This window comes from Lepisma saccharinum, chromosome 6, assembly GCF_977018435.1.
Source record: "Lepisma saccharinum chromosome 6, izLepSacc3.1, whole genome shotgun sequence".
NCBI classification, from domain to species: domain Eukaryota; kingdom Metazoa; phylum Arthropoda; class Insecta; order Zygentoma; family Lepismatidae; genus Lepisma; species Lepisma saccharinum.
In genome coordinates, this window is record NC_139234.1 from 1 (window position 1) to 471346 (window position 471346).

At 39.3% G+C, this 471346-nt stretch overlaps 6 protein-coding genes and 1 non-coding gene across 12 annotated transcripts; 2 read left to right on the top strand and 5 right to left on the bottom strand.

Moving 5' to 3' along the window:
• Positions 1-117947: 117947 nt before the first annotated feature.
• Positions 117948-193039, bottom strand: LOC145989177 (ras-related and estrogen-regulated growth inhibitor-like protein). Its single transcript, XM_083124471.1, has 5 exons — positions 192521-193039; positions 163279-163335; positions 130181-130257; positions 129435-129616; positions 117948-119841 (listed from the first exon to the last, which is right to left on the bottom strand). Exons 1-5 carry the CDS (start codon positions 192579-192581, stop codon positions 119583-119585), a joined length of 636 nt encoding a protein of 211 aa, XP_082980597.1. The 5' UTR covers positions 192582-193039; the 3' UTR covers positions 117948-119582.
• An 11517-nt stretch (positions 193040-204556) lies between these two features.
• Positions 204557-204628, bottom strand: TRNAT-GGU (transfer RNA threonine (anticodon GGU)). The gene has a single exon. It is a non-coding gene; the product is annotated as a tRNA-Thr (tRNA).
• Positions 204629-209052: 4424 nt separating this feature from the next.
• On the bottom strand, positions 209053-240500 carry Orct (Organic cation transporter). 3 transcript variants are annotated; one of them, XM_083123338.1, is made up of 12 exons: positions 240464-240500; positions 234083-234232; positions 230702-230930; positions 229411-229514; positions 226486-226640; positions 220844-221012; positions 219350-219577; positions 218373-218587; positions 215943-216124; positions 214799-214935; positions 211899-211979; positions 209053-209316 (listed from the first exon to the last, which is right to left on the bottom strand). In XM_083123338.1, exons 2-12 carry the CDS (start codon positions 234223-234225, stop codon positions 209295-209297), a joined length of 1665 nt encoding a protein of 554 aa, XP_082979464.1. In that variant the 5' UTR covers positions 234226-234232; positions 240464-240500; the 3' UTR covers positions 209053-209294. The 3 variants fall into 3 exon arrangements, with proteins under 3 accessions (XP_082979464.1, XP_082979462.1, XP_082979463.1); XM_083123336.1 differs by having other exon boundaries at positions 240370-240482; XM_083123337.1 differs by lacking the exon at positions 240464-240500 and adding an exon at positions 240255-240349.
• Positions 240501-241721: 1221 nt separating this feature from the next.
• Positions 241722-248203, top strand: LOC145988487 (leucine-rich repeat-containing protein 57). Its single transcript, XM_083123339.1, has one exon. The coding sequence runs from the start codon at positions 242032-242034 to the stop codon at positions 242746-242748; it is 717 nt and encodes a 238-aa protein (XP_082979465.1). The 5' UTR covers positions 241722-242031; the 3' UTR covers positions 242749-248203.
• An 18052-nt stretch (positions 248204-266255) lies between these two features.
• Positions 266256-292814, top strand: LOC145988488 (aldehyde dehydrogenase, mitochondrial). The gene is made up of 12 exons (XM_083123341.1): positions 266256-266478; positions 267735-267839; positions 269471-269572; positions 272285-272450; positions 274502-274692; positions 277299-277412; positions 278951-279053; positions 279516-279700; positions 287103-287267; positions 288494-288651; positions 289277-289351; positions 292543-292814. The coding sequence occupies exons 1-12, from the start codon at positions 266443-266445 to the stop codon at positions 292613-292615; spliced, it is 1473 nt and encodes a 490-aa protein (XP_082979467.1). The 5' UTR covers positions 266256-266442; the 3' UTR covers positions 292616-292814.
• Positions 292815-293749: 935 nt separating this feature from the next.
• On the bottom strand, positions 293750-307577 carry LOC145989178 (NADH dehydrogenase [ubiquinone] 1 beta subcomplex subunit 2, mitochondrial-like). Its single transcript, XM_083124472.1, has 3 exons — positions 307376-307577; positions 296484-296607; positions 293750-293925 (listed from the first exon to the last, which is right to left on the bottom strand). Exons 1-3 carry the CDS (start codon positions 307471-307473, stop codon positions 293845-293847), a joined length of 303 nt encoding a protein of 100 aa, XP_082980598.1. The 5' UTR covers positions 307474-307577; the 3' UTR covers positions 293750-293844.
• A 21598-nt stretch (positions 307578-329175) lies between these two features.
• LOC145988489 (uncharacterized) lies at positions 329176-409984 on the bottom strand. Of its 4 annotated transcripts, none has more exons than XM_083123342.1 (19): positions 409766-409984; positions 404883-405053; positions 396838-396980; positions 394133-394304; positions 391790-392224; positions 390524-390581; positions 388354-388456; positions 379071-379320; positions 375294-375408; positions 371487-372310; positions 365999-366193; positions 361311-363881; positions 356236-359337; positions 350595-350735; positions 350112-350205; positions 338903-339005; positions 337107-337259; positions 334155-334279; positions 329176-329914 (listed from the first exon to the last, which is right to left on the bottom strand). In XM_083123342.1, exons 1-18 carry the CDS (start codon positions 409806-409808, stop codon positions 334181-334183), a joined length of 8772 nt encoding a protein of 2923 aa, XP_082979468.1. In that variant the 5' UTR covers positions 409809-409984; the 3' UTR covers positions 329176-329914; positions 334155-334180. The 4 variants fall into 4 exon arrangements, with proteins under 4 accessions (XP_082979468.1, XP_082979469.1, XP_082979470.1 ...); XM_083123343.1 differs by having other exon boundaries at positions 350595-350722; positions 356235-359337; XM_083123344.1 differs by lacking the exon at positions 350595-350735.
• Positions 409985-471346: the final 61362 nt, after the last annotated feature.

Consider the following 471346-nt stretch of genomic DNA (forward strand, 5'->3'; position numbering starts at 1 on the left):
ACCTTATGTAATCTATGCGTAGATTACCTGTAGACAACGCATGTAGACGTAAACTTATAGTCTACGGCACATCACTGCTTATCGGACTACATTTGATCAACCTTATGTACTGACGTCATGCTGGCGTCACGGGAGAAAGCTCTTTAATTTTAGGCTTAATGCCTACTTTGTTAGGTTAGGTAGGCTAGATACGTATGCACAAGGTAGAAAAACTGTTGTGCGACAAGAAAGACCTGTGCTTTACTGTAGAAAGCAGTGGCGGAAAAGGGGGTTATTATTACCACAACTTTTGTCCCTGCAGTAGAGATGTGTAGGATCCCAAAAAATCGGAACCGGGATCGGGGGAAAAAATCCCGTCCCGATCCCGACTTCAGCAAATGACTTCCCGACTTTTGGGGATCCCAAGGAGTCGGGAAATACCGAATGGTCATTTTAAAAGGTCGTCAATTCTCGACGTTCTCTGCATTGTAAATTTCTGGAACTTATCGGAAATTGATAGTTTTTGTACCAGAAGTGCAAAAACAACAATTAAGATGGAAATTACGTGTAGAATTCGAGATTTCAGGAGTTTTGGGAAATTTCGAACATATCCCGTCCTGAAAATTTTCCGACTTGTCAGAAAATTGAGTATTTTCAGCGTCCCTAATGTCGGGATTTAAAGAATTTCCTGTCCCGACCCAAAAAATTCTCTCCCGCACACCCCTACCCTCCAGTACGGTAAACCTTATCTCCAAAGGGAAATAAACTCTCCTTGCTGCCACTGTACTCATAAAAATGAATAATGTTTCTTTAACGACCTTAACTATAATTTACTGGGAAAAGGTTGACTTTCTTTTGTTTAAAACATGTTTTTTAAACTCGTGTTTAAAACTATGTTTAAAACAAAAAACATGTTTTATACATAAAAAACAGTTTGTTTTGTTCTTTTTTAAAAAAACACAAACTTTGCCAACCCTTGCTCGAAAACACTTGGTACCAAATAGACAGGTCGTAAAACTAGTCGGTAGCATAAGCACACTTTGCTAAAAAAACAGGTAGCCAAAGACAAGTGTAAAAAAAACTTTGTAGCAAAAGGATAGGTCGCTAAGAGAAGGGGTCGCCAAAGGACAAGTTCCAATAAAACAGTGTAGCGGCAGGTCACCAAAAAACTGGGTCACCGAAAGGCAGGACATTAAGAGAACGGCTCGCCATAGGAAAGGCCCGTAAAAGAAGAGGTAGCCGTAGGACAGACCGTTAAAAGACTCGGTCGCAGAAGGACAAGCCTCACAAACACTTTGTACAGTGGGATCCATGAGTATTACCGTGCAAATTGTCCATGACTATTTTCATTAATTTTTCTCTTACATCCTATGTGTTCTTAAGCGATGGATTTTTATGTATGCTGGTGAAGAAGTTGTCAACAGCTTGTTTTGAGTTTTCTTTTAATTCTTGAAGCTGTTATTGGGTCAAATAAAGTGCACGAACATGGTGATGGACAATTTGCAAGGTAATACTCATGGATCCCACTGTACCATATGGACAGTTTGTAAAAAAGTGGGTAGCATATGGACAGATCTTTAAAAGAACGGGTGGCCAGAGTATAAGTCTCAAAAACACTTTGTACCATATGGACAGGTCGTAAAAATAGTCTGTAGCATAAACACACTTTGCTAAAATAACAGGTAGCCAAAGGACAAATCTCAAAAACAAAGAATAGCATATGGACAGGTTGAAAAAAGACTTTGTAGCATAAGGATAGGTCGCTAAGAGTACGGGTCCACAAACAAATTTCAGCAAAACAGTGTGGCGGCAGGTCGCAAAAAAACTGTCACCAAAAGACAGGCTGTTAAAAGAAGAACTCGCCGTAGGAAAGGGATTTAAAAGACTGGGTCGCAGAAGGACAACTCACAAACACTTTGTACCATATGGACAATCTTAAAAATAGTCTGAAGCATAAGGATACGTTGCTAAAACAACGGGTTGCCAAAGGACAAGTCTCAAAAGCCCTTTCTACCATATGGACATCGTAAAAATAATCTGTACCATAAAGAGACGTTGATAAAGGTCGGGTTAATAAACAACAAGTCTTAAAAACACTTTGTACCATATGGACAGATCGCTAGAAGAACAGGTGGCCAAAGTACAAGTCTTAAAAACACGTTTTACCATATAGACAGGACAAGATGTCACATTAAAAGATAATCCTCAAATAAGGCGACCCCAGTGTTGTCGCTGGAATTTGGAAATGTGATTCACATCTCTTAAAGATCATTGGTTGGTGAAAGGGTGGGTACTCCCTATCTTAGCAAACAGTAAGCCTGCAACGATATGAGATGAGTTTGGGAATGTCCTTGACCCAACTAGTGCTTATGACCAGATGAAGTAGGCTATTTTTTAATGCTGACACAAAGAATGGGGAAAATTGAAGCATACAACTTGAGACAAACAACTACATGAAAATTGCTCCCAAATTGCCAATATATGCAAATTATATCCACGATAAGCAAAAATATGCCCTAACATCCCAAATATGCATTTATAGCCACTATAAAACTTTAACAGAGGAACCCACATCAAGCAAAATGGATAAATCCGTTGAGAGCATATGAAATCTCCTTAAGGAAAAAAAAACTTGCAAATATGCAAAAATCCGCCCCCTAATCATCACAATAAGTGTAAATGACAATTAGGGCAAATGTCATCTGTTAAGTGACCAGGAAATGAACCTCAACCTTTCAACTGACGTCAGTCTCTCCCAGCATCCTAAATGATCAAGCAAGCAACCTTACCCAAAACTTACAACTATAACACATTATACTCTATAATCAATAAATGCCGTGACCACCATACCTAAAATTTGGCATTTCTAGTCCCAAGCCACCAAAAGCCTTCCTCAAAACTCCCGAAAAGCTGTAGATGTCATTTGAAACTTCCATCCACTGAGGACATCTGCACATGGTTATCAAGATCTTTGAATGGAATAGAAAGTTCAACATTTCACCTGAAATGAAAATAAGAGTTGCTTAATATTCTTACAATAATGTGTATTTATCTTTCAAAATATATATAAATATCATCCAGTCAAATTCCATTTCTCAAAAAGTAAAATTGCAGCATAGTTATATCTATTAATTTTACATAGCTTCTCTACCTACTGTGTTGATCACAATAATGACGAAATGGATGATGGAATAAACATTGACTAGATTTCAAACTTGCCATTCTACCATGGACATCAGCAGTTAATATTTTATACTGTATAAGCTGAGAAATATAATAATAATACTAATAATAAAAATAAAAAGGTTATCATTGTATAAAACTAAGAGAAAAAGGTCCGATACTAAAGCTATACTAAAGATGCAGTTGGTTTACATATTCCATCATGTACTAATTTCTGACACAAACTGCTGAAGCCTTAACTGCAATTAAAACAGAAGCTCTGAACATAAAGCATTTCAAAATTTTATCAAAATTAATGTCACAAACCCTGTCAGATTATCCTTTTTGATATGCAATACCTTGCCATAAAACCGTGCTGTTCCATCTTCGCAACACCCGACGAGCTCCAGTGAAGAATTCTTTGCATCGTCATTAACCATACCTATCTCCTAGAAAAATAATTGCACTTGTTGACAAGATTCAGAATAAACAATTTAATGTGCATATAATCAAGTTCTCTAAAAAAACTGAAGTTGGATAAAATTATTAATTATTAAAAAACCGGTCGCCAAAGGACAAATCACAAAAACACTTTGTACCATATGGACAGGTCGCAAAAACACTGGGTCGCTGGAGGACATGCTGCTAAAAGAACGGGTCGGCAAAGGACAAGTCTCAGAAAGACTGTCTAGAATATGGTAAGGCCACAAATAGACCAGGTAAAAAACGGGTCACCAAAAGACAAGTCATAAAAACACTTTGTAAGATATGGACTAATCGCTAGAAGAACAGGTATCCCAAGTACAAGACTCAAAAACACTTTGTACCATATACACAGGTCATAAAAATAGTTTGTAGCATAAGGACATGTTGCTAAAAAAAATAGTCGCCAAAGAACAAGACTCAAAAACAATGAGTAGCATATGGACAGGTTGAAAAAAGACTGGGAAGCATATGGGGAGATCGCTAAAAAAAGGGTCGCAAAAGAACAAGTGTCGAAAACACTTTGTACCACATGGACAGGTCGTAAAACTAGTCGGTAGCATAAGCACACATTGCTAAAAGAACGGGTCGCCAAAAGACATGTCTCAAAAATACGTTGTGCCATATGGACATGTCGCTATAAGAATGGGTGGCCAAAGTGCAAGTCTCAAAAGCACCTTGTACTATACAGACAGGTCGTAAAAACAGTCTGTAGCATAAGCACACATTGCTAAAAGAACGGGTCGCCAAAGGACAAGTCTTAAACACAATGATTAGCATTTGGACATGTAGAAAAGAGTCTGGGTAGCATATGGAGAGATCGCCAAAAGAACAGGTCGCCAAAGTACAAGTCTAAAAAATACTTTGGGCCATATGGACAGTTCGTAAAAAGACTGAGTAGCATTCGAACAGGTCGCTAAAGGAATGGGTGGCCAAAGTACAAGTCTCAAAAATACTTTGTACCAAATGGACAGGTCATAAATATAGTTTGTAGCATAAGGACACGTTGCTAAAAAAAATGGTCGCCAAAGAACAAGTCTCAAAAACCATGAATAGCATATGCACAGGTTGAAAAACACTGGGTAGCATATGGAGAGATCGCTAAAAAAAATTGGTCGCCAAAGGACAAGTCTCGAAAACACTTTGTACCACATGGACAGTTCGTAAAACTATTCGGTATCATAAGTACACATTGCTAAAAGAACGGGTCGCCAAAGGACAAGTCTCAAAAATACATTGTGCCATATGGACAGGTCGCTATAAGAATGGATGGCCAAAGTACAAGTCTCAAAAGCACTTTGTACTATATGTACAGGTCATAAAAAGAGTATGTGGCATAAGGTCACTTTGCTAAAAGAATGTGTTAATAAAAGAAAAGTCTCAGAAACACTTTGTACCATGTTGACAGATAGGTAAAAGAATGGGTCGCTAAAGGACAAGTCTGAGAAGGACTGTCTAGAATATGGTAAGGCCACAAATAGACCAGGCAGCATTAGGACAGTTGCTAAAAAAATGTGTCACCAAAGGACAAGTCTCACAAACACATTGTACCATATGGACGATCGTAAAAATAGTCAGAAGCATATGGACACTTTGGTAAAACAACGGGTTGCCAAAGGGCAAGTCTCAAAAACACTTTGTACCTTATGGACCGCTCGTAAAAAGACTGGGTAGCATAGGGACAGAACGCTAAAAGAACGACTAGCCAAAGGACAAATCTCAAAAACACTTTCTACCATCTGGACAATCGTCAAAATAGTCTCTAGCATAAGTACAGATTGCTAAAAGAACGTGTTACCGAAGGACAAGTCTCAAAAATACTTTATACCACATAGACAGGTCGTAAAACTAGTCGCTAGCATAAGCACACTTTGCTAAAAGAACAGGTAGCCAAAGAAAAGTCTCAAAAGCACTATGTAGCATAAGGATAGGTCGCTAATGGAACGGGACGCCAAAGGAGAAATTTCAAGAAAACAGTGTAGCGGCAGGTCACGTAAAAACTGGGTCACCGAAAGACAGGCCGTTAAAAGAATAGATAGCTGTAGAACATAGCTTTAAAAGACTGGGTCGCAAAAAGGCAAGTCTCACAAACAATGAATAGCATTTGCACATTTAGAAAGGAGACTATGTAGCATATGGAGAGATCGCTGAAAGAACGGGTGGCCAAAGAACAAATCTTATAATTACTATGTAGCATATGGAAAGGTGATAAAAGACCGGGCAGCATAAGGACAAGTCGCTAAAAGAACGGGTCGCCAAAGTACAAGTCTCAAGGAGACTGTGTAGCATGAGAGCAGGTCACTAAAAGAGAAAGTCACCAAAGGACAGGTCTCAAAAACAATGAATAGCATATGGACAGGTTGTAAAAAGACTGGGTAGCAGATGGAGAGATTGCTAAAAGAACGGGTCGCCAAAGGACAAATCTCAAAAATAGTATGTAGCATATAGAAAGGTGAAAAGAAAGGTGCCAAATATACCGAAACTTCATACTCCATTGTGCTTTTAAACTCTTATTTTAAATTGTAGGTCACATGGTCTACGCATTTTTGTGACAGTTTGATATGTTGGAACAGATTTTTGAGGAAGTAAAAGTAAAGTGTTCCCCTGCACTTTTTCATGAAGGTGTATAGTAGGGGTGTGGAGTTAAGGCCCGACACTATCTTGATCACGGCTGAAAATGGGGGTGACGTGATCAGCACCACGCTCGTGGCTACCTTTATCCCTCAAAGTTTCCTCAAGGTACTTTCTTTTATCACCTTTCCATATGCTACATAGTAATTATAAGATTATGCTTCATATGATGATGGGTGGGTGCCGGAGGAGTTTGAATAGGTGGGAAACATCCAGGATCTCCCCCACAGGGGATCGACCCCGGGTCTCTCGCATAGTAATCATACGCCCTAACGACTGTGCTCCAGTATTATTCGCTCAACAAATGCCGATGGTGCGCACTTAGCTTGGTAATTCAAAACATATCTCGTGCGACAAATACGAAGATGTGGCTCCCGTGTGACAGTAGATACGCACTCGATCTCCTGTTAGATCCCCGCCACTTTGCTCTGTGATGCAAATGGTTTTGATAGAAGTTGAAAAAATCGTGGGAAATACATGATTTAATGTGGCTGTCGGAATTATTCCATGTACGTATAACTCTAAAGTTTACTCTTGAGTAAAATGTTGGAAAACTTGCATGTTCTACGTACACAAACATGGCCTAGAAAAGACAAGAATGTTGGATTTGGCGTTTGCGAAAAATCAATGTCCTTACCAATCGGAAATTACTTTCTGGCCACGCCTCGTATAAATCAGTAGATGGAAAGTGAAAATTTAGCAGGGCTGGCAGAGAAAAGTCAATTCTTGAAGAAAGTGATTTGCTTTTATGATTGAATGATTCGAGTAAATATATTAAAATATTATTAGTATTTTATTTCATAATATTGGACATTACTCTTACTCAGTGAGAGAGTAATGACCATCTCTCACGAGTTTAAACAGACAGGACAGAAAGTGGCGTTAATTTCATTGCAATACCCCAATGCAGGTTTATGTTCAACTTTTCGTGATAGTATTCAATATATATCCCGTTTTGTTGGATTCTTCTTGATATCTAAGAATAGTGCAATGTCATTGTAAACGTATGTTAACTTGTGCGAAACCAGTAATACGTCAGGATGATGAAAGAAAACCTTCGTAAACACTGCTACATTCAATAAGGTGAAGTGAGCCACAAGAGTAATAAAATTCCAGCAGCATATTTGCAGTCTAAAGCTCTTCTTGTTTATGCATGAGATTTTTGTTGGATGTTGCAGTCCATGCAATTTCTGTCGCATTTTGTAGTGAGATACTTTGTCGGGTGGCGATATTCGACAAAAATCGAATGTATCAATGGAACCTATTTGTTTCCATGTTCCTTCAGTTTGCCCAACAAAATGCCTTACTACGACGTCCGACAACTATCGGACGGCGCCACCCGCTCTTATCCCCTCCATATGTTGACAAGTCCCCTTACTACTCCCATATGGACAAGAAAAAATGATAATTCAATGCATTTTCCACGTAATATTTAGAGGCTTAACCTTTACTCCCCCGATGATACCATATGGTATCATCAGAGTAAGGTTGTACTGGCCCGTGCTGATTACGAAATGAATGTGCTTTATGGATCTTCATACTCTTATCTTTGGGTGGTAACTCTGACACAGGTCCGGAGCAAGCCTGGGAAATTCATATTGATGACCAACCTCCCCCCCTCTCCGCAACATATCCATGCCACATTTCCGAACAGAGTTTCACATTTTGGCTCATTATTCAACTTGTATGGCACCCAGGAACATGAAACATTTTTCAATCTCTTTGGAAATGTCCACTCTTTGGAGGGAATACTAAGGATTGTGCCTTCTCCCCAAAATAGCGGGAGAAGAGGGGGGAAACTCCAGATATTTGTTTTCTTTCATTGAAATTCGGGCGTTGGGATCCCCAAACCTCCCTTCCTCGGTTCGGCGTTCTGAATTGTAGACGGTTGCATGCTCTGATGTTCTAGCTGCAAAACAAAACTTATCCGAAGTAGATTGCTCCCATAGTGCCCGAATTATAAAACATTTCCTCCAAAAATGCAAATTACCTATTTTTCGTAAAAAACAGACTTTTACATTTTGGCTTATTATTCAACTTGTATGGCACCAAAGAACATGAAACATGTTTCAATCTCTTGAGAAATGTCCATTCTTTAAAAAAGAATACTAAAATCGCGACTTCTCCCCAAAATGACGGGAGAAGAGGGGGCAAACTCTAGATTGTTATGTAATTCCATTGAAATTCGGGGGCAGTGGCCCTCCTCCCAAACCCCCTTCCTCGTTCCGGTGTTCTGAATTGTACACGGTTGCATGCGCTGATGTTTTAGCTGCAAAACAAAAGTTATCCGGAGTAGATTGCTTCTATAGTGCCAGAGTTATAAAAAATTTCCTCCAAAGAGTGTTCGATTTTAAAATTCCCGCCGAGAAGCCCGGGCGAGAGAAATTTCTCTCTCTCTCTCTCTCTCTCTCTCTCTCTCTCTCTCTCTCTCTCTCTCTCTCTCTCTCTCTCTCTCTCTCATTCTCCTCCTGCCATCAATGGTTTCTGGCGCCGTGGTCGTGTTGCACATAAAAGAGGCCTAAAAGTTACGAACTACATTTTCTGTTCCCGTGCAGAGTTCCATAACAATATCTTTAAATAAATAAATAAAAAGTCAATGAAGACGAAATTCCCTGACATTTCACTGACTTTTAGACACCTCAAATTCCCTGACTTTTCCCGGTTGTCAAGGTTTTCCAGATCTGTGACAACCCTGACAGACCGTTAAAACAACGGTCGCCATAGGACAAACCATTAAAACAATAGCCGCCTTATGACAGACCGTTAAAACAATAGTCGCCGTAGGACAGACCGTTAAAACAAAGAGTCGCCGTACAACGATCCGCTACAAGAATGTGCCAGCAAAAGAAAAGTCTCAAAAAGACTGTGTATCATAAAGGCAGGTCACTAAAGAACGGGTCACCTAAGACCAAGTCTCAAAAAATATGGGAGTCACAATCACAGGTCGCTAAAAGAACGGATCACCAAAGAACAAGTGTCACAAATATTGTTTAGCATAAGGACAGGTCGCTTAAAGAATGGGTGGCCAGTAGTGTAAGTTAGTTGTTTCAAAGTAGTACTTAGTAGGTATGGTCTTTTTTTACCAATTGAATATCACTTTTTGACATACTTTGACAATTTTTTGTCGATGTTTTAGCGTTTAGCGATGTTTTAGTACAAATTTTCACTATACTCATTTTTCCCCCACTCGTACTTGGTAGGTATATCATGATGTTACGTGATACAACTTAACCTATCCTTTTTTTACGATTATTTAATTTTTTTACGATCCTAAGTGATATAACTTAACCTATCATTTTTTTTTATTTATGCACTGTTTGAACGTTATTATTTGAGGATCATATTTTGTAGGTATTTTTTTTATCAATCGAATATAAGTTTTTGACATATTTTGACAATTTTTTGTCGATGTTATAGCGTTTAGCGATGTTTTAGTACAAATTTTCACTGCACTAATTTTTTCCATTTATACTTGGTAGGTATATCACGATCTTACGTGATACAACTTAACCTATCTTTTTTTTACGATCCTAAGTGATATAACTTAACCTATTGTGGAACTCGCAAACACCCACTCTACAAAAATTCTACTATATGATCTTTCACTGGCTAAGCTAACCTACAAATAGGAATTGGCAGCACTGACTTATAAACCCACTGGGTCTTCTTGGCATGTTTTTTCATGATGTGTTGCCAGGCTATTGGACATCTTGGCGTATACAATGTATATATTTTGAGAGGGGGGTTATAGCTTTTTATGCTGTACGAATACTAAAAACTTGACAGTGACAACCAACAGAGTAGGTAAACCTACATCCAGGAACTGGCAACACTAGTTTCTGACAGTGAATTTGAAATAAAATATTAAACAAAATACATGAGTAAGCACTGTGATTACAAATAGTACCAGTGTTATGCCCCCCCCCCCCCAACTCCAACTGGGCAACTGGGGGAAATAATTGTACAACAATTTGTACCTAATTGTACAACAACTTGTACCTAACATATATAAAAGAGAGAGCCTTCCCGTAACTTACTTCATGCACAATTTATATGATTTTACAACTGTGAAAAGAAAACATATGTGTTCTGTATGCACATATTTATTCTTATTTTTCGAAGTTGAATGAAAGCATATGTTTTTACGCTCTCGTAATACTGACCTTGCCCCAGTGATTTTAAATTGCTTCCATCCGGTTTTTTTTCTGTGTTATTTCCGCATGCACGCAACATTCGCTTTCAATAGACAGAAGGAGTTTTAGTATAGCAGGCTCCGAGTTTTACAATTTATTAAATTAAACAATAATTTATGTAAGAATATACTTGTACTTACCGAACACAAAATAATAAAAAGCACATGTGAATCTTTGCGTGCGTTCATGTTATATGACGGCTGAGTAAAAAATAATGTTGACTCCCCGAAAGATAAAAGTTCCTGGTTCGACATCAGATGCATGCAAATTTTATGTTTTGCTCTCCAAAATCTTGATTTTTATGTTTATGCTATTTGTCATACAGCAGAGGAGAAGAGGGGAGAGGGGAGGGGAGGGGGTACTATTAGCGCCATCTATTAGCAAACAATAGAAATAAAAAGTAGGGTCAAACTTTTTCAACACCCAAAAATTTTAAACGTTCTCGCGTAGTAATACGATCTAGCTGAAGATGTTTGAAAGAGTACTCTTAGTCGACGAAGCTAATTGCTAGGGCCCATATATTGCTAAAATGTTCTTTAATTTACATATTTCTCATACCGCCATATGTTGTTCTAGTTGACTTCTTCCAAAAAAATGCTAATTAGCGAGAGTTAATTAAGCAAGGCAAGTAAAAGAAGCAAATAGGACAATATGTGGCGGCGTGGAAATATGTAAAAATTCGATAAAATTCGAATTAAAATTGGGGGATATTTTACATTTTTTTCCTATAATATACAAAACATTTACCGTACATAATCTTTTCCATTTACAACAGTATAAAATAAGAGGAATGTGTGACAATATCCATATTAATTAGGAAGGTATGTTGTATGCTAGGTTAGCTAACTGTGTCTTCTACAACTTTACTGTATAGAGGAAAAATGGAAAAAGAGAGCTCTACAAAAACTAACGCTCTTAACAATATTGAACGCCCCGTGAAAATTATATATAAATAAGGCATAAGCGTATTATCTGCTTTCATGTCAGATTTTCCCGACCTGTGAGCTGTAGTGTTTAGGCGACAAGCGACGCGCTCTAATATGATACCGTTGACAATATTGAACGCCCCGTGAAAATTATATATAAATAAGGCATAAGCGTATTATCTGCTTTCATGTCAGATTTTCCCGACCTGTGAGCTGTAGTGTTTAGGCGACAAGCGACGCGCTCTAATATGATACCGTTGACAATATTGTACGCCCCGTGAAAATTATATATAAATAAGGCATAAGCGTATTATCTGCTTTCATGTCAGATTTTCCCGACCTGTGAGCTGTAGTGTTTAGGCGACAAGCGACGCGCTCTAATATGATACCGTTGACAATATTGAACGCCCGAGAAAATTATATATAAATAAGGCATAAGCGTATTATCTGCTTTCATGTCAGATTTTCCCGACCTGTGAGCTGTAGTGTTTAGGCGACAAGCGACGTGCTCTAATATGATACCGTTGACAATATTGTACGCCCCGTGAAAATTCTATATAAATAAGGCATAAGCGTATTATCTGCTTTCATGTCAGATTTTCCCGACCTGTGAGCTGTAGTGTTTAGGCGACAAGCGACGTGCTCAAATATAATACCGTTGACAATATTGTACGCCCCGAGAAAATTCTATATAAATAAGGCATAAGCGTATTATCTGCTTTCATGTCAGATTTTCCCGACCTGTGAGCTGTAGTGTTTAGGCGACAAGCGACGCGCTCTAATATGATACCGTTGACAATATTGAACGCCCCGTGAAAATTATATATAAATAAGGCATAAGCGTATTATCTGCTTTCATGCCAGATTTTCCCGACCTGTGAGCTGTAGTGTTTAGGCGACAAGCGACGTGCTCAAATATAATACCGTTGACAATATTGTACGCCCCGTGAAAATTATATATAAATAAGGCATAAGCGTATTATCTGCTTTCATGTCAGATTTTCCCGACCTGTGAGCTGTAGTGTTTAGGCGACAAGCGACGTGCTCAAATATAATACCGTTGACAATATTGTACGCCCCGTGAAAATTATATATAAAATAACATACCTGAAAATTATATTCACAGTAGATTTATTTTTTGAGTTTTGTAATTACCCCAAGAAATTCTATATAAAATAACATACCTGAAAATTGTATTTACAGTAGATTGAATTCTTGAGTTTTTGTATTCGCACACAAGAAATTCTATATAAATAACATACCTGAAATTCTATTTACAGTAGATTGAATTTTTGAGTTTTGTAATCACTCCAAGAAATTCTATATAAAATAACATACCTGAAAATTGTGTCGCTATATACTAGACTTTTTGATTTCTGTGATTTTGGAGAAAGCAAAGGCATCCACCACCAGTTTCAATCGTAAAAATGACAAAACTGAATGTGTTACTTGTGGGAAGCTAATCTCAAGGAACAATTTATCAGTACACAGGGCAAGATGTAGCGAAACAGGTTCGAGAATTAATCGTTCGTTACCTTCTAAGCCCTGTGCTCGATGCGGAAAAATGATCAGCATTATTTTTTTAAGTAAACATCTCAAAATTTGCAAACCATCGACCGAACAAGGAACATCGAAAAGGAAAATCGATAATTCAGAAACGGAAGCTTCCACTTCCAAACAAGTTAAATTATCTGATGAACGCAAACCAATTAGATCTGCATTCAACGACCAACTCCAGGATTTCTTTTTTACTTCGGAACCAGGCCGGGATATTCTTAGTTTCTTGCGTGAAACAAAAACATCCGTGATAAATATTCTAAAAAATAAATTGGAAAATAATTCCATAAAAGTATACGTTGATCTATTTTCCGAATACGAAAAAGTCGATGGTACAACAAGTATTTTTTATCATCGAACAAAAAACCAGGCTCTTCATTTGGCGGACGTCGATAATTTGGACGAATTTTATTCTGATCTTTCCAACAAGCTGGTTAAGAAACACGACGATTTCGAGGCTAAAGGGTCGGGATGGTCTCTGTGTGGAAGTCCTCACACGTTAAGCGTTTACGTGAACCGATTCTCGCCTCTTCACGCATCCAGCTACGTTCCTCTTCCACCGAACATTCAACACAAGAGGGCTGTGTTAAATATACAGAACAGCGATAAAAAGTGTTTCCTTTGGTGTATATTGGCCGCACTGCATCCTGTTCATTGGTCAAATAATCCAGAACAGGTTTCTCATTACAAACAATACGAGACCGACTTTCAAAGTGTAATGTCTGGCATCGAATACCCGGTGACATTGTCGGATATAACAAAGTTCGAAAATTGTACAGGAAAACGCATCGCTATTAATGTATATTCCTTCACGTCAGATAAATATCTCGTGCATCCCGTCAGGATAAGCGATATCGACGATGACGATGCCTGTGTAATAAATCTCCTTCTAATTTCCAACGAGGATGTTCATCACTATACGCTAATTCGTTCACTATCACGTTTGGTCAGAAGTCAATCAACCAAGCATGCAAACAACATCGAAGTTTGCCCGAGATGCCTAACCACGTTCGACGATCAAAAACAACTCGATTATCGAAAATACACCGGACGTCAAATTGCTCTGGAGAAACTTGCCGAACATAAAATTTATTGCGGCGACAACAGACCGGCTAGAATGTTGATGCCCGAAACAAACGAAGTCGAAGAATTCAAAATGCACAAGGCATTGTTGGAACATCCCGCAATCATCGTCGCAGATTTTGAGTCTTTCCTGAAACCACTCTCCTACTGCGAACCGGATCCTGAAATTTCCTCCACAACGCCGTACCAGCTTCATCAACCTAATAGTTTCGGCTATGTTGTTGTGCGACGTGATAAAATAAATGAAGCATATATATACCGCGGGCCAAATGTAATCGAACACTTCCTGGAAAAAATGGTGGAGGAGGTTGAGGTAATTGGTAGCGTACTGCTTACATCAAAACCGATGGCACCTTTAACTGAAAATGAACTTCAAAATTACAATTCCACTGAGGTGTGTCCGGTATGTGATCAAAGTTTCACTGATGAGAACAAAAAAATATTCCACCACGATCATTTCAGCGGAAACTACATAGGTGGAATTTGCAACACGTGCAATCTTAAAATCCAGAAACCTAAATTCATCCCCATATTCTTTCACAACGGAAGCGGATATGATTTTCACCACCTGGTGAGACATCTTGGCTACGATCCGAAACGTATAGGTGTCTTGGCCGAGAATGAAGAACGCTACATTAGTCTCAGCAAGCAAGTGTCGATTCCGGGAACGAAAAATACAATCGAGATGCGCTTTCTGGATTCGTATAGATTTCTCTCTGCAAGTCTGGATGCTTTAGCGAACAAACTCACCGACGATCAATTTAAAATAACTACAGCTAGTTTTCCCAACGTAGACATAGAACTCGTTAGACGTAAAGGAGTTTATCCTTACGAATATGTTAGTGATGGTTCTAAATTTAACGACGACGCTCTTCCACTTCCAAGAGAATTTTACAGCAGACTCAGAGAGAAAGGAATCGCGGAAGAAGAATACCAACACGCGCAACTCATGTGGGAGAAATTAGAATGTAGGACACTCGGAGACTACCACGACGCATACTTAAAACTGGACGTGACGATACTCGCGGATGTTTTTCAAGCGTTCAGGAAAACGGCAACGAATATTTATAAATTAGATCCAGCGTATTTCTACAGTCTACCGGGATTAGCGTGGTCGGCAATGTTATTCCAGACAAAGGTCAAGCTGGACCTGATATCGGACGTTGACATGTTACTTTTCATCGAAAGAGGGATACGAGGTGGAATGGTGCAATGCGTACAGAGACATGCAAAAGCTAATAACGTACACATGAAAGAAGATTACGATTCAAATCGAGCATCGAATTACATCTTCTACGCTGACGTTAATAATCTCTACGGACATGCCATGGTTCAGAAACTTCCTTACGGGGGATTCGAATGGTTAGATCCCACTTCGATAGACATTATTCATTTCGACGATAGCGAGTGTGGTTTCTTCGCAGAGGTAGATCTCCAATTCTCCGACCACCTGCACGACACGTTTTCGGATTTGCCTCCGACTCCCGAAATCAAATGTCCACCCGACTCGGTTCAAGACAAGCTTTTGTTAACATTGGACCCTAAACAGAGATACGTCGTCCACTACAAGAATCTCCGGTTTTTGATTGGGAAGGGTGTTCAGATAGTAAATGTTAGACGAATACTAAAGTTTAAACATTCCACGTGGTTAAGACCTTACATAGAAACTAACACACAACATAGAACAGCTGCCACTTCCGATTTAGACAAGGACTTCTTTAAATTAATGAACAAGACGGTGTACGGAAAGACCATGGAGAATGTTAGAAAGCACGTAGACGTGAAATTAATTTCCGATAAGAATAAATGTCGGAAGTGGATAGCCGATCCTAGATTTAAGTCGAGAAAAATTTACAACGAGAATTTAGCACTTTTCAATCTACATATAAAATTGATGAAATTCAGAAAACCAATTTACGTTGGCGCAACGGTTCTTGACTTGTCGAAACTTTACATGTTCGAATTTCATTACGACGTGATGAAACCCTTCTACAATGATAAAATATCACTTTTGTACACGGACACCGACAGCTTCATTTACAGCATACAAACACCTAACCTATACGAAGACATAAAAAATCCTTCCATGCTTGAGTATTTCGATACTTCTGCGTACCCTCAACCTAACAGATTTGGAATTCCATCCCTCAACAAAAAAGTCCTAGGTAAACTGAAAGATGAATGTAACGGTGACATTATTGTCGAGTTCGCGGGTTTGCGTTCGAAGATGTATGCCATAAAAACAGAGAGTAGCGTCACGAAGAAAGCAAAAGGTGTGGGCAAGAATACGGTGGAGAACAAACTCACCTTCCACGATTACATCGATTGCCTTTACTCACAATCGACGATACTAAGCATAGAACAAAGAATCCAGAGCGTCAACCATATCATCAGCACAAACAAAGTTAGAAAAATTGCCCTGGATCCCAACGACGATAAGAGGTGCGTCCTCGAGTGTGGTATTCACACATTGCCTTGGGGACATCGTCGTTTAGAAATAAATAAGAATTGCGCACAGTGCAAATAATTAGCACTCACCACCACACACAACAATTTTCACTAACTCAAAAAAAAAACATTTTGTTACTCAGTAAAAAAAACACTTTGACTCTCATTACAAAATAAAACTTTGACCGTATCCTTAAATAACCAGCATGCCTATGAATTTGTTCGGTTTCAAAAAACAGATCATTATGGAAACCATACCAGATCATGAAGTCTTACCTTCCGTGTTACCTAAACTCAACGGTCTGTTGATCATTCACCTCAACAGCATTTGGACGAAACTGAATGACGATGTGGGCAAGATGTTTTATGTTTTTAATAACAATTTACATTTCTACGAAATTCCAATCGACGGGAAACTTCAAATCACCGTGAATCCGGAAAACGCAGGCGAAATCAAAATTTCTACCGGCAAGAACATTTTTCGAATCAAGCACGACAAGATGCTTTCTAACATTACGTACGATGTGTCTGCAGGAGATTATTTTTACATAGAACTCCTCGGAGATTACGACAAACTTATTCCTCTTTTTGTAGAATTACGAATCGTCTATCCTATTATAAATAACCGTTAACCAAAAATGCCTAACGACATTTTCGGCAACACCAAGCGTGTAGACCACGCAGAAGAGATTCTCATGTTGGACATTCGAGTTAAGAAGTTGAGGACCGATTTGATTGCTTTGCAGGAGACCTTAAACAAAAGTTTAGAGTCGGAAATCGCTACGCTCCAAACGCAATGTCTCGACCCCATTCTGAAAATCGATTCCGAACTGAAAACGCTCATAAAAAATTATGTCGACGTACCTTCTTACGACAACGTTCAAAATATACAGTTGAGCGTGGATTCGCTTCAAAATGATTTGGCCAAATTACAGCAATTTCAATCGAAAAATGAAGATTTGGAAAAATTGAAACTCGAAATCGAAGAACGAACTTCTGCAATAGAAAAGAATTTCTCTGAACTTCAAACCGTCGTGAACGATATAGATGCAGAACGCTTGCATGTCGTCGTTTCCAAATTACAAGAAGAATTCACCAGCACGTTGGAAGAAATTAAATCCAAGTTGCAGACTTTGGAAGATACAATGACGAACCTACCATCGTCGGACGAACTGCAGGTCATCGGTAAAAGCGTCGCGAACATAAAAATTCAATTGGAGGCCTATCGAGATTTCGAACACATTCAAACCACCATCGCTACGCTTCAGGCGTCCTTGGAATTGATCAACGAAGAAATTAAAAATATTCACGCTGAAGCGAGAGCGTTGACGAGCATTCAAGACACGTTGAGCGCGGTTCAGCAGAAGATCGAATATTTAGAAAATTTGAACGTCGAAACGAATCTCGCTCATTTTCATCACGTACTCGACAACATACAGGGTGACTTGGAATCGTTACGGACGAGCGTGCCTTCGAGCGAAGATTTGGAAAAATTGAAAACGGCGGTGACGGCACTATCCGATTCGAGCGACATCAAAAGTTCATTGAGCGATCTCGAAAGTAGGGTGGCCAATCTCCCCACCTCCAAAGAATTGCACGCTTTGAAAAGAAACATATCTCGAATGCTGAAACGACTAGAAACGGAAACGGCGAACGTGGAACAGATTCGAGACGAAATTAGTTCGCTGGTGTCGACGCTGCCCACTTCGCAGAGCGTCGCCGACCTTCACACGCAGTTTACAGAGATGCGAAGGATCGTGAACGATCTTACCGAGAAGAGCTCGAAATTGAATCAAGTCGAGAACCTTCAGAACATTGTCGTCAACATCAGAGATCAAGTTGGAGTGCTGGAATCCACGCAGGAATCGACGCTGGCTTCTTTCGGTGCCAAGTTGCAAGAACTCAACGAAAACTACAAGCAGTTGAACGTGGAAGTGAAAATCAAACCGTCGTTTTCTGCCGTAACGGATACCATAGTCGATCATTTGCTGCCCATCGAAAATAAACTCGGACAAGTTCACAGTAATCTGCTCGGCGTCGACACTAAATTCGCTAAACTGCATTCTCTGCAAGCCATCGAAATCAACAGCGTACCCAATCAACAAAGAATCTCCACGTTTGGAGATTGCAGCGTTCGCGGAAACAACAAAAGGTCGGAGGTTTCATATTCAGCATCCCGGCCATCCTGGCAGCATTGGGGGCCGTTGGAAGTTTGGCCGGCGGAAGTGCCGCCATCGCGAAAACCGTCATCGACTCGAAGAAGAACAAGGCGGAATTGGAAGAACAGAAACGTCACAACCTGGCCATGGAGAAGAAGGGGAAGGGCGTGATGAAGAAGTTTAAAAAAAAGAAACAGAAGCACTCACCAACCGAGATATTGAATCTCTGATCGAACCGTTACAAATCAAACACTTCAGAGGAGTTTTCATGTCCGACTCGTTACCTTCAAGCGTCAAAAGAAGAGAATGCGGAGTAGTCAACTTGGACGGTCAAGAAAATCCAGGCACGCATTGGATATGTTACCACAAAAATGATGATAAAGCATTCGTTTTCGATTCTTTCGGAGGTGTTCCACCTACAAATTTAATTCATTATCTGAAAACGAACAAAACCTCCATATACTACAACGACGAACGCATTCAAGATTTCGGAGACGTGAACTGCGGTCATCTCTGCCTCTCCGTGCTCGCGTTTCTCTCTAAAATAAATAACCCTACGATCGAGGATTTCCAGAAAGCATTGTGGAACCTCAAACAGCATCACTAGAATGGGCGTGTTCCATCTCACGAGCGAATCTTCAATCTTGAAACTCACGCTGCACGACGACATCGTCTATCCTAAATCCGTGGCTCTGCGTGCATTCTACAGCATGTACCTCATACCTAACGTCACCCAGCACAACAACAAAATTAGCGTCGGAAGCGAACACATCGTTGTCACGCCAGGACAATACAATCTTTCCACTTTGCAAGCTCAGTTACCCAAAGGCACATACCTTTCTCAAAATTCGGTCACGCACAGAGTGGAAATCCTATCCGCGACGGAGACCGTGGACCTGGGCACCATAGGAGAACTTTTAGGTTTCGAGAACGACACCAAACTCGAAGCCGGCATCAAGCACGTAGCAACCAACATTCCTAAATTCTTGGCCATAGAGACTCTGAACGTTCACTGCAACGTAGCCGAAGGTATGATCACGAAATCCTCGGACGGATTACTGGGAAGTCACAAGCAGACGGGAATCATAGCCACTTTCAAACCAAGTTCTGAGTTCATGGAACCGATCATCTACACGCCCTCTTCGCCGATCTATTTTCCAGTATGTCGCAACCGCATAGACGACATAGAGTTGGTGGTGACGAACGAGAAAGGAGACGTGGTGGATTTCGCAGGTGCCACTACGACGGCCATCGTGGAGATCAACGTATAATAAATAACCATACATGTAAAATGGAGCAAATCGAAAGTTACGAATTGCAATCTTTCCCTCCCAACCGTCGCACGTTCGCTAATCTAAACGAAGCAAACAGGGAGATCGAATACGACGTGGACGTAGGCGATGGGTTTATTCATCCTCACAGAGCGGACCTCTACCTTCAATTCGACGTGGTGAAGAAAGAAAGCGGAGACGCGTTTCCCGCAGCAGCAAACTTGATACTCGTGGACAACTTCGTGCCCCACCTGTTCTCGCAGGTGGAGGTGAGGAAACACAACACTGTCATCGACAGAATAGATTATCCAGGCATCACGTCGACGGCAGTGGGAACGTTGAAATTATCCAAAACGGACGCAGCGTACTACCAGGCCGGGGGATTCGAAGCCGGAACCAAAATATCGACGAAAAGTCACACGGTGCTCTTTCCCATGCGTCTGCTGCCTGGTTTCTTCTCGGATTACAAGGAGATCATGTGGAAGGGAGGACTGAGGATTACGTTTCGAAGAGCAGCCAACGACAACGACGCACTGATGCGATACGCTACTTTGGGTCCGGACGGCACCACGCCGATAGCCAACACTTTACCCGAAGCAGCGAAATGCGTCATCCGAAGCATGGAATTGAGAATGCCGGTGGTGGAATACGAAACAAACTACGCCCTCAAGTACAAAGCGGAGATCTTGAAAAGTCCGCAGGTGTCAATTCACTTTCACGGTTACCAGTGCGTGCAGAAGATGGCGTCGGGAAGTCACATGGAATTCGACGTAACGACGCAGTTCAACAACATACAGTTCGACATGCCAGATTTCGTCGTGGTGCTTTTTCAGACCGGGAGGGACAAGAATCAGGAAAAAGATTCCAGCAAGTTCGACGACTGCAAGATCAAGAACGTTTATCTGAAGAACGGTAGGAACGAAGTGTTCCCGCGCGAGAATTACAACCTCGACGTGACCAAAAACGATTACCTCAAACTTTACGAAGCTTACACGGCTTACAAACGCGTGACCGAGGGAAGCGTGGACATGTATTACACGCCCAGCGAATTCAAAGCACGGAGACCCATGACCGTCATCAACACATCTAAGAGAAGGCAGGTGGTGATCAACGATCGCACCAACATCAAGATCGTCTGCGAGTTCCACGACGCGCTGCCTGCCGATACTCTATGCAGCGTCATCCTGATTGCAGAGAAGTCCTTCGTCCACGACGTGAAGAACGAGAGGGTGACGGAACAGTTTTAAAATTCATAAAAAATTGCCACATACTAAAAATCAACATCCAACACATTTTAGGTTATATAAAATTTGTGAAAACCTTATAATACTGAAATATTAAAACAAACGGAGTCCCCCTTGTAGGTTAGTTCGGTGCGTAAATAAAAAAAATGATAGGTTAAGTTATATCACTTAGGATCGTAAGAAAATTAAAAAAATCGTAAAAAAAAAATAGGTTAAGTTATATCACGTAACATCGTGATATACCTACCAAGTACGAGTAGGGGAAAAATGAGTGCAGTGAAAATTTGTACTAAAACATCGCTAAACGCTATAACATCGACAAAAAATTGTCAAAGTATGTCAAAAACTTATATTCGATTGATAAAAAAAAAATACCTACAAAATATGATCCTCAAATAATAACGTTCAAACAGTGCATAAATAAAAAAAATGATAGGTTAAGTTATATCACTTAGGATCGTAAAAAAATTAAATAATCGTAAAAAAAAGGATAGGTTAAGTTGTATCACGTAACATCATGATATACCTACCAAGTACGAGTGGGGGAAAAATGAGTATAGTGAAAATTTGTACTAAAACATCGCTAAACGCTAAAACATCGACAAAAAATTGTCAAAGTATGTCAAAAAGTGATATTCAATTGGTAAAAAAAGACCATACCTACTAAGTACTACTTTGAAACAACTAACTTACACTACTGTGGCCAAAGGACAAGACTCAAAAACACTTTCTACCATATGGACAATCCTAAGCATACTCTGTAGCATCAAGACACCTTGCTAAACGTCCAGGTTTCTTAACAACAAGTCAAAAAATCATTTTATACCATATCGACAGATCGGTAAAAGAACGGGACGCCAAAGAACAAGTCTCAAAGGTTGTGTAGAATTTGGAAGAGCCACAAAGAGACTGGGTTGCAAAAGGACAAGTCTCAAAAATACCTTGAACCATATGGACTTTTCGTAAAGAGACTCAATGGCATGAGGACAGGTCGCTAAAAGAACGGGTGGCCAGAGTACAAGTTTCAAAAACACCTTGTACCATAAGGACAGGTCGTAAAAATAGACTGTAGCATTGGGACATGTCGCCAAAGGACAAATCTCAAAAACAATGAATAGCATATGGACAGGTTGAAAAAAGACTGGGGATCATATTTAGAGATCGCTAAATAAAACGGGTCGCCAAAGAACAAATATCAAAAATACTGTGTAGCATATGGAAAGGCCGAAAAAGACCGGGCAGCATAAGGATAGGTCGCTATAGAACGGGTCGCCAGAGAACAAGTTTCAAGCAAAACAGTGTAGCAGTAGGTCGCAAAACAACTGTGTCACCGAAAGACAGGCCGCAGTACAGACCGTTAACACAAGGGTCGCCATAGGACAGACCGTTAAAACAACGGTCGCCGTAGGACAGACCGTTAAAAGAATGAGTCGGCGTAGGACGAGCTGCTACAAGGATGTGTCACCAAAGGACAAGTCTCAAAAATATATGGACAGGTCGTAAAAATAGTCTGTAGCATAAGGTCACGTTGCTGAAAGAATGGGTTAATAACGGAAAAGTCTCAGAAACACTTTGTACCATATGGACAGATCGGTAAAACAAGGAGGTCGCCAAAGGACAAGTTTCAGAAAGATTTTATAGAATATGGTGAGGCCACAAATAGACCAGGTAGCATTAGGACAGTTGCTAAAAAATGGGTCACAAAAGGGCAAGTCTCAAAAATACTTTGTTCAATATAAACAGATCGCTAAAAGAACGGGTCACCAAAGGACAAGTCTCAAAAACACTTTGTACGATATGGACAGATTGCTAAAAGAATAGGTTGCCTAATTACAAGTCTCAAAAACCCTTTGTACCATATGGACAGGTCATAAAAATAGCTTGTTGCTAAAAAAAAATTGGTCGCCAGACAACAAGTCTCAAAAACATTTTGTACCACACGGACAGGTCGTAAAATTAGTCGGTAGCATAAGCACACTTTACTAAAAGAACAGGTAGCCAAAGACAAGTCTCAAAAACACTTTTAGGTCGTTAAGAGAACGAGTCATCAAAATACAAATTTCAAGAAAACAGTGTACCGGCATGTCGCCAAAAAGACTAGGTAACTGAAAGACAGACCTTTATAAGAATAGATCGCTGTAGGAAAGGCTTTAAAAGACTGGGTGGCAGAAGGACAAGTCTCACAAACACTTTGTACCAGATGGACAATCGTAAAAATAGTCTGAAGCATAAGGACACGTTGCTAAAACAACAGGTTGCCAAACGACAAGTCTCAAAAATACTTTGTACCATATGGACAGATCGGTAAAAGAACGGGTCGCCAAAGAACAAGTTTCATAAAGACTGTGAAGAATACGCAAGACCCCCAAATAGACCAGGTACCATAAGGACAGTTGACAAAACAAATGGTCACCAAAGGACAAATCTCAAAAACACTTTGTAGGATGTGGACAAATCGCTAAAAGAACAGGTGTCCAAAGTACAAGTCTCAAAAACACTTTGTACCATATGGGCAGTTCGTAAAAATAGCTGGTAGCATAAGGATATGTTGATAACGAAAGGACAAGTCTCAAAAACCATGAATAGCATATGAACAGGTTGAAAAAACACTGGGTAGCATATGCAGAGATCGCTATAAAAATGGATCGCCAAAGGACAAGTCTCGAAAATACTTTGTGCCACATAGACAGGTCGTAAAACTAGTCGGTAGAATAAGCACACTTTGCTAAAAGAAAAGGTAGCCAAAGACAAGTAAAAATAATTTTTACCATATGGACAGTTCGCAAAAAGACTGGATAGCATAATGAGAGACCGCTCAAAGAACGGGTGGCCAGAGTAAAAGTCTCAAAAACACTTTGTACCTTAAGGACATGACGTAAAAATAGTCTGTAGCATTAGGATATGTCGCCAAAATACAAATCTCAAAAACAATGAATAGCATATGGACAGGTTGAAAAAAGACTGGGTAGCAGATGGAGAGATTGCTAAAAGAACGGGTCGCCAAAGGAGAAATATCAAAAATACTGTGTAGTATGTGGAAAGGCCGCTAAGAGAATGGGTCGACAGAGGACAAGTTTCAAGAAAACAGTGTAGCAGCAGGTCGCAAAAAATCTGGGTCATTGAAAGTCAGGCCGTAGAACAAACCGTTAAAACAACGGTCGCCATAGGACAGACCGTTAAAACAATTGTCGCCGTAGAAAAGACCATTAAAAGAAAGAGTCGCAATAGGCCGAGCCGAGAATATGTCAGCAAAAGACAAGTCTCAACAAGACTGTGTAGCATAAGGGCAAGTCGCTAAAGAAATAAGTCTCATAAAATATGGGTGTCACAATGGCAGGTCAGAAATATTGTTTAGCATAAGGACAGGTCACTTAATGAACCAGTGGCCAAAGGACAAGTCTCAGAAACACTTTCTACCATATGGACAATCGTAAACATAGTATGTAGCAAAAAGACACCTTGCTAAAAGACCAGGTTTCCAAAGAACAAGTCTTAAAATCACTTTGTACCATATGGACAGGTTGTAAAACTAGTGGGTAGCATAAGCACACATTGATAGAAGAATGGGTCGCCAAAAGACAAGTCTTAAACACAATAAATAGCATTTGCTCATGTAGAAAAGAGACTGGGTAGCATATGGAGAGATCGCCAAAAGAACAGGTCGCCAAAGGACAAGTCTCAAAATACCTTTGTGCTATATGGACAGTTCGTAAAAAGACTGGGTAGCATGTGGCTAAAGGAATGGGTGGCCAAAGTACAAGACTCAAAAACACTTTGTACTATATGGACAGGTCGTATAAATTGTTTGTAATATAAGGTCATGTTGCTAAAGGAATGGGTTAATGAAGGAAAAGTCTCAGAAACACTTTGTAACATATGGACAGATCGGTAAAAGAATGGGTCGCCAAAGGACAAGTTTCAGAAACACTGTCTAGGATATGGTAAGGCTACAAATAGAGCAAGTAGCATTAGGACAGTTGCTAAAAAAATGGGTCGCCAAAGGACAAGTCTCAAAAACATGTTGTACAATATAAACAGATCGCTAAAAGGACAGGTGGCCAAAGTACAAGTCTCAAAAACAATTTGTACCATATGGACAGGTCATAAAAATAGCTTCTATCATAAGGACATGTTGCTAAAAAAATTGGTCGCTAAAGAACAAGTCTCAAAAACAATGAGTAGCATATGGAAAGGTTGAAAAAGACTGGGTAGCATATGAAGAGATCGCTAAAAAAAATGGACGCCAAAGGACAATTCTCGAAAACAGGTTGTACCACACGGACAGGTCGTAAAACTAGTCGGTAGCATAAGTACACCTTGTAAAAGACCGGGTTTCCAAAGAATAAGTCACCAAAACACTTTGTACTATAAGGACAGGTTGTAAAAAGACAGGTACACCAAAGGACAAGTCTCAAAAATACTTTGTACGAATTTAGCAGATCGCTAAAAGAACGGGTTGCCAAAGTACAAGTCTCGAAAACACATTGTACCATATGGACAGGTCTCAAAAACACTGGTTCGCCGGAGGACAGGCTGCTATAAGAACGGGTCGCCAAAAGACGAGTCTCAAAAATACTTTGTACGATATGAACAGATCGCTAAAAGAACAGGTAGCCAAAGTACAAGTCTCAAAAAGACTTTGTACCATATGGGCAGGTCGTAAAAATAGCTTGTAGCATAAGAACATGTTGCAAAAAAAACTGGTCACCAAAGGACAAGTCTCAAAAACAATAAGTAGCATATGGACAGGTTGAAAAAAGACTGGGTAGCATATGGAGAGATCGCTAAAAAAATGGGTCGCCAACGGATAAGTCTCGAAAACACATTAACACATTGTACAGTCATGTTCAAAAAATCTGTCGCATGGATTTTTTCTAAGTCCAACGTCTTACGAAATTATGTTGGTAGCTCTGAAACAAGGAAGTGTTGTGAAATATACGATCCTCCAATCAGAGTGAAGTTCGATTCGGAAGAGCAGGAGGCGTGACTCACGGTCTTGTCCGCAGGAAGTTCAACCAATGCAGCATTTCCAAATATGAGATAACGTCCCCATTGGTTAAATATTGTTTCAATAATGCGAATCGGCAGAAAGAATGCGCAAAAGTTTACTTTGTCGTTTTAATTGCCTTTAATCGTTTCAAATTAGTATGAAATTGTCCCAATTATAGCTTAATATAATGTATTCATGTATGTGTTTGACAATCATATATCACTCATTAGAACAATTTTCACATTGCTTTCACTACGTGAGATGACATTTCATTTACATTTACGATAAAATAGTGGTTTGGGTGTAATAACAGTTTTCATTATTTAATTTAGAGATGCATTTTTATTTGTTGAGTTAATGATTAGGTTAATTCGTTATTTCTCGCGAAAAGAGGGAACCACAGCTGAAAGAAAATACACAACTTGTATTATTGAGGTCAAGAGTTCGTTTTAACATCACTTTTTGCACGCATAGGCTAATCACGACTCTGAAACATTATGCGACCTGACTGGAACTCGGAAAAGGACACACTGATTACAAGACGTCGATACATTACCACTTGGTCTGGCGAACGCCAATAATAATGAGGGGTTGTGGGAGTGGGAGAGGGGTGACGGAAAGTAGAAAATAAATAGTATTTTTGGGGGTATTTAATGTTATATTTATACACACACAAACCTAAGAAAATATTTATTTTGATACATGTGTGTGGGGGTGGGGAAGGGGGAAAAGAGAGGGACAGAAAGATATTGGGAGAGATGGGACGAAGAGGTGATTGTGGAAAATGTTTTATTTGACGTTCAGTAATAAAAACAATCAAATCAATGATGATTATCTTATAAATACCATATTTAATGTAAATTTGTTTTAAAAATGGGGGCGTGGAGCCGTTTGTTTTACGTTCAGTGCAGGATAACAAGTAGAGACACATAGTGGTTCGTATCTCACTTTAAACTGTAGGTCCAGGCCCCATTAGCCTATCTGTGTATAACGTGGATTTAGAATTCAGTAGAAAATAACGTCGATCTAGTATTTTGGATTTTAGATACGTTAAGACCACTAAAATTTCCAATTCTTGTAATAAGAAACCTGTCCTCATATTACCACTTTGAAAGAGAGAGAGTTAATTGTATAATCTTTCGTTGTTAGTTTCAAAGAAGACTAATTCAAATAGTAACAATGGGAACGAATAAAGTTTACGAAAAGTTTTTGCCACCGTGGAGATTTGAACCTACGACCATTAGAGTGACAACCCAGTGCGATAACCACTACCCCACGAGTTCGTTCCTTCTTACGGCATGATTATGATTAAGACCAATTCGTTCAATATGCATTAGAAATATAATTCCCACCCGCCTCTTTATAAACAACACACCCAAACGTTCCTTTGTAGCAAATGAAATAAAGGTGGTATGAATGTCACAAAACATTTAAGCAAAATCTACTATATTTACGACGCAATCGTTTTACATGGAGAGGCTACAGCTTCGAGAATTGAGGTTGTGGTTTGACTGTAATTGTAGGATACCCCTTAGGTATCGATAAGCCAAAGCTCTAGTGTGTACTAGATTGGTTCATTTGTTTTGACGTGCTCAAGAATTTGTAAAGAGGTATGTGAATATAAAAATGTGTTAATGCTTATTTTTTAAACAGTGAACTCATAATTTAATATCTCTTTGTCCATCTCATTATCTCACTTAGGAACTAATTAGTATTGCAGGAGTCATACTGAAAAGAAATCTTACGTGACAATGACGAGAAATTAGATTTACGGAAGAAATAGTTTTCATATTTTAAAACCTCGAAGGGCCATGGGCTATCTCCCGACTGTCAGTCTCCCTTCCACAATCCTACCTAGAGTTATCTTCAACTGGCAACGATTTGACGTTAGTCAGCACGTCGAATCCTCAGCCGTTATATAAGATATCTGAAACCAGGTTACACCAGTCACTCGTAGCTCCTCAATTTCCTCACGATGGAGGGTTGCCACCGGTCCTATACAGATAACAGGCCGAGAACCCAGGACGACTCGAATCTATGCCGTCCCGCTGCAGTCGGAGTCCAAAGCACAGTCTTAGACCGCACCGTTACGGAGGAGGAGAATTTTCATATTTTGTTTCTTATAAATGTCGACAATACATTAAATATATTACGCACCAAAAATTAGTGTAAAAAAATAGCCGGTTCTATAAGAGATTCGAACCTTCGATCTTCACTCAACTAGGCCGCTATTTTTAACAATTTCCCATTTTCTCACTCAATAACCTTCGTTGAACGTTTGTCTTAAGAGTCGTTAGCAATCTTGTAAACCTTATTAACCTATCTGCTGTCTATCACAAATGTATTTTACAATCTGGAGTAGATTTTGATGTCTGCAATTTAGACCTTGACTTTCGTGGTAAGTAATTCTCTACCGTCTACTATAATAAATAAATCAAAGTCTACATATCTCATATTTTGTAAATGCGAAATGTCATTGTTATATGTTACAAACTATTTCTTATTCCACCGTTAGTTCCAGATTTAGCCACAGCATTCTGGAAACCAGCGTGAAACGTGTTTCCCACACTTCCAAGGTCAGGTGAACCCTTATCAGTTGTACTGAATGCCTGTGAACATGTTACTTCATACGTCATGGTACTGTGGTGGAGTTCTTCCCCTTCCCCTTTTACCTTCAACGGTAGTAATCCCCGACTGGGCACGACGAATCAATCACAGAAAAGCAGACTGTCGACTAAATCGCATGCCATGTATTGTTTCGAGCTCCTAGGTTTTGGAAAGTGAAATAAAAAAAAGTATGTAACATTAATTCATAATGGTTGATTTCTTTGGGTATTATTTCATGACTCTTTTCTACTTACTCCAATGAAACTTTTGTCTACTGTTTTCAGTAGATCAATAGGTGTTTTGAAACATCTACTGTGTTCAGATTTTTAAAAAGATATAAATTTTAAAAAAATAATAAGGGGGTATGAAATTAATATTTACTGCCAAAATATTAAACTTAACATATTATACACTATACTGAATAAATTAATTTCACTTGCAGTTTCTCTACTGTACTGGTTTCAGTAGAGCAATAGGTGTTTTGAAACATCTATGTTAAGATTTTTTAAATTTGAATTACAATTTGTGTGCATCAAAACTTAGGGTATTTTACACCCGTCACGCTATACGGGGCCCAGCCCCTTATCATGACAAAAATAAAAGCGTGTCTGAAAACTAAAATATCCTTACCTGGGTTAAAAGTTGAGCCTGTAAAGCGACAGACAGTCAGCACAAACAAAGACAACACACACGCAGGCCTACAAAGATTATACTAACAGTAGGTCCAGTCACCAGAGCCTCGTTAGTCTGCAAAATGCAGTTCAGGGTGTACTACATGGAAGTGAGGTTGGTTTAAATTAAATAGATATAAAAACAAATTGTTAGTGAGGAGGAATAAAAAGTTATATTTACAGCTAACATGCTGAGCTAAACACACTACAAGGGTGTAAGGGATGACCTTCCACGAAGTATGTACAGTGGTGGAAAAAAGTTCTTCCCCATAAGACTTTAATGGCAGTAAATAATGCCGGAAAGGTAGGCAACACACATTGCACCTTTAGGTGATCGGGTGATTCTGTCTGTCTCAAGGAGCAACTCGTCTTTCATGCAATAGCCAACAGACACAGGAAATGTAGGAAAGTCACGTGACTCGTCAGGTGGAATGTTGTTCGTCATAAAATCGCCTTTTCTCAAGCCAGGTCGCAGAACCGACAAGAGTTATAGTCTATGTCCGAAAATGATTCTCCTAAAACCGTTGAACGAAACGCTAAAATAATTCTTGCCTTAATTACAAAGGCTACTATACTATATGTGCCGCGGTAGCTCGGTCGTTAGGGAGTTTGATTACCATGCAAGAGATCTGAGCTCAATCCCCGACTAGAGAATTGGAATTTTGTCCACCTGTTCAAGTGGCTCCGGCGCCCACCCAGCGTCGTATAGAGTGGGTACCTGTAGGAACTTAGGGGAGGGGGGGTAAAGGCGGCCAGGGGCGTGGTGCTGATCACATTATCCCCACCTTCGGCCGTAACAAGAAAGTGTGGGACCCTAACTCCGCACCACCTACACGCCTTCATGGCTTGGTGCAAAGCACAAGGTAGCACTTTGCTTTTTCATTTACTATACGTCCCGATTTTGTCGGAACAGAACTTTCTAATTTCTACGTGGACTTTCTTCCAAGTTCCGTAGGGATGTGAATAGGCTCCAGTTTTTCTTGACACAATTCATCCATGTTATATATCGTTATAAAAACCACGGCCGATATACTGTGTGTGTGGGGGGGGGGGGGCTATAATTCAAACATGTGAGGTGATACTTTTCTCACTACTCCATTCTCGGATTATTCGTATCAGAAATAAATCTTAATTCCACACACTGAAAATGTAGCACTTCCTACATCTTAGCATGCAAATATCTAGCAGCAAAGTAATGTGTAGGCACATAGAGGTTCGGATACCACTTTAAACTGTAAGTGCATTCCCGATTAGTCTTACTGTGCATAAAGTGGACTTAAGACACCAAATCAACCAACCAACACAATCCCGTTATTGTCCAGATTATCGAAACCAGAAGCTTCGTCGCGAATAACATAAGCAGGAAGACAATGTGAAATTACCGAACAGAAACAGAACCTAAAACCTACAACGGCTAGATTGGATTAAATCGACGATACAGCACGCGTTCTGAAATGAACAAGAATACGAAAGTTGAAGGACCTCGATACACACACACACACACACACACACACACTTTTCCTCCCCTCAATGGTAAGATATCTTTCTTGCAGAGAAGCTTTACGTAGGCCTTCAAGGCCACGACGAGAAAGCAAAACACACGTCTAGTTTGATATGAAAGCTGTGTTCCTCCTTATTTCGTACGTCATTGATAACACGAACACGGGCCTCGTCTGCTAACCCTAGTTTCGTAGAGCAGACGCCTGTTTGCCACCCTTTGGTTCAGTGACCTTCGCTCATAGTTAGCAAGAGTGATTGACTCACCAGATACCTGTTGCCTGTGAGCTTATACAAGAATAGATATTTCGTTAGCGTCTGTAAGTATTGTTTCATCTGCAGTTATATCAGTTAACTTTCGAATTGTTTCCTAATGGTTACGTTATTTATAAATTAGTTCTCGAGAGTGAGCTTTCTATCTATTTGCACGGGGGGGGGGGGGGTATACAGCCTGCATGTATTATTTTTTCCTGAAACAAGAAGAAATTCCAAGACAAAAAAAGAGTCGTAGAAGAGTAGTTAACAAAAAAGAAAGAAGAAAACGAAAATATAAATTTTTAAATAAATTATTGTATAGATCGAGTGAATAATATTTTCTCACGGGGCCTCCTCGATGGCGTAATGATAACGTCGTCACCTTATAATCAAGGGATCCCGGGTTCGATGCACGATGGATGCACGTAGTAGTTCGTATGCCATTTTAAACTGAAGGTTCAGTCCAGATTAGTTTATGTGTGCAGAAAAACTAAAGAAGAAATTGTCACAGTGTAAGAAAATTTCATGTTCAACCACATACAAAAGGGAATAATTTATTCCATGTTGGAGTTCACATTTATAGCATCTAACCAACACAATTATGGATCGCAACGTATTTTCTCAGATCCATTTTAATTATACGTTCATGATAAAATAACAGAAGTTGAGAAAGCCAAGCGAAATACGGATGCCTTCTCCAGAATTTCAAATCTCATTACGTAAGGTTCTAGGTTGAAGTCCCAGGCAGGCATGACTTTCTTGTTCTTGCCCTTTTATCTGCTTTATTTCATCATAAATCGTCGTTATGGTTTACCTACAGGGGAAGAATAATGACAATTGCCAATACAAAGCCAATAACGAACAGAACAACAACTCAATTAGGGAGATGTCAAGAAACAAACAAGACTTGACAGTGTCTCCGTCTCTCGGTTTCTCGAATTGTAAATTGCTCTCCCGTTCTCGGTCTCGGCTAGTTAAATATAGAAATCGAAAAAGTATGTGAAGATACCTATATTTCATATATCCCGGTTTTGTAGGAGATTTCGTGAGAGATGAAATAAGTACTCTTCGATCATGTTTATTTTTATTAGTTTTGTTACGTAATTACTTTTCTTCCTAGTCGCGGACGAGTGACCATTACATGAAATTAATGACGAAATACTCAAACACCTGTGACAAGGACGGTACTCAAATCCGGGAACTTTGTTGACGAGATCGAATGTCGACCTCTTAATGAGCTTGCCCACCGAGTCTGCTTAACGTTGCTTGTGTCAGGTAATTCGAAATAACTGTCAATATCCCACATTCATTATCATTTGTTTCATAATATATCTTATTGATGTGATTAACCTGAAGTCGAAGAATTAGTTGAAAGGCAATAATGCAAGATTGAATGTCTCTGATGTTACTTCGTGCCGAATAATATGACGTGATATTATGATATGAATGTATTAATAATATAATATGCCTAGTCATTCCATTGATTGATCCCAATTGCGCACACAAAATATGGTATAATGTCCACTCCTAACCAACCTCCGTGGCGGAGTGGTTAGCACAGCGCGCTACGACAGCATGGGTCCCTGGTTCGAATCTCGGCTTGGCCATGGGTGTTCTTTGTGAGTGTCCGTTAATCAATGTCATCATATTATCACTCATTACTCATCTTCATCGTCGCTATTTGCCAAAAGTGAAAGAATAGCGACACTAAATAACAAAAATCCAATAAAATGGAACATCTTCACCGATTTAATTCTATACCGTACCAAATTCCCAGTTTATTACTGCTTCTTGCTTGCTTCATTTTACAGCATCTCAATTGTTTTCCGATTCGAAAAAAATTGGAATGTTGGGCAGTTGATTGTGCATTGTTTCGTTGTTTTGGTTGTTTAATTAACGTCGCATTAATTATTTTTAGATCAATCGTGACAGAGGGAATCGAGAGCACAAAGGAAGGGGAAAAGACAAGTTAGAGACCACGGCTCTCTCTAAAGGTAGCATTCCGTGAATACGACTGAAGTGACTACAGAATATTATGGATAAAATTTGTTTTGCTTTTTCCTTTTATTTCTGTTTCAGTTATTTTACTTCGTTTATCTTCTACCACTCGTATTAATCGTGTTGCTGAGGAAGAATTATAAACTCGTGAAATGGACGATGAGACAAAAAATATATATGCCTCTCCCACGGTTCGAAACTGTGACCACAAAATATTGTCTTATTTTTAAAATTTACGCTAAATATGGTTTCACTCGTCTCTTTCTCAAGGCGTTCCATTGCCTCTCCGATGGCGTAGTGGTAACGTCTTCGACATGTAATCAAAGGCTTCCGAATTCAATACCAGATAGAGGAACATTTGGTTCGGATCCCACTTTAATCTGTAGGTCCAGTGCATAAAATGGACTTAAATAATTAGCGTGGGGGATGTGGCCTGTGATGAGAACCATCATTTCAGTGAACCTTCTTGACAATGACTAGTATCACTCGAAAAATATTTCCTTACGAGTAGATCTTGTTAAGAAACCAGTTGCTGAAATGTTGTTCTTGAGGCCACGTAGCACCCAGCTGTTGTTTGTTGTTACTGGGGCATGAGTCATGTGACTCATGCTATCAATGCTCAATCCTTCCCGAGAACTCAGATCCACCAGACAAACTTAAGCGAATAATTTGTTATTTGGGTTGCATAAACAACAGGCTTTAAGACGTTACGAAATTCTAGGTCCCGTGGCCCAGGTAATTCTTTCTCCGACTGTACACCCAATTGTTGCTTCCACGTAGTACACCCTGGACTTCAGTTTGCAAACGAACGAGGTTCTGGCGACTGGCCCCATGGCCAGTGTAATTTTCTGTGTTGTCCTGTGTTTGGTCCTTGTGGGTGCTGACTGCCTCTTTACAGCTTCAGCTTTTAACCGAATTCAGAATATTTTAATATGTTAGTTACAACACGACGTTACACTTATGTTATTTTAGTTCTGGTAAGGGGCTGGACGCCGTATAAAGTGACAGGTGCAAAATAGCCTAAGTGCTGACGCACCCAAAATTTTGAATTCAAATTCAAACACACTACATGCAATATTACATGTAGTATTGAAGAGAATATTTCACTTGTAGTTCCTCAACTGTAATTACACATTAGGCTTACTGAAAGTGTTCAGTAGGAAATCATTGATTTTGAGTAGATTTCCGAGAGACACAGTAGAGTACTACAATTGATAACAGTAGATTCTGTCTACTGTAAACAGTAGAAATTACGTAGGTTTATAACGACGATGAGAATGAAACAGAGGTAAAAACAATGATAATGACCTGGAGCAAACAGGAACGTAGAATGTCTGGCTGCGAGACGCAAGAGTTGATCAAGCAATTGTAGCGTGAAATTTATCTTAGAGCTCATAATTGATATTTCTACATGAGCTCAACATACAAGTTACATACAATGAGAGAATTGAATTGAGTTTACATCTCACGTGATATGAGTTGAAACTATTGTTGCACATTGAACTGTGAAGTGAATCAATATTCAATTCGATTAACTAGTGAATGGTGATATGCTGAGATTTTGTAACGAGATGTGCCAAATGGCTGACAGTATAATAGCTTATGGACACATTGATTTAATATATTTGAACGATCTTATAACGTGCGATTTTGCATGAAATTTTATTACTTGAATCTACATCACTTCATTGCAAAGGCTACAAGGCATTTTATGGGTTGTAAAATTCTGTGTTCGATTCACCGTTCGGTTAACTCTGCCATTTTTATTTCTAATTAAACCGAAAAATTATTTATTGCATTTTACTTATTACGAAAATTCGTATATTATTTGCTTTGCGAAATGTAGAGAATATATTGTTTTTCATGCTTTTTACAAGAATACAACTATGCATGGTGAACAAAAAATAATGTAAAATAAATACTATTCACAAAAAGATGTCAATAGTATTTATTTGTTTTGTTTCTTGATAATTTTCCCTAAAATAAAAATGTATAACTTTCGCTGTACATGACATTTCGTCGAATATGACACATGGATCATTTTTATGCAAATCCTAGTAAAATGATGAGAAATTCAAAAACATATTCTGAAAAATTATTTTCAAAAATAACATGAAAAATCATTAGAAAGGAGTGTTCTTTTTTAAAAAAATATATAACATTGTTATTTCTTTAAATTATTAATTAAATACAATACTTAGTTGCTATATATAATAATAATAGGGGTAATCGAACAGAAGTCAAACCTATAATCTTCGGCGTGTAATACTGATAACCTATCACCGAATCACTTTACCATCATAAAACAATTGAAGTTTTTTCCTCGGAAATTACTGGCTAGTGCACGCTGGAATATCAACCCTACCACTACAAGAAACCACGTCACAACCTCAATTTTCGAAGCTGTAGCCTCTCCATGTAAAACGATTGCGTCGTAAATATAGTAGATTTTGCTTAAATGTTTTGTGACATTCATACCACCTTTATTTCATTTGCTACAAAGGAACGTTTGGGTGTGTTGTTTATAAAGAGGCGGGTGGGAATTATATTTCTAATGCATATTGAACGAATTGGTCTTAATCATAATCATGCCGTAAGAAGGAACGAACTCGTGGGGTAGTGGTTATCGCACTGGGTTGTCACTCTAATGGTCGTAGGTTCAAATCTCCACGGTGGCAAAAACTTTTCGTAAACTTTATTCGTTCCCATTGTTACTATTTGAATTAGTCTTCTTTGAAACTAACAACGAAAGATTATACAATTAACTCTCTCTCTTTCAAAGTGGTAATATGAGGACAGGTTTCTTATTACAAGAATTGGAAATTTTAGTGGTCTTAACGTATCTAAAATCCAAAATACTAGATCGACGTTATTTTCTACTGAATTCTAAATCCACGTTATACACAGATAGGCTAATGGGGCCTGGACCTACAGTTTAAAGTGAGATACGAACCACTATGTGTCTCTACTTGTTATCCTGCACTGAACGTAAAACAAACGGCTCCACGCCCCCATTTTTAAAACAAATTTACATTAAATATGGTATTTATAAGATAATCATCATTGATTTGATTGTTTTTATTACTGAACGTCAAATAAAACATTTTCCACAATCACCTCTTCGTCCCATCTCTCCCAATATCTTTCTGTCCCTCTCTTTTCCCCCTTCCCCACCCCCACACACATGTATCAAAATAAATATTTTCTTAGGTTTGTGTGTGTATAAATATAACATTAAATACCCCCAAAAATACTATTTATTTTCTACTTTCCGTCACCCCTCTCCCACTCCCACAACCCCTCATTATTATTGGCGTTCGCCAGACCAAGTGGTAATGTATCGACGTCTTGTAATCAGTGTGTCCTTTTCCGAGTTCCAGTCAGGTCGCATAATGTTTCAGAGTCGTGATTAGCCTATGCGTGCAAAAAGTGATGTTAAAACGAACTCTTGACCTCAATAATACAAGTTGTGTATTTTCTTTCAGCTGTGGTTCCCTCTTTTCGCGAGAAATAACGAATTAACCTAATCATTAACTCAACAAATAAAAATGCATCTCTAAATTAAATAATGAAAACTGTTATTACACCCAAACCACTATTTTATCGTAAATGTAAATGAAATGTCATCTCACGTAGTGAAAGCAATGTGAAAATTGTTCTAATGAGTGATATATGATTGTCAAACACATACATGAATACATTATATTAAGCTATAATTGGGACAATTTCATACTAATTTGAAACGATTAAAGGCAATTAAAACGACAAAGTAAACTTTTGCGCATTCTTTCTGCCGATTCGCATTATTGAAACAATATTTAACCAATGGGGACGTTATCTCATATTTGGAAATGCTGCATTGGTTGAACTTCCTGCGGACAAGACCGTGAGTCACGCCTCCTGCTCTTCCGAATCGAACTTCACTCTGATTGGAGGATCGTATATTTCACAACACTTCCTTGTTTCAGAGCTACCAACATAATTTCGTAAGACGTTGGACTTAGAAAAAATCCATGCGACAGATTTTTTGAACATGACTGTACCACATGGACAGGTCGTAAAACTAGTCGGTAGCATAAGCACACATAGCTAAAAGAACAGGTCGCCAAAGGACAAGTGTCAAAAATACTTTGTGCCATATGGACAGTTCGTAAAAAGACTGGGTATCATGTGGACAGGTCGCTAAAAGAATGGGTGGCCAAAGTACAAGTCTCAAAAACACATTTGTACTATATGGACAGGTCGTAAAAATAGTCTGTAGCATAAGGTCATCTTGCAAAAAGAACGGGTTTATAAAGAACAAGTCTCAAAAACTCTTTGTACCATATGGACAGGTCGCAAAAACATTGGGTCGCTGGAGGACAGGCTGCTAAAAGAACGGGTCACCAAAGGACAAGTCTCAAAAATACTGTGTAGCAAGTGAAAAGGCCATAAAAAGACTGCGTAGCAGGGCGGTGGAGTTTGGCGAAGGTCGCCATGGAAAGCGCTTAAATTTAACTTTTTTTTTGCATTTTGTTGAATATAACGTTTTAGGACAAAAATGTGCCGGAAAATACGCAGTAGATGTGAACTTACTTTATGAAACTTCGAGTACATGACACATTTATGCAATTTCAGTTCGATAAATGTGCATTAATTCCATTATTTTTTTCCATTTCCCATAAGGAAATACGTAAATAACCACAGAATGGTTATACGATTTGTGGGTAGCACCAACGAAATTGGCCATTATGATGCATATTAACGTAATGCTCAATCCTTTTATGACTAAGCTATGGAGGGCTTTTCTTTCAAAAGTCACTTGCACAGCCCAAAATGATTGTTTAAAAATGTCATGTATTATCGACAGCGAAAGATATAGCCGCTTCAGCCAAATTTCATTCATCATAGTTTGCCACTTGGCCATTAGATGTGTCTGTTTGAAAATTGCCTCAGGCTGAAGGGGAGGGCTAGTTCGCGTGGGTGTTTGAATCATCTACACAGCTGGGTTCCGTCCCCTCGTCAGAAGGTCCCGTAGCTGTCACAGCTTGATTTATTGCCTCTTTACCAGGCAAGAAACCAAGAAAGCAGGAAGGCCATGAGTTTGTGTATGTTTGAGTGTAGAGAAGCAGAGCATATTTACAGTGAATTGGAACCAGTGACACAGTAACTTTATCTCGACCCCTACCGCGAAGGACATATTCAGGGGGGTCCAGGAGTCCCAACCTCCTCCCGAAAGACTTACCAAGTACATAAATTAAATAATGAAAATAATGAGATCATAAAATAACTTCAATTAAGTAATGAGAATAAGGTTGTTGTATAATCGCAATTTGTTTATTTCCGCAAAAATATTGGATAGCAATACGACTTTGAATGACAGTACCAAAGAAGATTTATGCAAGAATTATTACTACTTATAATAACATGCAAAATATTACCAGGAATTTTACTTTCGTCAACTGGATCTAACATCATTTTTTCATACTCAATAAATATTATATTCTTTATCTATTTGACATTAATTTCCTTGCCAGGCCAGTTTCTATTTATTTACAAATTTTGCCGACCTTAACTACACGTAAGCTAGATAATGAATATCACTGTTGTTATACCGCCTTCGTACCTATTCATGTAAGAAAAATATATTAATTAATTTAATATAATTATACTTATTTTAATTTAACATTATTAATATTATTATTTTGAGACATTACGTTAGGACGCCCCTCAGTAGTTATGGTACCGCGTTGGGATCGATAAATCAATTGATTGGAAATGATCGATCAGAGATCAATTGATGATGTAGTTGTGTGGGCAAGCAAGGGGTATTGTTGTGAGCGATGACGTCATAAAATGGGCGGGGCGTAATTTTGTGAGGAGCGTTTTGATTGGTTGTTGGGGAGGAGGAAAAGTATTCGGGTTTTTCCCGGTTGGTCGGAGTTTCCGGCGTCTGAAAACAGATGGCGTTGATGAAGCTTTTAAGTGGTGCGTTGAATGTTAAGTGCTTTTTCTTGGAAAATGGGGTTTGTTGAGTGTTGTTTCGAGGAAATTTTGTGAGAATTAATGGATGTGGTTTGGGTAATGGGTTTGGAATGGTAATTGCTTTTGCATTCCTGAAATTCTGAGAATTTGGGTACGTGTTTTTGGTGTTTGAAGACAGATGGCGTTGATGATTCTGAAATTCTGGGAATTTGGGTACGTGTTTTTGTTGTTTGAAGAGAGATGGCGTTGATGAGCCATTCCGGGGAAGGTGGTGTTTTTCTCGGGCGGCCGTTGATGAGTTTGAAATTCCAGGAATTGGGTGTGGTCTGAAAAAACATGTCCTAACATGTTTTAGGTTTAACCTTCCAGGGTGACTGTTTTAAGTATGTTTAACGGAAATCGTGACGTAGAAAAAAGAAGGTATAAATAGAAGGGATACAGGATAATAGTATCATGTGAGGATGGATGTGTGCGGTACAAGACTGTCTGATAATGGTGTGAATTTCTACGAGGTTAGCTACGAGGAGTTCTGGGAACTTGTTCGATCTTGCGGCGACCTGGACAACGATCCAACGGCCCTGCATCGGGTGCTGAGTTATTTCCCGTTTATGTATGTAGCGATACCTGAATCTCCCTGGTGTGAATGTTACCTGTTCAACGGATTAGAAAAAGGAGTCCACCATCACTGCGAGACGTTGAAGGAGATAGAAGAGAGGAAAAGAAGAGCGGACGAGAGAACAGGATTTCCAGGTCACGGGTGTATGTGCGAACTACGTCGCAGGAAGGAAGAGGGCAAGATCGGTGAAGCTTTGAAGCAGAGAGTGAAAGAGTGGCTTTCATTGCTGGCAGACAGAAATTCCTTGTGGTGTTCTGGCTGTGATCGTCCTTCGTTACGTAAATTAGAAGGACATCCCTGTTTCCCTGTGGTTCCTGCAGAAGGTTTCGGCGTCCGCAGACGTCTGTTCCCCGACGATCTTCAGGCTGCTCCTTTATCACCGATACCTGGGACGCCGTCACCTACAGTATCCGATTACTTTACCTTTTATGACGTATGAGAGTGTTTACTCACCACGTCTGCTGGACTCACGCCGAGCCGTATGTTATCAATTACGTATCAGTGAATTCGAGATACAGAACATACAGAAAGTGGCCTATAGGACTCCGGAAGAATTAGTGACTGCAGGATTTTACTAATCAGGCTTTAGCGACAGAGTATTATGTTTTCATTGTTCGTACGGACTTTGCGATTGGACATCCAAAGATTGTCCGATTCTAGGACATTACATGTTGGTACCCCAGTGTCCTTATACAGAGTGTTGCGGCGTTACATCGTAACTCCAAGAGCTGCAAGTATTCCGACAGTATAGAGACTCCTGAGAAAACGTCCGATAAACCTAGTGCGGATTCTGTGTGCAAAATATGTTTTCAGAATCCTAGCAGTGTTGTAATTCTCCCGTGTCGAAATTTTGTTTCCTGCGGATCCTGTGCTTCCCAATTGGACAAGTGCGCCGTATGCCGGGGTAGCATTGAAGATACGTTGACAGTTTTCACCTGATGCCCAAAATGGGTGTCTGTTTTTTGGACGTTCAAGGTCTTCGAGGAGCAGGAGGAGAATTTTTGTGGAAAGAAGTCGGAATTTTAAAATTTCCTTTTGACAATGCATTTGACTGTTTAGTGAAATCTCCATATGGTTTACGCTTTTTGAGTGAAAAGTATCGCCGAGTGAATTACTGGCTCCGTACCAACAAACACGGTCTCAACTGGGGAGATGGATGGCTACCGTATGAGAAATTAGGAGATTTGTTATATGTTGTGCTTGTGAATCAAATAGTGTACGTCAAAGGTACGGAGAAAGTGAAATGGTTTGAAAAATTACTTGGAGAAAAAGGTATGGGTAAAATATCCGTACGTAACATCGAAGAACTTGAATGTCCAAAATTGAATAGTGTGAAAAACACTTCAGGAAGATGCAAAGAACATAGCAAATGTAGATCGTAGATGTTCTAATACGGGTGGCTGAACGTTTTAACATCGACTGAGCAATTTTTGTTGCAGGTTTTGTTCTTATACCGGAACCTACCAGAGAGTCGATTTTCCGTTGTGCTTTACTTTGAAGATTTTGACCCGCTTCACGTACACGTTGACGAACGATAGTTCTCGGAGTTTGCTGGCTTGTTGCAATGTCGGTGATAATGTTAGCGCCTGTTTTCAAAGCTTCTTTTCCGATCCCTTTTGCTCCACTCCAGAGTAGAGGCTTCACCATTCTAAAGAGTCCCGCAAAGAGAGACCCCAATCCTCTCCCTTTTTGAATTCTAGTTGAACGATAGATGGGTCCAATTCCCCCACGGATCTGATTACTGTAATATTCGGTCTGCGAATTCATGGTGATTCATCAGCTTTTCGACATAGACTGAGCAAAATGATTCCTTACTGTTTTTTAAAAGGACTTTGTTTTCCTACGAAAATGTAAAACAGCTATTGTAGGTACGGAGCCGTTTCTCAAAGGCAGGAAATATCCTTGTCTATCATACATCGCAATTTCTATTGTTTCGAAAGAACCTTTATCCAGAGAAACGTAATGAATCGGATTAAATGTATGATGGGCTACGGGTACTGTGCAAGATGATTCTGTTTCCGAATACTGTTTTCGGGCAAGACGTAAAAGACGTAGCATTTCTCCTCCGACCAATTGCAGTTTCACGAGATCGGAATAAATGAATATGTATGGGTTTTTATCCACGACGTTAATGGACACTGCGTGCGTAGAATATAGATTTCAATACGTCATATCGAAATTTAGCGTAGTCATCAGTTTCGTCTATGGGTGTGACAGTATTTGTTGGAATACCTTCCGATTCAGGATCGGGAACCCCTATCACGGACAGATGTTTGTTCACAGCCTCTTTAAAGAAAAATCTGAGATGAGTAGGAACAACGGCATTAGCAGGGTTTGTTTTCAGGAACTGAATGAACTCCTCTATTGTACATGTTGCTGCAGGAAAATAAAATGGCTGCTCGTTAATATAGAGTGTATTATCCGTAGAAACAGAAGATCCCGACGCGTCCCATTGCGCTTCCAACAGAAAATGCCAGAATTGCTTAAGAACGTTTCTCCGTATTTCCAAGTCGTTGGGGAGGGATTCTTCGATGGTAGAGATCAGGTCCTCAGCATTTGCATACGTCCGAACAGGAAAGGTTACCGTTCCGTAATCTGTTTCCAAAACATTGTCGTATAGAGTTGAATAATGCAGTTCTGCTAATCCGACTTCCCACAATTCTGGAGACAGATCGATCCGTTTTGCAAGTTTTACGTTGAAATGGGTCAGCGTGTTGTTCGGAAAATAATTCTCCGAAGCAGATGACGGAAGGTAAACATACAAATTATCGTCCATTCTCGCCGAACACAAAGAATTCACTGGATCGTGGTGACGATATATTTTGATATAAATATGTTTTGGAAATTATTTTTGTGATAACTGTTTTACGGAAGATGCCTTGATCCACGAATCGAAACTAGGTGGATATCCGAGCCAGCGAACCAGGTATTCCAAATTTTTACCTTTTTCCCGGCTGTTCAAAATCTTATCAATTTTATACTCTTCGTCAGGATCCGAATAAACTTTTTGTAGTTCATGTTTGTAAAATGTGCCTTTTACAGGTTCTTCATTTAAATCGTCTAATATGTATACAGGTACAGGTGATCGCTGAACAAGGGAGTGGATTTTGAAAAGTTCTCGTGACCACGATTGTTCGTATCCCTTCACAAAATATCCTTTGACGACAGAGATTCGTACGAAATCACCAACATTCAGATCTGAAGACGGTTGTGAAATATGTTTGTCAGGTTTGTTGAGACGTTTCCACACGATGTAAACGTTAGACTCGTTCACATCTCGAGGTGCCATTCCTATGGAACTGTGGATAGTTGTATTGTAACCTTCGAGAAGTTGCGGTAAAATGTCTACTTAACGTCTTGTTTGTTTCGATGTGAAATATTTCCACATTCGTTCTTTCAGTGTTCTGTTGAAACGTTCCACTACACTTGCTTTCACAGGATAATTTGAAGCGATCGAAAAATTTACATTTTCATTTTTTAAAAACTTGTGGAATGCAGAATTTGTGAACTCCGTTCCTTGGTTGGTCTGTAGTGTGACAGGTTTTCGTCTGCTTTGTACGAAAATAATGTTGAAAGCTTCGGTTACCGAATTGCTTGTTTTATTTCTTAGTGGTAATGCGAAGGCATATTTTGAGAATACATCGATCACTGTCAGAAGATATCTGTATCCATCGTTATGTTTTTGTATCGATGTCATGTCGTTGAGATCAGCTTCCCAAAGCATGTCTATGTTCCACACATTGTAATGATTTCGGGGAAACCTTTTCCTTGCAGGTTTGTGGAGAGTGTACGTTTCCTGGTGCATCAACCATTTTTTCACCGTATTCCGGGATTTTTCATTTTTCATTTTTTAAAAACTTGTGGAATGCAGAATTTGTGAACTCCGTTCCTTGGTTGGTCTGTAGTGTGACAGGTTTTCGTCTGCTTTGTACGAAAATAATGTTGAAAGCTTCGGTTACCGAATTGCTTGTTTTATTTCTTAGTGGTAATGCGAAGGCATATTTTGAGAATACATCGATCACTGTCAGAAGATATCTGTATCCATCGTTATGTTTTTGTATCGATGTCATGTCGTTGAGATCAGCTTCCCAAAGCATGTCTATGTTCCACACATTGTAATGATTTCGGGGAAACCTTTTCCTTGCAGGTTTGTGGAGAGTGTACGTTTCCTGGTGCATCAACCATTTTTTCACCGTATTCCGGGATATATTTTTATCCCGTACCGCGTTCCATAAACGATCTACAGATGAGAATGAAGCACGGTGTCGGGGATCGTAATATATTTTGGTGAGGATTTTATCGTGTTTTAACTTAGGGACTCCCATGACTGATCTCTCTGTCTACGGCTTTTTCTCAGAGGAACCAGCTTGTATGCGTCAGGTGTTCTCAGAAACGGTGTAGTTTTTCTGGAAACACGGACAGCCGCTTTCTTCTTCTTTTTCTGTTTCTGTCGATGAGACGGTCCAGGGCTTTCCGTTGACGACGCTGAGAAGTTCAACGTCTTCGGATCAGGAAGTGTTTTTTTCCTGACGTTCGTCTATCAAATGTTGAGCCGTAGATTGGTACTCGTCGATGACATTTTGTAACTGATGACGTGTATTACGGGGTAACGTCTCTGCTAGGTTCGGAGGAAAATACGTCGATCCTGGCGAAATAGTAGAAGAACCGTCGTTATCTTGAACAATAGGAATTTGTAATGGTTCATTGGATTTTCGACTCAGCCATAAATACTCGTCCAGTTCCTTTCTGTAAAGACGCCATTTCTGATCGTCTGATATATTTTTCATTTTCAGAATATCATTCATTTTTTTTATCCAGAACGGATAATTTCTGAGTTACAGACGAGTCGGAACCACGAATACGTGCTAGCTGTTCCGGTAAAAGGACGATCATCTTTTTTGTAGGAAGATGTCATTTCTCAATGAGGAATGAGAGTACCGAGAAGACCCGATAACAAAGAACCTAGAAGTAAGGGTAGAAATCCACCTTTTTGCACAAGAAGTTTTCTTCGTTTTTCGATGTTCACTTTCGGTTTCACGAGATTGCGTAAGACCGACTTGTAAGGTGTCAGACGACGTTTTGTGGACGGTTTAATTTTCACGTTTCCTTTTAAAAAGTTCAGGCAGCATTCGCTGATGAAACGAATTGTCTTTTTCGGAGCACTTTTCAATAATGATTTACGGATTTTGGTCGGTGAATTTTTCAACACGTGCAAGAAAGGTGAATGTTTCTTGAAAGAAGACGAATGTCTATTCCTGTTAGAACGTGATTTGGTACGTGTCTTCCTCGTTCTCCTCATCTCGATGTTTTAAACATTCCTGAGGAAGATATGCAGTTGAGTAATTCTTGTTAAAAATGTCTGTCTGATAACGTAAAGGACCCGGTGTTTACTGTGAAAGATCAATATACAAATAACTGAAAGGTTGAGTGGTAGCATCTATATATACTTTTTCGAGTTCCTTCATGCGGTGAGGATGAAGTTGTCGTGCAAACACAGTGAATTGGTTCATATCTCGCGGATTTTTAAAAATAACAAAATGCTTTACGTTCAGCGAAATGTCTCTGCAATTTTTCCCTTGATGAAAAAGATTCTGTGTTATGAACACCACCGAAATGTTTTTGTGATGACTGCCTTTGTGAAAAGGTCGGCGACTTTTTCTCCTTCAGCAACCATCATAAGATCATCCAGGATTATGAGAGTAGGGGTTTTTCCGTTCCACGACTGCCAATCGACGATCCCTTTATGATATTGTACATCTCGAAGATTTTGCGGAATACTGTTTTCCTGATCGTAACACCATACGATTTTCTTGACGGGTCCTTCAACAAGATGAACGATGGACTCGACCATATTTGTCACAAAAGTAGATTTTCCACTTCCTGATGCTCCGCAGACCATCATGGTGAAAGGATGGGAAAGTTTAGGAAACATGTTTTATACTGGAGATTTGAAGAAAAATGAAGATCTGGCACATTGTAAACACATTTTATACACTGACTGTTCGAAGAAGGGTTCAAACTCTGGACCGCTACAGACATATTTTAGTCAGCACAGTATCCGAAGGGATACGATAAATGTTCATCGTCGAAACGTCGTTTCAACAGTACAGGCTGAAACAGCTTTTTTTCATACGTACTGATTACTTGGAACTGTTTTGTTCTTCTGATCCTGAAAATATTTTCGACCATAACTTCAGGTTGCTCATTGTTTATCATGTCGCACATGGTATCAAAATTGACCAATTCTGATGTGGAGGTATTCAATGTGATTCCTTTCACCTTACAGATATACTGCGGTTCGGAGAACGGTTTTGTTATTTTCATGCTGTAACTTTTCGGTCCCGTTAAAACAAACTGTTAACAAACTACATCAGGTCCGAAATCTGACAATTCATCGGTGAGTTCTCCTAGTGCATCACCTGTCTGGGGATGATATTCCATTTCAGGACTATCTACGTAAATTACAGAATCTGTATCACAATAACATATCCTGTCATCCAATTTTTCGAGAAGTTCATACAGTTTCAGACGAGCATGGCATGTTGTGAAGGCTCCGATAGGAACATTTACTTTCCTGTTCAGACTGACAGCCTCTTCAACATATTTCCAGTTCACTAAAACGGTGTCCTGATTGATGAATACGACTCCTCCAATCATTATATTTGGATCAGTCATTTTATCCAGAAAATCTTTCGATTCCTTGATAATGGTTGTCTGGGAAAGGTTGTCCCGTTGACAGAACTTGCCCCATAAAGAATTAAGGCAGAGTTTAGCCAGAGTAGTTTACCAGGATTGACTTCGATACTGTTTTCTTCCAATAGAATACCCTCCTTATCGAAATATTTCTGTATGTACTTCTTCTTATCCTCGTCGTTCTGACACCATGAAGGCCAGCCGCTCGCTTCCTGTTTTATTTTCAAGAAGGTGTTGACATAACCAGCAAAAAGTCCTCCAGTTTTTGTGACAGGGTTGTACATTGATGTTTCATACTCCCACACTTCCGACACTGACAGTACTCTGTAGCCTAAACTGCAAGCTTTACGCACCTCGGCGATGACCCAAGTCCCCGAAAGTGTGCGTTGTTCATCGGAATGGCTGCATGTAACTTCACATTTTAATCTGATAGCACATTCGTTACACAACACAAACATTAGTTTACCATGCATTTTTGTAGGTAAAACAGGATGTAAAAGGGCTTTTGGTGGCAGAATAGTACATTTTATGAGCCCTTCCATGTTCAAAACCTCATTTACCGAAGGTATAGAGGTTCCTAGAAATATGGTAGGATGTCCCACAGGATAGGCACAGTATTTGTAAAATCATAGTACTGTAATTTCTCATTGTCCTTGATTTTGTAATACGTCCTGACTGTTTCAACTCTTCCCCTATATAAGGCATCTCGTGGATTTAAAGGAATGCAGCAAACGATAGGATGTGTCGATAGATATCTATCGAGTTCCGGATCTGCTTGCAATATTTTTTTGAAATCGTATTCCCACATTGTGACAACATGGTATCCTTCAGAACGTAGAGCCTCAAGTTTACGACACGTTGTATTGTATCTGAAGGCTGCAGTGTTCAACAAGTCACTATGTTTATCACTGTTACTATCCTGATCGGTTTCATCTTCTTCGTCACCTTTCGGATACATACCCCTGTTAATTGATATGCAGCGTTGACAACCATGCCAGTAGCAGCCAAGCGCCTCGTATACCGTCTGCGTCTCCTCGTCATAGCCGTCCACTCTGTAACGCCCTCCTATGACATATTTTCCACGAGTACGTCCGCCGTGAAGAAGTATTACATCATTTTGTTCTTCCACGTAGGTTAACCATTTCAATGCGAACTTGGACATCTGATCTGCATGATGGTAACCTCCTTTAGGTATTATTCCTATAGTGTTAGCCGGCATAAATTTCTGCCTGTAAATTAGTGAACAGGCACATGCTATTGTGAGGCAATCCCTGAAAATGTCGATCTTGCATATGTCTAGGAAATTCTGTCTCAGCTTCAAACATCCTTGTCTCAACAAGGTAACATCCTTGATGCAGTATTGGAGAAGTTGGTTTTTGTTGTTGAAAGGTATATTTTTGCTGCATTCAATGTCATACCAAGACATAAAACGGTGTTGATCTTCAACTGTTTTCATATATTCATAGCCGTATGCAGAAGGAGGAGGCATCGCTCCTACGTAATTTCTGTTTTTGAAGGCGTTCCACAGATGCGGATAATAGGCTTTCTGCACCGACAAACCGAAAAGTTTTGAAAATCCTGCAAGATTTGTCTGAACGTAGTTGAGACTGTCGACAAAATGAAGATTCTGGTGTGTCATACTAATGATTTTTGTACCGTCTAAGATCACACGAGGTTTCATTTCTCTTTCCAACATTCTCCGTAGCAGAAATGTGCAATCGTAGCCTCGTGCATTGTGTGCACAGATGGTTATGTTGGAAAACTTGTGCTGCAGTTCGAGATAGGACAGAAATGTGTCTACAGGATCATCCCAGAATATAAACTTTCTGGTTCCACAAACAGAACAGGGAACTGTTAAATCCTCCTTCTTGTAACACGAGTGACAGGCTGTCTGTACTACAATAAGATTTGGAACATGAAGAAACGTTTTTTCTTTCTCAGAGTACGGAATGTCTGTATAACATTCAAAATCGTAAAATATATATAGAAATTTCGAATTCACTTTAGTTTTCGGTACAGCCATGTGACAGAAATGATTTATAGGTTTCACGCAGTTACATACAGTACAGTACTTCATATTACATTTATGCACTTTTTCATATGTATTGTTTGTTAAAATAATTCTGAAACATCTGGGACACTGTTGGATTTCACTACAGACTGTACCGTTTCGGAATGGTGTAGAAACGTGATTCTTGAAGCCGTTTTCATTTTTGAAAATTCTGTGACATGTCTGGCATATTCTGCGAACACCCTGTTCAGGCACACACGGCGGAGTTGAACGACACATAGAACACAATTGTTTACACAGATGATTATGCGGTCTATGAAATATGAGTTCGTTACACCCGCGACATTCTTGTTTTGCCGCAAATGCTCCAACACGGTTCACTATCACATCATAATGCTGGCGAGTGTTATCATAGAGAAGATATGTATATTTGGAAGCATTTTCAACCTGTCCTTCAAACAAAACATCTTTCACATCACGAAGATTGTTGTATACAACAATTTTATATTCTGCAAGAACTTGCTGAAATTTTCTCAGTTCAGGAATTCCACTTCCTGAAACGCATTGTCTGTGAGATCTACATCTGCTTTGCGCATAAGTTCGAAAATAGGATTGAGAAGATTTCTGTTTTTTCGATACTGTGAATAGGACGGATCATTATCAGCATGGGATTTTCCTATGATCAAAGCTTCAGCTAAACAGAGTGGTTTCTTTCTATTCGGCACACCGACGACACTTCTTTTTTGCGTGCTTAGCATGTAATTAGGTAAACAATATGTTTTTTTACCTCCGCCACCTCCGACAGGTATGTCGACATGGTCGGCGCGCAAAATTAAACGGTCTGTAGCCGTGAATGTTTTCGCGCTCTGCAATATTTTATACATAATGTTCCACACCATATCACTGTGTAACTGGTCACATCTGTGCCGCCCGACATAAATATCTTTCTCGGTGGGGTCAGATATGTTAGACAGAGTTAAACCTATCTTGTCTTCATCTTTGGTGTTTTTCTTAACATAGGTGAGAAGATTTTCAACACCTTCACGGATCCATGTGTGAGGATCGACATTTTCTGGAGGGTGCGAGAAACTTAATTCCACACGTCGTCCTTTGGATCGGAATTTAGGATATTCACGTTCTTGAATGTTGTGTAATGTTATATTCCCTAACTGTTCACGAGACACTGAAGCACGTTTTCTTTTCTTACCTTTTCTATCTGCTACAGAAACACTCTGGGATGACGGTTCTACTGGGGGCAAGGGATCCGGTCTCCATGACGGTCCTGGCACAGGTTCCAAGCCTAATCCAGGTGCGACGTTCCTTGAAGGTCCTGGTGATGTAACACGGTCAAATGCGGTTGTCTGCTTCTCCTCGGTAGCTGGGGATACAGGATCGGGTGTTGATGAAGGGTCTGGTGATTCTTCGGAAATACCTGTCCATCCTTCTCCATAAAGATCGGGTACGGATGTTGTCACTGTCCGTAGTAAGCGGTCATACTCCTCGAGCAAGGAGATTCTTTCTCCTCCGATGATTTTTTGCGCAATTTGCACCAACACTTCCCGTAACTGTCTAGGTGTTGTGTAATATCCATCACGATATAGCAATAACAGATCGTCAGCGGATAACTGTACGTCCATGATCGTACGATGTCTGTGTCACGAAGACTGTCATGTGGAGAGAACACCGTACTTTATATACGCAAGCATACCACACCAGTTATTTCCGTTCCTAACGGTTTTGCTGTCTGATCTGCAAACTCTCCGGAAATCTGTAACAGTCCTCTGCTAACCGTCTTCGCCCTTTTTGGCTGATATAAATGCTCATGTAAAATTCTCGGAAAAGCTAACTGTCTTCACCAGATGTTGTCCTTTCTGATACCAAACCCAAGTAAAATTCTCGGAAATAGCTAACTGTCCTCACCAGATGTTTTCCTCCCTGCTATGAAACCATCTAAAATTCTCGGAACTACTTAACACTCTTTTCCAATAAATCCCCGAACCATCCCGAACTGTTCTACTTTATTCCGAGTCCAACACACTATCAATCATCCTCCAAGCAAAGGTGGCGACCCCATTGTCACACCAGCATCAAAACCTGAGATGGAAGGCAATTGCAGATTCGGAATCTGTACGTCAACACCTTTCCATAGAGTATATGGACGGAGGTCTACGGTCAAAATAACAAAAACCAAGATGGCGGCCCCCATTGTCATGACGAGCTGAGATGACAATTAATTGTATAATATTACGTAGTAACCGTCGGCGATGCTTACTGCCACCTATCTGTTGTAGGTAAATTGAAAAACTCGAAAAACATGTCCGGAAAGTTTCGAAGGGCCGTCCAGCCGGCCCTAATTAGACTAGAGTGAAGGCAATTGTAGATTCGGAATCTGTACGTCAACACCTTTCCATAGAGTATATGGACGGAGGTCTACGGTCAAAGTAACAAAAACCAAGATGGCGGCCAAGATGGCGGCCCCCATTGTCATGACGAGCTGAGATGACAATTAAATGTATAATATTACGTAGTAACCGTCGGTGATGTTTACTGGCACCTATCTGTTGTAGGTAAATTGAAAAACTCAAAAAACATGTCCGGAAACTTTCGAAGGGCCGTCCAGCCGTTCCTAATTGGACTAGAGTGAAAGCAATTGTAGATTCGGAATCTGTACGTCAACACCTTTAAATAGAGTATATGGACGGAGGTATACGGTCAAAATAACAAAAACCAAGATGGCGGCAAAGATGGCGGCCCCCATTGTCATGACGAGCTGAGATGACAATTAATTGTATAATATTACGTTGTAACCGTCGGCGATGTTTACTGACACCTATCTGTTGTAGGTAAATTGAAAAACTCGAAAAACATGTCCGGAAACTTTCGAAGGGTCGTCCAGCCGGCCCTAATTGAACTAGAGTGAAGGCAATTGTAGATTCGGAATCTGTACGTCAAGAGTATATGGAAGTGGTCTACGATCTGAAATACAGAAACCCGACATTGCAGTCAACATGGCTGCCCTATTGTCCGGCCCTGTGTGATGTCACATAAAATTGATTTGCCATATCTGTGCATTTTCAAAGGGCGACTCCGACCCTGAAGAAATAATAGAAATAATAGAAATAACTTTGCATTTTCAAAGGGGTTCGACTCCCCCTGTGTGCCCTAAAAACAAAAACACAAAAAAACTGATTGCTTTAATTTTGTATTTTGCAACGAGTCCACTCAAACCCTGTAAAAACGGATCTGCCATATGTGTAGGTCGACTCTGATTCTTTTTATTTAAGAAACAAACGCAATTACAATAACGCTACATTTTCAACATCATCTATTTCACGATGTTCTTTCTCAGACGTTCTGTGAGGACCTAACAAGGAAGTTGGTTTTGCAATTATATCTCCATACTTTTATTATCTGTCTGGATGAAACAAGGAAGTACTATGTACATAACGTTATCAGAGTCGACCGGATGCAACAAGGAACTACTGTAAAACTCATCTCAGAACTGCAGGCCTCAGTCCCGCAATTTCCTCCTTGTAAATCTGTCATGATGTAATAAAGAACTCCACTCACCGCAATTTAATCTCTTCTACAGATTTCCGTGTAACACGCTTGCTAATGACTTAAGCGTGTAAGGAAGTCTGCAGAACTTCTGAAACAGATGTTCTTCTACTCATTCTGTTCGTGTTTGGTCAAGCAGAACGTGCGATGGCTGATGCAAATTTGGTAAGTACCTATTTCATATTCATATTAAAAATAACATATTTTCTGTATACAGCATATGTTTTTATTACAAGAAACTATTATACATATTTTATTATACCCATTAAATGCAATACCTCTCAATGTAGACGTTATATGTACTCTCGGATTCGATTTCCGATGGAGACCTATGGTTCTGTGCATAAAGTAAATTTTAAATCAAATAGATTGTTTAATTAAATCTGTGATTGAAGTCCATTTTATGCACAGTAACACAAATTGTAACTGGACCTACAGCTTAAAGTGGAATCCGAACCAGCGTGCCATGTGCCTCCATAGGGTATCGATCCGGCAGCCTTGATTACAAGCCGACGACGTTACCACTGTGTACATATCGGTGTACATATTTTATTGCTACCATTCGATATTATACATTCCTTATTTTAAAATTCTTAATGTGTACCTTCTCTTCTACCGCTTCGACTATGGGGATGTGGGAACAAGGACCCACAACTGAACGAAAACGTGTTAGTTTATTAGTAATATTAGTAATGTTTATTCGTTCAGTTTTCTTTTTTTAATAAGATCCATCATTTTATCTTCCATTTCCTTCTCAGCTCCCCCCATTTTATCCTCTTGTGTTTTCTCTTTTCTCACACCCTTGAACACTTCCAGTAATTCAAAACATACCCGAAGTGATAAATGAGAAGGTATATATTGTGCTTTTTTCACATTTTCTATAAAATCCCAAATACGAGTGCATTTTCTTTCTTCTCGATTATATATGCAAACATTTTAACCAACGTATCTATTTTGACCTCCATGTCGCGGCATACTTCCTCCAAATTTTTCATCAGCTTTTCCGATAGTCCATTTTCTTCACAGAAATTTACATAGCAAGCAATCTTTTTTTCAACTTGACGAGCATGAATCTTGCTCCACAGATTTCTTCGTTCTTCGGAACATGTTTCATCCTTCAGGTCTCCGTGAAGCAGTTTAAAATTGAATGGTAAACATGCCATCTGAAAATAGAGGACAAAATGTGTTATTTTGTCGATACACACACATACATTCTATGTTTATATAATTATATATTTTTCACAGCAAAACGGGATGGCTATATTTGCAGCCTTCATTGAATACCAGGCTAGCACAGATGCTGAGACGGACAGGCTCGACTTTCTGCAAATATCTACTAGATTCCAGGAGGAACTCAGACATGCGGAGCAGGACCAGCGAGCATTTTTTGCCGAGTTTTGGGAGCAAATGGCTACTTTTCTCGAAAGAGCTGCTGCTCAGGTGCAGCAGACATTGACTCTAAACAACCAGGCTAGGCAAACGTTCGCCACACAAGTTCAAGAACAGCAACAAAGGTAATTATCGACATTATTTTTTTTACTTATATAATACATGATTTAAATATATTATCTACCACCTCTACTAATTCAGAAGATTTTTGTTTTCAGAATTATATGTAAATATAATGTACTAAAATTTTAATTGTTACTTTTTTCTTTTTTTTTCAGAATACGCAACAGAGAAATCGAAAGAGTCAATAGACTTCGGAACTTGTTACCACCCGACGTTCTTCGAGATGGGGTTAGACGGTCTGCTCGTTCTCCGTCTCCGGAGGAGGATGAGCGAGAGGTAAGGGCTGAGGAGGAGGAGGAGGAGGAGGAGGCTGAGGAGTGAGGAGCTATCGAACCGTCATGTATAGACCGATGCTAATAAAACATATATAAAATCACAGGTAATATATTATCTCTCACCTTTTAAGTTGCTTCGTTTTCAGCTTCCGACGTGTCAGTCTCCTCTATTATTTCGGGGAACTCACGATGGGGGCCTGTGCCTCTCGAAAACTGCTCTTCAACTTTATGGACACTGGAATTAAAAGCATATTTTGATCTTAGATCGTTACGCCGTAACGGGTTCTAACAATAGTCGGCTAACTCTTCTAAATCTAATGCAGTACCTTTTACTCCTAATGTATCGCTTACCGACTCCTGTAGGGGTACACTACTGTTAAACCACTGAAATATTTCACCCAGTGATAACATAGACTCCCGATATTGTTTTCTAAATATCTCCATCAGGGTTGCCACATCACTATAATCCACTATCATGTATTTTTTGTGACACCCTACTCGGTACAGCACGGGAATCTCCTCATTCAGTAAATGTTCCAAATTTTCGTACCGTGTCAATTCGACAGCGGCACGCCCACAATTTAAACTCTCATCCGTCATCATGATATATTTTGTAACCAGACAACGTGGAGGAACATGCAGATCGGATATATCTACATGCTCCGAATTTAGTTCCGATTCTGTCTCCATACAGATGCAATCTTTTGAGGAAATTCCCGATACTACAGTAAAAGGTCCTGCATTATATCCGTGAGATGCTATCTCACCGGCTACACGATTGCTCCACACATGGTACGACAAATGTCCGTATACAGGTGCTCTCTCGAAAAGGTAATGTGTCTCACATAATCCTGTTCTACGACTCTTGATGTACTGCATGCTGATCGGAAAACCATTACTTTCAAGTTCCATAAAATTCTCATTCACTAGATCTCTATTGTAAAATGTTGTTAAAAGAGATTCCCTGTACCTTACCGGACTATCAAAAATCAACACTTTGGGACTATTACTCTCAAATATTTTCGATTTAACACCATGCAGTCTTTTCGAATCGGAGACTGTTACAGGGTATGCAAAACACATTGCCTTCCTCGGAGAACGCTCTATGTAACCGTACAAAGGATTATACTGCATATTTTTATCAGCATCATGTTTTCTTTTCCTCAACGTTTCACCCCTGCCACCACTACTTTTCTTTCCACAGCGTCTCAACTTCTCATATTTGTGTTGTGCAGCATTCTTTGCTTCCCACGATCTACGAAATTGCTGTTCCGTATAATACTTAGGAACGCTCACGTACGGGCTGTCATCCTTAAACATTTCAGGCTGTACCGACGACCGTGGTGTCCGTGGAGGAGACGGCAGTAGACGACTACTTCGTGATGTCGTCGTCGCTGGCAACAAATCTGAAGCAGCAGGTTTCATCCCCATTACACTGCCGACAAATTGCAATATCCAGCCCCCTATACCCATTTTACACTTCTACTCACCTCAAGATAACCCACTATATATACCAGGTAGGATTGATCCGTTGCAACTGATCACTTTTCTCACTATTGTATCTGCAACCTGACAGGCGATTGTCCTGGCTGAGCTGTGGACAGTTATCCGGCGGACAGTTGTACCTCTTATGATGCATATCTGGTTCGTTCCTTTTTATATACCTTCCTCCCGACGATCAACACAGTCATATTCGATACGTAATCTCTCGCGCAGAGCATCCAACGCCCACGTGCCTCACCTATCTTCTTCCTGTCCTGGTACACTGTACACACTCAACTCTTCCGAGACTCGTATTTTTTTACTCTGTATAATTTATCTACATCCGTCTTCTCCGGCAATTTTTTCTCCTTATGCTCTTTCTCCATCACGTGCTATCCCACATGCTTTGCAGGGAACCCTCCTTCCAGCACAGCATTCAACCATTCCGCACATCACTCTCAACCGTCCACACACACACATATCGCTCACCAATTTCTGGAACCACTTAACGATAATCTTTCTCGCAACACCAATCCAATTAACACCAGACATCAAACATTACTCATTCCCAGAAACCCTACTCTCATCCCACACAATTTCTAGAACTCGAACACTCAACACTTCAACGTCATCTGCTCGAACATTCACCAGACCCTGAAATAATCTCCCGACAAAATTCCTTGAAAAGCAGACCTTAAAACACTTGACTCAAACACGCAAAAGCAATTACCATTCCAGACCCATTACACAAACCACATCCATTAATTCTCACAACATTTCATCGAACCAACACTCAACAAACCACATTTTCCAAGAACAGGCACTTAACCTTCACCGCACGCCTTAAAAGCCTCATCAACGCCATCTGTTTTCAGACGCCGGAAATTCCGAGAAAACCAACCGTCAAAGGAAAATCGTTTGATACTTTTCCTCCTTCCCAACCCAAATTCTCAGAATTTCAGAATCATCAACGCCATCTGTTTTCAGACGGCGGCCGACCGGGAAAAATCCGAATACTTTTCCTCCTCCCCAACAACCAATCAAAATGCTCCTCACAAAATTACGCCCCGCCCATTTTATGACGTCATCGCTCACAACAATACCCCTTGCTTGCCCACACAACTACATCATCAATTGATCTTTGATCGATCTTTTCCAATCAATTGATTTATCGACCCCAACGCGGTACCATAACTACTCCCTCCCAAATGAATCTAGATACGTGCCTCGTGTTCGATTTGAATGAAATGTAGAAAAGGCGGGGAGGCTGGTAGCGCTTCCTCTTTTTACATTTCGATAGTTTTACCTCACATGTAGTACTTTGTGAGTCAACGGTGCAGATAGAAAATATGTGTACACACACACACACACACACACACACACATGCATGTATAGATAATAATTATTGATGATTCGCAAAGGAACTTCGTTAATGTAAAGTTTAGTATAAAAACATAATTTTGGCTGACTTGCTAACTTGAGATTTAAAGACAAATTATTAATTCTAATTCTTCATTAACAATAACAAAAGTGATATAAAATGTAGAAGGAAAAGATTCTTGGCTTGGTTGAGAATTACATTAGAGATGTACAGGTTAGGAAAGGGGAGGGAGAATTCCCTGTCTTCTTCCTCTTAAGCTCGAACCCTGCGTCCTACATTCTATATGTCCGTTCAAAATGTCTTCTTAGTTTCGAATATATTTTGCCTCCCCTATAGCGTAATGGTAAAGATGACCCTCGTAATGTCAAAAGGTCCCGAGTTTGGTACCTGGTGGATGCCCAATAGTTCAATCCCACTATAAATGTATGTCCAGTACCGATTAGCCTATCTATACATAAACTAGACTTACAGAAACTCAAACTCAAGATACTCAAACGACCGGCATAGGGTTGACGGCGCTTGGTGCAGTGAGAGAGCCCCCTTTGGCAAATCAGAATTAGGAAACAAAAATTCATCTTCAGGTGTCCTCTGAAGATGCTGTTCTGCATCGTGACTGTACGGTCTAAGACATCATGATTTGGGCTCCAAACGTGACAGAAAAGCAACGCGAATAAAAAAAATATTAAAAATATCAGAAATACAGTTGAGGAGAGGATTGATGACTTAGTTAACGAACAATTGAAAGCGAAAATTGTTCCTGTTGTTGCCTTTTCGCTCACAATACGTGAAATTACGGACGTCTATGAGCTAACTCTGTTAGCTCCCTTCATTCCTGGATGCGATTCTCATCTCAATATGACAGTAAAACTACTTGAATGATTCCTCCCGTGTAGTGTTGCTCACGGGACGGGACAAGTCTTTTGAAATTCGAGACGGGACGAGACGGAATGCCTTTCTCGTCTCGTTTTCGAGACGAGACACGAGACGGGACGGGACGGCTTTTGAAGTCTCGTCTCGTCTCGAATGTCTCGTAAAAATAAAAGCAAAATATTTAATCAGTTGCAAATAATTGTTTGCTTGGAATAAAGTATTTCAATTAGAAACGTTGATAAGCGTGTATTAAGTCAAAAGAAGACTACTCTAGAGAGAGTAATGAATGAATACCTAAACTTATTTTCAATGCTATTTCGACACACATCGTTACTCCCCATTTTTGTTTTTCAATTTATTCCAGGTTATTAATTTTATGTTACGATAGTACTCCAGATACTAATACAATTTTGAATAACATCAAGTAAAAGAGCAGGTAGAGAAGGTGGAAGGAGGGGCCAAAAGATCGTGGAATGTCTGCGTCCGAGGTTTATCTTGTGAAAATAGTCTCAGCTCTATAGGTTGGAAAGATAAACGGACCGAGGGATATGGTTTATTATTATTATTGAATTTTTACATCAAAGGATGTACAGAAGTGATTGTTATTAGGAAGTAGGAAAAACATTGTAGGAAACATGGCAGTACAAATTGATAAGGAGTTGTATGGAAAGTTATTAAGGAGTCCAAGATATTAGCAGAACTAAGAGAAGGAGATAATTAGGGATAAATAATCTTGCATTATCCCACTCCGAGCAGCTGAGAGCTAAAGTGGAGGAGAAAATACGGGAAATATGGAAAGACCTAATTTGGTGATTTTAGTGTTTATAGGGAACCATGAAAAGATTTTACCACATGATTATTTGCACGGGTTGCGAAATTATTAGAATGTTATGGAAATTTCGGAAATGTTTTTGTTGAGTTCCTTGAGTTGCTGTTTTAAGTCCACTTTATGCACAGTGAGGCTAATCGGGACTGGACCTATAGTTTAAAGTGGAATCCGAACAACTTGTACCTCCACCGGGTATCGAACCCGGGACCCCTTGATTACAAGGCAATGAAGCTACCACTGCGCCATGGGGGAGGACCTGTCTTTGTTGAGAAAATTATTGTTGTTTACCTCAGGCATTCTACAGGTGGTTGGATTAAATTTTTTTACGTCCGTTTGAAGATTATTTAGGCTACAATGCTTCTTTTATTTATTTATTTCTTACTTAAGGAAAATACTATTTATTCCTTGGATTGTAATAACGAAATACTGAGGCTGATATAGAATAGATTTGAAATGAAGCAAGCGCACTAAGTTCTGTATAATCGTCGTAGAAGGAAACTTTGTTCTATGAGGGGACTCCCCGATGGTACAGTGGTAGCGTCGTCGCCTTGTAATCAAGGGGTCCCGGGTTCGATACCCAATACCCGATATCAGATAGTGATTTGAATCCCACTTTAAACTGTGGGTCCAGTCCCGATTAGCCTTTCTGTAAATCAGATGAAGGAATGTTGTAGCTGTTCTTTTTATTTTGTAAATTTAGCCTTCAAGTTTATTAGCAAAATAGATGTAGTATCTACTGTATACATTTTCACTCGTTACTAAACACATTTCACAAAGTAGTTTTATCGAACTTCAGAGGGAAGCTGACAGCAATGTCAGTTTGGCGAGGTAGACCTGCAGTAGCGGGTAAGTGCCATAAATCCAGGCCTAAAGTAGGAATGAAGGTTGATGCAAGGGGGGGGGGGCAATAAAAAGTCACATTTCCCTGGCGCCGTCACTGGTTGGAAGTAAATTTATTAGGACGAGGAAAGTAACATTAGCTGTTGACAGTGTTACACCAAAGGACGTGATATGTGCTACTGTTTGTATAAATGATAGGAAAATTAAGCAACAATTTATAATTGTTGAGACTTGAGAGTTGTTTCCATCATTTGATCATAGGAAGAGGTTTTCTGAGACAGAGTGGGATTATTTAACACATACACGAGAAAAGGTGGTTGTTTAAATATAGAGACTTATTTTGCACAGTAGTAGGAAAATGGGGAAGCTGAATCATCCGGAAGAATTGGGGTACCCTATAGATGCTTTCACCGCGAAGGTACCTGATATTTTTTAAACGAGTCGTAGCCTTTTACGCTGTATATTTTAAGGGTACCTTCACCGGAAAGCACCTATAGGGTAGTAGCGAACCGTAGCCTTTTACGCTGTATATTTTAAGGTACCTTCACCGGGAAAGCACCTATAGAGCAGTACCTTCACGGTTAACAAAGTACCTTCACGGGAAAGCACCTATAGAGCAGTACCTTCACGGTTAACCCAGTACCTTCACGGGAGAGCACCTATAGAGCAGTACCTTCACGGTTAACCCAGTACCTTCACGGGAAAGCACCTATAGAGCAGTACCTTCACGGTTAACCCAGTACCTTCACGGGAAAGCACCTATAGAGCAGTACCTTCACGGTTATTTTCCAAACAGCCCAAAATAATAACCCCCTTTCACGGTTTTTTTCAAACCTAACGCAGGTAACTGTCAGCGTTGCCAACTCTGCGTAGCCGTTTACGCTGTATATTACAAGAGTTCACGGTGTACGTTAACCTTACTGTCAGCGTTGCCAACTCTGCCATAAAAATTTCACCACAATATTTTACGAGTTAAACTAACCTAGTGAGTTGACAACATGTTGTTTACGCTGTATATTTTAAGGTCGTTCACGGTGTACGTTAACCTCACTGTCAGCGTTGCCAACTCTGCCATGAATATTTCACCACAATATTTTACGAGTTAAACTAACCTAGTGAGTTGGCAACATTTATTCTATCATGCACGAACTAACCTAACCTCTCCCAATGGTGAATGGCTCTGATTGGTCAGGTCACCTCAGACAGCGTGCCCCCTCCCGAACATTTCATGGCGTCTTTTGTGATCAATTTTGTGCGCGTGAGCCTCGAAGTCTTTTGTGAGCCCGTGCATTTCATATTTTATGCTGTACAACACAAAAGTAAAAATAAAATTTCAATATTGTTTCTAGCGATGATAAGTGACACTTTTGGTTCTTTAACCGACAAAAAAAAACGCTTTTACTAACTTTTTTGCTTGGTGTTACTGTTGTTTGAGCCGCAAGCTAAATTTAACTAACAAATCAAAACGAGCGCTCTTCAGGGGATGAAGTATGCTTTCGAAAACAAAGAAACAATACAAATTCCAGCATTTCCTCTACCGATGATCATCTTTTCACCGTTCGGGCGGCTCTGTTCTGGTTAATTACGCAAGGGAAAAAAGGGCGTTTGCTTCGAAAGAAAATCTTTACCGGTAAAAATATCTGTATAGGAGTCGTCGCTAATGCTATTTACATTACATACGATGTATGTAGGTCAACTCCTAGACGGATCGATATTGTTTCCTACCACGCCATACATCGCCTCGACTTTTCGCAGTGCTTAGCGAGAAGATGACCGAGTGAATATATTAACAGCATTCCTGCCGTGAATTGTTAGTGACATTTTTGCTGTATTAACTCTAGTGACTAAGATCTATATGTGCTTGTGGTGCACGGTGTGTTCAATTGCATGGAAACTTTTGCAAGAAGGAGAAAGAACAGCTTTACTTCAACAGAGGTAAGTACAGCAATTATGTTTTTACGTGCTTTATTAACCCGAGTTAACTTGGAATTTACTTTTACATTGCATATTATTAGCTCGAATTATCTCGTGATCACACAATATCAGTGTATTTTTGTGCTAATCAGGAAAGTATCGTATAATCTTTAATAAGTTTACATAACAAAATTTTACTTGCTTCTACTGGACGTCGTGTGAGAGCGTGCGGTTCTCTACATACAGTTTATCACCGACTTGAATGTCTATGATTTGCGAAGCATCCTCTGCATATGCAGTCTCTCCACTTTCGGGATGTATAAAATCAACCAGCTCTACATTACGGACTTTAGGTGCGTCCCCTATATTCGTCACAGTCATAGTCGGATAGTGAAGGGCTTGCAGTAGCGACCAGTAAGTTACCTTGACAAACTGAAGTTTTACCCTGAGGTAAAATTGATGGTATGTTTTGACAGTGGTGAGCATGTAGAGTTTGCTTCGTGGATTGAAAGGGGACGGAAATTCTCGATTTGGGATGCTGAATATCTCTAGGACGACTGTCGATTTTAAGTTGTCGAGGCTAACGTTCAGACTGCCGACGTTGGCTCGCAGTTCCTCCTGCACGTCGTCCAGTTTGTTCTGTACGGGCTCAAGGTGTTCGCTGAAGAGGTTGACGATGCTGTCGTAAGAAGGTTTGATCTTGATTTCCACGCGAAGTTGCTTGAAGTGTTCGTTCAGTTCGCGAAGCTTGTCGGCAAATTAAGCCAAAGCAGACTCTTGACCGGTCTCCACGTCGTCGATTCGAAATTTCACGTTTGCGATGATCTGCTGCAAGCTTTCGACGAGCCTTAGTTTGGAGTTTTGTGTCGCGAGGTCGTGAACCTGATTTCTGATTTCTGCGAACAGAGTGTGCAGCTCGTTGACGTTCTGGTTGGTGGGCATCGTGGCGATGATGTCTCGAATTTGCACGATTTCAATCTGAATGTTTTTCACGTCCTCGGATTTGAGCAAACGACTCACTGTCCTCTTCACGGCTTTCAGTTCCTGCGATGTTGGTAAGTTGGCGACTGTATTCTGCAGCGCGGTCAAAGCTTTTCTCACGGTGTCCAGCTCACTGGCATCGGCTACCGTACCCAGCGCATCCCGGAGTCGCGTCATGTCGTGGGGTGTAGGGGTTGATTGCTGCAGTGTTTCCAACTTGCTCTGTATGTCGTCGATCAGGTGATGGAAGTGTGAAAGTTCGGTTTCAGTGTTAAGGCTTTCCAGCTTGGCAATTTGCTGGTGGTCAGGGTTTCCGTTATGTCTGGCAATTTCGATTCCAAAGATTCCTGCACGGTCGATAGATCAGTTCTCATGGTCGACAAAGTGTCCTCGATGTGGCTTACGGTGCCTTGGATTTTACCGAAATCCTCGTACGTCTCGAGTTGCAGTTTGATGTTGGCCACAGACTTTCCTATAATTTTCAGTTCCTCGGACGAAGGAAAGTTGGCAATGGCTTCCTCGACGGTTTGAAGTTTCTCCCTGATGTTTTTCACCGAGTTTTCAAGTTCTGCAAAGGATATCAGAGACAGGATCTCATCCCGAAAACTACCGAGTTCGTTTCGTAGATCGGCCACTGCTCGATTGATCAGAAGTATGTCTTCGGGTGCCGGGTTGCTTTCAAGTTGGATCATAATGTTAGAAATAACATTTTGAAGTTCGCTCAAGCTAGCTTGGATGTTTGTTTCCTGTTCCTCAAACTTAGTTTTTAGTTGAATAATGTCTCTGAATTTTTGTAGGTTAGATAATTCCTCTCGCAGGTTGTTCACTGTTTCCTGAATGCCGCTCAAACTTTCCAAGGATGCTAAATCAGAATACTTGACGAACAGTGATTTGAATTCCGCTTCGATCTTCAGGATCGGATCCACTAATGTTTTCTGCAGACTTGCGATCTCATCTTGTAGGCTCGAGGACAGAGTGTTCTGGAGAGTCAGCAAGTCGCTGCGAAGTTTCTTCACTCGTTGGTCGAGTTTTAGAATTTCAGTGTTGTCGGGTGGCTCGGTATCCGTGTCGCCTCTGGAGTGACCGAAGATATTGTTCGGCATCTTGATGCGTCTTACTGTTTACTTACAGATTTGAATCAAATCAATGGCCCCAATGTGTATATAATAGTCTATTGCTTATCCCTGAAAAGTTGGCTTTCTCTGTTGCAGAAAAATGTCGCAGCCACAAGACACATCCACTGCGTCGTCAGTTCCGAAGACGAAATAACCCCAAGTTGTAATATCCCGCAAACCAAGTCCAAACTGAGTCGGCATAAACAAAGATGTATTCAACAGCCTGGTTCGTCGAAAGAACCCGCCAGCATCACCAAACCTTCCCCAACATCCAGGAAAGTGATAAGAACAGAAAATTTGACCGTCAATCAGAAGAGTGGGGTAAAGCGAAAGCAGTCTTCAAACGATGACCAGTTGAGCCATGGAAAGAGAACGAAGATCATAGAATCGGCTGAAGCACGCGACCCAGAATGCATTAAGCCGAAGAGAACGGCCTTCAGGAATATGTTGGCAAATTACAGCCTCAGCAGTGAGAATAGGGGTTTGCCCTGTAGTGCCGAAATTTTCCTGGAGGAGAAGAAAGCAGACAGACTCTCGACAAGGGCCCCTTCAAATTCGACATGGTTTTGGATTCATTGTTCCAGAAGCATTCGTCGGAACAAACTCACGTGTTCTCCAGTAGAACAAAGCAACAACTTCTGCTGGAAAGTGATAGGGAGGTGATAAGCGAACTTTACAACAAGCTAGTGAATGAGATCGTCCGGAAGCAGGAAGAGTTTCAAGGCAAAGGATCGGGTTGGAGTGTTTGCAACACTACACTCATCATCAACATCAACATAAGCAAATACAAGCCTCTTTCGGGATCGACTTACGTGAAGCTCCCGCAGATGATCGAAAACAAGAAAGCCGTTCTTAACCTTTTGGATCCCAAGCGTCTCGATCGAGATATCCAAAAGTAAGCCACACGGTCCCAAGCGTCTTGATCGAGACGCTGTGTGAAGGTCGTAGTGTTTACGTTATAACTTTGCTATTTTTGGCTAGAATTTCGATTTTTCTTTTTTATATTGTTCCTAACACATGTATTTAACAGAAATGTTTCTTGCACCTTTTTTCTTTCTTCATGAAAATGGACGTGAAAAGGCGGGAAAAGGGACTTCTCTTTTGCACCTCTTTTCAAGGGAAAAGATAAATTTCAAACATTTCAACAATTTTTTAACATAATTTTTGGGGGTTTTCTCCCTTCCCCCTCCATATATACGCCACATTTGCATAAATTTTGCATTTTGTGATTTTGACATTTTTTCGGGGGGCGGGGGAAACACCATTTTTTTAAGAAAAGTATTTTTGAGGGGATTTCCCCCCTTTCCCCCTCCATATGTACGCCGAATGTGCATACATTATATATCGTCTGAATCTGTGATTCATTCTGCGTACTACGGTATATCTTTCATATCTCTAGGGCATTGTAGTTCCTGAGCTATAGTCATTTGAAGGTACCGCTTCATTTTGAAACTTGAATCATTGGGGTGCCCACCATTCCATTTGGGGTTACAACTCAAGTTACATTTGTCATACGACAATGATGAAAATATTTTCCTGTTTCTTACATGCCAGCAATAATTTCTATATGCATTTTAAACTTTTTTCGGGGGGGCGAGGGGCGAAACCCCATTTTTTATAAAAAAGTATTATCAGGGGATTTCTCCTCTTTCCCCCTCCATATATACGCCGAATGTGCATATATTATATATCGTCCAAATCTGTGATTCATTCTGCGTACAATGGTATATAGTTCATATCTCCAGGGCAAATAGTCTGAGCAAAAGTCATTTCAAGGTACCGCTGCATTTTGAAGCTTGAATCAGTGGCGTGCCGACCATTCCTTTTGGGATGTACAACTCAAGTTACATTGGTCATATGATAATAATGTAAATATTTCTGTGTTCCTTACATGTCAGCGATCATTTCCATGTGCATATCGACACTGTCATGTACTTTTTTCGGGGGGTGGGAGGGGGCGAAACCCCATTTTAAAAAAAAGTATTTTCAGGGAATTTCCCCCCTTTCCTCCTTTATATATACGCCGAATTTGCATAAATTTCATATAGTCGGAATCTCTCGTTCATTCCGCGTACAACGGTATGTCACTCATCTCTCTAGGACAATTAGTCTCCGATCTACACTCATTTAATTGAAACTCTGCATTTTGCTCAAAATCGGCTCGGGACCGTGAAGCTTACTTGTGAAATTGGCCTTGGGACTCAAAAGGTTAACATTGAAAAAACGACAACTAGTGTTTCAAATGGTGTCTCCTGGCCCATTTGCATCATAAAACAAAAAACTCTGTGCGCGTTGGAAGTTACAGCCAGTACGAGAATGAATTGGATGAATATTTCGAAGACGTTACATTTCCTGTGCAGCTGCCAAAAATCGAAAAATTCGAAAAAGCCTATCAACAAAAAAACGAGATTCCAATCGGTGTAAATGTGTACGGATATACAATCAGCTACAGAAAAGTAGATATTTTTCCGCTTCGGATCAGCAAAATTGTAGGTGATGAGGTGAATGTAGTGCTCATGTTGTTGATAAAAAATGTGAAACAGCATCATTATTGCCTCATCCGTGATCTTTCGAAGCTAGTCAGAAGCGGGTTAACGAAACATAAACAACAAATCGAAATCTGTTACCGATGTATGGCATTTTTCAGCAATCTAGGTTCAAGAACCGCCAAGGAGAGGCTGCAGGAGCACCTCAGAGAATGCCTGCAGCATCAAACATCCAGGTGCGTGTTCCCTGGTGGTTCTCATTTCTTCAGAAAGTACAAGTCCCAGCTCGAGGTCCCCGTTGTCATCGTTGCGGACTTCGAGGCATTCTTGAAGCCCATGGCGATCTGCGACCCCGATCCGGCGAAATCATCAACTACTGCCTACCACGAGCACATACCTTGCAGTTTCGCATACTACGTGCACTGGATGGCAGGAGCGGACGAAGATAGCAAGGAACCGATTCTTTACCGGGGACCCGAGGCTGGAAAACGCTTCCTGGAATTCCTAGTCAAGGAAGTGGAGGAATGGGGTGATGTTTTGTTCAGGACTAAACACATGAATGATCTTACCGAAGACGAAGAATTGAGGTTTGTTTGTGCAACACATTGTCCAAATTGCGGGTCCAAATTTGATGATTGTGTGATAAAAGTGGCACACCACAATCACGTAATGGGCCAGTACATCCGTCCGTTATGTCATATATGCAATTTGAAGCTTCAAACTGCCACGTTTGTGCCGGTATTTTTCCACGGGCTCAGCAATTATGATCTTCACCATTTCTTCAAAGAGCTGGGCTATGACAAAAAATCCATCCGTGTGATTGCCGAGACCGATGAGAAATACATTACTATCAGCAAGTGGGTGAATATTCCACCGGGCTATCATGGTAAGATGAGCAAAATGAACCCCTGCGACGATAAGTGCACGTTGTGCGCTGCTGGCATGAAGCCAAAATACAGAAGAATTGAACTTAGATTCATCGATTCTTACCGCTTTCTCCAGGCTAGCCTTGAAAAATGCGTCGCCATGTTGGACGTGCCGGAAGTTATAAACTGATGAACAACGCCATCTACGGAAAAACAATGGAGAATGTAAGGAAATACAAGGACGTCAATATAGTTTCGGACGAAAAAAAATGCATGAAGTGGGTTGCCAACCCGCGCTTCAAGAGCAGGAAAATTTTCACCGAGAACCTGACGTTGCTTCATCTTGACAAATCCTGCACTACGTTCAACAAACCGACGTACGTGGGGGCTGCAATTCTCGAACTGTCGAAACTGAAAATGTACGAGTTCCACTACAACATCATGAAGCCACGATACAAAAATCAAATCCAGATCGCTTACATGGATACTGACAGTTTCGTTTATGTGATGAAGGAAGATCCGTACAGGGGCATGGTAACAGAATTGAAGGAACATTTCGACACTTCTGGCTATCCACAGCCAAACCCCTACAACATTTTGCCAAGAAACAAGAAAGTTCCCGGATTGATGAAGGACGAAATGAACGGTGAGATCATCAGAGAGTTCGTGGGACTCAGGGCTAAATCGTATTGTATCAGAACGACCGTCGCCACCATCAAGAAGTCCAAAGGAGTTGGGAAAAGCACTGTTCAGGGGAAGTTAAACGTCGAGGATTACATCGAATGCCTGAAGAAGAAACTTCCCATCCTGCGGGAAGAGAGGAGGTTCCAGAGCATAGACCATGATGTGAAGACCGTGAAACTGAACAAAGTGGCGTTGGATGCAGAGGACGACAAGAGAAAAGTTTTGAACTGCGGTATTCAAACCGTTCCATGGGGCTATTCACCAATCGGAGAGAAGTTCAAATCATGCAATAACTGTAATTAGAAATCTAATCCTGTATATAACGAATCCACTTCGCACATACACACATGCTTCTGTAAATACTTTTTCATTCACTTCATTTCCGACATTCATCTATTTTTTTGCTGAAATAAACGGCAGTCTCTTCCCTATCGTATCACCAAAACCTTTTCTATGCATGTATTGGTCTTTCCTACACTATCCCAATGTTGGTCTTGGGGTTGGCACAGAGAGAAAAGAAGGCAGCAGCTGAATCAGAATGCAGTTCATGGATAGCAGTAAGTCAATAGTAAATAAATAGACATAATAAAATAGGAGTTCTTCGCAATGCGTCCGAAAGGAGTGGCTTATCAAATCCCTTACTCGGAACTCAAAAAGGTTTCGGGCATTGATTATATACTCACGAAGAAGCAACGCGAGAAGAAAAACAAATGTTTAAAGAAGGGGCACGGGATGAAGCTCCTTCTCAGCAGGCCACAGCTAAGCAAGTTGCAAAAGTCTAGGTCAAGAAAGCAGGGAGGTTTCATTTTCAGCATTCCCGCGATCCTCGCTGCTCTCGGAGCCGTGGGAAGTCTCGCAGGTGGCAGTGCCGCGATCGCGAAAACCGTGATCGATGCCAAGAAGAACACAAAAGAGCTCGAAGAGCAAAAAAGACACAACCTCGCCGTGGAAAACAAGATGAACGCTACTGGTTCCGGATTGAAGAGAAGAAGAACGAAGAAGCAAACCACCGCAGCAGCGTTGAAGAAATTCAACCTTAAAAAAAGTGCCCCTTTCAAACGAAGATATTGAGTCTCTAGCCGAATTGTTCAACGTTATAAACTTCAGAGGTGTGTTCATGTCCGATACATTGCCTGCTAACGGACCCCGAAGTGGCGGCGAAAGCGATGTGGTCAACTTGGATAATTCTCTCAACCCGGGAACCCACTGGGTATGTTATTGGATTGCTGAGGACGGAAGCGCTTTCGTTTTTTATTCTTTCGGTGGCGTTCCGCTTCTCGCGCTTGTGAACTATCTGAAATCGACGTCCGAAATATTTTACAACGATGAAAGGATGCAGGGCTTCGACGAAGTGGTCTGTGGTCATCTCTGCGTTGTAATGCTGGTCATTCTTTCGCAACTAACCGGCAGCGGCGACTCGACATCGTTGGAAATGTTTCAGAGAGCAACGGATTTGATAAAACAATAGCGATAAAAGAAAAATGCTAGTCCTGCATTTGTCCAGCGAGACTTCAATCCTCAAACTGAAACTCCATTACGATGTAATCAGGAGCACTCTGCAACAAGAGTCGTTGGGACTCGTGGCTTTCTACAGCATGTACTTGATTCGCAACGTCACCGAATACAACAACACCCTCCACGTGGGAAGCAAGAAGATCACCGTTTCGCCTGGACAATATAACCTGACTACGCTGCAAGCCCAATTGCCTTCGAACGTCATCCTGTCCGAGAGTTCGGTCACTCATCGCGTGGAGATTACGTCCGCCACAGAAGAAATAAACCTCGGATCCATCGGGGAGCTCTTGGGTTTCCCTAACAACAGCAGGTTGGCGCCGGGAATCAAGCACGTCGGGTCCTCTATTCCCAAATTCCTGTCCATAGAAACTTTGAACGTACATTGCAACCTGGCTCAGGGCATGGTTGTATCGACGGACGAAAATCGGGACCAAACACACAAGGAAACCGGTATAATTGCGACGTTCAAGCCTAATTCGGAATTCCTGGAGCCGATTCTTTACGAACCAGTCAAACCGATCTTTTTTCCCATCCAGCACTACAAGTTCAGTGAAGTAGAACTGACTATAACGAACGAGAAAGGCGAATTGGTGGATTTCGCCGGAGCCATGAGCACGGCCGTACTGGCTATCTTGTAATAAAATAGACGGTTAATCGAAAGCATACGATGGATCACGTAGAAAGTTACGAACTGCAGTCCTTCCCTCCCAATAGAAGGACGTTTGGCAACCTCAACGAACCGAACAAGGACATCGAATTTGATGTGGACGTTGGTGACGGGTTTGTGCATCCTCTTCGCGCTGACCTCTACATCAGATTCGAAATTGTCACCAGGAACGAAAATGCAGCTTACTCCGCAGGAGCCAACATCAGGCTGATAGACAATTTCGTCCCTCACCTCTTCTCCCAGGTGGATGTGAGAAAGCATGGCACAGTCATCGACAGGATGGATAACGCCGGACTAACTTCGACCATCGTGGCGACCATGACGCTCTCGAAGCCAGAGAGTTCGTACTACAAAGCGGCGGGTTTCGAAACCGACAACAAATTACCCGGTAAACTCAGCACCGTGCTATTCTCTCTGCGACTCCTCTATGGATTCTTCTCCGACTACAAGGAAATCATGTGGAAGGGCGGTCTGAGGGTCACTTTCAAGAGAGCGTACCAATTCTTGCAGAGGACAGTGTCCGGGCGATACTTCGAGTTCGACGTGACGACACAGTTCAACAGCATCCAGTACGACATGCCCGACTTCGTGGTGGTTGTGTTTCAAACCGGTCACGACGGCAGTCAGAATGCGGTTTCGAGTGTGTTCGACTACTGCAAAGTTAGAAACATTTACCTTAAGAACGGACGTAACGAGATTTTCCCCAGAGAGAACTACAACCTCGCGGAAGATGATTACCTGAAGCTGTACGAAGCTTACACAGCGTTCAAGAGAGTCACCATGGAAGGATCTACCGACATGTACTACACGCCAGCGGAGTTTATCCAGAAACGTCCGATGTACGTGATTAACACATCGAAACGCAAGCAGGTGGTGATCAGCGATCGCACGAGCATCAAGGTTGTCGTGGATTTCCAAGAGGTGATCCCAGACAATACAGTATGCAGCGTGATCCTGATTGCAGGGAAAAAGTTTGTTTACGATGTAAAGAACGAGAGAATCATTGAACAGTTTTGATATTTTTTATTGAAATGAAATAAATACAAATTTGTTACAAACCCCAACCGAGTTTTCTTTTCGTGTGCATTGCCATTGTCGTTCCTAAAGCGGCCAGTCTTTCACCTATGCCGGCGTCTCTACTGACTACCCTCCGGAAAGCCTGGTGTTCCAATTGCATGTCGGCATCGTGCCTTGCTGCGAGATCCCTGTTGCCCCGGTACACAATATCATGGTCTTGGCAGGCAGCGTCCAAGGGATTAACCCCCGGATCACCGCGATCCAGTCGCGCGTCCAATTTAGTGCCGGGACCGCAGTATTGGTAGCCGGGAATATGCATCTCGAAAGGCAATTTGTTGATGATGTCCCTTCCCTTCCGCCAGCTTCCAGAATCGCGGGGGCAAGATGTTGATGATGTTGATCAGATACCCGATGTCTTTCGGTTCGTTGACGATGAAGCGGCTTAGTTTGGAAACGATCATGTCCACGATGCCAACCTTCTCGTTGTGAAAGTTTCGGTTTCCGGCCCTTTCTTCTCCGGCGATGACCAGCAGCCGGTCCACGAGTTTACGAACGTCGTCCAGCCACACGAATTCCCCGGGCAAATTGGAGTAGCGCTTGATACCGCAGCCGGTAGGCAGGCGAGTGGCGCCAGGTTGCTGCTTGATTTCGTTCCAAAACGGTTTGATGATGTTCCTGTACTTCTCGCTGCTACTCGACTTGACCCTGTTCTGAGATGGGTCGTTGTTCTGATACAAAGCATCGGTCATCTTGAGAATTTTCTTGTAATTGTCGTAATCCTCTTCGGAATACACGTTGGTGTCGGGGCGTTTTCTAGTGATCAGTTCCCATAGTCCCGGCGTGCCTGTGTACTTCTTGAAGAAACCTCTGCGTCCCGCTCGGCTCTCGTTGTAGATGATGAAATCGTCCTTGTCGAACGTGACGTGCCAACTGCCTATCTTCCACACGACGCTCCCAGAAGGGTCGGGTGATGGATACAAACCGAAAACTTCGTCTCTGTCATCGCCTTTGGTACTCAGATATTTGGCTGCGGACGGTCCTAATCGTATTCGCTCGACGGAAGACGAACTGCTGCTGCTGCTGCTGGGCGACGGAAACCTAGTGGGAAGCGACGGCAGTTGAAAGTGTTGGAGAGTTGTGGCGGGTGAAGGAGGAGTGGGAGGATAGTCCGTAATGTTGCGAACTGCCACTGGCACCAACTCTGTGATCAAGTCCTTGTTATGTTCGGCAACATCTTTGATTTCTTTGCCCAGGTCACCGATCGCATCGATGAGCGGTTGCTCCTGTCGCTTCTTCTGCTCATAATATCCACGATTCTCTTCCTTCCACCCTTTGAATCGTTTAGCAAGGCACTCAGTCAACTTGATGTTTTCTTCGACTTTCCTTTTGGACATTGCAAAATGAAGTTTTGGGCCTATCTGTTTTCTTACAATTTCGTTATTTTATTTCGACGGAAGAAACAAGACAGAGCTGTCAATGAAATGATATTGTTGTTCGTTGTTCATCTCGTACCATTCATCTGAAAATTTTCTAACACACTGTTTATGATATCCATCAAGCATGTCTTCCATTTCGTCTGTTATTGCGTGAAGATCTTCGGTATTCACGATCTTTTTCCCCGTGATTTTAAATATGTGGTCCTTCATGATCATCTTGCACGGCACGGCGAACGCTGGTGAACTATCTGCGATATCAATTATTCTGTGGATGGTATCTTCTTCTTTACCCGACACAATCTTGAAGATCTGATAGAGCAGCTCCACAGGAAGATTGATTACATTAGCAGATCGTGATGTATTCATTTTTTCTTTCTGTTCGCCTCGTACTATTATATTACATTTTCTATCACGATAAACTCGTTGATCTTGTTACGATACTTCCCCTGGTTCAGTTTGCGAGTCAAGTCTATCGTGGCGAAGCCGTAGTCGTCAGCATTCGAGCAATGCGTGCAGAGGTTGCGAAACGACTCGTACGTCATATCCCCTCCGACGAACTCATCGTACACGTGCTTGAGGTTGGTGGCATTCTGCCAAAACAAGCAAATGAAGTTTGCGTTGTCCCTGATCAGCTGCTTGGGGATCTTCGAGAAGGTCTGAGCCAAGTAAAAGCAGTCCATGCCCTTGTGGCGGCCTCGAGTGAAGTAGTTGCGAATCTCTTCCTGATTCTCGAGGATGACGTCGTCGAAGACAACCACCGAATTCTCACGACTATCGTCCAAAGGTACCATCTGTGAGGCAAAGGTGGCTATTTCCAGATCGTCGTAGATTGCAATCAGCTGCCGGTATTTCGATTGTTCGAGGCTCTTGGAAAAGACGTACAGGTGTCTGCTATCGCAATCGAGCCAGTGGGGAGCCAGGATGAAATTGTCTACCATCAATGTGGTTTTGCCACAACCCGAGGGCCCCACGATGAGGCATCTGATACTTTCGGGGAGCAATTCGCCATTTTTCTTTCTTCCTTTACCTTCGCCAACGTCCGGGAGCCTCTTGGTCACCTCCCAGCCCATACGATATCGACAGCATCAACCCAAGAATTCTGTGAAGAGGGAAGACCGAGCCACTTGACGTAAAGTTTGCCCTTGCTGCGTCGGAGCACTTTCTCCACAAGGTAAGCGTCCGGGAACCTAGTGGCGGACAGTTCCTGCTCGTAGAATCGACCCTCGATGTCCTCACCATCCGCGGTGCTTTTCAGCTTGTAGGTGGGGATGTAGGGAGGTGATGAACGCAGGAGAACATCGGTCACGGTGAAAATTTCTGTAGACCAGTTTCAAGTGAAACCTTTGTCGAACACTCCAGGGCGCTTGAAGTTGCTCACTCTCACCTTGTCTCCTATTTTATACTTTGGTTTCTTGATTTTTTTCGCCACTGTTTTGTTTGCAGTACACTTCGGAGAGCAGCCACCTTTCGTTTCGCTTGGTCACTTCCAAGGGTTTCATCCCGATCGTCCTGTGAATTCGGTTGTTGTATTCCTCCACCAGTTCGGGCACCAGATCCACCCACTTGTAGTTCCCGCGGAGGGTGAACTGTTTCCACATGAGCCCCTTGAGGGTCCTGTGGAATCGCTCCACAATGCTTGTTTTCAGCTCGCTGTAGGTTGAATAGTGAAAAATACCGTTCTCCTTGAGCATCCTCCTGAAGGCAGAGTTGTAGAATTCCCTGCCTCGATCGGTCTGCAGGAAACAAGGGGATCTCTGTTTGAGAACAGAAGCGAAAGCTTTGCCGACCTCGACCCCGGTCTTGTTTTTAACGGGTATCGCCCAAGCGTACTTGCTGAAAGTGTCGATCACGGTGAGGAGGTATCTGAACCCCTTGTTGATCTTGTGAAGCCCCTTGAGATTCCCCGTGCTCATCTCCACGAGGTCGGCCTGCCAGAGGTCGTCTATCCCTTTGGTGACCACGGGCAGTCGAGGATAATTCCTGCGGGCAGGTTTGTGCAGTTCGTTCACGATAGCTGCTCTCATGACAATGGAGGTTGTTTGATACTTATAGACAACAAAGGCTCCGATGCAAAAGTATGGATCTTCATTGCTTTCTTGCATTTTTTTTTCTTTGCTTACTTGCTTGCTTACGATAGACGACTGACACTGGTGACGGGATAGGAGAGCACCAACTCCAAAAAAAGCGGTATCGGATGCTCCATATTCGTCTCGATAGATTCGGCGTACAGACGATCTCCGACGGAAACGTTGTCGTACGAGACTCCGACTTTCATGTTGTCGTGCTTGATCCTGAATAAACTCTCCCCGTGATGCAGACTTATCGCGACACCGCTCGGGGGATGCAAGTTCACAATCCGGAGACTTCCGCCACCTAGCGAGAGTTCGTAGAAGATGCTATTGTTGTGGAAGATGAAGAAGATCTTGCCAGTGTTCTCTTCGAACTGCTTCACAATACCGTTCAAGTGGACAATTGTAGCTGCCAACAGGTCGGTTCGGAAAGCAAGCAAGGCATCGTCAAGCATGTCTCGAGCTTTGACGACCTCTTCGCTGGATATCTTGACGTACTTGGGAAGAGTGGCGCCAGGTTTCCTCCTGTTGTAGCCGAACACGTTGGTTGGCATGTTATAGCGCATTTCTTTCTTTCCCACTGCTCAGACTATTTTATTAATTTTTCCTCTTCTTGCTTCGAGAAAAGGTCTCGCAGATATTTTTACTGGTAAAGATTTTCTTTCGAAGCCAACGCCCTTTTCTCCCATGCGTAATTAACCAGAACAGAGCCGCCCGAACGGTGAAAAGATGATCATCGGTAGAGGAAATGCTGGAATTTGTATTGTTTCTTTGTTTTCGAAAGCATACTTCATCCCCTGAAGAGCGCTCGTTTTGATTTGTTAGTTAAATTTAGCTTGCGGCTCAAACAACAGTAACACCAAGCAAAAAAGTTAGTAAAAGCGTTTTTTTTTGTCGGTTAAAGAACCAAAAGTGTCACTTATCATCGCTAGAAACAATATTGAAATTTTATTTTCACTTTTGTGTTGTACAGCATAAAAATATGAAATGCACGGGCTCACAAAAGACTTCGAGGCTCACGCGCACAAAATTGATCACAAAAGACGCCATGAAATGTTCGGGAGGGGGCACGCTGTCTGAGGTGACCTGACCAATCAGAGCCATTCACCATTGGGAGAGGTTAGGTTAGTTCGTGCATGATAGAATAAATGTTGCCAACTCACTAGGTTAGTTTAACTCGTAAAATATTGTGGTGAAATGTTCATGGCAGAGTTGGCAACGCTGACAGTGAGATTAACGTACACCGTGAACGACCTTAAAATATACAGCGTAAACAACATGTTGGCAACGCTGACAGTAAGGTTAACGTACACCGTGAACTCTTGTAATATACAGCGTAAACGGCTACGCAGAGTTGGCAACGCTGACAGTTACCTGCGTTAGGTTTGGAAAAAACCGTGAAAGGGGGTTATTATTTTGGGCTGTTTGGAAAATAACCGTGAAGGTACTGCTCTATAGGTGCTTTCCCGTGAAGGTATTGGGTTAACCGTGAAGGTACTGCTCTATAGGTGCTTTCCCGTGAAGGTACTGGGTTAACCGTGAAGGTACTGTCATATAGGTGCTCTCCCGTGAAGGTACTGGGTTAACCGTGAAGGTACTGCTCTATAGGTGCTCTCCCGTGAAGGTACTGGGTTAACCGTGAAGGTACTGCTCTATAGGAGCTTTCCCGTGAAGGTACTTTGTTAACCGTGAAGGTACTGCTCTATAGGTGCTTTCGGTGAAGGTACTGGGTTAACCGTGAAGGTACTGTCATATAGGTGCTTTCCCGTGAAGGTACTGGGTTAACCGTGAAGGTACTGCTCTATAGGTGCTCTCCCGTGAAGGTACTTTGTTAACCGTGAAGGTACTGTCATATAGGTGCTTTCCCGTGAAGGTACTTTGTTAACCGTGAAGGTACTGCTCTATAGGTGCTTTCCCGTGAAGGTACTGGGTTAACCGTGAAGGTACTGTCATATAGGTGCTTTCCCGTGAAGGTGCTGGGTTAACCGTGAAGGTACTGCTCTATAGGTGCTCTCCCGTAAAGGTACTGGGTTAACCGTGAAGGTACTGCTCTATAGGAGCTTTCCCGTGAAGGTACTTGTTAACCGTGAAGGTACTGCTCTATAGGTGCTTTCCGGTGAAGGTACTGGGTTAACCGTGAAGGTACTGTCGTATAGGTGCTCTCCCGTGAAGGTACTGGGTTAACCGTGAAGGTACTGCTCTATAGGTGCTTTCCCGTGAAGGTACTGGGTTACCCGTGAAGGTACTGTCATATAGGTGCTCTCCCGTGAAGGTACTGGGTTAACCGTGAAGGTACTGCTCTATAGGAGCTTTCCCGTGAAGGTACTTTGTTAACCGTGAAGGTACTGCTCTATAGGTGCTTTCCGGTGAAGGTACTGGGTTAACCGTGAAGGTACTGTCATATAGGTGCTTTTCCGTGAAGGTACTGGGTTAACCGTGAAGGTACTGCTCTATAGGTGCTCTTCTGTGAAGGTACTTTGTTAACCGTGAAGGTACTGTCATATAGGTGCTTTCCCGTGAAGGTACTTTGTTAACCGTGAAGGTACTGCTCTATAGGTGCTTTCCCGTGAAGGTACTGGGTTAACCGTGAAGGTACTGTCATATAGGTGCTTTCCCGTGAAGGTACTGGGTTAACCGTGAAGGTACTGCTCTATAGGTGCTCTCCCGTGAAGGTACTTTGTTAACCGTGAAGGTACTGTCATATAGGTGCTTTCCCGTGAAGGTACTTTGTTAACCGTGAAGGTACTGCTCTATAGGTGCTTTCCCGTGAAGGTACCTTAAAATATACAGCGTAAATGCTACGGTTCGCTACTACCCTATAGGTGCTTTCCGGTGAAGGTACGCTTAAAATATACAGCGCAAAAGCTACGACTCGTTTAAAAAATATCAGGTACCTTCGCGGTGAAAGCACCTATAGGGTACCCCAATTCTTCCGGATGATTCAGCTTCCCCATTTTACTACTACTTTGCACATTTTTTAAAAGTTCAGATAAAACGAGAATTTAGCCTTACTGTTATGAAAAGAAATAACGCAGTACAGGGAAAGAATAACTCTTCACATTTCTCGCACCTGGTGGGATGCAACACACATGCACAAGAGTATTGCAGGAAGTCTATGAACGAGGATGAAGAGGGATATGTGAAATTTGACTTACCTGTGGGTGAATTAGTGGATTCTAATATTCTTAAGGTTGATGTTTTTTTTTATATACAGTCCACTTGATTCACAAATAGGTTAAATCGCGAATCGACCTACAGTTTAAAGTGCGATCCGATCCACTTTGTGCCTCCATTGAGTATCGACGCGAGGACCCTTCATTACAAGACCTCGACGTTATTGCTACGCCATCGGGGAGGCACCCAATTTACACAAATATGTTGATTCCAATAACACGTTATATGCATAATCTGATAATGACGCATTTTTGGTGCATCTAAACATATTTTTTTCAACTATAGTGTCTAAAAGAATCATTGAAGTTGGGATTTTTGTAACTTCAGGAAGCACGCCTCTGTAAATGTGTGATATAAAATAAATGCAGGTTTGCCTTCCATACGTGGTGGTTTTGTCACGTTTCTTCGCTTCGTAAAACATACACTTTTGCAGGAACGGCTTCTTGCATCCTCCTGGGGCCTTGCTCTAGCTAAACAAAAATATATTTGTTTAGCATAATCGAGGGTTACTTATTCCTGCCGAACTTACTAGAAAACAGGGATTCTATTGGGATCATACGGCTTGCAATGACAGTATCAATGAAGATTTATGTACACTACTACTTATAATAATGAGCATAAAATATTAATCAGGAACTTTATTTTTCGTCAACTGGATGTAACATCCTTCTTTGTTATTCAGCAAATATTTAATTCATCACCTTTTTTTACATTAATTTTCTTACCAGGACAGCTGTTTTTATGCAAATTTTGGCGATCTTATTAACTACACGTAAGCTACATATTAGCTAATATTCGTGCTGTTATATTACTATTCTTCTATCATCTTTGTAACATTTCATGTAATAATAATAATAATAATAATAGAATTGATTAATTTACATATTCAAGTGAATAGACCTATGAAATATATTAATGTATTAATTTAAACATTTGCTTAATTGTTGTCGTTAATGTTATTATTATCATTTTTTCTGGAACACTTGGCTCGGACACCCTCCCCTGACATATATTTCTAGATGCGTGCCTGCCGAAGGATAAATTAGATCAAGCGGTGGTGGTACCGGACTTAGAGGCTAAAGGGAAAACAAAGAAGTATGTGCGTCATAAGCTGAGCATAAGAAACAACACACTCACAAAGAAACACTTTTTGAAACTTATGTGAAAGAAGATGTTTAACAATATTAAGAACAATAAATGCTTTCTATTTGTAATATACTAAGTATTGAAATTTTAAATAGTCTTTTTTGTTCGTACTACACATTTAAAAACTTTTTTGTAGCTCCCCAGCGCCAAACTTAGAATTTAAAGAAAAATGTACATTTTCATAGTGCACGGAAGTTCGACATTCAGAAAGAAAGAAGGTCTAGTGGAAAACATTTCAAGACTTCCGAAAAGGTATAGCAGTAATGAAAAAGAGCACTCTTGTACGGAAGCCAGAAAAACCACAAGGTAGATTTCATAAGATACCTAGCAATCATAACCAAGAAACTGCATTTTTAACATTAATGTCCTCATGATTAACGAACCTTATTTATTCTCACCACGCAATGGGTAAAATATTTGGAGCTTTATCCCACTTTCCGGAAAAATATTTCGTGTTTCTGCTACTTTTGACTTTTGTTGGCATGATATCAAGGATCACTTGTACGAGACGAGACGGGACAAAACGAGACGGGACGAGACGAGACGAGACAGCACCCTTCGAGACGGAACACGAGACGGGACACGAGACGGGACAAACTAATAATTTCGAGACGAGACACGAGACGAGACAGCATTTTCACGAGACGGGACGGGACAGACCAAAGTCTCGTCTCGTCTCGTCTCGTGGGCAACACTACTCCCGTGACACAAGGGCTGATATTTTGAAGGAAGTGGAGGCCAATTTGCAAAGTTACAGTCTTCCATTATATTAAAACTTTTTAATAAAGTTATAATTTGCCCTTCCCAACTTCTCAGGAATGGCAGGAATATTTGTCCACAGTAAAAATGCTACGTGATGAATTTGGAAACAGGTTTCAAGACTTCAAAGGGTGCGAAGGGCAATATTCTTGTTCTGCTCTACTCCCTTTTCTTTTGATGATGCGTGTGCAAGTCCTGCCTTCGAATGGAACTTACTGAATTGTTAATTTGTGAATTTTGTTAATTATGAATGTGTACATATTAATCTTCGTCATACGATTTCTGCATTTTGCACAACCACCACAAATGTTTTGTTCCATTACTTAAATTTTTAATATTTTAAGAGCTCTATACATATAATTTTACCGAATTTCATTTGAATTTAGTAAATCCAAATAATAAATAATAGGGCGTTAAAGTTGAAAATAATGAGACACGAAATTTAGTAGGTTCAAATAATGGGCCTGTGAGCAATTGTAATTACATATAACGTGGAGGTAGGAATTAGTTATTTAAAGTAATAGTGAGGTAGGGGCTTACCAATTGAAAGTAATAGGTGGGATAGACAATTCAAAGTAATGGAGAGGTGGGAAAAACAATTGAAAGTAATGGGGATTATCAATTGAAAGTAATGGAGAGGTGGAATTATCAATTGAAAGTAATGGGAGGTGGAGATTATCCATTGAAAGTAACGGTGAGGTGGGGATTATCAATTGAAAGTAATGGTGGGGTGGGGATTATCAATTGAAAGTAATGGTGGGGTGGGGATTATCAATTGAAAGTAATGGAGAGGTGGGAAAAACAATTGAAAGTAATGGCGATTATCAATTGAAAGTAATGGAGAGGTGGAATATCAATTGAAAGTAATGGGGAGTGGGGATTATCAATTGAAAGTAATGGAGAGGTGGAGATTATCCATTGAAAGTAATGGGGAGGTGGAGATTATCAATTGAAAGAAATGGGGGTGGGGATTATCAATTGAAAGTAATTAGGAGGTGGAGATTATCAATTGAAAGTAATGGGGAGTGGGGATTATCAATTGTAAGTGATGGAGAGGTGGAATTAACAATTGAAAGTAATGGGAGGTGGAGATTATCCATTGACAGTAATGGGGAGGTGGAATTATCAATTGAAAGTAATGGGAGGTGCAGATTATCCATTGAAAGTAATGGGGAGGTGGAGATTATCAATTGAAAGTAATGCGGGTGAGGATTATCAATTGAAAGTAATGGTGGGGTGGGGATTATCAATTGAAAGTAATGGTGACGTGGGGATTATCAATTGAATGTATTGGTGGGGTGGGGATTATAAATTGAAAGTAATGGAGAGGTGGGAAAAACAATTGAAAGTAATGGAGAGGTGGAATATCAATTGAAAGTAATGGGAAGTGGGGATTATCAATTGAAAGTAATGGAGAGGTGGAGATTATCCATTGAAAGTAATGGGGAGGTGGAGATTATCAATTGAAAGAAATGGGGGTGGAGATTATCAATTGAAAGTAATGAGGAGGTGGAGATTATCAATTGAAATTAATGGGGAGTGGGGATTATCAATTGTAAGTGATGGGAGGTGCAGATTATCCATTGAAAGTAATGGGGAGGTGGAGATTATCAATTGAAAGTAATGGGGTGAGGATTATCAATTGAAAGTAATGGTGGGGTGGGGATTATCAATTGAAAGTAATGGTGGGGTGGGGATTATCAATTGAATGTATTGATGGGGTGGGGATTATCAATTGAAAGTAATGGAGAGGTGGGAAAAACAATTGAAAGTAATGGAGAGGTGGAATATCAATTGAAAGTAATGGGGAGTGGGGATTATCAATTGAAAGTAATGGAGAGGTGGAGATTATCCATTGAAAATAATGGGAAGGTGGAGATTATCCATTGAAAGTAATGGAGAGGTGGAGATTATCAATTGAAAGTAATGGAGAGGTGGAATTATCAATTGAAAATAATGGAGAGGTGGAATATCAATTGAACGTAATGGGGAGGTGGAGATTATCAATTGAAAGTAATGGGGAGGTGGAAATTATCCATTAAAAGTAATGGAGAGGTGGAATTATCAATTGAAAGTAATGGGGAGGTGGAGATTATAAATTGAAAGTAATGGGGAGGTGGAGATTATCCATTGAAAGTAATGGAGAGGTGGAATTATCAATTGAAAGTAATGGGAGGTGGAATTATCAATTGAAAGTAATGGAGAGGTGGAATTATCAATTGAAAGTAATGGAGATGTGGAGATTATTTATTGAAAATAATGGGAAGGTGGAGATTATCAATTGAAAGTAATGGGGGTGGGGATTATCAATTGAAAGTAATGGTGGGTGGGGATTATCAATTGAAAGTAATGGGGAGGAGGAATTATCAATTGAAAGTAATGGGGAGGTGGAGATTATCAAATGAAAGTAATGGGGAGGTGGAATTATCAATTGAAAGTAATGGGAGGTAAGGATTATCAATTGAAAGTAATGGGGAAGTGGAATTATCAATTGAAAGTAATGGAGAGGTGGAGATTATCTATTGAAATTAATGGGGAGGTGGAGATTATCAATTGAAAGAAATGACTAACTAACTCTCCAGCCTTCTTAAGCCCGAAGGTTCATGGCTGCAGCAACACAGGCCTTCCATCTGTCCCTATCTTGAGCAAGATCTATATATTCTTTTCCATCCCTACCGATTTCCCTTAGGTCTATCTCAACGTTGTCCCTCCATCTTCGTCTTGGCCTTCCTACTGGTCTCTTACCATCAGGTTTCTCAACAAGAATCCTGTAAACTCCTCTTTCCTCTCCCACTCGTGCCACATGGCCTGCCCACCTAAGTCTTCTTGATTTAATTATTCTAATAATATCTGGACATGAATACAAATTATGTAGTTCTAAATTATGTAACCTTCTCCACTCACCTGTCTCCTCATCCCTTTTAGGTCCAAAGATTATCCTAAGGATCTTATTTTCAAATACTCTCAATTGATGTTCCTCTTTCAATGTAAGGAACCAAGTTTCACACCCATATAATACTACAGGCAAAATTACGGTTCTGTGTATTTTAACTTTTAGTTTCTTAGATATTAAACGAGAAGACAAAAGTTTATGAAGAGAGAAGTAACATGCATTTCCTGAATTAAGCCTACTTTTTATTTCCTCTTTAATATAATTTTGATTTGTTAATATTACTCCTAAGTATTAGAATTTGGAAACTGTTTCAAACGAGTTGTTATCAATAATTAGATTTTGATTATTATCTAACACTTGGTTTCGGCCTGTAAGCATATATTTAGTTTTATCTTTGTTAACTTCCAAACCTATCTCTTTAGCAGTTTTGAAAAATATTTTAGCGTTATTCTCAATTGTATTCACATCATCCCCCAGTAAGTCTACATCATCTGCATATGCTAACAACTGAGTCACACCATTTAATTTTAGTCCTTCTTTAGTTTCTTTTACCTTCCTAACAGCATATTCTAAGGCAAAATTAAAGAGCAGTGGAGATAATACATCTCCTTGTTTTAACCCATCATGAATTGTAAATTTGTCAGACATATTAATACCCACACGAATTTTACTTTCTGTTTCACTGGTGCATATTTTTATCATACTAACAAGCTTCTTAGGTATTCCAAACTCTACTAATATATTATATAATTTATCTCTTTTGACCGAATCATAAGCTTTTTTGAAGTCAATGAATAGCTGATGGACATTTTTATTATATTCCCACTTTTTTTCAAGTGTCTGTCTGATGTGAAAAATTTGATGTGTAGTTGATCTGTTACGTTTAAATCCACATTGATAATCACCTATAATTTCATTAGCATATGGAGTTAGTCTTGTTAAAAGAATGTTAGATAATATTTTATATGTTGTTGAGAGTAGAGAAATTCCACTGTAATTATTGCAGTTCATTTTAGCACCTTTTTTAAACACAGGAACATTTTATGGATTCTTTCCACTGTTGAGGGATTTCTTCTTTATTCCATATTAAACAAATTAATTTATGAATTTGACATATTAATGAATTTCCACCATATTTAATTAACTCAGCTGGTATTAAATCAATGCCAGGTGCTTTGTTATTCTTTAGCCTTTTAATAGCATCTTTAACTTCAGTCAAGTTAGGTTCTGGAACTAAAGGTTCTGCTGTGTGTACTTCATTCACTTCTGATTTATCTCCTACATGGACATTTAAAAGGTCATTAAAGTTGTTCTTCCATCTATTTAGAATATCGCTTGGGTCAGCAAGAAAATCACCGTCTTTATCTTTTATCAAGTTTACTTTAGGATGCCACCCCTTTCTAAACTCATTTACAACTTTATATAAATCTCTGATATTTTTATTTTTGCTGTTTGTTTCAATTTCGTTAATTTTGCTTTTCAAATAATCTCTTTTTTTACTTCTAAACGTGCGGTTAACTTCTCGCTTTATTCTATTATAATTGCTTAGATTTGTATCATCAGAGTTATTTATCCACCTAAGTCTAGCCTGATTTCTTATTTCTATTAGATTATGACATTCATTATCAAAGCATGGCTTACTTTTTCTCCGTTTATGGTATCCTATACTTTCTTTAGCTGCTGATTCTATTGCATTACGTATGTGCTCCCAATTCTTATTTACGTCTGTTTCAATTATATTTTCATCATCATTTAAATCCTACAAAATATCAAATCTATTTGACAGTTTAATTTGGTAATCTTTCTTAATTCTTTCATCAGTAAACTTTCCTGTATCAAATTTTAGAACTTTTAGATTTTGTTGCTTATGATTTATCACTGCGAGACTTTCTCTTAATTTAGCAATTACTAAATAATGGTCACCGGCACAGTCAGCACCTCTATGTGTACGATCGTCAATTATACTAGTATGCCTTCTCTTATCAATGAGAATATGATCTATCTGATTATGAATTTTACCATCTGGAGAAGACCAGGTATATTTATGGATATCTTTATGTTTAAAAGTGGTACTTTTCACAATTAAATTCTTTGAGGTTGCAAAAGTAATCAATCTTATACCATTTTCATTACTTAATTCATGAAGACTTTCTTTATTTTTTATTTATTTATCAAAGACCTGTTCTAACTCTGTATAAAAATCATCTTTAGTATTATCATCTTTATCTTCCGTTGGTGCATGTATGTTTATTAAAATAATTTTACACCACCTACCCTGTAAGACTGCATATGATATCCTATCATTAATAAATTCTACTGTTTTAAGAGCAGAGATAATTCTATTATTTATGAAAAAGCCTGTTCCAAAATTATGATTTTCAGTACCACCATAGAAAAAAGTATAATTTTTAGTTTTACAATTCCCTTCTCCTTGCCACCTAACTCCCTGGACAGCTACTACATCTAATTTATACTTAACTATTTCATTAAGTGCACACTGAAATGCCCCAGGCCGGTAAAGGCTCAGAACATTCCAGGTGCCTAATTTAATATCCTTATTCCTAACGTAGATCTTATCCTTAGTCCAGGGACCACACAAAGTAGTCCCCACCCGGAGATCCGAAAGTAATGGGGGTGGGGATTATCAATTGAAAGTAATGGTGGGGTGGGGATTATCAATTGAAAGAAATGGTGGGGTGGGGTTATCAATTGAAAGTAATGGTGGGGTGGGGATTATCAATTGAAAGTAATGGGGAGTTGGGGATTATAAATTGAAAGTAATGGAGAGGTGGGAAAAACAATTGAAAGTAATGGGGATTATCAATTGAAAGTAATGGAGAGGTGGAATATCAATTGAAAGTAAGTAATTGGGAGGTGGAATATCAATTGAAAGTAATGGGGAGGTGGAATTATCAATTGAAAGTAATGGAGAGGTGGAATATCAATTGAAAGTAATGGGGAGGTGGAATTATCAATTGAAAGTGATGGGGAGGTGGAATTATCAATTGAAAGTAATGGGGCGGTGGAATTAACAATTGAAAGTAATGGGGAGGTGGAATTATCAATTGAAAGTAATGGGGGTGAGGATTATCAATTGAAATAATGGTGGGGTGGGGATTATCAATTGAAAGTAATGGTGGGGTGGGGATTATCAATTGAAAGTAATGGTGGTGTGGGGATTATCAATTGAAAGTAATGGAGAGGTGGGAAAAACAATTGAAGGTAATGAGGATTATCAATTGAAAGTAATGGAGAGGTGGAATATCAATTGAAAGTAATGGGGAGTGGGGATTATCAATTGAAAGTAATGGAGAGGTGGAGGTTATCCATTGAAAGTAATGGAGAGGTGGAGATTCTCAATTGAAAGTAATGGAGAGGTGGAATATCAATTCAAAGTAATGGGGAGGTGGAATTATCAATTGAAAGTAATGGGAAGGTGGAGATTATCAATTGAAAGTAATGGGGAGGTGGAGATTATCAATTGAAAGTAATGGGGAGGTGGAATTATCAATTGAAAATAATGGGGAGGTGGAGATTATCAGTTGAAAGTAATGGGGAGGTGGAATTATCAATTGAAAGTAATGGGGAGGTGGAATTATCAATTGAAAGTAATGGGAGGTAAGGATTATCAATTGAAAATAATGGAGAGGTGAAGATTATCTATTGAAAGTAATGGGGAGGTGGAGATTATCAATTGAAAGTAATGGAGAGGTGGAGATTATCTTTTGAAAGTAATGGAGAGGTGAAGATTATCCATTGAAAATAATGGGGAGGTGGAGATAATCAATTGAAAGAAATGGGGGTGGAAATTATCAATTGAAAGTAATGGTGGGGTGGGGATTATCAATTCAAAGTAATGGGGAGGTGGAATTAGCAATTGAAAGTAATGGGGAAGTGGAATTATCAATTGAAAGTAATGGGAGGTAAGGATTATCAATTGAAAGTAATTGGGAGGTGGAATTATCAATTGAAAGTAATGGAGAGGTGGAGATTATCTATTGAAAGTAATGGGGAGGTGGAGATTATCAATTGAAAGTAAAGGGGGTGGGGATTATCAATTGAAAGTAATGGTGGGGTGGGGATTTTCAATTGAAAGTAATGGTGGGTTGGGGATTATCAATTGAAAGTAATGGTGTGGTGGGGATTATCAATTGAAATAATGGTGGGGTGGGGATTATCAATTGAAAGTAATGGTGGGGTGGGGATTATCAATTAATAGTAATGGGGAGCTGGGGATTATCAATTGAAAATAATGGGAAGGTATGGATTATCAATTGAAAGTAATAAGGAGTTGGGGATTATCAATTGAAAGTCATAGGGAGTTGGGGATTATCAATTGAAAATAATGGGGAGGTGGAATTATCAATTGAAAGTAATGGAGAGGTGGAGATTATCTATTGAAAGTAATGGGGAGGTGTAGTTTATCAATTGAAAGTAATGGGGAGGTGGAGATTATCCATTGAAAGTAATGGAGAAGTGGCATTATCAATTGAAAGTAATGTTACTTGGAATTATTAATTGAAAGTAATGGAGAGGTGGAATTATCAATTGAAAGTAATGGAGAGGTGGAGATTATCCATTGAAAATAATGGGGAGGTGGAGATTATCAATTGAAAGTAATGGGGGTGGGTATTATCAATTGAAAGTAATGGTGGGGTGGGGATTATCAATTGAAAGTAATGGGGAGGTGGAATTATCAAATGAAAGTAATGGGGAGGTGGAGATTATCAATTGAAAGTAATGGGGAGGTGGAATTATCAATTCAAAGTAATGGGGAGGTGGAATTATCAATTGAAAGTCATGGGAGGTAGGGATTACCAATTGAAAGTAATGGGGAGGTGGAATTATCAATTGAAAGTAATGGGGAGGTGGGGAGTATGAGTTGCCAGGGCACGAGTGTTCTTTGTGAGTATCCCTTCATCAGTTCCATGTATTCACCATTTTATGTTGTGATTAGCCAAAAGTGACAGAAAAGCGACAAAAATAATGAACCAATCAATCAACGTATCTACACTCTCGGTCGTGTTACATTTCAATTGTTCGGTTTCCAGTAAACATTCCATCTTGACGTCATCAGTAAGACTGCCATTGTGATCGTAATACTTGCGTATTCAACATGAAGCATCCAGAGAGAATTTAAATAAAATGTAATTATTTCGGAGCAAGATGAACAGATATGAGACGTGACTTATCCTGAGGGGTGCAAAAGCCAAAGCTTAAAACAAAACATAGTCCATAATTACCATAGCATCAGTTCTTACAAGATATATACATACAGGTGGGTCACTTTTCTGTGACATTATCAGTAATAGGTCTTAATATTAAATAACACAAAAATCACAAAGCAAATTAAACATTTGTGCAACGAGAAAGGAAATTAACAAGAATAAATTTTAGTCCGAGGGGAAACACGTGTCATAATGATACAAAATGATAACATGTAGAAAGTTTCAAATAAGTATGAGCTGTTTTTAAGATGGGTAATACATAAAGTGTAAGTTCAATGTTTACCTATTCGTTTCCTTACATCATTGCTACTACTGTAGTTGTACATTTTGTTGCATTGTTCAGTCTTTCGCGTCTTCTGATTATCCCTAGGTCATTCCACATTTCCGAGACTTTTTTCTTTAAATTCGAAATAGTCTCGCTCCCGTCCATCTCGAATTATTATCAGCACTGTTTGTAGTAGTTAAAATAATACCTGTTACTAATTTTTGTGCTTATTACAGTTAGATACAAATTTTGTATCATCCAGTTACGCTTACGGTGCTATGGACGATAATATGAAAAGGCAAAGTGGAGATTCTTTTACAAGGAAATAGCGTATCAGCTGTGTAGCATATGGTTGCACAGTTCGATCGGGAACAAATTTATTGAGTCAAGTATCACTTTGTAGGTTTCCGAAAGACGTAGAGAGACGAGCAGATACAAGCAGAACGAAAAAAGGATTGGTACGACTTGCATTTTGTTGCAAGCATGTTGATCGCTTATCTGCGTATTGTGTTGTGCTGAAAAGAACGCCTCTTAGTAAGGTTTCAAACCGAAGCAACACGCTACAGCAGTGGTTCACACCAAAGTGACAAGCGACACAGGTCCATTTAGTCTATAAATAAGCATTTACCGTGCATGGGAAATCAAGTCTCAGGCGGCACAATACACAACATTGGGAATCTGAGCGACACGAGCGGCTTGTCGCGTCCCTTCGATTCGATACATTTCGTTGATCACCGAGGATATACTTTCAAGTGGCACGGAGATTACAGACCGAAGCGACAAGCAACGGCCCATTATTCTAAAGGAAACAATCCACCTTGCATACGAGTACAACAGACCGAGGCGACTCAATGCATAGTACTGAGAAAAGAGACCAGTCCAAGCGACACGTGCATTTTCTCGAGGTGAATTTGTTCGAAAGGAAGCTTTCAGACTGAAGCGATACGTGTCTCTTGGAAACCAACATTAAAAATATAAACAACATCTTCCCAATTAAAGTAACACGACAAATTGCAGGTGTCGCTTCTAGCTTTCATGTCGCTCGTGCTGGCCGTTTTATCAATACTGTGCATTGTGTTGCCCCGGTCCGTCGCCGTAGGATGAGCTGCTACAAGAATGTGTCAGTAAAAGACAAGTCTCAAAAAGACTGTGTAGCATAAGGGCTGGAAACTAAAGAACGAGTCACCAAAGGACAAGTCCCAAAAACACATTCTACCATATGGACAATCGTATAAATAGTATGTAGCATAAATACACATTGCTAAATGACAGGGTTTCTAAACGACAAGTCTCAAAAACACATTGTACCATATGGACAGATCATTAAAAGAATGGGTCACCAAGGAACAAGTCTCATAAATTGTGTGTAGAATGCGGAAATGCCACAAATAGAGCAGGTAGCAGAAGGACAGTTGCTAAAAGAATGAGTCAACAAAGAACAAGTCTCAAAAACACTTTGTATGATATGGACAAATCGCTAAACCAAGAGGCGGCCAAAGTACATGTCCCAAAAACACTTTCTACCATATGGACAATGGTAAAAATAGTCTGTAGCATAAAGACACATTGCTAAAATACCGGGTTACTAAAGGACAAGTCTCAAAAACACTATGCACCATATCGACAGGTCATAAAAATAGTCTTGTAGCATAAGGACATGTTGCTAAAATAAAGGGTCGCCAAAGGACAAATCTCAAAAACAAAAGAATAGCATATGGACAGGTTGAAAAAAGACTAGGTAGCATATGGAGACATCGCTAAAAGACCAGGACGCCAAAGGACAAGTCTCGAAAACACTTTGTATCATATGGACAGGCCAAGAAAACAGTCAATAGAATAAGGACACGTTGCTAAAATAACCAAAAGGACAAGTTTCAAAAACACTTTGGACAATATGGACAGGTCGCAAAAAAAACTGGGTCACCAAAAGACAATTCTCAAAAATACTGTGTAGCATATGGAAAGGCTGCAAAAACAGTGGGTTGCCGAACTACAGGCTGCCAAAAGAATGGGTCACCAAAGGAGAAGTCTCAGAAAGATTGTATAGCATATGGACACATCGCTAAACGAACGGGTCGTTAATGGACATGTCTCAAAAACAAATTGTACAGTCATTGCCCTTTATACCACATTCCCTTTTTGTTTTAAGGAATGAATTCATGTTCATACATAACTGATGTTGCCCTCTGCCTATTGATGTTTTTCATGATCATCACATTTTGGAAAACTGACTAAATCAAATGGAAAGTGATGGACAATTTGCCTATTATTTCTTTCGTCGTTGGGTATACCATATGGGCAGGTCGTAAAAATAGCTTGTAACATAAGGACATGTTGCTAAAAAAAACTGGTCGCCAAAGGACAAGTGTCAAAAACAATGAGTGAAAAGTCCGGAGAATCTTGGGACTGTTCTGAACGGCTCGTGAGAGACGCCTTGTGGAACATTCTGGAGATCGACACGTCTGACTACGACATAGCGAGGGCGCACAGACTGGGATCGGGACACAACAGACCCATCATTGTAAAGTTTTCAAATTACAAATTAAAAGAAACCGTTCTTGCTCGTGCGCGCTTCTTTCGAGGAACTGGTATCCGCGTCACCGACGACTACTCGAGACGTGTTCGCGATATCCGCAGCGAGTTATGGAAATACATGGAAGAAGCCAGAGAAAACAATCTCAATGCAACAATGAGGTACGACAAACTTTACATCGAGGGTAAAATATATACGTTGAGCGATCTGGATGCTAACGGACTGCCGCCTGTGACCACGGAAGAGGTGCACCAAAACACGGAAGTGAATCCAAATGCTTCACCTACTCTGGAGTGTAGCGAAGTGCCTTTTTCTTCGAGTGGAGTGAAGGAATCTCTACGCAAAGAGAATGGGGATGTAAAGAGAGAAGAAAGTTCGTATACCCACAATGGAAACTTTTCAGCAGCCGGCTTACAAGACAGCCAATCCGGAATGAGAAATTTAAACGAGACTGGCCAATCAGGAACAAGCAGAGATTATGCTGCCGCCACACGCAAGTCCCCCGAACTACTGCGGTTACCATAGCAACGCCGGGAGCAACGCGCTTTGCGTAGACACTATTACATTTTTACGTCGCAACACACGTCTATATTTCGAAAAATTCCTTGGCGGAATATGGACTCTCTAAATTAAGCTGCCTGACTGCTGAAAATTATTACCAACGTAGTAAACTTTCGAAGGGAAAAACATTTACAATTTAAACAAATGTATTTAGGAATTCAGGTTTCTGCTAGTTTTTTTTTTTTCTTTACAGAGTATTGTAATTTTCTAAGTAGAAATTTAAACAAATTAGATTTTTCCTGAAAATTACACGTAAAAAAAAGGGACGGGAACTTACTTATTTCAGCATACACCATCTAAAGGCGATTCTTACAATCATTCACGAACTTTCTGTATATGTATCTTCATGTGCGAGCAATATTTTACGAAAAACATATGCACATCATAGAGGTTTCAAAAAACAAAAACACCATATTACATCAGTAATAACGCAGCCACAGCTTTGATTTTTCCAGGAGAGAGGGGGCGGGCAAAAAAACAGTAAATCCCACGAAACCAGTCCTTCATTTTGAAGGACTGTAATCTTATAAAAATTATCATATATTGCTGTTACTTAAATGAAAGAACATGTGTGAAATATAAATTTAAGTTGATAATCATTTTGCAAGGGGGGGGGGGTCCCATCTTCCTGATGACCATGCACACATTTCACCTCAAGATGATTTGCTCATTACTAATCACCTTGTACAGTTAAAGCAAGAATGTATTCGAAACTAAACATTAAAAAAATTGAAACCCTTACCTGACACATTACTTTCTGAAAATGTGTAAATAATTCCATAAATGAATAATTTCATCTCTCTCTCCAATAAAGTGTGACAATTACAGGGTATGAAATCCTGCGGGGAATTTCCCCCCACCAACAATATTGGCCTCAAAAATCCCCCCACCAAAAATTTCCAGGCAGGGAGGGGTTTTTGTTATAGCAAACAAAAGATAAGCAATTACTTTTAATTTCAAATATACTTTACAAAGAATAATATCGAAAACACACACAAATTAGTGTAGTTGTGAGTATTGAATGCATTCTCTCTCAAGAGATCATTAACAAATCTACTACTATTTTTACTTTTAATAACATTACAAATATGTATCACATATGTTTGTGGGGGAGGGGGTTTGTAGATGAAGAACTTTCTCCCCCCACCAGTTTTCAATGATTTCGCACCCTGGGCAGTTACATTAGTGATCTGAAGGATAATCTCGGCTTCTCTTATGATGTTGACTTGTAATCAGGAGAAGTCGTGGTTAGAGGCTTAATGCAGTGGTTGATTCAATTTTAAATTCAAAATTAGCCTATCTGAGCATAAAGTTGGCTTAAACCTCAAACTTTGGCACAGAATCATCTGGTCTTACTTAGGACCAGTACTTTTTTTCTGGGAAGATAGGTTCCAGTACTCTCCAAAAAATTTGTTCTTGTGTTCATCATAAGAACTACCCAGAATAGTAAGGCATGTTCACATGTGATCCTGCATTCATACGGTTACACACAAACACAAACTTCGATCGCCCAAGGAACCGTCGACGTCGAAGGCCCCGGCCGGCGCTGAACTCCCCGTCTCCTTCTCCCGACCCCCTCAAGAACCAGGGTACAGAAATAGAAAATCCTACAGCGAGGTGACCAACCACCCCAAAACAAAATCATCCATGCGGAACGGAAGTTCCAAGCCCGCGACGGAGACAACGAGCAGCACATCGAAGCCTCCCCCTCCCAGAAATGTAAACGGTCACCAACACCCGAGGCGTTCCCAAAGGACCCCGACCGCCAGGAACCAGGAAAGCAGGTAGGATCTGTGGAATCCGGAGAAGGAAGAGGTCGTGCAGCTACGTAGTGAGGTAAGATTAGAAAGTGACGTCATCTCTACACATTCCCAAGCAAGTAATGCTCGTAACTATTTGACGTTCTATTATCAAAATGTTCGCAGTTTGAGAAACAAGAGTAGGCCTTTTTATGATAACGTACTAAGCCGCAATCTAGACGTAGTGTATGTTAATGAAACGTGGCTAACGTCGTCTCACCTGAGTTCCGAATACTTTGATTCCCGGTACACTGTGTACAGATGTGATCGAAGCCGTGACCTTAGTGGCAAAGTGAGTGGAGGTGGTGCACTTGTGGCTGTAAAAAACGACCATTAGTCCTTTTTGGTGGGAGAACCGATGCAACAGCCTGACTCCATCTTAGTTAAAGTATTGCTTAACAAGAAATTTCCTCTCTATATTGGTTTTGTGTACTTCCCCCCCAAATCAACTAAGGCATTATATGACACATTTTACGACTTTCTTGAAACCCATACTAAGCCAGGTGATAAAATACTATTCTGTGGTGACTTTAATTTACCTGAAATTACAAGTGTAAACGCTGATTTATTAAGTCTTACGCCAGTGTGTCAAGATCTACAACTTTTTATGTCTTACCATGCTCTCAGAAACGTAAACAATATTCAAAATGTAAACAATAGGTTACTTGACCTTATATTAACGAATGTTAGTAATATAGATGTAAGCAGAGAGTTGCACCCTCTCCTACCGGAAGACACACATCACCCCTCAATAATAACCGAGATCCAATGCCTTTCCGTAAAATCAAATAAAAAGTCAAACCAAAACATTTCCACATACAACTTTAAGAAAGCAGACTACTCAAAACTCTTCAGTTTAGTTTCAGAAACGGATTGGACGCCAGTAAATAGCGCCGTTAACGTAAATGAAGCTGCCGATATTTTCTACAGATTAATTTATGGCATATTTGATCAATGCATTCCCCTTAAAAAAAATACAGAACTCAGCATATCCTTGCTGGTTTACGCCTGCTATAGTGAAAAGAATTAAAGTTAAAGCTTACCATAGGTTAAAATGGAAGAAAAGTATTACAAACAAAGAATATCATCTAGAAAAATTTCTTCAGCTTCGCGCACAGGTTAAGAAAGACATAACTGTAGCTTACACTAATTACATAAAACAGTCTGAAGACCAGATAAGTGTGGACCCTTCTCGATTCTGGTCCTATATCAAAAGAAAAAAGTCCCATCAAAACTGCGAAACTATTAAAGTCGGCGCAGACATATTGACAGACGAAAATGACATCGCGGATGCCTTTGCAACTTACTTTCATTCTGTGTACGCAGCCGAAAGAGCTAAATATGACGTAAATAATCTGAAAATAAAAATTGCTAACGAACAACTTGATATTTTCACTTTGCGCAACATCCGCGTAAGCGAAGTAGAAGCTGCCATGAAGAATTTGAAATCCAAATCAACGACCGGCCCTGACAACATACCACCATATATAGTTAAAGGATGTTGCGATATTTTAAAATATCCCTTGCTGCAAATTTTTAACCTTTCCCTGGATACCAATACTTTTCCTTGAAGATGGAAAACGTCGTCCGTCTGTCCTATCCCCAAGTCTCACCAAAGATCAAGCTTAGAAAATTATAGACCGATAGCAATCCTTTCTAGTCTTGCTAAAATATTTGAACAAATTATTTACAAGAGGATGTTAGCACACGTCGATCCAGTTATCTCTCCTGATCAGCATGGATTTACTCCAAAGAGGTCTACCGTAACAAACTTAGCTAACTTTACCCATTACGCATGCAATGTACTAGATAACACAGGACAAGTCGATGCAATATACACCGATTTTACTAAGGCATTTGACAAAATTGATCATGATATATTACTACAGAAAATTGCTTCATTCAATATTTCACTTAATACTTTAAATTTCTTTGCTTCATATTTAGCCGATCGAACGCAAACTGTAATATACAGGAAAATCAAAAGTCGTCCCTTCACGCCACATTCTGGTGTTCCCCAAGGGTCCAATCTTGGACCGCTTTTGTTTTTATTACTTATCAACGACTTACCCAATTGCATACAAAATTCTCAAAAGTTGCTTTTCGCCGACGATCTTAAGCTTTTCCACGAAATAACTACCTCTGAAGACTGTTTAAAACTGCAGGAAGATGTAGACAGAGTGATCTCTTGGTGTGAAAGTAACAAGTTGGATCTTAACCCAACAAAATGCAACGTAGTCACTTACACAAAACGCAAAGCATCTTGTGTGTTTCCATACCGTATTAAAAATGTACAAATCACGCGCCAAAATGAAATTAAAGATCTCGGAGTGACCTTCGACACCAAGCTCAAATTTAATAAGCATATTGAAACTGTCACTAACGACGCTTTCAGAAACTTAGGTTTTATAATCCGATCAAGCCACGACTTCACGAAAATAGAACCAGTGAAAATACTTTACTATTCCCTCGTACGGTCAAAACTAGAATATGCGTCAGTAATCTGGAATCCCACTAAAATAAATTTAATTCATAGACTAGAACGTATTCAGTCCAAGTTTCTTAGATATCTCAAATTCAAAGCCTGTGGAGAATATCAGAGACCAACTTCAACAAACTAGCACTCCGACGACAAGTAAATGACCTGCTCTTTCTGTATAAAGTAATTAACGGTATAATAGACGATTCCAACTTATTATCAGCCGTATCATTTAATGTTCCCATTTCCAAAATACGTCCCAAGCACAAAATCTTCCATTGCCAGAGAGCGAAAACATCAATTCTTTCTGCCTCTCCGGTGTGGTGAGCGTGCAACTCTTTCAACACAATTTCATGTGTAAATAACACAATTGAAATTTTTGTAATGAGTTTATGCAATTTAAAAAATAGTATTACTGGAACGCTGAATTTATTGTAGTAATATTATGTAATTAGAGCACCATAATTGGGCTCGGCCTGTTGAGCTCTATCAATAAATAAATAAATAAATAAATAGCATATGGAAAGGCTGCAAAAAGACCGGGCAGCATAAACATAAATTAAAAAATGGGTTGCGAAAGGACAAATGCCACAAAAAGAACGGGCAGCATAAGGATTCGTCGCTAAGAAAACGGGTCGCCAGAGGACAAGTTTCAAGAAAACAGTGCAACGGCAGGTCTCAAAAAAACTGGGTAACCGAAAGACAGGCGGACCGGCCGTAGGACAGACCTTTAAAAGAACGGTCACCGTAGAACAGACCGTTAAAACAATGGTCGCTGTAGGAAAGACTGCTTAAACAAAGGTCGCCGTAAGGCAGACCGTTAAAAAAACGAGTCGCCGTAAGGCAGACCGTTAAAAAAACGAGTCGCCGTAGGGCAGACCGTTAAAAGAACGAGTCGAGACGCTACAAGAATGTGTCAGCAAGAAACAAGTCTCAAAACGACTGTGTAGCATAAAGGCAGGTCGCTAAACGAATGGGTCGCCGAACACCAAGTCTCAAAAAATATGGGAGTCACAATAACAGGTCGCTAAAACAACCATAGGACAAGTGTCAGAAATATTGTTTAGCATAAGTACAGGTCGCTTCACGAACGGGTGGCCAAAGGACGAGTCTAAAAAACACTTTCTACCATATGGACAATTCTAAACATAGTCTGTAGCATAACAACACCTTGCTACAAGACCAGGTTTCCAAAGAACAAGTCTTAAAAACACTTTGTCCCATATGGACAGGTTGTAAAAAGACTGGGTAGCATAGGGACAGATCGCTAAAAGTACGACTGGCCAAAGGACAAGTCCCAAAAACACGTTCTACCATATTATGGACAATCATGTAAATAGTCTGTAGCATAAAGACACATTGCTAAAAGACCGGGTTACTAAAGGACAAGTCTCAAAAACACTATGTACATATGGACAGGTCATAAAAATATTCTGTAGCATATGTTGCTAAAATAAAGGGTCGCCAAAGGACAAGTCTCAAAAACAATGAATAGCATTTGGACTTGTAGAAAAGAGACTGGGTAGCATATGGAAAGACAAGGACAAGTCCCAAAAACACTTTGTATCATATGGCCAGGTTGTAAAAATCGTCGGAAGCATAAAGACACATTGCTAAAATAACGGGTTGCCAAAGGACAAGTCTCAAAAACAAAGAATAGCATATGGACAGTTTGTAAAAACACTGGGTAGCAGATGGAGAGAGCGTTAAAAGAACGGGTCGCCAAAGGACAAATCTCGAAAATACTGTGTAGCATATGGAAAGGTGAAAAAAGTCTGGGCAGCATAAAGACAGGTCGCTAAAAGAACGGGTTGCCAAAGTACGAGTCTCAAAAAGGCTGTGTAGCATACGAACAGGTCACTAAAGGAACGGGTCGTTAAAGGACAAGTCTCAAAAACAATTTGTACAGTCAACGCAAAGAAAATGGAAGGCAAATTGTCCATTACAATTTTCATTCCGCTTTATACCACACCCTTTCTTCTTTTAAGGAATGAATTTATGTTCATATATAGCAGATGTTGCCCTCTGCGTAATGTTTTCCATGATCATCACATTCTCGAAAACGGACTGAATGAAAATAGTGATGGACAATTTGCCTATTATTTATTTCGCCATCAGGTATACCATATATGGACAGGTCGTAAAAATAGCTTGTAACATAAGGACATGTTGCTAAAACAACTGGTCGCTAAAGGACAAGTCTCAAAAACAATGAGTAGCTTATGGGCAGGTTGAAAAAAGACTGGGTTGCATATGGAGAGATCGCTAAAAGAACGGGTCGCCAAAGGACAAGTCTCAAAAAGACTGTGCAGCATAAGAACAGGTCACTAAAAGAATGGGTCATTAAAGGACAAGTCTCAAAAACAAATTGTACAGTCAACAGCAAAGAAAATGAAAGGCAAATTGTCCATTACAATTTTCATTGCGCTTTATACCACACCCTTTCTTGTTTTAAGGAATGAATTTATGTTCATACCTACTTCCCGAACGGAAGATTTCAGTAATGAACAATGTGTAGTCAGCAGATAAGTCGAAACAAGATGCCTAATCATGTTTTTCATGATCATCACATTCTGGAAAACGGACTGAATGAAAATAGTGATGAAAAATTTGCCTATTGTTTCTTTCGCCATTGGGTATACCATATGGAGAGGTCGTAAAGATCAGGGTTTCTGAGCGGATCGGATCAACGCTCCGGCTGTTGCCCACGCTCCGGAGCGAGGAGCGAGATTCTAAGAAATGGTTCGCTCTGCTCCGGAGCGGAGTGATGTCTTAGCCCGTTCCGCTCTGGAGCGGAGCAGCGGGAATCGGAAAATGTTTCGCTCCACTCCGGAGTGAGGAGCGAAATTTTACAAAATGGTTCACTCCGCTCTGCAGCAGAGCGCTACCCTGACACGCTCCGCTCCGGAGCAGAGTGATACCTTGTGACGCTCTGCTCCGGAGCGAGGAGCGATATTCAAAGAACTTGACCACTCCGCTCCGGAGGGAGTCCGGACCGCTCCGAGGTTGGATAATACGAGTGTATACAGAAAACTAAAGATCAAAGGTTCCGAGTACATTAGTAATTTTGTTTCTGGAATTTGTAGGGCATTTGTAAATCACCCGTTATTGTTGTTATAAAAGTGATTATTACTAAAGCTAACGCCACGGAAACAGTCAAGACAAGGTTACATCACTCACCTACAGTGTTGCCAATAAGCAAGGAATAATCCTTACACAATAAACCAGGGAAGGCACAATGAACCGCATAAGTACAACGCGCAATGTGTCAACTGTGAAGCGTAGAAGAAGTGTGGCAAACCTGGAGGGCCAGGAGTGTGGAAGAGGCAAGGGGAAGCTTCGATCTTCACTGGACTGTTTTCGTGAAGAGAGCGATATTATTATTATTATTATTATTATTATTACGTTTTCATAATCACTTTTACTACTTCTGGGGACAATATATTTCAATAGCAGGTGTGCCACCTGTGGTTTTATAAGTTGAGAGAATGGAACCACTCTCTCATTTCCTGCCACCAGGGATCGCGACAAACTCATTTCGGTTCAACTTCTGGTTCGGGCTAAGCACTTCGGCATATCAGCCAGACGTTACAGTCCACACCGCGGGAGAAGTGAGTTATTCCGGAATATTGGTTCGAGTAACACTGGCGAAACTACTGCAGAGAATCCATTCGACCTTCGCAGAGGAAAGCCGAAGCAACTTGTACGGAGGAAGATAAAAGGCTGACAGGTGTTCATGCAAAACACTCGCTGGTGCACGATTGCCATATCTAACTTTCTTTTACGCTGGTTATGTATGATACTTGTGGCCGCGGTGGCTCAGTCGGTAACGCGTCTGACTACCATGCTCAAGGTCCCGGGTTCGATCCCCGGCCGGTTCAAATCCGGGAACTTTTCTAACGGTGAAAGCGGCCCCGGCGCCCACCCAGCGTCGAATAACATGGGTACCTGGGGGAAACCCTGGGGGGTAAAGGCGGTCAGGGGCGTGATGCTGATCACATCACCCCCACTCACGACCGGATCAAGAAAGTGTGGGGCGTTACCCTCACACCCCCTATACGCCTTCATGGCGTGGTGCTATGCACAGGGGAACACTTTACCTTTATGTATGATACTTTGAATGTAGTGAACGGTAAAAGTTTAAAGTAATTGGAAATTCAGGTTGCTAATTTTAACTTTTCCATTTTTGAATGTATGAAGTTGAAAATCGGAATCATGCTTATTAATGTTACCGTAAACACAGCCAATCAGGAAACGTTTTAATTTGAAATACAGAGTTTTCATATTTGACTTTTTTACCCCGACACTAGATAGTTGAAAACCGGCTTAACCAAAAATGTAAGTTGCCACATTTGGTTTAATTTTATGAAGGTATAAAGTCGAAAATCGGAATGCTGTTTGTATACAGCGGAACAGGGGAATTTAAATAGTATGAAATACAGGGTTGTCATATCGATTCTTTTTCCCAATTTTAGATGCAGGAAGTTGAAATAGGTATTTAATGGTTACTACGTATACTACTGCAAAAATTACAAAATGTCTGGTTGCCATATCTAACATTTCAAGTTTGTAAGCAGTAATCTGGAAATAGGCATGGTGGTTATAAGAAAATTGCAAAAATTTCCGAGTCTAGAAAGCCAGAAAACGTATACGTATAAAATTAATATTTTTTGTATTAAGTACGTTGTACACAGCAAACCGAAAGGAAGTTTTCAGTAATGAACAATGTGTAGTCAGCAGATAAGTCGAAACAAGATGCATAAACCTTAATAACCGTGATAAACACAAAATGTAATATTATCTACTTTGATAGGGGCATATCCTGAATTTTAAGTTTCATATTGGAAAACAGGGCTGCGAGCAATACGTGCCTTCCTCATTGATGGCATTTGATTTGATTTTTGTTACTTAGCTTTGAATTTTTGGCTAATCGCGACGATGATAATGAGAGAATTGATAAATGTGTACTGAAAAAAGAAAGTTGCGCGCTGTACCCCGATAACGTAGTGGTAACAACGTCGCCTTGTAATGAAGGGGCACTGGGATCGATACCCGGTGGAGGGACATAGTGGCTCGAATCCCACTTTAGGTAGGATTTAAACTGTAGGTCTATTCTCGATAGCATATTGTTGAGTCTTAAATCCACCAAAAGTCCATAACAAAAGGCATTGTTTCAACGTATGTTGAATGTATAATTGCAATGTATATTGCGATAAATTAATCCTTAAACAAATATACATTTGTAATTCTGTTTAACAATAAGAGACTTCACTTTCCTTTACATCTATTCACAAGAGCATAAAAATACAACTTTGAAATTAATTTCCAAATGAACAACCTCTTATTCATATCTTTTACGTATGTGTGTGTTTGTGTGTGTGTGTGTGTGTGTGTGTGTGTGTGTGTGTGTGTGTGTTTTCTGAAATCTGGCAAAGTCCTAATAATGTATTCACTTCATAAGTGTCTAGTAAATAACAGAAAGCATCATTGGGTATTCAATATCAGACGAATAACGAATTCCATGGGAATATTTCTGCGAGTTCGTGGATGTGAGTTCAGCTCTCAACGACAAATGGTATTGGTTTGACCCACGTTTATGTCATTGGTGTTTCCTTTGTGTTTGTTTCTCTATCACAGTATATTTCTTTTCCATAGTTTCGGTGTCCTATATTTTTACCGGCTTATCTAGAATTTGTTTAAAATTACGGATCATGAGAAATATACAATTAAAGGCAAGGCAAAGGTAATAGTCCGGAAAAGACAAATTGAAACTTATACTTAGTTGAAAGGACAATTGGTCATTGTTGATTACAATTATAGAAATAACTTGATCGAAATACTTGGTTTTCTTTTACATACATTTTTGTAATTCTTCTTGTGCACCTTTCCATTCCTACTTGAACAGGTAGACTATAAATAAAAACTCTGCATGGTTTCCTTCAATTCATTATTACAGTATAGATCTTCCATGATTCTCGTGGCTTATGATGCATAGAATTAACAATTACGGGATTTTTCTTTGTTGTTCTTGAATATTGATTTAACAAATCTAGTCACTTTATAATTCCATTAACCGAGACTGGTTGGAATGATTTCTCCATTCGCATGGACGTCCGGAAGTGAGGGTGCCACGCCACCCGGAAATGAAAGTCAATCAAGAAGTACATATTTCAGGCATATAATTTAATTTCAGTCACAGTAACATATGTTAATTATTGCAAGACCGTTGCAGGAACATGATAACTTCAAACTGCAGCATTTTTTTTAAAGGGAAATTCTGCCTCATTCTACACCCTCCCTTGGAAAAATACCTTACTTGTCCCTTCCTGGAAAAAATCCTGAAGACGTCCATGTATCAGCGGCGTTAAAAATTTCATTAAATGTCCATACACCACCGTTGACAAGCACACATACTGTAATACAGTTTAAAGGCTTCTTTTTATGACAGTGAAGAGAAGAACAACATGCGCAAGTAATACTTTTAAAAGAGAACAATCTAGCCAGATTTGGTGTAGCATAATTGTAATACCACTGGCAACACTGGATCTGTCTGGCAAAGGCGATGCCTCTACCATGTACGGATAAGTCGAACGCAACGTACAGCGAAGCGAACGAAGTTCTCAGCCCCGAAAATACATACAAACACCCTCCTCCCCTCTTGAAACGGGCACAAGACCAATGCGCTAGCCGATTGCACTGAGTCACCTGCAAGGAACACGGAATACGGCACAAAACGAAGCTGTCTGTTGTATGGGGAAGGTGGGTCGGACAAATCCGCAAAGCAGAAAAACTGATTGCTTGAAATTACCCATTTAACACAAAACATGCAAACTCTTATATCTAAGAGTCACAATACAAAATAGTACATTTCAATACAGAAATACTATTTACGTAATTCATATTTCAACTGACATCAAATGAACAATTTACGTACTCTATCTCTCTCTCTCTATCTCTCTCTCTCTCTCTCTCTCTCTCTCTCTCTCTCTCTCTCTCTCTCTCTCTCTCTCTTGGCTAATCGCGAAGATGGGGATGATCGATGTTATGATTAAATTGATGAACAATACAAACACACAAAGATTGTACACTCGCCTCACTTAGTACTCTGGCAGTTTAATTCTTTATACAGCATATTGGCAGAAGATACAATTCAACATACAAGTGTATAAAACAAACTTCTAACTAACTTCGTTGACCCTGTACAAGCCCATGCCGGGATTAGAACCACCCCACGGATCCCTGACGTCATAGGGTGGTGTGCTGTAGAGCGACCACAAACGAAAAGCTTCGGCCAAAAGTCCCCGTGCACATCCCCCTTCACCTGTTTGACTAGGGTCATAAGGAAGCATGATCCACTCTGTCCCTCCCCTACAAGCGGGGGCGATCATACAGACAAGCAACTAGAGTTCGTGGAAACAGGACTGCAGGCTCTTTTCCTTGTGGTTCTACTATAACCCATTATTCATAGTTGCATTACAGCATTCGTGTCAAAACAAACCCCTAACCGGTTGATTGATTGATTGATTGATTTAGATTATTTTACTTCGCGTTTTGTGCCTCGTGGCTAATTTGCGAAGATGAGGATGAGTGATGAAAGGATGAAATTGATGAATGGACATTCACAAACAACCAAGCCCGACCAGGATTCGAACCCGGGACCCTTGGCGTCGCAGCGCGATGTGCTAACCGCTCGGCCACAGGGTCGGGCAAACCCCTAACCGGATCGGAGCGTGCTTTTAAAACCACCACGCTCCGGAGCGGAGTGCTGTTGTCTCACGCTCTGCTCCGGATCGGAGTGTGCGTCTAAAAAATCTGAACCACTCCGCTCTGGAGCGGAGTACTGCTGTATCACGTTCCGCTCCGGATCGGAGCGTGTGTCTCAGAAAGCCGAACCACTCCGCTCCGGAGCGGAGCATGTCTCTCAAGAAGTCGAACCGCTCCGGTCGAAGCGAGGAGCGTAGTAGAACTGACGCTTCAAAGTCGCTACGGAGCGCTCCTTTAGTACGCACCGTACTCCTCTCCGAAACCCTGGTAAAAATAGCTTGTAACATAAGGATATGTTGCTAAAAAAAAAAAACTGGTCGCCAAAAGACAAGTCTCAAAAACAATGAGTAGCATATGGACAGGTTGAAAAAAGACTGGGTAGCATATGGAGAGATCGCTAAAAGAACGGGTCGCCAAAGGACAAATCTCAAAAATACTGTGTAGCATACGGAAAGGCCGCCAAAAGACTGGGCAGCATGAGGATAGGTCGCTAAGAGAACTTATCGCCAGAGGACAAGTTTCCAGAAAAGAGTGTAGCGGCAAGTTGCAAAAAAACTGAGTCAACGAAAGACAGGCTATAGGACAGACCGTTCAAGTAACGGTCGCCGCAGGTCACACCGTTCAAGCAACGGTCGCCGCAGGACACTCCGTTCAAGCAACGGTCGCCGCAGGACACACCGTTCAAGCAACGGTCGCCGCAGGACACACCGTTCAAGCAACGGTCGCCGCAGGACACACCGTTCAAGCAACGGTCGCCTTAGGACACACCGTTCAAGCAACGGTCGCCTTAGAACACACCGTTCAAGCAACTGTCGCCTTAGGACACACCGTTCAAGCAACGGTCGATTTAGGAGGACACACCGTTCAAGCAACGGTCGCCTTAGGACACACCGTTCACGCAACGGTCGCCTTAGGACACACCATTCAAGCAACGGTCACCCTAGGACAGACCGTTCAAACAACGGTCGCCCTAGGACAGACCGTTCAAACAACGGTCGCCCTAGGACAGACCGTTCAAACAATGACTTGCCGAAGGACGAGCCACTACAAGAATGTGTCAGCAAAAGTCTGAACAAGTCTCAAAAAGACTGTGTAGCATAAGGGCAGGTAGACAAAAACGGGTCGCCAAAGACCAAGTCCCAAAAAATATCTGAGTTACAATCACAGGTCGCTAAAAGAACGGATCACCAAAGGACAAGTGGCAGAAATGTTGTTTAACATAAAGACAGGTTACCAAAGGAACGGATCACCAAAGCACATGTGTCAGAAATATTGTTTAGCATAAGGACAGGTAGCTTAAAGAACGGGTGGACAAAGGACAAGTCTCAAAAACACTTTCAACCATATGGACAATCGTAAGCATAGTCTGTAGCATAAAGACACCTTGCTAAAAGTTCAGGTTTCCGAGCAACAAGTCTAAAAAACACTCTGTACCTTATGGACAGGTTGTAAAAAGACTGGGTAGAATAGGGACAGATTGCTAAAAGAACAACTGGCCAAAGGACAAGTCTCAAAAATAATTTTCACCATATGGAAAATTGTAAAAATAGTCTGTAGCATAAAGACATATTCCTAAAAGACGGGGTTTCTAAAGGACACGTCTCAAAAACACATTGTACCATATGGAAAGATCGATAAAAGAACGGGTTGTCAAAGAACAAATGTTAAAAACACTTTGTACCATATGGGCAGGTCGTAAAAATAGTTTGTAGCATAAGAACATGTTGCAAAAAAGATTGGTCGCTAAGGGACATGTCTCAAAAACACTTTGTACTATATGGACATGTCGTAAAAATATTGTGGCATAAGGACACGTTTGCTAAAAGAACGCGATGCTAAAGGATAAATCTCAAAAACACTGTGTAGATTATGGAAAGGCTGCAAAAAGACTGCATCGCAGAAGAACAGGTTGGTATAAGAACGGTAGCCGAAGGACAAGTCTCACAAACAGTTTGTACTAATTGGACAGGTCGTAAAAAGACTGGGAAGCATGTGGACAGGTCGCTAAAAGAACGGATGGCCAAAGGACAACTCTCAAAAACAATGAATCGCATTTGGACATGTTGAAAAGAGAATGGGTAGCATATGGAGAGATCGCTAAAAGAAGGGGGCGCCAAAATACAAGTCTCAAAAATACTTTGTGCCATATGGACAGTTCGTGAAAAGACTTGGTAGCATGTGGACAGGTCGCTTAAAAAACGGGTGACCAAAGTACAAGTCTCAAAAACACTTTGTATCATATGGACTGGTCGGAAAAATAGTCTAGCATATGCATATGTTGCTAAAAGAATGGGTCGCCAAAGGACAAGTCTCGAAACACTTTGTACCACATAGACAGTTGTAAAACTAGTCTGTAGCATAAGCACCCTTTGCTAAAACAACGGGTTGCCAAAGGACAAGTCTCAAAAATACTTTGAACCATATGGACAATTTGTAAAAAGACTGGATAGCATGTGGACAGGTTGCTAAAAGAACAAGTCTCAAAAACACTTTGTACCATATGGACACGTTGTAAAAAGACTGTGTAGCTTAGCGACAGATCGCTAAAAGGAAGACTGGCCAAAGGACAACTCTCACAAACACTTTCTACCATATGGCCAATCGTAAAAATAGTCTGTAGAATAAAGAAACATTGCTAAAAAACCGGGTTACTAAAGTACAAATCTCAAAAACACATTGTACCATATGGGCAGATCGGTAAAAGAACGGGTCGCCAAAGAACAAGTCTTATAAAGACTGTGTAGCATATAGAAAGGTGGCAGAAAGGCTGGGTCACAGAAGGACAAGTCTCACAAACACTTTGTACCATATAAACAATCGTAAAAATAGTCGGAAGCATGTGGACACATTGCTAAAACAAAGGGTTGAAAAAGGACAAGTGTCAAAAATACTTTGTACCATATGGACAATTCATTAAAAAAAACTGCATGTGGACAGATTGCTACAAAAATGGGTGACCAGAGTACAAGACTCAAAAACACATTGTACCATATGGACAGGTTGTAAAAATAGTCTGTAGCATAAGGACATGTAGCTAAAAGAACGGGTTGCCAAAGGACAAGTCTCAAAAAAATGAATAGCATATCGACAGGTTGAAAAAAGACTGAGTAGCGTAGAGATCGCTAAAAAATGGGTCAAAGACAAGTCTCAAAAATACCTTGTACACTGGAAATCTAAGGAAACGCCCCCCTTACGATTATGCAACCCAGAATTTTATATCATCAAGTTTCGCCAGGCAGAGCAGCTCCCGAGAAGCGTAGTGTTTCCAACTCTTGAATCTAGCCACAGATTCACGCGACCGGGTGGAGATCTTGCTTTCCTCTTGATTTGATTTCAACGGACAACAAGTTTATTTTGAGAATGTCTCTGGTAATAATAACAAGTGTTATTAACATTTATGCTTGAGTTTTTTATTATTCATTTACCACTTCCGAACGAATGTGTGAAGAAAGGAGGTATCACGGATTTCGTTATCGCTCGGATCCTTCAAACCTCCCATGAGAGAGTCCTGCAGACGAAAAGATATCATTATGACTAATTCTGTTATCTATTTCAGAAAAAAAGCCCCTTCCGATAGCCTTAAGTCGCCTTGTAATCAAGCGGTCCTAGATACAATTCCCACTGGTGGCCCACTACTCTAGATCATAAGTTCCGTTTCCATTAATGTATCTGTGCATAAATTGAAATAAAAAAAATTCTTAAAAATTTACGTGTGCTCAGAACAGCCCTTGAAAATAAAATGACGTGTAAGTTGTGATTGGTTTTTACATCACTCGCGCTAATGCGGCCGTGAACTCCATTCCTGCAGTTATTATTTTCGAGATTTTTTTCTCGTTGGTCCTGCCACCATAGGTAAGTCCAAAGAGAGGATTCTGACCCCCATAACCACCCTCCCCGTTCAGTTTGCTTGTGCTTTTCCCACTGTATCCTATTTGCACCCATTACACATTTTTTTCATTTTTCAATAACGCTTTCGGCATTTTTTCTTCAGAGTTATTCTTTATGTTTTTAAATGTTTGGCGACATCTGTTTTGGAAAAAGTTCCACAAAGTTTGTTTTAAGTGTAAATGCATCTGGAAATACAGTGTAGAGTGGGATTCGAACAACAAATATGAGCTTCCGTCGCAAATCGAACCTGCGCTCCTTTGATTATGTTTTCTTTCCACGTTTATTAAAATTTGCTTCCTTCAGCCTACTTCCGATTGTCTTATATTTCAATTCGTATTCGTTCTTTTCCCGATTTTTTTTTTCATTTGCATTGTTCGAGCCGTGATAACTTTCTCTCTTAATCTGGTTATTCGAATATTTTTATACTTTTTTTTCCTTTTCTCGATTTTTCCTTCGCACTCATTACAGATTTCGGCATCGCGCTTTTCCATATTTTCAGTAATTTAATTCTCTTGTTTATAATTCCTTTGACTATTTCTAATTTGCCCTTTTCCGAATCAAGAAAATATGTTCGGAAATGTTTTCCCGTGTAAATATTGTATGGTGGTGTAAAATTGATGCCAGCTTTTTCTTGCGATAAGGGTTTTGAAAGTGCAAGGGTCTCATTTATTAACCATGGTGGGAAGGGGGGCGGAGGGGTGCCAGAAACTTTCCAGACGGAATATGCTTGAAACGAAAAGTAGGTGCAGCATTTAACCGTACTCTTCCATCAGCAGGTGGGGTGCTGAGAAGGCTACCTGCGAGCGAGGTCGAGGGGGTGCAAGCTACACTGACACAGCGAGTCGCTGTAAATGATTTCATTGTCTGTGCTGGATGAAACCGGTTCTTGGTGCTCCTATACTTTTCTGATGCATTTCTGCCAGCCTTCTTAGCGAAGCGAGGTCATATGTTCCAGATTCGAACTCTGGTCAGGCATGAATGTATCACTGAGTTTGTCCCGTCACAATTTTATAAACTGATAATTCATCCGTATTATCGCGATTAACTCAAAAGGCAGAGGAGTGATGCAAAATAACCGAAATAGAAATTGATGCATTTGTGCCTCGTGCTAGTGTAACGACGAAGTTAACTCTTTATAGATGATGAAATAGGTAGCCCTTGCGCTCACACTTATACCTTGGCAAGAAAAATCCAATTTATCGCTGATCTCTTATTACATTTGGAATACAGCCAAGAGCAATGTAAAGCAATGCAATTACATTGTGAATGTTTCACATCCTGTAGTCTTTCTTTTTCTCGTAGCGGGGGCGGGGGTTCATTCATTACAAATATCTAGGAGAGGGTTTAGCAGCAATCCGTGATATACTTAAATATCATAACATGCTGCGTAGTCAGAGTTCTTGGGTCCTAGCCTCTGATAATCATGAGTTTTTCTTTTTCGTTGTTTCTTCAATCTTCATCAATTTCCCTGAAGCATCATTCATCCTCTGTTGCCATTGGCTATATGTAGAAGTTGACATAAAATGAGTAAAATTCGAAAAGAAAACACAAGGATCTACTTTTCTCATAGCTCGCTGAACATACACATTTCCGTATTTTATGCTTTCAGCGCTATCATTATTCTTGGCAGGCAATGAAATTGAAGCAACTCTCACAACTAACGTAAACTACATGTCACTCAGGCATGACAATTCTCGCGGGCAAAGTGGATTTTTTTTTTGTATTGGCACATGGTAGCACAATAACAATCTTCTGACCTCCTAGATTTAAATCCGTACTTTTTATTCCAGTTGAGTGATTGACTCACAATTTCGCCATTGAAGGTTTGGGTTGTATTTGGGTTATACGTATTGTGTTTCTCGTGCGCTAGGAAAAAGCAATCCCAAAGGTTCGCACTGAATAGAAACCTGTGTGCTTTACCTCTCTCTCTTCCAACTCCGTTCCTATCTCTCACCCCCACGTCCCCAATATTTTGGTAAACTGTTGTTAGAAACATATTTTCCGAAGAATATCCACATTGAAAATAATATTCCCCAATTGTTTTGATAGGTCATTTATATTGCTCCGAACGAATTATCGCCGTAAGAGGACTAGAGCCTCCCCGATGGCGCAGTGGTAGAGTCGTCACCTTTTAATCAAGGGGTCCCGGGTTCGATACCCGGTGGAGACACATAGTGGTTCGGAATCCACTATAAACTATAGAGCTGAGAACAATGGAAGCTCTACTGGCTCACGTGTTTGATGTTTGGGAGAGTTTAAGGAGAAGACCAAACATCTGCTCGTGTAATCCTTGCCTCGTCGACTAGATGCAGTGCTTGAATCCAACAGCGGATGGACACAGTATTGAAACTCCGCACGGTTTAACCGATGTTCTTTGCTACATTCCAGAACAAAACTAATTACACACTATATCAACAATATCAACAGGAAGTCTAAAATTGGCATGGACATTTTTTGGGGAAGATTTAGTATTAAATTTGAGGTGGAGGGGAGGGGAATGAAGTTTTGATAGTGTTATGTCTTAGATTGTGAATGGATTTCTGACGATTAAGAAATTGACAAAGATCCGGCGGGACTCGAACCCGGAACATTCGGTGTCTGGATCGTTAGTCCACCACTAACCGCACTTGGCCGCAGAGCCGGTTCTCTTTGGTGGTCAAGCGCGTTAAGTGGTCCACTTCCGATACTACGAAATTTCCGGGTTCGAGCCACGGCTTCAGTATTGGTACCATGGTATCAATTTAATCTAATCGTCACTCATCCTCATTAGCCGAAAGTGGCAGAAGAGCGACTTAAAATAACAAGAGATACAAAAACAACTTTAACACTCTAGTAATTTTTAACCAATAGATGCGTATTAGCTTTGATTGTTGACTCTTTAATGATAAGCTTATGATTATTATTGTTAATATGAATTGCCGTCCATCAACAGAAGGTCGGACCAAACGATCATTTAATTCATGTCGTTTTTTTTATGTTTGTTGTCCCTTCGGATCAGCTTCGAAACCTAAGGACATTATTAGAGGTTTGTCTGAGGTTAGTGACAATGGTTCTTTAGATTCCCGTCGCTCTTTCAGCCGGCGCGGGAACCCCTTTTATGGCAGTGAACCTCTGTTGCCGCGTTTATCTACGAATTAACTCGTGGTCAACCAATCAATTAGGCCTACCGCTTGGGCAAGAAACGATAACTTCACAAAGCCCTATTCCCCGAAGCAGCCAGCAGGGAAACAGAATTTTGTCAGAATAGCGCTTCTGCTCTGTGAATGAACACCGGTTCTAACAGCGTTTCTACTTAATTGGATATTATCCATGTTTTTGTTTTTGATTGACCATATATTCTATCTATATATTTCGAGACATTTCAAGAGATCACCTCTTCTCTCATCTTCAGGCGAACAATTTTTGCTATGTCTGTCCGTGATTTTGCTCCAAACCCGGTCCGCTAAGCAACCAGTCTTAGATGCCCATTCGAAATCGACAGCTATAGAGCAAAATATGTTTGAAGTGAAGAGTCTTATTGAATGAAACATAGCTCGACTCACCCTCACATTTGAATTTTTTTTAGATAACTTGCGTGCACTTCGTATAGAAGGCACCACGAGACTGAAAATTCACACTATTTGGCATGGCAAATAGACCTTATTCCAGCTTCGCTGAAAGTTAGATGTATATACCTAGTAATAATTGTCAGTCATTAAGTTCAACGCCCTCTGCGCGTGTGTTGTGATGGGTTACCGTGTTCCAATTTTGTTTTAATTCCATTTCATGCTCAGAAAGGGTACCCGAAGTGGGACCTACAGTTGAAAGTGGGATCCGGACCACTAGGCAGGTGTGTCTCCACCAGGAATCGAACCTGGGACTCCGCGATTATAGGGGGTTAACGCGTTCATGGCTTTACAGTTTCGTGAATTCAAGGAAGCCAAGGTGAGAAAAATGTGAAGAAATATCTTCTACACGGAACTAACTTTCTAGCACATTCATTTTTCTATCTTCATTTTATCATCATTACGTTGAATTTTGCACCAGTAATTTCTCACTACGTTCTAGGTCACGTCACTTTGAGTCGTAAAGTATTGTGTCTGTAATTCAGTTTTAGTATAGTTTGTAGCCTCTCACCCAAGAATTTTTAAGGTGGGAGAAGGGAGGTGGGGCTCAACTTCTGGAAAAAATAGTGCGAGTTCAATTGAGAATACCAAAATGGAGCGGAATGATTATATTGCTACAATATTTTCAGGAAAGTAAAGCGTAAAATTGAATTCTGCCTCTCAGTGAGTCCATGATATTGTTTGTGTGTGAAAGTAATATATTAAACATGACTATCAACATAACCGAACACATATAATGAGATGATTTATTAGTGTTACCAGGCTAAAGGTGTGGAGTGCTGCCTGTTGCCTCTTTCATTACGGAATTCCACATGTAAAAATTGATGAGTTCTTATTGCGAGTAACCATTACAGGCTTAAAGTAAATTCTGGCGTTTATATTTCAATTCACTTCCTCAACAAATCCTTTCTCGATTGACTAGATTTTAAGCGGAGCGTCATTCAGTTGTCTGTCAGTGTTCTTTTTTGCAGAAGCAACAGCAGCTCGCTCGCACCCACTCGACGAGACGCGTTGTTTGTGCAGTGCAGAACAGTGACAGTGTTGCCTCTCTATTCGATCTTTGTATTCTCTTATGCCTGCCACTACACACACATTTCAGACAATTTTTTTCCATACAACAAATGGAAAAGCAATCAAGCAACTGATAAATAGCACTTTTCTAGATTTTGTATTAACACTTTCCACGGTCAAGATATGTTAACTTGGTTCTGTTTCGTATTCCCACAATTTGTCTTCGTGCAGTAGGAGTTTATATTGCAAGCTAAAAAAAAAAAACCTAGGCAGGTATTTTAATTTTCATCCGTTTCATGATTGTATGAAAGAATATGGTGGAAAAATGCACTACTTGAGACAATATCACTAATAATAATTGGCCGCCGTTGTGCCCGAGCGTGGTAAGCCGTCGGCTTTTGATCTCGCTGCCGAAATTCCCGGGTTCGAGTCCCAGCGTGGGTATGATTGTTCCTTCATGAATTTTATCATACACTAATCCTCATCGTTGCGATTAGCCAAAAGTAAAGTAAAAAAAGAAAGATAATAATAATAGTAATAATAATAATATGAATCTAGCTCCCCATGGTTTCTTTATGACTGTCCTTTTATCAATTTCATCGAGTCATCATTCATCCTCATTGTCGCGATTAGCCAATAAATGGTAGAGAAGCTGCGAAAAATAAGATGTAAAATAATAACAGAGTTTTCTCCGCAGAAGGAAAAATAAATGCTCCAGAAAACATGCAATAAAGGAAAAGAGTGTCCTGTAATGTGAGTCTGTAAACCAAATGTAACTCACGAATTGAGTCTGTAAACCAAATGTAACTCACGAATGAAGAAGTTTACGTGAAGGTTTCGTCTTCTACGAAGCATTACAGGCTTGGATGGCGCAGTGGTATCGTCGTCGCCTTGTAATCAAGGGGTCCCGGTGGAGGTACAAAGGGGTTCGGATTCCACTTTAAACTGTAGGCCCAGTCCCGATTAGTCATACTGTGCATTGTGGACTTAAAACACCAAATCAACAACCAACCAACCAATACAGGGTTGGAAACACTACAGTTATAGGTTTGGAAACACTGCTCCTCTCGGGAACTACTCTACCAGGCGAGACCAGATGATATAAAATTCCGGGTTGCATAACCGTAAGGGAGGGCGTTTCTTTCGAATTCCTGTGTACGAACCATGCGAAACACAAAATATCAGATTTTAATGTCTCTCCGATATACCGAACTTTTACCTTTTGTTTTTTTTCTTTAATTTTGCTCGATCATAATCTGGTATAACAAAAACTATCGAGAACACAACTTTATGCTAGAAGAAATAGGTGTTTGAATTTAGAGCAACAGAAATATGTCAAACAAGTTCGACATCTTAGTGCAATAATCATACAAGCTGGATAATTACCTTAACATAGTTTTCACGTTCAGTGCTCCATGGTGTTCTGCTGACCGCTTTGACAAAGGAATCCATTTTCGTTCTATCTAACTGAATCGAAGGACTACATAATACATGACGACATGACAGTGACAGCACAAATTCAAACCAAAATGACAGTATTTTTATTGCTTTTTATGTTGTATGAGAATGGGGGTGTATAGAGTAATATCTGCTGGGTAATCATCTAATTCTAATTATGCGTTACTAGGGGGCCTTCGAGCAGTTGCTCAAACTATTTCCTATGAGGTTAGATTGGTTCTAATTTTATTATCTTTTATTTTTTTAATTGGTGGTTATAATTTACTTTTATTTAGTATTTTTCAGGATTATTTATGATTTATTTTTATTGCTTTACCATTAGCCTTGGCTTGATTGAGCTCTTGCTTAGCTGAAACTAACCGAACTCCTTTTGATTTTGCTGAGGGGGAGTCTGAACTTGTTTCTGGATTTAATGTTGAGTATAGTGCTGGGGGGTTTGCTTTAATTTTTATATCTGAATATGCTAGCATTTTATTTATAAGTGTTTTATTTAGAATTTTATTGTTGGGGGCTACCACTTTTCTTATTTTTTTATTTAAAGGTTATTTTTTTAGGATTTATTTATATTTGGGTTCGGGGGACACTACCGCGATTTCGTTATGATAAACTTATATATTTAGCTTGAAGGAGTTTTCTTCCGGTTTCTTTAAATTTTTTTTTTTTTGTTGGTTTTAGGGGGTTGATTGTATCAATTTATATTTAGTTGCATAATAATTAGAATGTGAAGACTTCTAGAATATTTACATTCTATTTTATGTTTTCAAGACATATACTTAAATTTCAGTCAAGAAGTCATTTTTTTAAGATTTTATCTCATAGTAGTAGTGTTGCGGGGGATATAATGAAATATATAAAATATATAATTGTTAATACTTGTCCAGTAATAATATATGGAGTTTCTACTGGTCGGGCTCCAATTCAAGTTAATAAAATAAAGGTTGCAAATATTAATCAAAATAATATTTGGTTTAAGGGGTAAAATTGTAGCCCACGAAAATTTCTTTTATGATGTATTGGCATAATAAATAAGATTATAATAGATAATACTAGTGCTACTACTCCACCAAGCTTATTTGGAATTGATCGCAGAATGGCAAATGCAAATAGGAAATATCATTCTGGTTGAATGTGTACGGGGGTTACTAGTGGATTTGCTGGGGTAAAGTTTTCTGGATCTCCTAGGGTTGTTGGGAACATTAGTGAGAGTTGTATTAATCTTAAAATTATAAATATAAATCCTAATATATCTTTTATGGAGAAGTATGGGTGGAACGGGATTTTATCCATGTTTCTATTAATAGATAGTGGATTGTTAGACCCGGTTTGGTGTAAAAAGAGTAGGTGTACTATGGATATTGCTATCAAAATAAATGGTAATAAAAAATGAAAGGCAAAGAATCGGGTTAATGTAGCACTATCTACTGCGAATCCCCCCCCCCCAAATTCATTGAACTAATATAGTTCCTAGATATGGAATTGCCGAGAGTAAGTTAGTAATTACTGTAGCACCTCAGAATGATATTTGACCTCATGGTAGTACATATCCAACAAATGCTGTTGCTATTGTTGTTAATATAATAATAACTCCAATAGATCATGTGTGAAGATACAAATAGGACCCATAATATATTCCTCGTCCAACATGTATATATATACAAATAAAGAATATGGAGGCCCCATTGGCATGAATAGTTCGTAGTATTCATCCATAATTTACATCTCGGCAGATGTGTATTACTCTAGAAAAGGCTAAATCTGTTCTTGAAATATAATATATTGCTAAAAAAAGACCTGTTAAGATTTGAATTGAAAGGCATATTCCTATAAGTGAACCAAAATTTCATCAGTAGGAAATATTTAGTGGAGCTGGCAAGTCTACTAATGCATTGTTTGCTAGTTTAAGTAATGGGTGGTAAATTCGTGCTGGTTTTGTCATTTGTAATTATTTAATTATTTTTAGAGGTCCATGTGAAAGTCTAGTAATTTTTACAACTGCAATTAATGTAATGAATAGATATACTACTGTTATAGTAGTTATTATCATAGTGGATTCATTATATAGTTTTATTCCTGGTAGGGGGGGGGTACTTCTTCAGGTTGTATATGTATCTATATTTTGTAATGTTGAGGGGGTTAATAGTGGGTCTATTATTAATATAAATAAACATAATAGTATTAGGGTTACTCCCATAATTGTTATTTTTGTTCTTATTTTAAATATTTCATTTGGTGTAAGTCTTGTTGTATAAATAAATAGAACGAGTATTCCTCCCAAAAATACTAGAAATAGTACATAGGAAAGTCATGTGGAGTTTAGGAATGTTGATATTGTTAGGCATGCGGTAACAGTTTGTATAATTAGTATAATGCCCATAGATAGTGGATGTTTTATGAATAATATTATTAGTGCTAATAATAATATAATAGTAATTAATATTAATTGTATTTTAATATCAAGGAGTAGTTTAATAAAAATATTGGCTTTGGGAGCTTCTGACGATATAATCATATCTTCCTTGATGTTTTTAGAATTATTAATTCATTTATGATTTACAAGACCATTGTTTTTATTAAACTATAAAAACTTATGTTAAGAGTATTATTTATATTAATTATTTTATTTATTAGATTTTTATGTTTTATTTTTCAGCGTAGGCATTTATTAGTAACTCTATTAAGACTTGAATTTATTGTATTATCCTTATACTTATATATAACTTATTATTTTATTAATAATCAGGAAGAATCTTATTTTTGTTTATTATTTATTTCATTTTGTGTATGTGAGGGGGCCCTTGGTTTATCTATTATAGTATCAGTTACACGGACTCATGGTAATGATTATTTTAATTCTTTTGTATTATTGAAATGTTAAAGTATATTTTTTATTTTATATTTTTAATCCTTTTAAGATTTAATAGTTCTTTATGAATGGTGGTTCAAATTTCTATTATTTTTGGTTGTTTTTTGTTTTTATTTATAGTGTGGATTGGTATAGGGGCATGGGGGGCTGGTTATTTTATTGGTCTGGATGTAATATCTTATTCTTTAATTTTACTTAGCATTTGAATTGTTTTTTTAATAATAGTGGCTAGAAATAGTATTATATCTAATTTTTACCCTTGTGGATTTATATTTTTATTAATTATTTTATTATTATTGTTGATATTAACTTTTATAAGAATATTTTTTTTTATTGTATTTGTTTTTTGAGGGATCATTAGTACCAACCTTATTTTTAATTTTAGGGTGGGGGTATCAACCAGAGCGGGTACAGGCGGGGGTATATTTGCTTTTTTATACATTAATTGCTTCTTTACCCCTTTTGGTTGGTATTTTTATATTAAATCATAAGGTGGGGAGTCTATATATACACATATTTAGATACATTAATATTAATATAAATTATTTTATTTGATATGTTAGAATGGTGTTTGCTTTTTTAGTGAAAATACCTATATTTTTGGTTCACTTGTGATTGCCTAGGGCTCATGTGGAGGCTCCAGTTAGTGGATCTATAATTTTGGCTGGAATTTTATTAAGGCTTGGTGGATATGGAATTTTGCGAATTATTTCTTGTATTGAGAGATTGGCTGTTAAATATAATATTTTTTGATTTGGTATTACAATTGTTGGTATTTGAATAATTAGTCTTGTTTGTATACGTCAAATTGATTTAAAGGCCTTGGTTGCATATTCATCTGTAGCACATATAGGACTTGTTTTAATAGGAATTATAACTATAGGGGCGTGGGGTATAAATGGTAGCCTTACTTTAATATTAGCACATGGTCTCTGTTCTTCTGGAATATTTTGTTTAGTAAATATTACTTATGAGCGATTAGGTAGTCGTAGTATATTAATTAATAGGGGGATAATTAATTATATTCCTAGACTATCTTTATGATGATTTATATTAAGAATTGCTAATATGGCCGCTCCACCCTCTATTAATTTGTTGGGTGAGATTAGTTTATTAAATAGAATTATCGGGTGATCCTATTTTAGTTTTGTAGGTGTTGCATTACTTTCTTTTTTAAGTGCTGGTTATACCTTATATTTATATTCCTATACTCAGCACGGAATATATTATTCTGGTGTATTTTCTTGTTGAAGAAGTAATATTCGTGAATATTTATTATTATTTTGTCATTACAGCCAAGCCAACAGCTGTATGATCACGTGGTGCACGGCGCCAGGTGTGTGCGATGCGAAGGAGATATAATTCTACTCACTGATTGGTTGACCGATGCTGCAGAAGTTACGTCACTATCAAACACTATCAAACTCTTCTTCTTGTGATGGTTCTTTGACTTATAATGGGGGGGGGGCGAATAGCTCCCGCAGTTCCCGACTCTGGGAAACGATTTCTCCAAGCCCCAACACTCGGGAAATTCCAAATGGCTATTTTTAAAGAGGTTAATTCTCGACGTTTTATGCATTGCAAGTGTCTGAAATTTCTCCGGAATTGTTAGTTTTTATTCTGGAAATACAAAAACAAGGATTAGCTGAGAATAGCGTGTAGAATTCAAGATTTCCACAGTATCGGGAAATTTTGAACATATCTCGTGCCGAAAATATCCAGACATGTACTCTGTATGATCACTTTATGGTTGGAACAGGAAGGGTTTTGATTGATTTGTTGTTTTAAGTCCACTTTATACACAGAAAGGTTAATCGGGACTGGACGTACAATTTAAAGTGGGATCCGATCCACTATGTGTCTCCACCGGGAATCGAACCCGGGATCCCTTGATTACAAGGCGACGACGCTACCACTGCGCCATCGGGGAATTCAAATTTTAAAAGAAGGAAAAGAGTCATTGGCGTAAGGTGAGCTGAAGTTCTGTACTCCGACAGGTAAAAAACAGCCCAGGAAAAAGCGAATACAAATTTCGTTGAAAATCCTCAGATCATTCCGCTCCCTCCAGATTGCAACACTGCGAACCAACGTCGCTGAGGAGAATGGAGTGGGAAAATGTGGTGTGAGCTGCTCAACAGCTATTTGCAGCGTCTTGTTTTTAAAGTTGCCAAGTTATAGCAGCCAATTTCGTTCAACCAACACAATTTCAATTCTAAGGGTGTAAGGAAGGGGTGACCCTACATCCAAATGTCAACCTCCCTTCCACCAGTACACCCTGGATTGCATTTTGAAGACTAGCGAGGCTCTGGAGTCTAGATCCATGGCCAGTATAATCCTCTCTGTCTATGGGATTGTGTTGGGTGCTGTCCATGTGTGTTCGTGATTATCCCTTCGTCTATTTCATCCTATCACCATTAATCCTCATCTCACAATTAGCCAAAAGTGGCAGAAACGCGAAATAAAATAAATCAAATCAATCAATAAGTCAATCATCTTTCAATTCTAAGACTTGACAAGGAAAATACCGCGTCGAATAAAAAGTAGTTAATAAAGGTTGGGAAAAATACAATTAATGTTTACCTTTTTATTAAAAAATTATACATCTTATTACTACACTGAATGTCTGATAAATGTATTTAATCATTTCACAATTGACAAATAAGGCATTGATGAGGAAGAAGCTGAAAATTTAAGAGTAGGTCTGCTACTCATTTTCAACATGATCGTGCACACTCCTTTTCTGAAAGCTTTAATTGTAAAAAAATATTTACCGTATGTATTCAAATTAGCCTCTTAGTATTACATTTTATTACTCTACCTCCAACATGGAAGTTTCATCACAAAATTACAAATGATTTTTCATTGTTTCACTTCTTGAGGAATCACGTTCATGTCCACAGACACAGATTATTGTCTTACAGTCTAATAGGTAGGAAAGTCGAACGTGAATGCGTATTCGCCAAGTCTGAGATCAAAAGTGTCACTTTATGCAAACACTGCAGCGTACATTTCAGGAGTTAAACCACAGACATCTAATTACAGACTGGAAACTATGTCCTTTTGTTTGAAGCCACTCATCTTCGCTGGCGCATAGCCAGGGAGATAGAAATATGGCGGAGCTGCGCATTACAGCTTGTTATTGTTTTCATATTTATGAAGAAATTATTTGTTCTCACTTGTGGAGTGAAATGTGTTGTGTAGAGTTATATATTGCTTCGTAAACTTGATAATTACAATCTTCTGTGGTGCAATGACTCACAATCTTCAAAATAGTTGTCACAAGTGGAAATATGAAGGTGTACTCGCAGCCATGATAGTATCCCCCCGCTTCGAAATTTTTGGCTTCAAGGACCCATGATATAAGGCTCATGTTTCCAGACTGGTACCTGGAGGTCTGTGAGTTAAACCTACGAGCGTCCTTTCGTAACCAACGTTCTTCTCGTCTTGATAGATATTTAAAGGGTGTTTCACTCGCTCTCGGCTCCTGATATTCGCTTATAAAAATCAAACTATTGGTCATAATGTAATGAAATTTGCTACGAACATACCTTGGTGTGTGAGAAGCATGATGACGTCATTGGAGATGGCGCCAGAGTCTCTCTATACCTTGCGTGGGCATGAGCATGCGTCTGGGCGGTTCTGCCGTTAAATGTCAATCATGCCGACGTGCGCTTTCAGTCTGAGTTCTTCGCCCTGCTGTTGTGACGCACTTGATAGTTGTTTGTGTTTGTTCGGGTTCGGTTGAAAGTTCGTTCTTACAAGAGTGGTTCGTGATTACAGTACAGTAACAAAGCAGTAGAGTATGAGTCGGAACTCGGTGGAACAGCGTGTGTTTATCGTTCGCACGTACTGGAAAACGGAGTCCATGAAGGCGTGCCAGCGACGACAATTTATTGCACAGTTTGGGGCCTGCAAAGTCTTCCATTCAATATTTGGTGAGAGACTGGAAATAACGTGTGCAGTCATGCATCTCGCTCTGACGTCACCATGCTTCTCACACACCAAGGTATATCCGTAGTAAATTTCATTACATTTATAAGCGAAAATCAGGGGCCAAGAGCCATTGAAACCCTTTGTATTTCACAACCAACGGAACAAGAACAGGCCGGTTGGGTTTCTTTCTGCTTGACTTTCGCGTCATTTTTGGCTGCAGAAGCCTCCAAACGAAGCAACGGCTCCAAGATTAACTTCCGACCGGAACGAACTTGACCAGCAGCGGCGTCATATGCTGAGCGAAGGCCTCTTCTTTCTCTCGGATTTGCTGTTCTTCCCGAATATCGTTCCCAGGACCTTGGAGACGCTGTTGACGCCCAGCTTTCGGCGGATGGGCAGAGCGCGCAGAAGCTGCACGGACCGTGCCTCTCTCAGCAGACTCTGGAAGGCCAGGGACACCCCTGCATAGTTCTCGGCGGCGCTCACCTCGTAGAACTGGCAGCCGAACTGCAGCGACAGCTCCTGGCCAGCGTCCACGCAAATCTCCCTGCAACAGTAAAGACATTCAGTCCGAGTTCATCTTACGCAAGTCAAAACAATCAAGCCAAAAGTTGATATTTAATATATAACATTATAAAAATATACATTGCCTGTTCGAATGTAATATATAAGATATCTGAACCGAATTTGGTCTATTGATTGATGGGTTGAAGTGGAAATTTTGGGTGAGTCAGCACTTGAGACTATTTTGCACCCGTCACATTATACGGGGTCCAGCTCCTTACCACAACTAAAATGTATCTAAATAACTTTACTGTAATGTCGGATTTGGGGGCCTCTCCGATGGCGCAGTGGTAACGTCGTCGCCTTGTAATCAAGGGGTCCCGGGTTCGATACCCGGTGAAGGCACATTGCACAGTGGTTCGGATCCCACTGTAAACTGTAGGTCCGGTGCCGATTACCCTATATGTGCATAAAGTGAGCAAATCAATCAATCAATGTAATGTCGGACAACTAAAAAATTCTTACTTCGGTAAAAGCTGAGGCTGTAAAGGGACACTCAGCACATACAAGGTCGAAACACAGGACAACACACACACACACACACAGCCCTACAAGGATTGTACTGGCCGTAGGTCCAGACGCCAGAGCCTCGTTAGTCTGCGAAATGCAGTCCAGGGTGTAGTACGTGGAAGTCAGATTGACAATTTGGTGTACTACTTGGAAGGATCACCCCCTTACACCCCCAATACGGCCTATAGTACCCAATATGGCCTATTTGCCGTTTCCCATTAATTACATGGTTAATTCAGCAGATGATGTTAGTATTTCATTTAGACTGTCCGACTGCGCCTCTAGTACAAGACAAAATAGCGAAATAGCTAGACCCCGTGAATCTGTTCTACATGATCTAACATTGTATGCATAACTTATTTCTTACTACATCTTCCAAGTGATAGGTGCTTATATCTCTAGCCAAACCCACGATTGGTGAAGAAAGTCTTCATTAATTAAGTAATGATAATGGTATAAGATTGTTTACTTTTGCAACCTCAAAGAATTTAATTGTGAAAAGTACCACTTTTAAACATAAAGATATCCATAAATATACCTGGTCTTCTCCAGATGGTAAAACTCATAATCAGATAGATCATATTCTCATTGATAAGAGAAGGCATACTAGTATAACTGACGTTCGTACCATAGAGGTGCTGACTGTGCCGGTGACCATTATTTAGTAATTGCTAAATTAAGAGAAAGTCTCGCAGTGATAAATCATAAGCAACAAAATTTAAAAGTTCTAAAATTTAATACAGGAAAATTTGCTGATGAAAAATTAAGAAAGATTACCAAATTAAACTGTCAAATAGATTTGATGTTTTGCAGGATTTAAATGATGATGAAAATATAAATGAAACAGATGTAAATAAGAATTGGGAGCACATACGTAATGTAATAGCATCAGCAGCTAAAGAAAGTATAGGATACCATAAACGGAGAAAAAGTAAGCCATGCTTTGATAATGAATGTCATAATCTAATAGAAATAAGGAATCAGGCTAGACATAGGTGGTTAAATAAATTTGATTATACAAATCTAAGCAATTATAATACAATAAAGCGAGATATTAACCGCACGTTTAGAAGTAAAAAAAGAGATTACTTGAAAAGCAAAATTAACGAAATTGAAACAAACAGCAAAAACAGAAATATCAGAGATTTATATAAAGGTGCAAATGAATTTAGAAAGGGGTGGCAACCTAAAGTAAACTTGATAAAAGATAGAGACGGTGATTTTCTAGCTGACCCAAGCGATATTCTAAATAGATGGAAGAACTGCTTTAATGACCTTTTAAATGTTCATGTAGGAGATAAATCAGAAGTAAATGAAGTGCACACAGCAGAACCTAACTTGACTGAAGTTAAAGATGCTATTAAAAGGCTAAAGAATAACAAAGCACCTGGCATTGATTTAATACCAGCTGAGTTAATTAAATATGGTGGAAATTCGTTAATATGTCAAATTCATAAATTAATTTGTTTAATATGGAATAAAAAAGAAATACGTCAACAGTGGAAAGAATCAATAATTGTTCCTGTGTTTAAAAAAGGTGATAAAATGAACTGCAATAATTACCGTGGAATTTCTCTACTCTCAACAACATATAAAATATTATCTAACATTATTTTAACAAGACTAACCCCATATGCTAATGAAATTATAGGTGATTATCAATGTGGATTTAAACGTAACAGATCAACTACACATCAAATTTTTCACATCAGACAGACACTTGAAAAAAAGTGGGAATATAATCAAAATGTCCATCAGCTATTCATTGATTTCAAAAAAGCATATGATTCAGTCAAAAGAGATAAATTATATAATATATTAGTCGAGTATGGAATACCTAAGAAGCTTGTTAGTATGATAAAAGTATGCACCAGTGAAACAGAAAGTAAAATTCGTGTGTGTATTAATGTGTCTGACAAATTTACAATTCATGATGGGTTAAAACAAGGAGATGCATTATCTCCATTGCTCTTTAATTTTGCCTTAGAATATGCTGTTAGGAAGGTAAAAGAAACTAAAGAAGGACTAAAATTAAATGGTATGACTCAGTTGTTAGCATATGCAGATGATGTAGACTTATTAGGGGATGATATAAATACAATTAAGAATAATGCTAAAATATTTTTCAAAACTGCTAAACAGAGAGGTTTGAAAGTTAACAGAGAAAACTAAATATATGCTTACAGGCCGAAACCAAGTGTTAGGTAATAATCAAAATCTAATTATTGATAACAACTCGTTTGAACCAGTTTCCAATTTCAAATACTTAGGAGTAATATTAACAAATCAAAATTATATTAAAGAGGAAATAAAAAGTAGGCTTAATTCAGGAAATGCATGTTACTTCTCTCTTCATAAACTTTTGTCTTCTCGTTTAGTATCTAAGAAACTAAAAGTTAAAATATACAAAACAGTAATTTTGCCTGTAGTATTATATGGGTGTCAAACTTGGTCCCTTACATTGAAAGAGGAACACAAATTGAGAGTATTTGAAAATAAGATCCTTAGGAAAATATTTGGACCTAAAAGGGATGAGGAGACAGGTGAGTGGAGAAGGTTACATAATTTAGAACTACATAATTTGTAGTCCAGATATTATTAGAATAATTAAATCAAGAAGACTTAGGTGGGCAGGCCATGTGGCACGAATGGGAGAGGAAAGAGGAGTTCACAGGATTCTTGTTGGGAAACCTGATGGTAAGAGACCTAAAGGAAGGCCAAGACGAAGATCGAGGGACAACGTTGAGATGGGCCTAAAGGAAATCGGTAGAGGTGGAAAAGAGTATATAGATCTTGCTCAAGATAGGGACACATGGAAGGCCTGTGTTGCCGCAGCCATGAACCTTCGGGTTTAAGAAGGCTAAAGAGTTAGTTAATTTGTAATTTACAAAAATGTACTAGGGTCATTCGGTAATTAACTTCCGTTTGGGTATAAAAGAAACACCAGGACGTTGTGAGAATTTTTATTGTATACAACTGAAAGAGACAACTCTAACCTATTTTTCTACATAAGCACCGTTTCTGTTGAGACACTTATCATATCGGCGAACAAGGTTTACAATACCCATTTCAAGGACACCTGAAGCCTGTGCATTCAGCCATGCAGTAACACTGTCTTTGAGCTCCTGGTCATTGTTGAAGTATTGTGCCCCTAGCCACTTCTTCATTTGTGGAAAGAGGTGATAATCGCTAGGGGCCAAATCTGGGCTGTAAGGATGGTGATCAAACAATTCCCACTGAAAATGTTGGAGAAGGTCCTTGGTTCGAGCATTGCTAGAGAACAATCATTACTCCTTACAGCCCAGATTGATTTTACGGTGCCTCATGTCAACAATTCCAAATACTTCTAGTGAACATTAACCTATGCCTGTGTACAAATTAAAGATGTTAGGGGCACAGCGCTTCAACAATGACCAGGAGCTCAAGGGCAGTGTTACTGCATGGCTGAATGCACAGGCGGCAGATGAGTTTGACATGGGTATTTTAAACCTTGTTCGCCGATATGATAAGTGTCTCAACAGAAACGGTGCTTATGTAGAAAAATAGGTTAGAGTTGTCTCTTTCAGTTGTATACAATAAAAATTCTCACAATGTCCTGGTGTTTCTTTTATACCGAAACAGAAGTTACTTTCCGAATGATCCTCGTATTTAGTTCAGACTTTAGTCTAAAGTCCTGCTTACGAACACTATGTAAGATAGAATCAATATGCACTACATAGGAAGATATCCTTAAAGGCATGCGCAAATATGAAATTTGTTACTCTTATGTTAACGTAGAGTGTGTGGGGCTCACTAAGGATAATATAGGATCTTACATTTGCCCAGACTGTGATGTGTAATCTCATCCATGGCCTTCTGGTGACAAGTTATGACACTTCCTTGTTTATTGCTTTGTAAACGATGTTATATCTTTGAGTAATCTCATCTCGTGCGTCATTATGTAAATACTCGTAAAATGCAAGTGTGTCAATGTACGTGGGTTGGAAATTTAATAGTGGTAACTATTAATTTACAAATGATACGAAAGGGATACTATACTGTGCAAATTAATTGGGACAAGCTACTTTTTTCACAGAATTTGAATGTGATTGCCAGTTGTTGTCTGAACCCGGCTTCAACCGGTGTTATCTGCATTGAGGTGGTGCCATTGAATGTGGTTTGACTGGTTTTAAACTGGAAATAGCCACTTCAGCTTCAGTTGTGAGTGTGTGCGTGTGACAGATGAATGTGAGTTTTTGTGCTCTGTGCGATACGTGTTGCTTTCCGCTATGTAAAAATGGATATTACTCCAAGGTAGCGTGCAAAAATTATTGCTCTTAAAGAGCACACCTCACCTCTATGACAGTGAGAGATATCGCGGGTGCAGTTGGTGTCGGCAAATCAGGTGTATCAAGAATTCTTACGACATTCAAAGCATCTGGATCATAGTCTCCAAAAAGGAGGTAAATGTGGAATAAAAAGGAAAACAACTCCAAGAACCGATAAAATTCTAATCAGAAATAGTCAAATTAATCCAACAAAAACAAGCAAAGACCTTCAAAGAGATTTATTGGCTAGTGGTTATGGTGTTAGTGATTCAACTGTGCGCCGTATGCTTCTGGAAGCTGGCCGGCCAGCAAGAAAACCAACGAAAAAACAATTTTTGAGTGCTGCCATGAAGAAAAAACGTTTAAACTGGGCCAAAATATAAATCATTGACTGCTGCTGAATGGAAGGAGGTGATTTTCAGTGATGATACTCATTTATTTGTGCAGGGTTACAAAGCAAACGTCGTTAGACGAAGCAAGTGTGAACTCTTAAGACCTGAGCATGTTCAACAAACAGTAAAACGTTTTTTTTCTCAGTAAATGGCACTGGAAGCTTAGTTCCTATTGAAGGTATGATGAATTCATCCAAGTACATAGAAATATTACAACGGCAGATTGTTCCATTCATGCAAACCTTTGACGGGACATTTCAACATGACTTGGCCGCATGTCACAATTCAAAATTGGTAAGGAAATTCATGATGGAAAATAAAATTAATGTACTTGATTGGCTTGGAAATTCACCAGACATAAATCCAATCGAGAACTTGTGGAATATTTTGAAGAGACGTTTAGGTAAAATGGACTGTACAACCAAATTAAGCATGACAACGAAAGCTATAGCAGTGTGTTTCCACGATGATGAAGTCAAAAATGTGTGCAGTACATTAGTGAAGTCAATGCCTAAACGACTTCAAGAGGTAATTTCTGCTAAAGGAGGACATACTTCATACTGATACAGGTATTTATCAGTGTATATCAAGGCATAACATGATATAAAGCATGTGTGATTTTTTGCTTTGTCCCAATTAATTTTCACAGTATAGTACCTTTGTGAAACTTTTACAGTCCTTTGATGTAGTCATCAGCATTGTGTGCAAACGTTGCCAGCGATGTGGAAGTCGTAGTATTTCTGTAGCAGTTCCTGTTCTGTTGATGGTTCGAATGGAGCGGTCTATTGCCTGAAGAATCTCTGCAATAGTTCGAAAACGAATGTCCTTCATCTTAGGGATCAAATCAAAAGTCACAGGGGCTGGTAGAGCACCTGCCAGCCCCATGGAGCTAACAAATCAGCCACAGGTTGCGATACATGCGCCCGAGCATTGTCGTGCAAAATGATGGGATGATTCTCAGCAGAAAGTGTCCCCTCTTCTTTCGCAACTCAGGTCGCAGGTTATGTTCCAAAAATGAACAGTAATACTACGCATTGACGATCCCTCCTGGAGGTACGGCTGGAATCACCAGCACTTTTACATTAGTGGTGTTCTGACTGAGTATACAACTTTAGACCGCCAACTCCAACGATACTCTATTCCTCTCGTCACTGCGCATGCGCCTAGTGTTGGAAGGAAGAGTTCATTTACTGGGAGATAGTTTAGGTATCAAACTAACACGTAGTATAAGTGAGAAGCACCGGTTCAGTTTCATGGCGTATATACAGCAGTGTTGCCACTAGCTACAAAAGTAACATTGTGGTACTTTGTTTACAATTTATGTTGCATTTTTTGGTGTGGAAGAACAAAATATATTACTAGACCATATTGGGTATATATGTAGACCTACCAATTTGGCGTATACCTTACTTTCTAAGAAAACCTTTCCTGCACCCATGTTATTATTTGGAACTGTCCAGTAAATGTCCAGAACTCTCCTCTCTTTTAAATCTTCCCATTAGTTTTATTTTTCTGACCTTGTACGCCATTAGAAACAATCACAAACTTTAGGTAGGCCATATTGGATCCAGGTAGCTTATGTTATTAAGAAGCAATAGACATGAAGTACATTTGAAAACAGACAAAAAGATTTAAAATGTTTTACAAGTTGCACGAAGAGAGTTTTGAAATCCAATCAGAAATGAATCTATTTAATTGGAAAGTGCACAAGAGTGTTTATAAATTATGCTGTTCCACGTTGTATACACTTTTAGAAGAAGAAAAAACATTTGTTTAATGCTAAAATAACATCACATTACTTCCACATCCTTTCATATACATGAAAGGCAGAATTTTCGATTGAAAATTTCTCTCGATTTGAAGATTGACACTGATGCTTCAAAGTCTGAAAAATTAGATCTGTTCAGAATTCTGCCAGGAGGCTTGGGGAGGTTGTTTGTAATTCAGTATCCATTGTCTTCAAGGTTCTGGAAGCCAATTTTCCAAAGCAACTATCTAGTGAATGCAATCTGTGAACTAAGATTTTCCACAATTTCCATGGTATGAGTTAGAGCTTCTCGTGTTAAAATCTCCAGAATACTAAGACTTCAAAAAAGGGCCTTGAGAATTATGTTCAAATTAGGTTACATGACTTCTTGTAAGGACATTTTTAAGGAGCAACAAATGATGGCTGTTTTTTCAATCCATATGTAAAGTTATCTTATTTGCTTTAAATACTGGTCAGCCCGACCCTGTGGCCGAGTGGTTAGCACATCGCGCTGCGACGCCAAGGGTCCCGGGTTCGAATCCCGGTCGGGCTTGGTTGTTTGTGAATGTCCATTCATCAGTTTCATCAATTCATCACTCATCCCCATCTTCGCAAATTAGCCAAGAGGCAGAAAACGCGAAGTAAAATAAACTAAATCAATCAATCAATCAATTAAATACTGGTCAGGTAAAAAAAAATGACTACCACCTAAAACAAAACAGACTACTTAGTTACAAAAAACACACCACTGAATGCTGGAATATGGTTTTATAATAACCTCCCGAACAATATTACAATACTCACGCCCCAAAATAAACAGACATTAGCTATAAAAAACTATTTTCTAAACAAAGCATTATATAGTCTAACTGAATTTATGGAAAATACAGAAGGACTAGACATTAGCTAATAATACTCTAGTTATTTAATTATTCCATCCTTATTCATTATTACTTTCTTTAAATTTTAATCTATAATCATTTTGTAATGTTTGTAACATGTATGTCCTCATGTCTCGAAATTCTGTATAGTAATATCTCTTTTACGTATGTAAAATTTTATGTAATCTTTTTAGAACTAGTCATATTCTTAACAATCATATATTGTAAACTATTTGTAGACAATACTCTTTAATACTCCACTTGTAACCCTTGAGATTTTCCATGCCTATATATATCACAGGTTATTGGAAATAAACATTACTTTTATCCGCGTATAAGAGGAAATTTTACCTCAATAGAAAGTTCAAATTATTTGCTTAGAAAACTGCATGAAGATCACAATCGGATTCATCTTTACAGTTGTTGTGCTTGGGATATACACTAAGTTAAATATAAATGTAATAATAATAAAAATAATATGGGACAAATTGTGTGGAAGCAAATACATTATCTAATGAAAATTATTAATATATAATTTATAAGTGATATTAAGCTGTATATAACTGCGGGGGCGTGTTCAAATTCCCTCTCCTTACGATTGGATTGGATTGATTTAGTGTTTTAAGTCCACTTTATGCACAGTAAGGCTAATCGGGACTGGACCTACAGTTTAAAGTGGGATCCGAACCACTTGTGCCTCCACCGAGTATCGAACCCGGAACCCCTTGATTACAAGGCTACGACGCTACCACTGCGCCATCGGAGAGGCCCCCTCTCCTTACGACTACATCAGTCTAGCTACATCCATGATAGCTGGACATGCTATCTTCATATATTTCGGGGATGTCCGAACCAAGTGTCTCATATTAATAATAATAATAATAATAAAGTTTAAATTAAAATAATTATAATTGCATTAAATAAATTAAAAATAATTATAATTAATAATAGTATAAAAAAGTAAAGTTTTCCCCTATGCTTTGCACCACGCTATGAAGGCGTATAAAGGGTGTGGAGTTAGAGCCCCACACTTCCTTGATCACGACCGAAGATGGGAGTGATGCGATCAGCACCACGCCCCTGGCCGCCATTACTTCCGAGAGTTTCCTCCATGTACCCATTTTATACGATGCTGGGTGGACACTGGAGCCGCTTTAACAGGTGGAAAAAATTCCAGTTCTCCCCCGCTGGGGATCGAACCCGGGTTTCTCGCATGGTAGTTAGACGCCCTAACATTTTTTTTTACCGCGGCTAGCTAATTAATAATAGTATTAACTAAAATATTCAAATTAATTATATTTTATTACATGAATAGGTAAAACTACGTTATAAGGATAGTGATATCACAGCACGTATTCATTATCTAACTGGGGCCTCCCCGATGGGCCCGTCGTTGCCTTGTAATCAAGGGGTCCCGGGTTCGATACCCGGTGGAAGCACAAGTGGTTCGGATCCCACTTTAAACTATAGGTCCAGTCCCGATTAGCCTTTCTGTGCATAAAGTGGACTTAAACCAACAAATCAATCAATCATTATCTAACTTACGTATAGCTAAGGTCATAATTTCATTTTAGTTATTTTATTGTTTGATTATTGAATTTTTGTTATTTCATTACTTTCATTATTTAATTTTAGTTATTTTATTATTTCATTATTTAATTTGAGTTATTTTATAATTTCATTATTGAATTTTAGTACTTATTAAGTCTTTCTGGGGGGTCAGGGCCCCCTGGACGTACCGTGAGTGCTCGAGGTCCCTCTTGTTGCCCAGGAGCAGCGCCGTGAAGTAGTTGTGGAGCTTCAGCTTGGACAATTTGTCGAGGATCTCGTGGGCGTCGTTGAAGCTGTCCCTGTCGCATACGCTGTACACCACGACGAACGCCTCGCCCCACCGGATGTGATCGTACAGGCAACCGATGGCCTAAAACAGAGAAAAGCCATTTAATGGTGTTATTACACATGGAGACAGAGGTTTTTTTTTAGTTACAAGAATATAAACTTCTTAATGCGTGTTCATGCATCTATTTTAAAATTAAGGTACCTGAATTCAATATGGTGTATTTGCTGTTTACAAGTATTAACGTGGTTAATTCAACAGATGACGTTAGAATGTCATTCAGACAGTTTGAATGACGTGATTGAACTTGTTGCCTGTACCTATAGTTCTGTAACTTGAGGACAAACAAACGAAATAGCTGAACCTCGTGAATGCGTTCCACGTGATCTCATATTGCATAGGTAAGTTATCACTTACTAGATCTTCCAAGTGATAGACGTTTCTATCTTTAGTCCATAATATGACAGCTCATAATTTGTACATTACAACAATGTACTTAGTTTAGGCTTTAATCTATAGTAGCACATTCTTGTAAATTTATAAATGAAAGCTCAACTCTTAAGTTTAAATTGAACCACATTGGTATGGTTAATAGAATCAACATGCATAAAAGCAAAGTTAATATAGTTATAAAGAAATGTCACCCACGGCGCATTTGCAAGTATCCAAGATCTCAACTTCCGTCGTGACGTTATCAAATGTGACGTTGTGTCGGTAGAGGAAATCTGCAAAGAAAGAGACAACAATTAACTTAGAAATATTATTTGGAACTGAAGCATTACGTCCATTGAGAATGCAAAAGTTCTATCTACAAATTGTAAACAAATAGAGATATTTTGGCTGTGGTCTATTATCTTGTGTAGTAGTAATGCTGTCGAATGTGTTTCTGTTTGTCTTGTGTAGTATCGGTGGTGTGTATGTATGTGTCTTGTGTTGTAATTGTGCTGTCTAGTATGTTTGTCTTGCCTTGCGTAGTAGTTGTGTTGTCTAATTTGTTTGTGTTTGTCTTGTGTAGTAGTTGTGGTGTGTAGTTTGTTTGTGTTTATATTGTGTAGTAGTTATGGGGTGTTTGTGTTTATATTGTGTTATAGTTGTGATGTGTTTGTGTGTGTCTTGTGTAGTAGTTGTGCTATCTAATGTGTTTGTGTTCATCTTGTGCAGTAATTGTGCTGTCTAATGTGTTTGTGTTTATCTTGTGTAGTAGTTCCTCCATTCATATTGGGGGTTAGGCGTAGAGCTGACAACTCTGCACTGTAAAAAGCCATGTCAAGAATCGGCAATATAAGGCCATGGATGTTCCCAAGGTAAAATATTCCGGAGGTAAAATAGTCCCCCGTTCGGATCTCCGGGTGGGGACTACTTTGGGAGGTCCCTGGACTAAGGATAAGATCTACATTAGGAATAAGGATATTAAATTAGGCACCTGGAATGTTCTGAGCCTTTACCGGCCTGGGGCATTTCAGTGTACAGTTAATGAGATAGTTAAGTATAAATTAGATGTAGTAGCTGTCCAGGAAGTTAGGTGGCCAGGAGAAGGGAATTGTAAAACTAAAAATTATACTTTTTTCTATGGTGGTACTGAAAATCATAATTTTGGAACAGGCTTTTTTATAAATAATAGAATTATCTCGGCTCTTAAAACAGTAGAATTTATTAATGATAGGATATCATATGCAGTTTTACAGGGTAGGTGGTGTAAAATTATTTTAATAAACATACATGCACCAACGGAAGATAAAGATGATAATACTAAAGATGATTTTTGTACACAGTTAGAACAGGTCTTTGATAAATTTTCTCAGTATGATATGAAAATTCTGTTAGGTGACTGTAATGCACAGCTTGGCAAAGAAGAGACATTTAAACCTACGATTGGTAAAGAAAGTCTTCATGAATTAAGTAATGATAATGGTATAAGATTGATTACTTTTGCAACCTCAAAGAATTTAATTGTGAAAAGTACCACTTTTAAACATAAAGATATCCATAAATATACCTGGTCTTCTCCAGATGGTAAAATTCATAATCAGATAGCTCATATTCTCATTGATAAGAGAAGGCATACTAGTATAATTGACGTTCGTACACATAGAGGTGCTGACTGTGCCAGTGACCATTATTTAGTAATTGCTAAATTAAGAGAAAGACTCTCAGTGATAAATCATAAGCAACAAAATCTAAAAGTTCTAAAATTTGATACAGGAAAGTTTACTGATGAAAGAATTAAGAAAGATTACCAAATTAAACTGTCATATAGATTTGATATTTTGTAGGATTTAAATGATGATGAAAATATAAATGAAACAGACGTAAATAAGAATTGGGAGCACATACGTAATGCAATAGAATCAGCAGCTAAAGAAAGTATAGGATACCATAAACGGAGAAAAAGTAAGCCATGGTTTGATAATGAATGTCATAATCTAATAGAAATAAGAAATGAGGCTAGACTTAGGTGGTTAAATAACTCTGATGATACAAATCTAAACAATTATAATAGAATAAAGCGAGAAGTTAACCGAACGTTTAGAAGTAAAAAAAGAGATTACTTGAAAAGCGAAATTAACGAAATTGAAACAAACAGCAAAAATAAAAATATCAGAGATTTATATAAAGGTGTAAATGAGTTTAGAAAGGGGTGGCAACCTAAAGTAAACTTGATAAAAGATAAAGACGGTGATTTTCTTGCTGACCCAAGCGATATTCTAAATAGATGGAAGAACTACTTTAATGACCTTTTAAATGTCCATGTAGGAGATAAATCAGTAGTGAATGAAGTACACACAGCAGAACCTTTAGTTCCAGAACCTAACTTGACTGAAGTTAAAGATGCTATTAGAAGGCTAAAGAATAACAAAGCACCTGGCATTGATTTAATACCAGCTGAGTTAATTAAATATGGTGGAAATTCATTAATATGTCAAATTCATAAATTAATTTGTTTAATATGGAATAAAGAAGAAATCCCTCAACAGTGGAAAGAATCCATAATTGTCCCTGTGTTTAAAAAAGGTGATAAAATGAACTGCAATAATTACCGTGGAATTTCTCTACTCTCAACAACATATAAAATATTATCTAACATTCTTTTAACAAGACTAACCCCATATGCTAATGAAATTATAGGTGATTATCAATGTGGATTTAAACGTAACAGATCAACTACAGATCAAATTTTTCACATCAGACAGACACTTGAAAAAAAGTGGGAATATAATCAAAATGTCCATCAACTATTCATTGATTTCAAAAAAGCATATGATTCGGTCAAAAGAGATAAATTATATAATATATTAGTAGAGTTTGGAATACCTAAGAAGCTTGTTAGTATGATAAAAATATGCACCAGTGAAACAGAAAGTAAAATTCGTGTGGGTATTAATATGTCTGACAAATTTACAATTCATGATGGGTTAAAACAAGGAGATGCATTATCTCCATTGCTCTTTAATTTTGCCTTAGAATATGCTGTTAGGAAGGTAAAAGAAACTAAAGAAGGACTAAAATTAAATGGTGTGACTCAGTTGTTAGTATATGCAGATGATGTAGACTTACTGGGGGATGATGTGAATACAATTAAGAATAATGCTAAAATATTTTTCAAAACTGCTAAAGAGATAGGTTTGGAAGTTAACAAAGAGAAAACTAAATATATGCTTACAGGCCGAAACCAAGTGTTAGGTAATAATCAAAATCTAATTATTGATAACAACTAGTTTGAACCAGTTTCCAAATTCAAATACTTAGGAGTAATATTAACAAATGAAAATTATATTAAAGAGGAAATAAAAAGTAGGCTTAATTCAGGAAATGAATGTTACTTCTCTCTTCATAAACTTTTGTCTTCTCGTTTAATATCTAAGAAACTAAAAGTTAAAATATACAAAACAGTAATTTTGCCTGTAGTATTATATGGATGTGAAACTTGGTCCCTTACATTGAAAGAGGAACATAAATTGAGAGTATTTGAGAATAAAATCCTTAGGAAAATCTTTGGACCTAAAAGGGATGAGGAGACAGGTGAGTGGAGAAGGTTACATAATTTAGAACTACATAATTTGTATTCATGTCCAGATATTATTAGAATAATTAAATCAAGAAGACTTAGGTGGGCAGGCCATGTGGCACGAATGGGAGAGGAAAGAGGAGTATACAGGATTCTTGTTGGGAAACCTGATGGTAAGAGACCTGTAGGAAGGCCAAGACGAAGATGGAGGGACAACGTTGAGATGGACCTAAGGGAAATCGGTAGGGATGGAAAAGAGTATATAGATCTTGCTGAAGATAGGGAAAGATGGAAGGCCTGTGTTGCTGCAGCCATGAACCCTCGGGTTTAAGAAGGCTAGAGAGTTAGTTAGTTAGTTAGTTAGTGGTCTATTTAGGACGCAATTGTTTCATCTCTTCTATCGTCTGATGCCTGCATGCAACCAATATTGATATATTGGGAGTCTTTTTGGTCCATATGCAGAATTGAAAGCAGCCACGAGAATGCAAACTCCAACAACCAATGAAACCTACGACAATTTCCTCAACCAACCACAAGCGCCATCCGAGTAATTGCTTGCATTCTAACCTGTCACTTGTGGGAGCTGCTTAGCAATAATTGTGGCCTTCGGTTCTTTCTTTTTTCTTAACAGACACAAATTTTGAAAAATAGTGGAATCAAAGTAGTTGATTGGTTTCCCAAAATGCGAATTATTTATTTTACTTTGCACTCTCAAATCAAAGCCAATATTCTATCTTATACAATTCCAATTATTAATTACAGCATAAGTACCGAACGAAACAACGTCTTTTTAGAGAGGTTTCAATATATCAGCCTTTGCATTGCAATGATACAAACTTTCAGTGAAATGGTGACAAAGATCCAAGAAATATATAATGTCAAACTTTAAAGGGCTCCCCTGAAAAAATTAAAAATTGGACATAGAACATTTACATTCTCAGTGGACGATCAGTATTCAGATGAAAGAATAGACTGATGTTCAAGGAAGCTGTTGACCAATTCTGCATGACCATCAGAACAATTTCATTCCTTGCAAACAAGAAGAATGAAAGGAAAAAAAATAATGTGCGAGCATTCATGTTTACTACAGAACTACTGGACCGTGAATGGCCAGTCGAATCACCCACTCCCGCGCGACACCTCCCCTCCGTGCGTTCATTGGACGAGGCACACACCCGTAACGTGCGCCCAGGACGCGTTCGCGTTCTCTTACTCCAGACATTCCGGAAAAGGAGTGTGATCGAAAATTTGCCTGATAATATTTATGCATCCCCCTGTACAGAAATGGCATTGATGCGGACTTGAAGGCATGTCTCCCTTCTCTTGTATTCTCGGTTGTCATTCCTTCCTTTCCGTTGCTTTTCCCGTGTATTTCTAGATTGTACTTTCAGCGTAATTCTTCTCGTACTTGTTATTTTCTTTTGTTATTCCCTCATCGACCACGGCATCAATTTGGTAGCTAAAAATCTTGATTTCACATCCCACTATAAACTGTAGGGCCTGTCCCGATATCTACTGTGTTCTGCTTTTCAAATAGATAATTAAGAAATTTAATATAAATTAAGAAAATTAATTAATTTCTGGTGAGAAAATATCTCGTCCTTCGAAAATGTAAATTATATCTTCAAGTATCGAATGACCTTCAGTTTCGGATAATGAAAGTTCCTCAGATACCCTAAATTCAAAAGTCTTAGAGAATATTATTGGTATGACGCAGTGCTCGAAGCATCCCCCAGCTGTCACTGTAAGCTACAGGACCATCACCGCATTTTCGTGAGCATTGTTTGCAATCTGAAAGCTCCGAGCTTGAGTTGTTCTTTCTTTCGCGACTACAGGTGCCCTGGACAGGGCTGCGAATGGAGTGAGGAACAGACTTTGAACCAAGAGCGTGTTAATTTCGTACTGTGTGAAAGAATGTGGTTTTTGGTTACTTGCCGTGCTACTTCTTTGTGTAATTTCAGTGTATGTGTGTGTTGTGTGTAAGTGAGGCGATTGAAATGCCAGCCGCAAAGTTCACGTTAGAACAAAGATTGTTTATGTATGACACTTACGTGAAAACAGACTCGTGTCGAGACGCGTGTAGGCAATTTGCACAGAAATTCCCTGGCGTTTCACCTCCAGGTAGAGAGACGGTTAGACGTCTCGTCCTTGCATTACGAAAAACTGGATCGTTAAATTTTAGAACCTCTAACCAAAAACGACGAATTCTAACCGAAGAAAAACTCGACGAAATTGGGGCAGCGTTAGAACGCTCTCCAAACAAACCTCTACGCCGTGTTTCACAGGAGGTGGGTGTGTCAAAAACATACGAGCACTAAGCCACTAAAATTAATGTTAAAACCGTACAGAGCAGTCCCAAGGGAGGGGGGGTTGATGGGGGTTATAACACCTCCCTTTCGCCCAGTATTTAAAAAGAAGGTCAAAGGTAGGAAAATATGACAAGATGAGGGCCGACTACCAAGAAAAAGTATACATAACCCATCCCATTCGGAAATCCTGGGCACGCCACTGGTACAGAGTTTCTATAGTGCAAGAATTACGGCCCCCTGACAACGTAAGTCGAGAAGAATTAAGGAAGAAGAACTTTTGCGTGTATATCAAAATTTCATCAAACGATGCCACCAGGAATGTGTGAGTGTAGGTGGACATCACTTTGAACAACTCTTATAACTATGTTTTTAACCTATTTTTTACCTTTACAGGTATGTGAGAAATAATAAGTTATGTCAGTGTTTCATTAAAGAATGCAACACCTGATGAAGTTTTAGTGCCTAAGAAAACCTATTTTTCTTGTTAGAACCTATTTTATGTTTATGTGCCTAAATCAAGCCTCTTTTTAGGTTTTTATATATTTTTAAAGGTTTTACAGGATTTTTATGTCATATAAAAAAATTCAATGACGAACGTGTTTGAAACGTACCCTTTGTCGATTTTCCCTCCCTCCAAGTCCATGGTGATTTTTCAAAGCTCTAAACAAAGAAAAATGTCTGATGCCAAGTAGTCTGATCTGTGTGGTCTTGCTCACTTTCGCGTCACTTCGGTGCTTTGTGGCATTCACGCCTTGCAAACTAGCATTTCAGCACTGAAGTTTGCACCACTGACTATGTTTTTGTTGAAAGATTATTTTCAGCATATTAGATGATCCTCACAGACCGGAGTTTGCCTGTGGATAACATGAAAAAAGATTGCTGCCTAACTATACGGCGAAGAGTGGATTTTAATAGCAAACTTCCAATGGTAAGTTCTGCTTTCGCCGTAGGGTTAGGCAACACACATAACGTTATGCAAGATAGTGCGTATTTCAGGATATAAGTAGGTGTCCCACTCTCATTGCCTGTGACTATACCTAATCAGCATTTTTCAGGAATTTTGAACTATTTTAAGTTTTTTTGAACCTACTTCAGGACTTTTCGAGCCTAACTGAAGATTTTAGGACCTATTTTAGGATTTTTAGAATCTAAAAGCACACTTTTTAGAACCTAAAAATCCTAGGTCTCCTTATAACATAGGTTGGTGCTCGTTTTGCAATATTAATATAAATATGTGCATGCTAAAGATATGTCCATAAAAATAAGCGGGACGTTACTGGTCGCCCACCACACTTCTCCCGATCTCTCGGCCTCGCAAGGAATTGGATGCACTGTATTATGTAATTCGGGGACTATAATGGGGCTCGGTATGTTGGGATCTATAAATAAATAAATGTTTCTCCACGTGCAGCACTCACGGCAGTAACGACCGAGGAATATTTTCTCGTTCATTCAAGATAATTTCGTGAAACTTGATTGCAACTTTTCCCCTTGTTAACCGAACGGACGGTCGAAGAGAGAGTTATTTTTTATTGGAATATCGAGTGCTCGAAAACAAACTCCACGAACGCATATTTAAACAGCGTTCTCGTGGAGATGCCATACGGAACACTCCAGTGCACTCGGGTTGTTTAAACAGTCGTGGAAGAAGGCGATTGGCATAACATCGGACACGAATGAATGAAAGACTCTTTCCTGCGTTCGAGGAGAAAGTTGGTGACAGAAATGGTTGGAAAGTTGAAACGAAACGCACAGATTCATTAACAGGTGTTGCAGCCGATGTCACTTTCTACGGACGACACGTCAAAGTAACGAGAGCGACCTCTGGTTTCGGAATCTCCCCCTGCTTTGCATTCGGGATGCCCCAGATCCTCCTGCTCTCTGGCATCCGGATTTTTCTACCCTGATGCGATTTCGTGTCCGGTTATCCTTACATCGAAACGGTAATTCGGTAAACCTTCGAAACACTTTTCCTTAGCATTTTTCTTAACATTTATGCCATGACCAAAATGCTACTGTGAAAAGTGAAAAATCTTATGGCATTTCTCAAGGACAGAACCGACTATTTCCGTAGCATAACCAATCAGAATCGACCTCTAAGTCTCGAGTGCAGATGTAATTCGCGATTAAAATTATCATCTGAGCGCTAGTGTCGCTTCCAATATGGCAGCTTTATGTAGGATAAATCTTTGTTTGCATTCAGTAGTAGTAGCTGCGTAAGATCAGCGTGTTGTCATGGCTGGTATGGAAGAAACGTTTAAATTACCCTCTATTTTTAAATATTGCGAATGCAATGGGAATTCCAGGAACTATAACGAAGGTGAAGCTGTGCTGAAAATTATGATAGGCAAAAATAACACGGAAAACGCAGACGAAACTAATGTATACGCACTGGTTCTTCAAAGCAGTGCTGTTTGGTGACCTCCCCGATGGTGCAGTGGTAGCGTCGTCGCCTTGTAATCAAGTTGTCCCAGGTTCTATACCCGGTGGATGCACATGGTGGTTCGGATCCCACTTTAAACTGTAGGAACAGTCCCGATTAGCCTTACTGTGCATAAAAGTGAACTTAAAACACCAACTGAACCAACCAACCAGTGCTGTTTGGACTGCACCTCAGGTTCTAACTGGAGCTCTCGCAAATGATTTGAAAATAAAGTAATTCACCTGTATTTGCAAACCCTGAGCAGGAGAAAAATGTAAACATATCGTTGCAGTTCTTTCCCAAAAGAGGCAGGCTGGTTTAATGATAATAGAATTCAATTCACAATTTCACCGAGGCTCTCTTCACTGAGAAAGGGCTTACTGAATGAAACAATAACGTTAGCATGTCGATTTTCTTTTTCTGGTTACCTTTATGATTACAAACATTAATTAATTTTCAAACTATTTTCATCTTCGCACTTAATCGACTTGCTACTTGCACCTGTTCCAAATTTCATACATAATACATTGTTTTCGAAAAAAAAAGTTTTATTCATAAAGAACAATTTAAAACTTTACTTTCATGGTAATAGAATCATCTTTCGGAAAATAAAGTGAACAGACTCGTGCATTCTTTCTAATATCCTTGCCGCATTTCAATGTTATCCCCGATGCCAATTTTCGGTCAAACAATTCTGTTTTCCCTGATTTATTTACAAATTTAATTTTGTTGATTCCACGGGGTGGAAACACATACAAACTTTTCACTTGTCCTGACCCACAAAACTATTTAGAGCAAAAACTGAACAGTAGACGTTACTCTTTCGAACATTTCCAATGCTTTGAACCGACTTCACATCCTACATAGAGTAGTTCCGGAAAACTCCACCAGATGGCATATCGGATAATTTTAATCACGAATGGCATGATGTTGCTAGAGCCATTTTTCGTTGTCTTCTTCTTCTAAGGGCCGGGTTTTCAATGTCTGGTCAACTTTTGGGTCAGCCAACCACCAGTTGGAGTTCACCTCCAGTCTTAACCAACGCCGGGATTTTCAATGCGAAAATAAGCAGAGCTTCCGCGAGAAATTCGATCTGACTGCCATCTAGATGTCTCAATTCAAATCAAATATCGCCTGGTGTGGGAAGGTAGAACTACAATATCGCACATGCGGATGTTGAAATTCATTGTTTACATTGCAGTGTATTCAACCGCAAAGTGTGTTATGGCTCAGCAAATGTTTTCTACTGCACAACGTGTATTTATTTATGATTTATATGTTTTAACTCAATCGACACGTGAAGTTCATAGCAATTTGAATCAAGATTCCCGGGCGTAGAAGTTCCTTGCAAATAAATTACTCTTTAAACTAGTTACGGAAACTTGAGCGCTTGATTCACGAACAGTTTACAGTGCCGATATACGGCCGCGAGCGCCTTGCTTGCCGATAGCGCAAACACTGACGCGGTGGTCTGCACTTCAATGGATCACTCTGTATAAACAAAGTATCCAAGAGCGAAACAGATCCACGTGGATGAAAGAAGCCACCGACAAAAACTTCGTAACGTTTACATCACGAAGAATTGCCGCATAACCCTCGGACAACGTTATGAAACAAACCCATTATAAGGTACGTAATGCAGAAGCCAAACTCCGGAGTGTCTGTGGCTGAACGAGCCTTCAAGTGCTAATAATCGCTGCCACACCCAACCAAGTCACGTGGTCGCTACGTGAGAGGATATATATTTAAAAAATGCAGAGGAAAATGGCAACAGAAAGTGAATCGGTATCGCAAAATCGTTGATCGTTCCATTCGCTTCGCTTTCCCCCTCGCCTTTTGTGCTTCCCGTCAGCTCAGCAACTTTCTTGTCGCTTGCCCCGTGTGAAAGTGAGAAGGCAAGGTGCTCGATGTGGAGCAAATTTCTTCCTGCACCGAACAGGGGTAAATTACCTCATAACAGGGCTTTCCGATTGGGAGGGGTCCTCAAATTGTTGGAGAGATTGGTAATTTCACTTCACGACCACAAGATCGAAAAGTATTTCAAAATTGAAAGGGTTATTCACAAAGACCTCGTGGTGGGAAAGCTTCGCGGCTTCTTTTATAACTGTGGTCACTCGGGAAAATCTCCAAATCTCATACCACGGATTTTTTTTGGGGGGAGGGGGGTTGTGGAAGACTTTACACCCCTTCTGCTATGGTAGAAATTAAATAACGAACTCTCTAGCGTTCTTAAACCCGAAGGTTTATGGCTGCAGCATCACAAGCATGACATAGTCCGTCGCACGAGTCGGTCGGGACCAGTAGCGTAACTAACACGCTCTGCCCCCCCCCCCCCCAAACTTCAATTGTGCGCCCCTACATTTTTTAAAGCTTTCTTCTATAAAATATTAATTCACGCCTACATTTATATTAGATATAGCGATAGAAACATGAAAATACGTACATTCATGTAATTTGAATCAATGTAAAAACTGGTACGAGAGGTTAAGACAACAGACAAACTGTAAAAAATTATATATTATAATTATGTATGAAAATACATTGTTACTAAAAAAAACTTACGATATCCTTAAATGCCCATTACCATTCCTCAGCGTTTTTTGATGAAAGCAAATTCTTGTCGTATTTTGGTCAAGTCCAGTTTCGAGCCAGATCACATTCGATGCTCAACAGTCCACTCAATCTCACTCTTGTCATTGTGCTTCTCAACTCAAGTAATTTTTGATCAATTTTAGCTTCGAAAACAACCTCTCAGCTGAGGAAGACATCACAGGTAGAGTCAAATACTGAAATGCAGCATATAAGAAGTGCTTACCTCAGGAATGCTACTAGCCAGAATTTTGTTTTCTGTCAAAAGGAAATCTGCAACTTCGCTGTCGCTGATGTTCGGCATGTTTCCTCTTTTGATTTCAGTTGATTTCGAAAACAAACAATGTCTGTAGAGTGCAAGAGACATGTTCTTCCAGAAATTAGTAGCGGATTCCACTAAGACTCTGTCGGTGTGTTCCGTTTGATTTGTCTCATCCTCTGAAATCTATTCTTCCCTTCATTTACTAAAATATCTAAAGCAAGATAGAAAATCTTGTAGAGTCATAATATGTATGGTTGAAAATATATTCTAACGCCGAGAGGAAAGCTTTTCTGAACTGTCGGTCTTTCTTAATTTATTATTCTTACTGCGCCCCCGAAACTCGTGCGCGCAGCGTACCGCGGGGATTGCGGGTGTGTTATTTACGCCCCTGGTCGGGACATAGGCTTGATTAGACTATCCTTTGGTACTGTAATAAAATTTGTGAAACGTAGTCTTTCGTTTGATACTACCTCTTTTCATACAACTAACTACCAATTTCTATATTGCAATAAACGTTCAGAGATGTGGACATCATTTTGAATATCCCTGTATGTATTCGTGTTAAACTATTAGGTGATGCCAATGAAGGAATAATGTCATGGTATGATCAGAAGAAAGACTGCAGCGATTAAAGGGCAGAAGAAAAAACATCTGCAATCAAACTTATGACCGATATAGATGACACTTTACAAAATCTGCTCTTAGTAAACCGTTAAATCGCCATTGCGAACTCCCAACTTTAATGTTATTGTAAAAGTGGTTTTATTATAGTCAAGAGCATGGACAGACTATACGCACAAGGGAAGATTTAGGAATGATGGAATACAACCACATTCTGCAGTCTGAAAGAATGAGCAAATTTCTCATCCAAAACGAAAAAAAATATGTTTATACACACAAAAACACACAGACCTAACCACGTGAGGTACTGCATTGCGAAAACAAATTAATGCAGTGGCTTAGTCGCTAGGGTGTCTGACTGCCACGCGGGAGACCCTGGTTTGATTCCCGAGGTGGTGGATCTAAGGTTGGAATTTTTGGAATTGTATGTCTCCGCATAAAGCGGCTCTGGGGATAACTCAGCTTCAAATTAATGGGTACCTGGGCAACTCGGGGGGGGGGGGGGGGCTAAAGTCGGCCGGAGCGTGGTGGTGATCCCATAACCTCCAAAATGGCAGAGATCGAGAATGTGTGGGGCCTTACCCCCGCATCGCTTAAATGTGCCTTCATGGCACGGTGCATGGGGAACTTTACTTTGTGTGAGAAGGTCTCGGTGTTGCAACCTCGATCTTCGTGTTTTTGTTTTAACGTTGCTTTTCTGTCACTTATGGCTAATCGCGACAATGAGCATGAGTGACGATCAGAGGAAAAAGATCAAAGAACGCCTGTCTTTGTCTCGTCTCGCGTCTCAACACACATCATAAGAAGCAGCGCGTGTTTTGGTCCAAACGAGTGAGGCAAGCCACTTGTCTTGAGAAGGTTTTTCTGTTTGACGCCTCTTTTCGAGGCTCCGAAAGAACCCATTTTATCCTGAATGTGGGTGACCGTGATGAACAGATTCACGGAAGATACTAATGAATTAAATTTATAAATACTACGAGTATAAACAAAACACATGATTCGATTGGTATGTTTGAATAGGTCGCAGACAGGCACGTATCTAGAAATATGTGGGGCGCCGTGCCTAGCTTACAGGGGCGCCGCGAAATGTTCCAAAATTTTCACTGAAATGATGTGATGTACTTTTTACACATACAATTTGATATATGTGTTTATTTTTTTTTTAACTTAAGACAAGCAACCTAACCACACTAACTGAACGTTGCAAGTGTTAGATAGGCCTTCATTCTGACTTGGGCGCGGCGGGAAAATCTTGAAATATTAAAGGCGCCGTGAAACGAAAGAGTTTGGGAACCCCTGGTTTATTGTACGAGGGACATTCCGAAAGTAAGCTTCGTCATTTTTTTTCACAGGGAAGCTGTATTACAAAGTGAGGAAACACATTGCCATAACAAAAGACAATCTTTCCTGAATTGACGACGGGAGGAGCGAAAGCAGAGGAGCGATGGCGCATGCGCAGAGTGCCGAAGAATAGAGAGAAGCAGGAGACCGATGTGCCCGAGCTCATTCGCTCTGGGACGCGAAGGGTATCATTTGGTTTGATTAGCTCACTACAAGGACCGTCAATGCGGCACGATATTGCCACACACTAAGCAAACTGAAGTCCGCCATTCGACCCAAGAGACCAAGGCTCTTGAGTCAAGGGGTTTTGTTCTTGGACGACAATGCAAGACCCCACACAGCAAAGGTCACTGCAGAACACATTCGTCGTCTGGGATGAGAGAGATTGAATCACTCGGCCTACAGCCCTGATCTTGCCCCATCAGACTTCCACCTTCTTCCTACGTTGAAGTCAGCACTATCGGGACGTCACTTCGGAAGCAACAGGCTGTGAAACACTTCCTTAAATCGCTGGGCGCCAATTTTTACCCGGAGAGTTTCTTGAAATTGATTTCACGGTACGACAAATATATCACTGTTGGTGGCGACTATGTGGAAAAATAGCCAAAAGATTGTATTTTGTTATGACATTGTATTCTTATGTTCGTAATAAAGCTTCTATGTGAAAAAAAACGACGAAACTTACTTTCGGAACGTCCCTCGTATGTTAGAAGCAGCAAATTCAAAGTGTACAACATATACTCTAGTTATGTAAATGTGTGTACGTACTATGTAGATATATTTAATAAGGCTACTGAAATATGAAGGTAACAGAAAAAAGTCTCCATCCAAATATTGCTTATGTCTAGGTATGAATTCCATGTCCACGTATTTCAAATTTAGAAATGATAGTTTTTGTTTTCTTGTTTTTTACGCCAGAGAGAAAGATAAATGAAAGCTGTCGAACAAGAAAAATGCTGCCAACCACTGTATTTTCATTGATTTGAAACACTTTTGGAAAAAAAGCCTGTGGAATAAAGTTGTTTTTTCCTTCTTTTTTTTCCAAAACAGCCATCTTTTCAAATTCGAACACTGGGTTCAAGTACCTTCGGTTGATAATGTGGCACGATGTTGATAACTTCACTCAACGCACTTTCTATCGCATAAGAAAAAGCCGTCCACGAAACAGCACGACCCCGTCCCTCAGAAGAGGAAGAGTTGCCCCTCTACGAGGACCGACAGATTGCAGTTACATGGAAATAATTGACGCCACGTGATATAAATTATTTTGCAAGAAACACGGAAGCGACGAATAGTTTCTTACTTGTTAAGAAAGTTGGCTCTTCAGGTTGCACTTTCGCAGCTGCCAAAGCGTTTTCCCCGTCCGCTGTGATGGATGGAGGAATTCTCGTTCCAGGAGAAAAAGTTTCCCTCTCGTCGCTGGAGTTTCCAGTCGGCTGGAAAGCAGGCCTCTCGCCTCGCACGACACGTTGCCAAAAGGTTGCTTCCAAGTTGCGAACGGACCTGTGACGTCACGCTGGAAGATTGAGTCCAAACAAGGCGGTCACGTGGTTATAGCCTATTCAAAATCATTGAATTTTCCATTGGAAGGGTAGCTTTAAGTATTGCGACAGCAGTTATGAAACAAAATTGTGATGCGTGTCATGCATCAGTGTAAATAGATTTCAGTGAATACGTCTATATAGAACACATGCCTTACAGATGAGAATGTAAAGAATAAATGGAGTAGGTAATCCAGTAAAGCTCCTAAAGACGAAAGCATTTCCTTTAACATTTTTCCTAGCATAAATGTTATGTAAATGCTTTCAAAAATCTTATAACAGATAGTACTTAGCACGAAAGCATTTTATGGAACATTTCGGTTAGTTGATTCAATTACAATGTACAATACATACAGCACGAAAGGCACGTTTAATTTTACACCGTCAATGCTGTGTGCACGGTGTTTACAATTGATAAAGCTAAAATATTCTTCCATACGTGTATAGTAAACGTTGTAAAGTATGTATTTAATCAGCGCCGTTCTTCTCTACCTAAAACCATTTAATACGAAGCGATATTCCTCTCGGTTGGATAGTTATCGTATTTTAAAAGTGTGAAGTGATACGTTGTTTACATCTCACGCGACCGCCATTACATTTGCACTCGTGATCATGAGGTCGCTTCTGATTGGTTATGCTACGAAAAATGTACGGAAATTGGACCGATCCTATCTTTGAGAAATGCCACGAAATATGCCATGGCATCTGAAATGCCATAACATTTCTCACTTTACACGGTAGCTTTTTGGTCATGGCATGAATTTTTAGAAAAATGCTGAACTTGAGATCGGCTAATCTTCGGGCCGGCTTCGGCTGTGCTCGGAACTGGAATATCTAGATCTCTATATAAAAATGTATGTATGTGTGTGTATATACAGTATGTGTGTATGTATGTGTGTTATATATGTTTGTTCCGGCATAACTCTTGAACGCCTGGAGCGATTTCAACCAAACTAGGAACACGTATCACTTGCAATCTCGAAATAAATACTGTGGGGGTAAGATACCCCTGGCACCCTTAGAGGTGGGGGTGGGAGGGGGTGACATGTAAAAATAATCGAAAACGACCGATATTAGTGTTTATCACCTATCGGGATGAGGGTTGACAGGGGGGGACAATTAACGTGTCAAAAATGACCAAGATTAGGGTCGAATCCATAGTTTTTGGAGTCGCTAAGCTAATTGGTGACATTCACGATGACCAAACTTGGTACACATGAGACTTCCAATGTGGAAAGAAAGACTGTTGGGGTAAAACTCCCCTGTCACCCCTAGGGGTGGGGGTGGGAAGGGGTGACATGTAAAAATAATAAAGAAAGAACGATATTAGTGTGGAATCCATAGTTTTCGGGGTCGCTAAGATGAATAGTGACACTCCCAATGCTGTTCATTTTATTTATTCTTGCTCTTGGAGGTGGAACTAAAAATGTTGTTGATAAATTGTTGTTAAATTTATATTATAGCGAATTTGTAAAATATATTACTTTATAATTTGTTTATCGTACTTATACTTTTAAATACCTGTAAATAAAATTAATTACATTTTAACGCTGTAGTCAGAATTCATTAAACACCCGGGCAACGCCGGGTAATCAGCTAGTTTTTTTTATAAAAATGTCTGATTTTCTTACTTCAGTTATTCTTTACCTTATGCTCTGTAAGGTACATGTAATATATCCACGTATTCTCCGAAATCTCATCTTTACATGGATGTGCGATACGAATCACAATTTTGTTTCATAACTGCTGCCACAATACTTAAAGCTACCCGTTTAGATGGAAATTCAACGGTTTTAAATAGGAGAAAAACAGGCGACCGCTTTGTTTGAACTCAAATCGTGCTCTGTCGTTTGCCCTGACGTCACCACTAATATGGTCCATTGCCCGAAACTATTCTTGTGTTCTTTGTGCGTATTTAAGTCCACTTGATGATCAGATAGGCTGGAGTGTCACAAAAGGAAATTTCTCCCTTCGGTGACTAGCACACAAATGTATGAACTTGACCAGATATTTTGGTAACGATGTCACAAGTATCAATAACATATTATTACTATTATTATCATGATGATCATCAATACTATTACTATTAGAGGAAAACTGGCACAACAGGTTTTCTTCCTTCTGAGGGGTTTTTCTCTAGTCGGTACAGAACTGTTGGTTTTCTGTTAATGTTCCTGCAAGGTTCAAGCTCTTGTCAATGGATACCTGGGGATAGAGCCGACCGAAGCGTGTTGCTGATTACATCACCTCTGCTGTGGCCGAGACTAAAAATGCTCCTTCCTTTATATTCACCTTCATTTTTCCATATTTTATTACAAATTTTGTTAATTTCAATCCAAATATATCTTCTGAGAGTTTGGGTTGAGATTTTAAAGTCCACTTTATGCCGGATGAACCAACAGTTTAAAGTGAGGTCCGACCCACCTGGTATCGAACCCGGGGTCCTTTGATTCCAAGGCGATGTCCGTACCTTTACCTTTACGCGATCGTGGCAACATTAATGTTCCGAATGTCGAAAACTATCTCATGGGATTGCTTTTTTTATTATTAAATTTTCTGGGTGTATATTTAATCATGTAAAAATCACAGAGGAAATGAATGCATCAGATTTCATCGCTGTACAAGTTCATTCTACTGCTCACATCAGTAGCTATTAGCTTGTGTGGGGGGGGGGGGGGGTTGTATCTGTGTCTAACTGAAGTGTTCTTACTCGTGTAGCGCACGTTGTTGGCCCAACGTTGGGAGATTGTCGGCACCGTTGTGAAATGGTTGGTTGGGAGACGATTGGAAAAATTCTTCCATTATTGTTAGCCCACACATGAGAAATGGTTGGTTGGCATGGCTGACATGGCCTAATTGGCACAAAAATCGACGACAATTTGCCAACATTGGGCCAACAGTTTTGTGCTACATGAGTATTGAAATTGAAAAAAAAATTGTCGCCGAAAGTCCCCTTGAGGGGCACTGGTGCATGTACGCAAGTTATAATCACCGGTGAGTGTTGATAGCGAACACACAATATAAATACATAAATTGCGCACTAAAAAAAGGTAAAGGTAAAGTGTTCCCCTGTGCATAGCACCACGCCATGAAAGCGTATAGGAGGTGTGGGGGTAACGCCCACTATATTTTTTTAAAGTACTACGTAGAACAATGACATAAAATAAACTAATGCAAAGGCATACAAAAGCAACGTTAGCTTTACGTTCTTATTCCACAGTGCACGGAATAAAATGCCAATTTGTAACGGGAGGCGGTCTTCGTCCTGCTCGCAGTCCGTTGGTTCGTTGTCCTCTAGTGGCGCTTCTGCGTGGCCTTCGCATTCCGAATCGGCCCCGGTTCTTTGTGTTCTCCGGGCCTTTTGTTACGCAGCCGACTCCCTGCCACGATCCTCTTGCAGAAAGAACGCGTGTTCTTCGGGTCATCACGTTTACCTGTGGAATAACCGCAAAAGGGATTAACCGCGAAAGATAACACAGGATTAAACGCGATGGAATAAGTGAGAAAGGAACCGCGAAAATTTCTCTTTCGCGGCCCAGAAAGACATACCAACTAAAAAGCATAAATAATCAAAATATACTTGTTTTGCTTATTAATTCCCTGTTAACTGGAAGGCAAGGGCTATATTGGGATCATACGGCTTTGAAGAACAGTAGCAAAGATTTATGCGCACTGCCACTTATAATATGCATACGATATTAATCAGGAACTTTAATTTTCGTCAGCTGGATCTAACATCCTTCATTGCTATTCAATAAATATTAAATTCTTTATCTATTTGATATTAATTTCTACACGTAAGCTAGATAATAAATGCGTGCTGTTGTATCTGTATTCTTAACCGTCAGTTTTAATTAATTTACATATTTTTTTTTAGTATTCTTTTAATCAAATATAATTATTTTAATTTAAACATTTATACACCTCCCCCAATATATTTCTAGACACGTGCCTCGTCACAAAATAGTGTATTTAAAGATTTGAGTAATCTGTGGAAGCTGCACATTATACCCTGCAAAATTTTTCGAAGCAAGTCAAGACGATGCTGCATACGTCACTGGAAGCCATAGAGATCGTTTTTCTCATGTTCATCCGGGCGAGGAGAAGTGATTATGGACCGAGATTAGGAGAGCGAAAGGGGTGAGAAATCCTGTTCCCCTAAAATTGCTGTCAAGGTCCCGTCACCTGACTTCAGAGGATTAACACTAGAACATTTTGACCCCTCATTTAATAATTCCAAATTATTTTGAAATGGTATTGTTTGTTCGAGTTGGTGTTTTAAGTCCACTTTGTGCACAGTAAGTCTAATCGGAACTGGACCTACAGTTTAAAGTGGGATCCGAACCCATATGTGCCTCCACCGGAACCCCTTGATTACAAGGCTACCACTGCGCCATCGGGGAGGCCTATTTTGAAATGGGAACTTTATTATATTTTCTGTGCTTTATGTATTATAATCAAACTGCTTAGATGGTTTATGATACATTTTGATTAAAAGTATAATCAACAACAACCAGTGGCGGCGATTGGGTTCCAAAACAAGGGGGAGGGGGCAAGGACAGTTTACTTTCCCTTGGTAGATAAACTTTAGCATAGTGCGGGGGCAAAAGTGGCAAAAAGTGGGGGCTCCCTCGCCGCCCCTGCCAACAACTGAACATTCCAGATACGTAACATTTCATCAGAGAAACTGCTACTTGATGCGACAATTTCCCGGTCCAAGAACACTACCTAGATGAAGATGAGGACGTAAACTGTGACAGGGGGGAACACGCGCAAGACAGAATGGTACACGAACAGCAACCTGGCGCTGATATTCCACCACGTATAAATGAAACTTCACAGGGGTTGACTAATTGACCCCTCCCGTTGTTCTAGAGGTAAACGTGAAATTTCACAGAAAGAATTTGTATTTTGTAGATGTAAATATGCCATCTTAAAAGGACGATATGAAAAGTTACAAAATTTTGAGGGGAAAATAAGAAAAACGGTGTAATTATTAAAAAAACACTGAAGGTAATTTGGTTCTAGTGTTACATGTTCTTGTTTCCATTCGTAACGATCTGTAGAATCTCTTAAACGAACTCTACAATCCCAGACGTTTAGCCATCACCTTTCCAATCACTAAATTGCTAGAACTATCTAAGGAATGTCTTGTGTTGTGAGGTGTTTCTGTTGAAAGAAAGTAGACAGCAGAATGCATAGAGACGGAATGAAATTCATAGGTAAGAGGAAGAGAGAAACGGCAAGAAAAGAAAATGCGAGAAAAAGAAAAACAGGGAGTATAAACGAAAGAGATACAGAAAGTGGACGAAAGAAAGACAGAGTAAAAATAGAGAAAAATACAAAGACGGAATGAAATTCGCAGGTAGAGAGAGAAGAAATACGAGAGAAAGAGAGAGATACGGCAACAAAAGGAAGAAGTTGGAGAAAAAGAAAAACAGAGAGAGAGAATAAACGAGAGACACACAGAATGAGTGGATGAAAGAAAGAGAGTGTAAAGAATAGAGGAAACGTACGAAGGTAGGGCGAAAGAGAGAGAATAAAGGGGAAAAGAGGCAGACAGGGAAAGACTCCACACTTTAGTCCGTCGCAACGCCAAAATGGAGCAGTTTGTGTGTGATCAATTTCCAGTTCAGATTATCCTAACTATGAACATGGACGTCCGAAAGGGTGGGGGGGCAAAGGGGACCTCGCCCCAACCTCGAAAATGAATGCCCAATAAAAATTATATATTTCACACATAATTTGATTTCAGTATTAATTATTGTAAGTGTGTTGAAAGAACATGATAATTTCAGACTGAAGCAGTGTTTCTTGAGGGGGCGTCACATATTGAAGTTATCAAAATTCAAAATATATTTTCATTATTACGTATTATTTTGTCTTTTGTATTAGTAGTTAAACACTTTGTGCATTCATTTAATTTTGTGTATCTGTTACAAGTATATGCGTATTACTTTACATGTAGCTTACTGCTTCACATGCAGTTTAATGTATGCACAGTGGCGGCGATTACGGGGGCGAGGGGGGCAGTTGCCTCTCCACTTTTTGCCACTTTTGCCCCAGCACTATGCTAAACATTATCTACCAAGGGAAAGTAAACCACACTTCCCCCACCCCCCCCAGTTTTGGCACCTTGTCTCCATAGTTTTTTAATCCAATCGCCGCCACTGTGTATGTAACATTACATTGACAAGGATTAGGTGGCAGAGAAGCCTATACGCTGAACCCCGACCGCTTAATAAACAATTTTATTATTATTATTATTGCTATGGGGAAAATGTGCCTCCTTCGTCTGCTGCCCCTCCCTGGAAAAAATCCTGCGGACGTACACGACTATGAAATGGACGTGAACTCTGGAACAAAAAATTGACTCAAAACAAATTTACGCAGGAAACATGTTTAAGCGAAGGGTCTCCTTTTTTGGACAACACTAGAGCAACCTTGCGTTCTGACGTGACAGGGGTATGCTTTTATTGTTAGGCTAAATGCCTAAGTTGTTAGGTTGGGCTAGCTAGGATCAGTTCTCTTAGCATAAATTATAAATTTTGAGTGTATTTATGCTAAGGAAACCAAGCCTAACAACGTACGCCTTCCTCGTCTGACGTCAGAACGAAAGGTTGCTATAATGTTGTGCGATAAGGGAGACCCTTAGGCGAAAGCAATGGCAACTAGGACTGTCAACAAGAAACAGGCCCGTCGAGTGAGGACCCTGTTTGTTCTTGCAGCCCAAGTGAAAAGACTGCGCCGGTTCAGGTGGAAGATCCCGTTAATGTATTTTTTCAACTTCAGTCTTCATTTTCGCTGGATTTTAGAGACGATTTGGAAGTGAATGGCAACAACCGAACACTTTACATGAAATCTTTCTCCCGTCTGTACAATAACAAATAATGAAAATATATTGTTATCAATAGGGAAAGAATTTTAACGTCCAAATTCATGGTCGGGAAAGGAGAAGAAAGGTTCTGAAAATGTTTTCAAAAAGGTTGCTGATAAAATGCCTTTATTCAATGCTCTCTTTTTCTGCGCCTTCTGTAGCTATATAATGCGCGCGGACCGCAGAGAGGACTGTGGTTCTACAGAATAGGTTTTGTTGAAGTTTGTGTTTTCTTTCGCGGGTTTTGCTACATAGAGTCAAACTCACTTATTTCTCTGTCGATTTTTTTTAACAAAACACTTTTTTTTTTAAGAAAAGGAAGCAAAAGGTGCCGAAGCATCAAAGAGGGGGTAATAAAGGGATAAATGTGCAAATCTCACGGAAAGGTGCAAAAAGGTGCAACAAAGTGTGTTCATTTCATTTGATTTCATGTCTTAAAATGCATATCTCAAACCATCGGTATGAAACAGCTATATTTTTGGAAAGGTGCTGCACCTTAAAAGCCCTTCCCTAGTTATCAAGTCCCGGGTTCGATACCCGGTGGAGGCACATATGGTGGTTCGGATTCTACTTTAAATTGTAGGTCCAGCCCCGATTAGCCTTACTGTGCATAAAGTGGACTTAAAATACCAAATCAAACCAACCAAAACCTAGTTATCAAATCACCCAAAAATTCTTAACTTTTCGGTTAAGCCAAGTAAAGGTAAAAATCAAAGGACAATACATGATTTTTTTTAGGATAGGAATTGCATGTTTTTCAGCACCTCTAAAGGCGAGGAGGGACAATTTCTCCTAGGTCTTTCTCGCTGGGGCAGCTGTCGATCACTGTTGTCAACTTCGCTCTTTTGGAGCTAGATCTGGTTCCTTAGTGCACTTGTTTGACTGTGAACTGTGGCACCCGCCCTCTGCCCCACCATGATGCCGCCACTGGCTCCGGCCCATAAAGACCAACCTTTGCCATGAGTGTACATTTTGCACGTGACTTGATATTCATATATAGGCTGCGTCATCCACCCCCTCTTTCCTCCCCAGCTATTTTTATATATAGCGCTGTGGCTAAGGTGAAGATGACAATATTATTATCCGGAAATCCTTTATTTTCGATTTCATATGAGCATCAGTGGATAATTGAGATGGGTGATGCCGCCAAATCTAGGCGGTGAAAACTAAGAATAAATTGCCATCACTTAAAGCTAACGTAATAGCAGTTCCCCCACCCACCCCTCTGACACCTAAAATTACCCTAGGAGGCACATTGTGCAGCCTTCGTTAATCTAGCTCCTTGAAAGTTATATTTATCTCTATTAATGGTGAAATTTAGCTCTCTTATGCACATCAGGTTTGGCAACACTGCCAGGATGGCCGTATGAGGCAAGGACAAATGCATTAGGCTTATGGGACCAATATTTTATTCGTTCTCTCGGGAATATCAAACATCCAATGACGTAGAAAAGTACATGGACGGAGAAAGGACACGTTGAACTATGTCATAATAATAGTAGGAAAACTCCCATTTGATTAGCCGTAACTTGAAGTCAGGGGCGGCACCAGAGGGGCGCGAGGGGCTGTTTGCGCACCCCTTAAGTTTCTTTCGCATCCCCTTCAGCACCCCCTACGTTCAACTGAAAACACTAACCCTCAGAGTGTCATATTATGTCATGTCGTCATATCGAGCGTCAAATGTTAGGTACTGCAGTAAGACCGTTATTATTGTATGCATCAGGCATGCACTGAAAGAGGTGCTGATATATGTACATACTTTCCTATACTGGCGGCAGCCTCTATAAAGATCAGCGGCCGTTTTTTCTTTCGTCAACATTGTTGTTATGAATGTTTTCTTTCTTTGTTTTTTCAAGTGGTCTCTTTGTGGTTTTCGATAATTGCCTACAGATTAATGTGAGTTATGTTTTTCTTTCTATTTCTTTTGCATTGTTGATAAACGGTTTATTTTCCGCCTATTTGTTCTTCCTCGCACTGAAGCAAATATTTCAGCTGCTTTCAAGGTATTACCAAGTCACTGACCAAGTCGTGCTCGAAAAATTATTTTAACGCGAGTTGTAACGTGAAGGGTAGTTCTCTTGTTATTACGTTCTGTGTATTTGCTCCACGTAACATGTCTAGTAAACGTTCCATTTCAGGCTTTTTCAAAACCCGTTAGAAAGATGCCCAAAGTTCACGAAGAAATTTTACAGGTCGTTGTTAGGGATAGTGCGGCAGAAGGGATTTTAACGAAGGCGAAGTTGCTGTGCACTTCGCGTTTTGTCCTGAAGTGGCAGACGGAATGTACTATTTGGTACCTCCATTGGTTACATTGAAAAGGTTCAAAAAATGTGTTTTTAAAGTTTAACAAGACTGCAACGTGTATCTGAATGTTTACACTGTACGACCACTTTCTTGGGAGTACAAGACTTAATACATATCATCATGTAAGTCCAGGGGGAAGGCAAAGGGGGCACGTTGGGAGTGTTGCCTAACTCTCCGGCGGTGGTAGAAGTTGCCATTGAATATTTGCTATTAAGATCCACTTATCGCCGTAGGGTTAGGCAACCCACATAACGCCTTGTAGGGAAGTGAGTATTTCAGGATATAGGTTTCCCGATTTTATTGCCGGTGACTGTACTTGAAGGTCAATGCGTAATGGTGAATAAGCAATTCGCACTACCCTGTGCGTATTGCACGCAGATACTTAAATTTAATGACATAGCTAGTATGGTGCAAAGGTTTCATCTTAACAGGGCATTACTAAACTACCGCAGATTACTATCAACGTCACACGATTGATTGAATTAAGTCATTTTTTCTGTCACTTTTGCCTAATCGCGACTATGAGGATGAGGTTGATGAAGGAACACCCACAAAGAACATCCATACCAGGGTTGTTAAAGGTTCAGGAAACAATCAATTCCAATGGCTTCCTCAACAAGACTGGGACGTTTTTCCTCGCTCAATTCTAATTCGGTCCAAGGTGCGTATTGTTTCGTTTCAATATGGACCTTGGACCGTCTTTAAACCGATCCGGAAAAAAGGTTCATGGACCGAATTGAAATACTTTACAGATCAAAAGGTTCTTTACGGCCCAGAAGCCATTTGCACTTGCTGATTAATTCTCACCTGGACCAGAATTGAATTTATTTAAACAATTGAACAACCCTGCCCCATACCCAGGCCGGGATTAGAAACCTGTTAGTGTGTGAGATACACTGAGGAACGAGTTTTATTGTACCAAAAGAATACCCCCTTCTCCTACTAAAAATTGCACAATGAAAATATACTTATTTAGCATCTGTTGTGTAATCGATGGTTATAAATTTCCACTGAACTTATTGGAAGGAAAGGTTTATATTGGGATCATACGTCTTTGAATGACAGTGTTTATATTTATGTTTAAATAATCAGGAACTTTACTTTTCAACTGGATCTAACATTTTTTTATTGAATAAATATTCAATTCTCTATCTATTTGACATAACTTTCCTATTCATATAAATAATAATACGATGTTAATTAATTTACATATTAATATTATTTTAATTAAATTTAATATTAATATTATTATTATTATTATTCCTATTATTATTATTATTGGATAGAGTTGGTGTTTGAAGTCCACTTTATGCACAGAAAGGCTAATGGGGACTGGACCTACAGATTAAAGTGGGATCCGAACCACTATGCGCCTCCACCGGGTATCGAACGACCCTTTGATTACAAGGCTACCACTGCGCCATCGGCGAGGCATTATTATTATTATTATTATTATTATTGTGAGACACTCAGTTCGGACCCTTTCAAAATATATTTGTATGTGCCTGAGAGACAAGATCCTAATCTGCTCTTAACTACAGAAGCATTTACATAATATTTCCGCAACAATGCTAGGAATGTCGGTTTCGCGGCCAGCGTAATGGAGCAAGTAGGCAACGAGGCGGTCAGAAATATCCCTAATTTCCCAGAAAAGCAAATTGACGTGGTTTGAGGCACCTGTTTCTGTGAAACGTTCCCTTAAATATTCCTGTTTCGGACGATTAACAAAAACAAAAGAGCAATCGGGCGTCTCCCGTCTAATAGCCCCGTTTTATCACGCGATAAAGTGGAAATCACAGGCTGTCAAGGGCCGCAAGTAGTTAATGGCCAAGCAGGAGGCAGATAAGGGCTCGCGACCCGCCCTTGGCTTTATTTAACACCACTCGTGCGAGACGAGGAATAAAAAACACGTGGAAACGCAAAGTCTTCACGAAACACGAGAGCTTTCCCAGCAGAAGAAAAAGAAGCACCGTTGAAAGCTTTGTGATTTCAAGTCATTCGGTTTTAATCATGTTCATTAAGGTGCGACACCTTTATCGTCGCATTCATTTACTCCACCGTCGGACATCAATCACAGTGTTGCCACATCAAGAGGATTTTGAAATTGAAAATTCAAGACATCAGGTTCAATAGTACACATATTTCGTTCGATTTGGATATTCACAATTTTCTTGGCGTGTCACTTCTAGGGATGGACGATATCGGAAATTTTATATCGGGATTTATCGTCACGAAAATATCGTCACAGACGATACGATGCGATATTATTTCCGTATCATGATATCGGCGATATATCGTCTCCACAATATATATCTCCAAAATATCGTGACGATATATCGCCGAAACGATATATATATATATGTATATATCACCAAAATATCGTGACGATATATCGTTTAGTTGACATTGCCTGGTCGATATTTTTTCAATATATCGATATATCGTGCACTTTTTATTTCCACACCTTGGAGTTTATATATTTCAATTTTGTTTCTACATCTTCTGTTAACGCTTTTTTATTGTTATTACTACGATTTTATTATTTGAAGGGAAAAATTAGTCGATAAAGGGAAATTTTGTCCCTTGCGGAGAGAAATTGTGCCATCAGATTGTGGCAACACTGAATTAGGAGACGCTGGAGACGAGCAAAGGACATGTCAACCAGTGAACTGCAAAGCAAAGAATTCGATAACTGTAAAACCAGAACAATGTCTGAGGAAGGAGCGTCGCGTTCTTGCTTATTTTAAGTGTTTTTCTACCTCTCGATCAGGATGGATGATGACCTGATGAAACAGATGAGAGAAAGAAAATCTTATCTCCACTTCAGAGCCTGTTATGTTCGCTACGACCAGCGGCACCAACAGAGAATTTTGGTCGCGTGGGTTCAGAAGTGAACGAAATACAGTATTAGCTGCTAACCCTCTGTCTAAGAAACCTATATTACTATCTTTCATTCTTCTCCTCCTTCTGCCTTTGGGGCTTTAGGTTCGTCCGTATGCAACCTGCGTAGTCTGTGGTGTAGGATTTGTTTGTCTTTACCTACAGTTATCTGGACTAAAAGATTATTATTATCTCGTCTTTAGAGATTTATTCAAGCTTCCGACGATATACATAAACTTTTTAAACAGACAATTCACTTCATATAACTTGTAGGCCGAAACCTATTACAGTAGTTATACCGCAGTTTAAAACCCTGGTCTTTTGGTGAGGCAGAAAGAGCACCTTTTCAGCGTTGGGTTTAGAAATATCCGCCTTGGAATACAAGTACCGCAAAGCTGCCCCTAAGAGCGCGTCCCCTGAATCACCAGCCTTTCATCAACAGGAGAGTGTCCCACAAGTTTACAGAGCTTTCTCCTTTTATACAGAAAATTTGTTTACATTTTCCCAAGACGACACTATAGTTGCTTATACATTCTTATAGTTACAGAACTTTTACAATGCTTTACAATTTTCTTGTACCAAAATTTTTACATTATATTTTAGTAAGAAATCAATTGGAAAAACCTTTGCATATATGATATTAATAATATAGTATTTTTAAAGAAATAGAAATAATTTGAAGAAGACGAAGTTGACCACAGATTAACAATATACAGATGACTCAGTTAGGGTTTGAAAAACGCGTAGTCGACTAGGGTGACATCCTGTGTTTTCTTTTTCTCTCTCTTTTTCTGTTCCTTTCCACAGATTTTCTTTCACTGTTTGATTCTTCATCTGCTCTTCTTTCTCATTCTCTCTTTGTTCCTCTGCACGTGTGATTCTAACTCTCACTGGGGCGGGCAGATGACCATTGCCCCCCACCCCCTCTGCTGGCGACCCCCCGACGATGTTGTGTCGAATACTAGATCAGACATGGACATTTAATTGTGGTTGTCCTTTTACCCTCTTTTACCTATGTCATCAATTCACAATTCATCACAAAAATGGAGACTTACCGTCGCGATCCCTGGTAAGTCACATTCGTGCTTTGCTGGTGCCCAGCAGAACACTTCATTTCATGCTAACCTTTATCAGTTTGAGGACGATCCTAATCTTAATCATTTTAATCGTTTTTTTCCTCTCGCTTTGGTGGTAGTGTTAATTATAATATTAATAATCAAACAGTGTGATAAATGTCACATAAAGACACCTATATTGGGTAAATCAATTAGAGATATGTTCTTGGTCTGGTAATATGGTTGCATGTTAACTATTAATAATCATGTAATAAGTAGCTTAATTATCTGTTGTATCTATGGTACGTTAACACCAACATTTATAGAAATATGTGAATACACGTATGTATAAATAAAAACAACAGAATATATAGTATATTTCAAAATATTTTTTCAGAACAAACTGTAATCCTAGTCTGTACTGGTAACCAGAATAGGCGAGATGCTCCAATCTCGTAACTTGGTTATGTAATACGTTGGCTACCAATATTCATGTCATATGTAATATGTATTTTAATCATGTAATTCAATTACCTATTGTATATGCTGTACTTTAATACAGGTTGTAGCAATATGTGTATACACGTATAAGTATATAAAGATGTTAGAAGATACACGAAGAAACTGTAAACATTTCCTGTCCTGGAAACTAGAACAGGAAAGGAATTCTAACAGCAAATGTATATCCCGAAATGTAACAATGAAGGGCGACAAAAATGGGGAACCATTATTCCACAAACAGACGCCCTGGTTTAAAGTTTTTTAGGTACCAGGATGAAATGCAATGTTTATGATATTGTAATATTGAATGTTGCAATAAATATAGGCTATTATATATAATTCATCCTCATAGTGGCGACTTACTTAAGAGGTAGAGAAGAAAAAGGAAGAGAAATACAAAAAATGAATTACATGCACTAGTATGAGTACTGGTGATGCCTTGGTCAGTGCTAGTGGCGGAAAGAGTGGATGATACCGAGGAAGATAAACCGAGATGAACATTTTTTTTTTTAATAGACAAAAATATATTCAATACATCCTCAGTTTTACTTTCACTTTCGAAAGTCGCTTCTGTTGGATCCCTAGTCACGTGGGCATCAAAGGGAACGAAGCAGCCGATGTACACGGCGACGTTCTCGTCCACTTTCTGCCAGCGCGGGACCTTCAGAATGTTTTTCGTTGTTCCATTCTTACCATCACTGGTGCTAGGCGTTGCTCGTCCCGTCCCTCCCACCGAGAAGAAATCATCTTAACGCGACTTCGAATCGGACACAGCCGTCTCACGCATCGTCATTTGCTGCAAGGACTCGACCCTCCGCTGTGTCGTACTGGCAACGTTGCTACCCACAAATCGCATAACCATTCTGTGCTTATTTACGTATTTCCTTATGGGAAATTGAAAAAAAAATAATGCAATTTGTGCACATTTATCAAACTAAAATTGCATAAATGTGTCATGTACTCAAAGTTTCATAAAGGAAGTTCACATCTACTTCGTATTTTCCGGCAATTTTTTGTCCTAAATCGTTATATTCAACAAAATGCAGAAAAGCCCATGTTAAATTTAAGCGCTTTCCACGGCGACTTTCGCCAAACTGCACCGCCCTCTTAAGTGTTGGGCTCCTCTGGAATGTACCTATTTTAATTAACCTTCCCAACGATTTGTTATTTATGTTGGGAGACGATGACAATATTTTAGCCAATGTCTTTAGATTTTTGATAAGAGCAGACCTTTTACACTGTTTCTGAGGTATAGTTGCAAATTTTTAATATGTTGTATTTGTCCCAACCTGCATTTTTAACCTTTCTCAAGGTCTGTTACACTTCTTTCATAATCTTGAGGTAAGGGTTTCAGATAGGGGGATCTTCTCCGCATACACTGAAGGGTGCAAAAAGGCCATGCCCAAAAATTTGAAATCAATCAATCAACCATTCTTACTTGGAACTCATATATTTTGTATTCGTTACAGTAACAATTTGATTACGAGTTTGAAGATGAGGTGTTTCCAAATACATTCCCAGGAACAACGTATTTACCCAGAACCTCACCGAAGCAAAAGTTCACGACCAGAGCGGACGATTGTTCGGTGGGCGTCGCCTCCCGAGATAAGAAGAGGAATTCTGTGAAGTTGAGCGACAGGCGTACAGAAGGTGAAGAATTACATCAGAAGCTGGCTGTGACACGTGTTTCCATCGCTCCTTTCTCTCTCGGCTGTCGACTTCCTTGCCTCGATAGGTGGCCCGCCATGTCAACTCGTGGCGGGTTCCAATCGACATTGCCCTTTGTTGTTCCAGAAGAGCGAGGGACCTCTGCCCCTCAGATGAATATCACGAGATGGAAAACTGTGCCAAATCGTCGCAGGAGCAGTTTTCCCTCGCGCACCTTTTTGGTGCCACCATTTCGTCGGGAAAAAAAATACTTTTTTGTGGGTCACAAATACCGTTCAAATTAATTACGTCACACAGTCGCGTGCCTATGGGCCAGAGGGCTTATCCTGGTAAATATACCGCCACTGCGTGGTCTGTCGTCTGCAAGATGATTGATTGATTGAATTGGATTGAATTGGATTGAAAATTGTGGGTGCGTCAGCAGTTAGTATATTTTGTACCCGTCACATTGTATGTATTGTACGAAGCCAACCCCTTACCATGACTAAAACATTCTTAACTGTATTAAAAGCTGAGGCTGTAAACGGGCACTCAGCACACATAAGGACAAAACACAGGATAACACATACACGGCCCTACGAAGATAATACTGGCCGTAGGTCCAGACGCCACAGCCTCGTTAGCCTCTGCCAAATGCAGTCCAGGGTGTTCTACGTGGAGAGAAGAGAAGATATTCTCGCTCAGTAATAAGTGAAAGGACAATTCGGCAGTGCCGGATCTTCAAACTTTGGCCCCCCACGCAAAATATTACCAAAGGCCTATTTATCTCCCTACAGGGTGACCAGAAAGTCACTGAACTGAGACTATGAACGTACATAACTTCTGTACAAAAGCGATAGAGACTGGGTACTTTGTCTATGTGAATATATTTTTAAACATTAAACAATAAAAATAGTCACTACTTGAACGTTCAGTGTGGGGAAAAGTTACTAAGGTGTAAAGAATTGTCTGCGCGAAGTCAGACAAAACATGAATAAAAGACAGCTATGAAGTCCCTTTCAATAATTTTCTGTGTGTATTTATCGAACTGATAAATGAACGATAAAGTTTCACGCATTATATACATTGCAGATGATTTATTCATAAAAACGCATGATATTTCGAAATTATGGGTTGTACTGTCAACATTGGTCGTGTTAGAGGGTAGTACCAGGTGTGCCCGACATCTGGTTATGTTATTCAATCCAGATGAAAAAAAATTGTTGAAATTAATCGTACAAAAAGACAAGCTTGTCTAACCTATCTAAATTGTGTACGATAAATTTGAACTCTTTTTCTCTCATTCACACATGCGAACCCTCTATTACATGCATGGCAAGGGCCCCCTAAAGGCTTCATCATCGCCTCCCCCCCCCCCCCCGGGACTGCGGGGTTTTGCGGTTTATAGATCTGGCACTGCACTGCAACTCGGTCTTATGTAATTCTACCGAATTCTCGCATTCAATTCTCAAAATAGCAACAACAAATAGACAAGGAGCTTCTTAGAGGTGTACGCGTAGGAAATATAAACAAACGCAGTTGAAATAGTGAAAAAAATATCCGATATTTTTCTATTTCGATTCAATTGCGTTCGTACACTGAGAAAGCTTTGAACTCGTATAATTGCAGATATATTTTTGACAATAAAGAATTTAAATACTTCAAAAGAAAAATTTTGCTCTACTTTATTTTCTTATTTTAAAATTCTATACATCCGAAAGTATGACCATAATTGCAAGGAATGTCCCTACATTTTAATCGCAGTTATTCTTTTTTCACTCTTTTTTTTTTTTTTTTTGAAAAGAGAGCGCCTCACGTTTTGTGGAGCAATGAACGGAGAATGAACAAAAATACATAATTATAATTTATATAATTTTATAAATAATTATAAAAATAATTATTTTTATCTTTTATTGGAACAAGGTGTCGCCTGTCCCAGATTTCGACGCCAGTGGTAAACTCAAGGAGAATTGTTACCGTGTTGTAGCATTGCAAAGTTTGGTGTTTGCTTATTAAACGCACGGCCATGAAAATAGGCGTCTGAGCAGAATTGCGCTGGTGCCACATGTGGGGAAAACAAAGCGAGAGCGGGACAAAAGTCGCTTGTTCCCGCGGACTGCGTGGCAGCGTTGCCTACTTCGAGCGTCAGACACTTTTGTCCCCGTCCTTTCGAACAAATGCAGTCAATTTGTATCACATGAATTACAAAGACCAACTCTACAACGAGATCTTTCATCCTCTTAACCTTCGAGCGGGCGCGCCTGCGCAAAATTTACGCCAAAAGTAATTTTCTTTAATTTTCTTGTGTTTCCTTTGAATTCGTCGACCTATGCTTTTTATGTATTCCTCAAAGAGGTATTTTGTGTTGCATATTAGCAGTCATTGTTACTAATCCATATGTTATACTCTGTCAATTGTTGTTTATTTCAGATCAGAACACCGTGTCGTAAAGTTTGCGCTGCGCGCCTGCTCCTGTTCTGTAATTATTTAGTCAGGTCATTTTTGAAAATGAGTTGACAAAACGTAGACGTTAGCGAAATTCAGCGTATCCTTCAAGTTTCTCGAATAGAATAGATTGATTCATTTTGATTTTGATTTTGTTTTTGAGTCCGCTTTATGCACAGAAAGGCTAATCGCGACTTGACTTGCTTTGGTAGCTAGGTTCGTTCCCAGGATGTTTTGAGGGGACGGACATATCCGAAAATGTGAAAGTAAGTTCTTATTATTTGGTTTATTTTACTTAGTTTATACGAGATATAGTGTGTGTGTGTGTGTGTGTGTTTGTTTGTGTGGGTGTGTGTTGGTGTGTGTGTGTGTGAGGTGAGGGAAGTGGGAGGCGGGAGTGTGTACACAGGATATTGCCATAGACTGCCCATAATTTTTCATATGACTTAGAGAATTTTTACTCGCCTCGGTCCCTCTTGAACTTGGAATGTAAAGTGTTTGTACATAGACTTGTAACATTTAGGTTTTCAGCAGGAATATCTGTCGTAAAAAGTACGACACGCGCCTGCTGATGAAAAGCGTGGTGCGCTATAAATATGTAATAAGTTACGTACTGTTTTTTCTTCTTTTTTCAGCATTCTAACTTGTATTTCAATATGTTTCATTTATATTAACCTCAGATATGATATCAATGAATGTAGACCCAAAAACATTTACTTTTATATTATAAAAATCCTTGCTCATAATGAATGATACTAAATGACGTAAAAAATGCGTCACGCGCCCGCTGGTGACACGATTATGAACGCGCCCGCTGGAAGGTTAAACCTCCAAACGCACGGGGTTGTGCTCGGACGTGGCAACGGTGCAAACTTCTGCCACCCGCCTAATTTCGTGGCCATGCGTATAGTTAAATCGTCACAACAATGGAATTACCAGTACTCACCGCTGTTGGAGCTGTATTCGCCGATGTAGCGCTTCGTCAGGTACCGCACGGTCACAGCTAGAATGGAAAGAAAAAGACAGGTGTTGAAAGCTGAAAATGCTTTTCATGCATTTAGCCTGTGCCAGCATACTCAAGTGTTTTTCAATTGTTAGCAGACATCTTAAAGTGCATCATAATTCCATACAAACGATTCAATATGAATATTCATCTTCGCTTAATTGCGACGGCGAGAATGAATGATGAACTTACAAAGTGGGTGATGGAACCGTGAACATCTGGCCCTGTAGCTATAAGCATGTATGTCGTGAATTTTTTAAACACTTTTCATAAAATCCAACGGTCCGTATTATTTTTAGCTGCATGTTGAACGGATTTATATGTAGTAAAAATGTGCTAAATTTGTAAATACATATTTAGTTATTTTCACCAAAATATGGAGTTAAATGTGAACTTAAAATTGTAATAGTTTCCCATTTTAATAATATAAGACACTACACGATCTATATTGACATTAATTCTAAAACAAAGCAAATTACGTGTTCATTTTCTGTTTCCAAAACAATTAAGAACAAAGTTTTGTTGTAAGTGTTCGAAGGTGAGCTTCCTTTAGTTCTCTCTTAAAATGGATTTATTTGACTAAAAATGCGTTTAGTATCGCAAGTAATGGGAGTGTATTTCAATTTATCAGTTATTCGCAAAAAAATTCACTCAACTCTCTCGGTCACACGAGGACGTGCGCGAATATGGAGTATATGTTGAGAAATGTTCTGAAATATGGAAATATTATGTAAGAATAATGTAAAATATGAGCTGAAATCTAATACTTGTACAAATATGGAAAACAAAAACCGAATTTTTCTAGTCTACATGCCATGATGTGCTAAGATAATACAAAATATAACTGATTTCAGCTTCATACATAAATATGTATTTACATATAAATCCGTTCTCTCTGGTTCACTCAGACATTTTAAGAACAGAATCCATCTGCCCAATTAACAAGTTTTAAAAATAGGCAGCACATTGTCTTCTTTCCAGGAAGCCATGGCCGACGGAGCTCTGCGTGACTTGCTTCGGATATTTCCTCAACTACATCGTGCATCAGATACCATCGAGAATAGCCAACACAATCTCCCCACGCCATCAGCCAACTGCTTGCATTTCTATCTTCCAAGAGTCTCTCAGAAAATTAGAAATAAAAAGCACACTTAATTCAGGGAATAAATTTCTCTTCATAAACTGTTATCTTCTCGTATAGTATCTAAGAAACCCAAATTTACAAAAAAATAATTTTGCCTGTGGATGTGAAACTTGGTCTCTTACTTTAAAGATCAGTATTGCTGCTACAACCATTTCTCGTCTTCTTCTTCTTCTTCTTCTTCTAAGGGAACCAAACTCAACAAACCTAACCTAACCACCACAGATTATTGCTACCCCATAAACCACCCAGCCATGGCAATGCTTACAACAATTGTAGCAGCAATCAAAAGAGTATTTGAAAATAAAATCCTTGGAAAAATATTTGGGCCTAAAAGGGATGAGGAGACAGGTGAGTGGAGAAGGTTACATAATTTAGAACTATATAATGTGTATTCATGTCCAGATATTATTAGAATAATAAAATCAAGAAGACTTAGGTGGACAGGCCATGTGGCATGAATGGGAGAGGAAAGAAGAGTTTACAGGATTCTTGTTGGGAAACCTGATGTTAAAGAGACCAGTAGGAAGACGAAGATGGAGGGATAATGTTGAGATGGACCTCAAGGAAATTGGTAGGGATGGAAAAGAGTATATAGATCTTGCTCAGGATAGAGACAGATGGAAGGCCTGTGTTGCTGCAGCCATGAACCTTCGAGTTTAAGAAGGCTAGAGAGTTAGTTAGTTAGCTTCTCATAAAATTACTGGATCTACCGGAAAAGATTGTTTATCGTTCGGGTGATAATATTTGAATCTACACTGTAAAAAAAAATACGCTTTCTGCACACTTTTGCAACACTTCCTAGAAACTACTTTTGATCACTTCTTGAACACATTAAATGTGCACAAGAAGTGTACAGGAAGTGCTTCAATAGTGTACACGAAGTGCTAAAAAGTGTACAGGAAGTGTACAAAAAGTGCAGCAAAAGAAGTGTACAGGAAGTGTGCAAGAAGTACTTCCAATATAAAGGTATCCCAAAAGTGTGTAAGAAGTGTGCTGCAGAAACTACTTTTGATCACTTCTGGTACACTTTACACATTTGGAACACTTGTGAAAATACTTGAGCGACACTTCTTGCACACATGAGATATATCGCAATTCAGTACTCATACTTAGTTTCCAGAATAAAAATACAGTTAACTCACATTTAACTTGACAATTGAAAGAGGAAAAAGCAACAACTTTCAACTGTGAACCTTAAATTTTGTGAGATGCGTGTTTGTTTTTCTGCGACACACGTACCTTCTACTTATATAGTCCAGAATCAAAAAGGTTGCTCATGGGAGATTCACTTTTATTCACTGCAGTACATTTTCTTCTTTAATTTGTATCTTAGATGTTCACATATTTTTCGAAGAGTATTAAAGCACAATTTTTCACTATGATTACAATCGAACGTATCATTATTTGTTGTACAAAAACTTATGTTTCTTGTACACATTTTGACAGAACCATCTAGCGGCCGGTGTAGGAACAACCAGCCCCCCGAAGTTAACGATCTGTTTTGGTGTGCTTTAAAGATGAATAGTTCGATTTAAGAAAATCTATGAATTTCCTCGGAACATTCAACTTTATCCTTCTTCAATTTTAATGAGATTTATCCAATTATCAAATTGGTACATTAAACAAAAAAGTATTGATAGTTTCATGATGCAATGCGATTTCCATGTGTTCCAGGAAAAAAATAGTTATATTTTGTTATTGTTTAATGTTGCTTGCTTTCAAGTGTGTTACTGCTTTATATAATGAAATTGATTTATGTTCATAACATATTCATTTGTCAAAAAAGTATAAAATAACAATCGATATGACCAACAACACAAAATGAAATCATGTGCTACAAAAGTGTACAAGAAGTGTACACTTACTTTAAACAAAAGTGTACAGAAAGCGTTGAAGAAGTGCACACAACTTTGAATGTGTCCCCAAAGTGTGCAACAAGTGTACAAAATTTCGTCATTTCGGGTCGCACACATCTAGAACACTTTAAGTACACTTTTGCAACACCTTCAGTACACATCTTGTGCATATTATATGCAAGAAAGTGTACCAAAAGTGTACAAGAAGTGTATTTTTTTTTACAGTGTACTTTTCTTTGCGAGCTGTCGATACAAAATACTATTCGCTGTCTCGTGAGTTAGGCTTCTTTTTGGAATTTGCTTCTTCAGCCGTTCTCACATCATCTTCCGCATTCTTTCAACGCACAGCGCAGCGGTAGCATTAACTTAATTTAGTTATGTGGGTTTCACGTGACGTCAGGATTCGCACAGCACAATACTAATCTAAATCATGGCTTCTCCAAGTCACAAGGCAACAGTTTGTGACGTAGGTGAAACACACCTATAGCATTTAAATTGTGTTAACAAAATCGAGCGTGCACCTACAAATTTCGTGTAAAAGTCTACGTAAAAAGGACTGCTTTTTATTTCACATATCTATTCGAAACATAAAAAGAAAATGTTTTTGATTGAAAACGTGTTATATTTTCTAAATTTTAGATATTGGCCCGCACAGCAAAATTGGACCAAATTTCGTGCAATTCAAACAAACATGCTACTGTTACTAAATAAAACAACAATCGAATGACAATAATCGCAGTCCATGTATTGTTTTGACATTAAAAACATCATCCTATTCCACTTGTGGATGCATGGCACCCTTTTGGGTATGACCGACAGACTTTCACGCACTCAACTTGACAAGCCATTATTGCAGGAACGTCAGGAACAAAACGTCGTATAATACCCCAGTGGGTTACAATTGGAAATGATTAGGCATTCTCATGAAATCAGCCCCACTTCTCGGTCTACAGTAACATTCGTATTTCGGCACGTTTAGTCTATTGCAGTGTGGCTCCTCACACGCTCCACCCTTTTTCAATATTAATTGCCTTTTGGAATTAAATAATATGGGCATTAGCGTACTAAAATTTCATTTTTTAAGAGTTTGGCAAAATATTCGACACCAACTCGAACCTCTCTTCTCTCTTTCTATCCCTTTTCTCTTTTTCTTTTTCTTCTCCTCTATTTCCTATTCCTTTCTCATACTCTCTCTTTCCCCTTTGTCGTTTTTCTCCTTTTCTTTTCTCTCAATTTTCACTTTCTCCCTTATTCTTCTCTATATCTCCCTTTCCTATCTCTCACTCTTTCTTTCCCTTTTGTGATTGTTTTTCCTTCTCTTCTCTTCTTTCCTTTCTCTCTTATTCTTCTCCTCGTCTCCCCTTCCTCTCTCTCACTTTTTCTTCCCTCTTTTTCTTTGTCAGTTCCTGTCTTTGTTTTCGTTTTTCTATTTATTTTATCATCTGCTCCTTTCCTACTTCCTCTGGTTTTCCTCTCATTCTTTACTCCACTTTTCCTCCCGCTTCTCGTCCGTTCTTTCATTCTTCTTCTATTTGCTACATCTCTTTCTCTATCTTTCATCTGTTGTTTTTCTCCTTCTTCCTCCATCTGCACCTCCTTCCTTAATCACCTGTCTTTACATAACCAACTTCGTCTGTTTCAACATTAATAGATCTACACCAATAACAATATATGCACAATACAAGTAACACAAGAATGCAAGACAAATATAATTATGGAATCTAATTGGTTTATATTAATAGAAAGCAATAACTAAACAAAAACCTTAAAACTATTCCAATTACTTTGTAATTTATTGAAATCTTTAAACAGTTAGTAAAGGAATTAAGTTTGTGCTTCATAAATATTTATATAAAGTAACAAATTAATTCCTAAATGTAATTAACAATAATGCATTTTTAAATGTTTTTTTAAGGAAAAAGTACTAAAATGATTTTTCTTAGTACTTTGCTTTTTATATTTAATAGCATATTATGAATATACATATCATATAATAATTGTACAGTGGGATCCATGAGCATTACCATGACAATTTTCATTAATTTTTCTCTTCCATCCTGTGTGTTTTTAAGTGATGGATTTTTATGTATGCTGGTGCAGAAGTTGTCAACAGCTTGTTTTGAGTTTTCTTTTAATTCTTGAAGCTCGTATTGGGTCAAATAAAGTGCACGAACATGGTGATGGACAATTTGCACGGTAATACTCATGGATCACACTGTACATAGGCCTACACACACACAATTATGTAGTATGTATTAATATGGCAGGAGCATGGTTAGAATACTAACTTCCCTTCCCAGATCAGTTTCCAGAGAGGTGTCGAAAGTGTCAGACCGGCTTTTCGGCGCAGCTGAATAAGCCACTAAAAAAATGTAACAGGAGAAGCGAGTCTCCACCCCATCGAAAGGGAAAGGAAGAGTGATATCCAGTGTTGCCATACCTTCGGAGCAAAATTTCCTTTTCGTTCAATTTTTTCCTTCATGTAAATAAATCATATAATAATAATAATAATATAGTAATAAGTTGCAGTAGTAATAATAGCAGTAATGCTTTCGTTAGGCAATGTTCTTATGTATGAAAAGTGTTTAAAAAATTCACCACATACATGATTAAAGCTACAGGGCCAGATGTTCACGGTTCCATCACCCACTTTGTAAGTTCATCATTCATTCTCGCCTTCGCAATTAAGCGAAGATGAATATTCATATTGAACCGTTTGCATGGAATTATGATGCACTTTAAGATGTCTGCTAACAAATGAAAAACACTTGAGTATGTTGGCACAGGCCAAATGCATGAAAAGCAATAACAAAAGTGCGTTACGTGTGTGACGCTTTTAAAATGTAGCAAATTTTGACTTGATTTGTCTGTGAAACATCTAAGCTGCAGATGCTAGTAACTTGTATTGGTGAAATATGCAAATTATCTGCATTCACAAACATTTAAACCTTAATGCAATTAAAAATATCATAAAGTTCATTTTGTTATTTACATGGAGTAGAACTACTTCTATATATAAGTATAAATACACACATTCGCTTTTACTGAAACAGTAGAAATAGGAAGGAACGGAAAAAAAATAGTGGATACGAAATTTCCCTCATTGTGGCAACACTGGTGATATCCATCACCCTTGTCGTCGCTTCGATTTCTTCCAAAGAAAACACAGGCATTCGTGTTTCCACTTTCACTGCCAGCGACCACCTACCTCTGCAACCTTCACCCACTTGAAGCAGCCCTCAATCAAGGGATGACTCGTCACCTCCTGTCTAGCAACAACAGCCCGCTTTCCCTTTCTACGCCCAAGGCTCTCCCTCGCCCTCATCAACCACCTCCTCGTTAGACACGACAGAAACAAAAGGGTAAGAACGAGAGGGAAAGTCAGCAGAAGATTGGATCGGTGGCCAGCAGGAAACAATGGGAGTTCGTTTCATCTCCACAAACTTGCTATGGGTCTTCCACAGATATCTCTTTGTAGTCATAAAAAGTTCCCCTTTCGTCAAAATACTGCTGCTTAGGCTATCTTCTTCTTTCTTGCCTAAGATCCCGTTGTTTTACATTTCCTAGACAGGCACGTAGCCAGGGGAAGGGCTCATTGGGCTGAACAGTCCCCCCCAGGAAATAAAAAAAAAGAATAGTGGTAATTAATTGTACGTACTTCCTTAGCAGGATTAAGCATCTTGTATAATAAGTTGTAATGTACTGAGAAAAGCATCTTCAGAGCTTCTACACCCACATTCTCGTCTTTAGATGGCGGCTGCTGATAAGAGATGAGGCCTCCCCCTCCCTCGAAATAAAGTTCTGGCTACGGCCCTGTTCCTAGGCCTTGTAAAATGGCTTGTGAACTTAATTTTTTCAATTTCTTGAGCGATAAAGTGTTTTAGTTGTTTGATTTTTGTTTGTGTTTCGTCCATTACCTTTTTCTTTTAAAATGCTGTTCCGCGGAGGTGGGAAGAGACGCCCCCGGAGAGTGTAACGACACTTCCCTCAATGTTACAGAGTTCATGCAATCCACGTCCAAGCCAGGAATCTTGTTTTTTTGGCCAAAACATGTATACCGGGTGGCTACAATTAAAGTTACCATTCAGAAATAAATTAAAAAAACAAACACAAAAATAATCAGAGATGCGATTTGAAGCAAGGTCAAAAATATTGATTGATTGATTTGGTTTATTTTACATCGCTTTTCATCCACTTTTGGCTAATTCGCAAAAATGAGGATTTGTGATGATATGATGAAATTGATGAAGGCACACTCACGCAAAGAACGTCCAGGCCGGGATTCAAACCCGGGACTCCTGGCGCTGAACTCACCACCCGGCAGGTCAAAAAGCAATTTGCATTATGGAGGTATCAAGAGAATTGCAAGAGCCTCCTCGTCAGAAGAGGCTGTCCCTTCTGTCTCTGGAGCAAGCGAACGAAAACAAGTGCCTGCGCAAGTAGCGACGCGAGACGGCTACACCGATGAACACGTGAGAGGAATTGCGTGGAGGGGAGGAAAGCTGTTCCAGCCTTCAAGCAGCGCGTACTGCTTCGCTCTGCCCACTCGATCCCATCCCCCACCCCCTCTCTGCCTTGCTCCAGAGATAGCCGAGACAGAATATAGAGATGGGATGCCACTTGCGAGCATCCGTGTCTCTGTCAATTTGTTCTGCACGTGAACAATGTTTGGTGCTGAAGAGTGGCCGTCGACGCTTCCCTGGAAGGAGACAAAAAGCCACCGCGCTGGAGAGGAGAGCCCTTCACTCCCACTTCGCTTCGGTCTTCCGGATTCTCTTCACCGATGGAACGTCGTCGACCACGATTGCATCAGGGCAGATTTCTAGCATTAGCGGTGGAAGGGAACGGAAAAATGTAAATTGGGGCGTTCAAAAGTAGGTTGCGTTAGAATAATAAAATAATATAAAAATTGAGGAGCGTCGTCAATGGTTACTCTGCACCAGATTTCAACTTTCGACAAAAAAAATCTAGTGAATTATACCAAAAAAAAGGGTATGTTTTTATTCCCCTCAAAGAAAATGGAATTGAAAGTATGTAGACTCCGTAACAAATACAACTGAAAAAATCATTAAAGTGTTCCCTGCCGAAAAAAGTTTGTATGGCATAGTGCTGATATTTTACACGTATTAGAAACTTGTGTAGGTGGGTTTCATGTGACGTCAGAATGCGCACAGCCGCCATGTTTGCGGCTAATTTTATTTGCCGTTTGCAAGAAAATATCCACCATGTAGCGTCGTTGCATCTGCACCAAATGCACGTTTGTTTTAAATAACTAATGTCTGTGTCAGTATTTCCCGGCCGACCGTATTTCTACAAAAACTGAAAAACTGCAGTTTGTGACGTAGGTGAAACACACCCAGTGGCGTGCCCAAGGGGGGGGGTTGGTGGGGGTTATAACCCCCCTTTGGCCCAGCATACCTAAAAAATGAACATCAAAGGTAGGAAAAGATCGCAAAATGAGAGCTGACTCCCAGAAAAAGTGTCTATAACCCCTCCCTTTCGAAAATCCTGGGTACGCCACTGAATACACCTACGGATAGGTTTGAAGTTTTGAACTTGGGAGTAGATCTTCGGTCAAGTTTTCGGTGTTACTATTTCGATAGCTCTTGTGAGAGTTTCTTACAATGGAAATACACGGTTTCCAAATTACGTAAATGTTATAACATTTAATGACCTACGTTAAAACTAATATTCTAAGGTACTTAGAACCAAAAGGCAATCGTTTAGTTACTCACTGGTAACGCATACAAATTTGCATAGTGCCCCCCCAAAAAAACTACATCCAGAACAAGGACGTATTTATGGGGGTTCATGGGGCCCGGACCCTCCCGAAAGACTTATCCAGTACTAAAATTAAATAATGTAAATATACTTGTTTAGCGTTTATTGAATAATAGATGGTTATAATTTTCTAAGAATTATATTGGAATCAGACGACTTTGAAGGACAGTTCCAAAGATGTATGTTTACACGCTACTACGCATGATAATATGCATAAAGTATTAATGAGGAACCTTACTTTTCATTGATATTAATTTTTTACCATGACACTTGCTCTTAAACAAATTATGCCGATCTATAGATAAGCTAGATAATGAATACGTGCTGTTATATCTCTATTCTTATACGGTCCTTTTTCCAATGCATGTGAAAATAACAATATAATAATAATTAACTTCTAATTTAATTAGTATTAATATAATTATATAATTGTTTTAAACATTATTATTATTCCTGAGACCCCCCACAGAAATATATTTCTAAATACGTGCCTGATACGAAAATGAAATCAGAAATGTCACCCCCAGAAAGCAAAAAAAAAGTTAATACGCACAGTGGGTAAGTGGGTATTCAAACATTACCATTCGGACTCGCCTTTTAAATGTTGGCCAACATTGACGGCAGCCTTGCAGTTTCTGTAAATGTGCATCCACTTAGAAGGTGGAGGAACAACAAAGGAGCGAAGGAGCGAGTGACTGTCAAAACAATCGAGGGCTCTCACCTGTTGCGTCAAAGTAGTGCGGGAGCCTCTTGGAAACTAGGAAATGGGGCTGAGAGCCTGGCGGATATACTTGCTTTCGTGCCGACCCCCTCCCCTTTTCTTCAAAATTAGGTTCGTCCAACAAGGAACGCAAGTTTCCTGTTTGGGTGTGAAAAAGTAGCGAGCGCTCGGATGTGTTGTTGCGTAACCAAATGCCGTTACATCTCGTGCATAATTCACATCAGTCACGTTGCGGGAGGGATTAACTCCCGGAGAAAAAGTCTCTGTGGACACAGCTTTTCACTGTAACCTAAAATAATTCCATGGCCCACTGTTGCCGACTCCGAGGAATAAAATTAAGCTTCAATGCATCGTGCCTAATTATACAGGGTTAACCTAAAGAAATAGACAGTTTAAAAGCTTTATAAAAGGAAATTTCTTTGTTACATCAGAAAGCATTTAGTACTGTTGTGTAGAGAAATTCTTCAAGTTTACGACCTCCGCTTTTGTTTGGCGTCGGCATCACGTGAGCACCCTTGACGTAAATCGAGCAGTACGAACGGTAGCTAGGTGGTGAAGGCTTGCTGCGTGCTTGAATTTGCGAAAACAAATTCTGTTACCGTCGCACAGCATCGCTTTAGAACACGGTACGATCCTCCCCTTCCTGCAAGTGTGGACGCATCGCAACGGCTGCTGCGACCGTTGGCATGCACATGCTGAGACGTGTTTGGGGAGAACTGGACGATCGCATTGATATCTGTCGTGTTACAAAAGGGTCACGCATAGAACACTTGGAACTTACCAACGTAAACTTCAGGACTTACTCTTCAAACCACGTAAGTATCTCAGCCCTATTATTAAAATTCCTTTCTGTAAAACTTTGAAACTGGCTATTTCTTTTAGGCTAACCCTGTATAATGAATGCAAGTTTATGTGGAAGATTGGAAGGACGTATAGAGTACGCATCACGTAAAGAGAAAAGAGAAACACTGTGTGATTGGTGATGCAAGGGAATGAAGCACAATACAAGTTGAAGGAGGATTGTTTAAACGAGGACACATAATACATGAAAGAAACGAAGAAATGACAGGTAAGTGTTGTCCAGAAAGATTAAAAAAAAACAACATGTATGTACAAAGCATGAGATCAGGAACAAGAACAACGAAGCAAATAAAGAACAAACAAGTATAAGATGATCATGATGAAGTTGTTTTGAGTCCACTTTATGCTCAGATAGGCTAATCGGGATTAGACCTACAGTTTAAAGCAGTGTTGTTAAGACACCAGGAACCCATAAATTCGAACCTTTTTTTAAATTTGAATTGGAATTCTTTCGGTGCGTCAGCACTTAAAGGCTATTGCACCCGTCATCTTATACGGGGTCCAGCCTCTTACCTTACCTAAATTAAATGTAATGTCGGTTACTAAAATATTAAAACATTCTGACTTCGGTTAAAAGCTGAGGTTGCAAAAAGGGGCACTCAAGCACGCATATGGACAAAACACAGACGCCAGAGCCTCGTTAGTCTGCAAAATGCAGTCCAGGGTGTACTGCGTGGAAGGATCGCCCCTTCCACCCCTCTCGCACAATTTAAATTTGGTCCAAGTTGCGTATTGTTTCATTTCAATGCGGAACTTGGATCGTATTTAAACTGATCCGGAAAAAAGGTTCCTGGATCGAATTGAAATACTTTATAGATAAAAAGGTTGTTTATGGTCCTCAACCATTTACGCTTGCTGATTTTCTCTCCTGGACCGAAATTCGTATATTCAAAAACACTGTCTTAAAGTGTGATCCGAACCACTATGCTCCTCCACCGGGTATGAAACCCGGCATCCCTTGTTTACTATAAGGCGACGACTACACGCCCTGAGGGAGGCCTATCAAGTAGAAGGGAAACGAACAAGGTGCAGGATTGCAGGAAAGGGAACAGAGGTGCATTTGTTGATTCTGAACAGCTTAGGTTTTGTTCGTGCGTAGTAAAGTTTCGTGGGTTCTGCGTTAGAAAAAATTGAGCGATATATGATTGGAATGAACAATTGTTCTTTCGTTTGCAGATTCGATTTAGCAACAGTTCCTTCCCTGCCAAAGTATAATTTTCGTGAGAAATGCATGTAGAGCGACGAGAATGATTTGAGACCCTTGGACTGTGTTCTAGGCGATGAGGATGAGTGATGACGATGAAATTCATTAAATCGTGTCCTGGGTTGAATTCGAATCCGGGGCCCCTGGCGCTGTGCTAACCATTCCTTCACGGCGGTAGGCCCTTCCCTTCGTTGGATAATGTTTGGATCACGTAATGACTATTGTCTGGAAATGTGGCCCACTCAAATCTTTTACGCGCATCCAGTGGCACACAAAGTAGGAGTTTCGCCCGGTGCAACGGTTGCTCGTTGTTTTCAGCTACAGATCTTCGTGCAGGCCGACTAGAAACAACGACTGCCCGAGGCGAAATTCCTCGGAATTAAAATTCACCCGAAAGTGCAGCAAACAGAAAAGGTTCAGCCTCGTTTCGCGATCGCATTCCGTGAAGTCACGCAGGCCTTCGTTCGGCAGAAAGGCTCCTTCGCTGCGGGAGCCGAGAACTCGACCTGGCTACACTGAGGAGCAGGATCGTAAATGTCGGCTTTTTCCCGTTGAAGGGCTTTCGCGTGCGAATATTTGTCAACAGGTAACGAGGCCAGAGGCTGCATTCTTGATCCAGTTTCACGGCCGACGCTGCTTCTTCAGAGAAGCTGCCTCTCTCTCTAATTCAATTTCTTTCCTTACGCAAAATACTCGAAATACACGTTTCCGATCCTCTCGCACCAGCAGTCAGGGAGGATGGGATTGCAGTCGAATTCAGACACTTCGCTTGCTCACAATCCAGGGTTGAAGGGGCCTTGCTTATCGCACAACACTTGAGCAACCTTGCGTTCAGACGTCAGACGAGGAATACCTAAGTTCTTAGGTTAGGGCTGTTAGGTTTGGTAGTACCATTAGTATAAATATACTCAAAATTTATTATTTATGCTAAGGGAACTAAACATAGCTAGCCTAACCTAACAACTTAGGCATTTAGCCTAACAATAAAAGCATTCCGGGTGACGTCAGAACGCAAGGTTGCTCTACTGTTGTGCGATAAGGGAGACCCATAATAGAGAACCAGTGCGCCTGGCGGTCATGTTAGGGTCACCACTGTGCTAATTAAGCTTTTGCTGGGGAGGGGGGTATGCAAATTATATATGTTACTCGTCCAGTCAGTAGACTAAACTATTGCCTGGTTATAACCTAGGTCATTAAATCTTATGATAACATTAAACGTAATTTAGAAGCACTTAGTACAGTGGGATCAATGAGTATTACCGTGCAAATTGTCCATCACCACGTTCGTGCACTTTTTTTGACCCAATAGGAGCTTCAAGAATTAAAAGAAAACTCAAAACAAGCTGTTGACAACTTCTGCACCAGCATACATAAAAATCCATCGCTTAAAAACGCAGGATGTAAGAGAATTTTTTTAAAAAATACTAGTGGATTCCACTGTACATACATTTACATTCTGAGAAAACCCCCAACTCATGCACAAAAAGAGCTATCGAACTAGTAACACCGAAGACTTGGCCAAATTTCTGTTTCCCAATCATGAACACTTTAATACATGTAAAATATCAGCTCAACGGCATGAAAACTTAAGTGGAAAACAGCCTGCTGTTGTCTCGGCTCAGTGAGTTGTTCAGTTGCACAATGACGTCATTTTTTAATCCACAAGGCTGCATACTTTTCGGCAGGGAGATCTTTGATGACCGGACAAATTAATGGACACGAATGATTTTTCAATTGTGCTCGTTACATAGTTAGGCATTTTTCCTTGTGCAGAATAAAAACATCCCTGGCAGGTGGAGACACATATATTTTTACGCGCAAGATTCCAGTACAGCTGCCATTCGAACAACCAATAGAGTTTCTTAGGAGCCACGTGTATGTTTACGTGGACTTTGTGCGTACAACGGACAGAAAATAGTCATCACTGTCTTCAAAGTTACACATTGCCAAAGCAGGTTAAAAGAACAGCCTCAGTATACGTATCTCAATGTGCTCCATCACTGTACGGTCCCGGGTTCGAATCCCGGTCGGGCTTGGTTGTTTGTGAATGTCCATTCATCAATTTCATCATTTCATCACTCATCCCCATCTTCGCAAATTAGCCAAGAGGCACAAAACGCGAAGTAAAATAAACTAAATCAAATCAAATCAAATCAAATCCATCACTGTACAAAAACCGCATAGACGTTATTATATTTCTCCCTAGAATATAATCTCATTCACGTGTCTTATAACCTTATATGTGTGTTCCCTTCTCGGTCGTCTCGGTTTATAACCAGCCATCTCGTTCTCGTCTTGAGTCTCGGAATATAATTTAAACAACACATACAGTGTCTCGCTGCACAGCATATGGAGTCAAACGACGTTTCTCTGTTTGATGTCTCATTAACGAAATGAACAAACAAAATCAACACTGATATCCTGAATGTGTAGTATTTATGTACATTTGAAGTTGCTAACAAGAGATTAACTTTCCAATTGTATTAAATAAACATGTGACCTATCTACAGATATCCGCTTGGTATGTTTGAATAATGCAATTGTGGTTGGGGATTTTTTCAAATATCATACAATCTATTTTACTTATTTTACTAAAGTTTCGAACGTGACGAAGGTCCTCTGTCTGCGAGAGGCACCTCTAAGTTTGTCTCCCCTGCCTTCCCTCGTTTCCGGAGAGCAGTTTTTCCTGCTATACTATAGATTTGCGCTCAAACCACATTTTAAAACATTACGAAAGAAAGGGCAGTCACAAGCACCCCTCGACGGCATAATTGAGATTCAAATTAAGGGAACTAACTAACTAACTAAATCTCAAGCCTTCTGAAACCCTAAGGTTCATGGCTGCAGCAACACAGGCCTTCCATCTGTCCCTATCCTGAGCAAGATCTATATACTCTTTTCCATCCCTACCGATTTCCTTTAGGTCCATCTCAACGTTATCCCTCCATCTTCGTCTTGGCCTTCCTACAGGTCTCTTACCATCAGGTTTCCCAACAAGAATCCTGTAAACTCTTCTTTCCTCTCCCATTCGTGCCACATGGCCTGCTCACCTGTCTTCTTGATTTAATTATTCTAATAATATCTGGACATGAATACAAATTATGTAGTTCTAAATTATGTAACCTTCTCCACTCACCTGTCTCCTCTCCACTCACCTGTCTCCTCATCCCTTTTAGGTCCAAATAATTTCCTAAGGATCTTATTTTCAAATACTCTCAATTTATGTTCCTCTTTCAATGTAAGGGACCAAGTTTCACATCCATATAATAATACAGGTAAAATTACTGTTTTGTATATTTTAACTTTTAGTTTCTTAGATATTAAACGAGAAGACAAAAGTTTATGAAGAGAGAAGTAACATGCATTTCCTGAATTAAGCCTACTTTTTATTTCCTCTTTAATATAATTTTCATTTGTTAATATTACTCCTAAGTATTTGAATTTGGAAACTGGTTCAAAGGAGTTGTTATCAATAATTAGATTTTGATTATTACCTAACACTTGGTTTCGGCCTGTAAGCATATATTTAGTTTTCTCCTCGCTAACTTCCAAACCTCTCTCTTTAGCTGCTTTGAAAAATATTTTAGCATTATTCTTAATTGTATTTATATCATCCCCATATAAGTCTACATCATCTGCATATGCTAACAACTGAGTCACACCATTTAATTTCAGTCCTTCGTTAGTTTCTTTTACCTTCCTAACAGCATACTCTAAGGCAAAATTAAATAGCAATGGAGATAATGCATCTCCTTGTTTTAACCCATCATGAATTGTAAATTTGTCAGACATATTAATACCCACACGAATTTTACTTTCTGTTTCACTGGTGCATACTTTTATTAAAGTAAAGGAACTGGCAAAGAAATTATGCGATATCCAAGGACATATTTGGGGGGTGGATGGGTTCCGGACCCCCCCCCCCCCGAAAGACTTACGAAGAGCTATTATGAAAATGTACTTATTTAACATTTGTTGTGTAATCAATGGTTATTTAATTCTTCTAAACTTATTGGAAAGCAAGGATTATATTGGGATTATAAAGCTTTGATGCATAAAATATTAATCAGAAGCTTTACTTTTCATCTACTGGATATAACTCCTATTTTATTATTCAATAAATATTCAATTCTTATCTATTCGACATTAATTTCCTTTCCAGGACAGTTGGTGGCGATCTTATAAGTACACGTAAGCTAGATAATGAATACGTGCTGTTATATCTCAATATTTATACCGTCTTTTTACCTATTCATGTAATAATAAATATACATTATTAATTAATTGAATTATATAATTTAATTTTTTAATTTCATTCTTTTCCCCACTTGGATCGGACCCATCGAAATATATTTCTCAGATAAGTGCCTGGTGATATCGAATGTAAGTTTCTGCACCGAACCAAGGCTGAACTTTCCACAGGCAACGGAAGAGCTGGGTCATCTCCAGCACGAGAAGCAAAGAAAGTATTTGCGCAGGATCCAGGACACGCCGCCATAATGAACCATGGATTTTTTGATCAGGTAGAAATCCTGAATCTCCCTTCGCGTAAAAAAAAAAGCTTTCCAAACAGACAACTTAATTAACGGAGCCTCCTCCGAAGAAAGTAGCTCAGAAATGTAGGAGTGCTTGTGCTGTGTCTACACGCTCTGTGGATTCTGCTTTCCCTGCTTTCGTGTAATTTGCTCTGGGTGAAATTCTCAATCAACCAAGGCTGCCTTAACTATGAGTCGCTTTGAAATTCTGGATAGTTTACGCCACGCACCCTGGGGGCAGCCGGACGTGATGCCGATCACCGGTCGAGATCAAGAATACGTGGAGCTCTACCTCCACATTACACCATACGTCTTCGTGGCATGTGTGCACGCGCACAGGGGTACCTTACCTTAACTTTTTACTTGGACCGGCATTGCGTTGGGAAGGGAAGACGTCCGCTTCCTCTTTTACAATAATATCAAGCCATGTGCGGAATTGTCTGGTAAATCCTCAATCAACCACAGCAGCCATCACTGTGGCCATTTCACTGCATAATGTGAAAAGGGAAAACATTTTTCAGCTTATAAACTGTTACCTTTTTTGTCACGGGAAAAGTGACACGAGATGACGAACAACAAATATGGTACTAAATTTACCACGTAACAACTTTGTTCGAATTTGCCTTATGACCAAATGATAGAGAAAGGAAACGCCATGAAAGAAAGAGTTTTACTTACAAGACTTCCTATTTGTAATTTAGAATAAGGCAGAGACAGGAGCCAATTGTTTCTTAAGTGGCCGAAACCGGTCGAACGCCTATTCGGATGGTTTATGGAGTAATAAATTCAATTACGCTGCTGATTGAACAAGAGGCAAACGTCTCGTAATCGATTCAAATAATTCATTTCACATCAGGCCCGTACCCAGGAGATGGGCCGTGGGGGCCATGCCCCTCCTCAAGCTACGAAATACTGATCCTACAAAATTCTACGAAATAACATTGACGATTTCTAAGATTTTGTAAGAATTTAGATTTCGTCATTGCATAAATGAGTAGGTTTGTTGTGGAATCTGCAGTTTTAAGTAATTTTAGTTTTATAACCATGTTTTCTTTTGGTTAACTCACATTTAGACATGATTTATTTTAATAAATATTACGTTATTTTAAATTTATAAATATGTTATTTTCTAACATAGAATTATCACACCTGTTCAAATTTGCTGGTATAAGAAAATTAAAGGAAATTTGGAAACATTGTTAATTTGCGGAACACAGTATTATGTAAACAATAAGACTTTGTCTGTAAGCGACTGCGTTGCTGATTGTCGAGTCGTGGGGGGAGGGGATATATAGGTGAGTTGATCATTTCTCTTTTCTTTGGATTATAATATTGCAACTCTACAATTGTACATTTAGTTATAGTTGCTACACCACCATGACCATAGCGTTCAGTCATCGTCGCGATTGGCCAAAACAAGGCAGAAAAGTAATATAATTTAGTTGATTCAATACAACAGCATTTTCGGATCTTCTCTTTCTTCCAAATTTTCGGATCTGGCCGCTCCCTCAAAAAATCCTGGGTACGTGCCTGTTTCAAATATCCGACCAAAGTAACGATTCGTTCACAGTAATGAATCGTCCTCGGACAAGACACAGCATTACTTCACCGCAAACTGAGAAACATAACTTAATTAAGCTTTCTTAATTTCTTAATTAAGCAAATATCTAAAGTTGTTTCTAAAGGATTTCTACAGGTTGCGCACACACACACAAATCGAAACAGACCCAACGGCGAGGTTGGGAAGGTATAGAGAAAAATACAAATTTGCACAAGCTTCATCATCAAGGAAATGCAACGTTTCCTGCTACACAAATTTAAAACATGAGCTGTTTACTGAGTTGAGTGCCAACGTCACTTTCGCTTCCTGGTTATTTACGCAACATCCCCCTTCCGGGACAACACTTCTTGTGTTGTTCATTCCACGAACAACACAAGATCTGGGCCAATATGTTTAATAAGAAACAGAAAACATAATAGAAACTGCGCAAGTTAATTAATAAGGAGTTTCAATCCTATTGTTTTATCTGTACTTGCCAATACCAGTGGTGATAACGGACGATTTTTCTTAATTCCAATTTTAGGGGGAATAATTTTCATAAACTTCAGAACAACAATTATTGACAAACGTATCCTTGACTTTTGAGGCCACTTTAAGCACAGATAGGCTCCCTGAGACTGGACCTACAGTTTAAAGTGTGATCTGAACCACTGTGAGCCTTCACCGGGCATCGAACCCGAGGCCCCTTGATTACAAGGAGACGGCGTAACCACCGATACCCACACATGCTTTCCCTACTTGTGAAGTGCCCGCAAAGGCTGTAGATTCCACGAACCAAGATTCTAGTAATTGTAGGTGTGCGCACGGGGTGAAGGGGGCGGGCAATTGCCCCTGTAATACTTTCAATTAGAAATTTAGTGTGGGTGAACTTAGGGCCGTTATTAAACAATATTACACTCTGTCAACAAAAGAGATAAAACATTTTTAAGCCGATTAAAGTTTCAAGCAACGAAGAAGGGTATTATGTGTTATGTAATTGCATTATCCCACTTTGTTCCACAGCAAAGTCCTTCTTAACAGCTTACATACTTGAATCAACTGAGCGAACATTAATATTGTAGGACAAGGGTATTTTCGTAAGACCTCAGGTATGTTTCATGTGCAAAATATTTGTACATATATGTGCATTCAATTCTCAATTGCGTGTGTGTAGTTCAAGAAAGGTCGTGAATTTTGTTCCGATCTGGCTGTCCCTTGCTTGAGTAAATATGAGTTCGATATTTGCATCAGAAGTATACGCCTAAAACTGCACTAAATGTACGCCACTCTTGAAGAATGACATTTTCAGGGGCTGCGGACTTACCCTAGATACGCATCTGTTTTGTACGCATCAGTGCAGTTTGCAAAAATACTCAGATGGAATGTAGTTCTTTTTTCCCCCGAACGAACTTTCATCGAGACTTTTGGGTGCTCGGTAGTGGGCGAATTAAGGGGGGGGGGGCGTGGCAGAGTGGTACGAAGCGGGGGTCCCGGGTTCGAATCCTGGCCTGCGCATGGCTGTTTGTGAGTGTCCATTCATCATACATCACTCATCCCCATCTTCGCAAATTAGCCAAAAAGTGGCATAAGAAGCGAAGTTAAATAAAGCAAATCAAAAAAATTAACAGGGAGGGGGTTGTGGGGATCCTCCCCACAAGAAAATTTATCCTGGCAAAGGAAAATTATTTTTATCCTTGCCAGGGATGGGTTTATCCCCGGCAACAAAATGGAATTGAAAGCACGCCAGTTCTTAACTATGCACGTACCTCGCTGAGCCAAGACAACGGCAGCCTGTTTTCCAATTAAGCTTTTATAGTGCTTATATTTTACATGTTTTAAAGTGCTCACAAGAAACGAGGTAAGTTAGATGGACGTTCAGTTTGAACTTGGCAAGAGAAATTTGGTCGTTTTCAGTTTGAGAACTCTTTTCGTGTGTGAGTTAGGGTATTCTTAGAATGTAAATGTAGTGTTACGTGTAAATGTTATAAGATTTAATGACGCAGGTTATAACTACTTTTCTAAGATGCTTTGAACCGCAAGGTAACAGTTTAGTTTACTGACTGGCAACCAGGCACGTATCCAGGAGGACGGCTTTACAAATATCTACGTAATTTAAATAGTGGATAGTGGTATTTAATTTTACCTCCTTGGCAGGATTAAACACATACTGCATAATAAATTGTAATATACTGAGAAATTCATCTTCAGAGCTTCGAACCCCCAAATGTATCGCCTTTAGATGGAGACTGATAAGGGATGACCCCCCCCCCCACACCCTCCGAAATGAAATTCAGGCTACGGGACTGCTGGTAACATGTAGAAATTTGCATACCCAAAAAACCTCCCTCCCAAAATGAAATCACAAATACGCCACTTGAGTGCCCCCCCCACCCAAAGCAAAGAGCTTGATTTGAAGCTTCAACGTCGACCCAAACTCTGGACGTGTTCCGCCAACGGAAGCGAGGAATGTGATTGAGTCGGGGCGGAAGGCTACAACGACCTTGATAAGGCAGAGCTTATGGAAGAAGAACCGTTAGGCGAGCTGATTCCGCCAGAGGAAATGAAACCCTGGGCACGGCATTAATTGTTTCCTCTGCTCGGAATGCAACTGTGCTTTCAAGCCACGCGCTTCACTTTCAGAAACAAACAGCAGAGGTGAAAGACCTACGCAAGCATCGCTTCCTCTTCCCTCGTGGGCCAGGTCAAGATGGACGTTGACTCAAAGCTTCTTCCGTCCACTCCCACCGGAGACTTTGCTTCAACAATCAACAGCAATTACTTCTTGCCTCGTACCCATAAGCAGACGGGGCAGAGAATCGCCGGCAATCAATGTTCACGAGTACACCCCTTTATTCACAACCACCCGCCATGAGAAAAACAACTTTGAAAGCTCAATATGTAATTCTTATGAATTGATGAATTGAATTGTTTTAATTGATTTGGTTATTTTGCTTCGCTTTTCTGCCACTTTTGGCTAATCGCAAAGATGAGGATGAATGATGATATGACAAAATTGATGCGCAGAAAGGCTAATCGGGACTGGACCTACAGTTTAAAGTGGGATCCGAACCACTTGTGCCTCCACTGGGTATCGAACCCGGGACCCCTTGATTACAAGGCAACGACGCTACCACTGCGCCATCAGGGAGGCACTGACTAGAGATTGGCTCCAAAAAAATATAGTAATCAATGCGTACCGAACCAGCTTTTTAATTAACTCGGGTATGCATATTCATACATGAGATTCGCAGGATTCATTCACAATTTTTTTTAAAAAATCAAACATTTAATTTAATACAGTTGTAATAATAAGAATTTCAATTTTCGGCTAATCCTAAATATTAATGAACTGAACACGAATGCACTGCACGTCATCTCGTTCCATTTTTCTTTGTCGAGAAACCACAGATTAAAACTAACAAAAGCAGCCAACACTCGGAAACCACAGACAAAAAACTCCCCTTTACAAACTCGCAGATTATCTTCGTCAACCTTTGCTCTGATTGGCTGTTCCACAGAATCCAGTCGAGGAAAAGCAGTTGCAATCAGAATAGTGTTGCCCACGAAACGAGACTTTGGCCTGTCTCGTCTCGAAAATATTCGTTTGTCTTATGACACATGGTCAATCTCGTCTCGTCTCGAATTTTTAAAAGCCTGTCCCGTCTTGTCCCGTGGGCAACACTAAATCAGAACATGTCCTATTCCTTCAAACCACTCAAGCAGCCAGCCATCACATCCGGGCAGGCAGCCAGTTCAGCAGCAACTAACTGGATATCCAGTTCCGTGTGATTCGGCCCATTCTCACCCACCCCTGCAAAGACACCCCATCCCATCCCATCTCAACTCACGTGTATTCATTGTATCGTAATCTTTCCGTTCGTTACAATTCTTTAATAATGTTGGGCGATATATCGTCACGATATTTGGCGATATATATTGTGTCGGCGATATATCGCCGATACCACGATACGGAAAATATCGTATCGTATGTGATGATATTTTCTTGACGATTTATCGCGAAATCAAATTTCTTTCCTCCCTGTTTCCCTGTTCTTGCATTCAGAAAATAAGCTCATCGCCTACCCACGTCTGGTTCCTGCAACCACAGGCGGCGCCAGGATCTGCAGGGAACCGAGTGGAAGGGGGTGCAACTCGCTACGTGTGCGATATTTATATCGTCGAAAAATCGCGACAGAAACAAACCTAACTTGTCTCACGTAGTGCCACGAGGTAAGTTTTGTGTCACTCTTGGCTAATCGCGACGATATTGAAGTAGGAACACTCCAGGGCTTGATTCGAACCCGGAACCTTCTTTATCGAGTTTCGCCACAAACGGTTCCAGGGTCGAGTCACGTTGAGAGCACACATATTGCTTTGGGAGTGACCGTCCATCAATTGCATCTGATCATCTTTCATCGTCTCGCGATTAGCCCCAAGATGAACGAAAGCGACACAAAATAAGCGAAGTATAAAATACTAACGCGCACGTCTGTTCGTGAATGAGAAACAACTTGTATTTTACACATATACCTACAAGAAATTAGCAAAGGCGTATTCTTCAGCACATATTATGCTCGCGTGCAGTTAAGACAGTTCATACTTTTTCCGCGCAGTTTCCAAGAAGCAGCTTACTAAGAGAAATAGGTCGAGAGAGCTGCTTACAAGCGAGAATTCCCACTCCACTCACGTCCATGATCAGAGTCTTCAATTAGCCAATCTGCCTCGCATATCAATAGCGTAATGAGCAGAAACAGCCACATTAACGGAAGATTAAGACAAGATAATTAAATTTAAAAAAAGAAAACATCTTCAGCCTTTTCCTCGTCGTAGCAGGAGCTTGGTCAATATTTACATGAAATTGCGAAAAGCGTCCTGACACACGAGGACAGAGATCTCGGGGAACTGGGTCAGGCAAAGAAAACACAATGCAGCGGCTCGGTTTGGTTTCCGACCGGAGGATGCAGTCGACGTCACCTTCGAACGGCGACCAGCGACGCTCCCGACAATGGAACGGGGAACTGTCGGCTCAAAATTTCGAAGAGAAGGGAAAACGAAAAATCTACAAATGAAGAATTTTGGCCCCTGGAAAGAGTAGCCTTCGGGACAGATCCTCAGGCTTTGCCTCTTTGACTTGCACGGAAAATAAATCCCGTTTTCTTGCACCTCGTCCTTCCCCACGATGTAGACATTCTGAAAGTTTGCTGTTCCAAATCGTGGATTCGCGATTAACCAAAAGCGACGAAATAGGGTCATTCGTATTTATTTGCAACTAATATCTTCCGTATTATTTCATTTTAATACAGGACGCCATTTCACTAGTCGTTAATCAGAGACAAGGAACGAAAGTAAAGCGTTCCATTTCGAACCATGCTTAAAACAACAATTACGTTCTTTCTTTTTATTTGCGTTTATTCTCTCCCTTTTCCCCTGTTTCTTTGCTTCCTCTCCTTTTCTCACTCTTTCTTTCTGTTTTAATATTGCTGTTAAGATCAACTTATCGCCGTAGAGATAACTTTCTTTCGGTTCTTATTAGTGTTCGGCGATATTGAAAAAATATCGTGCAGGCGATATCAACTAGACGATATATTGTCACGATACTTTGGCGATTATATCGTCACATTTTGGCAATATATATCGTATCGGCAATACATCGTCACGATATTTGGCGATATATATAGTATCCGCGATATGTTGTCAGATATTTTTGGATATATATACCGTGTCCGCGATATATAGTCACATTTAGGCGATATATCGTCACGATATTTTAGCGATAGGTATACATATCGTGTCCGCGATGTATCGTCACGATATTTGGAGACGTGGAGACGATATATCGCCGATATCACGATACGGAAAAAATATCGTACCGTAACGTTTATGACGATATTTTCTTGACGTTATATCGCGATATCAAATTTCCGATATCGTCCATCCCTAGACTTACCTCCATTGTGAATAGACAAGAGGTAGCACAGTTGCCAGATCCTGGGAGGATAGGTTGATTCTGCCTGGAAAAACAAGGGCTGTGTGCATTTATTTTTTTAATGCGGTATGCGAAAGAATCAGGTTGGTCAGGAGTTCCAAGAGACATAGGTTTGGAGAAGTGTCAGCGACATCTTTTACAACAGAAGGAGGTTTATGGTGCGGCATACAAAATGATACTTTTCTTAGTCAGTATGCATTGCATGTTGCGATGGGAACACTTTCAGGAACCGGCTCCATCCTCGTGTTCCACGCTGCCCCGTGTCAAACGGTGTTGTACAGAGGTTGGGTACGTAGATAGGAACAAAGGTGGACTGAGTGGGAAAGGGGGTGGATGAATTTAGGTTGAAAATAAAGAAAACGTGAAAAAACATGCTTTAGTCACTATTATCAAATACTGATCAACTTTAAGGCTTATTTGAAAATATGCACAAAAAAATGAAAAATATTCGTGACTTGCTTCATTTCCGCTTACTTTGATCACAACAAGTACATGTACAGCGTCTCTCAAAAGTCTTAGGACAACGACTTTTTATAATAGGCAACCGAACTTACATAAGGCGTTGGTGGGTTGCCTGTACAGTTAGGCTCATTTTCAGGGTTGCCACATGCACAAAAGAATTACGCGAATAGAATATACGCATAAAAATATTAAAAATACCAGTAGTATATCGCAAATGAGAAATGACACAATACTTTCTGAAATATAGAAAATCGATTTTCTGATGAGTCTACACAAAGGGAAATAAGAGGAGAGGAAGCGAAAGGAGAAGAGGAAAAGTACAGGAGGGAAGAAAAGAGAGGATAGAAGAGGAAAGGAGTAGTGAGAAGAAAGGAAAGAGATGCGAGGAGAGATTAGGAAAATGGAGCAAAGAGGAGAAGAGATTAGCAAAGCGAGATGAGATTAGAGGAGAGGAGGAAACGAGAAGAGGTGAGTGGAGACCAGATTGAAAGAGAGAAAAGGAGAAGAACGAAGAGGAGAAAATGCAATGGAATAGGAAATCGAAGACAGGAGAGGAGATGGGAGTAGAGAAGAATGGAATGGAGACAAAAGACGAGAACAACAGGCGATATGAGAAGCAGAGGAGAAGGAGGGGAGAGAAAGAGACGACACGAGAAGAAGAGAAGAGAGTGGAGATGAGACGGGTATAGTGGAACCACAAGGAAAGAAACCTGCGCAGACCCCATTGCGCTGGCGGGTGGGGGGAAAAGACAGGAGGAAGGAGCCTTCAGAGCGGCCAACGTCAGTGTTGCCAGACCTATTGATTTCTCGGTAGGATTCCATAATAAACTATTGCTATGGAACCTCCAACGGCCAGCTTAAAAACACGTTTCCTGCTCATCTTACTTGAACATGGAGGGGAGATGTGGAGTGGAACTTCACTCAGCCGTGAAAAGTGCTCTTTGAACTGTGAAATTATGTCAAACGCTACTCACGGGCCTCCCCGATGGCGCAGTGGTATCGTCGTCGTCTTGTAATCAAGGGGTCCCGGGTTATCGAACGCTGGGCAGGCACAGAGGTGTACGACGTCATATTTTCTAACGATTTCTCTCTCCCTTCGTTTATTTTGTCTCCCGTCTTTCTGCTTACTCTCTTCACTACCTCCCTTTTTTCTCAAACTTCCTTTGCATTCCGTTTGCATGCCTGTTATTTTCTTATTCTCCTCTCTCCATTCTTTATTTGTCTCACACGTTCTTTCTTCCTCTCCTTTCTTACATGTTTCCTTTATTTGCCTCTTTCTAACTTCCCCTTTTTCCATCATCGCTTCCCCACTCTCTCTTTTCCGAGCTGCGCGTGTGTACGTGGTTCTCAAACTGTGGTACATGAACGACTTGAAGGGGAGGCGATCAGCTCGAAAGAGAAATGTCGAGAATATCCACACGACAACATTTTTGCTGCAGGTGTCTAGAGCAGACTTCATAGCTTTAACACTCAACAGGAAAATAAGGTTGATTTTGTCCCTGACACACTTATATTTTTTCATATGGTCTGAAATTAAATAATCGTTCAAAATCTATAATAGGCTAAATTTGGAGCCGAATCTCCGCTTGAAAGTTTCAAGAGTACAACCAGACATCAAGAAACTGTCAGGCTGCAGGCACATCTTTCTCACTAGAAACACTGAGGATTTACAATAAAAAATCCAAAGTTGTGCTTCACAGTTTGTTTACAAACTTATTTTTGTTCTTTACTTTTTTTTTCAACAACTCTGGAAAAAATATATGAAAATTTAAAGATTTTTACATACTTCTTAGCATGCGTTTCACATTTTTATTCTTGAATAACTAATCAAAGATTGTAAACGTAGGATTCTAATGTTTATTTGTTTATCATCTTTTCACACACAGCCCGAAAGCAATTTTGCTCTGTTGTAGATACACGCCTCCAACATATCAAAAACGCTCCACCAATCAGGCAAAGAAAAAAATTGCCTAAAACTCACCTTTCGGAGAAAACTTGGTACATTAGACGTTTAGTTACGACTAAAGTGTACGAGAAATAAGTTCGAGAACCGCTGTGCTACAGTATAAGTGATTTTGAACATTTCTAGGCTATTATTAATTTACGCTTGACTCCCACTGGCGTGGATTCTTTTGGATGTTTCAAACATTTACTTCCATCGCATTCATTTTTTCCCCAGAATAATCGAGGGGACATAATGGAATGGAAGAGATAATCTCACCTTCCTCCAAAATGTCAATTTGTATTTGTTATTTAAAGTAATTTTGGTGAAATTTTACAAGTCATATAATTGTTGATTTGATTTATTAATTTTTATTTCGCTTTTCTGCCACTTGTTGGCTAATCGCGAAGATGAGGATGAATGATGATAAGATGAAACCTGATGAAGAGACGCTCATAAAGAATGCCCAGACCGCTTCGGAGGTCGCCAAGTAAAATGAAACATTTAAATGTTCCTGGGTGTCGAGCTAACGAATTTAACTTTGTAAAAATTACTATACATGGAAAGCAAAAAACTTCACAAGTAGTACACAAGATTAAATATCTTGTATAACGACTTGTAATACTACACTGAGAAATTCATTTACAGGACTTCTACTCCCCACGTTTTCGCCTTTGGGTGGCGGCTGCTTATGAGGGATCAGCCCCCCCCCCTTCCCGAAATAAAATTCTGGCTTAGGAGCCTGCCCCGCTGGAAATTTTTGAAATTCCTCGAAAGTAAATTCTAATTACGGACCTTCGCTGACAGTGTAATTGAAAGATGTGTCTGGCACGGCCACTGCTTGAAAACATCTTGCAGTTGGCCAGAGTGAAAAAACCGTGAAGAATGAGAGCAGATTGGTCTCCGGTGACCGGCCGAAGGAGGCCTACTTTGCGTGGGACGATCCTTTATTCCCCCGCCTAGCGGTTCTCCAAGGTCACTCTCCCGTCTGCGGGTCAGTGTATCGCAGGAAGCCGCGAGTTCAGCAAAAACCAAACACGGAGGTTGCTTCGGCACGATCCCTGAAAGTCGAGGTTGCGCAAAACTTCTAAAAGGAATGTTTCTCGTTTTCTGCCTCTTAAACACTTGAAAGCTTCACTCCGAGGTTAGACCTTATTAATTTTCATGTCAGTTAAATCTCAAGTTGCTTTGTAATTAAATACGTCATCACGGCACAATTGGAGAAAGTCGTAAGTATGTGAGAATTCCCAGAACAAATTGAGAGAATGTAAGAAATGAAAATTATAATTTGTAATTTTATACGAAGACTACTTAACGTGGGCAAAATTGCAAACATGACGAGACCGAAAGCTGGCCTTATGCACGGTGTTTCTTATTTCAAATAATCATAATTTATCCTCACTTTACGATTAGTTTAAAGTTACAGAAAAACGATGTAACAAATTTAAAATAAATGACTGAAAGGCGTAAAGAAAGGAACCCCGCAAATCCTTTGCATTGTTCTAAGGCTTCAGTGGAGTGCCTAAGGTGAGGTTGGTGGGGGTCATTTTAGCCCAGTATTCCTTTAAAAAAATAAGAACATCGAGGGCAGGAAAAGATGGTGAAATTCTGGCTACTTAAAAAAGTATACGTAACCCCCCCCCCCCCCCCCGCCTTTAGAAAATCTTGGGCACGCAACTATAAGGCTGTGTTGTGTACGTTAATATATGTAAGTTCCGAATATCAACAGCTGAAGGATAGAATACATGACACGGTAAATAAACTGTGTCCCCTAGAAATACATATCGCAGGAAGTATACTGTTTAGGAAAGTGATAATTCAGGTGTACAAAGATAATCGCATGCCATAAACACAGCATACATACGAGTTGCATAATTAACTAACAACAGTCATAAAAGTTTTAAAATGAAATTAGAAAGATCTAGGATGACAAATATATTTAATGGCGGGGAAAAGAGCCTTGTTGTTTTGAAGGGTCAGTGAACCCCATGAGCAATGTCTCGCGCAAATAGTCACGAGAGAAATCCATTTGCACAGGGCCATGTTGTAATCGTAGCAAGTGATGCGGAATGTTTGTATTTGTTCAAATGTTAGTTTCTTAACATTAGTTTAAATTCACCAATGAAGGTGAATTCTGAGTTTGCGATTTTGTTTGACTAAAGCCACCTACTGATTTGTTCCCAAACATTATGTTTGCTTAATGACACGCGTCATCCAATCACGTACGTCATCAAGGGCGTCCGCAGAGAGGTGCCAGGGGGGAACTTGCCCCCTTGAGATATCTGGAATGGTGAAATTGTAACATGAAAATATTGACGGGGGAAGGCCGTGAAAGACAGCAGATTAAATGCATATGCAAATTATCCTAGTCTAGGGATGCTTCATGAGAATTTTCGTACCCGGTGGAGGTACATAGTGGTTCGGATCCCACTTTAAACTGTAAGTCAAGTCCTGATTAGCCTTATTGTGCATAAAGTGGACTTAAAACATCAACTCAATCAATCAATCAGTCCACGTATCCCACACTTTGAGCATTGCTGCCCCCTGAGTAAAATCCTGTGGGCGGCTTTGTACCTCACTCATCAAGCGTTTAATAGACCGAAACGACACATCACGGCTCCCCATTTGTGTTTTACGATACATTATGACGTTTTCACTCGTTTTGTATAGCCGTCCGTTCTGTGATCAACTGGGTCTCATTGTCCTGCCATCGGTAGTTACTTCAAAATACCTTCCTCTGGGTATTTCATTTTACATCGCTTTTCTGCCTCTTTAGCTTAATCGCAACCGTGAGAATAAATGGTTCGAACCCTGAACCTACAACCGTGAGTTGATAAAGTCAATGTGAGATGGGAATATAAAATCCAGAAAACTGGGTTGCAAAGACTTTCCCTCGATATACAAGTTTTAGCATAGTGCGGGGGCCCCTCGTCCACGCCCCCCCCCCCCCCAATCGCTGCCAGTGATGGTCAAGATGCAGTAATAGTAATAATATCGATCAGGTGGAACCTATCGAAACGTAGGGATTCCAGTAAGTCGGAGAAATCGATGCTTCAATTTTTGGAAGAGCTGTTGGCGGACAAGTGGCAAAATGTCTTAACCGTTATTACCACTTGATGAAAGTGAGATAAAACTAGGTGTAAACAAACTTACCTGATTTGCCCACTCGACTGCTCCCGAGCACGACCACCCGAATCCTGTTGAGGTTGGTCATTCTGTCGCCACGCACGTGCTGCACTTGGGTTTGAGACCCGTTAGACCTTCCTGCACTCGCCTCCAAAGTAAACAGCTTCGACTTGTGCACAAATCGCCGAAGGTGCTCGTGCCGAAGACCTTGGCCTGCCGGCAGGTGGCGGGCGGGTCACTGCGATCAGCTGGCAGACGAGGAAGCTGCGATATCTGCTGGTCGTAATCTGTGCGGAATGCTGCCTCGCAAAAAGCGATGTCAGTGGCCTCGCTGGCTCCGATTCGGAAGAGTCGTCGAATCTCGGTGCAAACTGGTTTCTTCTTGGGAGAACCCTTCGCAACAAGAACAGCTGCTCGCAACGATCGCCACCCTCAAAGGACTCCCCACTTGTCGGGAGGGATGAAGCACCCTCGGGGAATCGTGGATTTCTCCTTCTCGTGCACAGGTGCTGTGAGAGTCGCAAGAACGCCGCCACTTGGCTCCAACCTTTGTCGACGACTGCAGCGATCTCTCTCCAGCTGATCGGCGTTTACGTTACTCCAGGGGTGTCCAAACAGGTAACGCAGGTATTCGAGATCTGCCTGTGCATCGCCGATGCACTGGCACACATTTCCAAAGAGCCAACGGTGCAAAAGCTCCAGCAATCTCACCAGCATCGTGCCTTTGTTGTTCCGTTGTAGAATGTGATGAAAACGTTATTTAAAAGACTTCAAGCACTCTTTGTTCCTATGTAAATAATATCTCAAACAGTTACAACCGTTACGTCACCATGAAAAGGTATTCACGGGCGGCTCCAGTCCAGGGGTTTGAGCCTAGGTCCACCAAGAAGAGGAATGGCCAATCCCACAGAACTTTAAAAAAAAATCAACAATGAAAATGCCGTATATAATGGCCGCCGTCGTTCAAGATAATGCTAAAAAATAACAATTCATACTGTTTAATTGGTGCAAAAAATACTGGTTAATTCGCTAATGGACGACCCATTCTGCCCACCCCCAACAAATGAAATAGATAAGCACTTACACTTCTAAAAAACGTGACACCATATTTTAGATTAGGACTAACACGTAAACTGCAGAAGCTTTCCCTCCGCCCCTTCTGGATACAGTATGCCAATATTAAATATTCAAATTATACAAGTTTCTATAAAACTGGAGATACACTTCTACCAGGGGTGCCCATCCCCCCCAAGGTCTATGACGCACTCCCCTCCTAAAGGTAGAACATTCCCCCGCCCCCTTCATGCCGAAATATATACTTCAATTATTTTGGTCAGACAAAATTTGCAGAAAGATATAATGCAGACATATTTAAACAATATATGGTTACTTTAGGTATTTTTACAATGTGGACATTCACATGTATATTTGACATTGATTGAAATAACACTTTACGTAAGTGACGATAACTTCTGACATTGCAAAGTTCTTGCAGCATACTTATTGTTAATTTCGTCATTTTGCGCCACTTTTAAAATATCGGACTCAAGATGAATAATGTTTCCGCAGTAAGTCCCCCCCTCCAAACCGATTCTAAAGGCATAAGAGGTGGTGTCTTATCTCAAGTGCATCGTCGCGATCACCTACAGGGAGGTAGGAAAACTGTACATAATGACCATAACTAAAAATCAATAACAAATCAATCAAACGAAACCATCCCCTACCCATTTTTGTGTGTGAAGATATGTAGAATTGGTAGCTTAACTATAAAATTTTATCCCCCAAAAAAATTCCCATGACGCAGGCGCGTCGTGAATGCTCCCTGTGGGCACCCCTGGCTTCCACCATGTTACCCGCACGGCTGACAGATGATGGGGGAGGGAGGGAGGAAGAGAAAAATAGAAGCGAGGGATAATGAATAAGTGAGGGCAAAGACAGGAGAAAATCATTTCAAAAAATTGGAACGAGAGAAGAAGTAGCATAAAGGGACAAATGCCATAATAGCAGTATGAAAGCAAGGGAAGGGGGAGATGAAAACAGGAGGGGGCAAGGAAGTGATGTAGCCCGTGTCCTGCCGCGCACTAAAATTTTTAGCACCTTCCAATTATTTATTTTTATAATTTTATTTTAATAAGGAAGATGATTAGTTCAAAGATGGTCCAGCGCGTCAAGTGGCTTTCCTTCGATCTTGAAACTGAAGTTTCCGGGTTCGACTCCCGGCATGGATATTCGTTGTGAGCGTCGACAGATGCACAGACGATGACTTTCAGGGGAGGAGGTCCCCATGTCCTCAAAATACAATTTATATACATAAATTTAATGCGCAGATTATATTTATTATACACACACACACACACACATACATACAGGGTTAGTCAAAAGTATCGGGACAGGCCAGTAATAGCGAGACCCGTGGACGGAGGAAAATCACATGTTGCAAGTGGGTATTGGTGCGGAAACTGCATTGAATGGGAGTGTGGATATCATGGCAGCCATCTTGGATTCCGCCATATTGGATATCACACAATATTTTCAAATGGAAAGGGGTATGTATGACACATCAATTTAGGCTAGAATCGTCCCACAAACGACAATATCCAAACTCATTTTGGACCTATGAATGATCTACAAAATCGCATTGTTGACGAAACAAGAGGACTTTCTCGGGATATGCTACAACGTGCACCTTGCAGTTTTGACGATCGGTTGGCATAGTATTGTCAGACAGTCGACGGGAAGCAGTGTGAGCACTTGCTTTGAGGCATTTTGTAAGTCAATGTCATGTTTTCCTGTTCATGCTCTCGCTCTCTGTTTACTTGCACTGTACAGTTACCCACAAGAATACAGTAAACAATTCTTTCAGACAAATCTAATTTTTTGCAGTCTAACGTAGTACACCCTATCTCTTCCACGAATGGCGATAGTTCCAAAATGAGTTCGGATTGTCATTTGTTTCCGCACCAATACCCACTTGCAACATGTGATTTTCCTCCTGCCAAGGGTCTCGTTATTACTGGCCTGTCCCCATACTTTTGACTAACCCTGTATAATCTGCTCATTAAATTCATCAGGAGCCGGCGCACATGTGTATGTCTGCTCCTGCAGTACACTAGCACGGAAAATCGTAAATCAAAGACTAGGGGCGTCTCCCTCGAGTAGGACCAAAACCTTATTTCTGTTTATATGAGCGTGGCTACTTCTCTTAAACTGAGATGGACTTGCGTAGACAAAAAAAATAATTGAAGTTACTTATGTAGGATTAAACAAGTACAAATCTACTTGTAAAGTAAACGCGTTCTTAGCAGTGACACTTAAGGCACAAGTGCAGTGCAGCCATGAATTTTCTGAGGGGAGGGTTCAACCAAATGAAAAACATGAGTCTGTCATGTTCTGACTGGTGTGGTGCTTATTCTCAAGCAACAACTTTGGTGCAGGATGAATTCAAACGCCTAGGAAAGGAAAAATGCTACTGTGTTGTTCCACTGACTCTTGTTATTTTAAAAATTATGTAAAGATGAGAAATTTTCCATTATAAAACCGTAGGGGAAAAAGTAATCTGCTGTGGAACTTGATGGCCCAAGGAGGGGGGGGGGCTGACCCCCATAACCCCACTTCGGTGTGCCCAAAGTATTTATAAAATAAGGCTATTACTTTTCCTCGTTAAACAATAAATAACACGGTCGTTTTTTATTGAGGGATGGTGAAGCATACAAGAAGAAATGCCAACTGAAGCTTATGAGCGACATGAAACGTTTATAGAAGTTACCAACGTGATAAAACTATCAAAGCTTTCATTTCCTTATGGAAATTAGCGAATTTAAATATGCGTGGTACGAATCGCCCACATACTTCATCGTTTATTCACCGCTGCACCACAACGTGTTATTTCTCTTTTGGAAGTTACATATTTTGCCCCTCGGCAGTTATCGAAGCAAGAAACGTACAATTTCTTGGCCATTGTTTGTGTAATCCGACCTCGGAGTTTTGGCCTTGCAGTATACCGCTAAAGCTGCACCCGCGCGTGTGTTGATGCGTTGTAGCGCAATTCGTCTTGGATTTTCCGTATTCTATGGACCATGAAGTAGATGTTGAACGGGGAAGAGAAGACATCGCGGAAAAAAGCGTTCAACAGTTCCTGACAAGATGATTGGTAACGTCGCCTCCTCACTGACGGAGCAGCCACCCAGAACCTTCACGCCGCATTCCACGTTTTCCAGACGGTTATCTGGGAATAAATAGCAACGACTTTTGGGGGAGGGGGGAAGAGAATTGAGAATTAACGGCATAAAAGTAACGCATGCTTTCCAAAGTGTAAAAAACAAAAACACTGCAAATAATAACAGGCCCAAATACATATGTTTCCAATATGCAGATTTGAGGAATGCTGGACTTCATGCAGAGAAAAAAAATCAAATTTTGGACGAAGCAGCCTCACCATCCACATCCTACAATTCACAACATAGGTGAAAGGACCCAACAAGACATACACACAAAATGCCGCGTCTTCATCAATAATATTATGCAACTAAAGGTAACATAAGTCAACCAGCATCTATTTCGGCAAGTGGCTGATCAATGCATCATGTTAAAGATAGTATATACAGTGCGTTCGAAAAGTCCCCACACTCCAACTTTAAAGAAAAAAGCTACTACCTTCAACCTTTTTCCCCTAGCGGGCCATTTTCACATTCTACGAGGGACCGACGGACCACACTGTTCCAGACACGATCATAAAGGCAGTGGTAGCTTTACAAATAATAACATGGTTTCTCTTGTTCACTATATATTCACTTACTAGATTATTTACAAAACCACACACCAGCATGCATAATGAACTATTGAAAAGAACACTGACAAGTTCTGAATTGAGGTTAGGTACTTCAACATAACAAATAAGCATAATGAAAGAAAATTGTTATTTTGTTTATAAAAAAAAGCCTGTAAACCATTCATACACAAGAATTATAATTTACTGTTTCAATGAGAGGACCGTCATTGTTTTTTCTTCACTCTCATGTCGGTATTCGCCTTGAAGTTCAATGACACTACTCACAGACAGTTTTTCAATGTGTTTGTCGGTTAGTCGATTCCTCAACTTGCATTTCACATTTTTCATGCCGATCTCCATGGTGATAGTTAGCACAGTGCGCTACGGCACCAAGGGTCCCGGGTTCAAATATCGGCCTGGTCATGGGTGTCCCTTGTGAATGTTCTTTCATCAGTTTCATCATTCATCGCTCATCCTCATTCTTGCAATTAGCCAAAATTGGCAAAGAAGCAACGTAAAGTAACCTAACTCAATCAATCCAACAGCATTTTTCATTTTGGAAAAGCACTGTTCGCAGACGTAAGTGGTTCCGAATAGAGGTGCAGGCAGAAAAGGGGATTCTGATGCTCTCACATATTTGGAGTAAAACTACATCACGTCCAAATTGTTAAATGTTTCCCTTAATTTAGTATTACAATGCAATTCAACGAGTTCCATTTGCATGTTACCTGGAGAATCTTCCATATCTACACTGAAAGAGGTGGTAAACATGTTATGTGACCTGAGGTCTTGAAATTTTGTGGCAAATTCAGATCTCGATGCTGAGACAGCTTCGGTATACTTCTCAAGTTTTTGGAATCAACACTTGTGACAAATCTGGGAAGTGTGAAGTTTCCATTTTTAAGCTGATTCTCCCACAAACATAGTTTGGATTCAAAAGCTCTCACATGAGCACCGAGATAACTTATCAAATTGTTCTTCCTATATAGTTTGATATTCAGTTCGTTTGGGTGCACTGTAATGTTTGTGAGATACGCAACATAGGCCATACACTCTGGTTTGTTCTACTGTTCTATTTCCTTATCTTTACTTGCCATGAACTTGCTTATCTCATCCCTCAGATCGAAAACTCTTTTGAGCACCTCAACAAACTTCTGTTAGGTAAAACAAGTCACCGTGATCTGATTCAATATCATTAAGAAAGGCTTGGAACTGTCTGTGGTTCAGTCCTAGAGATCTTATGAAGTTCCCAATTGGAACAATATCTCTCATAACTAGAGACCGGATGTTAGGCAAAATGCCTATTATTTCCTGTTAGAGATATGATGAAAACTAATGTTGCGAAGGCCAGGGGGGAGGGATTAGCTTCATTTAAAGCCAATTTAATTTTGCCTATTTCATACGATATTGCCTATATTATTTCATAAATGCCAGATATTGCCTATTTTAGGCATTTTCTTTAAAATTGGGGCATGACTGAACTCTGTCCATACAATTTCCTGTTCCCAGGATTAGTTTCCGATGCTTCCAAGAAATTTAAAAATAACAGTTAGCGAGTTATTGCAGCTAATAAGAACTTGGACAAATTAAGGGCAATTCAACAAGTTCTGAAAGCTGAAAATATACAAACTGAGTTAGATCCACATGTTCTCGCGTACTTTAAGTATGCTCCGGTAACATCTGTGGAGGTTGAAAGATCTTTTTCAATTCTAAAAAATATGTTGTCCGATCGCAGACATAACTTGTCGGTTGATCACCTGAAGAAACACCTTGTACCGCAATTATTGCTTCTTATTCAGAGACTGCCAAACCGTACAGTACAAACTTGAAATGCATTTAAACAGTTTCTTAGTTTGAACTCCTGTGTGGAATATACAGTGTAAATTTTTTAACTGAAATAACCCTGTGTGCAGTGATAAAGTGTATATTTAAATAATTTGCGTACTGGTTGGAAGTAGCCAACAATTTCTTTTGTCAGACTATTGTGTGTAGCCATTATACAATAAAAAATTTTGGGCTGACGTGACTCCTGTTTGCAGTGATTTATTAAGTACAACATTGGACTGCTGTCTCTAATGATGAGCTCCTGGTTTATTTTAAGCAACTATAAAGAATGTAGAGGTATTATTTAAACACCTATTTCTTCTTGTATGTCTATCTTCATTATTTTGAGTTAAATTTCATTGCCTTTTTTATTGCCTATTTGTATTTTAATGCCTATTTTGAAAATTATAAGTGCTTATTTGCCTGCCTATTTTATGTTTTTAGTGCCTAAACATCCGGTCTCTACTCATAACATATTTGAAACCCACACCTTTGGCACACACATTTTCCTGGTGCAGAATGTAGTGTTTTTATTTACTTCATTAAAGGCTTGGCGGGCCACTAAAATAAAGCCAGAGGGTCGCAGGTTGAAGACCACTGCACTAAGGCATTCATCTGGATGAGTTGGCAAGCCTGCCTGGAGGGTTTGGTATCATGTTGAAGAACGAGTTTATGTTATATTTAGAGCAGTGCTGCTGTTACAGTCCTCGGTGCGAGACGTACAATCACAGTCTGTCAACAATGCCTTTTAAGCATATTGCCCACCGAGACGTGGGGAAACGTGGAGAAATGCGGCAACAAATCTTTTGAAATCTGATTCTATTGAAATCAAACGGTGTAACGCCCACTACAGCAAAACACATGGACCTGAAGTGGGAATTTCCGTGCCAGAAGTCTGCACGTTATCTTAAGGGTTATCGCCCACCGAGATGCTGAAACACTTCTGTTGCGTTCTGTTGCCACATTGCTCCGAGTCTCAGTGAGCGTCAAGCTTTACGTGCACACAGCGAATCTCTATGTTGGAAGCATATTTTGAGTATGTCATATGAAACATGTGCTGAGAAATGAAGAAGTCTATTTCCCTATCCAGCATCAGGTAAAACCACAATGAATGAAGTTTCAAATTCAGTTTCAATATTCTTTTTGTGTATTTCAACACGCGGAAAGTGATTTGCCATCTTGTCTGTGTGTTACCGACCGCAGAGATTGCAGTATTACTCACATTCAGTTTACAAATTATTGTTTGTGTATTTCAAGATATGTTAGCAAATGCATGTATTCATTACGTTGAAAAATTATAAGCAAAAAATTCTCAAACCTTGAGTGCAGGGACTTTTCGAATGCTCCATACTAACAATTAATTATCCCATCTAAATGTAGGATAAGTAGCTTTGGTCTACACCTGTGTATTTCTGTCATGCAATGTGTGTATTAGAGTTTCTCTTATATACGTGTTGCTTAATAACTTGGCCATGTATTATAAACGGAAATTCCCTAGTAACAAGACAGTTGTGTGAAAGGAGGGACTCATCAGGAATTTATACACAACAAGCTTAAGAATACATGGCCGAAATTCATAACTCGAAGGCAGGGCATCAAAGATGCTGACACTTCAACAAAAAATTTAACAGCCATGCTAGCCTTGATACTGATTGAAAATAGGTTTCTTTTAGGTAAAAATCGGAAAACAACATTTTTTCATACCTTTCTCCACCCAATCAAAATAAAACTGATTTTCTGAAATGATATTGCGTGGACAGATTATTTCTCTAAAAAAGTTAACACCCATGATGTGATTGACCATAAGGTTGGCAAAAAATTACGATTTCTCCACAGTCGGTTTAATGACACGAAAACATGTGGCAAAAGTACATCACTCTCTCACAAAATTTCAAACAAGTTTTGTAGCTTAAGAGTTAAGACGTTTATTATCATTAGTACGAGGGTCATTCGGAAAGTAACTTCCGTTTGGGAATAAAAGAAACACCAGGACATTGTGAGAGTTTTTATTATATACAACTGAAAGAGACAACTCTAAGCTATTTTTCTACATAAGCACTGTTTCTGTTGAGGCACTTATCATATCGGCGAACAAGGTTTACAATACCCATTTCAAAGACACCTGCCACCTGTGCATTCAACCATGCAGTAGCACTGTCCTTGAGCAACTGTATTTTAGGACAGAAAGGGAATACTGTTGGTGGAGTTCCTGGAACGAGGCACAACAATCAATGCCCAAGTGTATTGTGAAACCTTGAAGAAATTGTGATGAGGAATTCGAAACAGGCGACGTGGCACGTTGAGTTCTAGCATTGTTCTCGTGCATGAACGCTCGCCAGCATACTGATGCTCGAACCAAGGACCTTTTCCAACATTTTCAGTGAGAATTATTTGACCACCCTCCTTACAGCCCAGATGTGGCCCCTAGCGATTATCACCTCTTTCCACAAATGAAGAAGTGGCTAGGGGCACAATACTTCAACAATGACCAGGAGCTCAAGGACAGTGTTACTGCATGGCTGAATGCACAGGCAGCATTTTTCTTTGACATGGATATTGTAAATCTTGTTCGCTGATATGATAAGTGTCTCAACAGAAACGGTCCTTATGTAGAAAAATAACTTAAGAGTTGTATCTTTCAGTTGTATATAATAAAAACTCTCACAATGTCCTGGTGTTTCTTTTATAACCACACGGAAGTTACTTTGCAAATGACCCTCGTATTTTCACCCTAAAAAAAAAAATCAGTAACTTTTTAATAAAATTAGAAATATCCTTACAATTGATTATAAATGTGTTTTGTAATTTGAAACATTGTGTTCATTATTTTCTTTGATCACGACTGTTTCTTGATTACACACATACTAACCAATTAACAAAACTCTCCTTCTATAAAACACATTTACATAACATGCCTACAGCAGCTACCCTTTATAATTATTAGTAATATCAATTTCGGAATTGCGTATTTTTATCTAGTCATATTTGTTAGAAAATTCTGTTGCGTTCCACTCATTTAAATTGGAAAAAAATATGTGAAATAAATATACTTCAACTGGCAATTGAATTTAGTCGAAAATTATACATTTCGTTGAGTAATCAATTATTAAAGAGACTGATCACTTCAATCAGAGGTTTATGCAGAATTTTCCATCTCTAAGGTGTAAGTCCATATTTAGGAGGGGGGGGGGAAAGAAGGGTAAATTTCGAGGGAAGTGACATCAGTAATTATTGCAAATATGTAGAAAAATTCTCCTGAATGTTCTACAACAATCTGAACTGTAAGTTCTTCAAAATTATAGACAATTTTCAATTTTTTATTGAAAGATTTCATGGTAAATAAGAGACGTCATTTATGTATATGATACAAACTTCACAGTTGCTAATTTTTGACATTTTCATTATGATTTTCAAATCATCATGGAATATGAACATAACAACACAATCATATTTAAAATTTTCACACATATTGCAACAAATATCTAAAATAATATTACATAATATTAGAAAGTACAGTGAATAAAAATAAAATACTTTTAACAATGTCAAGCATTATCTTATTTGTACGAAAACATATTAAAATTTGGAAATGAGAAATATAACCATATCAATCATTTGTGTAATGGTGTGTAAATCATACTTGAACTAAATCCTTAATATGTTCTGAAGGTGCCAACATTAAAATTCGAAAGAGAAAAATGAACACACCGATTAGACCTGTTCAAGTTCATCATTTTTCTTTTCACTGGTACGAACAAACATATTTAATTTCATTCTTTATATAATTACTTACAATATGATGTTTGGTAATAAAGTCATTCTCTTGACTTGCAATACAAGTCACTCTTTAAACTAGCATCGGCAAAATTGTATTTTCATATCTGTTTAAGTCCATTTTATGCTGAGATAGGCTAATCCTTAATGGACAGTTTAAAGTGGAATCCAAACCACTGTGCACCGTCTCTCTATCAGGGGAAGCATTTATTCTAGGGAGTGGATTTTTAGGTGCTAAAAATTTGAAAGATTTATTTTTTTCTAAGAACAGTGGAAATATGTGGCAAAAAGTAAAAAATATCTTCATTCAAAATTCTCTCAATAAATAAAGATAATTACCAGTGACGGCAGGATGATAGTTGTATGGTTGTATGTGGCATTCTGGTCATTACAAGGGAGAGTCGATGAAACCTTAATTTCTTGTTTGTTTATTATCTGGTCGATTTCTGTATGTAGGGCTGCACAAGTTTTTTGCATTTTAGCACAGACCTATTGCTTATTTACATATATTTTCAACTTGTATACCTTAAGAATAAGTCTTTGGGGCTCTTGTGCAGTCACTTATCGAAGACCTTTCCATCCATATGCCTGCAAACTGAGGCCATTGTTGAACTTTCTCCTCCATTACAAAACTTGCTGATGTGGTAAGCATGCACAGATATATTGAATTTTCATTTGCCGAGAAATGTCTGTAATTTGTAGGCTGACAGAGGGCAAGAAACCACTCCTCTTCACTGGTGCAAGTGTGTATATAAAATAACAAAAATGGCGTTTTGAAGCTCACTTGATTGGTGTTGCAGCCTTGAGGTTGTTTTGTAAATAACAGTTGATACCTCGTGTAACTTTCAACTTTCAGCTGTATAGAGTATACAATTTTTATTGGACTTTTAAGGATTTCATTTGACTCTTGTAACACAATGAACAACAAAGCACATTTCCAAATTGTCCACTGAAAATCCATGCCGATTATCTCTAAAAAAAAAATATTTGTATTGTGAAAAACAACCGTTCCACATTACATGTAGTTAGACATGTATATAAGTGCAGGATGGCAAGCTTAGATTTGCAGGAACCCCATCTTTCAATAAATCTTGAAGTATCGCAAAGTATTTAATTTATTTTATTATTAACTCCAAAATATGTGTTTACACAAAGAATTTGGAAACTTCTTTATGTCTAGAATGTCTAAATATGCTCATTTTATGTTATTTCACTAGACTGATTGATTGAGTTGGAGTTTTAAGTCCACTTTATGCACAGTAAGGCTAATTGGGACTGGACCTACAGTTTAAAGTGGAATCCGAACCACCATGTGCCTCCACCGGGTATCGAACCCAGGACCCCTTGATTACAAGGAGACGACGCAACCACTGAAACATACGGGAGGCCTTATTTCACTAGAAGTGTGTGTTTTATGTGCTATATGTATTTTTATGCAAAATAAGACTTCGCAGATTACATTGTAGCCATATGGTCGACACTACTACCAAGTATGGCAGACTTCTGAAGCAAGGCAAAAAAAGTTTTACCTAAAAATCCACTCCCTATTTCTTTCAAGGTGACAGCATAACCATAACCACTACACCATCAGAGAGGCTACGCTTATGAAAAAAACATTTTCCATCAGCCTTGTCAGGGTGAGAAAATTGTGTAAAACTAACAATATAAACTATGTAGAAATTTTCTGCGAAAAATGCAGGCTTGACCAGGACTCGAGCCTGGGTCTCTGGCATACCGTGCCATTGCTCTAACCACTGAGCTACCAAGCCAGCCTGGCCTCGCCTGATTTTTCGCTATTACTGTTTTACCTGCGTGGAATCGTCTCTGCAAATCGTCTATAGCGAAAAATCAGGCAAGGGCAGGCTGGCTTGGTAGCTCAGTGGTTAGAGCAATGGCACGGTATACCAGAGACCCAGGTTCGAGTCCTGGTCCAGCCTGCATTTCTTGCTGAAAATTTCTACGTAGTACATCTCCTGTGTGTGCCTAATTTACAATAATTAACAATATAAAGACAGATTAAAAACAAACACATTCAAATAGTTCCAATTGTGAACAAGTGGCAACACTGAAATTCTGCCAGTAAGTTGTTTGTCATCTGCTAGAACATGGCGAGAGTGCCTTCTTAGGCCTTTCAGAACAAAATGCTCGGTTACAAAAACCTCAAAAGGATTGCCTTTAAATACAGCATATCCCAAAATGATTATCAGGGTTTCAAGTGGTTGGTATATTACAACAAACGAAGGTGAATGTTTATATCGTACATGCACGATAAGAATGGCTGTGGAAGTTTGCTACCCTGAATGCTTATCATTTGTTTCCCATCAGTCACAGCAACGTAGGAATATTACAAGATGGTGGAAGTGTCTGGAAGTGTCTCCAAAGGGAAGAGTTCTGGATGTCCAGTGTGTCAAACGAAAGTGTCGAGATGGAGTTGTTGTTTACTCCCATATAAGCTTTGTCCTTGTACCCCGCATATAAGGAAAATTAAATGACCATGAAACCCAGATAATCACTTTGAGACATGCTGTAAAATGAACATTTTCTTTTGGGTTTTTATTCAGGGGAAACATCTACACTACGTAGGTTATTTTCAATTCCGTGAAATTGATAAAATAAAGATCTGGCTACATAGCCTTTACATAACACTAAGATAAATATACTTAATTCATGACATTTAAGCAACTGTGCATTTTGATTCACTGTAGCTTGCCACACATTATTTTCTGTTAAGTACAAAAAACCCAGACTAAAAAATCATGAGCACTTTTTTATGTCTAGGGTCATGTGCACTTACTGCAATGATCAAAACAATAAAATGTACACAAAAGTAGAAAACCAGGTTTAAAGAGTAGCAAGTACAATGCTTTAAATTTCACAACCAAACACACTAAAAAAACTTAACATGTGCAAATATCTTTATCTGAAATTCTTAATTACAAAATAACTCACTATAAACAAAAACAAGGGTAGGTAAGGTCAAGTTCCCCGTGCCATGAAGGCACATTTAGAGGATGTACAGGTAGGCCCCACACATTCTCGATCTCTACCATTTTGGAGGTGATGTGATCAGCAGCACGTTCCGGCCACCTTTACCCCCCCCCCCAAGTTACCCATTAATTGAGGCTGGGTGAGCCCCAGAGCCACTTTATACGGAGACAAGGCCGGGAAAATTTCGACCGTAGATATCGAACCTGGGTCTCCCACATGGCAGTCAGACGATCTACCACAGTAGCACTTGAACAAAAACAAATGTTTTGAAAGGTCAGGCCATAGAATTTGCTCTTTGGTAAAATAAGCAGCTTGAAGGAATTTAGATGCCATCCTAAATTAAAAGACAAATACTTGACGCTCGAAAAAGCAGGCATCCCTCTCTCTTAAGGCATTTCAACACAATGTACTCATCCATCACATTGCATGTATACACAAGCTCATTGAAACTTAACAAAAACTGTGGTGCGTATTATGCACGGAATAATTCATACAGCCAACATTAAGACCACGCATGTTTTCCCTGTCACTGCGTATAGCACTTATATATCAACAGGCACAAATATAAATTACCAGATTGCATTTCTTTAGTAACGAAATTTTTTAAAAAACAAAAAAAAGTGAAATGGTCATTTCCCAAGATTTTTCAGTTTGTAACGGAACGTTTTGCGACACCGAGAAAAGCAATCCCTTGCTTTTCTGGCAGAATTCAAGCATGCACCTCATATCACATGGGATGTGTATCAGCTGTATTTGTTGGGCGAGAAGGAATAGAAAATAACTTCCCGAGGGCTTCAAATCCATAACATAATTTTGATGTCACTTTATTCTACTACAGAATAAACAAGGTGGTCACAGAAGTGAAAGTTTTTGGATGCTAACGCATTGAAAAGGTATGATGTCGTTCAATCTTGATCCGCATAGCAACAGCTTTACGACCTACAACTAAGTCATTTCTTGAACCTGCATTGTACTGTGGATTATATTTGTCGCTTTTGCCCACCAAAACCGAAACCTGGGGTTCACATTATATACGTGTAAATGTTCAGAAGAAACTTGGATACTAAAAAATTATCCCCTCCACTTGCCACAAGCTTATTCAAAAAGCTAGTTCAGGTATAAATATTAATTCAGTGTGGAAAGTATGTTAAAAAACTTAGGAACATGATCTTTAAAATGCACATGTAGAGTACTAAGAATTTGGAGTATTTAATTAAACATTCTATCAAATGCCACCACTAGTAGCTGGAAGTACAGTAAGATCCCGACACTGTGCACTATCACAAACTAGAAAAGGCAAATTTTAATCTAAACTATGACAACTAGCAATAAATGGCACCACATCAGCAATTATGCAGTCACATTATTAAAACTATTTCAACTTTATGACACACCAAAGACAATAACAATGTACAAACGAAGTTCTTAAAAAACATAGCACACACATCTAAAAAGTACAAAACTTTCACAATTCAAAAAACAAAAGCTTTACTTTTAAGGCACCATATGTTTCAATGTCCCTTAACTTAAGCCTGAGAAGATGACTGGCATTAAACACACTTCAATTGAATTTGAGCAGCAAGAAAGATCTCGTCTTACTTAATTCCAACCACACGTTGGCCCACATAAAAACCACATGTTGGCCCAATGTAAAAACCACACCTTGGGCCAACATTGGAACCACAGCCAAAATTACAATTGCCCAACATTCTTAAGATAGGCCCAACGTTGGGCCAACTACTTTTGGTTACTTGGGTTCTCTCCTTAGAAGGGTCAACAGTGCCTCACACACCTTTACATTTATTTATATAGAGCTGCATATCTTTTTACAAGGTATTTCATGAATACAACAGTTGTACTTATTTTGTACTTATTGAAGACAACAATTCTTCAAGCTGCTACATCATGATCATTATGGCATAATATGTTTTCTACATCACAAGCAAAGCAATTGACACAACAACCAATATATAAACGGTCCTTTGGTGATACATGAATAACAACTGATAGCAAAATATAACAATATTATTAATAAACAACAGAGAATTGCATAAAACAATTAATGGCCTCTAAATTTTTATAAAGTTGTAGATGAAAAATGAATTCAAAATATAAGCTGTAAATATATGACATAATAAGAACAAAAACAAATTTGCAACAACTTGGCAATATTCTCAGGGACATTTGTTTCTGAATTTCATAATGACTAGGTTTGCACTATGTGTAAATATACTTCCAAACTCTTCACAGCAAGATTGCACATAAAACTCAAGCCGTATGGCATTCATATACGGCTACCAATGCCACATACGATGATTATACGTGATGCAAAATTCTCTCTCCACCTCAGGCACACTTAAATAACGTAACATACACATAATAAATACAGTGAGTCTCACGGTCAACTTGGCTGCAGAGAGGCGGCCAGCGAGAATGCATCTGCCAGCATTTAGACCCACAGCTGGAAGCTGGCTTGCCACTGGATGCGTCAGTGCTTCATTATCCAGACAGCTGGTTTTTAGTTTGCATGTGTTTGTGAAGTGTCAAAGTGTTGACAAGTGTTTTAGATTGTTTTGTTTTAGTTTACGTATTACTGGTGCTTTTCTGCATTCTAATAATGCCACACTATACATACAATTTAAAACAACAAATTTTTATGTACGACTCTTATAAGTCATTATGAAGTTAGAAGGCATTCTGCAGCAGAATGCACAGATGTTCCACACAAAGAGTGTGTTCAGGTACTTGTGAACAAATTTAGGAAACAGGGTTTGTTCTTGATAAGAAGCGAAGGGTGAAACGCATGAGTTTACTGAGGAGAAACTAGACGACGTTGGAGCATGCTTGGAACACACTCCTCAAAAATCCCTCCGGCACCTTGAACAAGAAAACAGGCATTTCCATTACATCTGTGTGGCGAGCTTCCAAGCTTTTAAACCTGAAGCCATACATTAGAAGAATTGAAAAGAAAATATCAGGAGAGATATTGAAGCAACTTCAGAAGAGGAACTGATGCGTGTTAGTTGGAAGTTCTTAAAAAGATGCCATAAATGTGTGGATGCAGGAGGACAACATTTTCCAACACTTCTTGTGAAAAGGTAAGTGTTCATTTTAATTGTAACTGTCCATGTAATTGTACAAGCTTATTTCATTACATAGCTAGCACTTCCAGTTACGTGGATGTTGCATCCAGTTTGTTGGCAGACTCACTCTCGCTGCCTGGTGTGCTATCCGCCACTTCACGGCCATGTCGACTGCGATACTCACTGTATAAGAATATAGGTAACATTGTAATATACGATTATCATATGCAAACTACAGTATACCTACTAAGAACAATGTATAAAACAAGTCTATGAATTGTAGAAAAATCACACAGTCAAGTGAAGTTGTTCCCAAATGGAGTTAACTACTAAATGGCATCTGCAGCTACTAAGACTTCTGTCGTCAAACTCTAGCTTTCTCCACACTGGAAGAAATTAGCAAGGATACATCTCATTAAATGTAATTATATTATTACAACATATTGCATGCTTGAGCCACGTTTTAGGAAATTCCAAAAATAATGTGAAAGGCTCTTTTCCTTTCTACTCTCTCTTCTTTCTCAAGTTACATTAATTTTTAAAAACAAGGGAAGGGACAAGATGGAATCCACGTATAATTCCTGGAGTTACAGAATAAATTAGTCACATTTCAAGGATAGCAACTTCAGTAATTAGACCTTGTCACGTGCAAGTCTGCAACATTAAAAAATGCAGTTTAAATAATTAATGTATTCATATTTCTAATTGTGTATTTTCACCATATATAATAAAGGGTGGCGCAAAAGTAATCATCCTATTTGAACTGACCTGTATTTTGACATCTTGTTGTTTATATCAGTGGCCGCGGTGGCTCAGTCGGTAACGCGTCTGACTACCATGCTAAAGGTCCCAGGTTCGATCCCCGGCCGATTCAAATCCGGGAACTTTTCTAACGGTGGAAGCGGCCCCGGCGCCTACCCAGCGTCGAATAACATGGGTACCTGGGGGAAACCCTGGGGGGCAAAGGCGGTCAGGGGCGTGATGCTGATCACATCACCCCCACTCACGACCGGATCAAGAAAGTGTGGGGCGTTACCCCCACACCCCCTATATGCCTTCATGGCGTGGTGCTATGCACAGGGGAACACTTTACCTTTTACCTTTTGTTGTTTATATCAGTAGTGTTTTGTCAGTTAAATTGAAAGATACTCACGACATTTATTGTGTGCAAAAATGATTAGTATACCCCACATACAGCTCGTGAAACATTAGCTCTTTTGCGTGAAACAGAGAAATATCCTGTTTTGGTGATTTGCCATGGCCGGCCAGGTCTCCCGATTTGACCAATCTAGATTTTTTCCTTTGGGTATATTTGAAGTCATTGGGTTATGTGAATAAGCCAGAGACGTTACAGCAACTAAAGGACAATATTCAGCATGAAATTGAAAACATTTCCCCACAGATTCCTTCCAACACCACTAATGCAATAAAAAGAGCCCAAATTTGCATGAATTCGAATGGTGGTCATTTATTAGATGTTATCTTGAAAAATTGAGGACATAAAACTTACAAGTATCAATAAAAGTTTAACATAAAAAAACCTACTTTGTTTAATTTAAAACCCAAGCTATAGGCTAAGAAAATCAGGTGATGACTTTTGCACCACCTTGTACATGCAAAAGACAACCTGTTAATGCAATGTGAAGAAGCTAATGAACACATACTATGGAATCTTTATGAATGTTGTGTGTCCACTGAATATTTTTGAAAAAGCAAATCACTGTTCCACCTCATCTGAAGAGGGTGAGGCCAGACTGAAGAAGATAATGTGGTATGAGGGTAGGAGAAGAGGAGTGGTGCAAGATCAGGCTTGACTGGAAACGGTCAAAGAAGACGACGATGATGTTCACTTCATTAATTCCTGAATAATTCTTAAAATTCAATTAATTACGAACATTTTGCAGGATATTAGATCTTACATCCTTTTGACACTTGACCTTCCAGCAAAGTGATTTCTTTTTGATTGATTGATTTAGTTTAATTTACTTTGTGTTTTGTGCCTCTTGGCTAATTTGCGAAGATGAGGATGAGTGATGAAATGATGAAAGTGATGAATGGACATTCACAAACAACCAAGCCCGAGCAGGATTTCTTTTTGAACAAAGACAAAGCTGCATGGAGTGGAACAAGTATTTGTTTCCGGTAACAAGCACAGGACTTTATTTTTGTCAGGTGCAGACCCACGGGTAGGGCAATAGGGCCGATCGCTCATCCCCACGTTCTTGGATATAACTAATAGTTTTGAAGACTCAAATATTCTTCTATCACAAAGTTTAACAGGCTCGAGAATATTTTTTAAAAAGTTTCATTAAAGTTCACTCATGATAGAAAGATGGGAACTGGATCTACAGTTTAAATTTTGATCTGAATCACCTTGCAAAATGTCTCAAAAGGGGATCAAAGCAGAGATCCTTTGACAGAATAGGATTCTGTCTCTTTCTTTTTCACTTTACTCTAAGCATTTATTCCAGCTATGGACACCTATTTTTGTAAAACAATATGCTAATCTCTAGAACATGGGAGGTCAGCTTGGTTCCTGTTTACAGTACTATTTACATGAAACAGTGCAAGTGTAGCTTGGAATTGATTCTCGGAACATGAGATTGATACCAGACTGAAATTCGGCCCTCCCAACTGTAACTTCTGGATCTGCCACTGGTTTTTGTCGATATTTTTTTTGCTTTCAACATTTCGTCCATAAAGTAAAGTAGTTACGATCAAAGCACAGTAGATGGTAAACTGAAAAAGTAATTGCTTTCAATGGATTAATGTGTTACTAATAAATAATAGTAATAATGAGAACAATGTACATGAAAACAGAAATAATACATAAATTGTAAATTAAGCATTTTGCTCCGGCACAGTGTACTTGGACTGTGACAGAAGGAAGAGTTAAGGTATCATATTCCAAAGACATAAATAATGATAAACATTATGAAAGTGGCGGTCAAAGTAAAACAGTACTCACCCATCGCCATCTGACTCCTTGCCAAGGAAGTCTACTTTCTCATCATTCTCAGGAGTGAAAGCAACTCCAATGCCATTAGTCCTGCGGAATGAAAACAATTTTAATGATACTACTCCAATTAGCTATTATGAATAGTTCATGCCTAAAGGTAACCATACACAGCTGGATACGGAGAACAGAAAACCTGGAGTGGACATGTTATAAGCATTGTCTTGGTAGCTCAGTAGTAAGGCACGGGCACTGAATGCAAAAGAGACAGGTTTGATTCTTGGCTGAGCAGGGTGGCCACTCTAGAACCATGATAAAATGCAAGTATAATTCCCAGTTTTCAAGGCTAACTTTCCAAAAAATCAAGGGTACAAGCTTTTTTTTTCTCTATTTCAGCCTTACGTATTACCGCCTCTCACAACCCACATGCAAAGGACACTAAGAAAGTAAACGGATCGAGAAAATTCTGCTTGATTTTCCATGCAGTTTTCTTTTCCTTCCTCAATAAAAATAAAAGATAAACTGTAAAAACTAGCTTCAGGGTATTTTTAAATATGCGTAAATTCAATGGGATTTGAATTAATAAAAGTTGCAATTTTTCACGTCTACGGAGAAAAATTCATGCAGAATTCTCAGAATTCAATGAATTTCTGGTGAGTAGCCACCCTGCTGAGCATCACATTTTCAAAAACTTTTCAAGGTAATAAAACATAGATGTTGAAATTTCAATATAAAGAATGAAAGCACGAAACCTCTGCATCCTTAAACTCTTACAATCTACATAATTCAGTAACTCTAGTAAACATGGAATACATGACACTGCATTCTAAATCTTGCTATTGAATCAGCTCCAAGATGCCAGTGGATCAATGTAAATGCTCCTCACACAAGAGTTGGTAATCGTGGACTGATAGGCAGCAGATGAAATCAGTAAGTTGATTTCGTGTTCAGAAGGGTGATATATACAGGGTGAATCATAAATATGTCTACACGTTTGAAGTAAATGGTGTGTTACTGTGCAATGTAGAGGGAAGTGGTGAATGATATATTAAACTTGAAACTTCATTTTGTCATTTCACGTTAAGAGTCAAGCACCTGAGCTAACATCATTAACCAAGATGTGCAGCAACAGGTTACAGTGCCATCCTGGCTATTGACGTAAGCTTGGGTGAGTCACTCTTTTCTTAAATGTACTTGGGGCGTTCAAAAATTATTGGCACTACAATTTTTTTGTGTTCACAGGTATCATTTATTGAACAATCGAATACAGATTATATTAAAGGTATTCCCCGCCTAAAGGTATTCCCCGCCAATGTCTATGCACTGTTGCTGCCATCGTTCTGACAGCATCCGTATTTGCGTAGCAAACCATTCTGAGGGGGGGGGGTGTATCCTGGCACCACTGGCAGACAACTGCACGAAGTTAGTCATTTGGGGTGAACTTCTTACCCCGCATGACCTCTTTCATTGCGTCGAATAGGGCATAGTAGCTAGAAGCGAGATCCAGCAAATATGGAGGATGTGGCAACACAGTAAAACCTAGTTCACGCACGGTGGCCATGGTCTGGAGACTGGCATGTGGGCGCGCATTGTCTTGTTGGAGAAGAACGCCACATCCCCATTTTCCGTGGTTGCGTTGTTGAATGCGTCGGCGGAGTTGGAGCAGTGAACTTCAGTACCGATCACTGTTGATGGTCGTATTGGGAAGGAGCCAGTCCACCAGAAGTATCCCTTCCTGATCCCAGAACACAATCGCCATTTGTTTGTGCACGAATAGTCAAGGCCGTAACTTCTTGGGACGAGGGCTCCCAGTATGCCTCCACTCCATAGACTGGCATTTTTTTTTTCCTCTAGTCTCGTGGAAGAACCATGACTCGTCGACGGTGACCAGACGCTCAAAGAACTCCGCTGGATCTGCACTGTACTGTTGCACCAACTGTTCGCATTTCTCCACACGCTGCTGTTTCTGTGCTCTGGTGACGGAATGGGGCACCCATTGGGCACGCACCTTCTTCATCTTCAAATTCTCATGGATGATGGTGTGGAGGGTTCCCCGTGATAAACCCGTTGCCGTCTGTAGTTCATCAAACGTCATGCATCTGTTCGTCATTATCAAGTCATTGACACGCTGGGCATTGTTTGCTTTGCGTGCAGTTGCTGGACACCCAGTGCTTTTGCATTTTTCCCCACAGTCCCTGCCGTCTTTGAACTCTGCTACCCACCGAAACACGGATCTGCGACTTGGTGCTGTTTCCCCACTAACTAACCTCTTGTGGATGTCTCAAGCAGTCACTCCTTCCCTCCAGAGAAACCACACTGTCCACCGTTGCCCATGCGTGTCTGCTTCCATGTTGTCGGATCGCTGTTCACCAGCGTACTTGCATGCCGGAACAAATACTGCTGCTATGCGCTACCTATGGGAAGCAGCAACACCATCAGGTGGCGGTAGACAGTACTATTGTCTACCTTCACGCAGACATCGACACACATTTCACAATGCTACTTTGCAGGAGTTATAGGGGGAGTGCCAATCAATATAGAATGAACTAAATAATATACCATTCAACATTTCCTTCTACATTGTACAGCAACACATTACATTTACTTCAAATGTGTAGTCATATTTATGACTCACCCTGTATATGTACCAATGTTAGTTGAAAGTGAGTACAGATATAAGAAAATTGAACACTCAAATGTCATACAAAAAATAACACTTATAATTTCTATTTTGCAAGCATGAGATCCATTACAGATGCTTCCACTGCTATGTTTTCCTCCTCTTCACATCAAACAAATTCTCTAAGATTTAAGCACAAAATGATAATAATATTTTCATGCCCACGATGCAAAACATGAAGCATTATTACTTAACACTGTACTAAAATCCATCCCCAGAATCTGCTACTCACTTCCCAAACAGCTCTCCATCCTCGATGCTCTCTGGCAGCTTCTGTCTAAGGGTTTCCGGAAGGAGCAGCGCCAGGAGCCCGGCCACAAATGCAAAGGCTCCAAATATTATGAGTGGCAGTGGTTTCCAGTAAAAGGCCTATGAAAAATACAATTTTAAAATTAAAATATGAATGGAGATTAGTTTCCTATGTTTTCAATTTATGCTCGCAAGCTAATCAAGTACCTTATACTGTGGAATCCCGATTATACATTCCCCAAAATTATGCATTCAAATTTGATGGCCCAAACACTAGGGATGGCCACAAAATCTGGATAACACATATCCGGATTTCAAATTATCCAATATTCATTTCGAATGCACCAGATAATCTGGATATCTGTATAACCAAATATCTGGATAATTCGCATACAGTGAAATACGAAAATGAGAATAAACGAATATGTAGATAGCCCCATAAAATGGATAAACGATAAAACTTCGAATAATGGACACATTTCTATATTTGGACTTTTCGGATAATCCAAATATCCTGATAATCTGCATAAGCAGATCATCCTGACAATGCACTTCCTGTACTATTGCTGTTTTCATGCACAATATTGTCACTATTATCATCCGGATAATCCATATATCCTCTGCTTTATCTGATATCCAGATGTTTGAAATCCGGATAGAAAATTATCCAATATCCAGATAAACTTTTATCCGTATTTGGCCATCCCTAGTCCAAACATAACAAATGTGTTATAAAAGTTTCCTCGATTTTACATTTTCTCACATTTTGTATTTTCAGCTTGGTCCCGATTAGATCACCAATACTTTTCTGGATACTAATACTGTGTAATGAAAGATGCCAAGCAACACTTACAGATGAGTCTAAATATTCTGGGAGTGAATTCCATCAGCAGTCATTAGTAAAGTTATTGCCCTTCACATCATATGTGCTTTCTGACATTAAACAGGAATCTACATAATGCCATGAGAGATACTCAAAAATGTTTTCTTTCCACTGGTTCGTACGTTCAAGAATGTTTGAGGGGGTATGTACAACAGGTAGTGGAATGTATGCATCCGAGGAAAATGTCCAACAAGTATTCAATAAAATCGTGCAATATCCATAGAGCTCAGCATTGTAGACTTACCAACAGGTTCACATATGGAGCCAAAATTCCTCCTACACGCGCACAAGTCGAACTCGTTCCAATTCCTGCATTTCTGATCACCGTAGGAAACTGTTCGGCAGAGAACACGTAGATGATCCCATAGGATGCTGTGATGGCCAATTTACCGATCATGGCTAAAGTGATGAGAAGCCAAACCGTACCTGGGGAGAAAGAAATCAATATTTGTTTGTACTACGTTAAGTCAAAAATTATCCACACTTTCACCATAACTTTCTTTAGGTTGACCACACTGCCTTCAGTGCTCCCGTGCTGAAAGGTTACATGGCCGAGGTTTCATCTTCATCCTCCATTTTTCTTTCTTTTGTAGCGGAGTAAACATGGCCGCTCTGCTGACAGGGTGCACCAAGGAAGATTGACTGATTTGCTTTATTTTACTTTGTTTCTTGTGCCACTTTTGGCTAATTTGTGAAGATGGGGATGAGTGATGATATGATGAAATTGGTGAATGGATACTCGCAAACATCCATGCCCAAGCCAGGATTTGAACCCGGGACCCCTGGCATCATAGCACAATGTGCTAACTACTCTGCCACAGGGGCCGGATTGCACCAAGGAAGAACAGAGATAAGTGATCTGAAGCTTGTCACGGACGATTTCATATGCAGAACCACCTTTCCCTTGGGCATGCCACTGACGACTAATTTGCAGAGAACATGCAACTCATCAACTGTGACCCATCAGTTCATCAGAATCGTCTCTCGAGCTTCTTGAATCTTCTCGTCAGCGGCGGAGGTCGATGGGCGTTTTCCTCCTGCTTCATGCTCGACTGGCCATTTTTAACCTCTCGATCCACTCATACACACTTCCATGCGGTAGAACACCGTCCCCGTATTGTACCAAAAGCCTGCGAAGAATTTCAGCCCCTGACATACCTTCAGACCAGAGAAATTGGATCATCGATCTCTGTTCTTTCGTGGTGCACACTGCCAGCAGAGTGGGCATGTTTACTCTGTTAACAAAACAAAGAAAAATGGAGCGATCAAGATCAATCCTCGGCCACGTTAACCACAAGAGCACGCAAGCGCTGAAGACAGCGTGACCAACCTAAAGAAAGTTATGGCAAAAGTGCAGATAATTTTTTACTTTCCCTCATATTTGTTTGTTACACATTATTTTCCTTCCTTGTTAAACTAGCAACCAATGAAGACAAATGGTGATAAGATGAAGTCTCCTACCTGAGACTTGAACCCAGACCATTTGGCAGTTAGACTGTAAGTTGAACATAGTTCTCGTCTCATCTACACATTACCGCAAGAACATCGACAACAAAAATAAGAAGAAAAGTATGTCCAGGTGATATTGCCTAATATTAATTAAGATACTTGTTGAATCATATCAGTAGTCCACATAAAAAAAAAATTGACAAAAATTATGTGTAGAATCTGTCTTTAATGGACATTTATGATACACCAGGAGTATTCAAAATGGAAACAAAAATGAAACTTCACTACTCATTTCTTTCATAAATATTCATTCCTCATTCTTCAATGTCCAAGAAGTTATTATGCTACAAAACACACCAATTGTCTACTAAGCAAACTCAACCAGAATTATATTAATTGATTTGACTTATTTCACTTCGTGTTTCTGCCACTTTTGGCTAATTGAGAAGATGAGGATGAATGATAAGATGAAATAGATGAAGGGAAACTAAGAAACACGTACGGACAGCACGCAACGCAAGACCCATAGAGGATTATCCTGGCCATGTGTCGGAGCCTCGTTAGACTGCAAAATGCAATCCAAGGTGTACCATGTGAAGGTGAGGCTGACATTTTGGTGTCTTAGGAAAGGGTCACCCTCAGAATTATACAGGGTGTTTCACTCGCTCTTGGCCCCCGATTTTCACTTATAAAAATCAAACTATTGGTCATAATGTAACACAATTTGCTACGGACATCCTTGTTGTATGAGAAGAATGGTGACATCGTTGGAGATGGCGCCACAGTCTCTTTAGTCCTTGCATGGGCATGTGTGTGCATCTGGGCAATTCTGTCCTTAAATGCCAATCATATGGATGTGTGCTTTCAGTCTGAGTTCTTGGACCTGCTGTTGTGACGCACCTTATAGTGGTTTGTGCTTGTTCAGGTTTGGTTGATATTGCGTGCTTACAAGCAGTGTTTCGTGATTACAATACAGTATGCTGTGACTCCTGATGTGTTGACGAGAGAGTCACATGGCGACCACTTCCAACACTTGCTGCGACATCATCATGCTTCTCATACACCAAAGTATGTTTGTAGCAAATTTCATTACATTTTATTCATTACCAATAGTTTGACTTTTATAAGTGAAAAATCAGGGGCCGAGAGAGAGAGAGTGAAACACCCTGTGTAACAATTATTTTACTATGAACAGTCTTTAGACAGTTTGTGTAAAATGACCCACTGTCAGGAACGAAGACCGTGAGAAGCAGCGCCAATCCTCCTGTGAGCATACTGCCGCACAGCGTGAACTTCCTTCCCCACCGATTCAACGTCAGCAGCAGAAATGTGTATGCTGGAACTTCCACTGCGCCTGATATCACAAAGTTGAGGTAATCGTTCCCTCCCAGGTTGGAGGTGTTCAGGGACAGGCCATAGTACGTTCCGCTGTTCACAAACCTAGCAGGAACAAAATTGGAGAAACAGTTTTAGATTATCCTGCAGGACTCATGCCATCATTAAATGAAAGTTACAGAAATGCATGTAAACTATTTAATATTGTTGTCACAAGTGGTGACATCTGACAAAATTATTCTCTTGTTAATCAGATACAATGGAGTTGGAAGGGAAAACCAGAACTGTGGCTTTGTAGACATATATAAGCATACATCCAATGATGTCACTGTAATCAGTCATCAATTTGCTCTAAACCAGAAGAAATTCAAAGCATTTAAATATTTAAAACATTTTGTTCCCCACACTGACTTATTAAAGAATACCAAACAGCAGATACTTCTCAATAACAAACATTTTTACATTCCCCATTTGTGTCTGGTATAGAGGAGTTCAACTGTATAAAGTACAAGTACGTACAAGATTGATTGATTGAATGCATTTGTAATTTTGAGTCAGCACCCATCACATTATACGGGATCCAGCCCCTTACCATAGCTAAAATAGAACGAATAATGTACCTGTAATGTCGGGCTAAAATATTCTTACTTGGATTAAAAGCTGAGGTTGTAACTGGGCATTCAGCACACATAAGGACAACACACACACAGCCCTACGAGGATTATACTGGCCATACGTCCAGATGTCAGTGTCTCGTTAGTCTGCAAAATGCAATCCAGGGTGTACTATGTGGAAGTGAGGTAGACAATTGTGTGTACTATGTGCACAATTACAAACAACAAAGTTCCATAATTAAATTAAACCCACCAGTTGAAAAATATGTTTAAAGATTTCTTGCGAAGATTAGGATAGCGCATCAAATCAAGCACAGAGTAGTTCTTCTGCGCGTGGGGCTTTGTCTCCTTCTGGCACATTCCATCCACCATGTCTTCCGGCAGGGACACGTTGTTTTCCTTCGCCACTCGGTACAGGAGCACCTTGGCCTCTGCGTGGCGGCCTTTCGTCAGGAGCCAGCGGACAGACTCCGGGATAAACCTGCAACGTCAAATGAAGGAAGATTCTGTTCGTAAGCAATCACACTCGGATCACATTAATATTATTTTATTGCAACATTAATGCAAAAACACCCCAATGAAGACATAAAGAAACTGTTCTGGTCATCCCGAACCTATATGAAAAGCAAATATGAATTAAATTCCACCCAGCAAGAACTAGGAAATACGATAACCTTAATTGCAAACCAAAATGATAAGGAAATTATTAACATTATCAAATTACATACTCACACATTATTTATTAAATTAACTAATCACGTGCACTTAATACTGTTCTGGTCTCCTGAATAACACCAAAGAATATACTCATAACAACAATGTATATCTTGTACTTTATTTTTATTTTTTGTGGTATATTATGTATTTTATAAATAATTTAATAACCATTTCAATTCAGAGAAACTGGCATCCTGGTTTATTTCAAGGTAACAGGAAACTAAGCACATACCCTCCAATCTACGTGGGTGGAGGCAGGCTTTCTTCAGGAGTTCCCACCATTTTTTTTACACATCAATAAATAATTTCTCTACATTAATTTTAGTCATTGCCATTTGTAGGGACAGGACAGGTTTATTGGTCCACTTGGTATGGGCTAACATAGGCATGTCAGTTCATCAGTAAAATTACCAACCCAATACATCAACAAATAGTCACTTGCTTATTAATTTGCAACTACCTCAGAAACAGTGGAAAAGACCTGCTCTTCTGAAAAAATAAAAAAAACATTGGTCTCCCAACACAGATGACAAATCATTGGGAAGGTTAAAACCCTGTCTGAGATAATTAAAATCTTAAAACGTTGCAAGCACTGTACGGTGCAGGGTCCAGTCCTTGCAGCAAATGACGATGTGTGAGAAGGCTGTGTCCAATTTGGAGCCGAGTTCAGATGGTTTCTTCTTGGTGGGAGGAACGAGACGAGGAACGACAAGCAGCGGTGGTGGGCTTGGAAGCTCAAAGCTTGTTCCCCCATGTCCCATCCCGCTCTGACTGCAACTTTTCAAGAAGAAACAGCGAAAAACATTCTGCAGGTCTCTAGATGGTAGAAGGTGGACGAGAACAATGAGAACTACGTGCAATGGTAAGCTGTGGCATTACCTACTGGCTGTGGTTTACATGAATTATTTTCCTTTATTATTATTTTACTGGCCATCTTGCTAAAAGATGAGGATGAGAGAAAAGCAGCAGAAAAGTCCACAATGAACAAATCCATAATTAAAAAGAGAACAAAATAATAAAATGTACGAACCACCAGTATGAAATGAAGGCTATTCCCGGGATAGAAAGTGCAATCTGCAGGTGTCTCCAATTGGGGATGTAGTAGGCAAATGCTGCGGTTATTAAGTAGCCAACGGTAAAAAACAGCTGACAAACGACACCTGCAAACACTCGCTTTGAAGGTCCTACCATCTCCATCGCTGAAATAAAACAAAAGATTTCAGTTGCACTGTTACAATTGCACATACACTTCCAATTCTCTTATTTGCAATACAATTTGATACACACAAAGTTTTACTTCATGCATTGTCCTTGTACGAGGCACATTTTAAAAGGAAGGGCCGATTATTTGTAAGAAGTGACTGGAAATGGTGATCGGATCGCACCTGCCCAGTAACATCAACTGGTTCATTGGCAACCTTAAATCGTATTTTTGCTTGTCAGCTGCTAGTTATCGTGCGAGTTAGTGTGCGTTAAAATGGCTGCGCAAATACACAATCCACCAGTTGAGAAGTACAGTCTGTGATTTGCTGCCAAACTTCACCTAGAATTGTGTGAAGTGTATGGTCCGAGTGGAACGAGTGAAGGAAAAGTACGGCAATGGTGTCCTGCGTTCACACCCACCAAAGCCCATAAAGTTGAAGCAAAAAGTCATGGAAACTGTGTTCTGTGAATAACAAGGTGTGGTTTTCGTGGATTTCATGTAGTCCCGGGGAAAGCACAGGAGTATTGTATTGTGAAATGGTATCAAAACTCGGACGTGCCATGCATAACAGATGGCGTTGAGTGCTTCCCTCAGAAACTGTTCTTATCCATGACAATGCTAGACCACACACTGTTGCCCTCTCTCTCCAGACGATTGAAAGGTTTGAATGTCCGAACCTTACACTTAGGGACAATCACATCTTCCTGTACATGAAAAAGTGACTTGCATCTCAACGATTTGAAAACTGAAATGTTGGATTGCCTGAACTTCAAGGTGGTGCAGAGGAAAGCTTCTTCAACAGTATTGCTTGGAAAATAATGGTGACTACGTTGACAAATGAATTGGATGTGTTTGTAACCACTAATACAGTGTTCCTACACTTTTCTTTTCTTCTTTGATCTAATCAATCGGCCGTATTTTTTAAAATACGCGTCATATTAAAACTTATAACTTACGAGAGCATGGGTAGAGTTTTGCATAAGGTGCATACTTATTTCAATTTTGCTGAAACACACCACAATATGGGGGAAAACCTTCCACCTATTCTAGAGTACGCATTTCTCCTCATGTGGCAGTTGTTACGCCAGATATTGCTACTAATAATAATATAAAGAAAAGTTTTCAGACTCCTATAGAATTCTAGCTTCCACCGAACATCAGAATGCATCAATCTCCCTCTCATTTGGTTCTTCACATTCTTGTCTTTAACTTCTTGAGTCCGGTCGGTCTATAACATGGACAAGCAGGAAATGCTCCACTGAGAAGGGGTCCCAGGTTTGATACCCGGTGGAGGCACATATGGGTTCTGATCCCACTTCAAACTGTAGGTCCATACCAATTAGCTTTCTGTGCATAAAGTGGACTTAAAACTCAAACCAAACCTAACCTAACCAAAACTCCACTGGTGAGCCCAAAATCAAATAAGGATATGGCATATGATGGTAATTATTATACCTGCCGCAAAATTAGTTTGGTATTGAGAGCTGAAGGAACACGCGTCACGGTGTTGCCATATCATGCGGTACAGTACGCACTGCAGCCGTCTGACGCCGTGTCGAGGAAAACGTGTTATGAAAAGGAACAACAATGATGAAATGTGTTATTGTTTTTCGAGGAAAATTGAATAACAATAATGACAACAATGATGAATGTGTTATTGTTTTTTCTATTCATTTCCATCTCCCTTACAACATGAACGAATTAACAAAACGAGCATTGTTTACAGGTTACCTTTTCAATCCGTTCTGCATATACACTTTCAATAATCATTTCTTTCCGAAGTCGCCGTTAAAGTCTGCCCGTCTTTCAATTATACCGCAACTGAAGTGCACAAAGTCCAGTTGGTGGGGCGTCTGACTTTCACGCGTGGGACCCGCGGTGGTTTGTGGAACTTTTTCAAATATCCCGAGCGGCTCCGGGGTCGACTCAGCCCAAGTGAGTACCTGGGGCAAACCTGTGGTAAAGGCGGTTGGTGAACCACATCACCGCATCACCTCCATAATATGGCCTAGGTCGAGGTCGAGAATGTGTGGAGCTCTACCTCCACATCTCCATCCATTATTTTTTTTTTGTATGAGAATCCCAGATATTTTATGACTCCTTAAAGATGTTTCCCCACTTTGAAAAAATGCCGAATCTTTCAACGAAACGCGCAGTTTCCCAACAGTGGGATGATCTTTCCTCCTATAATAAGAGTAAATATGGCGAGAATAGCATCTTGCTGAAAAGTATCTAAATTTGTCACGCATTTACTGATATTCCTATTCTTTCCTGGGGTTTCCAATTTTGAAGCCTCGCATTTATTTATTTCTACCACATTATATTTTTCTTTCCCTATGGTAACAATAGTGTTCTTAGACACGCCGAAAGCAGCAGCAGTCCTGTCCAGAACTTTGTTTACAGAAATGATTCGACCCCCCATTGTTTTTCTCTTGCTCAAATTATTTGCGCTCAGAACAAACCATCTCCCGCGTTTGTCCTTTGAGAAGAATTCCTTTTTCTTTTAGTGCATGGCCTCTTTTGTACATTGTCATCTCGAGTATTGCCTCCCGTGCTTGACATTCTTCACACAAGCACACGACACACTCAAGCAGAACACAGAAAATTATGTACAAAAAATAACACACTAAAACAACACGCTATATACAACAAAGAATACTCTAAATTCAATAAACACTAAACAAACGGACTGGTTAAAATATCACAGTAACGCAACGCAACAAACAAACAACACGTCCTCTCTCAACAACATGAAGAATCGCCCGATAAGCGGCAACACCGAGAAAAACGTTTTCTGTTGCTAGGTAACCAGGGCCTGGGTGAAGCACTGGGAAGATTTTGATTGGCTGGCATGCCAGCAACCCACCCTCCCGCAGTGACGTAGACCCGATTTCAACACGTGGTTCTCAAGTGTCAATACCAAACTAATTTTGCGGCAGGTATAGAGGCATGCATATTTCGTTTTTGACGAAAAAACGAAATTTGAAAAAACACATTGTAATGTTAATTTTTCATGTTTTTGAAAGGTGTGAGATGCATTTTGTGACCATGTTTTGTCACGAAATAATGCGAAATGAACTGCAAAAAGCGAAATTAACTCTTAAACATGAAATTCAGGGTTTATTCACAGACGCGACACCTTCTGAGGTCTGAATTATCCTGAGAGTTATGCAATTCCCGGAAAATTGTTTAATATTGGAGAAGCAAAAATGGACTCCTTTACACAGAAATAAACTTAATACTCTTATAACTACATAAATGTGCTATTACAAGTTAAATGTTAATTCTGTGGAATAAGTGTAGTTTTTAAATCAAATTTAGGATTATATTCACAATTTTAAAACCAAAATGTCTTTTTATATACCACTTTTCATCCAATTTTTCACTGCTATAACACCGATATTTTACTTTATTTACCGCTTTTGAACCCAAAATTGACTCCGTTTTTGTACCGAAATTTTGCTTTTTTATTTACCAAAAATATGTGCCTCTAGTAATTATGAAAAGGTCTTGCAATGCAAAATACACAATTTGGATTTCAGCTTTACATTTAAACAAAGTGGTTTCTCCTTAGAGAGAAATAAAGAAAAACACGTAACATACAGATTACCTTTACAGCAGGTTTATGAGTAATCAGCACCATGCTTCAGTAACATTAATCCTTTAGGTAAACAGTCTTCAGGGTGTAGAGAAAATATGCGACCTCAGAACATGGTTATGGAAATGAACAGCAAAAAACACTGGCTCCAGTAGGACTCGAACATGGGTCTCTTCCATACCGTGTCCTTCCTCTACCAACCAAGATCCCAAGCCACTCCAGGTTCCACCTATTTTCTCACTTCTGCTGTTTTTACCTGGGCACGTATGGCAGAGACCAAGTGAACCCACAATGGAATCTGTCGACTGAATTTCTGACAAGTTCGAAAGTGTCATCATGGAGATAAATAAACTGTGCCACAACATAATGTAAAATTACATTATTACTAATATGTCCGAAGACCAAGAAGGATGCACATCAAAACCTCATGAATGCTTGAAAGCTTTGTGTTAACATGATGTTTTGTAATTCCAGTCATACACAGCGGAACCCTGATTTTTACATTTTCCCGCATTTTACATTTATTCAACTTGATCCCCTGAAAAATGTAAAATAGAGATTCCACTGTATCCATTTTTAATTTGCATTTATCACTATCAAATTGCATGCAGAATCTCAAGTTATTATGGATAGCCTCCGTGTAATAGGACACTTGCAACAGACTCCTGCACACAGCCATGCAACATAACCAAAGTTATCTATTACTGCTGCAAAATGTAAAATTATTTGTAATAAAGAAAAGCTAATAACAATTCAGGTAGTATTAGTTCCACAATTCTTGCTTGATTTGGTTGATTTGGTGTTTTAAGTCCACTTTATGCACAGTAAGGCTAATTAGGACTGGACCTACAGTTTAAAGTGGGATCCGAACCACTTGTGCCTCCACCGAGTATCGAACCCGGGACCCCTTGATTACAAGGCAATGACGCTACCATTGCGCCATCGGGGAGGCCCACAATTCTTGCAAATTCTTTGAATGTAAGCAACAGGGTGGATAAAAATCATGATTATTATTCTAAAAAATCATTTCTGTTGATTTTTTTATTTAAATAGATTTTTAAATATTTTTTTAAAAAACATACTTAACACTGTTTGTATGGTTTTTGTCACCATACATATAGATATATATGTTTATTATAGAAAGGCTTTTCTAGTAAATGGCCCTGTAAAATGTTCGAACAGTTAGATTAAAGCAAATAATAAATATACGTAAATATACATTTATCTGTTTCTGACACTGTATCTACTATGGAAATGTTTGTTGAGTGTGTTCATGAAACTATAGTAATTTCAGTAACTTTTCTTCCAGTGAAAAGAAAACATTCTGGATGTAGTCTAAAAGTGTAACTTAAAATATTAACTTAAATATTTTTGCACTCTTTGTAGCTGAATTTTGGACATTTCTTTTAAATGGTAGTTTGAAAAATATCAGGCATCATGTTTATTTACAGTTTAATGATATTGACACTATTTATGGTTTAACATGATTAGTATTTTGTATACTTTTCTACACAAAATGATTGATATTTTTGCCTATTGAATTTTAAATCAAGGGAAATGCATGTTTATGTTTCCTCTTGCATGAGCTTCACCCCATCAGCACCTTTTTTCCCCTTTCTTAGAGCCTAATAAACACCATTCAATGATTACAAGATTAATGTACTTTCACCAAAAGTGTTTCTCATATCTACAAAATCCTTACGTACATTATTCTATAAATTATTTCCTTAAAGTGATTTAAATCAATCCACCTTGGAAGCAATACATCAAACATGTTAGGAAGCAAATGACAATCTTAGAAACACCTCACAATCACCACAAGCCACATTAAGCCACAAGCATTCATCTCTTGGAGTTATCCAATACTAACCAATGACATAGGCGACTAAAAATACTCCCGAGGTGGTAGCTCCGACTACAAATCTAGCAGCATTAAAGCTATAATACTCTGGAGCTAGGCCTGCTATAATTCCAGCAAAAACCTGAAGCACAAGAGATGCAAAGAAAATAGGTCGCCTTCCACATCTGGAAAAAAAGAAGTAGCTTCCATCAAATACGACACATCTACAGAAATGTGATCCAAATGTCAAATGCACCAGAGACCTACGATCAAAACAATCTTAAGAATTATTTCTCTTGTAGTCTACGGTTACTACAAAACATAAAAACACAGTTTTTCGTTGTGAAGTTTCAGGCACACACTATCTTCATCAGACATTTACTTTTAGTTTGATTAAACATACAGTTGTAACAATGGTTATTTTTTTTTAACAAAAAAGAATCAATTATACAATGGATGTTGTAATGTTACGTTGTTGTAATATAGCAATTGAACTGTGAAATAAGCAGTCTGTTTTATTTGTATTTCAGATACAAAAAATGTATTTCAGACAAAAAAAAATTGATCACAATTTTTTTTTATTACTTATTTATCTATGAGAAACTTAGATTTTAATGCCTGGAAAGCTTCGTTCATTGCAGAAGAACACTGGAATAAATTAAATAATGAAAATGGTAACATTGACCCACTATGGAGATTTCTTTTTCACAAGTGGAATAGGCCACCATCTTTAAAATTTAATGTCATGAAAAACATCAAGAAACTCTGTGGAAGCAATGATGATTTTGAATTGCCTGATGATATTTGGGACTCGTATTTAAAAAAAAAATAGAAATAATAAAAAAAAAATTACAAAATCTGATCAAAATTTTCTTATCTGAAATAAAATAAAATAGACTGCTTATTACAAAAATGTAACATTGAGAACATCCATTGTATAACTGATTCTTTTTTGTTAAAGAATTGTTAACCATTGTTATAACTATCTTTAATCAGACTAAATATAAATGTCTGATGATGGAAGCGTGTGTTCTCCTGAAACGTCACAACGAAAAAGTGTGGTTTTATGCTTGTAATAACCGTAGACAAGAGAAATAATTCTACAATGCAAGCAATGCGTACATACAAGGAAAACAATCTTAAGACCTGAAAGTATTATTTGAAGAATTAAATCACACCTTAATTTAATTAGTTACTTCAAAATACGAAAAAGTGCTCCCCTGTGCTTAGCACCACGCCATGAAGGCGTATAGGGGGTGTGGGGGTAACGCCCCACAATTTTCTTGATCCGGTCGTGAGTGGGGGTGATGTGATCAGCATCACGCCCCTGACCACCTTTACCCCTCAGGGTTTCCCCCAGGTACCCATGTTATTCGACGCTGGGTGGGCGCCGGGGCCGCTTCCAACGTTAGAAAAGTTCCCGGATTTGAACCGGCCGGAGATCGAACCCGGGACCTTGAGCATGGTAGTCAGACGCGTTACCGACTGAGCCACCGCGGCCACCTTCAAAATACGAACTTCTATATATTTATAGAGCACATCATCCTTACCAAAAATATATGGTAAGTCACGAAAATCCTAGCATTACTAATTATCCTGGAAATTACGCAAAATTCCAACGCTATTTTGCACCAACTTTGCAGTCTGATTTCAATTAAACTTTGCATGCTTGCCACTGCTACATACATTTTCTTCATTCATTTTGATCGCTGGGGGAGGGCACAGGGGCGTACCATATGCCAATTTGTTTGAAAAATTTCAATTGCCTTCTACTTCTTCCTGTAACACTAATTATTGGGAGGCACAATCTATAAATTTTATCTCCACTAAAAGCCCTGTCTTTTAGAAAGAAAACAAAACCAATGTATTTTATCTACAAAATTGACTATTCAGGAGAAGGCAATGTATTTGGTATTCCAAAATAAATGTTATTATGCAACTCACAAGTAAATGATGAATCCAATGTCTGATGAATTACTGTATTTGCCGGCGTATAAGATGCACTTTTTTCCTTTAAAAATAGGTCTGAAAAACAGGGTGTCTTATACGCTGATTCTCAGTTTTTGATTACATTCATTTCTGGAAAGTTTCTCTGTTCTGAATTAGATGATTTCTTTCTTGGGGTGTGTGATGAAGATTAAAATGTATTCTTTCCTAGTAAGATTAGGTAAGTTATTTGTTGATAGTAGATTTACATGTTACTCTACATTTGAAATAATGTAAATTAATTATACATTCGGTGATCAGGCTTCTTCCTAAAAATAAAAAAATCTACAAAAAATGGTGTACATCTTATACGCCAACAAATACGGTAATTTTATTGCATTTTTCATTGGAAAATAAACTAATATATGTTTTGAGGCTCTTGTAATTATTTCAAATCTCACAGCTTTATCCCTTTCCATGCCAGTGCAAAATATTTAAGGATATTTGTAATACACAAATACAATTTTTTACACATTTTTTATGTTAATCATGAATATTTGAATTAGTCAAGAAATTTCAGTTGAGTACCTCAGAAACAGTACACATCACATCCCTACAAACTCTAGAGAAAAAGATTCCTATTCAGATAATGTCAAGTCCACTGTTCTTTCTATGATACAAACAGCTGAGCATGAATGCTGCAGAATAGTTGGAGAAAAACTGATTATTGGTTTTACATCTTATGTGCCACAAAAGGCATTGTTATTTGGAACTCTGCACTGTTGAGTCCACAGTCAATTAATTTTTTTTAGCATCCCAACCTTGCTACAAAACCATAGGCCACAAAAACTCCTACAATTCTGAATCATCACATACATCATCTCCCATCGAAAAAATAAACAATTTCGCTAATACCTTAAGCTTTAACTTTCGTAGCTTTCCTCAATGGATGTGTAGCAAGAATGAGAAAAAATGCAGAAGTTGCGACGAACATAGAGAAGTGCATCAAGAAAATCAGACAGTAGTTACCTGTCCGACAAGTCTCCGAACAAGAGGGAGCCAACCAGGACACCTGACATGAAGATAGCCTGGGCCGTTGCCTCCAGCCATGCTTCATCGCAGACAAGATTGAACTGGCGAGAAAAAGTACTGGTCAGATGCTTTCATAAACCACACCTTAAAATATAAACCTACGACTTCAAAAGGAAAGACACCTCTTTCGTTATTTATCCATGAATTAAATTGACTGCAAATAAATTTATTTGGAATTACTAAAATAGCCTTCTTTGCCTTAAGGAACTTTACACATCAACATATTACAAAGCAACAGCACAACAAGTTCAGAGGATGGTGGCTGTGGCCACTGAAATTAATAGATCTACAAAATAAACAGTTTTGTGAAAAAACGTTGCTACCAGTTTCTTTGAATTTATCTACTACCGCAATATAAAAAAGGAAAGTTAAAAATTGTACTTACGTATGTGAGTATATGTTCCTACCGTAGAACAACGTTTCAGAGATAGACTATCTCCTTCTTCAGGTTCACATAAAAAAACTAGGTACTTGGCATAGTAGAAATGGCTAAACCTGCAAGTAGCATAGTGATTCATGCAGGTTTTTTAGATTTTTAACTTTTAAACTTTTTTTTACCTGTGAATAGGTCTATAGTACAAGTCTTTTTAGGGAACGACACGCTTTTTACGTACTTCTAATAGCGAAAACATAATATTTTTAAATGTATCCTAACCAACCCTTAACCACAATCCTCATATTACATTTTTGACGCAGTACTATGCCAAGTACCTAGTTTTTTATATGGATCTGAAGAAGGAGATAGTCTATCTCTGAAACGTCGTTCTACGGTAGGAACATATACTCACATACGTAAGTACAATTTTTAACTTTCCTTTTTTATATTTTGGATTTGTGAGTAACATGCAACTAACCTACAAAATTCTACTACCGCAACTCTCATTTCCAAAATATGAAAAGAATTACATTAGTACATATATTCTCTGAGAAGTAAACTTTCTTTCCCCAGTTAGGAATGAATGAGCCTTGAAGAGAAAACCAGGGGGTGGTTCCCTGTCTCCCCAACCCCTTCGAACACTGCATTCTGTATGAATAAATTCTCTCGGGCTATCGACCAGGTCATTTCTGGATAGATCTGGATTGACCTGGTCGATAGCCCGAGAGAATTTGTTCATCATTCGTCGCCAGGAAAACTTCAAGACTTAATTCACTGCATTCTTTATTTGTGCATACCTAACTTTGTTCTTCAATACCATAAAAGCTACCCACATCTGTACATTTCTAGTACCTCCATTACTGCACTGCTCTCATACTTGGTGTGGTCGTACACCCAGCGTTCACATGGAATAGTCCTGTTAGATGGAAGACCCTTATCCAAGTACTCCTCTGTAAAATTCCCATCGTATCGCCTGCACATGGATGGCTTGTTAATTGCGGAGTCCCATGGAATGGAAACATTCCACAAATCTTTAGACAGTTCGTACACTGCATTATCCTTTTCGTAAGGAAGTTGACACCTGGGGGAAAACAACACTGTTCATATAAACTTCCCTTAAGAAAAGGAGGCACGGTGCTTCTAGATTTGTAAATATAATAAATATTGATAATACCTCTAAGAAATATGAGTGAAAAATGTATGCTCGACTGCCTGCATTTGATGCTAAAATGTCAGGTAATTAATAATACCTGTTTGAAGGTAAAAATGGTTCCATTAGCTTTCAATATTAAGGGCATGAGGGAGGGTTTCCGCAAGGTTCTTCCATCCGCGGCAGCTGGGATCATTGTTGCCAACTTAGCTTTTTGGAGCAGATATGACTCTTTCACGTGTACTCATTTGGTTGTGAACTGGAGCGTCTACCCCCCCTGCCCTATTATGATGCCATCACTGGTTCCGGCCTACATAAACCAACTTTTGCCATGAGTATACATTTTGCAGGTGGTGTGATATTGTCATATTGGCACCATGGCTAAAGTGAAGATAACATAATATTGTTATCTGGGAAACTTTTATTTTCGATTTGATACAAGCATCGGTGGATTATTGAGATGGGTGATGCTGCCAGATCTAGACGGTGAAAACTAAGAATAAATTGGCAACACTTTAAAATTAACAGTAATAACAGCACAACCCACCCCCTTCTTTTTACCATTAAATTTACCCTAGAAGGCACATTATCCAGCCTTCGTAAATCGAGCTCCTTGAAAGTCAGCTTTAGCTCCATTTAAGGTGAAATTTAGCTCTTTTATGAACATCAGGTTTGGCAACATTGACAGGATGGGAGTAGGAGGCAATGAGAAATACATTACCCTTATGGGAGCATTATTTTATTTGTTCTCTTGGAAATATCAAACTTCCGATGCATACAAAAAGATATCAATGGAAAGAGGGCAGATTGAAGATGTAATTGGCAGGTGGAAAAGTCGAAACTTCCATTAGATTAGCTGTAACTTAACTTGAAGTTGATGCATTTTTTTCCTCCATAAAGAATACATCGGGTTCTGAAAATTCTTATTCATCATATTTTTCAAATATCGTGTCTAGCTTAATAATCAACATAAAAAATGCATCCACTTGCAACATGGGGAGAAATTCATACCCTCTTATGTGCCTGTTTTTCTTTCTTAGCATTGCCCATTCGGACAATATTGAAATAAATGCACAACTGGTGTGAAACTGTCACTCTTCACCTTGATGACACATAAATATAAGTCTATATTGGAACATTGGTAGGAGCTGCAGTAGAACAGTGGCCCACCAGAGCAAGCAAAAAGTTCACCTTAAGAGGGGAAGGGAGGTGCTCTCTTGAAACATAATGTTAGCAGTTTAGGTAAAGGCCAGTGACAATGGATAACATCCTATTAACATTGAATGATAAATAATTTTAAACTAAATCTGCTATTAGGGATGTTGGTTCATCTCAAGGACAACCTATGAAGAATGTCATCAGGCACTTATTCAGAAACTTCAAACTGTAGGGAATGTTTATTAAGGTTCTGATGTTTCATAAATTTGAAATTGGTAATTACAAGGGCTTGGAATTATTTTCCTGTAGTTTACGGTTATTACAAGCATAAGAAAACAGTTTTTCGTTGTGACGTTTCAGAACACACGCTCCCTTCATCAGACATTTATTTTCATTTTGACTAAAGATACAGTTATAACAATGGTTAGCAATTTTTTAAACAAAAATAATCTGTTATATAATGGATGTTGTCAATGTTACATTGTTGTAATATAGCAACTTAACTGTGAAAAGAAGCAGTCTTGTTTTATTTTTATTTCAGATAAAAAAAATTGCTAACCAATGTTAGAACTGTATCTTTAGTCAAAATGAAAATAAATGTCTGATGAAGGGAGCGGGTGTTCTCCTGAAACATCACAACGAAAAACTGTTTTCTTGTAATAACCGTAAACTACAGCAAAATAATTCTACAATGCAAGCAATGCGTACATACAAGAAAAACTAAGGGCTTAGAAGTTTAAGTTTATGACAAATCATCTTTTTTTCTGAGCCTCGAAAAAATGCTAAAACAGATATCTAACCCTTCAGTTAGAACCAGAAAACATTATTGATAGTTTTCTTTTTTCTCTTTACGTCATTTTTCAATATTTTTCCAGTTTTTTAATGATTTTTTTTCATTTTTGAGGCTCTTTTTCTCCACTCTTGTTGTTTTGTGAATTTGAAATGCAGTTTTAGCATAACTTATGTGTTTAAATTTCCTGACATGTTTCTTTTAGCAAGTTCGCCATTAATTGAAAATGTGGTCAATAGAAAAGTACAATATTATTTTAACTGAAATGTTTGCCAATGCATTTAATAATTTATTGTGGTAAATTTATTTCTGCTGCAGATAACTCAAAATACTTTGTGTGTTGGTGGCCTCTTATTATTGCTTTCATCTGTGGTTTTAAAGTAAAATTAGTCACAATATTTAAAATATATATATATATATATATATATATATATATATATATATATATATATATATATATATATATATATATAATCTGATGTACACGAAAAACAACTGTATTTTCAGATGCTGTACACCTACATAGAAGGTCCACTCTGAAAGAAGATCAATGACTTATACAGAAAAACCTTGCAGTGTATTTTATGTAACCTTCAACTAAAAATAAAGAAAACCACAATAGCACTTAATTGCTTTCATCCCTTTGCTTTAGTACTTTAACCCTTGGATGCTGAGGTTTTTGTTCAAGGTATTTGCACTAACGCTGAGTGTGTTTTCAGTGGAAAATTTTAAATTCCGCATGCTTCTGTATGAAATTTTATATTTCCGAAACTAAGAACCTTAGAGGTACAAATGATATCTCATTTTGTTCAGTATACTTTGGGCTATAACCCTGATGGGGAAAAAAATAATTTTCCATAATCAGTTAGAAAAACATGTATTTCCGATCATTATCCAAGTTACAGCATGTTAAAAAAGTAACTTACTACAAGAAAAAGCTGCTTGTGACACAGTCCTTTAAGGGTGAAACCACCAAACGACGGGTTTTATCGAATTATTCAAATACTCTCTCATAATTTATGAAAAAATGAAGTTTTCCTTTTCAAAGCAAAAATTATTTGAAGGTCATCAACTTCCGAGCCCTAGTAATTACATTATCATTATTATTATTACTACTCAAGTGCATGAAAATTACCTATGATCTGCTTTTGCTCCCAGGAATACCCATGCCAGTTTATGGAGAGCACAAGATATGGCAGGAACACACAAGAGAAAGTAGATGCGTTTCTGATATCGACCAAACTCTCCAAGATGGAGCAGCACGTCGTCATATGTCATTTTGAACCTAAAAAAAAAACACATTCACAACATTCAACATCAGAAAAACACAAAGTGTCATTTACAGCTGTGAGAAATATAAAAATACAAAGCCAGTCACCAGTGACGGCATCAAGGGAAGAGTGACTGGGGTGGGGGGGCATGAAATATTCTTGGGCTTAACATGAATATTATTTTGTACATTATTCTACACAAAATGTTGGCTCAGGGTGACTATTCTAGGATCATGATAAAATTCAAATATAATTCCCGGTTTTCAAGGCGAATTTTCCAAAAATTCAAGCAGATGTTTTCTCTATTTCAACCTTACGTATTACGCCTCTCAACATCTCCACACAAACATCTTAATAATATAAAGGGTCTAAGTGATTCCAACATTCAAAAATTATAATTTAATTAAACGGTATACATAATATAATTAAAATATTTAATTTAAGGTGCTGAGTTTCTATTTACAATCAGAGGTGCAAAAACGAATTTTTGTCTGAACGGGCAGGTAGAAAGTGCCAGGATAAACGTAATAATAATAATAATAGTGTTAATAATAATGTTATTATTATAACATTATTATTATTATTATTATTATAGTGTTAATAATGTTATTATTATAACATTATTATTATTATTGATTTGTTTTATTTTACTTCGCTTCTTGTGCCACATTTGGCTAATTTGCAAAGATGGGGATGAGTGATACGATGAAATTGATGAATAGGCAGTCACAAACATCCATGCCCAAGCAGTTATTATTATTAGTAGTAGTAGCAGCAGTAGTAGTAGTATCAAAGATGTTATTATCTTCATAAATTATGCAAAAAGACAGTAGAAGTTGGTGCTAAAGCATTTGTGTTCGAGCAAATGATTTCAATTATTTTTTCAACACATGGCACAGTAGTTCAGATCCCACTTTAAACTGTAGGTCCAGTCCCAATTAGCCTTTCTGTGCATAAAGTAGACTTAAAACCACAAATCAATCAATCAATTTTTCAAATTTTTTTTACTTAGATTGATCGGCACCCAGGGCCGACTCCCGCCGCCCCCTAGCTATGGTTATAAACTTAATAAGACTAAGAAAAGCAGGAATTGCGAGCGAAGCGATAAAGAAAATTTTATGAAAATAATTGATAAAATGTGAATAGGATTTGGATAAAAAAAAGTTGTAATTTTTCACGTCTACGGAGAAAAATTCAAGTAGAATTCCCAGTGAGTAGCCACCCTGTGGCTATTTTTGACTATAAAAAATATTGAATTTTAAATCAAGACAAGAGAAATATAAGTGTGTTTACAGTTTACATATACATTTCCTTTTCGTATGAGCATCACCCTATCAGTACATAGCCTATATTTTGATTCTTTTCTTAGAGCTTAATACCATTCAATGATTACAATATTCATTTATTTTCACCAAAGTGATTCCGATATCTACAAATTCCTTATGTTCATTATTCTATAAATTATTTCTTTAAAGTGATTTAAATCAGGTGTTTTTAATTAAAAAATCACCTGATTTAAATCGCGATTTACTTCAAACCACCTTGGTTGTAATTAACCCACACACTAGTGAAGCACGTTAATTGACTGATATAGAAAGTGGTGGCTTTATGGCTGTCTTACAGAAAATAAAAAAATAAAAATAAGTCAACCCCCAAAGCAGATCATTTCATTGAGCTGCATTTACTGCCTGCCTAGCAAGATCTTATTTATTGATGCAGAGTAACTACATTACATCCCATCAGAGCCTTCCTACACTGGACCCCCTACTGCTTATGTTCAAGTAGCACCTCAACTATTCTCACAATGCTGCATCAGCACCAGTGGCGTAGCACAGTTCTCTAGAGGCCCCCTGCAAGTAAAATATTGGGGCCCCTCTTACTGACAAAAAATTTTTGATGCGGGAGTAGGACGGATGTATGTACAATTGTTAGCTAGTCCCCCTTACCGCCTCCCCCCAGTTGTACAAGAAATTAACTTTTACCCAAATACTCTCTTTTTTGTTATCGACTTATATATCGGTGTATTACCTTCTTGAAACTAAACAGGATGGTCTGAATCTCTGATAAATAACTGGAAGAAGAATCTGGAAATATTTTCTCATATTTAAATGCAGCGGCACTGCCAGGAATCTTTTTTGGAGGACAGGAAAGCTTCCCACTGCCAAATATTTTGTTCGCGATCCTTTGTGTTTTTTTGTTTGAAACATTTTTAAATGAGGTTAAATATAATACACAGATATTTAAAAAATACTGTTTTGGGGGGAATTGTTAAGGGATAGTAAGCACTAATTTCATGGACTTTGAGGCGGTTGCACCATCAGCCCCTAATCCATCCCTGGATACACCAGGCCAAGATTCAGCATAAGAGTCGCTCACATTAGCCCTCTAATACTAATAGTGACCAATATACTCAAGCAAACGTATCACTGCAGTTATGGGGGTTGAACCGGACCTCTCGATTCCCGGTGGTGACCTCACACACACAAAGTCCATTGCTATCTGGTACGAAAAAATGGTCGCGGTATCCGGTCTTGGGAGATAAAGCTGCGATAGGACTCCATTCACTGGAAATTTACCGCTTGGAAAGACTGAACCACTTCCCCCCACCAAAAAAGGTTCGACCTTAATATCATTATTTGTAGCTTAGTTGGTAACGCGTCTGACTACCATGCTAAAGGTCCCGGGTTCGATCCCTGGACGGTTCAAATCCAGGAACTTTTCTAACGTTGGAAGCGGCCCCGGCGCCCACCCAGCGTCAAATGACATTACCTGGGGGAAACCCTGGGGGGTAAAGGCGGTCAGGGGCATGATGCTGATCACATCATCCCCACTCACAACCGGATCAAAAAAGTGTGGGGCGTTACCTCCACACCCCCTATACGCCTTCATGGTGTGGTGCTAAGCACAGGGGAGGACTCTACTTTTTTTTTTTTACTTTACTCCTTTATTTGATAGACCATTGATCAGACTTTTTAATGAAACAATAACCATTTTATTAATAGATCATCAGTGCTCGAATTTGCATCCTCCTCCACATACTGCATTGTCTTCAAGTTGATCCATGCAAGGATCCTTCCTTCTATCCCCAAACTCTGAACAAGGAAATTCGCAGACAGGAATTTTCACTTCGAACACTGCAGATCAGACAATCGTAACACGTTGGAAACGAAAAACCGGCTTGACAGAAATGTCCACTAATTTCAATATGTAAGAAAAATGAACTTCACAAAATAAAGGACACATTTAACTCATAGGCCGTATACCCTGCGTGGCAGAGGAAGGGATAATGGCCCTCAGGTCAGGGCAAGGTGGTAATTCAAAAATACAGTTTATGTGCTTGGTTTCCAATATTAGCTAATGTGAAATTGATGGTAGTGAAAAAATATTTCAAATCGTTTGTTCCAAACAAATGCTTTAGCACTGACTTCTACCCACTTTTTGCGTAATTTGTGAGGAAAATAACTACTACCACTAGTAATACTACTAATAATAATGATGTCATTATTATTATTGGTACATCTATCCTGGTACTTGCCCCCCCCCCCCTTCCCGACAAAAAATCGTGGTTGCACCTCCTGTATTATATTTTTCCGCAAATTTTGTCTGACAAAAATAACTAATTTGGCATAAAAGGGGGAGAACGCATCATGGGACTTGGGGGGGATGGGCACCCCAGGGTTGAGCAACTTAATCTTTCTGCAGGATTCATAACCATAGACAACTGACACACTATACTACGTTTACTACAAACTGCGTAGCTATAAAGGTATGAGATGAGGGATATTTTCCTATCGATTGCTATCTGCGGAGCAAGTAAGTTACTTCTGCATTTCAGAGGGGATCCATATTTCAAGTTACCCGGAACCTCTGGCTGAGTCAATACTCCACTGCCTATTATTGCAGACATCGTTACATGATGTTACTGGGAACCAGATTTCTGTTTCGCAATTATTATTATTATTATTATTTTTAAGCGACACTAACTGAAATTTTGGTACCAGTTAGATATGCCGAAAACACTTCAACTCGTTTATTTTCAAATAAAATTAATTTCTACTTACCTCATATGCATAGCGGAACATTTTTCAACTTTGGATCACTTTCTTTCCCATGAAAAAAGCATTATTTTTAACATTATAATTATTCATTGGTTGTTGCTAATTCGGCGGACAAATCTTGACTCACATTGTCTATTGTCAGCTGATATGCAGTACCGTCAGCTGGTGTGCAGTGTTTCCAAACTTATGAACTGATAAATGCCGCACAAACTATTCACAAAAGGTTTTTAAGTGAAAATTGATCCACCAACCATTCACGGAAGGTTAGGTTAGGCAAACATAGAAAAATAAATTGGAAAAAAAAATCCCGCTCACACGTCATCTTGTAAAACTACTGCATGGTTGCTACACTGACAGGGGGTTACGTAATCGAATGTACAGAACATTTGATTCACATAGTCGACGGTAATGGTGGCACGAGCTATCGTGCAACGGAGATACATGAAGGTCGAAAAATACGTTATTTACAGGCCGAATAAGTTGCACGATTCGAAAAAACACTTTCCCCAGCTTCAGAAAGTCCACAAGAACTAAATTCGTAAGCACTTTCTCGTATTTTCTCCTGTAAATTTAAAGAAATGTGTTTCCGGCTTATCTAATCGTTACCGAAATTTCTGCTATTATACATTGCAGAGCCCCTATACCTCCCCCCCCCCCCCCAGCATTGTGGGAGGCAAACATAGAAAATTAAATTGAAAAAAAAATTTCCCGCTCACACGTCATCTTGTAAAACTACCGCATGGTTGCTACACTGTCAGGGGGTTACATAATCGAACGCACGGATCATTTGATTCACGTAGTCGACGGTAATGCCAGCACGAGCTATCGTACAACGGAGATGCATGAATGACAAAAAATACCTTATTTACAGGCTAAATAAGTTGTACGATTCGAAAAAACAATTACCCCGGCTTCAGAAAGTCCTCAAGAACGCAATTCCGTTAAGAACTTTCTCGTCTTTTCTACTGTAAATTTGAAGAAATCCCTCTCCGACTTATACAATCGTTACCGTCCCTTTTTTACTGTAACGTATGTAAATTATGTATATTGTAATTTACAAGTTCAGATATTGGTAAATTTCTCGTATCGGACAAACAGATTTCTTCAAATTTACAGGAGAAATTACTTACCGAATGCAGTTTCTTTAGACTTGTAGAAGTTCGGGGAAGTGTTTTCTCGCATCGTTCATTGAATTTTGCAGGTAAATCATCTATTTTTCGATATAAATATGTGTGACCGATGCACGAAAGCTCTTGCATTCATTTACTTCCAGGTGGATGTAGCCTGTGTGTGATGACGTAATCCCAGTCAATCCCGTTCAGTGTTTCCAAACACGTGTTTTTGTAACTGAAGAAGGTACGTTTCCGCAAATGGTTTGTGGGGCTATGTGTCAATGGTTCGTGGGGCTATGCGAGAATGGTGTGTGGGGCTACGCATATTTTTTTTTAAACCAATTTTTAACTATTGAAACCTATAGTGACCCTACCTAACCTAACCTTACCGAAAATGGTTCGTGCGGCTATGCGTCAATGGTTTGTGGGGTTACGTAGGTATTTTTGGGTGCAGTGGGGTGGAAACACTGCATGCCGAGTACGGTAGTGAAACTGTGACCGCCATTTTGCGTGTTACCGAAGGAAAAAAGAAACGAAGAAAACTTACTCGATATGTCGCAAATAGAGCTTATGTTTCTCAATGCAGAATACGAAAGTACGAATATTCAAATTAAATGAACTAGCAAATTTCAGCCGTTTGTCCGATTCGAGAAATTTACCCAGATATTTTGTAATGTAATATTGACCTGTTTACTATCACATCTACTATTGTATAACATATGAATCAATTAAATCTATGTAAAAGTTCCTGGTAGAGTCGCAGCATCTACTGCAACACGTACGCCACGTATCAAACAAATAATAAATTCACATAGCTACGTCAATTCTTTGTTACATCTTGTCTAAATTCCAGGATGTTTACTTACAACTTGAAAAATACGATTTCAGAGCGACGTGAAGTCCGAGTGACAATTCCATTAGGTTCTAAAATCGTACAAGAAATGAATGAAAAACCCACAGACTTACCATCTGTGGACTTACCTCAATCAGCCGGAAGTCCTCCTCCCGGTTCATTCACAGTTCACAGCTGTGCACAGATTAGTGCATTTAACAAACACATAATTGATTATCTCACCTCCGACCTCTTCATTCAGCTCTCGTCTTTCTCACAGTTCACACACTACACAAAGTGTTCCAATTTGTTTACTACTAAACTGTTTACCACAAGATTTATTTTTTATTAACCCGTTTACTTTCTGTTTCTAAAATGGGTTTATAAAGTTTTTAAGCTTTTTTCGCATTACAATAGAAAATATGAAAGTGAAAAAATCTACGTTCATTCATGTGATCCCTTAGCCACACTGAATAATAATAATAATAATAAATACTGAATTCGTAAGAATTGAGCAAACAATAATCGTGACGTCATAGTTGATTTCGTAGCGCTATAGTCACAATCGGGAGTAAAATGAACTACAATCACATCTCTTGATGTCTATTACTCATAATTAGGGAACGGAACTTTAGGTAAATAAATGTTTTTTCTGCGATAAGATAGAGACCCTCGTTTTTGCCAAAATTCTGATCATAGCCTTATATGTCAACACAGCAAATTTTATTTTACATAAAAACACATATTTTCCAGTTTTCCATATGTAAATACATATTTTTCGAATTTTTATTTTAAATACATAAAATCACTTATTGGCTCCATCTACCTCGAAATCCTCGAAGGAAAAATGTTTATTCTCCGCACCTCTTTCATATCGAGATTTCTAGGTTTGTTTTGTCTTTGAACACGCTCGCTGGCAGACTTCTGGCGTCTCGCCTACGATCCTATTGGGGGAAAATATTACCCCCACCACTGGATCTAACGCACAAGTGCTAATGTCAAAATATACAGAATTTTTTTGGGAAGAAACAAGGTTTTCAAACTTTGTGCCAAATTGCACGTGTTTTGGAAGCTGAAGTAGAGGAAGAGGAAGCTTTGGAAAACTTCAGCGTTAGTGGCATTTCGTGCTTCAAATATGCAAGAATTGTTTCTTGTGACGTGGAGCGGTCTTTCTCACAATATAAGATGCTTTTTAGAGATAATCGTCACAGATTTACAGCGGAGAATTTGGAAAAACTATGGTGATTCAATGAAATTCTTCCAAAAAATAGCTCGCTAGGAGGTAAGCATTTAGAAACTGATTTCAGCTGTTAAAATGCATGTAATATTTTGTTTTTGTTACCAAATGTTTTTCATTTTTGTCACATATTTTCCTGTTTTTATCACATATTTTCAACATTTATGACACATAAGAAAATAAATATTTCTGAGTTTTTTAGCACATAAAGTTCCGTTCCCTACTCATAATTCTGTGCTTCTGAACATACCATATATTCTGTGGTGTAGTTGTTGTTTTACGCAATCCACATTTGCATTTGTTTTTCATCGTAGATACGCAAATATTTCCTCAACGAATGCTGTTGACTATTAGCAAGTGATTTTACGTCTAAATCTACTATTATTGTGTTGCCAACGCGTTTTTTGTGTGTAGTGTTTGAAGAACGTGTGGAGCGTATAGTCATTAGATTGAAAGAAATGCAATCCACTGGAAATCTATGATTCATAAAATTATATTTCTATCACTTCCAGTATTTGGTGTATGAGATAGATTTAACTTTTACTGTACAGGAATCGAGAGGAGAAGAAAGGCTATGGGCAATTCAGGTTTTAAGCAACATATTGAAACAGCGAAGAAGACTGGAGCACTGAAGTTAGCTCCTGGAAAACTCTCCGAATTTCCACCCGATTTTCAGCAACTTCAGCCTCTTCTCCGCTCATTAGATCTGTCTGAAAATAAGTTTGAAACTCTTCCCAATGATATTGGTTCATTTACTTTACTTAAACATTTGTTAGTGAACAAGAACAAACTCGTACGACTACCGCAAACCCTTGAGGGTGTAACAAAGTTGGAAAGTATTTCATTCTGTAGTAATAAGTTAACAGAATTGCCGATTTCATTGTCCAAATTAAAACACTTAAAGCAGGTTTACCTCAGTGACAACAATCTGAATGTTTTCCCACTAATGTTCTGTGGTTTGAAGCATTTAGATGTATTAGATCTGTCCCTAAACAAAATTGTTGAGGTGCCAGATGGGGTGAAAGATCTGTATGTGATAGAACTTAATGTAAACCAAAATCAAATTTCTGCTATTTCTGAAAATTTGGCAGATTGTCCACGACTGAAAACACTTCGATTAGAAGAAAACTGTTTGCACCTTCAGTCTATACCAACCAGATTATTGACAGATTCTAAGATATCGGTGTTGTCTTTGGAAGGTAATCTTTTTGAAATGAAGAGTTTTATGGAGCTTGAGGGATATGAAGCATATATGGAACGTTATACAGCGGTGAAGAAAAAGATGTTTTAAGCTGTTGTAATTTGGATTAGTAGTAGGCCTATTTATTCAATTGCAGGTTGTTGGGAAGGTGAACTTGAGAAAGGCAGCATGTGCAATGTTTATTCCTTAGGCTTCTCCTCAGTAATCAAGTGACCATTTAGTTAACTGAGTACAGAAAATCTACACATAAGAGTTTTTAACACTAGAGTCTAGTTTACGTCCTTCTTGCCCACTCCTTCTTGCCCGTTTACGTCCTTCTTGCACACTCCTTCTTGCCCGTTTACAAAACCATGCTAGCAGACAGTCGGCGCTCCGGCATCCCTAGGGTAAGTAAGTTTTTCTTTTTACACTTTCTGTCACTAACCATTCACGGAAACGAGGTATGCCTACGAGGTTCGGTTAGGTTCCATTAGCACTCATTTCACCCCTAAATATGTGCTTCATCATCGAAAAATGTCCTCAGTACGTTCAATCACGCATATCCGGACAACATCGGTTTTTCTCGATTTTCTCCTCCAGGAAATTTTTCCTCGCCTTGGGATTTACTTTGTTGAATTCCTTATACATTAACCTTTTCAACGATATATGACACGTATTCCTTAGGAAAAGGACGTAAACTAGACTCTTACCCATAACTGTGTGAGGTGTTCCTTTTGAGTAAAAGCTTTGTTGCACATATTGTGTGTTAAACCCTTCTGAATTAAACTGCTATGATAAGAGTTGCAATTGCCCTAAACTAGGCACTTTTATTCTCTGTGGCCAGATGAAAAATTCAAACATCTGGAAGTGAACAGTTATTCTCAGGTATTTTGTGTTGGATTACATCATGAAATTTGAGTCCAACCCTGAGAGACAACAAAATACAATATTTATCTCATAGTACTGAAAAATCCGAGTGCAGTCTTAAATGTGTGTCATATTCCTTTTTTTTTTTTTTGTAATTCTTCAAAACTTATTGTGGCTGAAGTCAATATGAAAACTTCTGTTAATGTGATTGGAATATAAGATTACATAATTTTTCATCTATTTGTAGAGAAATATATTTATCCTTAAAAAAATCAATATTCTGATAAATGTATATAGATGTGGAATGCTATATCTGATGGTTACAAAGACCTCATTGACCTAGTGGTCACCTTGTAATCAAGGGGTCTCAAGTCCGATACTCTGTGGTGGTACATAGTGGTATGGATCCCAATTTAAACTAGGTCCAGTCCCAAATTGGCCTATCTGTGATTAAAGTGGACCTAAAAACTTTGATGGTGACAAAAGTGACATGGATATGCCAGTATTGTAATTTTTGATTTTCTAGGCTTATTGTAACAATATATTCTTGTATGAAACATAAACAATGGTTAATGAGTTTTGCTTATAGAATTTTGAAGGTGTTATTCATGTTACAGATGTGCCTTCACAACTGCATATAATTAGTGTACGTAAACATGCATTTTACTTTCTTGTATTTAACTGCCTGTAGCAGCCTCAACACAGCTACACAGAACCAGGTATATTTATCATGCCTTTTGGTTATTCACTGGATTGTACAGAGCATTCAAAAAATCCCAGTACTCAAAGTTTGGCAATTTTATGCTTACAATTTATTGAACGTGTCAATGGGAGGGAATGTAGAATATAGAGAATGTCTAATTTCGTTAATATTTGGTAAACTAACTAAATTTGGCCTTGTAATCACGAATCTGTTGTTAAAATGCCATGGACACGTCTGGAAATCGTGAAAAAAGCTGATGTAAGTTGATTAAAAAAAAAAAACTTTTTCGCATTGTTTTACGAACAAAATTTTAACTATGCTTCCCTAACCTTGCCGGAAATGGTTCGTGGGGCTACTCGTGAATTTTTACACGCGTCCACAGCATTTTAACAACAGATTCGTGATTAGAAGGCCAAATTAGTAGGTATAATAATAATAATATAATTAGAGACATTCTCTATATTCTTCATTCATACCTGTCAATGTAATAAATACATACATTTCTTAACTATATCTTGAAATACACAAAAAATAATTTGTAAACTAAATGTGAGTGATACTGCAATCTCGGAGGTCAATAACACACTGATGACAAGATGGCAAACCACCTTCTGCATGATGAAATACACAAAAAGAATATTGAAACTAAACTTGAGTAAACATAAACTGCACTTTTACCCTGAGCCAGATCATCAGGAAATAGACTTCTACATTCCTCCACGCATCTTTCATATGACTTTAAACTCAAAGAATGCTTTCAACAAATCGATTCCCTGTGCATGCGTAAAAGGCATTGCTGACAAACTGTGATTGTACATTTCATCTGGAGGGATGTAACAGCCACACTGCTCTAAACATAACATAGACTCATTCTTCAAGGTCATACCAATCACTACGGACAGGCTTGCCAACTCAACCAGATGAACGTGTTAGTAGCTTTTTTAAAAAAGTATGTGTGTGAGGACTTTTCTAATGCAGATTCCTGCAGAGTGCTGTGGTGCGGACTCGATACAAACTCAGGAGAGGGAGGCAGGATCTGCATAAATGATATTATAATATATACATATGTATCTCCCAGAGGCATTTGGGGAGAGAGTGCTTATGTACACACTTCATGTAAACTAGGAAAAGTTGAAATTGTTTATCAAGAATGTGCATGTGCAATTTTGACCAAATAATTGTTTGTTCATTATTGATCCATTCCTCACAGTCAACTGGGTAAATTACTCAAAAAAAGTAACACGTAGCATTTACTTTGACATATAAATAGGATCTTTAATAGTTACATAAGTATCACATCTTCTTTTCAGTGCATTTTTTCTCCTCCACAATGGCATAATGGTTACGTCATCACCATAATTGGTCTTATAACAGAAACTAGGCAGTTTACATATTCATGAAATACATAGCACAGAGCGTTATTTACGCCGGTCATGAAATCTGTGATGTTGGTAATGTCTGCTATGCAAGTAGGTCAGGTATGTAACAATTATAAATTATTTTAAAATAATACTACAGTGATGTAAACATTCAAAATGGTTATGGTTTGCTTTGTCTACTTATAAAATCGTACATTTAGTCTTATTTTTCGATAAAAGATGGTGTATATGTCAGATGATGTGTATTTAATGTTTGAACCATGTACAAGTAGGAAAAAGAGACACACAGACTTCAGTAGAAAAAGTTGCTGCACAAGAACAGTTCAAGGTAATTCAGTGCAGTTTTTGTCAGGGATTTATCAGATTTATATTTCTTGGTGCACTCACTCCACTATGATGGGGAAAGTGAACTGCCTGGCCTAAAAAATCAAATACTGTAACATAATACTAATACTTATGATTGATTAGAAATTTCACATGGTCCAAACCACAAAGACTTTGAGAATGTACGACACCTCAAGTTCCCATTGTTTAATTTCATACTGTTGTATGAACACATTTTTAACACATTCTCGCCCGTAGATGACTAAGGTTGTTTAGCTGTGGTGTACATTTTTTCAGTTTTTTTTCGCATCCCTTCCCCCTTGTTGATTGGCAAACGAAAAGGGGTGCACCATGTGACTTTGGGGGAGTACCCGAGAGCATGCCCAGGGTGCCAAATTACTGAGGGCTCCAGGGGCCCAACAGTGTTCGGATCGTTGGAGGACCAAAGGGGGGGGGGAGAGGGGGGTAAGTGGTCCCATCGGTGACCCTGGAAGAGACCAGATTCCTATCCACTTGGCTGAAAAAGTGCCATTTCGATAAACTCGAAAATATAAGATAGCGGCCGTGTTTTTTGGAAGTAAGTTTGGATTCAGAAAATGCCTGGGATGTCCCTTTAAATGCCCCTCCCATAGCTGGGCGTGAATGTGTTAATATGCAATTCCACGAAAAGTGGTGCTACTCCATGTAAATAACGAAATGAATTAACATGGAAATTATTGTTGTTTTTAATTGCATTAAGGTTTAGATGTTTGTGAATGCACATGATTTACACATTTCACCAATAAAAGCTAGTAGCATCTGTGCAGGCTATATGCTACATTTTTAAAGCATCACACACATAATGCACTTTTGTTAATGCCTTTTATGCATTCAGGCTGGCTATGACATCATACTCAAGTTTTCTTAGTTTGTTAGCGGACACCGTAAAGTACTTCATAATTCTATGAAATAAGTTTATGAATATTTTAATCCAATCTTATCAAACGTTAACTTTTGTGTGTAAAATGTCCCTAATAGGAATCCGAACTTACTTTAAAAAAATGTGGCTGCCATCTTATATTTTTGAGTTTTACAAAATGAAGTGTGTGTCAGCAGCAATTCATTCCCCCTCAACTTGAAAATGGATTGGTGCTGCCTCCTGTGTCATAGCATGAGAAGCAAGGGTGGCTTCAAGCCTTTTGTCTGCTTGATGAGCTATTGTGTTGTTTCAATTACACTGTTACGTAACATTCCAAAAATGCTTTCATAGTGTGGTTAGGTGGATTAGGTTTAGGGCTTTTAGCATTAAAATAACATCCCTTAATGCTTTCAACAGCTGATCATGTGATATCTAGTCTTGAGGACAATGCCTTTTCAACCTCATGTGAAACTCTGGCAGTAGTCTGTATCCAAAATGGCAGTAAATAAAGCATGCCTGCATGCTGGAAAGCACAAATGCTTGCACAAGCAATTTTTGAAATCATATTTCTCCAATAAATAACTGAAACTCTCAGCTGTCCTAATTACTTTCTTGAAGCTTCAAGCTTAGTTCCACATTCATTTCCAGAATTCTACAAGACTTCCTATAAAACTTGCAAAAATCATTAAACTTTTTGTCAGTTTGGTCTTATGTCAGGAATTGATCATGGCATTTTCATGGCCCATTGGCCATACCTTCTCTATATTATATATTTTTTTCAAGTAAATAGCATGTACATAGATTGACTAGCATATTCATTAGTTTTTCTTTATGAATTAGAATTTACCTAGTATTGGTACTGTTCCAACAAATATTTATGTAGAATATTTTCAAACTGTTATGTGATACCATGAATTATTCCTCATTTTATTCCTGTAATTGATATTATCTTCTATTATGAGTTTAAATGGCTGATGTTTCTTGATTGTATTGCTTTTTTTGCAATTACTAATCAAATTATCATGCATCTCTCAAGCTTACAAGATATTACTTGGCAATTTGTGAATTTCTATGTGAAACAGATTTTTCTATCATTGCTACATTGCTGTTGACAAAGTAAGTGTCACTGAACATAAGATGATTAAGTAAATGCATCTATTGTTTGTATAAATTTATAGCAGTGTATTTTCTTCTGTGAAACATGTTTCTGTACTTTAAATACAAGAGCAGAAAAACTTTGACAAGTGTAAGAGCTATTTTTACACCATATTAATTAAGCCGAGGTAATCATTCATGTTTGTAATGGTGGATGTTTTCTTAATTAACAAAGTTTCAAATATTAACTTTAGTGTTAGTGTTCTTGAACATTTGGTCTATAAATCTTACTACCTTCGATGTCCCATGTGTTTTATTTATGAGTAGTAGTGAAATGCATATTTATTTACAGATATTGGAACTTCTGTTCACTGTGTGGCAACGTATTGGAGGTTGTGATAATCCTCTAATTTAGGTATATTTTCTTATTCTAGTCAGTGCAATTAACTTTGCTTACACATCATCCATTGAGAATGAAAATGTTCTACCTACAAACTGTATACAAATGGAGATATTTTGGCTGTCTATTTAGGATGTAATTGTTTCAACTCTGCTTTCGTCTAATGTCTACACTACATGCAACCAATATTGAGATACTGGGAGTATTTTTGGTCCAAGTTCAGAATTTGGAAGCAGCCACGAGAATGCAAACTCCCAACAGCCAATGAAACCTTACGACAATATCCTTAACCAACCACAAGCGCCATCAGAGTATGAGATAAACCACTTGCATTCTAACCTGTCACTTGTGGGTGTGGGAGCTGCTTAGAAATAGTAGTGGCCTTCGGTTCTTACTTTGTTGTCAACAGAGAAAATTTTTGAATAATAGTGGAATCAGAGTAGTTGATCGATTTCCCAAAATATGAATTATTTATTTTACTTCGCTACTGAATGACAAATTTATAATGAAACTGTTTCATCTCCATCTCGTTGACAGAATGCAGTGTTCTATCTAAAATTTCAATTATTAATTACAGCATAAGTACCTAACGAAACAACTACTTCTTTTTAAAGAGGCTTCAACATATCAGTCTTTGCAATGATACAAATTTTCAGTGCAATGGTGACAAAAGTCTAATTATATCATGTCAAATTTTAAAACACTCTCCGGAAAAATTGGGCATAGAACATTTACATTCTCAGTGGACGATATGTATCATATGGAAACAGTATAGTTATGAAAAAACTCCATGTAGTAGTGTCACACACTAGTTCCTCGTTTATTATTGTTCAGTTATCAAGCTGTTTATTGTTGTTATTCCTTAGTCTGTTTATTACTTTGCACTATTGCAATTCAGGAATCCTTCTCAGTTGACCAACATTATGGTTCATGATGAAAATCATGCTTTGTTAGAATTATTGTCATGTATGATAAAATGCACAATATTTGTTCTTGTAAATAACTTCAGTGAAAAGAATAAAGTGCTATATCTGCAGTGGAGTGCTTTGTTTCATATTTATTCAAACCTTTGTGTATTATTTGGAAATGTTTGATTAGTATTAGAAGAAATAATAATATGCAGTTGCCATGTTTAAATTGTAGTCTGCATTCTTTTCACTTCGGCAACAGAGAATATTGGTCAGTATTTGTTTATTTAATATACACTGTGTTCATTCTTAGCTTAAACTCTCTACTAGGTGTGAAGTAAACACATTTTCTAGTGTGTTGCACTTTGCATGGCTGTTTATCAACTGACGTTCCCCAGGTATGATGTCACAACTGCTTGGTAATATTTGTTTTCTCCACCAGATGCCACAGTGGACCCAGAACCTGTTGTAATAATTTATGTTTCTTACTGTTAGAATACACCACGATGCACAAGATACTGGGGAAACCAACTCACAACAGAAATAGCTGTACCAAGCCATGCTCTTATGGACAGTGGAATGACAAAATAATTGTTTTGTGCTTTAAATATTTTTTGGAGACTTAATGTAATAATGATGATATAAATATGAGAGTAAATAAAAAAAAATATCCACACTTTGGCCATAACTTTCTTGAGGTTGGCCACACTGCCTCCAGTGCTCCTGTGCTAAAAGGTGACACTTTTGTGGTCATGTGGCCGATGTTTGATCTTAATTGCTCTATTTTTCTTTCTTTTGTTACAGAGTTAACATGGCCACTTCACTGGCAGTGTTCACCGAAGAAGAACAGCAACCAGTGATCCCATTTCTCTGGTCTGAAGCTACAATACAGGAACAGTGCTCTACCGCGTAGAAGTGTGTATCAGTAGATCGAGAGGTTTAAAAATGGCCTGACAAGAGTGAAACACGAAGCGCGAACAGGATGCCCATCAACCAATGTGTTTTGAACACAGTGAACTCAAGCCCTAGAGATAATTCTGATGAACCAATGGTCCCCAATCATCCGAAGAGATTATTCTGACATCATCATATGTACTGAAAGCCTGCCATGAATTTCAGTCCAGAGAAATCGGATCACTGATCTCTGTTCTTCCTTAGTGCACACTGCCATTAAAGCAGCCATGTTTACTCTGTAACAAAAGAAATAAAAATGGAGAGATTTAAGATCAAACCTCAGCAACGTAACCACAAAAGTACCACCTTTTAGCATGCTAAGTTGAAGGCAGTGTGACCAATCTGAAGAAAGTTATGGCAAAAGTTTAAATAATTTTTGACTTATCGTCACATATCACAGTAGCCCATTTTCTCAGCCATTATAGAAATCCCAAAAAAACGTACCCAGTTTACAGACTAATTACAGGATTGAGAAAGAATGATGATTAGATGGAACATATGAGAAAACAACAACATCACTGAACAGAACACATCAAAAATAAATAATCTTATGTACTTACATGTGGTATTTCTTCCTTCATCATGGTTCTAAGAGATGATGTAAAACTTCGTGAATGTAAGAAGGTTATTCCTAATTTTCAACCTTCTATTTTTTTCCATTATGTTTGAAACGTGCACTTCTCGGATTCCTATTAATTATCTGTTGTATTGGTACATCGACGGTAGCTGACATTTGTAAACAATCTTTTGCTGTGTGCTCTGCAGGGAGTTACAGCCTCACACAGTGTGCACTTTTAAGTGTTAAAAGTTTGTTTTTTCTGTACAAAGTGCATATACAGTGCTTTTCACGGTCGACTTAGCCACGGAGCGACACCAGGCAGCAGGAGCACGTCTGCTGGCAAACTAGATGCAACATCTGCGTAACTGGAACTGCTAGCTATGTAATAAAATAGGCTATACTATTACATTGACAATTAGAATTAAATCGGCAAGTTTAAGAAGGGAATGAAGACCAAAAAATGGCAAAATAACCTTTTGTACTCGACATAATCGAAAAGCATCACTCTATGCGTGAGTGTGAAGAAATATATAAAAAGCAGTCCCTAGAAGAAGATAAAGATCCCTGAAACCAACGTAAGGTGTAAGAAGGAAATTAATCCCGGACATGTTTTACAGTTTGTTTCTTTTTTTCCCCACAAATTTACTTTTTGGACTTATTCCCTTCTTAAACCTGCCGATTCAATTAAAATGAGCACAGACCTTGTTACAAGAGGTGTTGGAAATGTTGTCCTACTGCTTCCATACATTTACAGCATTTTTAAAGGAAATTTTCATTAACATGCATCAGTTCCTTTTCTGAAGTTGTTTCAGTCTCTCTCCTGATAATTTTCTTTCAATTCTTCTAATATATGGCTTCAGGTTTAAAAGCTTGGTAGCTCACCATGCAGACGTCATGGAAATACCTTTTTCTCGTGCGAGGCACGGGAGGGTTTTTTGAGGAGTATGTTCCAATCGTTCTTCAACGTCATCTAGTATCTCCCCAGTAAGCACACGTTTTTTCACCCTTCGCTTCTTATCAAGAACAGACCCCATTTCCATAAATTTGTTCACAAGTATCCGGACACAGCTGTGGGTCTAAATGCCGGCAGATGCACTCACCGCCCAGTGTGCTAGCCGCTGCACCGCAGTCAAGTCAACCGTGAAGCTCGCTGTAGTTTTTATGCATGCTGCTCATGTAGTGTTCACTAGAGTGGGTTCACCTACACTAAAATGTTCCACATACAGGTCCATAAATGGAGGATTTTCAGAACTCCTACCACCTTTAGTCTTCATATTGCTGAAGAAAATAGGTAATACAATCATTCTGCCCCATTTTCTTATTCATAATTGCATGCAGTGTGTGTCACATTGATACGTAATTTCCAATCCGTTTTGGCTACATTTTGTTCACTTTCAATGAATATTTTAACTCTGAACTAACTTATCACACAGTTTTGCATAGAGAAAGTCAGATATATCTAAGATTAAACATCGTCAAAAAGATCTGAAAATCATTTGAAATCATGAACTAGCTATTATTCTTGCACAGTAATTTATTTTCTTCTGTACAGCCTAATGGCTAATGGTTATTTGTGCCACCAACGGTTCTAGATTTTACACCTAATGAGTAAGTCCTATCCATTCATGTCCTTTAAATACCACAATGTATAGTTTCAAAAAAGTAACTTTTCTAAGATTGATAGTACGCGGCATAAAATAGGTTAACCCTCAATTAGGCAATTAGGCCACATGACCACAAAAGTATCGCCTTTTAGCACAAGATCGCTGAAGGCAGTGCAGCCAACCTCAAGACAGTTATGGCAAAAGTAAGGATAATTGCAAGATTACAACATGGTGATCTACACTGCACTTCGGTGCTTTTGTGTAGCTGATCATCCTTTGTTTTAAGCTCAGTTGTGTTATTCTGTTGCACTTCTAAGCCACTAATACATATAGTTAACTTCAGTTCCATGCTTGGGGGACTAAATCCGTAACAAGAAAAATATCAGAGTAAGAAAGACAGAGCGCACAGCATATTCAGATGTTATATGGAAGTGGATTAGTGAAGAAGAGGAGGACTTGTACGTGTTGCGTACCCGCACATGTGAACCATGTGGCAAATGATTGAAATAAGGAATCATGGATGGCAGCACACAGAAGAAATATTAGGATCGCAGATAATAGTAACAATGCGCATGTGAATTGAATGAAAGTGTTTGGGAGAACTGAAATTAATTGTGCTTATATAAATTTATGAACCGAGATAAACAATGGAGATGGATAAAGGCAAGATAAAGAAATGATCGACACGTACAGCATATGTGATTATATGTAAAGATTAATGAAGTTAAAAAGCGATTACAATTATATATATACCGTCTTAGTGGGAAGGAGTTTTATCCACTAGACCTTTTTTGGTTGTTTTCCCCGGTGCGGCTGCAACTCTGTGGCGGCCCCCAAGCACTTCTGTTGCGGCACATATATTGCTGACCCGGATCTAGATTGAGTGCGGGACAGGCAGCGCCCTTCGATTAACTCCTTTTTTCTGCTTGTATTAGGCTATTGAGCAGCAAAATATTGATTCAAATTAATGTTGTATCTTCGACAAAGCCCAAGAAGGGAAAGCAGGGAAGATACAGGAATCTGTCCAATGTTTAATAAATGAAGGAATTTGGATATAGGTGCCTTGGTAAATAAGATATACCGGGTGTCCGAGAAGTGTTTGTATGAAAACAAAAATTAACTGTATCCGCTATATGCAACATAGACATGAAAAAATAGTACAAAAATGTTCGGAAACTATTCAAGTTTTTTTTTGTTTCAGATTTCTGTACCGTTGCAGTAGTGTAGCAGTGCCAGTGTCCAGCAAACCGGAAATGTACACAAATCAGAAAAAGGCTGAGTGTGTCCTGTGGTTTCACGAGAGCAGGTCACAAAAACAGTGCAGAGACAGTTTCAAACATCGTGCGTATCTGGGGTAAAGAGCCCCCTCGTGAGGTGAGGAAGTCGACCATGGGCAACCCGAAGGTGAACGTTTGGTGCACGCTGCTGCATGACAGAATAATCGAACCATTCTTTTTCTGTGAGGACACCGTAACATCTGGAGTATATCTCGACATGTTGCAATTGTTTGCTGTTCCTCAATTGCTAGAATACCACCCAGATGTTATCTTTCAACAAGACGGTACACCGCCACATTGGAGTCTGGAGGTTCGTTCCTACCTTGAACAGACATTTCCTGGAAAATGGATTGGTCGAGATGGACCGACGGCGTGGCCTGAACGATCTCCAGACATAACCCCTTTAGATTTTTTCTATGGAGTTATGTGAAAGACAATGTCTACAGAACTCCTGCATCCGATCTCGCAACTCTGCAACAACGGATAACCCAAGTCATCACATCAATCCCTCCTTTGATGTTGGCTAATGCATGGCGAAAAGTTGAATTTCGACTAGATGTACTCCGTGCTACCAAGGGTGCTCACGTGGAGATTTATTGATTTCTTTCCTATTGCCAATAAAACTTGAATAGTTTCCGAACATTTTGGTACCATTTTTTCATGTCTATGTTGCATATAGCGGATACAGTTAATTTTTGTTTTCATACAAAGACTTCTCGGACACCCGGTATATTTATAAGAATAAATATATGAAAGGCATATAATTTCATCGCTAGAAGTAGTATATTAAATAACAGAAGTAGTAGTTTATAGAAGAATAAGTATATTGATTAATAGAAGTAGTAGTTTATAGAAGAATAAGTATATTGATTAGTAGAAGAAGAAGCCTATTAACCAGTTGATAGAAGAAGTAGTCTATTAGCCAAAAGAAGAAGAAGCCTCTTAACCAATAGATGAATCAGCTGATTAATTGATAGAAGAAGAGGAAGTCTTTCACATATCCATAAAGAAGAAGAGGGAGCCTATTAGCAGACGGAAGAATAAGTTTGTTAGCCAAATAGAAGAAGAAGTCCATCACGTATCCAGAAAGAATAAGAATAAGAAGAAGCCTTCCAGTATATGAAATATGTGACCAAGAAACAAAGAGACAGCTTTAAATACAATCCTGTATATAAATGTAATGTAATATGAAAATTAAGAATATACGGTGCATTGTACCTTCTGTAGTAGGTTAAACAAGTTGTTTTTCCTCCTCCTCAAATAAGTTATCAATCAGTTTTATTTGCCCTGAGAATCTCATGTTTTACCCTGGCCTAAGCCGGACTGGTGTCACCCTCTACGGGACCCTAACATAGGTATGTGTTAGTGACGAAAGTGACCACTGGCTGACAGTGAACATGCCACTGCTTCGGTTGTTACCTATTTAGGTGCTTGGGGGACAACTATCTCCCAAGCATGTCACTGACAGCTTTATAATATTGCATCATTTAGAGAGCAGCAGATCTTAGAAGAAAGAGAGTCCAGCATGCATGCGCAGTGTAATTCACGATGTATTTCATACCCTTAAAGATAGTTAAAGGGTAGGGAAACAGGTGTACCCAATGTGCATATGGGGGGTACAGAAAATGACGTCCCTAATACCTAATTCATGGTTAAAGTGAAGAAGCTTACCCCAGATGATCTGTAACGAAGACTCCTCTGGTAATATCTGGAAGGTTTGAAAGTCATCCAGAGCAAGGCACTCTCATCTGCAGATTCCAGATAGCTCTCAAAATCTTGGAAAAAGCCTTCTGGAATCACCGGATAAATTATTCAGCAAATATTCTGAGATAATAACTACTAATCGGATTTTCAATTCTGTTAAACCTTAACCATGGACATCTGGAAAGGGGAAGGGAGGGAGTGGTCGAACACAATGAATACAAGTCCAAAATTATGATTATTTCATTTCATTCACAGAAATTGCAAGTAAGTTATCAGCACGTTACTACTTGTTCCAGGAATGTGATAGCGTTGTTTTGGGGGCTATTTGCCTTGCTTGCTTTCTCTCTGGAGACAATTCTGCGGACGCCCATGGCTTTAACAATGGTTAAGTGGAAAAGTAGATTGGAGGAATCTTATCTGTTAGACTAAGCTCTGGCTTAGTGGCCCTAAGCTGATGATGTCCATAAAACAGGTACTAGAAATCAAATTATAATAAGATCCACAAAATGTGTTACACAATTATATACTATTTAAGTTACATCTTACCACTGGCGTGTGGAGGGAGGGAGCTGGTGGGGCTAAAGCCCCTCCTGAAATTTTGAGAAAAGCAATACAAATAGATGACCTTAAAAATGACCCCCAATTATCACTTTTGTGTTTGGATAACTTAAAACCAAGACTAAAAGTGGTAATTACAAAATACTTTATTGTGTAAACCCAGTGGCGAAGCGTCATAAGAGGCCCGGAGGCTGGGCCCTACCCTAATATATTTGGCTATTATGGATTATTTTATTACTTACAATTTCATTAAACGATGCCTTAATACAAGAAAACTAAAATTCTAGGCCTTACGATAATTTCCATAAATTTTCATCCCTGCCAGGGGCTCTACTGTTGCATGTCGAGCCACTTCTCCGAGGGCCTCAGCTGGTCCCATAACATTCTATGTGATTCATGCTGGAAAGCATAATTTCAGGGTCGAGTTCGTCCGAATTGAATGTATTTAAACTGTGCTTGATTGTTGCCTATTTGAAATCAACAATGGAAAGACCGCTACTGATATGCACCAGATCGCCGTTATTTTTTTAAGATGGAAGGAAGTAGGAAACGCAGTTTGGTCTTGGAAGCAGTGAAGCAACAATGTGTTTCTGAAGTGGTGGGTTTCACGTTTCATGTGTGCACAGTGGACAGATATTGTTTGTGGATGTAAGTTCCTTACCTGCTATTTCACTCTGTTAGTGCATGTACATTACCATGCCAAAAGTGCCCAGATCCCGATTTCTCAGTCTGGTTCAAGAATTTAAGCACGAGTTCATAGAAAGTGATGGAACTGTTATTCGATGCATGGTTTGTGATACGGGAATCACATTAGATGAAAAACACCAGAGAGATCGCATCCAGTAACATATTACCAGTTCTAAGCATCAAAAGAACAAGAATCTGCAAGGAAGTAAATCTCGGCAGCTTCTCTTACGCAATTAATTTGAGCAGTGTTCTTCCAATAACCAAAATTTAAAGGAATTTAATGTTGACTTGTCTGCATTTTTTACACACTCGACAAGGTGAACCATTCGGCCTTGAAAGGGTTCCTTGAAAAGTACACACGGTTGTCAGTGCCCAATGAGAGTATGTTAAGGAAAAACTATATTGAACCTGTGTATGAAGAAACTGTTCGTAAAATTAAGGTGAAAGTGTCAGATTGCGATATAGGTGTAATTCTGGATGAGACGAGGGACTCAATGCAACGATATGTTTTGAACATTTTGTTTTTTTCTCTGACAGGTGAGGAAGTTAAGCCCATGTTACTAAACATGTACGAGTTGCAGAAAACCAATGCCAGTACAGTGATGCAGTCATTTCTGGTTTTCTGTCAAAAACTGTGGCCCGGTGGAATTCAGTTCAAAAAAGTTGTTGTTGCAGTTACTGACCAGGCTCCCTCCATGCTTTCGGCATTTAACCAATTGAAGCCGTTGTTCCCTGAGTTAAAGCATGTAACCTGTTTGGCCCATGCCCTTCACAGGGTTTCTGAATCTATTAGGAACGAATACAACATTGTAAATGAGTTCATATCTGATCTGAAGAAAATACTCCTTAAGGCCCCGAGTCGCATTCTTGCCTACAGAGAAACTACCTGCCTGCCCCTGCTACATTTCCTCATCATTACTCGCTGGGGATCATGGATTGAGTTTGCTGCATTTCTACGTGAAAATCTTGAAAAAATTAAGGAGTTTTTGCTTTCCCTGGATTGAACCGACACAGGTGCAATTTCCAAGGCACAGCAACTTCTCCTCCCAGACAAGATAGATGATTTGCAAAAAGAACTCTTTTGTGTACATTCCTACAAGTACCTGTCGACAGCCATCAAAAGCTTAGAAGGACAAGGCGTCGAAAAGGAAAAACAATGGGATATCTTTACTACTGTGAGGGGGCAGTTAGATGGTTTTGCCAGAGACAAACTTGAGGCTAGTCTTGACAAGAATCCGGATGTTGTGGAATTTGCCACTTCCACAGAGTTGCCATTCCGAGTGAATACTAAGTTTGCTCCACTTGTTTCTGTGGATGTAGAGAGAAGCTTCAGCTTATATAAAGATATTTTATCTCCGAAAAGAAACAAACTCACTTTTAAAAACTGAGAAATGCTTAATGTTGTAAGGTACAACAGCTTTGTGTTTTTCCCCGACTCTGGTGAATAACTGTAACACAACCTATGTGTGTGATGTGTACACAGCTTCGAGTGAATAGCTTAGACTAATAGGAGGGTAAGTTTTAATAAGTATAATTATCAGCACCTTTTTTGCCCCTTTTTGGAACTTATTTTAGCACCTTTTCCCTTCCTTTTTCCCAATGAAATTTTCCCCTAAAAATCCTAACTCTTCATGTTCATGTGGTAGAGAGAGGGAATGGATATTTGATTTTTGTTACTGAGCATTGCATTTCTGCCACTTCTAGCTAATCGCAACAACGAGTGATGACGTGAAATTGATGAAGACACACTCATACACAGTGCTGCAACCACAGGGGAGCCTGGGGGCATTTTCCTCCCCCCGAACTTGGACGGAAGTCCATTCTAGGGGTAATAAATATGGAAGTAAAAATACAAGACTAGGAGAATCTAAGAATAGCAGGACAATTGCATACTCATGAGGGAATTAGTTTTCACGTGTTCCTTGCATTTTTCTTCCAGACGGTCAAAAGCACTTGCAAGGGGCACAGAGGGGCAATTGACCCCCTCTTCGATTTCAAATTTTATACAATTAAAAGTACATTTCGTAAAATTTTCTTGCTCGCTCCACTCGCAATGTCTGCTGTTCTTGTAGTACAAGTTCAGAGCCATAGCTATGGGGCGGCAGGAGTCAGCCCTGGGAGCCAAACGATCTATATGAAGAAAAAATGTTAAAGAGAATGCCATGGCGGCCCGTAAAATTATTTGCACCCTATTAAAACAATTTCTTTCTATGAGACTTAATATGAAATATTAATGATGACACTGTAATCCAAGAAGTCATTGATCAATCAAGGGATTCATATTTCTTTGTCAGGTGTCAAACTCATGTATTTCGCTTATAACCCACACAATATTTTGCAAAATGGTTAACATAACCAGTAGGCAAACATTGTCTGTAGTGATTCAAGAGTCTCCCCTTTGAAGGAAATAGAGTCTGTGGTGGACTAAGAAGGGACCCATGTTTTAGCAAGTACAAAAAAATGCATTACAAATTTTTACACAATTCATCAAAGTGTAGATAATATGTAACCATTATTATTTAATTAATTCGATTTTTCTTGCATAACACAACATAATGGTGTTGTTGGATTCTCGTTAGATTCCTTTGTGCGTAAAAATCTTGCATGCTGGAAACTAGAGGAAATCATTATGAAGCATGATTTATAAAGGGCTCCCTTAATCAGTTCTGCAGAGAGGCCCAAAGCTGTTGGTATATACAGGGTGTCATTTTAATGGCGCCCACGGACCACAGATTCGTATAGAGGACATCAAAACAAACAATTTTTCTCAGTAACATTTTTCTCGTTGGTGCATCATTTCGGCGCTACAGCTGTTCAAAAAAGACCGTTTTGCCGCCTGGATGCTGGCAACCCAACACAACATTTGATCGTATCTGTGACGTCATTTCCTGCGGCGAAACAGCGCACGACAGAGTTGCAAGGGACACACAAATTTTGTGAAAATTTACAAACTACCAATGGCGTGTTTAAGTGTAAAACGAAGCGAGAAACGCGTCTAGTAGACCAAACATCATAGCCTACCAGCCAGTAGGTCAGTGTTCATCTCAGGGGAAGTGGGAAGTGAACCAACGATATGAGAAATGGTAAAAACTTATTCAAAATGAAGTGTCAATATTTTGTCTCAGCCTACATGTCAAATATCAACAACAATACATTTTATTGGACTTACAGTTTACATGTGGCTGTTTGCGCCCAGTTACATGTCAAATATTTGCAAATCTCGTTGCAAGGTTGGTATCTACAGGTTTGTGTCCAGATGCCTTGTGGTACTTTTGTGATGATAACGGAAGTATCCGAGGTTCACGTTGTTACATTACGGCTAAAACAAGTACAACCACAGTAACAATCTAATTATGAATCAGTAGCGAATATACTGTCCTGTTCATAGTTGCAAACTATTACATTACGTGTATATCCGGTGCATAGATAAACACAGTCGTCGGAGAGCTTGGAGCTTGTATTACTACTACTTATATCCCAGTTTTTTCAACTATTTTTGTCACTTGCCTCATAATACACTCATATACATTATATTATGTGTTGCTTACCTTTGGAATTTTGAGTTCTTTCATTTCTGGTATTTTGTCATCTGTTCAGTGTGTCACAGAAAACTAGTATCAGAAGGACGAAGTGGATAGACTAAATTATGGATGCCAACTTTGTAACTAGATTTGCAAATATTTGACATGTAAGCTCAGACAAAATTCGATATGACCACTTCCACTTGAATTCTGTTTTCTTTCTACCAGTTTTCGTGTCGTTTGTTTACTTCCTGTTAGGTTAAAGAACGTGTTTTCTCGTTTTGTTTTACGGTACACAATGTGGCTGATTGTAGCTATTTCAATTTTCACAGAATGTGAGAGTTCCTGGCAACCCTGTAACGCATCGCTTCAGGACGGGATATGACGTCACAAATGCAATCAAATGTTGTACGTGGTTGCCAGCATTCAGGCGGCAAAACGGGGTTTTTTAAACTACTGTAGCGCCGAAACGATGCACCAAGGAGAAAAATGTTACTGAGAAAAGTTGTTTGTTTTGATGTCCTCTATACGTTTCCGTGGTCCGTGGGCGCCATTAAAATGACACCCTGTATATTAATCGTTCATTAACATTATCGACCTGTAAATATCAAGTAGATACAGTCCCAATTAGCCTATTTATGTTAAACTTTATATTCTTTGGTCTGGAAAGGTCATTATCGAAATATTACTATTTGATGTTGCTTGAAGTTTTTTTTTGTTCGTTGGAGTTTCAAGATACACTCTGTAAAAAAAAAATAGCATCACTTCATTATTTTTGGTCGTCAGCATTTCGCTCGTGAATTATCAGTTGTTTTATTGATTTAATTCGACTTGTCGATTTCTTTTCCTTACAATTATATAAAACACTATCTGTACAATATATTTTTATTATTTAAGTCATAGTTACGTATATAATGTACTTGACAGAACTAATATCAAAATTATTGCAAATATAGCTTGTGGAACGTTTTCGCACAAAGACAATTTTTACAAGTAAAAAGATTGAACAAAGGTTTTAAATGCATCATGATATGTTAATTTGAAATGATAGTAAGTAAATACATTGACTAGTACTTAGTGTGGCCACCCCTGGCCTTCCTAAGTGCTTCCAACCTTCGAGGCATGCTATGAATGAGATTTTGACAATATTCGACCTCAATTTCATTCCAAACATGTACAATTGCTGCCATAAGTTCCTTTTTTGACTTGTACGTCTGATTACCAAGTTTTTTGCACATCATAGCCCACAGGTTATCTATAGGATTCATGTCTGGAGAGTTGGACGGCCACCAAAGTCTTTCAATATTCATATCATGAAACCTGTTATTCACCACCTGAACACGGTGACAGGTTTCATTATCGTCTTGAAAAATAAAGTAGTCCAAATTCTGTCCAGAAAAATGATCTCCTGCAGTTTGTAGAACTTTCCGATTCAGGATTTCCAGATATTGATCAGCCTTAACGGTCCATGTGCAAATATGCATCATGCCAATCCCTTTTGCAGAGAAACATGCCCAAATCATTACACTGCCATAAAACTTTTGAGTTTCTCAACTACAAGATTTTGCAAGTTCTTCTCCCTTCCGCATCCACAGTTTAACTGAGCTGTCATTCCCCAGCAATTTAAATCATTTTTCATCAGAAAATATCACATGTTCCCAATCTGTATCATTCCATGCGCCATAACGTGTGACAAACTCACGTCTAGCTTTTGCATGTGCGTCAGTTAGTCTGGGTTTTTTACTAGGGACGTGTTTAGAAACACCCTGTTTCTTTAGTCGGGATACTACAGTAGCATGAGTAAGATTAACTCCCACCTTATTTTGAAGTTTATGTGCAATTTGGCGTGAAGTCATTCATCTGTTCTACAGTGCCATGTCCTTTATCATACGATCCAGTCAAGGTGATGTCTTTTTTTCTGCCACAGTGACTTCTCAGTGATGATTTTCATGTTCTTGTTACTTTTGCAGGCAGCGGCTAACTGTGGATTGATGCATTTGAAGTTGTCGACCAATTTCTCTCTGAGAATGACCATCCATATGCAAAGCAAGAACCATTCCTTGCTTACGTGGTGAAATGTCACACTTTCTGCCCATTTTTTTTTTTTTTCGAGAAAACACGCTCAAATACACTACACAGCACCAGAACACTTCACAAATATGATAACGTATACAAACTGTCAATAATGAACATGTAGTTGCAACATAAAACACGTCACAAGTTGCACTACTAACAATCGTTTTACAGATTCCTGACAATTGATTACAAAGCCTTGCAGCAGTAACTGATTGCAACACCCTCTAGCGGACACTCCAAACACTAAATCAACATAAGAATAACACCACACTACGCAGTGAATCCAGACCAATACTTCAATCAATTGATTTCAAGTTGTGCAGGAAAGATGCATGCATGCGAAACTCAAAATTGTCAACATCCGTAATAAGAATACAGTGATGCTATTTTTTTTTTACAGAGTGTATCATCCCTTTTCTAATACTTATCTCTTTAGGGGAGGGGGCAACTGCCTCCGTGTACCCTACTATATCTGCCAATGCGACACCGTATATTAAAAATTTGCCCCCACTAGGATTGACTTTGCCCCCCTACAAAGAATTCCTGGCTACGGGCCTGCTCCTGTTGCATTGTGGTTGTTGTTTTATTGTTATATTTTATCTTTTTCTTTTCATTCATTTTATTTTTTTTATTTTTTATTGTTGCTTGATTGATTTGGTTTATTTCACTGCGCTTTTTTAGTCACTTTTGGTTAATTTGCGAAGATGGGGATGAGTGATGATATGATGAAATTGATGAACGGACACTCAGAAACATCCTTGCTCAGGCCGGGATTCCAACCCAGGACCCCTGACGTCGTAGCGCGATGTGCTAACAACTCCGCCACGGGAGCCGGCTTTCATTGTTGTGAGCGTGAAGCGAGCAAGGGGAATAATGACTTGTACGTCATCGGAGCATTGAGAACTGCCACTCGAATGACATCTAAAGCATCAATTTATAATAAAATCAAGAAATACGATTTACGAGTTAGCACACATCAAGAGTTACTATTCAGGCACGTTGATAGATGCAAGAATATGTTGTTACATTTTCAAAAATAACTTTAAAGGTTATATTTTTCATATTTTAAAAAAGTCGCACCCATAACAACACGAACTCACACGCCTGTGCCTGCCCTTCCAGCGAAACTACGCTTCGCAACTGTGTAAGCCCCCACACAGCTAACAGCTTGGTATTATCCACCTTTGGAATTCCAGCCACCCCCCCCTTCCCGATAGTTATGTCCTTACAAGGTTTATAAAACAGTAGTGCATTGGTTTAATCACATACTGTGTAAAAATGTGTTCCATATGTACTTTTATTTTTTTACGTCGCATTTCTACCAGTTTTGGCTAATCGCGACTATGACGATGGAACAGTGATTACATGAAACTAATTACTCGCTTGTGCAGTTCAGGAGCCAAACCTGGAACCATCCGTAGAGAGATCGAGACTCGACATCTCAATATCGCGGCGACGTATTCCCAACGATATCGATATAAGTATAATAAATAGACTGACCTTTTAAAGCATACCCCACAGGGGTTATCAATCTTCGTGAGACCGCAACCCGGTATTTTTAAGCCGATGCCCCGATCCCAACAAGTTTACTCATAAATACGTTGATATTTTAACTTCACACTTTAATTAATATGTATCCTTATCAATAAATAAATTATAAAGAATAATAGCTCGATTATCTAGGCTGGTTGACAAATATAAAATTTAGCTTTAAATTAGTTGTCAACCACTGGTTCTAATCAGGGGCGGCGCCAGAAAATTTTGGCCGGGTGAGAAGATATAAAGTTTGAGTTTCACGAACATGTATTCTCCATCTCCCTTCCCCCATCTCGCTTTCACACACACATATATACATGCGCGCACACGGTGGTCCGTTCGCCAAATCCTGTCATCAAAATTTTCTCTGTCCATTAGAATCTAGAAAAAAGTAGCAAAGGGACTCAATGTCGTCACCTTTTGCAAAGCCGCTTGACAATCAATCATATATTTCCTGCTCACTGTGCATTTCGCTTTGTACAGTAGTGGGGTCGGAACGACGGAAAATATTTCACTTCCGGCGGCGAATGTGCCCTTTTGGGGGCTGATACTACATTAATTCCCGAACCTAAACCGCCCCAGACCCCAAGTATTTAAGCCCTCGTTTGTCTGTAATGGTGGTCATGACGAAGATTCTAAACCTGAAACCTGTTACTTTATTGGAGTTATTTATCATTCATGACTTCTTATTTTCATCTAATTTGCAGTTTATGACTATATTATAATAATATGAAATTAAAAAAGACCAACTTTATCAAATAATATTAGATATGGCGGCCAATATGGCCGCGAAAAGTCTAAAAATAACCCTTTCAGCTATTTCATCACGTTTTGGATGTGCCAGAACTGAACGGTAGCATCCAAAATAGTGTCAGACTAAGCCCATGAAATTATAATAGTTCAATTTTTGACAATCTGTATATGTACAGAGTGTTTCAAGAATCTTGACACCATAGGACAACTGTGTTATTAGTGCAGGTGGCGAAAACTGAAAAGAGGGGAAAGAAAAAAGAAAGTTGTTGGAAATATGAGGTTTTCAATATAATGTGCTTGAATTTTCAACGTAGCATGTACCGTTGAGGCTGCTCGCTGGTACGAGCCTCAATGAGAACTGACATTGCCTTGTTGCCCACATGCTTCGTCCTTAAGGGGGAATTTACGTTATCGCAACACCGTACTGTACTCGGTAAATTGAGAATGATGACGCAAAATTAGAGGCAAAGTAAGAAGTGTGTGTTTGTGTGTGTGTGCAGAAACGCACACATACACACAACTAGAAATCCTGTAATGGTGGCTAATGTTATCTGAAATAGAGGTTGTTCATTACGGCGTATTAATATGAACAAAGGATAAAATTTCGAAACGAAAGGGGTCTTAATTTTTCCCTTCTAATCAGGATAGATCACCACTAAAATATAATTGCTCAGACAACATCTTCTGTTGGCGCAAACCGGATATTCCAACAATAAGACAATTAAGAGGGTAACGGTTCACGCAGACTTCGCCTTCGGTGCCCTAGGTTAGCCGTATCGAGTAAATTGTGTGTCTCAATGAATAAGGAAAGACATCTGGTACCATTTATCAAATGGAAGGAAGCAGTGGAACAGAAAAAATATAAAAAATTTAATTATTCGTGTGTTACGGGTTGCTATCTTCCGTCTTCATACTGCTTCTCCTCCAGACGCCTTCACCGGGAGAGACAAGAGCTGATGCCGGGCCGCTTGCCGCCGAGTCTCGTAGCGAATATCAGGGAATGCTCAGTATCGACAATATTCATAAGAAAAATATGCACGGAGCCAAGACAAGAATATATTTTTATTGAGGCATTCGTATTTTTCTAAACTTGTTAATACTTCTTGAAATTTTTCAGGTGGGCAGAGGAATTTTTGGGTGGGCGCTTGCCCCTCGCCCACCCGTCGCGCCGTCCCTGGTTATAATTAAATCTTGTGGTTTACACGGCCCAACATTATTAATTTAATTTGTTAAGTGCTGATTTTCACTGCATGTTGAGTTTTGAACATCGGAAAATTCAAAGTAATACAAATTGGGAAATCGATGATTGTATTATTGTAAGATTCCGGGCCAGACGGTTGAGAAATCAGGCGTACACTGCGAAACCTACGTGTGTTTGAATCGTCTGAGTCACGATTAGATTTATTGGGTAGAAAAATGTTAAAATAAGAATATAATAAATATGCATGGCTGATCGCAACGATCAGGATAAATGGTGATTATGTGATGAAGAGACGAAGAACCGTCTAGCACTCCACACGTTCGTTCATTTAAAGTAATGACAATAAATGCGAAGAAATATCCGATGCGTTCGTTAAAGATATCATTCCAGCAATCGCCTGCAGTAACCAAGAAAACTACAAGTACATGTAATTGCCGCACTGCAATAAACATTCAGTTTTAATCTCACATTTCTTGAACTTTGTCACAAGAACTTTATCAATGCAGTTAGGCGGTACTATCAATAGCATTACTCCCTGGAAACAGATTACGCGGAGACTCGTGTTTGTGTCCTCGTAATTCGTAAATCTTTTCAATTTGACAAAGTTCTGAAAATACACGCATGCGCTGTTTAAAGGTTCCTCAGTTCCAAGGTCTATCATGCAGACAGGTTATCGCACTGCATCTCCCCACTAACCGCGTGTGTCTGGTTTGGTGGGCGTGTCCTACTCCGGCAAAATCTGTAACCGTACATCACAAGAAGTCGGCGTGACATTTCCAAAGTAACAGTTTTGTTTTAGCAATGGGCGTAAGAAATCCTGAAATTAAATACACAAAGGTATGTACTACATTTCTTTTTCTTGCTCACTCTGTTTCACGTTTCCACGCGTTTCTTTCTGTGGATGCAGTTTTCATCATTTAAAAATGTCCCACGTCTATAATACGCACGTCGTACCTAAAATTTCTCCACTGAACCACGTTAACATATACACCGAATGAATGTATATTATGTTATAAACTTCTAACTCACGTTAAAGATGCAATGCTTAGCGGTAACCAGATTAAAGTTTAAGCACAGAAGTCAAACTGGAAACATACGTAATTATTAATTTGGTTGGTTGATTGGTGAACAGCGCTAATTTGTGGCAACGGGGCTAGCCGCGGGATTTGAACTTCCGTATTCCCGAATGCATGCTCGTCATTTAAACCACTCTTGTAACTCGCTCGCTTGTAATTACGGAAACTTCTTTTAGGTTACAGATTTTTATTTATATAATAAGATACCTTGGATTTTGATAGCATGCCTCTCTCTCACAATCCAAGATCTCGAAATTACGACGACCAAGCAGTCACCTGCAAAGATGGGTGAATTCAGAATTGCAGCATATTAAGACAATACTTGAACAAAACTGAAAATATCACAGGATATGAGAAACGAGTGGAAGATCTATAACTGTGTAGGCGGTTACTAAATTCCAAAACTAATAACAACAGGTAAACACTTGCACTCGCGAAGACTTGTAACCTTAAACCTTTACTATGTTCTAGAGGGGAAAATTCAGAATAGCTAAGCAAATGCTGCACCTGGCTGTCTATTGTCCTTTTTTGTAATGGAAGGATTACAGCTTCGATTCCTGGTGAGTGTGTTCAATCATTGGAACCCTAATTTAAGCTGAAGGTAAGGCAAAGGGGCCGTGCATATAGCACTGTGCCATGAAGGCACATTTAAGGGATGTGGGAGTAGGACTCCACACGTTCTCGATCTAGTCAATTTTGGAGGTGATGTGATCAGCACCATGCTCCGGCCGCCTTACCCCCCCCCCCGGTATCTATTGATTGGAGGCTGGGTGAGCCCCAGACCTACTTTATGCGGACAAGGCCAGAAAATTTCCAACCTAAGATCACCCACCCTGGGAATCAAACCAGAGTCTCCCCCATGGCAGTTAGGTGCCTGCCGACACGACCACTGTCACTCATTCATTGAAGTGTTTGTGCAATATTTGTTTTCATCACTTGGGATTTAAATTCAAAATAATTGTTTTAGGAAAAAAATATTTTACAGTTAAAATATGATGGAATCACCTTTCCTTGCAGCTATTCATCAACAATGAATTTGTGGCGGCATCTAGTGGGAAGACATTTCCTGCCATCAATCCTTGCACAGGTGGAAAGATAGCAGATGTGGCTGAAGGGGACAAGGTAGGTCTTTTTGACTGAAATTCGAACAGTGTTGTATTACATGAACCACAGGATTTTTTTGGGTAATTGTTTACTATCCTTCGGACACCTATAACTTCTTAGTTTCGTCAATTTTTGACTTTCGTACTTACCTATCTGTTTCGCGGAACATTCAGTGAATGGTTTTTTGGGGCTATCCATCCCAGAATCTGTGGGAAATTTAAACTAAAAAATTATTTTCGTTTGAAATTTTTGAGTCCGAATTTCCCACCAATTCTGGGCTCTGCTCCTGGGGTAATTGACCTACCGCCCCCAACCGCTAACGTGGCCCCGCCTCCGCTCTGCTCCAGCTCCCCGGCTTTCTCTATAGACTCTCTGTTAAAGGTATGTTAGAAATTGGCCGGAGTCACCTGCCCCCAAATGAGCCCCAAACTTTTAAATTTGAAGAAATCTGTTTCCAGGATACGGAAAACTTACCCGAATTTCACACAAAACACCTTCCCGATGTTAGACAATACTACAGGAACTTATTATGGTAAGTAGTTTCTTCTGTAGAAATGAAGAAATCTGTCCGAAGGATAGTAAACTAGTACTGGCACCTTCAACAATCCTTAGGAATGCAGAATACGTAAGTACCAATGTGAAAAATAAGAAAATAAGGGAATTGGAGACGTTTGGCGGTTACTGAAATTTTACCATATCATTTAGTTATTACAATTTGCATTAGGTTTGAAAATACAGGGTGTCTACAAATCATTGAAACTGTTTCATGATGTTACTGTACATGTATTATTGAACACATCACAAAGTAACTTTCCAGTTTTGTAGAGAAACTCAACAAGTTTTGTCGCACGTTAAAAGTTATGGGGCTTTTCTGTTCCCCGTGGCATCGTTGAGCATATTCGTGACTTTCCAAAACTCAATGCTTTTCGTGCAATCTGAAAATTAAGAGTTTACGGTCCCATTTTCTTCAGCGACCAACCATTACAGAATATGGGTATCTTGACGTGTTAGTAAATTGGCTCATGCCACAGTTGGGAGAAAGACAGTGAGAACTTTATCCACCAATTGGATAGTGTTCTGCCCCAGTTCCATCATGGTGCCCACGAACCATTGTGGAAATGATGATCAACAACTGCTGCCATTGCCTCGCACTCCCCTGACTTAACGCTGTGACTTTTTTGTGTGGGGTTATGTGAAGGATTTAGTGTTCACGCCTCCATTTAAAGTGATCTAGCAGAACTGCAGGCTCGTATCGTCAGTGTTTTTGATCGAATTGATATGGCCATGTTGCATTGCATTTGGGAAGAACTTGACTATAAAGTTTGTTTGCAGAATCACGAAGGGGGCATATCGAACACTTGTAATATGTCACAACACTTGTTGAGTTTCTCTACAAAACTGTCAAGTTACTTCACTATATGTTCAATAATACAAATACAGTAACATCATAAAACCACTTCAATCATTTATATACATCCTTCTTAAGTGTCAGTATAAAATCATGGTGAGAGGAATTCTTCTCCAAATTGCTTATAATTTTATTCAATGCACCAACACACACGTGGCCACAGCCATACGTAAGCTATTCTGTTTGTGTGTGTGTCGGGTAATTTGCCCTCAGCTCTTATCACATGAGTTTTCATTTCCAGGCTGATGTTGACAAAGCAGTGGCTGCAGCCAGAGACAGCTTCAAGCTGGGATCTGCATGGAGAACCATGGATGCTTCTGCTCGTGGTGGACTCATAACTAAAGTAGGGGCACAGCATTCATCACCATTCTTAGTTCTACTATCGTAATGACAGCTTTTAGTATTTTAATCATTCAGAACAACATATTTTTTTTTAGTTTTTCTTGTATGTACGCATTGCTTGCATTATAGAATTATTTTCTTGTAGTTTACGGTTATTACAAGCATAAGAAAACAGTTTTTCTTTGTGACGTTTCAGAAGAACACACGCTCCTTTCATCATTTATTTTCATTTTGACTAAAGATACAGTTATAACAATGGTTAGTAATTTTTTAAACAAAAAGAATCCGTTATATAATGGATGTTGTCAATGTTACATTGTTGTAATATAGCAACTTAACTGTGAAAAAAGCAGTCTGTTTTATTTTTATTTGCGATTTTTTAAAATTATGAATCCCAAATATCATCAGGTAATTCAAATTCATCATTGTTTTCACAAAGTCTCTTCATGTTTTCTGTTACATTAAATTTTAAAAATGGTGGCTTACTCCATTTGTGAAAAAGAAAACTCCATTCTGGATCTATGTTACCATTTTCATTATTTAATTTATTCCAGTGTTCTTCTGCAATGAACGAAGCTTCCCAGACATTCAACTCTGTGTTTCCCGTTAATCTTTTTAAAACCCTTCTCTTTTTAATCAAATGTTTCTCTTTGATGATATGAGTTGACCAAATCGTGTTCATGCCATCTTATTGCCATTTTCCTTGCTGTTTGTCCCACATAATCCTTTGAACATGAACAACTAATATTATATATTCCTGTGGTTTCCACATCTGGTAGAGAGTTTCTCATTTTGAATTCATTAAATGTACTTTTTTTTTCTTTTTTTTTAATGAAGGAAAATGCTGGAGATGATTCCGGATACTGGGTTTCCCATTGATAGACCATTACATGAGGTACATGAGGAATGTACATTTAATGAATTCAAAATGAGAAACTCTCTACCAGATGTGGAAACCACAGGAATATATAATATTAGTTGTTCATGTTCAAAGGATTATGTGGGACAAACAGCAAGGAAAATGGCAATAAGATGGCATGAACACGATTTGGACATTATAAATCTAAACCCAAGAACAGGTTTGTCAACTCATATCATCAAAGAGAAACATTTGATTAAAAAGAGAAGGGTTTTAAAAAGATTAACGGGAAACACAGAGTTGAATGTCTGGGAAGCTTCGTTCATTGCAGAAGAACACTGGAATAAATTAAATAATGAAAATGGTAACATAGATCCAGTATGGAGTTTTCTTTTTCACAAATGGAGTAAGCCACCATTTTTAAAATTTAATGTAACAGAAAACATCAAGAGACTTTGTGAAAACAATGATGAATTTGAATTACCTGATGATATTTGGGATTCATAATTTTAAAAAATCTCAAATAAAAATAAAACAGACTGCTTTTTTCACAGTTAAGTTGCTATATTACAACAATGTAACATTGACAACATCCATTATATAACGGATTCTTTTTGTTTAAAAAATTACTAACCATTGTTATAACTGTATCTTTAGTCAAAATGAAAATAAATGTCTGATGAAAGGAGCGTGTGTTCTCCTGAAACGTCACAAAGAAAAACTGTTTTCTTATGCTTGTAATAACCGTAAACTACAAGAAAATAACATATTTTTTTATTACAAAATGAATGTTGTAAAATATCTGAAAATGTGTAAGAAAAATTGATACTCTTTGCAAGAGAAATACAGTGTTTTAAAAGTTCTGCGGTATTCTACAATCTATAACTTTTAAAGTAATAAGTTTATTACAACGAAATATTGTTTGTTACACAGAGGAAACTTTAAAACTGAATGTTTTATGTGGTTTGGGTCATCGCCAGGTCTACAACTGGGCACCAATCATGTCCAAACACACTTGCAATGTTCGCTTGAATCCGAGAATTGCATTGTGACTGTGCTCGTCCGGAATGTTCTGAATCACATCAAGTATCTTGAACTTTAGGTTGGCATGATCTGTTGGTTTCTGTGCATACAGCTGGGTCTTGACATGTCCCCACCGCCAGTAACCACAAGGTGTGAGGTTTGGTGACCTTGTCTACGCCCAACCCATCTCTCCAAATTGACCACATTGTCACTCATTCTTGGCCTCCCTGATGACGCAGTGGTAGCATTGTTGCCTTTTAATCAAGGGGTCCCAGCTTCGATACCAGGTGGAGGCACATGGTACAGTAGTTCGGGTCCCACTTTGAACTGTAGGTCACAGTTCCAATTAGCCTTACTGTTCATAAAGTGGACTTAAAACAACAATTCAATCAATTAAGCTTTTCGTACCATTTCTGGATACTTGTCTCCACTGAAGGTGTTTTTCCAAATGTTGTTTGGAACCTTCTCCACACCAAAACACATGATTTTAACTCTGCAAGCCATAACATGCATGTGAGATTTCCTGCATCGACGCCATCTTGGAATCACATGATCACCTGCACACACATCATTCAGCCAAATTTCAAATTTTCCTCTGTGTAAGAAAACAAGATTTTGCTGTAATAAACATATTACTTTAAAATTATAGCTTCTTAGAAACCAGCAGGACTTTCAAAACACACTGTATGTATCATGTAAACTAAAATAGAAAATATTGCAGACATTGTCCTCCTCGGCTTTTATATGCCTCAGTTTCCCAATGTCTCCATAATCACATTGTTCTTTACTGAAGCTAAACATAGAACCTAAATTTTATTTTTTGCTTGTTAGCTTGCAAACCTTATAGACAGAGACATTGATTACATCGCTAGTGTAGAAACCCTGGACAATGGAAAGCCATACAATGATTCTGTGTTTGACATCAGATGTGCAATTGACACATTCCGTTACTACGCTGGGTGGCCCGACAAGATACAAGGAGCAACTATCCCTGTTGGTAAGTTTCCTGCATTAACAACTTACTTTATTGTAGTATTAAATGTGCATGCAATTGTTAAATTTGAGGGTTTTTGAGTTGAGATCAGGGCATCCTGTGACATTACTCCATCATTGTTTCATGAGTCTGTGACAAACTATTACTAATTTATTTCTATAGCTTAGTGGATGTATTTCACACCACAGATTATTATGTCATAAGTTAGGTATGTTAGGTGTGGAATATTGAATTGGGCCTTACAGAACAAACATAGGAATTTCCACAGGGTAAAATCTCCCTCATATCATATTCATTCTGTGGAAAGGTTAGGGCTACCAGATCGCTATAAGGGAAATGTAGGACATGCTGTCCCAAAATGTAGGACATTAAGTCAAAATGTAGGACACAAAACATTCTCAATAAATAATTAATATTTCTATAGAACACATTAGAAAGTAACTGAAAAATTACACTTTTCAGTTCTAAAAAATATTTTTTTATGAATTTCAAAACTTGCAATTATAATAAACAATGCAACTCTTACCACATACTTCTCAGAGTCAATTTTTCTCAAAATTTAAGGTTTAGTCAAAATATATTTGTTAGAGTGGACAGTCAAACTCTTTGAAATTATAGGGACCAGTACTAAACATTTTACAAACATTATGAAAAAATCATATCTATCATGAGTCTGTTGTGCTGATGGCAATGAAAGTACTCTCTCAACATTTGCATTATGACTTGCAATGGCAAACAAATATTCAGCAATTACCGTAATTTGAAATGGTTCCAGAAGTTTCATCTTGAGTAGTTTTTAGTTCAATAACAGGGTGTCTACCAAAATAACACATCAAGAATTCTTGACTTTTCTTGACCTTTTTTTCCGTTTTTATTAACATCTAATTATTCGACCCCTACTTAGATAAATTTGGAAATAAGTAATTAAGAAAATAAATATTAATTTAATGAACACCCCTTCCAAAGAGCCAGTTAAGATGAAAACTGATGCTATATTTAAGATTAGAATTAGACTAGCAAGGCTTTGGCATCTGGACTCAGAGCCAGTATACTCTTATGTGGGGCTTGTGATTGTCCCATCATCCATCTTATCTTACCACCATTCATCATCCTCGCGATTAGCCAAAGGGACAGAAAAAGTTAAGTAAAATAAACTAAATCAAACAATCAGTCTTTGTTATAGCAAAAATTCTTGACCACAAGAATAATTTATTGCCTTCTTGACCTACTTGTTGATTTTGTTACTTTTCCTTGATTTCCATGACTTTCTTGACTGGCAAACACCCTGATTAACTCTATACCCCTGCTTTACAATCAAATTATATTGAATAAGAATGGGAACAATCCTTGTTCCATCAGGCAAGAAATTTTGCACAGGCATTGAACAGTGACATCATCACAAATTGGTCCCAAAAATTTGTTGATTAATTGCTTCCATTTTCCCGTTTGTTTAATAACAGGACAAACTTTTTCCTTTTTGGGCAATGACTGAATCAAAATAAATTTCACTATTGAGTTTGGAAGTGCAGTCCACAGACTTGTAATTTGCATGTTTTTTTCTGTTAAGCATTTCCCTAAATATTATGCGACGCTCAAAATGTAGGACATTTATGATATTTTTCAAATTCCTCCTGGACGCCGGACATAAGGCTTAAATGTAGGACATGTCCAGGAAAAACCGGACGTCTGGTAGTCCTAGGAAAGGTGGCAATCAAGTGTACCAATCACCACCTAGGATTTCATACAGCTAAGCAATGTTATAGTGGACCAGAGGCAAAATGACCTGCATAAAACCGCATGACCTGTGCATCGGACTTGCACGTGGAGAGTAGGGATTGAGTTGATCAGGCATCCTTATGGCCCGATTGAGGGGAAGATTCACGAAGGCTTTTGGCTGAGGGTTCTTTTGTTTGTGATCCCACTACGGATAGTGACAGCATCAATAAAATGACAGAAAATCACTTTCTATCAAGCAGTTTTTCCCTTTCAGTTTGCTGACAATATAAAATCTTTTGATTTCATCTTATTAAACATAGTTCTTTTTCTATTTTTAGATGGAAATTTCCTCTCATTTACACGTCGTGAACCTGTTGGGGTGGTTGGCCAAATCATCCCGTGGAACTACCCTGTGCTGATGCTGGCGTGGAAGTGGGGGCCTGCCTTGGCAGCTGGTTGCCCTGTGATCTTGAAGCCAGCAGAGCAGACACCGCTCACGGCCCTCTACATAGCAGCTCTGGCAAAAGAGGTGAATTGGGAATAATTTCTTTCGAGAGAGATCTATTCATGTTTTGGGAATAAAAGATGTGGTTGATAATAGATGTAAGCAAGTCACTAACTTTTTCCACGAAACTTACTTGTAGAGGTTCTATTAATTTCAGTAGCCTCTGCCACCATCTGCTTGGGAACTCGTTGCTCACTGCTTCCGTTTCCTGTTGTTTCCTTGCATGCAACTAGGAGTGCTAGTGTAGCCAGTTTATCTGCTGTGTGCTGGTTTAAGCTATTGCAGTAGCGGGTGCCAAATGTGATGTGCCTGACCACTGTCAATGCTCAGATCATGTGGAAAGTGCATAATTGTGAGCATCTCTGATTTTGTTGTCAATCAGCATGTGCAATGTATGCTTAACTGAAACTTTTTCGATGTTATGTTTGTTGAACTTGAGGTGCTTTGCTGGTCAGGTGCATCACCTTTGGCTCTCGCTACTGCAACAACTTGGGGGGGAATTCACTGAAGCCCCTTGCTGTCTGAGTCCATGCACAGGTATAGGCATACCTAGTTTTTTCTGAAAATCCAGTCTGTCGTTCCATGCCTGACTAACAAAGAGTGCCTTTTTATAGTTTTATAGAATCTCAATTGTTGAAAAAAAAGATCTAATCGGAATAATTGAGAATTTGTAGTTTGAGATCATTAATTCAGCATATTTTAAGAACCCGGTCTCTGGCACCGTGAGCAACCATAGACTTAATTTTTCTCATGCGACCCACGAAGGTTTAAAATAGGACTGATCTGATATCAGCAATATATTGGTTTGAATTTAATTTTGACAATTAAAATCATTTAAGATGAGAGTGACGTTAGCTCTCGAAAGCTCTGAAACTTTTCCAGAATTGACCTGGTCGATAGCCTGAAAGAATTTATTCATCATTCGTCCCTACGAAAGCTTCAAGACTTACTTCAATTACAATCAGGTCAACAGACCCTGGTACTGTTACCATGGATATTGACTTGGTCCTAACTTCTTAACCCTTTCGAGGCGGAGTCTCCAGATGACAAAAGTAACTGAAGGACGGTTGGCGAATATTTCAGCAAACACACATCTTCGTAATAAATGTTCAATAAACAGGAAACCGAATAATAATAAAAATAAATTACTGAATCTTTTTGGCTTTAATCTCCAAGCATCCACCTCACATCTGCCGTCATCGCCGGGTAGACTCTGACGTCATTGTCATGTTGCCAGGCAGATTGTTAAAAGACACAACAAAAGCCCACGTGTTTTTCAAGGCTTTATAAGTTAAAGGGCTCAGTCTTTCAAGTCCTAAACAAGTGTAATTTCTATGCAGTAAATTTAGCTCTGGAAGGAAGAAAGGGATTAGAGCTTTGTTTGTCCTGTGTTTCCCACTTAGCAACAGGCAGGGAAGTGGGAGGGCAAGGGGAGGAAGTCTTCTGTATAGTGTTATTCGAGAGTGCTTTTCGCGGCATCTTTGCCGCACAGGTGGCTACGGTCTTCATGGGAGGGGAGAGGCGTGGGTGAAATGTAATACGCACTTGCAGGCAAGGAGTTTGGCTGCACAAATAATTCTCTTGTTTTCGGGCTATGAACGTGAGAAGAAAGAGTCTTTTATGATGGCTTCTCTTCGGCCAGGAGAAATTCGCGACTTGTTGGAGGATGGGTTTGACACGGGGGATGAAACAGAAGTTGAAGATATACAGGGTGGTTCAGAAGATGATATTCAGGGTGTACCAGAAGATGATAGAGAAGAACCAGAAGAGGAAGGGGGGAAGATGAAGAAGAATTAGTGATGAAATGATAAAATTGATGAATGGGAATTCACAAACAACCATGCTGTAGCGGGATTCAAACCTGGGACTCTTTGAGTTGCAGCGCTATTTGCTAACCACTCAGCCACAGAATCCGGATCTCCTTTATTATATAACTTGGGTGCAATCAGCAACTAGTGGCGATTTGTCGATGGGCAAATTTCTGATGGAGTTTCCAGTCAGTTGTGATAAATATTCTCCTTGACCTTGAGTTTTCTTTTTTTTTAAAAAAAAATTTACTATTTGTATTATAGTTTTGATACTATGTATTCGCCATTACATAACTTGGGGCAATCAGCGACAAGTGGTGGTTTGCCCAGATCGTTGAGTGCTACCGAATGCAAGCTAGCCAAACTTTGAAAAAAAAAAAAAAATTGAAATTCCACTGCCTGTTGCTTCCAAAAATGGGTACACATCGACACTTTTACCTTACTGAATGAAAGCCTTGGAAATTCTGAATAAAACGAGTCCTCATTGGCATTTATCGTGTTATTACAACTTTTTTAAAAAAACATTTTCCATGTTACATTTTGCTTAAAATGAGCCCCGTCTTTGAGGAATTTCATGCATGACGAATATTTCGTCATCCGCCTTGAAAGGGTTAATCAGTGCTAGAACACACAAGACATAGAATGATCCTATTAACTGCATTTGAAAGGTTTTTGTTTATTTCATTTGCTTTTTGCAACATGTTTTCGGTGTTTGAATGGACTAAATTGACAGGTGCTTGCTGTTAGACTGAGTCTTACATAAAGAATATCCCAAGTCACTTATTCTCTTTGTGAAGACGTAACTTCTTTTCCTCTTCCCAGGCTGGCTACCCTGCAGGGGTTGTGAATGTCATCCCAGGCTACGGCCCTACGGCTGGAGCTGCCATTGCATCACACCCTGGGATCGACAAAGTGGCATTCACTGGATCCACAGAGGTAAGGAACTATTCTTCCAAGCAAACTGTATTTGATTATTTGATGTATTTTTCATCTCTTAAGTTTGATAGCAGTGACGAAACAATGAAAGACTAAAGAAATGTGCAGCATCTATGCCCTAAAGCCCGACCGTCCAAGAACAAACTTCAGGAAACTCCAACTTTTCACCTACAGTTGTTGGAGTTTCAAGGATGAGGAAAGCGCTGTTGCTACATGTTTGATTTTTGTCCAGTCCTATACGATACCTTTTGCTGTCAACATTCACCCTTCGCTCGCATTACAGGCAGAGGCCTGGGAATCTGAGGCCCATTCGCTTGCTATGTGGCGGTAACCATTAGGCTTCACTGTGCTTGGCCTTGTTTAAGGGTGACACCCATTTTGAAAAAGACTCTAAACGAAAAATTTGGCAACGCAGAATAACACGAGAATATCCCCTCACCACGGCAACTGGAGCGTTTCGCCGAACATGCTTTAGCTGGTACTTGAACTTCACCTGAGAGAGTCTTCAAAGGAGTTTGAAAGTCTTTGCTGCGGCAAAATTTGTACTTTGAGTGTGAACTAGACTTTTTTGCAACTGGCTTATCCAATATATATATATAGAGCCTCAATCCCACCACTCATGGACATACATCCGTAATATAACAATGAATCTAAGAATGGAATAAAGGAAATGGGGCAACTACTCCACTTCTCTTTGCATCTGTTCCATTCCTTTTCTTATCCTTCACTGTTGATGAAAACAACCCACAAACTGGGAAACCACGAAGATCCTTCATTGAAATAAACTTTCAAATGTCATAAAAAAGACGTTCTAATTAAAGCAACAAAAACAAAGAGGTAAAAAAAAAAAGTAAAGTGTTCCCCTGTGCTTAGCACCACGCCATGAAGGTGTATAGGGGGTGTGGGGGTAACGCCTCACACTTTCTTGATCCCGTCGTGAGTGGGGGTGATGTGATCAGCACCACGCCCCTGACTGCCTTTACCCCCCAGGTTTTCCCAGGTACCCATGTTATTCGACGCTGGTTGGGTGCCGGAGGCTGCTTCCAACGTTAGAAAAGTTCCCGGATTTGAACCGGCCGGGGATCGAACCTGGGACCTTTAGCATGGTAGTCAGATGCGTTACCGACTGAGCCACCGCGGCCACCTTGTAGTTAATATTTTAACAATAAAAATCCACCTCCCCTCCTTGCATGTCTGAATTAATAAAAATTTGAAATGATAGTTTTCAATAATATCAATTACCAACATAGTACAATTCAAATGAAGAATAGTGAGTTGATCAACTTACATAACGATTGTTGATATTCAATTACCAGACGTTTTCTACATATTAACATCATTACACAATAATATGTGTGTCTTGAATAGAAACAGGACAGTGATTAAAAAGCAAATACTCTTCCAACTAAATTGGGATGTCTGGTAGTCTTATTATAAGTGAAGTAGTGAGTTTATGCTTAAGCCAATATGGCCTCAAGTTAAAAAATCTGGTCATATTACTTTGTCCTTTATTTCCATTGATGCAACATGTACTTCAGGTTGGCCATCTTGTGATGCAAGCAAGTGGGAAATCCAACTTGAAGAGGGTGTCCCTAGAGCTTGGAGGGAAGTCACCCTTGGTTGTATTCTCCGATGCAGACGGTAAGTTTAATATGCATGTTATGTAAGGAAAAGTAATTTATAGATCGTTACATATTCAGACTTGCAAAAATATCCTTGGTCATATTACAGGAGTAAAGGTAACCAATGGCGACAATCATACCACTTTCATGCCAAGCCCCTAGAAACTGTCACTTTCAATCACTCAAAACTTGCAATAAAGTAATTGTCAGTACTTTATCATTTCACTTTCTTAGTATCTTCATCTCTTCAAAGCAGAAAATGAATAAATTGCACGTTGCACTGTCTGATCAAAGCAATATGCCTAAGTACATTCAAGAATACCTGGTTGAGTTCTCTGGCATACAAATTATGCAGCTCGGTAACTACTGAATGTGGTTAAAACAGCATAAATTATATTCACTCTGCCACCCTGCACACAATTTAGCATTTTTCTTTATTTTTGGTAAAATATATATATATATATATATATATATTTTTCAGTGGAAGAAGCAGTTACCATAGCCCACGGAGCATTATTCAACAATCATGGACAAAACTGCTGTGCCGGGTCCAGGACTTTCGTGCAAGAGGGCATCTATGAAGAATTTGTGAAGAAAGCAAAAGCCACTGCTGAGAACAGGAAAGTGGGAGACCCATTTGAAGAGTCAACGCAGCAGGGACCACAGGTGGAACATTCTATCTTGCATGTCCTTTACATAGCCTTCAATTGTTCACAATTAGTTCAACTATTTGTGCAAGTATGAGGAATAACTGAAGAAAAAAAAATAATACAAAGACCGTAAATTCCAGTATTCATTAGGCGAACACAAACTGACAGACGCGAAATGATACTCCATACACTACTTCTTAACATAGTCTCTTTCCCGGTTCAGGCATTTATCCCAGCGCTACACGAGGTTCATGATGCCTGTTATAACCAGATAGGTTATACTACTTATTAGTGTTAGTGTCAATGGAGGACGGAGAAGAGATGGTTGTGCGAAATATTTCGTGGCGCGGACTTTGTTCATAAATAGTTATTTCTGTATGTGTAATCTTCTGTGTAAGTTAACTGTTACTTCTACGTGTGTTCAGTGCATTGATACATTAATTTTCTGTAACACAGACTGTCATTTCTTGTGACATTAGTGTTTTGCCTGTCCATGTGTGCTAGTATACTTTTGCCATTCACCTCTTACTCGCTGTTCCGAGGTGAGATATTCCGGTACGATTTGGTTCAATATTACATTCATTTGTACCTATATCTGGTCACACTGTCTCATGGAAATTGAGATCCTGTTGTTGAAGCCAAGCCCTTGCTTTGAGCTGCACATCCTCATCTGATTGAGACCAGAGTCCTCTGGAGATGTTTCTTCAGAGAACAAAAGAGATGGCAATTACTCGGAACGAGGTATGATAACTAAAATGGAACTTATTGCAATGACAAAGTTGTGCAGCTGCAAGAGCTTGGCCCCAACAACAGGACCTCAATTTAAATGAGACAGGCTTCATGAACCTTGTGAAGCTCTGGGATACATGCCTGAACCAGGGAGAAGACTATGTTGAGAATTAGTGTATGAAGTATAATTTCATGTGTGTAGGTTTGTATTCACCTAACAAATACCTACTAGAATTTACAGCCCCTTTCCCCTGTGGCGACCTTGAAGGGAAGTGCTTCCAAAAACAAATCATCTATGAGGGGCATGTGGGAAAAAAAAGGGCCGATTGGTTATTACAGAGAATAAAATCAAGCGAGAAAATTTTTATACAAGTGCATACCCTGGCTATTTTTCTACATAGTCACCATGACGCTCCAAGCATTTTTGGTACCGTGGAACAAGTTTACGTAGACCCTCTGCATAGAAATCTGCCGCCTGGGATCTCAGCCAGTCGAGAACTTCACTATCATCGAAACATTGCGAAGCAAGCCACTTTTTGAGGTGAAGGAACAGAAAGTAATCACTTGGGGCAAGATCGGGACTGTATGGTGGGTGATTAAAATGTTCCCATCAGAATTTTTGAATTGTCGCAACAGTATGGTCAGCTGTGTGTGGGCAGGCGTTGTCATGAATACGCAGAATTCCAGACCGTAACATTCCTCTTCGCCGGTTTTGGATAGCACATTGCAAATTAGACAGTGTTTGGCAATACACATCTGCTGTGGTTCATCCCGGTTCCACGAAATCAGCGAGGATTACACCTTTTTGGTCCCAAAACACGGTTGTCTGTTTTTGCGATGTGATGGTGTTTGTGAAAAGTACCACTTTTAAACATAAAGATATCCATAAATATACCTGGTCTTCTCCAGATGGTAAAACTCATAATCAGATAGATCATATTCTCATTGATAAGAGAAGGCATACTAGTATAACTGACGTTCGTACACATAGAGGTGCTGACTGTGCCAGTGACCATTATTTAGTAATTGCTAAATTAAGAGAAAGACTCACAGTGATAAATCATAAGCAACAAAATCTAAAAGTTCTAAAATTTGATACAGGAAAGTTTACTGATGAAAGAATTAAGAAAGATTACCAAATTAAACTGTCAAATAGATTTGATGTTTTGCAGGATTTAAATGATGATGAAAATATAAATGAAACAGACGTAAATAAGAATTGGGAGCACATACGTAATGCAATAGAATCAGCAGCTAAAGAAAGTATAGGATACCATAAACCGAGAAAAAGTAAGCCATGGTTTGATAATGAATGTCATAATCTAATAGAAATAAGAAATCAGGCTAGACTTAGGTGGTTAAATAACTCTGATGATACAAATCTAAACAATTATAATAGAATAAAGCGAGAAGTTAACCGCACGTTTAGAAGTAAAAAAAAGAGATTACTTGAAAAGCCAAAATTAACGAAATTGAAACAAGCAGCAAAAATAAAAATATCAGAGATTTATATAAAGGTGTAAATGAGTTTAGAAAGGGGTGGCAACCTAAAGTAAACTTGATAAAAGATAAAGACGGTGATTTTCTAGCTGACCCAAGCGGTATTCTAAATAGATGGAAGAACTACTTTAATGACCTTTTAAATGTCCATGTAGGAGATAAATCAGAAGTGAATGAAGTACACACAGCAGAACCTTTAGTTCCAGAACCTAACTTGACTGAAGTTAAAGATGCTATTAAAAGGCTAAAGAATAACAAAGCACCGGGCATTGATTTAATACCAGCTGAGTGAATTAAATATGGTGGAAATTCGTTAATATGTCAAATTCATAAATTAATTTGTTTAATATGGAATAAAGAAGAAATCCCTCAACAGTGGAAAGAATCAATAATTGTTCCTGTGTTTAAAAAAGGTGATAAAATGAACTGCAATAATTACCGTGGAATTTCTCTACTCTCAACAACATATAAAATATTATCTAACATTCTTTTAACAAGACTAACCCCATATGCTAATGAAATTATAGGTGATTATCAATGTGGATTTAAACGTAACAGATCAACTACAGATCAAATTTTTCACATCAGACAGACACTTGAAAAAAAGTGGGAATATAATCAAAATGTCCATCAGCTATTCATTGATTTCAAAAAAGCACATGATTCAGTCAAAAGAGATAAACTATATAATATATTAGTTGAGTTTGGAATACCTAAGAAGCTTGTTAGTATGATAAAAATGTGCACCAGTGAAACAGAAAGTAAAATTCGTGTGGGTATTAATATGTCTGACAAATTTACAATTCATGATGGGTTAAAACAAGGAGATGCATTATCTCCATTGCTCTTTAATTTTGCCTTAGAATATGCTGTTAGGAAGGTAAAAGAAACTAAAGAAGGACTAAAATTAAATGGTGTGACTCAGTTGTTAGCATATGCAGATGATGTAGACTTACTGGGGGATGATGTGAATACAATTGAGAATAATGCTAAAATATTTTTCAAAACTGCTAAAGAGATAGGTTTGGAAGTTAACGAAGAGAGAACTAAATATATGCTTACAGGCCGAAACCAAGTGTTAGGTAATAATCAAAATCTAATTATTGATAACAACTCGTTTGAACCAGTTTCCAAATTCAAATACTTAGGAGTAATATTAACAAATGAAAATTATATTAAAGAGGAAATAAAAAGTAGGCTTAATTCAGGAAATGCATGTTACTTCTCTCTTCATAAACTTTTGTCTTCTCGTTTAATATCTAAGAAACTAAAAATTAAAATATACAAAACAGTAATTTTACCTATAGTATTATATGGATGTGAAACTTGGTCCCTTACATTGAAAGAGGAACATAAATTGAGAGTATTTGAAAATAAGATCCTTAGGAAAATATTTGGACCTAAAAGGGATGAGGAGACAGGTGAGTGGAGAAGGTTACATAATTTAGAACTACATAATTTGTATTCGTGTCCAGATATTATTAGAATAATTAAATCAAGAAGACTTAGGTGGGCAGGCCATGTGGCACGAATGGGAGAGGAAAGAGGAGTTCACAGGATTCTTGTTGGGAAACCTGATGGTAAGAGACCTGTAGGAAGGCCAAGACGAAGATTGAGGGATAACGTTGAGATGGACCTAAGGGAAATCGGTAGGGATGGAAAAGAGTATATAGAACTTGCTCAAGATAGGGAAAGATGGAAGTCCTGTGTTGCTGCAGCCATGAACCTTCGGGTTTAAGAAGGCTAGGGAGTTAGTTAGATGGTGTTTGCTTGAATTTCTTCGGTTTCGGTGAACCGGAGTGACACCATTGCATGGATTGCTGCTTTGACTCACCAGTGATGCATGATATCCAGGTTTTGTCTCCAGTCACTATGTGAGAAAACAAGTCATCCCCGTCCCTCTCCCAGCGGGCCAAAAAATCACGTGCTGATTTCATTCTTTCATCTTTGTGTGTTGTTTGTCAACATTTTTGGCACCCACCTCACACAGAGTTTGCGATAACCCAGATTGTCCATTACAATTCGGTGCAATGTTTTATCAGACACTTCAGGAAACTCCTTGCCTAGATCAGAAATGGTAAAACTGCGATTGGATCAAACTTTCTCATCAGCACGTTGCACAACGTCGTCCGTCTGAACACTAGGCTCCGCTCGTCATCATGAACATTTGAATGTACTTTCCGAAAAGCACAGCACCATTATCTTAGCTTTCCTTCGCTCATTACTGTTGGTCCGTAAATGGCACACAATTTCCGATGAATGTCAGCTGCACTCAGTCCTTTTGCGTTGAGAAATCTAATCACCGACCTCACCTCGCATTTGGCGGGATTTTCTATTACAGCAGACATTTCAACTTCCTGCTACTCGCACGTACGCACCTCCACACTGAGAAATATACAGATGGGGGACAAAATAATACGAACACCTGTGAATGTAGAGAAAATCTTTATTAATAGGGGGTTGGACAACCCTGTGACTGAAGTACACTTTGAATGCGACGTGGGATAGACGCATAGAGGTCACGCACAATGTTTAAGGGAATATGGAGCCATTCTTCCTCCAGAGCAGTCTCCAATTCCGAAAGTGTGGCTGGAGGCGGACTTCGAGCACGAAGTTTGGACTCCAAATATCCCCACAAATGTTCTATAATGTTCAGGTCAGGAGACTGTGGGGGCCATTCAAGATGTCCTACTTCATCGTCATGTTCTTCAAACCATGTTTGGACAGACCCAGCAGTGTGGATAGGAGCCTTGTCGTCTTGAAAAAGCAGTCGGTCCCCAGGAAATAAAGTCTGGACAAAAGGATGGAGATGATCCCCCAGAATGCTGCGATAGTGACTGGCATTGATCTTCCCATGCAGAAAAACAAGTGGTCCCACACCATGCCAAGATATCGCGCCCCATACCATAATGGACCCACCTCCATGCTTCACAGTCGGCAAGAGGCAGTCAGGATGAAATGCATCTCGAGGCGTTCTCCACACATAAACATGCCCCGTGGTCTGAAATAACGTGAATGTTGATTCATCAGACCAGATGACTTGTTGCCACTGCTGTGGGGACCAACTTCTGTGAGCTCTGCACCATTGGCGTCGCTTGACAGCATTACGTGATGTCACCAATGGCTTACGAAATGCCACTCGGCCATGAATGTTTGCAGCATGGAGTTCCCTTTTGACAGTTTTGGTTGAAATGGGGTCCTGGAGATGCCTGTTCATTTCAGATGTTATCTCGGATAACGATTGCTTGTGCTTTCGGGCCACTATGCGCTTCAACACCCTCCTATCCCGAGCAGCAAGCTTTGTCTTTCGTCGACTGTTGTGCTTTGAAGATGCCATCTTACCTTGTGTTGTGTACGCTGTCATAACGGCTGATACTGTGCTCCTTGCACACCCAACAAGCTTTGAGGTTTCAGTCATCGTGGCTCCAGCTGAACGTGCTCCAACAATTATGCCTCTTTGGAACTCTGTCAGGTCTGACATTGCAGTGTCTCTTGCGAGCGTATGATAGACGATTGCACCACCAATGACTGCTGTTGGCAAACTAATACCTTCCCCTTCACAGCCACTAGGTGGCAGACTTCAGTGCCAGGTGGTGCTGCTGTACTGCCGGTGTGAAATGTGGCATACTTTTTCACAGGTGTTCGTATTATTTTGTCCCCTATCTGTACCTCTGTTGTAGGCACAGAATACTAAAGCATGCTTCCGTGCACGCCAGCTTTGTCAGTGTTACTAGTTTCAAGTAAAAAATTATCGGCCCTTTTTTTTTTGACATGTGCCTCGTATACTAGGTGTGGCTAGAAAAAAAAACTGATTGATGTTGCTGTTAACAAATGGCAAGCATGTCAAGGTCAAGCGGTGCATGAATGTATAACGTGATATCCTGCCTATCGACTGTGTGATTTCCCAGGGTGCGCGGTGCTCAGTTTCGCTGTAGCTTGTCGACGAAGTGAACCGTACATCTGTGCTCCGTCGGAAAAATGTTAAGTGTGAAAGTGGAACAGCATATCAATGTGAAGTTTCTTATGAAACTCGGAAAATCCACCACAGAAACTTATGGTTAGTTGAAGGAAGTATACGGAGATGAGTGTTTATCATGCACGCAAGTGTTTGAGTGGTTTCAAAGGTTTAAAGAGGGATGAGAAGTAATTGATGACGACTCTCGTCCTGGACAGCCTTGCACGTCGAAAACAGAATCAAACATTGCAAATGTCAGTGAATTGATTTGAGAAGATAGTCACTTGAGTATTCGAGCTATTGCTAAACAACGAACATTATTACATAACGGTTCTGATGACCCTTCGTGAGCAAGTAAGAAGACGTCGACCTGATTTGTGGAAAAGCAAGTCATGGATTCTTCATCAGGACAATGCTCCTGTCCATACGGCATTGTCAGTCAAGGCTTTTTTGGCCAAGCATGGAATCCCAGTGTTAGAACATCCACGCTATTCGCCAGGTATCACTCCGTGCGACTTTTTTTATTCCCAAAGGTCATATCAGCATTGAAAAAACCAGATTTACGACCGTAAAACCTGTGAAAACAAAAGTGACGGAAGTCATGAACATGGTTTCAGAAAATGATTTCCAGCACTGCTTCCAGAAATTGAAGATTCGTATGGAGCGGTGTATCGATAGTTCAGGGGAGTACTTTGAAGGGGATAATGTTCATATTGTACAAAATTACCAATAAAAGATTTTGTAGCAACAGTCCGGTTTTTTCTAGCCACACCTCGTATATAGATTAAACCACAAATTTGTTTCATCGTGAATAATGTAAAAAGTAACTATAAAATGACGGCAAAGAAAGCAATCTCTATATATAGACTCTGCTCCAAATTGAAAAATGCAGGAAAACACTCATTACAAAAACAATATTTTTGAGGAACCAACAATGCATCAACAATGGATTGTTTGCCCATTTAGACTAATAAAAGCACAAAAAAGGGGTGTATATAAAAATTACTTGTCGCAATACAGTAACGTTTAATTGTGAAATACCGTCTATATATAGATGCTCCGAAGAAAGAAAAAAAAAAAGACCACTTTTAGTTACATATATGTAGATCCGCCACAGGTAATGAAAACTTGAAAGTTTTCTTTTCTCTCACTAACCAATTATCAATTTTAAGGTTATATATGTGTGGCCCTAAATGGTGACTGTTTCCCAGTTAACAGCCAGTTCTGCTTCCAGATTGATGACGAGCAGTTGAAGAAGATTCTCAAGTATGTTGAGTCTGGGAAGGCAGAAGGAGCCAAGCTGGAATGTGGGGGAAACCGGATTGGCGACAAAGGCTACTTTGTGCAACCAACTGTGTTCTCTGGAGTTCAGGACAACATGAAAATTGCCCGTGAGGAGGTCAGCATTCATATTTATATTTTATTATTCGTTAAAAATCATTCTATGCCTTCAGTTATCAGAGGATTGCATTTAAACAATTACAAACTTGGACTGTGTAACCACAAGGAAAATTGTTCCTACAATTTCATGTAAATCACATGATTGATTGATTTGCTTCATTTTACTTCACTTTTTTTTGCCACTTTTTGGCTAATTTGCAAAGATGGGGATGAGTGATGATATAATGAATGGACACTCGCAAACATCCATACCCAGGCCAGGAATCAAAGCTGGGACCCCTGGTGCCTTAGCACGATGTGCTAACCACTCTGCCACAGGGGCCGGCTGTAAACATAAGTAGGAGCAAGATGTCTTTGCAACAAGACTAGAACACAAATATAACTTGAGATGTTCTTTATCCCCAACATGATCCAGGAATACAAAAAACCAATAGAGAACTTCAACGCAAGAAATTACTGTTGTATGAAATTGGCCCTTTAGGTTGTAATTTTATTCTGTCAGAGAATACAAGTTGAACTCCATTCAGCCACTGATCACTTGCAAAGAACAACAAGAAATTAAATTTTATCAACCACAAAACTTAATTGAGCATCTTCATCTGAAGCATTCTTACTATCACGAGTTCAACAAGCTATTAATAGGGGCATGCATATTTAGTTTTTAACGAAAACACTAAATGTGAAATAACAAATTGTAGTGCTAATTTTTCATGTTTTTGAAAGGTGTGCAGTATATTATGCTACCACATTTTGTCATGAAATGATGCAAATAAACTCTGGAACACAAAATTTAGGGTTTATTTACTCTAGCTGAGGTCTGAATTATCCTGCGGTTATGCAAATCAGGGAAAATTGATTAATTCTGCTGTAAATAATTGAGACTCAAAAATGGACTCCTTTTCACAGGAATTAACTCAATACTCTGCTAACTATATAGATGTGCTATTAGAAGTGAATGTTAATTTTGTGTAATAAGTATAGTTTTTAAATCAAATTTAGATTTTTATTCACCATTTTAACACCGAAATGCCATTTTATATACCGCTTGCGATCCTGAAATATGTGATGTCTTTGTACTGAAATCTTTATCTTTTATTCACCATAAACATGTGGCTCTAGGTATTAACTTTGTGGCATTAGCGAATTGATCTGCTAATTTCCTGCATTTTTACTTCCTTCATGATAGGTGTGGTTCATTACACTGATGCCATTTTTGCTTTCCAGATCTTTGGACCAGTCCAGACCATCATCAAGTTCAAAACTTTGGAGGAAGTTATCGAGAGGGCAAATGCAACAAGTTACGGCTTGGCAGCTGGCATCATAACCAACGACCTAAACAAAGCCCTTACATTTGCCCAATCTGTTCAGGCAGGCTCTGTTTGGTAAGTTTGAAATGGTAGAGTTCGGGGTAAAAAAGGTAAAGTTCTCAATGCCATGAAGGTACATTTAGGGGATGTGGGGGGTAGGGTCCTACACATAATCGATCTCTGCCATCTTGGAGGTGATGTGACCAGCACCACACACTGGCTGCCTTTACCTCCCAGGTACCCATTGATTTGAGGCTGCGTGAACCTCAGAGCCACTTCTTGCGGGGACAAGGACAGAAAAATACCGACCTTATATCACTCACCCTGGGAATCGAACCCGGGTCTATAACATGTATGTTACAGACATATATTTGTGTGTAATATTTTCAACTGTTTTTGCAAAGAGCAAATAACTATACTGAACTTACTTAATAGCATTGCCAATATTTAGAAGGAGCTTTTGTAGTCCATTTTTCATGTTCAAGTATAAAATTCGTGTAGGTTCCATATTTAATTCCCACAATTTAAGAAATTTGCATTCACTATACATAATATTTGTGTACTTTTACTGTAATATGTAAACAGTTACGTTTTACCACACTGGTATAATCCATGAGAGACATTCCACCACATTTTTCACATATGTTAACACAAAACCTTATGGACCAGCATTGTACAATTATCTTTTTTTCAATTTCAGGGTCAACTGCTATGATGCTGTGGTTCCCCAGGCACCCTTTGGAGGATTCAAAATGTCCGGACAAGGCAGAGAATTGTATGTATTGTCAATATGCATCCTTGTACAAGGGTCACTATTTATATTTTGAGCCTAACAATGAAAAAACAGGAATTTGGCATTGAAAACTGCTTTATTGTTTTTCGAAGTATTCTCCTTTATGGTCAATACATTTTTGCATTCGTTCGAACCATTTGTCAAAGCAGTTTTTCCAATCTTCTTCAGACACCTCCATAATGTGGTTTTTGAACGCATCAACGGCGTCTTCCGCTGACGAAAATCATTGTCCACGCAATTTATTCTTGACATTCGGGAACAAGAAGAAGTCATTGGGTGCCAAATCAGGACTGTACGGCGGATGACCCATCAATTCGATTTTTTGACTGTTCATAAAGTCGGTTCTTAGACGAGATGTGCGACAGCTGGCATTGTCTTGATGAAGAATGATCCGACGGCGTTTGTTTGTTTTCCATATTTGACCGAATACTTCTGGCAAACAAATTGTTGTGTACCATTCAGAGTTGACAGTTCTACGTTCCTCTAAAGTCACAGTTGCCACATCACCAGTTTTCCCGAAAAAACAGGCGACCATTTGTTTCGATGTGCTTCGAGCGCGAACAACTTTTGTTGGATTGGGTTCATCTTGAAACACCCATACAGTCGACTGCTGTTTACGTTCCGGCTCATATGCATATATCCATGATTCGTCACCTGTTACAATCTTATATACGTCTTTTTGAGTTTTTGTCAAATTGTGTGGGATCCAACGAGAACATACCTTTCTCACAGCTAAATCATCATGTAATATTTTATATATGCTGGTGGAACTAATGCCTATGGTAGCCTCAATCTCACACTGTGTCACATGACGATCTTGCAGTATTAGGTTTTGCACAGCATCAATGTTTTCTTGAACAACAACTGATTTTGGACGACCTTCGCGAATCTAGTCGGTGAGCCAATGGCGGCCACGATTAAATTTGTTATACCAAAGGATGGGGCTTCATCGCCAAATGTGGAAGTAAGTTGATCGATGCACTCTTGTCTTGATAATCCACGTCGAAAATCGTAAAAAATTATCGCACGAAAATGTTCACGAGTTAATTCCATTTTATTGCGCGCAATCTCCAAGGCAACCTAAACAACACAAATGAAGCTATTGACAAAACATTTGAAGTACGTTATGGTCAATAATGCCAGACGATTCCGTGCAAACGTCAAATCGTGCCTAACTTCAATCAGTGTTGCCAAGGCTCAAAATATAAATAGTGACCCTCGTAAAGAGTACACTATATAACCAAAAGTCACCAGCCAGGTAACTAATAAGATGTCGCATCTCCCTTCATTATTATTACAGCATTTCCACTATGTTCTGGAATATTGCTGGTGGATTTTTTTCCCATTCATCTTGTAGCGTTGTGAATAGTGGTTTTCAGTCGAGTGGGTCTGACAGGCAACCGACGCTCCAGTTCATCCCAAAGATGTTCTGTGTGGTTCAAGTCAGGCCTTCGAGCAGGCAGCTAATCACATCCACCTGATTGTCCTCAAACCACGACGCAATGAACCCTGCTTTATGGACAGGAGCATTATCATGTTGATAGAGAAAAGGGCCCATTTCTAACTGTTGCCAGTGTGGGCAGCATGCTATTGTCTGCAATGTCCTCATAAACACCACTGTTCATGATGCCACTGACCAACATTAATGGCCCAAGCCCAAACCAGGAAAAACAGCACCAGACCATGACACTACTGTCATGTTCACTTGGGTGTCCGGTGACTTTTGACTGTATAGTGTATACATTAAGGGAAATGTGTAGGATAAGTTCAAAGGTTAACATATAGGAATAAAGCTATAGCTGGAGCAAAATTTGGAAGTATCCGTTCAAATTTAATGACACATATTTCTCCATGACCAGTCAGCTTTTGGGGAGCACAAAAGACAGCATCACACTTTCCCAGAACATAAATATCTTCTAAAGTATACACAATAATTTCCTTGATTCCAAAATTAAATGATTGCTAATTATAACATTTTGATTATCCCATAAATGAACCTTTCACTATGGAACTGCAATATAGTGATTTGTAAATGTTAATATATAATATTGTAAACTATTTTTAATTGTTACAATGTTCAAGGATCTGCATCATTTGAACCCTAAAAAAATATTGTTTTAATAAATAAGTTGGATGCAATAACACTTAAGAGTTCAAAAAAATCTTATTACAATGATGTTTTCTGAATTATAAAGAAGTTAGGGAACAGGGTAATGGAATTATAATTCCTGTCCATGCATATGAATAAAACTATCATAAGTGTTTCTATTGCAGCAAACATAGGCAAGACAGCATCTTGTCACAATAGGCCCCTTAACACATTAAGTATGGCGGATCAATATGTAAACTCTCTAAAAATGGTATTTTTTCCAGAGCATCTACATACAGACTGTATTTCAAAATTAATGGTGTATTGCAAGAAGTCATTTGTAGAGAACTTTTTTGTGCATTTATTAGTCTATCTGGGCAAACAATCCATTGTTGATGCTTTGTCGGTTCTTGAAATTAATTATATATATATATATATATAATGTATTAAAAAAAGGAGGGCCAAAAGGACTAAATAACAAGCAAAGGAGGAGAAAGAAAACACTCACCACACAGTGGAAGAAATTCGAATTTTCGCACCCCCTTAAGCTTGCATCTTCAGTGTTAGGAGAAAGACTGAACCGGACATATATTTTGTACTAATTAGTGTTGTTTCCTGGTTTTACAATTTGTGGCAGTCTATATATAGACTGCTTTCCCAACTTCATTATGCGCCAAGTTTTTTATAGTTATTATTTACAACAAAACGAATTTGCAGCTGATCTATATATAGATGTTTTATTTTTGGGAGCACTTCCCTTCAGTGTCGCCACAGCGAAGGGGTTAATATCCACCATAATTCATGATATTATTACTATAGCTTCATTGTTGTATTTTGCTAATATCTTCTATGCTGTGCAACCCACCACCAACCTGGGCCTCCCCAATGGCACAGTGGTAACGTTGTTGCCTTGTAATCAAGGGGTCCCAGGTTCAATACCCGGTGGAGGCACATATTGGTTCGGTTCCCACTTTAAACTGTAGGTCCAGTCACGATTAACCTTACTGTGCATAAAGTAGACTTAAAAACTCAAACCAAACCAACACCAACCTAGTCTCTATCTCATTGTTTTTCTTTCTTTCAGAGGAGAAGATTCGCTTCACGAATATCTTGAAACCAAAACTGTAACAATTCAAATCCCACAGAAGAACTCTTAGTTCATCAACTGATCCTGCATGGAAAAGCTGGGGACTGCAAGACATTGGCCTTTTGCTCAGAAAACAAAATCAATCAAGTCACTATGAGCATTTTTTTACAAATGTTTCTTTATCAAATTGTTTTTCATTTTGATAATTGCAAAAATATAAATAAATTGTACATTTAATTTCTTCTCTTTAATAAATTTCCTTGGAAGGATGGACAAATGGAGATCAATGAACTAAAGGAAGGCCATTCCACATCACAAGAACAGTTGTAGAATTCTCCCACTACACATAACTCTTTTCTCTGCAACCCTTCAAAACCTGTGTAAAGGATGTTTCAGTGCATGTACTTCTTTCAAAGGGTCACTTCATTGGGATGGTTTGCTTTTAAGCATCAAAGTTTTTTTTATTATAATTATTCAGGCTACCTTTGGCACCTTTTTCCCATTTCTGTTTTCTTGCAATCGTGAATAATGCTAGCTTCATAAATAGTTCAAAATCTGCATACTTACAAAAAGAAAGTAAACTTCAACGTATCTTGAAGAGGGTAATTCAAAATGAATGGTGCAATTTTACAGTTATTATGATGTTACTATTTATGATACAAGGCATCGATACAAAGCACAGCAAGTCGTCGTCAATGGTTTCAAAGGCAATAACAATTCGCAGTTGAAACTGTGCGAAATCTTTCTGAAGGGTGAAACATGTGTATTACTCCCGAAAAGCATGCGGAAATGTCTTTGCACCATTGTGATTGAACCAGTTCTTGATAGCTCCAACACACAATATGCCTTCTACTGGTCATTAGCCATTTTGCGACAGTGGCGATCCTGGTGGAGCATCAAAAAAAACACTATGGAAGTGAAATGGTCATTTCCCATGATTTTTCATTTTGTAACTGAAAGTTTTGTGACACAGTTCTGGCAGAATTTGAACAGCCATGACGTCATTTGCTCTTGATCGGCATAGCAACAGCTTTACGATCTTCAACCAAGAAAGCCATTTCTTGAAGCTGGATTGTATTGCAAATTATATACGAGATATAATTGTTGATTTTCCCCATCAAAAACCAGGGAGTGCAGGTGCATTGTACATGTGCAAATACGGTATATTAAATTTCAGGATATAAAAGTAAAAAAACTCCATCAATTAGTACTAAAACAGTACATCTATTCAGAAAGAAGTATCTACAATATTAACAAGAAACAAACCATCAAATGTCTATGGCAACAGAGTGGATCCATTCACTCTTCTTCGTAATCATCTGGAGGAATTCCCAGCTCTTCATCTGTCCAAGCAGATGTATCGGGATAAGGAAATTCTCCCTGAAATAAACAGTTACATGCTGTATAAACAAAATAGTTTTTGATAGTGTATTAAAAATTGGTTTCCTTTAAATGAAAATTGCAGAAGTTTGTCTTACATAATGGTCACACAATACCAAATAGAAGATGTTACAAAAAAAAAAAAAATAGTACACACACACAGAGGATGGCCACTCTAGTACTATGATAAAATTCATGAATAATTCCTTGTTTTTAAGACCAACTTTAACTAATCAACTTCAAGATATCTTGCAATAATCTCCGGTCTGTCAGATTGTTCTGCAAAGGACACTAACAAAGTAAACTAAACAGACTGAGAGAATTCTGTTTTATTTTCCACGCAACTTGGCTAGTTTGTTTTTAGTCCACTTGTATGCACAAATAGGCTAGTTTAACCACAGTTTAAAGTAGAATCCAAACTGCTATATGCCTGCATCAAGCATCGGTTAACAAAAAAAAGTTTCCCATGCATGCAGCACCAGGCCATGAAGGCACATTTAGGGGATGTGGGGGTAGGGTCCCACACATTCTCGATCTTGGCCATTTTGGACATGATGTGATCAGCACCATGCTCTGGCTACCTTTACCCCCCTCCCAGGGTTGCCCTCAGGTACCAATTGATTTGACGCTGGGTGAGCCCCAGACACACTTTTTGCAGGGAAATTCCGACCTTAGATCAACCACCCTGGGAATAGAACCTGGGTCTCCTACAGACCAGACCATGGTTTCAAGGGGAATAAACTACTGGTTGAAATCAGTGGTGAAGCGTGGTCTTAAGAAGAAGGCAAGCAATGCAGTACTCCGAAAAGGGGGAGGGAGGGATAATAAATTATACAGCCCATTGCCCCAATTTTTCCAGGAAAGAAAGGGCAGTTTAAATAATAATAATATATCCCCATGTCAACGGCCTTGCTTCTTATTTCAAAATTACTGGTCACGTTCTTGATATAATGAAATACTTGCTATTACTTACAGCTTCCCTTACACAATTTGAAATATCCACGTTTGTTTTGGTAAATTCAAACAAAAGGAAACACTCACTTCAACCATGCATTCTTCCCACACACATGGGAGATGTTCCGAAACTAGCAGAAAAGTGATACCAACCTTGTTGTAAAAATTACATTAGGTTAGGAATAATATGTAATTTCAATAGAAATAAAATACACTGGGTCTTTTTCTTTTAATAATGTATCATATTAATAAAAATAATATCTCAAGTTTGATAGCATTTAGGACTTAATGTTTTTGCTATTTGCAGGTCTCAGAAGAGAGTTTCATTGCCTTCTTTACTTAAGTTTTAGCCAAAAACCACCTGTTTATTGAATTTCTTTGTATGGAAACTCATGAGTAATGCTTGCAATTTTAATTTCTGGTAAGTCAAGTATTAAAATCCTATGTTACTATATTCTCTGAGGCTTTTATAACCCAACTTTAAAAAAGAAAAAGAAAAGACTCTATTTTTCTAGGCATACATGTAGCTTAACCTTACTTATCAACGTCACAAATTGTCACATATATTACCTCATATTGACGAAAACAAGTTGAATCTAAAAGTTGAGATTTTACTGAGTTAGGTTCATGCAGGGCTTCCTTCGTGACAAATTTCAGAATATTTCAAGAGGACCCATCTGAGATATTTAACCCCTAAAACTGTCAAAATTCCGTGAACGGCCATGTTTGAGCCATGCTGTAAAAAAGGGGTGCATTTCTAAGCACTGATATTTTATTTACAGACCCCCTGCAGGTAGGTCTACACATAAAAGAAAATTCTAGCCATAAACTGAACCCCTTCATTAAAAAAATCGGGCTTAAAAATTCAAATTTTTAACGATTGTTACCCAAATTTCCACAATTATTTTCATGCTTAGGATGCAATTTTAAGCAAAACATACTTGAATATCATAGAAAGTATGCTTTATTATCTACAAAATGAAATTTGTTTCAGGTCTCTATCTCGAATGGTTTTTGAGATAGTAAAGTGTCCATAAACTGCTACATGAGCAAAAAAAAAGTCCTGCACCATGTTGGAAAAATGGCTGCCCCAGGAGAACTAGACAATAATTTTCTTCAACATTGGTTTTGATATCTAGAAACATGTACAAATGTATGTACTAAAAATTATTTTTTCCTAAAGTGGTCATGCAACCACCATTGGATGGTTTGGTATGGAATGGAATGACCCATTGGGTTAATCGAGATGACGAGGATGATGGGACAAGGACAATGATAAAGAGCAAACACCCAGGAAATGGAAGAGACACCGTTAATGCAAGAGCAAAATAGATTTACCTACATGTTCATAAAAAGAATAATTGTTTCTTAATGAGAATGATTTATTTCTCTTATAGTCTATGGTCTTAATGGATCTTGTCAACGTTACATTGTTGTAACATAATAACTTAACTGTGAAACAAGCGGCCTGTTTTAATATTATTTTAGTATTATTATAAAAAACTGTTCTTATGCTTGTAACTACTGTAGACTACAAAATAAATAATTCTACAATGCAAGCAATGTGTACATAAGACAAATTAATGAGAAATGGTTGTACTTACGTATATGTGTTCTGGTTCATGCCACAAATGCCACAGAATCCACCACCACATAAAAGCACCGACAGCTATGGCTGTGTAACGTATATTATCGGGGGGTAGATCTCCCTGGCAGCGGTAGTACCACCTACAAAAGGGATTTAAAAGTCAGAGCAGGCGGTAGTGTCCCTAGCAGAAACTTTACTGATTATTAGGGCTGAGCCGACAACATTTTGAACAGATACCGAGGCTTGAAAAGTCTAGTTATAATTATATGCATCAATTTACCAAGATTTTTGCTTTAAAATATTTGAGAAGTACATCAGAATATTAATTTACATGATAGTTTATCAGAAAATTAGGTTCTTATTTTGCACAAAACTGGCGCAAAAGAAAGAAATCTGAATTTGCATAATTTCCAGGCTAATTCCACTCTGCCAAATTGTGAGAAGTCAAAGATCAAAATGCCGGAAAAGTATCGGCAGGTATCGGTAAAAATATTCCAACTGATAATTTCCGATACAGATACATCACCATTAGAGGTATTGGCTTAGCCCTACTGATTATCATTTTATTTCACAATATGAAGTACTATAATATCTAAATGCATACATCGGACAAGAACCTCTTAACTCTTTAGCTGCTGCAAGTGACTTCAGTCGTTGATTTCATTTTAATATGGGAAACTTTTGGAAAGAGACTGCAGTACATTTCAAATATTCTCGTCGCCGCTGATGTCGAGCAAAGTCACTCTGTAAGAAAAGCAATACCAGAACATGTTTCCATCTAGTGTCTTGCATTTGAACTGTTTTCCACAGAAATAACTTTCTTTGGTTCTGAACAAATGAAAAACGTGTGCCGCCATGTGTATGCAAACAAGAATGACAACAAGGATAATTTATCCACTTAGTGTATGTGCAGAATTTTCATAAGGGGGTGGGGGCACATATCTAGTTTTTAGTAATCAGCCCTCATTTCGCTATCTTTTCCTGCTTTTGACATTTTCTTTTTAGGAATACTAGATCAAAAGAAAGGGTATACCAACACCCCCCCCCCCCAACCCTCTTGGGCACGCCACTGTATCCACTTGGTTAACAATGAAAATCTAACAACAAGGCGGAGACTCACGGCTATGGCTCCTTGTTCAAAGAATAGTGGTAGAATCCAAAATTTAGGTACGGGAAGGGTGAGAATGTAGACACTGCATTATTCTAGCAAAAATAGGAAATAAATGAGAAGTTTGTATTGAAAAAATGAATTTCAAAACCTTTGTGCTTTTCCACATAAATTCATGCATATTTCAAATTGGACAATAATTAAAACAGAACTTTCTAAAGTCAAACTTGAGGTAATTACAACAGTACATAATGCAATTGTAAAATAGGACCTGCATGAAACTACTGTATGTTTTTCAAAGAGAACATCCAAGGACGAGGAAAACATTTCAAAGTATGGAAATGGATGGGAATTAAATTTTAGTTTGAAGAATGCAAATCTATTGCACATTTTTCTTTTTTTTAAAGCACAGGTTTTCATTTTTAAAGATACAATATCACACATTAAGGAAAAAGAGCAAAGTCTATGGGATATGTAAAGCAAACAAACTATAAAATCACGATGTACATTACACAACTGATAGAAGAAATCTCTGACTGAAACATATATGTTACAAAAAATTGCCCTGGATGAACGATGTAAGCATCCACTACACCAGAGGTTCCCAAACTTTTTTGTTTCATGGCGACCTTAGTGTTTCAAGACACTAACGCTCAGTTAGTGATGTTAGGTTGCTTGCTTGAAGAAAAATTTTGTGTGTAAAAAGTACTAAATAAGCACATATTTGGAACAATCCTGTCATTTCACTGAAAATATTGGAACATTTTGCGGTGCCCCTGTAAGCCAGTCATGGTGCCATGGTGCACACTTTGTGAACCACTGCACTACACCTATTTTGTACACATGTTTATACAGGGCGTCTCAAATAAAAGTAGCACATGTGTTTATACAGGGTGTCTCACATAAAAGTAGCGCTAAGTGAATATTAACAAGTATTCAACAAATAAATTGAAACTGGCCCCACAAAAAATACTTTTACTTACTACTATTTTGTGAAAACAAAATTCCCGACTTTTCCAGGTTTTCCAGACGAAGTCATTAGGGTAATTAATGTACATGAACATGTATGTACAGTAGCAGCAATTATTTATTTATTTATTTATTTGAAAAGTCCTGAATACAGAAAAATCCATTTTACATCAGGATATCAACCGGAAAAGAAATAATCAAAATAATAAGATGGACACATACACACACATATACATATATAACAAGAATAATAACAACTAGATCAAGAATAATATTATTTATACTTCAGCTGCTTTATGCACGCCGTTCTGTAAGTCTGCTTTGATAAATGGAAGCCCGGAGCGTCTTTTAATGAGTTGTAAATGGTTTGTAGCCTGTAGAGAAGTGATCTTTGTTCTAAGGATAGCCTTGAAGATTTAATGTAAAAGAAGTTGTTGCATTTACTGTTGGGACGTGGGATTCTGATATTAAGAAGTGGCAAGAGTTCGCTGGTGAAAAGTTGTCCATTAATGATTCTGAAGAGTAGTGTTAAATCTGAGAGTTGACGGCGAAGAGAAAGGTCATGAATTTGTAGAGTGGATAGAATTTCTTGTTTGGAGAAGTTTGCAAGGGCTGGGCATCTGTGTTTGACTATTCTGACGAAGAAACTTACTACTTTGTTTGTTTTCTTTAAATTGCTTTCACATGCCATTGACCAAATACAGGAGCCATATTCAAGAATAGGAACAACACACATTGTAAAGTAGGTTTTGAGGGCAGAAACGTGAGTTATGTCTGTAAATCTGTAAATTAGTCCAAGTGTTTTCATCGCTTTCGAAGTTATGTAGTCTATGTGATGGTTGAAAGTCAGTTTGCTATCAAAAATGACACCAAGATCCTTGTGCTGTCGTACGAACGGAATAACCTGGTTGCATAACTTGTAGGATGGCACTGTGTTATTGGATTTTAGGGTAAACCTCATGACAACAGATTTATCCGGATTTAATTTGAGATTCCAGTCTTGACACCAGCGTTCAATGTGTTTGAGATTGTCTTGGATGTAGCATGTGTCCTGAGGTGAGGTAATGTTTCGGAATAATTTGCAGTCATCAGCATACAATAATACTGAACATTCGGAAGAAATATATTCGTGAATGTCATCCATGAAGAGAGAGAAACACAGGGGTCCCAGAGAACTTCCTTGGGGCACACCGGAAACTACAGGGAGCCACGACGAAGAGCAACCAGATACGATAACCTTTTGCTTTCTATTGTGCAAGTAAGATGAAAGTAGTTTAAGAAGAGCTCCGTGAATATTGAATCTATTCGATAATTTGTGGATGAGTTGCGTGTGAGAGATAGAGTCAAAGGCTTTGGAAAAGTCTAAGTATACGACATCCATGTCTTGCTTGGCATTCAGGCAGTTAACTGCTTTGGTAAGCAAGCAAGCAAGGTTTGTATCACAGGAAGCATGAGGGAGAAAACCGTGTTGAGTGGGAGAGAGAAACGGAGAAACATGTGCAAGGATACGATTAGAAATGATTTTTTCAGCTAGCAGTGCAAGTGCAGGAAGTAAGGAAATCGGCCGATAGGAAGTGACATGAGTTTTGTTTCCGTGTTTGAGGATAGGGACTATATTTGCTTGCTTCCATGTACAAGGAAACACACCTTCGGAGAAGCATTTATTAAAGATTGTGCTTATTGGTTTGGATAAAATATGGGCTAAATGTTTCAGAAATATCGCAGGAATATCATTAGGAGTGGTAGCTTTGGAACTTGAAACAGATTTTAATAATTCTTGAACTTCATTGCAGTTAGTTGAGATTTGAAAGAGTGTGTAAGGAATAATAGACCTGACTTCCGGTAGTGTGGTAGCAGCATTCTTTGTAAAGTTACTATGGAAGTACGAGTTAAAAAGTGATGAACGCTCATCCTTTGTAGCAGACTTACCGTTCCAGGAGACTTGAAGGGGAATACGGTCATGTTGCCGGCGTGAGTTAATTAGCGTCCAGAATGTTTTAGGATTTTTAGCAGCACTTTCTGTTACACTTTGAACATAATTATTATAGTCCCTTTGAATTAAGTTTTTGCTATACTTCCTTAAGTAAGTAAAAGTGTTCAGTGTATGAACGTTCGGAATTTGTTTCCACAGGATCCACGCATTCTTTTTGTTCTTCAGCGCAAGCTTAGTCTCTTCAGTATACCACACAGGGAATCGGGATGTTCTTGTTTTCCTTAGGGGCACGTGATCTTTAATTACAGCCTGCACACAGTCCACGAGGAAATCCACTGCTTCTTCCGCGGGGAGGGGGTCCATCATTGTCCAAGGAATGAGGCTGGTGAAAAGGGAAAGTTCCTCCCAGTTGACTCTTTTCCAGTTGTAGACAGGTCTGGCTTACATTCATTTGTTTTACTGTATCAAATGAAGGGCTCGAGTGTAAAACATGGTAAGTGACATTTTGGTCATTTCTGAGTTCATTAAGAAAAAGGTTATTAGAACCTTTACCGTGGATAAATGGTTTTAAGTTGTATTTACCAATTTCAGAAAGCTTCACTAAATCCAATGCAAATTGCATGATACAGAGCATTCCCTGACATTCGCTACGACACTCGGTAGCAAGCGGACCGGCATCAGCGCATGTCTTTCCCGGTGAACGGGGTCCGCGACAGTCGCTAGAGTCGGCTATTAAAATTACAGTTTTCATATTGTGTACTAACCTTGACTACAGAAGGTGTTGAAAATGATGCCCCTCTGCTGCAACACATTCCTGGCATCTCCGAAGGAAATTTGCATTTACACGTGCAAGTTCGTCTACTGTAATTCTCATGATTTCTCGTGCAATACTCTCTTTTACCTCACAGATGGTGTGCGGATTGTCTTTGTATACTTTATTTTTTAGATTTTACGAGGTTTAATATAGTGGTCCTATGTGGAACGAGAACACCAGGAAATTTCGTTGCAAAACGTCATCGCACTTCTCCACAATTGCTCCTTCAAAAGTAACACTCGACAAGATAAATCCTTTGTTGTAATGTAAACTTTTGTGGTGCCACATTAAGCCACAATCTTCAACACACGGACACAACACAACAACTTCCGAGGGAGGATTATACTGGCATCAGTCTGCAACATCAACAGAAAGGGAAAGAGAGCGAAGGCAGGGAGAGCTAAAAAAACAGAGTGTAGCGTGTGACTATCGCAGACCCCCGTTCACCGGGAAAGACAATCTCTGACACCGGGCTACTTGCCGCCGAGTCTCGTAGCGAATGTCAGGGAATGCAATGCAATGGCAATTTCACTCGAAAAATTAAGAATGGGACATTTTACTTTGTAACTCAAAAATGATCAAAATGTCACTTACCATGTTTTACACCTGAGCCCTTCAAATATTGGTATCTCAATAACAGCCAGAGGCATAAGAACAAATTTTCGTGCAATGATGAATCAAAATAAAATAAATTGATTCGATACACCTATCAGGCTGCGGGAGACAAGACATCAAGCTAAAATTATCTACGTACAATTTCAGAAGTTAGTAAATGAGAAGATCTAAAAGTTCTCCCAAGATCCTGCAATTAGTTTAATGTGGCACACCTTGCTTAGAAAATGGCGCCGACCGTGAATGACGCGTACAATAAAAGTCAGGAAATAATACGCATAAAAATTGAAGATAGATGTGTGAAGTGCAAAAGAGTAGTTCGTAATGACATCCTTTGTGATCGTTGTCATAAGTGGCTAAATTTTAACTGCGGTGGTACAAGTAATATCGAGAAACTAAAAGATACACAAGAATGGTTCTGTCCCGAGTGCACATGGCAAGGAATCGAGTGAGGTAAGCCAATCTAGTGAGGAAAACTCTGCCACAATTATGAAATTCTTTGTATACTACAACAGGAAATAGTGGACCTAAAGGATGAAAATAAGGCGATAAAACAGAGACTACAGAAAATAGAAGAAAGCGAACCCGAGAAGGAAAATACATGGTCCAAAATAGTTGGGAGGACCAAACCTAAACCCACCAGTTCTACTACAGGTGCAAGTGCTCAGAACAAGGACACATCGTTTACAACAGCTCGAAACATGTACAATGTACTACAGATCATTAATGGAGAGGAAATTGTGAACCTATGGAAGGCAGATCATAAACCTAGTAATGGAAAGAAAAATGAAGAAAAGACGATAGTGAGAACTAAAAAGATCCATATCGATATTTTTGCAGACAGTCATGGCAGGGGTCTTGCTACTGAAATTTCAAGAAAGATGGACGGGGTATCAGTGTCTTCAATAGTGAAACTTTGTGCAAAAATAGAAAATGTTGTGCCAAACCAGTTCCCAGAAGTAACGGATGCGAATAATAAATATGTAGTGATAATGGTGGGTACAAATAATGTTGCTTACAATAAGCTGCATGAACTGAGAAACCAAAATGCTATAATTGACCATTCCCAATAGATATGATCTTATGGAAGACTCCTGTGTGAATAAGGCTGTAACAGAGACTAACCGTAGAATTCACAACTTGTGCACATGCTATAGATATGTAAAAATATTAGATGTAAGTGACTTGACAAGGGAATTCCACACGAGACATGGGCTGCACCTAAATCAGTTAGGCAAAGAGGTGTTAGCAGAACGTATTTGTGAAATGGTAAAAATGGACAGGGCTCATAAATAAAGAAAACAGTGCAAAATAGCTCTAACTTGGCATGACCAAACAGAACAGGGAAACTAGATGGCGAACCCAGATCCATTATAAGAGATTACTTACCAACATGGAATCGGGCAACTTTTGAAAATTCAGAAGAAAAAAAAATTGACTACAGAATTTTTACAGATTTTTCACATGAATATGCAATCCATTTGTAATAAGCTTGGCAAATTTGATTTTTTTTTTAAATTCCAATCCATTTCAAGTTATTTGTGTGAACAGAAGAAGCTAGACTATACATTCCTGGTGAATATGACCTGCTTGACTCTTATTGCAGAACAAAGATTGGGCGGTCAGTTTCTGGAGGAGCCACAATGACAAACTCACCTACTGCCTAAAAAACAGCCTCGAAGCAAAAGAATTTGTCACCTCTTTTGTCAAAGCCGACAACTGCAAAGTAGCCAGCATAGACGTAGTGGACATGTACTCCTCCATTCCGATCAGCCTTGCACTTGACTCCACCAGAACATGGCTACTCAGCAATAGCACGCCTCCATTTGTAACTGATGAAATCTGCAACCTTCTACAAGCCTGCATCACCGACAACTATTTACAGTTCGAGGACAGTTTCTTCCACCAGACAGGGGGCCTAGCGATGGGCAACCCCCTTTCTGCACCCCTATCCAACATAGTGCTGCATGTGGCCGAGAAGTCAATTCTCACCCAACCAGAGTTTGCTCATATAAGATACAAAAGATATGCCGATGACACCATAGTCATTTACAAACAGGAAGAGGACCTAACCCATCTCCTAACTGCCCTCAATAACATACATCTCAACATAAACTTCACCGTTGAAAGGGAACAAAATGGCCACCTCAACTTTCTCGACCTCAGCATCCGACGACTCCAAGATAAGTTTGTCACATCCGTATATAGGAAACCAGGTTCGGGCACCCAGTATATCCATGCAAAATCCAACCACCCACCAAAACAGAAAGCTGGAGTATGGATGAACTTTTACAGAAGAGCCTTCACAAACAGCTGCACAGAAGATGACCTGCAAGATGAAATAGCATGCGTAACGGAAATAGGCCTAAACAACGGTTACACCAAGCGCCAACTATCCATGTGGTGCGCAAAAACAGAAGCCCAGTTCAGACACCCAAGAAACAGATAACCCGAACCAAAATCCTAAACCCAAATGGATCGCCTTTCCTTACCACCCCACCACATCTGGAAAATTTGCCAAGGCCCTCAAACCCTTCAACATCCGAGTAGCACACAAACCCATATCCCAAATCGGAAGGGCACTACCCAACTTCAAGAGATACTACCTACCCAAACTTGCATCCCCCGGTGTCTACAAGACCACATGCCAATGCCACAACACCTACATTGGCAGAACCATCCGCACCGTCCAAGAACGGATTAACGAACATGTAAAAGATGCAAAAAACGACACACCTAAATCAGGCCTCTCCCAACAACTCCACTACACTAACCACACCATCTCCTCCATATCCATACTTCACCCAACCGGCTCTGTCATAGAAAACACCATCAAAGAAACCCATGCCATCATCCAGCAGAAACCAGCACTAAACCTGGACAATGGACAAGCACACCCAACTTGGCACCCTGTCCTCAGAAAGATCCCCGACCTGAAAAAGAAAATATGCTATGCACATACTCGACCCCCCTCCAGCCATGCGGGGAACAGGAACGGCACATTACCGAGCAACACGGCCCAGCCCCCCAACTGACAACAGGAAGCAGACGGCGCAAACCAAGATGCGCGCGCCAGTGCTGCCGAACGGGAAAATCGCAACCACCGCCGCCCGGGAACAAACAATGTAGTGACGCGGTACCATCTCCGCTTCAAACGCCGTACCCTTTTGTGAATGAAGACAGTGGATCTTCGAAATTAATAGGATTGAACCATTAAATTGTGCAATGCGGAAGTGCGAAATCTTCTAAATTTCACGTAAGTAATAAGAAACAGTAAGTACTCGTAAATGTAAGAAATAGACATTATCTTAGTTAGAAATGCATTATTTCACCTTAGGAAATGTTCCTCATTCCAAAATAGTACGTTAGCAAGGTAAAAAAGTGCAAAATATACGACTTATAGGTGTCACCCCCATACTATAATAGGATCCAGGTATTTTGAACATATAGGCTATGCCTGGGATAGACTCTACTTTACGTCCTTATTGCCTTTTGGTGATAACCGATGGGAGTTAACAACACTGCAGGCTCGTCTTTGTGTCCGCGTTATGAATGCGTGTGCTTTGCTCGTTTTGCATTCTGCATGGTGATTGCTTCTTTGTGTTCGTGGTGGGTTGTGAGTGTGTATGGTGCATGAAAAGAACAGGTTCCAAAAACTTGTAGATAGTGTAAAATACGTTTATCCCCAGTAATAATATAGTGCATCATTCAAAATTGTGCTTGCAGATAGCCGGCATCTCTTGGGGTAAGTACCTTTTTCTTTTTACACTTTCTGTTCACGATAGCCCTACTAACCATTCACAGGTAGCCCCACAAACCATTCACGATAGCCCCACAAACCATTCAAATTAGCCCAACAACCCATTCACGTTAGCTCCAAAAACCATGCACGGATAGTCCCACGAACCATTCACGATAGCCTCACAAACCATTCACGGGGACGAGGTATGCCTACGAGGTTAGGTTAGGTTCCATTAGCACTCACTTCACCCCTAAATATGTGCTTCATCATCGAAAAATTTCCTCAGTATGTTCAATTACGCATATCCGGACAACATCGGTTTTTATCGATTTCCTCCTCCAGGTAATATTTCCTCGCTTTGCGATTTACGTTGTTCAATTCCTTATACAATAAGCTTTCTAACGATATATGACACGTATTCCTTAGGAAAAGGATGGGAACGAATTTACAATAGGCTATAGAGAAAGTTTCCAATTTTGTTAATTTTCGGTATACTAACTAATTTTGACCTCCTAATCACGAATCTGTTGAAAAAAACCAGGGGTCACGTCTGAAAATTTGAAAAAAACCAGATTGAATTTTTTTTGGTAAATATGCGATAACGCCCGGATACCTTTCACTCATTTATTTCCTTAATTTTACCACTGGTACTTACCTATTTTGCCTTGCGGAACATTCTTTATGGTGAAGTTATGCCTATTTCCATAAAATACTGTCAACTTTTCATATTACGATTGATTATTTGTCTTACTTGTTCCGCTTCTGTAACAGACAATATGGCGTGCACTCGTAATGGATCATCGTGCTTCAAGATGCGCCAACTTGTGTTTTGTCTATTTTCAGTGCGCAAGCAGTGTTTCAAACCTTCATGACGGAAAATTACGTACTATTTCGATTTTTTTTCATGTTTACCTCCAAAAAACCATGCACGTTAAGCCAAAAAACACATCCACAGGTAGCCCCACAAACCATTGACGTTAGCCCCAAAATCCATCCATGGGTAGCCCCACAGACCATTGACGTTAGCCCCAAAAACCATCTACGGTTAGCCCCACAAACCATTCACACAAGGTTAGGTTCCATTAGCACTCATTTCACCCCTAAATTCATCGAAAAAAGAAAGTGCGGCGAACATAGTTAAAAATAGAAATTTTCGTAAAAACAAGGCACGTTTGGAAACACTGCTGAGATCGCGTGACTTTCAACGCTCTCGCCATCTGCACGCACACAATGAAACAACGGCATAATGTGGCAGGCAATGCCAATTTCTTACGTAAATTTCAGCAAGTACTTTCTCCTGTAAATTTGAAGAAATCCGTCCGGGCGATATCGCATATTTACCATTACCGAAATGAGTGGTAATGGAACCTAACCTAACCTCGTGTGAATGGTTCGTGGGGCTACCCGTGGATGTTTTTTTTGGAGCTAACGTCAATGGTTTGTGGGGCTACCCGTGGATGGTTTTTGGCGCTAACACACAATTTTTCATCAAAATGTACAATTTCCAGACGTTCTCCCCGGTTTTTTTATAACAGATTCGTGATTAGGAGGCCAAAATTATTTAGTATACCGAAAATTAACGGAATTGGAGACTTTCTCTATCTTGTAAATTCTTACCAAAGGGCGTAAAGTAGAGTCTTACCCTATGCCTGTGAAAATGAAAGGGATATCCTAATGTAAGGTAGAAAACAAAAAAAACAAAAAATACATTGAACCTTGGTTCAACTTACTGGTGACCAGAATTCCTCGCCGAAGTAGTACATATTTGTCTCCCTTTTCCTACAATGAAACCTTGACGTAATAATAAAGCACATCTAGACACCAACATAGTGTACGTATATAATATTTCCTTTCTGAGTTTTCAACAGACAGGTATTACATTAAACCTGCATAAACTTCCATCCGAAAGCGGATGCACAGATTCAGATAAGATATAGGAGAGAGGGAAGGAAAGGGAGAAAGAAGAAAGGTTCTCTTATTGCACACAGTACTGGGCATCTTTGTATAATGACGTCAGGATACATTTTCCTTTATTAGGATTAGCGATTTATGCTAAGAGCATGCACCTAACAACTAAAAAAATAAGTGAGACCAAAGACAAACTGGGAGACAATGAATAATTTCCTGCATTACGATTTGTCCCACGGGTCTCACTTATCGCACAACACTTGAGCAATCTTGTGTTCTGACGTCACGGGAGTTTTTAATATTGGGCTAGATGGCTACGTTGTCAGCTTAGGCTAGCTAGGTTTAGTCCTCTTAGCCTAAAGTAAAGGTAAAGTGTGCACCACGGCATGAAGGCGTATAGGGGGTGTGGGGGTAACGCACCACACTTTCTTGATCCGGTCGAGAGTGGGGGTGATGTGATCAGCATCACGCCCCTGACCGCCTTTACCCCCCCCGGGGTTTCCCCCAGGTACCCATGTTATTCGACGCTGGGTGGGCGCCGGGGCCGTTTTCACCGTTAGAAAAGTTCCCGGATTTGAACCGGCCGGGGATCGAACCCGGGACCTTGAGCGTTACCGACTGAGCCACCGCGGCCAACCTCTTAGCCTAAATAATAATTTTTCATTGTATTTATGCTAATGGAACCTAACATAACAGGCCTAACCTAACCTCGTAGGCATTTCTCGTCTGACGTCAGAACACAAGGTAGCAAAACTGTTGTGCGGAGAGGTAAACCCTTTGTCGCACACAATGGAGTCCATTACGTAGCCGACGGTCCATTAGTGGTGACGTCACAGCAGACGACTCTCTGGGGCAGCTTTAATTATTGTGACAAAAAAATACATTGAACCTTGGTTCAACTTACTGGTGACCAGAATTCCTCGCCGAAGTAGTACATATTTGTCTCCCTTTTCCTACAATGAAACCTTGACGTAATAATAAAGCACATCTAGACACCAACATAGTGTACGTATATAATATTTCCTTTCTGAGTTTTCAACAGACAGGTATTACATTAAACCTGTATAAACTTCCATCCGAAAGCGGACCGTAAATTTAAATTTACCTTTCCACACGCAATATGGCGATAGCTTACCCGTTCGTCGCGCGTTGTGCCAGTGTTTTGTCGATTTGGAGTGTGAATGCTGTGTTGCAACCTTGTTCACCGAAAAATACCTAAATTTAAAATAAAAAAAATTCACGAAATTTTTTCACCAAAAAGAAAAGGGTAAAATTTTCGTATCCGCAAAACGTATTACTTCAATTTTACAGGAGAAATTACGGCTAGAATGTACAATATAGAGAAAATCTCCAATTTCGTTAATTTTCGGTGTACTAACTAATTTTGGCCTCCTAATCACTACTACACGCCTTAATGGCGTGGTGCTATGCACAGGGGAACACTTTACTTCTTCACTTTTAATCACTAATCTGTTGTAAAAAAGCGGGGGTCACGTCTGGAAATTGTACATTTTGATGAAAAATTGTTCGTTAGCAGCAAAAACCATCCATGGGTAGCCCCACAAACCATTGACGTTAGCCCCAAAAACCATCCACGGGTAGCCCCACAAACCATTGACGTTAGCCCCAAAAACCATCCACGGGTAGCCCCACAAACCATTGACGTTAGCCCCAAAAACCATCCACGGGTAGCCCCACAAACCATTCACGTTAGCCCCAAAAACCATCCACGGGTAGCCCCACGAACCATTCACACGAGGTTAGGTTAGGTTCCATTAGCACTCATTTCACCCCTAAATTCATCGAATAAATAGGGATCGTACTAGAATTGAACATCATAAATCATTTTCTTGTAAAACAACGGCGTGGTTGGACACAATGACAGGATATTACATTTTTGTTCGTAAAACTACGCATATACACCTATATACAGGGTGTTTCTAAAGGTCGTTTACAACGCTTGGGAGGTGATTCCTCACACGAAAACAAGCAAAAAGTCTAAGTTCCATTTTTACGACAGAGGCTTAGTTTCCGAGATAGGAGCCTCGCAAAAGGTGACAAAGTGAACGTCACACTTAACTGGGACGAATACTATCACAGATAGAGAGGCGGTTCCAAGGGAATCATAAAGGAATCGTATGTGCTCAGTCCGGAAGTCACTATGAAAAGTTCACTGCACGCATGCGCAATGGAGTCCTCAAAGGAATTGGGGATTTCCAGCAATAACAATGCATGGAAAAGGTATGTAACGCAGCAAGAAGGACCGTGACAATGAGAAATGCGTTCAAGACAACACATCCCGACCTCAAACATCAAAACATGACCACCGAACACAAAATCCGAAAAGTTGAGCACGGTTGCATACCCCAGTTACACGCGAGGAATGAACGAATCATGTCATGTGGCATACGAGAGACAGGAGGAGGGAAAGAAAAACACAATATCAGATGATTGCGACAACGTGTATTTTTACACGCGACAACTACGTAATATCCCCCCCCACACACACACAACAAACAACAAATGCTACAATATCTTACGCACAGACAGTCCGTGTCACTGTACACCAACTGAAGATGTCACTTTCACCACACAAAGGGGGTGGGGAGCAATACCAAAAGTGTTCGCACGCGATCATTGTGACGTAAAAGAGACCAGTTTTGGAAGCGCTGCACAGGCAAGTCTGGCTCTCGTAGTCTACGTTTGACCTTCATGACTGCTGTTCCCGCGAGAGGAGCTCGAAGGGTTGGTTCTCTCCGGCAGTCGTCCCAATCGTGTTGCAGGTGCTGGGATATGATCAGCAGTTCGCTCTAGGTTGTCATACGCATTGAAGAGTACTAGTATGTTGTATTTAAAGAAGTTGACGTGGTGGAGTGGGCAAGTCAAGTATCGCAACAATTGGTCTGTGGTGTTCGTACGGTGATACGGCCAATTTGTGCAGTGTGCCAGTGTTAAACAAAAACAATACTTTGCAGTTCCAGCTCCCTATTACACAGATGGCTGCGTATACGACCCAGCAGCTAGCAGACATGCATCTCATGTATGGGGAGGCACGTGGTAATAGCCGTGAGGCAAGGCGTCTTTATGGAGAACGCTTTCCACATAGACGTTTACCGTCTCACACCTTCTTTCAGGTAGTGGACAGTCGACTGCGTGAAACAGGGTCAGTGTTACCACCGCGACAAGAAGTTGGAAGACCCCGAAGTGTACGCACACATCAGTTTGCAGAAGATGTGTTAACAGCGGTCGCAGAACATCCTGGCACCAGTACGCGAGTGCTCGCTCGGGCACGAAACACGTCTCATGTGAATGTTTGGCGAGTGTTGTCAGATGAAGGAATGCACCCTTTTAAACTGCAGAAAGTACAAGAACTGTTACCTCGTGACTTTCGCCCTCGTATGGAGTTTTGCCAATGGTTGTTGCATCAGCTGGACACAAACCCTCACTTCGGGGCAAACGTATTGTGGACAGATGAAGCCATTTTCACCAGGATGGATGTCTTCAATAGTAGAAACAGTCATGTATGGGACTTTGACAACCCACATGCACTTTTTGTGGCCCATCACCAGCACAGGTTTTCAGTGAATGTGTGGTGCGGGATAGTACATGATCATTTAATTGGACCATACATTCTCCCTGTTCGCCTGAATGGTCGCACGTATCATGCATTTCTTAGTGAGGTTCTACCTGAACTGTTGGAGACCGTACCTTTGGCACTGCGGCAAGAAATGTGGTACCAACACGATGGTGCACCAGCTCATTTCGATCGTAATGTACGACATTTCCTGCATGACGTGTTTCGCAATAGGTTCATTGGTAGGGATGAGCCTGTGCCTTGGCCACCGAGGTCGCCAGATCTCAACCCTCTCGATTTTTTCTTCTGGGGAGAAATGAAAACCCTCGTATACGACACACCTGTCACATCAGCTGAGGACCTCGTTGCTCGCATCAACGTCGCCGCCGCGACGGTAGCAGATACACCTGGCTTGTTTGCTCGTACTCGACAATCCTTGATTCGTCGCTGTCATCTCTGCGTAGAAGTAAATGGCAGACATTTTGAAAACCGTCTGTGATTATTGCCCTCGGCAAATACCAGTGAGAACACTTTTGGTATTGCTCCCCACCCCCTTTGTGTGGTGAAAGTGACATCTTCAGTTGGTGTACAGTGACACGGACTGTCTGTGCGTAAGATATTGTAGCATTTGTTATTTGTTGTGTGTGTGGGGGGGGGGATATTACGTAGTTGTCGCGTGTAAAAATACACGTTGTCGCAATCATCTGATATTGTGTTTTTCTTTCCCTCCTCCTGTCTCTCGTATGCCACATGACATGATTCGTTCATTCCTCGCGTGTAACTGGGGTATGCAACCGTGCTCAACTTTTCGGATTTTGTGTTCGGTGGTCATGTTTTGATGTTTGAGGTCGGGATGTGTTGTCTTGAACGCATTTCTCATTGTCACGGTCCTTCTTGCTGCGTTACATACCTTTTCCATGCATTGTTGTTGCTGGAAATCCCCAATTCCTTTGAGGACTCCATTGCGCATGCGTGCAGTGAACTTTTCATAGTGACTTCCGGACTGAGCACATACGATTCCTTTATGATTCCCTTGGAACCGCCTCTCTATCTGTGATAGTATTCGTCCCAGTTAAGTGTGACGTTCACTTTGTCACCTTTTGCGAGGCTCCTATCTCGGAAACTAAGCCTCTGTCGTAAAAATGGAACTTAGACTTTTTGCTTGTTTTCGTGTGAGGAATCACCTCCCAAGCGTTGTAAACGACCTTTAGAAACACCCTGTATATATATAAAAAATTCAATCGGCTTTTTTTCAAATTTTCAGACGTGACCCCCAGTTTCTTTCAACAGATTCGTGATTAGGAGGTCAAAATTAGTTAGTATACCGAAAATTAACAAAATTGGAGACTTTCTCTATATTGTAAATTCGCTCCGCAAATACTTACCGAATGCAGTTTATTTATAATTGTGGACGTCCGGGGAAGTGTTTTCTCGCATGGTTCTTGAATTTTGCCGGTAAATCATCTATTTTTCGATATTGCATCCATTTACTTCCAGGTGGATGCAGCCTGTGTGTGATGACATAATCCCGATCAGTGTTTCCAAACACGTGTTTTTGTAACTGAAGAAGGTACGTTTCCGCAAATGGTTTGTGGGGCTAAGTATCAATGGTTCGTGGGGCTATGCGAGAATGGTGTGTGGGGCTACGCATATTTTTTTCGAGACCAATTTTTAACTATTGTAACCTATACGTGACCCTACCTAACCTAACCTTACCGGAAATGATTCGTGGGGCTATCCGTGAATGGTTCGTGGGGCTATCTGTGCATGGTTCGTGGGGTTTTCGAATCTGGAAAAAAATACAAAATCGGTAACACGAAAATAAGTATTTTTCGAGGAAGGAGGTTGCAACACTGCATAACCACTGATCATCAACAACGCTAGTCAAGATTTCTCCACCCTATTGCGCGTAACGCAAGTGAAAGCGAACATAAAAAAATTATTCGATATGTCTAAAATTGAGATTATTTGGGTGGAAAAAATGAAATGCCACCTTCAAGAATCCTTAGGAATGCAGAATATGTAAGTATCAATGTGAAAAATATGAGAATTACAGACGTTTGGGGGTTACTGAAATTTTACCAAAAAAAGTTGAATTTTTGACATAAAGAGTAATTATTAAACCATTGACGTTAGCCCCACAAACCATCCATGAGTAGCTCCAAAAACCATTGATGTTAGCCCAAAAATTCACGATAGCCCCACGAACCATCACGGGAACGATGTATGCCTACTAGGTTAGGTTAGGTTCCATTAGCACTCATTTCGTTCAATTTAGCATATACGGACATCGGTTTTTCTCAATGAAAGAAAATACACGGAATTCTTTTAATTTTAACCTTCCACGTCCTGCATTCCACTTCTTTCTTCAAGATTCCGTGTTGAATTACAAATTCGACGGCATCTTCCACACCCGGCAACAACTTCACGACGCATCCTCGATACGTCATCTTGTAGCGATAACACGGCGTGGTTTGAAACCCTGACTACGTGGTTTACGCATTGTGCTCTCGTGCAGAAAGCAAATGGCAGCAGCAGCAATAGCACGTCGGAAATAGATTTTCGTAGAAAACCACATGCATTCGCATTAAATGGATCAAAACTATATTCCAGAACATCAACAACGCTACAGAAAATCATTTGCGTAAGTACTTTCTCCTGTAAATTTGAAGAAATCCGTCTCCGGTATAGTAAAGTGTTACCCAATTAAAGTATTCCTGAAAAAAAATATGCTTAACAAAAAAAAAACATAGTAAAAAATTAAGTTTTGCGGGATCCCAAAAAAGTCGGTATTGAGATATAGTGAAAAATTCCCATCCCGAACCCGACATATAAAAAGGTTTTCCCAGCATTCCCAACAGTCTGGCAATGGGGCTGGTCAACGAAAGAACTGTAGGTATGTTGCATATAGTGGATAGTTAATTTTTGTATTCATACAAAGACTTCTCGGACACCCGGTATATTACCTTCTTGCATTTCATAGGTACATCCCTGTTCCATGTTAATCTTCGAACACATTGATATAGCCCATCACCCATTTGTCCTCTTCTGTTTACCTCCTCATCTATTCTTCCACTTCTCTCAATTATGCTTCCTAGATATTTTAAGCTCTCCACTACCCTCATCTCTTCCGTGTCCATCTTCATTCTTGGTTCATTTCGCTGTTTCGTGTTGTTATTAGTACCTCACTCTTTTCTGCGCTGAATTTCATTCCTGCTCTTCTGATTTCTTCATTCCAACTTGTGTCGCCCCTGTCAACACATGATTTTTCAAGCAAAAAACTATTCAATCTGTATTATGTTAATCTATGTTGGAATCTTTTCTTTAAAAATGTGTTATTGTTAATGTTACAATGGGTAATGAATTGTTTAACTTAAATGTTGAAACTATAGAAATATTAAACAACTATGTAATAACCATGGTAAATTGTAAACAACAATATGATATAAAAGAGCTAGACTTTTGTGAGTCTGCGGGACATTCTCCTGGTTGCCGAAAGGTTGATGGTTCAGGGGACGTTGGGGAATATCTTGCTTCAATCTTCGGATTGGCTGGAGTACTTGTACTCCATTTTGGCGGATATTCACAAACCCAACTCTGAATAAGGTGTTCTCCTGCATCATCAAAAGACCAGGGTTATAAACTTCAGTATAACTAATAGGTTTAGGCCTACAAGTTATACCGGGTGAATTGTCTGTTTGGAAAAGTGTTTGTATAACATCGGAAGTTAAATAAATCTTCGAGTAAAAGATCTTTAGGATCTTTCATTTCAACCTTGCATAGGTGATAATTAAAAATAAATCCTGCACCACAGACCACGCAAGGGCTTGGTCCTACTAACCCTTAGAAGCCATTGAGAAGTCCGATAAAAGGGTTGTAACCGGACTAACATAAAGCCCTAAAGGCAGAAGGTGCGTGTCAGTGATTTTTGGCGACCGTGTCAGGACCATCGAAGCAACCACCTGTGGATCTTCGTGGCCCAGCAGCAGAAGAAGAAGCCTGTTCCAGAAACTGAAGCAGAGGCCTGTTCCAGAAACAGAAGAAGAAGCCTGTTCCAGAAACTGAAGCAGAGGCCTGTTCCAGAAACTGAAGCAGAGGCCTGTTCCAGAAACTGAAGCAGAAGCCTATTCCAGAAATTGAAGAAGAAGTATATTTCAGAAACAGAAGAAGCAAAGATGATAGGTTCCCAGAGACCTTTGACCAGGCAGCAAAAGGAGAGGCTCGTTTGCTGTACGAATGAAGGAAAGAAGGAGGAAACCTTATTACCATGCTCTGGCTGTAGCAGATACGTTCATGAAAGTTGCGCACATAAAACCCCAGGATCTGACGTAGCAGCGGAGGTAGATGTTAAATGTAGACAGTGCGTGGAAAAACAAGTTACGCCAACCCCAACAGGTGATAGTTGGAGGGAAATGATGATCTCCTTTATGACCGATTTTAAGAAAGAAAAAGAAGCAGAAAAAGAGCAAAGATTAAAAGAAAAGGAAGAAGAAAGAGAGCAAAGATTAAAAGAGAAAGAAGCAGAAAAAGAGCAAAGATTAAAAGATAAGGAAGAAGAAAGAGAGCAAAGATTAAAAGAAAAGGAAGAAGAAAAAGAGCAAAGATTAAAGGACAAGGAAGAAAATGATCAAAAGTTCGCACGTTTGGTTGAAACGTTGGGTGAAAGAGATGCTGAACAGAAAGCAGAAAGAGAAAGAGAACGAGAAATGAGTGACCAAAAGTTCGCACGTTTGATTGAAACCTTGGGTGAAAGAGATGCTGAACAGAAAGCAGAAAGAGAAAGGGAACGAGAAATGAGTAAGAAAATGTTTGAAGATTTTAAAATAAATCTAGGAAAAGAAATATCCGAAGCGATAGCTGAAATCAGAAAAGAAAGAGACGAAAAATATGAAGAACTAGTGGAAAGAAGGAGAGAAGATCGGCAGATAGATGATGACCGTTTTAAACAGCTACAAGAAAGCTTGAACCAAGAAATGACTGAGCTGAAGGAAAGTCAAAAGGAAATGTCCGTAAATTTGGAGGGTGAAATAAGAGTGACAAAAGAGGCCCAAACACAACAAGTTGAAATTATAAAAACGTTAACCTCAAAGTTGGAAACCTTACAACTAGGCAAGGAGAATGGGAATGAAGAAATGGAAACTCTGCCAAAGAAGATATGTGTAAGAACCTCTTGCTCCTCGCATTCTTCCAGTTCCGAATCTCCCGAACATTCTGAGCCATGCCAAAGAAAGAAACGAAAAAGGAGTGGCGGAATGAGACGAACTAGAGACTACGCTACGGAAAAAATGGTAGAAGATAATTCCTACTTAAACCATTCATCCAATCGAATTCTCCGAATGTCTGACGTCAATTCCCTCACCAAGTTTAATGGAGAAATCAATTCAGTATCTGCTGAAAGGTACTTGGAGGAGATAAATACTTATATGGATTTAATGAAAATGCCCATGATGTATCGACTAAAGGTCCTTCCTTCGCTAATGGTGGGTAAAGCCAAGGCTTGGTTTATGGCAAACGAAAAGAGATGGAAAACTTTTGAACATTTCCGCTCTGCATTTAGGAAGCAATACGCATCACCTGAAGCAAAACAGAGGGAAATGAATACCCTGAGGAATAAACATTATAGCAAAGGTGCAGGGTTATCATTGGAAGAATATTGCTGGGAGGTATATGCAGCATACTGCAATTTGACGGAAACCATCAACCAATCAGAAGTGCTGAACTTAATCATTGGCCAATTACCTTCACGAGTGCGACAACTGGTACTAACTCGAGATCCCGCCAACATAGACCAACTCACGAATTTCCTGGGAAAGTTCGAAGCGTCTCAGGAAATGGAAGGATGGAAAGCCGATCATCAACGAACTGATGAACGGAGAAATCCTCAACCTCGAATCAGGAATCTAGAGCTATCCCGGAGGAATGGAGGAGAAGAAGATAAGAGGCCCACACCGATCAACCAAAGGTTTAATGGAAATCTAAGGTTCCAAAGAAAGGATGCCGATAGAAGGACATTCTGGAATAAGAACCAGAATCAAAGAAACTCGAACCAGTCTCGTAAAAAAGAATGTGGAATACAGACTGACGAAATTCCAGAAGACTGTGCTTTGAACCCTAGAGCACCTGTATGGGAAATTCCCTCCGCTATTAAAGCTCCTTCTTGGGATATTCCCTCTACCAGTCGAGCAAATTTAAACCAGAGGTCGTTGTAGATGAAGCTCTCCCTTCTACAATGCGACACAATCTTGATGTTTGTGAGAGCGAAGAAGACAAACTAATTACTAATGAAAATTTAGATGTTTTATATTTAGATATAAATTCCTATCCAAATTCAGAAGAAGAGAAATTGTTTAATGTTTTCGAAGTAACTGGGAATTGCAGCAAGAAGCCAGAAATTCTAATAGAAGTTTTAGGATTAAACATAAGATGTACTTTGGATACAGGAAGCGAGTGCACTGTCATGAATTATAATGTTTGGGAAAAGCTCCGAGAGAGATTACCAGGCTTGAAATTGCAAAGATGTCCAGGAATAAGGTTAAAAGATTTTGTTGGACATGAGAGGTCCCGAATTGTGGGATACCGAACCATTCTTTTTGAGATTGCAGGGCACACTTTTGAGGACCAACTCTATGTGGTAAAGAATTTAGAAGCCGATTTGTTATTCGGATATCCTTTCTTCAAAAGATACAAAGTCAATTTAGATGCAGGTGCGAACAAATTATATCTAACGGTAAAGGGACAAGTCGTGGAAGAAACTTTGATTCCAGATAGTCAAGGAAATAGTGTTGAAGCAATAAATGATAAGACTTCGTATGTAAAACTATTAGTGACGGAAAAGGAATCTCAGTTAGACAAGTGGTCCGCATCCGAGGAAGATATGAAGAAGAAAGCATTTGCTCCAGAATTGTTAGATCAAAGGGAGAAAGAGAAGCTATTTCGAATATTAACTGAGTATCGCCCTATATTCTCTGACAAACCAGGACTTGCAAAAAACCATACCTGTGAAATTTTGTTAAGCACCAACCAACCAGTGTTTTCATTACCTTTTCCCGTTCCGATGTCGAAACGTGAAAAATTAGAAGAAGAGTTAAATAAATGGAATGAATGGGGAGTAATTCGAAATTGTAACTCTCCTTACATGAATCCAATGCTAGTGGTGGACAAACCCGACGGATCAGTAAGACCCTGCATTGACTTCAGGAAATTAAATAAAACAATTATAGTTCCTAAAAGTACGGTGCCGCGACTTCAAGAAGCTCTACAAAAAGTTTCAGGGTAAAAAATATTTTTCGTGCTTTGACCTGGCTTCAGGTTACCTTCAAGTTCCTATTAAACCAGAGCACCAGAAGTTCACCGCCTTCTCTTACAAAGGTCGAGCGTGGTGTTTTACCAGGATGCCATTCGGATTATCGAACGCTGTAGCCATTTTTATGCACACGATGCATAGCCTTTTCGAGCCTTGGACAGAAGATTTTCTCACTGTCTATATAGACGACCTTCTCATTTTTGATGAAACTCTAGAAGAACATTTTCGGCACATAAAATTCGTATTAGAAAAGTTGCAGAGTGAAGGATTCACTATAAAGTTAAAAAAATGTGAATTTATCAAACCAGAGATAAAATACTTAGGCCATCTTGTGTCAGGAAAGTGCATCAGAGTAGATCCCAAAAGGGATGAAGCCATCTTAAAATTTCCACGTCCAAAAACGAGGAAACACCTGCAACAATTTCTGGGTTTAGTTAACTGGCGACGTAGGTTTGTAAGAGACCTAGCATCAAAAACTGCCGTTCTAGAAGAACTACTAGAAAAGGGTAGCCAATGGGAATGGGACAACCTAAAAGAAAGAGCTTTTCAGTCACTAAAGCATGAGTTAGTAAAACTTCCTGCATTAGCTCAACCAGACTTCCAACAGCCATTCCAGCTGATGTGCGATGCCTCTGGCATTGGGCTAGGTTCAATATTGTTCCAAGAACAAACTAAACAACAGGAAGATCCATTTTGTAAACTTAAGCTGGAAGAAGTCCGAAGTGATGATGGAAACTCAACCAAGTATAACTTACATTACGACTTACTGTTCTTCCAAGGAAAAAGTGGACGAAAGTTTAAAAGATTAGTAGTGCCTGCACAGCTAAAAGGAGAAGTACTAAGGTCCGAACATGATGATACTGGACATTTTGGTTTCAACAAAACTTACAAGAAAATAAAAGATAGGTTCTTTTGGGAAAACATGAAAATGGAAATAGCCCAGTATATACGAGAATGCTTAACTTGTTCTAAAAACAAACCTGATAAAAAAGGCCTATCCAAACAAAAATTAACCACCACAAATCGAAAGCCTCATGAAGTATTATCCATTGATTTGATCGGAAAACTACCAAAATCGTCTTACTATTACTATCTGCTCACTATGATAGATGTCGGAAGTAGGTTCATGATGGCATATCCACTACGTACAGCTAGCACCAGGGAGATAATAAGTAAATTAGAAAGCGGATACTTACTTCATTGTCCTAAGCCGGAGTATATACTGTCAGATCGAGGAAGTCAATTCACCTCGAAGAAATGGTATGAGTTTGCAAAAAAACACTCACTTATAGCAGTTCACACCACTCCTTATCACCCTGCGGGCAACATTGTGGAAAGAACGAATCAGGAGATAGTTAGGTTAATTAGGACCTTTTGTCATAATTCACATCCGGATTGGCACAAATTTATATCGAAAATCTGTTGGATATTGAATTGCTCTGTGTCAGGAGAAACTGGGTATGCTCCCTTAGAGCTTTTCTACAATAAACCGGTGCAAATTAGTATTTTGAAACAAATAAATTGGCCACAAAACGATGGTTTTCAAGATCTACCGTGGAAGGATAAACTTTTTCATGCTCAGTCTAATAATCTTCGAAGAAAGGAACAAAGACTACAAAAGAGCAATCTTAGGGCGTACGAGCTACTTAAAGGGGACTTGGTGCTAAAAAAGTCACACAAGCTAAGCTCCGCTAAAGATAATGTCATTTCCAAATTTTTCGAATGTTTTACTGGACCATTTATAGTAAAAGAGATCAGAAACAATGCCGCGGAATTGCTAAACCCATGGACTCAAGAAGATTCTGGAAAGGAAAATTTCCAAAATTTAAAAAAGATAAATTGCACTCCTGAGAGAAAATCGGAATTACTGAAATTATGGAAACCATAGTGGTCATTATACCTACCTATATTCACAATCTTGGAAAAGATTCAAGACTAATTTGACAGTTGTTTACGTTGAGATGTTTAAAAAAAAACAAAAATTAAATAACGTTAGCTTGTATTTCTTTTTGTTTTTCTTTTTGGGGAACGCTATGTGTCGCCCCTGTCAACACATGATTTTTCAAGCAAAAAACTATTCAATCTGTATTATGTTAATCTATGTTGGAATCTTTTCTTTAAAAATGTGTTATTGTTAATGTTACAATGGGTAATGAATTGTTTAACTTAAATGTTGAAACTATAGAAATATTAAACAACTATGTAATAACCATGGTAAATTGTAAACAACAATATGATATAAAAGAGCTAGACTTTTGTGAGTCTGCGGGACATTCTCCTGGTTGCCGAAAGGTTGATGGTTCAGGGGACGTTGGGGAATATCTTGCTTCAATCTTCGGATTGGCTGGAGTACTTGTACTCCATTTTGGCGGATATTCACAAACCCAACTCTGAATAAGGTGTTCTCCTGCATCATCAAAAGACCAGGGTTATAAACTTCAGTATAACTAATAGGTTTAGGCCTACAAGTTATACCGGGTGAATTGTCTGTTTGGAAAAGTGTTTGTATAACATCGGAAGTTAAATAAATCTTCGAGTAAAAGATCTTTAGGATCTTTCATTTCAACCTTGCATAGGTGATAATTAAAAATAAATCCTGCACCACAGACCACGCAAGGGCTTGGTCCTACTAACCCTTAGAAGCCATTGAGAAGTCCGATAAAAGGGTTGTAACCGGACTAACATAAAGCCCTAAAGGCAGAAGGTGCGTGTCAAACTATCAAGCTGTCTATGTACTTCTTCCCTGTGTCCCCATATTACTAGGTCATCAGCGAACAAAGTCGCACCCCTAGATGATTAATCCTGGTGCCGCCGCTGGCCATGACACAAGGGTGTCTGTGGTATTTGCTGAGTATGTCCATGCCACTGGACACCCTCTACACCCTGATAGCCTTGCTGCCTCGGTCCAGGCCTGCTTATTTGGGTTTGCCCTTATTCGCAGCTTCCAGTCATATCTGAGGGAGGTTTCACTACCCACCACCTGTGACCAGTCCGGTAGCTGAGGCTCACACTGGATACTTAGTGTAGAATATAATTTTTTTTAATGTTGATCCATGGCAGTACCTACTGTTGCACTCTAACATATTAATTCCTAGTTTTACAAGAATTTAATTTTTGGAAACTTGTGAATTGCTACATAATGATAAAGGTTTACTGAACACATTTTTATTACCTTATATACTCTTACCTTCAGTAGATACAACATTTGAATAGTGATTCCATTACGCTCCAATGTAAAGCATAGGGCAACCAAATGAAGAAGCTCCAATGTAAAGCATAGGGCAACCAAATGAAGAATTGAAATTCTATCAGTATACAACGAGGGTGGCACCACCATCAATCACCCCTTTTGCTGTGTTTTAACATGGATTTTACCAATCTGGACTCTGTAGTTCAAGTGGTTCATGATGATGGCAGAGAAAAAATCAATATCTTGCATTTCACCAAAGGGAGTAAATGACAAGCAGGTAGAGACAGCTATAGTGACTTGGAGATACATGCTACTTCTTCTTCTTCCTCTTCTTCTGACCCTGTCAGACAAAACACTGTCGACTTTGGCCAATGTTTCTGTATTTATACTATGGGACATCATTAGTCTGTGGTATGGGATTTCTGTTACACAACTTTTCCTTACAATACGCAACAGATGACACTAAATAATCTTCAATTTTTACACTTTTACATTCTATGTTCTGTTTATAATTCAATTTGACATTTTCGAGCGTATCCATATAAAATCCAAATAATTGGTATTGATAAATCAGATAAAAGAGAAAGGAAAGATATAGGAAATGGAATTTTTAATCTTATCAGATTTTTATATAATATGTTTCGTTGGTGAGAGAATTGATCACATTCCAAAAATAAATGTTGGGCATCTGGATTATCTTTACCACATGTACAATTTTGTTGATGTATAATACCTATTTTCGCTAAATGTGCTGGTGTACGTACATGACCAGTAAAAAAAAAAGGTAAAGTGTTCCCCTGTGCATAGCACCACGCCATGAAGGCGTATAGGGGGTGTGGGAGTAACGCCCCACACTTTCTTGATCCGGTCGTGAGTGGGGGTGATGTGATCAGCATCACGCCCCTGACCGCCTTTACCCCCCAGGGTTTCCCCCAGGTACCCATGTTATTCGACGCTGGGTGGGCGCCGGGGCCGCTTTCACCGTTAGAAGTTCGCAATCTATTAATAAAAACTATAACCTGTCTTGGAAGAGGACATCTGTGGAACCATGGTTGACTTGCATCAAATTCCGCCAGCCATCTATATGTATGACCTACCATCGTCAATTGTTCCTTGCACCAAATTTTCCAGTGATTTTTTATTTTAATTTTAACTCTAGGTAATAGATCTGTATAAGGGAGTCTGATGAAAGATATTTGAGGTAAATCCCTTGCTCTCTTAGCGTACATATCTGCCATATTATTACTCTGGTTAATGTGATGTGCCTTGACATATGTAAACTGAACAGTAATATTTTTGGATTGTGCTTGTTGAGTTGATTGTATAATCAATATAATGAAAATAGATTGACGACATAGTTGAGGATATGATGATGTTAGTGCCTGTAAGACACTTAACGCATCTGTTAGAATGAGTATTTTTTTATAGTTATTTTGTATGGAATAAGTTAATGCACGGTAAATAGCATAGCATTCTGCTGTAAAAATTGTAGTGTCTGCTGGTAACCTAAATATTTGGTGTTGATTCATTTCAGGAATATAAAACGCACAACCTACATCCTGAAATTTTTTGGAGCCATCAGTATATATGAAAATTAAATCTGGCCATATTTCTCTATACCGAGCGTGCTGACCATGATCTAAAAATTGGACGTTAGCCTGAGCATAAAGAGGCAAATCTAATTTATATACTGGAGGTGAATGATATGTGAAAGAATTTTGGTACGCGTCAGGATCCATACAATAACAATGAAGAAAATAAAATTTCGGGTTGATCGGATCTATAACATTCATAATTGCCCACTGTTTTTGTGTTTCAAATAGCAAATTAAATGGATGATTATTATTCTCCCAGGTTTGAAAAAGAAATTTATTTGTTAATTGTTTCTTCCGATGAGATAGAGCCATCTCTCTATTTTCCATATAAACACTTACGTTTGGACTAGAATTCATCAATCCAGAGCAAATTCGTAATGCTTTGCGTTGTAGTACATCAATTTTTTGTAACTGTTTTGAGGACGCACCACCGTAACTGAAAGCCGCATACTCAAATAAGGAACGAAAGCAGTTTCTGTAAAATAGTAACATAATTGTGGGTTGACTACCCCACTTAGTAGTTGCCAATCCACGAAGAATGTTTAGGACAGATTTCCCTCTATTTATTAAATAATCTATATGCAGTTTCCAATTATTTTTACGATCGAAATGAATTCCTAAATATTTACATGTAGATACCACTGGGATGTCAGAAATATGATTAATATTATTAGGAAATACATTTTGGCTACGAGAATTAAAAATCATAACTTGAGATTTATTAAGGTTGAAAGATAAACCTACTTCATAAAACCATGCTTGAAGTTTATGTATTAAACGTGTCATGTCTATTAATCCCTGTGTTGCTTGTGGAGTAATTCTGTAAAAACAGAAATCATCTGCATACTGAATAAGTTCAAAATCCTCCAATTGTTCATTGTGTAGAGACTGTGTATATATATTAAATAGTATAGGACTCAGTGGAGCTCCTTGTGGAATTCCTGTAGTTGTGAATCTAGGCCCCTGGATAGAATTTTGAAACCAGGCAAAAATTTTTCGATCAGCATATAAATTCCAAATTAATCTGGGAATCATAAGAGATATATCTATTCTTTCTAGTAATTGACAAAGTTGCATCAGTGGTACAGCATCATAGGCTTTTTCCACATCGATAAATAAACTATAACAATAGGAATTCATAACAATGTTATTTTGAATTACAGCGTTGAGAATTGCAATGGCATCTTGACTACTATGTTGTAATCTGAAACCAATTTGCGTAGGGGGAAAGAATCGTTGTTTTTCTAAAGTCCACATAAGACGTTTTTGTAGCGTGCGTTCGAATAATTTTTCCAATACTGAAATTAGAACTATTGGTCTGTAGGAACGGGCATTTGATGGTGGTTTATTCGACTTTAATATAGGAATTACTACATGTGTTTTCCATTCTGAAGGTATACTACCCCCGGTATATGTTTTATTGTATATAGCGACTAAAATATCAAATCCCCTTTTAGGTAAGCTCTTTATAGCTTGGTATGGAATTCCATCCATTCCTGGTGCTGAATTTTTAACTCTGTGTAGTATATTATGTAATTCTATGACAGTCACAGCTGGAAACTCTCTTGTAAAAATTTGTTGTGGAACCAGAGGAGGTTGATATTCTATATTTACTGAAGGAGGCGCAATCATGGAGAGAAATTCATTTTGCCAGGTTACATCAATTGTCTGTTTCCTGCTTAGTTTCGGGTGTCTTAAAGAATTAAATTTTTTCCAGACGAGTTTTATAGGTTCAGCATTTCCTAAAGAGTTACAATAATTTATCCAGGCTATTTTTTTGGCTTTTTTAGCAAGAGCCTGACTTCTCTTCCAGGCAATTTTGTGGGTAATTGTGGGTCTGCTAGCAAATGTTTTCTCATCACGTTTACGGTTCTGTTTAGCAGTCTCGCATTCTGGTGTCCACCAATATAATTGTGGGAATCTATGTGTATCTTGCCCTTTTGAACGTACACCTACGATATCCAGAGTTTTTGTAATTAGTTGTATAAATTGAGAATACGAGATATCAGTATTAGATCGTAAATTTTCTGATAATATCAAGGAGTCAATTGTTGTGGAATACAATGACCAATCAATAAGGTTAGTTTTCCAGCGTCTAAGGAGAGGTGTATTTCGCGGGATCTGTACATTATACATAAATCTTCCTTGAACATGTATGGGTAAGTGATCACTTCCACGCATATCCTCATCCACAAACCAGGTAAGTTGGGGGAAAATTTCATCAGACACTATGGTTAGATCTATCACAGAAGGATTATTTCCGGATCGAGGAATATGTGTTATGGAACCATCATTAAGTATGATAAAATTATTATGTTCTATCCAGTCCACTAAAATCTGGCCTAAATGATCTGATCGTGAACCGCCCCACATTGGATGATGCCCGTTAAAATCTCCTACACAAATATAAGGGCCTGGAATATTGTCCAGAATACCTTGAAAATCTTGTAGTTGTATTTTTTGAGATAACGAATTCGAAGGTATGTAAAAATTAATAATACTGAAATAAAAGTTTTGTATTTTTATGCGCACTGCTATGATTTCTACATGATATCTGTTTACTATATTAATTTTTGGGTATAAAAAAAGAGTTTGGTGGGCCACACTCTCATGAATGTGTATGCTCACACCTCTTTCATTGTGTTGAAATGGCGGACCTATAGTATTATAATATTTTAGATTGTAATTCTCGTATTGCTTTCCTTTAGTCTCTTGTAAACAGAGAATTAAAGGATGGGATTCGTCAATTAGTTTATTTAATTCGATTTTACGTGCGGAAAAACTATTTATATTCCACTGAATTAAAAATTCCATTCCCTACAATATACTATTATTTTTTTCCCCTTTGATTCCTGGATTTATGAAATTAAGTTTTGTAAAACAGTCAAGAGATTCCCTGTTAGCTCATGAATATGTTTAAGTAGTGGTTGTTGTCTTCTAAGTTCTGATATATTTATTAGTGCCGACCACAGCTCTGGCAAAGTTTGCATTAACGATTTATACAGTGCCTGAAGATTTTCCGCTGGAGGATTTGAAATGATCTGTCTATTTGATGATCTATGCTCATGTGGATGTTGCTCAATGTGATTGGATCCAGACTGGGGTTGCGCATTTCGTCCAATTGGGGGTGATGGCGTATTCTCCTCGTCTTCGGATAAACTGTCAAGTGATGAAGATTCATAAAATAGCTCTTTAGGTGGTTTTGGAGTTTCTCGTGTCCTTATATTACTTCTACGTGAGTGCAGCCCATCTTTGCTCACACTCGTGTGATTTTCCTGTTTTCGCATTGAGGGTTGCGAGGATGTAACTATTTTAGGAGTTATTGACTCTCTAGTTGTCACAGATATTAATGGACTTGCCATTGTACATTGGATGACCTCAGCGTGAGAGGGGAGCGGTGGAAATTGTTTAGCAGTTAATGGAGGTGCCAAAATGTCTCTTTTGGTTAGAGGTGGTTTATATGTCCCCAATATTTTTGCCTTAGCTTCAAAATAAGATAAGTTTTCCTCCGCCATCCGCGTCTGTATTTGCTGTTCTATTTGTCGTTGAGGGCAATCTGGGGATGTAGCTCTATGATTACCTCGACATATGACACAAATAGGAACTTCTGTGCAGGAATCTCCATGTTTTTTCTTTTCCACAGTTGATGCAGATTGCTTTTGAACGGCAGTTCTTAGTTTGATGCGCATAACGGAAACAGTTTTGACATTGCAAGACAGACCTCGTTCTAGGTCGGACCTCGAAAATTTCACTGTTTACTAGTATTCTTTCTGGTAAGACATTACCCTGAAAGGTTAGGCATATTAATTTTGTGTCTCTCAGATCGAAAGAACCCGTATTATTCCATACTTTCTTCTGCATATGCCTCGCGCTGATGACTGGGATCGCCGATTGCACTCCATCCATAATGTCTTGTACACTGATATCTATGCCAACTCCGAAAATAAGACCGTCTCGCTGTACAAGAGCTTGAGGAATTCTAGCTCGAACCTGTAAATCTTTATGATACATTTCGTTTTGTGTGAAAGCATTTGCAGCTTTTGCATTTGGAAAAGTCACACGGACTCTATTTTTACCACACTGTTCGATCAATTCTATGTTTAGTCCTGCCTTTCGAAATTTATTCCCTAAACTGCCACCGGACAGTTTTCCTATATTTTTTCCTGTTCCCTCTAACAGTACTATATATGGACCTGATTGTGCATTGTCATATGTGTACTGTCGTGATGGAGAATTTTCATTCTCGTTCGATCGGATGATTTTATCTGGTTGGGCAGTTGATTCTGAATCCGCCGATCTCTTTTTTGCACGATGTTCTTGTTTTTCTTCCACCCCTTTCATGATAGCATCCTCGTCATTCACTCTTGATATATTAGTCTGTAGAAAGACGGGAGTTTCACCACCGCTTAATGCTAATAGGGTATCAGCAGCACATAGGGTTGCTTCTTCCCCCATTACACTGATTAATTAATAGCGTTCAGGTGAGTCAGTTTGTTACCACTACTATACTCTTATTTACACAAATACACACACTAAGTTAATAAATCCAAATTAATTTTCACTTCGAATACCTCACAAGAGGTATTTTATAGTCAAACACGTAATAACTACGAAATAAAAACCGGATAACACAATCACGATCCGAAAAACCTCGTAGCCGAACACAAGCTCAACGCCATTTTTTTTCCCTTCCTCTCCGAATCCGAGATACATGCTAAGAGCACCAAATCTGATGCCTGACCTACATATGTATCAATCCTATAGTAGAAGTAAACATGTGAATACGTTTGGCAGTTTACGTTCATTGCTGTTAGTGTATTTTGCACAACAGACAAGTATGTGATGTCATAACAGTCAGTGCTGCCAGTATATCCCCAAGTTGTCTGCTGTGCAAAATATGCTAACAGCACTAGACCTAACCTACTCACATATTTATTGCTGGTATGAGATGCATGGGTGAGTTTCTTAGGTAGGTCAGGTTTGGGTGTTGTTACCATACTTCCCCCAAGGAAATAATCTAAAATTCAGTGAAATTGATTATTCACAATTAACGAGTGCAGGCAATTTGTGTTCATCTCAAGATACAGTTATCAATGAAAAGTAATATGTTTTAAACACTTATAATTATTAAAATATATGTCGTCTCACACCATGGCCGTGCAGTCCAAGGCATCATGCTTTGGGCTCCAGCTATGGGACACACGCAGGTTCAAATCTCCTGGGGAGAGCGTAACAACTTTTCTCCTGAGATTTCGTTCAGCTTGTGTATGGGACCATCGTCTGGAGATTAGGGAGCTACAAATGAGTAGCGTAACCTGGTCATGGAAACCTATGACCGGGGGTGGTTGTAGCAGTGACCATGGCCGCATGAGGTAGGCTTTACCTCTCTCGCGTTCTTAAACCCGATGGTTCATGGCTGCAGCAACACAGGCCTTCCATCTGTCCCTATCCTGGGCAAAATCCATCGTTACAGATTTCCTTTAGGTCCATCTTAACGTTATCCTCCATCTTAGTCTTGGTCTTCCTGCAGGTCTGTTAACAGCAGGTTTCCCAACATGGATCCTGTAAACTCTTCTTGATTTAATTATTCTATCTGGACAGGAATACAAATTGTGCAGTTCGAAATTATGTAACCTTCTCCACTCCCTTTTATGACCAAATATTTTTCTAAGGATCTTATTTTCAAATACTCTTAATTCATCTTTGTCTTTTAATGTAAGGTACCAAGTTTCATATCCTTATAACACTAGTTTTTCTTTTATGTATGCATTGCAGAATTATTTTCCTGTAGCTTACGGTTATTACAAGCATAAGAAAACAGTTCTTATGTGTTCTCCTGAAACGTCACAACGAAAAACTGTTTTCTTATGCTTGTAATAACCGTAAACTACAGGAAAATAATCCATATAACACTACACGCAAAATTACAATACAAATATTACAAGAATTTGTGTAGCTTATATAAAAAAGTTTTATTTCTTTTTGGTATTTCCATTACGTGCTTGGATAGATCATGGTCAGAAAACAACAATTGAAGGATTACCAGCATTGCAGGCTATTTCCATTACATTATTCATTTTATTTAATCACAGCATTCATGAGTTACACACTAAATTAACGTAAGAAAAGAAAATCCACAAAAGTAATTGTGTGAAATACATTTACAATTAATGAGTTAAATCAAGATCTTACCTCAGGGCAATAAATCATCAAATAAAAATGCTGGAAAATATAGAATCAATGTTCTCTGTACAAAACTGACAATCCTGAACTATACTTTATCCTCCTTATTTTATAATTTTGTCTTGGTGGAAGAAACCACTATGAAACAGTATATGTATATATTTATACTTTACATATTTGTACAGAAAAAAACATACAAAATGAGGTACATAACATAGTAATTGCATTTGCATTTACTCAATTACCTTACACATATGTAACCACTAGTGAAATAAGTTTATTCCCTAAATGAGCTTTGTTCATTCTTCGGTCTGTTTTAACTTGAAGAACATGCTGGTTAATCATTAAACAAAGCTATATCCAACAGTCATTAAAATATATTGTACAGTCTTCCCAAAAAAAGAGTCCTTCAGCCTTCAAGTATGTGCACACTGCACAAAGCAACATCTCTTATGCTTCTGCTGTTCCAACACTCACAGACGAATATGGAAATTGTACTTCACAGGTGCTTGGATCCTGTAAAACACAAAATGTTCAATCAATTAATAGAAAGTATGCGACTTCTATGTTAATACTCAACTAGAGAACTTGATATAGTGATGATCCATCTGAACAACCTTTGTCTTGTAGGCACTTCAAGCATGAAGTCAAGCAAAATTGATACAAAGTGGTTGATTTAAGTCGATAAATGATTTCCAATGCAAAATTTAGACCATCAAAGGTGGTATAATACAAAAAAAGATGATTTTTCATTAATTTCCGAGCCCTACTTTGAAGATTATTATTACATACTACACAAAATTCATTTAACCTCTTGTGATGCTTCATAAATATTTCATTTTGATCTAATACAAGAACTATAAGCAGTGTGGTCAGGCTACTGCTTGCAACAAACCATCCAAGATGGCCGATTGTTGATGAAAGTGGGTGCTGTCAACATTGATTTGTTATCCATCAGCACATATATGTAAAAACATTTCCAAAATCTCTGACTAAATAAATGTATCCAGGGTGTCAACCAAATTAACAAATCAAAATTTCATGATTTCCTCTGGACCTTTTTTTTCTTAACATTTATTTCATCTCCCGGAACTTTTCTAACGTTGGAAGCGGCCCCGGCGTCCACCCAGCGTCGAATAACATGGGTACCTGGGGGGTAAAGGCGGTCAAGGGCATGGTGCTGATCACATCACCCCACTCACGACCGGATCAAGAAAGTGTGGGGTGTTACCCCCATACCCCCTATACGCCTTCATGGCGTGGTGCTAAGCACAGGGGAACACTTTACTTTTTTTTTTTTTTTTACCTTTACCTACTTAGGTATAGCAGTAGCGGTTCTGACGGTCATGTTAGTCATGCTAGACATGATCTATTTTACAGCAAAATAAAACTTATTTGTGCTTATTAACATGAAAATATAAAATCCATACTGTGACATCCTTTTTTGCCTTATTTTTCCTTCGAATTCTTCGTTTTTCTCGGGTGCACGGCACAGTCATGCTCCTCGTTAGAAGCAGTACTTTTGCAATGGGAAAGTCGTCTGCTGCAGAAGCTCCCGTCGCGTCGCGTTACGTGGGAAGTCATGCCATTCTCCTTAGGCAGTGCTTTTCTGATTGGTCGAGACTTTGACAGCATCTATGCTGACACATTCGTCACCACAGTGGTTTGAAAAGGGCATGCGCGCAAGCAATTTGGGTCAGCTGCGGTTCAGCTAATTGGTGAGCATGACCATATTGATTTCTTTTCAGCTGCCACTGAGGTATAGTTGGAAATTAAGAAAATATAGATTTTTATTCAATGAAAAGCCCCTACCACGGAGCCTGTTAAGATGAAAACTGAAGCTGTACTTTAAAAAGAGATTTAGATTTGCTTTAATTATTAATGAATGTAAAAATTAAAGCTTCAGACTTCATCTTGCATTCCACATTACTTTTTTTAATATTTTTCAAAGCTTCAAGCATGCGAGAATATAATTCTTAAGGAACGAAGTGATCAAATCTAAACCACAACTCAGTACAATTTCAGATTTCCAAATTTTCAAAGCCCAGTACAGATATACCAGGTGACCCAGAGATGTATACCCATTTTGGAATGAACATTACACAGTTAATTGTACACCAAACTATATTATTTTTATTGTATAATGTGTGTGATATATTGCCATTTATTTATTTATTTATTGCAGTCACCATGGAGTCGTTGTCGGTGGAACATAGCATGTTCACGTATGATGGCTATGAGAGAAACTGCAACTCAGTGGTTGCAGCTCAGAGGTTATTCCGCCGGGACTTCCACGCAAGGCAGCATGGATCAGTTCCAACAATCTTAAAATGGGTTAAGCAGTTTCGAACTACAGGCACTGTAACTCCAAAAACACCACCAGGTGCTGAACCTCTGAGCTGCAACATAGGCATCATACATGAACACGTGATGTTCCACCGACCACGACTCCATGGTAAATGCAGAATGCGGAATTTTTTATTTCCATCAGGATCATAGCCCGAAGTATAATGAACAAAACGAGGTATCATTTGTACATCTAAAGTTCTTAGTCCCGGAAATATAAAATTTCATTTAGAAGCATACAGAATTTAAAATTTCCTGCTGAAAACACGCTCGGCGTTAGTGCAAATAGAGTGCCACACACGTAAATTTGCCGTTGCGTAGAAACGAATTTTCGTTTCGTCTCCCTCTCCCTTAGCATCATGTGTTCTACCCTGCTCGAAAACCTTCGCTATTGTTGCCACATTGTCATTCCATTCCTGGACACACTCGCGCAAACATCATTGAAAACAATTGACTAGCGCTCCAGCTCGCGGTTCCCACCGTTCGGTAGGGACGCTGATGTGGCAATATAGCACGGCGTAGTGGTTGCTTCTTTTATGCAGTGCATGTTCATTGGCTAGCTAGTAACTAGTGTTGCCAACTGTAATAATGAAGCACTATTTCTGTCACGGAAGGGGAAAAGGCAGGTAAAGTGACGGTGAGTTTCGTTGGATTGGAAGCACCATATTTTTATTTTATACTAAGTATTTGACCGGTTTGACGTTGTGTGCGTGTATTGCGTGTGTGTATGTAAAAGTGTGTGTTTGCTAATGAACGTTAAATTCCATAATGCCTCCAGTTCTGTCGAAGTTGAAATCAAAAACCTTGCATAGCCAAGCTCGGGAAATTCTAAGCAACGTGCACGAGTTCGTGAAGGAGGAAGCCAGTCATGGTGTTAGCATCCCAATAAAGCATTTTGGCAAGAGAGCAGCGAACAGCAGCAACAAATTGTTCATATTTCATAATTTTGGAATTATTCAAAATAAATAAATTATGTGGCTCCAACATCATTTCAACTCTGGCTCCGGCAAGTGTTCTTGTAGAAATTGCATAGAGGAGGCTGTCATTTTTGCTGCATTTTTGCGATGCATATTGTTTTCTGTGTTAAAATTGCCATGCTTTGATGGGTGACCAAGTTCATAGCAGGGCCGGCGGAAGGGGAGGGCGAACCGTCCCATCGCCCAGAGCGGCAAAATTTGAAGAGAAGAAAAAAATAAGCCTATTGAAAACTGTGATCGAGCGAGATATTCTTTTGCGCTGAATAGTATTGAAATAGCATAAGAAGTCTCATTATTTATTTTATATTTTGATGTTTTAGTTAGGAATATATTGATTTTCAATTTTCCGTTGCTGCGTAATGACCGGGGGGGGGGGGGGGGGGGTCGAAATAGAGCGGCATCTGCCGCCACCTCCCAGGGAGGCAAAATGACTAGCGCCGGCCCTGGTTCATAACAAAAGAAAAAGCCGCGCAGCTTATCGTCTAGTGGCAGTATATGTACTTGTTATTGTTGTGGAAGCCGGCATCCTTTGTAAATGTACAACAAAGGCAACCGACTGTCGCCGATCTCAGAGAGGAAATAATAATACTGCTTCAGGAGGAGTGTTATGGTGCAATTGTAGCGGTTTAACACGTTGGCATGTTATTATCTGCCGTTGCAGTTCCATACCAGTGTATACGGGTTTTGGGAGTGAAAAGTTAGAACGCCACCAGTGCATTAATGCAATGAAAAATAATATATATATTTTTTTATTTTGTTTGAAATCACTCAAATAAGGAATCGTATGAAGAAGTCTTCTTTGCAGCATTTTTGGTAATTTTACTTATGTGTTAGTTCATATTTTGCGAATTTTTAGTAGCTACATACAAAGCCACTTGTTAGTACATATTAATCCTAGTCCTGGTATAATGCATGACGTTTAAAACTCAACGTTAGATAGACCTGAATTCTCTAATTTCATTGTTGTACGTAACAGCTGTGCATCGGCGCACCGCAGCGATTTTTCTATCTGGTCCATTAGCAACACTGCTTCTTTAGTTCTGTCGCGCATTGCACGGCAGAATTATCTGCGCTGGACTCTACCTGGAAAATGAGTCTCGGCATCTAAGGGTTAAGGCAAGCAAGCTAACCACTCTAACTGGGCGTTGCAAGTGTTAGGCCTACATTCTGACTTCGGCGCAGTGGAAAAATCTTGAAACACTAAGGACCCATGAAGCGAAAAAGTTTGGGAACCCCTGTCCTACACACTTCCAAGAAACACTTGACTGCAGCGGAAGACTTTCTGTTACCCTTAAAATCTGCAAATGAACATGGCCTTTCCTTTACCCCTTCCCCCTTGTTTGGGGATCTTCTCGTGAGCTGACTGCTGCACATGCTTGGTGTTCCTGTAATGACTCAAATGCCAATCAATCTATGTATGGCAGCTTTCTTACCTTTAAAGCATCTCACGTCACCGTTGCTAACTTTCCTTGTCTCCATGAACAACCGAGAGGAAATTGTCCAAGTTTACTTTTTCCAGAAGAGCCTGTGGATTGCTAGTCTTCAGCCTCTTTCCTGCCTGCAATTGCAAGCAGTGCACAAATTAGTTTTCTAACATAAAGAAGATGTGTTAGAAGTTGATTTCTGATCTAGGAATATTAGCCAAACACAATAGATTAGAACTGATGGAAATAGATAGTTTAAACCAATTCAAACATTCAATTTTCCACCTTCAAAATTTTGATCACAGAGCACATATTGATACAGTATTGGCCAGTTTGATGAATCATAGGAAAACCAAACAAATGTGATTTTGAAGTTTTTTTCCCCCAGTTACTTCTAATTTTGTAACTTTACCCCTTTTCATACAAATCTGACTAAATGCCTTTGTGCCAGTGTAAAGTATTTATGGATATAATACACACGCATATAGCAAGTGAAATAGGAAAGAGGAATCACTTGCGAGAGACTGGAAAATTCAAAATTCTGGAGAGTGTTTCATCTTTCCCTTTTCACTTGCTACTTAGCCCTTGTAGTCCTCCTATCTATTATTCTCCATACATATATATTAGGGATGAGACAGATTAATCGGTACTCTATCGATATCGGTGGATCTAGGCATATAAGTGAATCGGTTTATCGGTAAAATTACCGATTATTTTACCGATCCGATATATCGATAAATATCTGATAATTTAGTGCAAAATTCTGCTAGTTTGTTGAAATTTTTATGGATAATCTCCATGCCCTACTTTCTAAAAAAGTTAATGTCTAAATATGCAATTTCTTTTTCACTGCAGTCACCTTGAAACACACATTTATTAAGGAGGTCAATGAACCTTTCAGGTTCTTCAAGGACCATTTCTAATTTTATAATGGATCGGTATAATATCGGTTATCGGCATCGGTAAATTTTATATCGGTACTTTATCGGTATCGGCCCATCATGTCCCAAAATGATTATTAAGGTTTCAAGTAGTTGGTACACTGCAACAGATGAAGGTGAATGTTAATATTGTGCATGTACGATAAGAACGGCTGAGGAAGTTTGCTACCCTGAATGCTTATCATTTGTTTCCCATCAGTCACAACGGCATAGGTGCATTACAAGATGGAGACTCCCGTGCAGAAGTCCTTTTGTGTCATTGAATTTGCAAGCTGTGGTTTTGCTGTTTCAGTTCAGCGATTTGGAAGTGATCCTCTGCCCGATAACATTTGTCGATGGTTTAGTAAGTTTCAAACAACTGGAAGTGTCTCCAAAGGGAAGAGTTCTGGATGTCCAGTGTGTCAAACGAAAGCATTGAGGAGCATTGGACTACCAGATGGATGTGTGGCGTGCCATGAAAGGTGCTAACATTGAACATTCATAATGTACACTGTGTAAACTTATTGAGTTGTTGTTTACTCCCATATAAGCTTTGTTCTTGTACCCCACATAAGGGAAATTAAATGACTATGAAGAAACTCCGATAACCATATTGGGAAACACTGTATATTAAAGAGAATTCTTTTGACGTTTTACCACATTGGAAGGGCGGTAAGGGTTCAAAACCACCCCTCACAAAAATTTGGGCCATGGTGGATTAATGCAAGTTCACAAACCAAAATGGGCAACTCATTTTCAAACACTTATTCAAAGCTTATCCAACTAGATGACAATGCTCACAGAACCCTTCCTGCGACAAAGCCAGAATTTTCAAATAAAAAAATTAAAATTTCCGAAAATTATATGAAACATTTTATTCTTGGAATCAGACCCACCCAACCACTTGTGGTCATCCTCTTTCCAGTATTGTTCCTGGTTCAAAATTTCGAACCTGGGACCTCTAATTTCACAACACAAGGCACGGGCACCACATGGTGAGCAATAACCATTCGGCACGTAGCTCAACCAACAGCCTGATGCCACACACCCCTTCCCTCCCATCCCCACGGAATGAGCTTTGTGCAGTTCACCTTTCTGTATTGTCAAACTTGTCTCCCAAATGACAGGTAAAGTAGTGAGTGGGACACACTGCATTTTTTGGTATAAGATCCATTATGGGCAAACCCCATCAAAAGCACTGTAGTTATTTTCTGTTACGGGGTAAAAAGGCACTGCAGTTCTATTAGAGAAATGTCATCCCTCACATCACTACAGTGGAACTCTGCTTTTATGTTCCTCGGTTTTACATTTTCCTGCATCGTACATTCAATATTCATGGTTCCAATAGAGCAAAATGCTTTAATATTTTCCTAGATTTTACATATTCCTGCATTCTAAGTTTTTTCAGCTTGGTCCCCTGAAAAACGTAAAATCGAGGTTCCGCTGTATTTGTTAGGGTGATTATTTTCCTGTAGTTTACGGTTATTACCAGCATAAGAAAACAGTTTTTCTTTGTGACGTTTCAGGAGAACACACGCTCCTTTCATCAGACATTTATTTTCATTTTGACTAAAGATACAGTTATAACAATGGTTAGTAATTTTTTAAACAAAAAGAATTTAAAAAAAACTATTTGTTAGGGTGGATTAGTTAGTTGAGTTGTGATGGATTTGGGTGACAGAAATGTTTGTACTCAAGTCACAGTTAATAACATCCCAGCAAAAATTGGAACGGACATTTACAGGACAGAATAGATCAGGCACAGAGGAGATGGATACATGATGAGGATGGGTGCCGAAAGACTGCCAGTAAGAACATACAATGTGCAAGGAGTGGGAGTAAGGCACAAGGGGAGACCAAGATGTCCGGGGAAAGAGCAGATAGCGGATAGTGTTAGGAGAAGAGGACAAGATTGGAACACCATGGAAAGAGGAGTGGAGGAAGACCAGAAGAAATTGGGGAGGCCTGACTTCTATGCCACCCCAGCCAGAGGTAGGAAACTGCAAAGGATGATGATGATTTACAAAGTGCAATTACTTACTGCAAGCAACACATCTTCCGTGGTGGACCTCCTCTTCTTGGGAGGGAGAGTCCTGTGGCCTCCGCTGGCTGCTGGACAGGAGCTGGTACTGGGTTTCTCTCTGTCAGGGGTTTCATCATATATGTTGGCCAAAGGGGACGTCATCTCAAAAGGCTACACAAGTACAAAACACTTTCTTTTTAAAATGTCGTTATTCAGGGTGGTCACTAAAGGACCATGATAAAATTCCAGGCTTTGAAGGCAAACTTTCCAAAAATTCAAGGATACAAGCATATGTTTTCTTCTATTTCTATCTCTCACCACCCACCTCAAAACACACAAATATATTAACAATATTAAGGGTCTGTGTAATTCCAGTGTGTGTAATTTTTTTTATTCAATTCAATAAAAAAGTGTAAAGAAAAATAATAATTTGCTCCCCTGTGCTTTGCATCATGCCATGAAGGTGTATAGGGAATGTGTGGAGTTAGGGTCCCACACTTTCTTGATCAGGCCAAAGGTGGGGGTGATGTGATCAGCACCATACACCTGGCTGCCTTTACCCCCCCAGTTTCCTCCAGGTAGCCAATTTATATGATGCTGGGTGGGCACTGGAGCTGCTTGAAGAGGAGGAAAAATTTCAGGTTCTTCCCTGCTGGGGATTGAACCTGGGTCTCTCGCATAATAGTCAAGATGCCCTAACAACTGACATACTGCAGCATTCATAAAACAGTGTATACATTTAAAATATTTAATTTAAGGTGCAGAGTTTACATTTGGCATTTTACATACTCTGACTCGAAATACATCTACAAACACAAGTCACAAATGTTACGGAATATGCTAATCTATGAAAAATTGTTAATTGTATAAGAATTTCAAACTCAAATTTACACAATCAACTTCGAGATATCTTATCTTGCATTAATCTTATGAATGTCAGATAGATTGTTCTGCAAAGGACTCTAACAAAGTAAACGGATTGAGAGAATTTTGTTTCATTTTCCATGCAGCTTTCCTTTCCTTCCTTGATAAAAACAAAAGCTAAAGTGCGAAAAACTTGTTTTAAGGCATTTATAAATATGTAAAAATTTGATGGGATTTGGAAAAATAAAATTTGCAATATTTCACGTCTAAGGAGAAAAATGCATGCAGAAATCGTGCATTATTTAAGAAATTCAAGGAATTCCCGGTGAGTAGCAACTCTCTTATTCTTGCTCAATACTAATTAATGTGTAGGACATGCAAGAAAACTAGGGTGGACTGATACCATTACCAACGTATCTGTATCAGAAAATATCGGTTAGATTTAATCATGGATGCTGTATAACAACATAAGTTAGTGTTAGTAACAACTCCTTAGTGTTAGTAATATTGATGTAAAACAGAGGAGAATTTCAAATACGACCTGTCAACACTAGAAGGTGCAAATGGAGGATGGAGAAGAGACAATTGTGTGAAATTTTTCATGTCTGTCATAAACAGTTATTTTTTATAGGTGTAATGTATATAGGTGTAATGTACTGTGTAACATACTTCTATGTTTGTTCAGTGAAAGAATACACTAATCTTCTGTATCATAGGCTGTTATTACTTCTTTGAATTGCTACAATGTTCAAATATTGGTTTGAAATTGCAAGAGCACCAGACAGTTTATAAAATAATACAACTCCCGGTTCATTAAAACCTATAATTTATAAAAGTTCACAATTCGATAAGGTGGTTTCTATGAATGAACCAGACTGAGGTACCAGTGTTTAGCCTAGCCCATAATTACATAAATAACCCTTACTGCATGAAAAATGGCCAAGACTTGCCTTTTTTGCTGCTGCTCTTGGAGACTCCGAGCTCTGTACGCTCGATTTGCTGGAATTCATTTGTGACGTGTTTTTCACTTGATGCAACTTTTCCTTCCTTAACCTGTAAAGAGACCATTCCAATGAAAGCTCCTGTTACACCACACATTAATGTTGTCCATTCCCCAAATCCATTTAATGAAACTCTCTCGGTATAAGAATGTGACACATGCAGTCTGTCACAAAATAATAGCAACAGTCTTAAATATAGCATGTTTAGCGTGACTTAATAAAAAATCATGATTCTTATCCACCCTGAATGCTACCATGGCTCCACCATTGCTCTTGTCTGGTTCACTGGCTCGGAACAAAACAAATTGTTTTCTATATTGTCCAGTTGCAGGGGGATCACATAATTCTTAGTGGAGCACAAACACAGTGGTGCTATATATTTTTTTTTTTTTTGTGACAGACTGTACTTAATAACCAAGGTGCAGATAGATTTATGTATGAAGCTGAAATCAGTTATATTTTGTATTATCTTTGTGCATCATGGCATGTAGACTCGAAAAATGCAGTTTTTATTTTCCATATTTGTACATATACAGGGTGGCTACAAACAAGCAAAAATGAAATTCCCTGACTTTTCCAGGTTTTCCAGGACAAAATTTACATTTTTCCCTGACAATTACAAACTAAACTAAATCGATGTTTTTGCAAATGGAAATAATAAACTCATACAATTCCACGTATGGTTTTGTTAAGTACCAATATCATCTTCTATGAAATTGACTTAATTTCTCTATTCTCTATGATTTGAATTCAAACTGCAAAATAGTGAATTAGGAAAATTTTTACAATTCACAAGCTAGGGAAGGATTACGGAATTTTGTCATACGCAGTAAGTTTAAAATAAAATACTTGATTATTTTTAAAGTTACGACTAAATGAGATAAGAGTGAAGAGTGATTGATTAAGAAATACAATTTTGTAATTTATCAGTCTCCTTATACATTCTCGGTATTATATGTTGATATTTCCACTGAGGTTTGGAACCCTCTGCTTGCAAGAACCATGAGTGCGGACTCATTTTTCCATGCATAAAGCTACTTCTCTCTTCTCTGTAAAGCAAACAACTTAACTCTTGCATATAAGTGAAACAATTGAATCGAACAAAATAAAGTGTTATATTTCCTTACATTATCAATGGGATTTCTGCTTCAGTACAGTATATCCAAGTGAAGTACTGTGAAACTGACAACATGCAGTTATACCATTAATGCTGACAAAAAGGGTATGTAGGTATTAGAAATTTAACGCAAGGAATTTATAGAATTGCATTGTATAGGTACCTGATTTAGCTAACCACAAATTAAAACAGGAACACTCTAATAATAAAAGCTTCTGAAAGTTCATATACGAGGGGCATCCTGAAAAAAGCTCCAATGGTGCCTATACGCAGCACTAGTGGTCAGAGAGCGACACACACCAATGCAGGCAGGAAGAAGTGGCATGTAGCTGTAATCTGGTACAGTTGCAATGCAGCCGTTTTAGGACAGTTCTAGGCTAAAGATTGCAGCTGTCATACAGTCTCCCACCGACTGCGATGTAGCCTACATTGCACGCTCAGAATTTGGCACAGAGACACCAGCAATCGTGTGAGGTGTGCAGATTCGACGTCGTGAGTGATAGTATGGTCAAACGATGGTGCAGACAATTCACGGAAGGCCAATCGAATGTGCACAACCCCATACAGCTGAGTACACACGGGCCCTTTGCATCACTTCAGGTGAGAGATCTTGGACCACTCCCTGTACAGTCCTGGCCTTGAATGTACCGACTTTCATCTCTTTGTTTAACTGAAGAGGTTTCTGGCAGGGCAAGGATTTGACAGCTACACTGCGGTACAGATAGTTCCAGTCTTTGCTGTCAGACACATGCGACATGGGCATACAAAATTTAGTGCCATGTTACGACAAATGCCAGAACAACGGTGGTGATTATGCCGAAAATTAGGTTAGGACTCACTGTTACTAATGCAATAAATTACAACTGATACTCTTTGTTTTATTTATGCCTAATCAGAAGGGACCTTGATATTTAGTTATTCTTTTTTCAAATTGGTGTATTTTCTTATTTCTTATTTTAGCGCATTTTCTGGCAAATATCTGAAATTATACCTTCATTGTGTTTTAAAACTACTGTTTCAAATTGTAAGTCACATGGCTTACGCCTCTTCGTGAGAGTTTGATATCTTGAAAGTTATTTTGGGAAAGTTATTTTCCATACCCATTTTTTAATTTTAAGGTAAGGATTTTAGACAATGGAATTTTCCCCGTATATACTGAAGGGTGCATAATGACCATAAGTGGCGACGCACCCAAAAAAATAAAATCAATCAATCTCATGTGACAGATACCGATATATTATGGCACCAAAAATTGGCATTATCTTTTTTTGACTTGTTAGTGTTACGTTTCCCAAAATTCGCGTTTTTGTTTTAGAACATTTTTCTGCCAAATATACCGAAACTTAATACTCCATTGTGCTATAAACTATTATTTTAAATTGTAGGTCACATGGACTACGCATTTTTGTGACAGTTTGATATGTTGCAACAGATTTTTGAGGAAGTAAAAGTAAAGTGTTCCCCTGCACTTTTCCATGAAGGTGTATAGGGGTGTGGAGTTAAGGCCTCACACTTTCTTGATCACGGCTGAAGATGGGGGTGATGTGATCAGCACCACGCTCCTGGCTACCTTTATCCCTCAAAGTTTCCTCAAGGTACAAGCTTCATATGATGCTGGGTGGGTGCCGGAGCAGTTTGAATAGGTGGGAAACATCCCGGTTCTCCCCCGCAGGGGATCGACCCCGGGTCTCTCGCATAGTAATCATACGCCCTAACGACTGAGCGCCAGTATTACTCGCTCAACAAATGCCGATGGTGCGCACTTAGCTTGGTAATTCAAAACACATCTCGTGCGACAAATACGAAGATGTGGCTCTCGTGTGATGGTAGATACGCACTCGATCTCCTGTTAGAACCCTGCCACTTTGCTCTGTGATGCAAATGGTTTTGATAGAAGGTGAAAAAATCGTGGGAAATACATGATTTAATGTGGCTGTCGGAATTATTCCATGTACGTATAACTCTAAAGTTTACTCTGGAGTAAAATGTTGGAAAACTTGCATGTTCTATGTACACAAACATGGCCTAGAAAAGACAAGAATGTTGGATTTCATGGAATTTTTCGTTGTTTTAAGACATTTCTTTAGAAGAAAATATCTAAAAACACCAATAATTTGCATTTTATACCAAATTCGCATTATTTCGCAGACATCACTGCACATTCCTAAACATAACTTCGCAGCAATTACCGTTTTTCACGGTTTTGGCGTTTGCGAAAAATCAATGTCCTTACTAATCGGAAATTACTTTCTGGCCACCCCTCGTATAAATCAGTAGATGGAAAGTGAAAATTTAGCAGGGCTGGCAGAGAAAAGTCAATTCTTGAAGAAAGTTATTTGCTTTTATGATTGAATGATTCGAGTAAATATATTAAAATATTTTCGTATTTATTATTAGTATTTTATTTCATAATATTGGACATTAACTTTACTCAGTGACAGATTAATGACCATCTCTCACGAGTTTAAACAGACAGGACAGAAAGTGGCGTTAATTTCATTGTAATACTAGTGTTGCAGTAAATTTGAGGTTGGGAGCATACACTTGCCAATTTTTATAACATTCACCAGTGCAGTTTTATGTTCAACTTTTTCGTGATAGTATTCAATATATATCCCGTTTGGTTGGATTCTTTTTGATGTCTAAGAATAGTGCAATGTCATTGTAAACGTATGTTAACTTGTGCGAAACCAATAATACGTCAGGATGATGAAAGAAAACCTTCGTAAGCACTGCTACATTAAATAAGGTGAAGTGAGCCAGTAGAGCAATAAAATTCCAGCAGCATATTTGCAGTCTAAAGCTCTTCTTGTTTATGCATGCGATTTTTGTTGGATGTTGCAGTCCATGCAATTTCTGTCGCATGTTGTAGTGGGATACTTTGTCGGGTGGCGATATTCGACAAAAATTGTATGTATCAATGGAACCTATTTGTTTCCATGTTCCTTCAGTTTGCCCAACAAAATGCCTTACTACGACGTCCGACGAGTATCGGACGGCGCCACCCGCTCTTATCCCCTCCATCTGTTGACAAGTCCCCTTACTACTGCCATACGGACCCCCTTACTACTCCCATACGGACAAGAAAAAAATGATAATTGAATGCATTTTCCACGTAATATTTAGAGGCTTAACCTTTACTCCCCCGATGATACCATATGGTATCATCAGAGTAAGGTCGTACTGGCCCGATGATACCATATGGTATCATGGTTCTGATTACGAAATGAATGTGCTTTTTGAACCTTCTTACTCTTATGTTTGGGTGGTAACTCTGACACCGGTCCGGAGCAAGCCTGGGAAATTCATATTGATGACCAACCTCCCCCCTCTCCGCAACATATCCATGCCACATTTCCGAACAGAGTTTCACATTTTGGCTCATTCAACTTGTATGGCACCCAGGAACATGAAACATTTTTCAATCTCTTTGGAAACGTCCACTCTTTGAAGAGAATACTAAGGTTTGCGCCTTCTCCCCAAAATAGCGGGACAAAGGGGGCAAACTCCAGATATTTGTTTTCTTTCATTGAAATTCGGGGGTCGTGCCCCCAAGCCCCCCTTCCTCGGTCCGGCGTTCTGAATCGTACACAGTTGAATGCCCTGATGTTTTAGCTTCAAAACAAAACTTATCCGAAGTAGATTGCTCCCATAGTGCCCGAGTTATAACAATTTTCCTCCAAAAATGCAAATTACCTATTTTTCGTAAAAAACAGATTCACATTTTGGCTTATTATTCAACTTGTATGGCACCAAAGAACATGAAACATATTTCAAACTCTTGAGAAATGTCCATTCTTTGAAAAGAATACTAAAGTTCACGACTTCTCCCCAAAATGGCGGGAGAAGAGGGGGCAAACTCCAGATTTTTATGTTTTTTCCATTGAAATTCGGGGAACTTGCCCCCCAAGCCCCTTCCTCGATCCGGTGTTCTAAATTGTACACAGTTGCATGCGCTGATGTTTTAGCTGCAAAACAAAAGTTATCCGAAGTAGATTGCTCCTATAGTGCCAGAGTTATAACAATTTTCCTCCAAAGAGTGTTCGAATTTAAAATTTCCGCCGAAAAGCCCGGGCGAGAGAAATTTCTCTCCCTCTCTCTCTCTTCCTGCCATCACTGGTTGTGTTGCGCATAAAAGGGGCCTAAAAGTTACGAACTAGATTTCCTGTTCCCGTGCAGAGTTCCATAACGATATCTTTAAATAAATAAATAAATAAAAAAAGTCAATGAAGACGAAATTCCCTGACTTTTCCCTGACTTTTTTTGACACCTCAAATTCCCTGACTTTTCCCGGTTTTCCAGGTTTTCCAGGTCTGTCGCCACCCTGATATATTAGGTTTTGGCTCATATTTTAGTTATTTTTATATATTATTTCCATATTTGAGAACATTCGACACATATACACCATATTCGAGCAACAATTACATGTCCCCACGTGAGAGTTGGGTGAATTTCTTCAAATAAAAAGTTCGAAGCTACATTTAAGAAACTAAAGTTTATGACCTTTGATATACCCTTCAATTGTGTTAATACAAGTTTTCTGTCACCTGAACAACATCAGGGTGTCTGCCAAAATAACAAATTCAATATTTTTGACCTTTTCATGACTTTTTCTTCCCTTTTTCTTGACATTTATTTAATCGTCCCATACTTAGGTACAGTTGGAAATTAAAAATTTTATATTTATTTTAATATATATTTTTATTCAATGAGAAACTTACCACAAGGCCAGATAACATGAAAATTGAAGCTGTACTTTAACAAGAGATTTAGACTTGGTTTAATTATTAATGCATGTAAAAATTAATGCCTCAGACTTATGGCCACATTAAGTAAAAAAAAAGTAAAGTGCTCCCCTGTGCATAGCACCACGTCATGAAGGAGTATAGGGGGTGTGGGGGTAACGCCCCACACTTTCTTGATCCGGTCGTGGCCACATTACTTTATTTAATGTTTTTACAAAACTTTGCACATACAAGAATGTAATTTTTAAACAAATCTTAACCACAACTCAATACAATTTTAGATTTGCAAATATTCAATTTTATCAAATCGCAGTACAGGTATTTAACAATGTAAGTTCACTATACTTTTTTTTTAAAAAAAAAAATAGTAAAAATTCTTGACTGCAAGCATATTGTCTTAACTGGTAGACACCCTCCCAACTGTTTGCTTATGCTATTGTAAAACACTTGAAATTCCTGTTTATTTACAATTGTTGTCAACAATAGAGAATGAGGGCTCAAGCATCGGCTCCTGGTTGTTACAAACGTTATTTTGGAAACATTGGAAGAGAGTCCCAAGCCAAGCAGCCCATTGCTAACCCCACCCTCGCTACTAGTTGTGTGTAATAGTTACAATGCCGAGACTGTATTTTATGTAGCTCGTGTGATGTCTTAATATTATTAAAAAGTTAATTTTTTACAATTTTAAGTCCATATTTAACTCCATATTTTGGTGAAAATAACTTATTATGTATTTACATATTTACCACATTTTTACTACATATAAATCCGTTCTCTGTTAGTAACATTCATAAATGATGTCGCATCCTTATGCTCCATTGATAGCCCTACCGAAATCTATCAATGGGAATTACAGTTTACACACTTCAGGACTACTACTTCCCATTCTGTAGCTATCACTTACATTTAACAAATTAGATAAAGATTATTTCATTGTTGCAGTATTTGTCAATCTTCATGCTCAGAAAACTTTCTATTTAAACAACAATTATTATAAGTACTTTAATACTGTTTACTACGGATGGACTGATATGAAATTTTGGCCAATACTGATAAAGAACCAATATAAAATTCGCTGATCCGACGTAAAATTCCAAATGGTCCTTGAAGAACCTGAATGGTTCATTGATCTCCTTGATAAATGTGTGTTTTCATTGATTGATTTGCTTTATTTTACTTCGCTTTTTGTGCCACTTTTGGCTAATTTGCGAAGATGGCGATGAGTGATGACATGATGAAATCGATGAATGGACACTCACAAACATCCATGCCCAGGCCAGGATTCGAACCCGGGACCCCTGGTGTCGTAGTGCGATGTGCTAACCACTCTGCCACGGGGGCCGGCACAATGCAAAAGGAGCTGCATATTTAGAGATTTACTATTAAGAAAAGTAGGTCATGGAGATTGTATGTTTATTCATAAAAATTAGAACAAAATGGCAGAATATTGCACTTAATTATAAGATATTTATAGATATAGCGGATTGGTAATTTTACCAATAAACTGATACACCGATATGCGTTATCAGCTGATACCGATAAGAGTACTAATTAATCTGTCCCACCCCTACCGCTTACATAGGGTCATTCCATGTCAAATCGACCAGTCTGAACCTTGACATCTCAGAAATGGATAAATGTGAAATATTGTATTATTTATGACTTAATAACAATGTATTGGTACATATTTTATAAAAAATTCTCATTGTACCTAGGTATATACTTAATATATAAATGTATGATCTTAAAATTTGAAGAGCTTTCAAACGAAAGTGACATGCAACAACGACACGTTTTGCTTGTCCCTTGAGTGTTGCTCGGACTGGATCTTTTTTCAATAAAGTGCATCATGTCGCTTCGGTCTGTTTTTCGCGCATGCATGGTGAATGCTTGCTTATAGACTGAAAATACTCATGTAGCTTGTTGTTTTTCACTTTGGTGTGAATCCTTGGTGTCGCTTGTCACCTGAGATCCCCCTTACAGGTATTTGAAGAATAAAAAGTATTTAAATCTTGCCTCTTAACACAACATAATGATTGATGAGAGATATGATATGTGAAGTATGTCAGTCAGTTTTATGAGTCATAACAGAAAAGGAACAAGTCTCAAGAGGAATAACTAGCTGTGTTTTTTGATTGGTTACAGTGATGTGTGGTGACCTTGGAACTTGGGTAGAAACTGATAGTGCATTCTCCATTTTTCCCCTCCATTTCTGCAAACACAAACCCACACACACACAGATGAATATATTGTATTTGGTCTAGGAATTAATTCGTGCGCCTGGACAAGAGATGGCGTAACGAGTGTATCGTCCCACAGTTCCGTGTATCCACACATGCATTGAAAACTCCTGTCAGCGTGCATCGTTCGTAGTATAGGGCAGTTGATTGACGCGTCAACAACAGCATTTTGTAGTCAACTGAACATGGCGCAGTTCGTGCCAGATAAAGTGTTTTTACAGAGTGTCAGCTTCATTACTTTAACATGCAAAAAAGTGCTACCGAAAGTCATCGTATTTTGGTGGAAGTGTATGGTGACCATGCACTAGCTGAGCGAACGTGTCAGAAGTGGTTTGCATGGTTTAGAAGTGGTCATTTCGGCCTGGAAGACCAAGAGCGACCTGGACAGCCAAAAAAATTTGAAGACGAAGAATTGAGAGCATTGCTCGATCAGGATTCATGTCAAACGCAGGAAGAACTTGCAGAAGCATTAGGCGTTGATCAAACAACAGTTTCCAAACGCCTCAAAGCCATGGGAATGATTCAAAAGATGTCACATTGGGTTTCACATGAATTGAAAGACAGAGACGTTGAAAGACGAAAAACCATTTGCGAATTGCTGCTTCAAAGACAGAAAAGAAAGGGGTTTTTGCATCGCATTGTTACTGGCGATGAGAAGTGGATCCATTACGAGAACCCGAAACGAAAAAAGGCCTGGGTGAAGCCAGGTGAACCAGGTCCATCACAACCGAAACGAGATATTCACTGTGCAAAGGTTATGCTGTGCATATGGTGGGATATGAAAGGTGTGGTGTACTATGAGCTGCTGCAACCGGGTGAAACTATTAATGGAGAACGTTATCGACGACAATTAATGCATTTGAAGCAAGCTCTGGCCAGGAAACGACCAGAATGGGAGAACAGACATGATAAACTTATTTTTCAACATGATAACGCTCGCCCACATGTCGCAAAACCGGTCAAAACCTATTTAGAAAATGTCGGATGGGAAGTTTTACCCCACCCGCCGTATTCACCAGACGTTGCTCCTTCGGACTACTACTTGTTCGATTGCATGAATAACGATTTGATTGGACAGCGGTTCACTTCTCCAGAAGATATCGAAAAATGGGTCTCTGACTGGATCGCTTCAAAGGATGAGGACTTCTTTCGCCACGGAATCCGTAACTTGCCTGACAGATGGGCGAAAGTGGTGGCTCGCGATGGACAATATTTTTCTTAAGGTATTTATGTATTTTGTGTTTGAACTACAGCTTCAATGTGTGCGTAACAACTGCACAAATTAATTCCTAGACCAAATATTTTCAATAAAATTTGTGACATGAATGTTGCAATTTGTTACAACCTCTTTGCAGCAGCCAATGGGTTGAAGGTGGGGAGGTAGAAATATAAATAGTCTGTTTTTCTTTTGTGGCAGTCTCTACCTGAAACCCTTCAGGTTGTCAAAAACACTGCTGAGGAGCTCCTTCTAGTCTGCCAGGTTGTCGTAGAGTATAGGAGGGTGAGAAGGATGTGAAAAAGATTGTCGCTCATGAAATGTGCCTTTGACAAGACAATAAATACGGCGATTAGAAATGTGAGAGCCAATTGATCTATCACTGAAAGACTAGGTATACCTAAGTGAACATCACAAATTGTTTACTGCAATCTTCAGTCAGTTGTTTTTTGTGAAATGCTCAGTGAAATGGCTGCGTTTTATACTCTCAAAATGATGCTTTTAATGTGAATTAATTGAAATTAATTGTTATTAAACTAATGTGTGGTCTGTGGTTGATAAAAATGATTGTTTAGTTTATTGCGAATATCAATTATTTTTTTGATATTAAGACCTTGTATTTGTATCCTATTCTAAAATGTAAAAACAAATATATCTCTTTCAATTCGATTACCAGATATTAAAAGTGATAAACATTACAAATTTTCATATTATTTGTAGTCCAAAAATTCAACATCTACCACTCAACTTAAGTTATGGTTTTAACATTGAAGTCAACAAATTCAGCTAATTTCACACACATTACAATACAAAAAAATTAATTTCCATAGGAACCCATTGCCATCCCATTATGAAATTTTACACGCAAATAATCTATTGATGTCTTCAAAACATATATTTCTTTCAAAAAATTTGGGAAGGGGTGTGGAAGGTGGGCAAGGGGGCCATGAGAGAGGAGAGAAAAATGGTGTTTTTGAGATTTTCAAAACAACTTTCCTTCAAGTTTTTTAAAAATTACAAAATTCAAATACCACTGTCATGTTGCATTTCAAATTAAAGCTCATTAAAAGCAGAAGAGAATGACAGCAATTTGAGCTCTCTAGGTCAAATAGTTGTTGATCTACAGCTGTTTAAAGATTTAAAAATGTTGCCAAATTTTGGGATTTTTGCTTCTTTGAAAGTCAATAGTCAAAAACTAAGAACCAAAAAAATCTGAAATTTGGCCGTTTTAGTCTTCTTGCTAGGTACAATGTATAAACGAAAAATCTAAAAAAAAATCTGAATTCAAAAATAATTTCTATCGGTTGATTTGACATGGAATGACCCTATTACATATAATTTGTAAATCCAAGTATATACAATAATTACTTAGCCAGTGAAATTGGTAACACGCAAAAGAGAATAAAATATACAAAGTGATAACCCCACTTAATAATAATTAAATTCAAAACACTTATAATGTTTGCATGTGCAACAAACTTCTTTTAAAATGACAACAAAAACACACAACACATTCTTTTCCCTCATCTCTGAAGGAATATCAAGGTTGGTTGGAAAATTTGAAGGAATCTCCAAATTTTCAAACCAACCTTGATGATCTTTCTTCAGGGATGGGGGAAAAAGAATGTGTTATGGAAAGGTTCAATGCAGTTGAAGTTGCTAACTCTTTTGCTGCGGGATTTTGCCATGCTGATACAGCTTTCGCTGTGTAGTTTTTGGGGGGAAGTTTTCAGAATTGCATAAATTTATAAAAAGTATTCTAAAGGACTGATATGAATACTACCACTATTATTTGAACAAATGACCACAGCTTGGTGTTCAATTGACTGTAGATACACACCTTGCACTTGCTTCTTGTGCTTTGGTTTGCCGTTGGATTCCTACAGGGTGGCATGCTTCCCTCCTTGCTCCGTGCTCTGCTTTCATCAGCACATCTAAATATTAAACATATTTTGTTACCAAATAAACATAATACCAGAATTCCAAGCATGGTCAAGGCATGATTAGGAAAATAATAAAAATTAAGGTGGTATTTCACCAATACTTTTTCAAAGACTTAAAACTTGAGACCAATACTTTTAGTCTGAATACGATGGAAGATGCAGAATTTTCAAGAATGGCAACGAAATTCTGTCACAAAAGTAAAGTCTGTGACAAAGTCAATTTGACAGATTGACATTGAATAGTTGCAATGTAATAGCGAAATTCTAGTATTTATAAATATGTTCAGCAATTTTAGAGTACTATTTTATTCAAGTATCAATTCAAAATAACTATTGCCTTGTGCAACAGATACAGTGAAGAGATATTAGCTTTTACTAACCTGATATATGATTTGGGGACTCGCTAGGACCTCTTTCTAATACATCTGGAGAATTTTCTATCCTTGCGCTCCCCACCAAGGCATACGTCATCAGATCATCATCATAGTCAGGTGATGCAGTGGAGAGGCCAGGTTCCCTTCCTGCGAATAGCAAATGGAAAGGTCAATTATTTACTCATCAAAGTATCTTCGCAACTAAAGCACTATGAAATGCGGATAGTTTATGATATGCTAGGTATGATAAAAAGGCTAAACAACTTCTCTTAGTAATGCTTTGCTTTTAGTTTTCGACATTTATGAAACTCCGCAGCACAATTAACAGTGGCTTCTTCTTGGAAAGTGGAAGATATGTGGTGTGCAAGCAATGAAGGGAAGGGGCAAATGCCTCTACACAAATTTTATGGCATTCAACAGACATGCTATGTGAATCTGTACATGGCAAAAACAGCAATTTTTGAGTGCAGAGAGAGGATTTTGCTCAAGCACCAAATAGATCTTATGGACGATGCTAGATAGCACATGAATTTTAGAGCTTCTTTGCTCAAGTGATGGTATACACAGGAAACCCAGTAGTACACGTATAACCGTAATTTGTCTGTAATAGCAGGCCTTCAAATATGGATCATGAAGTGAGAGACAGTGAATTTAAACCTTAAGTGAACATAGTCATTATCTCCATGCTAAAATGTTGTTCAGTGTATCACTGACACACAGTGATAAATGATAATGATATAGATGAAACTACCAAACTATATAGGGTTGAAACTACCAAGGTGCATATTTCACATATACGAGGGTCACTATTTATATTTTGAGCCTTGGCAACACTGATTGAAGTTAGGCGCGATTTGACGTTTGCACGGAATCGTCTGGCATTTTTGACCATAACGTACTTCAAATGTTTTGTCAATAGCTTCATCTGTGTTGTTTATGTTGCCTTGGAGATTGCACGACAACAATAAAATGGAATTAACTCGTGAACATTTTCGTGCGATGATTTTTTACGATTTTCGACATAGATTATCAAGACAAGAGTGCATCGATCAACTTACTTCCTCATTTGGAGATGAAGCCAAATACTTTGCCACTGTGAAACGCTGGTATAACGAATTTAATCGTGGCCTCCATTCGCTCACCGACGAGATTCGCGAAGGTCGTCCAAAATCAGTTGTTGTTCAAGAAAACATTGATGCTGTGCAAAACCTAATACTGCAAGATCGTCATGTGACATACTGTGAGATTGAGGCTACCATAGGCATTAGTTCCACCAGCATATATAAAATATTACATGATGATTTAGCTGTGAGAAAGGTATGTTCTCGTTGGATCCCACACAATTTGACAAAAACTCAAAAAGACGTATATAAGATTGTAACAGGTGATGAATCATGGATATATGCATATGAGCCGGAACGTAAACAGCAGTCGACTGTATGGGTGTTTCAAGATGAACCCAATCCAACAAAAGTTGTTCGCGCTCAAAGCACATCGAAACAAATGGTCGCCTGTTTTTTCGGGAAAACTGGTGATGTGGCAACTGTGACTTTAGAGGAACATAGAACGGTCAACTCTGAATGGTACACAACAATTTGTTTGCCAGAGGTCTTCTGTCAAATACGGAAAACAACCAAACACCGTCGGATCATTCTTCATCAAGACAATGCCAGCTGTCGCACATCTCGTCTAACAACCGACTTTATGAACAGTCAAAAAATCGAATTGATGGGTCATCCACCATACAGTCCTGATTTGGCACCCAATGACTTCTTCTTGTTCCCGAATGTCAAGAATAAATTACGTGGACAACGATTTTCGTCGGGGGAAGACGCCGTTGATGCGTTCAAAAACCATATTATGGAGGTGTCTCAAGAAGATTGGAAAAACTGCTTTGACAAATGGTTCGAAGGAATGCAATAAAGGAGAATACTTCGAAAAACAATAAAGCAGTTTTCAATGCCAAATTCCTGTTTTTTTCATTGTTAGTCAAAATATAAATAGTGACCCTCGTATGTATCTACAATTATTGTCATATTAAAATGATATTCCGTTGTATATGCTTGATGGTGGGAGACTCAAAATTCTACTTACTGAAAGATTATGTGAGAACTGTGGCTCAGCCAGGGATCAAACCTGGACTATTTTATATAGTTAGTTCAGATTGTACACATAACTCTGGTATTGAATGGCCATCTCTGGTAAAACCACAGGTCTGTCAAAGGTCCAATCCCCTTCCACTGCCAGAAAAGAAATTTGTTCATGTGAACAAGTAATTACCTTCAAATGACTTTATCACCTTCAAAATAATCACCAGAGGCAATACAATACGACCATCGTTTGTACAGGTCTTGGAAACACTTGATAGTCATCGACAGTAAGTGTTCGCAAAATATGCGTAACATTTAATTTAATGTCCACGACGTCGTCAAATCTTTTCATAGCCATCTTAAGCTTGGGAAAAAGGAAACAATCAGCAGGCGATAAGTTCGGAGAATATGGAGGGTGATTGATCACTGTCACTGAATGCTTAGCAAGGTATTGTTGTACAGACAATGCGGTATGAGGCCGAGCATTATCGTGTAATAGAAACCATTGACCAGAATCACAGAGGTCCTTCCTGGCCTGCTTCATCCTGTTTCTGAGTCGAGCAAGCACTTCCTTGTAATACCACTGATTGATTGTTTGGTTTTCAGGGACAAATTCATGGTTAATCACCTTTCACCAGTGCATGAACTTTCTGCACATTGTCGACATTCCTTGACGTTGAAGGGCATCCTGATCTTGGTTCTTCCTCGACACTTTCACGTCCACCTTTGAAACGATTGTACCAGTCATACACCTGGGTTCTTGATAATGCTGCATCACAATACACTGCCCGTATCATCTGTAATGTTTTGGTAAACGATTTACCCAATTTGTATGCTGTACCGTTCCATCTTGGTGCACGTATTTTGTACACCGCCTACACATGACCTGCATCTGATGCATGCTTGCCCCGATACCAACTGCCTGTACCAGGTTGAAACATGCACTGACGGGAAGTTTAGATATAGCTCCTTGCAGTGTTGTAAGAATATGGCACTTTTTTTTTTTTGGACAGTTTGGTTTCTTTATGGGCGGACCTTGTATTTTCATATTTATAATGATTTAGTTTGCTAAATGCAATAAATGCATATTTTGTTTATGAATAATACCCATTTTAATGCTTCACTTACTTTATATAAGGTCCTCCTCCGTAGCCGAGCTGGTTAAAGCGTTCACTCGTCTTGAGATCGTTCGCTGCGGGACGGCGTAGGTTCGAATCCAGCTCTGGTCGGAATTTATTCGGCCTACGTATAGGGCCGGTGGCAACCCACCATCGTGAGGAAATTGGGAAGCTCCGAGTGAGTGAGCGTAACCCGATCGAGAAGACCTGCAACGGCTGGGGTTTTTTTCGGGCTGATCACCCGTCACCCCAATACTGGTCTAAGATCTCCACGCTATAACAGGTGACGGAGGAACAGTGTGGGAGGGAGACCAGCAGTCGGTAGGTAAGCCAAGGCCCTCCGAGGGCTGTAGCGCTGTGGGGTTACTTTATATAAGAATAAAATAAAATCTATTGTAACTCATTACCAGGCAAAAATATAGTTGCCTGTGGGTGAGAACCGTTCTCCCTTCTTCTCTCAACTCAGACACATCTGAAAAAATGGCTCAGAAAGCGTTAGCGATGATTCATATTTTGGATTGTGGTATCTTATTAAAAGGGATACACGGAAAGGAAGATAGACAAGAACCTGGCTTTGACACTTCCACGAAGTTTAAATTACAAGCATTTCAAAACGGAAGTAAGCTCACCGGTAACGACAGGTTAAAATCACTAAACAATGCATACTTAAGATTGCATGCTAAGAAAATAATCACTGTCACAACATTCCGAGAATTAACAGTGGCAAAGGACTTATCTGGAATATTTTATAACATGTTGCGCTACTGGGACCACAAATGTATTGGATTGATGCATAAGTTCGTAGAGTTTTTTGGGAAAAGTATTTTTATTTGATACTAATTTGAGATGAACGAAAGACACTAATTAATTAATAATAAATTTCCCTTCATTGTCTGTGATTGTCTATCAATGCTGGGGCAGTTTCTCGATTCGACATCTGAAGAAATCAGCTCATTTGCGGTTACAGACATCATCAAGCCAAGTTTGAAGAGCATTTTTGTTACCAAAGAAGTTTCTCACGTTTTCCGCGAAGCTGATTTACATTATTTTCTATTAATTTTGGTAGCCACTACCGAAATTAATAGAATATAATGTAAAACAGCTTCGCGGAAAACGTGAGTACCTTAATTATCTATTACCGCGTCTCACATTCCCATAATATGAAAAAAAGAAGTTTCCTTGAAGATTGGTGGACTGAGCTGAAAAGTGAAAATCCGAGGGCACAAGATCGGGAAAGTGAGGAGGATGTGGAATAACATCCCTACCAAGCTCCTGGATAACAGCTTTTGTCATGTTAGTGAAGTGTGGGCGTGTATTATCGTGTTGCAGCAGCAGTTGATGCAGTTTTCCTGGCCTACTCGCTGATTTGTGTTGTTTACACTTAAAGCGTGTGATATCCTGAACCTTACCCTGCATGTAATGCAAATGTTTCATGATGGTTGAATGGTCCCAGTTCATCACATTTGCTAATTCTCGGGTCGACTGATGTGGATCATAGTGGATTAAAGCATTTAAAACATTTAAGCAGTCTTCATTAAAGCCTGATGGTCTTCCTGAACGTGGAGAATCACTCCCACCAAGTCAAAATTGCCCTATTTGAAATGACGAAACCATTGACTTGTCGTGCCTTTTCCCGATGGCATTCTTCCCTTTCACGGCACAAAAGTTTCGAGTCAAGTCAAGTCGCCTGCGCTGCCTTTACATCTCTTGTTAAACACAGGCATTCAGTGAGGAAACATTCTGGGGTTACTACGGGTAGTGAAATGACGCAGGCCGATTTTAAACTTTTAAAATTGTTCAATGTTAAAATACGTGTTTTAGATGGAAAGAATCTTTTAACTTCAGGGACTGTTAATTTGTAACAGAACATGGAAACTACAACACTTTTAGGCATAGTTTTTGAATTCCTGTTTAACCCATATCAAATCCACACCCTTATTCCTGGTTTTTAGAATATCTTAACGTGACTATGAAAAGTTTTTTGTAGTCAAAGTTTTGGACCTGAAGAAGAGAACAGTAGATTCTCGAAACATCATTTTGTAAATAACATACTCATAAAACGTAAGTACCATTTTTTGTGTTTTTTGAATATTTTTAAAATACGTGTTATATTGGTATTGTGAGTAATTCACACATTCATAATGAGTTCACAGACAGAAGAATATGTCGGAAGTGTTTGTATTTTCCCACTTCACACTTATTGCTCTTTAGCCCACAAATAACACAACCTTGCTTCAAATCTACAAAATTCAATGTGTATTCACAAGCACAAGAATGCCACTCCAATTGACGAACGTTAAAAGATAAACAAACTCCTAACACTTCAGTGTTGCCATACCAAACACAAATGCTATAAACTTATATATAATATATAATGTAAAGAAATGTAAAATTAAGGAACATAAGCTAAAAGTTCTAAATGCAACTACTTCTCCTTACCTGCATCACTTGCCTCTGACATCGATGTTCTATTCTCTCGCAATCTGCTTCTGCATCTTTCAGTGTTTACATTTGGTGACATCTTCCTCAAAATTTGTTGAGATACATCAGCACTCTTTTGTTTCTTCGGAATGCAAGCTGGTTGTCTTTCTCTGTTCAAAGGTGCCAAGGATATTTCTGGCGTTTCCTCACGGCTGTGGTGTGCTTCTTTACTGCTGCTTCTGTACGACGAATCCCTCTTTGATACATTTAAGCAATTTTCTTTCAATGTTACATGCTTCTCACTCGTGTGTTTCTTCCGTTGGGTTTCCACATTTAAACTTTCAGATTCCTCGGATCTGCTGCGCGAGTGTGACTTTCGCTTCACGTGTGATTCAGGATAATATTTTGGCCTTCTCTGTTCAGGACTTGTATCTCTTTCGTGCACTTTCTTGGTAGAGTGTTTTCTAGAATGCCTTCTTGACGATGGGAGCATAGACTTCTTATAACAGTCACGTGCCTTCTTCGCGGGGCTGAAGTACTTCTTCCTCGTATTCGACAGGAACTTGAAGCCTGGCGACCTACTTCTTCTGTGCCTTTCCTTCATTCTTGATATGACATCAACATTTTTGTGTTTACGCAAAGGTGACTTCGGTGCCCTTAACTGGCTATGTTTTTCTGGTTTCTTGTGATCCTTATCTCTGTCTTTACTTGTATGTTTCCGTCCACTCTTATCAAGTTCTGTCCTTCTACTTTTGCTGTTTCTCGACTTGTGACTATGATGCACTTCATCCAAATGCATGGAAAATAAATCCAGAAAAGGAGACACCGTCATAAGAAGCACCTCATTGGCCTGTTCTTCGGGATCAGTTACTTCTACGGTGCCAGATGACTGGGGACCACTTTCGTGATCTGAGATATGAACCACTGGGTGGGTACCCGACTCGTGGGTTAAGGTATTATTGTATGATTCACCTCTCTTATCTATGATGTCTAGCGACTCATCTGACACATCTACCTGCAAATATTCAGTTTCGTCGTTTTCCATTGCATTCCGACAATGTTTAACAGGTTCTGCATCCTCGCCTTGATCCCAATGGTCATTCACTGGCACTCCTTCCTCAAACACCCTGTGACTTTCTACATCTTCAGTCAAAGATATAAGGTTGCCTTTGCTATCTGCTTCTGCACCTGTCTGGATGGATGGTTGCTCCGTCTCCAAACTGACTTCACCATGCAGAGCAGCCAACTGGCTTTCTACAATTGAAAGATTACACTCCACGATGCTTCTTCCATCTTCTTCCTCACGTCCCTTCTCTTCATCAATTTTGGCACTGGGTTTCTTATGTTTTTCAGTCTTGGATTTCACTTTCTTCTTCTTTTGCTGTTTTTCTCTTCTCAGAGACTTTGACTTCTTACCAATCTTTTCTTTAGACTTGACTACTAATGCACAATTTTCCTTCTCTCCCCCCTCAGCTTTTTTCTCATTCTCATCTTCTTCATCTGCGAAACCAATTTCGAAAGCAACTTTCTCTACTTCCGTAGCATTCATTGAACACAACTTCTGACTTGGTTTCTTTTTTCTTTGTGTAACATTTTCGTATCGACTGCCTGCATGTCCATCAACGCTAGTGCTAGCTGTCGCGTCTTGTTCCTTAACAATATCAATCTCATTTTGTACATTCCTTTCCAACTTCTCATCTACACTGAAACCTATTTTCTCGGTAGTTCCCTCTTCATTGCCTCTTGAGATTTGCAAATTGGCTTCTGGTTCTGTCTCTTTCCTTATACTCTCCTCAAGATCACTCTTCGGCAATTGATTTCTCCCAACTGTTTGTTCATCCTCAGGGTTCTTAACCATTTCAATACTGTTCTCTTCTTGCTGTTCTTCATCCACTCTCATACTCTTAGCATTATTGTCACTATCACTTCTTTCTAAAGATTCAGATCCATTTTCCCTATTTCGCTCATCAAAATCACAGCCAGAGGCATTCTCCTCTATTTTCTTTTCATTTTTGTCAACAGCAATTACACTTGTCACATGAGTATCCTGTTCACCCTTCTCTGTTCTTTCCATATCTACATCGTCGACACCATGCTCACTTCCATTTATCACGAGTTGGTTCTCATTCCCTTCATTTTGTTTTGAATCTCTATCACACACAACCGTCTCATCTGCCACTAGTTCCTCTTCATCTTGTCTGCAGCTATTTCTTCGCCCTTTGCCAACCCCACTGATGCTTGCTGCTTGATTTTCCTTATCAATTTCCACAGCTTCGTCGTCATCGCTTATATGCAGGCAAGGAAATTCCTCTCCATTTATTTCATCTTCTGCATCACCCTTTACCTGGGATTTAGATTCTGCATTGTTAGAAGATACTTCAGCAGCACCCTCAAGGCTCCCGGTAGATGCTGTTCTATTTCTACTTCTGACTGAAGAAGACGTACACTGTTTTCCAGGCGATTCACGAAGGCTCTTTCCCATCATGCTTGCCGAAAGTGAGCTGTTGGCAAGTACGTTGTCATCCACTGTCTTGCCCATAGACAGTTTTGGTGAAGCGGTCTTCTTCTTCTTTGTCTTTGAGAGGCAGAGCAAGGAGTTCGTGTCAACGATCATGGAAGGCCTGTGCGACTGATGTGACTTCCCTTTAAGTTTTTCGACCGTTCTCTTCCTCTTTTCCTCCAACTCCCGAGAGAGCGTAACATCAGCAACTTTGGAAACGCGACTTTTCATTCCAGCTCCATCGCCACATTCAGCCGAACTTTCTTCACTTGTTTGTTCAGGGTCCTTACGGTTACCCTCGAAAGACATATCTTGATGTTTCTCTCGAGAATCAGAGTTTTCCATCTTCTTCTGCAGATCAACATTGTTCACGGAGCTTTCTTTGTCTTCGGAAGTTACAGCATCAACATTGAATGAAATTTCCACACCAGGTGCCTTTTTGGGAGTTCTGCTCCTCAAAGAATACCTTAAGCATGAACGAGATTTCACTGGCAAAATATTTTCCTTCAATTTCTCCTGTGGTTCTTCGAAAGCTGGTTCTTCCAACTCGTCATGATTTCCAAATACACTAAGCTTTACGTTACGAAGATGGCGATCTAGGGCATTTTCTCTTGAAAGCACTGAAAGAGAATTAAACAAATTTCAATATTAAAAAAGAACCATGAAACAGTACATATTTTGCACCCAACTAGGAAGAGAATTGGTGAAAATTTGCAAATTTGCAGGTCAAAACTCCGATATGTGCATGTGTAATTTTTTTTAACTTAGAATAAAAAAAAACAGTGTCTCCCAAAATAGAGTTTACACTCTTCGAACGTTAATAATGGAAACACTAACAACAGCAAGTTATAGATGTTGATTGGCACTGCAATTCTATAGAACAGATGGACAAATCAACGAACAGCAGATGTGGTTTCCACAAGAAGGGAAGCACAGGTAGTGTCAATCGCATGTTTCACGTCATCCAGCGACCATGGCTTTGTGGGGTACGCATCGTTCTTCAGTTTCCCAGAGGTAGGACTCTAACGGTGTTAAATTGGGAGATGTGGGTGGTTATTTGACACTTCTTACATTGCTCACCTCTGCCACTTTGGGTATACAAATGCCTACAGCCTGGTGGGCTGCGATGGAACTAAAAACAACAGAATGCCTACACACACACACACTCAATGTAGATATTGTAGCTTCAAATACAAAAAGTCTAGTCAAATTATCTTTTATTAGTTTATGTTATTAACATTCAAAGAGTAGAAACACCAATTTGGGACACTCAGTAATTATTATTGCTCACTTCAAAACAGAAAATGTGAAAATTAGGCTTCCTATTTGTGAAATAATGTCCAACTTTTGAGACTTGGAAAATGGTTCCTACATACTTCATGATTCTCCTTAATTGAACAGCCTCCAGGATGGCATAGTGATCACGTCCTAGGTTTGATACTTGGTGTGTACCCCCCCCCCCCACACACACACACACTCTCTCTCACACACACTCACTCACTCACTCACTCACTCACTCACTCACTCACACACTCACTCACACTCACACTCACTCACTCACACTCACTCACTCACACTCACTCACTCACACACACACACACTCTCTCACTCTCTCACACTCACTCACTCACACACACACACACACTCTCTCTCTCTCTCAGTAGCTACAAAGTTCTAACTAGGGCAACAGAGACGTGATGATGGCCATGATTACACGAGCTCACAAAATATATAAAAGAACAGAAGTGAAAGAAGTTTTTTTTTAGGCAAACTTTTATGTAAAACCAAAATTAAATATTCTGTGTTTTTAGGTAGTTAAGTATGCTACAAAATTAATTCATAATACAGAGTGTTTCACTCGCTCTTAGCCCCTGATTTTCGCTTATAAAAATCAAACTATTGGTCATAATGTAATGAAATTTGTTAGACATAGCTTGGTGTATGAGAAGCATGGTGACGTCATTGGAGATGGCACCTTAGTCTCTCTAGTCCTTGCGAGGGCATGCACGAACATCTGGGCGATTCTGCTGTTAAATGCCAAAAAGGGGTCCATAAAGGTGTGCCAGCAACAATTTATTGCACAGTTTTGGGGCCCGGAAACTGCCTGCAAAGTCTTCTATTCAATATTTCATGAAGAAACTGGAAACATTGTTGGATGTGCATAAAGGACGATCTCCAAAACTGCCAGAAGCAACAGTGCAGGAAGTGAAAAACAGATTGCTGGCCTCACCAAAGAAGTCGTTGCGTAGACTCTCGCACAAAATGGGAGTTTCCACAAGCATATGTCTACGAGCTGCCAAAAAAGCAAAGCTGTGTGCATATTTTGTTACTGCTCTGCAACAATTGCAACCTCCTGACAAAGTGAAAAGAGACAATTAAGAGATTACTTCCAACTCTTGTTGTAACGTCACCATGCTTCTCATACGCCAAGGTATGTCCATAGCAAATTTCATTACATTATGACCAAGAGTTTGATTTCTCTAAGCGAAAATCAGGTGCCAAGAGAGAGTGAAACACCCTGTCTTTGTTTACAACAAGATACATTTGTATTATATTCTACCATAATTAAAATAAATTTTAATGTTATACTTACTGGTAAATGCATTCTCAATCTTCTTACATTTGGCCTTATGCAGCTTCCTTTTGTGTTTCTTTGTTTGCTTGGACAACCCTTCCTTCTTGCTCTGATGCTCCAGCTTCCGATTATCTTGTTTCGATTTTGCTTTGTACTCAGGGCTTTGAATGTAATTGTACACCCTGGCACAACCTGCTGTGTCAGTGCCCAAAATCCCCTCTACATCGACATCTTCCTCTTCCCATGCTCTTCCATCACGTTCGTCTGCAGGTTGCTCACTCTCATCTGGCCCCTCGTGTGTCAAACAAGAATCACTTCTCTTTGACAGTTCTTCGTATTCACTCTTGGATGTCACTTGCTTGTCTCCGTGGTCCGCCGAAGCACTGAGGTTCAAAACCTCGCTACTTTCAGCTTCAACAGATCCAGATGGTGACACGTCAACATTTTTAGGTTGCGGCGTCACTGCGATATTTGGAGTAGGTGGATACACTGGGGTCTCGATTAAAGTGCACTCGAATGTGTACCCATCCTTCACTACTTTGGTCAATGGGGTCGTTCCGCACTCTTTGATGCCTTCCAGTGAGGTTAGTTGTTCCGAATCCTCCTTCCTGGGAGTGCTCAAATCTAAGACTACAAACTCATCTATGTCCCCTGCTGCAGTTTCATTCACATTGCTAGAGAATGCAGAGGGATCAGTCTGGACCACAACACTGCTAGGCTTATTCTTAGAGTTGTTCTGCTGTGAAACAGGCCTTGCTGCACAGTCTTCACTGACTGCCACCTTCTCAGGAGGCAACATCTTTTCGTACAACACAGTCTTCTTTGCATTTCTTAACTTCTGTGGTGACAGGACTAAACTTTTCTTAGACGCTTTCCTTGTTGACAGTTTATTCTTTCTCTGCAAGGAACGTTCATTTCCTTCTCTTTCTGAAGAACAGTCTGCATCACTATTTGCACTGGACGATGGGAGTTCGCTTGTTTGTGCCATGTTCTTTATTCTTGTGCTCTTTCTGACTGATCTGTCACCTGCACTGTCGCCTGTACTGTTTTCATCTTCTTCGTTATCACAGAAACCTTCCATTGACTTTTTACTGCCACACGGAGTCCTTTTTCTGTTGTTCTGCTGGGATTTCACCACATTATCCGTGCTCTTAGTGTCTTTTGCTGGCGTATCTCCACCTGCTGGTTCTTCATTTTTGGATTCCTTGCACAAACTTTTATCCTTTTTGCCTTTCTTTGCACCATTCTTTCCAGATGCTTTCTTCTTTTTCGAACTAGCATCAGAGCTAACAGTAGGGAAAGAAGTTTCACCTACGAGGGCTCTGAGATCAGCATCCCAAGCACTCTTCTTTCCTTTCTGACGGTTGAAAGAAAATATGCCCCTTGCTTGGTTCGTGTTCTCGTTAGATACACCACTCGTTTGATTTTGTTCAGAATTTACATTGGGTGACCCACTCGCACTCTCATTTTCAATAATAGCTCTTGCACTTGGTAGATCCTTCACTTCGTCGGAATTGCTTGCATCTGCCTCCTTTGGGGACACGTCAGTATCTCCCGAAACCTTCTTCTTGGATGAACTTTTGGATATTTCAGAGCCTGAAGAATTTTCGCTGCCGAACATCATTCCCAAGCTATCCCACGCATTGCTCAGCCTCGGTGCAGGGCTTCTGGTGGCTATGTGAATGAAAGATGAAGGGAGGGTAGTTACTTCCGCAGCCTGATCTTTTGAGGTGCAAACAATGTTCTCGCTAACCTTGGTTGCAATGCTAGGAGGAGATTTGAAAAGACCGTACCTAATGTTCTTTGCATTCCGTTTCTGTTGGTCACTGGAGGGGGAGTGTTGTTCGTTTGCGGAGAATCCCTTGGGTGAAGTTTGAGCTTTCCGTGAAGCAGGTTTGTGAGGAGGAGTGCCGAAATCTAAAGCACGGACGTGGCTCTTCTTCCTTCTCGGTGTGCTAAGGCTCACTCTCCGATGTTGGAACTTGCGAAGGGCAGGCGTGCCACGGCAGAGGGACGAGCTTCTAGGCCCGGTGGCAGTTTTCACCTTGTTCTCTGCAGGGACAGAAGTTGACTTAATCCTTTCTGCATTTCCTCTGTCCACTACAAAATCTGAACTCGTAGAAGCCTGCTGGGCACCATCATATACTTTCTCCTTTTCTGGAACTTCGACGAAAGGACCACCTCCCGCATTTACAACCAGCGGTTCTAAACACGGCATAGGGATATTACTAGTGTCTTCAGCATCTTTACTTTCACCACCTTGTTCAGTTTGTTTCTCTTCGGATTTCTTTATTTCATTCACACGGTCTTCACTGTTGGTTGTTGCTTCAGTGATTTTCTTAATAGAGTTTGGACTAGTTTCCTTGTTGACGGTGAAGGCACGTCTGATGATCAGTGGCTGATGTTTGGTCACATTCGAACCACTTTCACTTTCACTGGCATCTGGCACACTTATCACAGTAATAGGATCATTGGTAACACCTGATGTACTTCCACCACTTGTACTAGGGTCCAAGGTGACGTCGCCGTCAATCACCAACTGTTCATCTACCAAACTATTCGGAAGCCTTTGCACAACAATTATGGGAACTGAAAGAAAAGAATGCATAATTAACTAACAAAAGCTATCCTGTGTTTACGCTGTAGGTAATTGTACTCTATAGCACAGCTGGTAACAGCAGTCGCTTTCCCCCTCCATGCAATCCCGTTCCCTGTCACATGCTCATTGGTAGAGCCATCTCGTGTCACTACTTGTGCAGAGACTTGCTCCAGAGATACCTGAGACAGAGTATAGTTCCTATTATTTACATAATAATTACAGTATGAAAAACAAACAAACACATCCTGGGTTATATTGGAGGTTACCTTGTACACAAGGCATGATGTAGAAAAAATTACTTTATTTTTATTTTATTTATTTATTTATATAGAACAAAGCAAGTCACCCCCAGACAGGTGTAAATTGACCAAAAAAACACCAAAGTTTGGGATCCGAGGGACATTTTTCAGTTGTGGTCCAAGCTTTTTTATTCCTCCAATGAGGATAACATGCCTAGAATGTAGGCAGCTCCGCCATACCTGCTATGTAACCCTCAAAGGATCTAATCACTTTAGTTTCTTTAAAAACTTGAACTCAAAGGTATGCGGTATGCACTTGATACACACAACTATGGCCTAACCTGTTTCTATCAAGCTAATTGTACCCACATTTTATAGGGGGCTTTTGACTCACCCTGTACATAGAATACTACGTTCATGAGTATGATGTTAAGTACTTAATTTAAGTTGTGACCTCGACTCTTTTCTTTACATAATCTTGTAATAATGTTACTTATAAATTTCCAGTAAATATTTATTCTGTGACTGACTCTTTCATGACCTTCTGCATACCTTTCAGCAAGGTATAGGTAAAGTTCACAGTGCACATAGCACCCTGCCATGAAGGCACAATTAGGGGATGTGGGGAAGGGGGGGGTAGGGCTCAACACTCTCTTGATCTCAGCCATCTTGGAAGTCCAACCTTAGATCACGTACCTTGGGAAACGATACCAGGTCCCCCACACGGTAGATACCCTACCGGTTAGTGGGGTGTTTTTAGGTCTATTGGCACCCAACTGGGAAAGGGGCGGAGGGTGACTTACTAAACACACTTATTTTGGGGGAATTTTGAACCAGGCTAATGTAACAATGATAATACCAATGTAAGTTAGGACCTTGATTGTATCTATTTCAAAATTTCCCTGGCTCACTCTCAATGGCATTGAGAGGCCTACTTGTGTTTCCTTACACTCAATTACAGTGGAACCTGGATTTTACACTTTCCCGCAATGTACATTCATGGTCCCAACATTGTAATATGTTAATAAATTTACTTCAAATTAACATTTTCCCTTGAAAAACATAAAATCAAGGTTCCCCTGTATCTAGATCACGTTTGTATAGGAAACGACAAAAAAACATCAAAACGCTTACACATGTCTCCAGATAGAAAAAAATAGCAATGAAATATGTTCAACGTGGGTACAGATATCCACTTAATTGTGAATTCTGGGCAACTATACTTCTATAGAAGAATTTCAAATATTACAAGAGTCAAATGAAAACCTTAACAGTACAATAACAATTGTAGGACAGACTGTATCCAGCTCAAAGTTACACGAGGTATCAACTGTTATTTACAAAACTTCCTCAAGGCTGCAACACTAATCAAGTGAAATTCAAAACACCATTTTTGTTATTTTAAAGATGGCGTCTTCTATACACAGTTGCACCAGTCAATAGGAGTGGTTTCTTGCCCTCTGTCAGCCTAAAAATTACAGAAATTTCTCGGCAAATGAAAATTCAATATCTCTGTGTATGCGTACCACACCAGCAACTACACTAATGGAGAAGAAAGTTCCACAATGGCCTCAGTTCGCAGGCATATGGGTAGAAAGGTCTTTGGTAAGTGACTCCACATGGACCCCAAGACTCATTTTTCTTCTTAAGGTATAAAGGCACTAACTCAAAGTTGAAGATATATGTAGATGAGCAATAGGTCTGTGCTAAATGCAGCAAACTAGTGTAACCCTACATACAGAAATCTACTAGATAACAAAAACAAATTAAGGTTTCATTCAATTCTCTCTTGTATGTAACAATAGACAAAGTTCATGTTGCAAGTGTAATTTTAACACTCACGCTAAATCACCACCAACAAGAATTACCTGACAGTAATTGCTCCTGAGCTGCAAGGGAAAGCTGCTTATCCTTCTTGGACATCCTGTTCCTGTGTTCCGCAAGTTCTAGAGTCAGCTGCCTCTGTCTCGTGAATAAAAGGGGATCAATCATTGGCTTTGGAGCTATAGGAATATCCCTCTTCTTTTTCTTAATTGTTGGTAATGTTTGCTGCACAGGAGGGACTGCAATGGAAGAGGAAAGTTTAGAACATGGTACAAGAACGCAAAATTAGGGCTTGGTTTTATGACTGGGGACGTGAAGTTTTTGTTCTTGCACAACAAAAAGTTTAGCAAAATAAAGTGTTTTGGGTAGGTTAAGGAGGCAAGTTTTCGGTGTTTCAGAATTGCGATATAACGTGATTTATGTCATTTTTCAGAATAATAATGGATTTTGCATTTTAACACAAAAAACGCCATGAATATGCAATATATACTTGGATAACAAAGAGAGTTACCTGAAGTGATATCAGATCTGTTATTTCTAGATTAGCTCGTGTATGTTCGGTTCAAAAGAAATTGTCACGCTTCATTTACAGTTGAACCTGAGTTATATGTTTGTCACGGTGAAGATAAAATAATATGTATAACTGAGAATTACAGGAAAACCTCGTTAATACGATATTGGTTAATATGAAGTACCCTTTAATCCGAAGTTCTTCCCATTCCCCAGCCGATAAGATAGGATTTATAATGTATTTCAGTACGGATAATTTTTAATATGAAGTTGTTTACAAGACCCTTCGGCAAAACTGGTTTCTCTTAATACGAACTAGACACCTGCATAAGTCGACAACAGAAGATCGAATGTGGAGAGAGCTTGGACGTTATTTTAACTTGACCTTGACATGTTTCCTTGTCCTAAGAGCTGTAGACAACTCGAGGGAAGCAGCCAAAAATGCCCGCTGGACATTGACATTCTTTGTCAATCTGCATGGCAGGTCAAGCTCTTTCCCCGCTGAATGCACCACCTTGAAAACATTCAGCAGTGCTAGATGGGAAATGCGAGATAAGATCGCAGGAATGTTCCAAAATACAAGACGCATGGCACCTGGAAGTCTCACCCATCTGTCTAGCTCTGAGCTCAAGATTCAGCAATTGCCTGTGAGCAAGCAACTTTTGGCCTGGTAGCCGACAACTTCCGGTAACCACTTTCATTAAAAGCGTGTCCTTGTGCCCTGTAGAACTTCATAAAAAAAAAGGAAACTGTTACAGATAATCAAAGCCACATAGGCCAACTAAAGATCATCAACCCGCTTAATGCGTTGTCATCTAGGTTTCCCGCAAAAGTTGACGTCGATCTTACGTATGTTGCAACTCCAGTTTCCTGCTTCATACGTTTCCCAACTGTGCCGGTCATAAAATTTGCCAAAACAGTTTGACAACTGCGTTATTTTTAAAATGCGGATGATTTCCCTTCTGCCACCTGCTGTTCTAACTTCCAGCCGGTCTCATTGTGTGCTGCAGCTGGTGCCAGTGTTTAGTCTAGCATCTGGAAAGGTGTCCCTTGCTGATAACAGCAATGACTCTTCCAGTGCAAAGGAATAAGCGTCATTGTTTTGAATCTCGCAAAGCTGTTTTGATTTGAAGATAATGAAATTCGATCTCCAGATAAAAAAAAAGTTAAAACAACTTCATGAGGCACAAAAAGGTCGTATAATTGCGGCTTTTCTTCAGAACCATTAGCCTGCTGCTATTAAAAAAAAAGCTCATTGCAGGAATACGAGAGGAAACGTTTTGGTGGCGCAAGTGTTTGACCTCCAGAATAATCCTGAATCCTACAATAAATTGTCGATTAATCTGAAAATATGGAAGTTTCGTAAAGCTTGTTTTCAGTTCATTTTATGCTGATGAGCTAAGCGGGACTAAATATACAGTTTAAAGTGGGATCCAAACCAGAGTTATTATCGAGTGCGGCACTGTTTAATGTGTCCTAGGATACACATTCGGTGCAAACAGATTGCAAGTTGTGTGTTTACTTTTTCAGAGTGGATTACAATGCAAGTTGAGGAAGAGTTTGGACTGATCCCTGCAAAGGGGGAGGGGCAAATATGGAGTTAACTGAAGGAAAGAAAACGTGACTTTTTTTTACGAGGTATAATAGTTTTTCTTGTATGTACGCATTGCTTGCATTGAAGAATTATTTTCCTGTAGTTTACGATTATCAGAAGCATAAGAAAACAGTTTTTCTTTGTGCCGTTTCAGGAGAACACACGCTCCCTTCATCAGACATTTATTTTCATTTTGACTAAAGATACAGTTATAACAATGTTTAGTAATTTTTTCAACAAAAAGAATCCGTTATATAATGGATGTTGTCAATGTTACATTGTTGTAATATAGCAACTTAACTGTGAAAAGAAGCAGTCTGTTTTATTTTTATTTCAGATATATATATATATATATATATATATATATATATATATATATAATGGATAAAAGCAAGGAGGGCCAAAAGGGCTAAGTAAAAATCAAATAAGGTAAAAGGAAACACTCACCGGACAGTAGGAAAATTCAAAATTTTCGCTAATTTATAGCATCATCGGTGTGAGAAGAAACAGAAGACGGAACCGGAAGTTGGGAACCGGAACCGGTGAGTGTTTCCTTTTACCTTACCTCATATATATATATTTATCACATTATTTTTTATTTAAAATTATGAATCCCAAATATCAACAGGTAATTCAAATTCATCATTGTTTTCACAAAGTCTCTTGATGTTTTCTGTTACATTAAATTTTAAAGATGGTGGCTTACTTCATTTGTGAAAAAGAAAACTCCATACTGGATCTATGTTACCATTTTCATTATTTAATTTATTCCAGTGTTCTTCTGCAATGAACGAAGCTTCCCAGACATTCAACTCTATGTTTCCCGTTAATCTTTTTAAAACACTTCTCTTTTTATCATGCAAGCAAAATCCACACTAAAATCCACTAAAAAGGTTTACAAAAGAAACCTACACAATAGTGACCTTACCCACCGACCTCAACACCAATACTGGGGTGGGGCCCTCAATAAAACCTGGCTTCCCGCCATCAGGAGTATGCACACCTGCCCAACCTGCTCTTCTCCCAACAACAAGCACCCACCCAACCTGCTCCTCCCCTGCAACAAGTGCCCACCCAACCTGCTCTCCCCCTTTGACAAGAAACCAAGCACAGACCCCAAACGTTCGGAAAAAAGCCCGCCTGCGCACGCGAGCAAACACCGCCCCGCGAAAGCAGACTACAAGATCTGGAACCGCCTTGTGCAGCGCCAAAAACCCTGAGGCATGGCAACAGAAGTAAGCTCTACATCCGCACGAGAACGACAAAAAGTGAAAGTGCTGCATCAACTAGCGCCACCACAAGCACAAGCGGAAGAAGAAACCACACCAGCCGCAGCAAGACAGTTCACGCCTGATGAAGCCACCAGACGAGTGGTGAAATAGATCCCTGAAAAAAACTTTCGCGGAAAAATGAATAGTAAGTGTATCAGAGTTAATGTATTTTTTGTTGACAAGCGCTGTAAGAATCGTAGACTAGTGGGAATTAATGCACAAGTAAGTTGGAATCTTACTAGAATGCTTTTAGGGACTTTATTTTAATGCTAAGAGAACCAAAGCTGGCCTACCTAACCTAACTACGAAAGCATATATTGAACAAGATCTTACGTAATTGCTAAAACTCCACAGTACATGTTAACAGAAGTAAATCAAAATTGAACCATGTTAAAATTGCATTCATAGCATGATGAAATTGCAATAAAACAAAAGTAAGTTAGGCCGAAATGTTTTCTGATTGTATTTTGTTTCTTTGTGCCTTTATAAGAATTTCCACACATATGAGTGTATTTCTCAGTTTTCATGCGATATTTGCCTTTATAAGAATTTCCACACATATGAGTGTATTTCTCAGTTTTCATGCGATATTTCTAAAAAAAAAATATAATTTCATATGATTTGTCTGTAAGTTGCACCGAATGTCTACCAAAGCTAAGGTAGCAATATGCATAGGAAAAAATAAATAACATTGTTTTCCCACAATACACTATACGGCGTACGTTTTTAGAAGCAACATCGGGTGAGGCCACGCAGAGCATGTCCTTGGCAACCTACCAATGGCAGGAGTGTAACTTTGTACAGTTAGGAGACTGCGGTGTGCAAGTTAAACGCCGTGCTCCATACTTTTCTTGCACGAAAGATATTTTCATAAAACTTGCCACTTTAAGGTTCATCATAAGATGGGGCAAGACATTTTGAAGCTGACTGTCCAAGTCCTATAAATTTTCGTCGCCTACAGCTGGAGTTATATTTTCTTGAAGAAACACGGAAAACAGCAAGTCTCAACACACCCACACAAAATAACCATTTCTTTTTCCTTCCGTGTGTTTTTTCATTGCCACCGTGTTGATGCCGCTGAGTTGTGTCTTGGAAAAGCTATGGGTATCAAATTCGGCTGAATATACACAATGACCCGTCTTTGTCGTGGGCATTCACGAATATTGCGAGTGTGAGTCAGTTTGAGATCAGCGTTTTTGTAGCAAGAGCAGTGTAAATTATTTTACTTGTATGCCACGAAGAACAGTTGTGAGAGGATTCAATATGCCCTTATTGATTGATTGACTTGATTTATTTTACTTCCGCTTGTCTGCCACGTTTGGTTAATTGTGAAGATGAGGATGAAGTGATGATATGCTGAAATTGTTGAAGAGACACTTACAAACAGCTATGCCCAGGCCAGGATTCGAACCTGGGACCCCTGGCATCGTAGCGTGCTGTGCAATACAGTCCTTACGTTCTATTGTTGTCCAATAGTGTGTTCCGTGAGTGTTATTTAATGTCTCTCTCAAAACATAGCACCAGTAGTACAGATACCAAGAGTAAAATAATCCGTTCTCACAAGACAGAAATCGTATTTTTAAATTGTATTCTTACTTTAATGAATTGGCATCGGAAGAAGTGCGTGCTGAAACAGTGTTTTCTGTCGAGAACTTACGGCTAAAGGGTGTGGTGTAGGTGTGCATATGGTGTCACGTATTATAAAACAGTGTAAAATATCTGCCACAGAAATCGGTGAACCCCTATTCAAATCTGCTGGAAAACATGCTAGAAAACAGAAACGAGAGCGATGACGACCACCTTGCACTTCCTCTACAATAAATACCTTCAAACGTCTTTCAAGTACAAGTTTCTATTATATGCTGCAGTGATATGATATTATAATCCTGTGTAGAAATATTCACTATATTATTTCACAGTACTCAAATATAATGTGCATTCATTATCTATAAAAAAGCTGAATATTGAACACAGCAAATTCTGTTTCCCTTCCGCTAGCAGTTAGTTTGGCAACAGCACGAAAGCAGTGGCTGCTTATTGGATGAACTCATGTTCCTTCTAAAAGTGTATGTCGTATAGTGCCTTTATACTAATTTCCCCCACTTTATGGTGATTATCATTATTATTATCAACATTATTTTTAGTCAAAGTACTCACATGCATTTGTCATTGTAGCACAAGGTAGTTCTTGAGAAGCACCATACATTACCACAGTTGATCTGGAAAAACTTCCACTTTGTTCCATTTGAACAGACGAAGGCAGAGTCACAGAGCACTGGGAAACTGGAAACGTAAGCACAGCAGCTGTGGATGTTGGAACATTCAAGGACTCCGTTTGATTGTTTTCCTGAGAGCTGATTGCTGAGACGGGCATCATGATGGCTGTTGAAGTAGAAGCCATTTCCGACGACACTGCAAGATTGATCGGAGGTACGTGACTGTAGTTCTCAGCAAGGTAAAGTGGTTCTGGTAACTGTTGGCAGATGCCATTTTGAACAGCGAAGTTTGCACTAACAGGCTCTGAAGTTACAGCGTAGCTCGACTGGCTGCTTGCGACGATCTGCTTTGCTGTATCCTCACACAGAGCACCAACGGACTGATTGGACAACGACATGTTCTGGTACTGCTCCGGCATGCCAACGTCTCCGCTTCCTTCCCCACACCCACTAGCCTTCTGACCGACACCCAGTGCTTCACCCACTACCTGCCGATTGCAGACATCCTCCACTTCCGAAGCGCGTTCCTTGTTCTGCGCAGCTACTATCCTTTGAATGGCCTCGGCATTTTGGTTCTCAAGATTGGGAAAGAATTCCATGGAGTCCGGCCGCATCTCCTTTCCACTGTTAGCTCCCAAATGTTCGTTCCGTTTCAGGCTAGAGCTCCTGAGTCTATTCTTGAGAGGAGTTTCAATAGAATCGCTCAAATCAGGCATTTTGGTTACCTGCTTTCCATACACTTTCTCAACACCAGAAGGTTCAGACCTACAAAGAAGTATATTGAAAGAGCAACCGATCTTTTCTGAAGGTAAATACATCATACATGACACTTTTCTTAAATATTAAATATAATTTAATTGGATTGTTTCTTTCTAATTAGAAGACCACTGCTTTAATTAACTATGGATATGACATCTGGGATTGAGATGGCAGTTAATGCGGTGACGTTGAAGGGAAGTGCGGCCAAAAAAATATATATATATCTATCAATATGGATGCAACCGCAAATTCATGTCACCGTAAATAATGCAAGAAAACTAAGTATAAAAAGATGCAAAATGAAGCTAAGGAAAACCATATACCTATCTATCTCTCTCTCTCTCTCTCTCCATGCATACAGCACCATGCCATGAAAGCACATTTAGGGAATGTGGGGGTAGGGACCCACACCCCCACTACATATTCTTGATCTCAGCCATTTTGGAAGTGCAATGATCAGCACCACACACTGGCTGCCTTTACCCTCCAGGGTTGCCCCCAGGTACACATTGATTTGAGGCTGGCTGAGCCCCAGAGCCACTTTATGCAGGGACTAGGCCGGTAAAATTCTGATCTCGGAACACCCACCCCAGGAATCGAAACTAGGTCACCTGCATGGCAGTCAGACATCCTACGAACTAGGCCACTGTGACTAATTACATATTAAAAAAATATATATTTCAGGAACTGACAAAGCATCAACAATGGATTTTCTGGTTGCCAATAGCCCACATAGACTAATAATAGCACGAAAATGTGGTGTCTATAAAAATAACTTGCCGCAATAGAAGAACAGTTAATTTTGAAATACCATCTATATATAGACCCTCCACAAAAAAGGTCCAATTTTAGAGAGTTTCTATATAGCTCCCCTGCAGTTAATGAAGACAGTGGTCTTTTAATCCGAAAAAAAAAAAACAACAATGCAAGTTGCAATGTGGAAACATGGGACTTCACTTATGCAAAATTAAAACTTAGTTTACCAAGTCCATCATGAATGAGCAAGTTGTTTAGCATAGATTCTCTTCCTCTACACCATCCAACTATCTTTATCTTTAAAAACAATGCAACTTTTTAGTTTCTCTTTCATCCTTCATTTCAAAGAAGCTAATCATGGCATATAATGTGCAAGGTGCATTCAATAAATAACCAGAAAAGAAGTATAAAAAATCTAAAATACTACCGTGATTGTTACATGTTTGTTGCTTTGTGAAGGCATCTGTAAGCTATTCATAGCTGGGGCTGGCATCCCCTGCCTCACGCACCAGACGCAGGGAAACAGTTACGTAAAATGGCAGCACCCTTACAGGAGTGCTCCAAGCTGGAGCAGCTAAATGTCGTGAGACACGACACAGATAGAAATTCATCGCCGCATGACGGTTCAGTACGGTGACAACTGTATGAGTCGATCACAAGCGTACGAGTGGGCCGAGAAGTTCAAACAGGACATAACCAGTGTTGAAGATTCTCCACGTCCATGTCACTGTCACTGAAGTCACAGAAAGCAATATTGCTAAAGTGGAGGACTTGATACGGGAGAACCAGTGTATTACTGTCAGTGAAATTGCTTCCCAGATGGAAGCATAATGTAAACAGTACCACCTAGTCCAACCTTTTGCGCGAAAAACAAAAACCAGCCATTCTGCAGAGACGACATGGTCTGGTGTCCACTGGTGTGTTTTTGCTCCATGACAATGCAAAACCACACTGCCAGTGTCACATTGTCTATCATCGAGGACCTAAAGTTTGAGTGCTTACCCAATCATTTATATTTGCCCGATCTCGCACCTTCGGCCCACTGAAAGATGGACTGTGGATCAAGTTTACAGAATGACAACAAAGTCCAGTCAGTGGTGCACGAGTGGTTACGCACGCGTCCAAAATATTATTTTTCCTGTGGAATCAGTGCCCTTATCAAGCGCTAGCATAGGTGCATTGAAGTAAGGGGGGACTATGTTGAAACATAGTACCGTAGTTCTTTTACAGTAGTGCTTGTCATAAATATTTGCTACAACATATTTCCGGTTATAAATTGAATGAGCCTTGTTACATACACATACATTACTGAATTTTGCAGAGAAAAGTAACACAATACGAGGGGAAATCCACAAGAAACCAGAATCGTTCTTTGGTGGGCAGGGCTGTTGTAGTACATGTTTCTGCCGCTAGATGCATCAGTCTGTCAACCGGCAGCGTTGAGTTAATTCATGGTGCCACGTAGTAAATTTCTTTGTTAAAACTCTCACTTGTTTGTTTAATTTTTTTGATGGCTGAAAAGTTTGAACAACGTGCAGCTGTGAAATTCTGTTTGGGGAAAAAGGCAGGGGAAACAGTTGTAATGCTTGAAACAGCTTACAAGGAAGCTGCTCTGGGAGAAAAACAACTTTAAGAGTGATTTCCAGCTTCAGGAATGGTAATTGTAACTTGCAGACCAACCTCACTCTGGGTGACTCTCGACCTCCAGAACTGATGAAAACATCGCAAGAATTCGTGATCTGATCTTGAAGACCATCGCAGATGAACTTGTTGATTTGTCTGGTGTATCCTGGAGTTCCTGTCAGCGGATTTTGAGCAAGGAACTGCAAAGTGGGGAGTTGTGGCTTCACCATGATAATGCACCAGCGCACGAAGCCTTGAGTGCGAAAGAATTTTTAACCAAAAACAGCATGACCCAGCATATCCACCTGTCATATTCACCCGATCTCGCTCCATGCAACTTCTTTCATTGAAAAAGTCCTCAAAGGAAAGTTTTGCGGACGTGAAAGAGGTGAAGAAAAAAACGATGGGGGCATTGCAAGAGTTTCAGGATGGCTTTGAAAAGTGGAAATCACGTTTAGACCGGTGGATTGCATAAATGGACAGTACTTTGAAGGAGATTAAATTTGCGACACCTAAAAATAAAAACACAATTTCTTATTACAAAATTACGGTTTATTTTGGGTCCCTCCTCGCAGAAAAAGTTGGTTTAAGATATTAAAAAGATACATACACAGATGCAGTTTCGGCATGGTATGATTCGATCGGAGATGACATGGGTGGGGGCCCATCGAGCACCTTCAGCATCTCCTCTCCATTCCCAGAAGCTACTTCATCCTCTCGGGGATCTGGAATACAAAATCCAAGCTGTAGGATTGCTTTGATTTGCCCTATCAGACGAGCACACACAAAACCTGTCAGGATGAAAACCATGAAGGCAATCTGGCCTAGCACCCCTCTTCCCAAAGGCACGAGTGCTAACCATTCGGCTACAAAGCCAGAGGAAAGGTTTGAGGGATTGGGTCTCCAGAGTTCCTGGCTCTGGCTCTGTTTCATTGATGACATCTTCATGTTTTGGACACATGGAGAACCTTCCCTGACCACCTTCCTAGACAAACTTAACCACTTCAGATCCATCAATTTCAACTGGACTCACTCCACCAAAATCACCTTCCTGGATGTAGATGTACACATGAAGGAAGGACACTTGGAAACCTCCATCCACATTAAACCTACCAACCATATGCAATACCTACACTTCCCCAGCTCCCATCCGTTCCACACCAAGAAAGCCATCCCATTCTCCCTAGCCCTCAGAGGTCAACGCCTCAACACCTCACCCACCTCCCGACAGAACCATAGCCTCCGCTTACACAAAGCCTTGACCAACCGTGGATATCCTTCCACCCTGGTTACTAAACAAATATCCCAAACTGCTTCATACACTCCCACCAAGACACCTGCCATTAATCCCCCCGCACTTGTCACCCAATATCACCCCCACCTCAACAAAATCACACACACTCTACGTTCCCTCCTTCCCATCCTGCACAGTGATCCTGACACCAGAAATATCTTCCCCGACAAGCCCAGAGTTGTTTTCAAACGCCCTCCCAATCTCCAAAACATCCTGGTCCACCACAATCCACCTACAATCAACTCGCACCCATCCACAAATGCAACCGGCCAAGGTGCAAAACCTGCCCCATACTTGTCACTTCCCGCACCCTCCAGATCCACACTGCCACCGGCAAATTCACCCTCTACCCCAAAGGAACCTGCGACAGCTCTAACCTAATTTATATCCTCACCTGCAACATCTGTGGGACCTTCTACCTGGGATAAACATCCACAGCCTTGAACCTCCGCATCAAAAATCACCGCTCCTCCTCCCAAAACCTGGACTTTGCTGTTGCCACTCACACCAATCACCACAATATTCCTTTTAATGACTGCTTAAAGGTAGCGATCGTCCACTCCTTGCCCCAATCCACCAACACCTCAATACGTAGAAGATGGGAGAGGGCCTACATATCGACCATGAATGCAACCACACCCCCAGGCCTGAAGAAGGCCACCCCGTAATGCCCCTCATCCCCTATCCTCACCCTCACCACCACCTTTCCCCAACCCCCACCCCCAATCCACTCACAGTTTTCGACAAGCCTGGCGAAAGAACCACCTATATTTTTTGTGGCACTGTCAACACTATTTTTTTGGACCTGGCAACACTGCACCAAGTTCTACAACGTCTCTCTACTCCTGAAGATGTGACATACCATCACGAAAATTTGAAGTTTTTCTGCGTCCAGTGAGTTTCCTCTCTCCTCTTTCACTTTTTATATATAAAATCTGATGTACGCGAAACACAACCATATTTTCAGATGCTGGCCGGCAACAATATCGTAGAAGGTGCACTCTGAGAGAAGTTGAATGACTTATACAGAAAGTGGTAGTTTTACGTGTACCTGTAATGGGTTTTAGATTTTTACTGTTTTTTAACCACACACCTTTTACCAATCCTATATCCTGAACCTATGGAGAGTTCGATGTGGTTATGATTTATACATAACCTAAATGTGAGCAGCCTGAGGAAGGGAGCAGTTGCACCCCGAAACGTCGCAGGACTTACCTCGATACTCGCAAAACATAAGTTAATATTATATATATATATATTAAACTTGTGAGTAATTCACAAAACCTTCATCATGTATTTGCTTCAGTGGTTCAACCACCAAAGAACGGGTTTTATCAAATTATTCAACTGCTCTCTTGTAATTTATGAAAAAATCAAGCTTTCATTTTCAGAGCGAAAATAATTTTTAGGTCATATTTTGACATTTCTTAGGTCATCAACTTCTCAGCCCTACCTATGACACATTCAGCTTTTTACTTCCTCAAGAGTTAATTTTAAGAAATTTGAAAGTTTACAGACATTGTAATTACAAGAACAGGGATTTTCCCAGAAAGTCACACTTACAATTCCAAAAAATATGCATTTGGCTCAGTATTGTAATTATCTTCATAAATACTTACTTATCTGCCTAACGTTGCATATATGTCACAGATGTAATTGGTTAATGAAACATGTTGATAGTTACTTTCAAATAAAATATAATTTCAGTAGTAATAACATTGTTTCATTACAAAATCTAGTCTTTTAATGAAAAAAATACTATAATAACTTATCAGTCTACCATAATAACAAATGCAAAATTCTTGACTTTCTTGACCTTTTTGTTATTCTTAACCTTTATTTTCTCGGTCCCTACTTAGGTAAAGTTGGAAATCAGCAATTAGAAAATAAATATTTATTTCATGAAAAATCCCTACCAAAAGGCCAGTTAAGATGAAAACTGAAGCTGTGTTTAACAAGAGAATGAGACTTGCTTTCTCTATTAATGTATCCTGGACTGCAGTTGGCAGACTTGCGAGGGTCACAGCCAGTATAATCTTATGTTGTCAGCCCTAAATGTTTGTGATTGTCCCTTCATACATCTTTTCTTACCACCATTCATCCTCATCTTCGCAATTAGCCGAAGGAGCAGGAAAGTGAAGTGAAATAAACTAAATAATTCAATTAGTCATTGTGACAGTAAATTTCTTGACATTTTATTGACTTCTTGACCTACATTGTTGATTACTTTTTCTTGACTTTCATGCCGGCCCCCGTGGCAGAGTGGTTAGCACATTGTGCTAAGACACCAGGGGTTCCAGGTTCAAATCTCAGTCCGGGCATGGGTGTTTCTGAGTGTACATTCATCAAATTTCATCATATCATTATTCATCCCCATCTTCGCAATGAGCCAAAAGAAAAGCGAAGTAAAATAAATCAAATCAAATCAAATAAATCTTGACTCATGACTTTACACACTGGTAGACACCCTGGTCAGAAATATGGCTACACATTTGAAGTACATATAGTGTGTAACTGTGCAATGTAGAGGGAAGTGGTGAATGCTATATTCAATTTGAAACTTTTTTTTCTTCATTTCAAACAAATGTCGTGAACCCAAGTTTATGTCATTAAGCAAAGATGGTGCTTAACATGCTGCAACACGTTATAGTTGCAGCGTGGGCAACTGCATGCCAGAAAGATTGTGAGGCTGGCAAGACGTGATTTTAACGTAACATTGTTGTCGGTGGCTGTGGTCAAGTGGAGAAAACGACTGCTTACATCAAATTGTAGTTTAGTTTAAGTCCACTGATGTGCACACAACTCTTACGATCATTCTGGTACACAATTGCCCATGCTGCAACTGTAACCCGTTGCTGCATGTTCAGCACCATCTTGACTAATGACATAAGCTTGGGCTCGGGACATTTGTCTGAAATGATAAAAGGAAGTTTCAAATTTAATGTACAATTCACAATCTCCCTCTACATTGAACAGTAGCACACTACATTTACTTCAAATGTGTAGCCATATTTTAGTCTCACCCTGTAGATAAGCCTTAAATAAAGAGAGAAAAATCTCAGGTTAATTGGATATGCATTTGCAGCAACTTACCTAATATTTCTTCCAGGATGCGATCAAAGAGTGGATCCGCCTCCGTCTGTTCCACTATGGTCTTGATGGCCTGGTTCAATTCCTGCTGCATTGCAGCTTCCGATGTGATGCTGGCTGGTGTCAACTCTTGTGGTGGCTGTTCTGGTGCAGAGGTGACTGCTTCCCCGGTTTCAGGCAACTTGTACACCTTGTTTATGTTTTCCGCTAGCCTCTCATGAAATTTATTTCCAAGAATGGGGCGAATGAACATCTGCAATGATTAACAATAATTAGGGGCATGCATATTTCGTTTTTGAAGATAGAACGAGATGTGAAATAAACCATTGTAAGGTTCATTATCCATGTTTTTGAAAGGTGTGAGGTGCATTTCGTTATCATGTTTTGTCACGAAATAATGCAAAATAAACTCTTATTTTATTTATCGATGAGATATTTTCCGAGGTCTGAATTATCCTGCAAGTTATGCAAACCATGGAAAATAGATTAAATCTGATGTAAAAATCTTGTAATGGATTTTAAGGCAATCGATGACAGACCTGTATTTTAAGAATTAGGGGGAAATTATATGACTATCTCGATAACAACTCACGCACCAACGGAAGATAAACCTGAGGATGAAAAGGATGCCTATCATAATAAATTGGAGAGTGCCTACCACTCCTTCCCTTGATATGATATTAAAATAATCTTCGGAGATCTTAATGCAAAGGTAGGCCAGGAAACCTGGGCTAGACCAGTGGTTGGAATGCAAAGCCTGCACCATGAGAGTAATGATAATGAAATGGAACTCGTTGATTTCTCAAATAGGCATCAAATGATCATAGCAGGCACTTTCTTCCTCATAAAGATATACATAAAGCAACATGGAGAAGTCTGGATGGGGGATCAAGTAATCAGATAGACCATGTAATTTTAGATAGTCAACACAAATTAATGGGAGTTTGAGTTTGTGTTTTAAGTCCACTTTATGCACTGTAAGGCTAATTGGGACTGGACCTACAGTTTAAAGTGGGATCCGAACCACTTGTGCCTCCACCGGGTATCGAACCCGGGACCCCTTCAACACAAATTAACATTTTACATGTATGTGCTAATATGGAGACAGACCACTACCTGGTTATTGCTAAGATTAAGAACCAAATAACTTGTACAAAAGGAAGACAACAAAAGTGAAATTACAAGATATGACATTAATAAATTGAAGGAAAAAGATGGTAGGAAAAGATTGCTGACGGGCTGAGGAACTTGGAAAGGTGGTATGAATAGTAGAAGTAATGAGGGGTGGAGCAATATAAGAGACATAATAATAAAAGTAGCTGATGAGGAAATAGGGAAAATGAAGAAACAAAACCATATTAAATGGTTTGATGAGGAGTGTAAGGTGATAACCAGGCAGAAAAATTAAGCATATCAAAATATGATGCAAAGCTAGTTTACAAGAACAAAGTTAGAACTATATAGGGAATTGAGGAAGAAAGAAAAGAAATTACATAAAAGAAAGAAGAGGGAGTACGAGGAAAATAAAATGAGACAATGGAAGGATTTAATGAAAAACGAGAAAGTAGACGATTCTATAGAAATGTCAATGAAATGAGAGTAAGATTCCAAACAGGAGCATATATATACGTATATGTAAGGATAAGGATGGACGACTGCTAAGCAATGACCAGGATATTTTAACCAGATGGCAGGGACATTTTAATGAACTATTGAATGACCAGAACCAGAATGAGAATGAAAGGGAGCAAGAACAGAATCAGGAGAGGGAAGAAAATCAGAATGTCACAAACCACAAAATGAATGAACGGGAAAAAGACGGGCCTAGCCTTGAAGAAGTTAGGGGTGCCATTGCAACGCTGAACAACAACAGAGCACCAGAATCTGACAAAATAACAGCTGAGATGAAGAAACTTTATGGAAGGGATTTCATGGGAAGCATGCAAAAGCTACTAGATAGAATATGGAAGGATGAAGAAATCCCATCACAATGGAAGGAAGGTATCATATATCCCAATACATAATAAAGGAGATTGTCTACAAACAGGAAACTATAGAGGTATTAGCAAACACAGGATACAACATTTTTTCTAATATACTGTTCCAAAGACTTTCCCCATATGTAAATAAAATAAAAGTGACTACCAATGTGGCTTTAGAGAGGAAAAATCCACCTAAGATCACATACATACAATCGGACAAGAATTTGGAATAAACACATATGACCTTTACATAGACTTTAAATATGCATATGATACCATAAAAAGGAGAAGCTAATGGAAGCCATGAGGGAAATTGACACCCCACAGAAGCTAACAAACTTAGTAGAAGCGACCAGGGTGGATAAAAATTATGATATTTATTATTTAAATAGATCTTTTTAAATTAAAAAAAAAAAAACATGCTTAAAATTGCTCACGTGGTTTTTGGCACCTTACATATAGATAATAGTTTTTTATAGAAAGTCCTTTTCTAGTAAACGGGAATGGAGTTCCGTGGAATGGCATATGAACAGGTGCGGATGGACCTCGCTCAGAAATTCAGAAAACCAGACCCCACCAGGCTGGCTATTAAGAACCTGATCAACAAATTCAAGCGAACGGGTAGTGTTTTGGATAAAGAACGTCCTGATAAGTCAGCCGTAACACCATAAATTGTAAAAATGTACAGCAAGCGATCACACGTAGCCCCATTGCATCCACCAGGCGACTCTGTATCCATAATTCCAGCATCTACCAACTGTGGCTCATAGCACGGTGGATTGGGGCACACCAAGCTTCTTACTATGCACCAACAGGCCGGGGCACCACCCAATTTTGCAATCATTGTTCGTATCACCTAAACGAAGTTTTCACCGGTAGATGGATTAGTTGTGTCTTGCAACAGGGAGTTGCCCCCCCCCCCCACCTCGAATGGCCCCTCTTAGACTCTTTCATTTGAGGGTTTATCAAGTCTAAGGTGTACAAGGTGAAGATCCACAGCATAGCGCAGTTGAAACAACGCATTACGGCCATAGTTGCTGAGATTACACCCTCTATATTGGAGAAGGTGGATTGTTGACACATGTGCCTAGACTTGAGGGGTGGTCACATTGAGTTATAGGGTCATTCCATGCCAAACCATCTAATGGTGGTTGCATGACCACTTTAGAAAATTTTCATTTTTAGTACATAAGTTTGTACATGTTTCTAGATATCAAAACCAATGTTAAAAAAATATATTTTCCCCCTGGGGCAGCCATTTTTCCAACATGGCGCATGGCTTTCTTTGCTCATGAAGCAGTTTACAGAAACCTTAATATCTAAAAAAAACCATTACAGCTAGATACCTGAAACAAAATTCATTTTGTAGCTAATGAATAGAGGCATGCATATTTCGTTTTTGACGAAAACACGAAATGTGAAATAACACATTGTAATGTTAATATTTCATGTTTCTGAATGGTGTGAGGTACATTTCCCTACCCTGTTTTGTCACGAAATGATGTGAAATGAACTGCAAAGTGCGAAATTGACTCTTAAACACGAAATTTACAGTTTATATACAGATGCAACACTTTCTGAAGTCTGAAGTATCCTGTGAGTTATGCAATTCACGGAAAATTAATTAATTTTGCTGTACATATTTGAGAAGCAAAAATGGACCTGTTTATACAGGAATAAACTTAATATTCTGGTAATGATTTAATGTGTTATTGGAAGGAATATGTTTATTTTGTGTAACAGTGCAGTTTTGAAATTAAATTTGGATTATATTCATATTTTTATAACCAAAATGTCATTTTATATACCGCTTTTCACCGCTATAACAGCGAAATTTCATTTTATTTACCGCTTTTGAACCCGAAATTGACTCTGTTTTGATACCGAAATTTTGCTTTTTTATTTACCAAAAATATGTGCCTCTACTAATGAAGCATACTTTCTATGATATTCAAATACGTTTTGCTAAAAATTGCATCCTAAGTATGAAAATTATGGTGGAAATTTGGGAAACAATAGTTAAAAATTTAGATTTTTAAGCCCAATTTTCTTAATGAAGGGGTTTAGTCTAAGAAATGATTTTTTTCGTGTGTAGACCTACCTGCAGGGTGTCTGCAAATAAAGTATCAGTGCTCAGAAATGCAAACCTTTTTTACAGCATAAGCTCAGACATGGCCGTTCATTGAATTTTGACAGTTTTCGGGGTTAAATATCTCAGATGGGTCCTCTTGAAAAATTCTGAAATTTTGCATGAAGGAAGCCCTGCTAAATCACAGTAAAAATCTCAACTTTTAGATTCAACTCTTTTTGGTTAATATGAGGTAAGGTATGTGACCTAATTTCTGACGTTGCAAAGTAAAGTTAAGCTATATCCCATACTTAGAATAATGAAGTATTTTTTTTTTTTTTAAATTTGGGTTAAAAAAGCCCCAGAAAATATAGTAACATAAGGTTTTAATACTTGACTTACCAGAAATTAAAATTACAAGGTATGATAATTGAAAATCTGCGAAATCTCATTGCAAAAGGTTTGATTTATTAGGTATCCACATCCAGTTGGTATTATGGAATACTGGGCCAAAGGTAGGGGGTTATGACCCCCACCAATCCCTCCTTGGTCAAAGCTGGTAGAAGATATTATTTTTGGGTTTCCTTTATTTTCTACGTATTCTTTCCCCCTCAAGAAAAGGCATTCCTGGAAGTAGATAGGAGTCCTGCACAGGAGAAGATTCAGACACATGATTCCATATGATGAAAGGCAAGCCTGGATTTGATCTATGCATGGACAATCTCTGCTGTCATTCTTTTACCCAATGTGCCGTGAGTATTAGAATTGAAGAAAAGGATGGCACGTGTAACAATCCCTTGCGTGGCCAGTACAATCATATAATTGAAATTATAAGAAGAAAAATGTAAATTAGTGAAAACTAATGTTGAAAAGGTTTGATTGCTACTACCACTTGGTCAAGAAAAAATATATGAAGGGCCAGGGGGAAAAACGATGAATGTTCATTTGAGACGATTTGCCAGGAAATGAAAAACAAAGTATTTCTTTCCATAAGTACGTTAATATATGCCAAAATAATAATGCGTTTTTCAGGCACTTCTCATCGTTTCCCAACCAAGGCCGTTCTCATTCTTATAGTACAGCTTCTGAACTATCAGATGGCGTTGCGATCTCAAAATGGGCGAAAAATCGACATTCATCGTTTTTCCCCCTGGCCCTTCATATGTAATGAACTGAAGGTTTCTGATAATTTACTTAGGAACTTAGTGAAAGAACAAAGAACTCTGCCTGATTTGACAGAGAATGAATAGGGAACTGGAGCTGACAAAACCAACTGGTCATGGGTACCTAATAAATCAAACCTTTTGCAATGAGATTTTGCAGATTTTCAATTGTCATTTCAATTTCTAGTAAGTCAAGTATTAAAACCTTATGTTACTATATTTTCTTAAGCTTTTTTAGCCCAAATTTAAAAAAGAAAAAGAAATGACTTCATTATTCTAAGTATGGGATGTAGCTTAACCTTACTTTGCAGTCAGAAATTAGGTCACATACGTTACTTCATATTGACCAAAACGAGTTGAATCTAAAAGTTTGAGATTTTTACTGTGAGTTAGGTTCATGCAGGGCTTCCTTCATGCAAAATTTCAGAATTTTTCAAGAAGACCCATCTGAGATACTTAACCTCGAAAACTGTCAAAATTCAATGAACGGCCATGCTTGAGCTAATGCTGTAAAAAAGGTTTGCATTTCTAAGCACTGATACTTTATTTGCAGACACCCTGCAGGTAGGTCTACACACGAAAAAAAATTGAATCCTTAGACTAAACCCCTTCATTAAAAAAATCAGACTTAAAAATCTAAATTTTTAACTATTATTTCCCAAATTTCCACCATAATTTTCGTAGTTAGGATGCAATTTTTAGCAAAACATACTTAAATATCATAGAAAGTATGCTTCATTAGCTACAAAATGAATCTTGTTTCAGGTATCTAGCTCTAGAGGTTTTTTAGTTTGGTTTGAGTTGGTGTTTTAAGTCCACTTTATGCACGGTAAGGCTAATCGGGACTGGACGTACAGTTTAAACTGGGATCCGAACCACTTGTGACTCCACCGGGTATCGAACCCGGGACCCCTTGATTACAAGGCAATGACGCTACCACTGCGACATAGGGGAGGCCCCTAATGGTTTTTTAGATATTAAGGTTTCTGTAAACTGCTACATGATCAAAAAAAGCCATGCGCCATATTGGAAAAATGGCTGCCCCAGGAGAACTAAAGACAATATTTTTTTTTGAACATTGGTTTTGATATCTAGAAACATGTACAAACTTATGTACTATAAATGATTTTTTTCTAAAATGGTCACGCAACAATTATTTTAAAATTGGTTGATTTGACATGGAATGACCATATACTGATTTTGTGTCCTACTGTGATATATATTTCAGTACATAATGTATTTTGTACAATAAATCCTGTTCATGCCAAAATGTATAGTGACTTTAGAATCACCCTGTATATCGAATGTCAGATAACATGGTGTATAAAAAGATGACATTACGAATATGGATGGGAGGAAAAAGTAGGAAGACCACCTTTAAGGTGGGCTGATTCAGTAGAAGAGGATCTGAGTTTACTGGGAATTAGGAGCTGGAGAAGGAAGGCTGCAAATATTATTCTGTAATTATGAGTAATTCGCACAAACACAAGATATGAGTGTGAATAGATATGGATGGCGGAATATTAAGAAGGAGGCCAGGGTCTGTGATGGACTGTAGTGCCAGGTAAGAAGAAGTAAATCTATGAGAAGCAAAAATGTACTTCTTTATGCAGGAATAACCTTGATAGTGGAACGATTTTCAGGGAACCAAGCTGGAAAAACAAAATGTGGGAAAATGTAAAATCGAGAAAAATTGTATAACAATTCAATTCGCTACGTTGGGACCATCAATACTGAATGTATAATGTGAGAAAATGGAAACGTAAAATCAAGGTTTCAGTGCTATTCCAAGCAAAATATAAATTTTGTGTAATAAGTATAATTATATCAAATTTAGGTTTGTATTCACCACTTTAACACCGAAATGCATTTTATATACTCCCTTTGATCACAAAATATGCCCTTAGCATCTTTGCCTTGTAATCAAGAGGTCCCAGGTTCGATACTCGGTGGAGGCACATAGTGGTTCAGACCCCACTTTAAACTGTAGGTCCAGTCCTGATTAGCCTTACTGTGCATAAAGTGGACTTAAAACACCAAATCAATCAATCAAAACCAAAATATGCCCAGTTTTTGTACCAAAATCTTGATCTTTTATTCACCATAAATATGTGGCTTTAATAATAAAATAAAACATATATTGAAGGTAAAATGTATTATTACTTATCCAAACTCTATACTCACTAATAATAATTGTAATTTAAGACCTATAAACCATAAAAATGATTAATATTTCAATTAAACCTTGAAAAATACAGAAAAAAATTGTAATTTTTATATCAAGTGGAAAGCTTGGAAAGCCTTCTCTTTTTGCTTGCATTGTGGAATTATATCTCTCATAGTCTACGGTTGTTACAAGCATAAGAACACAGTTTTTTGTTCTGACGTTTCAGGAGAACACACCCTCCCTTCAGCAGACATTTCTTTCTTTCAAATAAATAAATGGAAAAAAAAATAAATGTCTGATGAAGGGAGCGTATGTTCTCCTGAAGCTTCACAACAAAAAACTGTGTTCTTATGCTTGTAACAACCGTAGACTACAAGAGAAATAATAAGATTGTTATGTTGATTTGGTTTATTTTACTTCGCATTTATGCCACTTTTGGCTAATTGCGAAGATGAGGATGATATGATGAAAGTGATGAAGGGGGACACAAGGAATACCCATGCCCAGACTGGGATTCGAACCCGGGACCTCTGGAATAAGAGTTACTGAAATTATTACAGTTTCATTAACATACTCAACAAGCATTTCCATTGTAGGTCCATATATCAGTATCTGAAACAGTAAAATGTATATTTACATATAATTTTCTATTTGCATTCAAATATTTTTTAATTTTATCAGAAAAAAACGTTTCTATAAGAAAACATATACGAGGTGTGGCTAGAAAAAAACCGGACTGTTGCTACAAAATCTTTTATTGGTTATTTTGTACAATACGAACATTATCATCTTCAAAGTACTCCCCTGAACTATCGATACACTGCTCCATACGAGTCTTCCATTGCTGGAAGCAGTGCTGGAAATCATTTTCTGAAACCATGTTCATGACCTCCGTCGATTTTGTTTTCACAGATTCTACGGTCGTAAATCTGGTTCCTTTCAGTGCTAATTTGACCTTTGGGAATAAAAAAAAAGTCACACGGAGCTAGATCAGGCGAATAGTGTGGATGTTCTAACATTGGGATCCCATGCTTGGTCAAAAAAGCCTTGACTGACAATGCCGTGTGGGCAGGAGCATTGTCCTGATGAAGAATCCATGACTTGCTTTTCCACAAATCAGGTCGTCGTCTTCTTAGTAGCTCACAAAGGGTCGTCAGCACCGTAATGTAATAATTTTGGTTGTTTTGCAATAGCTCGAATACTCAAGCGACGATCTTTTCGAATCAATTCACCGACATTTGCAATGTTTGATTCAGTTTTTGACGTTCAAGGCCGTCCAGGACGCGAGTCGTCCGCGATCACTTCTCGTCCCTCTTTAAACCTTTGAAACCACTGAAACACTTGCATGCGTGATAAATACTCATCTCCGTACACTTCCATCAACAAACCTTCAAAGTTTCTGTGGCGGATTTTTCGAATTTCATAAGAGACATCAAATTAATATGCTGTTCCACTTTCACACTTAACATTTTTCCGACGGAGCACAGATGTACTATTCACTTTGTCTACAAACTACAGTGGAACTGATCGCCGCACACCCTGGGCAATCACACAGTCGATAGGCAGGATATCACGTTATACACTCATGCACTGCTTGACCTTGAGGCACTTGCCGTTTGTCGACAGCAACATCAATCCGGTTTTTTTCTAGCCACACCTCGTATCTATATGTATCATAAAAAAAAACAAGCTTTCTTTTAAAAATCTGATTTAAATTTAAAACTTTTAAAATAAAAATTAAGATTTTTATCCACCCTGAATATATAGCAGTAGCAATTAACTTAGCTTTGCTTAGTTTGTTGTGTGATTACGAACAAAAAGCATTCTATTGAGAAGAATATTTTAAGAACTTGGCAACACTACATCAACAACTAAAGAAGCGATATTACAATACAAAGCAACTTACAGAAAGATCTAAACTTTCGTTGGAGTGCTCGTCATCTGAGTGGGACCGCCTCTTGCCAGGAGTTCCAACTTTCGAAGGAGTCTGGTTTCCCTTTCGCTTCTGGCTAAATATTAACAAATAAATTACACTAGTTATGGCCGCATTACATCTCACAAAAAAATTGTACAAATAGGCATCATTCAATCGATCACTCCATAACAGCTTATCGGTACAATTGTTAATAACTTAACAAATCATTCATTTTTACAAATACAGTAGACTATAGTTAGGCTTACCCTACGTCCAGGATTAGCCCAGACAGTCCTGTTTTTTTAGTGCTGTCCGGGATTGCAAAATGTCCGGGGATTTAAGAATCTGAACATGAAAACAGCTACCAGTATTGAATATTGACAACCAGAATTTATTATTTTCTTTCTTCGAGAAATCGAATTCTGAACGGTTCAGTTTCCGTACTTCCGTGAGCATCTTGGTTGTCTTGCAAGCGTGTAAAGTTTTTGATAATTATAACTATTTACAAGGGCTTTGCATTTGGCAATGAGCAAATGAAAGTGTGTATTTAACGTTAACCTGCAGCAGGAATGCAAATTCTTGAAACTGTGTAACAACAGTGACAGTGAACGTGTGCAATGTACACTCTGTAATGGAGTATTTTCTCTTGCACATAAAGGAAGAGGTGATATTGAAGACCACATGAAAACAGTTAATCGTAGGAGTGCTATTAATGCTACTGGTTCAAAAAACATAAGAGACTTTAGAAAATAATGTTGATATTTTTCTTGTACAATTTATAGATTAATGTTCCAATAAAATGTTAAGGCTTTTAAGTAATTTCAATTTATTTTTGTAAAAAAACCTAAAATTCAGCAGTAACAAGTTGATCGCAAATATGTCCTGGGTTGGACCCAAAAAAATATGGTAAGCCTAACTATAGTTGAATTCAAAACTTCTCGTTCCATTAGTGAAGCTCTGAATAAGTTGTTCCATTTGCTCTTATTTCTATAAATCAGCCACAGTTATACGAGGGCAAGTCATTAAATGACAGGAATTTTATTCTTAAGTTCATGGAGATTTATGCACAACAAAAATTTGTATTTTGTGACTCAGAATGGTTCCATAGCAACACACCATAAAGGTGTCTTGACGATTGAGCAGTACATGCCTGCACAGTAGCTCATACAACATGACCGCTTAACTGTTGACTTGGACCGTAGAAGAGCAATGAAGTGTAATTCGTTCTTTGTGGTCAGAGGGAGTGAACCTTCTGAAATCTACAGTAGAAAGAAGGTTCAGTACGGAGACAATTGTTTAAGTCAGGGAAGAGTGTATGAATGAGTGGAAATATCACTTTTTTTTTTTTTAATGGAAGACTAAATGTTAATGATGAACACCGGAATGGGAGGCCAGTTTGCATGGCAACTCAGGAAGTGAAACAGCAGATCCGTTAATTTAGTACACTCTCCCCTGACCAAACAATTGTCTCGATACTGAACCTTCATTCTGTTGTATATTTCAGAAGGTTTCACTCCCCCTGACCACAAAAAACGAATAACGCCTCATTGCTCTTGGACAGTGCAAGTCCACATTGGAGCGGCCATGTTGTGCAAGTACTGCGGAGGTGCATACTGCTCAATCGTCACAACACCTTCATGGCATGTTGCTAAGGTAAAATTTTGAGTCCCGAAATACCTATTCTCGTTGTGTATACATCTCCATTAAGTAGAATAAAATTCCTGTTATTTAATGAATTACCCTCGTACCATGTACAAGTAGTCAGCAGCATTTAATGTGCATCCAAGATCCACGAGTGAAGAAAAAATTCAATGAAATATTAAATTTAGTAAGTTACATTTAGTGCAAATAACAATCACCTTAAAAATATGCACAGGTATATAATTAAAAAGAGTCACAAACATGTAAAATACTTATTTCTCTTGTAGTCTACGGTTGTACAAGCATAAAAACAGTCTTTTGTTGTGACATTTCAGGAGAACATACGATCAAATCTTTAAACAAACTAAAAATAAATGTCTGATGAAGGGAACATGTGTTCTCCTGAAACATCACAACAAAAAACTGTTTTTATGCTTGTAACAACTGTAGACTACAAGAGAAATAATTCTACAATGCGTACATACAAGAACAAATGTAAACTTCTTGGCACGTAACTTACCCCTTCCTCTTCGATGATGATGATGATGCACTACAATTTAGGAACATATCAGATTTTTCTGAAAAAGAAATTAGGGTACAATCAAAACTGATATCACACTTTTATTGCACACTGATATTAACCAGAAATCTTGAAATGTATTTATCATTAATGAACTGATGGATGCCGTTCACATATTGGGTAAAAGAAATTAGTCAGATGTATAAATACTAGTACGTTTTCAAAAAGTATCAATGCTGATTTTTTTCGATCTATTGTTACTAAAACTTCACTCTATGCAGAAAACTTATGACACTAATTATAATTTACAGTAAGTTTGCAACACACAGATACAAATGTCAAAGAAAAATGTTCTACTGACTATTTTGACTAAAGTAAATATTGGAATGTACATCGACACCAAAACAAGTGGCTGTTTTCATAGTGAATTAAAATATAAGGTAAAAGTAGGGATAGGACAGATTAATCGGTACTCTATTGGTATTGACTGATGTAGGCATATCTATAAATCCGATCAGACATATCCATAAATATCTTATAATTTAGTGCAAAAATTCTGCCATTTTGTTATGACTTTTATGGATAATTTTCATGCCCTGTTTTTTTTAAAAAGTAAACATCTAAATATGCAACTTCTTTTTCACTGCAGTCAACTCGAAACACACATTTATTAAGAAGGTCAATGAACCATTCACGTTCTTCAAGGACCATTTGGAATTTTATATCGGAACTTTTATCAGTATTGGCTGAAATTTCATATCAGCCCATCCCTAGGTAAAAGACTGTGCCAGTGCCATTAACCCTGCATTGCTCACGCACTGTCTCTGGTTCCTGGTGTGTGTTTTATCAATTATTGTTTTATCAACACTGTCTAGCTGAGTTTCTAACCTTCCTCTTTTACACCACTATTTTGTTTTCAGTGTTAGTCAGCTCGAAAGTGTGGGGGGGGGGGGTGTTCCTTGAAGGCCCATGCAGCCTGAGTTCAAGCGCGACTATAGGCATATCTAGTTTTTACTGAAAATCTGGTCTTCTGTTTCGTGCCAGACTAACGAAGAGTGCCTTATTATAGTTTTATAACATTTCATTTTTATAGTTTTATAGAATCTCAATGGTTGAAAGAAAAGATTTAATCGTAATAATTAAGGGTTTGTCATTAAGACCTCTAATTGGACATCTCTTAAGAACCTGGTCTCTGGCACCGTGCGTGACCATCAACATAATTTTTTTCACATGACCCACGAAGGGTTAAACAAGGAAAAAACTTACCGCTTGCATCAGACTTGTCACAACCCAAGGAGGTTTGCACAGATATGTCATCTAGCTTCACGGGAGTGTTCAAGTCAGTCTGCATCTGATGAGCACTGCCGTACAGAACATTGTCGGGCAAAGGGCCATTTTCTTTATCTGCTTCTTGAAGACTCGCACATTCCACTTCCTTGTCCACACCAGCAGCAGCCACTTCCTTCCCAACCTCCGTTATCCTGTCCAAAACGCTGGACTGGCACAGCAAGTTTTCGATGCACTCCACTGCTATTTCTCTGTGAGGCATCTCGTCCAAAGTCTCTTGGCTTGCAACGTGCGACGTTGACGGCTCTTCTTGGCCACTCTCGGCCGTCGTCTGAGTAGACTGGCTGCTTCTTTCTTCTTGGCTGAAGCCTGGTAGACTCTCCAGAGGGGTACCTCCAATTCTTTGCACAGTCACTAACAAAGTAAAAGTACTTCCAATTAGGCACAGAATAAAAAAAAATGTGCTCATGAGACTGACATCAAAAGATAATGTTTTTTGGCTTGAAAAGGTCTATTGGGTAATTGGCCCAACTCGGAATGAGGATGAAATGGTGACTGGGATGTGCAAAGGAATGCCCAGACCAGGACTTGAGAACTGGAACCCATAAATTCTAAAGGGTTCTATTGGGTTCCCTAACAGGACTGGAACCTTTTTCTACTCGCAACATACAAAAATATCTAACTTTCTTTCATCAAGACTAACTCCATATGCTAATGAAATTATAGGTGATTATAAATGTGGATTTAAACGTAACAGATGAACTGTAGATCAAATTTTTCATATCAGACAGACACTTGAGACAAAGTGGGAATATAATCAAAATGTCCGTCAGCTATTCATTGATTTTAGAAAAGTATAGGATTCAATTAAAAGATGAATTATGTAATATATTAGTAGAGTTTGGAATACCTAAGAAGCTTGTTAATATGATAAAACTATGCAAGAGTGAAACAGAAAGTAAGTAAGGTTCATGGCGGTATTAATGTGTCTGACAAATTTACAACTCATAATGGTTTAAAACAAGGAGATGCATTATTTTCATTGCTCTTTCATTTTGCATTAGATTGATTGATTGATTTGGTGTTTTAAGTTCACTTTATGCACAGTAAGGCTAATCGGAACTGGACCTACAGTTTAAAGTGAGATCCGAACCACTTGTGCCTCCACCGGGTATCAAACCCGGGACCCCTTGATTACCAGGCGACAACAAATTTTGATTTAGAATATGCTGTTAAGAAAGTAAAAGAAACTAATGGAGCACTAAAATTGAAGAGTGGGACTACGTTGTTAGCATATGCAGATGATGCATACTTACTAGGGGATGACAAATACAATTAAAAATAATGCTAAAGTATATTTCAAAGCAGCTAAAGAGATAGGTTTGGAAGTTAGCAAAGACAAAACTAAATACAATAGTGTCTCATTTATCTGACCTTCGCTTATCCAACATAGCACCAGAAAAAAAAATCATCAATCGGCAACAATAACTGCAAGTTGTGAGCACGAGCGGTCTATTTTTAGTTTCTCCCGACTCTACATCGTAGCGTTAATTTCTTCTGTATTGTTGTAAAACATGATTACTGTATTAGGTTCGTAATGTGTAAAATTATAACATTAGTTAGCTTTTTCTTAACACCTCCCTATTATCCGACATTTTCGCTTACCCAATGTTCTGCCGGACCGTTTATGTCGGATAAGCGAGACTCTACTGTATATGCTTACAGGCAAAAACAAAGTGTTAAGTAATAATCAAAATCTAATTATTGATAAGAACTTTGAACCAGATTCCAAATTCAAGTACTTAGGAGTAATACTAACAAATGAAAATGATATTAAAGAGGAAATAAAAAGGAGGCTTAATTCAGGAAATGCATGTCTTCTCTTCATAAACCTTTGTCTTCTCCTTTAATATCTAAGAAACTAAAAGTTAAAATATACAAAACAGTAATTTTGCCTGTAATATTATATGGATGCAAAACTTGGTCCCTTGCCTTAAAAGAGGAACATATATTAACAGTACTGTATTTGAAAATAAAACCCTTAGAAAAATATTTGGTCCTAAAAGGGGATGAGGAGACAGGTGAATGGACAAGGTTACATAATTTAGAATTGCATAATTTGTATTCATGTCCAGATATTATTAGAATGATTAATTCAAGGAGACTTAGGTGGGTAGGCCATGAGGCATGAATGGGAGAAGAAAGAAAGAGTCATAGAATTCTTGTTGGAAAGCCTGATGGTAAGAGACCAGTAGGAAGGCCAAGATGAAGATGGAGATTTAAATTTAAATAAATCCACCTTGGTTATGACAATTCACTTACCAGAGGCCACCTCCTCGTTTTGGTCCGATCTTATTGTGAGCTTCTGCTCCTGATTCTGCCTGTGACTCAACACATGCTTCTTTGCCTTGCGTTCGCAGCGCAACTTCTGCTTCTGGTGATTTGAGCCTGCCAGGAAGTCCCCCAAGGAACTTATCCTGCTCTGAGGAACGGCCTGGAAGACACAAACAACAATTCTCAACGAGGAATGCAACTGCAGTGCTCACAATAAGGTAATGATATTTGGAGTAATTTGACTCCCACGGTGTAATATTTGTGCATCAGATCATGTTTTGTGGAGTCAGAATTCATGTGGTACTGTTAATAAACAAAATCATGCAGAGAAATTTAAATGGATATTGTACTTTAATTCCATTCCTCCCAAAGCAATTTTTCTTTTCGGTTTTTATTTCTGTACACTAAAAGGTACAAAAATATTTATTTATGTGTTTAATTTGTGATATGGAATGTCTTCTTGTTATTACTGTAGCAGTAAACACAGATAGGCATTTTTTCATCACATGCCACTAAAATACACCTGCAGCAGCACTCTTCTTAAGCAGATCTTTCCTTGATGGTGTGTATTTGGTACTGAATATCAGGACGATCAAAGCTGTGATTCTTTTGCTCTGAGTAAGCAGTCAATTAATATTTATATTATTGTTTCTTTTAACAATTTGACAGGGATGGGCTGATATGAAATTTTGGCCGATACCGATAAAGTATAGATATAAAATTTACCGATAATGATAACCGATCCGATATAAAATTAGAAATGGTCCTTGAAGAACCTGAAATTTTCATTGATCTCCTTAATAAATGTGTGTTTCAAGGTGAATGCAGTGCAAAAGAAGTTGCCTAGTTAGACATTTACTTTTTTAGAAAGTAGGGCATGGAGATTATCCATAAAAATTTCCACAAAATGGCAGAATTTTGCACTAAATTATAAGATAGTTATTGATATATCGGATCAGTAAAATAAGAGGTAATTTTACCGATATGCATATATTGGCCAACACTGAAAGAGTACCAATTAAACCGTCCCATCCCATTTGACAAAAACAAGCGAACGTAGGGAAACACCACCGCAAGATGGCAAGTAACTCTGCTGAACTGAAAATATGCAACTTATTTTTCTTGAACAAACTATCTGCACTTAAGAAACGGACATGGATTAAACGGCTCAAAGATAAGAATGCTCATTAAAAAAAAACAGTGCTTAGACCTTAGTATGCGCAATTCAACATAATTGTAAAAAGCAGATGTTACATGATATCCCAGGTATGATTTTTTGTGCATCAAAGTCAGAAATTATGCACAAATGCACATTAGTATTGTAACGTGTATTTAATGCATATTACAATTTTGGGTGTTGGCTCTGAAGGAAGTAAAGGAAATTAAACTTGCCAGTTACTCAGCACTGGGAGTTGAGATTAGAAATCTTCCTCCACGTGTGAAGGTTGGCAGTGGCTTAGCGTAACACCCAAAGGCAAAGCCTTGGTTATGATATGAACATAGTGTCAATCATCTGCTGTCAATAGTGTAGTGTCAGTTATCTAGTGTAAATCATCTGCTGTAATCCAAGTGATACCACCATATGTCAATCATATTATGTCAGCACTCTAGATGTGACAAACATCCTGTGCAGATGTACCTAGAAGGTTATGCATCTAGCACGAACGTGCCTGGCAAGGCCTTCCTCATAGAAATAGGACTGTCTGCCACCAAAACAGGAAAGAGCAAACTTCTGATTGACAGGCTGAGTAATTAGGCCAGGTCAACAATAAATTAAAAATACGGAAGATTTGAGAATTAAGTGGGTCGTGTGTCTCAAAACGCTACCAGAGCTGTTACAGTGTTGCAAGTCTCAAGGTAAGGTTATAAATTAAGTTCAGTGTTGGAGACACAGATGCTCCCTTTTTATACAGCATAACTAATTTGATTGGGTTAGATAGAACATAGCTTAGGATTAGGATATTAACAACATAATACTGACTAGTTACATGTTAATAAAACTATATTGTTCCATGGTGGTTGCGGTAAACGCGGTTTAAAATTACTTACGTGAAATTTAAAAGATTTCGTAATTCCGCGTTGCACAATTTAATGGTTCAATCCTATTAATTTCGAAGATCCACTGTCTTCATTCACAAAAGGGTACGGCGTTTGAAGCGGAGATGGTACCGCGTCAGTACATTGTACGCGGTACCATCTCTGCTTCAAACGCCGTACCCTTTTGTGAATGAAGACAGTGGATCTTCGAAATTAATAGGATTGAACCATTAAATTGTGCAACGCGGAATTACGAAATCTTTTAAATTTCACGTAAGTAATATATTGTTCCAGATTGCGAGTACCTCTGAACAATTGCCCTCAAGAAATGTCTCTCACTAAAAGAGTGGCATTTCAACAGACATTAATAGACTGCAGAAAAGCACCAGTAACATGTAAACTAAAACAAAACAATCTAAAACACTTGTTAACACTTCCCAACCACGTTCAAACTGGACACCAGCTATCTGGATACTGAAGCACTGATGCATACAGCACTAGTCAACACCCTGTACAAGCACCACAAAATAACAAGAAAACAAAAATGTTATTATCACTACCTACACACACACACGCACACTAGGAAATGATGCAACCACATTCGGTTTGACAGCCTCATTCAAATAACATTTCCAAGACTGAAGAAAAGGTCTTACCCTCGTAGGCATTGTGATGCTGACGTTCACCCGGGGATCAGTCTGGCAAGCATCTATCAGGTACTTCAGCTTCTCTACCAGGTTCCCACATTGCTTCACCTGGGCAGCAGAGATGTCTGGAAGATTCCTCAGTCGGTGTTGGACTAACAGAACAACAAAAAAGCATGACTACTCACTCTCACAAATTTCTAACATTTTCGATTAATTTCCTTGTCCCCAATGTGGAATTCTGACTACTGTCTGCGTAACGAGCCCTTAGTTTACATGCTTAAAAAATTCTGCTCCGTGGGACAAAAAATAGTTGAATAACCATCATGGGAAAGCTTCAAGTATCTAATTTTTAACACACATTATCTGAAAATTATTATCATTCTATTTTCTGTTCAGCTGCAGTTCTTGGATTTCTCGTGTAACTTATCCGGCAGTCAAATCACATACCCACTACCATTTGAACAATATTGAGGGTTTTAAATTATTATTATTATTTATATATTTCTTGATTGTCACACGGAAGGCCCGGCCGGGTGATCTAAGGTTCGAAGTTTTCTGGCCTTGTCTCCACAAAGTGGCTCTGGGGCTCACTCAGCCTAAAACCAATGGGTACCTGGGGACATCTTTGGGGGGTTAAAGTGGCCAGAGCATGGTGCTGATCACATTACCTCCAAAATGGCTTAGGTCAAGAACGTGTGGGGCACTACCCCCACATACCATAAATGTACCTCAATGGCACATGGAACTTTACCTTACCTAGTTTCTTATTATTAGAGCCCGGAAGTTTGGCAAAATGCCTCTTTTTATCTACTGCATATATTGATAAATTTTTTCCGGATATACATTTTTTATGTTGTTTCCAATGTTTTAGAAGCCTTTTCATTTTGCCTATTTGAGACCCCACTGCCTATTTTTAATTATAATGCCTTTTTCAATGAAATTTGACCTTTTTTTTAAAAAGAAATGTTGGCATTTATTTTTCTTCCGTTTATTATGTGAATAATGTTCGCCTTATTTAAGTAATATTGAAGTCACGCATGTTTCAACATTGCTGAGGGAGAAAAGTGTGAGAAAAAATATTTCATGCTGAGTTAGGATATTGTCTTTCGGTTAACATTTCCTTGTGCATGATTGACTTCTGAAGTGGAGAGGTTGATTCCGAACACAAAGAAGATATTTCTGAAATCTCCCTCTCGAACCCGAAAATTTCAGGAAGTTACGCCTGAGCTTAGTTTTCCTCCGCAACCAGTCTTGACAAGATGGGGAACCTGGATATCAGCAGCTACAGGGAGGTTATTGCAGCATGACACCGCAAGAGCGTCGGCCGCTTGCCGGCCCAGTCATGCAACAGGTGCCGGCAAATTGCGTAACAGATAGCCCGTTACACAAACCGCTTGTTTTGTAATGTTTCCACTTTTCACAATTATAGTTACAATTACAACTTAAATAAGCACGTACCTTGCCGCAAGGATGCTGGAAAAGGTGTCCTCTAAAATACAAATATTTCTGGCACTTTATTTCTGCCCATATCGCTTCTGACAGCAATGACTCATCCAACATAAAGGATTCAATTTTTCATTCTTGTCTTGCCTTCGAATAAACAACACCGTGACTCTTATTTTGCAGATAACACAAGATTAATCCTTTTGAACACTAGAGTCAGTGGCGTGCCCAAGATTTTCGAGGGGGGAGGTTACGTATACATTATTATGCAAAACGAAAGCGCAGATAAACGAATTATTTAACAGTGTCACTTAATTTTAACGTGTGAATATTTTTGAAGTAAAGTAGCGATCATACACTGTGTGCGTTTTTCTTTCTGAGAGCGCCATTTGAAATAAGCACTTTTCCCCTTTTGCTACTATGGGATAAAATGAATATAAAAGGCTATAACTGCTCAACAACTGCATCTTTTTAAAAAATTTAAATTCTAAATGTAAGAATGAACAAAAAGCAACATTTTATGTAAATTCCGACAATTGTGAGTCCAGGGGGAAACGGGGGCCAAATCCCAAAGTTCTATTTTCCCCGTAATTACGCAAAATTTCTGAACGTCGTAATTTCCATATTTTTTTTTTTCAAAGTTGCGGCAGGAGCATTACATATCCTCATAGAGTAGTCTTTTGTTGTGCTTCCCTCAAAATTTGGTCCATCCAGTGTCTATAGAGCCGACGCTAGAAGCGAAATTCCTCAGATGTCGCAAGAGCGTCAGCGGCTTATCGGAGTAGTGGTAAGCCGCGAGAAGCCTCTCGATACTACGCGAATGCGACAGCTGTCGGCTACCAGTTGTTTAGACGTGTTCACTTCGGTTTGCGTTTATCAGTACTCGTGTTGTTTATACTGTGTTATTGAGTTGGTGTGCTAAAGTGCTAGTGCTTTATCGTGTGTTATTTGTTATTCATTCATTAGTTATGCCGCCAAACAAATATAGTCTTGAACAAAGAGTTTTTATGTACGATACTTACGTGAAAACGAACTCTTGCAGAAAAGTAGTCAGGCGATTCGCAAGAAAATTTCCTGGCAATCCTGTTCCGGACAGACATACTGTTTACAACCTCGTTAAAAGATTACGAGAGACAGGATCTCTTGAACCTAAGAAACGTGTTTCCAGACGACGTGTTCTTACGGAAGAAAAGCTAGACGAAATTGGTGAACGACTTGAACATACTCCAAAAAAATCCCTCCGTCGGCTTGCTCAGGAAACAGGCATTTCAAAATCCTCAGCACGAAATGCCACTAAATTACTTAGATTAAAACCCTACAAAATTACAGTGGTTCATGAATTGCAACCGCGCGATCACGCGACTAGAGTTCGATTCTGTAACTGGATGCTGGATAATATTGTTGCTGGCAGAGTAAATCCAGAATTAATCATATTTTCAGACGAAGCTTGGTTCGAATTGAATGGCCGAGTTATTTCACAAAACAATCGCTATTGGAGCGCAGAAAAACCTGACCTTGTGCATGAAGTTCCGCTCCATCCTGCAAAAATTGGTGTGTGGTGTGGTTTGAATGCGCACAGAATAATAGGGCCTATTTTTTATGAAGGTACTATCAATGGTGAAAGGTATCGAAGAGACATACTACAACCTTTTTTTGAACAATTAACGGACATTGAATGCCAGCAGTCATTTTTTCAGCAGGACTCTGCTACTGCTCACACTGCTTATGAATCACTTAATTTTATTGCCGAGATTTTTGAGGACAGAATTATCAGTACTGAGTTGTGGCCCTCTCGTAGCCCCGATCTTACTCCTTGTGATTATTATTTATGGGGAACATTAAAAAACAAAGTGTATCAGAATAACCCGCGTACAATAGAGGATTTAAAAGAAAATATAAGAAGAGAAATTGCCAGAATCACACCTGAGGAGCTTATGGATGTTCAGAGGAATTTCATACGCAGATGCCGGAAATGTATTGGTGTTGAAGGAGGTCATTTTCAACATCATTTATAACACAGAAGGTTAGTGATCATCATTATTATTAGTTTTAAATATAATTTTACACTTTCGGTTTGCTTTATGCGCCGCGATGCTGTCTTCCCTTTCTGTCAACCGAGGATAAAGTAGAGATGTCTAAGAAAGATTAGATGTCTGAAATAAGGTTGTAATTGTAACTGTAATTGTGAAAAGTGGAAACATTACAAAACAAGCGGTTTCTGTTACGGACTATCTGTTACGCAATTTGGCGGCACCTGATGCATGACAAGGCTGGTAAGCGGCCTACGCTCTCGCGGTGTCTAAGAAAGATTACATGTCAAAAATAAAGTGCCAGAAATATTTGTATTTTAGAGGACACCTTTTCCAGCATCCTTACGACAAGGTACGTGCTTATTTAAGTTGTAATTGTAACTATAATTGTGAAAAGTGGAAACATTACAAAACAAGCGGTTTGTGTAACGGGCTATCTGTTACGCAATTTGCCGGCACCTGTTGCATGACTGGGCCGGCAAGCGGCCGACGCTCTTGCGGTGTCATGCTGCAATAACCTCCCTGTATATATTATGCTAACAACCTTGAAAAAATCAGTGAGGTGATCGATGCTCTTCCAGAAAATGAAGCGGCTTCAATTCGTGAAGTGAAAAACTCCTGTGCCAGAGACAATTACAAAGCTAGGAAAAAAAGGCGAGACTCTTATAGCATCCATGAAAATATTCGAGGAATCTATGCAGCAGATGATGGAAGTGCCAGGAGAAAAGGGAAACTGTTGCGAAAAGTGCAAACTGGTAGTGAGTGCAAATAAGAACTTGAAACAATTGAAAAACAATTTGTGATATTCTAAAAGGTGAAAGTGCTGTTACCGAAGTGAGTCCAGCTACATTAGCTTGTTATATGTATGCTCCAATAACTTCTGTCGAAGTAGAAAGATCATTTTCTATTAAGAAAAACATTCTCTCTGACAGGCGACTATCAATGAATGTTGAGAACTTAAAAAAACACCTTGTAGTTATGTGCAATCAAGATGGAGATAATTGAAATGCTCTTCCCAATGTAGATTTTAAAATGTGGCCAGAAATTATATATAAAAGTAAGCGACTTCCAAATATGGCTTTTTTTCGGTTTATTTTGCCTTTTTTTTCATTTTAAGTGCCTATTTTCCACATTATAAATGCCCTTTTGCCTGCCTATTTTAACGAAAATAAATGCCTGAACTTCCGGGCTCTACTTATTATAATGAAAAAAATCACTAGTTCAGTTTTCCCATTTTTCAAGATATAACATTTAGATTTTCTGTACTTGAAGTCAGATTACTATTGCACCACTGTGGAAAAAATCAAATGCAGATCCTTACAAGGTATTTCAAGAATGGATTTTTTAGGAAAATGCATTAATTGCAAATTCAATGTAATGATATTTGATCCAAATCCAGAAGTTTGACGTGCAATCAAAATTTGCTTCATTTTTAAAGTGTCACACACGTAACACACTTCTGTTAATGCTTTTCATGCATCAAGCCTATGCCATCATACTAAAGTTGCTTTTTTTCCATTTGTTAGGAGACACCATAAAGTACATCATAATTCCGTGAAATCTGTTCATTATGAATATTTTAATCCAATATCATGTCTAACATTCCATGCCAAATTACACAGCCTCCAACCTCACCATTTCCGAATTGCATGAAAATGTGAGAGTTAGTAGTATTTGAGGAAACAATAATATTTGCACAATAACAGCAAACAGCTATGAATACTTTTTGTGTATCAGGGTTTCCAACTTAGGGAAAAAGTGAAAAATTTGACACACGGGGCCGAAGAAAAAAAAATCATAACTGTTGTTGCAGGTAAGCTAGAATCTTTATGTTGGGCTCATTTTAAAGCTAAAGGATTGTTCTTTTAATAAAAAATAAACTTCTTTACCTTCAATCAAATTTTTATGTCAAGGTCATATCATATGTCCTTTCACCTTGAAAATTTTCAAAACTGTATTTTTGAAACTCATACATATGGTGCATTAAGATGTTGTCTTTAAGTGACAAGAAATATCATCTTTTGAATTTTGAATTTGAATTTAAAATTTTGGGTGCGTCAGCACTAAGGCTATTTTGTACGTCCCATTATACGGGGTTCAGCCCCTTATCGTTACACATAACAACTGTAACGTTGCATAACTAAAATCACAAAATCTTCTGACTTTCGTTAAAAAGCTGAGGCTGTAAAGAGCACTCAGCACAAATAAGGACAAAACACAGGACAACACAAACAAAATTATACTGGCCATGGGGCCAGTCGCCAGAGCCTCGTTAGTCTGCAGTCCAGGGTGTACTATGTGGAAGTGAGGCTGACTATTGGGTGCACTACATGCAAGCAGCACCCCTTACACCCCGAAATATCATCTTGGGATGGCATTGGGAACAGGAGCCATGATAGTTACTGTCCACTGGTGCAGTGGACTTAGGTAGTTGTTGCACTGAAGCTATCCAAAAAGCAAGTTCAGACGTGCTCAGTCACTTTGTTCTCAGTGCAGCTACAGTTTTTCAAGGTGTCCTGTGCCAGTGTGGTTATTAACATTTTGTCTTGTAAGTGTGTGTGTACACAGTGCTGTAACCCCTTTGATATTGAAGGACATACCAGTAGCAGAAAACAATTAAGAAATGTTCTCCCATGGATGGTAGAAAAGCTCCCACACCTGCTTGTAGAAAACAAATTCCAATCGGAACCAACAACAGAGTGAGTGAAGAACAATGGTTAGAGAACAAAGAGAAAGTGATAATGGTAGAAAGTGGAAGTGGAGAAGTTCCACAGGGATATGTCTATTCAGGCATTAAATGAAAGCTTATAAAGTGTTGGAGAATCACCCATGAAATGGAAAAAAATTAAATCAACCGGTTATAGCAAAAGCAAAACAAGTAAGATTACAGAAGCAGTACAAAACAAAATATTTCGAATATCAGCAGCACAAGAACAGGTTGCAGAAAAGAAAAGTAGTGATGGAAAAATATTGAAAGAAAAGTTTGAAAAATGTACAGAAAGAAGTGCTAAAGTGCAAATCTTGACTATACTACCTAATGATTGGAGTATTGGAAGAATTAAGAATGAATTCCCAAGTGCAACAAATCCCATGGTACGAACTTCAAAAAAGCTAGTGAGGGAATGTGGAGTAATGCCATCACCAAATCCTAAACCTGGGAGAAGTGAAAAATACCACACCAGTGTTGTCGACCAAGACACACTGCCTTTGGGTGAAGTTTGTGGTTGGGATGTGTTGTCGATGTTTGTGAAAGTTCTTATGAGGTTGTTATCAGTTTTCTTCATCCACATGGTCCTTCTCCATCGTATGTATATCCCCAACATCCTGACATAAGAAGAATTCCCATCTAGGATTTTCTGACTAGTGTACATCCAACAACTGAAACTGAACGGACATATAACTTCTCAGCTTCAGACACTAAGACCTCAGAAGAGAAGATGAGGAATAGGAAACGCCACTAATCTGCACTACACGTAATGTTATTTGTTATTATTATTGTGTACTTTTCTAAAATGTAAACATATGCATCCTTCCCAGTGTTTGTATCTCAGTCAATGCACAGTAACATTTTTTTTTCTTCGGCCCCGTGTGTCAAATTTTTCACTTTTCCTAAGTTGGCAAACCTGCTACACAAAAAGTATGCATCTCTGTTGGCTGTTATTGTGCAAATATTCTTTGCTCCTCAAATACTACTAACTCTGAGAGTTTCATGGAATTCGGAAATGGTGAGGTCAAAAATTCCATTTTTTTGAGTGATTTGGCATGGAATGACCCAATAATATTTTATTAATTTATTAGTGTACTAAAATATAAATGTGACATGTTCACATATTCTGGCTTTACAGCAAGGTATATTAATTTCTTTTCTGACTATGGAGTACAATTTTACAAGCATGCAAACAGAGGGCTCAATATTTTTGAGAGACAGTATGTCAATCAGTTGCTAGCTGATCCATTTTCACCACATGCTCCTAAACATTTTTCCACAAACATCTAATTTTAGCACTAAATGCACTTTTATACCCTCTCTAAAAATGGCATTTCCCCACATGGGTGAAAAGTTTGGAGTAAAATTAATTTCTTCTATTAGGGAAGAAGTAAAATATTTCCTTCTCTGCCATCTGCTAATTGGTACTAGATTTACAGTTTAAAATGAAATACTCATTACTCATGCATTAACCCCACCCCCCATGAACATTGGAATTCCAATTTTGCCACTTAGAAACATTGCAACTAATTGTAGATTAGGCACACACAGGAGATGTACTACGTAGAAATTTTCAGCGAAAATTGCAGGCTCGACCAGGACTCGAACCCAGGTCTCTGGCAATGTCATGGTATGCCAGAGACCCGGGTTCGAGTCCTGGTCAAGCCTGCATTTTTCGCTGAAAATTTCTATGTATTGCAACTAATGTATGTAATAAAGGGACCCTGGGTCCAATTCCTTGTGGAGGCATGTTACTAGTTTCCACACATTAAAGAGCCAATAACCCTATCTAAGTACAAGAAAAAGTACAAAAGCTTTGACATATGCTCTCAAACACTATCATAACTGAATATGTGTGAAGACTGCTCACTCACCTAGGAAATGTACTTGGCAGAACTCATCAATAATGTCTGTTAAACTATAACCCTGAACTCTTGTATTGAAACTCCTCCCACTTTTTACCATGTTGAGGCACTCTGTCAGGTCTGGTGAGTTTTCCAAAAAGCTGCATGCTGCTGCCTTGCATTTGTTGTCTTCCAAGTATCCTGTAGACAAATAAAAAAAGGTAATTACAGGGTGGCTACTCTAGGACCATGATAAAATTCAAGTATAATCCTGGTTTTCAAGGCGAACTTTCCAAACATTCAAGCAGATGTTTTCTCTATTTCAACCTTACGTATTACCTCCTTTCAACATCCACACACAAATATCTTCATAATTCAACATTCAAAAATTATAAATCAATTAAACGGTATACATAATATAATTAAAATATTTAATTTAAGGTGCTGAGTTTCTATTTACACTCAGAGGCGCAACCACGAATTTTTGTCTGAGCGGGTGGGGAGAAAGTGACAGGATAAATGTACTAATACTAATAATAGTGTTAATAAAAATATTATTATAACATTATTATTATTGATTTGTTTTATTTTACTTCGCTTCTTGTGCCACGTTTGGCTAATTTGCGAATTGGGATGAGTGATATGATGAAATTCATGATTGGACAGTCACAAACATCCATGCCCAAGCCAGGATTCGAACCCGCCAGGACCAACATTGTTGTTGTTATTATTATTATTAGTAGTAGTATCAAAGACGTTATTATCCTCGTAAATTATGCAAAAAGGGTTGTAGAAGTTGGTACTAAAGCATTTGTGATGGAAGAAACTATTTCAATTATTCTTTCTCTACACAGAGAAAGAATCCCACTTCAAACTTTTAAGAAAATAATTTTTATTTGCATAAAATGTGAATAGGATTTGGATTAGAAAAAGGGTAATGGTTCAGATTGTTTTATGATTTTTTTCAGAATTTTCTAGAAGAAAGACAAGATATCGTAGAATGTTGCCAGTGATTGTCACACAAAATTTGAACCTTTCTTTAGGTAATAAACAATATTTGGATTCCAAAAAAAGGAGCTATTAAGGGTAAAAACAAACTTAAAAACTACCTTACGCAACCATGTTTTCTTCCGATGGGCAAGTTATTTTATTTTTATCAAAGCGTCAGTAAGTAACGGAAAGTACTGTGAACGAATGTGAATGTAATTTGGAACCTTAATGAAAGTCATTATCACAGTTGTAATTTCGATCAAGTCCGAAGTATAGGTGAAATGAGATGTTGGAATTACCTCGCACAAAAATTCCAGTTTCGCAAACTTGATGCATAACACAGACTACAACCGGTAGCTGTTTTCCTCTTCTTGAGTGTTCACAGGAGGCTCGAAGGGGTTTCATGTTTGAGAGCAGCAGTAGCAACATCTGAGGTAATACAACTGAACGTATCAAGTGAACAGTAATTTTGCAAATAGGATTATGAAGGAAATGCTATGCATACCAAACCTAACCACAAAAGGAGCATTTCCCACGTAGGCAATCCTCGTTTGACATCTCAACCCGAAGTATAGGAGTAAACGGAATTGAAAAAAATAGTGTCAAGGAAACACGCAGTAAGTAATTGCTAAATCTCCGCAGTATGTTTTAACAGATGTAATTTGAAATCAAACCATGTAAAAATTGCAAACTCAGCATGATGAAATCGCAATAAAACAAAAGGAACTTGGGCCCTAAGAGTTTGGTTGTAATTTCAATTCTGTAATGATTTTTACGAGTTTTTAGGATGTGGAATTCATTTTCAATATTGGAAATGGTTGTGGAAGTAAGACTGAAGTTCGGGAAAATAAAAGTGTGTGTATTTTGAAATGCAGAAAGTAATATGCGATTAATTGTTGTGAAAAGTAGGTTGTGCAAGCGATGATGTCTGTTCTTTGTCACACTGTCTGAAGTATGCCTTTCACATGGAAAATACTGTATACAGGTGCAGGAAGTCAAGGAAAAGAAAGATGCTCAAACCTAATGTCTAACTTACTTAAAAGTATAAATAGTGATGCAGTAAGCATACAGAAGCTTGATTTGACCTACCTAACCTACTCATGTAAACATAGGATAAGGTGGAGTAAATTGGTGGTAGTTATCAAAGTATTATAATTATCTCCATACGTATAATACATATTCAAATCGATGAATACCAAAGAAAAGTACATGCACTGAAATATGGTTTTCACCAGGTACTGAGAAAAGCATATGTCGTTATTTTCACCAGTAAAAGAAATTACCTGAAACATAACATTGCCTTTTATCTTATTTCATTATATTCATTGGCAGTGTTGTTGAACTTACTGTTAACAAGTTATTTTTAATTAAAAATATGTGTGACTGCTATTGGCACCAGGTGTGAGAATAGCAGAAAGTAGTGAACACCAGAAATTACATGATTAAGTGTTGGGAAGACAATGAAAGCATTTAGGAATGTAATACCCCTTAATACTAATGTCATGTGACATATTAGAAGCACGTCCTTATCCGAACACCCTGTAATATTTTTCCAAGTCCATGGCATTCAGAAAAAAAGTACCAGTCTCCTGCACAAAACAAATGCATACCGACGTAAGCTTCATATATGTACAACAACTAAAGAATAGTACACACGTCCCTGTAGCATGTCAAGTCAGGATGTAGATCATGCACATACGGAGTTTAAAATCTGTTGAAAATAGTCACTCCAACAACTATATTCACCAGGTGGTGAGAATAGCATGTAGGGCTATTTCCACTAGATTCTGAGAACAGCATGTGTGGTTATTTTCACCAGCAAAAGTAATTACCTGAACCATAGCATAACATAGTCTTTCTTATTTTATTCGGTACTACTTCCGTTTAGTCAAAACACCTATAACTCACTTATTTAGTCATTTTTAACATTACTACTTACTGATTCTGCATTGCGGAACATTCTATAAGGTGTAATTATGAATTTCTCATGAAAATAATTTCAATTTTTCCCGTTACGAGTAATTATTGTTGTTCATTTTCTTTGCTAGCATGACACACAATATGGCACGAGCGTTCTGGATCATCGCATGTCATACTTGTGTTTTGTCGATTTGGAGTGGTTATGCAGTGTTTCCAACCTTCGAAACAAAAAAATACCCACTAATACCTAAAATTTGGGGCTGTATAACCATTCACAAATAGCCCCCACGAACCATTCATGGTTAGGTTAGGCAAGCGTAGTTAAAATTTGGGGTCTTGAGATAAAAGTGCCCCAGAAACCATTCACGGAAGGTTAGGTTAGGCAAACAGTTAAAACAACGGCGTGGTTGGAAACACTGACAGGGGGTTATGTCATGAAACGCATGGAACATCTGCTTCACGTACAGGAAGTACATGAAAGCAACGGTAATTGCGATATTTTTATACATAAAAACACGAATTACCGCTACAAAAGATGAAAGGATGACAGAAAATACACTCGGGAACATCAGCAATGCTACAGAAAGTGATTCGCGTAAGTAGTTTCTTCTGTAAAAATGAAGAAATCCATTTTGACAAAACGAAAGTGATACCTTTTATTCTATATATTGGCTACTTACTGCAAAGAAGGGTAACACTTTACTATAGCGGAGATGGATTTCTTCAAATTTACAGGAGAAAGTACTTACGCAAATCATTTTCTGTAGCGTTGTTGATGTTCGGGAATGTAGTTTCGATCCATTTTAATGCGAATGCATGTGGTTTTCTACGAAAATATATTTCCGATGCGCTATTGCTTCTGCTGCCATTTGCTTTCTGCACGAGAGCACAATACTCCCGTATTGTCCGTATATGCTAAATTGAACAAAAGAAGTGCTAATGAAACCTAACCTAACAGGCCTAACCTAACCTAGTAGGCATACCTCGTCTCCGTGATGGTTCGTGGGGCTATCGTGAATTTTTGGGCTGCCCGTGGAAGATTTGTGGGAAATAAGGAACAACAGTAAGTACTCGTTATTGTAAGAAATAGACATTGTTTTCGTTAGAAATTCATTATTTCACATAAAGAAATGTTCCGCAATGCTGAATGGTACGTTAACAATGTAAAAAATTGCGAAATAAATCATTGATAGGTGTCTCCGGTATAGTAAAGTAGTACCCAAAGAAGTTATTTTAAATTAAAAATGGGTGTGACTACTACTATCATCAGGTGATATAGAGAATAGCAGAAAGTGATGAAGACCAGAAATTACATGATCAGGTGTTGAGAAGTATTTAGAAAATAAATGTAAAGCGAATAGCCCTAAACTACCTGCCTAACTTAACAACGAAAGTATTTCAGCTTCCTACTTGTGTCATGTAACTTATTTGCAGCATGTCTATATCAGGACACTATGCAGTATTTTTTAAACTCCAAGGCGTGCAGAAAAAAAGGACTAGTCTACTGCACGAATATAAATGCACACTATCAACAACTGAAGAATACCTAGATTCGTGTAGCAGGCCAGGTTGTATATCATGGATGTGCAGATTTTGAAATCTGGTGCCTATAGAGTGAGTTTTACACACATCCTGCAGCGTCTACAGAAAAGTTGTACCGTTACGTTTTCACAAGTTTTCCAAGATCAATATATCATATCGCAAGATATCAGTTTGCCGCACCTTTTCGTGGGACAAGAAAGGACCATGATATTTCTTGAAACTGAATAAATAAATAAATAACAGGTTTACATCTCCAACCTAAGAGCCCTACAAAATTACGTAGAATAGTAATATTCTCAGTTACTGAACTCTAGGCAGCCAGTAAAATTAATAGTGCGTGGAATAATGGTAACGTAATAAAACTTGAGCTGAATTCACATCAAGATAAAATTACGTACCTATGGAAGAACTCATCAAATCTTACAATAAAAACGAATAAACAAACGTTGAAATTCACTTACCTACAACTAGTCTCGCAACTTCTGAGGGTAAAATGGTCTCCATGATTCAAAGTGAGCTTGTATTGAAATATAATACTGATAACAATTATTTATACAACAAAAATAGCAAGGCAAAACATAGAGCCTTTCCAAGAAGGTAACGCCATATCCACTTTCATTCTAAACCATTCTAAACGTTCATTTTCCCTCCGCTGGTTGGTTTCCTCTTCTTTTGTTGTGCAGGTTTGATGGACATCATCGTGTCTCTTCTTCTTTTTCTCTTATCTTCTTCATCTTCTTCTTCTTCGTGACCCTTACCGCCGGGTATATGGCAGTTTTGGTAAAAGGTCTGCAATGTAGTACACTTGTGAGCAGAAGTACCATTGAATCGAAGTCATAGTAAGTTGTGGTCGTAAAGATATTGTAATATTACACTTCACTGTACTTTAGCACTGATCAGAAGCTTGAACATACACACAAATTTCAAAATTGAATACCATTCTGTCCGGCAAAAGTATATAATATCCACAACGTACGAGGTGAAAAAGACGATAATAGGGATGGTATGGATATGGGAAATGGTATTTTGGCTCTGTGCAAACTGTTAAAAAGAGCGTGTCTGTATTTGCTTCTTAACGGGCAATGGAAGAAGAGATGAACTGGCGTTTGTTTATTTTCTCCGCAATCACAAGCAGGGGAGGGATTTTGATGCCGTCTTGCTAGGTGTTCGTTTGTGCAAACGTGTCCCATTCGTAGGCGAAGTGTGAAAGTTATCACTTTACGAGGAAGTTTCATTTTATGAAACCGTGGTCGACTGACTACTTTTTCTGAGTACCATTTATAAGTGGTCGTATTTGCAATTTGATTAAGTGCCCGAGCTTCGCATTGGTAATTAAGTTTCATTTTAACTCGGGGTAGAAGATCAGTATAGGATAAACGAAGGGGAGTAGGAAAAGGAGTGTTCTTCGCCTTTTTTGCATATTGGTCCACTAAATCCTGATATACAGGGTGTCATTTTAATGGCGCCCACGGACCACGGAAACGTATAGAGGACATCAAAACAAACAACTTTTCTCAGTAACATTTTTCTCGTTGGTGCGTCGTTTCGGCTCTACAGTTGTTCAAAAAAGCCTGTTTGCCGCCTGAATGCTGGCAACCACACACAACATTTGATTGCATTGGTGACGTCATATTCCGTCATGAAGCGATGCGTTCCAGGGTTGCCAGTAACACACATACTCTGTGAAAAATGACATAGCTACAATCAGCCACATTATGTACCCTAACACAAAACGAGAAAACACGTTCTGTAACCTAACAGGAAGTAAACAAACGATACGAAAAAAGTAGAAAGAAAATAGAATTCAAGTGGAAGTGGTCATATCGAATTTTGTCTCAGCTTACATGTCAAATATTTGCAAATCTATATAGTTATAAAGTTTGGCATCTACAATTTAGTCTATCCATTTCGTTTTTGTGATACTAGTTTTCTGTGACACACTGAACAGATGACAAAATAGAAATGAAAGAACTCCAAATTCCAAAGGTAAGCAACAGATAATATAATGTATATTCAGAGCATTATGAGGCAAGTGGCAAAAATGATTGAAAATACAGGGATATAAGTAGTAGTAATACAAGCTCTAAGACGACTATGTGTTTATCTATGTACCGGATACACATGTGATAGTTTGCAACTGTGAACAGTGCAGTATATTCGCTACTGATTGATCATTAGATTGTTACTGTGGTTGTACGTGTTTTAGCCTTAATGTAACAACTTGCACCTCGGATACTTCCGTTATTAGCACAAAAGTACCACAAGGCATCTGGACACAAACCTGTAGATATCAACCTTGCAACGAGATGTGCAAATATTTGACATGTAGCTGGGCGGAAACAGCCACGTGTAAGCTTTGTTTTACAGCTAATAATGTGGTTGGTAGTTTGTCATTTGTAACAAAATTTGTGTGTTGTGTTCCTTGCAACCCTGCCGTGCGCTGTTTCGCTGCAGGATATGACGTCACAGGTACGATCAAATGTTGGGTTGGGTTGCCAGCATCCAGGCGGCAAAACGGTCTTCTTTGAACGGCTGTAGCGTCGAATCGATGCACCAACGAGAAAAATGTTACGGGGAAAAGTTGTTTGTTTTGATGTCCTCTATACGAATCTGTGGTCCGTGGGCGCCATTAAAATAACACCCTGTATATTAAGATTGCTATGAGCTTTTACGTATGTAAATTGCACTCGTTGATCATTTTGGCGGAGATTTAATGTAGTTTGTAAGATCAGGGACGGGAGAATGGGCATGCGGTATGCATCTTTCCCACAACGATCGAGTGTAAATAAAACACTCAATGCGTCAGTTAGAATTAGAGTTATTTTTTAATCCCGCTCCACGGGCATAGAGCATTCTGCCGAAAATATGGAGATGTCTTGCGGTAAGGAGAATTGTCTGACTATGTTTTGGCAGGGTCCGTGGAATGCGCAGCCAACATGTTCGTCATCTTTTGATCCGTGAGTGTATATGAAGTCATAGTCTGGCCAAATTTCTTTATAATATTCATGTCGACCGAAATCAACATAATTGACATTGACAGGTGACTCGATAGGAACCCTCAAAGTGTAAATCAAGGGAATTTGTATAGTGTAACTTAAGTGATATGCTTCTCTATCTATGTTGTAACAATAAAAAAAAGTAATATCTAGAACATGATCTATCCAAGGGTAAAATTTCACCCAGTTGTCGTTGTATTGCAAATGCTTTAATGAAAGGATGGGTGTGTCTTCCCCATATTTAAAATATAAATTTCGTAGTAGAATATTGGCGTCTAAATGAAAGGGCCTGGTCAGCGCTCTCGCTGTAGACACTAATATTTGGACTAGATTTCATTAATCCTAGACAAACACGGAGTGCCTGTCTCTGTAAAATGTCTATTTTATCGGCCCAAGTATCAATCGTCCCACCATAAACGGGTGCCGAATACTCGAATAAAGAGCGAAAGCAATTTTTGTAGAACAAAGTCATAATGGAGGGGTGTCCACTCCATTTCGTGTTCGCCAAGCCCTTTAGAACATTGATTATTTGTTTTCCTTTTGCTAGCAGTTTGTTAATATGGACTTTCCAATCTAATTTTCTATCAAAGGAAACCCCCAGGTAAGTACAGGAAGATACTACCGGAATCTGTAGTATATGTGTCAGATTGTTAGGGTGTCGGTTTGATGTATAAGGGTTAAAGATTATAATTTTTGATTTCTCGGCAGAAAAAGATAAACCGCGAGATAATAATTGAACACGATGAGTATGAATCAGGTTGCGCAATTCTAAAATTCCTTGTGTGGTGTCTGATGTACTTTGATAAAAACAAAAATCGTCAGCATATTGAATGATGTTGTGAGTGGCCCTTGGTATTTGATGTATATATTTGGTGTAAATGTTAAAGAGGAGGGGACTCAGAGGGGAGCCCTATGGTATTCCGCTCCGAACCAGTCTCGGGCCCTTCACATCATTATGAAACCAGAAGACCAGAATACGTTCCTGATATAGATTCCAAGCTATTTTAGCCACAATCGGGTGAATGTTTATTGAATCAAGAAGATTGCATAATATTGAAATGTCAACGGAGTCATATGCTTTTGCGATGTCAACAAATAAGCTGAAGCAAAATTGTCTCAGGAGTTGGCTATTTTGGATAGCAACAGTGAGTGTAGCAATAGCATCCTGACTACCAAGACCGATGCGAAATCCTAATTGTGTGGATGTGAAAAATTGGCGTTTTTCTAGTGTCCAAACGATTCTATGTTGGAGGGTACGGTACGTTCGAATAGTTTAGCCATAACTGGTGTCAAAACTATAGGTCGATATGAAGAGGCTTGCATGGTTGGTTTGTTTGGTTTTAAAATAGGTATCACAATATGTTGGGTCCAGCCAGGTGGTATTTTTCCTCTGCGATATACATAATTATAAATCGCAGCAAGAATTTCGAGCCATTGAACTGGTAAGTGCTTTAGAATTTCATAGGTAATACCATCGTAACCAGGTGCCGTGTATTTGATTTTATCAAGGATATTTTTTAGTTCTTTAACTGAAATAGCTGGGAAGTCATCAGTAAATTCGGTATGTTCACGGTCATGAAAGGGGGAAGGCATAGGAACGGATGGGGGGTGAGAAGATCCATAAAATCTGATTCCCATGAAGTATCAATTGGACGTGGATGGGAAACATGGGGATGTCGGAGAGAATTTAATTTCCGCCAAATTATACTAATTGGCACGTTAAGGTCAAGGGACTGACAATATGATTTCCATGCCTGACGTTTAGCTTTGATATATGCTTTTTTCGCTATCGCCTGGGCATTCTTTAGTTCTCGCCAGGTATCCGGCATAGGATATCTGGCGTATACTTTTGCTAATATTTTCTTTCTTTTTTTAATTGTGGCACAGATTGGGTTCCACCAATAGAGTTTTGGAAAACGGTCAAAAGAGTAAAACTTTTGTCTCGTTCCGCTGTCATCGAGTGCGATTGTTAGCATTTGCAAGAATTGGGTATATGTAATGGTCCGTACTGAAGCCGAATCATCACTATAATATAAACGGAGGAAAGAAGTGCGGAAATTTTCCCAGTTTATGGAATCGCGTTTCCAGCGGCGAACCGGAGGTACAGTTGTGCTTGTAGTCGATAAATTAGCCGGTAAAGAAAGGAAAATTAGGGTATGATCACTCCCTCTTAAATCTATGTCATTGATGTTATTGAATATATGTGGTGATACTAAAGTGAGGTCTATACTCGTCGGGCTGGATCCGTTATGAGGATAATGTGTGGGGGAACCATCATTCAGAATAATAAGGTTATTTTCTGTGACCCAATTTTCTATTGTGGATCCCAGCCTATCCGTCCGAGAGTTACCCCATATGTGATTATGTGCATTAAAATCTCCTGTTATCAAATATGGGCCCGGAATGATTGTAAAAAGTTCGTTCAAAGCTGAGAGGGATATTCTGAGAAAGAGGGTGTGGTGGAAGGTACATAGATGTAAGCGTAAATAAATAATGAGCATATTCAATTCGGGCGGCAGCTATTTCACCTTGGTAATTTTTTTATTATTGGGAGGGAATGTGGAATGTTAATTACGGAATGGGGTATATTTTCATGGACATATACAGCAACTCCCCGTTGATTTTGGTCAAAGGGAGGGTCGTACATTATGTAGTGGGGTAACCGATAGTTCTCATGATGAGTACCTTTCACCTCCTGTAGACAGATAAGTTGTGGACGGTAATCCGCCAGCAGATCTTGAATTTCGCATTTACGTGCCGATAGGCTGCGCACGTTCCATTGTAGAGTAATAGGCAAGGACATGTTTTTAGGATAGGGGAGGGGAGGTGATACGGATAAATGTGAAAGATATCGGGGCGTATTAACGACCCGATATAATAGACAAGAGGTGGGACGTAAGTTCTTGTATTCTTCTAATTCTTTTCTCCTGTTCGTGTATTTCTGATATATTAACTACAGAGGCCCATAGATCCGGGATAAGATCAAGTAGAGAACGATATATTAATCGCTGTTCGGGATATAATGTGTCTCTGGCACCATATGTCCGCATAGGGGGTAAAGTGTTATCGGAGCGAGTCTCTGTTAGGCCTTGTTGACTTTGAACCTTCTCGTCCGTACGAATCGTGATACTTTCTGGTGTACTCTTGGGTGGGATTCTCCCAAGAGCACCAGCTCCTGTGTAACGAGGCGGAGGAAAGGCTCGGGATCCTATTGGGGGCGTGGGATGGAAAATATCATCATCTGAGGCACTGGTAAAAGAGTCCGAGGTGTCAGACGTTTTCTTATTGTTTTTCTTCTTACGTCTACTGCCACGTGAAGGGCGCACCAGAGGTGTACAGTCCTGGGTAGAGTTAGCTTTATTGTTTGTAGGAGGTTCTTGTCTCATGATGTTGGAATAAGTGTTTCTTCTTGTAGAGGCCGGTGGTCCCCCAAAAGAGGTACCTGCTGCCAGGGTAGGTAAGGATGGGTATGTATGTGGATCGTGTAGTGATCGTAATACCTCCGCCTTTGTGAGAGGGGCTACATATGTACCCCGTATTTTGTGGCTAGCCTCAAAGTAAGAAATATTTTCTATTGCCATACGAGTATGTATGGCATTAGCTTCCCTCCTAGCTGGACAATTCTTATATAGAGCATTGTGTTGTTCTTTGCAATTTATGAATTGGGGTTGTTTGTCGCAAGATTCCCCATGCTTTGGGGATCCACATTGTGGGCAATTTGCTTTCGATTTACACTGATTTGCACCATGAAACAGTCTGTATTTCGTGATTTAATATAATCTTTTCTGGAAGTCTGTTTCCACGAAAAGTGACACACACTACAGTGGAATCTCTGAGTGTGAAATTCGCATCAGAATTCCAAATTTTCTTTTGTTGTCGTTTGGCACTTATTGCCTGTATGGGGCCAGCATCAATTCCTTCCAGAATATCTGTTTCTGTTAAGTCTAGGGCAACGCCAAAAATTAAACCCTCCCTTTGAACTAGCGATTGGGGTACGCGGGCCAGTATGGCCAGTTGTGTGTGTAATGTTCGGTCTTTAACAAAAGTGTTGGCTGCTTGTGCACTAGCAAATGTGACTCTCACACGGTTTCGTCCACATTGCTCTACTAGATCGACTGGGATTTCGTTTTTACGAAAGAAATTGCCCAAACCTCCCCCATTAAGTTTGCCAATATTCTTATCCACTCCTTCCAATAAAACAATATATGGACCCGAATGATGCCTAGAATAATTAAAGTTAGGTATAGCAGATGTGGGTGATTTAACTACTTTTTCCTGGCTTACTTCATTATTTTCCTCTCTTTGCCTTTTGGGAACACGTTTGCTTTTGTGATCCATCATGTCAACTTCTTCTCGATCATTTTTATCTGCCCAGTCATTCTGGTTTTCCGCTACGTCAGCCAAAGTCAACATAGCATTTGCTGCGTTAAGTTCATTACTATTTTCTTCCATGTTAGGACGATCTAATTGTTTCCAGATATCGTTTTGAAACAACTAGAATTATGTCTGTCACAACACAATCGGAGCACTCGATAGTCGCACTTTTTTACGCTTTTTCGAGTTCAGAACCTGTCACGTATGTATTTATCGAATCCTGAACCTTTCACTTCTAATAGCAACTAACTTTCAAGTCCACAATTAATAAAAATCTTCACATTACTTTCACACTTTCAACCACCGATAATCTCTCATATATCACTTTCATCGATATCGAAAATCATCACGATTGATTTCTAAACACATATATCAGAACTTGAATCTCACATTTCGATTTCGCATTGATAAGTGACTCCATATTTGTTCATTCTTCTCTTATCGTGTCTTCATTATATCGTTTCAAATGGGGATGTTCATTGACAAAATTCTCCTCTAGAGGCAACATCCCTGTTGTGTCCCTAAATAATTTTGTTCGTCATTTGGTTGTCCTAAGCTTTACATTGGAGCGCGATAGGATGGATATTCAAACGTTATTTTCAAACTCAGGAAGATGACTAAAATCGACTACCAGTTGATAGGGTCAGAAAAAGAAGGAGAAGAAGTATTTTCAACGAAAGTAAGAATTTCTCCTGTAAATCGGGAGTTTGCAATTGATCGGAGTGAAAAAATGGCGTATTGGTTCAATAAGCAAGATTATTCGCTAGATTGAATCGAATGTTATGTGGATTTAATTGAAGGACTTGTGTAGTAAGATTAAGTAGTGTTTAGATTATTATCTATTGTGATAGAAAAGGACAAAAGTTGATTGATAATAATCAAATCGATTAAAATTTAAGACGTTCAATATCCCTTTGGATTGTATTAGAGATGTGCTTTAACTGTCTCGTTTATTTATCATAATGGATCAAAAGGGAAGCAATATTGTTGAGGATGGACATAGTGCTATATGCAATAATACTATAACCAGTGATAATATTGATATAATATCATCTGATTCAAAACATGAAGAAAATTATGTAAATGATGTCATGGACATTTCACACAAAGTAAATGGGCCGAATAAAAGAAAGAACAATACAATACAAAATGAAATGGGTAACAAAAGTTCTAGGATGGAACACACTACCAATCATGAAGAAAAAATATACCAGTATGACATAGGTGCCAACGAACCCTATTTAGTGATAATAGAAAGTAGAAACCAACAGTTAGGAAATTTGCATCCAGTTAAAGTTGGATATATGTTGATGGATAATAATGTGAAAGTAAAGTATGTAGATCAAAGTGGACGAAATAGAGTTCGAGCATTATTCAACACGTCACAAGAAGCTAATAACTTTGTGAAAAATAAAGTGTTATTAGACAAGTTAGGAGTAAATGCCAGAATTCCTAAATCTTTAGTGGAGAAGGAAGGCCTTGTGTTTGGAATACCCACAGAATTTGAAATGCAGTATTTGGAAAGCAGTATAGAAAGCCCAGTGCTAGTGACTAAGATGGAAAGAATGAAGAAGAAAATATGGCGGAATGATGGGTCATTTAAGCTTGAACCTACTCAAGTCTTATGCGTAACTTTTAAGGGGACAGTTTTACCACAATACATAGCAGTTGGAAAACAAATAGTTGAGGTAGTGCCACGTGTGAAACCAGTGTTGCAATGTAATAGATGTTTCAGATTTGCTCACACAGGTCAGCAGTGCAAGGGTAAAAAATTGTGTTATAAATGTGGCCAAGATTATCACGAAGGAAACTGGGAAATGAGTGAAACATGTATAAATTGCAAAGGAGATCATAACGCTTACAACAAAATGTGCTAAAAATATCAGGATGAAAAGCAAATTCAAATTATTATGGCCGAGAAAAACATCTCATACTATGAAGCAAAAGGTATTGTGACGGGAAATAATTCAAAAAATATATCATGTGAACAAAAAATTAAATTATTTGGGGATCAATTTCAACATGAAACTGTTCGAAGAAGCGGATTGGAATTCCCTCCCATCAAAAAGAGTTATGTGAATGAGAAGAATGCACCAACAAGTGATAGTTGCAAGGAGGGCAGAGAGAGTTATTGTGCGAGTTTTGTAACTCAAATGGCGGAACAAAAGAAAACATCAAAAGAGAATAGTGGTCAAAGAATGAGAGTACAATACAGCAAAGTTGTTACATCACCTCCAAAGAAGATTATGAAAACGGCTACAAGACGTATTGTACAACTCCCACGGGAAAACAAAAAGGATGTGAACGTGGATTCTTCATCCTCATCAGACACAGAAAAAGAACAAATAAAATTCAAATATCCAGTATATTTGAGAGAATCCCCTTATAGTAAGCAAGAACAAGATATGGACAATATAAATTGCAGAAGATATTCGGATCGTAAATCAGTTTCTTGTAGACAAAAGGAAATATATCAGTCATTGTTGGACCTTTTACCAGACATGATTGAATCAGTTCGTGATTTAAATGATTCCAGGAAGAAACAGAAGATTTTAATTTCAATGCAACAAATTATAGGAAAGATAATTGCAATATTATCAGAAAGTTAAACTTGTAAAAGAGGATAAATAGGTATGTCTTTTATAGTGCAATGGAATATAAATTCATTTACAGCTAGAAGATTAGAAGTATTACAAATTATAGATGAGCATCATCCAGGTATATTGAGTTTGTCCGAATTTCGTGGTAGACAGTATCAATATTATCAAATACCTCATTACGAGTTAATATCTAATTTACATACTAAAGATACAAGAGGTGTAGGTTTATATATACATGAAAGTATAAAATTTAAGAGAGTAACATTACCAGAATCATTAGGGTTGATAAAATTATTTAATGTAGAATTAATAGCAGTGAAAATTAAGATGAACACATTAGAGTGTACAATAGTTTCAATTTATATTCCATCGAGTTATAAATCTCAACATATTAAAGTAACACACTTTAATGAATTATTATATTATATCCACGACAATGTCATTATCACAGGTGATATGAATGCTCATCATGAAGCATGGGGTTGTAATTATAGAGATGCATTAGGATGAAGTATTTTGGACTGGATTAGTGATCGATCATTACATTTCATGAACGATGGGTCAGCTACTCATTATCCATGGAATGGTAAATCACCAACAGCCATAGATTTAACTATTGTGTCAAATAATATAATAAATAAATTGTTTTGGGAAGTAGATTTTGTGAATAGGGGTAGTGATCATTTGCCAATTTTCATTACACTGTTAAATGATGCACACTCAGTACCTAAAATATATTCATTACCAATTAGAAGGTGGCAGGTTAAAAACATCGATTGGGAATTATATTCTGTAATTTTGGACTCTTATATCTCAATGGAAGATATTAAACAGGAACAAAACATAACGTGTCAACGTTATTTACAATTAATAACATATGCAATGGATATTGTAGCTAAACGGAAGAAAATTAATAATAGAAATAACTTTCCTACTATAAGTTGGTGGAATGATGAGTGTCAAGATGCAAAAGAAGAAAGAATAAGATTGTCTGAAATATTTGCTGAACAACCTTTGCCAAATAATTGGATAAATTTAAAACAAGTAATTGCTAAAACAAAACGTATCTTTAATAAAGCAAAAAGGCAAGCATGGGAAGAATTCTGTGAATCATTATCACCATCTGTTAAAACAAACACAATTTGGAAAAAAATAAATTTTCTTAAAAAAGGACATAAAACTAGAGTTTCACCTATAACAACAATTTGGCAAGAACATTTTGAAAAAAAGTTTACACCTAGTTATGTAAGAAATAAAATACATGAGATTATAAATAATATAAGTTCCAGTGATGAAATTTATTCAAAAATAACATTGCAAGAATTAAGAGAAACTCTAAGTAATATAAAATCAACTGCTCCAGGATACGACGGAATAACGTATGAAATGATAGGACATCAATCGGACAATGCATTAAAAGTACTTGTAAATATTTATAATAATATTCTGAGAAGTGGAAATGTGCCACAAAACTGGAAAACACATCTGATACTACCTATACTTAAATCAACTAAAGATCCGAAAGAAGCTGAATCATATCGACCTATTACGTTGGCTCCTACAATTGAGAAGATATTTGAAAGATTATTATTAAAAAGATTAGAGTGGTATTTTGAGAAAGAACAATATTTTTATCCCTATCAGTTCGGTTTTAGGATAAACAAGGGTTGTATTGATGCATTATCAACATTAACATTGCATGTTCAAAATGCAATGTATAAGAAACAATATACATTTGCTCACTTTATAGATATACAAGGTGCATATGATAGCGTTGATCCTCATATATTAATTGATATGTTAAATCAGACAAATACTCCGAAAATAATTATGAAGATAATATGGAACTTGATGATAAATAGGAAAATATTATTTTGGTTTCAGGACACACTTAGTGGGCCCCGTACTACTTCACAAGGATTACCTCAGGGAAGTCCACTGAGTCCATTATTATTTAATATATAGAGGAATATTTCAATTTCATAATTCTACAATAAAAATAATTCAGTATAATTGTGTATATTAGGATCATTTTGTAATCCATATGAAGGTATTCAGAAAATAGAAAATAATTTTTATAAAGTGAAATGTTGGCTGGAGAGAATGAACTTTATCATATCACAGAACAAGTCAGCAGCTGTATGTTTTAATAATAAAAGTGAACATAAATATCCAAATACGTTGACACAAATTGCTGGTATTCCATTTCAGAATAAAATAAAATATTTAGGAATTAATTTTGATAGAAAATTAATGTGGATGGATCATATAAGGTATTTACAAGCTAAAGGTGAAAAAAATTTTCAACATGCTTAAAATTTTAGGAAATACTAATTGGGGTGCTCACCCAAGAATAATGCTTTTATTTTACAAAAACTTTTTTAGGCCTAAGCTAGAATACGGATGCAGCATATATGGAAATGCTACAGAAAGAATTCTATCTAAGATAGATAGTTTAGAAAGAAAAGTCTTGAGGAGATCATTGGGTCTCATGAATTCAGCTCCCAATGTAGGAGTTTATTTAGAATCCATAGAAAAACCTTTTAAGTATAGATGCAAATGGATTACAAATAAATTCGTTTTCAAGTGCTGGGAAACACAAGAACATCCAGTAAATAAACTTATGCAAGACCAATGGATTTTATATCAAGAGAACAAAATAAAGGGACAATATTCAACTTTCCTACAATGTAAAATAGAATTTCAAGATTTATTTTCAACAATAATAACGCATAGTAAACATCCAATTTATGAAATTTCATATGATCAAATACCGGTAAGGAATGTTTCATTAACAAGTTATGCAAATATGCAATTATATTTACAAAATTGGGAGAATTATAGATTCATATACACAGATGCATCAAAAAATAAAGAAAAATTAGGATGTGCTTTTATTGACTCTTCAAATGGAAATATTAAAAAGTTTAGACTACCTGGAGAGTGTTCTATTTTCTCGGCAGAAGCATATGGAATATATCGTGCATTGATGTACATTAATAATATTCCAGATAAAAGGATATTAATATCAACAGAAGTAGTATAGTATTTGTATGTTTGACAACAATTCTGATTTCTTGACCAAACGACCACAAAAACCTCAAAAACTCACTTTCTCTCCCCGTTCCGCGCCTCATTTATTGCGCTGACGATGTTTCACGGCGCAGAAAAGCAGTGATGAGTGAAAGATGCACTCTCATCCTCTCATCCTTCAAGGATGAGTGCACCTTATCGTAATTTTCCAAGTCCGGTACCAAAATGTTTATATATCGTGACCTTTGTAAACCTCTCTCTCTCGGGGAAACGATGTGCCTCTCATTATTTCCGTATTGTGACGCAAGCAAACAAACAAACAAATAATAATTGTTTTTTTTTTTAGGATTCCCTGGCCCCTATATAACCTCGCCAGGGGTGCGTGGTGCTCAACCAAAAAAAGTAAAAAAGGTTCTCTAACGGCTGCGGTTATAGATTACCCCGCACCTCTATAGAGTTTCACGTGTTTGTTTTTTTTTCTCTCAAACTTCCATGAAACTCTACAGAGGACCTCCGTAATTATGCATGCAACGTGTACTAACGACTCTAGTGTTATTTTGATGTTGTAAATTTTTGGATATAGAGTTTTATTGTGAGATAGATAAAAAATTATGTTTATTATAATATTTTCTTGATGAAGATGGAGAATATATGTGTGTGTGTGTTACAAAATAAAGTTGCATGCTTTTTTTTCTAGTGTGTGTGTATGTGTATGTGTTTTTTTTATGTTCGACAGCATCTGAAACGATAAAAAAAGAAAGAATTTTTTATTGTTAATTTTCTCGTGTAAAAATAACAAAAAAATTTGTGCAAATTCTGATTGTCTCGTGCTATAGTGATGAAAAAAAATATATTGTAACTGATAACTGGTGAAATTGACATTGTAACTGATCCAACTAGTGAAATTCGTATTGTGCCATTGTAACTGATTGTGCTAGTACAAAAAATTCCTTATTGTGCAAGAAAAGATGTTAAAAACCTGTTAAAACTGCTCGGTGACCCTCTCGTTCTTTACGTCGTGGACGAAGGACTTCTCTGCGACCAGGATGACGCTACATAGGGTATCGGCAGGCAACGGACTGTTGAACTCACAGACGATCTTAATGTTGGTGCGATCGTTGACCACCACCTGCTTTCTCTTAGATGTGTTGATGACGGACATGGGTCTGTGGGTTTTGAATTCGCTGGGTGTGTAGTACACGTCCACGCTTCCCTCGGTCACGCGTTTGTAAGACGTGTAAGCTTCGTAAAGTTTTAGGTAATCGTCTTTGGTCATGTCGAGGTTGTAATTCTCGCGCGGGAACACTTCGTTCCTACCGTTCTTCAGATAAACGTTCTTGATCTTGCAGTCGTCGAACTTGCTGGAATCTTTTTCCTGATTCTTATCGCGCCCGGTCTGAAAGAGCACCACGACGAAATCTGGCATGTCGAACTGTATGTTGTTGAACTGCGTCGTCACGTCGAATTCCATGTGACTTCCCGACGCTAACTTCTGCACGCACTGATAACCGTGAAAGTGAATCGGCACCTGCGGACTCTTCAAGATCTCCGCTTTGTACTTGAGGGCGTAGTTCGTTTCGTATTCCACCACCGGCATTCTCAATTCCATGCTCCGGATGACGCATTTCGCCGCTTCGGGTAAAGTGTTGGCTATCGGCGTGCCGTCTGCGTTCAAGTTGGTGTATCGCATCAGTGCGTCGTTGTCGTTGGCCGCTCTTCGAAACGTGACGCGCAATCCTCCCTTCCACATGATCTCCTTCTAGTCGGAGAAGAAACCGGGCAGCAGACGCATGGGAAAGAGCACCGTGTGACTTGTCGTCGATATTTTGGTCCCCGCTTCGAATCCTCCCGCCTCATAGTACGCCGCGTCCGTTTTGGATAATTTCAATGTTCCCACTGCCGTCGACGTGATGCCCGGATAATCTATTCTGTCGATGACGGTACCGTGTTTCCTCACCTCCACCTGCGAGAACAGGTGAGGCACGAAGTTGTCCACGAGTATCAAATTTGCTGCTGCGGGAAACGCGTCTCCGCTTTCCTTCTTCACCACGTCGAATTGAAGGTAGAGGTCCGCTCTGTGAGGATGAACGAACCCGTCCCCTACGTCCACGTCGTATTCGATCTCCCTGTTCGCTTCGTTCAAATTGGCGAACGTGCGACGGTTCGGAGGAAAAGATTGCAATTCGTAACTTTCGATTTGCTCCATGATGTGTATGGTTATTTATTATACGTTGATCTCCACGATGGCAGTGGTCGTTGCACCTGCGAAATCCACCACCTCTCCTTTCTCGTTCGTCACCACCAACTCTATGTCGTCTATGCGGTTGCGACATACTGGAAAATAGATCGGCGAAGAGGGTGTGTAGATGATCGGTTCCATGAACTCGGAACTTGGTTTGAAAGTGGCTATGATTCCCGTCTGCTTGTGACTTCCCAGCAACCCCCCGTCCGAGGATTTCGTGATCATGCCTTCCGCTACGTTGCAGTGTACGTTCAGAGTCTCTATGGCTAGAAATTTAGGAATGTTTGCTGCCGTGTGCTTGATGCCAGCTTCGAGTTTTGTGTCGTTCTCGAAACCTAAAAGTTCTCCCATGGTGCCCAGGTCTACGGTCTCCGTCGCCGACACGATTTCCACTCTGTGCGTGACCGAATTTTGAGAAAGGTACGTGCCTTTGGGTAACTGAGCTTGCAAAGTGGAAAGATTGTATTGGCCTGGCGTGACGACGATATGTTCGCTTCCGACGCTAATTTTGTTGTTGTGCTGCGTGACGTTAGGTATGAGGTACATGCTGTAGAATGCACGCAGAGCCACGGATTTAGGATAGACGATGTCGTCGTGCAGCGTGAGTTTCAAGATCGAAGATTCGCTCGTGAGATGGAACACGCCCATCGTGTTTCAGGTTCCACAATGCTTTCTGGAAATCTTCCACCTGTGGCTTATTTATTTTAGAGAGAAACGCGAGCACGGAGAGGCAGAGATGACCGCAGTTCACGTCTCCGAAATTTTGAATGCGTTCGTCGTTGTAGTATATAGAGGTTTTGTTCGTTTTCAGGTAATGGACTAAATTTGTAGGTGGAACACCTCCGAAAGAATCGAAAACGAATGCTTTGTTATTGTCGTTTTTGTGGTAACATATCCAATGCGTGCCTGGATTTTCTTGACTGTCCAAGTTGACTACGCCGCATTCTCTATTTTTAACGGTTGAAGGTAACGAGTCGGACATGAAAACTCCTCTGAAGTGTTTGATTCGTAACGGTTCGATCAGAGATTCAATGTCTCGGTTGGTGAGTGCTGCTGTTTCTTTTTTTTAAACTTTTTCATCACGCCCTTCCCCCCTTTCTTCTCCATGGCCAGGTTGTGACGTTTCTGTTCTTCCAATTCCGCCTTGTTCTTCTTCGAGTCGATGACGGTTTTCGCGATGGCGGCGCTACCCCCGGCCAAACTTCCAACGGCCCCCAATGCTGCCAGGATGGCCGGGATGCTGAATATGAAACCTCCGATCTTTTGCTGTTTCCGCGAACGCTTCAAGCGTCTCAATTGAGGTGTGCTGAGAAGTAATTTCATTCCGTGTCCTTTCGACAAGCAAGAACGTTTCTTCTCGCGTTGTTTCTTGGTGAGTAACCCATCGAGGGCACCTAGATTTTTTAGATTGGAGTATGGTATCTGGTACACGACACCCTTGGGCTTCATGTTTGTTTTTGTTTTTTTACGGTATGTTATTTATATATATAAATGTTCTGAGATTTTTTTTGTTTCGTGTAATTTTTTTTTCACGGTATGTTATTTATATATAAAAAAATGTTCTGAGATTTTTTTTGTTTCGTGTAATTTTTTTTTTTCACGGTATGTTATTTATATATAAATGTTCTGAGATTTTTTTTTGTTTCGTGTAATTTTTTCAAGGTATGTTATTTTATATATACTCCACGCAGTCGTTACACAAATTCTATTACGTGCTTTGTTTTCTTACCAAGAAGTTCCTTTGTTCCCTTGTACACGATTCGAGTTTTGTTCTCGATTAAAATAGCTAGCTTCTCGTCGGATAACATGTTAGCGTATCGATCTGGTAAAAATAGACTGTATTGTCCGTCGAGCAACAGACGCACCTTGGGACCATACTGGGTAGAAGCAATTGAACCGGAAGTTATCGTGTAAGGTTTGCCGACTTCCAATTCCTGAATTTTTACATACTCGACTGACAAATTTAGCATTTGTTTTAATGCTTGAAGATCAGTCATTTTTTTCACTCATATCGAAGGAGAAAAATTTTCAGAATGTTAGAGAGAAATTTAATTGTTTTTTCACGATGTGTGTTATTTATATATACCGAAGATTATTTTTTTTTCACGATGTGTGTTATTTATATATCAAGTTTTTTTTGACACGTATATATTATTATTTTTTTTTAAGAGAGGAAGAAAGTCCGTGCTTCGGAAAACGCGATGATGTGCGTAATGATATCTTCCGTCTCCTGCTTAGACTTGCGCCAATCATCCGTGTACCGTCTTCTCCCCTGCCTCGCCTCGTGCAGTTCGTCCATTCTCTTGTTTAATTTTTCCCCTGCAGCCGAAAGAAGTGTGTCGAGATCACCGCACCTCAGGCCGCTGATCTCCCGAAGACGGTCCTTGACGGCCATTTCACACGGAATTCGAAATGCTGGCGTCGTTCTTGCTATGATCAAAAGTTTTCCTATATCTCCGTTTACTACCTTTTTGAATATTTTAGATAGTAGCTCGGGTGGCAAGTCGGTTATACGAGACATGTTGTTTTTTTTTACTGTATGTTATTTATACACCCCACCCAAATTTTTGTTTCGCGTTCATGGCGATGGTGGTGCCCAGTGCTGCAACTCTTTCACCCAACGAAGCGTCTCTGCTGACGAACCTTTCGAAAGCTGCGTGCTCTAACTTTCTGTCTGCTTTGTGACGTGCATCCAGATCGGTGCGAGTGGTGTTGTAGGCGATGTCGTGATCTTTGCATGCCGCGTCCAACGGATTCACACCCTTGTCTCCTCTCTCCAATCTTTTCTCGAGTTTGGTACCCGGTCCGCAGTACTGGTAGCCAGGTAAATGCATCTCGAAAGGTAACTTGTTGATGATGTCGTTTACGAGTCCCTTTCCTTCGGTCACGTTCCAGAATCTCGGAGGCAGCGTGTTGATAATTTTAATGAGGTAACCTATGCCTTTGTCGTCGTTCACGATGAAGTTGGAAAGTTTCGTGCTGATCATGTCCACGATGCCAACCTTCTCGTTGTAGAAATTACGATTGCCTGCATTCTCTTCGCCGGCTATCACCAACAATCGGTCCACGAGCTTCCTCACGTCGTCAACCCAAACGAATTCTTTGGGTAACATGTTGTAGCGTTTGACGCCGCTGCCTGTTTTCACCTGGTTCCAAATCGGTTTGATGAGATTCCTGTACTTCTCGCCGCTACTCGATTTCACCCTATTCTGCGAGGCGTCGTTGTTCTGGTACAAGGCATCCGTCATGATTAGAATTTCCTTGTAACTCTGGTAATCTTCGCCGGTGTAATCTTTCGGCTGCTTTTTGGCAACGAGTTCCCACAGTCCCACCGTACCCGGATACCTGGTCCAACTATCCTTCTCGCCTAAATTAACTTTAATGTCGTTGCCTTCGAAGGTGACTTTCGATTTCCCAATCTTCCACACCACACCGCCACCCTCGTTGCTCTCCATGTTGGGATACAATCCGAACACTTCATCCTTGTCGAACTTCCCCGTGCTCAGGTAGTCTCGTGCCAAAGGTCCCAACTCGATTTTATCCGAAGACGAGGTGCTACCTATGGCTCGACGTCGTGCCGGTACTTCCTTCAGTTCGAACGGCGTCGAAGGAATGCTCGAAATGGGCGTGGGTACGGCGTAATTTTTATCTGCGAGTGGTACGAGTTCGTTGATCAAATTTTTATTTTGTTCCGTGACACTTTTAATTTCTTTACCTTGACCGCTGATGGCATCGATCACAGGTTGATCTTGACGTTTCTTCTCTTCGTAGGATCCGCGATTCTCGGATTTCCAACCTTTGAAGCGTTTCACGAGGTATTCTCGCAACTTGAGATTTTCGTCTTCTTGAAATTGACGTTTTGACATTTTTCTATATACGTTGAAACGTTTTTGAAACGTCGAATTCTCAGCCTATACGTTCAGTTCTCGTAGTTTTCTGCTGTCACCCTCTTGAGACTATCCACTTTTTCTAACACTCACTTTTTGTTGTAATGGTTATTTTATATATGCTTGTCAGACGTTTGAAAAAAAAATAACGTTTTTTCAAATTTTATTTTTTAGATTCTCGATTTTGATTTTTTTTTGGATTTTTTTCTTCTTGTTGCAAATCTGAAATCGTCCTCTTGTTAGCCTTTGAGACGTCTAGATAAACGTTTATTTTATTTCTATATTTTCCATGGTTTGCTTTTCGAGTCATGTCGATGGTCACGAATCCGAAACCGTCACTGTTCCAACAGTGGGAGCAGAATTTAGAAAATAGATTGTAATTCATGTCAGCCCCTACGTAATCATCGTGTGCGTGTTTTAAATTGGTGTGGTCTTGTCGAAACAAACATATGAAATTAGCGTTGTCGCGTAGCAGTTGTTTCGGAACCTTGGAAAAAGTTTGTGCCAGGTAGAAACAATCCAATCCTTTGTGACGACCTCGAGTGAAAAAATTACGAATCTCGTTTTGATTTTCCAAGATCATGTCGTCGAACACCACAACGGAATTCTCGAGACAATCGTCCAGTGGAATGATTTCAGATGCGAAAGTTGCAATGCCCAGTCCCTCGTACAGTTTCAAAAGTTGCTGGTATTTCGCTTGTTCGAGACTTTTCGAAAATACGTAGAGGTGTCTGTTTTCCCAGTCTAACCAATTGGGTGCGAGGATAAAATTATCAATGAGCAGTGTCGTTTTTCCGCACCCCGAAGGTCCTACGATCAGACATCGTATGCTGTCGGGGAGCAATTCGCCGTTTCTTTTCTTCGTTCGATTTTCCGAATCAGGTAGACGTTTCACGACATTCCACGTACTCATAGAATCACTTCGTTCGAATCGATCCAACTCGTGCCCGGAATTCCCAGCCATTTCACCAAAAGTTTGTCGCCTCTCTTGCGCAAAACTTTCTCGATGAGGTACGTGTCGGGGTATTTAGTTTTAGAGAGTTCCTCCTCGTAGAAGCGCCCCAATAAAATTTCACCGCCACTGTCCTTTATTATATACGTGTGACGGTTCCCGGGTAAAACTCGAACCACGGTAAAAAGTTCCGTGCTCCAGTTTCGTGTGAAACCCCTGTCGAACGTTCGCTTCAATTTACTGACCCTCACCTGGTCTCCAATTTCGTATTTAGGTTTTTATGTCGTGGGTGTGTACTTTGGACAGTAAACGCTAGAAATTAAACGCTGCTCGTCGGACTTGGTAACGTCAGCTGGCTTCATGCCTATCGTTCTGTGCACCGTATGATTATAGTCGTTAACGAGTTCCGGAAGAATGGCGACCCACTTGTAGCTTCCCTGAAGCGTGAAGCGTGACCACATGCGTGATTTCAGAGTGCGATTGAATCTTTCCACGATGCTGGCCTTGACGTCACTGAAGGTCGAGTAATGTCGAACGTCGTGTTTCCGAATAAACTTTTGGAATACGACATTGTAAAATTCCTTCCCCTTGTCCGTGTGCAGAAACCGAGGTCGTCTGCCGCCGCTTTTGCGAAAAATTGTCTTGAATGCTTCCGTGACGCACGTTCCTGTTTTCGCCTTCAAAGGTAGAGCCCATGCGAATTTCGAAAATGTGTCTATGACGGTGAGGAGGTACTTGTTGCCCTTGTTCAATTTATGTACGTTTTTTAACTTGCCGCTACTCATCTCGACGAGGTCGCTTTCCCAGAGGTCGTCGATGCCCTTGGTTACCACCGCCAAACGTTCGTAGTTGCGGCGTGCAGGTTTATGCAATTCTTGGAGGATGGCTTGCCTAGACATTTTTTTTTTAGAGATTACGTTTCAAGAGAAGCACCAGCGTGATGGGATTCAAAGAGGGTGGCACCTCGCTTGTGTTTTGAACGATCAGCTTATCGCCGGCACACACGTCGAAAACGGCGAGATCTTCGTCTTCGTGTATTTCATATATGTTGCGCGTTTCGTTCCAACGTGCCAGAGGAATGTTTCCTGCTTTCTGGACACCACGATTCGATATTAAGGTCATGGTGGGAACGCTAGCTTTTCTGCCGTGAGACCAGTACGAAAATTCGTTTACCTGAATCGTGCCATCGAGGAGAAACTTGTAGTACGGATGATAAGGATGCAACATGTACAGTTTGTTACCTTCGACGAACGTGGAGATTCTCTGTTGATTGGGTACGCTGTTGATTTCGATGGCTTGCAAGGTAAACAATTTGGCGAATTTAGTGTCGACGCCGAGCAGATTACTGTGAACGTGTCCGAGTTTATTTTCGATGGGCAACAAATGCTCGACTATGGTATCCGTTACGGTAGAAAACGACGGTTTGATTTTCACTTCCACGTTCAACTGCTTGTAGTTTTCGTTGAGTTCTTGCAACTTGGCACCGAAAGAGGCCAGCGTCGATTCCTGCGTGGATTCCAGCACTCCAACTTGATCTCTGATGTTGACGACGATGTTCTAAAGGTTCTCGACTTGATTCAATTTCGAACGTTTCTCGGTAAGATCGTTCACTATGCTTCGCATCTCGGTAAACTGCGTGTGAAGGTCGGCGACGCTCTGCGAAATGGGCAGCGTCGACACCAGCGAACTGATTTCGTCTCGAATCTGTTCCACGTTCGCCGTTTCCGTTTCCAGTCGTTTCAGCATACGTGATATGTTCCTTTTCAAAGCGTGTAATTCTTTGGAGGTGGGGAGATTGGCCACCCTACTCTCGAGATCGCTCAACGAACTTTTGATGTCGCTCGAATCGGATAGTGCCGTCACCGCCGTTTTCAATTTTTCCAAATCTTCGCTCGAAGGCACGCTCGTCCGTAACGATTCCAAGTCACCCTGTATGTTGTCCAGTACGTGATGAAAATGAGCAAGATTGGATTCGACGTTCAAATTTTCTAAATATTCGATCTTCTGCTGAACCGTGCTTAACGTGTCCTGAATGCTCGTCAACGTGCTCGCTTCAGCGTGAATATTTTTAATTTCTTCGTTGATCAACTCCAAGGACGCCTGAAGCGTAGCGATGGTGGTTTGAATGTGTTCGAAATCTTGATAAGCCTCCAATTGAATTTTTATGTTCGCGACGCTTTTACCGATGACCTGCAGTTCGTCTGACGATGGTAGGTTCGTCATGGTATCTTCCAAAGTCTGTAACTTGGATTTAATTTCTTCCAACGTGCCGGTGAATTCTTCTTGTAATTTGGAAACGACGACATGCAAGCGTTCTGCATCAATATCTTTCACGACGGTTTGAAGTTCGAAGAAATTCTTTTCTATTGCGGAAGTTCGTTCTTCGATTTCGAGTTTCAATTTTTCCAAATCTTCATTTTTCGATTGAAATTGCTGTAATTTGAGCAAATCATTTTGAAGCGAATCCACGCTCAACTGTATATTTTGAACGTTGTCGTAAGAAGGTACGTCGACATAATTTTTTATGAGCGTTTTCAGTTCGGAATCGATTTTCAGAATGGGGTCGAGACATTGCGTTTGGAGCGTAGCGATCTCCGACTCTAAACTTTTGTTTAAGGTCTCCTGCAAAGCGATCAAATCGCTCCTCAACTTTTTGACTCGGACGTCCAGCATGAGAATCTCTTCTGCATGGTCTACACGCGTGGTGTTGCCGAAAATGTCGTTAGGCATTTTTGGTTAACGGTTATTTATAATAGGATAGACGATTCGTAATTCTACGAAGAGAGGAACGAGTTTGTCGTAATCTCCGAGGAGTTCCACGTAAAGATAATCTCCTGCAGAAACATCGTACGCCATGTTAGAAAGTACCTTGTCGTGCTTCATTCGAAAAATGTTCTTGCCGCTAGAAATTTTGATTTTTCGTCCTGCGTTCTCCGGATTCACGGTGATTTGAAGTTTCCCACCGATCGGAATTTCGTAAAAATGTAAATTGTTATTGAAAACGTAAAACATCTTGCCCACATCGTCATTCAATTTCGTCCAAATACTGTTGAGGTGTACAATTAGTAGACCATTGAGTTTAGATAACACGGAAGGTAAGAGGTTATTGGAATTTGGTAGTGCAGTTTCCATGATGCTTTGTTTGCGGAAACCAAAAAGATTCATTGTCCTTGTTAGTTATTTAAATTTCAAGAGAAGATTCTCCTCTGCGGCGATGCAATTCAAAAGGCTCGAACATGTAATTATGTCGTTAAATCACGATGAAGAAGAAAAAAAGGAAGAGTTGAATTTAATGAGCCTCGTTTAGAGCGGGCTTAACGACATAATAACAACTTGCAACTTTTCATCGCCCGAGGGCCCCTCTTTTCCTCCGTATATTTTGAAGAATGGCAAAAGACACAGCGGACTTCATGGCTATGGGGTTACAGTTAACACACGTCACATTCATCGCTTCCATTGCAGTGGCCCCACTCTCTCGTGTGGATTTTACAATCGAGAACACGTAACTTGTTGTCTCGAGCATCGAGTGCTACTTTGGTTACACGAGTTGTGTACAAATCATGCAATTTATTTGCAATGCGATGATCGGTACTGAGTTTTCTTTTACCTTGAAACAGGCATTCTTTGTAGTCTTGCATGCTAAATTTGCTGGTACTTATTTTTCCCACCCCTTTCGCTTTCTTGATCTCTTTTTCTTCTGCAATCTTGACACAGTACATTTTGGCACGAAGCCCCGCAAATTCGCTGATGTAATTACCAGCCGCTTCGTCTTTCAACTTTCCAATCGTCATTTTATTTTCTGTCGAATGCAAGTGATGGCCTGATGGTAAGTTGCTAAAATCAAAAAGATGCTTCATCTTAGTCAGATCATGTTCGAGGCTTGGTGTGGTTTGGATTAGAAAAATGAAGCTATCCGTGTCAATGTAACATATTTGGATGTTATCTCCATAAAAAGGTTGAAACTGATCGTAATAGGATTGGTACATGTGCAATTTTGATAGTTCAAGGACGGTGGCACCTATGGCAATCGGCTTGTTGTGCATCACTTGCTTCTTGTTCTTCTCGACGAATACGAGATTCTCGTCGAAAATGGTGAAGTTCTTGAAGTAGGGGGACGCGACGATCTTCTCAAATTTCCTTTCGTCCGTGACCAATGTTGCGTCAGTAGTGGTATTTGACCTATTATAAACTCACGAAAGGAAGAGCACCTCTCAAGCAGATTTGCTATACTTAAAACAGGCTCAACATGCCTACATGAGTTTTTTGCTCAAGTGTGGAACTCTTGCATAATCCAAGATTTTTGTAAAAATGCCCTCAAGAATTTTTCGGAAAGGAAGAGCTTTTTCGGAAAGGAAGAGCCTCCTTGTCTATACTTACAAAAGGCACTTCTGTGAGATTGTTGTCCATAAACTTGTCAAAAAAATGCCCCTCTTGACCACACTTAAAACTAGGCCACCCACACCCATACACACACCCACACCCACCCACACCCACCCACACATATTTACTTCCGGTCTACTTCCGGTCCACTTCCGGTCTACTTCCGGTCTACTTCCGGTCCACTTCCGGTCTACTTCCGGTCCACTTCCGGTCCACTTCCGGTCCACTTCCGGTCTACTTCCGGTCTACTTCCGGTCCACTTCCGGTCTACTTCCGGTTTGCCTACTTCCGGCCCACTTGTGACCTACTTCTGATTTATTTCTATTGCATCATGTTTTGCAACAAATTATTAGACATGTGTTGTTTTCTGATTGGTTGCTTATGACATAATGTAATGATGTGTTATATTCTGATTGGCTTATTGTTTCAGATGTTTTCAATGCGGTCCGTGCTTAGGGTATATAAAGAGATTTTGCATTGCATATCAGCCAGTATTGAAAAAGTTGTTGAAGAGAAAGGGTGTGTTGTTGCAGTGCTGCTCATATTTTTTAAACACAAAAATATTGCAGATTTGTATAAATTGAATTACAAATCTATTTGATTTAATATACAGAATTTTTGACAACCTGTCATAGGTTTATTAAGTATAAAGTTTTGATTTGGACCCCAAGAAATTTTATATAAATACCAAAGCCAAAAAATATTAACACACATACACACATACATACATACACACACACATACAAATCACACAGCTGAACCCAACTGATATTTTTTATTCAGTATAAAGTTTTGAATTGAAACCCAGGAAATTGTATATAATAAACAACAGCAAAAATGCCGAATCAAAAATATTGTAATCAGTGCAATAAAAATATATTTAGCTCTAATTGGGCCAGACACCAAAAAATTTGTAATCCAAACAAATACAGAACTCCCACAAAAATTTGCCCCAAATGCAATAGAAAATACAGCATGCAATACTTCACATATACACATAAAGATACTTGCTCTGCACAACCATCCACATCTGCTCTGAAAAGAAGGCACGAAGTACCTCTTAATGCCAGAGCAGCAAAGCAGCCACGCTATGAACCCATCCGTAGCAGTTTTAACGGCCAATTAAGGGATCACCGGTTTGTATCAGAGCCAAGATGCGGCATTGAGAATTTCTTGAACAGTGTAAATCCTAAAGTGCAGGCAATTCTAAATGCACAAAATGGCTCTTATAAGCTCTTCCTCAAATTGTTTGTACAATATAAGAAACCAAACGCTACAAAATTTACACACCCCCACATAACAGAAACTGTACCGGTATATTCAAATGCAAATTTAGACACAATAATAAGCAGCTTGATAAATCAACTGAATATCAAACACTCTGAATTTGCGGCAAAAGAATCAGGATGGAGCCTATGCGGCTCTCCGCACAAGTTATATGTTAATATTTCTGAATTCAACCCATTACAAGGATCTACATATCTGCCATTACCTGCCAATATCAAAAACAAAAGAGCCGTGGTCAATATTGAAAATACCGACCAGAAATGCTTTTTGTGGTGTATATTAGCTGCTTTGTATCCAGTTTCAAGGAATCCTCAGAGAATAAGTTATTACAAGCAACATGAACACGATTTTGACGATGCAATGGAGGGTTTGGAATATCCAATGTCAGTTCAGAATATTGATAAATTTGAAAAAAGAGCCAGGCACATCAATGGCAAACAATTATCTATTAATGTATTTACTTGTTCCACTGGCAATTGCTTGATAGATCCTCTCAGAATCAGTACACTTGATGATGAATCTGCAATTCCGATTGATCTGCTCTTAATTGAAAAGGATGGTACATATCATTACACTCTGATACATAATCTTGAAGCTTTGGTGAGAACACAACTAGACAAAACTCATACAATATTCAAGTTGTGCAGAAGATGTTTAACTGAATTTGATGGTAGAAAAATGGTGAATGGGGTTTGTCAAAAGAGTGCAGAAATTGCTAAAAACAAGTTAATTGAGCATCTGAAATACTGTGGGAATCATAAACCTGTTCATATGGTGATGCCCAATCCAAGTGAAAATTGCAAATTCAAAAAGTATGAAGCCTCGTTGGAACACCCAGCATATATTGTCTGGGATTCTGAATCAAATCTCAAATCTCTTGCATTCTGTAGCCCAGATCCCGAAGAATCTTCAAGTACATCATACCAGCAACATGAACCTTCCAGCTTTTGTTATATGGTTATACGGGATGGTGTTGTTATTAAAGAATATTCATACAAGGGACCAAATGCCATCAAAATATTTGCACATAGAATAGAAAATGAGTGCCGTGACATAGCATATAACATCTTATTAAAATCAAAACCCATGTTGCCTTTAACGGAGAAACAGATTGAAGATTTCAACAATGCAAAAAAATGCCCGGTATGTGATTCTGAATTTTCAGATACAAAAATCAAGGTTCATCACCATTCTCATACAGATGGTCGATATAAACAGGCCCTGTGTAATAGCTGCAATATTAAGATCAAGAGACCAAGATTTATCCCCATATTTTGCCATGGAGCATCCAATTATGATTTCCATCATCTGATCAGATACGAGGGGTTTGACAAGCAGAATTTAAATATTTTAGCTGAAAATGATGAGAAATATATATCTATTAGCAAGATAATTAAAGTTGATGGTGTTCCTATTCACATAAGATTTCTTGATTCTTACAGATTTTTATCAGCTAGCCTGGATACACTGGCCACTCAATTATCTGATGATCAATTCAAAATTACACGTGCATTGTTTCCAAATCAGGACCTGAAATTAATTAGGCGGAAGGGTGTATATCCATATGACTATGTCACAGATTTTTCTAAATTTGATGAGTGTTCCCTGCCACCACAAGAAGAGTTTTACAGCAGAATCAGAGGATCTGGAATCACTGATGATGATTATCACCATGCTCAGTTGATGTGGAACAATTTAAATTGCCAGACATTTGGTGATTATCACATGGCATATTTGAAACTTGACGTCACCCTCTTAGCTGATATATTGCAGGCATTCAGAAAATCTTCCATGCAAAATTATAAACTGGACCCAGTGTATTTTTACAGTGCCCCGGGCCTAGCATGGTCTGCAACATTTTTGAACACTAAAATGCAATTGGATCTGATCCACGATCAAGATATGTATCTGTTTATGGAGAAATGTATAAGAGGAGGGATGGTGCAATGTTCCCAGAGATATGCCAGAGCAAATAACAAGCATATGCCTGATTATGATCCAGCACGGCCATCAAATTATATACTGTATGTAGATGCCAACAACCTCTATGGTCATGCCATGATGGATAAATTGCCATATGCAGGGCTTGAATGGGTCGAAGATTTCAATATTGAGGATCTTCAGGATTTTGATGACAGTGAATATGGCCTCTTCTTAGAGGTTGATCTGACAATTCCTGATGATTTGCACAATAAATTTTCTGATCTGCCCCCAATACCCGAGGTTCAGTGCTCACCTGGCTCTAAACAGAAGAAGCTCATGATGACTCTAGAGCCGAAACAGGGTTGTGTCTTATATTACAAAAACCTCCAGTTCCTGATGAAACATGGTGTTCAAGTGACCAAAATTGGCAAAGTCTTAAGGTTCAGGCACTCAAGATGGTTGAAACCATACATTGATACAAACACGGAGCTTCGAACATCTGCAAAGAGCCAATTTGATAAGAGCTTGTTTAAATTGATGGTGAATTCAGTGTATGGCAAAACAATTGAAAATGTCAGGAAACATACCGATGTTAAAATAATTACTGACCCCAGACTGAGCAAAAAATTGGTTGCAAAGCCCAACTTCAATTATAGAAGAATTTATGATGAGCACATGGCACTTTTCAACATGATGAAAACAAAGATCAAATTTGATAAACCTATTTATGTAGGGGCTGCGATATTGGAATTGTCCAAATTACATATGTTAACATTGTATTATGATGTGCTGAAACCTTTTTATGGTGATCGTGTAAAATTATTGTACATGGACACGGATAGTTTTATTCTTGATATTCAAACAGAAGATGTTTATCAAGATATGTCACAGCCTGAATTGTTTCAATACTTTGATACCAGTGAACATACAAGAATTCAACCCCACAACAAAAAGGTGCCTGGCAAGTTAAAAGATGAGACATGTGGTGATGTTATTGTGGAATTTGCTGGGTTAAGTGCCAAGGTGTACAGTTTTAAAACATGTAGTGCTGTTGTCAAAAAAGCCAAGGGTATTGGCAGAGTTACTGTGGAAAAAGATCTTGTATTTGAAGATTATAAAAATTGCCTCAAATCCCAGAGTTCAATCAGAACATCAGAAAATAGAATTCAGAGTGAGGATCACTTGCTGACTTCAAATATTGTAAGAAAAGTGGCCCTGGACCCACATGATGATAAGAGATGCATTTTATCATGTTGCATACATACTCTACCTTGGGCGCATTGTGATTTGAAAAGTGGCAAAGAATGCCCAATTACAGAGCATGATTTGAAATAAATAAACATGCCTATGAACTTATTTGGGTTCAAGAAACAAGGTATTATGGACCTGCCAACACCACAACCCTCTTCTGATATGCTGTCTAAACTGAGTGGCTTGTTAATTATTCATCTGAACAGCATATTTACAGATAATGATGATGAAACAGGCAAAACATTGTACATATTTAACAATAATTTAAATCATTACCAATTACCTGTAGGTGGGCAATTGCAATTTATTACAACCCCTGAGGGTGATGTTAAAATTTCAGTAGGGAGAAATATTTATAGAATTAAGCACTCAAACATGGTTTCTGGCACTGTATATACTGTTTCTGCTGGTGACTGCTTATATATTGAGGTCCCTGGATCCTATGACAAGCTTATACCCTTTTTTATAGAATTAAGAATCAGATACTCTATAATAAATAACCAGTAAAAACAAAAATGCCTAATGATATATTTGGCCATACAAGACATGAAGATCACAGTGATGAGATTCTGATGCTTGATGTCAGAGTCAAGAAATTAAGAAGTGATTTACAAGCTTTACAAACCACACTCAATGCCAGTCTTCAATTAGAAATTACAAATTTGCAATCGCAATGCATGGACCCTCTTCTTAAAATTGATTCTGAACTCAAATTGTTGCTTCAGAAATATACTGATCTGGCAACATTAGATAATTTTCAAAGTTTAGAAGAAGCTGTAGCAGCTCTTCAAGCAAAATTTAAGACCCAGGCCACCAACTCTGAGCAATTGAAACAGCAATTGGAAGAGCAGATAAATAATGTCCAGACACAACTCCAAACAATTGTCAAAAGCATAAAATCACAGGAAGATTTTGATCTAGTGATTTCCACTCTAAAAGAACAGATTCAATCACTCCAGATACCTAACCTGGACCCCTTGAACAATGCCATAGCCGAGGTTAAAGAAAAAATTGAGACACTTGAAAATTTTATGAACAACTTGCCATCTTCTGATGCTTTGAATGCAATAACTCGGAGTGTTGCAAATATCAAGCTGCAACTTGAAACATATGAAGATTTTGGAAAAATTCAAAGTTCCATAACCCATCTTGAAGGTACAATAGCAACAGTGCAAAGTGATTTGGCAAATGTACTAGAATCCCGCCTGCCTGGTATTGTAGATACCCTTGTCAGTGTCCAGCAACAGATCACAAAGCTTGAAAACCTCAACACCGAATCTGAACTGTCTCATTTTCATCACTTGATCGATGATATCCAAACAAAACTTGAAATTTTACAACAATCCACACCCACTCAGGCAGATATAGCCCTGCTCCAAAATGCTATGCAAAATGTGGCTGATGCATCTGAATTAAACAATGTGAAATTGGCACTTGAATTTTTGCAAAATACAGTATCAAATCTTCCCACATCACAGGAACTTAAAAATATTAAGAGAGCTGTGAATAGGATATTGAAATCAGAAGATATCAAGAATATCCAGGCAGAGATCAAACAACTCACTCAGACAGTGGCCACTCTACCAACTAATCAACATATTAATGAACTGCATGCCCTGTTTGAGGATATCAGAAGACAGGTCCATGATCTTACTGCTCAAAATTCAAAATTGGCAGTTGTTGAAAATTTGCAACAAATTGTAGCTAATATCAAGCAACAGCTAGGGACCATGGAATCCAATCAAGCAAATGCTCTGTCTGTTTTTGCCACCCAGCTTCAAGAGATTGTGCAACAATACAAGAAACTTGTTGTGGACGTAAAGATCAAGCCAGGCCATGATGATGTTGTTAGGACCATCAATGAGCACCTTGAATCTGTAACAAGCAGATTGCTTACAGCAGAAAAAGAAATAACAGGCATAATCGAGAATCCAAAACATACAGTAATTCTTGAATTGTACAGCATCCCCAACAAAGAATATGATTCACCATTTACACCAGGTGGCAAAATATATATGCTGTCCCCTGCACAATTTTATTACCAGTTTTTTGTTGGAGGCACACTTAGACCAATCAAGATCAAATATTGGCATCAGCCACAGGCACATCACTACCCTACCTTATCAATAACAAATGCTGACAACAAACCAAAAATCACCAGTGTAGAGTTAGAGGATTTTACAGATCCCAATACATTAGAAACATCTTATGCTGAAGATGATGGCTCTTTGGAATTTAAAATACAAATAGGGAACAAATTATATTTAGAAAATTATGCAGTCTCAGCTGCTGAACACCCTATAGTTGCAATATTCTTGTTTACATATTATGTCTAGACAAATTATTGTTGATGAATTACACAGACAAGCCAGACATAATTTTAAGAGACTCCCGGTAGTCACAAAGGGCATAGATGATTTATGGCAAAGCGACTTGATTGAGTTGTCAAGTGGACAGTTGAAAAACTTAGACAAAATCAACAAGGGCTACAAGTATCTACTCACTGTAATAGACACATTTTCAAAATTTGCCTGGGCTGTGCCACTCAAATCCAAGACTGGAACATGTGTTACAGAAGCCATCAGGACAATCATCAATCATTCAGGAAGATCCCCGCGCTATTTGCAAACAGATAATGGCAAAGAATTTTATAATTCAGTGTTTCAACAATTTATTAAAAGCCAGGCAATAAAACATTACTCGAGTTACAGTGTTCTCAAGGCCTCAATTGTAGAGAGATTCAACAGAACCCTAAAAAATCTTATGTATAAACAATTTACACTTCAAGGTAACTATAAATGGCTTAATATTCTTCCAGAACTTCTACATAAATATAACAACTCGGTCCATTCCACAATCAACATGAAACCCTCTGAGGTAACTTCATCTGATGAGCAAAAATTGATCAGGACTGTTTATTATCCTAGATACCAGCCAACAACAAGAAGGGCCAAATACAGGGTGGGCGATCAAGTAAGAATCAGCAAATATAAGCACTTATTCAAAAGAGGCTTTACAAGAAACTGGAGCACCGAATTATTTACAGTGGTTCAAGTTAAACCCGGGACCCTTAACACATATATAATAAAAGATCACCGAGGAGAAATTCTCAAAGGCCGATTCTATGAACAAGAGCTCAGCAAAACTAAACAGCCTGACACATATCTCATAGAAAAAATCATCCGCAGAAAAGGCAGCAAGTTATTTGTCAAATGGCTGGGTCATCCGGAAAACAGCTGGATCGATGCAGACAAAGTGATAATATGAACACCTGGGATGTTATAAAAAGGCTGCCAGAACCTGAACAACAGAATAAGAGAAATGGCAAATTGCTGCCTGATAATATTAGGTGTCTTATTGTTGGGCCATCTGCTTGTGGTAAAACTACACTAATGGTTGATAATTTTTTATTGGCACCCAACTGGTTAGACTGGAAAAACAGGCACTTGTATGTCTTCTCTAAGAGCTTGGAACAATTAAAATATCAGCAGCTGATGAAGCTATATGATGGATTGGATATAGCCACTTTTGAATTAGATGTTAAGCCACTCCATGAATGTCTCGATAATTCTGTTGTTGTGTTTGATGACATTATACTGGATAATCAAAACAAGGTTAGAAATTTCTTTACACAGGGCCGACACAAAAACATTGATTGCTTCTACCTGGCACAGACTTTTTCAAAAATACCGAAGCAACTGATCCGAGACAACAGCAATTTTATATGTGTGTTTCATCAAGACCATACCAACCTCAAACACATACATGATGAATATGTAGGTGGGGACTTGAGCTACAATGATTTTTCCAAATTTTGCAGCAAGTGCTGGAACCAGGACAGTTATGGGTTTGTCACAATTGATATGACAAGAACACCTAACACTGGCAAATACAGAAATAAAATCAACGATTTTCTAGACGTTGAGACATAAATAAACAACCATGAAACGACCAGTCATTGATGATCTTAAGTTAAGAGATTATCTTGTAAAAAGATTTAAGGGATGGAAATCAGAGAACCGGGGAATTTATGAAAAACACAAACAAACAGAACAGCCTGTAATTGATGCTATTAATAATTTAGGTAAGAATATCAAAACTGTTACAGAGCAGAATCAAAATTTGCTCACAGAGCTTGTACCTGTAGCTGCAAGGAACATATTAGATTATCCATTCACCCCACTTTCCAGTATTCATACACCTAGTCCTGTTGCTCCTAGAAGAATTGAGGCTAGTCAGGATCCTATTGAATTGGGTCTTCTTGCTCAAAAATATTTAACCACACCTAAAGACAACAAAGATGAGGTCTTTGGCTTATATGCCGACACAGAGCTTGATGGCAGCATTATTCATAGAATCGGTAATTTCAGAGTAACTTTTATGGGGGATGATATAATTGTATATTCAGAATCTCGTCTCGGAGAAAAAGGTGCTTTTGTTAAGTACACCGGCACACCTGGATTGTGGGAACTGATGACTAGGAAAAGGCCTGGCAGCTATACAGATCAAGATTATGAGGATTACAAAGAAATATTAATAAAATCAGATGCTCTATACCAGAACAATGATCCCACACAAAAAAGGGTCAAGTCTAGCAGTGGGGCAAAATACAATAATTTAATCAAGCCCATATGGTCACAAATCAAGACTGGCAGTGGAATCAAACAATACAACACCCTGCCTAAAGAATTTGTGTGGGTTGATGATGTCAGGAAACTTGTGGATAGGTTATTGGTGATAGCTGGGGAGGAAAATGCTGGCAACCACAATTTTTACAATGAAAAGGTTGGAATTATGGACATGATAAGCACAAAATTGTCTAATTTTATAGTGAATGACACTAAGGGGATTGGATATCTCATAAAAATTATTAATACTCTACCACCTAAATTTTGGAATGTCTCTGAGGGTCGGGGCCTGGTTAATGACATTATAAACAAGCTGCCATTTGAACTACACATTCCAGGCTATCAGTATTGTGGTCCAGGCACAAAATTGGAGCATCGATTAAACAGGGGTGATCCTGGTGTAAATCCCCTAGATGCTGCTTGTAGAGACCATGACATAGCATACAACACACATTCTGATCTTGACAAAAGACATGTTGCAGACAAGAAATTAGAAGAGGCTGCATTTGGCAGATTTGTAAGCAAAGATGCATCTTTGAGTGAAAAAATAGCAGCATTGGGAACCACCATAGCTATGAGCACTAAACAAAAACTGGGGTGGGGGTTGTGAATATGTATATAATAAACCTACAATGAAGGCCAAGGGTGTTATGTATCAAATACCTTATGCAGGTCTTAAATCTCTTAAAACTATTGATAGTCTTTTGACCAAAAAGCAGCGCAAGAAAAAAAGCTCTTGTCTTGCAAAGGGGCATGGTATGAAATTGTTGCTTAGTACACCCCAATTAAAAAAATTACAGCAATCTAGAAAAAAATCACATGTGGGGGGTTTCATATTTACCATCCCTGCCATCTTAGCTGCTCTCGGGGCTGTTGGGAGCTTGGCCGGGGGATCAGCTGCCATAGCAAAAACAGTAATAGATGCCAAGAAGAATAAGGCAGAATTAGATGAGCAGAAGCGCCATAACCTGGCCATGGAGAAAAAAGGCAAAGGTGTCATGAGTAAGTTTAAAAAAAACAAGAGCCGCTTACAAACCAAGATATTGAAGCTTTAATCAAGCCATTGGGCATCAAACATTTTAGAGGTGTGTACATGTCTGATTCTTTACCAGAACAACCACTCAACAAAGAGTGTGGCATTGTTAATTTGGATAAGTACAAAAATCAGGGCACTCACTGGATTTGTTATCTTAAATATTTAAACAATGAGGCATTTGTGTTTGATTCATTTGGAGGTGTTCCTCCTGAAAATTTAATAAAATATCTAAATTCAGCTAATCTTTATTACAATAATGCCCGTGTTCAAAACTTCAAAGATGTTAATTGTGGACATCTGTGTTTATCTGTTCTCAGATATATGTCTCAAATAAATAAACCATCAATTGAAAATTTTCAAAAGGCCTTGTGGTATCTGAAACATCATGGGGGTATTCCATCTCACCAGCCAAAATTCAATATTGAAACTCAAATTGCATGATGACATAGTGTATCCCAAAACAATAGCTCTCAGAGCATTTTACGGCATGTACCTGATCCCAAATATTACGCACCACAACAACACAATTGCAGTAGGGGATCAAAAAATTGTCATCACTCCAGGGCAGTATAATCTATCCACTCTAAATGCTCAATTACCCAGAGGTGTAGTGTTAAGTCAAAATTCTGTCACTCACAGAGTAGAGATTGTATCTGCTACAGAGACAGTACATCTGGGTACTATAGGAGAGCTGTTAGGATTCGAGAACAACACAAAACTTGAAGCGGCCATCAAACACACTGCTATGAATATACCCAAATTCTTAGCCATAGAGACTCTGAATATTCACTGTAATGTGGCCGAGGGTATGATCACCAAATCAAATGGCATAGGCACTCACAAACAAACCGGCATCATTGCAACATTCAAACCTAATTCTGAATTTATGGAGCCTATTATCTACAATCCATCCCCAACATTATATTTTCCTGTGTGCCATAACAGAATAGATTATATTGAATTGATGGTCACTAATGAAAAAGAAGAATTAGTTGATTTTGCTGGAGCCACAACAACTGCAATCATAGAGATTAATATTTAAATAAAAATACATACAATGGAAAATATTGAGAGTTATGAGCAACAATCATTCCCCCCAAACAGGAGGACATTTGCAAATTTAAATCAACCCAACACAGAAATAGAGGTTGACCTTGATGTAGGGGACGGCTTTATACACCCCCACAGAGCAGATCTATACATCAAATTTGATGTTGTAAAGCTCGATGGAACAGATTATCCGGCAAATACAAATATAAGACTGGTGGACAATTTTGTGCCGCATCTGTTCTCTGAAATTGAGGTCAGAAAGCATGGCGTTGTTATAAACAGAGTGGATTATCCAGGCATTACCTCCACGGCTTTGGCTACATTAAAATTATCCAAAACCGAGGCTTCATACTACAGAATCGGTGGATTTGAAGCTGGTGATAAGATATTAACCAAGAGCCACACAGTGCTGTTCCCGATGCGCCTGTTGCCAGGATTCTTCTCGGATTACAAAGATATTATGTGGAAGGGTGGTTTAAGAATCACATTTAGAAGAGCTGCAAATGATAACAATGCTTTGATGAGGTACAGCACATTAAACCCTACAGGAGAAGCTCTGCCTAATACCTTACCTGATGAAGGCAAATGCATTATTCAGACTATGGAGCTAAGAATCCCGGTTGTTGAATATGAGGCCAGTTATGCTCTTAAATACAAAGCTGATATCCTAAAAAATCCACAGATTCCTCTGCAATTTTACACATATCAATGCGTACAGAAGCCCGCATCTGGTACATATTATGAGTTTGATGCCACAAATTCATTCTCCAGCATACAATACGACATGCCTGATTTTGTGGTGGTACTGTTTCAGACTGGGAGACACAACAATCAGGAAAAAAATTCAAGTAAATTTGATAGCTGCAACATCAAGAACATATATCTTAAAAATGGCAGAAATGAGGTATTTCCTAGAGAAAATTACAATTTAGACATGTCCAAGGATGATTTTCTTAAATTATATGAGGCTTTTTCTTCCTTCAAGCGCGTCACTACTGGCAATACTGACATGTATTACACACCAGATGAATTCAAAGCACGGAGGCCCATGTTTGTAATTAACACCTCAAAAAGGAAACAGGTTGTGGTTAATGACAGGACAAATATTAAAATTATCTGTGAATTCCACGAGGCTTTACCAGATGACACCATATGTAGTGTCATTCTCATAGGCGAAAAATCATATGTTTATGATGTAAGAAATGAGAGAGTCACGGAGCAATTCTAGAAGAATTACATTATCTTAATACTAGATATACAAATTGAAGCTGGTATCCAATTAAACTTAAACCGGAAGTAGACCGGAAGTAGACCGGAAGTGGACCGGAAGTGGACCGGAAGTAGACCGGAAGTGGACCGGAAGTAGACCGGAAGTAGACCGGAAGTGGACCGGAAGTGGACCGGAAGTAAATATGTGTGGGTGGGTGTGGGTGTGTGTATGGGTGTGTGTATGGGTGTGGGTGGCCTAGTTTTAAGTGTGGTCAAGAGGGGCATTTTTTTGACAAGTTTATGGACAACAATCTCACAGAAGTGCCTTTTGTAAGTATAGACAAGGAGGCTCTTCCTTTCCGAAAAAGCTCTTCCTTTCCGAAAAATTCTTGAGGGCATTTTTACAAAAATCTTGGATTATGCAAGAGTTCCACACTTGAGCAAAAAACTCATGTAGGCATGTTGAGCCTGTTTTAAGTATAGCAAATCTGCTTGAGAGGTGCTCTTCCTTTCGTGAGTTTATAATAGGTCAAATACCACTACTTGCGTCGATGTAATTACGCACGTTCTCCATCGTCTTGCCGTAGATGGCGTTGTTAAACAGTTTGTACAGCTCCTTGTCTGCAGGCGATGTCGATTGCGCTCTGCGTCGCGTGTTCTCGGCTATGTAGGGTTCCAGCCACCTACTCTGCCTAAATTTCAATCCTCTATGTACTTTCTTCAGCTGCAAACCGTGACTCACGTAGAATTGGAGGAGTCGGTAGTGCAGAACGTAATTCCGCTTGTTCTCCACGCTTAGTATGAGTTTTGGCTCCGATCCTCCAGGTGGCTTCTCTTTGGTGGGGGCCAGGGCCAATCCGTGATGTTTCTCGTGAAGCGTTTCGGGATAATCGAGATCCACTTCCAAGAAACAGCCCCATTCGTTATCTTCCCTCCAGTTGAGAAAATCCTCTCAGAGGAGAGTTCCTCTTCGGTCATCCACGCGTAGTCGACGATGGGAAGACACTGGGACATGGAGTGCCCCTACAGGTTGTTGACATCCCAGTAGACGATGTAGGTGCTGGGCTTCGATGCATCGTAACCAGGCGTATGAGGATTATTTGCCTGAGCATGGCGTCGGGGACATTGGACGATGCCACCGCGTATCGCACTCTCCATGAAGGCATACTGTTCCTTCTCTGCGATGAGTCCCAGTTCCACGTTGGTGTATTTCATCATCGATTCCCAAGTCAATCCCGGCGTCGTGAAGAAATACGCAGGATCCAACTTGTAGATCGAGATGCATCTCTTGCGAAACGATTCGAAAATGTCCATGAGGAGAGTCACGTCCAATTTGAGATAGAGATCGTGATAATCACGGAAAGTTTGGCAATTGAAGGCCGTCCACACACTACGAGCGTGTTCGTAGTCCTCTTCGGAACAGACGTCCTCCGTGAGATGAGAATAGAATGCCTCCCGGGGTGGAAGTTCCGTCTCGTCAAATTTGTCGAAATCGTTGACGTACTCGTAGGGGTAGACGCCCTTGCGACGCAACAGATTCAAATTCTCATCTCTCCCCGAAAAACACATTTGCTTGGTGGCCACAAGATCTTCGTCGCCAAGTTGAGATGCAAGGGTGGCCAGGCTGGAGGACAGGAAATTGTAAGAGTCCAGGATTCGCACTTCCACGCTTCCTCCTTCTTCGAGAGGGATCCACACTCTCACAGCAATATACTTCTCGCTCGTTCTCGGAATGATGCTGATTCGAGAAGTTATGTTGTACAGCTCTTTAACGAACAGATGCGTGTCGTACTTCTCCGTGTAATGCAGAAACACGGCAACGAAATGCGACTCCTTAATTTTAAGATAGTAGTATAGGTGCACGGACTCACGGACCGAAAATGGGGCTCGCCTTAATGGATTTCTCTTGTAAGGCATGAGCCCCATTTTCTCGCAGTGTTGCCAACTCCTCACTCGAAAAAAAAATCACCAAGGTTTTTTTTGGTCTAACCTAACCTAAAGCAAGGAGCTGGCAACCTTACTTGAGGCTTCTTAATGGTTTGCTCTTGTAAGGCATAAGCCTCATTTTCTCGCAGTGTTGCCAACACCTTACTCGAAAAAAATCACCAAGGTTTTTTTTCTTGGTCTAACCTAACCTAAAGCAAGGAGCTGGCAACCTTGCTTGAGGCTTGTCTTACAGTGCATAAAGCAAGGTTGCCAACCTACTGGTGCTTTTGCCATAGCTTTTTACAAAAAAAAGAGAGAGGAGAGAGAGAGAGGGAAGAGTTAAACAACCGACAGCCTACCTACAGCTTTTTTTTCTTGGTCTAACCTAACCTAAAGCAAGGAGCTGGCAACTTTGCTTGAGGCTTGCCTTACAGTGCATAAAGCAATTTTTGCCAACCTACACACACTGGGCAAGGAGAGCCGGCAACAAACACGCACTGCCGTAAAAGAGAGAGAGATGGGTGGATGGCAACACTGCACGGGTTCAACGCCATCAAGTGAAGATTGCCTTAATGGTTTTCTCTTGTAAGGCATGAGCTTTATTTTCTCGCAGTGTTGCCAACTCCTACCTACACTCTTTTTTTACTTGGCAAGGGGCTAGAGAGAGAGAGAGACCTACGGCTGGCAACAGTGGTGAGCGAATGCGCCATATCGTAATTTTCCAACTCCGGCAATGTTTGTATATCGTGACCTTTGTAAACCTCTCTCGGGGGAACGATGTGCCACACACACACACACGCGCGCGCGCGCGCGCGCCTGTATTGTGACGCATTACATACATGTGGAAAAAAAAACTTTGCCTGTCATTACAAAAAAAAAAACTTTGACCGTATTCTTAAATAACTAACAAGGACAATGAATCTTTTTCGCTTCCGCAAACAGATCATCATGGAGACTGCACCGCCAAATTTCAATAACCTCTTACCTTCCGTGTTATCTAAACTTAATGGTTTACTGATCGTTCACCTTAACAGCATATGGACGAAATTGGATGATGATGTGGGCAAGATGTTTTATGTTTTTAATAACAATTTACATTTCTACGAAATTCCGATCGACGGGAAACTTCAAATCACCGTGAATCCGGAAAACGCAGGCGAAATCAAAATTTCTACCGGCAAGAATATTTTTCGAATTAAGCACGACAAGATGCTTTCTAACATTACGTACGATGTTTCTGCAGGAGATTATTTTTACATGGAACTCCTCGGAGATTATGACAAACTTATTCCTCTCTTCGTAGAATTACGAATCGTCTATCCTATTATAAATAACCGTTAACCAAAAATGCCTAACGACATTTTCGGCAACACCAAGCGTGTAGACCATGCAGAAGAGATTCTCATGTTGGACATTCGAGTTAAGAAGTTGAGGAGCGATTTGATTGCTTTGCAGGAGACCTTAAACAAAAGTTTAGAGTCGGAAATCGCTACGCTCCAAACGCAATGTCTCGACCCCATTCTGAAAATCGATTCCGAACTGAAGACGCTGATAAAAAATTATGTCGACGTACCTTCTTACGACAACGTTCAAAATATACAGTTGAGCGTGGATTCGCTTCAAAATGATTTGCTCAAATTACAGCAATTTCAATTGAAAAATGATGATTTGGAAAAATTGAAACTCGAAATCGAAGAACGAACTTCCGCAATAGAAAAGAATTTCTCTGAACTTCAAACCGTCGTGAAAGATATTGATGTAGAACGCTTGCATGTCGTCGTTTCCAAATTACAAGAAGAATTCACCGGCACGTTGGAAGAAATTAAATCCAAGTTGCAGACTTTGGAAGATACCATGACGAACCTACCATCGTCAGACGAACTGCAGGTCATCGGTAAAAGCGTCGCGAACATAAAAATTCAATTGGAGGCGTATCGAGATTTCGAACACATTCAAACCACCATCGCTACGCTTCAGGCGTCCTTGGAATTGATCAACGAAGAAATTAAAAATATTCACGCTGAAGCGAGAGCGTTGACGAGCATTCAAGACACGTTGAGCACGGTTCAGCAGAAGATCGAATATTTAGAAAATTTGAACGTCGAAACGAATCTCGCTCATTTTCATCACGTACTCGACAACATACAGGGTGACTTGGAATCGTTACGGACGAGTGTGCCTTCGAGCGAAGATTTGGAAAAATTGAAAACGGCGGTGACGGCACTATCCGATTCGAGCGACATCAAAAGTTCATTGAGCGATCTCGAGAGTAGGGTGGCCAATCTCCCCACCTCCAAAGAATTGCACGCTTTGAAAAGAAACATATCTCGAATGCTGAAACGACTAGAAACGGAAACGGCGAACGTGGAACAGATTCGAGACGAAATTAGTTCGCTGGTGTCGACGCTGCCCACTTCGCAGAGCGTCGCCGACCTTCACACGCAGTTTACAGAGATGCGAAGCATCGTGAACGATCTTACCGAGAAGAGCTCGAAATTGAATCAAGTCGAGAACCTTCAGAACATTGTCGTCAACATCAGAGATCAAGTTGGAGTGCTGGAATCCACGCAGGAATCGACGCTGGCCTCTTTCGGTGCCAAGTTGCAAGAACTCAACGAAAACTACAAGCAGTTGAACGTGGAAGTGAAAATCAAACCGTCGTTTTCTACCGTAACGGATACCATAATCGAGCATTTGCTGCCCATCGAAAATAAACTCGGACAAGTTCACAGTAATCTCGTCACCTTCGACACTAAATTCGCCAAATTGTTTACCTTGCAAGCCATCGAAATCAACAGCGTTCCCAATCAACAGAGAATCTCCACGTTCGTCGAAGGTAACAAACTGTACATGTTGCATCCTTATCATCCGTACTACAAGTTTCTCCTCGATGGGACAATTCAGATAAACGAATTTTCGTACTGGTCTCACGGCAGAAAAGCTAGCGTTCCCACCATGACCTTAATATCGAATCGTGGTGTCCAGAAAGCAGGAAACATTCCTCTGGCACGTTGGAACGAAACGCGCAACATATATGAAATACACGAAGACGAAGATCTCACCGTTTTCGACGTGAGTGCCGGCGATAAGCTGATTATTCAAAACACGAGCGAGGTGCCACCCTCTTTGAATCCCATCACGCTGGTGCTTCTCTTCAAACGTAATCTCTAAAAAATGTCTAGGCAAGCCATCGTCGAAGAATTGCATAAACCTGCACGCCGCAACTACGAACGTTTGGCTGTAGTAACCAAGGGCATCGACGACCTCTGGCAAAGCGACCTCGTGGAGATGAGTAGCGGCAATTTGAAAAACGTACATAAATGGAACAAGGGCAACAAGTACCTCCTCACCGTCATAGACACATTTTCGAAATTCGCATGGGCTCTACCTTTGAAGGCGAAAACGGCGGCAGACGACCTCGGTTTCTGCACACGGACAACGGTAAAGAATTTTACAACGCCGTATTCCAAAAGTTTATTCAAAAACATGGCATTCGACATTATTCGACCTTCAGTCACATCAAAGCCAGCATCGTGGAAAGATTCAATCGAACCTTGAAAACACACATGTGGAAACGATTCACGCTTCGGGGAAATTACAAATGGGTCGACATCCTGCCGGAACTCGTCGACACCTATAATGAAACGGTACACAGAACGATAGGCATGAAGCCAGCTGACGTTACGAAATCTGACGAGCAGCGTTTGATTTCTACCGTTTACTGTCCAAAGTACACACCCACGACAAAAAAAGCTAAATACAAAATTGGAGACCGGGTGAGGATCAGCACATTCAAACGCACCTTCGAGAAGGGATTCACAAAAAATTGGAGCACGGAACTCTTTACGGTGGTTCGAGTTTTACCCGGAAACCGACACACGTATATAATAAAAGATAGTAGCGGCGAGATTTTGAAAGGAAGATTTTACGAAGAGGAACTCTCTAAAACGAAACACCCCGACACGTACCTCATCGAGAAAGTATTGCGTAGGAAAGGTGACAAACTGTTTGTCAAATGGCTGGGACTTCCGGAAAAGAGTTGGATCGACGCGGACGAAGTGATCTTGTGAGTACGTGGAACGTGGTGAAGCGTCTACCGGATCCGGAAAGTCAAACGAAGAAAAAGAACGGTGAGTTGCTTCCCGACAGCATCCGCTGTCTGATCGTAGGTCCTTCGGGGTGTGGGAAAACGACACTGCTCGTGGACAATTTTCTCCTCGCACCGAATTGGTTAGATTGGAAGAACAGGCACCTGTACGTGTTCTCGAAAAGTTTGGAGCAATCCAAATACCAGCAACTGATGAAACTGTACGATGGTCTGGACATTGCAACGTTCGCATCGGAAATAAAACCACTCGACGATTGTCGTGAAAATTCAGTCGTTGTGTTTGACGACGCCATCCTGGAAAATCAAAATGAAATTCGCAACTTTTTCACGCAAGGTCGTCACAAAGGAATGGATTGCTTCTACCTAGCTCAAACGTTTTCCAAAATTCCAAAACAGTTAGTACGCGACAACGCTAATTTCATATGTTTGTTTCGTCAAGATCACACCAACCTCAAGCACGCGTACGATGACTACGTAGGCGGAGACATGAACTACAATCAATTTTCTGAACGCTGCTGCTCTACATGCTGGAACGGTGACGATTTCGGATTCGCGACGATCGACATGACGAGGAAACCCAACGACGGAAAATACAGAAACAAAATCAACGACTTTCTAAACGTTGCAACGTTGTGAGAAACGACGTATATAAATAACGTCATGACGAAACGAAAAATCGAGGACGAAAATCTCAAGCTTCGCGATTACCTCGCGAAACGCTTCAAAGGTTGGAAATCCGAGAATCGCGGATTCTACGAAGAGAAGAAACGTCAGGATCAACCTGTGATCGATGCCATCAGCGGTCTAGGTAAAGAAATTAAAAGTGTCACGGAACAAAATAAAAATTTGATCAACGAACTCGTACCGCTCGCAGCTAAAAGTTACGCCGTACCCACGCCCATTTCGAGCATTCCTTCGACGCCGTTCGAACTGAAGGATGCACCGCCAAAACGTCGAGCCATAGGTAGCACGTCGTCGTCTTCGGATAAAATCGAGTTGGGACCTTTGGCACGAGACTACCTGAGTACGGGGAAATTCGACAAGGATGAAGTGTTCGGATTGTATCCCAGCATGGAAACCAACGAAGGCGGTGGTGTGGTGTGGAAGATTGGGAAATCGAAGGTGACCTTCGAAGGCAACGACATTAAAGTTAATTTAGGCGAGAAGGATAGTTGGACCAGGTATCCGGGTACGGTGGGACTGTGGGAACTCGTTGCCAAAAAGCAGCCGAAAGATTACACCGACGAAGATTACCAGAGTTACAAGGAAATTCTGATCATGACGGATGCCTTGTACCAGAACAACGACGCCTCGCAGAATAGGGTGAAATCGAGCAGCGGTGAGAAGTACAGGAATCTCATCAAACCGATTTGGAACCAGGTGAAAACAGGCAGCGGCGTCAAACGCTACAACACGTTACCCAAAGAATTCGTTTGGGTGGACGACGTTAGGAAACTCGTGGACCGATTGTTGGTGATAGCCGGCGAAGAGAATGCAGGCAACCGTAATTTCTACAACGAGAAGGTTGGCATCGTGGACATGATCAGCACGAAACTTTCCAACTTCATCGTGAACGACGACAAGGGCATAGGTTACCTGATCAAAATCATCAACACGCTGCCTCCGAAATTTTGGAACGTGGCCGAAAGAAAGGGGCTCGTGAACGACATCATCAACAAGTTACCTTTCGAGATGCATTTACCTGGCTACCAGTACTGCGGACCGGGTACCAAACTCGAGAAAAGATTGGAGAGAGGAGACAAGGGTGTGAATCCGTTGGACGCCGCATGCAAAGATCACGACATCGCCTACAACACCACGCAGACGGATCTGGACGCACGTCACGAAGCAGACAGAAAATTGGAGCACGCAGCTTTCGAAAGGTTCGTGAGCAGAGACGCATCGTTGGGTGAACGGGTCGCCGCACTGGGTACCACCATCGCCATGAACACAAAACAAAAATTGGGGTGGGGTATATAAATAACATAGAGTAAAAAATAATAATAATAACAACACATCATCGCGTTTTCCGAAGCACGGATTTTCTTCCTCTGTTAAAAAATAATAATATATATACGTGTCAAAAAAAACAACTTGATATATAAATAACACACATCGTAAAAAATAATCTTCGGTATATATAAATAACACACATCGTGAAAAACAATTAAATTTCTCTTAACACTCTGAAATTTTTTTTGATATGACGACTGAAAAAATGAGTGATCTCCAAGCATTAAAACAAATGCTAAATTTGTCAGTCGAGTATGTAAAAATTTAGGAATTGGAAGTCGACAAACCTTACACGATAACTTCCGGTTCAATCGTTTCTACCCAGTATGGTCCCAAGGTACGCCTGTTGCTCAACGCACAATACAGTCTATTTTTACCAGATCGATACGCTAACATGTTATCCGACGAGAAGCTATCTATTTTAATCGAGAACAAAACTCGAATCGTGTACAAGGGGACAAAGGAACTTCTTGGCAAGAAAACGAAGCACGTAATAGAATTTGTGTAACGACTGCGAGGCCGTGAAAAAAAATCTCAGAATATTTATATATAAATAACATACCGTAAAAAACTACACGAGAAAAATCTCAGAATATATATATAAATAACATACCGTAAAAATAACACATAGAGCATCAACATGAAGCCCAAGGGTGTCGTGTACCAGATACCATACTCCAATCTTAAAAATCTAGGTGCCCTCGATGGGTTACTCACCAAGAAACAACGCGCGAAGAAACGTTCTTTGCTTGAGCAAAGGACACGGAATGAAATTACTTCTCAGCACACCTCAATTGAGACGCTTGCAGCGTTCGCGGAAACAGCAAAAGGTCAGAGGTTTCATATTCAGCATCCCGGCCATCCTGGCAGCATTGGGGGCTGTTGGAAGTTTGGCTGGCGGAAGTGCCGCCATCGCGAAAACCGTCATCGACTCGAAGAAAAACAAAGCGGAATTGGAAGAACAGAAACGTCACAACCTGGCCATGGAGAAGAAAGGGGGGAAGGGCGTGATGAAAAAGTTTAAAAAAAAGAAACAACAGCACTCACCAACCGAGACATTGAATCTCTGATCGAACCGTTACAAATCAAACACTTCAGAGGAGTTTTCATGTCCGACTCGTTACCTTCAAGCGTTAAAAGAAGAGAATGCGGAGTAGTCAACTTGGACGGTCAAGAAAATCCAGGCACGCATTGGACATGTTACCACAAAAATAATGATAAAGCATTCGTTTTCGATTCTTTCGGAGGTGTTCCACCTACAAATTTAATTCATTATCTGAAAACGAACAAAACCTCTATATACTACAACGACGAACGCATTCAAAATTTCGGAGACGTGAACTGCGGTCATCTCTGCCTCTCCGTGCTCGCGTTTCTCTCTAAAATAAATAACCCTACGATCGAAGATTTCCAGAAAGCATTGTGGAACCTCAAACAGCATCACTAGGATGGGCGTGTTCCATCTCACGAGCGAATCTTCAATCTTGAAACTCACGCTGCACGACGACATCGTCTATCCTAAATCCGTGGCTCTGCGTGCATTCTACAGCATGTACCTCATACCTAACGTCACGCAGCACAACAACAAAATTAGCGTCGGAAGCGAACACATCGTCGTCACGCCAGGCCAATACAATCTTTCCACTTTGCAAGCTCAATTACCCAAAGGCACGTACTTTTCTCAAAATTCGGTTACGCACAGAGTGGAAATCCTATCCGCGACGGAGACCGTGGACCTGGGCACCATGGGAGAACTTTTAGGTTTCGAGAACAACCACCCAAAACTCGAAGCTGGCATCAAGCACGTAGCAACCAACATTCCTAAATTCTTGGCCATAGAGACTCTGAACGTACACTGCAACGTGGCGGAAGGCATGATCACGAAATCTTCGGACGGATTATTAGGAAGTCACAAGCAGACGGGAATCATAGCCACTTTCAAACCAAGTTCCGAGTTCATGGAACCGATCATCTACACGCCCTCTTCGCCGATCTATTTTCCAGTATGTCGCAACCGCATAGACGACATAGAGTTGGTGGTGACGAACGAGAAAGGAGACGTGGTGGATTTCGCAGGTGCCACTACGACGGCCATCGTGGAGATCAACGTATAATAAATAAGCATACATGTAAAATGGAGCAAATCGAAAGTTACGAATTGCAATCTTTCCCTCCCAACCGTCGCACGTTCGCCAATCTCAACGAAGCGAACAGGGAGATCGAATACGACGTGGACGTAGGCGACGGGTTCGTTCATCCTCACAGAGCGGACCTCTACCTTCAATTCGACGTGGTGAAGAAGGAAAGCGGAGACGCGTTTCCCGCAGCAGCAAATTTGATACTCGTGGACAACTTCGTGCCTCACCTGTTCTCGCAGGTGGAGGTGAGAAAACACAACACCGTCATCGACAGAATAGATTATCCAGGCATCACGTCGACGGCAGTGGGAACGTTGAAATTATCCAAAACGGACGCAACGTACTACCAGGCCGGGGGATTCGAAGCCGGGACCAAAATATCGACGAGAAGTCACACGGTGCTCTTTCCCATGCGTCTGCTGCCTGGTTTCTTCTCGGACTACAAGGAGATCATGTGGAAGGGAGGATTGCGCGTCACCTTTCGAAGAGCGGCCAACGACAACGACGCACTGATGCGATACGCTACTTTGGGTCCGGACGGCACCACGCCGCTGCCCAACACTTTACCCGAAGCGGCCAAGTGCGTCATCCGGAGCATGGAATTGAGAATGCCGGTGGTGGAATACGAAACGAACTACGCCCTCAAGTACAAAGCGGAGATCTTGAAGAGTCCGCAGGTGCCGATTCGCTTTCACGGTTACCAGTGCGTGCAGAAATTGGCGTCGGGAAGTCACATGGAATTCGACGTGACGACGCAGTTCAACAACATACAGTTCGACATGCCAGATTTCGTCGTGGTGCTCTTTCAGACCGGACGCGATAACAACCAGGAAAAAGATTCCAGTAAATTCGACGACTGCAAGATCAAGAACGTTTATCTGAAGAACGGTAGGAACGAAGTGTTCCCGCGCGAGAATTACAACCTCGACATGACCAAAAACGATTACCTCAAACTTTACGAAGCTTACACGGCTTACAAACGCGTGACCGAGGGAAGCGTGGACGTGTACTACGCGCCCAGCGAATTCAAAACACGCAGGCCGATGTTCGTCATTAACACATCTAAGAGAAAACAGGTGGTGGTCAACGATCGAACCAACATCAAGGTCGTGTGCGAGTTCCACGACGCGCTGCCTGCCGATACTCTGTGCAGCGTCATCCTGATTGCAGAGAAGTCTTTTGTGTATGATGTCAAAAATGAAAGAGTGACCGAACAGTTTTAAGTACAAGAAAAAAAATCACATAATTCTCAAAAAATTATACTGACCGCAGGTTCAAATATTAGATTAACCTGCAACGCAATGTTTAGGATGTACTGCGAGGAACACCTTCTTACATTTGTGAGAATAATCTGGAATAAAAAAATAATAAAAAAAAATAATTTTAATGCATTTTAGAAATAAATCACACTTGAACGCACAAAGGAACTTCCCCTTTGGCCCTGCGTGTGCCCCATATTCACCCCGTAGGGCGCGGCAGGGAGTTAGTCCCGCTAAAAATCCCAAACCTCCATCTGTTTTTTTTTTTTGCATTTGAAGATAAACACTATTGTTCTAATATTTTGGCTATATTAAATTAGAACTTCTGTTACATAAATTGTTTTTTTTTTTTTCATACATACATACATACATGCCATTTACCACATTCGAAGCTAATTTCTAAACGAAAATGGCCCCATGGGAGCGTGTGAATCCCACATTTCAGAACGCACCTCTTGTCGTCGCGTGCGTCCAGGGCAACCTTTCTCACCTGGTTGGTTGTCAACACATGGTCGACGCTCTGGATGCGCTGCTCCACTCCTGCAATTGACGTCCTAGTTTGAAGGGTTTTGACGTAATCCACGAACTTGAGGTACTCTTGGACGACCTTCCTGTCCACACCCTTAGCCTTTTTCGTGATGGATCCTTCTGCCCGAATAGCATAGGTTTTGGCGCAAAGACCGGCTTTATCGAGAGCCACATCACCGTCCTTCACGTCTTTGACTTTGCCGGGCACCTTCTTGTTGCGAGCCAGGATGCCGTATCGGTTCGGCTGGGGATAGCCCGAGGTGTCGAAAAGGTCAACCAAAGATGGAACCGTGGCCATATCCTCGTACGCGTCGGCTGTGTGAACCTGGTATATTAAACTGTCCGTGTCTATGTAGAGAAGCGAGATGTTGTGGTCGTAGTGTGCACGTAATATGTCGTAGTACGTCTCGAACATGTGTAGCTTGCTCAGATCCAGAACCGTGGCTCCAACGTAGATGGGCTTGGTGAGCCCCACCTCACCTCGCTTCATGTGAATCAGAGCCAGCTGCTCATTGTAAATGGTCCTTGATTTGAATAACGGGTTTGCTACGAGCCTGCGACATTGTGCTTTGTTTGATATTAGCCTCACATCTACACGATTTCGCACATTCTCCATAGTTTTCCCGAACACCGCATTGTTCATTAACTTGAAGAAATCGCGATCGAAATCAGAAGTGGCGACTGTGGGATGTTCGGTGTTGAGCTCGATGTATGGCCTCAACCATGGAGAATGCTCGAACATCAAAACTCGATGTACCGTGCGGACGGTAACCCCTCGCTTCATCAACCACCGGAGGTTTTGGTAGTGTAGGACATAACGCTCTTTGGGCACAAAGTCCATGATGAGCTTTGCTTGGTTCGAGCCGGGCGGGCATTTGAATTCCGGGACTGGCGGAAGATCGCAGAACAAATCCTGCACCTTCTCGGAGAACTCGAGGTCCACCTCGGCAAAAAATCCGCGTTCCGAATCGTCGAAACCTTCAACGTCGAAGTTGGAGGGATCGGCGCACTCGAAGCCTCCAAAGGGGAGTGGCTGCATCATGGAGTGTCCGTAGAGGTTGTTGACGTCCGTGTGCATGATGTAGCTGGACGGTTGCGAAGGGTCGTAACCTGTGGCCATGTGGTGATTGTTGGCGCGTGCGTACCGTTGCGACAACTGGACCATTCCACCCCGCACGGCACGTTCTACAAACAGCATCATGTCCACGTCCGAAAGAAGCTCAAGCCTGATTTTCGTAAGAAGAAGCATGGCCGACCAGGCCAGTCCGGGAAGACTGTAGAAGTATGCAGGGTCCAGCTTGTAGATGGTCTTCGCAGTTGCACGAAACGCCTGGAACACGTCGGCGAGGAGCGTCACATCAAGTTTGAGGTACGCATCGTGGTAGTCCCCGAGATTTTGGCAATCCAGCTCGCGCCACATGGACTGAGCATGGTTATAGTCATCCTCAGATATGTCCGAGCCTCGCAGCTTGCTATAGAAGTTTGCTCGAGGAGGTAGCGACGTCTCCGCGAACTTGGTAGGGTCCGTGACGTATTCGTAGGGGTAGACCCCCTTACGCCTGAAGAGACCGGCGTCCAAGTTCGGAAAATTCGCAGAGGTGATGAGTGTTTGCTCGTCGGTGAGCTTCCCCGCGAGAGCATCGAGGCTTGCCGGGAGGAACCTCAGGGAGTCGAGGAAGCGAAGCTCGACGGTAGAGCGTGATCCCGGGATTCGAACCCACTTGCTCAAGCTAATGTAACGCTCCTCGTTCTGCGCCAGGACGTTGATTCGCATGTCGTCGTACCCCAAGTGAGGCACCAGATGGTGGAAGTCGTATCCCGAGCCATTGTGAAAAAACACAGGGATGAAGCGCGGGTCCCGGGCCATTAGGTTGCAATCGTTGCACCAAGGACCAACGTACCTACCGTTAAAATGATCGTGGTGTTGGACTTTACGGTTGTTGGCGGTGTACTCCTCGACGCAGACAGGGCAAGCGATGGCCTCGTCGTGTCTACGTTGATCGTCGGGGGACAGTGGGAGCATAGACTTGGGGGCCAACAGTACCTTCCCTATCTCGATGGCCTCGACAACCATCCTCTCGAGGAAGTGTTTAACTGCGTCGGGACCGCGATACACGTAGGGCTCGGGGGCGATGTGCTGGTCTCGTCGCACCACAACGTAGGCGAAACTGGATGCCTCGTGGAGTTGGTAAGGGGTGGTGGAGGAAACTTCGGGATCGGGATCGCAAGTGGACAGGGGTTTGAGGAAGGCCTCGAAGTCCGCGATGATGATAGCGGGGTGCTCCACCATGGCACCGTGCATGTGGAAACGCTCCACGGTGCCAGGTTTGGGCAAGACTGCCACCCCAGGCTCGTTGGCATCGCAATAAAGTTTGTGGCGAGCGAGCTTCTCTGCAGCGATGTTGGGACCTCTGATGCGCTGGTAATCCTGCTGTTCTTGATTATGAAATGTAGACAAGCACCTGCGACAAACTTCTATGTGGGTTTTGTCTTTGCTCCGTTGGCTCGAAACAAGTCTAGAGAGGGAGCGAATGAGGGTGTAATGGTGATGGGTCTCGTCCTTGATGAGCAGAAGGTGAATTTCCCGAGCATCATCGTCGTCTACATCGCTCACCCGGATGGGGTACACCACATTTTTGTCAGTGAGGCCGTAAACGTTGATGGCCAACCGAGGGTTGTGTGTACGGGCCTCGAACTTGCGAATGTCCGGGACCTCCACCGGGTAGTCGATCCCAGCCATAGCATCTTCCAGTTCCGACTCGTAGGGTAGGTAGTGGTTAACCCGGCGTGGTTGGTTTTTCCAGTGGACAGGGTGCAACGCTGCCAGCACCGACCGGAGAAAACACTTGGCGTCACTGTTCTGAATGTTCAGGACGGCCTTCTTTGCCGCGATGGAAGGTGGTAAGGGGATGTAGCTGGAGGCGGAGAGAGGCGTAAACTTGCAAAGTTTGACGCACAGTTCGTGAGGCCCCCCACACAGCGAACCCCCCGAGCCCTTAGCTTGATGTTCTTCTTGTTTAACCAGCAGCTCCTCGGCAAACTGGTTGTAGATGACCTCGAGGTTGTCGACATCCGCCAGATGCAGCGTCTTCGCCTTGGTGTTGTGGCAGAAGCTGTAAATTTCATCGGACGGCTTCTTGTACTGGCAACGTAGCGATGCGTAGAATTTGGTGGAGGAGTACGTAGCCAGTGCATTACAAAGAATGGAAATTATCTCTGCTCGCTTCTCTAAAAAGCTACGAACGTCGCATAAGCCCTCCGAAGTGAGGACAAAATCCTCCAACAAACGCTCGAAAGCAGATTGGTTCGCTTTCATCGCAGGCTTGACGCGTTTCGTGGGTGGTGCATTGATGGGGGCTGCTTCTGCCTTCCTCTTGGTGGAGGTCGAAGGCTGAGCCCCAGATGTACTTTCGCTTAGACAAGTAAGCTTATGCTTCTTGGCATACGCAATTGTGATGCGTTTATTGCATCCGGAACACAGTTCGGTGGCAGCCAAATGCTTGCCTGGCACGCAGGTGCGACAATGTCTTGCAAAATGTTTGCTTGATATGGTTGTTTTGCACACAGGGCAACTTTTCATGGAGCACATTTTTTTTGGGGGGTATGTTTATTTATATGTGATCTGTTGGTGGTAGAGTGTTTACGAAAAAATGCCTTATGAGAAAAATTTTGTAAGCTAATTCTAATTAATGTTAGTTTGAGGGGTTTATTTATGGGTGGTGTTGTCTTCCTCAAATATGTGCTTTAGTCAACCCTATAAAAAAATTTAAAAAAATATATAAGAAAAATATGATTGTAGATAGAAAAAGCACAATAAATATTGTATGCATGTGTAATTCTATTTAGCTTATTTTTGCTAGACACGAATCTTCTTCAGATTTTATTGCCTACTAGTATATTTTTCTACCAATCTAGTAGAGGTGTGAAACTATGAAAATGTTCTTGTTTAAGCACTAATCATTATGTTTCCAATAGGACTCCTATGGGACGTAAAACCTTGTAACTTTGCTCTATGTATATACTAGTGCTTTTCCAACATATTCACAAAACCTTAGAACCTTCACAGACAAAAAAAATAAAGTTTCCCCCTGTGTACATGTATAATTCGAATCCCACTGTAGGTCCAGTTTCGATTAGCCTTACTGTGCATAAAATAACAAATCCAACTTAGAGTATCAACACATTCAAAAAAATAAAGTTTCCCCTGTACACTTGTATAATTTTAACCTCCAAGTTCGATACCCGGCGGATCCCACTGTAGGTCCAGTTTCGGTTAGCCTTACTGTGCATAAAACAACAAATCCAACTTAGAACCTTCACAGACAAAAAAAATAAAGTTTCCCCTGTACACTTGTATAATTTTAAACTCCAAGTTCGATACCCGGCGGATCCCACTGTAGGTCCAGTTTCGGTTAGCCTTACTGTGCATAAAACAACAAATCCAACTTAGAATATCAATACATTCAAAAAGATAAAGTTCCCCCTGTACACTTGTATAATTTTAATCTCCAAGTTCGATACCCGGCGGATCCCACTGTAGGTCCAGTTTCGGTTAGCCTTACTGTGCATAAAATAACAAATCCAACTTAGAGTATCAACACATTCAAAAAATAAAGTTTCCCCTGTACATTTGTATAATTTTAATCTCCAAGTTCGATACCTGGCGGATCCCACTGTAGGTCCAGTTTCGGTTAGCCTTACTGTGCATAAAACAACAAATCTAACCCAGAGTACACGCGTCAATACCATCCACCATGAGTAAACTAACATGATCATAATCATCGTCCCTCCCCTCCCTCCGATTATTACCTCGCTTTTATGTTATTCGCGATGAAGAATAGTTTTTTTCAAGCGCACGTTATGTATGCTCATATTTTTTTTGTTTATCGTAAATTTCGATGTTTAATCAAAAAAGGTAAAAAAGGTTCACTAACGCCACTCGTAATTATTATTATTAACACACACACACATGCAAAAAAAATAACAAGAAACAAAACTTACCTACAAAAAACTGCTAGCAATTTAACACTCACAAATAGTAGTATAATCGCGCACAGTCGCAAAAACTTCACTGTTCTGTCCAGAAGCTTTCACAGAAACGAAAGTCATCTCCCCCTCTCTCCTCCCCCTCTCTCTTCTCTCCACTCGTCGTAGCATCCGGTTGCGGTGACAATATAAGCAAAAACTAGGTCGTGTCAGTATTGCCAACTCACTAGGTCTCTGAGTTTAGGGCGACCCGAATTGTGCTGCCAGAGCGTGTTGCGCGCGGACCAGGTTCGAGGGCACAAACTCAACTGGCATCTCTCGCATTACTATTTCAGCGAAGCGTTGCAGAACAAGCAATGTTTGTGTTTCCCACGGCAGCATCTCGAGTATCATCACAAGCTGGTCGGGGGTTACGTACACCGTAACCCTCACATGAACGTGGCACTCAAAAACAGAACGGAGGATGAGATTATTTTGACATTGGACTTTACGTCACTCTACCCGAGCATCATGCTGGCAGCTGGCCTCTCCCCTTTCAACGTGAACTTGGGAGTGGCGCGAATTCCACGCCGCCGGAACGGACGTTCCGCCCGGTACGGAAGTTGATGTTTATCGCGGCGTCACGAATCCCACACCGGCTGCACGGAAGCTGATCTTCACGTGTATTTCTCACAGGACACGCTAAACGCCACGTGCATCCGTAAGATCATAGCCTTGTGTAAAAAATCAAAAAATTTAAAAACAATAAAATTTTACCACCGGGCAAACTGCTCGAAATGGACGCCAAACAGAACACGGCTAAATTAATGATGAATAGTATGCACGGGTAAATGTACAAATTGAAAGACATACCCGAAGAGATTCGCCCCCACGTCAATCAATTTTACGTTCGAAGGCCGTACGGGAAAACCCTGGCGGGGTTATGGGGGCCAGGAATCCTAAAAAACAACAATTATTATTATTTTGTTTGTTTGCTTGCGTCACAATACACGCGCACGCGCGTGTGTGTGTGTGTGTGTGTGTGTGTGTGTGTGTGTGTGGCACATCGTTCCCCCGAGAGAGGTTTACAAAAGTCACGATATACAAACATTGCCGGAGTTGGAAAATTACGATATGGCGCATTCGCTCACCACTGTTGCCAGCCGTAGGTCTCTCTCTCTCTCTAGCCCCTTGCCAAGTAAAAAAAGAGTGTAGGTAGGAGTTGGCAACACTGCGAGAAAATAAAGCTCATGCCTTACAAGAGAAAACCATTAAGGCAATCTTCACTTGATGGCGTTGAACCCGTGCAGTGTTGCCATCCACCCATCTCTCTCTCTTTTACGGCAGTGCGTGTTTGTTGCCGGCTCTCCTTGCCCAGTGTGTGTAGGTTGGCAAAAATTGCTTTATGCACTGTAAGGCAAGCCTCAAGCAAAGTTGCCAGCTCCTTGCTTTAGGTTAGGTTAGACCAAGAAAAAAAAGCTGTAGGTAGGCTGTCGGTTGTTTAACTCTTCCCTCTCTCTCTCCTCTCTCTTTTTTTTGTAAAAAGCTATGGCAAAAGCACCAGTAGGTTGGCAACCTTGCTTTATGCACTGTAAGACAAGCCTCAAGCAAGGTTGCCAGCTCCTTGCTTTAGGTTAGGTTAGACCAAGAAAAAAAACCTTGGTGATTTTTTTCGAGTAAGGTGTTGGCAACACTGCGAGAAAATGAGGCTTATGCCTTACAAGAGCAAACCATTAAGAAGCCTCAAGTAAGGTTGCCAGCTCCTTGCTTTAGGTTAGGTTAGACCAAAAAAAACCTTGGTGATTTTTTTTTCGAGTGAGGAGTTGGCAACACTGCGAGAAAATGGGGCTCATGCCTTACAAGAGAAATCCATTAAGGCGAGCCCCATTTTCGGTCCGTGAGTCCGTGCACCTATACTACTTAAGATTGCACGAATTACAGATGGTGCTCAGGAATAATCCATTCTGATGGTCATGGTGTACGACCTTGTGATTTTCGGAGGTGAAAGACTGGTTACACTCCGCGCATCTTGTCGCCGTGTCATGTCTCCGTTGTTGTTCCGTCGTGAGAGCAGGTGGAGAAACGTAAGAGCCTTTCAGGCTGGGTGCAAGTTCTCTCGCGCATTCCGCTATCTTCTTAACAAAATGTTTTGCCGCATCGGGTCCGCAATACAAGATGACATCATTTAATTTTTCTCCGTAGATGGAGAAACTGCAAGGCTCGTGGTGAAAAATTTGGATCGTGCTTGAGGTAGAGGGATCAGGGTCGCAAGACGTCATGGGAACTTGGAAGCTTTCAAAATCGGCATAAAGGACGACGGGATGGTGGAGAAGAGCCTGGTGTTTCTGAAATTTCATCTTGGTTCCGGGTTCCGGCATGACATCTTCGGGTTCTGCATTCACGGAGCCAAAACACTTGTGCTGTTCTTTCATCTTCTTTCCCCCGCGAAAAATTCTCAAGCATCGATCGCAAATTTCGATCTTATCGCAATGCTTGCTCATCTGTCTTCCGAGTAGGCGAGAAAAATTCCGTATCAAACTGTAACGGCCATCTACAAGCAAGAGTCGAATTACATTATTCTGGCTTCTCGCAGGTCTTAACACACGAATGTTGTCGCAATCGTCAACCCCAAACACAGAAATATCGATATCTTCTCCTTTTTCCTCTCTATAGTTTTTTTCAAATTGATCGATCTTATTCAGGGGCACAGGATAGGAAATTCCTCTCATGATATTCTCGTATCCCCCCTCGTATCCTCTGTAATTGGACAGATGTTGGGGGTTAACATTATTGGCTGGGTGTAATGCGGCGATGACAGACCATAGGAAACTCTTCTTTCTCATCATTACTTTTTATGTTCAACACTGCATTTTGCTTTTTTTTTTGTTTTTGTTTTTTTTTGAGCGCTGCGTAACGGTTTGAAATTGCACACTCGAAGCTCTAACATGTGGCTGCGACCGCAAAGACTCCATCCACTTCCTCTACCTTCAAACTCTTCTTGTTTTTGTGTCAGGTGCTCAAATAGCCGTGTCACTATCTCGTCAAGATCCTCGTGATTGCCCTCATGTAAGCCTTCACACCCTACGTAAAAGCTGAAAGTGCTTGTCTTGGACGAGACAACTTTCTCATACAGCAGGGTCAAGACGAGATGAATTTTAATTGCAACATTGACGAGGCAATCACGTAATTGATCAACTACCAGAGATTTCACATTGTCGAGGAAGGTGCTCGAGTCACATTTTTCGTCACTTCCAGATTTATACGTCATGATGCGTGCACTTTTATTCAAAGCACCGCATTCATGCCCATCAGTGCGAGATTTCTTTGCCGGGGGGACTACGACATCATGTTCCGGTAGACGACATTTTTTCAAATGCCTAGCAATATTAGGTTTAGAAATTAATTTTCCACAGTTGCGACATGCCACTTTCCCGCAAAGACCGGAGGGACCTGGTTGCGATTCCATTTTTTCTCTGTTATTTATATATATACAGAGAAATTTTTGGGGGGGTTGTGGTGGTGGTAGGGGAAACCGCACTGAAACAGAAGGAAAAAAAAGTTGAAAAATGCTAGACATTTTTTTCCTTCCACAAGTACATATATATATTAGACGCGAACAGTGCACACACTGTTGTAGGAGGTGTGTGTGTCAATTTTTATAATTCCTCTGAATATGTGTGTGTGTGTCAGACGCAAAACAAAATAAATATATATATATATATCATGAAAAAGAACTTACCTTTTAAGAGAGAGACAGACTTCAAAAAAAAACTTGTAGCTTACTAAAACTTCCACGATGATATATATGTATACTGTCAGACACACAATTAAGAATACTGAACTGCCACGATTGACGTTCACTATGATAATGATGTACAAAAGGAGAAACTGGTGTGTTATATAGGAACCCCACCCACTCGACCCCTTTGGTTAAAACACAATATCCTAGCAATAAACCCCGTTGACCGATTCACTCATGCTATACTTTTTTTTCAACAAAAGACTTTTCGATGCGCACAATATCCTGTGGGGGACAAATAACAATGAACGGGCGTTGACAGTTCCACCCATGCATGTATTGTCGATCATTTCCTCGGCCTCTATTCCACGCCTCGTCAGGGGGTGTGGTGTGTGAAACGGGCGACCCCACAGCACAAAACTCAACCATGCCTGAAATGAAACGGTGGACGCCTCGTTTCCTGCTTGTGATTCGATTGTTATCGGGGATGTGGCGGATTCTTTATTCATGACCGTGGAGGCGGAAAGGACGTGAATTCTACGATCGTCTGCAGAGGTTCCACGGACGGGGCGGTTGCCGCATTCGCTAATTTGATCAAACTTTTCACGTCGATGCGGCGAGATGAAAAGGCGTCGTCTACCAATTCGGAAATATATTTATATACGGTTGAGGTTGGTAATATGTATGACCAATAATCGCAATGCCAGATGAATAAATCGACCAGTTGTTGATGACCGAAAATAGATGCGAATAAACGATCTATCTGACAGGCCGGTTCGTGCGTTCGCAGATGTTGCTAGTGGAGGATGCCCAGATGAAAATTATAAATCGTGTGGAATTTAATATCAAGTGAGGTCTTTCGAATTCTTCCAAGAGAATTATTCTCGCGTTGGTTCTTCGTACTCTCAACGGTAAAGGATTGATTGCTATTCTTAAATTATTTTTATCGGATACTACGGTCGACCACACTCTCTCCGCTCGCGTTATATCATTTTTACGAAACAGCGGTGGTAATTTTTCTTGGATCGTTTTGTGGTCGATATCGGCCAAACGGCCTAATTCAAACAACATAATCAAATGCGGTATCCATTGACGTACAGGAAATTGATACGAACTTAAAGCGTCGTACCATCTACGCAACGGACGAACGTGAAATTCTAAAACGATACGGCGACCCAAAACATTGAAATTGGGAAGTAGATGTGGATGGAAATTGAAAGTTAAATTGTGCAAGCTTGAAAAGAGTGCTGACAAAATTTTCGATTCGAGCCAAATCCGTTTTCACGAGCGTTTCAAAATGAATTCGATATTCTCTTGGAACACTATTATTTATTATTTTTTCGTTTGAATGTGTCGCTTCCAGACAATCTAAATTGAAATGATCTGAGATTACATTTCTGAGTAGCACAGGTGAATTTTTAAACGGCATAACTTTGGTGAGAAAAAAACGCAGCCGTTAGAGAACCTTTTTTACTTTTTTTGGTTGGGCACCACGCACCCCTGGCGAGGTTATATAGGGGCCAGGGAATCCTAAAAAAAAAAACAATTATTATTTGTTTGTTTGTTTGCTTGCGTCACAATACGGAAATAATGAGAGGCACATCGTTTCCCCGAGAGAGAGAGGTTTACAAAGGTCACGATATATAAACATTTTGGTACCGGACTTGGAAAATTACGATAAGGTGCACTCATCCTTGAAGGATGAGAGGATGAGAGTGCATCTTTCACTCATCACTGCTTTTCTGCGCCGTGAAACATCGTCAGCGCAATAAATGAGGCGCGGAACGGGGAGAGAAAGTGAGTTTTTGAGGTTTTTGTGGTCGTTTGGTCAAGAAATCAGAATTGTTGTCAAACATACAAATACTATACTACTAACAGATGCTAAAAGTGTTTTGTACAGTGTGCAATCTTCATATAAAAAGTTATATAAGGCATCAGCATTGGTACTTTACATAATAAGATTGTATGGTAAGTTAACTACAGAGGGAAGGACAATTCATTTTGCATATATACCAGCACATTCAGGGTTTCATTATAATGAACTGGCAGATAAAAATGCTAAAGAAGCAAGAATTATGGATCACAGAACGAATATATTATTATCATATACAGATATGTTACCAAGAGTTAAAAACAAAATTCAACAAGATTGGGAGATATGGGTCAAACAAAAATTTACATATATGGGTCATTCATATAAAAATGTACTAAATTTAAACAATAAGAATCCGTGGTTTTTTACATTTAATATACCCAGAAAGTTTTTAGTTTTAATACTAAGATTGAGATCAGGTCACATACGTTTAAATCACCATTTATATAAAATTAATTTAGTAAATTCACCTATGTGCAAGTGCAATCTAGATCAGGAAGATGCTCATCATGTTATATTTCAATGTCCACTTTATACCACTCAAAGGGAGATGTTATTCAAGAATCTAATAAAGAAAGGAATACCTCTTCCAACTTCTTTATCCTGTTTAATATCGTCACCAGATGTAACAATTGTATTTATCATTTGTAGATTTTTTCATGATATTAATATAGACATATGAAAATTGTAAATATTCAAAATGTGTAACTTGATATAGTCACCAGATATAACAATTGTATTTATTATCAATTTTAAATTTGTATGATAATGATGTAGATAAATTATGTATAAGAAAACTGTAATTTGTGTAACAGTGTCATGCATGACATATTTTTAGGACACTTGGTGTAGAGCTGGTATAACAGCTGAAACCAATAAAGTATGAATGAATGAATGAACCTGTAAATCGATAACAAAAATGTGTTCATCAAACCTTTGAGATTATATAACAAGCCATAAATTTCCGACAAATACATTCTCCTGAACCTAAGAATTAATATATTAATATATTAAAGCGCAATGGTAGAATAGCTCAGACGGGCTAAATATGGGGGTTATTCCCGAGTAAACAACAGGCAATTTTCCAATGTAAACAAGTGGAATACAGATCGTCACCGAGCTTATTTTCTTATGAAAGATAAGATACAAAATGGATGACTTGAAATTTTTGAGTGATGTGATATAAAGAAACAAAGGTACCCAGAAAAGATTGGCAATTTCCCGGACCCTTCGGATGAGAATTTGGGAAAAAATAGTAGTATTTTCCAAGACAATGCTGATCTTCTACCAACAGTTTCGTGGTAAGACTTCTGCAGGTTGAAGTAAAGCTTACATAAATTATAAACATAGAAGTACTTCTATTTTACAACTGTAAAATGTATAATTTTCGACATTGTGTAATCAAACAAAGCCCTTTTAATTTTATCATGGCTTAGAGAGAACGTCGTCAGAAATTTTTGTAGGGGGTAAAGGCCAGTAATAAAAGTAGAATAGTAGAAATAATAATAATGAGTAATGAGTAATGAGTTGGTGTCTTAAGTCAACTTTATGCACAGTAAGGCTAATCGGGACTGGACCTACAGTTTAAAGTGGGATCCGAACCACTATGAACCTCCACAGGGTATCGGACCGGGACCCCTGATTACAAGGCGACGACGCTACCACTGCGTCATCGGGGAGGCCTAGAAATAATAATAATTACAACTGTTATAAATGTTATACAATAAAGAATTACTAAACTAATGAAATAACAAATTTTATTCGAAATTTGTTATTATCATTTATTTATTTATTAATGCAATTCGAGTGCATATCCAGCACAACAGTTACGATACTGAAATGCATAGTCATTGTATTTTATTATTAACTTTTACAAGTGTCGTTGAAAATAATATTTTATTTTACTAATAATGTTTACATTAATTACATTAAATTATCAAATTATAATTTTTGGAATTCTGGATGATTATAAAGTTTCAATTTTTAAATATAGTCAACACATGTGCGTTAGACGATTATGATTTTGGAAACACGTAAATCATTTTCATTTGAATTATTCAGGTGATGTAGTGTCGACTATAGAGCCTATTCCCTCGTGTTTGTGTCCAGTCTTTTCGCTTTACTGCCTGAATTCACTGATTTTTCCGTATCGGATCTGCCTGAAAACTATGTATAGATACCCCAGAAAAAATATTTGTTCCCAACCTCGCGTTGTAGCACAAGCCACACAATGATTGTCGCCTTTTCTTAAGCCACTGCCTTTACACCTTTGATCTCCATGCTATTCTATTGAAAACCGGAAGTTAAGTTGCCGCCCGCGCCAAGGAAACACAGAAATGTAAACATCCGGTGAATAGCGCCCATAGTATGTTTATGCACAAAGAGCACTAAACTTGACGTAATTTTTGTCGCCCTAGCTACCATGGGTCTATAATACAAAACTTTAGATTTTTAAATTAGGCTTTTATGTTTCCTCTTATTGTGACTTGACTATCTACCGTATATTGTATTTGTGTGTATTGATTTCTATCTTGCAAATATCATTGAATTAGATTAAATGGTCTTCCTCTTATCCCATAATTAAAAAGGTTATTCATGAGCACTTTGTGGTTTACTCTGTCAAATGCTTTTGACAGATCTAGACA

What these genes read in the sequence shown, in the direction of transcription:
- LOC145988489 (XM_083123342.1), bottom strand. Translation starts at nt 409,808, where the DNA reads ATGGAGACCATTTTACCCTCAGAAGTTGCGAGACTAGTTGTAG. An exon ending in TCATCATCGAAGAGGAAGGG is followed by an intron (nt 388,457 to 390,523) that starts GTAAGTTACGTG and finishes GTTAATATTTAG; the next exon opens with CCAGAAGCGAAAGGGAAACC. An exon ending in CATCCTGGAAGAAATATTAG is followed by an intron (nt 375,409 to 379,070) that starts GTAAGTTGCTGC and finishes TTTGTATTCCAG; the next exon opens with ATCCCCGAGAGGATGAAGTA.
- LOC145989178 (XM_083124472.1), bottom strand. Translation starts at nt 307,473, where the DNA reads ATGTTGGTGTCTAGATGTGCTTTATTATTACGTCAAGGTTTCATTGTA. An exon ending in GCGAGGAATTCTGGTCACCA is followed by an intron (nt 296,608 to 307,375) that starts GTAAGTTGAACC and finishes TCCCTTTTGTAG; the next exon opens with GTGGTACTACCGCTGCCAGG. An exon ending in ATGAACCAGAACACATATAC is followed by an intron (nt 293,926 to 296,483) that starts GTAAGTACAACC and finishes TGTTTATTTCAG; the next exon opens with GGAGAATTTCCTTATCCCGA.
- LOC145989177 (XM_083124471.1), bottom strand. Translation starts at nt 192,581, where the DNA reads ATGACCAACCTCAACAGGATTCGGGTGGTCGTGCTCGGGAGCAGTCGA. An exon ending in CGAATACAGCTCCAACAGCG is followed by an intron (nt 130,258 to 163,278) that starts GTGAGTACTGGT and finishes CTTTCTTTGCAG; the next exon opens with ATTTCCTCTACCGACACAAC. An exon ending in AGGGACCTCGAGCACTCACG is followed by an intron (nt 119,842 to 129,434) that starts GTACGTCCAGGG and finishes TTACTGTTGCAG; the next exon opens with GGAGATTTGCGTGGACGCTG.
- LOC145988488 (XM_083123341.1), top strand. Translation starts at nt 266,443, where the DNA reads ATGGGCGTAAGAAATCCTGAAATTAAATACACAAAG. An exon ending in CATTCACTGGATCCACAGAG is followed by an intron (nt 277,413 to 278,950) that starts GTAAGGAACTAT and finishes CATGTACTTCAG; the next exon opens with GTTGGCCATCTTGTGATGCA. An exon ending in TGAAAATTGCCCGTGAGGAG is followed by an intron (nt 287,268 to 288,493) that starts GTCAGCATTCAT and finishes TTTGCTTTCCAG; the next exon opens with ATCTTTGGACCAGTCCAGAC.
- LOC145988487 (XM_083123339.1), top strand. Translation starts at nt 242,032, where the DNA reads ATGGGCAATTCAGGTTTTAAGCAACATATTGAAACAGCGAAGAAGACT.
- Orct (XM_083123338.1), bottom strand. Translation starts at nt 234,225, where the DNA reads ATGACATATGACGACGTGCTGCTCCATCTTGGAGAGTTTGGTCGATAT. An exon ending in AGAGCAGTGCAGTAATGGAG is followed by an intron (nt 229,515 to 230,701) that starts GTACTAGAAATG and finishes TTTTCTCGCCAG; the next exon opens with TTCAATCTTGTCTGCGATGA. An exon ending in GCCTTCATTTCATACTGGTG is followed by an intron (nt 219,578 to 220,843) that starts GTTCGTACATTT and finishes TTGACGTTGCAG; the next exon opens with GTTTATCCCGGAGTCTGTCC.